Here is a 454573-nt window from a genome sequence, read left to right as displayed (position 1 = left end):
TTCAGCCATAACAAGGTGCCGGATAAGCCCACGGCCTCTCTCGCCCCTCGGAAGACACGGGAAATGCGGAGTCAGTCTTAAGGCAGCAAGCTCCGTGGCGTCGCTGTGTTTTGTAGCTCGGTGGCCAGGAGCAGACTCCGGCCGGGCAACAGGCCTGGGTCCAGGGCTTACACTGGGGAACTGGGGAACCTGGCTGTTCCCCAGGGAAACAGGGGGGAAGATGAACTGAGATGCCCTGGCCAAGGGGCCTCAGCTGCTCCCGCGGGGAGCCCTGGAGCAGGGGTCAGGGGGCTGAGACTGGGGCAGCTCCGGGGGCGCTGAGGGCAGTTCCTGCCGGAGGGGGAGGGAGACACACCCGTGTGCCCTTCATGCCCCGCTCCCAGCAGCCGGGGACACGCACACCCCAGTCCTGAAGGGGACGTGGGCCGGGTGCAGCAGCTCCACTGCCCTGCCTGTGTCACTGCAGCTGCCGCGGGCGGGGAGGAGGGCAAAGCGAGGGCTCGGAGCCTCAGCGTTCTTTGCTAGGAAGCTAGTTACTGACTGAGCCAAAGGGAAGGGGCCTCGTTTGCCCCCTTTAGTTTGGAGCAAGGGTGGAATTGCTTAGACCCCCATCCACTGGCTTTGGAAACTGATTTTGGTCACGGGGCTAAAAATAGGCTGGGAGGTATGAACAGCCGCTCACTGGCGGAGGGCGGTCAGGCGCGGGCGGGCCGGCCGAGCAGGGTTTCCAGTTTCTTAGGCGGGGGGTGGCGTGTTCCACCAGGGGGAGACGACAGCCGATGGGGCGGTCAGCCGGTCAGCCGGTCAGCTATATTTATCCAGTTAAAGGCCCAGCACATACTGTCGGGTAAAAATCAGCCGTCAAGAAACACCCGGTCATCATGGATCATCATTAATAAGTCCGTTCCGGCCTCGGTGGCCAAAAACTTAGTCATGACCACATCGTCTCAATTATTAATTAAGCAAGCAACTCGGATAACTGGGTTTGGTCTTACTCTCCCCAACTGGAATGAAACGACAGGCAGGAGGGGAACCGAGGTCAGTCCCGCGACTCTCAGCTCTGCTGCCAGTCAGGGAGCTCGGGCGGCCCGCTCGTGGGCCCTGAGTTGCGGGATCTGATTAGGGCATGTGTGTGGCGGGGGCAGCGAAGTACTGATGGAAACAAACGAGTCTGGAGCTCCTATTTGCCCTTTGAAGGCAAATGCAGTTTGGGGCCTTCTCTTGACCTTCTCAAGACATCTTCTTCTAAAACATTAATTTGAATATGTCTGTTGAGTGAAATTTGGCCCTCGACTTGCCAAGGGAGGAGGCGTGATCCCTGCTCTCTTCGGAGGGCTAAGGAAGACCGAGCATGCGCCGCCCACTGGAAAGGAATCGGAAGAGCCGATGGGCTGCACCTCAGGTTTTTTAGAGATGAAGCTGAACGCTTTGGAACGGCTTCCCTACCCTCTTGCAGGACCCATTCGCGCACTTCAAAGAGCTTTACCGGCGCAGTAGTGAAAACGGAACGCATGCATCTGCTCAGCCTGCCAACACTCTGGCCCATATATTGTTCTTTTTTTCTCATTTTAGTTTTTGTTTTTAAATTGATTTTTAAAGAGAGAGGAAGGGAGAGGGAGAGAGAGAGAAACACTGATGTGGGGGAGAAACATCCATCGGTTGCCTCCTGCACACCCTCTACTGGGGACGGAGCCCACAACCTGGGTATGGGCCCTGATCAGAAATCAAACCAGTGACCCCTTGGTGCACGGGATGACACTCGACCAGCCGAGCCACACCAGCCAGAGCTATATTTTTTCATATATAACAAATGCCCTAGTATTTTATTTTATTTTCTTAATAATTTTTTTTTTTTTTATATCTTTATTGATTTCAGAGAGAGGAAAGAAGAGGGAGAGAGAGAGAGAAACGTCAATGATGAGTCACTGATCGAGCCCACAACCCGGGCCTGTGCCCTTACCGGGAATCAAACCCCGATCGCCTGGATCCTAGGTCAATGCTCAACCGCTGAGCCACGCCCGGCCGGGCTGCCCTAGTATTTTAAATGCCTATGGCTATATTTTTAAGTTATCATATCTACGACAATGTGGATTTCTCAGGAGTATGCCACCAGAATTTTTCTTAGAAACTACTTAAGCAGTTGAGGCAAAGGAGAAAGACATTTGTGCAACTCGCAAGGGAGGTGCCCCTCTCTGTTCATATTCAGAGCCCATCAGAATTTTCAGACATCAAGGTACTAAAAAGAAGGGCAGAGGAAGATCCCATAAGGGTAACAAGCCTAGAAACATGATCTGGTTGCTAAGGTGGGCAGAACTCCCCTTTGAAGTCATAAAGAGTTTTACTCAGCCAAGCAGCAGAGGACTGAGTTCTCGGGGAACATAGAAAACGTTGTTAGCTTAAATTAGCGCTCGGCGAGCAGAGTGGCTGTGCCTGTAATTGGCTTTGTCATATAAAAATCACATCAGCCCAGACCTGAGAGCTCCATGGATTATATTTTCTTATAAAGCAAATTTCTCAGCCTCTGAACCTATTTTAACCCCACTGGGATAGTATTGATATGCCCCAAAGAAAGTTTCTCTGAGAAGTAACGGGTGATTGATTATAGGTAAAATATCAAAGTTTATCTAATGCTTTCTAAAAAGGACTACAAAGATATATCATATTCAACAATTGTTCCTGTTACTTTTAAATTATTATTATTTTTGGTCATTTTGTGGAAACAAATTTGAAATGTTTGAGGAAGTAGCTCAGCCGATGTTATTTTACCCAAAATCAATGTTTTATCTTAGGAACTGGGTTAAATAACGGTGTTACCAAGCAGTTCACCAATATTAACCAGAGCCCTCTTTCCTCCAGCTTCCCCTGGGCTTTCTCAGTTCCCTTCAGCGTCTCACCTCGTGTTCCTCTAAGTCCATCACCTTCCTTCTGCTACCTGGCCCCAAACCAACGCCACATGTTGCGGGCTTTATGAGGACAGCGCCTCTGTCTCGGGGACCAGGTCACATCCCCGTGATCTGTGGCTAACTCCCGCTTGCAGAGGCATCAGCTACCACGGTTTCATTGTGCTCGTGGAGCCTGTTGGTGGATCCCGCCTGGGCCCCAGGAAGGTGGATTGTCTCTGTTTCATGGCTTCTAGGGCCTCCGCCGAGGAGACCTGAATAGCTGGAGGCGACTCAAAGGACTGGCGGCCGGCATCTTCCCCACTCGTGTCTGCCGCCTTCATGAGAATGGCAGGAAGGCTGCCCCCAGCTACAGCTCCCAGCCAGGAACCTTATGCGGGGCCCCTCCAGGTAGCCCAACTTCTTTCAAGTGGCTTCAGCGTCCAAGGTCAAGTGTTTCAGCAAACAAGCGTCATGGTCCTTTGTGTCCCAGGGTCATAGATCACTAGCGTCACTTCTGCTCAGTGCTATTTTTTTAAAATATATTTTTTAATTGATTTCAGAGAGCGGAAGGGAGAGGGAGAGAGAGAGAAACATCAATGGTGAGAGAGTCCTGGATCGGCTGCCTCCTGCACGCCCCCTGCTGGGGATCGAGCCCACAGCCCGGGCATGTGCCCTGACTGGGAATCGAACCTCGATCTCCTGGTTCCTAGGTCAACGCTCAACCGCTGAGCCACACTGGCTGGGCTGCTGAGTGTTATTGATGAAGCTTTTAAAGCCTGCCCAGATTCAATGGGAGGGGTGCAGACTTCACCTCTGGATGGGAGGTGTGTCGAAGGGTGGAAGGCCATGTTTTAAAAACTTTTGGAGCAACCACAGTTGTCTCTTTTTGTCGTTGTCAAGTTTGCCACAGTTCAGAAATGGCAGTCTTCTGAGGTTTCTTTCCTTAAATAGCACACACTCCTCTTTTGAACCACAATGTATGAAAAACACATCCAGCTATTTATGAGTTGGGATAAGACGCCGTGAACTGGAATTTCGAATGAGCAATAAGTATCCTCGTGTAGACAGGGGGAAATGGGTCAGATCACTTTGAGAAGCTGCCGAAATTAGATACTGACTCAACATTAACCTCCATGAAAATGATGTATAACTTGGGGAACAATTGTATTTAACCTCATGAAATAAGATCAATGCAATTAAAATGCGTTTTCTCTTGGGGCTGCCTCTCTTACTTCAGTTGCCTTTGGTTAGGGTACTTGAGAAAAGCAAAACTCTGAGAGAAAACATTATAATTTGGAGCAGATCATGTTAGTTTCCAGAACCAACATTTTTTTTTCCATGAAGATTTATGTGCAAATATGAAACACAAAGTATTCAAACTATAAAAGGCTCACAAAGGTGAGAGAGATCTGAGAGCTTTGTCTTCTTCAATTACCTGTAAGACAGGTTTTATAGGAAGAGAATTATTTTGCTCTCCCCACTCTAGGACACGTGTTAACCATTTTAATTGCAAACTTATGTATGTGTGTTTTCATTCCCTTCCTGCCAAACATCTTCTGTACTTACATCAAAGAGAGCCACAGGGGAAAGGATTTTATTTTCTGTATGGATATTAGAAAATACGGCCTCCTCAGATATGAGCTAGAAGCCCATTTGCAAACTGGTATCTGGGGCCTACTTAAGTTTAAGAAGAAAAAAAAGATTATTTTGGTGCTTTGAAAAACATGCATACAGTTTTAAAATCACTTTTCTTGAATTCTAGCCAACCAGTCAAAAGTAAAATTCTTAAGAACAAACAACTGAAGTTGTTTTCGAACCCTAAGCCAGTCTTCAAACTTTGAAAAGTTTTATCTGTGAAACTGCAATTGGATTCTGTAATCACTTGCTCCTGGATTTGTGCAGTCGGAGGCAAACAGTCGGGGACTCGGGAATCACGAAGACAAACCCGGGCAAAACCTTATTGGTTCGCTGTGAGGTGTGTTTTAACAGATTTTAACATCTCACATGGGCTACCTTCTCGGCGGCTGTTTTTCTATGAAGTCCCTGGGCTTGTCTATTTGATGGCACCTTAGGTAGGTCGGTAATACTGAGATGTGGGAAGAAATCGAGCGTCCCAGCACCTTCACTAAATTGGGTTTTGGTTTTAAGACTCAAGTTGCCAAAGGAGAAACATGAAACCCCAAAGACAGTTGCGCTGTAAACAAAATGAGAAAATACAGAGCGTGTGAGTGCTGACTGGGAAACGACTGAGCACACAGTTCCTCCAGGAGAGGTGACAGGTGGCAGGGCGAATGCACAGGACCCAGGCTGACGCTCCCCGCCCCAGCGCCCAGGGGAGGCGTTTCTAACCGGTCACCCTTTCCTGCCGATGCCCAGAGCTGTGTCTGCACACACAGCTTCGGGCTGCATCTGCCTGCGGTTTGACGGTGAGATGAGATGAGTCCTACCTCCCCCCTCTGGGTGCAATGGTCACATCAGTCCCAACCTGACACTAAGGCGTGGGCACGGCTGACTTGATGCGATCACAAGGAATATAGCAGGTGGTACTCTCGAGGCAGTGCCGTCATGACACTGAGCCAAGAGGTGACGGTGACAACGGAAAAAACCCCAGCGTGTTCGTGGAGACAGCTCCTGCAGGGTGATGTGCAGGCAGAAGCTGCTCTGGACCCGTGAACATGCTCAGTCCTGAGCTGGGCAGGCCCAACGCCTCGCCTCTAGCTCCCAGCCACACAGTAATTGGGGTTTGCAGACCTTGGCTCCCGAGAATTAGACAGAATAACAATTCTACTTAATCCATTAGCCCTGAAATGAGATTGGATGGTTAAGATTAACATTGGACCATAAAATGGGCTGGGGGGGGGGGGGCGGAAACCACTATAAGTTTCATGTTAATGAAATTGTGTTATCAGAGGAACAACTTCAGCTCAGATGTCCTGCTGCAGAAAAAGGCAAAAACTAATAAAATGCCAGACGTTACAGATGTTGCTCAAGTTTTGCAAGAAGTAATCTAACAGCACATGGGCATCAAAGCTACATGGGGATGGGAAGACCTCAGGGTAAAAGCAATTACCATCTCGGTGGCTGTGTGTTTTCTGGTTGCATTTCATAGAAAACTAAGATCCATATGCACTAGGGCTTAAGAAACAGATGTCAGCTCTGGCTGGTTTGGCTCAGTGGTTAGAGTGTCCACCTGTGGACTGAAGGGTCCTGGGTTCGATTCCAGCTAAGGGCGCATACCTTGGTTACAGGCTTGATCCCCTGCCCTGGTTTGGACACGTTCGGGAGGCAACCAATCGATGTGTCTCTCTCACATCAATGTTTCTCCCTCCCCCTTCCACTCTCTTTTGAAAAAGAAAAAAAAAAAAAATAGATGTCATATAAACAGATTTTAATCTCTGTAATGAATGGTTTTAATGTAGGTGGTTAGGTTTGTACAATTATTACGAATTTAAACAAAACTAAATTGAGCCATGAAACTTAGTAATACCTAAGATTTATAGACCACTATTCTTAAGATAACTGCCCTTTATTCTTGGGTAGCTAAAAAGTCCATTTACTTCTGTCTGATGTAATTTTCAAAGCAAAGCCTAAGATTTACCAATTAAACCGTCTTCTTCACCCGGTAAATTTTGCCAGCATTTCGCCTCGCAGGAATCTTTGGCAATTACATAGTAATTTCTCTATAAGGCCCTCCAAGTGTTTTCGCAGGCGTTAATTAAGCTTCACAGTACCCCAGCAAGGGACAAGATGGCATGGCACCCGGGCGGTGGCTGGAGTGACATTTTTTCCTGTCACTCAGAATCAGCACGTGGAGCTCGACCCTGCGGGAGGGACGGATGTGCCGATTCTGCCAGAATTCCAGACGCCACGGCCAGGCCTCTGCGGCTCCCGCACAGGAGCAGGGGTGACTCTTCCCATCAAGTCACTGCTCCTTGTACAGTACCTACAGATACGTATTTGTATCTATTATTCTGAATATCTAATCTGATTTTTTTGAATTTATTTTTAATATGTGTTTATTGACCTTAGGGAGAGAGGAAGGGAGAGAGGGAGAAACATCAATGATGAGAGAGAAACATGGACCGGCTGCCTCTTGCGTGCCCCCTACTGGGGATCGAGCCTGAAACCCGGGCACGTGCCCTGACCGGGGATCGAACCTGCGACCTTTTGGTGCACAGGTTCAACCAACTGAGCCACACGGGCCAGGGCTAATCTGATCTTGATTAATGTGTTGAAATTGGCTTAAGTTCAACATCCGCTCCTGTTCTAGTCGTCGGTGTTGCTTTGGCAGCCCAGCTCTAATGTCCACGTAGCTGACCGTGAGTAAATGAGAAGCTACCCTACAGAACGTGGTTGGAGAAGCCCTGGGAGACTGAATTCTGCTGGTGTGGACTGAATGTTAGTGCTCCCCACAAATTTATAAGTTGAGATCCTAACTCCCCCCCCCCCCCCGCCAGGGTGATGGGAGACAATTAGGTCAGGAGGGTGTGACCTTCATGAATGGGGTTATCGTGCTTATAAGGCGTGGACAGCCTGCTCCCTGTCTCTCTCTGCTCCCCGCCACGTGAGGATTCAGGAAATCGCAGCCCACACCTCAGAGGGGGGCCCCCTAGAACCTTCTTCCAGGCTGGCACCGCGATCTCACCTTCCAGCCTGATCTGTCCAGAAACGCGACCAGAGTCGGGACGCCTGCGACTTCCACTCTATCTGCTCTATCCGCGGATGCACAGCGTGTGGGAGAATCGCCAGCAGGTGCGCCGCGTCCGTAGATTCCTGAGAGACGTGGACACTCTCGGGAGATTCCTGGCATAAGCGTTAGCGGACGGGGCTGGTCTCCAGCGTGCCTGCCACAGCTGGCAAAAGGACGCTGGTGACAACGGTGTTGGGGGGTGAAGGGCCGAAACCTAACGTCCTTTTTGGAGAGAGTGGGCAGTGGTCTCCAGGTTTCCCTGCCCCGTCCTCTGCAGGACACGTCTGCGCATGGTCCTGGCAGGGGGGAGTGCACGGTGCTGGGCTGGGGTGACGGGTTTCCCCCTTCTCCCCGGGAAACTGGTTACCGGGGAAAAAATAGAAAAATAAATAGATGCTCAGCCACAGTGAACTTGCACCCCGCCCCCGCCCAGCCCAGCACAGCTGCTTCTCTTTATTTCTCCCGCTTTCCTCTAATCAGCCGCTCAGCAGGTGGGCGCCCCGGGAGATTGGGACCGGGGGCACCGTGAGCCCCCCTAACAGACTGGAAAGTCCTTTTCATCTCAGATCCTGGGACTTCAAGCTCAGAAATGGAGTCTGGAGCAAACAGCACAGAGGAAGCTTAATATGCCGGCCCATGACATCCTCCTCGGCGGGTGCCACTTGCAGCACCGAGGGAAAGAGGGAAAGGTCTGGAAAGGAGCTCTGTTCCTGGAGCCAACTGTGCTGCGCAGGGTCTGCAGGGGCCAAGGCACCGAACGTCCCCGTTTGGCTGTGACCTGTCCCCTGTCGTACCCCCGAGGGCCCGGGGGCTGCGTGCACAGGTGTGTAAAGAACAGCCGAACTGAGGTTAAGGCTGGACCACGGGGGCCTTCCCCGGAGCCGGTCGCTCTGCTAGCCTCACCCCTCGGGCACAGGTGGCTCCGCCTTGACGCGTGTGTTTTCGCCACGTGTGGCTCCATAAGCCGTTAGGGTTGCCTGGTATTGGAGGCATATCAATGTGGTTTTTTTCCTAAGAATTTTATTGATTTTTTTTCTTTGGGGGAGGGGATGGGGAGGAGAGGGGCAGAGTGAGAGAGAGGAAGAGAGAGAGAGAGAGAGAAACATCGATCGCTTACCGCCCCTGTGCTCCCCGACCAGGGATCAAACCCCCAACCGGGGTATGTGCCCTGACCAGGAATCGAACCTGCAAAATTCTGGTGCACAGGACGACGCTCTGACCGACCGAGCCACGGGGCCAGGGTGGAGCGTCAGCGTTTCATTAGCTCCACAGGGACAGGTTGATAGGACCCCCGCCCCCCCAGCGCCCCCTCGAGCAGCCACAGCGAGGCCTTCCTGCGGAAACGTTCAACCGGGCCCCGAGAGCCGCGGGGCTGACCTGGTGGGTTTTTGAACAGTTTGGTTCCTCTGCTCACACAGCGCCAAGTTAGGCTGCTCGTCCCGGGACACTTTTCAAGGCCACTCTCCCTGACTACTCCCCTGCTGCCCGGGACAAAACTATCTCTAGTGACGGGGCAGAGAGCTTCCAAAAGCGAAAACGTGAGGCGTCATTTACTCCCAGGTGACACTGGCCGGCGACGGAACGCGACTTCCACCCCAGACTCCGGCAGGCCCAGCGCGTGCAGGCTGAGGTGGGGGCCTGTTGGAGACTCGAACGCCGACGACCACGCGTCCGGAAACGTACACGCCGAGGGCTTTCTTCCCACAGGAAACTTCAACCAACCAACCCCAAGACCAAAAGGAATAGACATTGTTCCCGTTTCTGCCCAACAACCAACCTCAGCAGCTGAAACAGACGCCTTCCCAGCCCACAGTCCCGCGGGTCAGAGTCTAGTTGTCACCGGGCTGACGTCAAGGCCTTGGCGGGGCCGCGATCCTCTCTGGAGGCTTCCAGGCACAGCTGCTTCCTTACCTTTCCCGGCATCCAGAGCTGCCCACGCTCCTCGGCTCGGGGCGTCCTGGCTCCGTCTCCAAAGCAGCAGGCGCTCGAGTTCCTTCTCTGCCCCGCGTCCAGCTTCCCGCGGCTGGGAGGGGTTCCTGCTCCTGAGGTCTCACTTGAGTAGATGGGATCCACCTGGATGATCCCGACTCCTCTCCCCAGTCCCAAGCCCCTTAACTTGTTTCCGTCTAGGTTTACAGACGAGTTTACAAGCGTCCTGCGTTCTAACTGTTACGCTGGCTCTCACTCCGTCCTTGCCCTCAAAGGAATATCCAATCCCTAATGGGGCTAACACCTGCTTCAAAGTTATTATTAAGCGCAGTTTTTTCAAAGATCATTCCTTCCGACAAATTCCAAGGCAAATAAATCAAGCATCTATTGAGTATCCACCACGAGCGTAGAGCTCATCCTCTGTAACACCCATGAAGTAAGAGAAGCAGTAATTCCACGACTCCCGTAATCGCGGAAGGTAAATTTCTCAGAATTCTTATAGCCACTGAGATGATCTTGAAACATCCTTGCAAAAAGTATTCTCTTTGGTGGTTAAAATATTCTTCAGGGGTGACATTGGGATGTGCCAGAGGCAGCTTTAAGGGCAATGCCAATATTTTTGTTTCTTAAAGGCCCTTTTTTCACCCTGGCCGGGAAGTTCAGTTGGTCAGAGCATTGTCCCAATAGGCCAAGGTTGCGGGTTCCATCCCCGGTCAGGGCACATACGAGAATCAGCCAATGGATGCAGCAATATGCGGAACAACAAATCAATACAATAAAATAAAGACCCTTGCTTCATTTTGAATTTCTGTAGTGAATCTTGGACTTTTCCCTCCTAGTGCCCCTCCTACTATGACAACGGGGGGGAGGACAGGGCAAGGCGAGGCAAAGAACACGCCGCATCCCGTATCCGAAAGGCACTTTCCAGGCGTTATTTAAATGTAAGAGAATACTGTGAGCCACGTCTTGGAGTCTTCATTTTGCAAATCAGGAAACGAGTTTGATAACAGCGGCTCTAAAGCCCCTGGCGTCATGGAGAGTTGTTAATTAATTGCAGCGCCTCCGAACATCTTGGAAATGAAACACTGCCGAACGTTACTACAACGTGCCCTAAGCCCTCCTGCATAAAACACCTGCCCACTGTGTCTTGGCTCTGAGACCGTCCCACACCACCCACCCCACGAAATCAAGGTCACTGAAAGCTATTCCCATCGTGCCAAGTGTGAGACGCTGCTCCAGGCTGGTGTTCTCGGCAAACTTATTAAATTTAGACTCACTTCCATCACCCCGTGGATAACTCTGGCCACAGCCAGCCCTCGTGGATGGACACCACTTGATAAATGGCCTCAGGATGACAAGAAGTCGCTGACAGCTCCTCTTCGATTGCAACTCCTCCGACACTTGACAGCACTGTGATCCCAGCTCCGTGTCACCAGCTTATTGAAAGGAAATGTCCTGAAATGGTACCAAAAGCCTCGCTGAAGTCTGGGTATATTACATCTACTTCTCCTTTATTTGGTGTGTTGAAGAAAGAAATTACGCTCACAGCCCGGCCGGACGTGGCTCAGCCGTTGAGCGTCGACCTAGGATCCAGGGAATCAGGGTTCGATTCCCGGTCAGGGCACATGCCCCGGTTGCGGGCTCGATCAATGACTCATCATTGATGTTTCTGTCTCTCTCTCTCCCTCTCCTTGCCTCTCTCTGAAATCAATAAAGATATATTAAAAAAAAAAAAAAAGAAATTACGCTCACACGGCTGGCGTCTTCCTGCAGATGTGCAGGTGGCTACCCAACGGGTCTTGTTCTGTTCATTTGCCTGTCAACGGGTGGTCTGCGTCCTGCCCCTCATGGGGGCTTTTGCGTTTCCGCTGTCAAGCATCCCTGCAAGCACCGCGTTTCAGAAATCTCCAGGCGCATTTGGGGCTTCTTTCCTTCGGCTCTACTCGGACTCTGTGAGGTACAGAACTAAGCCCTCAGTATGCAGGGAGTAGTGAAAACACCCCCTCCGTCCGTTCACACGGCTGTACTTAAGCTCACCCCAAAGGAGTAACTCCTGGCCCCTGGGTGAGGCCTGTCTTCGTATCTCGGTTCTGGCTCCCGTATTTCAGTGCAAAGAAGTGTCACTGCTCACGGGTGGTCGGCCAGCTTTGACCGAGGGGGAAGACCAGGAGTGTGTGGGTGTGTGTGAGTGTGAGTGTGTGAGTTCTCGCGCACCCCAGGAGGGCGATACAGAAGGAAACACGCTTTTCCAAGGAACGGTGAACCCTCGCCTACACCCGGCCTCGTTTCCTTAAATAAACACAGAGAATTTGCCTCCGGTTTATCCGTACCACCAACAAGCGATTCAATCCATAGAATAGAAAACCAAACTTAACACACTTATATATATATATATATTTAAAAATATATATCTTTATTGATTTCAGAGAGAGGAAAGGAGAGGGAGAGAGAGAGATAGAACATCAATGATGAGAGAGTCATTGATCGGCTGCAGCCCGCAACCCGGGCATGTGCCCTGACCAGGAATCAAACCCTGATCGCCTGGATCCTGGGTCGACACTCAACCGCTGAGCCACGCCCGGCCGGGCAACACACTTATATTGTGAACGGCAGGTTTGGTTTCCCTAAGTTTTCTCTCATCAGTGACATGGCCGCTCTTCTCTGACATCACTTCCCGCATCCTCGCTACCAACCCTCTCCACATGTTCTTCGACGCCCTCCCGGCCCCGGTGGGCTCTGGGTTCGACGCTGCGCCTGCCCTTTTACGTCCCAGGCTCCCCACCATGCTGTTCTTCATTCTGGGGAAGGGATGGGCTCCACCTGTGTGTGTGTCCGCCCCTCCTCCGTGAACACAGCAGGTGGGAGAACAATCGGCCACAGCCCTTTCCTCCCGGGACCAGCTGAGGCCTCAGCTCCCTCCCCGGCATCGTCCTCCCGACCAGGAGCCAGCAAACGTGTCCTGTAGGGGACCAGGCGGTAAGTGGCTGAGGCTTCGCTGACCCTATCGTTTTGGCCGCGACTGCTCACCGCTGCCGTTGAGGGTGAAAGCAGCCAAAGGCAACGCGGAATGAGAGAGCGCGGCCGTTTCGGTGACCCGCCGTTACAGGACAGGTGGCCGGCCGGATCTGACCCTGGCTGTCGTGTGTAGCTTGCCAGCTGTAGGCTGCAGGTCCTTGCTCTGCCCGCCCACCGCCCATCAGAATCGCCCTCTGAGGCGGCGCCCACCCGCAGCTCCTGGGCTGAAGCGCAGGGCTTGAGTGCTGGCTCCAGTCACCTGTGGGTTTCCACCTGCGGAGCTGCTTTAACGTAGTTTGGGGCCTTCCCTTCTGGGTGTCCTGATGCTCAGAGTCACTTGGGGACCAAGGAGAGCCAGTGTCAGGCCCTACTCGACTTCATTCTCTCTAACTTTGTCGTGGTGGGGCTGGTTTGGAAATTCCATAATTCTTTTTTTTCAAACCTATCAAAAGCAATGACGTGAAATATCTCAAAGTCATGGCCTTCGAGGAGGTGCTATTAAATCTAGCGGTTCCAGCAGCAAAAGCTTTTCCCTGCAGGATTAAAAAAAAGCAAAAAAAAAAAAACAAACCAAAAAACCCCAGGAACCAGACAAACCTAAATTGCCTTATAATGGGCTGGGATGAAACGGACTTTGAAGGCAGCCCAGCATGGTCAATTGTATCTCAATTATTTACGGCGTTTAAAATGCGAGGCGGCAGTTTAAACTGTCTTGTTCTCCACTCGGGTAGGCTCGCTCCCTATCCAAGCAGACCATTGAAGGGTTGTAGATAAGCCTTTGCAAACCGAATGGGGCATTTCAGGCAACATCCATAAATAAATAAATAAAATGAAATAAATAAAAAGAGACTAATTTTTCTCGGAAGACCATTCCTTAAACAAAACGTTCTCTCCCGTTATCTTTTAGCGAGGATATTAACAAACGTCTTAGGAATGCTAAATATTAGCACGTAATACATCTTTATATTTTAAAAAGAGAACTTGTGTGATTTAAATGCTAGAAAGGTAGCATGGGCCTCTCGGGAAGTTGTTGGGTAGAACTCATGCTCTCCTCTCGGGCTGGCACCAATCATCTGCAAGCTTTTTTTAAAAAAAAATGTAATCCTCACTGAGGATAGTTTTTGCCCATTGATTTTTTAGAGAGAGTAGTATGGGGGGGGAGAGAGGGGAACATCAATGTGAGAGAGACACACCGACTGATTCCTCCCTCACTCACCCCGATGGGGCCGAGAATCAAACCTGCAACCCAGCTGCATGCCCTTGACCGGGAATCAAGCCCTTCGGTGCGCAGGCTGACGCTCTAACCACTGAGCCACGCCGGCCGCGGCCGCCGGTGTGCTTTTTACTCTCCTGCGGACATCGCTGCCGGCAGAGATCGTGACTGTCCCCTTCTCAGGCCATCATCCCGGAGGAAAAGCGCAGAATACTTCACCTGATCCTTCAAGCCCCGCATTATAGAAAAAGACAAGAAATCTATTTTTATGCCCACTCATGACCTTCGGGCTCTCTCTGACGCAGCTTTGTCAATTTGGACAATAAAACCTCATTAATTTGCACTTTGTCGCTTTGGAATTGGAGATAATTTGGGCAGGGCTGGCCTAAGGGTGATCTGTTCAATATTTATGGGGAAATAAAATTATTCATGCTGTTGATTAATGCAAATAACTTAGCAAAGCCGTCGAAAAGTCCAGCTGAGAATCTTGAATGACGTCTGAGTTCGTGGGAGACTTTTAAGAACCTCGCTGAGCCCTGGCTGGCGTGGCTCTGTGGTGAGAGCGTCGGCCGGTGGACAGAAGGGTCTTGGGTTCGATTCCGACCAAGGGCACGTACCTCGGTTGCAGGTTCGATCCCCAGCCCTGGTCAGGGCACGTCCCTCTCTCTCTCCCTCTCTCCCTTCCACTCTCTCTGAAAAGCAATGGAATGAATACCCTCCAGTGAGGATTCAAAAATAAAACCTCAGAGAACCGGCCGGAATGTCCTGCTTCAGCTTCACACGCCAACCAGCTGTAGCTTCTGCCTCAACCAAAGGCCAAGATCGCCTCTGTTTGCCTTCGTCTCGCCTGGGCCGGTGCGTTGCCTGCCGGCCTTTCTTCCAGCCCTGCCTTTCTAAGCTCTCCCCCCGCTCAAAGCCAGGCTGGAGCATCCCCAGCAGCACCCTCTCGAACGCTGCACCCAGGATGACTCTGCCCTGAGAGCGTGCCCCCTGGCCGGGCAGTGGGGCCCTGGACTGCCCACCTGGCCGGGCAGGGACGGACGCTCCGCCCACAGGTCCAGGCACCCGACTGCCTCTTGTGCTTCAGTGCACTCAGGCCCGAGCACGGACACATTGAGAGAAGGCTCTTTTGTCCACATTTGGCTTTTATTTATACTTCATCTTATTTATACTATTGGGCCACTGTGCTGAACTTTTAAAAAATCTTGTAGGTAAGCAGGTGATATTACCCAAACATTTTCAGGGTAGTCAGGGGACGTTACAAATTTATGTCTGGGGGGGGGGGCAGTTGGTCTTCTGCACTATGATTTACACTGTTGGCCGTTTCTCTGCCCGGAGGGCATCTGTCAGTCCTGCGGTCAAAGGCAGCGGGTAAGCACCGTGGCGCACAGCAGCCAGCCTCCCGAGCTGCCAGAAGGCTGACTTCGCTGAACACAGCCAGCAGCCCAGAGAAAGAGCCAGCGGATTCGTAGCAATCAGATCCTTCCTCTCACTCCGTCTCTGATGACATATTTTGGAGCCCCAGGCACACGCGGGGAAGTCTGCCACCTATAACCCGGCTGATCCTTCAAGGCCGCACACATGTCACAGCTGTAGAGGAAGAAGGGACACAAGCCAGCCCTTTCTCAGGGCTCCTCACCCTTCTCTATGTGGCTGCCTGGGGTCCCCGGTGCCTGATCAGGGGCAGTCCTCATCAAGCCGCCTCCCTGGGACGTCGTATCTCGGTTTCCTCATCGAATGTTCGTTCTACCAAGGGTGTGGCCCAGCCTGGTGAACTATCTTCATGGAAGTACCACTGGCCGAGTCACATGGTAACAGGACCCCTGTGTGGTCTTAATCCAAAGAGGGAACTCGTGTGGGAATTTCAGGCTGTGAGTCAGTTGGTAGGGAAATGCTTGTCTCTTGTCTTGTTTTACGTGATGGTAGGGATTTGGGGAAAACACTTTGCATTCCACATTTATCATCTTAATTCTAAAAAACAAAGAAAAACCCATCGTTTTTGAAATGTAAACTGTAGAACACACCGCCCCATCAAGTGCCCCCTTCTGGGCAGGATGAGAGAGCACGTTATCTCCTTCCTTTAGGAGATTCTCGATGAGGGAGCTGGGGGTGTCCCAGGTGACAAACAGTTTTCATAGGCGTGGGTGGAGCGAAGACTTGAATGTTTTGGGGACAGAGAATGGATCGAAGAGGTCAGCTGACATCATGACTCTCAGTAGCTAACAAAATATTAAAAGATTTGGGAGCCCGGCCAGGCGTGGCTCAGCGGTTGAGCATCGACCTGGGATCCAGGCGATCGGGGTTCAATTCCTGGTCAGGGCACATGCCTGGGTTGCGGGCTCGATCAATGACTCTCTTGTCATTGATGTTTCTGTCTCTCTCCCTCTCCTTTCGTCTCTCTGAAATCAATAAAGATATATTAAAAATAAAATAAAAAAATAAAAGATTTAGGAAAATCTGAAAAAAAAAAATGGTAGAGCTAAAAGCATCTTGCGCTGGCATTTTTTTTAGCTTAGTATATGTATTTTATATTAGACAAAAAACAAGAGGACAATCATTGTTTAGAAACAAACGGAAAGAAACTGTATTCTTCTTGAACATTCTTGACAGAGCATGAAACGGTCTCGCAGAGAATAAATCGTAATTTTTTCTAGCATTTCTAAGATGTACAGGTAAACAGAATTTAAAGTTGCTCTCTCACTGCTGAGGTATTTTGAATGTGTTCGACCTGTGTTGTTTCCACTACATCTGAACCTGCACGGCTAGAATAACAGGGGGTAGGAGGCTTAAAAACACCTGCAGCAGAAAGTGAACCCGAAACGCAGTCACGGGGTGCTGAGGACAGAGACGCACCCCTTTCTCATAACCAAGCGCTTCAGGGAAGCGTCTCCCTCTTAACATCCTTCATCCTGGAAGAGGTGTGGGCAGGTACGGCTGAGAACACGAATATCTGGGCGCTTTCTCCCTTGGCTGGCATATGAAATAGTAAGAAACCGACAGGACGTTGCAAATCAGAGCTTCTCTGGCCCCTTCCAGGAGCCCAGCGCCGTCCCGGTGCAATTCACAAGCCCCCTTCCCGGAGAAGACGCGGGGAGGTCAGCGCCGCGCCCGTCGGGCCCCCGCCGCGTCTATCATGCCGTCCCCGGGTCTCTTCCCTTCTTCTGTGGCATTCGGGCAAGAAGCCCGTGGGTGTGTTGGTAAAATATCTTGCAGACGTGAAATGAACACGCCACAGGTCCTCTCAGCAGGCCACCCCGAGCGTCGGGGACCCCGCTCGCCCTTGCTGTCCCCGGGTCTGTGGCCGTTTCTCTCCACTCTGTCAAAGTCCTTGCAGAGAGGGGGGCGGATTTTGTAAGATGCGCTGCTAAGGACGGTAGGATCAGGATACAAAGTTTTCTCGAAGAGGAAACTGGGAACGTTTCGGAGAGGGGACTGATAAAAACAGTGGCTCCGGCGAACAGAACACCGAGGAAACGGCTGCGGCCCGGGCGAGTCCTGAGCCCGCTCCCGAGCCTCGGAGGCCTCCGGCCGCCTGGTGAAGCCTGGGGAGCCCCCGCCCCGGTTCAGGATCCCAGTCTCGTGCTTTTACGATTCTCATTCCACTGTGTCTCTTTTTAATTTCTCCTCCAGCTGATTTTTAGAAAATGTGTTATTAAATGGGAGGCAAGGCCGTTTGAAGGGGAAAGCAAACTATTTTAGTCCTAACCCGGTAATGATAATTTTGTCACAAACGATCCCGGCGGGTCCCGTGGTAGATTCTATAGCAGTAAAGGGTGTTGGCTGCAAACACGCGCTGCGGCAGGTGCCGAGGGCACGGGGGTTATTCCAGGAGCCGTAGCCCGCTGTCCGGGCCACGCGCCATGAACCGAAGGCGACCCCTTCCCATCGGAGCCGGAACGGGACCACGTCAGACGGGCCGGTGCGTGATCACCTTTTAGGGCCCGTTACGTCCTGATTAAGACTCCCCTGGGTATTTCCCGTTCATGAAATTGGAGGAATTAAAAATGGCTTTGCAAATCACTTTTCAATCTGGAGAAGCGAACAGGGGATGAAACACACCCTGGGCTGCCGTCTCCAAGTGCAGGAAAAGTTGTAAATAAAGAAAACAAATTAGTGGCTGGTTCACACCTCATCGGCTACCTAACAACCTGTTACCAGTTAATTACACACCTTTGAAATGCGCTTATAGGAGAAATTACTCAGAAATGGGCTCCTCCAGGGGAGGGTGGCAGGCGGATAACAGGAGGCTCTCCTTAACCATGTAGATAACCAACCGCACGGGGGGACAATGTATTTTCTCAAGAATTACGGTCTGTTACCGGTTTAGCCTCAGCGGCCTCCGCACCAACAGTTCAATCTGGACCAATCAACACAGGCTGGGGCAAGAGCAGGTTTACCGTGGCGAGTATGCAAAACACAAGAGTTTATGGTTGTTTTCTTGTTTACTGATGATTGTCTTATTTTCCATACGAACAAGTGTAAACCTCCTTTTGCCCCACCCTGTATCTGTTGGGGGCCTCCTGGGAAACGGAGTCTCCGACATCCCCTTGTGGCGGATTCCAACCCCGTGGGTGTATCAGGAGCACCCACGGGTCGGGTGCTATGCTCAGAGCCCAATCCTGGGCCTTGTGAGGACGCTCGGAGTGCGGGGACAACGCCGAACAGCCTCCCGCCATGGGCTCTCTGTTCCCCCCAAACCCCCGTTCCTTAGTGCTTTAGCCCTGGTGTAAATACAAAGCAGCTGGATGCTGTGCCTGTTGAACAAGCACATTTGGGATGGAGCAGTTTCTAGTCTACACACCGGCCTTGTTGTGGGACTTATAGGGTAGGTATGTGATTTATTTTTCCAAAATCCTTTTTAATAAGTGAAAGACTCCCAAATGTAGCTTTGTGAAATCTAGAAGTGTTGTGGGGCTGTGCTGTCTCGGTTAAGACCCCGGGCTATGGGCCTGCAGGCTGGCTTCGACACCTGCGTTGTCTGGGGTCCACCACTGTCTGGCTCTGGGACCCTAGTCACTGCCTCTTAAACCGGGAGGAGCACAGCCCACCCCCGAGCTGCTCGGAGGTACAGCCGACGGGAGGGATTTCCACGCGCCGAGCCTGTGGTCAATGCTGTTTATTATTATCTGCCGTGGTGTTTATGGATCATGAACTGGGACGTTGGTTTGGTTGCCTGAGAAAATCTATTTTAGTGGAACTTATGATCTAAAGTCTCCGATGGAGGACATGCTAGGTATCTGCTGAAGGCTCCACTTCAAATGAGCCGGTTTTGAAGTGAGAAGTAAAGCCGTTTGAAATCAGTTAGCTCCACAAATACATTAAAGTATATTAATTCCATTTGGGCCATCGTGATTCATAAGTGATTGTTAAACATGACGCAGGTTCAGATCATTTAGCATGAATGCATCATCCAACAACCGAAGTCTTTACTGGGCACCATAGTCGAAAGGCATTCGGTCATCTCCAAGTTTAAGAATATATTTGTTGCGGGGGTGGAAGGTTCATCGAAAAGAAAAAAAGAGAGAAAACTCATAGATGCGGACAACAGGGTGGTGATTTTGGGGGGAAGGGCGGGTGGAGTTGGAAGAGGGCATGGGAGGGGTAAATAGTGATGGAAATAAAAAAAATAAAGAAGGAAAATAAAACACAAAACATAAAACCGGTAGAGAGGAAACTTAAAGTTAGCAAAGCAGGGAGTGAGCCAAGTTCTGCTGCCATTTGGGAGTCACCTTTGGGAGCCCAAGACCAGCCGGCGGGTGACCTGCTCAGGAGAGCACGTCTCCGCTCATGGACCTTCCCCGGCTCCGGCGGGGGAATCCACCGGGGATCTCCGTGGAACCGTTAAAACTGTTGAAAGATCATTTTCTGGAAACGGTAAAATCGTGAGTCTCATCTGGATATGAAAAATGAGCGTGTGTTAACGATTTTATTTTACTCATTTAATGTCATAATTGGTTTAAAGGAAAAGTCAGAAGGCACAAATTCCTGTGGGGAAAAGGAATTTGAAATGCAGGCAAAACTGGGATTTTCCACAGGCAGATGGGAAGTCAAGGGAAACTGTCTGTAGGCTTACAAAGAGTCTTTTTTTTTTTAGTCTTAAAATAGTCCAAAGATTATGGAGGAAACCTTACCAGACAGAATGTGCTTGTCTATCAGCTTACAGTGTCTTAAAATAGTTCAAAGATTATGGGGCACTAGAAGGATATGCTGCATGTTGATGGTACATAGTTTCCCATCGACAGGCAAGCTTATTTTTCCCAGCCTGTTCTTTTGGATGTCTTCATAGACATCTGCTCCTGCCTCCCGGAGACCCCGTAAATGCTTCATTACCCTTCCAATACAACCTGGCTCTCGTATGACTAGCAGTTGAGAAAAATATTTCTACTTATGTGGCAGATGCCAAGTGGTTTTATTAATACTTTTCTCCTGTATGTGAATGATATTGAGTTACCGGATCAACTGGTTTGTTTTTTCTCTGTTAGTTGGTGCATCATTTATAGATAATATTGAAAAGAAAATAAATTGCTCATAGTTGGGAAACATTGAAGTTACAGGTGGAAATGGAGGGACCCAAAGCTCATTTAGTTGGTTGGTTGATTGATTGATTCAATAATCACTTATGGGTTGTTCCCCACGTGCCAGGCACTGTACTTGAAGAAAATGCAGTTTCAGCTTTCAATGATTTAAATTTATCTGCAGCAACAGACAAGGAAGTAATCATCTATAGACGGTGGAGAGAACATCATAAAGCAGGTAGGTCAAGGGTGTGTTAAGAGCCCAGTGTGGGCGTCCAAGTCTCCTAGACCCCCACACTCAGCCCTCAAGGGCTGAGCCAGGTCAGGGATGTTTGGAGAAGAGAGTTTCAGGCAGAAGGAGTCAGCAGGGCGTGGCTTGGAAGGCAAGAGGACAGGTGTCCTCGTGGGCATCGCGATTCCTTGTGCGCAGCTGGAGCACCGAATGTGAGAGGGAAGGGGCGGCACCAGGTGGGACAGGGAGGAAAGGGCCGGCCACGGGCAGCCCTCTGGGACAAGGAGCCAGGGCTGTCTGCGGGAGGTGAACTGTTTTGAGCTTGGGAGTTCCCCAATCAAATTTGCACGTTAGATCCCTCAAACAACAGGGAGGGGAATGGGTTAACTCTAATCTTTTCATTAACGATTCAGCACAGCACAGATTTTTAACTGAGCAGCTCTCCCTCCCAATTTTGTTTGCAACGCTTGGTCTGTGGCCACAGCTTTGCAGCATTTTGAGTGCACGGCTGGGGCTTTGTGGTTGAGGGTGAGTGAAAAGAAACCAGCCCGGCCGGCGTGGCTCAGCAGTTGAGCATGGACCTGGGATCCATCCAGGTGATCGGGGTTTGATTCCCGGTCAGGGCACATCCCCGGGTTTTGGGCTCGATCCCCAGCAGGGGGCGTGCAGGAGGCGGCCAATCAATGACTCTCTCATCATTGATGTTTCTCTCTCTCTCCCTCTCCCTTCCTCTCTCTGAAGTCAATAAAGATATATTTAAAAAGAAAAGAAAAGAAATGAAGGGACAGAATGGTAAAGGACACTTAGTGGGAAGGCAGCCCCGCCCACTGGGTTCTGCATTGTCTTCTACGGACCATGACGACACAAACATAATTACTATCTGGCCCTTAAGAGAGTCTGCTGACCCCTGAGATGAAGGGTGAAAATTCTGTATCTTATTTTGGTTATTTGATCATGTATTATTTATTCTCTCTATTCAAAACAATTTATGCAAATATCTGTGACCAGCCCAGGGCAGATTTTCAAAGCTTAAAAGCTGTGCTGGCAATAATACTTATGAAGATGACTATATCAGCACCATTAGATTGTCTACATGACATCAATTCTCCTCAAAAATCTCCCAAAAAAGAGCAGAAAGATCTGGTTTAGGGCTATTGAGCTTGATTTATTTTTGCTCAAGGAAAGATACTAGGTAACAGACACAATTTTTAAATATTCTGCATAACTTTTAGGACCTTGAATTTGAAAATCTCTCAGACAGTTAAGCCCAAGTTTGGGGGTTGAGTATAATAGTTACAATATTTCCTGAATTCATGGTTTAATGTCTCTGGTCTGAGCATACAGCCTTATTGGGTCATTGGCTAATTTTCGAAACTTCTTAGAGTTCCTATTCCAAATAAGATGGCCTTGGGTTACACCAGATGGGCCCCTGGTAGAGAGAACAGGACCGGGAGGGGTCACACACAGATACCCCACAACTAGTGTCTCCGGCCCCCTTCACTGGGTCCCCCAAGCTGCCTGCTCAGCCCCCCGGAGCGAGGACCCATTGAACATCTGGAACTTCACAGGAGCAGCAAGCGCTGTGTCGTGGTTCAATCCTCGCTAGTGTCGTCAGCACTCACCGCGAGAGGGACTGAGACGCCGGCGTTCGCAGCATTTACTTAGGAAGAAGCTTCTTCGACTAGTCTAAGGCCAGAGAACAGTGATGTTTAAAAAAAACAGACACAAAACAAAACAAAACAACACACGTGTATTTCAGCCCTTGATTGAAATTATCCAACATTTGGGGGGAAATCAATTTGCGTAACAGTCGGTGTCCCACCTCCCGGCGCTAAACCCCTCTCTCTCCCCCCTCCGTCTTTTCGGATCTGTTAATCAAGTTTCCTGCCTCCTCTAGACAGCAGCCTAATTGGTTACGGCCTGCAGACACCCCTCACCGAGAAAGAGATTTAACTTGTACCTTAATCCAATATTTTCATGCCGTTCGGTGCATCGCTATGAACTTGTTACAGCAACGTGTGAGCCTTGTCATCCGTCTCCTCACAGAAGCCCTTCCTTTGATCCTAATCTGACTTCCTCTGTCCCCACGTCTGATTTCATTTTTTTTTGGACCCAGAATACCCTTTCGCGCCAGAGAGAAATCATTTCTCTTCATGACGAGAAATATCGACTGCTCGCCCCCGGGGTGCACTGCATCGGCCGTGGCGCGGGGGGGAGGGCTGCCCGGTTTCACCCACTTTCTTCCCCGATGTAGCAGAAAAAACAGCAGCAACAAAACCAAAGTACAAAACCAGGCAAACAAACAAAAACCCCACTTATTTATTTATTTATTTATTATTATTCCTTATATTTGGAGAAAGCGAAAGCGCATATTCCGAAGCGTGGCCCAGCCACAAGCCCAGATCTCAAAACCCGCCCCCGCCCGCCTGGTGCCCGCCTGGTGCCCGCCTGGTTGCCGCCTCGCTCGCCTGGACCCTCCGTCCCACCCGCGGGTTCCCTTCTCGCCGCCTGGCCTCTGACCCGGGCAGGGTGCTCCGGGGCTGCGCGCTCTTACGTGACATCCTTCTTTTTACAAAATTGAATTTCTTTTGATAAATGTCAGAAGGGGACACACATCCTTCAGTAAAATGAGCTAAGCCGAGGACGGATTTGTCACTGCCGCCTCACCAGTCACCTCTCCTCCTCTGACAAACGCGGCCTGTCCCGAGCTTGTCTGTCCTCCGTGACCTTAAAGAAATGGAAAAGTGATCCCATCCGTTATGATCTGGGCACCGTGGGCTGTCGCAGGTGGCAGGCTGGAAATGATGGAAATGTTTTCGTCTTTTCCCTGCCGCTGTCCTCTCGGAGCCTGTGCGGGCGCCTGGCGGGAGCGAGCCACGTGCGAGAAGGGCCGCGGGGCACGGGAGGCTGCTTTGCGTTTCGGCCTGGAAACGTTTAACGCCATGAAGACTCATTTAGTTTTGATTTCACAAATCCTTTTAGTTCCCCAATAGAGGGACTGCTTTTGAACACAGCCGATTTTCCCTCATTGGCTCTCCCTCTGTATGGGTCATATTAACAAGAGGACATGTACGTGAAATAACATTTAACTTTATTTCAGCTTAGGGAAGGAGTGACATGTTTTCCTCAACCTTCTACCTAAGTGCTCGGACCCCTGTAGCAAAAGACGGGTCAACGAGAGACAGGCACGGACGTTTATCGAATGGAGGTTTTGTTCTACACGGGAGGCTTCCTAAGGAAACGGAGACTCAGAAGGAATGGTTGGGCCTGAGCGTTTCCACGCCAGGTGTGGTCAGGGGTGGGAAGGTGGGATGGGCCGGAGCGCGACTAAGGGCGGGGACGGTCTCACAGCCGGGGAAGCCGGGGGTGGTAAATCAAAGCATCGGAGAGCCAGCTGCTCCCAGGGGTGGGGAGGGTGGGGAGAAGGCCTACCTCGCCTCCTCCGGCTGCCGATGGCTCCCCTGTTCCCTGGGTGGGAGCCCCACAACTCCGGCCTCTGCCTCTGTCTTCTTGACTAGACCTCAGTCTTGGTGGAGAGAAACTGCAGACTCTCAGCACAAATCACTTTGTCCAACTCCCTCCACCCCAACCCCACCGTACGCACATTAAAAGACAAACAAACACGAGTTAGCTTTCTAAGAGTTCAAGGCTTGAATCTCCAAGATGACCAGTCCCCCCTTCTTAAACTTCTGCTGGGAAAGCTCAAGGCTGCCCCAAGAACTGGCTATTTGTTTTGGCCATTGCTGAAGATAGGCCCTTGTCTCCCTGTCTCCCTGGAAGGGTAGGGGTCTAACTTTGATAAGGGCCAGTTAGCAAACCCACATGGGTCCCACATACACCAACCCTGCCCTCCCGCTTTCTGCACGTTTCCACTTCTCCGACTGCTCAGACCCTCGCCCCTCTCCTCCCTTTAAAGTGCCCGGTCACCTCTGCACAGGTTAAAGGGGACAGTTCCCAATGGGCCCTCTTATTTATTTTGATAGTTTACTGCTGATTAAAACCTGTCCTTTCCACTTGAATTGGAGTCTGTCTGACACAAGGACACTCTCGTCCGCTGCGGGGCCCATCCTAATCCAGTCTGACCTCATCACAGTCCTTCCCTTACTGACATCTGCCAGGACCCTCTTTCTAAATAAAGTCATTTTCTGAGGTTCTTCAGGGTGGGCACAGATTTTAGGGGGAGGTGGAGGTGGTTGGGGGTGGTTATGGTTTAGGATGTCAAAGGCAGGAAGGCGGTTTACATTTCTTTTTCAAAATGTTTGCCGGGCCATCTTTAACAGGGTGACACAGAGAGGACCCGGAACAGATGGGTCTTGTCTGCTCCCTGTCTGTGGCACCTGGTTCATGCTCTGCACGGTTATCGATGATGACGGCTCCCTTCTGGGGCAGGTTCTCCATCTAAATCCTTTTGGGCAGTTAGGGGGAAGGTCAAAGGTTTGTATGTGTGTGTTCCCCCCCCCCCCCCGAGTCTTTGATTTCTTAAAAATAACCAGCTTAAAATAATCCATTTCCCGAAGAGGCATACTTTGGGGTGGCGAACTCCGCTGCCCTTCACAGCAGAATGTCTGATCTTGGCCGCTCCATCGTCTCCATCCCTTTGTGGAGCTCCTGCAATTATTTAAACGGCCTGATGCATTTTACAAACATGAAAGTGAAACAGCTAATGAAGATTAATTGAGGCCGACATTAACATCACGACGTGGGCTCAGATTTGCTGAGTCTTTAGCTTTAATCAGACGCTCATTGTACTTAAACTAGTCCACCTTGTGTAATTGCGAGGAAATGGCACAAAATTAGAGAACATGTAGAAAATGTGGGAGTATATTGTTGAAGGTTGTGACCTGGAGTCCAGGCCTAGTCAAGGAGAAATGGGGACTTTTTTTAAAAAAAATTATGCATTAAGAACAGCTGCAAATCACATTGTAATTATCCAAAGGCAGAGAGAAAATCACAGGCCCCGAGGCTGTTGATTGGAGTCCAGCTCAGGAGGAATCCTCTTATCAAGAAAAGAATGAGGATCCGTGCTCTGTTCTTCTTAATTAAAAATGTTTAGGTTACAAAATAGCCACGGGATATAAAGTTCAACATAGGGAATATAGTCGTTAACAATGTAATACCTATATAGTGTCAGGTGGGTACTTGAATTATTGGGGGAGCACTTTGTAAAGTATAAAACCATCTAACCACTATGCTGCACACCTGAAACTAATATAACATAATACTGAATGCCAGCTGTAATTGAAAATAAACTTTTAAAAATGTTTAGAAGTTACACACCACAACGTCAGCATCACAATTTTCTGCAAAATCTCCATTAGCAGGTCCTCCTCCCCAAAATGGAAATAACTTTTAAAAAAGATTTGATGCCACATAAACGCGCTGGAGAGCTGTAAATTGAGGTAAGAAATTACTTTAGAAAATGACTTTAATAGTCTCTAGTTAATGTTTAATCTATATTTTTAATTTTTAAAAAATGTTAAAATAATCCTGTACATATTCTGTAACGCTTAGGGATAAAATAAATAAGGCGTTCATACCATAATCACAGACTGCATAATTCGTTCAGTCCTGCGTAAAGAGAACCCCCGCCTGGCTGGTGCATCTGTAGTTCACCTGGCAGGCACACGACACAGCGAGATATTCATTAACTGGGCCTCAGGAGAGCAAAGAATTCCCGATCAAATACATTTAGGCCTCTCAGTTTACTAAGTCCTGTCTTGGAGTTGCAAAATGCACATTAGCATATTAAAGAAGTTGCACATTAAAAAAATCCAATTAACTTTGTTTAATGATTTATTTGTAAAGTGAAAAAATTTTCCCCCAACACACCTATTAGCAACCTTTTCCCAGCAAAACCAAAACCATGTAAGAAATTAAACGGTTTTCCTTTCATCTCGGTTTAGGAAGAACTGAACGACGAATTTCAGGGAGAGAAAGATGCCTTGCTTTGAATTTTCTGCTGCGCCTAGCACACTGTTTAATATAAAAGCTCTCGATAAATGCTTATTAATTAATTAACTTAATGAGTAGAAAGAGGAAGACAATTTGGAGTGTTTGGAGTTTTAAAAGTGCTTCAAAAGCTTAAAAGTGCTTCAAAAGCTATTGGACGTCCAACCAGTAATTTTTTATTGTGGTAAAATATACATAACATAAAATTGACCCTTTTAACCTTTTCAAAGGTGCAGTCCAGAGGCATTAACCACACACACGCTGTCCTGCAATTACCAGAACAGTCCCTCTCCATACCTTTCCCATCTTCGCCCCCCCAAAAATAGGTCCTATGTTCTGAACCAGGGCCACTGTGCGGTTTTTTGCCTTCTGCTTCTCTACGTGGGCGTTTCTCGCCGGTATCGTACATTACGCGTACCGGGGGTGGTTAAATTTGTAATTTAACCCATAAATTGTAAGAAAGTGAGAACGAAATTAAAATTGAATCACAGGAGGAAATGGACATTACCTGGAAATCACGTCCAAGAGGACCAGTGGCTCCAAGACACCCGTGTTGGGTGTGATGAATTATCCATCCACTTCTCTGGGTTAGCCTTTCACTTGAGAGCATATGTGAATGTGTGTGTGTGTGTGTGTGTGTGTGTGTTTGCATTTGGATGTGGTGTAGTTAGACCTTAATATTAAGAATAGCTTCACAGCCCTGCGGTGGGGCTCAGTGTGTTGAGAGTCGTCCCATGCACCAAGAGGTCACCAGTTCGATTCCCAGTCAGGGTATCTATAGGCTCCCCTGGTCAGGCCTGCTCCTGAGATGGAAGAAACGCAGCTGCTTTATAATTTGCTTGTGACCTAGTGAGTTCAATTCCAGGGAGAGTTGTAGGAAACTTCATTTTGGCCCCAAATCCAAGTCACACTCTCCAGTCCAGTTTTACTGTGGTTATCTATCAACTGACTTAGGAATTGGAAGAGAGAATGATATGATCAGTTGTAACCACAAAGTGCAAAATAAACTGAGGCAGCCAATATTTTGGGCTGGTCTCTTGAATGGCAGAGATGCAAACCAGGGAACTGTGGAGTAAATATTATCCACCTATCATGTGGCTGGAAATGAAAGAAATGTTTCTACATCAAGGCACCTCAGGACTTGAGGACTGACGTGGCAGTGCATTTCCTGGGGTTCCCATTGCCCACTTTCCTAACTTTTTTCTAAAGTAGTCATTATTTTTTAAAAAAATGTTCTTTATGGTAACATGCAATGGGTTTATAATTTTTCAAAGGAGTTAAACACATGAAGTGCCCTCGCTGGGAGGCTTGATCTTTGTTTTACAACAAATATTCTAGACGTAGAAACATTTCTCTCGTTTTCCATCAATAGTTGTTGAATTAAGAGCGTGTCCAAAGGCGTCTTGAAATTGAGCGTGATGGGGCCCACAGCTTCACATAAGTGCCTTTACTCGTGTAATTGCATTTTGTGCACTTGCCTTGATCTTGGAAGTTAACGTGGCTTTGGAGAGTTCAGGTTTTAGGTTAGTTTCTGACTTCGTGTGGGAATATCCCACAGCAGCTCCCACCTTCTTTGCATTCCTCCTGCTGCAGTGCCTGGTTCTGGTAGCTGTAGGATCCCCTCTCTTGGGGGGTTGTAAAAACCCCCAGAAGGGTGCACCACCTGAAGGCAGGGTTAGGGATGCAGTTTAGTTTCTCCAGAGTCCAGCACCTGCCCTGGGTCATTGCTGCCGGCTCGCTTTGTACACTTTGGTGGAAAACACGCGATGGGGGGGGAGAGGAGAGCTCTGCCGCTGCAGCTGTGCACTCAGAGCAGCCGCCGGCCGCTTTCCCGACCCTCGAACAGGGAAAGGGCCGCAGAGGCTTCAGCCCTTCGCCGCCCTCTAGGCCTTGAACGCGGGGCCCAGTGTAGCGTAAGCGCTGGGCAGCTGCCCGCTGAACGTCCCGTCCTGATCCGTCCGAAATCCCGGTCGGGTTTTGGTTCCAACCCCTAGGGGGCGTGGCCTCGCGCCACCGCCGCGCGCCGGGGGCGTGGCCTGCCGCCGGCGGAGGCGGGGCGCGCGCGCCTTCCCCTGGGCCGAGCTGCGCAGCGGGTGCGGAGGGCGGGCGCCCGGCGGCGGGTGGGGGGCCTTGAAACCGGCGCGGGTGGGCCGCTGCCCGGTCGCTGCCGCCCCCGGGAGGGGGTCCCCGAGGCCCGGACCCTCCTCCCGGGGCGTCCCCAGGCGCGGCGGGCGCCGCTGGGGGCGGAGGGCTGCTCGGCCGGGCTGGGGAGCATGTGCGCGGGCGCGTGCTGGCCGGAGGCCGCCCCAGCCGCGGGCTCCTCCGGCCAATCGGGGCGGCCACCGGCGCCCCGCGACGGCCGCCTCGAGCCCGGGGCCGACCCGCTCCCCCTCCCCCTCCCCCTCCCCAAAGGGAGCAACTGCGGCCCGAGTCCGGGCCGGGAGGGCGCCCCCATCTGGAAGCGCTGGGCAGGTGGTGGGCGTTCCCGTGGCTCGAGCCCCAGGGTTTTAAAACACGTGTCTGTCTCTTGTCATTTTTACTTTTAGGGTTTTGGCCAAATTGGGCGAGGGCACAAAATATCCACTTACCCCCTCTCACGGAGGAGGAGCGGGAGACCGGGTGAGTAAGGGCCGCCCGGGACGGAGGCCGAGCCCAGCCCCAGGTTCCCATCAGGGGCCCAGGTCCCAGAACCAGGTTCCCATCAGGGGCCCGCGGCCCAGGTCCCAGCCCCGAGCCCACGAGGGTCAGGCTCCCAGCGCAGGCTGGGCTGGGAGCTGCCCTGACCCTTCGCTTCCTTGGGGCCTGGGCCTTGACCCCTGAGGTCTGACCCATGCCTGGGGCTGTAGTTGATGCCAGAGCCCTGGTTCCCCTGGTTCCCCTTGATGACCAGCGGGAGGCCCTCCCCAGGGTCTGTGCCTTTTAAAAAGAGGGGCTCCTGTAAAAGTCCTTCAGGACCCCAGGGCGTGGAGTGAAGCCCAGCATCACGCGTGTTGACTCTCTTTGGGGGATCTTCTCCCCAACCCACCAAGCAGGTGCTGTGGGGGAGGGAGAGGTGACCGGCTGGGCCTCTGTCTCCTGACCTTCGCCTTGGTACCCGGTCACCAGCATTCTCTCCACTTGTGAAAAGCTGCCAGACGGCAGGCTGAAGTCCCTGGAGGTTCGCTGCGATTGCTTTTCCAGCGAGGTCTCTCTTTCCTTGGTCGTTTTCTGGTTATTTCCCATCGCCCTCAGCGCCTGGCTCCCCACTCCCCTCGGGCTGGTGGAATGAAGCCCAGGTCCTCCCAGGAGGTGGGGACCACCTTCTGCATCCTACAGGCCACAGAGAAACAAACCGTTTGAATTGGTTACCACCCTGGTTGGCCACCAGCCGAGAATGGGGGAGACCACACCGTGGGGGATGCCCACTCACTGGGACACCTGGGACTGCCCTCTGGGGCGTCCTGACGTTGGCCACCCGTGGCCTGAACCTGCCTTTTTTTTATTTGTTTGAGTCACGCGTGGCAGGCGGCCACATAATTTACTTTCTGGAAACCCAGAAAATAGTTGTTTATTGATGATGGGTTCATTCACTGTTTCTTTAGATATTTACTTACCTACTGATGAGGGGGTTGTGGGATGATGGGGCCGTGGCGAGGCGGCTGCTTGGGGTCGGGCCTTCACCAGGTTTTCCGTGGATTTTCTGAATAGTTAGTGTGAACGTACAAGGCCCTCCCTGCACTTCTGACCTTTTGGTGTCCGGGCCTGTGCAGTGCTGTGGGAGCAGAGCGCTATTTTCCTGCCTTTCTGGCGCTTTCAGTAAGAAACTGACAGGGTGACTGACCATGGTGACCTGTGTCCTGTAATGGCTAGTACGGCCGTTTTCCAGCTTAGCCCGTGTATTGTACCAGTGTCATAATCAGAGGAGGGAGGGTACTTTTATGAATTCTTCCATACAGATGACCCGACTTGTGGAAGCGTGGGGAGCGCAGGGCTGATGCATTTCGGAAAATAAATACTGAGGTTCACTTGCATGGGTTTCTGTACATTAACTTCATTTTTTAAATTTATTAATTTATTTTTATTGTTGAGGTTAGTACAGATGCCCCTCATTACCCACCCCCACTTGTCCCCCTCCCTCCCCACCCACCCCAGGCCTTCACCAAACTGTGGTCTGTGTCCATGGGCTGTGCATATATGCATATATGTTCTTTGGTTCATTTCTTCCTGCCCTAACCTCACTTTTTATGTAAGTGAAAAAGGAGTCCTTTCTGGTTACAGAGGTTAAAAAACTGTTTAAAATGGAATCTTGCGAGGGTATGAAAGGTAGAAAGCCAGTCTCCTCTGAACTCACTCCCACGTGGGCCACTGCCAACAATCCATGCCTATTTCTTTGACTTTTTATTTCATCATCATATATTTGGAAAAATTCTAAATTTCTGCCTTTTCTCTCTGTTTTTTTTTTTTTTTTTTTTTTTGGCTACTCCCCACCACTCCTGCTTCACCCAAACCCTCAAGTAGGAGTAGCGTGCCTTCCATGTCCCGTGTCTTGGACGTGGGCCTGATTCCCGGCTCTGATTTTGTTCGCTCTGCCACGTGGGGCCGGTGAAAACGTCTCTGCTCCTTAACTTTTCATCTGTCAGAATGGCAGTGAGCATATGAAAACGAGTGTGTGAAAAAACCAGCCGCGGGCCCTGTTGACTTCCCTCCCTGTCTCTCTATCTGGTCCCCCATCACTTTCTTATGACTTTTCTTGTGATTGTAAGAGGCAGTTCAGTAGTTAACCTTCCTAAAGGTGCTAAGCCATTTTCCCAGAGATCACCTGTTTTAGCTGATCCTAGGATTTCTATGACAAGGACAGACACCCGATGTGGCTCCTAGTCCCCCTGTCAGGTGATTCCACAGCCCCTGTAGCGGGCCAGCTTCCGATGGGGATGGGAGGGAAGGAAGGGGCTTCTGTACCGTGTTCAAAAGGCTCTGCCACTGCTCCCGGCGTGAGATCGACACACGCCTGCCTGCATTTAGCTGAAAGTCAGGATTCTGTATCAGAAATGTCTGTAAGGATTACAATAAAAACGCCGATGCTTCGTGTCCGAGCTGTCATGGTTTCTCCGACTTGTGGGTTTAATGATACGGCTCAGCCGTGTATTTAGCGGATCTAACGTGGCTCCAGGAGCCAAGAAGGACAAGTCCACACACATCCGATTTCGCAGCAGACGTCGGGTTCGCTTTGCGAGGGAACAGGCCCTGGCAGCAGATTAGAGGCTCGTCAGCTGTATTGCTCCAGTCGGTGGCGCCTCCATCACATGTTCTTGTCTGCAGGGCTGAGTGGGGTATTTTATTCAAATGACAGCTCGCCGTCAGCGAGCACCTGGCCAGGTAGCGCGTTTCCCACAGGTGTCTCCCAGGGCCCTTGTTCCTACGAGTTAAGGCGGAATGGTTTCTGCCCTTGGTGATTTTTTTTTTGGTGTGTGGAAGAAAATACTCTTTAAAAAAAAGCCTCATTTAAGAGGACTTTGTATCCCAAAAATGTATTTTCAAGCCCATATTTGTTTGTGATGGGTAATTATAGGAATGAAATGGCAAATAGCTTTTAGATTTCTAGGTCGGGACCCCAACAGCTTTTTTAACTCATTGTGTGCCCGTGTGTGTGAGTGGTCCTGTAGGCCCTAACCAGCATTTGTAACAGTGTTTTGGAGAATTCTGCACTTTTTTTTTTTTTTTTTAAATATATCTTTATTGATTTCAGAGAGAGGAAAGGAGAGGGAGAGAGAGAGCTAGAAACATCAATGATGAGAGAGTCATTGATCAGCTGCAGCCCACAACCCGGGCATGTGCCCTGACCGGGAATCCAACCGTGATCGCCTGGATCCCAGGTCGACGCTTAACCGCTGAGCCACACCCGGCCGGGCGAATTGTGCACTTTCTGAGTGCCCCCCTGGAGTGGCTCGGCCACATCCCCCTGTGTTTGGAGGTGTCAGGGCTATGGAAATACTCCGGAGGCTGTCACTCCTGGTTCTGGGGCAGGCTGTGTCGCTGCGTCGCTGCGTCACCTTGGACACAAAGCCCTCACCTCTAAAATGGGCTCATTACTCATGATCACTATCAGACTGAGTGTGTGTAACGTAGCACAATATCGGGTACAAAGTAAGTCCTCAGTAAAGCGTAGTTTCGTTTTCTCTCCTTTAGGTCCTTGCTACAAGAACAAAGACTCCCTGTCTCTCTTACGTCCCAGGCCTGGGGCGCTGAGTAGGGCAGTTCCCCATGGAATCTGGGATTTGGTGGTGGGGCTGGGGAAGGGGTACGGAGAGTAATGACGAAGTGGGGGAGTGCTGAGCTGAGAGAGGAAGGTGCCAGGCTCTGGCCTGTCCTTGGACGTAGGTCGATGAATTGCTCAACTGATAGAAAGAACCTCCTTTATCTCTGGCCTTTCGTCAGCTGCTCTGCCAGGGACTCTGGCCTCCTTATTGCCTGCTTGGTCCAACGATCAGTTTTTTCTTAGTCACTTTGATACCGTCTGAATAGCCATGTATTTCTTTTTTTTTTTTTTATGGGTGGGACTTGGGAATAGATGGCTGTACTTCCTTAGGATCTAGATTTTTTCCTACACTCAAAGTCCAGTGGATATCTTCTTGCCCTTTCGTTGGCCTAAAGTTCAGTCCTCTGTAATTATTATTTTTTAACTATGTGCCATGTGCATTGAATTAGATACAAAGATGAAAAAATCACCATCCTTGGTCAAGGGGTTTACAGTCCAGTAGAACAACAGGCATCTTACGGACCCTTGAAGAATGCCGTGCGGTCTCCCGTGGTGGAGGTGCACGTGCCGAGGGAGGCTCAGAGGCGCCCTTGACCCCCGATGCAGATGCCAGGGAAGGGCTTTAGCGGGGGGCTGTGTCTGTGCTGCGTCTTGACAGCCGAGCAGCAGTGGGCAGGTGGACAGGGAGCGGAGCCCGTCCAGGGGGAGCTGAGAGCATGGGTCCTGGGAGCTCTGTGTAGGCCGGTTACGTCAGAGGGTGAAGGGCAAGTCGGGGGGGAGGGGTGGCTGGCTCAGGGCCCGCTTCCTGTCCCACGGCGACAGTGACCCACTGGAGGACCGGGCGTCCGGCGCAAGGTCGCCCACGCAGTGTGCTGGGAAGACTGCGGGTGGACGGAGCGGGGGGCGGGCCGCGGGGGGACCGAGGCCGGAGCGGGCAGGGTGTTGGTCTGGGTGACAGGAGGGTGAGAGCTCAGAGGAGGGGGCGCGGGGCTGACTAGCCACTGAGCCAGCTGGCGGCACCGTCACAGTTTCTTATGGATGAAGCTCAGGCCGCCCCTTTGTTGGCACAATCCCTTAAGGAAAAACAGTCATTCCTGACCCCCGTTTGTTTCTGGCCGGAGCCCCACTGCTGCTTCGCCCTCTCCCCATCTGGCCTCTTTTGCCCACTTTATTCCGGAGCCTAATCCAGTGGAGGCGGCGAGGTGGCCGAGGGAGAAGCCCCCTTCCTTTTATTAAAAGTTGCAAATTTTCCAAGGCATTTCTACTAGGAGGCTAAGGGAGAAATCACCATACCAAACGTGAGAAATTACTCAGTTTATTTAGCAAACACTCACCTGCTACCCACAAGGCCGTATAAGGCGCAAAGCTTTATAAGAAGGGAAGGATGGGTAAGGAAGGGTCCCCACCCCGACGGGGTCCCCGAGAGGATGTGCCAGTCAGCGCCCTGTGCCGTGTGTGCCGCCGCAGAGGTGGGGTTCAGGGTAAGACGGACGCAGCCAGTGGACCTCTTTACTTATAGTGTGATCCTGAGGGCCTCCCAGAGGAGGTGATGCTGAGCGGGAGCTTGCCGTGGAGTTAGGGTGTGGGGCGCTGAGGCTCGGGACGTGGCATCGGGAGAATGAAACAGCCCTTGGCGGCCCCGAGGTGGCAGCAGACAGGGCGGAGGTTCCCCTCCCTTGCTCCTCTTGGTGTCCTGCCGGTTTCTGTCCGAGAGGGAGCTCTTAGGGGTGCGGGTGTTTCCGTTTACATAGAGGGATGCCGGCCATCTCTCCCTTGGTGATATAAACTTGCTGTGAGTTTACCACCGCTGGTTTATCAGGTATCAGTGACTAAAACAGATCAGAGCCATTAAATCAGGATCTCGGGGGGTGCTGTCCAGGACCTGATGAACCGTTTTGGAAGCGCCCCAGGGGTTCCACGGCAGCCGGGCGCTTCCCGTTCCCAGTGACGCCAAAGCCCGAGGGCCCCCCGGGCGGTCCGGGCGACCGGCTCCCAGTCTCACCGAGCTCCTGCTGGGCTTCCTAACTCATAGCACATCCTGGGCTACGAGTGCCCAGAAGGCAGAAGCATCCATTTTTCTGTTACGTCATAAATCACAGAAATGTAATCTTTGCAGTTGTATCCAGAAGTTTACTCTGAGAGCTGGGTCTTCCTCGTGCACTTTGACATCCACGCTTTTTTATATCTTTCTGTTGAAAAATGTGCGTAGCCTGTACGGTCAGCTTTTGAGAAATCGTCTCGCTTGTAGCCGGAGGACGTGTGGTAAACACATTACCCAGCCCTTGCTTTGGAATCGTGTACAGCAAAGACATTTTTAAAAGAAGGGACGGCTTGTAATACTGTGTTTTGTACTTTAGGGTAATTTAATTTCATGGTTGTGGTGCTGCGGAGACCAGTCCACTCAGAGCCCCCGGGTTCCTCTCTCCTTTCTGCGCTCTCCCGCGTTTTCCTGCAGATGCCCCTCGTTGGGGACCTCATCTCCTTAGCCACACTGTGCGCTCTCTGTCTGTACCTGGTTTTCTCTGCCTTTGGACTTAGTCTGCGAGGTCATGAGGAGGGTGAGCGGCTTTGAGGGGTGGAGCGGGCATCCGGGGAGCAGTGAGTGTGAAGGAGCCCCCAGGCTTAGGGCGGTGCTTCCATTCCAGGGAACCTTCCCGGAGTTTAATCCCAGATCTTGGCTGTTGGTTTCCCTGCAGCGAGAGAGAAACTGCCGAGTGAATCGCACAGGTTCACTCAGTTCGAGGCCCCGCTCATCTGTCCTCGGCTCAGGTCCATGAGAACAGGGTGGGGAGAGTCAGCTCTGATCTTTTATCACCCGCAGTCCAGCCTTTCATTCCTCTGATTGTCTTGGTTTTTAAAGTCAACTGGAGACAATACTTGTTTTCAGCCCTGAGGCAAAGGAGCGGAGCAGCTTTACCTTACCTTACCTCAGGGTACCTTTCTGCAGCATTCTCTGCGGCAACCTTTCAAAATCCAATTACTGGATAAGTAAAAGTATGCTTGCATTCGAATCAGTTCCAAGCCTGGACACTTAAGTGCTGGTTAAACTCTAGATTGCAGGCCGAGATCTTCGTAAAACTCCTGTTGGACGGGCTCACTCCCTTGCTTGGAGGGGCTGTGGCTCACCGTTGCCCTCAGGTTACGGAAACGCTTGCTTGAATTGGCCTAAAAGAGCCTGTTTCTCCTGCCCTGTTGTCAGTCAGTCCAGCATCTTTCTCTCTTTTCACTCCAGCCTCAGCGCTCTGCACTCCAATCAGACTAACTTAGGCCCCGTGAGTTCTTGTTTACCTTGGCCTTTGTTTCATTTAAAAAAAAGTCTGGGTCCCATCTCATTTCCCAGGTCCAGCCTACAAGCTTACCGGCCACCGGCCAGTCTAGGTGGAGCCTCCCCCTAGGACCTCCCACGGCACAGAATTCACTGGATATGCTCCTTCGTCTACCTCGGTACCCTGCATGCTAGACTAAATAGCTGTTGAATCAATGAGGCCTTTGAGGAACTTTCAAAATATCAGAGATAATTTGAACCAAGACGTAGGGGAAGTGCCTTTGTTCCTAAACATAGGACCAATGAGAAACGTCTGGCTACAGTAAGGGGCTATGGGATAGGTAAACTGAGGTTAGATTCTGAGTGACCTAAATATTAGCCGTAGGCTATAAATAGTAGGGAGGGGTTATGATAGCGGGAGAGTTTTTGAAGGCGCTTTGACTGGGACTCACAGGGGCAAACTGTGTTTGCAGATTAATCTGACAAGTGTATAGAGTAAGCCGGAAGGTAGAGGGGATGACAGGTAGACCAACTGGGAGACCGTAATTTACCTGAAAGGCAGTGCGCAGTTTCACTGTGACACCTGTAGGGACAGGACGTAAGAGATGCTCAGAAACGGGTATAGTGCCCAGGCTAGGAAAGCCCCAGGACAGGCCGAATAGGGAAACCGAGACAGGTAGTTAAACACCGGCTTGCAGCCTCCTAGTGAATCCCGTCTTCCCTAAACCAAGGACACGTAGGGGGTAAGTGTTTACCTTTCCTGTTCCCAGGCAGAGGGTGGAGCTTAAGTCACCCCCCTCAGAGAGACAGACGACAGAAGTCCAATTACTGCCATTTGCCAGCCACACCCAAGGACAAATGAGGTTAAGAGAATAAACCTCATTTTTTGGTGCAACAGCATAAATGAATATTCTATGGATCTGCCCCTAAGACCTCCCTAAACGCCCAGCCTTTAAAACCCCTGAAAATGAATGTCCCAGGGCGAATGCTCTGCCCCCCCCCCCCCCCCCCCCCGGGAGCAAGCCAGCACCGTCTCCATCCCGCCGAGGGGACCCCGCGCGACTTGCAACCAGGGGAGCAGTTGGCAGCGGCAGCTCGTCCGGGGCTTACCCCCCCGGACCCGTCTCCAAGGCCCCCGAACCTGCCCCCTCCTCTCCCCGACTTCCCAGTGCGGCCTCGCACCCGCCTAGTCTCGCCGCCCTAAGTACGTTTCCGCGGCGGCCACTGCGTCCGTGCTTCCGTTGCTACACTCTGTCTCTCGGTTGAAACCTTCCCCTCAAGAAGGCAAGAGCCAAGGTCTCCTCGCCGTCTCCCCGGCAACAGAGCCATTAAAGGAAAGAGTGATGGACCGTGACTGAAATTCACTGCCAACAACAGGATAAAATTTTAAAAACTATCAAAAAGCAGGGACACACTAGGAAAAAAGATTTGCAATTCCTATTGTAGGGAAAGGGCCTTTTTCATCAATATGTAAACGACACCAGAAACATAATGGGAAGAGACGGGCAATGAAACAGAAAATGGACGAGGACGGGAGGGACGTAGGCAGACGTTCACAACAACAGATGCAAAATAAAGCTGCAGTGAGATGCCGTTTCTTTTTAGCCACCAGATTGGCAACGGGACAGATTTTGAAAGCACAAATGTGTTTTTGAGGGGACCGGGAAACGGGCAGTTCATCTTTGCTAATGGCAGGATGAGTCTTTCTTGGAACCGATTTGAAAATAGTTCTCAGAACTTAAAAATGCACATGTCACTTCGTTACTGTATCCCACACAGCTCGGCCACGACTTGTCAAACAGGATGGTCTGGATCCTGGCGGGATGTGCTGGGTTTTTTTGCCCAGGGTTGAGAGGTCAGAGAAGCCTCACGGAGCTTGTTGGGCACGCCCGTGGGCCGAGCTCTGTCTTAATATCGTAAAATAATCTCCTTTGGCTCTGTGTGTGGACGCGGGTGCGCACAGTCCTGAACTCTGGGTGCAGGCGTCTTTGTTCATAATAGGAGAAGACTGAAGGTTTTTGTCTTTTTCTTACTTGACTCTGTCTCACTCTTGTCTCGTTTGGCATGTAAACGAGCTCCTTCGGGCCTCCTGCCGTTCGCTTCTTACCAAGCTGATTTTGCCTGTTTCGTTCCTGGGGTCGCCACTCACGTCCTGTCCCTGTGAAAGGCCAGCGCACCTTATCTCGTGTACGCGGGACGCACGCCTCCCTCCCCCAACCTTTTTCTCTCCCTGCTTTGCTTCTCCGTTGGAATAAGCCCGGCTTCTATTTGCCTTCTGCCACTGCATCTTTTTTAAAGATTTCTTCCAGCCAGTGGAGCAGAATATGTTTAGTACACAAGAAGCTGAAGACGTTGCATTCCCAAGTTTCCCCCTAACTAAATCAGAGTACAATATAAATTCATTGGGCCTTATTGATTTTCTCTGCGACAGGCGAGGCGTCTAATTTATTGGCTCTGTTGACGGTTCACTGTTCTGTCCCGCTGTTCCGCTCTTTGCATTGAAGAGATGCGAACGGAATCAGGGAGCTGACAGGAACATGCCCAGCCTTAGAGCCAGGCCTTGCTCCTGGCCAGGTAGTGGGTTGCTCCGGCTTGGTCCCTCCGTCTCTCTCCCTGGGACTCGGGTTCAAGGCCATAGGATGTACGAGTGCCCACCAGTTACTGAGGGGGGTGGGTGGGTTTTGCAGTCATTTGTCTTGCTGATTTTTCTCTCCCGCTGGAAAAGGTGCAGAAAAAAAATAAAGAAAAAAAGCCCACCTGAAAGTGTTTTCTGATCCGCTTCTCTTGAAAATACTGAGTCAAAGAAGTCAAAAGGGAAAGATAAACTCCTAAGGATTGCTGCTTGAAGATGGCGTTAAAAAAAAAAAATTGCTAGAGTGATTTATCCGAAGTGTGAGCCTCTCCCAGGGAAAGTTTGCCACCGTTGAGCGTTCAGTTGCGTATCTTTCGCTGCTCACAGATATATGATGGGATCTGAGGATGGAGGTCTACATTTGCTCTTATACAAAATTTAATTTTATGGTGATATTCACCACTTAGTTATCTTTGCTTATAGTGTCTTTGATGGGGGTCTGGTTGGTGAGAGAGCCTGCTGTTGAGACCGAGCCTCGGGGTTAACCAAGGGCCGTCTCTTTGGCCCGTGGGAGGGCTCATCTTGACCCTTTGCCCAGCACATATTTTTGTTCTCAAGCAAATGAATGTGGGTAAACTGGGGGAGAATTAGTCAGACTAGAAGGCCCCCCATCAACGGTTACATGTTTGACAGATAATGTATCTACTGTAGGAAAAGTGGTAGCTTAAAATGAATTGTGTTTTTGGCTTTAAAATGTGGTTGATTTTTAAGAACTTTGTTCTGTATCCGCTTTTATATTTGCTGAACATATTACATGTGAAGATTATGCTTTAAACACTGTAAATGTTTTCCTAGTATTAACTAAAGGGTCGTGGGAAATGTTACACTCTAAAGGTCACGTTGATTTTGCGGCATTTCCAGTTTTACACGCTATACACAGTTGAACCTGTCTAGCTCCCCTTTGAGTGTTTGAAGATCCGAGTAATCAATGTGGAAGGGAAATTGGGAAAGGGCACGATGTTTAGAAGTTCACAGGTCTCCCAGATTTTGTTTGGCGGTGACAGCGCTGCCTTTCATTTTAATGGATTGGATAAGAAATGGCCTGGCCAGGGAAAGGTCTCCGGGTGATGCGCGTAGTCTCTTTGCAGAACTAAGCAGCGTTAGGTTCTGAGAAACTTCATTACTCAGGACTGATCACTATTAATTTAAGTGGCTTTGAATTCCTGTATGGCTCATATATTTTTATCTGGCTCATATATTCCCTAAGATCTATCAAAACTGTTACCGGATTTTCTTTCTAAGCCATTTACTGTAACTACCGTTGCGATGTTTCCTAATATCATTTGATGTTGAGGAGACAATAAAGAAAATAAGTTTCTTACAAGATTGAAAAGATCAGGGAATTATTCTCAGGGCCACTGAGCTGTTGGTTAAGTAAAAAAAACCCAAAAAACCTATTTGCTGACCAGTATGAAAATAATTTAGTTGTATTAATTATTGCTGGTGCATTATTTGCAGACAGGGTACTGATCTTTGATGCTGAAAGCAGGGGTGTAGTAGAAGGTTCCCACAGTGTGCTTTACCCTGCACTATCCAACCTGCCACTCGACCTGTGTTCGCTAAGTGCGCGCAGGCGTGAGGCGTGAGGCAGAGATCGGACAAGAAACCTGACCGTGTCGTCACCAGAAGTGAGCCCGATTTCACGGGTAGGTTGGCCTCGCAGCGAGGGCAGGGGTGGTGTTGGAGCCCAGGTGCGATGGTGGTGGTGACGACGGGACAGGTAGTCTTAGTCCTGGGAGTAAGGGCCACTCCTTGGACTTCTGCTATAGACGGTGAAGGCCCGAGGTGGGACTCACCGGGTCGTAGACAGTGGGAGCAGGGAACCTCAGAGGTTGTCCACGCAAATGGAGATTCGTTGCCTCGCCATGGGCATAGAGAGGACTTGAACCCAAGTTTTCTGGTTGCTGATTTCATGCTGAGCATGGGGAGAGGAAAGGGGTGGGGATGGGGACAGGTGGTTCTCTGGGAGTGACACGTACTGGCTCTCGAATGGCCTGCTTTGGCCACCGTTTGTCCTTCCGCTCTTGACTGGCATTTGACAGAATGGAGCACCTGCCCCAACCCTACCGAGCTCTGTCTCCATCAACATTGTGAGTGGGTGTTAGTGTCGCCCTCTGCAAAATTAAACGTCCAGTCAGAAAACATTGATTTAGCACCTGCAGATGCTTAGCAAGTGTCAGACTGTAGGGTATGTGGGGAGCAGTGAGACATGGCTCTTCCCTTCAGAGGCCACGATCCATTGGGGGGAAAGATAGCGGAAAACACTGGGTGCCCAAGGAGGGTGTGGCTGGTACATGCCAGGGAGCTCGGAGCTGCCAGTGGGCACTGCGGGTTAGAGATGAAGATTAGGTTGGTCGATGCTCACCTCAGTAGAGCTTATGAATAGTTACATATGTTCTGCTCTAAAGGTCTCAGATTCACCTAGTTTATTAATTGATAGAGCTGGGGTCGCTGCAGGTGCCTGCCTGCCATGCCATAGGGTACCCGTCCGCAGCTGCAGCTCCGTGTGCCCGGGCCGGCTGCAGGTGTCTTCCTGCCATGCTGTAGGGTACCCGTCCGCAGCTGCAGCTCCGTGTGCCCGGGCCCGCTGCAGGTGCCTGCCTGCCATGCCGTAGGGTACCCATCCGCAGCTGCAGCTCCGTGTGCCCGGGCCGGCTGCAGGTGCCTGCCTGCCATGCCGTAGGGTACCCATCCGCAGCTGCAGCTCCGTGTGCCCGGGCCCGCTGCAGGTGCCTGCCTGCCATGCTGTAGGGTATCTGTCCGCAGCTGCAGCTCCGTGTGCCCGGGCCGGCTGCAGGTGCCCGGGCCAGCTGCAGGTGCCTGCAAGGGAATCCCCGTCCTGTTCCTCCCTCCTCCCTGTGCTCACCAGCAGACCCAGTTCTCCCTGCTGGTCGCCCGAATGTCGGATGATGGAGCCTTGTTCCCTTTCTGTTTCCTTATTGGCAGAGAGCTAAAGTTTCTAGTTATATGTGAGTTTTGTGGATTTTTCCACTTACGGTTATTTTTTACTAAGAAATGATTAAAGCAAGATGAGATATTCCTTTACAGCCATAAAATAGCAGCCGCTGGCTCATACAGTGGGGCTTTCTGTGGTTCAATTAGATTATTTTGGTATTCATGTTATGCATCGTTAACTTGAAGATTGGTACATAAATAATGCCATTGAACATTACGAGATAAATACAGCGGCATCCGGAAGAACTACGTTGGTTTCTTTCTACCTGGGTATTTCTGTATTCAAATGGCATTTGTCATTTTAGCACAAATAAAGGCCTATAACCCTGACCGCGATGAGTTTAACCTAAACAAGGACCGAGAAAGACATCGAGCTTGGATTACCGAGTGCGGGCCTCCACCATGTATTCTTTTTTTTTTTTTTAAATGTTTTTATTGATTTCAGAGAGAAAGGGCGAGAGGGAGAGATAACACATCGCTGAGAAACAACATCAGCTGCCTCTTGCGTGACCCCTACTGGGGATCAAGCCCACAGCCAGGGCATGTGCCCTGATTTCAGTCGAACCGGTGACCTCTCGGTTCATGGGTCTACGCGCGACCACCGAGCCACACCGGCCAGGCAGGGGTTAGGACCGAATGGGAACACCTAGGAGGGCATCTCAGTGGGACTCGGCGAGGCAGGCTGGCCTCCCTGGCGGAGCGACGGCTCAGCGAGCCGGCAGGATGGGTAAGAGTCGGCCGAGACAGATGGGGAGAGGCGGAGACAAAAGGCAGACCGTGGGGAGGGCTCCGAGACCAGTGGAAGTGGGACCATCCCGCACAGGGCGGGGGGCTGGGTGGGGCAGCCGGATGACACGGGGACCTCGCCATAACGAGCCCTGGGTGCTGACCGCGAGGAGCTCGATGGCGATGAAAGACATGGGGGTCACGGAAGGGGTGTGAGCCCAAGGAAGTTATGATTCGTGTTTTCCCAGGAGAGGGCACTCGGGCTAAGTACCAGCCGGACCTCCTGGCAGCTGCTTGGGTGGGAGAATCACTCCCGGAGAGCGGAAGGGCCGGAGAGCGGAATCCGTGTAGTTTCTTTCCACACTAACATCCCAATGGCCTCCGCCTTTTATAAAATCCATCTTTCTTTACATTATTTTCACGGCGCCCTTAACCTCGTCACAAGGCTGGAGCAGCTCAGAGGCCCGGCGCTCAGTGTCCAGTGTCTGCAGAGGTCCCCGGACACGGCTTCATTCTCGCCGGGTCGGGACTGGCGGGAGCCTGGCACGTAGCGCGTCCTCAGTTGGCCTAAAACGAATAAATACCTAAGAAGACGTTGCAGGTTCAAGTCCCTGTTCTTGGCCATCCTTTCTCTGCATCTCCCAGGGTTCTTTCGGTTTAGCCCAGCTCAGCATCAGATGTTTCCTCACAAACCCGCAGGGGCCTGACCGTTGAAAACCGGGGCCAATGGTCACTAACAAGACACTGTGCATGTTAAGTAGTCCCAATGCACACGCTTTGCATTTTATGACTGGATCCCAAAGTCACTTAATGATCGAATGTGCCGATATAACAACTGAAAAGTAGTGGAAACTTTAGTCAGGAAAACAGTTATACTTCGGAAATTATTTAGAAGGATAATTGATTCATTGAAGGCCAATTTCTGTACCTGCACCGGGAACTTCATTTCTAACCTCTATCTGAGAACGATCCCAAAGGAAGCTTATTTTAAAATAACATTTTGCGTTTTATTAAACATCAATTTATAAAATACTTTTATGGCGTTACACTAAATTAAAATGAGCACTGCCTAATTTACCCTTTGAAGCCAAACACCCAGTTCTCTAATATTGTATAATTTCAGAAAATCAGGTATTTTTCAATGGCTTATGATCATGACTGACGTTAACTATGTAGGCGATCAAATCTCCCCACATTTAGCCGGTAGGGACACCTTCAGACGGGCCCCTTGGACGTGTGGGCATCGTTTTCTGACCACTTCTTCCTCCGCTGGCGTAACAAGATGTCCCCGTTCCTCTTGGCCCTCTGTGCCCCGGCCCTGGGATGGACCCTCTCTGGACTTAGAGGGAAAGTCGCGTTTAGTGGCTACAAGACGTCCTGCCTGTGAGCTAATTTACGTTTAAGAAATATCTGCCTTTTTTAAAAAAAACACATACTGCACGTTGTCACCTGGCCTCTGTTGCCATTTCAAGTGTGGGCCACGTCGCTGGCCCTGGAAGGTGAAGGGACCACGGCCGCTCCCGCCGTGCTTGGTGGCTGCTCCCTTCCCCCGCCGCGGGGGCCCCTCACCTGGTGGATTCTTTCCCGGGGCGAGCCCTCCCCGCGGACACGCGGCTGCCGCCATGGGCTGCGGGCAGCCTTCCAGAACTTCGGGCCATGCATTGGACAGGTTTTATTTTTGACAGGCTGCCCCTCAGAGCCTTAATGTGCTTCCCTGCTCCGGGAGTCCATGCTTCTGTTATATTTATCGTCCTGTTAAGAGTAGTAACAGCCCCCGGGCCGGTCAGGTGGCATCTCCCAGTCCCACCTTCCCGTGACCTCGCCTTCCCCCCTTTGCCCCTTTGGGGGCTGGTGGCCTCGGTTATTTGGAGACACCCTCCGACTTCTGTGCCCAGCCCTGATCAGAGGAGAAGCCGCGTTTCTGCGCCTGATCCCTTGACGTAGGTTTGGGTTGGCGTCTTATGTTCACCCAGAGGCACTTGTCGCCTGGGGAGGGAGGCGTCGCATTTGAGGCGTGAGGAGCAGGGGTCAGGACGGGACTTTCCCGAGACCCTGAAATCAGGTTCTTTTCAAAAATTCGCCCATTCGGGCCCGGGAGGGAGGCCACGGTCATCGCATTCACCTTCCTGAAACGCCCTGTGGTGAAACCGAGTTTAAAGGCTACGTAACTCCCGGCGACATTGTCGCCCTGGCCTCAGTCCTGCTGTCACTTGCCGGCCTGCACCTCTGGATTGGGGCAGGATGCTGAAGATCCTTGGAAGCATCCGGCAGCGGGGGACTTTCCGTTGTTGTCGGTGTCAGACGACGACCGGCACTTCTCACCCGGCAGCGCAGCGTTTGCTGGCCGGCGGCGGCCTCGCAGGAGCCGAGAGCCGAGGAGCGAAGCCTTCGCCCAACCTCTTTACTAGAAACGGCGCCTGTCCCGCGTCCCCGGGCCTGCGGAGACCTTGGGCAAGCCGGGCAGGGACGGGCTCACTGGGAAGAATTAGGAAACGAGGACGAAGCGTCTTAGACACTTGGCCGGGTGTGAGGTCTCGAGGGAGGTAAAGGGCGGGCGGGGCCGGTACCTGGGGGACGGAACCCCGGGAACGGGCCCACGGGCCCTTGCCGGGCCGTTTTCCCGGCTCTCCTGCCGCCGCCTGGCGCCCACTTTCCGACACTCCCCCCGTGTATTCTGCGCCCTTCTGGTTTTAGGTTCTCAATGTTACCGTCTGCTTATTTCCCCTGACTCACCCCTATGTGTTAGTTTTGATTTTTGAAGGGTTTTTGAGATTTTTCTTTCGAGAAGGATGCATTTTACAGGCTCTCTTAATTTTTTTAATGTTTTTTTAAAAAAATTGATTTCAGAGAGAAAGGAAGAGGGGGAGAGAGAGACATCGATGTGAGAGGGAAACACGGAGCAGTTGCCTCCTTACGCACCCCAACCGGGGACGGAGCCCACAGCCTGGGCATGTGCCCTGACCAGGAATTGAGCCGGTGACCTTCGGTGCTCAGGAGGACACTCAACCACCTGAGCCCCACCGGCCAGGGCCCTCTTAATTTTTGTAAAGTCAATGTCACATGCAGCCTAAATGCTAAATAATGCGACATAGATGTTTCAGCTATTTAGTAAGTGTTCTGATACTGGAAATACGTTCTCTTGCCAATTGAAAATATTATTGGTTTATGGTGAAATGACCCAAAGTCCTCTGATTGCTTTGTTTGGGCTGCAGATAAGTACCTGGCTGTTTCATTTACACGTGTTTTTTAAGTTGCTGCATTGTTGGCGTAAAGTCCACAGGGCCTTTCAATTGTACTTAACGATGGCACTTCTGCTTTCCTATTAAATTGGAAAATAATATAGGATGCTGAAATCCAAATTCAGTGGTTACTACAGGACAAAGCCTACCGGGCCTCCCTCTCCTCGCTGATGGTTACCACTTAATAGGCTTTTTCTCTTTCTATAAAAAGCTAGCCACTGTATTGTTAATTTTTATGATGAACTATTTTTGCAGAATCTATGGGTGGCATTTTAATGGCTGAAATTTGAGATGGGATCTTAGTTGTAAATGCAGTCAAATGGTGCCTATCTGGAGATGAAGGGTGAAGATACTTTATAGGTTTAGGGTGGCCGGAGCCAGCTTGTAGAGAGGCCTTGTGCCGTGCTGCGGCTTTTGTTCGACATGGTTTACAGAAATATTGGAGTCATGGAGATTTCCATATCGCTAAGGAACAAAACAGAGCAAAAAAACACAAGCGTTCACTCCAGTCTTATTGCTCACGTCTCTTACTATATGTCCTGTTCCCTGGACCGCCCGGCGTTCTCAGTATCTCAGGTAGGCCAAGTGCACCTTTAATCTCATAATCACATTTCCCTCTTCCCTGGGAAATTTACCAAATGTAATTTATCCTTGTATTCCCAACATTTTAATGACAACGTTTTCAACGTAACAGAAAAATTGTAAGAATTTTATAGCTAACATTTTTGGACCCACCACCCAACTTTTCTCAGGAAGTTCCAGCTCTTATCTTTCTTCCATTTTTCCCACTCGGTGACTATTTATAATTTATTCCTTTGGTCCAATTCTGGCACTAAGTTATATTTTTCTTTTATTATGCATTTTTATAGAGGAAAAAAAAAATTCTAGCCCTGGCCAGTGTGGCTCAGTTGGTTGGGATTGCCCCATACACTGAAAGGTTGCGAGTTCGAGTCCCGGTCAGGGCGCATGCCTGGATTTCGGGCTCGATCCCTGATAGGGGGCAGCCTGGGGATGTTTCGCTCTCACACTGATGTTTCTCTCTCCCTCTCCCTCTCCCTTCCTCTCTCTCTAAAAAAATCAATAAAAAATCTTTAAAAAAACCTCTCAAAACACCTAAGACAGTGCTAGTGTTGGCACTCCATAATTCTTGTTAACTGGGCAATATAAGGAAATATGATAGTTCTGAACCAGTCAAATCTTAAAATGAGGTTCAGTTCAAAGCAGAATATGTGCTGACGGGGAACCGAACTGAGATGTCCTGGATCACGGGTCCACTGAGCTATGCCAGCCGGGCCACTCTCAGCCTTCTGATAAACCTGATTTTTTTTTTTTTTAAATATATCTTTATTGATTTCAGAGAGAGGAAAGGAGAGGCAGAGAGAGATAGAAACATCAATGATGAGAGAGTCATTGATCGGCTCAGCGCGCAACCCAGGCATGTGCCCTGGCCGGGAATCGAACCCCGATCGCCTGGATCCTAGGTCGATGCTCAACCGCTGAGCCACACCCAGCCGGGCTAAACCTGCTTTTTTTTTTTTTTCCAGTCTCTAGGCTTTAATAATTACACAAATGACATATGGGTGTTTATTAAATGATTAAAACAATAATACAAATAACATTCTGTTTTAAATACTTTTATGTGTATATATACACTTATGTGGAACATACAAAGTAGTGTTTAGTCAGAGTTCTTAAGGGGCGGAGAGTGATTCATCTCTCACGTCAGGCCGCAGGGCAGTCACAGGACCTCCCCGGCGCTGGGGACCTGGGGCCCCTCTACTCTGTTGCTCTGACCTCTTTAACTTGAGGCTACTCCTGTTCCTATCACCACCTCGTTACCAAAGGTATAAAATGAGCAACGGAAACAGGAGGGGATACTCCCTCTCAGGGCACAGTGTGGGAAAATGTCACTTCTGCTCAGACGCCATTCATCAGACCAGTCCCGGGGTCACACACAGCTGCAAGGGGGGCTGGGCGGCCACTGACGTGTCTCCTTAAAACGTCTCGTTCTGCGGACGAGCAGGCGTGAGGGGAGGGGGAGCGTCTCCGCCGTCACCATCGGCCACGGGAAAGCATTTACTTTGGGGGATGCTTATTTATTCCCTTTTTAAAATATATCTTTATTGATGTCAGAGAGAGGAAAGGAGAGGGAGAGAGAGAGACAGAAACATCCATGATGAGAGAGCCACTGATCGAGCCCGCAGCCCGGGCCTGTGCCCCGACTGGGAATCGGACCCCGATCGCCTGGATCCCAGGTCGACGCCCAACCGCTGAGCCCCGCCCGGCCGGGCTGTTTGTTTATTTTCTACCTCGCTGCCCTGTGAGCGAAGATTTCCCCCTGAAGTTATCGAGTGGACGTGAGCCGCTGAACGGAGTTAACCAGAGCCCGTGCCTTTGTCTCCGGGAGGCTGAGTCCCCTTTAGCCCAGCGGCTCCGGCGGTGGGTGCGAAACACCGAGACGAGGCTGCCTCTCCGCAGCTCTGATTTTCTCCCCTGCTGCTTCCTGCCGCTTTGCTTGGTCACCGATCGTGATGTTCGTTCCGCGCTTCGTCTCACGCTTGTCCTCTTTGCATTGGCAGGGATGGCGCAGGCCCGCGGCTGGGCGAAACGGTACTTCAGGGCCTTCTGTAAGGGCTTCTTCGTGGCGGTGCCTGTGGCGGTGACCTTCCTCGACCGGGTGGCCTGCGTGGCGAGGGTGGAAGGAGCGTCCATGCAGGTGACACTTAACGACGGGGCTTCCTTCTTACAGCACGCGCTTCGCTGTTCCTCGGGCGCTGGAGACGAGCTTTCTTATATCAGCTCAGTGCCGGGAACTGAGAGGTTTTAAGAAGACCTTGAGCTGAAATGGAACTCGGCTGATGTTCCTTGTGAGGCCTCCCGGAGCAGCCACAGTCGGGAGAGGCCAAGGAAGGCCCGCCTCTCGTGCTGAGTCCCCCGCGGCCCCGCCTTAGACCCGGGCCGTAGGCAGGCCCGACTCTCTTTGTTGAACTTCTGAATCAGCACCTTCCCGTGAGATTAAAACTGCCCTGCCCGCCAGCACCCAAGTCCGTTTCTGTTCCTTGGATCCCTTTGAATCTGTCAGTAGGTCTGTGTCTTCTGGCAACAGGCAATCACGTTAATAACGACTGTCTCCAATTTCATTAGCGGTGCCTCGTTGCACGACCATCTCTACCCTGACGTGGGTTTTCCCAGAACACGAAACCCCCTGCCCTTGGGTCTAATATTCCAGAGGGTCACCTGGCAGCCGGGGTGTCCCAGTCGTCACGTTCTCAGCCCAGCATTTACCCACTGACCCTCCATAGTCATGGCTTTGTTAAGAGGAAATTTACTAAATCGACTACAAAACATTAGGAATCGATTGTCTTATGAAGAAAGTGTTAAGTAGTGTCTTCATTTCTTTTTTTGTGTGTTAATCTTCACTTAAGGATATTTTTCCCCCATTGATTTTTAGAGAGAGTGGAAAGGAGGGAGGGAGGGAGAGAGAGAGAGAAGCGTTGATGTGAGAGGGACACATCGACCAGTTGCCTCCCGCATGCTCCCCAGCGGGCCCGGGGATGGAGCCTGCAGCCCAGGGACGTGCCCTTGGCAGGGGATCGGAAGCCATGGCTCTCTAACCACTGACCCGCGCCAGCCAGGGCAAGTGGCATCATTCTCAGATGTCAGCCTGCTGATTAACACTAAGTTTGCTGCAGGCATGTTAGAATTTCGTAACATTCCTGGACCTTACTCCCAAGAATTCAAATTTGCTACCTTGTAGCTTGTTCGATATGTTATGTAGAATTTTCTTGGCTACTGGTTGCAGAGAAGCAGCTTGAACTGACTCAGATAGACGGGGGGAATTTATCGGAAGGCTCTCTGTACCCAGGAGGAAGGCAGGGGTGGCCGTCGTCAGGGATGGGAGTGCTGCCAGGGCCCCCACCGTCTGCCCCTGGCTGCACCCTGGCTGCATTCCCGCCGACCACCCTTCTCCACGGCCCGGGGCGCGTGGCTGCTGCCAGCCTCCTGCCTCCAGGTGCCTGATGTCGTCACCACCCGAGGGAGAGGTCCCCTCCTGTCTTCATTGCACTTTGAAAAGCCTTGAGGAAGGACCGTGAGTGACTCAGCAAAGATAGAGCGTCTCTGGCCCGCAGGCTGGGCTGCCGTGAGGCCCGGGGCAGGGGCACGCTCCTGGCCTGCGGGGGCTGCGGGAGGGAGCGGCCGCAGCCATTTGAATCACGCCGTTCCTTGGGCTTTCAGGGCGACGCGGGGGTGACATTTCTCAGAATAAAAGGGGGAAGCGTAGGCCGGGGAGAAAGGAAAGAGCTGTGTGTTGATTACAGTCGTGACGACAGCTTAGGAATTTTAGACCACTTCCCAGTAGAGTAATAGGTCGTCGGTTTACCATTTCAGCAGAGGTTGCTGAGTCCTACTTAAAACGAGGGGTAGAAATGACATGAGTGAGACGTGGTTCTTGATGGACTCAGCAGGTTCGAGGGCATCTTTCCTTCCGCGCAGCTTTGATGAACAGAACGCGTTTCGGACCACGGGGTGCCGCAGAATTCTGGGCAAGAAAGCTGGGCAACATCCCTGCCTTCAGGTTTACCTAATGATGCAAGTGTGAGCGACCGGCTGGCAGGGCGTGGGGCCTCTGGAAGCCCCCGGGCATCCCGCAGGGGCCGGGGCTGCGCCCGCGCCCTCGGAGCCTGACCTTTGCCTCATGTGCGCGGCAGCCGGCCGACTGGCGGGAAGGAGCGCCCTGCGTGCGTGGGGGTGTCCTCTTGCCAAGGTTTACAAGCCTGAGAGAGAAGGCAGGGAGCAAGAGGCAAGGAAAAAAATAGCACAGAGAGGAAGAGCGCCCGCACAGACCTTTACGTCTTACCCATGAGTCTGGGGATTGACCGTAGTCACTCCAGGCCACGGGCTGGCCTCACTCAGCTTCGTGTCCCTCCCCGTGGGCCCCCACGGAAGGAGCCGTGGCCACCCGGGGTGGGCTCTGCTCACGAGGGTCGTGGGAGACGAGAGGCAGAGTGGAAACGCCAGAAACCCCTGAAGCCCCGGTTCAGAACTTCCTCTCCTCTGCCCACATCCCGTTGGTCCAAGCAAGTCACCCAGCAAAACCCAAAGTCACTGAGACCAGGACGTACACGTCTCCCCCCAGGGCCGAGGTGGCGAAGGTGGGAGGGCGGGGGAGCTGTGAATAGGTGAGTCCACACCTCTTCCAAGCTCACATGGTTGCTTTCAGAGGTGATCTGAACACTAGTTTTTTAAACCTTCCAGTCTACCTAGAACACCGCTGGACTTTGTCGTCCGAGACTGACAAAATTGGAACAGACTGAAACCCGAGTCACTGAATTCCGGAATGGATTGATCCCTTTTAGGCGTCTTGAGGTTAGAAATAGCCCTGGGACACTTGGGCCGTCTCTTTGGAATGGCTTTCCTTAAAGGTTGCTCTGCAACCTGTAGACACGTTATTTAAGGAAACCCAAGGACTGAAAGTTTGACTCTCATTAAGGGGACACGTAACTCCGGTCCCTTGGAGTTTGTTGAATAAATACTGTTCCAGCTGCACCGCAGACTCACTTTGACTCACAAATTTTGCATAAGAGCTGTGCTGTGTTCATGTCAGAATTTTAAAAATTCTGTTGACTTCCAGTTTAAGAGAAGCTCGTTTGCAGGCTTCCTTCTTATGATTCTTTACTTTTTACGCAGTCCTCAGTGGTCGTTTTGTAGCTTAGGTTTCCAATATTAATTTACAATTCATTAGGTATCTGGCAAGAAGGATAGAGGTGATCAAACGTGGGGCGTCACAGCTAGTTGAAGGTAAGTCGTAAATGAAAATACCGTTTTTTAGTAATAGAATTCAGTGGAAAATAGTTTATAAAACATCTGAATTTTAAAAAATACTGTTGTGTTGGCATGTCCATCGGCCTGGATGAGCTATGCCCCCGGCCACGCTCTGCACACAGGTACGCCTGCAAAAATGGTTGGTTAATGACTATGCACTGGCCTTTCCCCCGTGAGTGCCCATGACTCACTCCCGTGGGCTGCTGAAAGGTTAAGTTAAAGGGGAATTTTTTTAAAGAAGCACCACATTACTCAGCCCTAATTAAACTCTGGAAATGAAGACTGATCTTGCACACGGGAAACTACAGAGAATTGATGTCGGCCGAATCCAGTTATTCACATCGGGAGCTCAGGCGCTTGCAGAGGCTTTTGGAGTAAAAGGTGCCCGGAGAATAGCTGAACAGCCCCCACAGCCGAGCTGGGATTTGATTTGAGTGGGTGCCCGCAGCAGGGTCCCTGGCCTCGGTGACAGGTGCCTCCCGCAGACGTCTCCAATCGCGAGCTAAGACGCTACGAATGAGCACATTGTCCCGTGTTTGCTGCCGTTGCTACATAATTTTTATACATTGTATTGCTTTTCTGTTTCCATGTTGCACAGCCAGAGGGGAAAGGCTTGAGAACATTGCTACACGATACTCTCTCTCGCTCCGACTTCAGAGAAAGATGTACGCAGAGTACATTAGGAAATTAGAGGATGCCGGGGGAAACAGAGTTTAATCAGCACCGAGGTCCTCATTCATCAGCCACACGCGTCCCTTGGTTCAAAATTGCCTTCCTCTCCTCGACCTGCAAATGATCCCGAAGAAACTGGTTTGCAATAAACCTCTTAGACTCCTACCTGGCTCTCTGGGGTCATTATCTCGTTTCCCGCTGAGCTTAAAATTAAAAGCACTGTCAGAAAAGCAAACAAAGAGGCTCACGCTCTCCCTTTCTCTGCCACATTTATTTATTTTCTTCTCTTAAAAAATTGAAACCGACCTCGGGCTTAATATGCAACAGTTATTATAGATCGTAACTATTATTTTGAATTCTGAGACCTAGATGCAAATAGACTCCCCAGAAAAGAGAGACCTTGTGTTTTACGCGCCAGACTTTAACGTGGAGTTGGGGAGGGTGATGCTAACCGCCGAGGGTGAACTTCCGAGGCGCAGGGAGCACCAGGCGCGCCCGCGGGGCCTGGGTGCTGCTGGCTCGTGCTCTGGGCCCCTCCGTGGGCCCGGCTGGCTTTGAAAGCGGCCGGGAGTTAATGCCGAAACGTGCCTTGGCTTCCCCGTGCGCTTTCCTCCCAAATTACCTCTGGCTCCAAAGTCTCACCCGAGGTGTTCGCCCCTTAGGATGATGCCTGTTTCCATGTCATTCCGCAGCCTGTCATTGATAGAGAATTCAGATGGATCAGCTTGTGTTTATAGCAGGCGACACCCGCGACTCGAGCAGACAGCGCGTGGTCCCTTTGTGACGTCCCTCGTGGACCTTGGGCTCCCCCGCGGTCGACCAGCAGCGCGCTTCTGCTTTATGTCGCCGGGGTTCTGGCCGTTATTAAACGCCGACTTCATCAGGCTCTTTTTTAATGTCGGAGTAACGTCAGACTTCAGGAAAGTTGTGAGATTCCTGCAGCGACTTCCCACGGGCTCTCGACTCAGACTCACCGGTTTTCAGAATTTGGCCACATTTCTATTATCCTTTCTCTGTGTTTTTGTCTTCCCTCTCCTTCCTTCTCTGCCGCTCTCTAAACCTACATGTCAGAGGTGTGCCCATGTTTCTGTGTGCACACACATGCAGGTACTTACGTGTACACACATGCACACGCGGACGTGGGACCATCTGAGAGTAGGCTGCATGCCCCGCGCCCCTTGAACAGAACCACACCTTAAAGACTTTAGGTGTTAGAGTCTCAGCTGTTCAATGGCGTTAGATGAGGGACATTCACCTGATGGGAGGGCGTTTCTGTCCCTGGGGCGGGGGCCCTGACAGCAGCGGCTGGTGGACGGGTGACTTCTGTGTTGCCCAGCTCTTTCCTTTTCTCCCTCTGGCTCTCCGGCCCCTTTCTTCCCGTTGTGCGCTGGATGCCTGAGGGACAGAGCGTTTGTCTTTTTACTTCGAGAGCCTCTGATTCAAGGCGCTGAGACTCAAATCCGCGCCCAGACCTGGGGCGTGTCTGGAGGCGAGAGACTCTGATCCTCCTGCACCAGTCAGAGGAGACTCGGGGCTGCTGGCGAGGCTGCGCAGGTTTCGCATGCGGGCGGGACACGATGCGTTGGGCCCGGGGGCAGGCCTTCAGTAGCCTGTGAGCTAATGTCCCCTCCCCACCCAGCGCCCATGACTCAAGCCTTTCGGCCCCCAGCTCCTGTAGTCCCCACCCTGACCCTTGGTGTGGCCTTGTGACTTCTCCCAGCCAGTGGGATCTCAGCGAGCACCACGGAAACGGAGGCTCGGAGGTGCGGCCGGGGAGCTTGTCCTCGGGACCACGGCTTGTCTGTGGCCGTGGCCGCGGCCGCCCGGCGACCTCAGGCCGGAGCAGCCGACCGACCGCCCTGTGCAGCAGAGCCTGCGCTGCAGGATCACCCGCAGCACCTGATTTGTGTTTTGAGCTGTGGAGTTTGGCTTTGCTTTGCGTTTGTTTCGCAGCAGTGGGTGAGCAACACAGGGAGACAGGGTTTTGTCTCTTTCATCAGCTGCGATTCTTTTCAGTTCCTTTTGATCAGTTGTTTCCGACACAGCTGATCCCTTTAATTGCAGTAGCTTTGATTTATGTCATCCGGGGGTCCCATGGACCACTGTTTCCCTTTGCACATATCTGTACTGCTAGAATGGGGCTCCCCCCCCCAAGATGCAGCGTCAGATTCAACAGTGAGGAGCCACAGGATCAACAATCCAGGCCTCGTCGCCACAGCTTGGCCCACAGACGCTGTACAAGTGACGTTAACCGATTGCTGTGCTCTTGCACCTGTTGGGGAGCGGGGCCTCCTAGGAGTTATGCACATCTGGGGAGACCATCCGGACGGCCTTCTAAAACCATTTTTTGCTTTTTCTTTTAAAAAATGTGATGAACCACTTCCTTCCTGTTGCTAAGCACCTTACTGTGGGCTGTGCTTTCAGCCCGGACACGGCAGAGAGAAAAGCGGTTTCCTGGGGGCGGTGGCCCGGACCTCCCGCGGCCAGAGCCTCACTCGGTTTTCTGAGGCCGCTGGAGCTTTGTCAGCCTGTAGAGGCATCCAGCATACAGCAACCGGTCCTGTTCTTCTGTAGAAATGTTTGTTTATATAACTTTTACATCTCATTAATCATACATGATCTACCTCTTGTCACGATTGATTTGAACTATTAACTCGAACAGCTATCTCAATATCTGTTTTATTAGCAAGAAAATGCCACACGCTTATTTAACGGTAGGGTTTTACAGTTCCTGTGTTACCGCATTGAACTGGAAAGTCTGTAGATTTTAACCTTCCAGTCGAGCAATCTCAATTAAGCGATGCTTAAAACGCAGAAGACCTTTCGAAAGAAGAACGTGAATTTCAAATGTATCTGTCATAAAAAGGGTATACAGTTACGATGCTTTTCCCCTTTAAAAAGTTAATTGCTTTGTTCGCTAAAGGATTGTGTGTTGATTGGGGGAAACTTGGAAAGTACACAAAATAAAAATAATCTTTATCACCTTCCAGAATTAGTTATTTTAAAGATATTATTATGTAATACCAATAAAAAAGTATTGAATGATCACTGTGTTCCAGATATGATAGTATAATATTCAGTTTACATGTAATACTTTATTTAATATCCCCACAACCCGTGGCGAAGGTACCGTTACTAGACCATTTCACAGATGAACAAACGGAGCCCAGGGGTCCACTTGTTGACAGCCACGCAGATTGAAGCCCAGGCTTTTGACCTCAAAGCATTTTGAAACCATTTATCAATTCTCATTTCTTTCTGCACAATTCTCTTCCCTCCCTCCCTCCCTCCCTCCCTCCCTCCCTCCCTCCCTCCCTCCCTCCCTCCCTCCCTCCCTCCCTCCCTCCGCCTCCTCCTTTTCTTAATTGGATCACAGCAAAATTTTTTTTATTGATCACATTTTGACCTAATTTATTTTGTGAGACATATTCAAATACCATTACATGTTTTTCTGCAGTGTGAATTTTAAGGGCTTTTACTACCCATATGTCACGTGGGTTAACCATTGCTAATTTAATCTGTTTCCTATTATTGGTATCTAGGTTGGCTCAACTACTTACCTATCATAAATAATATATGATGAACATCTTTGCATATGTTTTCTATTATTTCTGTAGGATAACTTTCTAAATAGGACATTTCCAGCTCTCAGGATAGACCATTTTAAAGACCATCTTGGCAAATTACCTTTCAGATAGTTCATAAAGATTTTTCTTTGTACAGCAATAGATGAGCGCGGCTGTAAAACCCCACGGTACACAGGAAATACAGTGAAAGGCTGGGAAAAATTAGCAGCTCACGGTGCTTTCATGTTAAATTAATAGGGTAGATGTCCACTTAAAATATTTATTAACAGAGCTTTAAAGGCCTGCTTTTCAAAGAAAAATTAAGAAATGTAGTACCCGCCTGGCCGGCGTGGCTCCGTCGGTTGAGCGCCATCCAGGCACCAGGAGGCCTCGGTCGTTCCGGGCGCAGCACGTGCCTGGACCCAGCAGGGGGTGGCCGGCCCATGTTTCTCTCTCATCCATGTTTCTGTCTCTGGCTTCCTCTCTCTGAAATCAATTAAAAAGCCATAATTTAAAAAAAACTAGTCTCTACAAAAATACAAGTTATTTTTATGGGAATAAAACTTCATGAGGAAATATCAAAAGGAGGGAATAAACCGAGCCCCGGGCCGTGCTGGGGAACCGTAAGTCTGTACCTAAGGGGGTGAGATTAGAACAGAGTTTATTTTTTTTTAAAAAAAAGCTCTTGAGCCTCTGAATAGAACGTGATGAGATCCACACGTGGGTCTCCAAGGCCGAGGAAGCCCACGGGGAGCACAGCGCCCACGGGGAGCACAGTGCCCGGGGGCTGGAGGCCGGGGGCTCCCGCTGATGAAGGAAGGAAGGAGCGGGAGCGGGAGCGGGAGCGAGCTCGGACAGCTTCACGCCCTCGCCAAAGGCATCCTTTCCCCCGTCGGCCCACCGCAGGTTTCTCTGCCCCCTTCCCTTCTCCCCGTGGCATCTTCTGGTCCCTTGAGAGCGCTGGTTTCCCAGGCGGAGCGATGCCTTGCGCTGTGTGGAGGTAGCCCCCGGCTGAGCCTTCTCCGGGACGGTTGGTTCACTTCTCCCTCCTGTCTCTCGGTCCTTCTCAGGGCTCCCCCTGCCCCTTTCCTGGAGTTCAGGGGACATCTGAGTTCCTCGCACGTGTTCCTTTCCAGTGAGCATTGGGAACGTATTTTTTTCCTGGGTCACCCGTGAAGAATCCCGATGAGCCTTTTGGAAAACCCATCGTTTGCAGTTACGTGGGAGAAGCGATTTACTGGGAAGCGACTATGTTAGGGGATGTGTTTTGCGCTGAGACGTGCGGGGACCACAAGGATGGAAGGTAGAAATGATGGATGTGTGTCTCTCTCCCTGTTTCCAGCCCTCTTTGAATCCTGGAGGGAGCCAGTCATCCGACGTCGTGCTTCTGAACCACTGGAAAGTGAGGAATTTTGAAGTCCAGCGTGGCGACATTGTGTCGTTGGTGTAAGTAGATCAGAAACATGCCCTACTCGTTCATAAATCATAATTGGATTTAACTGGTCGCCTGCTGCTCATATCAGATCGCCGGGTATTAAACGGATAGTTCCATTTAAAATGGAATGCGTTTTAAAAAAATCAGATTTGAAAAGTAACGATGCTATGAAAAAGGGTTTTTCTTTCATATTTAAAATACGTCTGTTGATGGACCTGCTTGGGTTTGTTAACATGCGTTTACTGAAATGCTGATTGGAAGTTGTTGTAGCTGTGGTTTAGGGCACATGTATTTGGTGTTCGTTCGGATATTTTAAAGTTTGGCATCTTGGAAGCAACCCTTTAGTTTCCTGTTTTATTCATTTGTGTAGATACAAAATTTTCTAGAATATGATCATGGTGGCGTGAAACTCGGTGGCATCCCTATGAGTCATTTAACTGGGCAAAGGAAGGTCTGCAGGCCGGCGCGCGGGAGGCTTTTGCTTGGGACCCAAAGGTGGCGCTGTTTCCCTGTAAAAGCGGGGGGCCTGGCCGGGCTCAGTTTTATCCCAGACTTAGGGAGACAAGGAAAGGCGAAGTGTGCGTAATGGACACAATGATAGAGCCCCTAGTCCCAGAGCATGCTTGAATGGGTTAGATTTGAGGGTTTTTTTCCTGTTTGTTGGTTTTAAAATTGAGTCCTCACTGAGAACACTGCGGCGGAACTGGCCTGATTTCCTCTGGTTTCAGCCACTTGTAAAAATGTTCTAATGTGATTCCCTATGATGCCAGTTGGGGCACTGGGATGGCAATTAACGGAGCAGTTCTTGTCATTTGTTGGAACAGCAGTCAAGTCCCGCCGCCTGGTGAAGCCGTCCGTGGCATATTTTTGCTTCTCACGTCGGAACGAGTGCTTCGTGGTGGGTGATGCTGGAATCGCTCGGTGAAAGCGAAAACTATTATCGACTTGTCCGTACTTACCTTTCGCCAGGGCTCTGTGGAAATGAGTATTTTATAAGTGTGCCCCTGTCGAGCCTGTTCGGCCAGGATTCATTTGAAAACATATTAACTGAATCCGGTTAGTGACTAATGAAATAAATACATTCGAGCGCAGCTCCGCGTGGCAGATGTCCAAGGGTGGGAATGAAATGCGCCTCGTGCTCCCCAGCGCTTTCCGTGATGCTAACCTCCCCTCGGGAGGATTCTTCCAGATCGTCGCTCGGAGTACAGTTTGTGCGACCTCCTGGCGCCCGTCCCCACGCTGGGCCGGCCCGTCGCGAGCCCTTCATTCCGCCGCCTCTGGTTTGACAAGGTCACGTCCTCGCTTAGTCGGTGATGGAGAGGATGCCCGCCCAAGTGAGAGAGGTCACGCTAGAAGCAGACAGTTGTCATTGTTTTTTCCTTTAGAAACATGCTGACTATTTCTAAGCTAGCGGATCTGAACAGGTAATTGGAAATAAAAAAAAAGGCTCTTGAAATTCAGGGTTGCATGGCTCATGAAATTACCCCAGCCTATCCTATGCTACTTAGAAAAAGGAGAGTACGTTGTTCTTTTAGCTAAATATTAGAGTGAATGGTATTTATTATAGAAATTAATTTCAAAAACAGTATATTCCAGTTGAGGTTGATATACTATATTAGAGCTATGTTGGTTGAACTGTATTTTTTAATGAGTTAATTACGCCTTGTATCTGTCTTGAACAAATAACAAATTTTCGTTCATAAGGCTTGTTGCTAGCAGGAGCTACTTATGTGAAAATGCTTAGTGATTGGCATTCTGTTCTCTAACAACGAATAATTAAATGGTAAGTGTTGCTTTCCTCGAGAAATAAAAAGACTTATGCTATATTCTCTTTTAGCGTGGTGCACTATAAAAGATACCGTTTAAAGTATCTTTTTAGTTTTATGAGCAAAAATGCTTTCTAGACATTTTTTTATACATTTTATAGACGGCTTCATTTGAAAAGATCGGTGTTGGTTTGATTAGTGTTCATAATATGCATTTAGTTCATGTCGAAAAACACTGAGTATCTGCTTTCCTTACAAAATGCATCAGTCTGGTTTTAGCTTAGATAGTAATGGTCATTAGAATATCCTATCTGTTTTAGAAATGTGTGACTAATCCAGAAGTGCATGGCTAAAATGTGAATTTATAGCTAAATGTAAAACGTATAAAATACAAATTGATGTTAAGAACACATTTCATTGATGTATAAGTACTCTTTGGAAACAAGCTATTACGACAATTTATATTTTAAATCTTCCTGGGACAGACAGGGTTTTATGTATTCAGCGTACGTGGAGATACAGCATTTCTACTATAATATCGTGTGTGCATTTCTTGAAAACGTTGCAGTTTGCAAATTCATACTCAGATTAGTGGGTTTTTTTGCAACCTTGTAACCGGAATACTGATGAGAAGACTAAGGATGTCATTTAAAATGCTGGCACTCTGAAAGACATGAAATTTCTAATTAGTAAACGCTGCAGTGAATGTGGGATTTCACTTGGAACACAAAAGGTGAAGGTAGCTGGTATTAGGGAGGGTCGAGGCCACCTGTGTATACAGGCGCTGGGGACATTATCAGAAGTCGCAAGGTCCGCTTTGTACAAAGGATACTAATATGAGGGATGCAGCCCTGCTCTTTGCCTTGTGTTACTTTGTATATACATGTGTATATATATATACACACACATATATAAATTTATACACACATATAAATACACACACATATAAATATATCTATACACACACAACATATATATAACAAAGACCAGGATTAACCTTGCAAATAAGCACTTCTAAGGGAGGGTTGACTGTGTAATACAGATTCCTTCCTGGCAACTTGACTTCAGTTGCTATTATTAACGAAACAAAACATTAATGTTAAGGGAAAGAGAAATCACACGCGAACCAGGGCAGCTTCTGCTTTACAGTGAGACCCTTCCTGCACTGGCCAGTTGCCTGTGCATTTAGTCCATGTTGCAGAAACAAATGCTGCAGAGCAGACCGCCCCTGCCACAGGGGTTCTGCTCAGAGCTGTGGACCGGGGCCGCTTCCTAGAGCAGGGGTGTCGGGGAGGGCGAGGGGTGCCGTGCAGGTGGGAATACGCTTCCTTGCATCTCTCCCTTATCTTTTCCTGTCACTTTCTTCCCGCAAACAGTGGGTCTCGGCGGAGCTGCTGTTAAGCATGTCAGTCAGTAGTGCTAAAGCACAAGGCGTGTTTCCCTAATCACAGGACTGGCTGTGCTGAACATGACTGCTGTCACCAGTGCTCAGTATCACTAACTGTGTAGGTGACATCATGCTCCCTCAGTGGATTTGCAAGCTAATGGAGGTGATTAAGGTGGATTTTCTATACCTTGGAATTGACTGTTCATTACCCCGTGTTGAGGCCTTACTGCTACAGGCTTGGCCTGAGTAGCGCTGTTTTGCAACAATGTATCCATCCACAGTCTATTGGGACACGCGTTCCTTCATAAGAGAGTTCCAAATAATCACATTGAAAAGTGCATGAACCTTTTGTTTTGAAGTAATATTAGACATAAAGAGAAGTTATAAAAATAGAGAATTCCCACATACCCTCCCTAATATTCTTGCAGCTTTATTGGGGAATATTGACAAATGAAATGGTAAGATATTTAATGTATACAATGTGATAATTGGATATACATATACCCTGTGGAAGGAGACCCCCCACTGAGTTAATTAACACAGTCATCACCTCACCTATGTACCTTTTTGGGGTGTGTGTGTGAGAACATTTAATTTTACTCTCAGCAAACTGCAACAATACCCGACAGTGTTATCGGCAGCAGTCACCCGTTATCCGTGCGATCCTCTGACCTCGCTCATCCCGTATCCACTATTGTTACTATGATACACAGCAAGGACAATGACAGAAACCAGGACGCTCACATTAACACAGCACTGGTAACCTTCCCCACTGGAGTATCCTTTTTCTAGGCCAGACCCTCGGTTGTTCTCTGTCTTTCTGGACGTGGGCACTTTTGAAAGGTCCTGGCCAGGGACTCTGCAGAATGGTCCTCACCTGTTGAACGTTCCAGGTCAGTCCGCCTTCGAAGGGAGACGCGTCACGGTTAAGGGCGGGTCCTGAGGAAGCCCCGGCAGTGGTCCAGGGCGGGAGGGGAAGGAGACAGGGCCGGAGGGAGAAGAGAAAATCCTTAAGAGATGTATCACCTTAAGAGACTCCTTGCTCTACCCTTTCGTTGACCTTGAAGTGGTCAGGTGTCCTGGGTTACCCAGGTGGGCCCAATGCAAACAGGAGCCTTTAAAAGCGGGGGCGGCCGTCGGAGGTTCAGAGCAGGAGGCGTGGAGGGAGCCGAGCACTGTTGCTGGTTTGGCGACTGGGGGGCCATGGGCAGAGCAAACGGGCTGCCTCTAGACAGTAAGAAAGACTCTGCCGAAAGGCCAGCAGAGAAACGGGGGCCTCAGTCCTGCAACCGCACGGAGGTGAATTTCACCAACAACCTCAGGAGCCGGGAAGTGGATTCCCCCAGTGCCCAGAGGAGGCCCCAGACCAGCGACACCTTGATTTTGGCCTGCGAGACCCCAGCAGGGTACCCAGCCTTCCGTCCTGAGAACAGTGGAGAACCCTGGAGAATGGTGAGAGAATCCATGGGTGCTATTGAAACCCTTGGTGGTGTTTTCATTTGTTACAGTAGCAGGAGAAAATCGTTTTAGGTGATTAAAAAATGCAAACGGTTCTAACATTGTCTGAAAATATATAAGGAAGTGAACTTTTATGAAGAGTCTTATCAAACATTTGAAAAACACTGATTATATTTAACTTCTTGACTAATTAAAATTTTTCTTTTACATAAAACACACCTGTAACCCTCTCCCTTGCAGGACAAGGCTTTGGGAATCTAATTTCTTTCAGCTGCATCACTTACTGATTGAGCAACCTTGGACAGGTTCTCTTAATTACTCTTTGGATCTGTTTTGGCATTTGCAAAATAAGAGGTGCAGACTTGTAGATCTGAGGTCTCTCTTATTTAAAAAATTGCATAAAATACTTTTAGGGATAAAGATGGAATATTTAGGGAGCTGGACATAAGAATCAGGACATAAGGATAGACTATCAGAAAAATGCATTGCATACTTTTAAAGCTACAGTCAAAACTGATCTGAAAAATTTTAAAGCAGAGTAGCCAGCACGGCACATTCGAGAGGAATTTTAGGATGGATAAGGGACTTTGAACAACGGGGCGTATTTTGGTCAAAGGCCTCAAATGAACAGATGCTTATGAAGGTAATCTTTTGTTGAAATTAGAATTGAGAAATTTTTAAAAAGTTGGCAGGGAGGTGTTTCACAGGAGGTTGAGAGCAAACCTGTTCCCATTTGTCTAAAATTATTCAAAATAAGTAGCTATAGAAACTTCACATTTCCTTACGCCTTGTAATTTCCTCTTGGGGGGAGCTTTGGAGACTTGGGTGGATGACCACCTCCTGGTCACGCCTCCTCCCTCGTCAACAGCAGATTCGTTTCCCACCTGTTGCCACTCTGCCCCCTTGTTCTTATGAAAACGGTGCTAGACTCCGCAAAGAGTCGTGGTTTAGGTCCAGGGAATGCGGGGGGAGCCGCAAACCTGAGCTTGAGCGTCACCTTGCTGGACCAAGGTCAGTAATTAACCTTTCCATTTTTCCTGCATGTGCCCACGTGCCCGCGCCCACGTGCCCACGCGCCCACGCGCCCATGCTCTCACACACAGGAGGCACTGATTTTGGTGAGTGAAGGTGGCAACTGGGAAACGTGTCCGTGGCTGAGGAAGCAACAGCCTTCAGACCTGACCTGTGCTTGGCGCTCAGGAGAGCATTTCTTCCCAAGGAGGAGACAGGAATACTTTTTTTTCTTTCTGAATCATTGTTTTTATTTTTTCCATCAATGAGAAGCCTCCGTGGCCCATGCCATGGAAGGCCGCTCCTTGCATAGCCCAGCGACAGGCAGGCTCACGTCCCGCGGGCCCATTAGCATCCGCCGCGAGGGCTTCGCTGTGTGAACAGCTGCCCGGGTGTTGGAGTTGCCGGCGCTGGAGTTGGCTCGGTTAGGCCTGGCCGTGGGTGTGATCATGGGGACAGGGCTTCCTCGGCCGTGGGGGGTCGTGGGCTCTGTGCCAGGATTTGAGTCTGGATAGCTGGGCAGCCCCTGCAGCTGCCGGGGAAACGCCTCCGTGTGAGCAGCAGGCCTCACGCCCTTCGCTGCAGGATCCGTTAAAATACCCCAGGTTTACTAAGAATTGGTCATCCTGCCGGAGGATCTTTAAAGAGCAACACGAACCCGCAGAAACGACGGCAGCCTTCGGTAGCAGCGGCAGTGCGCTAATTGAGTTGAAAGAAGGCAACGGATAGATCAGAATGGATCCAAACCTGGCGAATCAAGGGGGGAAATGAGCTAATACAGGGAGAGAGCAATTATCAAGGAAGGAGGAGGTGTATTGAGTGACTCCAAATGAAAGGTTAAACTGCGGCGGGTTTCAGCTTAACAAAGGAAGAGAATATGGCTAATTAGGCAGTAATAAGATCCTGCTGGAAAAACCCCCCAGAAAACCGCCTTAAGGGGTTAGGGGGCTGTGGGCTCCTGAACTTAACCTGCTGGGATTATCTTTAACATTCACTTTTGCTCCAGAGATGGAGGGAGGGGCGTTTTTAGTCATCTCAGAGGGGTGTGTTCAGGTGTGATATTTAACACTTTTATTGTGTGTGGACTTTAAAGGGATGCCCAGTGACGAAATGGAGTTTCTCAGGAGCAGGGCTGCGATCAACCGTCATTTGTTAAAAATACTGGAATTATAGCTGTAACTTGTTACTGACTAGTTCTTTAAATCTGGGTTCCACCTGGCTCCTCCGTTTCATAAGAAACACCTGTGGAGGCTGTTGACCTAACTGAATTATTTACAGAAATTCAGTACAGGGCCTTACGGTGTCCCTAAGCACCTCGACACGGTCCTTAAAACGTACACAGGTGGAAACCCCAAGTACTGTCTAAGGAAAGATTTTCCTTCCCTCCGATTAACCCCACGATTTACACTCGTGCCATTAAAATATTACAAAGATGTGGACAGATGCTTGGCCATTTATAGTTTTATATCCTCTGTGCCTGAATTGTGGAAAGATCGTGATAATCGTTTCAGGAATCGACCTAAGGTCTAATTTTGTTTGACCTCAGTGCTGATGACTATAGAGGGGTTAGAAACAAAGAATGTTAAGTCCGTAGATGACTCCAGTTTTAAAGATGGTGTGAGTATAGTTTTTGGGTTAACCTCTGATGCTATTTGGAGGAGAAGTTCATCCCACCTATCCTTTATAATTACAGTCTTTCTTTCGTCACTGGTGTTCTCATAATTGGCTTCACTCTTGTTATATATCATATCTGCGTTACATATTAATGTGGAAAACCAGCGAGAAAGTCTGCTTTTCAAAATGCCAGCAGCTTCTCGGCAGGTTGTGAGCTCCACCAGGCAGAAACCCAGGGCGCAGCCTGACCCCCTGCTTAGCAAGGATTTGGACCAGACACCAAGGCGCGCGGGTTCTGGGCTCCCCCTGGCGCCGAGGAGCCATGTGTCAGTTAACTTATCAATTAACTTCTGTGGATCGGTTTGTTTGTTTGAATAAGATAAAAGGATTGCCTCTGATCATTTCTAAACGACCCCGTAACTCTTATTTTATGATGGGAGGTCATATCACAGCTTCTACTGGACACTTCTATATATTTTGTCATATTTAAAAATACAACAGGCAGGCAGAGCCCCTTTCCCCATGGACCTTGCTATATACACCACGGGACATGTCGTGAGTAAGCCAACATTGAAAACAGACATTTTCAGAACTTATAAAAAATGCGGCAGGCGGGCCCATGAAAAGGGACACTTGCTACTCAGTAAATCAGCAAACGGGCCTGCACGGCCTGGGGCTTGAACCGGCCCCCTGGAGTCAGCGGGCGCCTTTCTTCCCGACCCCGCCGTCAGCGACTTCGTGTTGGTAGCTTGAGATCGGCCCTGGTGGAGTATTTTTATCCAGGAACTTGGAAAACACTCCACATCGGGGCTGTGAAACTTTGAAGAATTAAGTCATCAGGTTCAGCATGTTATTGGCAGTCAGTGCTCAGCAGAGGTGGCAGGTAGAGTTTCGACCTGTGTGTCCTGTGACCAGCGGGGAGATGGGCAGATGCGAGGCGTGTGACCCCGGCCGATACGACGTGGGGACCACTGACTGGAGCCTGGCTTTCTAGATAGGGTGGTTCCTGCTTGACCAAAGAGAAACAAGAGGGTGTTAGCGGTGGCAGGTGTGCGCGTGTCGAGGCCGGAGTGAACGTGGCGGTCAGTGGTGAGTAGTTTTGTTGTTGACCTTGAACCAGGCATCAAAGCGTAGCCTCAGCCGAGCGTGGCGACATAGAAATCACATACAGGCCTGACAGGGAAGCCCTAGGCGTGGCCAGAGTGTCATCAGCAGTGAGAAAATGGAAGGCTGTCCTTGAATTTTGTGGCCTTTGCCTCTCAGCGACGCCGAGTCTGAGAGTTCGCCTTCTCCCAGCATTCTGTGTCGGGTGGCGCTTGTCCAAAACTGGTGTCTCCCTGTAGCTGGGGAACTTTAAAGGTACCAGTGGGGAAGCCTTTGCCCTTCAAGGGGAAGGAAGATCCTCAGACCCCAGCAGATCTGGCTCCCCTGTCTCTCCAGGCTTATTTCTTGCCTGAGAGCGAGAGAGACCAGAATGTAACCGAGCTGCACGAAACGAGACGGCGCCGGCTGTAAAGGGAGTGAGCGGGGCGACGGGGACGGAGGCCCACCACCTCCCACAGGCGGCGTGTGTGCTTCACCGGAAAACAGCACAAGATAAGAGCTGGGATTACAAAATCCATTCACCCAAGGGTGGCAGGAAGGGGAGGCGGGAGGGTAAATAGCACGAGGAGAGAAAGGACCCAGATCAGTCCAGGCTCTGGGCTGGCAGGTGTGAGCAAAAAGCCGCAGGAACGCCTGTGGTCCCTTCAGACTCGCAGGCCGGTGTCGGGAAGACGGGCCTTCCGTGGACTCGAGGCGTGGAGTCCTAGGCTACTCTCCTGTCCTTAACTCTAGGCGGCCCTTTCTGTGTTTCTCTCTCCTCTGAAAGCCTCGAAGACCTAAAATTATTTTGCTGATAAACTTCTAGGTTCCCTGATGGCAGGTGGAAGCCCGCAGGCATCAGGCGGGGATAGTGAGGCCTGCCAGGGCCCCTGCACTCAATAAATGGGCGGGCGTATGGGGTGCCCCGTGCCCGCCGCAGCTGGCTTGGCAAGCACATGCCTTGGTTTCTCTGGAGGAGAATCCCCGCGGAGGCGTTTCAGGTCCCGAGCTGTAGGAGTTAGCCGCAAACAGTGGAGGACGTGTGCCTTATTCACGGACGTGCCCTCGACACTTGGAGACCAGTGTAGAGAAGCATCTCGGCTCGGCCCTTGGAGGAAAGCAGTCGGTCCCCGGAGGGACTAGCAGTGTGCGCAGGAAGTAGCTCGCAGTTAGTGGGTCTCGCTGGGCTGAGAAAGAATGGTTTTAATTGTTACCTGCTGCTTAACATGCTTCCAGTTGGTCGTGTCCTGGCCTCTTCTCTAGCGCGTTTAGCTGGGCGAGACGTTGCCGGCTCTCCACAGTGCAGCCGTGTCGCCCCCCGGCCACGTCCTGCCCTTCACCCCGTGGGCTGGCAGGGCTTCCCCCGAGCAGCGCAGGAGTCGGTGCTGCGAGGGAGGGAAGACGCTCATCGGAGGGCGTCACTCCTGGGGGATCAAGAAATACTAAGTATGCTGAGGACGTGAGCTTTGCTTCTATTTCACAAGTGTGTGTTTAAAACCTAATTGCTCGGTTTGCGAGAACACCAGGGGTCACGAGCCGCAGTGAGTAATCTGTCAGCAGGCATGGTTCTGCATGTAGTCCGACTGTGCTGCCCTTTTCTCAAACGGCAAACAAGGGAAGAGCCAATCATTGTATTTAAAATAGTAATTAACCTCCCCATCTCTGTGATTCCAAGCAAGTCCAGACCTGAAGTCGGGATTCAGCCTATTCTCGGGCGTCGGTCATTGAAAATTTATTCTCTAAAGTCAGCTGTGTTGCGCTTAAGTATGAGCAGTGAGGCTCATGGAAGTAGGAGAAACAAAGTCAAAGTATTTAATGGCAACAAAATATTCCCTCTAAAATGAATATCGTGGGCCTGGCGTGGCTCAGCGGCTGAGCATGGACCTAGGATCCAGGAGATCGAGGTTCGAGTCCCGGTCAGGGCACAGGCCCGGGTTCCAGCTCGATCCCCAGCAGGGGGCGTGCAGGACGCAGCTGATCAATGACTCTCTCATCATTGATGTTTCTTTCTCTCCCTCTCCTTTCCTCTCTGAAATCAATAAAAACATTTAAAAAAAGAGTATCTTTTATAGGATTCAATATAGTTCTGGGCTATATATACAATTGGAAATTGTATATATCAAAGGTTTTGAAAACTTACTGTGTGCTGGGAATTGTCCCAAATGCGTTCTATATATCACTTCTTTTAATCTTGCCAATAACCGTGTGAGGCAAGAACTTACTATGTTATGAGGAAACTGAGGCACAGAGGTTAGGTCAGTTGCCCAAGGTCACCCAGTAAACGCAGGACGGAGGCTTCAGACCAGGGCCCTCTGCCCTCAGAGCTGTGCTCCTGGCCGCTCGGCTTCTGACCATTGGTCTGCCGGTAGCTCGGTCTGGGTCTATGGTAATGAACTCTGCTGCTGCTGCTACTGTTTTTGTTTTTTATCTTTATTGTTGACTATTACAGATGGTCCCCTTTGCCCCCCGCCACCCTGCCCCCCCATAGCTAGTACGCTCATTTCTAGGGTGAACCTCGCTTGGGATCTAGATAAGGCACTTCTGATGTATTGATAAATAAGTGCGCATATAATACATGAATATAGTACATTTAAAAGCATCTCAAAGCCACTTTATACAGTAACAACAATCACTGTTCATTATAGTTACTGTAGCTGATGCATGTGCTGGTAAGCCAAGTAAGCAAGTTTTTTATAAACTTGAAAAGAAGGCTTAGAGCTTGCAAAGCTCAAGGAGGGTTTCTTTTCCCAGGTCTTCTGAGCTCCTTACCTTTTCCTAAAACGGTGCTAAATTTCATGATTTTCCTGTCCTCCTCAAGCAATGTCTGGGCTCGAGCACCACCTCTTACCCCCTGTAATTAAACGAAGCCAAACGCACACCTTTTGGAACGAAGGTCACTGCTAAGGGCAGCTTCTCCGGCTGAAGGAGGGGCTCGCAGAGCGCCCGTGAGGAGCCCGAGCAGAGCTGGGGGTCGTGCCTGGCGCGCTGTGTCTCCCCTGGCGCCGGGAGCAGCCTGGGAGGGGGACCGATGAAGATCAGGATCTCCTCTGACGGCAAAGCTTCAAAAATGAGTTGTAAGGAAATAAAACTCCTGAGGCTGGAACATGTTCTGCCAAATGGGGGTGAGAATCGGCTAGCACGGGCATGACGGCCCGCTGACCTCCTCAGCAGCGGGTAGCGTGGATGGTAGAAGCTGAACGGCGGCTGTCTTCAGAGAGTCCTGCATCACTGGATCGGGCAGGCAGGGTCCGCACGAAAGCACTGAGACTGGATTGATTCAAAGCGTAGATCAAGGGGAAAACATCAGAGGACAATTAATAACAGCTAATGCTCAAAGAACACTTTCTATGTCGGGGATGGTTCTAGGCACTTTTATGTATTAACTAACAGAGTGAATGTCAGCAGTTGGATGTATATGTGCATAGCAACCCTCTGACTCGTCGACTGTGTTTGTGTCCATTTATTAGTGTGATGAGGGGCTCAGTGCACAGTCTGGTAAGTGGAGGAGGCGGGTCAGCGTGAGGCGTCTGCCTCCGCCGTGGGTGCTCGGAACCGCTTCTCCAGGGGAGGGCGCCGGTGAGAGGGCGGAGCAAGGGGGGACAATTATAAATGACCCAGAGCGGCGCCTTTACTGACTGTTCCAGGCGGGCATCTGAGGCGTCTGCGCCTGAGGTTGATCTGCTGTCCGGGAGTTTGATAAACAAGTCATTCAGGTCACCCGGGGTAACACGCTGACTTAGCCCGATGTGGCAGATAGGGCCTAGCTGAGAGAGAGATGGTGCGTCACTGGGCGAGGAAGAGTGTTTCATGCCCGGGCTGTTTACGAAGGGTGGGCAGCAGTGTGGGATTCGGCCAGGAAGGCTTGGGGACGCACCCAGGGACTGGCAACACTGGGGGCCGTGATGGCCTCCGACAAGAAGGGGCCAGGGGAGGGGGGATCGCCTGTAAGGGCGAGAGCTAGTGGTATGTATGGGGCAGGGGCTGGCGGACAGGAACCAGGACAGCCGTGGCCGAGCCTAGTCCCAACCGAAACAGCAGCCCGGTGGGGCAGGGCGCCGTGACGGATGCCGGTTTTCTCTCTCCCGCTGGCTCGTGATCTGACAGGTGCCTCCCATTTGCTCAGCCCAGCTGGAAGCTAGAGATCAAGGAAGTTTGGGTGGCGTCATCCACAGGGTCAGCCTCTGGGGCAGAGCGAGGAAAAGATCGGGGAATAGGTCTGGAGGCCAACAGATTAATCAGCATGCCACACACTGTGGGTTGAGTTGTGTCCCCACTCAAAGAAGTCCTAAATCTCAGCTCCTCAGAATGTGACCTCGTTTGGAAATGGGGTCTTCATAGAGGTTATCAAGTTAGGACATCTCTAGGTAGGCCCTAATCCAGTATGACCAATGTCCTTATAAAATGGGAAACTTTGGAGAGGTATGTACAGAGGGAAGGTAGTGTAGAAGGTGGCCATCTGCAAGCCAAGGACGCCTGTGTCTACAAGAAACTAGGCAAGGGGGACCCTGGCTCTGCTGGCTCCTTGATTTGTCCCTCTGACCTGCAGAACTGAGACAGTTTCTGTTCTCAGCCACGCAGTTCTTGGTACTTTGTTGCAGCAGCTTTAGGAAACTAATACGTTTTATATCATGAGCAAGCTTCTTTTTTTAAAAATTTTTATTGCACTTATTGGGGTGACATTGGTTAATAAAATCATACAGGTTTCAGGTGTTCAATTCTTCTACACATCACCTGTGTGTTGTATTGTGTGTTCACCACCCCAAGTCAACACGATGAAGCTTCTTAACCACTTTTACTTTCAGTTTCTCTAAGTTTATGTAAATTAGCTCGTGCAAAACGCTGATTTTGGCGATGAGTGCCTTGCCCCAGTTCACAAAACTCTGGAAGTTAGAGCAAGGGCCCTGTAGGCAAACTGGGTTAGAATCCATACAGGTGGACATATTAGGGTGTCAATTAGGCCCATAAATACGTGGAAATGGTGAATTTTTAGTCAAGAAAAGCCATATAAATGCACAGGATTTAATAGCCTAATCATTAATTTCTGGGTGTTAATTATACCTATTAGTGCGTTTGCTAATTTTCTTAATATGAGTGGCTTTGGAAAATCTTTGGGTATAAAACTATTTTGAAAATTTAGAAGCAAGAACGTGTGATTTGAGTGGCAGTCATGTTATCTCTCATTGTTTAGTGGCTATAAACCCAGTGTATCAAGTTGGGGGTCTGTTGAGACAATTGAGCTGGAAATGGACATACATCCAAAATCAATTGCTCAAGTAGTGATGATTTTGAGAGTTACTTTAAAGTGATACATAATTTAAAGTGATACATTTACAATGTTTGTTAAAATTGAAGCATACAGACAAGGGTAAGGATGTTTCTAAAAATCGCTTGTAACAGCAGACCCCTAAGGAGATACTGTTTTTATTAGGACATACGCTCCCGGGATTTTCTGTTTTGTGTACGTGTGTGTGTGAGATATATGCACGAGGGAATTATGTCATACAGACATTTCTGTAGCCTACTTTTAAAAATTCAACAGCGTAATGGCAACTCCGCCTGTTTCCGTATCAGTAAAGACAGTTCGAAGGCGTAGTGTGTGGTCCCTGAAAGTGATACAGTAACGACCGCTTCCAGTCGCCGCTGCACACCATCAGGCTAAACACAGCTTTGCCCCGCGAACAGCAGCTGGGACCCGCATCGCCGCGGGCGGGTCACCGCGGAGTCCGCCCGTTCTTGCCCGGAGCGGAGTCGCACTCGCTCGGGAAACCGCAGAGCAGCGTAAAAGCAACCACAAGCGTCCGGGATAAAGTGAAAACTCGGAAACACACCTCAGCGGGGAAAATTGGCCACAGGTTAGGAGGTGGCCAAAGTCAATGTACAAACCAAGACTTCAAAGCAGAGAGGCCTGAAAGCCTGCGGGTGCCCCCCCCCCCACAAAGCTGCGTGGGGAGCAGAAGGGACGCGGGCTTTCAGGGCAGCCGGCTGGCAGCGCCCGTCAGGAGCCCGAGGAACTTTCATCTTCCTGGGACGAGCGCATGTGTACAGTTTTTCCACGACAGTCTGCTTCTGATTTTTGTTTGAACACGTAAACACAGGCAATCTCTTTTCATCTGTAGCTCGCATCTAATTCCCGACCCTGTGCTACTTTGGTACAGATCCCTGGCATCTCGCTGCCTTTCAAACTTGATGACTGTTCTTGATATATAGTAATTTAATTTTGAGGAATATATTCTAAGTAAAGAGTGTGAAATACTAGAAACATTTTATGCCCGATGTGTTTCTTGTAGAGTTCCTTATCATGGTAAAAAAAAACAACAAAACAACTGCCCAGCACGCAGGCAAAATGTAAGTTGTGAGCTGCTCGCCCGATGGCGTGAATGCCCTGCTAGAGGAAGGCCCGTGCGGAGGTGAAGGTAACGGGGGGCCAAGCTTATGTTATGTTTAATCATAAATTATTTAAAAAGTTTGTAGAGTCAAGTGCACAAGCAAAAATCTGACTTGGAAAGATTTGAGAAGGGCCGATGCCCAAATAGGAAATGATGATTCCTTGGCCCCCAGTGTTGTCAAATCATCTTCCGTTGCCATATATTTGACCCCCTTTCCTAACCCAACCCCCCTTCCCTCTGGTAACCACGGTGCTGGTTCATGGAGGAAAGACTTTTTTGAGAGGAAACAGTAGAGAGGCAAAGGAGGAGAGATCAGAGAAATAATTTTATCGGTAGGTTAAGGTAGGTTTTCTTATTTTGTTTGTAACTTAGGGCAGGCAGTGCATGGTAGGTTACTCATTTATTAAAATAAAGTATCTCATGGATATTATTGATGGTAATTATAACTTTCTATAAGAATTGATCAAAGTGTTTTGACTATTTTGAAACTACTTTCAGTAAAGGGCTCAACTGATTACGTGGAAATAATTTACATTTTAATAGAAATTTACTCATACGAAGAAAACATACAGGGAAAGTTTGTTCCTACAAAGCTTTATGCCAACCAGATAGTTAAAAAAAATCCAGATGTTATTTATTCACATATTGAAAAAAATGACATATCTTGGAGACTGTCGAAGCAGATTAAGTGTCCTGAAAGCTGCAAAAGGGGAAAACATATATGGGGAATTTAAGTTTTATATCTTTTAGACAAAAACATCTGGGTAGGGTGGCTCTATTTAGGAACTCAATGATTTATATGCTGCTTCTGCAAGGGACTGAAAGAGCAGTGACCATTTTTCATGTCACAGAATTTTATAGGTTTGCTCTAAGGGACATATTAGTGACTTGACTGTAGCTTTGCAAAAACTAGGGCATCCACAGAAAACAAGCCTGTTACCAGCTGGTGCAACCTAACAGCACCCTGTGCACCCGGGCGGGCCGCTGGGCGGCTGTGTCCGCCCGGCCCCATCCGCCCTCAGAGCCCTCGGTGCCGTTAATGGGCACGTACCTAGGCTTTGCCATTTCCTCTTTCAACCCACGCACGAAAAGCTAAAATATTAAGTAAAATTTAGCAAGAGGTCTGATTGATACCATTGATGAGGATTTCGAATATTAAATTTTTAAATAAGAGACCTTAGTTCTTCTACGTTTCGACTCCCTTTTGCAAATGCAGAATTCGAGGCCCAGGAGAACGAAGCGTCCTGGTCCCCCTGGAAGTGGCCACCGGACCGTCCGTGTTACCCACTGACAGTGGTCTCTGCTGTGCCTAATTTTACAACATTCGTGCTAAAATGCAGGGGTAACCAGGTAGGCGAGCACCACATTCATAACGATTAACTTCCCGTGGCTGTGGTCGCGGTAACCGAGCCAGCCAGCTTTTGGGGACAAGTTCCATTTGTCATGTGAGGGCAGAGAGAGGGAAGGCAAGCTCCTGGGCACGGGACATTAAGTCCGTGATTGCGAGGAATGCATTGGACCCGGCGTCACAGGGCCGGGGATCCAATTTTGACAATGCCACTTATTAACTGTGTGACTTTGGGCAAAGTCCTAAACTCTCTAAGCTTAAGTCTCGTCATTTTGAAACTGGAATAATGGCCGTTGTGCTCACTTCATAGGCTAATTGTGAGCGTCAAGGCTATTGGGAGACAGTTCAAGGTCAAGTTCACCAAAAACTTATTGCCGACTGCACTAGGCGATCCTGCAGACCCCGGCAATAGAGACAATTGGAGCTTGTTTACGGTGCTGTGAAAGGGCAAACACTGAGGAGAGAGGTTTAGCAGGAAATCTGACTGGTGTCGCGGGCAAGTGGTTAGAGTATTAGGTTTTTAATTTGGAAAAAAGGTACCTGAGTCCTCAGGAGAGAACTTTGTTTCCTTTGCCTCCCAGGTGGTAACATCCGGTTGGAGAAAGGCTCCTTGAAGCAAAAAGCCTTATGATCTGTTGACTGAGGCGGCGGTTATAACAGCAGTTTGCAGGCTGTTAATTAATGTTAGGCTGAGAACGGAAAATGAATGTCGGGACAGTATGTATATCAGAGGAGCGGGAAGGCTGTTTCCTCGGGGAGTGCGGGGCGATCGCTCTTTTTGGTTCATTGCGTTACTTTACCCGGCCCTGGGCGCTGTGATGTCTTCCTTGCCTTTCAGTAGAGACCGAAACCACCTTTAATACTCTTCCAGGCAACACGAGATGGAATAACTTTGGTTCAACCCAGGACCCCCCCCCCCTTACTCTTACCTCTAAAGGATTATTTGGCTCCCCTGAGATTTTTGGCTTTTAGTTTTAAGATCTGTACGTTCCTAGCAGCCTAGACGGAGTGAACCAGCTCCAGTATTTAAGCAAATGATGACCGTCTAGTGATAGGGTTTCTGATTGTAAGCTCTTTGCCACTTATCATGTTCTATTTTTCTTGCATTTATAACGATGGTATTTCATGGTTCATAAGATGCACATTTCCCCCACCCGCATATATTTTGAAATTCAGATGTCTTTTTAAAAAAAAATTAATAAAAAAAGTTTTAAATTGATTTCAGAGAGAGATAGAAAAGTCAATGACCAGAGAGTCACTGATCGGCCGCCTCCTGCTCGCCCCCTACTGGGGATTGAGCCTGCAGCCCGGGCCTGTGCCCTGACCGGGAATCGAACCCTGACCTCCTGGTTGGTCACAGATCGATGCTCGGCCACTGGGCCACGCCGGCCGGGCTCAGATGCATCTCTAAACGGATAACTTCCTAGACTCTGTCGGGCAGGTAAAGAGTTCATTCGTTCAGTACGTTTTTGAGCACTTACTGTGTGCCAGGCACTGTTCTACGTCCTGGATGGGCCAGTGGACAAGACGGTGTAGGTCTCTGCCCTTGCGAAGCTCACCTTCTTTCTAATAGGAAGAGACAGATGCAAAATGCAATAATGTATAAATTATATAGGACGTTGGAGGACGCCTGCTACAGAAACGCTTGCAGGAGGGGATGGCGGCAGCTTGCGGTGTTAATCCGTTGGCTTTGAACTGGAGCGTTGTAGCGACCTGCTGTTTAGATTTCTTTCCATTCCCTCAAACTGCGGAGAACTGGGGCTGGGCCTGCCTGGGGAGATCAGTGGCAGAGAAACAGGGAGTCAACAGTTGAGTGTTCTTCAAGATTGTCATAAAATTTGATAAATAAAACACTGATGATGCAATTTTATTCTTTTTTCTCTTCAGCGATAGAAAATAAAGTACGTTGTAGGGAAGTGGCAATAAATTATCTGAGTTCAAAACCAGGGATAATTTTGTGGAAATAAATCTTACTTATGAAGGATTTGGGTAGCATCTGAGTCATACGCTGCATAGGAATTTTATGACAATTTTATGTACCTCTGGTTTGTTGAGGGAAATCTAAGTTTTATCATCTTTTCAAAAAACCAGTATAAAGGATGTTACTCTGGCAAAACTGTGCATATCCTGACAGCTTGTTAAAATAATGGTTAGCTTCTGGCTTTCGATTTCAAACATGCAGAACGCATCCTAAATTGCCTTGCTAAAGCCGACGTGTGTGTGTGTGTATATATATAGTCATGGTAGATTATACAAAATTGTTGCTGATAAGGACCTTACAGTAAGGCTCAAAATTAGACTATAAACCTGCATCTTGATTAATAGATAAATATCACTAAAAAAAGATACATCTAAACGATTCCATGTGACACAAAGTAGTGTAAGATCGCCCAGCGGTTTCTCCCTCCCTCAGCCCCGCAGCTCGTTAGCGACCGAATTGTCTGAAGTCTGCATTCGTTTTATATTTTCTGGCACCTATATATTTTCCCTTATCTCCTGTTTAAGCTTTCCTTTTTGAAAGGCATTTATTGACTTCTTTCTTATGCTGCTAGGGATACGTCCAGAGAACACGCAGGCCTTCCCTATAGACTAAGCAGCATTCGGGCATTTCCTCTGGATCATCTGACGCTTCAATCCCTGATTATGTCTCATTAATTCCTTCCTGCATTCGTCTGATAGGTTTTCTTTTTTAAAAAATATTTTTTATTGATTTTTAGAGAGGAAGGGAAAGGGAGAGAGAAACATCGATGTGAGAGGGAAACATCCATCGGCTGCCTCCTGCACGCCCCCCACTGGGGATCGAGCCCGTAAGTCGGGCGTGTGCCCTGACTGGGAATCGAACCCGCCACCTTTCGGTGCACAGGATGACGCCCAACCCACTGAGCCACACGGGCAGGGCCAGATCTCCTTCCTTCCTCCTAAATGGGCCTGCCCTGCCGCCTGGCCCCTTTCTTTCCCGCTCGGCTCTTTCGTCAGGGAGTCCTGCTGGCCGTCAGCAGTTAGCGCGATGGGGGGACTGAATGTCAGGAGCGCTTGTCCTCGGTTCCTGACAAAGGACCCCGGCGCGGAGCTGGGGGCTGTGCTGTGGCGTGCCCGAGCCCCGCGCCATCCTCGCGTCTGTGCGGTAGCTGCCCTGCGTCTTGTTGGGAGCTGGCCGCCCTCTGATGAGCCACCGTGCCCATCGCAGCCAACCCCTGGCCCGCCGGGCACAGGCCGCTCCCGAAGCCTAGAGACGCGCCTTGGGGACACCCTTAATCTGACCCGGGGTGACTTTTCAGGGTGATCTTGTCCAGTAGCCTGGCAGTGATGAAAGTCTATTGGGAGCCATGGGTCCTTACGGGGATCAAAGCCAGAATTCAGGTCTAGAAATTCAGTGAACTGCAAGTGAGGGCGTCCTCGGACATCTCTCTAGAGCTGCTCCCAGGGGCGGACACCCACTTCGAAAGCGCGAAAATCTGAAATATTCTTAACTGTCACTTCCTGTAGGAAAGTGACCTATCTTGGCTGATTTTCATAAAAATAAGTGTAGTTTTGTACAATGACTTAATGTTAAGTTCTTTGAGTTTAACTCAGTGACAAGATCCCAAGTATAATTAAACAGGGTTTTAAAGAATTGGAGTGACTTTATTTGGATTTTTACACAATGAGAAAGATTCTTTTTTCAATATTCAGTGATATGTGTATCTAGGCATAAGAAGAAAAGGTTTGGAAGATAGCTCAGATCTGACTTAGTTAAAAATGCATCTTTATTTAGGTTACCTTCTTTAGTCTCTGTATGAAATATCATAATGAGTGATTTTGCTTTTGTGTTTTTATGTAGTTTGGTTAATTAAAACTTCTTTTTTTAAGGCATGGATTTCTTCCAGCTTATTGTCTATTTTTTTTTTTTAATATTTCCATGTGGCCACTTGGGTTTTATGCCCATTTTGACTGGCTTCAAAACAGAAGATCCAGTGGGTATTCCACAACTTATGTAATCCTTCTTATTCGAATAATTTTTAGTTATTTCCAGAATTTTGTGCTGTTATAAATAATTTTGTGATAGACGTGTGGCTCACAGCTTTTTCTGTCTTTTGGAATCTTAATACAGATTGTCTAGATGTGAGCTTCTAAGTGCTAATTCCTTTGTGGCCCAAAGAGCATAAACATTTTTTAATAAAAATAAGGAAAGTTTTGATTTTGATTATTTCAGATTATAATTAGATATTCTGTGCAGGTTTTAACTGGGGGGGGGGGACAACCCACAAAAAATACTTCTGATTTTCTATAAAAGTTAGAACTAGAATTTTTGTAGAGTTTTGGTAAATTCTGATGGGAAACTCTTTAATAAAGTAGGTAATAAAAAACTGGAACGACATAATCATAAAAAAATAATTTTAAGACTTCACTGATCTGGTGGATCGTCTCGGATCTTATTTCTGTCTGTGCCCTTCTCTGTCCGCCGACTGACACCTACTAGCACTGAAGACGGTCCTCCAGCTGATCTTTAACGGTGGCCGATGGTCTCCTTCCCACGGTCGTCCTTTCATTTCACCACCACATTTGCGTGGGCCTCTCACCCTCTTATTTGTTTTACTGCATTTAATGGACTTACCCATCCGAGGATCAGACTTAGAGAATTAGAGAATGGAAGATGAAACAGGCCGCAAAGATCCTTTGGGACCTTGCATTCTGTGCATTGTATTTTTGCCACCTATTACGGGTGGATGTCAGCGGATCATGGTCTCGGCCTACAAAGAGTGTATAGATTAACAAAACTAATAAGTAAAATGCTTTATGATGATGGAGACCAAGGCCCAGGGGGCAAAATGACTCCCTCGTGAGCAGTTTCCTTTTCTGGGGACCAGCGAGATCTTGAGGATCTGAAGTGCGTTGGTCGAATGATGGGGGTTATCCTACCAAGAGCTGCATCTCCTCTCCGATTTATCTGGAGTTTATCTAACAAGCACGCTACACACCCAGCGGGGGGAAGTGCTGTACGTGTAACAGCTATCGCCGAGATGGAGATAAGAAGGGGCACAGTGTATTTCAATTTAATAGCGGCTATTGTCTGCCTACTTGCTGCAGGAAACAATAAACGTATTCATGAGCTGCTAAAGCTTTTAGTTTGTGCATCTAGCATCCGGGGAAAATACTTGGTAACCCTTCTTACGTCTCCTAAAAGAAACCTTATTATTTTTTAAAGAAATAGTTTAAAACAGTTATCCCACTACTTTTCTAGGTGATTAATTTTGCTTGACTTGCTTGGGTAAGGCTTTCTGCTTGAGTTTGGAATTCCTGGTAAATTAAGGAAGTTTTGGTACAAAATATAAGAATTTTATCTATAATGATCTCTCCCATAGACTATGTTCTCAGAATTATAGATCTGTTATAAAGCAGATATTTTTTTTTTCTTTTGTGACTTTAGAGAGAGAGGAGAGGAGAGAGACCACTTACTTATGCATTCATTGGGTGATTCTAGCATGTGCTCTGACGAGATCAAACCCACAACCTCGGTGTAGCCGGACAACCCTCTAACCCACGGAGCTACCCGGCCAGGGCCTAACCCCAGGTTAAAAAACAGTCCTGGACCAGGCTAAAAGGCATACTGGGTGACATCTTCAGGGTCCTTGAAACTTCGTAAGTTCAAGTGCTTTTTAAATCATTTTTTTTTTCCTACCAGGAAAGAAAAGAAGACCAACAATTTGGTGTGTGTGACGTTTAGGTGAAACAGCAGTCGTTTTGGGGCATATGTTGTTTAGCTTCCACAGGGGCATGCTGCAGAAACTGTGAAAATACCAAATACATTTTTCCTACCTTGTTATGAATTTCTAATGCCCTTACCTTATGTGTTCTCCAATCTCACTTATTTTTTCAATTATAATATTCTAATCAGGGCCTCATACGTGGCCTTGTTTTTTTGTGAGATAAAAGCGACAGACTAGAAGTCGAGTGGCTCGGGAACATAACAGGTTCCCTTATGTTTGCTTTGCGGGGATGCGGCGGCATCTTGATGACCGTTCTTGCCCGGGGCTCACGTCCGCCCGACAGCCGTGGAGCCGGGAGCCTGCGCCTCGTGGTTGGATTCGGGGCCAGGTCCCCTCCACAGCGCGGCGTGGCCCTTCCCCGCTGGGACTGTGATTCTTGGATTCTGTACTTCTCCAAGTGTGAGCTGATGCGTCCAGGAGAGAGACTTATGAAGTTATTTGCCGCCATGATAAATGTTGTGAAAAGCTCAGAGGGATGCCCAGGGAAAATATCATTTCTCTATCGTGCTGTGGCCTTTGAAAGGGGAAACGTAGCTGTTGGAGCTTCAGTTTCTAGGAAACAGACGGTTTCATCCGGGTTGGGATTCAATTAGATGTGAATCTTCAGATCCTTCACTTCATTCTCCTGGGCTCTTGGGGGGGGGGGGGTGTTTGATGAAAAGGAAATCGGGGGTGCTGTGTTGATGTTTTGGTTTTTAGCTGACTTTCAGCTAAGGTACTGGGTAGATGTCACCCTGCTGCTCAGTGTGGGCACCATGCCCGGTGCCATCTGTGAGAGCAGAAGCTTCCCTCGCCCCTGGATGGGAAGTTGGCTTGTTCAGCAGCCGGCCCGGCCTCCCTGCTCTCGGGCCTTCCTCGGATGGCAGGTGAGGCTGTCTGGCTAAGTGGACTTTCCTCCGGAGGTGAGGAGGCGTGGCCCCGTGTCTGTGTGTGTCTGTCTGTGTGTCTGTCTGTGTGTGTCTGTCTGTGTGTGTCTGTCTGTGTGTGTCTGTCTGTGTGTCTGTCTGTGTGTGTCTGTGTGTGTGTGTGTGTGTGTGTGTGTCTGTGTGTGTCTGTGTCTGTGTGTGTCTGTGTCTGTGTGTCTGTGTGTGTGTGTGTGTGTCTGTGTGTGTGTGTGTGTCTCTGTGTGTGTGTGTCTCTGTGTCTGAGTGTGTGTCTCTGTGTCTGAGTGTGTGTGTCTGTGTGTGTGTGTGTCTGAGTGTGTGTGTCTGTGTGTGTGTGTCTGAGTGTGTGTGTCTGTGTGTCTGTGTGTGTGGTGCTCTGATCTCTCTGATAGAGAGGATTCCAGGCATCTGCATGGTATCTTAGGGCAGGTGGGAGCTCGGGCCACGCTGCAAGGAACTTTCCCTGCACAGAGTCCCGAATGCTGATAACTGCGGACTTTTGTGTCCTCACTTGAGTCTTATAAAAACCTTGAGTTCTGTCAGTACCCATTTAGGCTTTTAATTTCATTTAAAACCCCCCGAGTCTGACGCTAAGCAATGTAATTTCGGATCTCCTTAGGATAGCTGGGAGCGCCGAGGTGAACGAGTGCCCGAGCGGGAGCCTGTCTCTGGGTTTCCTGCAATTCTTAGCGCGGCCCCCCAGCGCTGAGACGCCCCAGCACTGCCTTCCCGTCGGATGAAGCGTGTGAAACCCCTCACAGCCGCCTTCCAGGCCACGATACCTTTGCGAAGCCCTGAGTCCCTGCTTCGGACAGCGGCGATCGGCTGCCCTCCCGCCCCTCCCACTCCTCCCGCTCCCGCGTGCACCGTCTCAACGGGCAGCCCCGCGATTGTGCCCGGGGTTCACGCCCCCTCCTGCGGCTCAGGGCCGACCCCAGGCTCAGCCCGTCCCAGCCGCTCCGCGAGTGAAAAGGGAACCGGAGGATTCACGTTTCGTCACACACTTTCTCTGTGTCAAAGCACTTCGTGTTTTATTTTCCCTTTTTCATTAATTTTCTTGTAAAATCAGGAGCTGCGCTGCTTTCTAAGTACTTGGGGAAATGAAAGGATGAATCATGGCGATTCCGAAGCTGTCCAACGAGGGGACACGTGCATATTTGTTTGTGGTCATATAATATACTTTGAAGCATGTGCGGATTCGGGGCGCTGGTGTCGTCATTCCAGCTCCGGCTTGGTTTGCTGTCGGCTTTTTTTCTACTTCGGAAAGTCTTCCTTTGAACCGTTTGTGCTGCTCTAGTTTTAAAATAAAGCACATTGTCAACAAAAAGAACAGGGTTTTCTTGGGTGAAAATAAAATAGTTGGGCATCTGGCCATTTCTTGAGAAAGATACTCATCTAAGTATTTTTTTTTTTAGAAAAAAGTTTTTAGTGTAGCTTTTACTCCTTTTGCCAAAAAAGTGTCTCTTTTCTTTTTGAAACGATAGGTTTGTCTATTTTACCATATGTATCATTTTGTAAAGTTGTTTTAGGACTACAGGGATTCACCCAAGTATTTTACACATTCAATTTTTTTTTTTTTTTTTTTTGTATCAAATTGTTTTTCCCCTAGTTCTTCTGAAAGATCTATTTCTTTGGGCATTTGCAGTTTTTTCCCCACTGCTTAATGTCCTTCTCATTTAGGGTAGAAAGCAGGCCCCCCCCCCCCCATTTACTTAGACAGGGAAGGCAGGCTCCCTTGTCTGCTGAATAAAGTCCTAATTGCTCTATTGTTTCCTCTAAGACTGAAATACAAGGTCAGGGAACAATAGGGAAAGTAGCTCTCTCAGGAAAGTTCGAGTAAAAACAGCCGTCCCCCCGCAGGACTGGGCGCGGCGAGGAGCACGGGGCGGCTCCCAGGCCACGCTGGTGTGGAACCCAGGAAGGCCTGGAAGGGCGAAGATCGGGCTGCTGGCCTTCAGGTTGTCCCATGAATACAATTCACATTCCAGCAAAGTGGGACTCATACCTGCACCCGACATTCAAGGTGTTTCACGGGAAGAAAACGTCAGCGCGACGGGCTGGCCCCGTGAACTGAGCCTCAGGCCCTGTATCTGCCCTTAAGGCATTAGAGGGCGGTTTAACTATTTTTACATCTTTATGGTATGTTGGGCGAGATTTATAATTTAATAGTGGCCATGGAGAATCCTTTATTTTTTGCTTAGTGGAAACATAACGTGGAGATTCATAAGCTGATCAACGGGAAAGATTGTTTTGCAAGGTTGCTCTGAAATTTGCGGACCGGTCTGGTGCCCTGCAGGGAGATGCCCCTTGCAAAGTTATAGCTTCAAAATCTCACTTCTTTCTACCTCAAAGTGATAATGCAGTGTTGTTACATAACAGGCATTATTATATATTATAAATGAAATCAGATTTTACATTTGATTTTTTTGTCTTAGAAATCTGTTTTCCCGGAATCTCCAAATAGTCTTCATCATCGACTCTAATGCAGTTTTCCGTCTTAACTCCCCTAGAAGTGCCTTTTCCTATCTGACTTTTTCAAAGACCCTCAGAACAAAACGCCTTGTCCAGCCGAGGGATCATTTGAAGGCGCCCCTGGAAAATGGTTTGAAACAAATTACAAAGCATCTTGAACCTGATCCTCTGGCCCAGCTCAGTCACGGGGAGTTTTCTTAGAGGATTATCTGAGCCGAAGGTCCAGTGGGATTTCTGTTTTCAGCCACTAAAGGAGAAATGATACAATAATTCTAAGGTCTTGGCCGGGGAGCTCCGTGAAGAGCGCTCGTCTTGGTGAGGAGTGAAGTAGAGTCTGGATCTGAAAGGGAGCCGAGGAAACATCGTGACACTGAAGTGGTCAGTGAGGCAGTGAGGCCGAGTTAGGACTTTGCGACTGAAAGACAGTCGAGGAGTTCTGGCCGCCTTCGCTCCCGGCCCAGGCTAAGAGCACGTCTGTGCAAATGCATGAACATGTGTGTGGGCGAGTATTTTTATTAATTACTATTTATTGAACATGAGCACATTTCATTTTTTTAAAAATGACTTAGAGGAAGGGAGAGGGAGAGAAAGAGGGAGAAACATCAGAGATGAGAGAGAGTCACTGATCGGCTGCCTCCTGCACACCCCCGACCGGGGATCGAGCCTGCAACCTGGGCATGCGCCCTGACCAAGAATCCAGCCGTGACCCCTGGTTCATAGGTCGACGCTCAGCCACTGAGCCACACCTGCCGGGCTGCTTTTCATTGTGAAGGTATCTAATTTAATCTTTATGTTAAGAATGTAAGTTAGTAGTGCTATTGGCATTGTGCAGATAAGAGGTATTAAAGTAAGGACACATGTACTGGAATTTTGCTTAAGGTTTTTAGAGGGGAAAACTACTTATTAAGGGAAATGGAGCCATTCACATGCCTTAAAAGGAAGACGTAAAATATTTAGAATATCCACGTTTGATATTTTAATATTTTGATATTCGTGCTTGAGCCGAGTTGCTTTGAGAGAGGCGTGTGTTTGTATTTGCTGCCGGGCCCAGGAAACCTCTCTCACCCCAGAGCGTCCGCTCCTGGGATTTCAAGACTTCAGAGCAGCGTTTTACAAAGTGAGCTCCAGGTAGAACTTGTCATGGAAAAAAAATCCCTATGAAGTGATCCCATCAAACGTGGACACACCTTTCACTATTTGAAATGGAACGCACGCCGTGTGGGCGTGGGGGTGGATTACGCGGGTGACTGAAAATGTGCAGCACGTAGGGGGGAGTAAGGGGAGGGGTCCAGTGTGGTGCATTTATTTTAGATGGTTTGGTATGTTCAGGGAGCAACCACCGTAAGGACGTAACTAACTTTTGGCTCTAAGGCTTCGGTATTCTATGCTTAATTATTCAGTTTTCCACGGTCTAGAAAGAACCTTTTCCTCCATCTGGAAAGATTTAACTCCTCCATCGTGCAGAAAACGCCCTTCCACGCGTGCTCCTGTCTCATGTAACACATCCCGTCGCCCTGCGGTGACGGTGTCTCTCGCCGTAGCACTGAGAGGCACCTGGTGCGTAGAAGGGACCTATGGCTCGGATAAGTTACGCATTTCAGTAACTTAACGTTTTTATTTACTTTTAACTCTTCGGGTGGTTGCTGTAAATACCTGGAGCCACCAAGGAAGAGGAGAGTCACTAGATCACGGTCCAAAGTCTCTGGGAATTCTGGCCCAGTCGCCTTTCTTTACTGGGTGAATTTTGAAGTCAGAAGGATTATGAAGAAGTGACGTTTTAAAATGGGGAGCATTTTCTCATGGAGACTTTCAGCAGAGAAGGGACAGAGCTGGGCAGTGCGTCCGAGCCTCCCCCGGGTGTTCTAGGGGCTCATCCTCCACCAGGGCCCTGCTCCGGGCGCGCCCCTCCTCGCCCCAGCCTGCCCAGTGTCTCAGGCGCTCCCCCCGAGGCCCCTCGGCGTGCATCTCGCTTAGTTATATTTTCTCTCCAGGCACAATTTAAATTCAGACGTGCTGACATCTCAAGGGGACCTTGGCTGAGTTTCCACATAGGCACACACCTGTTTAATCCAGACCCCTGAAAAGGCCGAAGACGGCCCATCACCCCAGGACGTCCCCCCACGGCCATTACCGGGCCACCTCTGCCCTTACACGCCGCGGGCAACCGCTTTCCTGAGGTTTTCCCCTTCGCCACAGATTCGTTTTGCCAAAACACGCCGTCCTTACGGAATCCGAGTTTGTAAATGTTTGAGTGGAAGGTGTAGAGAGGTGACGAGAGTCCGTGCGTAAACGATGTTGGGAGGACGGCTGGGCAACCTGAGAGGCAGCGGGCGAAGGAGCTAACGACAGGGCTGAGGGGACGCCGGCGTGCCCGCGGCCGGCCTTCCATTAAGCTCCGTAATTGCCGCTAATGGCCCCAGACGGCACCAGGGAGCCGCCTGCCGGAGCCCTCCGCCCGCGTGGTCAGCAAGAGCGCGCGGCTCTGACCCCGACAAGCTCACATTTTATAAAAGTGGAAATCCGGCGATTGCTTCCGGTGTTTTGCGTTTGTGACAGAATTGCTAACTGTTTGGCTTTTAAAACGGTCTATTAAAAATGTTGATGAAAACAGAGTTTAAATTATTGTGCTGTGGAGACAAAATTACTTTGTATTGAGAGTCTTGGTATTTAAAATGTTTCTTTAAATATAAGGTGGTTATACATCATGCATGGTTACACAGATCTGAGGAACCCGGGTGTTATTCAGGTCCTTTGTCTATGTAACTAATCTACAGGGTGTCCCCCCCAATGTACACACACTGAGCAGCTGGTTTCTATCACATTCTGAGTGTGTGGACATTGCTTTGGGGCGCCCTGTATTCAAATTCTGAACTTTAGGGCAGTAGGGGAAGAGGTCACTAATAAAACCTACAAAATAGCAGAACCGGTCCGGCGCTGGCCCTCGCAGTTTCCCGACCACCGCTCCCCTTCCTCCGCAGCGAGCCCCCGCGGAGCGCCGGCCGATGGGCTGCGGGAGGCTGCAGGCCCCCCCCCCGCACCCCGCTGCCTTCGACCCCGCTGCCTTCGACCCCGCTGGTTAAACAGATACGGACCCTCTGCTTTCAGCAGGACGCAGTGCAGGTGCCGGAGATGCTGTGATGAGCAGAAAGGACCTTCCTGGGAACCGGGTCCCCCAGATGCCACTCGGATGTGTAAACGTTCACTTCTCACGAGCCAGAGCTCACTTTGTAAAAAGCCCCGCACCCCAGAATTGGAGCGTGGTTCTGGGGGGGACAGGACGGGTTGGGATATGTGATGGCTGATTGCTCTTCAGCTGTTACTGGCCAGGCCTTTTTTTTTTTTTTTAAAGTTTAGTAAGTGTATCCATTGGGGTTAACCACTGAAATATATATATTATTCCAAGTCTAAACTCAGTTCTTTAATTTTTTAACACGACTTCTAATTTTTTTATTCAACTGAAATCTTTCTGTCTTGGCTGCCAGGATGTTGTTGATATATTAGAATAACGTTCTGTAGCCACAGGGAGCAACGCCAGTCACTGTGCCCAGGCGATTCTATAAATGCCACCTACTTAGAGCTTCAGTTAGTCATTTATGTGAAATTAGGTCTCATTTGATTTCCACCTATGGCTACAGCTTTCGGAAATTTTATTTACAGTTTCTTTGATGTAGCTTTAGGCTGAGAATCCCTTCACAATCATGACAAATTAGGTTATTTTAAGTGGGCCTTAATGTGTAAAGGGGGCGAAATAAAATACAAATAAAATGCGCCATTAGGAATATGCTCATAAATGGCATCTAGCTTTGGGCGTTTTTGTGTTTATATTGTAAGTGCATTTTCATAGTACATAAAGGTGGTTTTAAAAATGTTGGTATCATTTATGAACGTTTTCTCAGTGGAATTAGATGACGGAGCCTTTTGTTTTCATTTTCTTGAATGGATTGGTACTGTCAGGCCAGCATTTGGTTCCATATATTTTGTACTCGAAGCCTAGGCTCTGCCGCTGGGATAACCGTAACTTTGATTGTGTTAAGAACGTCGCAGGCATGAGCAGTACACAGCTAAAGGCCGTCGGTGCAGCCCAGTTACCGGGAGTGACATTTGTATCCGCGTTAGAGAGGTGAGCGTTTTGCGCTGAAGGTTGACGAGATGTGAGATAAAGTCCACAGTGAGCGGAAGGGATGGATTTCAAATGAACCCCTTTAACTCCTGGGTTCCGAGGCCATGATATGACTTGGTTATTGGATGTTGCAACTCACATGAAATAAAAACAAAACTGCAGAGATGGTTACTTGGTAAACATACATGTTAAGACATAATTTCCTAGCATCAGGGGAAGATCCAGGTTTTGTCGGGGACCTGAAACCTACACCTGGTTAGGGGGAGGTGCCTTTAAGAAAAAACACAAATACAAATTTATGTGCAAAATTCAATATTTATTTAGAATGAAAAAATCACGGCAGATTACAGATTTCCAAAAAGATGGCCAATGACATAATCACCACAGTACTTAGAAAAATAACATTTAAAAACTGCTGATCATACTTAAACTGCTTTTTTTCTGCATCTATAAATGTACAGTCTTTGATCACGACTCTCTATGACAACACTTTATAATACGGTTTCCAGCGGAGGGATTAGACAGACAAATTCGTCTTCCCTGTAGCCCGGCTAACAACGTTTTGTTTCGATGATTGAGAGCTGGAGGGCACAGACATGCATCTTCCCTCCCGGCCCGCCGTTGGTCGAGCTGCTGCGGGCTCCCGCTCTGCAGACGCGGGGTTTGAGAGATCGTATTTCACGCGAGGCCCGTCAGAAAGGGGCAAAGAAACGTAGGGGGCGTGCGATTCTCAGCGCACCACAGGAGAAGGCTGCTGCTGTGGCCGGGCGTTGACTCAACACTGAGTTCCATCCCTCACGACGGGGCCCTTTCCCCAGACCGGCTTCTAGCCGTGACCACTCAGGCTTTGTTTCTCCGCCCGACCCCATCCCCCTAGTTCTGGTCGCCACGGGGCACCTCCCTGTCGCCACGGGCCGCCGCTGTGGCACCTCCCTGTCACGTCTCCCGGTGAGTGGGTGCAGGAGGGAAGCTGTGACCCTAGAGCCACCGCCCACTTTCCTCTTTGGCTGATGCGCTGAGTATTTTATTTGACGCGCACTTAGCTTTCCGAGGCTGGTGGCCTAAGCCAGATTCCAGACTTTGGCCGCGTCCAGTCTCGGACGCGGTTGGCGGGAAAGGAAGAAGCGTGAGTACTGTTCAGTGCAGCCGTGTGAACCGCCACCTTGGCGTAGGAGTACATCGAATTCTCTGCAAAGCTGCAAATTGTGCTCATCACAGGCCTAGCAGAGGATGGGACACTCAGCAGGAGTAGGGGGGTGGTGAGCTTTCTAGCACCAGGCGTAAAGGCTCAACATGCACTTTAAAGGGATGGTTCATGACTTTCTCTTCATGTGCAGTAATCTTTATCGGCAGACCTAACTTGACAGAAATGGGGACGAGATGTTCTCTGTACGTCTGTCTGTAACAGTTGTCATTATGAAGGCTGACTAGATTAACTATTACTTTTTAAAAATATATCTATTGATTTCAGAGAGAGGAAAGGAGAGAGAGAGAGAAAAACACCCATGATGAGTCATTGAACAGCTGCCTCCTGCACACCCCCTGCTGGAGATGGAGCCCGCAACCCGGGCCTGTGCCCTGACCCGGAATCGAACCCGGGTCGCCTGGATCCTAGGTCGACGCTCAACCGCTGAGCCACGCCCAGCTGGGCTAGATTAACTTTTTAAAAATTTAAAAATTGAGGTGAAATTCACATAATATAGAACTGACCACTTTAAAGTACATAATTCATTGGTATTCACCTCTATTTGGTTCCCAAACATTTTCATAATCCCCCAAGGAGTCCCCCATGCCCAGAATGGATGTCCTATTCTGAATATTTTATATAAATGAGAGAAGACAAAGTGCGGCCTTCGTTTCTGGCTTCTCACGGTGCATAATGCCTTCGAGGTTCAGCCGCATTGCCGCTGGATTAGTATTTCATTCCTTTTCATGGCTGAATAATATTCCACGGTGTGGATATACTGCAGTTTGCTTACCCACTCATCTATTAGAATAACTTTTCAATACAATTGAAACTATGTCCTTTACTAATTTTTAAAATCAGTTCTAAGCCTTGATTGATCATAAACATTTCTGCATAGAGCTATTCAATACTCCTCAGGTTTAGTTTACTGAAATATTACGAATATTTCATTTATTTCTGTCCCATTTCTATGAATTCATTTATGTCCCTTTTTGGGTGCTAAACGTCATATATGAATTTCCCTTTCAAGTACTTTTAATGTTAACGAGACGGCCTGCTTCACCCGCTCTAAGTTTAGTCTGATGCATCACACAGTGATAAGGCTGGGACAGAATTTGGTGTCCATGAGACTGATATCATTAGTTTCATTAAACTGTGGTTTGATAAGAGGACCAACAGAAAAGCCAAATACCTTTTTTATTCACCTGTCACAAAAAGAAAAGTCATCAAAACCTGCAGGTCTTTAGATTTTCAATATTTTCTTCCATATCAGTGACTGTGCATCTTTTAGAAAATGGTTAGTTAGCCTCACCAGAATTTTCGACTCCCTGCGTCCATCCTGGTGCACCGGCTCTTTGTTTTTCTTCTGTGTCACATGGTTGGCCCTCACCTTATATTCCGGAGATTTTCATTTCAAAAAGCATAAACGGACTGCGCTTGTGAGAATTACCTCTCTAGCCCAGGATTTAGGACATATTTTATTTGCAGATTTTTAAAATTTTGTTTTCGTACTTCTGTGGGATCAGCACCTGTGCGCTGGCTTGTTCTCAAATGTCGCTGGGTAACAGCTGGAAAAGTCCCGAGCGTTTTGAAAAGTTCCCCCTGATAGATTTGTTCTCCCCCTTTTTTCTTGTTTGTGCGTCTTTCCTAATAGGCCGTGGTTGTGTCATATGTGCTATTTGTCATTTGGCTTTTTAAAATGTCAAACACCCGTTATATGCAAAATAAAGTCATTTACATTTTTATGACTATGAAATTCAGCTCATTTTTCAGCATAAACAAAAACCCAAAATGACTTCTTTTAATGGAATTTATTGACTTTGGTGGTTCGTCAGCTTGAAGGTACCGTATGCTATTAGTGTTCTGTGGCTATGTGACAAATGACCACAAAGCTGGTGGCTTTGAACAACATAAATTAATTATCTCACCGTTTGCTCGGGTCAGACTTTATGCTAATGGGCCTGGCCTGCCGGGCCCTGTGCTCAGCGTGTCACGGGCTAAAGCTGACCCTCAGCTGGGCTGCGGCCTCCCGGGGTGCTCCTTCATGCTCACGGCTTGTCGGCAGCGTCCAGTTTCGGGGGCTGCGTGACTGACGTCCCCGTCTCCTTGCTGGCCTTGTCTAGAGCCTGCTCCCATTCTCTGGAGGCCCATTTAGGGTTTGCCTCGATGGCCCCTCACAAGGGCCCCCTCTTCAAGGCCACCAGGAGGATCTCTCTCGAACTTGGAGGCCCTTCCTTCAGGGAGGGCCCAGTGCCTTTGAAGGACTCGCCCGATCATCCCAGGACAGTCTCCCTCTGTGAGCTCTGTCACCTGCTTTTGGGCCCCGGTGACACCTGTGGAACCCTTCACACGCACGGGATGGTCGGTGCTGGACTTCCAGCCTCGCCCGCACTCGGAGGGAGGGGGTCGGGCGGCGTGTCCCCGCCAGGGGCAGGGACCTTGGAGGAAGTTATGGGAAACTCTGAAAATGTGTCTGTGTGTGTTTTAAAAATGAATGGACTGTGTTTTTTGGAGCAGTTTTAGGTTTATAGAAAATTTGAACAGAAAGGACAGAGAGCTCCCTATATCCCCTCGCCCTCTACACAGTTTCCCTTTTTCTTTAACATGTAAGTTAAAATTGACCAACCGCTGTGGAAACAATATGATGACACCAACTCCCTAGTGCACAGTAGGGCTCGCTCCTTGTGGTGCTCAGTTTTGTGGGTTTTGATGAGTGCCCGAGATGCCGTGCCTGCCGCCGCAGTATCCAACAGAAGAGTCCCGGCTCCCTGGAGGTCCCGGCGCTGTCCCCGTTCATCCCCCCCACCCCCGCCCTCCCCTGACCTCTGGCCACCGCTGGCCTCTACTAGGTTTGCTTTTCCACAAGGCCCTGTAGTCGGGATCGTACAGGATGGGGCCTTTCACACCCGCCTCTTTCGCTTGATAATATGCACTTAGGGCTCCTCCATGTGTCTCCCTGGTCGCTCCTCCGTTTTCCCTGCCGAGTAATATTCCGCCGAGCAGATGTACCACAGTTACCAAGGAAGCTGCCCCTGGGCCCCGTTGAGACTTGCCGGGGACTGAAACTTGGCAGCCTCGCGTGTGGGTCGGAGGCGGCCTGTCTTTCTGGTTCCAGTCCCCGTGGTGTGTGCTGCAGAGGAGCCACTGGGAAGATGCTCATGGGGGTGCCGCTGGGCAACCCTCCTCCTGAGAGCAGGAGCAGCCACACAGTGGGGCCGGGCAGAGGGCCTCTCCTGTAGCGCCCCCTATGGATGAGACGGCTGTCGTGGCAGCTGGCGAAGAAGAAAGAGGACCCAGCTCCAGGGCCACCAAGCAGGGCAGTGGAGGGCCGGTCGCCTGGAGACCACGGGCAGGAAGGTGGTCACGGCACATTGGTGCCTCTGCTTCCCTGAGAGGTGGTTTTTTTTTTTTTTAAATCAGGAATGAGGATTGAATATTGTCACTTGCTTTTCTACAACTATCAGGGTAGTCCCACGGCTTTGTTCTCTAACCCGTTAATACCGTGAATGACGCAGACTGGACCTCCGGATGGTAACACATCCTGGGCTCCCAGATGGGCCACACCTGCGTCCTGGTGTGCCACCCTTTGCTCATCTGTTGCTGGATTTGATTTGGGGACATTTTTGGTCGAGATGTTTATGTCTAGCCCCACGAGGCATACGTGTCGGTGGTTTTTCCGTAACGTCTGTCTGGCTTTGGTGGCTGTAAAGTAAGTTGGGAAGTCCTCCTTCATTTCCTTTCTCAGCAAGCGTGCGTAGGCCCCGTCTCCGCTCTCCCTGCAACAGCTGATAGACTGTACCGGCGGAGCCATCTGGTTTCAGAATGTTCTTCCTGAGACTTGTGGTTAGAAATTCAATTTTGGAGATTGATGATGGGCTTTTTTGTGTGTGTGAGTCAGTTTTGTAATTTGTGTCTTTCAAGCAGCTTCTCCATTTACTCTGAGTTATCAAGGATATTGGCCTAGAGTTGTTCATGACATTCCCTTGTTGTTTTAATGCTGAAACATCTGAAGAACGTCTCCGCTTCTGTTTCTAATTTGTGCCTTTATTTTATTTCCCTCATCATTTTAAGTAGAAGTTTATCATTTAAAAAATGTTTTTAAAAAGGCAGCTTTTTGTCTGTTTTCTATTTCTTTGCTTACTTACTCTTATCTTTGCCATCTCCTCTTTTCTGTGCATTTTTATTTTAAATGCTTTGCTTTTTTTCTACTTTCATAAGGTAGAAATTTGTTTTTTAAAGATGAAAATCTTCTAAACCAGTGGCTCCCAAATTTGGTTGCAAGTTGAAATCAAGAGTCTTTAAAAAATACTAATGCTTGTTTCCCAACCCTACACATTGTGATTTAATTGTTTTAATTGATAAGGGGGGACAGTGGGATTTTTAAAAGCTCCCTGGGTGACTCTAAGATGTAGCTATTTTGTGAGGCGCTGCTCTAAGAGCCATTAGCTTTTCCCTGACAAATTCTGATACATTGTTTCCATCTTCATTCAAGGCTTCCTTCTGTCTTTCAGAAGAGTTTCATAGGCTGGGCCGCTTTTTAGCTTTTGTTACTGCCTCCCACTGCCCCAAAGTTGGGAGGCCAATTGTCAAACCACCTTGTGGGCAGGAGAATGGGGTTCTATAGGGGAGGAGGAGTTTCCTTCCTCTTTGATTAAAGGTCATCTCCCAGTTGGTTATAATTGACATGGGGGCTGATTTTTCTACCTGTTTTGGGTAAAGAAAACTCTTGTCAAATTCTACTCAAGACTAATTTCATGAGGAATAGATGACTCAGAGCATTATCCCCATTAAATTCCCATTTGCAGCAGGCTGTGTAATAGGAGCGGGTGTGTGTCTGGAACAGGACATGAGGTATATTTCTTTGCCTGTGCAGCTTTAACATCTTATATTAAAGATCACAAAAACTTAGCTTTATTGGAAGAAAATACCCTCTTAAATTTTGGCCTTTTGTCAGCAGAATGGTAAGTGCATTAGTTGTAAATCTACCTGACAGTATAATAAACTGAACCGAACTTCTCAAAGTGAAAAAGAAAAAAAGATATTTTAAAATCTCCTTTGTGGTGTCTGTCTTTTCTCCGTTGCTTATTTAGGAGGATATTGCTTGATTTTCAAATATTCCAGGACATGTCTACTTTACTTCTGTGTTTTTATTTTTTTAATTGATTTTTTCTTTTTAGAAAAAGAAGGGAGAGGGGGAGAGAGAGAAACATCTGAGGTGAGAGCGAAACATCGATGGGCTGCCTCCTGCATATGCCCTGACCTGGACTCGAACCCGCAACCTTTCCGTGGACAGGTTGATGCCCAACCAACTGAGCCACACCAGCCAGAGCTCCTTTTCTTTCTTTTTTAAAAATTAAGTTTAATTCCACTGTAATTAAATACAGTATTCTGAGTTTAATACTTTAAAATTTATTGGGCCTTTTTTCCCCAAGGCCTGGCATACGATGTCTCTTGGTTAATTTTTACTCATTTCACCTTCCTTTCTGGTTCCACACAGGATTGGGGGGTCGTTTGTATCAGTCCAGCTTGTTATTTTTACTACTTTAATTCATTTTAGTGAATGTTTATGCTCTGAACAGGAATACTGAATCTGGTTGCTCTTAGAAGTAGGCTTTATATGTTCCTGCGTATTTTTCTTTTCAGGGATTTCAAGCAGTGGTTTTCTTTAGAGACCAAAAGACTCCTTAATTAATGTTAAATCATAATAGCATCTTAAAAAAAAAAATGAACAAATTTTCAGAGGTTAAGATGTCCTTTAGGTCATTTGCTTTTCTTTTCGTGTGTGTAAGTTGTTGATTTCATTCATTACATGGACGACATCCACAGGTTGTTTTAAAAATGGGGCTTAGAATGAGCCCCGCTGTTGTGATAGTTCTCACTATAGTGTGTGTTGAATTATGAAAGTTCCTCATGGTCGTATGTCACCCGAGGACTGTTTAATGTGCTTGGTTATATAGATCTGCAAATTTTTAGCTATGGGCTGATATCCATATTGAATCATAAATTTATTATTGGTGCATCGCTTTCTAGGCAGACGTTCTACTCTAAGAGAATGAAAGATAGGAATTAACTTTCTGTCCCAGAATTGTTCCTTCAACTTTAAATAAGTGCCTCACACATACACAGTATACTGACTTGGATCACCAACACAGGGAGAAGTTGTTTAATTACTAGTTGGGAACATGAATTAATTACAAAGTTTCCTAATGAAAATACCTGTGGAAACATTTAGGCAAAGATATTTCTAATAAAAGCAATTTAGCTGACAGAAGCTTGTCAGCGCTTAGGAACATTTATTCTGAGTTATGAATGGCCCATATTTTAGCCCCATTTCTATTCCAGGCCTGCATCGATCTGTCAATAAGACAGACGGCGCTGACGGGGGCTCCGTCTCGCCGCAAAGGTGCGGAAGGCGAGTGTGGTCCTAGGTCCCCCTCCCCCCCTCCAGAGTCGGGGGATTGCGTTTTACTAGAGCGTTTAAAATGCATTGTTGTCAGATAGCAGAGTCTTGCTGATCATTTATATGAGGTGCCTTTGTTTTTTGTTTTTGAATTAACTGTATACAAGGTGGTTCATTTGTCAGCTCTCACCGGAGCTGTCTCTGAATTTGAGACGCTCCTGCTGGAAGATACAGGAGAAGTCACCGTGCCGGCGTTTTCATTGATATTGGTTCACCGCCATGCGAATTTGTAACGAAACTAACAGGAAAAACGACACAGCGTCACCTCCCCTCGTCCCGCGGCGCTGCTCAGCGATAGGAGCGACGATGTGCCTTCCGCTTGGAGACATTCCTGCAGCAGAAAAACCTGTCGTCGAGCCCGGGTGACAGCCTTGTGGCTGTGTCTGTGTGGCGCTTGGCGAAGGAAGTTCAGCTTCCATAGCCCACGGTGACGCTTCCCTAGCTCCGCGAGCACCTGGACTCGGTGGATTAGATTGTTGGGATTCTTTGTATTTGTTTATAATTATCGAGCCTCACAGTGAGGATGTGCCAGTTACTGACCACACTGTCTTACCATGAACAGACACATTTGTGACCAAATTTTTTTTTTAAATTGTTTTTCTTTTCATTTATTTTTTATTGAGGTATAATTGACATATAACATATCTCAGGTGTACAACGTAATGATTTGTATTTGTAGACTCTGCAAAGTGATCACCACAATAAGTCTAGTTTCCCCTGTAAATTTTTATTTTTTTAAATCCTTACCTGAAGATATTTTTCCCATTGGTTTTCAGAGAGAGTGGAAGGCGGGGGGAGGGGAGAGAAACATCAATGTGAGACATCAATCGGTTGCCTCCCGCATGCCGACTCTCTAACCCCGAGCCAGACTGGCTGGGGCTGACTTCAGGGGCGTGCAGAGGTGATGGGAAGTGTCGCGACTCAGTCTCTCATTGACCACCTTAAATAGGCTGTGTATGGTCAACTTGCCCTGTTTATATACATGATGCCTTTTGTTTTTGCTGCCATCTAGGTAAGTGCTATTATTTAGCATTTCAAGGTAGAATGATTTATTTTTATGAGTTATTATATTTTTAGTATATTCTATGATCTTGAGCATGTTAATTTCCCTGCATCTCCATGATCTCAGCCTCTGAAATGAGGCTGAACTCGACCCTGTTTTATGGGATTATGGAAGAAATTAAATGAACGAATACATGTGAAACCCTTAGAACAGTTCTTGACCCCTAGCCAACTCAGTGAACATTAGCCACCATCGTTATTATCATTACATTAGGTAATTAAAAAAATCACTTAGCCAATTATCTTTTTTGTTCTTTTTTTAAAATATCATTTGCACTCCCACATTACTCACCCACGCTAAGTGTAGAATTCAGTGACGGACAGTGAGCTCGCAGAGTTGGGTAGCCGTCCCCACAGCCCAAAGTCACATCTCCATGTGCGACCCCCCCAATATTCTGTGTGCCTGTCTGCGGTCCCTGCCCTCTCCCACCCGCCCCCAGCAAGCTCTTTCCTGATTCTGTAGATTTGCCCTGAGGAATGAAGGGTGAGTCTACGTGAGACGGGGCGTGTGTAGGAGCCCCTGGGGTGGAGATCAGAGCTTCCGCGTCAGACGGGTTGGGTCTTCGTGGCGATTAGAAACGCAGGCGCAGGCCTGGCCTGAGACGCCGGAATGCAGGCCTGGGCCAGGACCGAAGGCAGAGTTTAGGGCGCTGTCGGGGTGCAGACGCGGCTATGGATCCGAGCGAGGTCCCCCAGACAGGGGTGGGCAGACCTTTTCCATAGAGGGTCACATACCCCTGGTGACCTTCGTAGCAGCTATTCAACTCTGCCCTCTTACTGTGAACTATTGCGACAACCAACACCTGGGTGTGGCTGCGTTACAGTAAAGCTTTATTTATATAAATTGGTGGTAGGCAGATGCGGCCCACAGGAGGCCGTTTGCAGACCTCTGAGCTAGACAGTGGGGGGGGGGAGAGAAGAGATCTCAGGCCTGAAACTCAGAACGTGTTCAGGTTACAGCATTTAGTTCACATGTGTGGTTGCACAGCGCTGCACGCAAAAATCTAAACGTGCAATACCCTAACTTTCTTTGGTCTTAGACATACTGTTTCTCTGATATGTTTTATTGAGCATTCTCTAGAATTTAGGGCACAGAACATGGGGCAGGCTCAGAACTCTAGACGCTGGAGTGTGAGGTGCTAACCGGAATTTTCGTGCATTGCGGGGTTTCGTTGGCGTGACGTGGTTGGAGCTTTCTGTTCCCGAGCGTCCCGCGGGCCTCCGCGTTGGGCACCTGCGCTCAGGAGCCGAGGAAGGGGAGGACCAGGGTGGGGACGGCAGGCAAGGCCTTCGGGGCATTTCCGCACCCCGAGATCTTGGCACCCGACGTGTTGCACGCTTGCCGCCAAGCCGCTGACGGAGTTGACCCGCTAGGCCGCAGTGGAAGGAAGTCCCCCGATGTTCGGTGTCCTGCCTCAGGGAGGTGACCGAGTTGACGTTACCAGAAGTCTCGGTTAGACTTGCTTCATTTGTAGACTTGCGGCCCTCGCAGGCTGCCCCTGGAACAGTTGCGGGTCTCCCGGCGCCGTGGCCAGCCGCAGGTCGAGGGAAGCAGGAACTGGGGAGCTGCTGCGGCCTGTTGCTCCCGTTGCCGCTCGGAGCTCAGACACCAGTAGAGATTCTGACGCCTCTGTGGCCCAGTGACAGACGCTGCGTGAAGAGCTCCCACGGTGGGAGGTCACGGAATTAATTTAAGAAAGACCAATGGACATCTTTCCTCTAGGGAACCGCGAGCTGCTGTTGGATATTACTGTCTTTGTCAAATAAGAAAGTTTAGGGTGAGTTTTACTTATGTGCAAGGACTTTAAAAATGAAGTGATGGCCCCTTCAAATTTAAGTCTTTTCAGATGGACCAGAAGTGGAGCTTATAGACTTTCTTTCGGCTTTTTTCCCCCACTAAGTGCTTGAGTTTCCCGTGAGCTGTTACATATAATTGGTTATTCCTAATTGGAAAAAAAAAAGACATTAAAAGCAATTAAAAAGCATTTAAAACAACTCAGAGTTCTGCTCGAAAGTCTTAATTTTTCGTTTTCGGGAGAGGCCGGTCATCGCGGGTGCTCCTTGGCGCCTCTCTTTGTCACAGGCGGTGCTTACTTGTTTAGACACGTAACCCCTCCCTTTTCGTACGTGTATTTCATCAGCTTGTGAACAGTTAAGTTACACAATTACAGCCACAAGAATAACCAGTAATAAAACAAAAGAACCGTCTTTGGTGAGTGTCCAGCGCAGGGTTGGGCCTGTGCGAGGAGAGGGGCCCAGGCAGCGCTGCTGGGGCGTCAGCCAGCGGGGCTCACGGGGAGGGCCGGGCCGGGTGGGCCCCCTGGGGGGCAGAGGGGACCTCTGCCACAGGGCCGGTGATGCTCGGGGACCTTCCACGCCCTCTCCTGGCTTCCTGAAGATCCTGTATTCCTTCGAGAATCTTTCATTCACAGATTAACCGGAAGCCGTATGGCTAATCATTAGTGAAAATGAACATCATGGGATTTATTAGTGATTGAAACTGATATTAGAGTAGATAACAGACTTTCAAATAAAAGTTGTAAGGAACCTCAAATCCATAAGTAAATTTTTTCTCCACTAGTTGAATGTACTTGGGTGGGAATGGTAAGGACCGATGCTATACATCGATGACTCGGATCTGTTTCAGACTTACCCTCTAATTAGAGTTTTTCTCCTTGTAGTTCTGTGGAATCTTTGTTTTCTTTGTTGTAAAATGTGATACTAAAAACATGCATGCAGAAATTGAAATTTAGTTCCACTGCATCCCATCCTCGCCTCTTTTGTTCTGTTGCTAAATCAGAAGTTCACATTTGCCGGATATTTATCTATTGCCATGGAAATTGTGTTGTTATATCTCAGTTTCACTACAGGGACAAGCAGCAGGAGCTAATGGACCGTAAGAAGGAAATTTGTTGTTTAAACAATGATTATCTTTTCTATTTGGCTAACAGGGAAAGGGGAGGGCCCAGTTCCCCCATCACACAGCGTGAGGGTCAGATAGGGGTCAGAGGCAGAACTCACCCTAAGAAAGTTCACGGCTGTCTCGCGAGTTAGAAATAAACCTCGCTGGCTCACAAGACAAGATCATAAACCTCGTCCATATAAAGCTCCTTGTCGGAGGTTCCCACCTAGACACAGCCCAGCCACGCCCGAGGGGCGCCTGCAGGGTCTCCCGTCGCCCTGCTCCGCCCCAGGTGTGGGTGCCCCAGGCAGGTGTCCCCGCTGAGCTGGGGGCTGCTGACCGCACCCCCCACACGCGGGTGCGCGCAAGGCCGTCCCCGAGGCAGGATGTGGGGGAGACATCTGTCTACATGGGTCTTCTTATTTCATGAACATCAGAGATTTTCTGCATTTTCCCCCCCTTACTATAGTTAGACTGCCCAGGATCTCTCACTTTTAATCAGCCAAGTATTTCCTGAGAATTCAGTTCCCATTTTTTAGACGTGTTAATGGTAAAAGCCCTCGTAACGTCTTGTTTGAGCGCTCTTAGAATTCTGCAGGCAATATATTGTCTGTGGCCACAGCAGACCTTAAAAAAATTTCATAGCAGATTGTGGCCCTTCATAGAAAGTTAAGGTTTTTCTTAATATATATGAACATTTATGACCAGACAGTTCTCTTAAAAAAACGTATTATTTTACAGTGATTCCCAGTTTAAAAGATTCCCATTCCAAGAACAGGACAGAGAACTCACATACCTTCATCACGCAGGTTCCCGTTAGTAACATTTTATTACAATTGCCGTATTGTCTTTTCTCCCTCCCTGTCCCTTTACTCTCACACATTATTTTTGTTCTTATTATTTCAAATGTTTTTATTGCTTTTTAGAGAGAGGAAGGGAGAGGGAGAGAGAGAGAGAGAGAGAGAAACATCGACAAGACACCTCATCTCTCGGGTGCCTCCCGCACGCCCCCTCCCGGGATGGAGCCCACGGCCGGGCATGGGCCCCGACTGGGCATCGAACCCGCGACCTCTCGGTGCAGGGGCCGATGCTCAACCAACTGAACCACACCAGCCGGGCTAGTATTTTAGGTTTTTTTTAAACTATTATTATTATTCTAAGGAGCGAATGATGGCGTTTTAGTCTCAGCTTCAGGTTCTAGTGCGGTGACCAGCAGCGCTGGCTGCGAGCGGCCGCGTCTGACAGGTCCCCGCAGGGCGCCGCCTGCTCCGGGAGCAGGACCCGCCTCGGCCTCCCTTTGGGGTCCTGGGGGGGCGGCTCCGTAAGCCGCCGCTGTGAGCAGGGACCGTCCTCGCTGAGCCCTGCCTGTTGGTTCGCAGTAATGAGAACTGTTCCTGAGCCCAGCGGTTTTGTGCTTGTATTTTTAAGCCACACAGCGTTCTTTTGTGATGAGACCACGGAAAAGGGGTTTAAAGGCTCGTTCGAGAGGCTGCGCCGCTCGGAGAGGCGGTCATTTCGAGCGGAGGCCCGGTGGCCGGGGGACGTGAGCCGGAGCGAAAAGCCTCCCTGACCCGCCCGCCGGCCCGGCACTCGCGCCCTGAAGCCGCCTCGGCTCCCGCGCTGTTCCAGCGGGAACTCGCTCCCCAAACAGCCCCTTGGCTCCGAGGCGTTTGGGCAGCACAGCCACAGAATAGTATTTTTTCTTTTTGCAGGATGACACGTGGCTAGAGGGATTATCTTGCTATTTTTGAATAAGTGCTCTGTGATATAAAAAACAAAATCAAATTTAAAATTAAGGGACGGAGAGACGGAAACTTAAGGTGGTGTTTTGGTTCAATCTTTCTTTCGCCTCTTTTGTGAGATGATTTGTTCGTTCTTTGTGGGGTGGTTTTTTTATGTCTCATTTTTTGGGGGGAGTTAAAATATACTTATTTGTCAACTAAAAGTTTATGGCAAAGATATTTTTGCAAATAGCTTTATTTTTTTGTTATATCAACAACTTTATTATCTTTTAAAATCTTTGTTGGAAGCATTACGGAGCCCTCCCCGCCCCCCCAGCCGCACCCACCTGCATCCCCAGCTGCAAACAGCTGGAAGAGTTTGTGCAGCGCTGTCCGAGTGGGGAACTCAGACTTGGTCCCTCATTCTGGCAACTGGGAAAATGGGAAGTAGTGAGAACAACTCGATGTGTGTTTTTTTTAAAAAAGTTTTTTTTGATTCTTTTAGAGCGAGAAAGGGAGGGAGAGGCAGAGAGAGAAATGTCGATGAGAGAGAGTCATGGACCGGCCGCCTCCCACACGCCCCCTACTGGGGATGGAGCCCCCGACCCGGCAGGTGCCCTGACCAGGACTCGAACCGGTGACCTCTCGGTGCATAGGGCGATGCTCAACCGCTGAGCCACACCAGCCAGGCCACAACTGGATGTTTTTGACTTATAACCAAATCAAATACTTCAGACAGAGAAACAGGCCCCATTACTGTTTGCGAAGGGAGCTAAGTTTGTGCTCTGAGGTTAGCGATTTCTGCCTGGCAATTTAAAAAATTTCTGATGACACGATACAGTCTCCGAGTAGGCCAGAGATAAGCCAGATGGCTCATTTCTAGACTAGTTTTACTGCTAATTAAGGGGCTAATGTTTCTCTCACACACTCAAGAGCGTGAATATATTTATTGCCAAAATATTCAATAGCCGGACAAGCTAAATTGGTCCAGGAAGACCTAATTGGGTGTTTTCCATGTTGCGGAACTCTGGTGCTCATATTTAAGGGAGCCTGGGGAGTAGCCGTATGCAAAGGTATTGATTATATGTCTGCTGCTTTTTAATGGCTATGCATTAACTCAAGAAATTCAAAGATAAGAAACTAAATTTTAAGTGAAAATGAAAAGCCCTCTCCGTGCCGCGCAGGTGCCTAGTTTTGCTGTTCCCGAGTCCCTGTGCCGCTGCGGGTCTGGGCGGCGTGGGCTCGAGACTAGGTGGCTCTCATCGTGACAGATCTTTATCTGGCTGCAGCGTGTTCCAGCAGTCAGTCAATATCTAATATGCTCTTTCAGATGCTTTGGACAGATTAAGTACAATCTCATTTTGAATGTAGACATGTTTCAAAACCCTCCTGGCAAGGCCTTAATATGACAACTAATAAATATGCCCCTGGATACATGTTAACAAAGAGACATTCCTGGGCAGGGCTTTCGAATTACTTAGGTGCAATAATAAAGGACCAGTTTTTCCTGGACAAATAAATTAGTGTTGATCTAATTCTTTCATGTTAATTTACACAGTAATTATACAGTAGAAGAATAGACAGAAATGTTTCTGATAGAGCACCTTTTACTGCCTTCTAGTAATTCATTTTTGATGTTTGTTTAGATAATTCATAATGAATTATCTGGAGAGCATAGTTGCTATATATACATTATCATGATTATTTGAGAAAATGCCTGGCATTGGCACTGGCATTTCAGCACGGTTCCTTTCCGCCATGCTCTTGTGATAACAAGCTGTCACTTGGCTCCCTGGAATAGCAACAATGTTTCTCTGAGGCCCCGCAACCCAAAGTGCGGTGGTTTTAAGCGGCCGTGTCATGCAATTGCTTTCCACCCCATGAGCGTGGGGCCTCCCTTTGTGACGGAAAAAGATGATTTATATGTAAATACTTAGGACCACTGCAGTCCTGAAAACTGGATGTATAATTTGTACTATCTCATTAGATACGTTCTTGGGTTGGAATGTACATTTTCCCTGCGCCATCAGTTTCAGTGGGAAGCTGACACTGTACATGGTCTTTCTTTCCTCTAAGAGGAATTTTTTTCTGTGAGGCTTACAAGTAGCTTTGAGTGATATTTTAATTTTAATTCTGGTCTTCTCTTGCTGTGTACAGATGCCACATGTCTTGTCGTTCAGCTAATAAACAGCTTGTGTTCGACTGTCTCATTAGTCTTTCAGTAAATACGATTCAAAGTAGTCTCATTAGCCTTTAGATAAATATCATTTTAATTAAATATGCACGAATATGGGACGATCTGTGTAACAATGTCTATAGTAGCTATAATGTATCTTAGATTATTTGCCATTCTGATGGCATTGTGTACCTATTTCCCATGCAGGATAATTATACCGTGAGGAGTCTACACCAACCCTTCTTTTTTTGTGTTTGTGAAGATCCCAAGTCTATCAAGGAGGCATCTTGAATTAATTTGATGTCACCTTTATCAGAGTGCTAATGAAATTGCTACCACAGCTGCTCACGTGCCAAGAAGTGAAGGACTCGGGCTTAATAGCTCCTTGTGCTGATTCAGAAAATTGATTTGTTGCTTGTAGGATTTTTGTAACTATAAAGGTTTTTTTTTCCTCTTTATATTGTTGACGCTGTTACAGACGTCCCCCATTTTCCTCCCCTGCCCCCGCTCCCTCTGGTCCTGAGATGGAAAGGCATCCTGTTCTTGCTGGGGTCCCGCCTGGCGCCCTGAGCAGCCGGGGTGGACTTCGGCCACCCGCAACCTTGCCCTGAATAAGTCTGGAAAATAATTATCTTACGTGTTTTATTCATCTTTCTCAACTGTATGCATAGCTCACGTTGATTTCAGTGTCTACTATTAGACATGTCTGGGGGCTTTGTGTGCAAGTTTGGTGACGTTTCTGTGACCAGGATATGCTGTAGGAACTTAACTCTTGCTTATATCACTCATCCTAGGATGAAACTGGTACTTTTCTCAAGGTCCCAGAGCCAGTCAGTGGTACAGGACTTGAACCCAGGCCATGGTGAAGCCAGAGCCTGATTTCCTAAGCACGACGCTCCCATGCATCTCAATTTATATACGTTCTCAACTTCACTGTATTACTATTGCTGTGGTTATTGTGTTTTACCTGCCTCCGTGGTCTCATGGAAATTAAATTTCAAAGGGACCTCGTAACAGTTCATCAAATGTCCCTTTTACCAAATGTAGGCAATCTGTCCACAGGTTTGCAAGGGGCCTGTTGTGCAGCCAGGATCGTATGTGTTTTCTATCTGCATCAGGGTCAACCGGGCTGTTCGTTAAAACTACGTGTTCCCAGGCTTGGACCTGGGCTTCATGAATGAGCCGGGTGAGTCCCAGGCCGAGGAAATGACGTTTTAAGCCAGTGGCATGAGAACCACTTCTAGGTGGCAGACACCTCACCCTCCCTCCAGACGATGGTTTTGTTCTATGCTTTTCTTCTGTAGCTTTTATCGGTTGATCCGCCTCTTTCTGTGCTGCTCGGCGAAGGTGGCTCTAGGGTGCAGACCGAGGACGTTTTAGCCTGTCGTCTCCATCTCGGGAGTTTGGCCGAGTTAATCATCCGGTGAAGGATCCCTGCTCAGCACCCCCTGAAAACTTGGGGGGCGGGACCCCTGCTAGGAAAGAGGCAGGACCCTGGGGGGGATTTTAAGCACGGACCAAACATAGCCAAGTCTTCTCGGCAGATCAGGAGGGCCTCTGGATGTCTGATGCGCAGGTTGCCTCTTGTCTTGTCTGGAAACGAAAGCCTGGTCCCCGTGACAGCTTCGCCCGACCTCGCGTAAGAGGCGGACTGAACGATACGGTGGCTTCGGCTCGTGTCGGCCGCTGCCGGTGTGTGCGCCGCGGTGGCCCCTCCCCTTGCTTTCTCCCTGGGCCGTCAAGCCCGGAGAGTCCCACTGAAGGGTCAGGCTCGTGTCCGTCCCCATTCGCTTCTGATTTATGACCGAGGCCCTTTGACTTACACCTTTGCGTGTTTGACTCGGGGTTGGACTGCCCTCCGGGTTTCACCTGGTAGGAGCCGGATGGAGGCGTCCTTGCCTCACTCAGTACTGAGTCGCAGGGGGCCGGTGACAGGTGCAGCAGGTGGGTGCTGACTGCTCACCTGGGGACAGCGATCGGGGGGATGGCGCCGGCTTGGAGAGGCTCAGCTTGTAGAATTAAGTCCTGGCATTTTGTTTTCTAATGCTGGATATTGTCATCGTCCCCCGCCCCGAGAACCAGCCCCGAGCTCTGGAGCTTTTCGTTACCTGCTCTCCCAGGGCCCCTCTTTCCCTCCCGCTTTCTCAGGCGTCAGCCTAGCCCAGGAGCTTGGCAGCTTCAGCGTGGTCAGTACCAGGGAGGTAGGGGGTCCGATGTGAATTTGTCACGCAGGTGGTCTCTCGATTTATGCAAATACGTTGTCCGCAGGTGAGAGCCTGCGTCCCGCCGCGTTCGTTCGTCTGCGGCACTCGGGACGCTGTCGGGCCCTAGCGTGGGAGCGGTTTGCAAGGACCCGGTTTCTGCTGGGATGGAGCAGAGCTGCTCTCGCTAAGGGACCTGCAGGGGCTGCGAGCCTGGGGTGTGGCTTCTTCCAGGAGGGGGATCAGCTCTGAAGACTGAGGTGGGGGAGTCAGAGCAAGGCCAGCGTCGGAGAGGCGGTTGGCATGTCTTCCGTCAGCGTTAAAAAAGCAGGGAGCACCCTGTGGCTTCACTCGTACGTGGAATCTGATGAACAAACTGAACTGCCGAGCACAGTGGAGACAGACTCACAGATAGGGCAGGCAGACGGGGGGGGGGGGGGGGGGGGGAGTAGAAGAGCCCATAGAGGGGGTAAAGTGATGGGGGGAAAAAATGTTCAGCCCGGCCGGTGTGGCTCAGTGGTTGAGCTTCAACCCATGAACCGAGAGGTCCCCAGTTGGATTCGGGGTCGGGGCGCAGGCCTAGGTTTCCTGCTCGATCCCCAGTAGGGGGCGCACAGGAGGCAGCTGACCCATGTTTCTCTCTCTCTCCCTTCCCCCTCTCTCTAGATCAATAAAAACATGTTCTTTTAAAAAGTGAAAAAAAATAAAGCAGGGAGGGCAAAAAGCATTTTTTTTTTTACTTTGATTAGATTCAAAACAGTGTTTTCTAAAGCGTAAGCCGTTCGTGTCTTGTGTCATTTCCTTCCCTTAGAAGTGGGTTCATCTCCATCGCTGGTGCATTTCCCCGGGTTTTCTGTTCACGCTGAGGGCCAGGTGATTTGTGAGCTTCCTTGCTCGGTGGAGGGGAAATTAATTTGGTGCAGAATTTGTAGACTCAAACCTTAGCTTGCTTTCCCCCCTCTTGGTATTGGAATTCATTCTCCCCTCAAGCCCCGTCCTTGCAGGCAATCGCCTTCAACTCGCCGTCTTCATGAACCAATTTGTCTTCCGTGGGAACTGCGAGCATTAGCAAAGCTTGTAACAAAAATTGTCAAGAATGGACAAATTAAAATCTCTACCCTGAGCAGTTTTGTATTTTTTTTTTTTTTTTAGATTCTCACCTGAGGACATTTTTCCATTGCTTTTCAGAGAGACTGAGGGGTGGAGAGAGAGACATCGATGTGAGAGGCACATTGATTGGCTGCCTCCCCTTGAGTCCCTATGGGGGCCAAGCCTATGCCCTAAAAGTCCCCTGTGCTCCACAGATTCACCTCCGCCTCTTGGATCCCTGGCGACCACCGAGCTTTTACTGTCGCCATAGGTTTTCCTTTCCCAGGAGGTTGTATTATAGCTGGAATCATACACTGGGTGGCCTTTTCGGCCTGGCTTCTTAGTGATATGCATTTAAGGTTCCTCACGTCCTTTCACAGGTTTACAGCTCATTTCTTCTTATCGCCAAATACCATTCCATCGTCTGGATGGACCACAGTGTGTCATCCATCACCTCCTGAAGGGCATGTTGGTCGTTTCCAAGTTTTGGAGTCTGTGAATAACATTGGCATAATCATTTGCAAGCAAGTTTTCCTGGGAACGTAGATTTCCAACTCATTTAGGAAAATACAATGGATGTTTACAGTTTAACTCTTCAAAAAGCATGGCTATGAATTTTTTAGAGCTAAGAAATAAACCATAAAAAATAGAAAACATGCTCATTAAAATGATTATACATGTTTGATTCTGAAACTGTTGCCAACAATGGAAACCATTTTGGTAATAATTTGGAAAGCAATTACTTTTTGAAAATTATTATTGACTGGAAAATAAACGTGTATTTTGTATGGAAAGTTATAGAAATTAAGAGAGGCCAAAATAGCTATTTCAGAGCTGTTCCAGGGTTGATAGAATAGTTTTTGTTAGTGTTGTATGAGTTGAATGTATTAATTTTATGAGTCCAGGCCCTCCCTTACTCCCAAAAGACTAAAACCTGTCAAGTCTAGAAAAAATAGCTGTTCACTTGCCCCTGCCTCTTTTTGGTTTTTAAACAGCTCTTTTGGATACTTCTTTCCTGAACAAATACCTGTTGAGTGGTCTGGGTGTGCTGGGGATACAGCACTTAGCAAAAGAGACAGGACTGTCCGCCCTCGCGGACTACGAGGTGTTCGGTTCCTGGGCTTGTTTTCTTACCATGGAGAGGTTTTATTTATCTTTAAATAAAGCTCATCTGGTTATACTCTACTCTCAAGGAGCTATGTAATGGTTTAAATGGAGAAAACATGGCTCTAAAGCCCTAAATGGGTTTTAGGGGGCTCATGAGCATCCTGCCTCTTACGTGAGGCTGCTCAGGCTCACGGATCCAGTAGAGAAAAGTCCCTGCACTTCATCCAGGCTTCTCCGTGGGTGTCAGTGGTCCTAGTTATTTCAGATTCCTCCATGGTAACTATTTTAAATACATAGTAAACCTCACAGGGAAATGTATGTTGAACAAGGTGATGACAAAGCACTCTAAAGTTTTTCAGTAGATATTTTCGGTGTAATTTCCATGAGATTTTGTCCTATTTTGCTCACAGATACATCCCGTGTGCTCAGAACAGTGCCTGGCACACAGTAGGTCATCTGGACACATCTGCTAAGTGAGGACATCCAGCAGAGATAGTTTTTATAATTCGATGTAAGATACAGATCCGCGCTAGAGCCGGAGAGGGCATTGAAGAGTCGGAAGCTTGACTGAGTCCTTACAGGTGAGGAAACTGACGCCTAAGGCGACAACAGTGAGTGACGGGACCAGGGCAAGAGCCTAGGTCCCAACTGCCTGCTCTGTGTCACGCGGCCCGCGGGGGCTTCAGCTCAGGAATGACCGACTGTGACGTTCTGGAGACGAGCCTTAGTATTCGTAGTCCCGATGCTTTTGGAAAGGTTGAACACGTCACCCTTTCTCTGCAGCTTTTTCCCTGCCCCCGAACAGGATTCTTTGCTTCTCTGGCAGACGGCACTAGATACCATCTCTCCCAGCATGTGCCACGTAATCTCGAGTTGGGTTCCTGGCTCTGGGCGCCCTACGGCCAGGAACCGATCGTTACGCGTCTTTGCTGCCCCAGAACTTAGCAGAGTGACTTACGAGACAGATGGCGTTTCCTGTGTCGGGAGTTAGTAACAAATGGTGTGTATAGAAGCTCAGGTCCGGGGACATAAAACTTGCAAGAGGAACAGCCTCTCGTAGCATGTTGTTTACTTATTTCTCGTGGCATTTTACTTCCAGCGAATGCGTGGTCACTGTGAATATCGAATCATTCTTGGGGATATGATTTTATGATTATTAGTCGTCTTGGTTTGAATGGCTTGTTGAGGATGGCTTTGCTTTTTAATTTTTTGAAAATATATTTTTATTGATTTCAGGGAGAGGAAGGGAGAGGGAGAGAGAGAAACATCGGTCGGCTGCGCCCGGCACGCCCCCTACTGGGGATCGAGCCGTAACCCGGGCCTGCGCCCCGACCAGGAGTCAAACCGCCGCCTCTTGGTTCGTGGATTGATGCTCAACCACGGAGCCACGCCGGCCGGGCTGCTTTTTAATTTTTAAAGAATTCAGTCGTCCTCTTCTGTGGCTGGCTGGGTTTCAATATTAAAACTCCTTATGACCTCAGGATATGACTTCCCATAGGTCGTTTAAATTCTTGCCAATTTATGGTTAATGCCAGTTTGAAGAATGTGGACTGACTGACACTGGTAATTTCAGATCTCCTATGAAAATGGACCCCGTCGTACTGTTGTGGATATATTCCTGAGCACACTGATCTACTTCATGCATATTTAGCAAAACACGCCTATCAAACTCATCAGTGAATTTTAAAAGGAATTATTTGTTCTCTTGAACTTGAAACTTTTATGGAAGGCTGGTATTTACACCACATTTGAAAACATGAAGAAAAGCACATTTCAGGATAATGTGATCTCAGAAAATGTAAAAATCTATGGAAGATGCATCACTTTGCCTGCAGATCTTATAAATATAATGGTATTTACTGAGGAGTAAATTTCAAACCTTTTTCTTAGGGATAAATCTCCTGAGACAGTGATATCATTTTCTCAGGGAAACAGTCTGAAGGTATTTGATTTCTGTTTTATTTGTCATGTTAGAAACTACCACACAATCTGATTTGTATGAAAAACAATATTAAAAAAGAATGGGAAATGCTAAATTCAACAATCACCCATGTGTTTATTTCTCGAAAGAAGGTGTATATCATTGGTCTTTGTCACTAAGAATCTCCTTCCTACATGACATAATATTTTATGAGTACAAGAAAACTTGCGGTTCAACCTACCTCCTTGAGAGACGGGGAAAGAAAAAAATAAAAACGCGGAGTGAATTCACACTTCAGATGCGAAAGGCAGCCGATGCGGAGCCTGGACTCGGCTTGAGAACCTTCTGTTCTCCCTCCAACGCGTTTTCCACGATACCAAGCCAGTGGGAAAGAAATGCTAAATAAAATGATACATCGTATCCCCTTGCGCCTTCTATTTCATTCCATCCATTTATCGCCTTTGTTGCTGTTCGCAAAGAAAATGTGCTCTTGACTGAGGAGCAGGGCAGGCGTTTCTCAGAAGTGGCTGGGAACGGAGGGGCCCGGGGCTGGAGGGGACCCAGGCAGGTCCCCCGGTGGCGGAACGTTGAACAGAAATGCCCGGCTCTGCCCCTTCATGACTCGGGTGGAACCGCGCCTTTGGCCGGTGCACGGGCTCCCACGAGACGTGTCTGACTGAGCCGGGCCCCTGGGCCCACCCGCCTGGGTCAGGGAGCCAGCAGGTTTCTGGAAGCGGCCCCGAGGGGCGGCCTTGGCTTCCAGAGCTGGAGAGCGCGCCCTGGGGCTTCTGCTTCCGCCAGGGCCGCACAGGGCAGGGCATTGCCCGGAGGGAGGTGAGGTGACGCAGGGCAGGGCTGGGCGCCGGGCGGCCACAGGGGACGCGCATTCACTCCCTCCTGTCGGTGGCCACGCCACCCTGGGTCACTCCTGCTGTCAGTCAGCCTTTGCTGGGTCGCGTATTTTAGACGTGGGCTCTCTGACGCTAGAGGTGGAGACCATGGCGGAGCCTTTCCTCCCCCCCCCATCTCTCTCCCTCTCCCTCACCCGGGGGCGCTCCAGGCCGCCTGGTCAGGGTGCGGCGCGCTCTCCCCAGTTGTTACGGGTGAGCTCGGCCACCGGGGAGAAGACACAGCCCACGGGCCGATTCTGCCCCCGGCTGAAGCTTCCCCGGACCCGGCAGCTGCCGGGCCTTCCTGCCGGAGCCGGCGTTGCCGTGGTGCCAGCAGCTCTCTGAGCCGCCTGTTATTGCCCCGCTTCCCGAGTCCTTGGCTGTTCTGGGTCCTTGGGGTGCCTTCTCCCCGAGCCACCCTTACTTTCTGGGCTAACGAGGCGCCCCGGCTCATCACACACCTTCAGCGTCCGGCCCTGGAATCGGCGCGTCTCCAAGGGGCCGTGATTCATTCTTGCGTGGGGTGGTGTGAAAGCCCAGCACGCGGGCGCGGCTGCTGCTCTGCGCGCTGATGAACTGCGGGCCTGGACCAGCGGCTGATGGTTTCCTCTCCTCCAGCGAACTGGTTATTTATTGAGTTTCCCGACTCCCCTGAAGAGGCACCCTTCAGGCCCGATGACGGTTTAGCGCGCTCTGCCTTATTTATAGCCCGTGCTCGCTGCGGGGGCCGTCCTCCGAGTGCCGCCTTGGCCGCCCCGCGCCGGGGCATCCCGCGGCGGCCGCCCTGGTGTGGACGGAGTGGGCCTCGCGGCGGGATTAGCAGTGACACCCGTGCGGGCAGGTGAGGCAGGCACGCCCCGCGGGATCGCCGAGGAGGACAAGCTCCAACATTTTCAGTAAACAAAACACGCAGACACCGGAGTGAAGGCTTTCACACGATCCCGTCTTGTCTGCGCCCTTCCTGAAGACGACGAAACCGAGAAAGCAGAGACTCGTGCGAGGGCCGCTGGGACGCCAGCTTTAAGCTTCAGCAGCAGGAGGGCCAGGACCTGCCCACTTAGCGTTTGTCTTATTCCCGAGGGCGTTTCCCGCTGGCTTGAAGTTCCACACACTGGATTTCTTGCTCTACTGGGTATGATTTTAATAAAAACAAACAATCACTATGTATAGAATACTTATAGTTCATACAAAATATTGCACAAGCACACACATCTCCCGGGCGTTTTGTTAAATCAAGTTCTGGTTCAGTAGGGCTGGGGGGCCCCGGAGTTTGCGTTTCTAACCAGGTCACAGCTAATACTGACGTTGTTGCTCTGAGGAGCCTACTGTGTAGCGAGGAGTCGGAGGATATTGTTGGGATGGTTGTGCGGTCATCGGTAGTTTTACAGTAAATACAGAGGCGATCTTTATATACTAGCTTCCTGTGAGGGGGCTGTTTGCTGGGAGGGAGGGAGGGAGAGAGCTGAGGTGAGGCTACGAAAGGATAGTGTCCCTTCAACCTGAGGCCTTCAAACTGGTATTGCGAGCACTTGGCAAAACACAGCACGGCTGACGTGGAAGGAATCAACTTCTAAGTCCTCGGTTTCCATACTCTTTCCTAAAATTGGTCCACCCGAGAAAGCGCCTCGGAGCAGGTTTTCCTTTCTCACGCTGCAGGAAGAAACGCAGAGGGGCCCGCACTCCTTCCCAGTCCCAGGGCGCCTTTCTCTGGGCTGGAAAACACCGTTGCGTTAAGCGGAGGATCAGTTAGAAATTATCGGTGTTGATTTTGAAAACATGAACCACCTAAACACTACGTAACAAATCCTTTTGTAAGTAAGAGAGTTTCCAATTTCTTGCTTTCAGAAGAAAATGTGTAGGAAGATGACATCGAGTTATCTGCTGATAGTTAATCCTACATCAAATGTTTTTAATAATCTATGTGATTTTGAAGAATTGAATGGCACTGCTGTAACAAAACTCCTTTCCCGTCTCATCCACATATTTAAACAGTTTTCAGTTCTTTCATAAAAAGAGAAAGTGAAGACTAGAAAAATCTATGTGGAATCTTGTCTTGTACTAGCAATAAGAAATACTCAGAGGCCTATGAAAAATTTTAAAAAGAAAATTTTCATTAAGAAATACATTTCTAATAAATATTTTTAGTTTGAATTTTACAGGCTTAAGAAATAAAGCAATTTCAAAGTTCAGATGTATGATCTGAAGATAAATATTTTTAGTGTAGAGAAGTATGGTGGGGTAATCGATAAAAACGTTCAGAAAGAAAAATGCATTAAATTAAAATTCTGTGTGGAAGTGAATATAAATGAGTTTACACAAAAATGTGAACCCTATAAAATGTCTGACTCTTAAAGTACTTTTGTACTTATATCTTTTAATAAATGTATATAAATAACATAAAAATATTTGCTCCCACCCTTCCCCACTCCCCCCACCACTAACATATTTTTTAAATGGATGACGGTGTCTTTCAAATTGCAGTGAATTTCGAGTCCCTCGGTCCCCTGAAAAGAGCGACGTAACAGTTTCGTTGTAGAAGGAGCTTGTCTCCAACATATGGAAAGTGACGTCCTTTGCAACCACTTAGACTTGGGATGAAAAATTTTAGACAGCAGCCGAAAAAGTGTGATTGCAGAATCTTAGAAAATTCTTTTGGGATTATGGGAGGGGGGGAAAAAAAATCGAAGGTGCCTGCTTTGGAGCCCCTTTCTCAGACCCCGGCTCTCCTCAGCAAGACCTCTGTAAATTCAGATGCAGAAAGAACCGGGCCTGTGCTCATTGAGAGCTTGTGGTCAGGGACGTGGAGCAGCCTCGGGCTTTGGGTGCCTGACACAGGCCGTGACGTCGTTGATTTTCTGCGCTTGGAGACGAGTGTCCCAGATGCCTCTTAGAGGAACACTTCCCACGGAAGGGAGGGCTGACTTGAGGCAACACCAAGGTTCCCCGAGAAATCTTTGCCTCAGTGCAGGCGTTTGAACAAGGAAGGACTTTGTCGAGGCTCCATGAAACAAGACGGATCTTTTAGGATGGATTTTGGGGTGGCCTCAGCCATACCCAGTTACGCTGCGGTGGCCACTGTGGAATATATGACCCCGAACAGGGAGTTGGCTTGGAAATGTACTCCCAGGTCATTGAATTAGTTAGTGCATGTGATTATATAAAAATCACTTCCTATCCCCTTGGGTAATTAAATGGTCACGCATGCTGGCGGCCTGGCCAGGCTGACCGCGGTGTCCGTCACGTTGGCGTGAGAAGAGCGGAGGGCAGGCGACCGCGTGGCTAATAAATTGTGAAACTGGCCTTGAAGGCCATGCGTTGTTTCCCTCTCCCGCAGCAGCTGGGACGGCTGCTGGGTTATTCTGCACATGCACAAAGCTACTTCATTTCACAGTCAGGTTGTTTGCTGAAAGGAATTCTGGCAGTAGTGTGGGACTTTGCTAATTTGTTTATAGTTTATGAAAGCTCTTAAGACTGAGGACCCCCAGAGAGCTTCTGTTTTCGTGGGCTGCTCTTATCAATATTTAGCATTTTAGAAATTGAGATTGGGAAAATTAAAACACATTAATTCATTGAAGAATAAGCCCATTATTTATTAATATAATTTTTTGCATGTGAGAGAAACTATATTTCCAAAAGTATTTAGTAAGAAGAGTGGCCCTTGTCTTGCATTTTTGTCTGTCTCTTTAATGTCCTGCTTAATAGAAACAGCTGGATTCCCACATCTGCTTCTGCATTCAATCTGTTATATGTTGCTTCGGTCGAAGTGCATGAAGGAACTCTGTCCTCACACAGATACGTCCTTGGAAAAGGGAGACCTATGGAACCTCCGAAAGGTTCTTGACCCTCGGAGGTCTGTGGCAGACTCTGAGAACCGCTGCCTTAAAATAGTGTGACTAGCGTCTGTCACACCTCCCCAGTTTGTATGCACGTGATAAAAGGGGAGTGTGGTTTTTGCATGTGCGTTATTTTGATGTTGTCTGCATTTGAGTTGAGCCTCATGTATTATGGAAGGCTTTTCCCTTAACTTTTAGATGTGTAATTAAGTTTATGACAAAATTATAATCCTAACCTGAAAACATTTCAATAAAATTACGGGGTATATCAGAATGTAAGTTTCAATAGGATACAAGCTGTGAGCAAATGTTTTTCTCATTCAGCAAATTCAATAGAGAAGAAATTCAGATATATTATTATTACTTGCTCAATGTGGCTGTAATGATACCAAAGTGTTCTGAATTTCTGGAAAGTATTTGCCCCATAAATCTTTTAAAATTATCTGGGTTTCTATCTTTTACAATTCTTCCCAGCCTCCCTCCCTCTCTCGCCTTCACTTTTATCTGCCTGTTCAGTCATTTAGTAAATATTTGTTGGTCTGTTTATCAGAGTGAGAGCTAGTTGATGAACAGAGATGAAAACGTACAATACTCCAGATACAGCAAAACGGTGGTTCTCGCTACATCCAACGAGCGTGTTCTGTTTGGGGCGGGGAGCTGCTCACTGCAGGAGGTGGCCATCCAGGGAGGGACAGTTTCCCCTTGAGGAGGGACCTGGAGAATTAGGAGGCGCCCCCATGACAGCTGACTCCAGGACCACGTCGCCTCTGTCCACGATTCGCGCTGGGCAAGGGATGACTGGTCCTAGCTCTTGGCGTTGGCGAGAGTAGGGACTGGACATTAGATTCTATGCTGCAGGAAAATCAGATTTCTCTCGACTCGTTTTGCAAGTGAAAGCGCAGAGGCATCAGCAGCTGGCCGGCCTCCGCCTCGCTGTGTTAACTCTGACGCCATCTGCTCGGCGGGGTCTGGGGCCAGAGCCTTGCTGTCGGGGCGCAGGACGGGCCGGCCTTCCCGGCCTAGCACCAAGCTCTCCCGGAGCCTGCCCTGGGGGCGCCACTGCGACGGGTCCGGGGGCCGCTCTGAGCACCCGAGGAAAGCCCGAAACGACGCGTATTAAGAGTGGGCAGCAATGCTCGCTGCGTGATTAAGTCACAGCACCTGCCTCTCGCTTTGGCCTCTTGATTGCTTAGTCGTCATCGTTTCCAAAGAGCGTTCACCTTTCCTCTGGGTCCCGGTGCCTGCCCTGGCTTCTATAAGAGCACGAGACCAGCAGCTGGAAGGAACTGCGCTTTCCGCCGGCCACAGCAAGACCCTACCTGTGGTGTGAAGCCTGGACGTTCCAGCCTTGCGCAGTTCTCGTGGGCCGGGTGCCATGCACCCAGCTGGCCGAGGGAGCCCTTCAGGGCGCCTGCGTGTGTCGGATGGAACGGGCCAGTCTCGATCGCAGCCACCTTGCTGCCTGGTGGTGTTGCTTTTTGGTTTCTAACTCCTACCTGAGCTTGGGCGTCACGGGGACCTAAGGGTATTGTTTCAGGGAGGAAACCAAGACGGCTTTATGCTCGGGCATCTCTCCCTGGGCGGGTCAGAATCGCTCTCCTCTCTCGTGCCCCGCTGCCTGTGGAAGATTACCCTGTATGGTTTCTAACGCGAAGAGCTACCTCCATTCACGCGTGGGCGGTGCCCAGGTCACCGGCGGAGTGAATAACTTGCCTTTACTTTTGGGTGGTATCCCGTCTTTGAGTGGCAGGGACTAGAGGGTAGCCGGGGATGCATCCGAAGCTGCAGTGCGGGTGAGGCAGGGTCCAGGGAGGAAGCCCCATCTGGACGTACTGGGGCCTAAACCAGATCCAGAGAGTGAGGCCCCCGGAGGGTGAAGCAAACAAGCCAATTGGTGGTGCGCTCGAATCTGCCAGGGGAGTGGGTGACAGCCCAGTGGAGAGTGGGCTTCGGGGGTGAGGCCGTGTGTCAAGGGGACCAGGAGAGCCCCAGGGGGAGACGCTAGGGTCTTGTGGCTCGGACACCAGGGAGGGTGGCGGCTGGGGTGGGGGGTGTAGGGGCCGCACAGCAGTTACTCCAGCGCTGGCCACTCCCTCCCCCTCCCCCTCCCCCTCCCCCTCCCTGCCCTGGGTCATGGGAAGATGAGTCCCTTGCAGGTGGTTAAAGGTACCAGACAGAGGTGGACAACGCTTGATTTTAATATACATTCTTTATGGTGACTCACGTTGCTGAAGGCTAGCAGAGGTTCCCCCCACCATGTTGCTCACCTCGTGAAAATCGGCTTGATGGAGCTAATCACATTGATTTGTCTAATAAAAATATCTAGACATAATGGCTGGAGCTGGTGAATGTTACCAGTAATGTAAATTAAAAAACCAAGTGCAACATTCAGACAAAACAAGTTAATTTAGTTGACACTATTCTGAGCGGTAAAAGCGCAGACCAGCATCTGAAGGGAATGCACTGAGGACTTTTAATGTGGCCATTAAACATGGTGAGGGGCCTACGGAAATTAGCATGTTTTTAACTGCGTTTATGGTCATCTTAATCCGATATGGCTGACTTCATTTCATAGTCATTTGAGGGTAGTTAATTCTACTTTATAGTTGCTTACCAGGAAATTATGCCCCGTGCTGTGTGGCGAGGTTTTTGTAAATGAATTTAAAGAAAATTGTTATTGTTGGGAAAAAATTCATTGTTCAAGCACCATCTAAAGTTGCTGCCTCTAAGGGATTGCTGCTGCATGGTATTTAAAAAAAAAAAAAAGATTGTAAAGGGGTTTTATAACTCGACAGTTTTCGAGGAGAGAAGCACAGATGTGTGTATTTAGCAGAAAACTGCAAATAGCACGTTGGGCCAGTCTGTCCACGCTCCCTGGGAGGGGCCAGTGGTCAGTCACGGGGCGAAATGAGCCTGCAGTTTACGAAGTGCGGGACCAGGCGCTGATAATCTTCTGGTTTGCACGTACAGACTTCAAAAATCTTACGAACAAAGTACCCGTAAAAGCATCGAATCTTTTTTTTTAACCCAGGATTTTTAACCCGTCCAATCCAGCGGATTGACCGCCTGCCTGCCTTCTCCTCATGAGTCTTGGTGTCATAAACAAGTTGCCTTAACGAGACGCAGAATGACATAAAACGCCGCTAAAAATGATGCAAAGAAACTATCCAGTCAGGGGCCGCGTCGCAGCAGGTGCCCATCCTTCCCCTGAGATGCCAGCCTAACCAGATTGTCCTGTTAATAAATCAGATGAGGCGTATCGGGTACAGTGCGTGCAGCCTGGAGGCGGCCTGGAAAACGGCGAGAGTCTAAAGCGACGCCCACTGGATGCGCTGCAGCGTGGACGGAGCACAGTGTGTCCGCACGTGCTCATTTCAGAAACACGGCTTAAAACTGAACACGACCATGAGCCCCACTGGCGTGGCTCAGGGGCTGAGTGCCGACTGGTGCACCAGGAGGTCCCGGGATCGATCCCCGGGCGGGCGCGTGCAGGAGGCAGTGGTCAGTGATGTTGCTCATCGATCTTCCTTCCTCTCCCTTCCTCGCTCTCAAATCAATAAAAACATCTGAAAAAAATTTAGTGTCATAATGAAATAACTAGATAAAGAACAGCGAGTGGGCGCCCTCCTTTCTGCAGTCTCGTTACTATAGCTGTTCATTCAGCAGTTCTTATCTGTAACACCCATTTGAAATTTGCGTATGTCAGAATAATTTTTATTAAAAAAAATTTTTTTTGGTGTCAGAATGGAAGCAGGATTGGTGACAAAATGATCTTGGTGCTGAACTGCTCCCGTGGTTGGTCATCTCTGAACCGGGAGTTACCTACAGCGAGAGCAAGAGAGACGGCTGTCCCCCCCCCCACGTGTGACGTCAGGGCCCGTGCCGGACACAGGTGCCACCCCCGGCACCGGCAGCGAAGCGACACAAAACCGTGTGAAGGAAGCTTTTCAGCTTCACATCCAAATCAATACGTGGCTGTTGTAGGAAACTGAGATCATGATTTCCTCATCAATTTGTGTTGTGCTTTCATCTTTTACAATGAGACACTTGGCCACCTACCCTAAGAATATTCAACGTAATGGTGGAAAATGCGGTCAGCTTTTCACCTGACTCACCACCCCCAATGATTAGTGCTCCTCTTTTGATTTTTTCCAACATTCCTCTCAGTCTTTGCCACAGCACTCAAGCCCCGCTCCCTAGCCGCCGGCCCCCCACCCCCCGAATTGATCTCAGGTTATTAGGGAATTGGAACGTTGGAGAGAAGCCCCTCGGCTTCCTGTTATAAACGCCCCGCTTCCACGTCCCTCCCCTTCCCCCCTTCTCCAGGGGCGGCGGAGCTGTTCTGTGCTCCGGGCCCGGTTTTCACTCCCCAGGAAGAATTCCAGGCAGAGCCTCACAGCGACCCGCTCAGGCGTGCGGCGGGTGCTTCAGTGACTGTCAAGAGGGCCGGCGGTGCTCTGAGCGGGGCGTCAGACCTGTTCCCCAGCAGCCAGAGCCTCTGCCGGCGAGTCTCCACGGTGCCACCCGTCTCCGATGTTCTACCAGTCGGCTCGATTTCTGCACAGCATGTTATTTTCCGGAATATTCCACCCGGGCCATTTACAGATCATAGTGTTTTGTGGTAACCAGTCCCCGTAATAAGCGGCGGCCCTCCAGTAATCAGACACCGTGCACGATTTTCCCCATCTGCGTTCACTCGCTGTCCTTACTATTTATTTCCCCAACGCGCTCGCTCTGGCCTTTAGGAACCAATGTCCTGTGAACCCCAGGAGACAGCCTAGTGTTGTCGGGGACACGGGGCTGATTGCAGACAGCTGCTCACGGCCGAGCGGCAGGTAGCAAATTCCGCCCCCCGCGGCCACCGTGAAATGGAGCCGAGCGCGCCGAGCTCTGGAAGCCCGGCTCCCGCAGTCCCCTGGAAGAGCACAGCAACTTGGCATCAGTAACCCTACGCGTTCCGCAGTGTCGGGCTTGCCCCGGGGTTAGAGGGGACTGACTGACTCCTGCGATCTGGGTAGGGCTCTGTGACCCTCTGTGAAATCCGCAGTGTCCGCGCTTCATCTGTCTGTTGGATAAGAGGAGTTTGGAGAGTTTGGCAGGGGCCACATCATTCATCGGGCAGCAGGAAGCCGTTGAGGGAGGCTTTAAGTAGAGGGACAGTTCAACTTGTAGTTTGGTAAAGGTCCTCTTACTGCTCTATGATCAATAAATGGGGAGGGGCAAGAAAAGAAAGAAAATACCTAGAAGTCTAGGAGAGGAACTGGATTTTTCTGGGGACAGAGGCAAAGGAGAGAAGGCGATGGGTCGAAATACCTCTTTGGAGGTAGGTGCAGAGACTTCGGAGCTGGGCTGGACGTGGTGGAAAAGGGCAGAGAAGAAACAGGGCCAGTGGCTGGTCCCTGATTTGATCCGTGAGTGGATGACAAAGGTCCCCTGCGTGCCGAGCAGGAAGGTGAAGCTTGGGGGGGTTAAGGTTCCCCCAAGGTCGTCGTCTCCACGCTGCCTTTTCAGGTTTACGCAAACATCTACTCTGAAATCATTCGTGTGAGAAATAGGATTTATTCGGTGCCGTGTCTCAAGGACCCTGCCCTTAACTCCCTGGAAGAGTTGTTCATGGGATTCACTCATTCAGACACGGAGCTCCCTGGGTGTCACTGGGTGCAGGGCAGGGACACAGAGGTGGTCCGCCTCTGCCCATGGCTGGCCAGGCGGCCGTGAAGCAGAGAGCCCAGGACGGGCTCGCAGGGGCGACGCTGGGTGCCGGGGAGCCAGGAGGTTTCCTTGGAGAAGATCATGTCCTGCCCCAGGCTAGTCAAGGCGGGTAGAGGTTAAGCAGAAAGGTCGGGAACGAGCGTTCTAGGCGGCCGTACCCGAAAAGCTCGGAGAACCTGCTGCTGGGTCCGCGTGGTGGAGACACTGAGTTCAGGTCGAGGGGGAAAAGTCGGGCCGCGTGAGCCCGTCGGGCGTGCGGAGCCCACGGGCGCTGGAGGGCGCCTGGGCGTGATCCTGGGGGAGAAGAGCCGCTTGCGGCTTTCAGAAGGGGCGCGACTTGATAAAATTGTCATTCTGGGGAGACCACTGTAACTGCAGTGCGGAGAATGGGTTGGAAGGGGCACGGCCGCTCCGTAAACGCGCGTTGATGACCGACGAAGGCCACTCGCGAGGGTTTCTGCTCCGCTGGGTTTAACGGCTGCGAGGCAGCTCCAGGCCCGAGGGCGGGGCGAGCGCCGTTCTGTTCTGTTCTGTTTGAAGTTTTAGGCAATTTCACTTTAGTATGAACATGACTTAGTGTTTGTTTTTTGGTTTGCTCAGTTTTTTTGAATATCTTTTTATACTAGAAGGATGTTAAAATAAATTTAAAACAAATTGTAAGTTTTTAGAGATTTGTATATCTTTTTCTATTTAAAATAGGTATTTACTCACACAAACTCTCACTAACACAGCAATAACAACAGTAAAATTAGCATATTTAAAATGCTTATAGACATAATCTTCAGTAACAAAGGAACATAAAATTTTATCTCTGTTATAATTATACTTATGTGAGATTATAATAGCATTTTTAAGACCTGTAAGATTACACAGAGAAATTCCAATGTCTGTTTATTACGAATATAAGATTGTATATGACCTTTGTTCTCTTTAATGACGCATATAAACAGTAAACATTTAAAATATAAAATATTTTAATATATCCTCAAAACTTCTCATTGATAATTCCTCTTCTTAAAATGAAATCCTGGAAGGGTCCTGTACCTGGAATCTCACCTCCCTCCCAGATAGAGGTTATTTCTCTCTACAAACCAGCATTGTCTCTGTTTTATCACTGTCTTTTTAAATGTTTTGATTGTTTACAGTGCTTTTTAAAATACTGAATTGTTTTTCTATTTTTGAAAAATCTGCCTTGTGGGTTCCAGTATTATTCTTTGTAATCTTTTATTTGTTACCAAATCTTATTTGTGAAGATTGATGCCAGAGCATTCACCCTGGGCAAGGAGCGACTTCAGAGCATGATGAAATAGTTAAGTTAGCTACCTCTTCATGTTTATATGTGTTCAGATATGTTCAGAATGGGTTTAAAGTATGATTTGGGGGGTGTGTGTGTGTACATATTTTTTTCCAACCACTGCTTGCCGTATACATAATCATTCATTCCTTCATTCATTGCTGCATAGTTTCCATTTCTTTCCTCTAGGATATAAGTGGCAGGTGCCTCACAGTGTCCTACGCATAGTAGGCTCACAATGAATATTTTTGTTAAATGAATAAAATTAATTTGAAACTTAAGAAAACTGAATCTTCAGGGAATATATTGAAATTACTTTGTGCTCAGCAGTAATGATTTCTCTTGCCCTATGTATACCACAAAAATGCTCTTGGATTTGAAATTGGAAAAATAAAAATTTTCAGATTTTTGTTCATTTCACATAAAAGTTCTTTCTTTTCTTTCCATCTACTCGAGCTCTTGGTTATGTTTAACCTGTTAGAAACAATGAACTATGCCTGCAGTAGTCTGTGTACAAAAATGATACTATCAGCGATCACCATTGGTCTGATAGCTCGTTGGCAGTTATCATCGCTTCGTGTGCCAAGTGAGCACTTGGGGGAGCGCAGGCGGGTCGCACTGTGTATGAAAACATCAGCATCCTTGCATGACATGGATCTGTAAGTGCTGTTTCAACCTCAGTTGCCGTAGTACAGTGTCTGGAAAGCACTTGGCTGTATTGCAGGAGGCTAGTCGGTCAGTTTTTACCGGAGCCCTTTACTACGCAAGGGCAGGTCCAGAAGAGCAAGTGGAGCCGGCATTTGTAAAGCAGAGGGCACGAACGCGCCGCTGGTCTGCGTGCTTTCCTGCCCTACTGTGCGGGCGGCTTCAGTGCAGCTGGGGGGGGGGAGGGCTTACCCCGCTTTACTTGCATCTTTCTGGCACTGTTTCTGCGACGCTGGGTCAGCCTTTAACCCGCTGGGCCTTCCTGTCCTTGTCTGTCAGATGAGTGTGTGGAACTAAGCTGGTCCCTCTACATCTAATTTCTGGGTGTACGTTCTCTGTATTAGAACATTCATGTAGGGTGTTTAAAGTACTGCTTAGGCCTCTCCGGTTTCCTCTCTCCTTCTTGGAGAGGGAATGACCCCCCCCCCCCCTTGCCGGGCTTCACACTGGTGCTAAATGAACCGGGGACGGAGCGTTCTGAGTCATGGGTTGAACTTGGTGTTCTGCGCATTATAATTGCTGATGAATGGTGTCTTGGGAGACTTCTGCAAAATGATCCGTTCTGACATCCAGCGACCTTTTAAACCAATATTTCTATTATGTAATTCAGTTGCCTCTGTTTCCTGGAGGTAATAACATTAGTTTGTACTGAGGTAGATAATGATTTTGTTAGCAATTTCCTCTGTGGTAAGTGTTTTCACAGTAATTTAGTTTGAAGAAAGAATCGTTTGTACAAATAAAATCCAGAGGAACTCACCTGTAGTGCGCTGTGATAGAGGGAAGAAAAAAAAAGCCGTCGTTGACTTCCGGAGCAATATTGCTGAGACTCAGTAAATTAATATCACGTTGCCTGAATTTACCTGGGGGAAAGCTTGCTGCCAGCTACAGATCTTTCTACACACACAAACGACAGAACATTATAACCTGGGTTTCTTTATCCACAGAACAAGAGTAATAATACTAAACAAGAGCATGCAATAGTACCTAGAGCAGTGGTACCCGAAGCATGCCCTGTAGACTGGTACCTGGTACCCAGTGGTGCTCAGCAAACACCAGCAGCGTTTCTCTTCCCTCGTGGATGCTGAGGGTCCTGAGATTTCTAAGCTATCCACAAAGACCATAGAAGTTATGCTTAGTCAACCTTTACTGTTAAGTATATGTCATTCAGATTGTTAGATTCATGCTAGATGCATTAACTCTTTTTAAAAAAAATGTTTTTATTGATTTTAGAGAGAGAGGAAGGGAGAGGGAGAGAGAAACATCAGTGATGAGAGTCCTGGATCAGCTGCCTCCTGCACGCCCCCTGCTGGGGATCGAGTCTGCAACCCGGGCCTGGGCCCTGACCCGCAATCGAACAGGTGACCTCTCGGTTCATGGGTAGATGCTCAACCACTGAGCCACACCGGCCGGGGCCTTAACTCTTTTTGCCACAGTCATCAATTGCTCAGAATACCTTGTCGCCCTTTTATACCTGATGCCAGTTTACTGCAGCTGGAGCGCTGAGGATGGGGGTGGGCTGTTGAAGTTTAGTCTTACCTTTTTATCTAAAATATTTACATTCCTAGCAAAACAAGAATGCACTAAGGAGAGAGAAATAGCGTCCGCCGCCTTCCACAGTTTGCTCTTATCTTTTACTCGGGCCTGACTTCCTCACGTGTTCCCTGCAGACGCTGCACTGCTGACCTGATGCCATGGCTGCCCGCGGGCCACACGCTCTGCCACTGTGCCTGTGACCCGGACCCTTCTCTCTGCCTTGGCTCAGGCCCTCCCCGGAGGCTGTCCCCGGGCTCTGGGCCCGGCGGCTTCCTCTGCCCTCCCGTGCCCTGTCCCAGCGCCTGCCGCTCACACGCCGCCTGGAGCTGAGATGCATCTTTCATGTGCGTCTCTGTCCGAGTGCATGAGGTGCGCAGGCCATCGCTTTTATTTCGTTGTGTCCCTGGCGACCCTTATAGACTCCTTTGCCCGGCAGAGTTTTAGTGAGTGTTTGTTGCTGCGGCTGTGCTTCTGCTCCTGCTGATGTTGTTGAAAAAAGAATGAGAATCTGCCCCTATGTGCATGGCACTTGGTTGGGCCATTTTTCTCTGGCCACCTGGGCTAAGACACTCCCTGGGTCACAAATTCGAACTCGGACTTGGCTCTTTCTGCCAAATGGTTCATTTATTCCCATCCCTCCGTCCATCCATCCATCCAAATAATTTATTTAATGCTTCATTGCTTTAGTGCTGAGCAGGTGCTGGAAACCATAGGAAATAGAAAAAAGAACTCAGTCCACAGGGGACAATTACACTAATTATGTATTGGCTATTCCTAAATATTTTTTTTCTATCTTCAAATAATTTCAAAAGACTGGTAAATCAGTGTTTATGGTGCTAAGTTAAATGAACTATTTAATAGAATGTATTAGTTTTTATGATTCCTTGCTTTTAAAGAAACACCACCATGACATTTTCAATGGATTGACAACGGCTGATCATTTTTGCATCAGTGACGATTTAAATGCTAATATAAAAAAAAATGTTACTGATCCAGGAAATTACTGCAGGGTTTCCGAAGGCTGAATATTAAAACTTAAATAACAGTGTAGCCTGGCTTTTCAGGAACTCGACTAAAATTTAAAGATGGTGTTTAGGCGAGATGGGAACGCGTGCGGTTAAAGGCGCGTGCTGCCTGTTGATCGATCTTTGGCGCCATCCTCTCGAGTCTGGCTGAGCCCATCAGGGCCGGCTTCTGTCGGGGTGCAGGCCCCTCCGCCGTCGCTGACACAAAAGTGAGGAAATCGCTTCTGAGAAGCCCGACGCTCACTCGGTGCCAACGTGCATTTGCTGCCTATAAAATTAGTTTAGTTTAAACTAATATTAAACTTTAAACCTTAATTTATACCTTAAAAGTCCTAATGGCAGGAGAAAAAGGTCTCGGCGACCGCACGTGTCTCAGGCCCACTGGACTTGTGGCGGGCGTCTCACAACATGTGCAAAGGCGAACCCTGCGCGCACCTGGAGCGGATACAATGTTGCGGGTCAGCTGTACCGCAGTTGAAAACATAAGGCATTGGATCGAGTCTTTGCTGGAGAGCACGTGGCAGGGCTTCCGAATAGCCGCGTGTCCTTGGATTTTCACCTTTCCTCCTGTCGTGCGGGATTCTAAGTGCCCCCCCTTTGCTGCTTGGCCCCTCTGTGTGTAGTTTCCTTTTGTTTTAACTCCCATGTCCCGCCGCCGCGAGACCTTCCTGAGCTTGCCTTGTCCTGTCCCGCGTACCTTTTCGGGGCCCTTCCCTGCTCCCAGGGCTCTTGTTGTTGACTCCCAGTGTCGTCTCACCCAGGGCCACCCTTCTCGTTCCGCAGAGGCCCCAAACCCCATTCCAGCCCGCAGGTCCCGCCCCCTGCTTCCTTCTGGTGTAATTTCTCCTGCACGGCCCTTGGGCCCCGTGGAAGCCAGTGAGGGGTCATGGGCAGGCCTTGCTGGGACTCGATATGTGTTTTTGCGCCTGCAGGAACCTGAAGCCGAGGTGTCGCTGTCCCTGAGTTGCGGTCCTGAGTTGGGGAAGTCGTCTTTGTTCCGGCCCTTTCCCCACGATGTGTTGGGACTGTGAGGGTTACCCCTCAACCTGCTTGGGCCACCACCCAAAATCTTCTCTATCCGCTGATGTCACCCAATGTGCTGTAGCAACCGAAACATTTCCTAATTTTGCTTGTTGTAAAATTCAAATCTCGAAGCTATGTGAAAGCTTTCCAAACGATGAGAAGATATTTTAAATTATGAAACGTATACACCATAGGCTTTAACACACAAAGTCTGAGCAGGTTAGAAAAAAAGCGCATTCTAAGGCCTTACTAAGATCTTATATACAAATCGGCGGCTTTTTGTCTCTGTTATTAGTGTTTAAAGTCCCTGACGTGTTTTGTGAGGCTAAGTAATGAAAGCGTGGGCTCCGCTTTGAGTGGGACGCGCTATTGACTGCCGTCTCTTTGCTGAGATGACCCGATGCCACCGTGTGTGTAAGTCCAAGGGCGCCCCACTCTCCAGTGGAACGGCTGCGGGGATTTGCTGGAGCAGTTGCTCTGCTGCTCGGTGACCAGCAGCTGCGCACGTCACTTCCCAGGCCCTGCTTCCGCCGCTTGCCCCTCAGCGTTAGGAACGTGCAGCCCACGGACATGCCGTCTATCCCGCTCCGGTGTCCCCTCCTGCCGTTTACAGAACCGAATCCGAGCCTGCCGCCCTGGGCTCGTAACACCTGAACCACGTTTTTCCTCACGGCCAGCGTCTTTGTGTTCTTCAAACTCAGTGATGCTGTTTTTGGACCTGCAAGGAACTCGAAGCCGAGATGTTTCTGGCTTTTAGTGGCCCGTGGCTTCTGAAATCATCTTTGTGGCTTAGGAGCAAGAAGGGACTTTCGCTTCCTTCCTTCTGGGGGAAAACGGACTCACTGCATAGACGCGCTTCTGATCCTCACTCTGTGGGCCCCTGTTTGCCTCTGGCCACCACGGAGCTCACGGTCACATGTCATAATTGCAGCCATAGTGTGTGTTATTTTCCCCGAATGGCATCAACTTTTGAAGCATCTTTGATAATCCTTTGTCATCTGCAGCCGAGTCAAAAAGAACCCCAGAGCTACCAAAAATTTCCAGAATAACCAGTAAGGGCCTGCAGGAGAATGCTCGGCGAGGAGTGCTCCCCTGAGGCCCTTTCAGAGCACTGGGTGGCCTCTCAGAGTGGGGGTGGGGCCCTGCGACGCCCCAGAGGCCCCGGTGGCCACCGCAGCATCTGTTGTGTCCTCTGGCTTAGCCATGAAAAGACGAAACAAGGGTGCGGTTCCTTGCTTCCCAACGCTTTAGTCGTTCAAACCCCATTTCCGCACTGAAATCAGGGTCTCTTTTATACATTAATACCTGCAATCTTACGGCATCTCGAGCATTGTTTCCCATGCCTCATGGCCCATGTTTTTCTGCCTCCATTTCTGACCCCAAGCAATTCGTGGCTCCCTCCTTCCACCTCTGCGTTCATCTTGGTGAAAGAGAGGATCTGGTGACAGCATTGAAATGATCAGGATACCGTAAGGTTGCTTCCTGGCTTCTGACTTTCCTGCAAAAATAATTAAAAGTTCTTTTACCTAGAAACTGCATTGGTGAGCTAGTTTCCCCCACATTTATTTCGCTTTTGCTCATTTACAGATTGTCTGCTTGCTGTGTGGCAGAGGCCTCGGAAAGGTTCGGCTTAGTCTCCTGGGGAGTAAAGGGGGGCCTGGGGGGTGAGCAAGCAGCTGGGGACGGTGCCCCGTAGGAACAGTGCCCGGAGTGAGCGCAGACAGCGGGGCCATGCTCAGGCGGCCGGGAACGATCTCCCCCCGACACAGCGTGAGCCACCGCGTGGTTTCACCCGAGTGAACATTCCCGTGAAGCAGGTTAGATGAGTCATTCTATTTAGATAACATTTGCTCTTACATAAGCTTTAAGAATTAGCTCCTTTAGTTATACTTTTCTGTATCCTAATTATGTTTTCTGACTTGAGTTTAGCAGATGTCTACTTTCTTACAAACAAGATATGCAGAGTGTTAAAATCTATAAGCCCAAAGGTATAAATTTTCTTTCTCAATGTGAAGGTGCCTGTTTGGCCTATAAATAGCTATAAAAGGCTGTCATTTATATGATAATTATTGAGATTAAGGTGCTTGTGTGACATCTTTAATTTTAGCTAAGTAATGCCACATTTATATTTTTTAGAAAAAGCATCTCTGTACAAGAATATTGAAACAAAATATGTCAAAATATTATCAATTTTTACTCATAATTTAAAGATAACAGATTTTTAAAATGGTCCCTTTTTATATATTTTTTGAATCTTCCAAAGTTGCTAGCATTGACAGGTGTTATTTTAAAATTAAAAAAAAAAAATTAAATATTTATAGATTTTGAGAGGAAGAGAGAGAGAGAGAGACAGAGAAAGAGAGAAACATCCATTTGCCGTTCCACGTATTTAGACATCATTGGTGGATTCAAGCAGGTGCCCTGACTGGGGATGGAACCCACACCCTTGGTGCATCAGGACAACGTTCCAACCAACTGAGCTACCACCCAGAGCTAAAAGTAAAAATTTATATATTTGTTTTAAAAGGCTGTCAAAATTAGCTCACACAATACATATCTATACAAATATATAAAAATTATTTTGTGACTAAAATCTCAGATTATCTTTTTCCTGTGGATTCAAGTATTATTGGATATCATGCTAGTAAAATAATACCCACTAAATATGGCATTCTCTATGGGATGACATTTGCAAAACTCAGACATTTAGCGAACACAGTTATGCGAGCGAATTGAAATTAATGAAAGGGCATCCCACACAGGCGCCATGGTTTGCATACTAATTTCAGCTCCTGTTTTTACAAAGGTGACAAACTTATTCTAGTCACATTTGATAAAAAAACAACAAAAAAAAACCACGTAGACTGTGAAGCAACCAAACGTTGAGCAGTTGCTGCTGTGGATCCCCAGTCTTCCAAGGAACATCCTTGATGTGTCATTGTTTGGCATGTTGAGTGCTGGTTCATTTGCCTTTTATGGCTTTAAAAAAATAAAAATAAATAGGGAGAGAGTTGATATTGAATATTTATTTCTAACTATTGAAAATCATTTTTTCTTCTCTTTTGAATTGAAATTTCTCATTGAGAAAAATTACATTGAAATTGAAAATTAATTCCACATGACCTTGGGTGGATTTTGTTATCTGGATCCTGCTACTGTTAAAAAATATTCAGTGGCTTTCTTTTAAGTGCACGCACCTCAACTTAATTTAAGGAGCCTCTTATGGATTGCGGACTGTCGGGGACACATTGTTTTTCCCAGGCATTTCCTCAGTAGCATTCTCTTTATTGTGGTCAATTTTGCCAAATGAAATTTTGTTTCCAACTTGTCTGCATGCACGTTAGACTTGCCTTTAGGTTTAGTCTTCATTTCGTCTGCCTCTCATGTTGCTTCATCTCATTGGATGGTTATTTCTCATTTGTCATTTTTTATTATTACGTTTTGGGGCTTTCTGTTCACTCTCCTCCCTGCTCCCTTTTTAAAAATTAGATTGTCTATTTTGTTGACTATTTCCAAGAGCCAGCTTTTAGATTTATTCATTTTTAATTAAATGTATTGGGGTGACATCGGTTAATAAAATTGCATAGGTTTCAGGTGTGCAATTCCGGGGCCCAGCCTCTGTGCGCCGCGTTGCGTGTCCGCCACCCCCAGCCAGGCCTCCTCCCGTCGCTGCGTGTTCGGCCCCCTTTCCCCACTGCTGCCTGTGGCTGTGAGTTTCTGTTCGTCTGTCTGTCCTGTCTGTTCATCTGTTGCTTGTTTGAAAGTACTTGATGTGCTGGGAATGAGGTGCACCACTTCTTATGCTTTGGGTTTTATCATTCCTTGGGGTTTTTAAAAAAATTTTTAAATATATCTTTATTGATTTCAGAGCGAGGAAAGGAGAGGGGGAGAGAGAGAAACACCAATGATGAAAGTCATTGATCGGCTGCCTCCTGCACGCCCCCGAGTGGGGATCGAACCCCGACCGCCTGGATCCTAGGTCGATGCTCAACCACTGAGCCACGCCCAGCCGGGCTACACCTTTTAAATTAAATAAACCACTATTCCATTGTGCCCCTCATTCTTGGACTTTGAAGAGTGAGTCTATTAAGGGGATACTTAAGTTGAAACCCGATTCAAGTGTTTCTGAAGTTAGAGGTTTGGGGCATGTTTACGTAGTAACTCCCAGCTTTGGCTTTAGGACTATACATTTGATTAGCAGTGTTTTTATCCCTTCTTCGCTTTTTTTTTTTTAAATCACTCTCAGGATGTGTGGCAGACACCTGAGAAGCTCAACCTCAAAGATAAATAATTTAAGAAGGAAACAGGTTTTTGTAGTTTGTTTTCCCAGTTGCGAATGTTTGAATTTAATTAAGGACATTGAGTACATTCTCTCAAATCCAGTATCTGAGCAGTTGTGAGCTCCCGAGGAGCACTTGGAAGAGCTGGGAAGTGTTCTTTATAATGACTGTCACTTATTTAATCAGTGCGAAATGATTAAATCACGCAAGGAAGCAGGGTTTTGATTAAAATGCATTTCTTTCAGCAGAGTTTGTGATCTGACACTGAGCCGACTGGGCACTGACTTAACCTCTCTCAGGGGCAGGTGCTGATTTGGTGCGGTGGGGGGGCCACCAGGGGCAGGCCGGGTCCGGAGCCAGCATGGCTCCCCAAGTTCTCCATCAGTAGACTCTTCTGGACTCACTAGCACTGTCCTGGAATTTCTGACAGACTCTTAGCTGGTATTTGGGGGCACACACCTGGAGAGAAGCCTACCATGTGGCTCATATAGATTTTGGTGGTGTCACCTCGTCTAGAATGTCGCACCCAGCATAGTAACCTTCAGTTATTCCCCAAAAGGCCTTGGGTCTTTCCCGGAAGTGCGCCCTGAAAATGTATTTCCAGCCAGTGTCTGGCCTCCCTTTAATGTTTCCCTTGAGCATTCTAGAAAACCTCGGGTTTCCAGTGATCGCCATTGGCACTGAGGCCCCCCTCTCCTTAAGTACTCCATACCCCTATGGAATATATTTTCTCCTGTTATGGGGGGGTTCTTGAGGGCTGGTCTCTGGGACAGTCGCATATATAAAATTGTGAGAACGTTATATTATGAGAATTCTGCTAGTTCCCGGATGATCTTTTCTGACTCTCCTACCCCAGCCCATTCCCACCATCTCACTGGGCAGATGACTCCTGCCCGGATTCGCTATATTGTGAACCTTTTACTGCCCTGGTGGTAACACCTGGACTATACCAGAGAAGCCTATAATGTGTGTAACACGAGCACGCTGGTGCGGCAGGCGCCCCACTTGTGTGCAAGCGCCTTGTAGAGCTTGTGAGGACTCCAGCCACGGCCTTGCAGCCGTAGATCGCCAGGGCCGTGACCGGGCATTGCTGCCCCGTTCTCCGGGGACCGTGAGGGGAGAGATGGACGCTCTCAGCGCCTGGCTGCGTGACGCCTCGCGGGGCCCCGAGAGGGGAAGCGTGCCCCCGGCCTCGCCCTCCGGCACCGGCTCCTTCTGGGCTCGCAGCGCCTGGGGTGGTCTCCGTTAAGCCACAGGGCGGTGTTCTGATCACTGCGACGTACGGGAGGGTGTTTTCTCCTGTTATTGTTGCAACGTGTGGACTCAATTCAAGATGATGACAAAGGTGTAATTGATGTGGATGCCACTGCTGGCAAGTTAGCAGGTGAACCCTGTCTGATGCCCAATCTCATGAAGAATGGACAATATATTTGCTCACTAACTGGCTTGAAAATACTGTTACTTCCACTTGAAATGTAAATAGCACCAGCTATTTAATAGTCCTAATTTAGTAACTAAATATTCTTAAAAGAATCTATTAGCTAAGAGACTCTTTCTTACCTGTGCTATAGTTTTAGTCACTGAGTCTTGAAGTGGCTTGGGGAGGGCCTTTAAAAAGCCCCGCCTTCCAGGTTCGCCTGGTCTCAGAACTCGAAGCCCCATTTCTGGTTTGACCTGAGCCACACGAGTGTTTCTCCGTGGCCTGGTTTTGTCACGCTGAGGCTGGCTGTGGGTCGCGTCTGGTCTGAGGCTTATTAATGATTGTGGTAACATCCGTTCACGGGGCGGGCCTTCCAGACCTCTCTCTGCTTCCTTCAGGCGTCTGCGAGCACCTGCTGTCTGTCACCCCCGAGGCCACCCTGCCCCCGTGCTCGGCCTTGGCCTGGTCCCTCTAACCCCAAGCCGGTCTCTGTAAGGATCTCCAGGGCCCGTCAGCTTTCTCATCTGTACTAACCAGGCACCTTGCGGGAAAGGCTGCCATTTGCTTGTGGAAAATGTAGGTTTTACAAGTATAACTACCTACTTAATATTTTCTTAAGGTAAAAGGAAACGAGAGCATGTAGAACCTATAATGAGTCGTTTTTCAACCTTTCCTGACATTTTGAAAGTTTCACTTTGATAGACTTAGGGAGATAAGGAAATATTCAGTTCACAGACTTTAAAAATATTATTATTAATGGGGTTAAAGAACTTGCTTAACTTTTTCCAGAGGCAGTTCAACAGCAAACACCCTGTGTAACCTGGTGAGCCTCACCGGGGTCTCTTCTGGGCCATGATGATTAGACTCGAGAGAATGAAGGTGGATTGTTGAGTTTTATAATTTGTAAAATTTCCAAATTTTATATTTTAAAACATTTATTTATTTTTGAATCGAAAGAACATTTTTTCATTGTTTTCCTATTTTATTCCATTCATTGGGGTGACTTGGTTAATAAGATTGTGCAGGGCTCAGGGGTACGATTCTGTGACATCACCTGTATATTGCACTGAGCGTCCATCACCCCAAGTCCAGCCTCCTTCCCTCGCCCTTTATCCCCCCCATACCCGCTTCTGCTCCCCCAACCCCGCTTCCGAAAATAGGTTTCCAAGGTGAGGATTCGGGATAGTCTGTCTGAACCGATGGGCACTGGAGGCAGGGGCCCTCCCGGCCCTGGGAACGGCTGGCAGCCGGGGGCTCGGCCGCGCACGGGGTCAGCTTTCCTTCTGAAGGTGCTGTGCTTACCCAAGCGGAGCCCTGGGAAGTCGGGGGGAGTTGTAATCGACTATCATGATGAGAATAATGATGATGAGGGCTCTCAGGCGGGCTGGATGCTTTTGACTGCATAGGAAATTTGAGAGAGGAAATTAAGAGTTCAGGGCTTTAAACTCTCAGTTCCAGCACGTCGGCGAAGCAGAGCGCTCCGCGACGGCCCCAAGGTTGTCCTGTCTTCTATTGTTGCCGTGCTGATGTAGCTGAAAATGAGACCCCAGATTTGACCCCGGTAGAGGTAGAATCACAGTTTAAATGGAATTCACAGCCTCTTAAACTTTCTTGCCTGGAAGATGAGAATTGATTGGAAAGACATGGGATCCTGAGAATTGAAATGAATACACTTATGGGAACTTGGATGAATCTGGGAACTTTGAACCTCACTTGGCTCTGTGCCCCATTTGCAAGCCCCCCTGTGCTGTGCTGTCCCGCTGGCCCCTCCTCCTGCCCATGAGGAGATTAATTTCCTGCCAGCTCCGAGACCCCGAATGGCCTCAACCTTGCTAGGAACAAATCTCGGGAGACAGGAGTGTTGGAGTGGACATAGCGTGAGTGACCCACAGACACTTCCCTGGCTGAGACATCGGGGCATGCCCTGGGGAACGGGGCATTGACATTCTGGAAAACTCCGGGACGGCTGTGTTCTGATGACCCCGGGATGTGGGTGTCAGGCGACGCTGCTGAAACGGGCCCTCTCGTTCCAGTGGTTTCCTGGAGACCTGGAGTGACAGAGGCCCAGGGTCTAGTGTACCTGCCAGAGGCAAGGTGGGTACAGTGACTGTCATGGGCAGAAAAGCCAGAGTGACAGCCAGAATGCTGTGACCCCAGTGTTGTCCCCATGGTGGTGGTTAAACAGCCGTTAAAGCACAGCCTTTAGACTGTGGAATCATTGAGGACAGTGGGGAAAGAAGCCTGATTTCATTTGCCATCTGGGAGCAGCCAGGCCCTTCGCTAAGTTCCTAGACTGGGCCCGTTCGCAAGCCCAGGGCCCCTCAATGAAGGGGGCGAGCGGGACCCCCTGGAGGAGAAGCCATCGCTGTTGCTGCGAATACACATGAAACAATCTTCAGGTTCTCCCAGTTGGGATCTCAGTCACTTACCGAGCGGTTGCGCCTTGTGGAGAGGGAAGTAGTCCTAGACGTGGCTCGTAGTTGATGATAATCATTTGGGAGACGCAAAACACGACCATCATTCTTGGTCTGAATGAGACTTTACGGTGATCAGAAGAAGGAACCCCCCCCCCCCAATCCCCTTCTCTCCCTCCCTAATGCGAGATCACTGTCTGTGGCTCCACCTGGTGATGATTGTCCCAGTTCCTGAAGGCTCACCTTGCAGAAGAGCTTCTACATTGGCTTGGCGAGTCACGTCATGAGGGAGGTCATGGTTGGAGGCCAAGTGGACAGCCTGGAGCTCTTTCCCCATCCAGGAAAGAGAGAAACACAGGAGAACAGCACCGTGGGAACTGCAGCGATTACTGCTGCTAGAAATTCTTGAGATTCAAAAGTGAGGATTTTTTTAATCACATTCTCATTTTACTCAACTTTTTGACTTGTGCAAAAAGAATGGGCCTTGGAGACGGCGATGTTTTATTGTAAATTTAATCAGGTTGTGATTACAATTGCGACCACTGTTCCAGATGTGACCTTCTTACTAAAGCCAGTCATCCTGGTCTCTGGCACTTGGTTCGCAGCCACTGATTTTGCAGACCCCCCCCACCCCAATGTCAGTTAGCCAGGGTTACAGGATATGCTGACATTCATCAGGCGGAGAAAGCAGCGTACTTCGCTGTCAGGGCTGTGGAAAACCCATTATCTACCACAGTCTAGTGCATGCTGGTTATTTTTGAAATGGTAGGTAAGGATAAGCAATTTTATACTTTTTTTTTTTTTTTTAGCCGAAGAACATTTCTTAGAACCAATAATGGTGGACGAAGTATGTGTTAGTGCTTAGAGCAATATTTATGTGATTGGCTTCAGCCAGGATGACTGTTCTTACAGAACTGAAAAAAAAAATTAATGCAAAATAAAATGTTAAGCTCCAGAATTTCTTGTCTCCTTACCTTTCCCCTCACCTTATTTGCTAGATTTAAAAAAATCAGAGGTGTCTGATCGTTTTTGGTGCCGCGGACGCCTTTGTAACGTGGTGAAGTCTGTGGATACAGATACGGAATGCTTTCACGTGCACAAAGCTGATTGCATGAAATTATAAAGGAAGTCAGTGAAATGGAATTATAGTGATAAAACTATTTTAAAATTGTCAATATAGTAACGTGTATTGTTACTAATAAGTGCAATAATTTTGGAGTTAGTGATGAGTATCACAGTATTTCCAAGTCTCAGGGTTTCCCATTGGTCATAGGTGCTGTTAGCACTACAGTCATTTATTGTCTTCATTTTTTCTTTTCTTTTTTTGGATCTTGATATATATATATTTTTATTGTTGAAACTATTACAGATGTCCCCCATTTCCCCCCCTCCACCCAGCTCCTACCCCCCTCCTAATTAAAGGAAATTTAAACATTTAATTAGATGTTGGTGAAAATAAGCATGTGATCTCTTTTCCACTGAAATACATGGGCCAACCCCTCTGAAATCTCTGTTGAACTTTGGTAGATAAGAGGTACATGAACCCCACTTAAAAAACCCCTGCTCTAAATAGATTTATAGAACACAGTGGCCCCCAAAATGAATATGTATTATCTTTTAAACATACCTGTTTAACCATGTATTTTACTACAATGTTTTATTCAGTTTATGGGGATATAAAATCTTCTCACATAATGGAAAGAGGAGGCTGAGGGAGTCTATGTGAATAAGTAGTAATTCCTTGGTCAGTGAGAAACCACGTAGTAAATTAAAATCTAATACACTAAATGGTGCCTTGTGGACCTTTGGTGTAAAATTATTTTGAACACACACTCTGTTTTCTTTGATTTTGTTAACTGGTTCAAGCTCATTTACTGCACAGCACTGAAAATTTTTGTTTATTTCTAAAAGATTGAGTTTCTGCAATAACTGTCACTAATTGCCTGCTGTAAAATCCTTACAGTATTTACAAATGCATTATTTGCTGTGCATCTGTCAGCTCACTCAAACAAAAACGCAAATAATGAAAACAGTTGCTTTTTGCCCACCCACCAGAGCTACGAGATAATTTCTGCAGTTTTCTTTCTTGCCCACAATTTCAACCCCACGTTATGACAATTTCACTAGCATTTGAAAAATTACTGTGTTTATTGGATTATTTGCAGGTGGGGCTCTGTGCTTTTGTCTACAAATCAGTGGTTCACTGAAGGATGCACTAGTTTATATTTAGCAAAATGAAGCTAAACAGCCTCAGCTGAAAAATGATTCTTGTTTTAACCAGTATCTTCACACAGCTGTTTAAATACCACATTGTACTTGTTTCCCCCCTCTTTCCTTATTTAAGATGGCACATGGTACTTGTGTAATCTTTGCTTATTTTAAGCCAGCAAAAATGAGTGGTTCTCAGCAAACTGGAGGCAATTTGCAAAACTAGCGGATATTCTTATGAATTCAGGCCCAGTGAAATTATTATTGAAGAATCCCTCTTTTTGTCTCCAAAATTTCTCCTGAGACTTTTTTTCATTGTAATGTTATATTTCAAAGTTCATCACAGAGGTACCTTTTTTTCATTTGTTCCATGTAAATTTTATTCTTTTATACAAAGATACCATTTAAAGTAAGATTGGCCAAAAAAAAGTCAGATGTTTTAAGATTATAGGAGTTGACACTCTGTGTTATCAGTTTTATAATATTTTTCTGCCTGGGAAAGATTGTGGCTCCTTATATACAGATGGAAATGCTGGCCCAAAGCATAACATTGCGATGGAAATGTCAATAACCGTCCATAACTGCGTCACCCTTACGGCCCGTCTCCTCCACCCCCAGCTCCTGACAGTAAGTTCACTGTCATTTCCTTCTGTACTTGTATGAAATGAAACTCTCTTAAGACTTCATTGTTTGCCCTGATGAACATCTACTTCCAAATTCTCACGAAGCGCACTGTAGTTTTTTCGGGTGCAGCGGGCCCTGTGCCCTGGCTGGGTGGTACATCTGCATTTTGGTGCGTGGTTCTTTGCTCTGCAGTGGCTACGTGAGCGTGTGAGCTTGTAGACAGTGGGCGCACTTGCCATCAGAAAGATAAGGGAGATGCAGGAACAGAGATGTGACTTAAAAGCCTGAGTTGAGCACAGCCGGTGTGTGGCTCAGTTGAGTGTCGTCCCATGTACCAGGAGGTCACAGGTTCGATTCCCCGTCAGGGCACGTGCCTGGGTTTTGGGCTCCATCCCCAGTAAGTTGTGTGCAGGAGGCAGGCGATCGATGTGTGTCTCTCATCGATGTTTCTCTCTTCTCCTCTCTCTGAAATCAATAAAAACATATTTTTTTAAAAAAAGACTGAGTTGAAACACATTGATGTAATTGTTGAACTTTGTAAAACAACTCAACCTGCATTTCTACTTCCTAAAATATAGTATTGCTTAAAATGTTCAATTACAGTCTAGGTATTTACTCTGGATTCTCTGAATTTCAGACCTGATTTTTGTTGATTGCACTGTTTTTTATTTGGTAGAATGGTTACGTTCGTGTCTTATTCCTGGACTTAAATCCAACAACCAGAAGCACTGTGCCAGGAACTGAGACCAGTGAGAGCTGCACTGCTCTGGGTTTTCTAAGGCGCTTAGAAATGCGGCGAGAACATACAGGGGCCGGGAATACGCGAGAGCAAGAATCCTGTCCGAGAAGAGAGACGCGCCGTGAAATCGCGTGTGATTAAACACACGGGAAACTCAGAGACTCGGAGCTCATTTTCTTGAATTAATTAGCAATATTGTATATATAACTATGTGCAATGATATATTAAGTGTTCACACAAAGTTAGACGTTGTACATTACGTGTAGTATGTGTAAGTCTGGGACGTATTACTCTGGGACCTTCTACATGTCAGCCTGCTGTGAGACAGGTCTGGAGAATCACATGTATGAACGTGTTCTGCATGTACTTCAGGGCTAAAATCCCTAAGTGAAATTAGGAAAAATGGAACTAAAGAGCAAGGATTAGTGACTTGAAAGTAATGGTACCTGCTTTTAAAATACAACTTTAAAAAACAGTAGCATTTGTGACAGAGCTCTCGGCCAAATAAGCACATGTTGAAAAAAACAACTATGTTTTCCTTCTTTGGGCTTGACCTCCCTCTGCACGCGGGGCAGATGGTTCCGCGTCCCACCCGCCCCACCGGTGGGCTCGGCCGAGCGGCCTCGGCGGCCTGCGGGGTCCTCCGCCCGGAGGGCTCGGGCCGCCTCTGCCTCGGACGCTGGTTTCTCGCCTGTGGCCCGGGCGGCGGCCGTCGCGCCTCAGGACCGTCTCCTCTGCTAACGGTACCTTCGTCCAGTCGGTAGTTTAATTCACGAGAATAATCCAGACAAGCTTTGACCGCCAAAGCCTTGCGGGCGGCAGTGTCCCGAAGGCCATTCTTTGTTTCTGGGTAATTAGTTTCTTTGATTCATGTTGGTGGTGAACTTAGTGTATGGGGATTCATTTTCCTTCCGACGCAAGAAACTCCCCTTTAATGTCTGGGATGGACTTCTACGTATTTTTCTTTGCCCATAGAGCTGACTGTTAGGTACCCAGCTGAGTATTTCGCTCTTTTCAGACTAAAGCTCTTTGGGGTGAAGGCTGAGGCTTTAATAGCTGTTCTCTCAACTCTGTTCCTTCCATCACACCTTTTGCTTTTATTGCCCAGGAAATGATGAGGTCTCTCCAAAAAAGCATTTATGAAATCCCAGAAGAACCCCAGTGAAGGGGCTGAGGTTGGTTTTTGTGTTTCCCTTAAAAAAAAAAAAAAAAAAAGGTTCATAGAAATGGAGGAGCGCTTATCTTTGGGAAGCTGAATATCCAAAACCGCCTACTCAGTTCTGAAAAACTGCCTTGTTTGCTGTTATTACTTTTGACAAATGGGTCGGGGTAATTCTGAAAACACAGGAGATTCGACCATAATTGCTTTCTTCCCCAAGTCAAGGTAGTTTCCCAGAACGCGGTACAGGATGCCCCGACCCTGCTCGGCCACGCTCAGGGCGCGGGAGCCCAGAGCACTCCCTGGAGCTGAGGAGGAGCCCCCCAGAAACGCAGACCCCAGGCCGGCGTCTAACGGCCAGTTCGTGTCAGTACATGGAAATGCTGCTTTATCACGCCGAGCCTCCCAGCTCATTGGGCCACAGCTCCGTTGCTGATTGATTCTCCCCAGACTGCAGAATAGACCTGTGCCCCTCCAGTCCTTCCTTCTGTCTAGAAAACCCCCGAACATTCCCTCAGGTAGGTTTTAAGCAGGGGGAGGGGAGCGTTTCTAGATGAAGTAACCTATAGGTATGACGTGCAGATAAATAGCTCCTCTACCATCCTTTAAAGTTTCCCCCCATAATATCTAATAGACAATTACAGGTCTGACGTGCGTGCTCTACATGACGCTCAGATCCCCAGGATTTTTTTTCCCCCGGGAAAAAACACATTCACCTATTGAGTAATCGACAGGGTCGTCAGGAAAGGACGTGTGTTCCAGGCTGCCCGTTTCCCCACCACCTTCGGGGGCTGGTGGCGAGTTAGTTTCTCCTCCGAGCACTTTCCTGCTGGGCTGCGGCCTTGCAGTGAATGAAACCCTCCTGGGCTCCCGTTGCCTCCAGAGCTGCTTATCGTGGTCAAGCTGGAGCTTTCTCTCCACTTCCCTGTAAACACTTCACAGCGTCGCACAGAAGGGGCCCCCAGGAGCATGTGTGCAAACTTTTATCAGAAGTTCCCTCTCACTGCCACTCCCTGCGTTATTTGTGATCAACCTAAAATTAGGCAAATGGTATCAAAGGAATTCTTGTGTGTTTTTTTTTCCTTTTGGCAGAAAATGTGACTTTTAAAGCCTTGTATGTGTGGAAACTTGATCAGATGTTTCTGTCTGTGGACACACCCTCGGGAAATTCACGTGGGTTAGTCCGATGTCGCGTTTCTATAGAAATCGTGGGTCTTGCCCGCCATACGCATGTGCACTTAGGTGTTCGTGGTCCTGCGTGGCATTTATTCACAGGAAAGGTGTACTTCTAATTTTTGTATTGTGATTTTGTATTTGTTCCCGTTAAAACTGGGTGCCAGCTTATTTACTGTTGTCTTCAGTTGCTTTGTACATCAAAAAACAAATTCTTGTGCAGCTGTGGGACTTCACCGTGAGCTGGAAAGCAGGGACTGTTTGCAGATTCTTAAAATTGCTGGATTTGGTTTCCACAGACAGTCCCTTGGCTTCACCTCTCACTGAGAGTTAGACACCCAGCGCTCTGCCGGTGGTTTCAGGGAGGCGGGCGACGGCTAGGAGCCCTGGGATGAGATTCTTTTATGATGCTTTCCCCATGCAGCATATAATTAGGCAAATCATTTTATTTTCATGATTATTATTTTCTTGCCAACACTTTGGTCTTTTGAGAAACACGCGAGGACAAGCTCTGGGCCTGTAATGCCTTACCCGGTGCGTTTGGGATGAGAGGAAGGGTACCCTGCCAGCATGGATTGTTGGGCAAACCTGCGGTTTAATCGCATGCTCTGTAATTCCTCGCTGCGCAGAGCGTTGGCCATGGACCCCGCACCTGTGCCCCCGGGGAATTCAGGAAGGTGGAATCTGTGCTCCCAGGTCAGGCCTCCTGAGCTGGAACCTGCATTTTAACTCAGAAGAGGTGTGGATGCACACTGGAGTTTGGGGAGCACCCCTCTAGGGCGCACCCCCCGCGTATTCTGAAGGTGCTGAAACCTGGTTCTGGTCCCTCTACTACTCCGCACAGCTCGGCTCCGGGGCCGCCCGGGAGCGTGGTAGGAATCCGGGCCTCGAGTCCAGTGCCTGATGGGCTGCGTCAGAATCCTCCCCGTAACAAGGCCCCGGTGGTTTCTGTGAACGTCGGCACCTGAAGAGCCCGTCTAGGCCACACTCTCCCGGCGGCTGCGCCCGCATCCTGGCCTTAGGTCGGGTGCTCTCAGTCTCCCCGACACCTCCTTACTGCTTGTAGCTAGAGCGTGGCCAGTGGACTGCGTGTGGCCGGAGCCTCTAAGTACATGAGGAGGGGAGGGTCCCACCAGCAATTCAGCAGCTGCCTGTGTCTTCCGACATCTGCTCTTGATGTTTCTCTCAAAAGTCCTCAGCGGGCCATTGTCCTGCTCATAAAAATAGGAGTGTGTCATGTTTTCTCCTACCCGGTACGGTTTCCAGAACACTGTCCTGCAAAATTATTTAACAATTTCCCTTGCGATAATGCCTCCTGGCCGGGGTTTATTTCTGCATTCACTGCCCCAGCCCCCTCCCCCTCCCTGCTCTGCCCCAGCCCCCTCCCTGCACTGCCCCAGCCCCAGCCCCCTCCCTGCTCTGCCCCAGCCCCAGCCCCCCTCCCTGCTCTGCCCCAGCCCCCTCCCCCTCCCTGCACTGCCCCAGCCCCCTCCCTGCACTGCCCCAGCCCCCTCCCCCTCCCTGCTCTGCCCCAGCCCCCTCCCCCTCCCTGCCCTGCCCCAGCCCCCTCCCCTCCCCCTCCCTGCCCTGCCCCAGCCCCCTCCCCTCCCCCTCCCTGCCCTGCCCCAGCCCCCTTCCCTCCCCCTCCCCCGCCCTGCCCCAGCCCCCTCCCCTCCCCCTCCCCCACCCTGCCCCAGCCCCCTCCCCCTCCCCCTCCCTGCCCTGCCCCAGCCCCCTCCCCCTCCCTGCCCTGCCCCAGCCCCCTCCCCCTCCCCCTCCCTGCCCTGCCCCAGCCCCCTCCCCCTCCCCCTCCCTGCCCTGCCCCAGCCCCCTCCCCCTCCCCCTCCCCCTCCCTGCCCTGCCCCAGCCCCCTCCCTGCCCTGCCCCAGCCCCCTCCCCCTCCCTGCCCTGCCCCAGCCCCCTCCCCTCCCCCTCCCTGCCCTGCCCCAGCCCCCTCCCCCTCCCCCTCCCTGCCCTGCCCCAGCCCCCTCCCTGCCCTGCCCCAGCCCCCTCCCCCTCCCCCTCCCCCTCCCTGCCCTGCCCCAGCCCCCTCCCCCTCCCCCTCCCTGCCCTGCCCCAGCCCCCTCCCCCTCCCCCTCCCTGCCCTGCCCCAGCCCCCTCCCTGCCCTGCCCCAGCCCCCTCCCCCTCCCCCTCCCTGCCCTGCCCCAGCCCCCTCCCCCTCCCCCTCCCTGCCCTGCCCCAGCCCCCTCCCTGCCCTGCCCCAGTCCCCTCCCCCTCCCCCTCCCTGCCCTGCCCCAGCCCCCTCCCTGCCCTGCCCCAGCCCCCTCCCCCTCCCTGCCCTGCCCCAGCCCCCTCCCTGCCCTGCCCCAGCCCCCTCCCCCTCCCTGCCCTGCCCCAGCCCCCTCCCCCTCCCTGCTCTGCCCCAGCCCCAGCCCCCTCCCTGCACTGCCCCAGCCCCAGCCCCCTCCCTGCACTGCCCCAGCCCCAGCCCCCTCCCTGCACTGCCCCAGCCCCCGCCCCAGCCCCTCCCAGCTGTTTGCTCCCCTGGGCTTTACTCCCCTTTCCTGAAGGGCAGCTTCTCCTCTGCCCTGGGCCTCAGCCATGCTCCCTTCCTTGCCTGTGGACCTTTATTTCCGCAGGTTCGCTGTGGCTCTCCCTGCCGACCTGCATTTCCTCTCCGCTCTCGCTACCCTTCAGTGGAGTCGTCGTCATCACTCGGCTTTCCCGCTGTCCCTCCCCAGACTGCTTCAGCTCCAACAATCTCCACTCGCCCTGCCCTTCGGGCGTCCTTCCTGTGACCTCCACCCTTTGCCCATCTCCCTCTCCCGTGCCCCCCGCCCCCCGCAGTGAGCGTTGCCACGGTGCCTTTACCAGCACCTTTGAAATTCCTCTCTGCGTTTCCTGGACTCGCCCTGTTACCCTGGACGGCTTTTATTTCCAGGCTCCCAAGGTTTGCTTGAGAAAATTAGGAAACCATGATGACCGAGTCAGAGAATTTGGGGCTGTGAAGCCGCAGCCCTTTCACGCCCCCTGGGGCGCCCAGCCCACTGTCGCCCTGGCTTCCCCGGGAGGCGGCGAACGGCCGGAGGCTTTATGCTCTCAGGCTGCATTTGCTGCTGGGCCTCTAAACCACTGCACTTTTATTCCATTACAATTTTTTTCTAGAACCGTTACAATGAACGTAATGTATCGGGCACATTGCTGTGTCACAGGTTTTATTGTGGTCCTTGGACGCAGACGGCTTCTGCCGTCTCCCGGATATAAACAGCACAGGTCTGTGTCTTAATTGGCCTCGGTCCCCGTTGCCGCCTTAGAGTCGCTGCCTGTAAAAAGGGGACAAGAAATTAAGGCTTTTGTTCCTGGTTGCATTAAAGGGCAAGGAGACACAATTCTGTTATAATTTGTTCAATTATGCTGGACAGCCGGCGAAGCTGGCTAAATTAAAAAATAAAAGAGATGTTCTCCAGTTCATGGGCAAAGCATCACTAGGAATTTTGCGGTTTGGGCAGTAAAAAGTAACTGTTTTATTAAATCACGGCCTGGTCCTCGCCACGCCAGCTACTGTGGCAGAGGGAGAGGGGTGCGGGCGTTTTTCCCACCTAAAAAACTCATCAGCTGAAAATGGTCATGTACACGGATGCTGGGTAGAATGTGATATAAAACACAAATCTGGCTACGTCACCCCCCCCCCCCTTTTTTGTTGATCTATTTTTCCATTGATTTTTAAAGAGTGGGAGGGAGGGAGAGAGAGAGAAACATCGATGTGAGAGAGACACATGGATTGGCTGCCTCCTGCATGCACCACGACCACGACTGGGGCTGGAACCTGCCACCCAGGCATGTGCCTTTGACCAGGGATCGAATCCCCTACCCTTCGGTGCCTGGGCCGGTGCTCTAACCACTGAGAAACACTGTTCAGGGCTCACTCCCCTTTTCACAAAGGTTAGCGATTCCGGGCGGCAGACCTCTCAGGGACAGTAGGTGACCTGCTCTGTGTCTTGCGTAGGGAGCCTGTGATGATTTTATTTTACTGTAAACGAATCTAACTGCAGCTTATCAGAAAACCACAAGAGGGACAGGCTTCCAGGGAGGCGAGTTAGAATCACGGCTCTTCTTTGCTGACCTCACTCATCAGCCCCGATTACCGGCACTGAGGGTTTTCGGGAGGTTCCAGGAAAGTAAGACAATGAAGGTTCTGTGCAGTTATTGTAAAAAAAATAAAAAAAAATGTTTTTCTTATGAGTGCATCTTATTGAAGACTCGTTTCCACCTTCCCTTTAGTGGAAGGTTTAATGTTTTATGTTATGTAATGATGGCTTTTTGCTTTTTAAAAGGCCGCCCTGCCAGATCAGGGACTTGTAAATATTTCCTGCAGGAATGGCTTGGCTGTTCTCACGAATTTTACACCGTAGAGCTCCCGACTCCATTGCATTTTCACTTACCCTTTTTTTTCACCCTGGGGAACACAGGTGTAGGTAAAAGCCAGGTGCAAGGAATAATTTGGGATGGTATTGGTAGAATAAATAAAGGAAAAGCCAGAGAATCCCACATTCCCCTCCCATGAAAAGATTTTCAAAATTATGTGTTGGCCGAGGAACCGCTAGTCGAATCACTAATTTTCAAAAATTTCAAGAAATAATTCGAATGCACCCAGAGCAAAACGGAGTTTGTTAGAAATGGAGCCGAAGGCCGGGGCGTGTGCCCCCTCCCGGCGTTAGGCTTTCTCTCCTTCCCTGTGGGCCGGCTGCGCCAGGCAGCCTTAAATGTCTGTCCCCAGGATGGTCGGTGCCCCTCTGAGGCTGGGGTGTGACTTTCACTCCGCTTGACTGTTCCTAACGTCAGCCTCCTGTGTCCAAATCTTAAGACTCCTTCCGATCGAGCTCCTTCGGGAAGAGCTTCCTAACTGATTAAATGAACGTCCTGCCACGGTGTGTGCGCAGCTCCCTGGGGCCTCGGCAGCTCCCTGTGGCCTCGCAGCTCCCTGTGGCCTCGCAGCTCCCTGTGGCCTCGCCGTGGAATTCTGTCACTTGCCCTGCTGGGGGCGCCTCACGCCCAGGGAGGGACGGGCGCTTCCCCCCAGTTACAGGGCGTCACTCCCTGTTAGGCGACGCCTTCTCACTTCTCAGGACACCCCTTCTCCCTGCCCCCCCGCTACAGGGAAGTCCTCACTGTCTCCCCTAAACGGCGGCAGTGACCCCCTTTGTGCCCGTGCCCCTCAGTCCCATCTCCACTCTGTCGTCTGGAGGCATCCGCCAAAGTGCAGATCGGACCCGTGAGTCGTCTCCGTTAGAGTTGACAGCGGTGCCATTCGCCACGAGGACAAAGTCTAGGCTCCTTGATGCGTCAAGGCCAATAAGACGGCCGGAGACCGACCCCCATTCTGTCCTGCGGTCCAGGCTCCCGCTCTCTGCTTTGCTCTCTCCCGGCCTCTGTTAACATGTGAAGCTTGTTGCGATCGCCCGGGTATCAGCCAATTGGAGCTTCGTTTGGGACCCTGCGGGGAGCCACCGTGAGAACTTAGGACATTGTTCTGCACGGTTTTATAGACGTCATTGGAGAGTGTGAACCTCCCCACGTTTATGCTTTGAAACGATCTCTCTGTCTGCACTGTGGAAAATAGGTGGAAGGGGGGCTGACGTAGAGACGGGGTGTCTGGTTAGGAGGCTACTGCTGTGGTCCGAGCATGAGGTGCCCCTGGTCTAGATCAGGGTGGTGTGGAGCTGAGGCGGGTGGACTGGAAAGATGTGTAGGAATGGAACAGACAGTTTGGGCCCATCGATTAGGTGTAGCCAGAGAGAGAGAGAGAGTTAAAAACGACTTCCAAGCTTTGTACTTGAGCAACTTGCCATATGCACCAAAAAATAGTGGTGGCATTTTTTTCTGAGATAGGTTTTGGGTAGAGATCCAGCGTAGGGTGCTTTGCACCCGGGGCATCCGGATGACAATGGGTAGATGGGCCTGACGCGGAGACGGAGGTTTGCAGTAATGGGAAGCAGCCGTGGGGATGCCACTACTTGGGCCGCGTGGTTTTCAAAGCGTGGCCCCCAGACCAGTACCGTGAGTCACGCGGGGAACGCAGATGCCGGTCCTCGGGCCCCGGCACAGGCCTCGTGTCTCGGGAGCTCTGAGTGGGGGCCCCGCGGCCCCGGTGCGCCGGGGAGCGTGAGGGGCTCGGGGTAAGGCAGTGAGAGTGGGCGGAGGGCCAGAAGCCTCGGGCTCAAGTGCACTCCTGTTGCTCTACTTCAAAAGCAGCCGGGCTTGGAGGTGGACATGGTCACGCGGCGGTCGGCCTTCCCCCCGGGCGTGGGCGTGGGGACCGTGACGGCCACGGCAGGAGTTGTGAGGCCCGGAAACTGTATGTTAAGAATTTTTAAGTTGTTCCTGTAACGTAAGGGGCAAGTATCCTTCTTAGAAGACGCCTTTTCTGTATGCGTAATGTAAGCGAAATCCAATTGTATCTCTTCAGAGGACAGAGGGAAAAGTGCTATGAGTGAGATAATGGGGAAAGAAATGTGTTTTCATTAGAGGGAGGTCTTTTCAGGTCAAACTGACAGTCTGTAAATTACTGAAATACAGGTATCATGGGGAAATTACTTCGATTAAACTCTTTCCCTTGGAAACAAACTCCTTTCCAACGGTAGGATGCTATTTGGTGAGCCTCTTACAGCGGCTTTTGACAGCTAATTTCCACACATAATAGCAGAAGGTTTCTTCTCTTGTGATTCATATTTTCTAAGAGGATTTTTCCTTTATAATGAACCCTGATGAATACATGAGATAACGGACGGCCTACATCTGCATAAAAAGAACCCCACTTGCTGACTGCGACGCCCCTGACAGACGCGACGCCTTCAGACGCCTGGCTCTGGGCTCGCATTCTGTCACCGAGCCCGAGTGATGCGACCATGATGAAAAAGTGAGACGCGGGTCAGTGGGAGAGGCTTCTCCAGGCAGCCGGGGGTTTATCTATCATCGTGACGGGCAGGTAATGATAGCTTGCAAGCAATGGAATCTGTGCTATAGCACATTCGCCCGACACAGTTTCTTTGAATGAAGTAGTAGTTATTATGTTTTTTATTTTTTTAAGGAAAGGCAAGCTGGCTTCCTCTTGCCCCATTTAATAGGAAGCTACATGGTAGGCACTAGAGAAAAGCAAACGGGTGGTTTTCTGATCGGTGGGGGAGACACATACGGAGGGAGAGACAGACAGACGGGAGAGACAGACAGACAGGATGCAGAAGATGGAGTTAAAGGTGCCCCAAGGGAGCAGAGTGGATGGATCCGGCACCAAGGTGGCGGGTGAGCAGCAGGAAAGGATGGATGTGCTTTCCCGAGAGATGGTGCAGTCGCCGAGGAGGGTGGGGGGTCCAGGTAGGTTTCTAGGTGATGGTGCACGTTGGTTACAGAATTTCGGGGGCAGCTTCGCACGCGGCATGTTTGTGTTGGACGCGTCTTGTCGCAGATGAGGCCCCGGGGCTTAGCTGGGTTTGCACTCACGGTAACGCGTTTCGATCACGTGATTCCCTAATTTGCCACCTCTTCTTTCATGACACGGACGTTGGCGATTGTTTATTAAACTGTGATACCGACAACCAGACGTTAAAATTCGCATTCACCGTCACACCCAGAGAAAGGAAAGGCCCTGTTCATTGTGTAACACTCGTCATGATTTGCAACAATCACTTTAAGTAAATACGTCTTTTTATTCTTAAGCTATAAGATGAAATAAGTGACTCTCTCTACAGAGAGAGGCCAGACCGTGTGTCCAACCCCAGTCGCTCTTGTATTTGCTACTTGGACTTGACAATTACTTGCACCCTTGCACAGTTTTCAAGATGCTGTGTAGGTGATTTAGCTTAAAAATCCTGCCATTTGTTCAGGCCTCCCTCAGGAATGCTTGTTTTCCTACCCGAGTTGCATTTCTCAGCGCGTATTTATATACTCTGTGGGCACGAGGAGACAGTGCACTACCACAGAAACTTGAGAAAGACTGATCTTGGTAGTGACAAGGAGTCGAATCAGGTAAAAAGGCAGGTGCCGCTTTTGATATGAATTTTACAGGGGAGCCTCCCTTGTCCCCGCATCTCTGTCCCGATGCCGGGGTCGGAGCCCGGGGCCTTCTCTCCCCTGTGGTCCTGCTTTGGTGCCTCGCGTGGGACTGGGCCCTGTTCCATCTACTCTAGAAGCAAAAAAGGACAGACAAGATTTGCAGATGCCTCCAGGTTACCAGGGACCAGCAACCGTTGTGTGTGTAGAAAAGTGAAGTTTGGTTCAGATCTCTACCCTAGGGGTGCAGTTTCCATTTTCTGTTGTGCGTTTTTTTGTTTTGTTTTTTCCTGTCCAGGCTGAATTTTTGCAACCAGCAAGTTTAGTTTCTTGCCCGTGTGTTTCTCCATTGCTACCCCCACAAAGCTAAAACCTATTACTAGAAGCCTGCTCTGGGCGAAACCGTGAAATAGGAGAATTTGTCTTAGACACCCGCTGCCTCCCTCTCCCTCTCCCAGCTCTGCCGGCTCCCAGACACCTGCCTGGGGGTGGGGTGGGGGTGGGGGGCCGCGCACAGTGTGTGAAGGACTGCATCCCAATATCCTGTGTCTTCCAGGGGTACCAGCTTTTTAAGGGACTGTCTAGGGGGAAGGGGTGGATAATATATAACACACAAGGATGAATCTCTAATGGCAGAATTTAAAACATTGCAGGGGGTTGATGAGTGAGAAAATTGGGGGCAGAGACCTTCTAATCCTAAAGCAAATGTATAAGCGACTGCTTCCTCTGCTCTTTAAAAATTTTTCTTATTAAATATGTCTTTATTGATTTCAGAGAGGGGAAGGGGGAGAGAGAGAGAGAGATGGAAACATCAATGATAAGAGAGTCATTGATCGGCTGCCTCCCGCATGCCCCTGCCCCCCTCCCCCCGGGATCGAGCCCGCAACCCGGGCATGTGCCCTGACCAGGAATCGAACCACGATCTCCTGGATCCTAGGTCGATGCTCAACCGCTGATCCACACTGGCCGGGCCTCTGCTCATTTTGTAAAGCTGGGGTCATTATTAATCATTAGAGCCCATTAGAATCCCTTGGATTATTGTGCTTAAATGTGATACTATACAGAGCACCTTCAAAGATACTCTAATGACATGAAGGATGAACTGGGACTGTTTTCACACACTGGCTCCTGACTCATAGGTGTGAGGGAACCATCGTGGTTTAGCGTTTCCATCTGTGGTCTATGTTGCAATTGTATTTTAATTAACCCAGTCAACACCTTTGTGGGTGGTAAGTAATATTGTCTCGGGAAAGCAGTATATAGAAAAACCCCAATAAGCTTGAGAAGGGAAAACATATTCCCTTATCAAGCCTGCTGAAGATTGGGTTAAACAGATAGTTCAAGGTCAGGAGCCTCTGCGAAGAAGTTGCCCCGTGAGTCAGTGAGAATTGCAAGGACATCTGAGCTTCATCTTAGGGCGCGGAGTCACTGTTTATTTTGCGGCTACATTGTAATCTAGGGCACCGAGTCACTGTTTGAGGCTACATTGTAATCACAGTGGCCTCAGGAGGCCAGTGCTCCTGGCCATGAGCAGCTGTGCTCCCCCATCCCCCACAGCTCCTGCGCCACATGCTAACCAAGCGGAATCCCTCCCTCCCTCCCTCCCTCCCTCTCTCCCTCCCTCCCTCTCTCTTTTTCTCTCTCCTATTATTCTGCCTCCACCCTAGTTTTCAAGAAATCAGGCCGCAATCCTCTCACTCTCCCAGTCGGAAGCCTCCAGGGACTCCTCACTGGCCACAGCCTCTCGGCCAGGACGTCCGAGTCCTTTGGGATGTGACCATGTCCCCTCTCCCCTCCACCTCCCTCCCGCTTGGGCAGGCCACCGGCGGGTCCCTCCTCCGACTCTGCTCGTTTCCATCTCTTAGGACTGCTCTTCACCCGTCCAGACTCCAGCCGTCCTTCCCAGCTCATCTCAAACGCTGTCCCTCTCCATTAATGTTTTTCTGGTCCCTCCCTGCCCCCATTCCAGTTATCTCCTCAGAGGTAAGAAACGGTCTTTTAGTCGCCTGTCTTTCCATCAGCACAGCCCTTGGCACAATGTCACTGCTCCATGGGGTTCGTTGAATCAAACTGGATATTTATCGGCTTTCACTGGGAATCAAGATTTCAATCTGGGTGCAATATACGGCTCATGAAAATGCGGCCAAGCGTGGGAGAAAAGCATTTAATAAGATCTATTTCAAACAGGGAGATTTCGGTCACCCAGCCTGGGCTCCGTTCAGGGACAGGCGGAGAGAGGATGTCCTTCCGTGGATTTATGTGGGAAGCTGGCTGTTGGCGGAGCCATGTGGAAAGGACTCTGCCTTAAACCATTTTCTGCTGAAATGAGCAACCTTTTAGAGACTTTGTCTAACTCTTTAGGCTAGTACTAAATTATCCCACAGCTCCCGAAGCTCATCAAGTTAATAATTGTTTCCAGTGATCTGCAAATCAACTTGCTCGAAACGGTTAACCCTTTGGCTTATTGTCTGAAAGACTCAGGTGACCGAGGAGCGGAAGTCGATGGGCTCTGTTCCGGACACCAGTGTCCACACCCGTGGATTCTTGTCCTAAGAACCACGATGCACAACTAGGGGTGCAAAGACTTGCCTCTGGGAGATTTAGCTTTTTCTCCCCCAGCCCCCGGGATCCACACCCATGACCTGGGGGCTGCTGCTCAACAGGAAGGCAGAGCTGCTTCCACGCCCAGGGTCCTTGGCGTCAGGGTGGGGGCAGCCTCCCCGTTGGCCGCATGAATTTCTGTGACTTTTCCCCTCATTTTGTTTCGGGTTTTTTGTGCTTAAAATGCCTCTCTGTGTAAGTAGCTCCTTGCTTATGTGATGCTTCACCGTGTTCCCTTTAGTCTGGATTGAGGGCTCTTCCTGTAGCAACCAGTGCCCGCCTCTGCCGTAGCTTTGCGCGGTGTCACAATTGTCCTCGGATGTGTGCGTCCCGTTCAGTAGACGCCAAGCTTCCTGAGTTCTGTTCCTTTGGCCTCTCCCAGACATTTGACAATTTGGTTCATAGTAGGCCCTTAAAATATGTTGAATGGGGGAAGCCCTAAGCCAACAACAAAAAAATAAAGGGCATTTCGATAGGTACTAGCTCTGAAAAAAATATTTCTGATCGGTCACCCAAGACCCAGAGGAACATCTCCTGGATGGCTTCTCGCAGCAGTGTGCCCAGGGAGCAGAAGCTCGGAGGGTGTCCCTGCCGGATGAAGTTGGGGTGGGGGATGGTGTGGGTGCCGAGCCAGGGGACCCCGGGAGTATCACACAGTGATTTCCTTCAAAGCACCGAGCTTCTAGAAGGGAACTTGGAGGAGGAGACGTGCTCATCTTGATCCCCTACTCACAGGCTCTGGGGAAATTCGTCATAATTAAATCCTTGTCATGTTATTAAATAGGTCAACTTTAAGAATTAATGGGAATTTTCGGACCCATGATCTTGCTGTATTAGACTGTGACTCAAGTGTTAACTGGAGAAGGGCATGTTTTCCACTGAGATTCACAGCTACTGGGTCTCTCAGATTTTATTCTTGATTCTAAATATCTAAATCTGTCATTTCCAACACCACTGTTTTTTCATTCCCATGTGTGTTTACCCTGACATCAAGATTAACAAAAATAATGATTTCACAATTATCATTTATCTACTGATTTATTAATTTAGCCTGGTTTTTTATTAAATGGATCCACATGGGTTTTCTATATTGTCGCGTATTTTTAAATATAATTTACATTCCTGTAATGTGTAATATCTGTTTCAATTGCATAGTCCCTTAGGAAAACAATGCCTTACTCTTATATTTCACATAGAAACAAGTAATTCTTATACATTTTAAAAATTAATACAATCTATTATGATTATGAGGATTCACTGTGGCCCTTCCTGCTGTTTTGTGGACACATTTTATATTTTCCCTTTGACCTTCCTGCTGCCAATCAGCTCGCCTTTTCCCCCTCAAGTATGTATAGTATATGGCTTTGTGACCAGCCCACAGTTGAGGGACCACGTTGATCGATTTTCCGTTTATCCCTCCAAATATCTGCTGCTTCCACGTTTGTGATAGGAGGGGGCCTATCAGAACAACTGTTATCATTATTTTCTTGACGTTCCAAGAATTCCTTCATTCGCCTCCATGCAAGGTCGTGGGGGTTGGTAATTACACATCGCTGAGCGAGATGCTACCTGCGTTGCTTAATTATTGGATCAGATGTTCTCCGGGAAAGACGTACAGGCCGCGTGTTTCGTACCAGTTGCAATCATTCGCCGTGTTGTTTAAGCAAATAAGCTGGCTTAAGTAAGCTCGTAATGAGTTTTTAATTTATGGAGAAATGGATCAGCAGGGCAAAGAGAGGTGCAAAGTCTTAGAATTTACCTCGGATACTAATTGAAGAATCGCTCGAGTGAAATCCCCACTGGACCGGCTTTTGTTGGACGAAAGAATGCAATTGTATGAAAAATTAATGCTTTGGTGTAATAGAGAACCAAATTATGGGCCAAATTAGGCTGCTGTAAACACGAACAAAACGGGCGGCTGCAGATGGAAGCGCGGCCCGGCTTTCACGGCGGGGGCTGGGCAATGAGATGCAGGCAAAGCAGAAAATGTTCAACTTAGTAACAGGTGAGCTGGATGCGTCCGCCCTACAGAGCACAGGCTTTGGATTAATTTTCCGTTGAAACAAAATAACTGAATAACAATCCTTGTCAATATCTAGGGCGGGCTGTTTCATAATATTCTTTCCTAGTAAGAGAAATGACAGCTTTCCTTGGGAATTAGGAGTCCCCGGGAGACGCTGCCAAGCAAATTAAGTCTTTGCCGACTTTTTTCCTTTCGGGAACCTGAGAACACTGTGTGTTTCTTCCCGGTTGGGTTGTGTGAAGACCAAAGTCTAATAAACACCTTGAAGGAAAAACATGTTTTGATATTTGTCTGGAATATAACTTTGTGACTCTAGTCTACTTTATAAGTTGTAGGTCATTTAAGATGATTAAATAAAAATGATGGACTCGCCCGGCCAGTGTGGCTCAGCGGTTGAGCATCGACCTAGGATCCAGGAGATCTCGGTTAGATTCCCGGTCAGGGCACATGCCCGGGTTGTGGGCCCCTCGATCCCCATTCGGGGGTGTGCAGGAGGCAGCCAATCAATGACTCTCATCATTGATGTTTCTCTCTCTCTCCCTCTCCCTTCCTCTCTCTGAAATCAATAAAAAACATATTAAATAAAAATAAATAAAAATGGTGGACTCATCTCATTGAGATGGACTCATCTCATTGAGATGTATCTGGCAATGGCCATGTACCTGGCTGTTTTAGTTAAGCACCTGAAACTGCTTCTCGCCATTGCCTTCTGGCTTTGTGCAAACTTGTGTCTTGGAAGGTGTGAGTTCAGGCTGTAGGACAGTGTCACCTGGCGATTCAGGGTAGAGGGGTGAATGCTAGAAGAGCCCCCGTGCATCATGTTTGGGTGCCTGGATCTTACGATTATCCTGTGACGTGGAAACACACTCTGCACTTTCACTCAGTTTCCGAGAACCTTGTGCGCTCGGCAGCCTGGCTCTGTGAACAGTGGACGCGCAGAGAGCGGCCTTGGTGGGAATGAGACGCTGTGAGTGTCTCCTAAATAGGAAACGGCCCCTTTGTAAACGTGGGGGACAGCTTACTGTCCTAGCCCTCCTTCAGGGGGTGTTTCCGTGATGTGTCTGATCCATTCGGAGTTGGCCTCCAAACTGAATTAGGAGAGAACCATATACACAGCCTCAAGCAGTGAACCAAAATGTGTCCCCAGCGCCGCACTTGTAGCCATTTAGTGTTGGGACGGTTACTGTGTTTCTTTCTCACATCTGAATTCTGCAGTTATGAAAGTGGTGTTTTTGGAAAATAATGAATATTAGATGCAAGCATGATTTTTCCAATTTAAAAAGTAGTAGCGTAGTTCACACGGGCGTCAGTTTCAGATGTGGTGCCTTGAATCTGCGGTTGAAAGGCAAAACCAAGTTTTATATTTACACACGCTGCTTTGTAACTCTGTAACTTTGGTAAATAAATGTTTTTGCATTAAAATAACTTAGCATAGTGCTTTAGTAGAAGGAAAAAGAGCAGAAGACTTGTTTATGAGCTTCCCTAGGATACTTTCTAAACCTATGTGACTAAATCTTTTGTTTTAAACAAACAATTCCACTTTTGCAAAGAAACAACATTCTCTGTATTGTGCGCATTTCAATGCTTTAGTTTCATTTTGGAGAGAAGATTTTTCATGGTTTATTCTTTTAAATGACAAGAATGTTACAGCTATTGAATATCTGGAAAGTAGGAGAAAATCAGAAGCATTTATTGTTTCTGGAAACAATCCCTTGGTAACTGTGGCTTCGAATGATAGAGTTACAGCTAGTACGTGGGAGTTATTTTCAGGTTAGAAACGGCGTATCGATAGAAAACCTTTCCTTAGATAGTCTACATTTTGGGAAATGTTTGGTTTTAGTTGAGGAATAACAGGCTCTCCCTGCCCCCTATAGATGCTCTGGGAGAGACCCTTATCACTTGAAATTTGGTTGGGCCACAGGGAGTCCTTGACCTTCAATATCCTCTTTTTTACCATATTTTCTACTTACGATAGAATCGGAAACATTTGTAGAAATTAGAAGAAGCCCAGGCACTATTAGGAAAATCTGTGACAGTTTTGTAACTTTCATCTTATCATTTTTCCTTTTAAAGAGAGCATTTTATATAGACACAAGCGGAGCCTTTGTTCTTTTAAACAATGTCATTGTCAATCTCGGAGCCCAGCCACTTTTTAAATGTAGCTCCAGGCAAGACTTCAAGGATTTAGAATCACACCCAACAGGAAACCCCGTCTTCTAATGTTCGAGACTTTCAACAAAAAGTTCAGGCACAGGCCTCGGAAACAGTATCAAAAGATATCTCTGAGTAATTATCTGCGTATTATGCTAATGCCACTCATCATCTACAGGCTCTTTGTGGGTTTTCAAAGGTGGAATTTTAATCCACTTGCTCAAAAAGCCCATTTTAGTGTTGGCTTCGAACCTGATGCTATGTGCGAGCCCCCATGTTCTTCATCGGGGGCTAGTTTCTCGTTTCCAGCCCCCCGCCCCTTGGCAATGCCACAGACCTTTGTCCTCTCAAATCGCGTGACAACTGCTTAAACTATGCGTACGATGGTGTTTGGGGTGCGTGTTCGCCTCTCCACACCTGCGGCTCTGGGATCTGTCCGCCGGGTCCGGGTTTATACTGCCCGGTGCAGAGGCTTGTTCCCCTGGCGTGTGGCTCACAGACGGTCCCCCACCAGACACTGGTTCACGTCAGGCGTGTGCACACGCACACTCGCGTGCACAGTTTGATTTTACCTCTCTTGTCTGATGCCTACTTTCCTACAGGTACCACCAGCTGAATCAGCTGTCGCTTCCTCGAATTCCTCCCGGGGGACAGGGTCGTGCGGTGGGTTTAGAGCAGAGGGCCACCCTGTCCGCGCTGAACCACCCGCTCTACGGAGCGATGGTTGGGTGGGTTCTGAGAAATGCGCCTTCTCGCCGGGTGGAGCAGGCCCTGCTCTCCTTCCGGCTCACGTCCGGTTTCCACGGACCTGAGCGTGTGTGAGGAGGCCATGGGCCCGCCCGCGAGGCTTCAGGCCGGCTCTTGTTTAGGGAGCGAACTCGGGGAGAGGGGACCCAGGGGTATCGGGCTTTTAGAAGTAGGTGGGAGGTCACGAGTCCTGCTGTCCCCCAAATGGGTAGCTTCTGGAAACGGCGGAACGACCGTGAGCAAGGCTGCATCTCGCCCTGGTTTAAAGATCCTTGTCATCAGAAGGGAGCCTCTGTTTCCTTGGGGGTAGAAAGAATACATCATTTCTTTTAGGAACAGTACTTCTTACTGTTCAACATTTGAGTCCCAAGAAAAGTGCCCCAAATGGGACTTGCTACATGAGCGAAAGCTGAGTCCTGCCCAGCTGGCGGGGCTCGGTGGTCGCGTGTCACCCCCTGCACCAGGGGGTCCCTCCTTCGATTCCCAGGTTGCGGGCTCAGCCCCCAGTCGGGGTGTGCCGGAGGCGGCCCATGGATGTTTCTACCTCTCTCCTTCTCTCTCCCTTTTCCTCTCAAAAAAACCCAAAAACAACAAAAACATGTTAAATAACTGAGTCCTTACAAACGAGTCCAAGCTCAGCTGGTTGAAGGGTGTTCATAGGTGTATTTCTTCCTTTTGTGGGGCGGGGACCATCCTGACGCGGTCCCGCCTCAGCGCCCGCGCGCCCTGCTGGCTCAGCGGAGGTGGTGCCCTGCTGAAGGGCCCAGCGCGCCTGGCCTGGGTGATGCGCGAGGCCTTCGGGAAGAAGCGGACGTAGGAGAGCCCCCGCCAGCCCTTTTGGGCGGGAGGAAAGGCTCACGGGTGCGACGAAAGGCTCAGCGGTGTGACAACTGGCTCACAGGCGCAATGCGGCTGATGCACACGGGGCGCGGGCGCCGCGGTTCAGGAGCGCGCTGTTCCCGGGAGGTGTCGCGGCGGCCCTGCCGCTCTCCCCGCCCCTGGGCCAGCCCGTTGTGAAGTCTTGACGGCTCTGAGCCTGCCCTTTGCTTTCTGCTCCACGCTGGGAGCCACGAGCCCCAGACTCATGCATGGTGTAGTTGAACCAGAATGACTGCAATTCCACAAACAAATGGGACTCCGGTTGGGAGCCCTTTGTCATAAATAACCTTGGAAGCCACTGGGCGCTCCTGGCGGGCATCCTTCAGCCACCAGCGAGGAGAGCATCTCGGGGAGAGACGCGCTGCAGACCGGAGCGGTCGCCTGTCCCCCTCACGCTCCTTGCCGGCTGGCTCCCCAAAGCGGAGTCCGCTCAAGCTTATGGTCAAGGAAGCAAATAAGCTGTTTTCTGAATTACCCTTTCTGTTCTGGCCTCCGTTTAAGGACGTCCGTTCTGTGATGCACGACGCTCTCAGTGAGTAATTCTTCATGATCCTGAAAGAAAACCTATTTCTTGGATCGGTTAAGGGCATTTTGCACGGCTGGGTCAGAGGAGTCATATTTTTCACATATAACGTTAGGGCGTTTTAAAATTTAACGGCATGTTTTTGCTAGAGGCTCCCAATACCTTAGCAATACCCGCAGATGCCGCCTTTCGCTGCCTTTATAATGTTGCTTTTCTCCCCATTAAAATGTTACAATTTACTTATTTTGTTTCAAGTTACTTGGTTGCATAAAATCACCTGGAGACAGAAAATCTGGCGATTTCCTCCTTGGTGGAAAATACATCTATAAAGTATCACTTTTTATATTTAAAGATAAAAGTTAAAGCATAGCCCACGTTGGCTAGATCCTTGGTACCTGACGATAAACACCATTCACCAGCAGCACCTCGCCTGCCTGACGCACAAATGCCGCTGGGGCTACTCACACTGTATCGCTGAGAATCATTTCACATGACTAGCGGAGGCTGCCATGAATTTAAAAAATTTTTTTTGCCAGACACTCTACACACACTATTTAAGAAGGTAAATATTCTGCCCATTTCTACACACCAGAAACCTAGCATTTGGAACCGTAAGTGAGCTGCCTGGAGTCACGCAGCCAGGAGGCCGCAGAGCCCGCGTTCGCATCTCTCGCTCCCGAGCTCGTGTCTCACCCTGGCCGCCGCCCCCTGTCTTATGTAGGAATAAAATGTGTACAAAGCAAATCATATTTCAGTTTGACACGTGATAGGAAAAAGCGGCGGACGCGCGTTTAAAGCGACTCCTTGTTTGTGCGAAGGCCTGCTCGTAACTTAGCCTTCTCGTAGACTCGCCAGTGAGGCGCACCCCAGTGACGTGTGCGTGTTAACAGGTGCTTGGGGCGGGTACCCCTTGTTGGCGGTATTGAAAAGCACATTAAATTAAAGGTTTCTAGGAGGTAAGATGCAAAGGTCCATCAAACATTGGGCTCGTCAGACATGGAAACATAAGCTGTGGTTACCGCGAGGTGTTCCAAGGAAGGCTGAGCTCATGACACCGCCGCGTTTAGTGTTGATAGCGCCTCAGCCATTCTGAGACACGCGCTCTGCGTAGCTCTGATGCCTGATGCGACACCGAAAAACGGCTCCTCGTGGCAGAGACCGAGGAGAGGCGTGGGCATGAGGGTGACGGTGTTTAATTTTTTTGACGCCAAGCGAGCGTGCTTCAGAGAAATTGAGCAGAGGTCGTCGGACTGACTACCGATGTAAATGTGGCCTGTAGTCTAGACCCATGAGGACTAGCCTGTCTCACCTGTGACAGGAAAGTGGACTGTCCCGGACACGAGATGACGGGGTTGTGGCAGATTCCACACATGGGGCAGTTTTCCCCTTTAATCACCGTAGGGGATCAAAGTCACTTTTCGCAGCTGCTCCTTCAGGTCCGTTTGCTGGGCGCAATGTCGCGCCCGGGCTGTGAGGCGAGGCGGGCGGGGTGGGGCGCCCGTGGCCCCTGCCGTCCCCTAAACAGCGCTGTTCTGCGAACGTGCGCAACAGTGACAGGCGCCCTCTCCCTCGGGTGTGAAAGGCTTTCCCCGCCGCGGTTAGAGTCTGTTTGAATGAAATCGCAAACTTGAATAAATCGAGCTATCGAATTCCTCTCTCTGGAAGAACAGACTGCGAGGCAACGATGAGCTTCGGGCCGGGGGAGCGCCGCTGGCGGGCGGCCGTCCGTTAGGACCCGGTGTGACATTGACCTGACCCGGAGGAATGGAAACAGCGGGGACCCCGCGTCCCTAAGGGAACGTTCCATAGTATTCACGTAGTGGGAGTGCGTCTGTGCGCGGGTGTGTTTTAAAGCCGCTACCAAAACTATTCAAATTGAATTCTGATTGTGCTAATGAGGAAATCTATTCATCGCCAAAGTCAAAACATTCATTGTGGTGAAAACAGGACACTAATCCCAGACTATTGCTTGAGAAACTATTTTTACCGCTCTTTCTTCAGGACACAAGTTGTTTTTATTGTAGACAAGCCCTCTTTTTCTTCTCAGCAGAAATTATAAAATACCACTTAATTACGTTTAGTGGGAACACTCGGGCGTTCTCACTGTGCAGATTAAATGGACTATTGAAACAAAATCAGTGGATTTGGCTCCGTTTTTCCCGTCCTGCGTTCTCTCCGGTGATGACTGCTCTCAGCTACTTGCCGAATTGATGGGACTTGGCAGGAAAAAATAAGCCTTTGAAAATGGGGGGGAGGGGGGATTAAGTTTTCTGGATTTCACAGAAGATCAGAGAGGGAGATTTCGGAAAGAGCTGGTCTTCTCAGGTTAACCTGCTGCGTCGAGCGAGTCTGGTCTCAGTCCTACCCTCTCAGGCCGCATTTAAGATCCTCAGGGACTGTTACCTTTACTTTCCAGATTTTGATAAACAGGGTGGATTCCAGCAAGGAGCCGTTTGTGGGAATTCTCGCAGTAGTTTGCCTTCGTCTGGTCATTAAGTGTGCGAACCTCAGGTTAAAATAGTTGGAAAAGCCCGTGAGCCTTAACAGCGGAGAGCGGTGCAGTGTTGCGCGAGCATCCTCGGGCCTCGCTGTGATTAGCGCCCGGGAGGTTGGGCGCTGCCTCCAGGTCTGCTCGGGGTGGCTGCCGTAGGTAGGTAGGAAAGCTCTGTGCGTGGGGCCCGCAGGAGGGCCGTGAACCGGGATGGGATGGGGCTGGAGGCGGCATTTGCTCTCAGCTGCAGCTCAGACAGCAAACTGGCTGTAGGGCAGTTGAACAGAAAGTGGATCTGAGCCAGCCGTTCACTTCCCAATTGACCGGGACCTGGACGGAGCCCGGGTTTGCACGTGTGGAAATGTTCCGAGGCCCAGACACCAGCAAGGCTGCGGTTACTTTGGGCGTGATAACCACACACCTGGTTCATCTTTCCGCCCTGCAGGTGGGGGGTGGGGGTGGGGGGTGGGGAGGCCTTGGTCTCCCGGCTGCTCCTCCAGTTCAATCACGACAGCTGCAATTACTGCAATTACGGCAGGTTCCTTACACGCGTCCCCATGTAGTTTTGCGAATCATCGTGAAAGGTGGCTGTTATTATGGTTATTTTTACAGATGTGAAAATTAAGGTTCAGAGAATTTCGGGAACGTAATCAAGGTTAGTCAGCTAGCAAGTTCCAGAATTTAGACTCAAACTAGGTCAGCCTGATTGCAAAACCTTGACTTTTCCACATGCCCCACACTATTACAAGTTATAAAAAAAAATAAAACCTTATGTAACATGTCTGTATCGGGTCTGCCTTCGGTTCGGCCTGGGTCATGGAAGCTATTTCTGGACGTGGCTGTTTTGCCTCCCGAGAGGTCTTGAACCCTCGGAAACCCTTCGATGAGGGCCCTGTCCCCCCGCAAGCCGTCCTCGTGGGTTTTTGATGTGGTGGAGTCTCCAAGGGGTCTCCTGTGGTCACGGTTAGGAATTTATTGAGGCCGTGAGTCCCTGCTGCTCTGCAGAGCTCAGAGTGGACCTGGGCTCACCCATCGCGCGTCGCCCGGGGCCCGGTTTGGAGGCGCGTCTGAGCCGGGCGATGGGCAGAGTGGCAGCCGAGCGGACAGATCCGGCTGGAGGCTCTTAGGACCACACCCAAGCTCAACACGCGGCTTTCCCCAACATCACTCAGTGTGGAGTCTGAAACCACGTTAACGAACTTCTTCGTATTCTGTTGCTTTAGAATCCTTGACCTGTCTTGCACTTTGCACAGACATTGAACCCGTGTGTGATGCCCGGACACTGTGCATCGGTCATTTGAAAACTTCCGACCCCCGAGCTCTGCAGAGCCTCCGGGTGCTGCCGCCTCCCATTATGTGGCACAAGCAAGTCCCGTTTTTAATGTTACCCTTGATCTCAGCTGAAAAAGTTGTCCTGGGGACCTGGTACGCCCACAGGGGCCGTTCTGACTTTGCCCAGCTTCCGATTTCTGCCCGACCGCTTTCATGTTGCCATGGCTACGAACGCTGTCAGTTTTCCTTGACCTGTCAGGTTCGCTTTGTTCACTTTTGTGAAACTGTCCCCCCGAAACCCAGGTCTGAGTCACTGTCCCTTGTTTGTCACTTGCTTCTTCAAGTGAGAACGATGTCCTGTGAAAAGAGCAGCTAGTTCAGCTGGCAACTGAAACCGCCACACACGTGGGGCTCCCTGAAACCGCCACACACGTGGGGCTCCCTGAAACCGCCACACACGTGGGGCTCCCTGAAACCGCCACACACGTGGGGCTCCCTGAAACCGCCACACATGTGCTGCTCCCTGAGGCCACCTGCTGTTCAGAATGGAGCAGTGCCTTCTGGGTATAGGCCATTTCATCACAGAATTAAAAAAAGTTGAGATAAAACAATTAGGATTTTTTTTTTTTTTACTGCTTTTTCAAGGACATTCTTGCGGGAAACAGGCTTCGCTTATTTGTTTGTTTTAATGCAGGTACTTGGCCGTGAACTGTACCAGGGCCACTAAGACAGTCTGGTGGGTGGACTTGATTCATGCTGAGGCACCACTGGTTTCCCCATAAGTGCTTTTGCACCATCTGTGCAAATATCTACCCAGCCAAAAGGGCAGATAACGTCGGAGCATTATTATGGGCATCGCTTTGCCGTCATGGATTCCTAATAAGGTTCCCAGGGACCCCAGGAGTCCACACTTTGTGAACCCCTGTTTTAAGGAAAGCCAGGACTCCCGGCCTTCTCCCCCGTCCCGCTGCCTTTCAGGAGTGTCTGCTTCAAATCTGGCACCCAAATTGCTGTCACGATTGAACTTAGTGCTTGCGAAGCTGCGGAGAAAGCACCCGGGCGCCTCTCCTCTCCTTCCCCGCATGCGCCGCCTCTGAGCAGAGCTGCTTCCCTCCTAAGGGCTCAGCAGCTGTCGTTTCTGTTCTCGTGAAGTTTCCCCCTAACAGGTGCGGTCACTCGCCTCCAAACCGTGGCTCGTTGCGGCCGTCGCATTATTCCCTCTTTGATTCATTTGAGAATTCCAGTGTATTCATTTTACAGGTGTGTTTCTTTAGTTCGGGGGATCAGAGCAGTAGCCCCCCCGCCCTGCGGTGTCGGAATATTTTATAGTTCACAATGTTGGTGAAGCAGTTTCAGGGAGCCCCGCGTGTGTGGTGGGTTCAGTTGCCACCTGCGTCCTGGCCCTCAGGCCTGACCCTGGTGCTGGGAGGCTGGCAGGACGGTGGCACCATTCTCACCCGAGTAACCCCAGGGTGACGGGGGACGTGGGCCGCTCAAGGCCATGGGAGGGAGTGTCAGGTGGGCTGGAGATGCTCTGCTTTCTCTCTCCACCTGCCTCTAGGGCTGCTTTTCTTGTGACAATTGTCTTGTGACAATTTCACAGCCTCTCCCCGGTCTGCACAGCATGGTTCTGTTACCATTTCACATCACGAGGTGCCCGCACAGGCCTTGGGCTTAGAGGAACATCCTGCGCAATGAGAGGAAAGGGACAGTGACCCGCAGGAGCTGGGGTCTCTATGGAGGCCTGATATCGCTCCGGCTTCTGCTGTGACCACGAAGATTCTATACCTTTTAACCTTAACAAATGCCAGCTGACCCAGGTATGAAATTTTCAGCTGCAGGGACACCGGCAGGAAATAATTTAAATAAACCTTGCAGCCAAGATGAGGCAAAGTGGCACAGGGGATGGAGATTTGCTGGGCAATTAAGCCCGTTACATAATAAAGTTGGTGAATCTGTCACCATGTGCTGGGACTGATGACAGGCCAAAGCCAATGGTGGGAATGAATGGAAAAGGGCTTCGCAGAGTTTACGAGAGCAAAGGGGGGTGTGTGTGTGTGGTAAAAATTAAACATTTCCTTATGATATTTTTTTGTGTGTTCCTCCTTTTGACCAAGAAGGTTGAACTGAGCTCCCGAGGGTTCACTTTGTTTAAATAGAATTTTAAAAATCCGTTACAAAATGTGTCAGGGAATATTTTGAAACACTGTGAATGACAGAGGGTGAGAGCAAATACCCAGGCAGCCACTGTCCAGTTTTTATCACATTGTAGCGTTTGGTTAGGGATCGGCCCTGCAGTCTGTCCCACGAGTCTGTCCCTCTGCCCCGACACTACACTGTCTCCACAGTGATCATCTCCGGGTTGGGCAGGAGAAATCCCCCCACCTTGCTGTTATTTTTTCAAAATTGTCTTCAAGAGTTAGGCAAAGAGGCAACCACGTTCAATTAGATGCGATTTCACCTAAGAGGCGAACATCCTATGAGCTCTTAGTAAAAAAATACCTAAGCCAGAGCAGCTACTCCATTTGAATAACTGCAGATCGTCACTAGGGCTGGTTTTGTGTTGAGCTAGGTCTATTTCTTCTTTAAAAATGATGTGGTGGGAGAAACAGCCGCTCAAACAAGTGGCGAATGACTGAGGACTTGCTGTTGCTGTATAGGGTCCTGGGCCTCACTCCTGAAGTTCTGGTCCATGGGGTCCTGGAAGGACCTGGGACCCGTGCACTGGACATGGCCAGGGGTCCTAGGGTCCCACTTTCAGAAACTGCCTGAAACATAAAGCAGCTGTGATCTTACTGGGATTTGATCAGTATTCTAGACTTTCTGGAGAGGCTTTTAAAATTCAGCCTGGCTGGTGTGGCTCAGTTGGTTGGATGTCATCCCAGGCGCCAAAAAGTTGCCGGTTTGATTCCCGGTCAGGGCACATGCCAGGGTTGTGGGCTCGATCCCCAGTAGGGGGTGTGCAGAAAGCAGCCGATCGATGTTTCTCCCTCTCTCTTCCTCTCTCTGAAGAGAGGAATAAAAACATTAAAAAAATTCTTTCAGTAGTATGGTATTAAAGTACAGTAACTTAGAAATTTCTGTAGAAACATAATTTGGGATAGCCAACAGCTAAATATCTAAACTGAATCATTGAAACTCACCAGTAGGTGACGTAGTCACTCGGTGGGTAGTCTTTTCCACTCTAGTCTAATGTCTGCATTTCCTTAAGCATGTTCATAACTTCCTTGATGCCCTCATTTGTTGTTGTGGCTCAGCACAGCTGGCTCTTTAACTTGTGTAGATACCCTAAGTTGTGGAAATATTTGTTATTTCAATTTTGAAGCCCAACCCTGGGTTGTTTTTTTTTGTTAAATATGCATTATCTTGTGTTGGGAGAGATGGGCCACTGATTTCCAGGATTCATTGCCCTTTGGCAATAACTGGCTTAGCCAGGGGCCCAGATTTCAGAGCTGTTCATAGGAAAGTCATTCCGCTGGTGAGTTTGCTGAGCGAGTGATGTTGACATCCATCGCTCTGGCCTACACCCGGCCTGCCTGAGATAATTAACCAGAAACGGTCCCTCCCTTAGTAACTGATGGAATTCACACCTTACAGCTTTTAAACAAGGTCAGCTGGATATGTTCCCACAGTGGAGACTTTTCACAGCAACTGTTGGGTGAATGAAAAGTTGTTAGGTCTGGCTGACTGCATAAGCCTCAGACATTTCTGCGATTTCTTTCAAGATGACGTGGGGAGCATTTTATGTATGTGGCCTGAGATTTATTGGTGCACTTCTCTTTAACTTTGTCATGGAAACAACTGATAAAACTTCTGAAAAGATGCTGAACGTTTACCCCTCTGTTTTGTTAAATGCAGCAAAGATAGCACATGAAAGCACTTGTGCACGCAAACTGGATCCAGATCTTTCAGGAGGCGGATGTTTATTTTCATAAGAGTGTGACATTTATGAGGATGGAAGAGCTCAGAAGGGCGTGTGCGGGAATCGGTGGGCTTGCAGACACTGATTTACCAGGCCTGGTCCGTGCCTGGGCACGGGCACTGGAGAACGGGCAGAGGCTTGGTTCCCAGTTTGCAGCCTTTGCTTATATTCTGGAATTTATTATAAGACCATAGGTGCTACACTAAGACAGTTTCCCGTAGCCAAAGAATGAAGAGATACATTCTTACTATTGTCTTTATGATTCAAGGTTTCTGTCCGAAGAATGAAGAGATACATTCTTACTATTGTCTTCATGGTTCAAGGTTTCTGTCCACCGCAGGGTCTTTCTAATTTTGTTGCTTATTAAAGTATTAAGAGGTGGTCACATTCTCTGTAGCTCATCATTTTGAAAAAGACAAGGAAAGAAAATGAAAAATCTCGTTGCTTCTGAACATTCTAAGCCCCCTCCCTCCACCCGAGGGAGTGGCGGAGACCTTTGGCTCATAGTCGCGATCTGAACTTCCCCAAAACGCCGAATTTAACTTCACGTTACAAACGTGCTTCTAGAACGTGTCGGAAAGGGTGACAGCTGTTGCATGTCTAATAGCTGTCCCGCCTTGTGTTAGAATCGCACCCCCGGTGACCGCCCTCCGGCGTCCCGACCTGGCGTTCAGGGTCCCTCCCGGGACCGCAGCTGGCTTCTGATCAGGAGCCAGCCGGTTTTGTCGTTCACACCAGCTTCCATTCCGATCAGAGGACACTGGTGAGTTGCCTCCCCCGTCCATGTCCCTTCGCTCCTGTTCTGACCGCACCCCGACTTCCTTCCTGAGCGTATCTGCTCCCCTAGAGGCCCAGGGCTTCCGGAGAAGCTGGGCCCAGCCCTGGTGCCAGGAGGGGTCCGCCCCGTCCCCGGGAACAGCGTCTGTCTTACCTGGAGAAATTTCGCGTGGAAAGGGCCGGGTGACCGTGTCAGCAGATGGATGCTGGCTCCACGCTCCCGGGGACTTCTTGGAAAGGTCTTTGTCATTCTGCCTGAAAGAGCTTCCAGAACTGATTCTGTCTCCTGCTCGGCTGCCGGCTGCTCCCTGACACTAACAGGACAAGTACTTTAAGGTCAAAACTCGCTGCGGATCCCAGGGGAGGAAACATTCCCACCGGGATGTCATAACGTCCCTGTGCGTGTTTGTGGGGGTGCGGGGCGGGGTGTTGTAGACGGGGAGTCCTGGATATGAACGCACCTCTGCATTTTTAAAGAAGTTTACAAAGAGAACATTAACATGTACCATTTGGGTTTTAATTAAAATACCTGTGTGAAACCAGTCATCTGCCTGCCTTTGATAAGTTGTCTTTTTTCTGTTCCCTTCCCCTCAAAGACGCTTGATTTCCTCATTGAAATATTTCAAAATGCACATGCGGCCGACTGGACTCAAAGCCCGAACACTAAACCCTCTGAAGTTGAAAGGTTTTAATGCACAAAATGCTGTTCTTTTGATGCTATAGTTAGTTTTCTAATATTTGCCTTTTTTTTTTTTTTTTTTAGTGCCTCGCACGGTAGAATTTGACTTCTTGTCTTTTGCCCAAAAGAATCTTAAGAAACCATTTAGTTGCAAATTCTAATGTGTTAGAAGCGATATCCCGGAAATTAAATTTCAAAGCAAATCTGAAACGGGGTGCGCTTTGAAGCACCCTTTCCCCAGGAAGGGGGCTTCTCCTGGGAAGAAAATACAGGTCGAGTTCACCCCCCCCCCCGTGTTTTCCTGCTTGTCGGGTGTTTTAGAGCAACTCTCCTGAAACGAGAACGCCTCCGAGAGTGAATGCTCCAGATGCCAGGTCTGGTCACACGCGGCTCCATGGTCCAGCGACAGGGCCGAGCGACACACAGGTGTCTGGTGTGACCTATGGAGTGAATCGGAATTTCCTGAGGGTAGATGCGATAGAGAGAAAGACAGACTGTCGGGGTGTGTGTGGGGGGTTATTTTAGCCATGTTTTCTGACTGTACATCACTCTAAGGAAGATGAATTTCAAGAGGACAGTAAAAGAGAAGTGACAGTCATCAGGATGGGAGTGACTACGGGATGGAGGAGATTTCAGCCGAGGGGCCTGGGGACTCGGACGGAGCCGCCAGCGAGCCCGTGAGCAGGGCTGCAGGCGGGCAGGGCGGAGGCCGAGGCCGCGTCAGGAAGGCAGGCGCGGGGTTTGAGCGGAGACGGTCCTGAAAGGAGAGAAGTGATGTTTTGCCAAAGTTTCCTTCGGAGGCTTCCCTGAAGATTGACATAAATAAATGTATTTTTTATAGGTGCCTGTTAATGGTGGCCTCCTGCTTCCTGCGTCTAACTTTCTTTTATTGCTGAGGGAAATGCGATGAGAGTTTAGAGAGGAGAGGAGATAGGTAGTTTTTGAAGTTAGGCTAAATGAATGTCTCCCTTATGTCTGTCCGGCCGGCGTGGCTCAGCAGTTGAGCATCGGCCTAGGATCCTGGAGGTCGGGGTTCGATTCCCGGTCAGGGCACAGGCCTGGGTTTGTGGGCTCGATCCCCAGCAGGGGGCAGCTGACCAATGACTCTCATCATTGATGTTTCTCTCTCTCCCTCTCCCTTCCTCTCTCTGAAATAAATTAAAAAAAAATTTTAAAAAGACTATAATTATAATGGTGCAGTATTTTTATTTTTATTTTTTTTGTGGGTTCCCTCTCTAAACTTTCTTTTCTTTTATTATCATTAGTTTTCAGTTAGTCTGCTCCCAGCAATCTTTTGTGTCCGTGTCAGGTGTCCCTCTGACAGTCCAAGTGCCCACCTGCCCACAGTCAGTGGCCGGGACGTGGCCGATCGTATTCCCGGCTCTTACATGCACCGTCTCATATTTTAACCAGTTGGTGAACCTAGTGAAGGAAACACGCTTTAAAGACACGTGATAGTTAAAAACGCGTCAGCCGTGGGGAAAGGGACCTGTTTCCTGCCCGTGGCAGGGAGAAGGCACCTTCGTGGGGCTGCAGAGGGAGCCTGCAGAGGGTCCTTAGGGTTTTTAAAGGCTCCTGCCTGGAAACAGCAGTCGATTAGGCGAATTTTCTAAGCGCTTCCAGCCTCCAGTTTCCCTGCGAGATACGCCGATGAGTGAAGGGGAGGCGGCCGCGTAACTAGCTGGAAGTTTGCTCCACCTTAAAGAACCTTCTGGTTTTGAAGACGAACATGCCGAGTGGACCCGCAGTGATCCTCAGCCCGGGTCGCTTCCCGTGGCAATGCCCAGGCCAGGTCAGCGTCATCGACACGGCGCAGGAATCGGGAACGGAAAACAGTCACAGGGAGCACGGCCCGAGGCAGGGCCGGGCCCAGAGACAGCTCACCTGGGCGGGTTTCTCTACCTGGCCAAACCCTCGGGCCCCTGTGAGTGTCCCGGCCGCCTGTCACACCGCGGAGGCAAAGAAACAGCTGTTCTGTAGTTCAGGGCCTGCTCTGTTGTTGGAATCAGGTGGCTATGCTCTTTAGAGGCTCATTTAGTATAATTGTCTTCGAAAACATTGTTTGCTCTTTTAGGCGGATTGAACTAAGTGTCCTATTATTATAGGCGGGCATCATATCCTGATAAAGCTGAGTTATTTATCTAGTTAAGCAATCTTGCTGATTGAATGTCGCTAAATGCCTGGCATTTACTCCAAGAAATACCTTTAGGCCTTATTGGTACGTGAATAAATTGGAAATGAATATTATTTTTACCACTTTTATTAACTGAAACTGCGTATTAATTTTTGAATTTAAGTGTAATTAGTGATTGCTTTCTGAAAATCACTTTAGCGTTTCTGAAGAAATAAATTGTGCTTTTCAGCTTTTCATCTCTGCATTTTCATAAATGCTGTTGGTTCTAATCTATAAATGGGGAACCAGTACCCATGGTATTAGGGTAGCGAATGTTTAAAGCATTTCTGCTTAAATGGCCTCCAAGGATAGTTAAATGGTTATAGTGGGACTTGGTTTGAGATAGCTAATTACAAAAATCTATCGCTCCCAAGTCTAATTACTCGAGTCATGATAACATATTAGCAACCATGAAACTTCAGTTGCCACCAACCCCGTTGGAAAAACAGTAACTATGTTAACATTTTCCGGAAAGGCCCGAAGGGTGGCTCCAGACCCCCTCCCCATTTCTCCTCCCGCTCGAGGCCCGCCTCCCACGCCCGCGAGCTCCACGCCCTGCGCTGCCTTTCACCCACCTGGTGTTGCTCCAGGTGCTTCCGTTTGTTTTAAAAAACCCCTTTTGGCACCAGGAAGATAACTTCTTCGCTCTTCACCCTTTGTGAGCCCCTGAAAGAAGGGTTTTGTAATAAGACTTCGTAGTGTTAACAAACATCTCAGAACCTGCCAGTAAAAAATGTCAGTTCTCTGGGTCGGGGCATAATTAACCGAATAAATATCAGTGTGGCCGCTCAGTCACAAAATAAAATACTGCAGAGGGTTATTAATTATAGACTTGCTTTGGTTTTGGAGCTCTAGTCAATAAGGAGCTACGCTGCAGAGAAAAGTCTCTCTTGCCTTCACGGTTCTTGTCACTTGGGCTATTAAAATATATCAGAATGAAACCACGTGAATGAAAACTTCTTTTGAATGATTAATCACCTGAAAGAGTTATGATGGCGCATTGGATATGGTCCAGACGAATGTGTCGCTGTGAGACTTTAAAGCCGGAGCCGAGTGATACCAGCGACACACAGCATTGTGATGGACCGTGTTCGAGGCCTTTGTCCCGACTGAAGCCTGGAAAGCGAGCAAGCGCTGAGCTCTGGAGACGGTCCGTCTGTGTGGCAGGGGGTCCTTCGCGCTGGAGCAGCGGGAGGAAGGCGGTGTGTTGGGTGACGGAGTCTGTGCCCACGGGGTGTGATAAGGGCGGATTAACTCGCGGTCACTCCTGGATACCAAAGAATGAAAAGCTAGTGTTGAGAACAAACCAAAAGGCTGATGGAATAAAATTAATCTTTTAAAAAAGAAAGGCTTGCCCGGCCGGTGTGGCCCAGCGGTTGAGTATCGACCTAGGATCCAGGAGATTGGGGTTTGATTCCCCGTCAGGGCACATGCCCGGGTTGTGGGCTCCATCCCCAGTCGGGGGCCTGCAGGAGGCAGCTGATCAATGACTCTCTCATCGATGTTTTTCTCTCTCTCCCTCTCCGTTCCTCTCTCTGAAATCAAAGACATATTTAAAAAAAGAAAGGCTCTATTTTTTGCTAGGAATTAACTGGCTGGTTTTGTATATTTTTAAAGATACACTTGAAGTCTGGGCAGGATTAGGGTGAGAAATGGCTTTGATCTCACATAATAACGACTAACATCCATTGAAATCTTTAATATCTATGAACAGAACTCATATGACCCTGGGAAATAGGTCTGTTTCCCTGAAGAAACTGAGGCATCGAGATCACTGCATTGGTGCCTGAGCTGAGGTGTTTAACCCGCAGCCCAATTCCAAGGCCACAGTGGATGGCTATTGCTCTGTTTCCCCTCAAAGGTGAATTTTGCTGATAGCAATACATTAAGTACATTTCAACCCAGGGCTGTGTCTTAGTGATGGTTTTTAAATGACTTACTAAATGGAGAGACGGGGGACTCCATAGAAAGTTTTACTTATACAGGGTACCCCCTCCCCCCAAATATATATACACACACTTTACAGCTGAGAGCTCAACTGATGTTTCCTTTCAGATTTAACCCACTGAAATGAGTAATTATTGAATGTGTGTATACATTTTTTTGGGACACCCTGTATATCCCAGAGCAGAGAGGGATACCCCCAAGGTTAAATCTCAGGATAGATTTCCTTGAAAATTTTAGTATTTTTTTGTAAAAATTATTTTTATTCAGAAATAGTTGAGTGGTAAATGGCCGTTGTTGGTCGTCTTATATATACTTGAAATGATTCCTTGGTGTGACCGTCTGGACCCAGGAGTCACCCCAGGAAAGATAAGCCTCCGCCGGTGAGGCCCCTCGTTTGCTCTGCTGAGATCTGTTCTGTTACTGCTGCTCTTCTCCTGTTTGAGCGATGGCAATAAGCTCCTAAGGCCAGGCTCTCACGTTAAAAATCCGGGGAACAGCCTCCGATCGGGTCACTGCACCCACAAAGAACGTAAGCACAGCCCCTGCCTTCGCTGGTTGCGGCGCTGGTTTGGAGGAACTGATGGAAGACTGGAAAATCGCCCGCAAGCCCGGCCTTACGCCGCTTCAAGCTGGGGAGCGGACGGGAGACGTGAAAAACCTGTGTGTGTTCCCTCTGGGAGGACGGAGAGGAACAGGCCCAAGTTAAAGCAAGCCGGACCTCGGGCGCTAAGGGCTGATGGAAAACCTCCGGACTTGGCGAGTCCTGAGATCTGAGGGAGTTTGTTACAGATGTTTGCAGTCACACTCGTATAAGATGATCTAGGAGGTGGTTCTGCAGCAGCCTGGTGTATCCTTAGGAAAACAGCTCAGGGGTCCTCGGGCTGTCTTGGAGAGTCGGCGCCGCGTGTGGTCGTGCGTTTCAACTGTTCCCTGCGCTTTGGTTTGGAGCCGCCCACCCCCGATGCGGAAAGGCCCGGCCCCTCTCGCCCGTGTTACTATGTAGCAGCCCCGACTGCAAGCAGAGCCCAGATGCACCAGCCCGGCTGGTCCCATTCTCGATGTGACTCAGGCCCCTCCCCCCCCCATCAGCAGCCTCTGCTTGATCCCGGGGATCCCCTGTGGGACTCGCTGTAGCGTGAGATCCACTCAGAGCCTCAGCAGCCCGGGGAGCAGAGCCCGGGGCAAGTCAGCCCACGGGAAGATCTGATCTTCAGTTCAGTGTCTAAAGCTCTGTTTTTGTTTCATTGTTGCCGTTTTCTGTTTTGTTACTGATTGTGTTTCTAGGGAAATGGTTAGTTTGTAAATTTCATTTATGGAACCAAATCAAAGAGGTAGAGATGGAAGGAGGGAGGAAGATCTGTTTGGCCAGCAGAGGAGGAGACCTCTTTGACCTTTAACGTCCTGTGACATTCAACGGGACCGATGTCCCCGAGGAGCCGGTAAATTGGCTCCGTGACAGTCCCCCCAGAGACGTTCCAAGAGTGGCAGTGACAGTGCCCTTGAAATACACAGCCGTTTAGTACAAACACTCTGAAGGGCTGCGCTCATGTGATGGATGGGGTCTGGATGTGCTACGTGGATGTATTGTACCTGACGTATTTATGGGAAATAATTCAGCCTCAGCAGTATGGAGTCGCGTCCTGCATCCCAGCCCACCCTCCAAATAAAAATATAAGCAGACCTTCCAGCAATAACGGCTGCACCAATCAATGGATTTTTCAGCTGGGACAGAAGGACTCGGTTGTGCCAATTTTGTCCCTTTGATATTTGCCATTATTCCAGTCAAAGCTTTAAAATTTTTTAGGTTCTGTGACATTGTGCAGGGGTCATAAAACGAGAGATGAAAGCAAGGGGAGTTTGGCTCATACATGAAACTCGTGCTTGTCAGCAAGGGGGAGTGCACCCGCCGGGCACTGGGGTGCGGGGCTGAGACGCTGCGTGCTCTGCGTCCTGGGAAATTTAGGCCATTGGCTGTCCCACCCAGAATCCCCTCTAAAGCCTCTGTCCCTACAGACTCACATAGATAGCACTTCATGTTTATATGATTTGTTTTTATTGCCCTGCCCCCCGTCAGGACCTCTTCAGGGATAAGAACCTTGCTCCCCTCTTTTCTGCTTTCCCTGCCTTGAGATGCTCAGACAACATCCGACCGTCAACGTCACCCAGCAAATGCCTTTAAATTCTGTGTCCTTGAGGTTTTTGGGTTTTTTTTTGGCTTGTCTGTTTCACTCTTTTCCTTCCTGTTTTTATAAAAATAAGCCGGGAGCACTTTTAGAAGGCAGTAGCAGCTGGGAGGACCTCTGGCTGGAAACCTAAATAGAATGGAATCTAGATTATTGTGTTTTTTTTTCTTTTTTCATATTTTTAAATTAAAATTTTTATTGTGGTAAAATACGTAACAGAGATTATTATTATTTTAGGTCAGTTTATAGATGTCTCAGGACTACATGATTTATCATGTATAAATAGTTAATTAAACAGTTGTATTATTTTTTCAGATTCCTTTAGCTTCAGGCCCTCGGTAAGGATTATAATCTCATGTCATAATTTTATTTCTATGAAAAAATAGCACCAGTTTATATCATTCTGATCTTATGTTTCTTTTTTCCTGTTTTCTTAGAGGGAGTCTAGCAGTGAGTCTGAAAGACGGGTTTGAACCCCAGGCTCTTGCTCTGTGGTCTTGGGTAGATCGGTTAACTTCTCTGAGCCTCAGTTTCTTGTCTTTCAAATGGGAAACATGCCTCACAGCTGTTGTGAAGAATGAATGACTTAATTATATGAGAATATTCTATGTGACACCTGCACGTAGGTGGTGGCCAAGAAGGTCTCTGTGTGTCTGTGTATGACTTATTTATAATCTACACATGAAAATACAGCATCATAGACTTTCCATGGGAAGAGGGTGCTTATAGATCATTGTAATATTATCAGTTATGGCTCCTTTATGTTTCTGTGCTAACACACATGGTATACATCAGTCAGCATTACCGAATACTCGGCATGCATGGAAAACCATACAGAATATTCGTTTAGTCAGAGGTTTTTATTTTCCATGTGTTGCAATGTGCAGGTGACTGTATGCTCTGGGGTTTATCAGAGATGAAAATCAGATTTCTGCTGTATGCCGAGCGATTCACATTGTAATTTATTTGAACAGAGGGGGATTGTAAACTGCACGTTAAAGGCAGATACTGCCCAGGAGACGTTGGCATCGGTGAGCACCGTGGACCGGAAAGTGTTTTCAAAGCCACTCACAGCAGGACTTGCCTCGGCCATTGAGAAATCCTCGGACAGGGCGTAATCATTTCTCACCCCCTGGAGAAACGGTCTTATTCTAGAATAATATTTTACAGCGCAGACCCTGTGACGGGGAGAGGTGACGATTCTGAGGGAGGCTTACGTCTCCTGTGCATGTGGCCGGGGGTGGTGAGACCTTCCGAGCAGGACGGATCCAGGAACCTGCTCGGCTCTGCAGCTCCGTGGCGTCTCGATGGTTGTATATTAAAGCAACCCTTTTTTTTTTTTGGTTAATCGTCGCCCAAGGGTATTTTTTCCATTGATTTTAGAGAGAGTGGGAGGCAGGGAGGGGAAAAGAGAGAGAGAGAAACATCGATGTGAGGGAGACACATCGATTGGTTGCCCCCCGCAGGTGCCCCTGGCAGGGCCAGGGAGCAAGCCTGCAGCCCCGGCACGTGCCCTTGACCGGGAATCGAACCCGAGACCCTTCTGTGTGCGGGCTGACACCCTAGTGACTGGGCCCCACCGGCCAGAGCAGTTATAAGCAACCATTTTAAACTCATTCCTAACAAAGTTCTCACGAGGGCCGCCCATGTAACATGGCCCCGTGGACACGGGAATCACTTCCAGGAGATTTAAGATTGCGACGCGTTTTCGGCGACGGGAGCTCTGTGCCGAGCGTCGCCCGGCTCCGCGGCCGACTGCGCCGCACGCTGCCCTGGGGTCCGCTCGGCCTTCGTGGCTCCTTTGGGTCAAACCGTGCCCCCCCCTCCGGGAAATGGCCGCAGGAAGCCGGGGTCAGTCGTTGACCTCGCGTGGACAGTGCCCGGGGCAGAACACGGAGCGCTAGGAATCTCATCTCCTGGGTTCCTTTGGTCGTCCACTTTTAATTTTTACAAAACTCCTGGTTTTTAATAACGTAGTGTAACCCTGGCCTGTTGGCTCCCAAGCCTTGCTACACTTTTCTTTACAGCATACGCGTTGCGTGCCCGGCCCCCTTGTCTGCAGTCGCCCTCCCGATGCCCCAGCCCCCGGCCCGCCTTTCCCTGCACAGCGTTACTGTCCTCGGACACTCTGTGTGGTTTGTCTTGTTGACTTACGGTCTGTCATCTTTATTAGAACAGAAACTCCGCAGGAGCGGGCGCCTGGGTCTGTTCCGCCGACCGCGGTATCAGGCCGAGAACGGCGCCCGACCCACAGGGGCCCGCGGTGCGTAGTTACCGCCTGAGGGATCGAAGCCACCAGCCAGCCAGCCGACCAGACCTAGCCTGTGCCTTCCTCATGCAGGTGACTCGGGGCTTATTTTTAGGGAGGCGTTTCCCTCAAGAGTCAGCCCATCTCAGTGAAGTATCGCTTTCACCATCCACGTTTCCTTGTCCTGGTAACTCTCTGAATAGTCCTAGTTTGGGAGATGTTAGTTTTCGCCCCCGATTTCCTAGACAGAGGCGGCCTTTCTGCGAAGGGCTGGGTTGCTTCCCCTGACCCTGGGCGTTCGCGTTCTGGACAGGAGACCGCCCCCCAGGCCGGCTGTGCCGGGCCCGGTCTCCCAACAGGCGGGCACCTGCGGGGCCTTTATCTGTTTGCCCACCTGCCTGCCTGTTCCTACCACCTGCCTTCCAGAGTGGATTTCAGGAGGCCACCTGTCTGCGCGTCCAGCGTGTCCCAGGCGCACGCAGCTGTTTCTGCTGCTCTCACCTGCCAGTGCCGGCCGGCTGGTTGCACCGTAAAGCCCCCTGTTCTCTCTCGGGCCCACTCCTGGAGAGGAGCAGTTCATTCCCCAGGCGTCCTCCCGCAGACAGTGCTTTCCTCCGATTCTGTTTTTGGGCAGAGCCCCGCCTCCAGCCTCCGCGTAGCTGTGGGTCCTTAGAGTGCTGGGCGCTGGCCGTGGGGACCCCATCCTGGCCCCGCCGGGTGTGTTTGGGGTAGATCAGTGCAAAGGAGAGGCCTCCGTGGGTCAAAGACGCTTCTCTGTCAGCGAGCCCCGCGTGGCAGGAAGCGCCGAGTGCGTGGCCAGTGCAGTTATTTCTGATTCTTGAAACCTGTCGTCAGAGAGCTGTTAGCGAGGTGGACCCAGGGGCCAGCGTCTCAGGGACTAGTTCCCTTTCCTAGAAAAAAATTCAAGTTCCATGAGTGGATTTTACTCGCGGGGACTTTTTCTGCCGGCTGCGGGGATCGTGGAAGCCAGTCCCTCGATATTGAAGGAGACAGGAAACCTTCATTTGGCTTCTGGTTGTTTCCCCGTGACAATTCTGCTTCACCCCGGGAGCGATGTGTTTATCACAACATCAGAAACATTTCAGTAAAGACGCTACCACTTGAAAGATGTGCTTTGAGATTGGTATCTGGTTTTCTCATAGATCGGGTAGAGTGTAATTCTCAAAAAATTGCATAAAGATTGAATTCCTGCCACTGAGGCAATTGCCTGTGGATTTGACATAAGTGCCGGCTGGGACAACGCATTGATTTTATTACGCGGCTGGAGGGCGCAGGCGTGCTCCGCCCAGCCCGTGAATGAATTGTTTGCGTTGAAAAAGATGTCTTTGGCCCCTCCAAGCATGGGTGTGTGACACCAGAATTTCCCCATGAATTTCTTAGAAGAACACAGAGGAGTTGTTCCTAGACGTCCGGACAAGCTGAGCGGAGACTCGGGATGGCACGATGGGATCTGACCGTGGAAAACGTGATCCGAAAACACAGAGGGAAGCGTGCTTTTGTTGTGGAGCTTGTTGCTGAATAAAGGGAATTAGAACTGAAGTGCCGACGGGGGGCAGAGGGCGTGGGTTTGTTTAGCAGTCACCCTGCGGGTCTCCTGTGGTTGGCGACGCCTTTATTCCCTTTGTCTGGTTCGCACTTTGTTATCTTTTAATTTCCAGGCGAAACGCCACCTCCCGGCAGAGTCGGCGGCTGTTCCTTGGTGGTTCCGTTGCTGCTCCGAATGACCTTTTATAAAGAGAGATATCGGTTATATCCATTGGGCAGTGAGTTTTCCATGGGCAGAGAGAACGCCTCGGTCGCTATTTTAATATCAGCTTCTTAGTCCTAACTGTAACCAAGTAAATAGCTCGCTGGGAACATAAACAGAATTTCCTGTATCTGCCCTTAGTTCATCCGTAAATATCCTGCTCTCGGCCTGGCTGCACTGGACGTGGATGCCGTGAGCAAAGCCAGCGGGTCTGAAGGTTTCTCGTGGACGTGTAGATGCAGTAAAGGGGCTGATTACACACCCACCCCGAGAGACGAAGTGCTACACTCCCCACTGCGCCAGTAAGTCGGCCTAGAAGGGTTTCATTACACTTGATTCTGAAAAGGCAATATCCAGAATCCTCCCTATTGACACCTGACTGTGTAGTGCACCTGGTACAACCGCTGAGTGGTGTTCAGAGGCTTTGTAGGAGGGAAAGGCTGTCGAAGGCATCGGGCCAGAAAGGGATTTTCATCTCCGGTGCTTCTCTCTGTAATTTTCTGGATTTGCATCCCATACATGTCAGTGGAAGCGAACCCCATCCCTTTATTAAAACTGCAATATCTTCCTTTATATTTAGAGCGGTAGCAACGTGAAATTGAAACCTGAGAGCTGTGAAGGATATGGAGTCATGTTTTAATAGAGAAACTAAATTGCTCCTTCAGAGAGCCTATAAAACCGAAAAGCATTCATTATAAATGTAATAAAAACTTATGAGTCCCGTTTTATTAAAACTACACCCCGTTTCCTGAAGGGGCCGGATCATTTAGAGGTAAACCACGGACACTTTATGTCTAGCGACACGTTTTATGTGAGATAAGGTACCCACAGAAATAAGGCTGGTGGCTTTAACACGGTCCCCGCCGGACACCCCCGCACGTCAGAGGATTCGAGGAGTTATGTCGGCAGAGTTTACAGCTTCTGATGATGATGCCACCAGGTCAGGCTGATGGCGACAGTAAATTCTACCCCGAGTTCCCTTGAGAAGCTGACCAACGGTGAGCGAGAAGGCTCCCGCTTCCACTAGCCGGTGGGCCCCATAGCCCTGTCGTTCCGTAAGATCTCAGCCAAGCCCAGTCACACAGGGCGACGTCGCCGGAGGGTGACTTTCTGGCGATTGCCATCGGCCTTTCCTTTCTTCCAGGCACAGTCATATTTTTAACGTCTTAAAAAATTATCCTCTCTTAGTCTTTGCTGCCTTTGGCGATTTTAACTTTTACTTATTCCATATTTGATTCTATTTTGCTTACTCCATACGCATATTTCCGTGTTATTTTGATTGATTAGGATTGTACTTGCGATAGAGTTTTTGAAACATGTTTTTATTTTATAGAGAGAGGGAGGGAGAGCGAGAGAGAGAAGCATTGATGAGAGCGCCATCGATCGGCTGCCTCCCGCACGCCCCCCCGGGGATCCCGCCCGCGCCCGGGCACGTGCCCTGCCCGGGAATCGAACCAGGGAGCTCTGGTCCACGGGATGATGCTTAACCCACGGACCTTTTCCAAATGAAAACTCATAATCTTCTAACTGACAGTAAGTGTAAGAAAGCTTGAGGAAGACCATCACGCTGTTTTAGTTTAAAACTTCTCTGATTTTGTGGCTTAGTCTGAAGGCGCGGCGGAGCCGTGCCTCTGTGTGCCTGGTGCCCCGAGGAAGTTCCAGCCGTAAGCATTTTGCCCTTTGGAATGAGCCAGGTGGTCTTTTACTTCATCCTAAAAGAATAATTGTCTCGATTGTTTAGTTCCTGTCCGGCCAGAATTAAACTTGGCTTAAAAAAGTAAATTTGACCGCACATCGCAGCAGCCTGTCCGCGTTGCCGAAGGAAATGCACAGATCTGGGGAGTCCTCGGGGAAGCTGCTTTTGAGTGTGTCGGTTTTAGTTTATTTCATCTTTTCCTGATAACGTCTAAACACTGAATCTGTAATGTTCTGGAACGTACATCGGTTCTGAGCTCCTACATTACTTGTGCAAACGTTCTCATAGGTCGTTAGGATGAAAATCAGAGAGAGTAAGTGTGTAAAGCATCCCGGCCTTTGAGACTTCCAGGAAAAATATTTGCGTGTGTCTGTTTTCAAACCTACAAACCCCCTCCTAATGGAAATCTCGTAGGACAGGGAGGGCGGTGCGGGGATGGACGGTGCGCTGCGGCTGGGTGCTGCCCGGGCCCTGGCTCTTGCTGGACGTGCGTGGCCGCTCCCGCCGCGGGCCTCGCCTTCCCGCGGCCTGAGCCGTGTCCCCCGCGGCCTGACGTGCTCACGACGTGAGTCCCGGAGCAGCTGACTGTCAGCTCCGCCTGTGCCGAGACTGGACACTGGCGCCGCTCAAAACAACTGAGTTATTAAAACTTGTTTCTAGTGTCTTACGCCACCTTCCAGAGATATGAATGGGTTTTAGGTTTCCACTGTTTTTATTACTTTAAATTAAATGGTGTTCATGCAACAGATTTGATGAAATTTATAATTCTAAGGAAGTATAAATGGGAGCTGAAAGCCTTCCTTGCGGCGTCTTTCACACACTTGACAATGTAAGTTTTATGTACCTATCACACCTTTAAAAACCAACATATTAAATAACGTACCAAACATTGGCAGTTCTGTGTGATTTGAAGGCGTTCACAGAAATGGCATTGTTCAAAGCTTGTTATACCCACAAAAATATAAATAATACGTTGCTGTGTATGGAATGCCGCCTCTGAAAAATATTAAGTTAAAAGTTGCTTTATTGAAATTTTTGATAATTTAAGCATATAGCAAAGTAAATCGGAAACTTAGTGTCTGCACGTGAAATACGATTACAGAAGCTGACACTGACCGGAGCGAGGCAGATACATTCTGGGCGAGGGATTCTGTGATTTGTAGCATAAGGTGAGGACAATTCCTAAAAGAAATCTCACAAAGGAAATGATTGTGTTCTAGGTGTTACTTTTTTACTTAGAAACAAACACTGATTAACAGTTTTTGGCTACATATGCGTTGTTGGGTGTGAAGAGGTAAGTCTGTTTCTTCGCAGACATTTATTGAGCACTTGCTGTGTACTAGGCCTTGTCCGGGGAGGGAGGATCGCGATAAGTAAGGTGAGGCTCTTGCATCGATGGAGCTCAGAATTCCTGCAAGGGAGGGAGCCTTACAAGCAAGTGATTCTGATGTGAAGTAGCAAATATAGCCATGGGGGGTGGTACAGAGGACAGATGGATTCTGCCGGGGTCTCGGGACCTCCTCGAGGCCGCACTCGAAACAGGTGAGAGCGAAATGGGGCCTGGTCATCACAGGTGGACTGAAAGTAGGTAAATGCTTATTCCCATGTTAAAAGCCGACTGAGTGTAGAAGGACAATACTCGGTTCGTTAAATTTAAGGAACGTGACTAACGAGGTGCAGCTCTGCTATGTGACCTCTCTGTTCACGGTTCAAGGCAGGGCATTCGCACCGATGGCCTGTTGGCTGCTGTTGCTTCTTTCCTTGACCATCTCAGGGGAGAGGCGTCAGTGCCCCCGACTGGATGGTCAGGTGCTGCGTGTTTTAAAGATTCTTGCTGCGCACCAGTTGAAAAATCGCCCCCACAGGGCTAAAGAACGTGGATTTGAAGGCAGACTATTGGAGTGTCACCTGCCCAAGGTCACATATCATTGGTGACAAATGTACTAAAGGGACTGGGACCTGAGCGTGAGCGACTCCAGGGCCCGGCCCTCCAGCCACTAGCACTTACCCTGCTTTTCTGTTCGTCCCGCTGGTGCCTCAGAGGGCGAAACATTCCCCGCAGTCCTGCGGTTTTGTTACATGTTTTGCACATTTCGTGGAAAACAAGAATAATTTCCACTTTCGACGAGTCTAAACACACTCCCGATGATGAATGGAGGGGCTCTCCTCCGAATTCGGTGGTATGGTAACGCTAGATTTAATTTTAAACTGAAGCCTGAAGGACTGGTAGGATCAGAGAAAACCTTGTGTTTTTCCTTAGATGTCACTGTTTACCTTGAGCATGAAAAATCGAGCAAGGAGTTAGCTTAGAGGAATAAAAATAATGCCCGTCACGCTGCCCTGGAAGTCAAAGGAAACGATAAAGGATGCCCCCTGCCAGCCCCGATCAGGGGTTCTAGCTATGGGCCAGACGCTTAATTTAGTGGGAAAATGATGTAAGATGAGGCTTCCCAATGCACAGCTGCGGACAGTTTTTATATTGTTGTTGTTCTGATATACTGGCAACTGGCCACTTTAATTTGCACGGGAGATACAGCTAAAATTCCCTCACGAACACACACGTCAGCCCCCCGCAGGGTTTATCTTGTAAACACCACCTTTCCTACGGGCACAGGTCTGGAAGCCCAGCCAGGAGAGCCCTGGGCGCGGGAGGCAGCCTTTTCTCTGCAAGGCAGAGAGGCCTTCTCCCGGACCCCAGCCCTTCTCTTTGCTCACGGCCACCTCGCCGCGGGGTGGACAGAGCTGCGCTGTGGTAGGCCTGCCCCGCGTGCGCCCGGTGGGCTCTGTAGCAGGGCTGAGGCCAGAAGCTGGGAGCAGAAGCCAAGGGCTGCGACGCCTGTCGCCCCACAGATTGGGTGGATCTGGGCGCCTGGGCGGGTGTCCCCTGCCTCCCTCGTTGATCCACGCGGGTCCCAACCAAAACTGCGAGCTCCGGGGAAGAGGGCCACCTTCGGGGCGGGGGGGGGGGGGGGAGCGCCTTCTCCGGTCAAGGGCGTTCGCGCAGCTGAGCTCCCCGCTGGAGCCTCCAAACGTGCTCCCAGGGGAGCGTTTTCAGTGCTCGAGGGGATGCGTGGAGTATGCCCTTGTTGAACAGAATGCGGAGACTTTGAATATTTGTCACCCTCTCCCTGACTGCAGGTGATCAATGCATATATATTATGGGACACTGAATGTAATTTATTCTATACAATATAATTTTTATAAATAACAGTACCTCCGAGACCCTTTTATATGGAAATTGGCACTGCCAACAATCTTAAGGAAAGATTAAAGAACATAGAAGAACATTTCTTATTGACTCAATTATCACCATTTCCCCTCTATTACTTTTTGATTCCTGAGGCAGAATCCGAATTTCCCTCAAGAAGACCCCGGAGTGCACTTGGATTCCTCACGGCTCCTCACACACCTGGAATAAGCCGTGAACCGTAACCTGGAAAGAATGCAATTCATCGAACATAAAATGTAGTAACTGCCACTTACGGGCACTTTCCATTTTCATAAATGAGCCGCACACCTTATATTTTCCCTATTATTGTGACAACAGTGGAAACTAGATGGCATTGTTTCCATTTTATAAATTCAGAGACTGAGACCTGGAGGAAGTAAGTCCCTTCCTCAAGTTCTCACAGACCCACCCACCCACCTACTAGGTGGCCGAACTGGTTTTAAAAAACCGGCCGGCATGGCTCAGCGGTTGAGCATTGACCTATGAGATCTGGGTTCGATTCCTGGTCGGGGCATGTGCCCAGGTCTTGGGCTCAATCCCCAGCAGGGGACCTGCAGGAGGCAGGCGATCGATAACTCTCATCACTGATGTTTCTCTCTCTCCCTCTCCTTTCTTCTCTCTGAAATCAATAAAGACATATAAATAAAAATAAACATAAAAAATTAAAAAAAAAAACCAAAAAAACTATTATCCACTGACCTCCAGAGCCCATGTTCTTTCCTTTACATCTGAAACTCTGTCTTGTTTCAAGATAAATATTTCACAGGGATTTATTACTTCTTGACTCGGGCATTCTGCCCTTACGAGGTAAAAGGCCCATGTGATCTACAAATGTGCTTGATGGAAGGAGTGTCTCTCTCTTTTTAAATGTTTTTATTGATTTCAGAGAGGGGAGGGAGGGAGAGAGAAACATCAATGATGAGAGTCATTGATAGGCCTCCTCCTGCACCCCCCGACTGGGGATTGAGCCCACAACATGGGCCTGTGCCGTGACCGGGAATCGAACCCTGACCTCCTGGTTCATAGGTCGACGCTCAACCCCTGAGCCAGGCCGGCTGGGCTCTCTTTTAACAGCAACAACAACGTTCTTGTAAACGGGAGGTCGTGCTAATGAGAAGTGATGTACAACGTGGCTGCCCAGGAAGGTGCCCACCCAGCTCCGGGCTCGGAGCCTGAGGACCCGGCTCCGCCTCGTCCCGGGCCAGCCCCGGATGCGTCTGCAGTCCTCTCCCTTCACCAGCCCCTGGACAGTCGGCAACGTCAGATCCGAAATGACAGGAGCGGCTCCCGGGAGAGTGGAGCCGAGGAAGCCATGGCCTCAAATATATAAACTCTTTTTTTTTTTTAAACTTGTTTCCTCCCTGAGCTTGCCAATTTCCATAATTACTCAGAGGCAATTAAATACTTTAATGAGCTTGATCTTTATGGAATTTCCAGCGTATTTTTGTTTTGTAGTCAGAGCTAAATTTGAGCGTATGACTCACGTGCCTTCCACAGGCTCCCGTTGGCACCCATCAGATGGCTCCCCCTCTCCAGGGTGGAGATGCTTTGTTGGCATGATTTTTAACCAGCATTTTGTAAAAGCTCAGTGTTTGTACATTACTTTTACTTATATTGAAATGTCACAGCGTCCATCTGCAGGCAGCATGGGGTTAAGTAGAACCTAACGGCTTTTCTTCATTTTGTGGTTTAGATGCAGCCATGGGAATAAACGTTGCATTTAATAGACGTGGTCCTTGAAATTCTGGGTCTAAAATAATAGTTAACGTGAAAGCTCGTGTGACTGAGCAAGGCACGGACTTAAGAGAGAACCGCCCTCCTGTGTCGGGAAGAGGGGCCACCGCCGGAGTGCAGGTCAAGGATGATCTGATGAGCGATCGCCGACGCCCCGGTCCCATGTCCAGACCCACCGAGAGGCTGCCGGCTGTTGAGAGACCAGCCCGAGCGCTCGTTTCCTTCCCCATGTCCCTGCCCGTGAGGCGCTGGGCATGCCTGTAGGGCCGGTTTCTCTCTGTCTGATTTGCGGGGGCCCGTCCTAGAGCCATGCCTGCCCTAGGTTCAGACCACAGCCACAGCCACCCCGCCTCCGAGGGGTTTGCTCTGATGGATGCGACTGATCGTGTTTTTTCACCCCTGGGGGTGCTTCACGCTTTATTCTCTAGCTCCCCCTTTTCATGCGTATGGTCTCCCCTTTTTCTCATTCAGTTGGTAAATGAACTGACCGGCCCTGTCTTGAGTCCAGGGCTCCTTTGAGGGGAGTGGGCCACGAGGTGGGGGGGTGGACCGAGCAGCGGCGGGGCTCCCTGGGAAAGCGATTCCTGCCGAGACCTGGGGCAGCCTCGCGGTCCTCGGGATGGACAGTGCTGAACACCGGGGTGGAAGCTGGGAAGCAAGCGGTGGGCTTCGTGCCACCAGGAGACGGGAGCTCATGCCCCCCAGAGCTGCGCCGAGCGCGGGAGAGCGGCGGGGCGCAAACAGCCTCGGCTCCACCAGGACGGGGCCTGGGGGGGAAGAAGACGCCGCCTTGTACCTGTCAACCCCGCATTCATTTCCCTTTCTGCCGCTTCGCGGAGGCAAGCTTGGAAATCTCTATTTTTAAGCTTATTTCTTTTATCGAAGGGCGGAATAGCTGCGCGCATGGAAAATGTTTATTCCTAAAGCTTTTGAATCCGAAGAACTGTGCTGAGCGCCTGTTCTCCCTGTAGGCGGGTCCGAGCGCATCCCAGAGACGGCGTTGACGGCCGGCCGTGGGGTTCAGCCGTGAGGGGCGATCGGAGACGTGGGGGGCGCAGGAGAAGCCTCCGGGGACCCTGCCGCTCCTGCCGGCTTTTATCGCCTGTTGAAAGAGGTCGGAGCCGTGTTTTGTCAGTGTTGGAGGCGTACGACCAAGTTGAACCAAATTGAACCAAATTGAACCAAGCTGGCCATTGGCTTAGAGTTGCCCAAAACTGTGCTGTTCACCCCTGCGCCCCCATTCAAGGCTGTGAAGCTCCACAGCGAGTTTTAGGGCGACAGAGCCTCCCTTCGGGTTTGGACTCACCACCGTGTTCCCCAAAAGGAGCTGTTGTGGGGTCACAGCCTATGGGCCACGCTGGGGGCGCCCACAGAATGTGCGTGTCAGCTCCTCCATGTCCCCGTCCAAACCATCGCCATGCTAGCGCCTCGGGGGCTCGGGTGCAGGACCCACCCACTCATCACATCTCGTCATTGACACTCGCGATGTCTCTGGCCGTCCTTAGAACGTGGCGTGTACTGACGGACAGACAGACAGAAGATCCCTGTCCACGGAGCTCACACTCCTGTAGCACAAATACGTAAGGACACATCAGAACCGTGAAAAGGGCGGCGGAGGGAGAGAGACACTCACCCGTGGCGTGGGTCATGGCGCGTGGCCGGCAGGTGCCCAGCCCTCCCGTGGGAGCCCCGTGGGGACGCTGCCAGCCGACCTCGGCTGGGACACGGCTCAGATCTTAGGGGCCTGGTGACGTGGGTCTCAGACGTGCGCGGATTGTCTACTAGCAATGAAAATAACACGGCAACAAGGACACTGGGTAACGTATGCTCCTAATTACACTTAAATAGGCCCACATATCGCGCTGATAACGCTGGGACAGGATAGTCACAACGTTATGATGATAGTGCGGAAATAAAGGTGGAGCATTTGGTGGCTGTAAAAGCTAAATGTCTTTTTCTCTGTTGAGCAGCCTCAGCCAAGCACCATGATGTATGTTATTTTAATACGCTGGACTTAACATGAAAAAAATAACATTTTTCTATCCTGGAAATACAGGAACCTAATGTGCAGTATGTTAAAGTTTTTCTTCATGTATAAATGAAGCACGTATCCCACGTAAAGCAGCCACAGCGAAGGAAAAAACGAGAGCCGTTGTCCATCGGTGGGCATCACTGAATCGAAAATGATTAGTGCATTTTATTTCAGCACAATGCACGGTGCGGTCCCGGGGTTCACGGGCAGGAGGTCCCCGGGAATGGCGGCATCCCCGGCTGGGTGGAAGTGGCGCCGTGAGAAGGAACTGGCATAGTCAAGCCCACACCCCACTCCTGGTGCTGGGTGATTTCTCGTCTCAGCTGACGGTCGGTGTCGCCCCATTTTAACAGTAAAAGGAAGCGAAGATCTAGGCACATAACTGCGCGCAGGGGGCGTGCGTTGGCTCTTCTGAATGAAAATTGGAGTTTAACACTTAAAATTCGAAAGTAGGAATGTTTTTGATCCTATTGCTTGTTAGAGTAACATTTTTAATCTCTTAAATATGAGTGGTGGCTTCAAACACAGGTATTTTATTTTATTATTTTATTTTATTTTATTTTATTCTATAATTTAATTTTTTATTTTATTATTATTTATGTGCCAGAAGCCAGACATGCCTGCGTTAACTCGGCTCCCAGGAGCCAACGTGCAGTGGCCGCCGGCCCCCCTGCCCGCTGCTGTGGGTGGTGAGGAAAGGCCTCCCTGAGGATGGGCTAGGCCAGGGCGGGGAAAGTGTCGGCCGCTTTGGTAAATATTTTTCTTGCCCTTCTCCCGGTTCTCAGACTGAATGAATCAGACACGGAAGCAAGACATTTCTAGGGGAGCTGGGTAGAAACGAAGGCAGGGGTTTGTTTTGATTTTCACTAATTTTGATGCATTTTTTAAATGCCCTTTTCAGTCTAACAGCTCAGTGTTTGCTTTCGTAAAACGTAAGGGCTCTTTCGGCAACTGCTGTATGCCTAGTATTGCAGCAGGGTGTTAGCTGTCTCTGATTTGTGGGCCGTCTCTTTTTTATTGGAACATCTAGCCCACTTAGAAGAATTATTTTAATGCTAAGCTTTATGTACGTCTACCCCCCCCCCCCGCCTTTATATTTCTCCGCAGCCATTTACTGCCCGTGTCTTGATCTCGAAACATCTTTCAGACCCTTGCTCAGCAGCGTGAGTTTGGGTGTCTGCGCCAGGAATGAATTGCACTTGTTGCCATGCCCACGCTTTATGGGGCTATGTTATCCCCCCCCCAATAATTGTTTTTACTAGAGTCAATAGGAGGCTGGTTCATAGCTTTTCATGCGGTAATAGAGTTTTCTGAGGCAGGGAGAATGTAAGAGTGAAATTTAAAAATAAGCAAACAAGAGCCAGCGGATGTAGGCTGTCCAGTTCCTGTACGTGCCGCGAACGTCGGCATCAGCGGTTGAGCGTCGACCTAGGATCCAGGAGATCGCGGTTCGATGCCCGGTCAGGGCACGTGCCCGGGTTGCGGGCTCCATCCCCAGTCGGGGGCGAGCAGGAGGCAGCCGATCAATGACCCTCATCATGATGTTTCTACCTCGCTTTCCTCTCCCTTCTTCTCTCTAGAATCAATAAAAATGTGTGCGTGTGCGTGTGCGTGCGTGTATATGTGATGGCTCTAATTACAGCTGTGTAGCTACAGCTGTGTACACATGGCAACATGCATTGACTTGGGAGTCAGAAGACAAGGTTGGTCACCCCCACCTGGAGGAAGGCGTCAAGCCCGCCTGCCTCAGTTTCCCATCTGTGCCGCCCGCCTCGCCTGCCTCATTTGTTGGCACCCGTGAGATTACATGAAGGTGCTCAGGTGCTTAAACCGTGAGGTAGGGTCCTCGGACGTGTGTGTTCACAGCCAGGTCGCTGTCGACTGTCAGATGCCTGGAGCGAGACTGAGGCTGGATCCCGAGGTTGTAAAACAGTTTTCTGACGTGTGCGTGGGGGTGTGTGTGTGGGGGTGTGTGGGGGTGTGGGGGTGTGGGGGTGTGTGGGTGGGGGGGTCCCCCTTTGTGCTCTGAGGCAGCGGGGAAATTGAAGGGGAAATTGAAAGGCGGCGTTGCACACGCCTGGATGCCTGTGGAAGGCTCGTATTAGGAGTGTTGATGCTTAGAACTCGTTTTAAGAGACGTTGAAGTTAGTTCCATTAACATGGTCAAGAGCTATAATATGTCACCGTAAGGCAGACGTTTTTAGAATTGTTTGAAACTGTAGGTCGGTTTCCCTTTGGAGAGGAGAAGGTCCTGCGCTGACCCGACAGAGAAAGGCTGGCTGTTCCTCCTGCTTCTCTTCCAGGCCGTAACAACCTGCTGAGCTTTCTCCACACTTGATCTGAAACTTCCTGGGGGGTGTGCCCTGCAACTGATAAGCCTTTCGCACTGTCAAGTGGATTTTAATGAACATAATGGCATGTTGCCTTTTAAAAACACGTTTCCAGCCCGGGTAGGTGTGCTCAGTGGTCGGAGGCGTTGTCTAAGCACCAAAGGGCCTCGGGTTTGATTCGTACCTGGGCTGCGGCTCGATGTCCCGGCCTGGCTGGAGCTCACGGGGAGGCAGCGATCCCCGACCTGTGTCTCTCTCCCATCCATGTTTCCCTTGCTCTCTCTCCCTCCCACTCTCTCTGAAAATCAATGGAAAAAATATCCTCAGGTGACGATTAACAAAAATAAGTAAATCACTTTTCTGCTGTAATGTTTACAACTCCGTGTTGAAGAAACACCGGCAGAGGTGAGGCACTGCACCCGAGAGAGTCCGCACGTGCCGGTGACACTCAGCCCGGGCCCCACGGCCGGTCTCACCCAAAGCTGCTGGCCAGCCGGCCTTGTTCCCGCGGGGAGCTCGGCCCATCCCCGTACTGTGAGATTCCCTCACCGCTGAGCCCCCTTTCCAAACGGTACATATGATTTCTTTATCTTCAAAATACAGCCTCAGCGACGATCGTGCCCACAGTGCGGAGAGGTTCTTCTGGGCGTAGGCCGTGGGCATCTGTCACTTTCCATGGGCATCAGCTCTGGTGTCCGCGCAGCCGGAGGAGAAACTGCCGAGCGCCCGGGCCCTTGTTGCGTTAGGCCCACACACTCTCATTATTTTCTGCAAATCACCAGGTTTTTGTTCCAGCCCCTTGCCCCCCCCCCCCCAACCTTACTTTGTTCCTTGGCCTTTATCTTTGTCGTTCTTGACTTAATATATTTTCAGTTGCTGTTTCTATCTGCTTTTAGCATCAGCTGCTTGAGTGTTTTTTTTACAGCAGGACTGTCATTGGCCTCGACGTTCCTGGTCTTTGGCCCCTGTCATGGTCGCCTGGGTGGCTGCGGAGGAAACAGCTCTGTCCTTCAGCTGGCCTTTCCATCCCTGCCAGTCCATCTGTTTGCCGCATGTCCAGATGCCCTGGTTTGGACGCTGCCTTGATTTCTCAGCTGAGTAGTTGGGCCTTCTGGGGGTCGAGATGAATGCAAGTTAACAAGGAAATGATTTGTAGAATGAGGTGTTTTTTTGTTTTTTGTTTTTTTTTTTTACTTCCAAATGTTAACCCACAATACATTCTAGAATACAGTGACTCAGTGCCAGCAGTTCCCCCCGTGGAGCCGGGGTTGCCTTTTGGACCCAACCCTGAGAGATGATGAATCGCTGCTGCTGGACGTGTGCCTTCAGGAGTGCAGACTCTGCACATAGCTTATGGATGAACCTAAATTAACTCGGGTGCCTTTAAAACCTAATACAAGGAAGTTAAAATAATATCAATGACAAACGAAGGAGACAAAAGAGCACGACCATTGGATATGATGGAAATATGGAATGAGCCATGCCAGGGTACTTCGTGACCCTTTCCTCATGAATTCATTTTGTTGTTTGAATTGTGTCCCCAAAAAACATGTTGAAACCCTAACCCTCAGTCCCGTGGGAACGTGACCTTACTTGGAGAAAAGGGTCTTTGTAGGTGATCAAGTCAGGTGAGGTCACGAGGATGGGTCTTGACCCGACATGACCGTGTTCTTCTAAGACGGGAAGTTTGGGCACAGAGACAGGGACACAGGCAGACGAGAGGGAAATTTGGGCACAGAGACAGGGACACAGGCAGATGGGAGTGATGGGAGCCTGTGGCCGGCCGACGGCTAGAACTCGGGAGAGACTCCCAGCCCTCAGGAGGAAGCGGCCCTGGAGACCCCGTGACTTTGGACAGCTCCCCTTCCAGCCTCGGGGACAGAAGTTTCTGGTGGAGCCGCTCAGTGTGTGGTACCCTGGCCGACCTGTAGATGCGATTCAGTGACACACATGCTAGTATCCCCCTAAGAAGCCAGAGCAACGTGGATTTCCACATTGGGTGTGGCGTCCAGATGGTCTCCTCGGACTAACGATTTCCTGCGCAGATGCAGGGAGCAGCTGCATATTTACACCCTCCCTCGAAAGGCACCCAAGTGGGATGTTAGGATTGTCTTTGGACCCGTCTTTCAAATTGAAGCCCTCGCTGAGTCAGGTCTACGTGGCGACAGGGACCACGCTTCAAAGCCAGGGGTCAAAGAGCAAAGTCGACTGAGGCTGGGGCAGTAGGCGTGTGTTTGCTGAGAGAGGCGGGCTCCTTGCCTGCTCCTGCGGGGGCGCGCTGGCTCCTGCCGCCCGGGCACTGGCGGGCATCCCGACCTCCTGCTTGTCGGTGCCGCTGGGTGGTTTGCTTAGCAACACTCTTGATGGGACCACGGGGAACTTGGTTTTCCAGCTAAATGAGTTTGCGATGCTCAAATAAAAGCAGTAGTTCTGATTTTTTTAAATAGAAAAGTCCACAAGTAAAAACCAATTAAAGATAATTAGACCATATGTTCTTCCATTTTTTTGTGTGTGTAAATCTATACTCATAAATAATTCTAGCCCTCAAATTAAATGTAGTTTCGAAGAAGACACAGCCAACAGAAAGTCATCGGATTTCACCAGAAAGGTTGAAGTGTCCAGTGTCCCTTAAATGTACCCAAATGAATTTACGGAGAAGAAAGCTTGATTTTCACAGAGGTAAAATTTTAAAATTTGCGAGCAGTAAATTCTCCTGGCATTGTTGAGCTTTCCCAGGCTGGCACCGTAAGGGGGTGCCGGTCACCCTAGGCATGTGCCCTTCAAGTCTGTGTGTGCATGTGGGCATGTGGCGGGGGCCAGGGCGTGGGGTGGACCGAGTCTTTGTGCTGCAGGTGCAGGTCCCCTAGGCCAAGGTCGAGGCCTCGCTGAGAAGAGGGTGAGAGAAGCCCGACCAGCGCTTGGTCAAGGACAGGGTCTTTGTCAGCAGCATGTCTAGCACTGGGGCTCGGCGAGCACCTGCAACACGCAGGAAAGAGACCTGATAACCCAAGATCCAGAATCTTCCATGCTTCACACACGTGACTGCTGGAAGGAGAAAATCAATTTAAAAACAGGTGGTAGATGGATCCCCATAGGGGCTCTGCCTCCCTCAGCTGAATTCAACAGTTGGCAATTCTAACATATATATTTATGAAGTTGAGTGTACTTGTGTTGGACTCGCATATGTCAGTCATATTGGATGAAATAAAACATTATCAAAATTAATTTGAGCTGTTTCTTTTTACTTTTTTTTTAAAAATTAAAACAATGCATATCTTTATTGATTTCAGAGAGAGGGAGGGAGAGAGAAACATCAATGATGAGAGTCATTGATCAGCTGCCTCCTGCACGCCCCCCACTGGGGATCGAACCTGCAACCGGGGCCTGTGCCCTGACCCAGAATTGAACCCCGATCTCCTGGATCCTAGGTCGATGCTCACCTGCTGAGTCGCACCGACCAGGGTCTTTTTACTTCTTTAATGTGGTTATTTGAAAACCTAAATTAGCCGACGCGGTTCATCTTCTCTTTTCTTGGGCAGGGCTGCTGTCAGGGTTCATTTCTTCACTGAAGCCTTTGCGGCAAATCGGCGAGAAACGTAGAAACAGAACACAGGTCTACTGATGCCCCGTCGGAGGCACTTTGCCCATTTTGGAAAGTAATTCATTTATTTCTCTCCCCGTTGGTGTGGTGATTTGATTTCGGCCAGCCGGGTGTTCTCTGAATCTGGAGAAGCTATAAAACATCACAGGGAAGGCTATTGTTTCCTTGAATAAAACACATAAATCCGATTAAAGTTTTCAATTATAAACATCACGAGCAACAGTCCGAACAGAAAACGCTCATTTCTTGGTAGAATGCTTCCAGGATATTTTAAATTTCAAAACGGGCATAATTGTCAGTGACCAAGCTCGGAATTTCTAAGGCACAGTGCGGGCCTCCGAGGCGCAGGCGTCTAGATGCTGAGCGTGAGCTTGTGGAAGGAGATGAGCGTCGCGGCTCGGCTCGGCTCGGGGTCGGTCATGCTCATTTCACTGATCAGACGCGTCTGGGTGGATCTGTAAGCATCCCGAGGAGGAAGGCGAGACCAGGCTCTGAGCTCGAATTAGATTTCGGCTTGTCCACGGGCTGGCCGGCGTGAAAGGGAAGCGTGCACTCCCCTCTACAGAAACAACTACTTTGTTTGAAAATTCTAGAAAACTCGGGTAAACGGCCCTACCTGTCGTCCCACCATCCAGCAGAACCGGTACGCGTGGACCGCTGAGGAACGAGTGACGCGACCGAGGCGTGTTGTGCGGCCTCTGCGAGTGTGGCCGCGTCCCAAAGTAGCGGGAGGCAGCGCCGTTGGAAAAATTAGCATTTTGGATAGGCGTTAAATTTGCATTTTATAACAGTGTTTCATTCTAGAATTGCACTTAGCAATTGTAAAAGCACATAATTACCTCCAAGCTTAATTGCCCCTACTCCCTGTGCAAAGTGAACAGTGTTTAGTTTTAATGGACTAAATGGATTATGTTCTAAATTAAAAATCCCTCATGCATTGTGTTGACTGTCTGTCATTGGCGTTGGGTTGCTTTGTATGCAGCGTTGAGTGGCAAGTGTGTGTGTGGTGTTTGTGTCTATCATCTATCATCTATCTATATCATTTATCATCTATCGGCTATAATCAGACGACTTTGAAGAGGTGAAAATACCAGATTACGTTTTCTTCAACGGAAAAATAATGCAATAATCTTACTTCATAATTTTGCGGTTCTGGGCCTCTGCAATGGTAAAAGGCTGGAATGAAACCTTCTAGCACGTGGGACCAGAGAGCGCTCCCACGCTAGAAAACTGGAGTAAAAATTCTGGCAAGTTGTGCTGAGAACGCCTTTCAGTGTTGTCATTGAACAGAGACATTTCCCTGGTCCTGCTACCGTGTAGCAGAAGGAGAAATATAATTGTTTAAGAACCAGTAGTCTCCAGAACATGCGATGACTGTTACGTTGTGTTTTCCTTTTGCTGAGTCTTACAACTGTATAAAATAGTGCTGTCTTCAGAGGAGGAGGCAGAGTTCTGTCACTTCATAAACTCTTACCGTTCCCCCCACTTGAGAAGCGTGTTCCGCCTGGTGGGAAGGGCCGGTTTTCATGAATAGGTGCTTAAGATTATTCATGACGGAGAAATTTAAAGCGACTCTCTCGGGAGAATTCTGGAAACCAGAGCTGCACCGGGCAGGATTCGGTAACGCAGCTGCCTCTGGGTAACTGTTCAGAGTGCGGCCAAAGGCCCCGCTGCGCCGGAGCAGAGACCCCGCCGGGCGGCCCTGGCGACCGATCCGAATTGCTTCTAAGGGGGGGCGACTGTACAGTTCCTACCGGTGACAGGGCTCGGCTTCCCAAACCCTGCAGACGCCACGGTAGACGGCAGGGTCGTTGCGAATACAGAAGGGAAATCTGCCGGGGATAAGCGTTTGATCATATATGTGCAATTATTAAGGGAAGGACAGCTCTTCATTGTTTGTAATGAAAAAATACGTGGATGTGCGCACTCCTGTGATGTGTCGTTATATAAATAATTATATAATATTAAGCCATGTGTACTAGTGCTGTGGGACAGAGTTAATAAAGGGCAGTGAGTTTGATATTTGTTCCCAAATCTGTCTGGGGCCTGTGAGATCAAACCCTTTCAAAGGCTAGAATAAACATTTTTTAAAGTTAGAATAATCTGTGTGTGCAAAATATTTGATATCATGATTTTGTTTTTTCTAAAAATTGATTGCAAATCTGCTTCTCTTTTTAAGATCAAATGTTTTCCAGCTGTGGGTAGGGGGAGGCTAAATGGGTGCAATTTTTCTAGACAGGCCTTTAGGGATATTATTAAGGTTAATATTGACTTCTATACATTTACTTTATAGAAATAATCAAAGATGCATACAAAGGTTACTATAAATATAGCATTTATTTGTAAATAGCAAGAATTGGGAAATAACATAACAACTTCCAGGAAAAAATTGGCGATTCAGTAAAATAACTTAGGTACAATATAATGCTAAGCCCAATAAAATGATAACCATAAATTGATCCTGCATAGTGTGAATTTTGTGAGAAAAAAATTTGCACCAAGTAGATTTTACTTATTTAATCTTAATACTGGACATGCTCTCTCTAGCCAAGGGGAGTGCGCTTAATATTTGTCTCGTTTGCAATGATAAGCGTTTCCCAAATTTCGTTCAGAGTGAATCTGAGCTGCTTCTGGAAGCAGAGTGAGGCATGGTGAGCATTACTTCACAAGTCTGTCTGTGGTCACCAGGCTCAGTGTTCACCCTGACACTCAGCTGACGCCCTGGAAGTGGGTGGGAGGGTTCACCTAGCGACTCACCCGGGGCCCCCCCATCCCTGCAGCGTCTCACTGGGCAACTCCCAGCGTTGATGGCCCAGCTGATTCTCACGGGCACCCCGGGAGAGTCCTCTGTTTTAACGCTTAGAGTGGAAATTGGCCGTCTGCGGCCTGGTTGTGATGAGACCCGGCCCTCCCACGTCAACCCCGCGGCCTCAGCTCGGGGCCCTTGCTGCTGCTGCTCGAGCGGTCTCCTGGCTCCGTTTCTGCTTCCCTTTGCTCTGGATGAGACTTGACCAAGATCAGTGCGTAATATTGAAAGTTAATTATTTGAAAGAAGAATCAGATTCTCAGTTTAACGCGAATACGTTAAAAACAGCTGGCACAGGGGACGCTCTAAGTGCTCTCGTTTACACCCAGGCCCCAACGACCCGCTCTGTGTTCGTGGCTCTCGGAGGCCTGACTGGAGCCCGTGGCTGTCCCCTTCGAGCTCCGCTGTCTGTATTCGAGGTCGCCACGCGGACGCCTAGAGGCACCTCAGACGCTCGCCCGCGGAAGGCCGACTTAGCCTAAATCTAATCCTTCCCGTGCTTCCCGGCAGGAAGGATGGCGCCATCCACGGGGTGCGAGCCGGTCATCTGCGGTTCTTTTTGGGCAGATTCTCTCTGGCCGTCGATACGTGATCCCTGAGATAGAACCGTGGGTTTATCTTGCAAGCTGTCCTCATGCTGACCCTCCGTCTCCCTCTCCAGCCCCCAGGGACCCCAGGGACCCGCAGCCCTCAACAGTAGCCTTCTGCTGGTTCTCTTAGCATCACCCCCCCCCCACCAGTTCTCATAGTGCCAGCGATGTGAACGTACTGAGCATGCTTCCTAAATAGGTAATAAAAGTGCAAAGACAAGATTCTGCCACACTTTGGGTAACCCGTGGCGTCATGGATTTATCCCTGGAGTTTTTGACCCAAGAGTCATTGCTGCATGGTCTGGAGTCGGGTTCTTAGCCCACTTATTTACCCTGGGAGGGGGCTAAGGGGGCAGGATCCCTCCAACATGTAGCAGAAAAGTAAGTTACCTCCTAGTAGTAACAGACTATTATAATTTTACAATGCGTTGCCTCTTTAAATGAGTGCTTTTGTTTTTTTTCTCAGTTGTATAATAAAATAGCCGTTTCTAATGATGGATTTTTTTTTATGGCTTTTTTTTTTAATTATGTTTGAAAACATTTTTCTGTCTTTTTTGACCTCAAACAAACATACAAAATAAAACATTGATTGGAGCTCACACAAAAGTCAGGAGGAAATACGGCGTTTTGGCTCCTGAGTGATTGTACTTAGATTTACTACTTCTCAAACTTAAAAAAAAAACAAAAAAGGTACCCAACCCTCCATGTGGGCAGTAATGTGGGATGAATTACGCTCTGCTTTCTGTCCGTAACAACAGAGGTGTCACAATCTAAAAATAAAATCAGAAGGGTACCTTTCAATGCCAACAAAAATTTTGGGACACGACAGTTGTTCACCTAATTGAGGGCACCGGCCCTCCTGTCCTCAGGTGCAGGGGATCGTCCCATTTTAGGCCATCGAGGGAGAAGGGCTTTATATTTTAAATCACAAGCTAATAAATGCTCTTTTCTCATTAACACTCATGACCTCCATGGTTTCTGCTCTCACTGCCTGGCCCAGTTTCTCAGTGTCTGTTAATGACATTGAAAAACCTCCGTTTCATGTGAGTCGCTTTCTAGCTGAATCCCCGCAAATTCACAACAGATACTCATTAGCGTGATCTGCTTGTCCTGGCCGGGAAAGAAAGTATCCAGGTGAACCCCGCTTGTCGTATCTTTTCTGATTTCTTCAGCATTTATGTAAAATGATTACATTTATGGGAATTACGCAGGCAGCTTAGTCATACTTCTGATATTAGAGATAATTCACTAGTTTCTTATTTCAAATAATAAGCCATTGGCTGTTCAAATAACAATTAGTGGAGCTGGAATGAGAGGGACAGATGAAAGATAGCTGATAATTAAGTTTAGAGGGCTCTGTCCTGCTTTATGTTCTTAATTTATGGTGGATTAAATATCCTTCTAGTCATTTGCCTTCCTGGACACAGATGGGTATGGAATTTGGATTTAACTTCAAATCTATAATGTCCGTGGTAAAACCCTAGAAAGTGATAATAAATGTGTTTCTAACTCTGCACAGTTAATTGAGTTAATTTTTAGTTTTAGGGGATGGAGTTGAACAAAATACGCCTGCTCCTCACAGTGTAGTTCTTAGACCCAGACCACGGGCATCGTCTGGGGGCTCGTTAGAAAGGAAGGCTTCATCATCGTCTGTAATTTAACGAGCTCCCCAGATGAATCGCAGGCACGTTAAAGTTTGAAAAACTTTAACCTAAAAATTGGAGATGATGATGGAGATTTATATTAAATCAAAATCCAAACCCTTTACTTGGGGGGGAAAAAAAAAAAGCGAAAATCCGGGCTCATCTGCGAGGCCGTTTGTAACGACGGCCGCGTCCGGCCCTCGCCGCGATGCTAGGCCGCGGCTCCCACGTCCGGCGCGGGAACCCCTGCTCGCGCTTCCAGGTTGCGCCCAGGCGTTAGAGTCAGTCTCCAGCGCCTTGTCTGATCTGGCTGATGGCACATGTGCGTTTCTCTCCTCTCCCCGAAATGTCAGTAACACCAATAAGGAGTAAAGCGGGGCCACCGACCCGCAAAGGTAGAGAGCGGGCCGCCCGCTGCGTTGCGCCGGAGGCGCCGGCACGTTGGAGTTGTCGGGGATCTGAGAACGAACTGCTTTAGGAACAGAGGGAAACTAAGGACGTGAAACAGTAAGACGGCGACGGGCTGTAGACAACGCGAACGTGCGCAGGAAGGAAAGCACAGCCGCAGGCTCCGTGCACCGCGGCGCTGGGGCCTCCTTGCCCGTCGGGATGCAACGTGGATGCTGAGTTAGCCGGCGGCCGGGGTGGAGTGATGGCTGAGGAGTTTGGAGGGGAGGGAGGGGCCTGAATTCCCGTTCTTCGTGGCGTTGTTTCCGGCGAGTGAGTCAGAGCTGAGACTATAAGCATGTGTGGTGATGGAATGGGGCGTTAACACCAGAGCACCCCCAAAAGCTGGGTGACTGTTAGTTGTGTCTTTTGCTTTCTCCCAGCACCGACCTGGCCAGAATTTATGGGCTCGGAGCGTAGAGATCATGGATTAAGTCAGGAGATCTGAGTGCAAGTCCCGCTCTGCCACCAACTAGCCGTGTATTTTTCAACCAAAGGCCTGTCCTTCCACGATTCTCACACCGTTTCAGTCACAGCGGGGCGCTCTGCCGGGAGCGCAGCCGACGCACGCAGGGGCTCTTCCTAGCGGCCCCTGACCGTGCTACCTTTCGCTTCGCTCTGACACTCGGCCATCGGCCCGCGTGGCTTGAGAATTACTTTCAGGAGGAGGGGGGGCGATTTTCCTTCTCGAGAATCCAAACAGCCTCAGTAACCCGGAGAGCGGCGTGCAAGGACCATGAGCGGGAGCGAGGGGCGGCGGCTCCTCTCCGCACACGGGCGCCTTTCCTGTGCTCACGCCCCACGACCTTGGTGCGAATCCAGATGTTTCCAGAAATCGCCCCCAGCCGTCTGGTCAGAGCGCTCGGCCTGCTGCTCAGCTTCTCGCAATTCGTGTCCCACATTTTTATTAAGTTCGTCAAACAGTAAATAGATCACGTTTCCCAGTATCTTTGAAAAGCACCGTCCTGTTCAAAAGCCTCCTGCTAGCCAGGCCATTGACACTTCGCGTCACGTCTGCCTTCGCCGACCAACTTTTTGAAGAGGGGAGACAGCGGGTGGCGACAGAGCCAGCCAGCCGCCGCTGAGGGAGAACCAGCTGTCCAGCGGGCGACGGCCTGTCCCCGTGGACCCCGGCCTCGGTCTCTCGCCCCCTCTCGCTGGTCCAGCGCCGCCTGTCGTCTGTTTCTTTGTTCTTACCTTGCCTTTTAGTCTCTTTGGGTCTCATTTTTTGGGGGATTAATTTTCTCTGTTTGTGTCTCCCTTCTTTCTTTTCTGGTCTTCCTCACCCCCTCTCCTGTTTGTTGTGCTCAAGAAAACCACCTAAGTAGGACATTGAATTGTAATTGAACCTGGGATTCAGTAGATGAGACAATAGAAAGCACAGAATCAACTGTGGAAATGAAATGGGGGTTCCGGTTTTTGAAGAAGTCGTGATGCCGACAGGATAAGGCGATCTTGTCCTGGAAAGAATTCTACTAGGCGTCCCTTTCGCTGGGGACTGTGAGGCGAAGCACATCCTCAGCGGGGGGCGGGGGGGACACCTGAATAGGTGTTCTCTCTTCCCAGCTCAAAATAGGACCTTTAATTAGAAGGGATTTTTTTTTTCTATTTTAGAAAATGGAGACTTATTGATGTTTTTGTAAAGAGATCAGGCACTATTTTATGTCTTCTGTTACACAAAGAACAGCTTTCTAGATAGGAGAGATGATTAGCTGGATAGCAGGCTCAGGGTAATTACCATTATCTGGCGTTTTCACAAAACACACCTGGAAGCTGCCTAATGTCTCCCTCATTCCTTTTCTATTTTTTTCTTCTAGAATTTTTCCTACTGTGGATAATTCTCGAAACTCTTGCAGGCACGGTGCCCATCTGGGCCATCTTTGTACACCCCAGAATCTTCTAACATTTTAATTTCTTGGCAAATACTGTTGGGCAAAGAAATAGCAGAGTGGTCCAGTCTCTGGCCATTGTTCTAGCTTATTAGAATCATTTAGGATTTTGGCCTCTGGGTGATGGTGCCACCGAGATCCCCAGAGCAGTAAAACTGTGTCCTGATTTAGTCTTTCATTAGCTCAGTTCCAAAAAATGTTCTTCACTGTACAGTGTAAATAGGGCAAAGATGGAAATGCAAGGCGTGCCCCTTCCGTTGGCGAGACACCAGCCATCCAGTGGGCAGCACGCACATCCCTTTGCTCTCTCACTCTCACAAGAGCCAAACACAATTTTAAATAAAGGGATCAGTGGAGATAAATGTTAACTAAAAAATATTTAGCAATCTGGTGTTTTCTGGTGTATTTGTGGCATTTAAGGCATCATCATTTTCAATATTTAATATTTTTCCGTCCTAGACGCAGGTGGTTCTCTTTTGCCTTAAAGGGTTTTACAAGTCGGTTACGTTATTGGAAGGTGCACAAATGCTAAGCTGTTTCAGGCCACCGAGCACCTAATTTCTGGCATTTTCATTGGCAAAGCAACTAATTACAATTTTAAGTTTGGAAGAGCTGAGGATGACTTCAGATGAATTAAAAGGCAGTGTGGGCCCGGCCGGTGTGGCTCAGTGGTCGAGCCCGTCCCATGCACCTGGAGGTCGCTGGCTCGATTCTGGGTCAGGGCACAAGCCTGGGGTGCTGCCTCGGCCCCCGGTAGGGGGTGTGCAGGGAGCAGCCGCCCATCTATGTTTCTCTCTCTCCCTCTCCCCTCCTTTCTCTGAAATCAATATAAAAGCATGCTTTTTAAAAAAAAAGCAGTGAGAGTATATGTCAGTAGAACAGTATCTCTAATCTTTTTTTTTTTTTTTTGTTAAGCTACATCCCACTTTTTTTACGGGACTACACTCATTTATTGCAAGTAGTTTTGCAGGGTTTTATCCATAAGTTACACCTAACTTGGAACAAGCCATGTCGTTCGTTTGTGGAAGGTGGGTCGAGCAGTTACATAAGGAACAATGAATTATACGGGGTGGGCAAAGCTAGGTTTACATACTCCAAATAAATCATACAATAACGAATACATAATAAATCAAGAATAAGCTGTGTTTTGAGTGCCCGCAGCTGTAGACCTACTTTTGCCTGCCCATGCCTTGCCCGTGTAGTAAAAAGTAGCTGCGGCAGCTAAACAGGAGGGGACACTTTCCTCCTGACTTGGGTCCTGTGGCCCCAGGAGCTCCCGCAGGGCGCAGTGCGGGCGCTGGAGGGAGGCCAAGTCCTTGGCGGAGCGAGCCAGCGCCTTTGGCTGTTTTCTTTGTGAGGCTGTTGCCCTAGTTGAGCCTGTGCTGAGCAGACAGAAGCGGAGGGAGCCTTTAGCTGGAGGGGCCTTGTCCCCCCCCAGAGCAGAGGCCCCCGGCCACCGCGACCTGGCGGGACAGACACAGTAACCAGCCCTTCCGCCGGCTCCCGTGGCTCCGCGGAGGCGCCGGATGCCACCCGGATGCCGCCCGATCCCCACCCGATCCCCCGTTTCGCAGGGAGGTTTTCAGGTTAACTTCTCAGCTCATTCAGATGCAAGTTCTCACAAAAACTCAACACCGATCTCTGGTCTTTGGATTTTAAGAAACAGAACTGCCTTTGACTCCGCTTTTCTCATTCGAAGCACCGAGGTGGTAATTTAATATCTTTGCCCCTCAAATCAAATTATTTTTTCTTCCCATCATTCGCTCGGCCTCTGGGCTCATCAAGCTCGATTACATCTGCCTTTTGGTCCTGGAGGAGTGTGGTCTGCAACTGTGAAATAGAAAACGGATCTCCCCAAGTACAGAAAGCAACGTGCCGGTGTTTCGGATAAGTTGTGTTTTGCACTATGGAAAAATTGTAATTCTGCCTTTTTTTTTTTTGTTTTTTTTTGCCATGATTAGGAAATGGTGAAATGAATCAGCAGCTAAATAAACACGGATTTTAAAAATCCTTTACTTCCAACAGGAAAAACCGTCTTTGTAAGGCATCTACGTGGCTCATCCAGCGTGGTGATTAGTGTACATTGAGTAGAGAATGAATCCTTGGAAACGGATTTTAATTCTTCCCTTTGCATTTGTATTGCACCCTCGTAGATGCTAAGAACCGAGACGGAGGAGGTCAGACCCCTTCCCCCGCAGTCCGTTGCCGTGAGAAGCCGCAGGGAGCCACCATACCCTGTGACATTCCAACTCGACAGCCCAGATTTACTCGTTTCTCTCTGCTGGTAGTAGGTTGAGTTGTGGCCCCAGAAAGGACAGAGCCAAGTTCTAACCCCAGTGCTGGGAAGGTGACCTCGTTTTGGAACAGGGTCTTTGCAGATGCGATCAAACTGAGGCTGTTCTGGAGTCAGGCTAATGGCCGGTCACGAGGACCCTGGCGACGCTGCTGACCACAGGTCGGCACCAGCGGCCTGAGCCCTGCCTGCCTGCCGGCTGACCCTGGTTAGTTGGTGTCGCTCCCCAAACGAGTAAAGAGATTTGCGCCTAGCACACCTGTAGGGTTGTGTTCTGTGGCCAGTTCTGTGTTTTTATGAGAAGATTCAGTGACTCGGATGATTTCCAGAGGAGAGGGACCCGGCGTGCTGTGAAGACCTGGGTTTCTTCGGTGTGGAGCAGAGAAAACACGGGGTGTGAGAGCGTAGGGGACTTGCAGGGCTGCCCCGGGGGATACACACGACGTCTACCCTTTGCTCCCTAAAATCAGACTAGAGTAGGTTAGAAGGAAGCAAATTCTCAGTTTGACGTGAGAGGAAAATTTTTAAAAAATGTGTTTTTATTGAGAGAGAGAGAGAGAGAAACATCAATGAGAGAGAGTCATTGATCGATTGCCTCCTGCACGCCCCCGACTGCAGATTGAGGAGCCCGCAGCCTGGGCACGTGCCCTGACCTGGAATCAAACCCCGATCTCCTGGATCCTAGGCCAATGCTCAACCGCTGAGCCACACTGGCCGGGTGGGAAAATGTTTTTACTGCTAGAACTTTCCAGGGACTGATATTGTGAGAGCTGGGAACTCCTGTGAGTCACGGCGTTGGGAGGGCCTGGGGCTGGTGGGAAGGTGAGGCCTCTCCACTCAGACGGGAGGTTGTCGATGCCCCTTTTAGAGTCTGGGGGCTCTAGTCTCGGTGAAGATTTAAGGTAGTAGAAGGAGAAATATTATACATTTTTTGGAAAGCAAAGTGACAGGCTTTTTTATGAGTGTATATATGGGGGACATGGAGAATGTGCGAGTCTGTATTTTCTTGAAATTTGCATAATCATGTGTTCCTTTTATAATAAAATATATTAAGATAAAATGTATTATTATGAAATATGACATAATTATATATTTTAACAGAATAACGTGACATGATGACAAGCTTAGGATTTCAAGTCAAGGAAAACTTCAGTGGAGACTTAATAGAAAATCTCCTTTCTGCAGGCAGCTTATTCCGAGATCACAGGTGGCCTTTTCCCAGTGCGGTGAGAATCTTTGCTAAGCCGTTGCCACCGGGCAAGGCACCGGGGATGTCTGGCGGCGCCCGCCGCGCAGCAGCGGAGAGATTCAGCGGGATGGCGAACGTGTCTGAGGGTAATGTCATCTGATCCCTCCTTCCACGGAACCAGTAACTCATCAAGGCGGGTCAGCACAGTGTCCCCGACATCACAGGGCAGATACGGATGGCACACTCAAGTGCCTGACATAGCGTATCCGAACGTGTCTTATATCTTCAAAAGCGCTTTACAGACGTGTCATCGGTAGAATTTTATATCATCTTCATAAGCTTAAGATTTTTAACTTTGGTTCCACAATCTAGGGCCCCTGATCTCATGGTGCCCCTAGCATTTCAGCCGGTCTGGCGTCTCTGCAGCCTTAGGTTGTTTTGCAGACACCGTCCCCTGTTCTTTATTGAGTATGTGACTCTTCTCTGAAGCCAGCATTAAAGGGATTTTACCAGGGGTATCTGACTTTAATCCCAGCTCTGGTGGTGAACTGATTTCTCCATGCTATTCTTTGGAAGAGCTCTTACGGTGTATTTAAAAACAGCACCTGGGATGGTTTAAGAATGAGTCCTGTCCCTACTGGCCTTGAGTCTGGGACCACACGTGACAGGGAGGCCAGTTTATTTCTCTGAGATTCTCTCCGTGCCAGGATCAGGAGGGTCAATTAATGCTCCAGCCTCACTCCCTGACTTGTTCCAGAGGCTGGTAAATACTATAAATGGATTCACAGTTGGGTTTTGCCTCAGTAACTTCAGACATTGAAGCATAGGTTCTAATGAGAGGCTGGGTTTTTCCTACAGTGGTCATAATGCCATTAGCTTCTTGCAAAGATATTAGAGTTAGAAAATATAAACACACAAGTAACTGTGAGGTCTCCAAATGCCAGCGTAGTGTATTCTTCCAAAAGGCTTGCCAAGGTCACCTCCAATTCTTTCTGCTTTGCCTTGTTACTCTGGGCCGCTCTACAATAATTTTGAAATCATATGTGGTGCTTGCTGTCACTTTATTGCTTATTTGGATACCACAGTTTGGCTGTAAGGGAAAGTTGTGTGGACGTATCTGTGATGTATCTAACCCTTTAGTTGGCATTGACTATGGTTTATTTCAGAGATAAGCTAAGAGCCCTCTGACCCAAAACAGGTAAATTCTAATCTCCGTGGGCTTGTCTGTTTTCATATGATATCTGAGTCGTATTTCATGTGACATCTTCTCACCTGAGAACATTCTTACTAGTCGATTCAGCGGCAGCTTTGGGACGTCACTCATGAAATGTTTAGGCCACATTTTGAAAATAATCTGTATTTTACTAGACTAGTCTTCTTTACCATTTACCTTTTAATGCCTTATTCTAAGGGTTGACTCTGTGGATTAGGATCACTAGAATTAACTCTGCTTTCGTCACTTTATTCTTGTCTGCAAATGGTGTTTTTCTCCCCCCCCAACCCCCCGCTTCAGAGGCATAAAACAGACCCGGTCGGTGGTCAGCCCTGGCAGTACACGAAGGCCTCACTTTTCGAAGGAACGCACGAAAACAGCCACAGCTGTGTCGAAACAAGGCTTTTCTTTCTTTTTCCAGAACTTCCAGATACTGATTGTAGCATTTTGATTCTAGGCAAGGCCTTTCTCTCCAGTACGATACTAACAAGCTGCCAAGCCACGGCCTAGTTAGCAACGCGCCCATCGGGGTGAAATGACATAACAGGGGACTGCGGAACTGGGCGTGAGGGTCAGCGCGGTCTTTCTGTGCAGATTTGTTCCCCAAATGGCCATTTAGGGTGTTCGATAGAATAAGCATATTTATGACAACCACTTTCTAACAAAACCCACAAAAACACCTTTTACTTATTTGTTATAATTTGAGGAAGTTAAAAAAAGAGACAGATTGGATCAAAGAAAATGTCACAAAATAATCACTATCGGAAGGAAGCCCAAGTTGTCACTTAATGGGGACCTAAACAATTATTTTTTTTCTGGTGTTTGTGATAGCTGTGGGGACATTTTTTCGGAATTTCCCCTTTCTCTAGCAAACGTGTACTTTTAAACTTTAAGTTTTTATTGTTTCAGTTGTCGATTACTGATGTATCACTTCTGATTTCTCATGTCAAGGGTAATCTATGGAATTTTAAGAGTTTTCTTCGTAGTTGTTGGGAGATCTTATAAGAATTGATAAAGTTGGTTCTCTTTGTAAAACGCATAAGCATTTTGTCCATGCTAGATGACCTTCTTGAATTTAACTTCTCGTATTTCCTGGTGATCAATCCCTCTGTGTTAAAAGGAGGAGAAACGTGTAGTTGTCCGTGTTTCTCAGGCCTAGAAAGAGCTCATGGTAAGTAGACATGCTTCTTGATTTAAGCGGTCTGAGGATATTAGGCTAGTTTCTGTATGTAGTGCATAATAAATAATCAATTTCAATAATAAATTTGAATTAAGTTCCTATATCAGCATGTTGTGATGAGTAAAACATTTTAGACCAAGAAAAAAAATCTATGATTTTCTGAGTACTATCATTCTTTGAAAGTATGGATTGAACCTGGGCCTACACTAAGTAACATAGTTAAGACATATTTGTGAAAACAGTGATACACAACCAGAATCTCATCGAGTAGAATATAGGCCCCATGATGGTGCAGAATTGTTTCTGTCCTTGTCTGTTTTTCCAGAGACTAACAGGCATACGGTCAATATTTGTTGAATGTAAACAAAAGATCGTTCAACGACCAGACTAAGGGATTATAATTTTAAGCTAACGCTTGCTGATATGTAGTTTCCCTTAACACCTTTTAGTTAAATAAAATAAAAACCTTAAGAACTGAAATCAGTATCAAAAGACTGATGTATGTACCACAAATACATTTTTTTTTCTTCTGTACAAAACAATTGGCATGTGATCGGCAGCTTACTATTGCTTCTTGGCTTTGCTGACGACAACCCATTTCTCTCCACATTGCTTTTATGTATTTTTGTATTCAACCGGACATACTTATTTTCAGAAAATTTGAATTTTACTTTGTAGTGTAAATTAGAAAAAAAAATTAAAATTATTTTTGTAGGGAAAAAAAAAAGTTTTCTCTCATACAAGATGAGGGGATCATTTGTCATTCCTCCAGGCATAAACTTTAGGATTTTGTTGTGGGTCAAGCTGCCGTGGTACCCAATTCAGTATCACCGAATCCGAAGTCCTATGCCTTGAGAAAGGACTGGAGCCAGTTCGCAGTTGATTTTATGTGAGATTTAGAGGAAGCTTAAAATGCGATGCTTGATGTTGCAGCAAATGTCTTTCCTCTCTCATTGGGGGTTTAGATTAAAATTTAATCAAGTAAATATTGTCATGTTTTGCTCTGAGCATCTGTATTTATTTGGTTGTAACAAAACACTTCCTTTCGATGCTCTGAATGAGGCGTCTCTTCAGTGCGCTTATTTGCTACAAGTTTCCTAAGAAAATGTAGCCTGAACTGGATTCTCGGTCTTACGATATGTTCGCTATAGTTTCTTATGCAGACGGGTTGAAAAGAAACATGCAAGATGCCAGAGAAAGTTCTTGCTGACCTGTATCCAACGCCTGCCTCCTGCAGCCCATCTCAGCGCCTGCGTTTTGACAGACAGCTGGGCTCCAAGGCTCTGTCCGCGGTGCCGAGACACCTCGTGATGCACGAGCGTGTCTGGCTGATAAATCCTAGCGCCAGCCACGCTGTGACGGCGATACAGCAGGTGGTAAAATTTGCGTTTGGGAAACACATTGAATGAGCGAGCCTCATATTTTGGTTGTGTTCAATTAACACAGTTTGTCCTTTCATTTTAAGGAGTTTGTAACAATTACCTTCCAAGTTGTGAAAAGCAGCTAGGATTTAATTAGCAACTGTCGATGCCAATGTCTAGTATTAACAAATAAATGGATGTGACTGCAGTGGTGGAAATGTTTACAGGACAGTGACATGTCGATGCTCAGCAGCGAGCTCCTGTAGGAAAAGTTAAACACTTGATTAGCAATTAGCATGGAAAGCTTGTAGCTTTGTAGAGATGAGCAATTTGCCTATAAAAATACAGCTTATTATCTCGGACTTTTTATTGCTTCAGGATATTTCCTTTGTACACAAGTACATTTATTTTGCACGACAATGCCTTTTCGTCTGTAAATATGACTAAAACCGTAAAAGATCTTGGCTGTTTCCAGCCCCCCCCCCCCAGTAAAATCCACACATTTACTATGTAAGACTCTTAAAGAATTAGTAAGGTCCTTGGCACTTCAATTCAATGATTGTCAACTTGTTAAGTTGTATTTTTCAGGTGCCTTAAATATAGTCATAAAGAACTGCACCTAATTTTTTTTTTTTTTTTTTTGCCTCTAAATTGTCTGAGACGCTTGTCCTCTCATTAAGAAAACTCTCCACTTAAGTTTCTATTGAACTCTGGAATTATCTGACTCATGCCATTTTATAGTGGGGGGAAGCAAATAAAAGGGAGAATTTCATAAAGCTGAACCTATAAACTTCTGCTACTAATTCAATACATTTTAAAGGAAAATTCTACAATTATAGTCTTGGAAAGCCCTAGACCTCTAAAATTCTAAATTTCATTGTTATTCTGGGGGGAAGACCATGCGTGTTGATCACAACAGACTTCAAGTCAGCACCTATAAGTTGCTTTAAGTTATATAGTTGTTATATAAGTGCATAAATGTCCTTCTTTTGGGGATTATGTAGAACATGTTGTTCCGTTGCTATGTTTGCAACAGGGCCAATTATTTCATTATTTGCTTGTTGCCGCAGCGAAGTGCATTAAGTATTAGGAATCACAGAGAGGTTTGAAGATTCCACCCACATCATAAGTCCTGCTGAAATTTGGCACCGTTTTCTGCTAAGCAAGCATCTTAAAGTTGAGCTACTACTAATTATTAAAATAAGACCTTCAGTTCCTCAGATATCGATTTACATTATATGAACTCAATAATTAAACCCACTACAAAAGCTTCTTGTTAAGCAAAGGAAATCTCTAAGTGAATACATCATTTCCTAGGGGGTTTCTTTTCATCACCCATTAAAGGGTTAAATCCAACGTGATGATTGCCTCTCAATATCGAGAAAGTGCCTCCTCCAATCCATTTCTGTGCGTTATAAAAATGTAGTCACAGAACCCAGCGAACGTGTCTTACTCTTAGCACTTCGGATTTCATTATAGAAAAACACTTTTTTAAAAATGTTGCCATTTAAAGGATGTCTGGTCCGATGACATTTCCCAGAAATTATTCTTTATTTAGAAACAAAACCAAGACAAAAGCAATTGATTTTAATCCAAAATGTATTTTTTTTTTTTTCCTTATAAAAGAGGCCAACATACTCACTGTGTCTACTCTACAGAATCTGTCCGTTTTTATTACACCACGTGTCAATTCAAGTGTATCTGGTCACGGCAAAAACTCGTGGCTAATATGTGTGATACAACACAGCAGGAGGTATTGCTCAGTTCCACTACGCTTATATACTTAAAAAAAATACAGAAACGTTTTCGTCCACCGTAACCGTTGTCCGGACATCAGAGTCACGTGAAAGTCCTAGAAAATGGAATTATTTGGTTGCCACGGTGCCCTTCGAAGCCAGCGAATCCAGATGCTGAGCTTGCAGACCTTTCCGCTGGTAAGAGCAGCACTGGCGGAGCTCCAGCTTCCTCTGGGGAAGGGACACCCTCCGTCTTTCCTCCTTCCCGGCACAGCTGCGGCCCTGGGCCCCCGAAGCGCCCCGGCTGTGCCTAGGACGCGCGCGCGGGCGCGCCTAGGACGGTGGCTCTCACCTCCAGCGCCGCGCTCTGCCCGTCGCCGGCCTCCCAGAGCTCGACGAGGGGGTGAAGCTCGCTGAGCGCCAGGGCCGGCCTCGGGAGGTAACCGCTGGCGCGGCCCTGCCCGGCCTCGCCGCTCACTTTGTGCGAGAGGCGGCCGAGAAGACACGCCACACCGATAACCCCCAGAAGGCCCCCAAGGCAGGCCAGGAGCGCGGTGCGGCTGCTCCCCGCATTCGCCTCTCCGCCGGCGTCCGACCCTTTGGTGGTGACGCTAACGCACCGTCTCCTGTTCTCCTGATAGACGGTGGGGACGTCAATGCATATGTTATACTCAGTGGAAGGGTTCAGGCGGGTGAGGTTGTACACCTTGACGTCAGACGGCACGCGCGCACTTTGGGGGGCCTGGGAAGACTCGGCCTTGACGGAGGCTGTCCACTTGACACTGGATTTGAGAACCTTAGAGCTCGCCCTCCAAGACAGCAGAACCGAATTGGCCCGGACGTCCTTTATTCTAATATTCAGGGATCCGTTGTTATCCTGGGGGACGGAACCGTCTACTTTGATCATGACGGACTTCAAGTCGGCGCCCACCAGGTTGGTCGCTATGCAGGTGTACAGGCCGCCGTCCGCTGGGGCGATGCGGCTTATGTCGAGGGTGCCCTCGGAGTGCACGTAGAACCTGTCGGTCAGCGCGTTGGGCGCGAGCTTCTGACCCGAGGGCGTTACCCAGTAGATCTCGGGCTGCGGCTCGGCCGTCGCTCTGCAGTGTAAGGAGACGTGGCTCCCGGCGTCCAGGTCCAGGCTGGAGGGGACGCTCTCGGGCGCGATGAGAGGCAGGCAGATCTCCATCATCTCCCGGAAGTGCACCTGCCGCACGTTCTGACCTTGGAACTCGGGCGGGTCCACGCAGAACAGCGACTCGGGCTCCATGAAGCGAACGCTGGTCTTGTTCATGTTGATCCAGCGGATGACGCAGTCGCACCGGATGGGGTTGCCGTGGATGCTGATCTCCTTGAGGCTGGGCAGGGCCTCGACGGTGCCGCGGTACAGGGCGCTGAGGGCGTTGCTGTTGAGCATGAGCGACTCCAGCTTGGGGAGTCTGAAAAACGCGTTGGGGTGAATGTACGACAGCCTGGGGTTGTTGGTCGCCTCTATTTTCCTTAAATCGGGCAGGTTATCCACGGCAAGGCCGTCGATGGAGATGAGCTCGGGCATGTTATTGATCCCCAGCTCCTTCAGGTGCAGCATATTGCTGAAATCGCCCCTCCGGATCCTGTGGATGGGATTTTTATTGAGATCCAAAAACTTGAGGTTCGCCACTTTCTGAAGCGCAGCTTGGGGCACTTTCCTAAGCCTGTTGTCGTAAAAAGAGATGCTCTCCAAGTTGTCCAGGCCGACCAGGGCGTCGTCGGGGATTTCCGTGAGGTTTATGCCCGCTATAACCAGGCTGCGGAGATTGGCGAGCGGCTTGAAGTTCATGTCTCGGATCCTGATGATCGGGTTCTCCCCAATCATCAGAACCTCCAGGTTGGGGAGGGCGTCAAACCACTGGCTGTCGATCACCTGCAGCCTGTTGGAATTGAGGTGAAGACGGAGGAGGTTGCGGAGGCCGATGAAGGCCCCCGGCGAGATCACGGAGAGCGAGTTGTGATTCACGTAGAGCTCCTGTAAGCTGCTCAGCCCCGACAGACACCTCTCGGGCAGCTCGGTGAGCTTGTTTTCCTCCAGGTACACGGAGAGCAGCTGAGGCATCTTTCTCACGTTAATGTTGCGGACCGAGGACAGACTGTTCTGCGATAGGTCCAGGCCGGTCAGGTTCACCGGGAAGTCCACGGAGCCTTCGATGTGGGCGATGTTGTTGGTCTGCAGGAGCAGAACCTGGGTGTCGGCAGGCAGCCTGGCTGGGAAGCGTGAGAGCCCCAGGTCGTTACAGTCCACCGTGGACGCGTCCATGTACACGGATCGGGGCGTGAACCACGGCCTGACCTCACACGTGCACAGCTGCGGGCAATCCGCCCTCTTATCCACGGCTCGCACCAGTGTCGCGATCGCTAGGCCCAGTAGCACGTGTGCGCGGAGTGGCATGTCCTTCATCTTAGCGCCCTGTTCAGCGGTGTCACGGGCCCTTGAGGATTCCACAGCCCCTGCTCGCGGGTTCAGCGGGAGCCCACCGACGAGGGGAGTAGTCGCGCCCGTCAAACGATGCGCGCCATAGAGCCGCGGGGTTTTCCTTCATGGAGCCAGGTGCCCGTGCCACAGTTGCACCGTCCGGAGACGTCGCGCATGTTGGAGAAGGGAGGGTCGCGATCGCCCCTTTGACGGGACACGGATGCACGTTTTGAAGATGGAGCGCGAGCAGGTGGTCCCAGGAAACTGAGCAATTCATTTACTTCCGGGTGTGACATTCAAATCCCATGGCAGTTCGGTCCTTGCAGGAATGGCACTGTGATGTAACTATAATAATATAAAACATAGGAAAGAATTAGCCCAAAGGGAAAAAAAATACCATAATGAATATCCATGAACTACGGACGGTGATCTCATTGGTGACACTCTTAGCGTTGACAGTGAACAGCAGTATGTTCGGGTGACTGTAGCCTTGATGGTTATTGGCCCAGACACTGGGCAGCCTGCGAAGCGGAACCTTCAGGAGGCTGAAATCGTATTAAACATAATGAACCCGCTTCCACAAATTTTCTGTTATTTCCAAATTTTACTTGCTTATGCATTTTACTTTTGTTTGTTATATTTGTCATTCTCTTTGACAATTAGTAAATGGGGAAAAAAATCCTTTCAGGGGTGATGGGTGCTTTTCCCTCTTAGACAAAATTAAAGGTTGTAAAGAAACGATACTGTTCAATGCAATCGGATGCGGTAGCCTGTGGTTCTCAGGTCCGCAGGGCGTGACTGTAAAACGAACAGAAAGCCCTGGCACTTGGCTGGACCCCCGTTCTCATTCACACCCGTCTCCCGCCTCCTCTGTGTCCAGGGACTGGAATTCTGCAGCATCGGGAGGGGAAGGAGTCTGACTTGCCGTAGATGCACCTGTGGAGTGTCATCCTGAAGAAGTGAAATTCAGATTCACGTTCGACTGTTTTACTTTTCCCTGAAAATCACTTAGATCCCATTAGTCCCTAACAGGGAAAAAGTAACTTTATTACAGCAATAAAACAGGCACTTACATATTCCTTCTTTTAAATGGATACTGATGTCTTTATCACATAAAAATAAGCAATGCAAAACCCAGTCGCAGTGTTGATAGGTGCTGCGTTTTCAGACAGCTCAGTCCTTGGACTGACACGCTCCCCCGGTGACCGCTGGGGGCTCTGCCTGCGGGGAGTGGGCCGCGGGCCGGGGTGGGGCCACTCTTCTGGGGCTCTGAGCTCCAGCACCCCCACTGGCCGAATAATCGGGCTGGGACTACCCTTGCTCTTTCGTCTCTGCCCAACTGCGACATTGCCAATGCACGCCTGACTGGCTCTGCGATAAGACAGGGCAGAGAGAAATATATTTGGGGATGTGGCCTCTATGGAGAGAGACAGACTTCTTTTTTTAGTAAAAAATAAATAAATCCCTTGCTTTTCAAAATTATAAACCACTTACAATTCACAGTCGCACCTAACCTTCCTCTTTTCTTCATTTTAAGGATGTGACTTTATCCTGAAGTCCCCATAAGCGCTAAGTTACCTGGAAGTAAGTGTCTTTGTTCCTCCCGGTTTGCTTTTCTACATTCTCTCACCTGAACTTCCAGCTATTACTCCTAATGTTATTTTAAATTGTATTTTTCAATTACAGTTGACATTCAGCACTATTTTGTATTAGTTTCAGGTGCACAGCATAGCGGTTAGACAATTACCTAACTTACAAAGTCAGTTCCCCCCGATGTTTCCGGCGCCCACCCGGCACCATGCGCAGTTACTACAGTGTTACTGACCGTTTCCCGGGCCGTGCGTGACGTCCCGTGGCTATCCTGTAACTACCGGTCTGCACTTCTTGGTCTGCTCCGTCATTTATTCAGTCGACACTTAATGAGCACCCTCAGAGTCCCAGTAACTGGGTTCACAGCCGGACGACAGAAAGCTGACCTGGACACGCTCTCCCCTTTGCGCTGCTCAGTCCGCAGTGTCACAGCGGATGTGGGATTCCCGCCCCCCCTCCTTATGTAATAAGAGTAGGAAAACTGAACTTAAAGAAATCAGTGTTTCAGCTTGCGTTTTGAAGGGTTTAGGACTCTTGGTTGGGAAGGTGCTCTGGAGCCTCGCGCAGGAATGTTCTGGAACGTTCTGGAAGTAGGCCTTCAATAAATACGACATTTGCGTGGATGGGCCAATGGGTGGGTGTAAAGTAGATCACTTGTGGGTAAAATATGTCGCTTTTCCTCCTTAAAACATGGTAAATAAACCATACACAAGTAAACATTACTAACAGTGGATACGTCGTCTTGAAATGAGTCCCAGTTTTGGGGGGGTGAGTCTTCATGTACGTGGTCACACTCTCAGGAGCCAGGAGCCAACTCATAACGAACTACTGTTCTTTTCAGTTGTTTCTTTCTTACGTAAAACTATTTTAGAAGGTCTTTTGGTTCCTTCTTTTAGTTTTAAAGGCAACAGACTCTTTCATATATTAAAACAAAATAAATTATGATGGAATATTATTAAAATTCAGAAGGTGATGTTAACGAAATGTCACCAGGAAAGGAAACCGACATCTCAGGGAAATGTCTTGTACAGAGGCCCCTTAAATGGTCTGAATGAGTGACTCACACAAGTTCAGAGTCAGCCCATATTAGGCTTCTGTCTTTCATTTATTTTTCTGTCCAACCTTTCAATAAATATTTGCTGAGGGCCCATTGTATCAGGCACTGTGCTTTTGTTTCTAATCTCTATTTCATGAGATTTTTAAAAATTGAAAGATTAAAAATTATTCTTCATTGCCAGTTAACTTGAGGCTTTTTTGTGTGGGTTGGTTCAGAAGACTTAAAAACAAATAATTTAAAAAGCATTTTAAGATGTGGACTTGTCCTAATACACATGCCCTTCTGTGCTTCCTGAATTTTCTTCACAGTATCCTTGATTTTTGTAATTCGCTCCTGCACGTGGATTTTGCCTGAGGGAGAGTCAAAGACCTGAAATTGTTTTCTGTGTTTTAAATTATATGTATAATATGTGTAGAATTATACTCTGGCCGCAGCCTGAAAGTTGCCGTTTGAGCCATTAAAAGAAAGTGACTTTCAGAGTTCTCATGTCTTATGATACCTGTGATAGCTGTGAACACTCATCGCAACTTGAGACTTGTTTCACCTAAATACAGAAATTGCTTCTGGATGTGTGGGAACTTAGAGCAAATGCTTCTCGTTTGATAAAAAGATCTTTGTTCTTCAGCTCCTTCTGTTCTCCCGTCATTTCCGAAGCACTGGTTGGGCACCTGCTGCTGGGCAGGTGCCGTTGACCCAGGAGAGGGAGCGTGAGTGAGACGAGCCGGGTGCTCCGAGGTCTCGGCCGTGAGAGGGGTGACCAGCGGGTGCGGGCCCAGCTGTCCCCTGACCGTGGGAGGGCCGTGCGGGCACTGGCCCGGGAGGTAAAGGCGGGAACCCCAGCTCTGCCCGCCCGCCGGGGCCACCTGAATGCTTATCAGAGCCCCGGCGGGACACGGGAGCCCCCGGGAAGAGGTGAAGCCGCCCTTCCCGATGCCGTTTTACACCGCGGAGCTCGGGAGCGAAGCGCGGCTCCTTCCCGGCCCCCACTGTGTGTGACAAAGGCCACAGAGTCTGAAGAAGAGAGACATTGACACTCGACTTCAGAAACGGGGGAGACAGCAAGTTGCCGTGGCCGCAGGAACCCGCGCCGTGTGTTTTCTCGGCAAACCGCGGGCTCAGCTCAGTGGTGTGAGGATCCCGCCTTCTGCCCGCGGGCTCTCGCCCGGGCTCCTGGCCTGTGCGGCTCGTCGACAGCTCTGCTCGAGGGTTCCCGTCCCTTCCCGAGGGATCAGCTGCCCCACGTGCGTCCCTGACCGACGCTACTCCCCCCCTGCCAACTACTTCTGCTTTTCCCCAAAGCTACTTGATGGTTTGCATCCGAATGCCGACTTTAGGGAGTGGGAGGGGCACTGCTGGGAAGAGCTGACCGGATGCTGTGCCCACATGTTCATCTGCTGGTACAAATTCCCTAAAGGGAAAGGGCATTTGCTTCTAGTTACGAGACGCGGGTCGGGGTCACCGGATGGTTCTGCCACTGTGCACGGGACACCCTGCCCTCCTGTGCGGCAGAGGAGCGAACGTTCAACTCTAAACTGCGGCTCCCACGGTCCCCCAGGGCCTGGGCCCGCCTGACGCTGCGCGGCCAGCGGGAACGGTGTTTGGAAGGGTCTGAGCCGCTGTGGGCGAGCCGACTCCCCAGCTCAGCCTCTGCACTGAACCGATTGCAAGTTTATATTCACTCCGGTCCTATGTCATCAACACACAGGATCAGTGGATTTTAGTCATTACGGGGCTTTTAAACGCGATCAGATTAACTAACTGTTTTTCCTATTTCATTTTATGTTCATATCTACACAGTCGTAAATGAAGAAGGGAGTTAGTTTAGTCATGGAATTAAGGCAAACTAACCACTGGGGATGTAAATGGCCTAGATTAGGTCCCTTGATGGAGTAAATGGAGCAAAAATGAGTTGTGACTAACTATTAATACTGATATATGAACAATATATTTATTATGATTTTGCTAAATTTAAAAATAAAGATGTTTTTGATAATAAGTTTGAACCACCTGAATAAATCTGGTAGAATAGAAAATCAGCATATTTTTGGTGTCAGAAATTTTTAGCTGGAATGGGCATACGGATCCATTGGTTCTCAACCTCATTTCCATTGTGAAACTTTTCAAACGAAACCTTACCCAGATTCATTATAAGTCAGACATAGGAAAGAAGATATTTTCTGGTTAGCACAGGAGGTGAGGTGGTGTCTGTAAAGATTTAGATGGTACCCACCTTGGTCTTCCCGCCCATAGCTTCTGATCCTGAAGGGGCTGCAAAGACCCCAGTGTCGGAACCAGCTCCCAGGGTCTCTTAGAAATGGGGTAATGGAGGCCCTCAGGGGTCAAGTGACTCATGCTAAGTGGTTGATTCCTGAGGAGTGTTGAAAGCTGGAGAAACCTCAGGCATCCTTCCCAGTGCAAATTTCCCCTCCATCATCTCAGTCCACGGGCCTGCCAAGGTTAGGTCTATTTTTCTTGGCCTTGACCGAAATCCAAAGGCCCCTCTCCTTTCACGGTGTGGAAGGGTGGCCGGCAGCCTCCCCAGTTAGGTGCTGGCTGCCCAGGGGATGGGGCAGAAAGGAGGAGGTGCTCTGGGGGGGGACCGGTGTGGGAGCAGCGGTTAATAACACATCAGTAGCAGACATGTCCCGTGTGCCCCGGCCATGCCCCCATGAATTCTCACAGGCGGTCCTCACCCAGCCCTTTCTGTAGACAATGATCACGCAGCCCAAGAGGCTGACTTGCCAGTTCACTGTTCCTCAGACGTGGACTCGCTCCCTTTGCTAAGCCTCTAAAGCCCAGACTTAGCCGCTGCTACACCAATTAACAAGGAGACCATCACGCTGAGGTGACCCTACTGTCACAGGCGGAGCAAACGCTAACCCGTGAACGACTCGAGGTGCTGAAATGGAAACCGAGGGACGGCGGGTCCCTAACAGCCGCCTAGGCTTTAAGCCACCGCCCATCACACTCCCCTTTCTTCGCTGCTACGCTTTCTCCATAAAACTCCCCCCGAGCTCCTCCCAGCGGAGCCCCCGGACCACTTCTGGTTTGAGCTGCTCTGTCCGAATCAATTTTTGCTCAAACACTGAAACATTTAACGTGTCTCATTTTCTTGACAACCGCGAAGCTCTGCTTCCGCTCAAGCACTTGCTAACCTGGCATCACTCATCTTGGATCTCTTCAGAAAGGGGTTTCCTCCCGCTGGGCGGGTGCCGCAGCTTGTGTCGTCTGCGTCGTCTCTGACCGAAGAGCGTCACTGCGATGACCCGAGGAGGCGGCTGAGAGATGCAGAAGGGAGCCGGGAAACGAAGCCTGTTTCCTAGGCCCACTTTTGCTGTGGGATCAGATAAACCATGTTGCTCTCAGACCGAGGTCCCCGCAACATCTGGGGTTCAGGCAGAATTGTCACCGTTGTTTCCAAATGGATGGCTAAGGTTCTAGAAAATCCCGTCGAGATTTCTTACAGCGTCACCATGATAAAGGAGTCCATTTATCAGAGCAGAGTTATTTTTGTGGCCAGGCAGTACATATGCACTAGAAGGCATATAAAGAATACCCGTGTATTTAGTGGACAGTATCTCTGAGAATGATTTCCTTAGGCTGTGATACTTTCAGATTCTCAAATCGGGTATTTTGGGATCCTCAAACTAGCTAAGAGCCTCTCTTATTATTATGATAGGAATACTATAGGTAAAAAGAAAAAAATAGGGAAGATTTTTATTATTTGATATTATCTTGTCACGTTCAAGGCCTTATATCTGAACACAGGGAACATTAGTAAAGATCTATAAACATGTCATGGGCCATTTCCACCCCCGTGGGATTAAGCTCAGCTGACTTCCTTGGATTAAAATGTGGTCCTTGCAATGCATTTTGTTTAGAGAAACTGGGAGTAACTTAAACAGTATAATTTTTTACCCCCTCCGAACTCTTAAAACATGATTTGTGCAGATTTTGAGGGAGTCTTGGACTTGTTGTTTTTTCCTGCCGTTTTCAGACGTGAGTCTGGTGCTATGTAGGGAGAGCCATGGGGTTAAAAGAAAATAGAATCAGGATTGTTTCTTTAAAAAAAATCACTTCAGATGCCCCCCCCCCCCCCCGATCTGTGGGAGGCAGTCCTAGCCCAGCCTTCTCTTACGGTTTCTGGAGGTGGGATGGCGTCTGGGCCTCAGGAGTGTGTCCTGGTGCGCTGCGGTTTCTGTGTGCTCCGAAATTACCAGCTTGTTGTGATACTGCCGTTTCTCATTACGAGAAGAATTCTGATTTGTATTTATTTTTAATTATCGTTTTTGCTCAACCGAACACTTCATTAATAGCATTATATGTGAAGATGGCTTTTGTACATGATCAGCAAAACAAATGGTGTTTCCGAGCCAGCTCTTGCCTCTCTCTGCCTGTATTTATTCCAGGAGAAGCGTCCCTGGGTGGGGGACTCTCGTTTATAACGCGGCCCAACACTATCTCACCCGCTGCGTGTGCGAGCCAGTGGATCCTGACCGCCTGATTTGCGTTCTTAACTTCCTTTTATCATGTCCCCGTCGCTTAGCTTTTATATGGAGCCAGGTCGAGGCATCCGTGGGGGACAGCACTCATTTATGCTTCACGCTCAACACTCCCTCATCTGAGATTGCGGCATAATCGTCTTATTTTCCAAATTGGGAGCCGGGATCATGGAAAGCTAGCTTCATGTTCTGATGAACCCCGGCTCTCCCTCTGGGTGGTTAGCAGCACGTCAGCGGCAGGGAATTACTGCAAAGGAATGAGACCCAGGAGTCAGGAGGAGACCTGTCACCTCCGGCGACTTCACTTCTAAAACGAGAGGTCCCTTCAGGCTCGGTAATGACATAACTGCTGTACTGACCTTCAGTAAATACGCTCAGAACTGCTTCTCGCTACTCCCTTGGGCAAATGTAGTATCATATGACTGACAGAATTTGCCCAGAGATTTCGTGATATTTTCGGGTTTTACCGTGTTTATTCACATATTTTACATGTGTAACAATCGATGGCGTATAGAGAGGGGTGCTGATTTTGCTAGGACCAGAAGAAGTCTATAGAAGGATTCTTAGGACCCGTACAAATGTATAGAGACTTCGGAGATGTTCTTTGACTCCTATGTCAGGGACATGTGTGTGTCTTGTAGGAAAAATAATGATTCTCTTGGCAAAGTGTGTGCTTGTGCGTGTGTATACTCAGGTGCTTTAGTTCTGCTCAGGAAATTCTCCATGTGATTGGACTAAACTTATGCACTAAAGTTTCCTATTTTGTTCCAATTTTTATTTGTAGATGTTTTGGGTAATGTATTCAGTTATGCATCAATTGTTATTTCTTTTAAAAATCACGCGGGTGAAGAAGAGGAATCTTCCTAAATACACTTTCCTTTTTCCCTGATACTTCTGGTTTCTAAAAGCTCATTTCTATGGTCCAGTTCCAGCTGATTTGGGAGCGAGTGCTGTGGCCTGATTTCTGAGCAACTCCCTCCTTTTATCTCCAGGAGCACTTCCAGCCCCGTGGGGAGGGTTTGTCTCGCAAACTCCCCTGTTTGAGTGACGGGAGAACTACTTGCCTGCTGCCTCGCAGCAGAGCGGAGTGGAAATGCACGTCTCACGTGGACCCTCTTTCAGATGAATGCATTTGGGGTAATTACCCAGATAATTCAGGCAATTTTTAAATCATTTTTCTCCTTCATTGGAAGACAGCCCAGTGCCCTAACCTAAGTCTTTGAAGTCTCCGTTCTTTGAGTCACCCAAAGACTGTCCATCTCCCTGCTGTAGTTAAAAGAAGAGAAATGAACAGTGGTTCCAGCTCGAGTTGCTTCTAGGAGCACGTGTGCTGCCGTGTGGCGTCTGCTCTCGCCAGCACTGCTCTCCCCGGGGTCTTGTCCGTGGGAGGGCGTGATGGGCATATAGACCGAAAAAGCCCAAATGGTTTGTTCTATATTGGTTGCCGCAAGTAAATGCTTTTACACCGATCTCAGGAGGGATGAGTCTGTAGCAGAGGCCTGCTGTAAAAGCATGGGAACAAAATACTTCCCATCACCTCTGCACTCCTTGCTGAACTCTTGGCAGGACAGAAAGCCATTGGTCTACCAAGGAGATAAGGAACCTCATGGACAAGAGTCTAGGATGTACTGCGGACAGAAAATGAAGAATATTTTAGCTACAGTATCATCACAAAAAACTCAAACTTACATTTCAGAGAATATCCCTCCGACAAGAACCAGCATGGATGGTCTCTGGGTAGCTCAGTTTTTGTTCTGCATATAACAAAATAGTGATTTTCATGCTATCTCACAGAGTAGCATGGATATCGGCGTTTTATGCTTTTGCTGAGAACTGTGAAAAGAACGCGTTTTGAAATAACTCTTTGGGAGTTTATTGTTATCCAACAAAACTATCGTTCGCTGTATCTGATAGAACAAATCTCTGGCCTTGACATTTCATCAGGGCATAAAACTCATTCACGGACTCTCATATCTGAGGTGATCACATCAGCAGTGCCTTAATTAAAGCAAGTGGATATTAAAAATTTCTTTCAAAGTCAGATGCAAAATGCTCCTTCTGCATGCACAGAATCTTTCTAGTCATTGCTTCACGTTTGGTTGCCTTTTTCGAACATGCTTATAATGAACAGAAGTGGCTTTCACGCCAGTTTACAAAAAACCAACCAAGAATTTTTTGTGTGTATGGCAAAGGGCCTAGAATGTTGCGACTGCCCACGTCCCCCGGTGGCGCATCCGTTGGACGTAAGCTGCTTATCACAGGAAGGGAAGCTGAAGGGGAGCTTCAGCTGCCGCGGGGCTGGCGTTGTAAATGTGACATAGGACAATTTACATGCCTACGGAATTAGACTTTTTAAACGGACACTCTTCTCATTCTGGGTCCAAGAGGAAAGGAGGAAGGTATGGGGGGAGGGGGGACGGATGTTTTTCACTTTCTAGGGAGAGCAACTCTAAGTATTGCCTCTTCACGAGCATCTGCAAGTCACAGTGCAGCTCAACTGGGCCTTCTCTGGCTTGACAGAGACTTTGATCTCCTAGGATGTGCGCGCAGAGTCCCTGCTTTTGGTTTGAGCGCAGTGAGCAGCGGCTCGAGTGCACGCAGAGAGCGCTGGAGCTGCTCTGAGGCCAGGGACTCCGTGTGGCCCTGCCGAACGCTCGCTTCCCTTTTTCCTTCGGAGCCAGACACAAATGTCTCCAATTATTTTTAAATTGATTGCTCTCTATCGCTGCCCAAGGAAAAGTGAAAAAAAACAAAAACAAACCAAACCCTATCTGCGTGTTTCACTCCGTTTCTTTAGTATGATTAAGTGGAGCAGAAGACAAACACCGCATACGGTCAGACACTCTTCCCTCAGGAGCCTGTCGGGGACACTTCTGTTTGCATCCTGGATACGAAGTGTCGCACCCTGAGACTTCAGTTCCTGTCATCTTATTATTTATACGGTACACCCCTCGTATCTTGCATCCTGGTATATTGCGCCTCCCTGGAATCTTAGCAGCCCTACCGCACTTCCCCTTACCCTGTTTGCGGCCCTGCCTCAAAGCCGGGAGCCCTTAACTCAGGCACAGGGTGGGAGGGCCCCAGAAGGGTTTGCTGCTGGTGCTGGTGGGGAGACACGTCTGCCTGTCTGTCGTTTGTTTTTTAGTTTTTTAAGTGGACCATTTTTCTTAGCTTTCTACAAACCAGTGAGCTTCCAGAGACCCCTATTGCGTCAAGGGCTGATACTCCTGCTCTCTCAAAAGGAGGGGACCTCCCCACGTCAGTCCAATGTCTGGAGAGTTTGCAGAGTTATCCAGCTCGCCACTGAGTAAGGGGAATAACGAATGGCTCGAGCTTGTATTGACCCATTTTCAGGGCTTTAAATGCTCTAATATTTGCCTCCCCTCTTTTGACTCCCAACCGGGAAGCAAGCAGCTCAGAGATGACCCTTCTCCCCATCTCCTCCGGCACGGGGGCGGCCGCTGGCTTGCTCCATGGCGCACAGGTGTGGGTAACGAGGTGTGTTCTGTGGCCCCGCACAGCATCTTGTGAACAGATCCCATGCGTGTCACTGCGAGGTTAAGAACAGGCTTCCAAGAAAACGGGCGGTCTCCTATTCACGCCTCGCCCTGTTTGCAGGCCGGGAAAACGAGCCTGCCCTTGCTGGTGCTTTAAGCGTCGAGCTCTCCCCGTGTCCCTGGGAGTGGCACCCGTGGGTGTGATCCATACGCCAGGGCAGGTAATTGGCTGAAAGCTGCCGATGGTATACGTGGGGATGCTGTAAAAGACGGCAGCCCTGCCCGGTCGCACTCGTGTGACTCAGGCAATCCGTACGCATCTCTCTGATATTTCTATGGATTTTTTCCCCATTTGCATAAGTTGGTTTATTGCTCACAATAAACATGCAAATGACAGCGAGCGAGCCCATTTTTAGAGCGATGAAAGGACACCTACTGTCAGGAGGCTTGTTCTCTTGGGGCGGGAAGGACAGTGAAAATACAGGCGGTGGCTGTGCCGTGTCCGAGGCAGCGCTGGAGGGCTCTCCCTGGCTTCGCCAGCCGGCTGAGCGGTCCCGTTGCCACAGCAACCCATTTCTGTGACTCGCAGACTCGGGCAGCCCGACGCAAACTGTCAGCCGGTGAAGTTCTGTTGTCGGGAAGACGGTCACCTGCGCAGCCCCATTTGGCCGATTCCTATGCCCCGAGGTCTCCGCGTGCCGCCTGGAGTTAGGTTTCTGTCTCTGGCTACATCATTTGAGTCTGAACGCGGGCTTGACTGGAACGGCTAGCTGTCAGGTCCGCAGGCGGTTGTTGTCGCAAAAAGAAGGTTATCTGACATCTGTGTTGTCATTTTTCAGCACGTGGATGCGTGGATGCTTTGGTTCATCTCATGGAGATGAGCCAAATTAATTTTGAAAGGGCACTTGAAAAGTTTTTGCAGTTGTTATTTTTTTTTTTTGGAAAATACATGTTTTCAATCTCCAGAGAAGAGTACATTTTTGTCCCCTTGATTTCTTTGCTGTGGAAATAGAAGGTGCTCGGCCTGGGGTGCGTTTGGATATCCAAGGTCATGCCCAAGGTCATGCTTCTGCTCGCCGCGTGCCAGCAAGTGGACCCGCGTTTTGCACCCAGCTCACCTCTAACAGCTGTTTCCACTGCAAGTCCCCTTTCCTTCCTGTGTTTTCCTCCTGTGACTAAGACCCTCCCGTCCCCTCTGCTTGCTTTTCCTCTCTTGCCCGGGCCCCAGGAGTCCTGACCCTCGCTCTGAAGAGGCTGGCCCTGCTTCCAGTGGACTGGGAGCCTGGCATTGACGGGCATCCTTTGAATTTGATAAGCAGTACAACTCACAGTTTATCACAATACGCTCAGGACTCTCCCTGCCCTGTGGCAAGTCCTCCACACTTTCCTTCCCTACTAACAACCCTCCTTTTCCCTCCATTCAAACACATTTCTTTAGCATTTGTTCCAAAAATCTGAAACCCAAACAGGCTAGGTAGGGGGATTAATGAGACTTTTGTTCCTTAGCACTGCCCGAAACGATGCTGGCCACCGTACTGAGCAGTTGCTCGTGTCATATCCCCGCCTCCCTTTCTAAGGGGTGTTGGCACCAGTCCATGGGAGTGATGGTGTCAGCTACTCAACGACAGGACACGGACACTCAGCCCAAAACTCGGAGCACTAGCAACAGACACGAGGACATTTCTAGAACAAAGGGTGGTGCCTGGTCAGTCTCACGCAGATGACCAAGGAAACTGGTCCACTCTCCAGGGAAATGCTGAACCACGGCGGCAGAAGCATACACTCGGGGAAGCAGGACGCGGTGAGGGGCGGGGGGAGGACGAGAAGTGCATGACTTCTCTCTTTCCTACCTGGATTTTTATCATTTCCAATGATGCAAAACTAGCTCAAGCTGCGAGCAACGTGGACAGGTATGTGCAGGGAGGCAGGCAGGAAGGAATCTTTCAACAGCCCAAGACCTTCTCGAGCAAATTTGGCTTTCAAAGAGGTGCCTGAATGTAGCCCAAGCAGGTGAAGGGCTTCGCTAAAGGACATATATGCAGAGCCCATGGACTAGGGCAATAGTTTGGTGAAGGCCAAGGGGGGGGCAGAGGTGAGCTGAGGTGGGCAAAGGGGGGAGGGCGTGGGGGCACCTGCGGTAATGTCAACATTAAAAATTTTTAATAGAGAGGCGTTATGCTTGGGGACTGAAATGAAAATGTAGCCTTCCCCCCAAACCCGTGTTACAGGAATGTCGCCTTCACTGTCCCCACCCTGCCCCACACGTAGCCAGGATTTGTTACGTAGCCCGCGCCGGTGCTTCATCTCCCTCTCTCGCCCTCGGGGACCCTCTGCATGGAATTCGGGAGGGGCAGCCTCGGGACTGGGGATCAGTCATGGATCTGGGTCTCTCTCTCCCTCTGTCATCGATTCCTCATCTGTTACAAGGTGGGTGATAATCATACCTCAGGGAAGCCGTGAAAAAAAATAAATAAAAATAAAAAGGCACGTAATGCTCTTACTACAAAGATAAATGTTCTTAAGACTTCACTGGAGTTGTAGAAAGTGATCACTAATTACCCATCACTTTCAAATTAATAACAGTCACGATATGATTACAACTCAGAAGACCTGGTGGTGCCTTAGGCTCAGTGGGGCGGGAGGGGCGGGTGTGAGGAGAGGAGAGATGCAGATAAAACGGAGCTGCTCCCTGGTCTTTGATTTCCATAGATGGTTGTAGGATTTCACTTGACTAGATTTTCTTTTTCTGGTTATTTCTATGAAAATAACTCTTACAATGCACCACCGCACTTGTCTGCTCAGTTTACGGCATGTCTCAGAAGAAGAGAAATTACTGGAAACCAGGTTCAAGTAAGTGCGCCTGGACTTAACTGCGATATTTATAAACTTAAGGACTTCTAGGAGTCGGCAAATGTTTTTTTTTTAAAAAAGCCCAGTGTTTGTGCGGGGGGTGGATGCGGGTAGGCCTGTGTGTGTGTGAAGTTGGCATTGGGCTAGAGAGAGCTCTGGAAACCCACGCATCAGCCTTGCGTCTGCAAACATGCTGGTCAATCTTTGGAGATGATGGGATAGGACACTTGTCGCTTCTAAGATCTGGTTACACTCGGGGGGAAACAAAGGCTTACGGAGACTGGGAAAACGTGATGGGAACATTCTTCTTTGGTGCTCCCAGGAAGGACTTTTCAAACGAGATAAAAATGAATGCCTTCTCTGTAAGTCATGATAAATGGATTCTTTATGGTCCTAAAGAAGATCATGTTAGAGTCAGCAATTTAAAGTGTTTATTTTAGCATCTCGGGGCCAGAAGCGCTTATTATTCTAGACTATGCATTCTTTGGGGAGAAAGTTACAACAAGGTTTTCTTAAAAGTTAAAAAAAAAAAAAGTGTGCAACGAGATTTATAATATCAAAAAGTATAATTATTTTGTGTTTGTAAGAAAGCTTCTTAAGTCCCCAGCAAAGAAGATTAGGGCAGAATGGTCTCAGAGCCTTTTAAATTGGGGCTGGAATGTCCACAGGGAGTAGAAATTTCCCATGCAATGGCACAAAGAACTAGATCTTTCTGTTTCTACTTTAGGTAAATATGAAGCTTGCTTTTTGTATGGTGGCCATTTTTTAATTTGCGGTTTTCTGTTTAATATTCTCTCTCTCCCTCTCTCCCTGTCACTCTCTTTCATTTGCCTCATTTAAAAAGGAAACAAAACTACTTTTCAGCTAAAGTTACTTTAGGGCACAAATTCAAAACCCCAGTTTTGAGAAACTCACATGCTTGGTGCCCAGCAGAAGCAACACATGCTGTCAACAAAATGCCAATTAAGGGGCATCTTGAGCAGTGACGGATGCTCTGAACCTGGCCTCTGCCAGCCTTCAGCAGCGGAGAGGCCTTGGAAACCTGGGCCCTGGGCAGAGGCGCCCTGCTGAGCTCCGGGGGGCCGAGTTGGGCCCCGGGCCGAGGCGCCCTGCTGGGCTCGGGGGGGCCGAGTTGGGCCCCAGGCCGAGGCGCCCTGCTGGGCTCGGGGGGGCCGAGTTGGGCCCCGGGCAGAGGCGCCCTGCTGGGCTCCGTGGGGCCGAGTTGGGCCCCAGGCAGAGGCGCCCTGCTGAGCTCTGCGGGCCGTCTGGGGGCCTCCGGCCGTCTGGTGCTTAAGGGGGGGGGGGCTGATAGGCGCCTGCGGCCCAGCCTTCCCGAGCGCTCCCCGCGCAGTCCTTCCTGTTCTGTGAGATAACCACTGGGCGGGTATCGAATCATCCTGTTTCTGGTCCCAGTTACGTGTTGACCTAGGGGCGTCACTTTGCGCAAGTGCCAGTACCTGTGAAATCTCTCCTTTCCATGGTCCTGCTACACCCGTTGTGACTCGGGTCATTCCGGGCACGTGACGCAAACCCCGGTCAGCGCAGGAGTCGCTCTTTCTTGCCTTAGTGGTGCCAGTGGGAGCTCCGGGGCCTCAGTGGAGTCCCACGGGGAGCGTGGCGGGACATTTGAAAACGGGGCTGTGCACGTGCCGGGGAAAGCAGCCTTGTTCTTTTCTGGTAGACACTCCGCCTAAGGATGTGTCATCTGCCACCCTCGAGACATGCTCTGAGAGCCAAGGAGCGGCTGTGGGTGGTGGGCCTCAGACTGGGGTGTCAGCGACGGGACTGTCCCTGCCACAGTCTCACTCGCGTCAACTTCGAGCATCGCGGGAACGTCTCAGCCAGATCCCCGCCTCACTCGGCCACAGCCTGCGCCCAGCTTCTTTCGGGAAAAATACAACTCGGGACACCGACTGTACGCCCATGCCGTGCGTATTCAAGCATTCGTTTCCCACAAATAAGCACTTTTTACTAAAGCCAAAACCAAACTGGCAGGCGAGGGACAGAGAAGAGGGGCTTGAATCTGTAACCACTGGTCTGAAGCTTTGTGCAAAAAATTACCAGGGAGCCTCAGGCGCCACTCTCCGAGATGTGAGATTCTGTGTGAAACACAAGCACTCAAGTGAACAGGATGCAGATCGTCACAGGTACAGCGTAATGAACTTGGTTTCAATGTTACAAGGAAGATATATACCGTTTCCCCCCTCAATTCCTCTCTCAAATCAGTGAAAAACATTTTTTGGGGAAAAAGACCACCATATATATAGTCTACACAATGAATATGTTTAGCAAAACTTTTGGATAGAATTTCAGTATTTCAGGTTTCTGTTCATTGGCTATGGAAGTATCCATGGTTATTGATTAAATGACCATGATGTGGTATATCTGAATGATGTGTATCTAAATGAATGGTATATTATTTTAGAACATCTTTCCTTTCAAAGATGAATAGACGTCTCTATCAAGTACAGTACGAAGTAGAACCTTGACTTATAATTAAACGTAATTATGCCAGAGGGGAAGCCCCATGCTTAAGGGGTTAAGAACTCGATATACCGTTACCTTCAGTGGCGTGGTCAGGAGTGGAGGCAGGACAGAGCGGTCGGGGAGGAACTAGTCTGAGGATAAATATGGGGCAGATTTGAACTTACAGGTGTTCATCTTCCCTGTGTGTATAAAATATAGAAAAATGTAAAGAAGTTTCAGGTATTTCCCAAATATGGTGAGCCCCGTTCAGGGGGGACGGGTAGGGTTGAAACATGTTTGTGTGTGTTCAATTTGCAGGATATTTATGGTAGAGGAAACTTCCCTTATTTCATTCTTGATTCTAGTCCCTCAGAAACAGTAACGACCTGAGATGCTCATAGGTCCTCCTGGAATCCAACCATGATCATTTTTTCTACACATTGTACCTCTGAATTTTCACAGATTAATGAGAATATTTGAGTAGAAAGTCCACAAGTCATAATTTTATTTTAGATTAATTGAATCATATTAAGTGTTCATGATATTCTGCATGAAATATTAATCAGGTTGCACCACGTGGCAGCACTGTCAAGTCTGATGGATTATTATATGAGATTTCTGATCTTTGCTGAGGAGTTTAGAACTGTAGAAACGGCCTGTTGTTGGATGTTTCTGCACGAAAAGTTAAATGCTTCCCAAAGGACAAATATTGTGCTAATTCTAAGAAATATGTGATGTGGGAGACAATGGCATGATCTTAGTAGAATGGGCTTTGGAGTCAGAGGTTCAGGGTTCAAGCTGGGATCCTGCCAATGTGGGAAGCTGGTGGATGCTCCCGGTTCTCATTCCCTCATGGAGCTGTGATTCCAGATGACGTGAGGTGTGTAAAGAGCTCGGCCGGGGTCCAGGCCATGGTCCTGGTCGAGTAGCTGTTGGCCAGAACCCTTCCTCCTCCTCGCTGTTGTTGAGTGTAAGAAGCAACAGGAAAAAAAAATCCAGAAGTTTATGTGAAACTTACATGATTCTTCTTTATTCCTTACATGTGTTAGTCTTTTCATGATGCACAGACGTTTTAACTTCCTGTCACCTTCAACTTGAGCTTTATTTCTCAGTTGCCTAATGACTCATAATTTAAGAAAAGATCTTCCTTCTGAAAGAAATCGTATATGGACGTGAGTCCTCTAAGCCCCATTGCTAATCAATGGAAGAACCCTCAGTAACATTTTGGCCTTAATTTCCCATTCAGTCCTTTGCATGTAGGACAGTCAACTTGACGGACCCCCCGAGAGCTCTCTGAGGGGTCACCCAGTGAGTGATGCTGAAGTTCTGCAGACAGCTGGTGTGGAGCCCTTCGGCGAAAGTTGGGGGTTTGGCCCGGCACGATCAGTTTGGAAAAGGGATTACAGCTCTCACCAATTAACGGTGCAGAGCCAGGAGCTTATTAATACTGAGCGGGGTTGATGGGCTTTGTTGAAAATTAATGATCCTACTAGCAGTGAAATATTCAGAGCAACTTTGTTTTTAAGAGAGAATGCAGGAGGGAAGGGAGGACCCCCAGGTGGGTGTTGGGCCCACAGTGGGATTGTGATAAGTGAGGAGATGAAACCTGTGAGCTACACTGGCACTTTCCCTTGTGCCAGTTACCGCACTGTCTGACCTCAGTAGAGAAGCGGGAAAATGTGAGAAAAGGAGACTGAAAGGGGCCAGGCCACAGGTCTGGCCATGAACCCAAGTGCAAGCATCATTTAATGAATCAAACGGATGCTGGTACTGAAGTATCCATAAATCATCTCTCTCCTCTCAGAGACGAAAAGGAGACCGGGTGGGTCCTACGGAGAGCTGAGCTCCTAGTATGAGCACAGCACATGGCAGGAACGACGGGCGGGTGACTGCACTTTGATGGAGAACCTGACTCCCGAGGCAGTGAGCACTGGCCACAGTCGGGCAGCACCCGCAGGAGAGTGTCACCCCCTGTACAGAGGTTCGTTCTTTGGAGCCGGTGGCCCTGGGGCCCTCTTCCTCTCCCTCTCCTCCTTGCATTAGCTGAAGCGAGTTGCTTTTCTTCCCTAAGCCTCGTTTGTTAAATGGGCTTAAGAATATTCCGTTTCATACTCTTCTGATGAGGATTCAAGGAGAAAATGCGTGAGGTGCTCAGCACAAGGTTCAGCCCAGAAAATGCTTCTCTGCGCTGGGAGACCCGCCGGTGGCTGACCCGTCCGAGCCGGGAAGGACGGCCTGCGGGTGGCCACACGATCGGAACTCGGGCGTGTCTGCTGGCAGCGGTCTGTGCCGCTCGGACCTCGGCTTCCTCCTTCGTTCCCGTGGCCGCGTGGCCTGCGTGGCCCGCGCAGCGGACAGTGAGGTGTGGATGTTGCCATGGCCCCGCTCGCTTGTGACACAAAATGGTCATTTGGCAAGCACCTCGCTGGTCTTAAAGGTTAGCTGAGCACCACCTGTAACGCTCAGCAGCTGTAGTGTTTGGGGAAACAGCCATGGGCGATAAGCTACAGTCAGAGCGACAAATGGGAACCGCATGTTTCGTAAGGGAGACAGTTCAGCCGCTCACGCAAGATTGTGTTGGGTGAAGACAGTCTAAACTCACATCTTATAAGGACATTTACATGGTTTTCATTCAAGACTTCCTAGGGATGGAGCTTCCAGGTTTTGTAAGAGCTCAGAATAGATTTCTTTTTTATACAGTGATAGCTTTGGCTTTCCCTTCCCATCGGATTGTCCTTCCTCTCAAATGACAGAGCACTGTAACCCAGACTCGGTCCTGTGCGGTTTCCTCTCTAGTGTCTTGGTCTCAGTGCCTTAGACATGTGCAGTGTAAGACCATTAATCCCTTGGCCTTTGGAGAATCAAAATATGATCTGTCTAGAGGTATATTGATACTACCCCCTACAGTTAGTAAAGTGTCTATAAAGACCATCGTGGTCCCATGTACTCTTTGTGAAATATGTTGAGTATTCGGTATTTTGGTATTTCTGAGTGACAGATTGTTGATGAAAACAGAATGAAATGTAGAGCCCAGAGACACCGCTAGCAAACGATGAGAAGACCATGATGTCTTGGGCATCTGAATACAGTGATGAGGAAGATGTTCTAAGGACAGAAAGGCCAATATGAATTGTATCTCTGGAAACACATGTCTGTATCTAACATTTTTTGAATTTTTATTTTTTTAACAAAAGTAAACCGTAAATCAATTGACCATGTAATTTAAATACCTTGACCTATCCTATCAGTGTTATGAGACTCTTGAGATATTATGGAGCCAATTTTATACCAGGGAAATGAATCTACTAAAATGTTTGCCTTTTGTTTCTTTATAGTCATAGTATTAATTTTGTAATTTTAGAGAAAATTTCTAATAAGCACGAATCAATCCTCTCTACCACAATGACAATGAGTCCTCTTTAAGTGTATTCTGCAGTCCAAATACCCAATATTATTGGCGTCATTGATAAGTATTGTGGGTCCTGAGTCTTTCTGAGACCACTGCTTGGCCTTAACCCATGAGGAGGCTCAGTCCCGGGGGGACATGTCCCCCCATTCCTAGAGGTCCTGCTTTGTTCTAGTCAGGAATCCTGCCTCCCCCGTTTCCTCGGGGAATTAAACTCCAGGGTTCCAGGCCTCTGGTATATACAGAAAATGCTGCCTGTTGATGCTAAGCCTTGAGTCGGTTCCGTGGGTCTTTGGGGAGCCTGGCCTTCCCAGTGCAGACCTGGACTCGATGGCGATGAATACACTTCCACCCAGACAGTGGCCGTCACCTGCGGGCTGCTACCCCTTCTGGAAGTAAGGGTTGACAGGGCGGCCCGGAGAACACGCGTCTGAGAGATTTCCACTTATTCCAAGGACAATATCACTTTTGAAAGACCAAATCTCTCAGAACAACGTGAATAAATTTACTGGCATTTTGAGGTCCTTGTATGTCATTTCCTCCCCAAGACAAACAAACCAGGGAGGAGATGCCAGAGAAATTGCTTTTAGGTTGACACTTTATTTATCGGTGGTACTTCAAGTGACTTTGAGGACTTAGTTCAAAATTCCCCAGCCCCCTGGAACGTGCCTGAGTAATTTACTCATGCCACCTTAGAGATCCATTTTTTTTCTTTCGAGGCCGTGGCCAAGTATCTGTTTATCAAGTGCTGATGCCGTCAGACAGACACATGGGTGAAGAGGTTCACCGCACGCAGGCTTCCCCCCAAGAAGAGACGTCGGTTGTGTCTGACTCTGGCGTATCGTTAGCTGCGGTTTAAATTAAGTACAGATTTCTCCCTGTGAGCATCTGCCCACGTAGGGCGGGCACGGCACGAGGGAAGCTCGGAGTCTCGGGTGGGAGTTCGGGAGAAGGGAGCGATTACTCACAGGCTGACACGGTGCAGGGGGGCCGGGCTCCCCCCTCTGCCCGTCCTTGGAGCCAGAGGGCCTCGTGCACCCCGTGTTACCCCTGACGGCGGCGGCCCTCTAACCTCATGGACCCCCTTTTCCAGTCTCCCAGCAAAGCCGGCCATCCTCGCACCTTCCCGAGCCGGGCGCCGTGAGAAGCGCGGGTCACCGTATGGCTCCAAGCGAGTGTTCACAATTGTTGGTTTTCTGTTGTTGTTTCTCCTTCCTTCCCCAAAGTTTGAGTCAGTTAATTACTATTATCTCAAGCAAACTTGGGGGAGCACATTTAGAAACGGAAAGGCATTTGCCAAAAAAGCAACAATAGGGCTGTGACATGCAGGAGGCGCGGCCGCAAGGCTGTTGCTCCCGCTTTGGAAACGCACCGGTGAGCTGGGGGGCCGCAGAGAGGCAGGGGCGGGCGCTATCCGAGGACAGCGAACGGAGGCTGGGACCCGGGGATGGACACTGTACATGAAGAGGGCACAGTAGGAGCCTTAAAACGTGCCAGTGAAACCCGGGACCAAAGGGATGTGGGCAGTCATCAGAACGCCTGGAAAAACAGTGGCTCATCGACAGCTGGGTCTCCAGGGGAACAACGGCAGTGTTATTACTAAGGGGTTTTAAGAACAGGGCAAAACTCTAACGTTTATGACTTTTTATGGAATATCGAGGACTGTATCCAACAGGTGACTTACGGGTTTGCCCTTCTTAATTTAAACCACAGCTAACGATACGCCCGAGTTAAACAAGGCAGACACAACTCAAGGCCGTCACTGCCTCTATGGCTGAGTGTCTGCTTTTGATTTTAGATGCTTGATTATCTGGAAAGACAATTCCTACTTATTTTATTTTTCCACATGTCTATGAGCTTCCCCCTGACACACACAAACACTTTAAAAAAAAATACTATCTTTGAAAACTTGGCAGAATTTGAGTGGGGTGCCATAAGGAGCACCCCAAGGCGTCCTACCCCAGGCCTCCAGGATAAGCCGTGTGATTTAGGGCAAGGATGTGAAAGCCTCTGGGCCTCCGTTTCTTCACCTGTGAAATGAGCGTTTTAGACCAGCTACTCATGGTCCCTTTCAATCCTAAAATTTGGTTATTGAATGAAAACATGTTCCCTTTCTTCACTCCCCTATGCCGAAGCTCTGTAATGTGCCTTTATTAACTGCACACTTAAAAATATAGCCCTCCTTCATCCCAGCCTAAAGATCAACGATCATCTTAGCAAGAAGTTACACCCAAACTTGACAAGGATGCAGATGCAGTGGACGGCCGGGTGGGCACCATACTTCTTCAGATTTGAAATGAGCGTTTGTTTCCTGTGCGAACCCTGTAGGGAACGGCCTCTGAATCGCATCTGTTGAGATCTCTGTCTACCCCTCCCATCAAGTTCAAGAACCCGTTTTGATTCCTCCCTGTGACTTTTTCTGTCCTCTGGCACCACCTGCTTTCTTTGTATTAGAATTGGATTTCCATTTCCACCGTGGCCGGAGGGGTCACTGTTTTCATGCTCCGCTTCCTGGGTGTCTCCCCGGACAGCAAGTTATCAGAGGAGAGGCGGGAGGGCCCGCTCGCTGTGCGGGACGCGTGTCCAGTTGCTGCTGCCCTGGACTCCCTGCACAGCCAGGTTCAGAGCTGGGGCTCTGAGAGCGCTGACAGGCTCTTATGTGCCGCCTCACGTCCATCTGCTCTTTTTAGTTTCATGGGATCAAGGAGGGATGCACCCTGAGAACCAGGTCTCCAGGGGGCATTGTAGGGGGCCGTGGGCGTGCCCAGCATTTCCGATTGGCTGGCTCCCTAGTAGTTTCCATGATTCTGTGGGGGCACCCTTCCCGAGGCTGGAGGGAGGGACCCATTTTTTTCACATACTATTAGCTCCCCTTCACGATCTCCTTCGCATCCCCCAACACATGACCTCCTCTCTGACCATGTTCAGGGGCTGCTAATTCAGTAATAACATCTCACTTACAGAAGTCTCATTTTTTAACTCAGATTTCAAACCTTTCTGATCAACTTAATTCATTTGCAATACATATCACAATGCACATTACACAGGAATTTCAAACCAGAAAAACTCCCAGTGGGGGTGGGGGAAAGTAAAACATCAAACCCATTTTGTGGCCAAGGGGAAAAAAACAGCAAAAGAAAACAGTATGTGTAAAATGGAACAAATAAAGAATAAAATATGGTGAGTGAATGGTAAGTTGATCACCTTTTTCATTGGTCCCCACATTGCTGGCCTCAAAAGCTATAACACTGTTAAGCCATTAACAGCAACAACAAAAACCACCAAAGACAAAATTCCACCTACTCCTCAGTATGCTTCCTCAGCTTGTTGCGTGTGACAAGGGACACCCTGGAAAGGTGGTCCTCTGAAGCTTGTCTTGCCGGCGAGCTGTTATTTCTGATAGAGCCACGAGACGGGGAGGGCTGGGGTGGAGTGGGGGGACTAGGGTTCAGTCTCCCAGGCCTGCTCAGATGCCCATCCCCTGGCCTTGGTGGGTGGTGATCAGATCACCAGACTCACCCCCCCCCCACCAGGTGGCAGCCCCAGGGGGCCTGGGCTGATGGTGTTTCTCAGACTCAAGTGGACACAGGACTGATCTCCCTAATCCACGAAACATGTCTGTGAGCTGTGCCGAGGCTACGGCGGGAACCCACTGTTCCCGGGCGCCATCGATTGCAGCTTTACGACGGGCTGGGTCGGGGTTAAGCAAGCGTGTGCGTGGGATGGAAAGTTTCCCCGGGAAAGGTCTGAGAGATGCTCAGCGGATACTGCAGTGCTGCATCCTGCACAAGTTTGAGATCAAATGGGGAGGTGGGCTGCCTCCTTGGAGCCTTGCCTCTGGGGGAGGAACTCGGGGTACCCCCAAATATCAGGGCTGCTCCGTAGCCAAAGCGGCACTGCCGAGGAGCAGCAGGGGAGCCAGTACAACTGCGTTTCCTCTGCAATCAGTCATTGTGTTTCCTCGGACCGCGTGAGCCTGCGATACAGGCGGGCGGGTGAGCGCCGCCTGCCCATGCAGAGCTCGGCTCCGGCCATTTCTCCGGGGAGCAGGGAACCTCCCCTGAAACTTGTTCATTCCGCCAAGGGGGGGGCGCCTTGAAGCCGCTGGCTCACTGTCAGGCCTGCTTTATGGGCCCCGCTTACAAAGGTCACCGGAATTAATTGGCTTCTCACATTACAGATTGTAAATCGGCTTGGTTTTTTGACACATTTACGGGAAAGTGGCAGGATCTAAGTGGCTGGTTATTATCTTGTGGTTTTTTTAGGGTTTTTTTTTTTGGCTCCTATCAGAAACCAGGGAACCAATGGTAACTCTGAAATCACAGGGGTAGAAAAAAATCGCATGCGGTTTGAAAGAAGCCGACTCCATTAACTGTGGGGTTAGTGGGACGAGAGGAAGGGAGGCGTCTCCACAGGGCCCATGAAGGGGGGGTGCCCGGCGCATCCCCGGTTGGCCTCGTCTGTCTGGAAACACAGTCTAAGTACTGCGCCCCTTTATGAGGCTGGAAGGATCGGTCAACCCCGCTGTGCCCCACGCGCCATCGCTACAGGGATATGCTCATAGTTTACGGAGAGCGATTCCGTCTGGAAGGAATTGCCTCTGAAACTAACAAGGAGAGATGCCAGAGGCTGGACCAGGGCGCACCGGTTTCTAGGTGGATCTTTCAAATCCTTTATTTATTTACTACCCTCTTTCCACCAAATTAGGGAGGTTCTGCTCCCTGCCTTCCCTGAAATGACAGGCAGGGAAACAAGGATATGTTGTTAAAAACGAATAAATTAGCGGCGAATTAAGCCACCCAGCTCGACCCCAGCAAAGGGAACCCGGCGCTCAGCGTGAACAAACAATCCTCTTGGATCCGACACCGGGCGTGGAAGCCGCCCTGCGGGGGGGGGGGGGGGGGGGCGCGCGCCCCCATCCAGGGCCCTTCCAGCCGCGCCAGCCCCCAGACCTTTGGCACCAGGGTCCCTTCCATCCAGCGAGGGGCGCTGCTGAAGGGAGGCCACTCGCCCCCAGGCCCGGGCTGCAGCCTGGCAGGAATTCAGGGACTGTCCGCGCCGCGCGCACTGCCCGCTCCGCTCCGTGGTCTCAGCCCCGGACCTACAGCAGCGTTTCCCTTCATCTGCATCCACCTGGTGGGGGGAGGCCAGGAAAGTGCCCCATTTGGGGGATGGGCTGCAAAGCACAGGATGATGGGCGCTCTGCTTTTCATTCCAAAGACTGGAGGAAAGGGGGGGGGGTATGCGGCCGGCCCCCTCCCCCTGCCCGCCCCCCGCCCCCTTCTCGCTCCCGCTCGGCCTCCCCCGCTCGCAGCCCGTCCGCGGCGTCCGGCTAGTACGCGCCCGCCGGTAGGGGACCCGGCGCGCAGGGCTCGGGCGCACGGCCCCAGGGCTTGTGCCTTTCGCTTTCTTCCCCCGAGGCGCAGGCACAGAACAGGGCTCCCGGAATTCAGAGCCGAGGCGAGCACCCCGGCGGCGCGGAGGCGCAGAAACACCCGCACCCGGCGAGGCGACCGCGGACGGAGCGCGTCTCCGCGGAAAGGCTCGTTTTAAACTTACCTTGCGCGGCAGTTTCCCCGGAACAGCCCCTCCGCGCCCTGCGCGTGGATCGCTCCGCCGCCGGCCTCCGAGGCGGGCGTCACATGGCGGTCTCCCGGCCGCGGGCGGCAGTGGGTGCGCGCGCGGGGAGCCGAGCGCACGCGGGCATGTGCTCCAGGTGGGCACGCAGGGGCCCGCGTCCCCGGGCGGGCGGCGGGCGGCGAGCGGGCGGGGGCGCAGCTGGTCCCTCCCGGGGCCGGGGCCGGTGCGGGAGCGGGAGCGCGGCTCCTCCCTCTGTCTCTCCGTCTCCCTCCGTCTGTCTCTCCCCCTCTCCCTCTCCCTCTCAGTGGGCCGGCCGAGGCTCTCCATCCGGCGAGGACCGGCCCGCGGGGCTGGCGCTCCTTCTGCCCGTCTCCATGGCGGGCAGCGCTGCGTCGCTCACCCCGTCAGCTGTCACCCCGACTCCGTGCCTCCCGCTCGGGGTCATTAATAACCCAGCGCCCCCCACTCCCGGGGAGGAGCCAAGCGCTCCCACGCCCCGGCGGAGACGGAGCGCGCACGGCTGCTCCCGTCTGGTTGGCTGAAGCGACCTGTCTGTTCTGTGCCACTGCTGCTTAGGATACAAATAAATGAAACAGGTTTGCACATTTCCCCAGGATCATCCCCCTCCCGCCCTCGGCCCTCCCTCGGCCCCTCCCTCCTCTCGCCATCTCTCCCCCCTCTCTCCATCTCTCCCTCCCTCTCTCAGTCCCTTTCTGATGAGGGGGAGGAATTTTTGGACAAGTTTTCCCATTTTTTTTTTTTTTTAGGTTATTAGTCTTTAAGAGACACTGCTTTCTCTCTGCACATAGCAGGGCGCACTCCCTACCGGAATTCCCCAAGTGTGAACACACCTGGGAGGGGTGCAGAGCCGCCGCCTCCCCCTCCGTGAAGCCCACCAGCCGCCCCATCATTTAGGAAGAGCCGCCTGGGGCCCTTGGAGTAGCGTCCGCGGCTCTGTCGGTCCCACTTAATTCCCCCAAATGTGCTTGCTGTTCAGTAACATTTTATTTTATTTTTTAAAGCAGTGGTATTTCTTATCTGGGTTGACCAGATTTAAAAAAAATCAAGCATATATTCGCTTCTGCCTATAATTCACAGCGTAGGCATGTGAAGGGGGTGTTTTGAAAAATATGTATTTCCAATTGCATTTCACTCACTTCTCCTTATGTGAAGCAGTTCATCTGCCAGCCACTTAGGCGTGGGTACGTGGGGTGGTGTTGGGTGTGTGTGTGTGTATGTTTACGGTGTATGTTTTACTATTCTGGGGGAACATTTCTACTGTAATATATTACATACCCGAGAAAACAAATTCTTTTTATTCTTAGATCTATTGACTCTGAATGTACATTTTCCCGGAAAATATACGATGTACACACACTACATAGTTGAAATTGGGAAAAGAAACCCAGAAAAGCAAAGCAGTGTGTGTTTCTGAAAGAGCACCTGGTTGTAAATCGACAGCAATTTTTAAAAATGCATGTTTTACAACCTCAATTAGTATAGTAGAGAAACATGCTATTGAGAGGACTGGAACATAGGATTAATTTATCAACAGGTCAAAGATAGGCTAAATATATGATCCGGCCCTCGTTTTGAGAGTCTACCCTCTAGTGGAGTAAAAAGAAATGACGTTTTTCATATTAGATTTTCTTGGGGAAATAAAAACTTTGCATCTAATTGCTTCTTAAGTGTTTATTGAAACGACATAGGCCAGCAGCTGGCAGTTAAATCATCATAATACCAGGAAATTAAAGAAAAGTTTTGTCTCTAACAAATATTTTTACTCTGTAGTTTTCTTTAAAACGTTCCCAAATGCTTTATATTTCCCTTCTATAAAAATGTATTCAAATAGTTTCTACACTTTGGAGTAGAAATAAATTCAAGACAAAAGCAGTTTCTTTATTCCTCTAATAATGCTGATTCCAGACGGTTATTGTCAGGTTTTACTTTCTGCTGGACACTAGTGTTTACTCTGAATGTTCGGGATCTGGTCAGATGCAGGCTGTGTGTGTCCATATGAAGCCTAACGTCCTTCTGATGACAGAAATAAGCATCTTACCCCTTCTCCTCCAATTTTACTCCTTCCAGCCTCAACCTCTTGCATATTTCAAGTCATTTCAACACTGGCAGGATTTTATTCCCACATATGAAAAAATTCTGTTAGAATTCTGATAATTATTTGAAAAAAAAAAAGGGTTTTCATTTTCTGCCATTGGTTCCTTAAGCATTTCCCTTGGGTTGATTGGTGCTGACTGCATAATTGACAAATCCAGTCATCAAGCCAATTAGAATGCACTCCCGTAATGAAAGTAAGTGGTGATCATCAGAGAGCTGATTAAACTACTTTCTGGGCTTATAAATGAAACCAACAATCATACCTAATGTTTACAATTTCGGTCTCTTTCAGGAATCAAAGAAAATGTCTAAGTTTTAACGTAGTGAGAGTTGGGTATTTTAAATGCTACCTTATGCCGTATCTTAGGAAGTTGTTTTAACTAAATGGTTACCTTTGGGGCGTGTAGGGGAGGAGATTGCGTATATTGCAATTGTCCTTTGGTGTAGGCATGTATATGATACATTCAAGAGATTTCATACTCATTTTTATAGATTTCATATCATGGAACAAGAGACGTGGATTTTCAATGTGAGAGAGGAAATAACTCTGATGTTCGGTGAGAAGGGTGAGAATTTTGCTCTTTGGCCATAGTTTCCTCCTTTTGCTACAGGAGCTTCAGCAGCTTAGTAGAATTTGGCGTTTCCGGTGATTTTCACCCATCAGTCAGGTCTGCCATTTACTAGAAATATGAAAAGTGACTCTCCGAAAAGATACGTTAACAACTCACTAAATTATCACATCTTCATGAAGTACCACATGAAGACATTACATTGTGGCTGAATACAGATTTCAGGGCTTTTGAATTTGTACAGTTGCAAATGGTCATCAAACTAAAACCATAGAATCTTAAAACTGCAGTGTCTTGTCCCTACAAGATCAAGGGACCTAAGAGCACACAGATCATGGGGGGAGCAAGAGCAAGGACCCACCGGTCTTCCAAGACTTTCTCCACCATATCACCTCTCATCTACTGGATAACTGACAGATCTCTGATTTCTCCTCTTTTCTTCCCTGTACCCCCATTTTTTCCTTACTTTGTCAAGTTTTTTTTCTTTAGAATCTACTAGAACTGTAGAGAAGATTACCCTTGGAAATACACTGTAACACCTGGATGTCCATGTCAGCTGCCTTGTAGCCAATGTCTGCAGGGTTTCCTATAGTTCACATTAAAATGTATTGAAATAATTTTAAAGCATAAATGAATCGTTACAGTCCTTAAATTATGTTGGAAGAGTTCTGCCTTCCTTTTCAGATAAGAAAGTGTAGGGATACAGTAAACATTTATTCATTGGTTGAAGGTTGAAGTTACTCATTTGTGAAGGCTACTGTTACTTCGTGGAGCCCGGGGCAGTGTGTTTCGTGGCCGTTGTTGGAGAAGTGGTCTGGGGAGTGGGTCCTCCTAGGATTGTTGTGAGGATTTAAGCAATGAGTGTGTGCAAAAGCTTAGAAAAGTATCTGGGACAGAGTAAGCTTGCATGAATGTCTGACGTCACCCTTACCGCCGTTATTACCACAGCCGTTGTCGTCGTCATTGTCATCTGTGTCGTCACCAGCATCTGCCCAGCTTTCCTCTCTGCTTGCAGTGCCCCTTCTGCCCTGCACCAGGTCGCTGCCTCTCGCCTGTCTGCCGAGTCCTAAGTAAGTTAGTTTAGTTCAATAGCTACGCCCTCCTCGTATCTGGCCCTCTAGCCAGATACAATCTCTCATTTGACCCCCAGATAGCATTCTTTCTCTCTCCCATCGCTGATCATTTTTAACTGTATTATAATTATTTCTATAATTTGAATCATTTGCCTTTTTAAGGTTCCCCTGGAGGGGGAACTTCTTATTTATCTTTAAGCTCGGTAGCACAGAAGGACGGAGCGAACAACACTTGAGCACTAACTGTGTATGTTTTAAAAGTTACTTGCTTTTCACAACATCTTTATAAGAAAGACGTTTTTAATCCCCATTGGACCGCGTGGGAACACTGGCTCAGCGAAGTTAGGTTACTTGCCCAGGGTCCCCCAAACTGTTAAATAATGGGGCTGAAAGTTGAACCCAGCTCTGTCCGCCTGCGGAGCCCAGGCTCCTCTGACTGCGCCAGGCCCTCCGTGTGCGCTTGTGAAGTGGGCGAGCCCGGCGCTCGGTGTGGTCAGCAACAGGAGCTGAAAGGAAGAGAGCGTCTTCAAGGAATGGGTGTGACGCACCGGACAGCGGGCACCGGGTACCCTTAGCTTATTCGGCGAGGCCGCTGCTGGGGGGGGCCGCCACTGTGCGGGGGACAGCTGCGGTGGCACTGCCTCTGCGGTCCCATCCTGAGAGCGGGTTGGCTCTTAAGCTGGAAACGCCATGCGAGGCGGGTGGCCTTAGCTGTTCCTGGGAAGGTTGGACTAAAGGAAGCCGGGTCAGAGCCTCATTTGCTTCTCAAAGACGTTTTTGAGAAGCAGAATTGGAGGGAACAGATTCTCATTTAACCGTAGGTCTTATTGTTCACGAGGGGTGTGACTCCAGTCGCGGTACATGCGTAGTTTCACCCCTCGGGGAAGTTCACAACCACGACTGAGGAAGATGTCAGAAGTCCAGGAGATAATCATCTGTCTCCTGTCTGTAAACCTCTCTGTCTGTCTGTCTCTTTCTCAGACTCCCTTCTTCAATCCCTCTTTCTCCCTCCAACCCCCCCTTTCTCCATCTTTCTCTGTAGATCCAACTCTCATCTTGGTTTCTTTCTGTGCATCTCTCCCCTTTTTGCTTTCAGAGGGTTGACTTTCACTTCTTCTTTGGCCATGGGAATAAATAGGGAAAGAGTATAGAAAAAAAAAATACATATTTGGTATATGTATATTTGGTAGATAGGTTAGTAACTGGAGAGAGAGGTAGTTTTTAAGTTGCACAGAAATAATGGAAAATAAATACATCTAAAAAGGACCTATACCAAACCATTGGTGGTAGTTTTCTATCATGGGAGAAAGGGAGATTTTATTTTATTATTTTATTTTATTTTAATTCTCAAATTTCTGCAGTCAAGATATATTAGTGTTTTTATAATCAGAAATAATAGCTATTATTTTAAAAGTAAGATGGGATTCTTTTGGGTATGATTTTACTTCTATAACTGGTGCTATGTTGTTTAGTAAAATACCTCACCTTCTCTACTGAGGACTCAGTTCCACCCATGATGGAATAACTAAAATAGCAGCAGCAGACAGCATTTACTGAACACTTGTGTCTCATGAGTGTTTCATGAGTTGTCTTAGTCCATCTTCCCTGTTAAAATCGTAGGTAGTACCCTGCCAGTGTGGCTTAGTAGTTGAGCATCAACCCAGGCACCAAGAGGTTGCAGGTTCGATTCTAGGTCAGGGCACCTGCCTGGGTTGCAGACTTGATCCCCAATAGGGGGTGTGCAGGAGGCAGCCAATTGATTGATCCATGTTTCTCTCTCATCAACATTTCTCTCTTCTCCCTCTCCCTTCCTCTTTCTCTAAAAGTCAATAAAAATATATAATAAAAATATACTAGGTAGCTATTAGTCTCACTACAGATCAGAAAACTGAGGGCCGAGGGAGCAAAAACTCAACACAGTTGTTCGTTGGAGTTGGCAGTCAAACCAAAGTGTCTGACTCCAAGGCTGACGGGTGTAACTGCGCTAGTCACCCTGGTGCGTCTCCCATGTGGCTGTGCAGTCGTTTTCGCCATTTCTAACTCCAGGGCCTGCCTTCCCTCAGCCACACTCAGTCCTCAGCCTTTCCTGAATTCATCCTGCCTGGCCCTCTCTCACCGGGTTAGTTTATTTCTTCTGCAAGCCTGCCAGCTCTACGAGGCTTCTGCTCAAAAATCCATCCTTTAACAAGGTCCCCTCATCTCAATGAAAATAAGTAGTTTCCTTATTTTATCACATTTTAAATATACGCTGTTTTATTGTATCTCTCTCGTTCCAACATGTATTATTGCTTGTGGTTTATTTGTGCCTAGATAGTAAGCAACTTGAAGGCAGAAACAGGCCCTCTTGGCTTTGTATATTTAATAGTACAGTTTGCATATTAAAAGGTCAGTGTTTGATTAGCTGAACCTCATTGCCTCCCTGGAGGAGTAACTTACTACTCTCTTCCGTGTGCTCGTTTAGTTCCAAACACTTCAGTAAAATCAGAGACTCGTTTAGCTAATAAAAAACCTGCCACTAAAGGGGATACACTTGGTCAGATCAGTGACTCTGGTTACACCTGAGGTCATTCACACAGAGGCTTTTACTTAGGAGGCGTAGTGTGTCCTTTGACTGGGCCTTTTGCTCTGCTGACCACGCCACTTCCTCTTGGCATCTTCTTCGATTGGTACACATTCAGTGCAGTTTAATAAATCACATGGGTTCATATAGCTACTAAGATTTACGTAAGTTCTAGGCAAAAATTAGATGCCGAGAACCAAGATGACATGTAAGTTCACAGCAAAAGCTGAGCACCGAGATGTCCCCTGTGAAATACTCTTGTGCACAGTCTGTTGGTATTTTTTTTCCGTATGTGGGTTCTTGTGTAAAGGAGGGCCAATGAAAGTTACCTTTTTGCATCTGAGCAGAAGATCAAGGCAGTGATTTCTGAGCAAGAGAGCCAGCAAACCGTTCTTGTCAGTAAGATATTGAGGATTCTATTTGTATTGCACCACCTAGCAGTTAAAGGGCCATTTGAATTTTCATGAATATTTTATGTCACTTTTGCTTGACTTCCACTAGCCGGGAGAGCGAAGGTGGCTGTTAACCGTCCTGGTCAGATTGCCGCCCTTCGCTGATGGAGGGCAGGGGCCCAGGGCTGACCGCCGCCTAACGTGTTAGCGACTGTCCGCAGCGTCTCTCCTTGAGCGTGGGGAGGGGGCTCAGCCGCTTACTTCAGCGAGCAAGGGCTGCGGGACGGACGGGGGTTCTCGTGGCTCTGACGCACCCCGATGCCACCGCTGAGTTTTCAGCTTGAAATTTTTATTTTATTTATTTTAAATTCCTCACCCAAGTGTATTTTTTTCCATTGCTTTTCAGGGAGGGAGAGAGACATGGATTGGTTGCCTCCTGCATGCGCTCCCACTGGGGCAGGGGATGGAGCCTGCAACCAAGGTACGTGCCCTTGGCCGGAATCGAACCCGGACCCTTCAGTCCTCAGGCTGATGCTCTAACCACTGAGCCAAACGAGCCAGGGCCCAGCTTTACACCTTAAAGCTATCTTCAGTCCATTGTATCGCCCTACTCTATTCTGGTAGGACTATTGTTGGGGGGCAGGTGCTCAGATCTTGGTCTTAGGAATATCTTTGGAAACGAGTTGACTAGGTGATAAAAAGAGGTAATTCTGGGCATGTGCTAGGTACTCAGTACAGATTTTTTGAGGGCTACTGCTGTGTTTACCATTCCGTGTACTGTACTCGGGCCTGACCCTCCGAGGAGTCAGCCTCTTGAGCAGCTGGCTTCTGACTCGGGGCTGGAAAGGGTAAAGAAATTCTGGGCAGCACAAAGGACGCGTGCGGATAATGCGCCGAGTCCCCTTGGGGGGCTCCCGCGTTGCCCGTCGGTGGCGCTTACAGACCTACCCTCTCTGGGAAGAAGCCTGTCCCCTGCCGGCAGAGGCCGGGATTGGTGCTCTGCCCCTGGGCCCGTGACACAGAGTAATTGAGGAGAATGCAGGATTGAACAAATGAGTCGGGACTTGGGTTCGACGGGTAAAATCACAGCGTGTTCAAGCTCTGCAGCGTCGAGTCTTCACATCTACACCTGTGGACGCGTAGACCTGTGTACGTGAGGTCAAGGTTCCGCTATGGTTCTTGGGTGAGGTATTAGCCATAGTCCGCGGCCGACTGGGCCGTGGTACTGCTCCTGTGGACACAGAGAACGGATGTGCCCCTCAGGGCCTTGGGGAGGATCCATCCCGATTTTGGGGAGAAGAGCTCACAGTGGCGTGTCACTGATGGGGTGCAGTGTTCCGCTTGGTAGGCAGCTTGATATTGTTTTTGTTGTTAAATTTATTATGGCTCCCTGGCCTGTGTGGCTCGGTTGGTTGGGCGTCGTTCTGTGTGGAGCATTGAACGGTTGCTGGTTCGATTCCAGGTCAGGGCACATGCCCGGGCGGCAGGCTCTGTCCCAGGTTGGGGGACACAAAGGAGGCAGCCGATCGATGTTTCGCTCTCACATCCATGTTTCTCTCTCTCCCTCTTCCTTCCTCTCTCTCTAAAAACCCATTTAAAAAATCTTCAAACAATGTGTCGTTGCTGTTGTTGAGGAAAACGCAAGTGATTTTCCTTGAGCTGTCCACAGAGCACAGTGGAAGAGGTCAGCCTCTGAAGTGGAAGTCGTGCTGCTGAAATTATAAAAGTACCTCAAGTAATGAGCAGCACTTGCTGAGTGTTAACCGCATGCAAAACGCCGAAATGTGGCGAGCAGGGCACGCACACAGCTTTATTTCTCCGGCGCTGGGAGGCGGTTCGGCATCTTCCCTTCTTCCCAGAAGAGGAGGCTGAGGTTCAGAGAGGCTGGCTAGCTTTGCAGTCGCAGAGGCAGGGAGGACCCCAGAGCCAGCGCTCTCACAACTGTGCCCTCTTCCCTTCGCACGTCGTCTGCGGCCTCACCCGCCTCTGCTTTGCATGTTCGTTAGCACAGCTTTTGCTCCCCGTGTTGGCTGATCTGTAAACAGGTTCGCACAACACGTCCACGGGAGAGTGCTGGCGATGGTTCAGAGGTACCGCGCTTTTCTCACTTCGAGATCTTGGACTAAATTCCTGCCCCCTAATTGGAGGATTTCAGCGTAGTGTGAAGCTGTCTGCAAACGGTTATCCTCAAAGGCAAGCGTTCTCTCGACTCAGATGATCTTTTTTTTTTTAAATTTTCATGTTAGTTTCTATCCTAGGAGAGTCCACTGTGTTTGGCTGCCTTTTGGAGCCAGTATTTAAAATGAAAAACAAGCGTATTACTCGGTCAGCGGAGGCAGCTCTTCCTCTAATGTTGTGTCATCCCGGAAATAAAGTAACTGGCTAACTGATAACACGCACAAAACGTCAACGCCGCTAGACGTAAAACTACTTTAATGTTTTATTTTTTTATATGTTTGAGTGAGACTGGGCTTAGGTGTTTCAGGGCTGGAGATGCTTTGAAGCACATGCCCATGAAAGCAGAGCCTGTCTCTCCCGTGACGCCCCCTCCCTGCCTTTCTCCTCCTCAGACCTGCTGCAGAACGTGAGTGAACGAACCCTCGCCATCACGAGCCCTTCTTACAGCCTAACCTTGTGTAGCGGGTCTGTTTCAGTGCAGTGATGCGGTCACTATGCAGGCTTCGGGGCCCCCCCGTGAGCAGGGGACGCTCGCTGGGAGCCCACGCGCGAGCGGCAGGGCGGGGGGAGCCCGGCGCGGGGCTGGCGGGGCTGTGCCCAGGGCGCTCACGCGGTGCCCATTACTAGGGAAACGGCTCATTTTGTCTGTACACGCTCTGAATAGAGGACTCATTTGAAGTCTAGTGCTCAAACCATGAGGACCGCATTACGGAGCCGAGAAAGGAGCGAGGGGAACAAAAAACATGCTTGCAAATGCCACCGAGCACTCGCAGGGCGTCCCACGGCAATAACATTCCATGAGACAGAAGGTGCATTTATTTTTGCCGCATTCCAAGTTATTTCGGTGCCATAAAAGCAAATTTCTTTGCCCGGCCGCGGAATGAAAAGCAGCAAAGCAGATGTTCCCCTGACCTGTGTGGTCATTCCTGCTCCTGGTAGGTCCCCGTCAGAGGTGGAAGGGGGCGGGTGCGGATTCTCACGTTCATCTGGGTTCGCTTTCTCGGGCTCTGTCCCCAAATAGTACAGTGCTGTCTCCCTGCCAGTGAAAAAGCCCGCGGTCAGAGCCAGACCTCGGAATCCGCGGCCTCCCGATTGTCACTGTCGCATCCAGAACGGCTGTCCTGCAGACGGGCGCCCGGCGCTCTCCGATGAGCAGCCAGGTCAGACCTGGAGCGAGGAAACACTGCTTCTAGAACCTTCCCACCCTGCCCTCTCGCTCCTGCCAGCTTACAGCGAGGAAAGTGGCTTCTGCCGAAAAGTCAGACGATCTTTCTGTCTTCCTGGTCCTGGAAGGTAGACTTTATGGGACGTAGTTTACACTGTAACCTTTATCATCGCCCTCCCCTTTCTTTGCTACGGGCAATTGACATTTTCTTAAGCGTACGTGACAGTGATATGAAGACACCCCAATCAGGAGCTGCCACTGCGGGGGACAGAGGCATTAGCACCTCCATCCTGAGCTACTGTGACCCTTGCGCGGCTCTAATCAATACAGCCATTGATTTACAAAGCAGGAGTTTATATGCGTTCCCAGATTCCTTGCTGTCCTGTTTTGCCGACACTCACAGCACCTAGGCGGCCTGTCTGCAGGAGGGTTAGTGGTGGAACGTCCTCGGATTCCCGGCCTGGCTTTCGCTCTGACAGTTCCCGTGCGCAGAGGCGGCTCACGCCTCTCCAGGGAACACCCGTGTTACGGAGACCCGCTAACACGCCCAAGACCTAGACACAAGCGTAACAAGCAAGGAGAAGTTTGCTTCCTTCCCGGACTCTCCAAGATCAATAGTATAAAATTAAACGTAGACATACAAAGCCAACGCAGCATCGTCAGAAAGCCTTGTTGTTTTTTTAAATGTTTTCCTTTTTCCTCGAGTTACCTTAAATGTATTGGCCGTTGGGCGTTTTTCATAAACATGTATTTCAAGTGGCTTTTTCAGATTTCCTGCCCGGCCACGTCTGAGAGACGCCAGTGATCTCAGGTGTTTTCTAGAATGTAGTGGCGTCCCGAGGCCCTGGATGTGGAGGAAGGGTTGGGAACAGCCCGCGTGCCTCCCCCAGAGACAGCGTCCTCACTAGTTCTGCCGAGGCGCCTTCCCCCCTTGGGGAGGAGCGGCCCGCAGCCGCCAGCTGCCTCTGACGGGGTGGCCGGGGTTGACCTCCGGAGCGTGTTAGCGCCCTCGCCGCGCTGGCTGCTGAGAATCCTCACTCGGACACTTGCTGCGGAGCCTCTGCTTTTACGGCGAGTACACATCAGGCCCCTCACTAGCTACGCTGTCAAGGTCAGGCCAAGGTCAGGATGCCTGAGCCTTCCTGTTTTCAGTACTCGGCGCGATGCCAGGCAGGCGGGGCGTTGGGAGAGGAGACCAAGGGGATTGTTTGAGAGGAGAAATGTACAGCCGACGCGGTGCTTACAAATGGCCCTCCGCCTGGCTTAATTGAGTGTTAAATGATGGAAACGTCCAGTGTTTAACTTGATTTAACATTGGGCCAGTACATTTCCACGTCCCTTCAATCACCCTCAGCCCTGTTGGAAATATCCTCGGTGTGTACAGACGAGAGAGGAAATCACACTGAAAGGACTGAGTCTGTCAGGCAGCCCTTGCTTTGTTTCGAGTCCCTGTGGCTATGCTCGTGTGTCACTCCCTTAATGGAAGGACCCTCGAGTGTCTGCAGGTGCCATGAATCAGCGTTAGAACGGCGTGTGCCCGCAGCCGACATATCTGCGGCCCGTTGGGACAGCTGTACATTTCAGTTAGCGCCCGGCATCCTCTCGTTCGGAGAAGTCAGTCCGGGTTAGGAGGCCGACTTTTGCTGTAGACCAAGGGCAGTAAGTAGGTGCACAGACTCGCCCTGAAGGCCAGGGGCCCTCCCCCGCGCCATGGGGAGGGCGCTCTTGGAAGAACCAAGTGCATTTGTTGCCTAGAGAGAAATTAAAGGTTATCTGAGGGCTCTCTGCAAGTGTCTCTCCAAATATTGAACGAGAGAGAACGTTTAGTTCCATTCATTTTTGTACAGCTGGCGAGGGAGTGGCCGGGGAGCCCAAGCGCGCTGCCAGTAAATGGAGGGGAGCTGTCCCCCCCCCCCATCCCAGAACGGTGGGTTAAGCTTGGTTTGCCTTTTAGTCACATCCTGGCCACAGAGCATTCTGGAGGCCTGAGCGGGGAGCCTGGAGGAGAGATCGGGGTTGAGAGACGAACTCGGGAGTCAGCAGCCTGTGTAGATGGGAGCCCTGGGCAGAGGGCGCGCAGGGAGACGGCGAGGCCTGGCGATCCGACCCGAGGGGCGCGGTCATTTAACGGAAACCCAAAGTGGAGCAGCCGGCGGGGAGGAGGCGGGGGGCGGTGTGGTCGGGGCCGGAGCAGGAGGACGGGCCGCTGGCAACGCGCCTGTGACTTGGGTCCTGGGGACGCAGAATTCTGACCGTCAGCCTCGGCAAGCGCTAATGTCGATTTACGACATAAATTAATAAAGCCTGTAAGAGTCTGAAGACAAGGTTTTAAAAAATATAACTAGAGTCTCCGGCTCCCAGTACAAGGAAACTTGTGAGGATGTTCCCTCCAGCTGTCGTCCCTCCTCCCTGCGTCCCGGCTTCCGTCCCGCTCTGATGGCCCCTGGCCTCTGTCACTTCATAGGAGGGTCTTCCCCTTCACCTACGTGGTGCCGGTTCCCCCACGGCTTCTTTCTTTTTAAGGTTCTGTACAGATAGGTTATCTCTAGATTTGAAGCGTTTACTTTTTAAAAAAATTTATATATTTTTATTTTTTTAAATTTATCTTCATTGTTGAAAGTATTACAGGTGTCTCATTTATTTCCCCCCATTGACCCCCTCCGCCTTGCCCCCTCCCTCTTCCCAGGCCTTCACCCTATCATTGTCTGCGTCCAGCACAAACGACTACAAAACTCTCCTTATTGCTGAGATTTAATATGTGGTTACAATCTTGGCCAGCACCGGAGTGGAAGGGAAAAACCGGGCATTCAGATGTTTCGGGAAGTAGAAAACTTTGCGTTTTGAGAAGAATCGGGACTCTGTCGCCCTCTTCCTTTGTAATCGAGCCCGTTAGCAGGAGCACTGGGGTGGTGGTTCCGAGCAGAGTCTGTAGGGGTGCATCTCTGGGTGCCGACTTGCCTTCTCTCGTTAGTTGGTCCGAGAACAAGCTTTTAGGCAGAACTATGCCCGGAGATGAGAGGAGTAAAGATCTGCTCCAGGTGCCCCTGTATTTGACACGGGCCAGGATTACCTGGGCCTTGCTCCGGACCTTCAGAGGTCAAGTTCCTTCAGCTTCGTTAGAACGGAACCTGGCGTTGCAAGGCCGTTGCAAGTGCAGCGCTTGTGAAAAGCACACTAGCAATTCTGCGAATTCTCGCAGACGTGGAGGGTGGCCGCCAGCTAAGAGAAAGACCCTACACCATGCGATGAGGCACAGCGGTGGGCAGAGACCGGGTCTCCTATTCCAGCCCTAATTGCAGTTGAATGCATTAGTTCAGGTAAACAAGTCTGGACCTTGTTTCTTTATCTGTAAGACGAGGGGATTAAACCTGGTCATCTCTGAGGCCCCTTCTAGCTCGGATATTTCACGAGACCGTAGTTCCAACGGAGAATAGTCAAAATTACTGGGCAGCATCCATGAAGTGTCTTCTGCACACGAATGAGGAGAGCTTTGAAGTAGTCCTTGGTCTTGAAGACAGGCCGTGAGAGAGAGGGAGGGAGAAGCCACCAGCCAGGCCAGTCAGCACGTGCGTCCTTACACGTAACAATTTATCCCAAGTACAGCGTTTCTCAAATTTCTCTACAAAGAAGCCAAAGGTTAATAATTAAAGTAAGTTGGTGTGCAGACCATTACAAATAAGTGTTTATCTTCCTGAGTGATGAGGTCTGTTGCAAAATTGGTAGCACGACCCAGGAAACACTTGAGGGAGAGCTCTATCTGCGCAAAAGGCAGCTGCCAGAAGGCGCCTTTCGGAGGAAACGGTGGAATCCCACCAGCTGACGCCTGACGGGGCCCGAAGTGGCAGCGAAAGCGAGGCCGCGGGGAGTCATCTTGCGGCAGCAGAGCAATTAGACTTGATAAGCAAGTAGGATTTCTCATTTCTGTTTGCCACGTTTTTAACAGGGAAATGGCAGTTAAGAGAGTACAGCTGAGAACACAGCCTCAGATCTGTACCCGGGTACAGGCCGGAACAAAAATAAGCTCATCTCAGGAACGACATTTAAAAAAACTTAGGTTTTTAATTCTGAAAAAAATAAATCCAGACTTGTAGAAAAGTTGCAAACAGTACCATGAATTCCTAAATATTCTCGACAACTGGTGCTTTCTCTCGTTTTCGTTCTAAACCCTTCTAATGCCTCCGGTTTGAACTGATAATCAATTGAACGTGGGAGATTAACGGGAGGCAATGACAGGTGTGTTGTGTGCGCACCTACGGGGTCCATGAGGATGTGAGACCTGAACACCCGAGGACACATCCCTCAGCCAAGGCTTCTATGCTGTCGGCAGCTAAGGAGAGGGAACCGTTGGGGAGGAGACGGGGTGATTTGTGGCTTTAAAGGGCAGGAAGGCAGTTCACATGGAGATGGAAAAGCAGATGTTCTGTAAATAGTCGTCTGCCGGGGCGTCTTTCACAATGGGACACAGCGAGGGCTTTGATGACATGGGCCTTGTTGGCTCTTCCCTGTCATCACGCCTGGCTCGTGATAAACTAGTTACCTACGATGATGGCTCCCTTCCCCTTCCGGAGCGGCGGGCCCTTCATCTGAATGCTTTTAGGCAGTTAGGGGGGAAAGTCAGAGGTTTATCCCGAGTCCTTCATTTCTTAAAAATCAATAGCTTAAAATAATCAATATCCCAAAGATGCATATTTGGGATGTTACTATCTGCTCCTCACACATACGTGTGCAGTATGTAGGTGACTGTGTGTGTACACACGTTCCTGTAATTTTTATCACCATCATTATTGCTGACCTACTCGAAAGTAAGTTGCAGCTGTGAAGACCCTTTAGCCCTCAATCCTTTTAAAGCTGATTTTCTTTTACATAATCACAACACAGTGATTAAATTCAGGATTTTTAACATCAGTTCAATGCTATTGTCTAATGTATAGTCCATGTTTAAATTTCACTGATTGTTCCAATAATATATATATTTTTTATAGCCATTGCTTTGTCCTAATCACCCCAGGATCGCCCATCGCCTTTGCTTGTCTTGTCTCTTCTGACTTTCTGTTTTTCACGACACCGACATTCTTGCATTTTTGTAGAATGTCCCTTATTTTGGGTTTTTCTAATGTTTTCTTATGATTAGCTCGAAGTTATAGATTTTGAAAATAAGGCAACGTAAGTCCATTCTATCAGGAGGTGCGTGCTCTGTTTGTTACAGTTTTAGTGATACCGGCCTCCCTCCCTCAGCAACGGCGGAACCTGCCAGGATTTTTCACCGTGGCATTCACTGTCATCAATTAATACATTTCGTGTAAATATTCTACTTTCATCAACTTTCATGCAACATTTTTAGCATCCAGCGATGATTCTTGCCTGAATTGAGTGCTATTATGATATTGCGAAATGGTTATTTGTAACTCTGCCGTTCCTTTTGTAGCTGTTAGCTGGCATCCCGCTGTAAGGAACAGATTTCTCTTCTCCCTCTCTGTTTGGTACCAGTAAGGACTAATGGATTCCTTTCCCCACAGTGAGTTATGAGCTATTACCATCACTGTTCATTATGATCCTCGCATTGTCCGAGACTTGGCAGTGGGCAGGACTCCTTTTAGACTATTCTTCCTCTCATTTGTCATGACCCCATCAAAAAATTTTTTTTTTTATGGGCACTTATCATCAACACAGCCTTGAGAAGTCTGCTATAAACTTAAGAAAAATGAATTGATTAATTTCATCTTCTGTGAGTTTCATTTTAAAGTGTCCAGTGCACAGTTCGGTGGCATCTAGTGCATTCATGGTGTTGTGCAGCCCACCCCCAATGTCACCTTCCATCAGGCATTCCCACCACCCCGAGGGACAGCCCTGTGCCCATGGAGCCGCCGCTCTCTGCCCCCTTCCCTTCAGCTCCTGCCAACCGCCAGTCCACTTTCCGCCTCTGGGGTTTACCTATTCAGGGTATTTCATATAAATGGGATCACATAATACGTGACCTTTGGCGTCTGGGTTCTTTCCCTTGGAAGATGTTTTCTAGATTCATCCATGTTGTAGCCTGTATCAGTGCTCCTTTTTTACGACTGTATAATATTCCATTGTAGGTATATACCAAGTTTCATTAGCCATTTATCCACTTAGAGACACGCGAGTTGTTCTCACCTTTTGGCTATTGTGAACAATGCTCTATGAACGCTCACGGGTATTTGTTTGAAAACCTGTTTTCAACGTTGAGGGCTATATACCTAGGAGTGGATCTGCTGGGTCACGTGGTAACTCTATGTCTAACTCTTTGAGGAACCACCAAACTATTTTCTGCAGTGGTTGTGCTAGTTTATATTCCCACCAGCCATTGCAATTCTCTACACCCTTGTCAACATTTATTATTGTCCATTTTTTGATTCTTACCATTCTACTAGGTATGCATTGGCATCTTATAGTTTTAATTTTCATTTCTTTAATGCCTAACTGTATTGAACATCTTTCCATGTGCTTTTTGACCATTTGTATATCTCCTTTGGAGAAACATCCCATATTCAAGTCCTTTGCCCATTATTTGAAGTGGGTTATTTTATTTGGTTTTTTTATTGTTGAGCTGTAAGAGTTCTTTATCTGTTATAAACTTAGTAATATACAACATCATATTATTTAAAAGCTACAAAGTATGTATCTTTTTAAAGTCATGATTTTTTCCTGATCTGAAATGTAAGTCAAGAGACTTGAATTAATAATAGTGTCAAGAAAAATATCTATTAAGAAATTTGAAGATATGTCTATTTATTTACATATATGATCAAGATATGTAGATTCTATTTTTAAAAAAATATATCTTTATTGATTTCAGAGAGAGGAAGGGAGAGGGAGAGAGAGAGACAGAAACATCAATGATGAGCGAGTCATTGACCGGCCGCCTCCTGCACGCCCCTGACTGGGGATCGAGCCCACAACCCCGGCCTGTGCCCTGACTGGGATCGAACCCCGGTCGCCTGGATCCTAGGTCAACGCTCAACTGCTGAGCCACGCCCGGCCGGGCTCTTCTATCTTCAAGTATATTGGGTTCAGTGGAAATCTCTGCTGTCCAAGGCACCTCAGCGTGGCTGTCCTGGTGGGACAGAGCCTTTGGGGACTGCCCGTTAGATTAGTAGTCCAAACTCAACAGGGAAATCATTTCACACTCAATTAGCATTTTCCTGCTGAGACTGAATTTGCCAGACCTGTAACGTCTAATTTGCAAAAACAACTTCACCTGGCTAAGCTTTACCAACCTTCCCTATTTTCTTAATAAAAAATTCTCCAATCACCAGTTATTTTCTAGACAGATACCATTGTTATTTAACCAAAAGTAAATAAATAAATAAAATCTCTCTCTACCCATTATCTCTGCATATAATTATTTCCCTGTTCATCAGCTGAGAACCAGTAAAACTCGCCATGTCATTCACAGCAGAGCCGCCTGGGATGTGCTACTTTAAACTCTGGCGGGAGGTTTCGTGACCTGTGGAGTTGCTGACATTCCCTGGGAGGTGGAGCCTGCAACCCTGTATCGTTTGGTGTCAACTCAGTATTTTTTCCAGTGGAATTTATAGCTTTTTTTCATTTATTCAAAGCTTCTTAGGACTTCACACATTGGCAGGTGTTTTTCTCACTATGGTTTTACATCTTGTCCTATATTTTTGACGAAAATGTGAACTACTTTTGCTAAAAACTGTTTTTCTTTCAACCTATAAATCCATGTTTCAAGGTTCTGGGTAATACAGGGTGGGGCAAAAGTTGGTTTACAGTTGTGAGTACATGAAACAGTTTAAAATTTTTTTTAAAAAAATGTTTTTATTGTCTTGAGAGAGAGGAAGGGAGAAAGAAAGAGAAACATTGATGTGAGAGAGACACGTTGGCTGGCTGCCTCCTGCGTGCCCTCTGCTGGGGACCAGGCCCTAACTCGGGATATGCTCTGACCAGGAATCGAGCCGATGACCTTTTGGTGCATGGAATGGCGCTCAACCAACTGAGCCACACGGGCCAGGGCCAGAGTTAATTCTTGGATTATCATTTATTAATTATTGTAGTATTTTCCATAGGGACAACTGTAAACCCACTTTTTCGCCCCACCCTGCCTTTATTTGTGCTCTCTTATACATGAACTCTCTTTGGAGAAGGGTAGGGACGGCAGGCATCCCGGATGCGAAACTTTAGCCTGAAATGTGACTTGTTTCATGACATATTTGCAAATAATTGAAGAGCCTTTGGGCCTGGAAACTGGTTTAATAGCACATTCTGGATACAAAGAGCCTGAGGGCTGGTTCTTTGAAGTTGGTGCAGTTATCTTTCCACCTTCACTGTCGCTCCAGGAAGGAGACCACCTCCAGGTGGTCCTGTCATCCCTTGGGCATCGAGGCCCTAAATGGTCCTTGGGTGGGGATTAGTGAGAAGCGCAGCCAAGTGGCCCAAGGGAATCATTGCTGTGTATATCTATGTGTTCAGAATCCAAATGCTACGTAACACCGGTCAATGTAACCATCAGCGTTCATTACAGTTACTCATTTCCAAGTACCGATTCAGACATATTCAAAAATTTTCTACCTAGAAACATGGAATGTTCCAGTTAAGAGGTGCTAGATATTGTCCATGGTAACTTTCTAATTTTATAGATGAAAAAGCTCAGGTTCAGTGCTCTATGGTCTGTTGTTACAGATTCGTTCCTTATTATTGCTCATTGTACCAAATGTTTGAGTCAATGGGCAGGTGACAGTCTTTTACCAAACAAACATCATGTCCACTACGACCTGCCCGTTCAGACATTGCTAATCAATCCGAGTGCCCCTCCTACCCGGCACAAAGCCACCTCTGGCATGCCCAGCACTCATTACCGGTGGAAAGGAGCTGGCGCAAGGAAGGGATCTATTTGCCTCACCAGATCTAGTTCAGTCTCCTAAATTCAAAGAAGAGGAGACAATAGCAGTGTTATTTACAATAGCTAAGATCTGGAAACAGCCCAAGTGCCTGTCAGTAGCTAAGTGGATAAAAAGCTGTAGGAGATTCACACCATGGAATACCATGCAGCTGTAAAGAAGAAGGATCCCTTACCCTTTGAGACAGCAGGAAGGGAGAGTATTTTGCTAAGTGAAATAAGACAGTCAGAAAAAGACAAATATCACATGATCTCATTTATATGTGGAATCTAATGAACAAAAGAAACTGATGAACAAAATAGACCCAGAGACATTGAAACATGCAACAGGCTGAGGAATCTCGGAGGGAAAGCAGGGGGGAGAGTTGAACCAAAGAATTTATATGCATATACGCATAGCCCATGGACACAGCAGTGCAGTGGGGAGGCGGTGGGAGTAGGGTGGAGGGGGTCAGTTGGGGGGGGGAGAAAGGGGACATCTGTAATGCAACAATAAAGATAAATTTAAAAAACAAAAACGAAGAGAGAATCAAAGGAAAATAACAGTGGAGCGATTTGGATAGATTGCAAAGGGAATCCCCCGGCCTCTCAGTCTGGCATCCACCCTGCTTTGCCCGAACACATCTCGCACCCAGCCTTTCCTCTTAGCTGAGCCCCGGACAGCGTGCTGAGTATAAAGCAAGCCTCTCAAGGAATTCCTCTCTTCTTGTGACTGGCAGAGTGGTAGTTGGCTTCACCCCCGATCAGTCCATTAATTCGGGGAACAAAAGAACCGAAGGGAGTTGAGTTAGACTTCTGAGGTGCCTTTTCTAAAATTAGAGTGACCTGGTGGTTTGTTCTGGGAAGTTAAAACTCGGAGAATGGACAGGGTATCTTTCAACATCGCTGGTCTCTAGATTAAATTTTGGCTGGAAATTAAAGGGAATTTTTAAATTGCTTTTGACTGCACTGAGAGATTTTCCTTTCTATAGCCTAAAGTTGAAATATGTGCTGCTATAAATAAACATCAAACCAACAATAACTTTGAAAGATGATAATTTATTGATGTTTTTCCTCAAAAACATTTTTTTTGTTTAACTACAGAATCTCTGCTAAATTTTAGAGCCTACACCTTGTGCCTTTTCTTTTACATCCCCCCCACCAGAATTAGAAGGCAGTACTGTTTTTGCAAAATATTCAGAAAATGAAAAATTTAGGTTCATATTGATTTCATGAAAATATGAAGATCAATCATTCTTTTTCTTAATGCTTTCTGCATATTCATTTATATCAGCTTGGAAGTGTGAGAAATTATTCCATTCGGAATACATTTTTCTCTGCCAAAGTTTATTGTGAAATGTTCCTTTTCCACGGTGAAAAATGCTGCCCGTCAGTCACAAACATATTTGCAAGATTATTAGTGACACATGAAATAAATCGAGCCATCTGTGCTCCCTCGCACTTTTCTTCTCTTATTCTGTGTTCTCTCTGGTCTCTGTGTGCGTGTGTATATGTTTGTGGGTCAGTATGCACACTCACACTGATACACTGTATCCTTCAGCACACTGAACCATGTGTACGTGTGTGAATGTTTGCGGGTCAGTATGCACACTCACACCGATACACTGTATCCTTCAGCACACTGAACCATGTGTACGTGTGTGAATGTTTGCGGGTCAGTATGCACACTCACACCGATACACTGTATCCTTCAGCACACTGAACCATGTGTACGTGTGTGAATGTTTGCGGGTCAGTATGCACACTCACACCGATACACTGTATCCTTCAGCACACTGAACCATGTGTACGTGTGTGAATGTTTGCGGGTCAGTATGCACACTCACACCGATACACTGTATCCTTCAGCACACTGAACCATGTGTACGTGTGTGAATGTTTGCGGGTCAGTATGCACACTCACACCGATACACTGTATCCTTCAGCACACTGAACCATGTGTACGTGTGTGAATGTTTGCGGGTCAGTATGCACACTCACACCGATACACTGTATCCTTCAGCACACTGAACCATGTGTACGTGTGTGAATGTTTGCGGGTCAGTATGCACACTCACACCGATACACTGTATCCTTCAGCACACTGAACTATGTGTACGTGTGTATATGTTTGTGGGTCAGTATGCATACTCACACCGATACACTGTGTTCTTCAGCACACTTTGAACTACGCATACATGATTTTATGTATTTATTTATTTATAGCTTCACACTTCAATTGCCGTGGCGTCACGTGGGTTTAATTCAGGGGTTACTAGCACTCAGGCAGTCTTCTTGGAAGGATGTTGCCTCTCCCCACCACACCCCAATCTCTTGCTGAAACCCATCCCCTAGAGGCCGTGACCACCGTGTTCCTGGGTCTCTGCGTTTCTCCCGCCCTCCTTCTTCATCTCCTTTGTGAATTTTCCTCCCGCCTGTAGCACTGGAGGCAGCACATGCTCTGCCGTTAGCCACGCCTGGGTTCAAATCCCGCTTCTACCCTCACGGTGACGTTAGCAAGCTGCAGTTATCTTTCTGAGCCTCCGTTTTCTCCTCTGTCAAGGGACCCACTGCTGTCCTGTCTGAGAGGCTCCCGACAGGAGGTTCTCAAATCCACCTTCAGGTCTGATCATTTGCCGGAAGGACCCCGTAACTGACTGGGAGCCGTGATGCTCACGGTTATGGTTTCTTATAGGGAAAGGGTACAGATTAAAATCGACCGATGAAAGAAGCACACAGGCCAGGGTCCGGGAAAGTACCAAATGCAAAGGTCCTGTTATCCTGTCCTTGTGGGGTTCTCCTGGCATCACCGTGTGACCATATCCATGTGGCACTGGCCGCTGGGGAAGCTCACCAGAGACTCCGCATTCAGAATTTGTGTTGGGTCCTAATTTGGTTTCAGTCCCAGAAAACATACCATAGATTTTTTTTCTTACAGTTCATGAGAGTGAAATTCAGCTAAGTCAAATACCTAAACTTCCAAGACAGTATCTGAATCAAAAAGAGAGAGAGCAGGTTCTGAAACTATGCACAAGAATCTATTTTTCCAAACAGCTTAATTTTAAATCAGCGATCCATATTGATGCATCATAATAATGAACTTTTATTGAGTTTGTAATGTGTCACGGGCATTGCCCTCCTGCTTTACGTGAATTAATTCCTTTAGTCACTTGAAGGAAACAATGAGATGGGTACTAAGTGATTTCACTTTTTGTAGATTCAAGACTGAGACTTAGGAAAGGGGGTAACTCACCCCAAAGCCTTACCACCAGGAAGTGCTTGAGGCAGGGCCTGTGGGACCGTCCCCGTGCCCAGCCCTGGGCCCCACCCCGATGCCGCCCTGTGGGGTCCCCACGCCCCACTCGGCATGACGACTGCAGGGCTGAGGGTGTGTGCAGGCCACTGAGGGAGAGGCGGGGAATTCTTGAGTATTTTTTTATTTTGCAGATTTATGTTATCAGATTTCCCCAAAAGGTCAGAAAATAATAAGGTACGTGAGAAAAATAATGTGATTTCTTACAGGAAAGCTACGGGGATGCAAAACCGAGGGCATTTTAAGCTCCAGCCGCGGTCGTGGCTGCAAATGCGGTTGAGATGAATGACTGGCTCCTGTCGTCTTTGGGAATCGTCAGTCATGGGCTTGGGTATAAAGGTCAGGTTCATCTTCATAGCAAATGAATATTTATTTTTTAAAAATTTGCTTTTTTGGCATCCTTGGGTTGATTACAATGCTGTTTGCAAAAATAAATCAGCGAAGACTTGGCACATCGCAGGCCCTGTTTTCTAGACACTGAAAGAAATGATGGCAGCGTTCCCATTAGCTCACTAACTAATGAGACGGCGTTGGCTACTTTCACAGGCCTGGGTCCTGGCAAGAACAGCTCTTTCCTTCACAATTAGGTATTTAATCTTAAAATTATTACCATATGCTGCAGAGTGAGCGATATATTTACATGTGCAAACCCTGAATGAACAGGCTCTGTTTTCTCTTGGCATAGAGGGGGCTGTAAATGCAGACCCTTGAATCACTAACGGGAGAAAGCAGGAGGATTAAGCTGACCCGTGGGGGAAGTTTGCTCCCTGGTCTCCTGCCGAAATTGTGAGCAGTAGCTCAGTGCCTGTGCTACTTGGTCAGCAGACGACATAAATGACAAATATCTGTGCCAAACACGTAAAATCAACTCATTGAACGTTTATTGAGTGCCCTGTTTGTTCTAACTACTATTCTAGACCCCGGGAGAGCAGGGGCGACCATAAAATAGTCTTCCTCGCATGTAGCCTCTACTCGAGTGGGGAGCTGGGTCTGTGAATAATAAACTATATTGCAGAGCCTAAAGCTCCGTACCAACTATTATAGTGGACTGTAGATGATCCCTGCAGTGATTAGAGAAGATTCAAGTTTTTCATGATCTTATATTTGAATCCATAAATTCAAACGCTTTACGCAGCGTGCTTACTGTCACTTCAGCCTGTGGCTCCTGTTTCATGTGGCTAAGGTCCTGCCTTGTTGACCAGCACTGAGAAGCTGTGAGAAAGGGGCATCGGAAGGAGCAGGGCGAGACAGCGTCAAGGTGGGAAAGTAGAATGAATTCTTTACAGGAAAATCAAGATAACGATTTCAGTTACGTAGTTCAATTTTCCAGGGTTTCGTTTTTTTCGAAGCCAGAGATTTGGTAGCAGGATTTAAGTCAGCTCCTGCCGGGTCATTCGTTGAAGGTGAATGTTTCTCTAAGAGCTTCCTGCATTTCTCTGAAGGGCAGGGAAGGTGGCGATAATTTGGATAACTATTCCTGGGCTTCTATATGCGGATGCACTCTGAGGGATCTTGAAGCTGCGTATTTCGGAAAGATGGGTTCGGAGGTGGGGTGGCGACGGAGCTACGCAGACTCAGTTTCTGCCTGGAGGGGCCCGTTTTGGGAGATCCTGGGCAACTCGATCAAACCGTGTGAGATAACGCAAAGCGCCCTGTTCTCTGCAATTGTAATATTACTGTGATTCCATCCTGATTCATATTTAATGGGAACAGATTGTGTCCCCTAGAGACCAGAACACGTCTTTCTTTGGGCTTGTTTTTCACGAGAGCCGTCGTCATTTTGTACCCGACGTTTGAATCTGCGGACGGGCTGGTGGCCTGTTCCTGAAGTGACCCTAAAAGGCGCACGGGGCCAGTGTTTATGGTACATTTTTATTAATTGTCTTTCTTTGAGCTCATACCTGGGAGTTACCTGAGGCGGCAGCTTGGGTTGGAAAGGCTGTGGCTTCGCCTCCCGTGTCTGAGTCCCTGGTTTCGTGGGGGAAGGGCGCAGGCGGCCGTGCGCTTGGGGACATTTGGGGGGTAGAGTTTCCAGCTGCCCGGGCTCCGCCGGGTGCAGAAATGGAAACGTCGGTTGCCTTGGCCTGTGCATTGCGGGGGTGAGGGATCTGCTGAGGAGCCTGTGGAACAAAATCTGAATAAGCCTCCATTTAGAATCAGTATGATATGCACACGTGTTGCACGTATGTGTGTGAGCGAGTGTATGTATATTTTATATACATAACTGAGATTTAATGGGTAAGAATGCCTTACAGTGGCCACACGTTTGATATTAAGGAAGGGCGTTTTTACGGTGGTTATCTGCGTCCTTTCTTTCCGTTGCCGAGGAGTTAAAGGCAGCCTTGCCCTGCTGGAAGCATCGAGGAATAGTGAGCGTCTAGCTGGTGAGAGTTCTGACCGAAAGTTAAACCTAATACCCATGGCCCCAAAGTCACATTTATGAGACGGGAGGTCCTAGTGCCACTGAGAGACCTTATCTCACAACCTTGACTTATCACTTGCCATTTATTTAGCCCCTCTTAACGCAGATTCCTAGGGATGATCAATATTGTTAAACCCTCTTTAAAATAAATATCCGTAGGGCTTTAACCAAGGGATGGCTTCTGTCCTGTTATTTCGTGAATTCTCGCATTTCTCTTCAGCGCGGGACTCGTTTCGATGGTAGGTTGTAGCGAATGAGAATTACAATTGGGCAGGTTATTAGCTTAACCCCAGCTGGAGCCACCCTCCTCTTCCCCGAGGACGTGGTGCTCGGAGCGGCCTGAGTCCCTCTGACCGTCGGGGGGTGGAAGGGGCAGGAGGCGACGCGGGCTCCACCACCGCCTGCCCCGGGTGAAAGCTGTGCCGCGGGCCACAGCCGGCTCCGGGAGGCGCAGGGACGGGAGGTGTGGGTCACGGGGTGGCCTTCAGTTAGCTGCTGTCACCGCGAGTCCACAGGCCAGGTCCTCCAGGAACCGAGGCAAGAGCGTGACTTCCAGTTTGGAAACGCTGCCTCCGGGAGGCGGCAGGAACTGGAGGTGGGTGCAGCTGAGACGACGCGCCAGCAGGTAGACGGGGTTTCTCGCAGAGTCGTCAGAAAGGGGCTCGCGTCGAACATTTTAAATATCAGGAACGCGTACTGTTTAGAACCATGTGGACTCGTCAGAATACGTAGAGGGGTGTCCCCCTGCGAACGGCCCCTTTCACGGTGACATCTCAGACGTCACCTTGGCTCCGGGCCCACGAGGCAGGAAGAAAACCTCCCTGAGCGAAATTAAAAAGTCACAGCAACAGAATGATTAAAGAAACCGTCTGTTCTAAGTCAGATATTGTTTAAAACCCTGAGATGTCTATATCTAGATGAATCTTTAAATGCCTACATATTAAGAAATATCACATAGAATTCTTTTTAAGTACAATCTCAGATATGTCTTCACAACGAGGATGGTGGTTTTAAAAAGCTTAGTGCATGGATCTGCCGCTTTCCCCAGTGACTTAATTTTTCTTTCCCTTTTCTTGCATATACCACTGATTCTCCTCTCAGTAAGGGCTCCTGCCCATCTAATTTCTCTTTGAAATGATTTGTTTCTTTCCTTGCCCACCTTACTTCACTACCGTAAAGACCTCTATTAATTCAAGTTAAAATACTAGGCACAAAATGATTAATTGGTTTAGCCCTTAGAGCGTTAATATTCTGTCACCTGATGTAGTCCCTCTGGCTGGGTCTGTGGAATTGGTTCAGCAGGGAAGCCTCTTTGGTCATTTGACACGTTTGGCATCGAATAGAGTTTCCTCTCCGTGGTGTGTGTATTTCTTGGGATTTGTTTCTAAAGCGTATTTATTGTCCGTCCCTGATACACAGCTGAGCTTAGGTGCTGCTGGGTTTTGGTGGAGAAGACAGAAGCCCACGGGGAGGAAAGATCAGGGCAGTGACCAGACTCTAGGAGCTGGTTGTGAATTCGGGCCTGGAGCTGGAGAAGCACCTGCTGAGAAGGGCGAGCGGATGTCTCTCTCCTTTCTCTGCAGGCCCTTGAGTCTTTCCAACAGCCTTTGTTAGGTGTTTTAAAAGGGGCCATTTGATAATATTCGCAATCATGATCCATCCTCCCTCCCTTTCTTTTAAGATTTATAAATTGATTTTTAGAGAGGGAGGAAGGGAGAGGGAGAGAGAGAAACATCGATCGCTGCCCCCTGCGCGCCCCCTGAAAGGGATCGAGCCTGCAACCTGGGCATGGCCCCCGCCGGGAATCGAACTGGCAGCTGCTCTGTGTCTGGGATGACACCCAACCAACAGAGCCACACCGGCCAGGGCTCATGACTCTTTTTCAAAAACGGTATAATTAAGGTTTTTGTAAAAAATGATGTTTTACTATGTAACTGCTTTGAAGATTTTTTTTGAAGGCACAATAAAAATAGATTAAAAAAAATTTTTTTTTACTGTGCCTTCTGTGATTAGTCACAAGTAGAGTGAACCTGTTTTCTTGTTCTAGCCAACGTGTATCTGAACAGGTAGACACGCCTCAAATATTTTTTGCCAAGAGGTTTTCAGGTATGAAAGCGTGAGCCCTAGTGAATCGCTAAGTGTTTTTATACTGACATAAACAGCCTTATATTTATAGAGAAATTGATACTCGAGGGATCCAGAGCACCTTAGAAATGTTTCCTCCTGACAATAAGAATAGACGGGAGTCTCTCCGATGCAAGAACCAGGGCTGATCTAAGGTTTCTTTGCCTTGCATCCTATTTGCTGGGCGGCTCTGCTCAGGAAAGTTCCCTGGGCGCTTTCTCAGGCTCCCAGGGGGAACCTTCAGTGGTCTCGGGACAAAGGAACTTAGTGACTTGGGAGAAAAAAGCATGGATTTAGTAAAAACGCTGACAAGATATAAATAAAGTCACAGGCTAGCCTCTCTGCCTTTGTTTTTTAAGTCAAGATGCCTAAAAATGCTTAAACCATTAAAATAAATAAAAGCTCCCCTTGCCCTCCCTTTGTAAAATGCTGAGCATCTCTCTTCCTTCCATTGTTTTCCAGAAGCTCCAAGTCAGCACTCACAGGTGTTCATTTCTCTCCCCCCGGATCTGCTCCCTCAGCTTTCAGGGGGGTTTCCGGGTGGGAGGCCCCGTAACTTAGGCCACCTGAGTGGGTCCTGTGCTTTCCAGTTCACCCAGTTCTGATGTCTCGAGGGACGTCCCTGGCCAGCCCAGGTGGGCGTGCTCAGGGGTAAAACTCTACCAATATGCTTTCGAGAGGCTGTGGCTCATATTTGGCACAAATGTGGTTGAACGGAAAATGTATACTTCCTAGGCTTGCACCAGTCGTTAGGCCGTGATTCGGTTCCACACCGAGTCATCCGTAAAACGGAGACGGAGCTACTGAAACGCACCGTGGAAGGTGCACACGTGGGGCAAAATCGCTCCGGGAGGACCGGCACCTGCTTCCACCTCGTGCCGCTAGCCTGCCTGTCCCTCTGTGCAGCGGCCCGCCTGCTGGAGCTCTGCAGTCTCTCCTTCACGACCTGTGACTGGGGTCTTATTTTTTATTCCGTTGTCCTACCCGGCTGCACTGTGGGTCTCTTCTCAGTACTACGCGAAATATACTCATTCTCTCTTTAGCAATGGGAAGTTTATGGGTTAGTCAGTTTTTGTAAAAATTGATAACTACGTATTTTTATTTTCAAAGTCCTAATGGGTTCTTTTTCATGGGTACTTGCTATTGTTTAATTTTTGACTGTTTTAAATTTTTTATGCTTCATGGTTTATTCCTTCTTTTAAACTATATTTTTGAACCATTTTAGGTTATATTATTTTTTTTTTTCTGGGTGAAGACTTCTCCCAGTTTTTAAAATTTGACATCCTTCTTGCCACTATCCTTTTAAAATGCATTTTGGAATTTTTGATTGCTTATGTTATCTTGTGTGGGAAGTTTTAATTGCAATCCGTATTAGTTACCTGTTGCTGCTGTAACAAATGACCACAAACTTAGTGACTTAAACCAACTCAGACTTCTTACCTTACAGTCCTGGATGTCGGAAGTCTGACATATGTTTTGCTGGGCTACACTCGAGGTGTCTGCAGGGCTGCATTCCTTCTGGAGGCTCGATGAAAGGATTAGTGTCCTTACATTTTCAAGCCCGAGGCCGTCTACATCGTTGGCTTGTGGTCCCTCCCATCTTCAAAAGCAGCAGTGGCCCTATGAGTCTTTATGTCACTGCATCATTCTGAGACTGACTCGTCTTCTGCCTCTAACTTCTATATTTTTTAGAAATAGATTTTTATTGATTTTTTTAGAGAGGAAGGGAGAGGGAGAGAGAGAAAGATGGATCAGCTGCCTCCTGCACGCCCCCTGCTGAGGATCAAGCCCTCATCCTGGGCATATGCCCTGACTGGGAATGGAACCGGTGACCTCTTGGTGCACCGACGATGCTCAGTCCACTGAGCCACACTGGCCGCCTCTAACTTCTACATTTAATGGTCCTAGTAGTTCCATTGGGCCCACTGGATAATCTCCCTATTTCAAGGTCAGTGTATTAGCAACTTTACTTCCATGTGCAACCTAATTCCACTTTACCTTGTAATCTAACATGTTCCCAGGTTCCAGGGATTGGGACACGGATATCTTTAGGGGCCATTATTCTGCCTAACCCGCCATCATGGTTTCCTACCGTCTAGTCAGTTTCATTTGCCCCCACCCAGTCTCCTGGGCCCTGCTGTTAACTCCTAGCTGCCTTCGTATGCTCGGGATCCGGAGGCCAGCAAACCAAAGCCTCAGCTCCTTGACCGCTTGGTGTTTCTGTGCCTGGAAGCCGTTTTGGACAATTCAGAAGGGTACCATTTACATCTCAGCTCTGCAGCTAATTATTTTTGGTAATAGAGATGTTTGTGTAGGTGAAAGGGTTATGCTGAGATGTTGATTTATTTTAACACAGCAATTTCTTTAAAAATTTTCGTTCTCATATTTATTTTTTGTTGTTTTCAGTTTCTCACAGAGGCATAGCCCCAAAGCATGGCATCAGTGTCATCTTGGTTGGAAGTCTTCCCAAAATTATCTTCTAAAATACATATTTGCCAATCTCTTTGTTCAACTAGGAATGAGAGTGAAGTTTGGTGGTTTTCTGAATTTTCACTAGAGGAGACTAATTATTAATGCACCCTCTTGCTAGAGAATAAAAAAATTATAGATAAACATAAATAAATTATAATCAGATGGCATCCTGAGTTGTCAGTTATCTACTCTCCACATATGTAGCCTTTAAAATGATTGTCATTCATTATTTCACTTAACACACCAATACATTAATTGTTGATGGTATAAAAAAGTATCACATTTGCTCAATTGTTACGTGTTTGTCCATCAAGCATTCTGTTTTTGCTTCTGCGTTATCTGTCTGAATTTGTTGTGTTTTTTTGCCACGCATTGCGCAATTTTAAATAGTTAAGAAGTAAGACGCTAATAGATGGATGAACAGCTGGCCTGGCCTGCTTATAGAGACGCCCAGAATTACCGAGCGTGTGCCACATTAGATTCCGAGTCTCGAGAGGTCGAGGCAGCGCGGGTTTAATTTCCCCGTTCTCCGCATCCGGTGCCGTGTGACGAGATGGAAATGCTGCTTTTAATGATCACGGTGAGGAAGTTTCCAACCAGATGGGAAAGCACCAGGGACCAGCGAGTTCCCTCTGCTGCCAAGGGCGCAGATTGCACAGCTGCTTGACACAACGTCTTTTGACCGATACCGAAACGCGAGCATTGACTTGGCGAGTGCCTCCCCGTTTTATGATTTCCGTTACAGGTTCAGAGCTGCTTGGATGACGGGCCTCCTCGCACGTCCCCCCCAAGCCCCTCACTGACAGGCAGCTGACAAATAATTAGCTGTCTTCTAGTTGGATGTAGAGCGATGCTCCCTGCTTAGCATTCCGGCCGCCGCTGCTCCTCGGTCTCGTGTCTTCTAATTAGAAGCATTGAACCCTCGGCTACCGTCCTGCCTGGTACACGGGGCCTAACAGCCTCGCTGCACCTCTGCAGAGGTGGTGGGAAGGCCTCAGATGTCATTATTTCTGTTTTGGATTAAAAAGGCGATTCTATCTGGGTCTCGCAACAATACCGGTGTTTCCTAGCATTAAAACACGACTTGTTACTGTTCTCTGTGTTCTTTCTCTCTCTTTTTTAATATCTAATTTTAACCTGTACTACGTATAAGGGAATGAGTTCCTACCTACAGAAAAATCACAAATTTAGCCAAGATAGAGAATAGAAAATTCTGCAAGACTGAAATGGCAGATGTCAGATTTGCATCTCCTTTACTGCTTATGTATATTCCTACAGGCACTTTCGGGTACTTTATAAATAAACTGTTAAGATGTTCACGTGGGGAGTAGGAGGAGGGGCAGAAGGGGGCACCGTGAAGGAACCGTGAAATCCCAGGCGTCTTGGTGGATTAATTGTAATTCCGCGTTGCTGCATTAATGCCTTTTGTCAATTTCTTGCGGCTTTTTAAAAATCCACTTGTTGAGTGTGTTCAACTCACCAGAGACCCTTAGGAAAGGATCTTATAGGAGTATTGCTTTTCCCTTTCACAGTTTGAAAGGTAGAGCAGGAAGTGCCCTTGGCACTTCTTCCAGCCTGGGAGTCACGGGGGGGGGGGGGGGGGGGGGTAGCAACTGGCTCCTGGTTGTTTCTGAGGCCAGTGGCCTCAAAGGAAGCAGCTCTGGAAATAGGAACTTGACTTCTTTTGCCTTGTTTGCCCTTGAAATTTATTTTTTATTCAGGAAATATGGATCTCACTACGGTTAGGTGCCAGGTCCTCTGCTAGGGGCTGGAGTGTGGTGAACAGGACACGGTCCCCGCCCGTTCAGAATGGGGGGCCCTCTTCCACTTCTCTGTTGTGTTTCCTACCCTTGGGGTGCCCCAGATGAGAAGAGACCCATTATCATGGGTTGGAGGCAGTGGAGGAAAGTTGAGATTTGTATGCTTCTGTTAAATCCTGAAATCCTGCGCTGGCCGACGTGGCTCAGTGGGTTGGGAGCCGCACCAGCCAGGCTGTCCGTATCTATCGGTTGCATCTAGATCCTTGAGAAACCCCCACTTCAGGAACAGGATGTGCCCCCCACTGCCTTGCAAACCTCCCGCTCATGCTCCATTCTTGCTCCGGTCCTTTGAGGTCGTCTTAGCCGTTAAATATGGAAGCACCTAAGGGCTTGAAGGCGCAGATCGGCTCACAGCAGAAGAGCCTCATGGCGACAACGCTAACTGAACTTTTCCTTGTGAAACGCTCCACTTCCAGGCTGGCCTGCGCAGTGGCCCTCACCGCTCGTCGTTGGTCCTTGACGTTTAGTTCCCGTGCGGATTTATTCTTTGCGCAACATGTATCCCTTGAAAACATTAATAAACGGAAATGTTTCCTTTTATTTGCAAACATGATGATTTCTTACCACATTAGGGAGAAGTTTATAATCTTAATGGATGCACCTGGAAAATGTACCAATTTTAAATGTGTTAAGCCCCTTAGTCACCTCTCTGAAACCATAGGAGCTCTCAAATTATCTGGTTGGTAAAATGCCTGGAATAATACCCTTTTCCATGGGTACAATGCCCTGAAAAATACCCTTTTGTGAGCCAGGCTTGAGCAGCTTTTTAATCAAGTCGTAGTATTAATAAAAGATAAGTGTGGCATCAATAAAACTCCAGATTGCTTCTGGAAGTGCTGGTGACTTTATGAATCCTTTATTTTCCCCTCACTGGACAGTTTTTGGCTAATCATTTAATTTCCAAAGGGGCACCGTGCTATGGAGGGAAAGGAGAGCAGAAGAAAGAACCTGCCCCAGGGGATCCGATGCTTATAATCTAGTTAAGTGCCTCGAGATAAATTCTCAAGTGTCAAAAAGCCACATTCATAATGTCATAGAAATACGTTCAAGAGCCCTAAGGGATTTATTGACTCAGAATATTAAAATGAGAAGCACCCTGGCAACCCTCAAGTGCAAACACTAGTCTAGAAATGAGAAAGCCGGAGCCACCAAAGGGAAGGTGACTTACCTGGGCTCACCGGCTGTATCTCATATACAGCTGGGACCAGAATTTAATTCACAGTGTTTTCTCCATGTCATGAGGGGTCTGGTTTGTGCAGGGAGAGGTTTCTGGAAAATTGTCAATCTTGAGCTTAAAGGAAGTAGCATTATACACAGTGGTGAACTAACCCTCACAATGACCCTATGAAGCCAGTACTGTTATTATTCCCATTTAACAGGTGAGGAAACTGAGGTCCAGAGAGGTAACTTGCCCAATATCAAGCCTGGAATGTTATAAGAGGATGCACATGTGGAATGGCCAGCCCAGTTTCTGTCAGGTGACTCCACTTAGGGGAGGAAGCGCTGTGCTGAGGAGCAGCGACAGCTAAGATAGGGCTTCTCCAATGAGAAAGTTAAAAATCAAAGGGCAACCCGGTAATTCCTTACATTGCATGATGCTCTCCAATGTTTCTGTGACTTGCCCCTCACTGAGGAGAGGAGTAATCAATACTTTGAGTGTCCGGTCATAGCCTGTGTCCATAATTTTTGGGTATCGTTGCTAGAATTTATCTATGTCGTGAGCATGTGTATATGCAGTCAGGCCGAGACAAGAACATGGTTTCGTGCTCACACCTGTGTTTGACTTGTCACTTGCAACCTGCCGTAACTAGAAGCAGTCACCGTCTATTGCCATACTCTTTGGTTCAAGGTCTCATTCTGACTAAGCAACCCCATCTCTAGCAGCCAACTGCTAATTAACGTTGCTCCATGTTTCTGCTTAGAGTTGTGTCTTGTCTTGTTTCTTTCGACAGTTTTATTTAGCTTACCTATTTCAGTTTATTGGACACCAGTGGTTTACCTGGGAAGATGTGAACAGAGTTAAGTGATGACACCTTTCCATTCCTCTCCTGGTCTTCTCATTTGAGGCATCTGCTGGTGTTTCTGGCCTGAGTGGCGCAGGAGACGGACAATGGGGTCCTGGTGGTAGTTCTAGTTAAATGACCCATTTTTGTGGGCTCGGAGGAGCTGATGCCTTTTTGATGCAGGACTTTATTTTATCCCCTCGAAGGAGCATTGGAGTCCTAATGTTCTCTGGTTTCCTTTAAGGAACAACATGGTAAAAAATATACTATAACTCTACAGGATCTATAAGGGAGGTACAGGTTAGTTACATATGGAGTTTTCCTGTGCATAGTTTGATAAACTTTAATTAGCAATCTGTTTTGTTTCCAATCAACCATATTTGCTCAGCTCCTTGGAAGCATTGGTTGCTGTTGTAGGTAATGGAGCCTGCGTCTGCCACTGTGGTCATTAGCCTGTTACTGTAGGTTACACATTGAAGTAGAGCTTTGGATAGGACCAGATTTAAGTTTCTGCAGCTGGGATAAAGCAAATATGTAATGTTTTATAGCCTAAATTTGCTCTGTTCTGCAGAAATTAACAGACAAACAGCACAAGGTTATACATTCATATGGTACAAGCTGCCTGGAGCATGGCTGCTCCACAGAACAGAACGTGCCCAAAGCTTTTCCTTCCCTCCCTTTCCTCCCCCTCCCTCTTCCTCTCCTTCCCTCTTCCTCTCCTTCCCTCTTTACTTCCACTTTTGTCATAAAATCATTAGAAAAAAATTAAAATTAGGTCTATATAAATTATACACATTTCCAGTAGTTCTAGCTAATGAAAAAAACTGTTATTTTGCCCATATGGTAAGACCTAGAGAACATAGTGAGGAGACTCTAAAAATGGCTTCAAAGTGTATTTAAAGTTTAGAATGATGATTTATAAGCTAATATAAAAACAAATGGAAATTTAACAGCCGGTTAGATAGAGGTGGACGTACTCATGAAGTTTGTTCTACTCTCATAACTGCTTTTTTGATATATCTAGGACGGCCAGTTCTTCACTGTTTGCCTGGAACTTTCCAGGTTTTAGCACTGAAAGTCCCATATCCCAGTAAACACTTAAGTCCTGAGCAACCAGGATAGCTGTTCGCCCTAATTATGTCTAAACCTGAAGATTTAATTTTCTCAATTTCATGGATGAAGTAGTTAATTAACAAATATCATGCACAAACCTATTTAGCTACAGGGTACATATTAACATATTAATGTTTATCTAAGTACAGTGTTTGATAATTAAAAGATGATGGAATAGGCTAGTGGGTGGATGGGTGGATAGACGGATGGATAGGTGAATGAATATGTAAATATATAGAAAATAACTGTGAAATACCTTCTGGTTGGTTAGGAAACATCACCTATTAAATCCTAGTCACCTCTTAAGGACCAACATAGTTGTCATCTTTTTGTCCAAGTTTCTCTGAATCTTGTAGAATTAGCCACTCTCTTCTGTGTCTGCAAAATTTTGTTTAGACCTCTATTATTAGACATACCAGAGTTATATAATTCTCAGTTGTATACATATCTTTCTTCTTCCTGAGACTATGAATTCCTTGCAGAGTGACAGTTGTACCTGAACACACCTTTGAACTTCAACTCTCATAAACTGCCTTGTGCCAAGCAAGAACTGAGTATGTTATTGCTGAGCATTTATTTCCACCCCCCCTCCCTGATTTTGTAGCTTGTTTGTTTGTTTATTTATTTATTTATTTATTTATTTATTTATTTTAATTTAATTGTTTTGTTGGTCCTCACCCAAGGATATTTTTTTCCATTGACTTTTTAGAGAGAGTGGAAGGGAGAGGGAGAGAAAGAGAGAGACACATTGACCAGCCTTGCCTCCTGCAAGCTCCCCAACCAGGCCCACAATTGAGCCCACGACCGAGGGACGTGCCCTTGACCAGAATTCAACCCGTGACCCTTCAGTCTGTGGGCTGATGCTCTAACCACTGAACCAAACTGGTCAGGGCTAAGTCCTTTATTTTTAATCATCTTAATTGATATATATAATTTATGTACAATAAAATTCATTAATTTTAAATGTACAGTTCTATATATTGTAACAAAATCAGGATAAAGAACATTTTCATCACCTCCAAAACTCCCCCTGTGACCCTTTGTAGTTACTCTGTCCCTGGCCTCTGACAACTACTGATGTACTTTTTCCTACTATTTTGAGTAAATACTAATGAGTACAATTGTTGGATCGTACAGTAAGAGTGTGCTTAGTTCTATAAGAAACTGCCTAGCTGCCTTCCAAAGCAGCTGTACCATTTTTCATTGCTACCAGCAATGAATGAGAGTTCCTGTTGCTCCACATTCTCCTCAGCATTTGATGTTGTCAGTGTTCTGGATTTTAGTCATTCCGTTGGGTGTGTAGTGGTGTCTCATTGTTTTAACTAGTAGTTTCCTAATGACATAGCAGGTTGAACATAGTTTCAAATGCTTACTTTCGAGCCATGTATCTTCTTTTTGAGGTATCTATTCAGATCTTTAGCCCATTTTTTAACCAAATGTCTTGTTCTAATTGAGTTTTTGGAGTTTTTTGTGTATTTTGGATGCATGTCATTTGTCAGATATGTGTTTTGCAAATACTTTCTCCCAGTCTGCCGATTACAGTTTTACTTTTTCAACAGAGCTTTTTATAGAGCAGAGGCTTTTACTTTTAGTAAAGTCCAACTTATCAATTTTTTTTTCATGTGTTTAGTTTTCATGTTGTACTAAAAGTCACTGCAAACCCAAGGTCACTTAGTTTTTCTCCTATCTTCTGGGAGTTTTATTGTTTGTTTTACATTAAGATCTATGATCTATTTTGAGTTAATTTTTGTGAAAGGTGTAATGTCTGTATCTAGATTTTTTTTTTGGTAAGTGGATGTCCAGTTGTTTTGCACCCTTTGTTGAAAAGAATATCCTTTCTCTGTGGAATCGCTTTTGCTCCTTTGTCAAAAATCAGTTGACTATATATGTGTGGGTCTATTTCTGGGCTCTCTGTTCTGTTCCATTGATCTATTTGTCTGTTCTTTTGCCAATATCATGCCGAAATGATTACTGCAGCTTTATAGTAAGTTTCGAAGTCGAGTAGTGTCAGACCCCTGACTTTGTTCCCCTTCAACGTTGAGTTGGCTGTTCTGGACCTCTTGCCTCTCCACATAACCTAGAATCCATTTGCTCACATCCATGAAATAACGTGTGTGATTTTGATTAGGATTGCAGTAACCATAAATGTGGCAGCTCTGCCACTAGCTTCCAAATCAGACCCACTCACGGTGAACAAGCAGTTGGTGATAAACTGCTCGTGCCTTCTTCCTCACGCTCTACCACAATCACTCCCTTCCCTCTTCTCTGAACAAATTATACAAGTGAGATTTTGCAATCAGCATAAGGAAATCTCTCTCCCCCAACTATTGCTGAATATACTTAATAGTCATCTTCTTTCTAAACAAAGATAATAGCAAAAGGCTGTGATGAAATTTTCATGCAGTGGAAAAGCTATGTAATTTATTTTTAATGAAAATGGTACAATGCTTCATGAAACTGCTTACTAAATATACCGTCAGAAAGAGGCCCTCTGGAAAAAAATAATAAACTATGTTGTATTTCAACATGGACCTCATTATTTGAGAGCTCGTTTCTGTTATAGGTACTAAATGCTACCAACACACTAAGCTCCTAGTTGGTATCCCATGGTTTTCCTCGCTCTCTTTTCTCTTCATATCACAATATTTGCTAAGGAAAAAGGCTATATATTGAAAAAGAATCATCGACGTACATTTGCAACCTAAAATGACTGTGTTTGAAATAGGGAACGAAGTGTTATGAGTTGTAAAATAGCATCTTCCAATGTCACTGGCATCTGAAACTTCCTCTTAAGAAAATCCGAGATATGCCTAATGGAGACTCATCCCACAATGTCTTCGAGTGGGAGAGAACATGACAAGGACAGAGTGTTTAAACCAGGTTATACGGCAAGTTATGTTAGCAAAGTGCGCCTTGTTTCATCACATCTTTTACGAGGCCCCAGCTGGCTCACAAGCCATCTCTGAGATAGACAGACAGACAGACAAAGTAAAAAACAGCATTCTATGTCCCAGACGTCATAAGTCTGCATAACTACTTAATCCTTTCTTTCAGCAAAAAGACTAAGAGCCCTGCTAGAAAGAACCTTGACTGAAGGGTTGAAGGGCAGTGGGAATAATTTCAATAATTTAAAAAGGTGTTGCTTTCTGTAAGAGAAATTGATTCTATTTCTTTTATTTGCTTGAATACCAGCTTGTTGTAAACACCTCAAAATTAAATTGAAATGCACCTAATCCGTGCTTTTCTGACCCACTCCGTTCAGTGTCTTCAAGTACATTTGTGTTGGACTTTAGAGCTATTTATATGTAAATGGAAAGTCTTCTGTAATTGGCCCAGAGAGGCCGAGAGCAGCCCAGTGAACTAATCTCAGCTGAGCGTTTCCCTCTCTGTTACACATTCATAATGGCATCTGAGGGCAAACTGTTTGATCCTGTGTCAACACCACTCTCCTGGGCAGCAAGGGGACGAACGGGGAGACTTTGTTTTCAGCAATAAAGGGTGAATTTTTCTGTGACACGCCGTCTGAGACAGAGCCACCAGGTGTTATAGGGAGCAGACAGATATTAACTTCAAACTACCTGGCCTAAGAATTCGAATCATTTGCTTTGGGTAGAAGGAAAGTAAAATTATACAATTGTTCTGGCCATGACAGACTTATTGAATTTCATTTTTTAGAATGTGCTGTTTGAGACTTTGGCAATAATGGCACCAAAAGAATTTGTCTGCTTTTGCATTTTTCCTAATTTGTGTCTTTTTTGGTGGGGGTGGGGGGTGGGGGGAATACTAGCCCAAAGACCTACCTGGTTGGCAAGGACATTTCACTGTGTTAAATACTCTGGGAACTTATGTGCCTGTTACAAATTATGGAATGTTTAAACTCTAAGGGGTCTGATAAAGATACCTGAATCTCAAATTATATTCTGGAGCAAGCAATGATAAAAAAAACAAAAAAAAAAAACCTAAGTTAAAATGAGATTTATTATTCAAGCTGCCCTCTAGCCATCCACCTGCGCTTATCTGTCCACTCATCCATCCTTCAGCAAATATGCGCAGCTAGGCTGAGGCACGGGGCTGGGTGCTGGGGGTAGGAGAGGAACAGGAACCTCCCGTGGGCCCCCAGGGATGGAGAGCCCTGCCTTGTTATTAGATCTGAAGCCAGAGTGCATAGTTGAATGAAAGCTACATTAAGAATTTAGCTATTTCCCACGTTCAAGAGCTGCATCGTTCTGAGTATTTTCCTTTTCTGGATTAAGAGTTACCCATTTCAGCACAGCTTATTATAGGTGGAAATCTTTCTACTCTGTGACCCCCTAAATAGATAGCATTGGGTATAATCTTTGTTTTCAGGATCATGGTTTTGGCTATTATGAAGACCTGTAAGTCAATACCTAAATAATCTAGGCAACGGAATTACTATACTTGATTCTTATTTGTTTTTCTTTTCTGACTACCAGATGGTTGGATATTGTCATCCTCTGCTGGTTGTGTCTGGATCTGTCCCTGCTCCCCTCCAGGATTCTTATCTCATGGACTCATGGACTCCTGGCCCCGAGAAATGCACCTGTGATTCTAGACAGCTTCTAGGCCCCTGAAGCCCAGGCGTTCACCACCCACCCCTGGTGCTCATGAAGTTAAAGAGCCTGTGATTTGATTAAAGTTACAAATTCATATTTGTTTGAAAGGGGGCATTTTAAGCCATAATAATCTAGAGGTTTTTTCATGCATTTTTTACCGAGGCCATGAGCACTTGGTACTCAATTTTACAAGGAAATGATGCTGTTTTCGTTTGCATGTGTGTTTAGCTGATACAGGGAGTGTGTGAGGCCGAAAGTCCCCTTTCCATAAGCCTTTGTGCCACAGCACATGCTGAGCCAACAGCAGAGCTTGCCCTCAGGACACCGTTAAAAAAGAAGCGCCGTGTCACGAGGCCCAGCTCCACTCATGGTGTCCTCAGGTCCAGAGCAGCACCTTCGCGGGGCCTCTGACCTCGGAGCCCTGGCAGCATCTCTGCTCCGTCACGCGTGAACCTTGGGTGGAGGGCATGTCGGTGGGCACAGAGCTGCGAGGGGTGGTGGCTGGGGTCTGGCTCGCAGTTCAGAAATGCGCTGCATCTGCTTCGGGTATTTGCTGTTTGTCTCATTCAATTTCCCATTTTCCTGTTTTGAAAAAGCATTAAAAATGAATGAAATTTACTTTTGATCTGAGTTCCAGGATGGTCTTTTTTTTTTTTTTTTTTAAGGCCACTTAAGATCTGCTACACGGGGGTTGAGGAAAGCATCGGCCAATTCTGTGACCCAGCAATTAGATGCCATGACATGAACGGGTGACCTCTCTGCTTCTGTCTTCAGTCCTGGAGCCGCGGGATATATAGACCATCCGTGAGGAGAGCCGAGGTTTTTAATGAGTCATGTCAGTGCTGCTCTCGCTCTCTCCCCCCCCCCCCCCCCACCCGCAGGGAACGGTCCATGTTCCCGTCCCCAGCAGCTAGTCCCGAGGATGCTTAAGGGAGGGAGCAGGGTGTCTCTGACCGTCTGGGTAGAGTTTAAAAGTCCCGCCCCCCCAACGCCCCTGGAGAACCTACCCCCCTCCACACCCGAGGGTGAAAACACTTTACAGACGGACTCGTGACATCGAATCTGTCGGAAAATGGTGGCCACGGCGTGGGTGCTGTTCCCGCGGTGGGGCTGAGGGGCCTCCGGCCTGAGGACGCCAGGCTGACCCTGAATTCGCCCCTGAGAGGCACATTTCTGCCGCGCCGGCCTGGCTCTGTCCCTGTCACCGTAGCCTACGTTAGGGATTTTTAAAGCTAAGCCCACCTGTTCTTAGGTAGAAAATAGATTTGGAAAGTGGCCGCATGTTCAGACCAGGGTTTGTGGGCTGGGCCACCGGTTCTAGTTCATTTGGGGGGAGGGCGGCTTCATGCTGTTGACCGATTGGGGGGCTGATCAACCACCTTGTGCGGAATACTGACTGTTTATACCTGCTCGCTTTCAGATAGAGTTTTCTGAGGCTCAGGAAAATATACACACACAGATATTTGTTAAATAAAAGACAAACGGCAGTGAGAGGAGAGAGGAGAGCGGGGAGGGGTGGGTGGGGTCATGGAAAGAGCGCCCCCGCCCCGAGGAGGCGGCTGGCTTCCGGCGTAAATCATGGCGTGTAGCAGACTCCCGGCCCGTCGTGGGCAGCGTCGCAACAGGGCGGCCGCTGCTAAGTGATTTGTTAGTGACTTAAATTTATTATGTTTATTAATCACATTGAGGTCTCCATCATTGCACTTGACTGTTTTGGAGATTAAAGTCGGATGAGAAAGAACTTGATCTGTTTTAGTTAATACAGGTTGTCATATTTCTCAAAATGAGCAGGAGCTGAAGAAATACCTCACGGCACATCTTTTGAGATTCCTTTGAAAATAATTTGAATGATGTCAGTCACTGATTTTAAAATTGCTTCCTCTCTCCTTCCTTCACTGCTTCTAGTAAACACTCCTTTGGGAAATAGAAGCTTCATAATACGTCTTCAAAGTTTTCGTGATAGCGCTTTTAATACATTGGAAATAGAAATGGAAGTTTTCCTTTTCTCTGACCAAGTATATGTGTCTATACTTCTCGTGTCTACAATATGTGGTAAACTATGAGAATTTATGCCAGACCCAAAGGTGAAATTTTCTCCTGAAAGTCTCTCAAAGGTAGCATGTTCCCATCTGATGTAGAAATACAGATTTCCTATTGATTTCAAAAGGTTGAACTGATTTTTCTTTGAAAAGCATTACCTGCTCTATGCAAGATACTGTGCTAGGCAAGGTGGGAATTCAGAAGTATAAACACCCTGGCCGGTGCGGCTCAGTGGTTGAGCCCCTCCCATGAACCAGGAGGTCGGGGTTGGATTCCCGGTCAGGGCACATGCCCGGGGTGCGGGCTCGATCCCCGGTAGGGGGCGTGCAGGAGGCGGACGATGGATGTTTCTCTCTCATCATTGATGTTTCTCTCTCTCCTTCTCCCTTCCTCTCTCTCTAAAAATCAATAAAAAATATTAAAAAAGAAAGTATAAGAAACATGAAGGGTGGCTATTACAAGTTTATTGTCCAATAAAAGGCTATAAAAATATGTAATACATCATGTAAAAATCTAAGTTAGCAGGCAGTGAACTACGGTAGAATGTAAGCTCCCCAGGTGCTGGAATCCGCCTCCGCTTTGTTTATCATGGACTCTCGGGTGTCTACACAGACGCCCAGGGCACAGGCAGACATGCGACGAATGTGTGTTGAATACGTGGATAGAATTCACAGGTGACAGCTAAGCGCCGTCTAGGCGAAGTGTCATCCCTGTGACCAGGGGGCGCTCCCTGGAAAGGTGGCATTCGGGCTCCGATGTGGCGATGGGTGGCTGTGTCCCCAAGAAGGTGAAGGCGCGAATCGGGACAGCGGGGCGAGGAAGGCCACCGAGTGTCCTTTCAATATATGCTTTGCTTCCAATAATGATTCCCGGGGTAATGAACGGTGTCAGCAGGCCAGGCTCCACCCCGTGGTAGCACGTCCCTTCCGAAGGCAGTAACTGCTGGCTTCCGGGGGCCCTTCACTCGTGGTTTCACTCCAGGCGGGAGTCCGACTTTCTCCTGCGCCCCCCTCCACCCGCCTTTTCCTCTCTGGCGTGCTTTTCAAAGGGGGACAGAACACCCTGAGCAAGAGGAGGCGAGGTCCTTCTCTCTCTCAGTTTGACTTCTTTGTTTTTTTAAAATGAGGTGGGGGGCCCCCTGCCTGGATGCCTCCCTGGGGCCAGCAGCTCCCGAGGGGCGGGCGTGGGACTCAGCCACACGGCCTCCCTGCCCAGGGCCCTCTCTGATTTCTGACTTCGCTCTTCTCTGGACGCTTGTCTGCAGCCTGAACTCCCTCCAAGCACAGTGAGGGTGGGCGCCAGCTGCGGGGTTGGGCAGAGGAAGGAAGGCGGCAGCGAAGGCCGGCTGATAGTCCATATTGGAGTCTATATGCGCTGAAGGTGCCCAAGTCTTTCATTTTCCAAGGGGACGAACAGTTTGTCTATAAGATACTGCTGCTGAGTGGATTGCTCGCTTCGGAAAAAGAAGCCTTCGTATACGTCAGAACGACATCTTTTTGTAAAGTCAGGAGCCTTTCTCTCTGCTCGATGGGTGTCTTCTCTGGCGTTGTTTCTGTAGGGTCTGTGCTGGTGGCTTCTGCTCTGTCTGTCCGGGGGGGGGCTGGTCTAAACCTGCCCGAGCTCTGGGTGGGGCACGCATGGGAGGGCCGAGTTGGGTCTCCTGGGGGAGAGAGCTTGAGCACAGCACCAAAGATCCAAGCCAGAGAGACCCCTACCTGTCCCTGTGACTGGGAGAGAAGGGCTTGTACCAAATACACAGGCACGTTAAACCGAATGGGGGTAAAAAAAAAAAAAAAAAAAAGCCAATAAAATAAAGAAGTCGTTAAGACAAGGTCTGAAACCAGGCCTGGGCTGGTAAAGCCGCCTGTTTTTTTGCTCCCTGACCTGTGCTCTTTGGGTTTATACGCACAAGATTGGGATGCATGGAACCTCCTCCTGCTCACCCACATGATATTCTCTGCTAAAAGTAAGAGGTATTATATTATCTGGACTTTTGAGATTACTGGAAAGTAAGTACTAACAATAGAGTTAACAATAAGCAAGTGCATTTAGAAAGCGCAATTTGAAGCTCTATTGATTATGATTATAATGAAATGTCTATTGAGATGAAGTGACTGCTGGCATCTCAGTGAAATTTCGACTTTATTTTCTCTGCTCAAAACGTTATTAAAGTGTAAACATAATATATCTTCAAATCGGTTATACTATCGCAAGATGCTTGCGAATTACTGAGCTCGATTTTCCAACTTGAGGGGCAAGAGAAGACAAATAAGCATCTCAGTAACGAATCTCCCTCCTACTCAGTTCTTATCTGAGTTCAACCTAGATGACGCCCTGGGCTTTTAGTGCAAATTGAAGACGTGGTTTTGATTTTAGATGCTGAGGTCAGATGTCAAAGCGTCTTACTCCAGCCGACTGATCCATTAGCTGCTTTTGCAGTGTATGCTGAGTCTCAGGCAAGGGGGTTTCATATTTTTGCCCTTGAAGTTCTCTGGCACGATCCATTGTTTTTAGTTATTAATGCCGCGCTCTAGTTTGCTGCCTTAGAATTCCTAGGGAGTTGAATGCAGCGCCTCAAAGAAAATAATTACTAAGAAATCCGAAAGAACTACTTGATAAGGTCCCTCGGGGTGTGAAGGGGGTGCTGAATGGTGCGGGGCTGCCTGACAGTGTCGGGCAGGGAAGAGTCTGTACCGGGGAGCACAGGTGGGTCAATCACTGGACGTTAAAAAAACACCTCTTTTAAAAAATGGTACAGTTTAACATGTTTAAATATATCCACAGAATTGTACAACCATCACCAGCGTTTTAGTCCAGAACATTTCATCACCCCCCAAAGAAACCCTCTGCCCGTGTGCAAACCCCTTAGCCCTGAGCAGCTGTTAACCTACGTCCTGTCTCTATAGATTTGCCTGTTCTGGATGGTCTTGTAGAAACAGAACCATACAATACGTGGTCTTTTTGGTGGTGAAAAGCAGAAAACGTAAAGTGGACTGTTTAAAATAATCTTTCGCATTTTAAGTGTGTAGCTCAGCGGCGCTGAGTATATTCGGGTCGTGCGGCTCCATCCCCGGAACGTTCCGTCTTGCGAGCCTGAGACCCCATGCCCGTGAAGCAGCTGCTCCCTGCGTCCCTCCCCCAGCCTCGCGACCACCGCTCTACTTTCCGTGTCTTCGGATGTGACTGCTTTGGGCGCCTCTGATGGGTGGGATCGTGCACCGTTCGTCTGTCTTTTTAGTAGCTGGCTTATTTCACGCAGCCCGATGTCCTCCAGGTTCAGCCGAGCTGTGCAGGTGACAGGATCTCCTCCTTTTCAGGGCTGACATTTCAACGTACGTGTGCGCTTACCCCTCTTACAGCCTTTCTCTCGAAGGCTCCTAGCTGCCTGTCTGCGTGCCTGTGTCCCTGTGTCCCTCGGTGACTGCGGGGCTCACGAGGTCGGGAACGGAGTCGGCGCGCCCTCCGGCTGACCCGGGGCCGCCTGGCCCAGTGCGCGCCCAGCGAGGCGCGGGGACTGTGAGGAGCCCCGTCTCTGGCAGCCGCACATGTTCACTGTTTCCTGCCTCCCGAGGAGGCTTGACCGCATGCCGAGGAATTAAGATCCAGGGCGTCACCTAAGCTCCCACTTCCCCAGCAGCAAGGTAGCAGCGAAAAGCCTTTGCAGAGGAATCTGTCATCGGAAGGGGTCGGGCCAGGTCACCTCAGAAATTCAGTTCTGCGATCCTGTGTACATCTAGGCACCCTAACGTGACCCCAAACTCCAGAGGGGCTCGTTTTACATATATGTATAAATAATGTTCCCGAGTCTGGAGGCGTCTAAGTGAACATGCTGCCTTGTGAGTGGAGGGACTCATTGCCGCCATCAAACGGGATCAGTGGCTCCAGGAGAAAGAACCAGGGTAACGGGCGGGAAGTTGAGGTCTGTCCCCATGTAAATCATTGTTCAACTAAAATACCTGCTCCGTTACTAACGGCGCCAGACCACGGGATTTCTCTAAAACCTTTCCTTTGGTGTTAATGGAAAGATTTATATTTTAAATAGCCGGTCTTTGAAAATATGTGTCAGAAATAGGGTAGAACTAAGAGCAGAAGGCAGAGGGCCCTGCTAAGTGTGCTCAGAATCCGTCTGCTCTGCTCTCTCTGCTTCGCCTGGGAGATCTGTGGGACGTGCCCCGAGTGCCTGTCTAAGGATCCCGCAGATAGGCTGGCGGGGTTCACACCACACCCCTGAGTTAGGACTGGGCCGGACATCAGCCGGCCGCTGGGCTGTTCGGCAGTGGGGTCGGCGACACTGGAGTTCGCCTCGGGCTTCCCTGAGAAAATGAGGCGACGCGTTTGGAAACACGCATTGGCTCGCAGCGGTGCGCCCGAGCACAAACCAGGTTGGAGCCTCTGTGCCATTCGTCTCCCGCAGCCCCCTGCAGAGCGCGGCTTTTCTCCCGCAGCTTCCCCTCGGGGTGCTCGGGAGCCCTCAGGCCTCTCTCCAGGGTGGGCTAGAAGCGCGAAGGGCGGTGGCCTTGTGAGCCTTTGCTTACGAAATTCTCAGAGCTCTGCATTTGAATCAAAACACAACCCATTGATTTCCAAGGGCCACTTCATGGAATGGCAGGAGACCTGTCACCGCACATGAGAAACTCGAGCCGGGTTTTCCTTTTCAGCTGCAGGTGAGAGCACAGCGAGGAGGTGATTTTGACCGGATGCGGGTCTCCCAGCACAGGGGCTGGCCCTCAGTAACGCGGGTGGGGTTCCCAGCAACAACTCGGACAGCAACGAAGGGAAAACGAGGGGCAGTCACGTAAACAGGGCTAAGGGCCCAAGCTCTTTGAATCTGCGAATGGTGAATTCCTGCAATTCCAGCCCTCCTGATGACAAAAGTAACTGCCTTAGGGTGGGCTCCGGAGTCACTCATGACTTCGCCGCTGTGCCACATACTGGATCTCATTGCCACCTGGCGCAGTGAGAATTAGATTTAGCCCCCCTGATTTAATAGCTTTGATGCGATAAGTGAGGATATTTTTGTTTCTCTCTGCACACGTACCCTGAGATTTTCAAAACCCAACTTTTATTTGTATTCCCACATGCCCAGTTGTTTTATTAATGGATTTATTGCTAGAAGGTAAGGAACAAACCGCCCGCACAGCATACACCGAAAGAACTGCCACGCCCAGGGGCAGGAGTCGGCGGCTCGTAACCAGAAGCCCTCGCCGCAGGTAGAGCCCACGCAGCCCCGCGAGCCTCGAACGCGGTGGGAGCCAGGAATGCTCGGTGTTTATTCAGCCCTGGTCAGATTTTATGGGCCGTGGTATCGCTTTTTGTGCGGAGGATAATGGATTGTTTCTCAGAAGTTCTTCGAACACGTCTTTTGCGAGGAGGTAGGAGCGGAAACCGGAGACCGTAATAACAATCATTAACAGTGATCGGATCGGGACGCAGTGAAAGCCCAACCTAAGTGCTTCCTGGGAATTATTTTAGCCTCGTGGCAGCCTGATGAAATTGGGAAATTACTCCCTTTTCCCCAGAAGCTTAGATGACTTGCATAGCCACTGAGACAGAGCATGGTAGAACCGAGCGTGGAAACCCAGGGGGCCTGCCCCCGGGCCCAGCCTGCGCTGAGCTGCCTGGGTGCACTGTTCTCACCGCCTCTCGCCCTGTCACTCAGAGGATGCGTGGCGTTTGGCAACAAGTCACCACTTTCTTTCTAAAATTTACAAATATGTGCTAGTTGAGAAAATACAAAGTGGTATCTCTCAATTTCTTAAATACACATTTTCCTGAAAATCTGTTCTAAGTGGAGTTTCCAATGATAAAATGAGAGGCGCGGTCAGTGGAGTTGGGGAGGATGAAAACTTGATTTGCAAAGAATGACATGGAATCACGCCAACCTCTGTTTCTTATTTTACCCAAATTTAGTGTTTATTTTTTTATCTTGTACTCAACTGTAAACCTGAGATCTACAAAATTAAGAACACTGGCATTTTAATTAATTTTTGTTTGCACAGCACTTCGCAGTTTATAAAAGCAAATGATTTTGGTATGACCTCTGGCTTTAAGCAATATCTGGGCGATATTATGATCAAGGAAGTGAATGAGTGAGTATGTAAGTAGTAAATAAGTTTTACAGCTTATATACTCTTTCACTTACAACTAAGAAAAGTTAGACCAAACAAATGATCAGAAATAAAAGTTTTGGAAACAGGCTGAGCTCAGGTGTTCTGATTCAGTGGGTGATAAAATGCTGACATAAACGAAAAATGATGACTGCAGTAACAGTAATGATATGGTCGTGGAAAAATCCTCCCAGAGGACAGTTATGACTTCAAAGTTCAGGGCAATGTCACCGAGAGAACATATGGGGAGGCATTACCCGAGTGGCACCATTGCCACGGGCCTGGGATGTGCAGCTCGGGAAGCTTGGTTTTAGCTGCGTTCCCCAAGATGTTCAGTCTCCTGTGCACTGGCTCACCCTCGCCAGACTCGCAAGAGACAGTGAAAGCAAGACCGAGCTGTGTGTTATTTCCAAAAGGAAGCTTCTTTCTAGCAGCCCAAATTGCTCTCCCCTGCTGTCCGGGGCTATTTCCAGAGTCCGGATACGCAGAACCTGAAGGAGTGTCTGGAATACTGTGGGGTGCACCGGTCATCAGAATGGCAGAAGCATTTCAACTACAAAAGCTTGTCCAGTTTTTTAGGCGTGGATCCGGGGGTCAAGTGCGTGATAGATGAAAACAGATCTGGTCTAGTCACTTCATACCCCGCACCCCTACCCCTTCCCCACTGCTGCCTCCGAAGGGGCCACAAGAACTCAAGGTTTAAGATTGAAAACCACTCATCTGCACTATAGGGAATTCTGCAGAAAGATCTCTGCCTTCAACAGATACCATCTTTAGTGAAAAGGGGCGGGTGGCCCAGCTCCCACAAATTCATCCTCTTGTTTCCCTGAGGACTTAGCTAGTAAAACTGTGGTCAGTTTGGCGGCTCCCTGATTTTTTTCCTCGCTCTTTGTTTCTGACCAGCCTCACTGGCCAACGCACTCCTTCCCCTGGGATGTGGATGCCTTTGATCGGATAATACGAGGCTCTGGGGGCCTGAGAACTGTCCCTTTAGGGTAACTTGGGCTATATCTTACATCTACCCCGTGCTGAGTTCATTTCAGTTTGCTCTGTCCCGTGGTGCTTCCCTGAGCACCTGTCCGCATTGTGTGGGCGTGCTGGAGGAATTTGGGTGTGGTCAACTAGGTAGCTCTTAGCTGTAGGTCTACCTCTAATTGTTGACTTCTGTCCCGCTAACATGAAAATAGATTAAATGCTCATTTTTCTGGTTGCCTTTGAGAGAAAGGAGTCTGAGCACATTATAAATTGGGAATTACACTTTTACCTTAGTCTGCCCCTAATGCTCACTGTTAACTAACTGTTCACATTTGAACTTGAACTGATAATTATCATACATATCATGTTTTAGTAATGACGGATTTTGACAGATTATTAATTGCGAGAATCGAATACATTTTTCTTTAATTGAGTCATGTGAGATATAATTAACTACCTTCCAAAGTTCATAAGAGTAGTTATTCAAATACTTAGTTTTAATAAAGTGAGATCTCCTTTTTTTGATATGAAAGCAGCCCATTTTTACCTGCCCTTTCAAGTTTTCTTTACTATCTTTAAAATTAGCCTGTCAAAGCATTTTTTAAGGACATACTATGTTTATTGAACAGTTTTGTATTTTTATCCCATTTTCATACTCGATTGAATACAATAATATGAGGTATGAGAAATACATAAGTTGAAGTTATACTTTGGTGGATTTTAATTATATTGGGACCCTCACAGAAGATTGGCTTAAAAAGATGTTTGAAGATAATTAAACATCACATTATTTCACTTTACTGGAACAAAATAATGTTTCGCACAATAGCAACTGGCAGGTGTTTTAGTACCTGTGACAGAGATTAAAAAATTGTATTTTTGCAAATCCTCTGTGTCGCTGGAGTCCTTACACTCTGATCCTACGGGCAGAGATTCACTTGTGTTTTGTTGATACTGCTGTGTCCACGCATTCCCACCAACTGTGGCACACTGATGAACTGACCAGTGACTGTCCCTGTCCACATAGAACGTCTATAAGCGATTCTTGTTCAGCACTCTTGCCACTTACTTTGGCCTTTTTAGCTCTTTTATTATCTTTTTTGTACATTTGCAAAACAAGCAGGAAGGTGCCAAAATATTGGGGAGAAGGTCCATCTTTTCCACCTGCCTCAGGGGAATCACGCATCTGTTTTTTAAATGAGTAATAACTGATAGATTGTAAAAGGTATATAATAAAAGGTATTTACAAAAAGAAGCCACCTTCATCCAAATATATTATCACCTCATTGCCTTTGTGTTTTATCGTCTTCTAGTGATGCCTTGAGATTTGTACCTGCAAAGGCAAGAGCCGTTATCATGGCTAAGTTGAGACTAAATGTAAAAAATTAGTTAGAGGCAGTTGACCGGGAATATTGTGCTTGGTTTCCATCCTGCATGAAATACGTAAAAGGGATATACATTTAACAGGGAGAGGAATTCTGAGCTGACAGTCAGCAAGGTTCGGGGGGGGGGGGGGGTGTCAATAAGAAGCAGCTGTCCACGGGGATTCATTGAGAGGCCCTCTATCCTTCCCCCCAATTTCTGTTCTCAGAACAGAGTCATGTGGCCAGTGATCGGGTAAAACAACGATAGAGGAACAAAACGGATGGTTCTGTGAAGACATTGGGAGTATGGACTTGGGAAAGCTCAGGCTCCTATGTGGACATCGGTGTTGCAGGGGAAGGCAGGAAGATCCCCTTACTGAGTCCGTTGGGGGGGTTCACTAAATCTGCCGGGAGGCTGGCTCCCTGCTCTCCTATCTTAACCTGGAAGTTCCCTGGTTCAACCCTTTGCCTTTGGGTCCCTCCCCCCATGACGCCCTACACCATGCAGATGTCCCCATCAGAAGTTCCCCTCGAGGAGAAGCCCGTCCTACACAGCAGCAGGTGACACCTGCATCAACAACTTCCTCTCCCAACCCAACAACAGGAAAGTAGAAGATCAAACAAACGCAGGAGAGAGCTGGTCCCAGATGAAAATTCAGGGAACACGGGCATCGTATTTTTTATTCATCTGACATGTTCAGCGAGATCTGAGAGCATGTTGTATCCACAAAGTAAGACTTGGGGACACTGTGACAGGGAGGCTTTAGAGAATAGGAGAGCGGTCTTAGAGAAGAGCAGTACGGCTGTCAAAATCGGATTAATCCAGTTCCAAAACGTGGAGGGAATCATGCAGAATATGGAAGAAGAGGGCCGGAAGAGGGAAAGTAGAGGGGAAGTGTCCAAAACAGACCCGTAAGGCATAGATGCCACGAGGGGCGATATCAGAATCTCAGGCAAGATACAGAAAATACAAAAATATGGATTTAATGAGACCGTAGCAGACGACAACAGCCCAGACCTGAGGAAGGACATTTGTCACTTGAGTGCTCCCCTACAGTCACCCACACCGATATGAAGTTGGGGGAACACCGAGGGTGAGCAAGAGATGATGAAAGCTTTCGAGAGAAGGAAAGAAACACCTGAGAAAGAACATGGAGCAGGCCCACACCTGGCTTCCAGGGCGCGGCCTGGGGTCCCGCAGGCAGAGCTTCGTTTTCGGCCTTTTAGAGGGAACGCCCCATTCCAGCTCGCAGTGCTGTTTGCCTTCTCTCCTCTCACGGAGGCTGAAGACGTTTTTTCCCAATATTTAAGAATCAGAACATCTCTCTCTTAATCCGCCACCAAATCCCGGGGTGGATTTAAGGTTGCTGGAAGCTCTTTGCTGTTCTTCCCGGGGAGAGGCATCGCTTTATATCCCCCCCCACCCCGAATCTCAGTGGCTTTGTGCCCGCCTTGACCGTTGGGGCAGGGCGACGTCGCACTGTGCCAGTAGCCTTAAATGACCAGCTTCCACTTGCTGTCCTTCGGAAGGCTCTTTGTGGGGTCCCTGAACCATTATGTGAGGAGTCCAGCTATCCTGAGGCCGCCTTCTGGGAGTGGCCCCCCCTTAGGCTTTTCAGTCGACAGTCCCCACTGAGCCAAGCCTTCCCGTCGTCCCCGCCAAGGGGACGTGAGCGATGCCGTGTTTGAATGAACACAACTTTCATGAGAAACAATTTAAACATACGAGTCTGAAGAAGCAGAGTGCATATTGCCAAGTAAGTGAACTTAAGAAGTGCAGTAGAGCTCCCCCCGCCGTTTCCGGAGCATGTCGGAAAGCAGAGTTTTACCAACGGGGTCCTCCTGCCTGGAAAGAATTGTGCAAGTTCTGGGCGTTTCACACACGTCACTCTCTGATCCCCTGCTTCTGCACACTGATGGTAATTTGTAATTGCTCTGGACACCAGCTGAAGACGTGGAGGAAAGGCGGGCAGCCCGCGCCTGACAAGGGTTTGTGTCTTAGCCGCGGAAAGGGATGGCCTGCTGACGCGTGCGGCGAGGCGGGCGGGCCCTAGGGGTGACGCCAGGTGGGGGTACGAAATGGCCACGTTCGGTTCCGACTCCATTTGCATCACCTTCCTGAAATGACTAGATCACAGAGGCGGAGAAAGGGTTAGTGGTTGCCGGGGGTCGGGGTGTGGCGGGAGGAGCGAGGGCGGTGGGCGCGGCTGGCAAAGGGAGGCATGAGGGCTCCTTGTGATTGAACTGGTGTGTCTCAACTACGGCGACAGTCACGTGATTCTACATACAAGGCCAAATTGCATAGAGCTCAGTATATCCCCCAACACGCACACATGCATGCACACACGCGCATGCACACACGCGCATGCACACATGCACATGCACACGCACACACGCATGCACACATGCACACATGCACACACATGCACACACACGCACTCACACGCATGCACGCACGTGCACGCACGCGCACGCATGCACACACATGCACACACATGCACACACACGCACACGCACGCACGCGCACACACACATGCGCACGTGCACACAGACCTGGTGAAATCTGAATGAGCTCAGCGGCTTGTGCTGTCGTTGCGACACTGCACTATGGTTATGCAAGAGGTTCCCATTGGGGACACGAAATGAAGGGCCCACAGCACGTCTCTGTATTATTTTTTACAGTTGCATGTGAACTGCATCTATAGTTACCTAAAAATTTATTAGTAAAGGCATTATTAGGGCTATTATTTTTAACTCGTGGTTTTTCCTTACTGTGGAAATTACCGCCTGTTCCAGCACCTCCTGCCCCGCCCTGCGTTCCCCCCGCGCTCGCCCAGCTCTGTGTCGCGTCTCCCGCGGACCCGGCGGTGCTCCAGCCCCAGGCGCCCGGCTTCGGGCTTTCCTGGTCTTCCTTCCGAGTTCTGTCTGAGCGAGCCCGTGATTGACGGTCACGCTGGTTTTGCTTCTCTCTGCTGTGCTTTCCCAAATACCCCTTTACTTTCTAATGGAAATGGTGTGATCGTTGCCGCTCTCTAATTTCCTACCCACCTAGAATGGGCTGTAGCTGTGGGCCTTTTGCTGGGAAGATTTATTTTCTTATTAAAGCCAAACTGAAAGTACGTCCCTCCGTTTTTCGCACCGGGCCCCTTTCCGTGTGATGCCAGTTAACTCGTCCCGGCTCTGGGGGCTGAGCAGAGCTGTTCCTGAACGCCTTGCTCTGCGGGTCCGTGAGCCACGCAAGCGCTCCCTGCTCACGGGTGGGACAGGTGTGGACGACACGGTGTCTACTTGTGACGTACCTGTTGTAATGGCCACTTTACCAGAAACAGATTCAAAGGCTTGAACAGGTAGAAATGTGTTTCTCTCAGGCACAGACATCCCGATGACAGGCGGCCTGGAACAGGGGGCGGGGCAGGGCTCTGCTCCAGGTCGGTCAGGAGCCAGGCTCCCTGCCGGTCCCCAGTTGCTCCGGTGTTTCTGGCATCTGCGTGGTCAGAGACGGAAAGGGGGGGAAGTGAGGGGCACACTTCTCCTTTTAAAGGCGGCCGTAAAAAAGAGGGAACTTTTACCTTTAAATAGCATGGATGGACCTGGAGGTTACTGTGCTGAGTGAAATAAGCCGGTCAGAGAAAGACAAACACCATCTGATCTCACTTATATGTGGAATCGAATGAACAAAATAAACTGACGAGCGAAATAGAACCAGAGGCGTGGATACGTGGAGCAGGCTGACAGCTGTCAGAGGGGAATGGGGGGGGCTGGATGAAAGACGGTGAAGGGATTGACCAAAGGACATATGTGCACAGCCCAGGCACATGACCACAGTGTGGTGATGGCCAGAGGGAAGGGGGACGGGCGCTGGGTGGAGGTGGGCAAAGGGCGGAATGGGGATATCTGTGATAGTGTCAACGATAAAAATAAAGTTAAAACAGTAAAGGCACAACCTGGGAGCCGTACATGTGGTTTCTGCCCATCTCCCGTTGTCCAGAGCCTGGTCACGTGGTCACAGTGAGCAGTAGGGGAGGCTGGGAAGGTGGCGGTCTGCTGGGGACTCAGTTGTTTCTATCAATAGAAGAGGTGAGAGGGGACATTTAGGGATAACTTATCTCATTCAGTGTTTTGTTTTTAGGCTTGTTGGGCGCGGGGGAGGAGTCCTGAGGACAGAGATGAGGGTCAGCGGAGTCCCTATGGCCTGTGCTAATGCAGAGACCGGACACTGAGTTGGACCTGAGCAGAGACGGGCGGGGCTGAGCAGTAGGAAGTCGGGCGTGTGATTTCTCTGCTTCCCGTGGAGTGATGAACGCTGGGGGGGGGGGGGGGGGGGGGGGTCAGGTCCTGGGATGTGTCTCCTCTTACGGTCATTTCAGCCATCAGACGGCCTGTGCCTGGTGACCGCTGCGAGCTCCAGGAACAGAGGGCAGGAAAGCCTTCGGGAGACCTGGCCTTCCTCGGCCAGCTTTTGGATATGAGGCTGTCACACTGCTTCTTTCTCCAGTAGACACATTACTGTCCCCGGGATGTTAAAATAAATAGTCACTTCTGTTCTTGCGTAAGATTAGGCTGAGAACTCACTAAGAAGAAGTAGGTGGTTATTTTCTATATCATGGATCCCCTTCGATGCAGTGAATTCTCACTGAAGAAATGATCTTTTCCCTCCTAAGTGATTAGTCATTGGAGTCCAGCCAGGTTATTTTAACTGAAGACGAGTGGCCTACACAACATGAATTTATTTACCAAGAAGTTGGCAATTTGAATAAGCATTAGTTATGGCATTATTTCTAAATATATTCTTAGAGTGATACAGGTGTTGGCTAAGAGTTTTGATCCATTTGGATGAACTTTCCATACGAACAAACCTTGAGTGATCTGATTAAACTTCCTAATGAGTCTGCTGTACATGACGAAGCTCCTGCCAAGACATTTAGGAGCTCAGTTAAGTTAAAAAAAAAAGTGATACATCTTTATTTGAATTTCAAATATGGCTTTAATTCTGTTTGGAAAAATTAAACTAGATTGTGATTATGATTTATCTTTTGAGGGCTGATCGCATTATTGATGTACTATCATTACGCTTCTTTGTTTAATATTTATGAACTCCCTCCTTTATGCTGGGATGCTGGATATGGGTAGCCAATGAATAATTATTATGCATGTTATTTAATAACTCAGCTATTTTATACCTAGTTGGATATTTAAGTTACCCAAACCACCAGACATATTCACTTCGGTAGGCACGTTGCCCAAATCCATGGCTATTATAATTTCTAATGAATATATATTTGTCTAATGTTTACTGTGTATAATGTATGATGCTAAGGGACGCAGGTAGTGGAGAGGTGAACGCAAGATTCTCCTTGCCCTCGGTAGGGTTACGATCTCTTGGGGAAATAAAATATAATTGTATCATATAATATATGTAATGAAAACTATATTAAGTATGATCAGGGTTAAAAAGAAAAAGCAGAGCGATCAGGAGCAGTGACAGTTTCATCAAAGAGAGAATGTTTAAGGACAGTCTGGGCCAGTGGGTAGGATGTTGGCGGCAGCGACGGGAAGGGTGTTTTCCAGGCAGGGAACAGCGTCTGCAAGAGCAAAGGGAAGGTCAGTGTGACCTGAAGTCGCGGTTGACTAGGCGGCCAGGGGCAGCAGGTGAGCCCGAGGAGACGGAGGAGCTGTCGCTGAAGGCGTGTTAGCTAGAAGGGCCTGCAGGTGTTTCTGTCCGCAGGTACCAGGGAGCCTGTGATGGCTGTTAGTTGTGTGTCCTGTGCAATTAGCAGACGCTAGTAGTTGTGTGCCTTTCAAAATTTAAAAAAGATCAGTCATCTGGTCTGTGTCTGGGGGGAAAAACACACAGAACCATCGCAGGGAGGACCCAGATGACCCTGCCGCCCTGGGTTTCCATTCACAGAGGCCCAACACGAGAGATTTTAATGTTCTCCTATAGTGACCAAGACATACAGACACGATTGAAAGAAAGTGATCAGAAGAAAACTTTCAGCTTGGCTTCTGTTGCTGGACCATGCCACCTTTCATAAATTAAAAAACATTCAATGGGATGGTAGCGACCCGGGATTATTTTGTGAGAAGCACTATATGTTGTGTGTATCTCTGAAGGTTGACTGTGTTAATCTGTTGCACGTAAGCATTTAGAACAGGCCACACTATAGGTGGTCAGGTTTGGGCCCGTGTCCATCTTTTAATGCTGAGAGGCTCCTGCAGTGGGCGTGGCCTGGGCCCCTCCGGTCTCAGAGCTCCATCCAGGCTCCAACGTTTACATCACAATATGTGCAGAGCATCGCCGGTCTTTAGTCTTCTGTGGACTTAGCATCGACCGCCCTAAATGATGCCGCGTGAGATACCAGTGTTATGTAGATGGGCCCAGGATTTGTGCTAATCCAGTGCAGCTCATGAAATTTACTTTTCATTATGAAACACGTATTATCATCTTTGTGCAGGAAAATTACAAACTGTTCTTTTCCAAGAGAGAAAAGAGAAAGAGAATAACAAAGTGCTGTTAATAAAAAGGGGCCGCCTATGAATGCGTTAACTCTTGTCCAGAATTTGCCGTTGTTAGGAGTGTATGACCCCGGGACAGTCGGATCTGGTCTCGTGGGTCTAACTTTCTATATGTCATGTAACTGGAGAACCGACAAGTTTTCAAGTGGAAATGTTGTCCCCAGGCTTATGTTTTTAAAAGCCGGTCTTGGTAGCAGGGTGGCTAAGAGCAGACAGGCACTGGCTTTGGGGAGGTTGGTTAGATTTATGAAATAATCCAGCTTTCAGATAATAGAAGCTCGTGTTTGGAAAGTAGCACAGAAAAGGAGGGTTTCCAAGGCAAAAGTCCAAACCAGTCCACCTGACCCCAGTGCCTTTGACCTTTCCCTTGTTCCACATTTAAAAAATAAGTAGGAGTCCTGTCCCCTCTGTACTCACCATCTGGTTAGAATAAAACTAAAATAATTGAGATGAAATATTTAGAGAAACGATGCTAGCTATGAGTATAACACTGGTGATAATTGTAGGCATAAAAATATATTCTCCCGTGGTCTTAAATATGGTCCATTTGGATTTCCTATGAATCTCCTGAATCAGGATAGTTAAATTTGAAGTTTTGGCTCGGATTATTTGTAGAGGGAGTGGCCATGAATTTCAAGGTTGTGTTCAACAAGTTCACAAAGATACTTAAGTGTCACTTAATGTTTTTATGGTTGTAGGAGATAATTATACATTAATTTATAATAATAAAGCATTGAGGATATTGTCACAATATATGTGCCTAAAATTCCTTATGTGCGTGGCTGTGTAGTTTTGTATATATATTTGAATCATTGCTTTATTGTTTGCTACTGGTCTCTTATTAGGCTTAATAAACAGAAAATAATGTAAGGGTTTTTATTGAGCAAGGTTGCTGATGGAAGGAATCGCTGATATATCAGTTAACACAGATAGCTGGTAGCACAAAATAGCATTGGCCCATGTCTACGCAGGTCACCGTGAGTGCTCAGAAATATGTTATTCTTTGTTGAAATAAAACATTTAAATAGACTCCAGTAAAAGTTGAAGTTATTAACTTTTTCACAACCAACAATCATGTTTACAGTTTTTTTCCCCATGTGTTAAAAGAATTTGCCCATCAGATGTTTATGGGGAAAGAGAGAAAATATATGTTTGCTATTTTGTTTTTATTTTGACTGTAAAACAGCTTCAGAATTTTGTCATTGGCATATATTTAGTTGCATATAAATATTTTTGTTTAGAAATGTGTATTGTAAATATTCTCTATATTTTCAAAAATGACAAATTGCAGATAAAATTAAAAAAAATTAACCTTCTCTAATCCCAGTGCCCAAATATAAGTCCTCAGAAATAATATCTTAATGTCTGGCCTTCCAGACACTTTTTCAATAGGCTCAGAACCATATATATTTTTAGAAAAATTAGATGAAGTGGAACATTTATACATATTAATATATTGTGAAAATCCCTCCAAATTTTCAGATATGATTCTACAACATCATATTTACTGAGTACATACTACTCTATTTCAGGGACACCATAATTCATTTAATTGCTCCCTTATTTTTGATGTTTGGATTGATTTTAATCTTTTTAAACATAGTTTTTTTTTGTGTTTTTTTTTTTTAATGGCACAAATAATTCTAAGAGGATTTTATTGACAGGAGATTCTCTACAATTTTTAATTAATATCTTTAAATGAATGTAATGCTTCTTAACTAAATTATGGAGTAGTCTTGCTCATACCATCTTTGAGATATTAACACGTTTTTGGCAAAAAAGAGATTCCATTAAAGAGACTCTAGGAAACCTTGGGGTAAAGAAACTCATCTTTTTTCTCTCACCTTGTGTTTCCAAACTTAAACTCCCTGGAACCCTTACCTTCAGGATCTACCATTAACACAGTGTTCCCTGAATTACAGTTTGGGAAACCCTACCCCAGGATATCAGAGGCAGAGAAGCCTTTGAAATGACTGACAAAAAAGCAAATGGAAAGAACCATTAAATTTTTACAAGTCGCTGTAGGAAGAGAACTGTTCACGGTGCAAGCGGCGCTGTGACTGCACTTTCAGGAGCAGGTTCAGCGGGTGGAACACAGTTCACTGTCAATACCTGTCACCGCCGATCACCCTCGTCGCCGCCAAGAGGTTAAAAATAGCAAGAACGCTCGTTTCTGTGTAATTCCAACTATTCTTTTCTTCCCTGACATCTTTATCCACGTTCTAGGTTACGTAAGTCAGGTCACCGTATGGCTCGGCCTCTCTTCTTGCATCTTCGCTTGTTACCCGCCCGTGTACTGTAGGTAGATCTAAAAGTGACAGAGTCGCCCAGGAAAGGGACATTTTTAATGCTTGTCAACTGTCACCCTCCCTCTGCACTGGCCTGATGCAAATTTTTTTACTCTACTGTAGTCCTTTGGGCTAAGATTTTGCTTTGCTCTTCAGAGGGACTTAGCTGACGGTCGAGCGTCAGTGCGCCCGGCAGCCTGGGCCGTCCCGTCCGTCCCGTCCATCCCGTCCCGTCCCCGACAGTCCTTCTGGGAGGTCAGCGCGTTACTGTAACGCTCGTTACATGCTCTGCACGTCGCCTCTGGGCCTTTGTGCAACTCGAGCGAAACCGGTGGAATCCGTTCCGTTTTCGTCGCCCCTGCAGGGCCGAGAGCGAGCGCAGGGGGCGCGAAGGAAGCGTTTGTGCCGCGGCTCTGGGGCGGTGCTGCACCTTAGATTCGGGTAATTAAATTTCTAGATGAGGATGGAGACGCCGTATGCGGAGGCACTCACTTCCAAAGTGAACTTTGAGAAGATTGTGTTGTTGTTTTTTTAAATTTACTGCAAAAAGGCCATTTATTATCAATCTACCAAATTAACAGCATCAAGACTGTATCAACGGTACGGTCACCTGTGTCCCTGAGGTTTTTCCCTCAACCCCTCCCTCCGACGGCTGTCGGCCTGCTTTCCACCCATGAGTCTGGGTCTGTTTCGTTAGTTTATTTTGTCCATTAGATTCCACATATGAGTGAAATTATATGGTACTTGCCTTTCTCTGCCTGGCTTATTTCGCTCAGCACAACCAATGTGACCCCGGCAAATTCAGTTATGAGAATTTCAGGAGGGAGGGCGACGCTTTTGCTGAGATGCGTTGACATTGGCGGCTGGGCCATTAGGCTCCCGTGAACTCCGGGGGGAACCGTGTGTTTCCTCTCGCTCCTCTCAGTATTTAGCTGTTGTCGTTTTTTGTTTCATGTAGAATCACTGCCCCAAACTTCTATTTAATGGCAGAATTGACCAACTTGTTTATATTTTTAAATAAAACAAACTTGTTCATGTGGAATTCATCAGATGTTTTCACTTCAGCGAGGGTTTATTGACTGATAATTGCATGAGTCTCAACAGAATCAAAATTACGTATGTGATGTTTAATGCTGATAGGAATAGGCTTAGAGGTACGGTCCTAAATGGGGTGGGGGGTTAAGAGGTTACGGCTAATGGCCTTTAATCTGTGGCTGTTTGCTTTGGGGGGTTACGGGTCATAGTTAATGGCTCTATTATAGGACTTTTCAAATTAAATGAGAAAAAATATGTGACTTAGGAAAATTCACAAACTACCATTTGCACAAAAGACTTAAATTGCAAAAATCCTACATAAAAAAATTCCTTTATCCACTTGAGGAAGATGAAACTGGATTATTTATTTTATGATGATAAAGAAAACCGTAATTTATAAAAAAAATAAATGTGGTTGGTATATACTGTTCATGTCTTTTCAAATACGCATTAGTGTTCACAGAAGGGATGGAGTCGAGTCTGTATCGGCAGGCCGTGGACCCCGAGGTGATAGCTCCTTCGGGGAGCCCACAAATCTGCTTCAGTTTTGTCCCAGCGGGAGCCCCCCCAGGGACCAGACAGTTGCTGGGCCTTCATGTCCGTTGGCCCCCAGGACCCTCTGCCAAGAGGCCTCGGCCAGCAGAGGCGCAAGGCTTGCTGTCCCATATGTCCTCCCCCTCGTCCCGGCACCTGTGCATCCAGAACTCGGCGGAAACTGCCTGCCCGCGGGTAGCTTGCGGGGCAGTGCGGGCCGGAACGCGGCCCTCAGTAACCAGGGGTGGCGGGCGGTGGCTCCCCACGGACACGTGCCCCTGGCGCGCAGCCGGTGCCACCCCACGCCTTTGCTCAGGGACGCGGCCGGGCCTGGCCTCGGGAGCACCAGGGCGCAAACGGTCTGTGGTATTTTCGAAAACGGGGCAGTGACAGGGGAGAATGGCCGCGTGGCTCCCGATGATCTGATAGAACCCGAGATCAGATGCAGGGGTAGTCAATGTGCCGGGTGACCCCTGGCCCATCCCCACGGGACGTTAAAAAAGGCCTGAAAAAAGTCCTGCCGCACGGGCTTGACCTTAGATGCCCCTCTGTCAGTTCTTTAATCAGCTCCTTTATCTTTGGCTCCCCATTTCTTTTTCTCAAGAAACGAGAGAGCCAAAGCTAAGAGAAGGTACTTCCGTTCCAGACGTGAGTGCAGTCGCTTCCACTCTCCCGCGGGACAAACTGGCAGGTGCCCTCCTGGGTGGTGCCTGTCTCCCGGGGGCGGAACCAAGGGAGGCGGGGGAAGTGGAAGAGGGTCAGATGTGGGGCCAACGGCGAAAAGGTGGTAAGGCAGCCCCCAGGTTTTACTTTGAACATTGTGCCATGCCCGGGAGAGCGGTTATGATCGCTTGTTTGTCAGGCCCGGTCTTAGCAGTAGGTTTAGCAAGGTTTCCTCAATGCTGTGTACAGCATGGCCAGTTGGTTTGATTTGCCAAATACAGACCTTACTATAGGCAAGAATTGTTAATTACCCACATAATTTTAACAGCGACTGCTGCCAAACCCAATAATTCAATTCTCTTAAAGCCCTAATTTGGGTTAGTATCTCATTGACCAACAGTATTGATAGAATTAATGAGATAATCACAAACCTTTCACTTTTCATTTGTGTTAGTTTACCTGAAACTTCTCATTCTTTGGGGAGTTAAGGACTGGAGAAAAACTTGTTTTAATAAGCTATTAAATTCTGAAAAAAGCAGGTTAGAAAACATCATATACTATTTCATTTTTAAAAAATAAGTATGCATAGAGTTCTTTTAAAAAATGAGAAAAGGTAAATACCAAAATGTTACTAGCAGTTATTTCTGGATGATGGGAACAGGGTGATTTTGAAAAAAATAAAGACATAAATAGTAAGAAGCCAACAGTACTGGGAAGTCTTTGCAGAAACGGATAGTGATAGCCAGGCGAGGTGGTACACTGTACGGAGGAAAAGATTTTAGCATGTGCTCTGTGGATCTGTGTGGATAGTCACGCTGTACATACATTCGGGAAAAGTGTATGTGAATCTTACGAAGTTCAAGAAGCACAGCTTATTGGACCAAATGGTCGATCCAACTCATGATCATCTCTAAGTGTAACCACAAGTATTGACCTTTAAAATACTAAAAAGAGCGGAAGGAGATTTGACTTTGGGTGGTAAACACACCATATAGTATACAGATATGTATCAGACTTGAACATTTGAAGCCTATAGAATTTAATCACCCCATGTACATGGACTTTGTATCAATCGTTAATCTATTCGAACTAGGATTAACTAACTTTTTCTTTCTCATATGAAAATATGGAATATTTAGTGTAGGTGATAATCTTATTTTTTTTTAATATATCTTTATTGATTTCAGAGAGAGGAAAGGAGAGGGAGAGAGAGATATAGAAACATCAATGATGAGAGAGTCATTGATCGAGCCCGCAACCCGGGCATGTGCCCTGACCGGGAATCGAACCCCGATCGCCTGGATCCTAGGTCGACGCTCGACCGCTGAGCCACGCCCGGCCAGGCGATAATCTTATTTTAAATAGGATGTGATCTGTTTATCTCATATCAAAATTTATTGTGGATATACAACGTTTTAGAAAGAATAAACATAATTCTAGGCTGCCACCATTAATTTCTCTTTGGTGTTACTTACATGTTTTTATATATATTTTTATCTTTATTGTTGAAAGTATTACAGATGTCTCCCTTTCCCCCTCCTTGACCCTCTCCACCCTTATATATATATATTTTTAAACTAAAACACCACTGCAAATAATAATGGTCACCATGAGAACTTATAATACAGTTTCTGAGTAATAGATGGAGAATCTTGTACCCATAGTGCTGGTCCCAGTCCTAACCGTCTGATTTGTGCTTTTGAGAAAATATTTATTTGTCTACAGCATACCTTTCTTATTGTAAAATGTGGAAACCCAATATTTCAGTCTTTTAAAATATTTAAAATACCCTAGTTTAGTTAGAGCATTTTGAAGTACTCAGAATAAAAGCCTAGACAAATATACTAATAAACGACATAGCCATTATATTAAAAAGAAAACACTGAAACAATGAATGTGAGACTAGAAAATGAACAGATGTCTCACTTATCAACTCTCTGGGGGCTTGTTCTGAGAATCTCCGAGGCTTTGGATTGTCTGGTTGTGCTTGTTGTCAAGGATGGTCTATGAATATTTGCTGTATTTCCCGAGCATTTTTAATGCAATATCATTGTTTTCGTTTTGTTACCTAGTTGTTAAGTGAGGAAGAAATAATTGAAATGCCCAACAGGTAAAACAATGGATTCTTCACTTTTCACACAAAATTAGTTGATTGGGCTTTTGTATTTCACTCCAGCAATTAAATGGCCTCATATGAATACATTTAGCTACAAACTCAACAGCTCATGAACTAATGAAAAAAGAAATCAAGAACTTACTGGGCCTAAAAATGGCTTAGTTTATCTATACCATCTTTTAAAAAAATATGTCTTTATTGATTTCAGAGAGAGGAAGGGAGAGGGAGAGGGAGGGAACTACTTGGCATTTGTTTGGAGGTAGAGTCAAGCTTTCTACTTGGTGGCAGAATTGCCACCTGAGTGTAATAGACCCCAGCACAGGCGTCACAGACTGTCACAGTGATCTTTGTAGTGAGAGGTTCATTTCATGGTTTTAGTTTCAGAGATTATAGCTTCTTTCCTGCTTTAAGTAGGAATTGGACCCTTGGAGCTCACTGATGTAGTTTATTTCTTCATTCTGAGATTCAGTCTATAAAAAGTAGGTGCTCAAAAGCTTATGTTTAGTAGGTCATTTGATCCCTGCAGCAACAGTTGGGGTTCAACAGTACCACCTGTCATCACCTCGTTTTACTCATGAAAAGATAGATGCTAAGAGAGGTTCATGACTTGCTCAAGAAAATACAGCTACTAGCATTTGGGCCTGAATCTTGTTTTCTTGCTCTGGTTTGGTGTTTCAGGGTTTAAATATGAGATGATACAACCGAGCTTAATGAAACTGGAAGTATACAGGAAACACGGAACCTCCAAGGAAAAACCAGTGCACTATTAATTTACACACCTTCAGTTTATACCAAAGGCGTTACTGTTCTGCATTCGGGAAGATTTCTCATAAAGGCAGCATTTCACGGTGGCTGTGACAGTCGAGCCCGCTGCAGGGCTCGTGTGTGTCTGCACCCTCCAGGGGCCAGCCAGCACCAAAGCTGCCTTCTGGAACAGAGAGGCCCTCCTGGAAGGTGACATGACACCAGGTCAATAAGTCACGTCAGCTGACTCCAGCCTAAGACACGTAGGAGCTGCGGTCCCGAAAATTAGCTTTCTGAACCCAGATGGTTACTTAGCTGGCACTCAAGAAATACCGCTGTGTTCTCCGAAGCCGAGGTTAAGGTGATAAAGCAACTGAGCCTTTTAACACTTAAAGGAAGGTTGAGGTGAAATGAAATAGCCGTTCAAGACAGCAAATAATTAATTGAGTGTCTTTGTTAACAGGCAGGAGGTCAAGTACACAGGGCCAGAGCGACGGAACAGTCTGCATTATAAACAGCCCGGTCTTTGCCTTCGAAGTGATTAGAATGGATTGTTGGGAATTAATTAAAACGTGCTTTTGATTTAGAAGGGTGGCAACATAGTTTGAAAGATACTAGAAGTGATTCAAATATGGTCATTTGCCTTACTTTTTTGTTCTGTGGAGTTGCCACCTTTGAGCTCCATGCCCTTGCCTTTTCTTTTAATTCTGTTAAATCATCTGCAATAATTCTACAGTAGGATATTGATTATCTGATTAGATTAGTGTGGCTATGAGAATATAGACTTCTAAGTATTAAAAGTTAATAAAAAAGGAGATATGACTTTTCCAGAAACAGTTGAATTAGCTATTTCTTCCTCATAGGACTCCTCTGAATATTATATTTAAATCTTTAAAGCCTGGAATTATAAGGATTTGGGGAATTGTAATTGTAAAAGATGAGATGTTCAGAAAGTTTCCCTCCTTTGTGTGGCACAAAACAATGTAACGGGAAATGACTGTGTTGAAGACAGAGGGCCACAAGCCAGCTCACATATATTCTCGATGAAGGATGGTGTCTGGGAAGCAGGAGCGTCCGAAATCTACAGGGGGTGGCGGTGAAGACAGCCTTTGGACAGAAGACTTAGGAAAGACCTGGGACATGTCTTGGATGGTGCTGTAAAGAATTGACGGAGGGACCCGAGTGCCAGTGACCAGCCCAGAGGGCGGGCATTGTGCTGGGCCCGGCCAGGCGAGCCCAGGGCCGTGGCAAGAAAGAAGTGACGCAGGCGGGAGGGACGCAGCTGCATCGGGCAGGGCCTGGGTTTCCCCGAAGCCGAATCCCAGGATTTTTGTGAGGTGTATCTTGGTGACTTTGTGACATCTTTTCAAAGGAAGGCATGTTATTTTAGGGAGCTGGGCTGCGGTTACTCAAAAATCCAAAACAGAGTTTAATGATGTTATATAACGCAAGACATCCCTGCGCCTGGTCCATGCAGACCTTACGCCAGTGCTCACAGCCCCGCCCTCACGTCGGTGCCCCTGAGAGCGCGTTTGAGGCCCGAGGCCTCTCTGTCACCCAGCTGCTCCCTCCCTGGGCGAGGGGCCCATCCCACAGCGAAAGGGAGCAGGTTCCCACCATGCAGATGAGGAACTGGGGTGAGAATCGGCCTTCCTTCCATCAAAGGCCCCTTCGTGTCTAACCGATGGCACGTCAGGCCGGCAGAGCTCATGCTCCTTAATGGCCTTTGGCTCTGCTGCGCCTGGGCCGGGGGTGCGCGCTCCGGAGGCTACCCCTGTGCCTGGGAGACACTCAGGAAGCGCCGGCGGGGGGGGGCGTGGAAGCGGGTCCCCTGCGAGGTTTCGGGCCCGGGAAGACGAGGGTTTGCTCTCCTGTTGACTTCATCACCTCCCCCTGCTGCTCCGGGTCTGGGCAAAGCTCTTGAGCTGGGTTGAGCCTCCGAGGGGCTGTGGCTCTGGGGGAGCCTGGACGTGACAGCTGGGGCTGGGAGCCCGTCCTGGGGGCGCAGAGAGCGGCGCGCAGAGACCGGCGAGCCCCACTCGGCACTGCCTCCACCTCGAGCCGCGGGGGCAGGCTCCCGATGACCTGGAGCACAGGCTTCAGGACCAGGAAAAAGCGTCTGCCGTGTGAATACACTGAGAGGAGGCTGGGAAGGGCCGAGATGCTGGGCGAGCTGTGGCCTCGGCATACTAGGTTTTTGTGAAAAGACGTACCTGACCGCCCTTTACAGTTACTGCCGACTGTGCAATCGGCTAAATAGACCGTCAGGCAGGACGACCTGCGGCCCCGTGGAAGGACCACCCCAGGCTGAGAGTCGCTGTGATGTGGGCGAGGGCTTCCCTTGGTGGTCTCTGTCCAGAACGCTGTAGCTGGAGAGCTGGCCTCTGGATTTTCTTACAGACAGTAAGGCTTTTCCCGGCCACCTAGCCAGGGAAGGGACGATCGCAGGGGCGCGAGTTACAACGGCACAACCAGCTTTCTGTGACTCTGGGGCTCTCAGAACACAAACCCTCAGAACCCAAACTTAGCAGCTGCGGGGCTCGCCCCCGGGCAGAGTCTCCGTCCTGGGCCCCGCGGTGACCCCTCCACCACGTGCTCTCCCGGCTCTCCCACCTGTTTCCCTCCCTTCCCTGCTCGTGCCTCTGGGACTCGCTTACCCAGTAAGGTGACCTCTGTTAGTCCCTGGGAAGAGTCTCCCCCATCTTCCTTCCGCTGCCCCCCGAGCCCCCTGCCAACCTCCCACAGTTCTGTTGGGCTCCTCACCCCTTATTTTTGCCATTCTCAACTTGCCTCCTTTCACTGAAAGGCACTTATTCTCAACACTCCAAACCCTCTTTAATGTAGGCAATTCTCGCTTATCAGAAGCTGTATTCTTGCCCACCCCCCCGGTGTGGCTCAGCGGCTGAGCATCCCCCTAGGATCCAGGAGGTCGTGGTTCGACTCCCGGTCAGGGCACAGGCCCGGGTTGTGGGCTCCATCCCTGTCGGGGGCGTGCAGGAGGAATCGGATCAATGACTCTCTCATCACTGATGTTTCTCTCTCCCTCTCCCTTCCTCTCTCTGAAATCAATTTTTTAAAAAAAGAAGAAGCTGGAGTCTCCCCTCCCAGCTGTGACGCCCTGTAGTCCAGCCAGCAGATGAGGAAGGTCGTGCCTGGAGACCTGGAGACAAATGCACACCATGGACAACAGGAGTGAGGCATTTCATTTCATCTTCGTGTTTTTTTTTAGCTTAAAGCGTTGAAGTATCCGCTATCATAATAGCAACTTATCGCAGTAAAAACTGCAGAAGATTAAATATATAGAAGAAGTTCTGATAACTTAGCAACCAGAGCTATGGAGATGGCTCTCCAGCTGAGCAGGTGATACTGCTGTTCTCGGAGCTGAGCAATTGCAAGTCCAATTTGCAAAATCCCCAACCACACGCTTCTTTTTTTTTTTTTTTTTTCTGAAGACAATTTGCAAAAACTATTCTGTCTACTGTTGGCGGCAGAATGTTGACATTTTCAAGGGAGCAAATCGTGTGTAGTTATTTGCATCTGAGACTCTGCTGCAAAACACTAGCGCTGTGCTTTAAAAATGAATCGGTTGGGCGGGGTTGGGACAGCGTCCGCACTGGCTTATGTCCCGACCTCCGCACTGCCCGCGCTGGAGAGAATTAGGGTCGTTTCAGCGCAGCATTCCACCGCTTCCCACGCAGAGCCCTAACTTTCCTGGGAAAATCTGAATCCAGTGGCCAAGTTGTAACATTAGTAATGCTACAACTAATTGTAGCATTGCTAATGTTACAACTTAGTAACATTAAGTTTTATCTCAGGCCATAAAACCAGATACAAAAACACACAACGTTGCCATTATTGAATTTAAGTTTCTTATTGCTGCAAAAGCCTATTCTTTTCAAATTGGGGTGAACTTAAGAGCTTAAGGCAATTCCAGGCGAATCAATGCTGGGTATCTATCTCACCCGAGGGGCATCCGAGCTCTGGGTGGGGGGGTGATAGAGTGGTGGCATCGGGGTGGACACCGGAACCTGTGACATCTCTCATGCTGGTGTCCTCTGAGCCATGTGACCGGTCTGGCTCTCGTCTGGGTTTTCCATGCACATCCCCACCGTCTGTCCCTGCGCGGGGGACGGCGACCCTCTCCCAGGCGCTCCCTTCCGCCCTGTGAAGAAAGGGCGCCATGCAGAGGACACATCTGAAGCGTTAACGTGGGTTCTTGCCGCTGCTTCGGGGATTCGCTTCGCCGGCCTCGAGGCCCTTGGATTGGAGCTTTTTCTGAGATGTCAGGGCAAAAATGATTCTTAGGGATCACATATATGTAATTTTCTGAATGAACCTGAAAAGAAACGAAAGTCTATATAGTTTCTTTTGTTTAAGAGATTCACACGGTGGGAAGAGATGTCTGCAAGGGGCAAAAAAAAAAAAGAAAAAAAAAAGTAGCTGGAATACCCCCTAAGTAAAGGGTTGGAGAGCACCAATTAATCAGACTGCCCTGAGTTTGGGAAAGGAGCCGTTAGAAACGGGGCTGTGAGCAGGCGCGCAGAACCCAGCGCTGGAGATGACTCGCCGCCACCTCGACTTTACAGATAACACCCACTTAATTTACAGCTAACCTGCGGCTTTCCAGTATGAGTACAATTATATTTTGTCTTCATGTTTCTTCAGTTAATTGTGTAATAAAACTTGACCAGGCCTTTCAGATGCCTGTCTTGCCTCTAACGGGCCTCTGAAAATCATTTTATCAGAGGATTTCTGAATTTGATATTTTGTTTTCTAAGCCTAATAAAAGGCATTGTAGCAATAGGCTGGGGCCCAGTTCATTGATCCCCTCTGTGTGAGTATTTTAGGAAGGGATGGCTCTAAAGTTTCCCGAGTGCTTGGCACCTGTTGGACCCTCTGCCTCCTTTCCCTGGTGTCTGCTCAGCCGTTAGGTGATGCTGGGGGTGGAAGAAACCTCCAGGACCGCTGGGGGCCCCCAGACCCACCTGCCGTGAGGCCCCGATGGCCGTGAAACAGGCTGCCGGAGCTGGGCCAGATCCTCCGCCTCCGCCTCTCAGCTCCAGTGCGCGTTTTTCATGCAAGACTATGGGCCTCGGACCATCAGAACTTCCCTTTTTTAGTTTTTCTTTTTTCCAAGGGGAACAAGAAATTAGAATTTTTACGTGAAGTCCCCAGTTTGCTTGACCAGCTCAAGATTTAGAAATAAATCAATAAATAATGTGCAGATGAAAGAAAACATCCCTACGCGCTCGACTTGATTGTCTGGCTTCTGGGAAAGGAGACCCAGGCTGGTTACGTAGCTCACCTGCGGCCCAGGTGGGACAGTGACGGTCATTGCCGCTGTGCCCAGGTCCGTGTGATTTGTGGGGCACAAGGGGACCAAGGAGAACCTCTTAGATCGTGGAGAGTGGGCAAGATTAAAAGGGGAGGAATATGTAACTGTGTTGTGTGGACTTCCCATTCTCCATCTTATTTTGGTGATTAAAACAGCAGTACTTGCATGTTTTCAATGATGATGTTAAGCCACGTGGTTTAGCGCGTGACCACCGAGGGACAGTGTAAGACAGCCTGCCCACTGGTAGGTGGCCCCAGTATTAGTTCTTGCTTCTGCCTCACTGATGCGGAGTTGAAGGTTGGGCCTTGCTATAGTATGTGCGGTGCGATTAGTGTCCTACAGATCGGGGTGCTTTTAAAGTGACCGCGAATCCTGAGACTAGTTCCCTGATCATCCGGGCCAGTCCCGGACCCTGTAAATGCACAACCCGCGTGCCCCGCAGAGGGAGGTCGGACAGGGTCACTGTGCATGGGAGAGGGGGACCCAGGGTCAAGGGATCCGAGTGACCTCAGGACAGGTGTGGGGTCAGCAACAGGGCTGGCGGGACCCTTGCTGATGTCGTCCCCCCCACAGCACAGGAGGGCCTCTCTGGAGTACCCCAAAGCACCGTCCCGGGTCTCCAGACGGGAGCAAAAGGCCACCTTTGGGAACAGACAAGAGCGTGACTCAGAAAGATCGTAGGACCGAAGACATGACTCTGGCCTGTCACAGGGTGAAAATGGCAACTTCCCCAGCAAGATGGGAGGGGAAGTTCAAGAGGGGTGAGCATCAGCCCTGCCACTGCGCTGGGCTCTTCCCTGCCCGCAGCCGGGCTCCTCAGAGACCAATTCCGCCGAACCGCGGGGAGCCCCCCACCTCGCCGGCCCCTGGGGAACCCGCGCCCGATGAAACCATCCGCACGAAGCGGGGTGACCGGAGCCAGGCCCCCGGCATAACTGCTGCGAAACGGCTGCTCATTGAAACGAGTGCGAGTGTGAGTGTCTGCGGGGCTGGGGTACTGGGTGTCCGCGGAGATCCGCAAGTGGCCGGGCAGGTCTAGACAAAGGGAAGGTCCACGGCTTTCACCGTGTGAACGTGTCATTAGTTCCCTGTCGCTCCCACGTGTTTCAAATTAACGCGTTCAGCAGCCTAATAATTAAAATGTAGGTTTTGAGCAGTAATGGGATTAATGTTAGTAATAGCGTCTTTTCATTTTGAATCATTTGATTAGATCCGAGTTTAATACTACACTAAAATTTATAGATTTATTTAAGCAGTCATTCATAAGACTTTAATTATATAGATAGCTCACTTTGCATATTCTATTTTGCTTCCTGATCTTAAAATATAGATTATTTTAAAACCTAAACTAGTTTTCGAGTATCTCAAAAGCTTAAAGATTGTTGCCGTGGAACGTTGCTTTATGCCGATAAAGTTTTTTTTCCCTATTATTTCATTAATATCGCATCAATATCAAGCAGGGGAATGGGGTAAGTAGTCCCGGCGTCACCCCTACCTGGGGGCATTTCTTCTCAGGTAATGTCACATGGCACAAAGAGCTGTCCTCTGCTCAGGGGCTTCCCGGTAATCTGAACCCCCAAACGAAGGCGTGCATTTTACTACACACGCAGCTCCCCAGCCCGCCCCTGCCTGTTGCCTCATATCCCTCCCGATTTTTCCCAGTACAGCCGCGCATACATCCTCTCCCTAACCGCAGAGGCGAGGTCACGGCACACATCACGTATTCTAACTTGCATTTTCAGTTTAACATTCTGTTGATTTTTTCCAAACCATTACACTTTTTTTTAAAACATAATTTTTAATGACTTGGAAGTATTATGTAGACGGACTGTAATTTATTTAACCAGTCCATTCTTGTTGAGTTTTTTTTATCTTCTTAAGAAGAGATGACGTTCATATAGGTGAAGTTTTGCTTACATTCGTAATCACTTCATTAGGGTAAATTCCAAAAAATGTCATCGTTACGTTAAGAAGAATATAAAGTTGACATATTTACGGAAAGGCATGTTCCGTGACCACACACTTTATGTTCAGATTAGCCATGTCCCTAAACCCTCAACAACAAACTGTATTATTATTATTATTAATTATTTCTTTGTCAATATAACAGGAAAACAGTACTCCATTGTTTTAATAGGCGATTCTTTGGTGATCACTGAGGTTGAATATTATTTTATATGTTTCTGGTTATCTAAACAGAGAGACGTCGGAGGGAAACTTTCTAAAACTAGCCCTGTGCAGAGGACATGAATTCCGTCACCTTGGATGTGTCCTCACTCTAGCTGTACATAAATGATATTGAATATATAGAAATATAATGTTTAGGTCAGTCAAACATTCTGATCAAATTTCCTTTTAAAATAAAAAATAATTGATTTAGCTGAAAATTATGGGACTAATTGTCACGAGTAGATGCAAATGGATTAGGCGACTTCATTTTCTCTGCAAGATATAATGTAAAATACTAATCTTAATGGTGCTTCCTCTATCCTTTGATTAAGTATTATAATTGGAATATACTTAATCCTTTCAGGTTTTGTGCATTTACCTTTTTTTCAAAAAAAAAAGTAATTCAAATGAGACTTGAATTGAGAATATTTTTATCTATGCCTGATCTTCAAATACATATTAAATGATCATTTATGTGAAACAGGTCCATTCAGTCAAGAGGCTTTAAGTGGTATTGGCAGGAAATGGGACGTATTAAGATTGAGTTGCCCATTGCTGAGTAACAAATGACCCGGCCGACCTCTAGCATCTTAAAACAAACATTTATTATCACACATTTTCCAAGAATCAGAAAGCCATGCATAGCTGTGGGGGGACTGTGTGTGTCTGGTTCAGGGTCTCTCATGAGGCTGCAGAGAAGCTGTTGGCCAGACCTGCACCCTGAGGACTCGGTGGGGTATGGGGGCCCTGCTTCCAGGTCCCCGCACTGCTGGTGGGCGGGTGGGGCCTGAGCTCCTCTCCAGAGGCGGGGGGGGGGGGGGGGGGGGGGAGGGGAGCGGAGAGAAGTGTTCATTTAGAGTAAAGGGTATCACTCCAGGTAATTATTTACCATAAGCTATTGGGCACAGCTGAAAATAAATGGTGCCTGTGTTGAGCGGATCGGAAACCATCCATTTCCTGGAACCGTCGGTAGCCTTGTTCGGAATTACATAATCTTCAGATGGCTAACCCTAATATAGTTTAAAAGAAAGGCCTAATTCTTTACTTTCTCAAAGAATTCCTCCCATCCTCAGTGTTTTCTTAAGGATTTAAATCAGACTCCTCTGTTAATTTTAAATGGAATGAAGAAATTTGAGTATAGAAACGCCTGATCATTTTTTTGAGGCATGAATCTTCTTTCCTTCGGGTACTTAGCTTTAATAACAAAACTCTTTATCCCTTTTTGTTTTTAATTTTGGTGAAGTTTCAGCATGACTTTCCCTCCAGAGCATTACTTCCACAGTAACTCAATAAGTAGGATCCATGCCATGGATTCATGATTCGTGATTCTGTAATGCCTTTAATGGGGCCTATTTCGTTGTGGAATTTCGTTTTGTTTTCTTAAAGCAGCTGAGACATAACTGATTGTACAACCTTGTCTCATTCTAGGTCCCCTAAAAACCCCGGACAGAAGATCATTAAGAGAGTGATCGCCCTCGAAGGAGATATTGTGAAGTAAGTGCTTAAAACTGCTGTTTTTGAGTTAAAGTTATAAATATCTACATTTCTGTTGAGTCTAAAATCATAGTACATGGGAAGTACATTTCGGAGAGGACCAGCGCTTTGGCGACATTCCAAATGCGGTGGCACATTCAACCATTTCAGGATGTAGGACACACATAGACTTACTGGTCCTATTACTATCCTTTGACTGGGAGGCAGGGGGGAAATAAACAGTAATCACACTGAAATGAACCGTGTTTTCTAAAATGATCATTAAATCAGTGTCTTTCAGGTACTGAAATTAGCACGATTATTTTAGATTACGATGTAAAGCTTCATTTTAGAAACATTTTATTATTTTAGAAGCAAATACCTAAACTAAGGGGGAGCTTTTATTATACTAGAGATGGGGGGAGATGGGAAAAGATGGGAAATAAGCTGCTGACTCAGTCACAAAATAGTAGCTTTAGAAAATAGCCTTGTGGCAATCCGGTGTTTTAACCATGTGGACTAATGTGTAGAACTTGTTCTACCTGCTGAGAAATGCAGAGCAATGTTTGAGATTCCGCAAGTCGGTTGATGTGGCACGATGCGTGTCGTTTTGACTCTTACCTTAAATAGATTGTAGCCAGGTGTACACAACGTGAGAGTCTAAATGCTCGGAAAACTACATTCAGATCCTGTGTTCCGATCCTGTGTTTTGAAAAAGCTGGATCCCTGCGTATCTGTATGGATGACAGTGCAGATTAAACCACCTCAGTAAAATGAACCTCGGTGGGCTCGAGAGTCCAAATGCGTGCGCTGATCTATAACAGGGACAGTAATAGTGTCACCCCAATAAATTCAATTAAAAAAAGTTAGCCAGAAGAAAGATTGAAAAAAGACAAAAAAAAAAAAGAAAAAAGCTAGTGAAAGTGATATTTCACAGACCCGTTAGTTCCACCAAAACTTTTTTCGTAGTTATTTGCTTTTTTTCTATGATTTCGTTGTGACCGATACCTGCGTAGGAGCACTGCTTTATAAAAGTATAAAAAGGCCACCAAGCCCCAAAGCGCAGCAGTCAGGGTGATGACCCACCGTCGACATGTCGAAGGCATCGGTGTTTTCCGCTGGGACACTTGTGCGTCGGCCCCGTGGGTTTTGCAGCCGGCCCGGAGCGGAGCCCAGCGTCCCGTTTCCTCTCACCTGTGAGTCACACTCCGCGCACGCTGGGCCTGGGCTTCCGAGCAGTTAGCAACTTTAGTGAGACGGAGTCGCCGTTTGAGTCCCCAGGGAATGGTGTGGCCACATGATGTGTTGCCTGAAGGGGGACGTGTCTGAGAGCGAAGAGGGGTGACATTAATAGGGGACATTCACAGCACGGCCAGGTCAAACCGCCGCAGACGGTCACCCCACCAGGGAAATGTAATCGACTCTTACGAATCACTTCACATGATTTGATTTTGTGTAGACCTGACCCTCCTTGTTCAGGAGGATTCCAAGGAGTGGGCATAGAAACCAGGGTCTGTGTCCTGGCCGCAGGGGCGGGGGCTGTGGCCGGGCTGGGTCAACACGGCGGAAACCAGGTCCTGCTTCCAGCACAGTCACCTTTATGCCGGAAGGATTGTCTCCAACAAGTGTTGACACGGCCAAGTAGGCTCAGGTAGAGCATCTAGAGATTATGTTGTAAAATGTCAAAACACCCCAATTTATTAAAAATAACTTTCTGGTATTAGCAAAAAAAACCCCCAAGAACACAACAACAACAGCAAAAATCCATCGAATCACTAGAAATTAAACATTTTAAAACTTGTTGGGCTCAAATATCCTATTGAAGATGCTGAAATCAATATTAGCCCATCACAGAGGTTTGAATCACATCATGGCCCAGCAAGTGAGAAAGCTTTTATAGGAGGAAAAACAGAACGGAATTGAGTTTTTCCCAGTAAGATGAAAAACGGCGCTTGTTCAGTAGCTTCTCTTTCTTATGGCCGCGCAGCAGCTCTGAGGGTAGGAGCCCGATGTAGCCGCCTGGCGCTCTGCAAACCGCGCGCTGACTCAAGGCATTTCGGTAGGTGAGGCATCGGGATGCGCGTGTCCTAAGTGGAAGCGCAGGAGGAGATGGAAACTTGAGAAGAAAAAAACTGGTGTCCGGGAAAGCAATTTGTGCACAGAATATCCTAGAACGCTCTAGGCCGTGGAAGCTGATGGGAGCTGGGCAGGTGGTGGCTTTTGGGGACCTGCAGATGTTTATACACGGGGCCTCGGCCGGCGGGAACTTGGACAGAAGGTTTGCAGAACCTCTGAGGCCCTGCAGCCTGGTTTGACATGAACCCTGCGTTTGTCCAGATCCAACCGGCGGGCGCGTTCCGGTTGAGTCCTGAAGGCCTGGCTGGAGCAGTGGAATTGAGTGGCCCGGGGTCTGTGCCACAGTGTAGTTCCCACTGACTAAGAAGCAGTTGTGAAAAGCATCTGGTTGACACCAGAGGAGCTACGACACCTAGACGGCCGTGACACCTGGACAAAACCACTTATAGGAGGCTAAAGGCAAGGACATGAACAGGAACATTAAAGCAGTGTCCTTGCCACGTAATACTTTAATATTAAACTCTCTATATCAGGAAGGAAGTGTTAGGACCGTCCTGTCCCTGCGAGGCCATCCATGGGCTGAAATGACTGGGGTGCAGCAGGTGGGAAGCCCGTGGACTTAGCGTGACTGGGACACGGCTCGGAGGCTGGCAGGACGCTCTGACCCGCTGGCGGCCCACACCCCCTCCTCTCCGCGAGGCGGGACTCCGTCTGCCACGGCGACACCTTTGACTCGGCTCCCTTCTGTCCCCTTGGCCGGCTTCGGGGCTTCGCCCTCCAGGATGCATGAGCCGCAGTCCACACGGAGGACGCGCGCTGTGCTCCGGAGTCCAGCCCTCATGGGAGCGTGTCCCGCGTGGAGCGTGTCCCGCGTGGAGCTGGCTGCTGTAGTAGCCCCTTTCGGCTGTTGCCTTAATCACATTTCTTAGTGGCACAGCTTTCTGAAGTTGTGAACACCAAGTAAAAAATACAGAGAAATGCTAACTTTTGACACTCCTTTGAACTAAATATTGATTTTTAGTTTTTTCTCTGCTCAGTCATGTAAGTCTGTCAAATATTTTGAAAAGACGTATACATGTAATTATCACAGTAGGAAGCTGAAAAGCTTGTCTTAAAATACCCTTTTAACTATGCTTTAGAAGCATGTTAGAAAGATTCAAGACACTTTCAGCCTGAATAATTACTTAATAATTAAGGAGCAGATAGCTCCTCTATTTTTGTGCCATGTCAGTTGACCTCGCTTAAACTTAAAATTGACCACGGTTTCTCTTAAAATGTTTGGAGAAAGAATTTCATGCAGGGAGCAAGTGTGTTTAAAGTACTGATTTAATTAGTCGCGGATGCTCTTAAATTTTTATAAAATTATTTGTATGGTTTTTTTAGATGCCCGAGGAAAATGGTAGAGTGGGTGTCACCCTGGGAGTAAGACGATAAGAGATGTAGTCTCCGCTCCGGTCTTTGCACGCTGTGTGACCCTGGGAAAGTTACTGAGCACTCTGTTTTCCTTTTCAGTTTCTCTATTTTCAGGGTTCTTTTGAAGACAAAATTAGGAAAAATAATATATGTACCGATCCTTTGTAAACTTTAGCACACCATCAGACTTTACTGTATTAGTAACTAATTTTCTGTGTGAAATAATGGATGTAATGGGGTTAGCACGGAGCTAACCAAGAGCCTAGCAGAATGCCTTGCCCATTTTAGGTTATTAGTTTTTTTGGTTCTCATTGAAATAATTTGATTATACTGCTAGGTTAAGACAAAGGTCCATAGTTTATGAACCCTGAAGTTGGAAGAAAAACACTTTTATTTATTTTTAATTTTTAAAAATTTTAAAAATCTTTATTAGCGAGAGTATTACACATGTCCCACATTTTTCCCATTGCTCCCCCCACCCAGTTCCCACCCTGCCCTAGGCCTTTAGCACACTATTGTCTGTCCATGGAATATGCATATATGCATATGAGTTCTTTGGTTACTCTCTTTAAAAAAAAAAAAATATCATTACTGATTTCAGAGAAAGGGAGAGGGAGAGACAGAAACATCAATGATGAAAGAGCGAGAGACAACCAGATGGCTCAGGTGACCCTGGTCCCCACTACCTCCCACAACCACATCAAAACTACAACTAAAATACAGAACCAGAGTCACTCAGAACCTCCTGAAATCTAGCTGAACAGAAGCCCTACAGCCAGGGAACTGAATAAGGCCCACAGCAAGACACATCATAATTCAAATGCCAAAGGTTGAAGACAAAGAGAGAACCTTAAAAGCAGCGAGAGAAAAGCAATTAGTTACCTACAAGGGAGCACCCAGACGACTGTCAGCTGATTTCTCAACAGAAACCTTGCAGGCCAGAAGGGAGTGGCAAGAAATATTCAAAGTGATGAAAAACATGGAACTACAACCAGAATTGCTCTACCCAGCAAAGCTGTCATTTAGAATTGAAGGTCAGATAAAGAGCTTCACAGATAAGAAAAAGCTAAAGGAATTCATCACCACCAGACCAGCACTACAGGAAAAGTTGAAGGGTCTTCTTTAAGAAGAAGCTAAAGAATCTGATGAACTAAATAGATCCAGAGACACTGACGCATGCAACAGACAATCATATTTCAGAGGGAAGAGGGAAGGGGGGTGGAGGGTGGGAAGAGATTAATCAAAGAAGTTATATGCATATATGCATAACCCATGGACACAGACAATAACAGGGTGAAGGCCTGGGGAGGGGGTGGGAGTGAGGTGGAGGGGGCCAATAGGGGGAAAAATGGGACACCTGTAATACTTTCAACAATACAGATAAATTAAAAACAAAAAATGATGAGTGAGCCATTGATTGGCTGCCTCCTGTATGCCCCTGACTGGGGATTGAGCAACCCGGGCATGTGCCCTGACCAGGAACCGAACCGCAACCTCCTGGATCCTAGGTCGGTGCTCAATCGCTGAGCCTCGCTGGCCGGGCTGCTTAGTCCCCTTGAAAACTTCCCATGTGAGTGCTCCAGCGCTGGCTCTTGTACCCCTGGGATCCTGACCTGCTTTCACCTGCAGGCTGTCACCTGCTGCCAGATACTCCTCCCGGGGTTCTTTCTGATGTTTGTTCCTTACTAGGTGTGCAGCAGAGATCAGCAAACTTTATCTGTGAAAGATCAATAATATATAGTGTTGGCTTTGCAGGTCTTACTGTCTCTGTCAGAAGTACTCAAGTCGGATATTGTAACATGAAAGCAACTGTAAAAATGAATGTTCCCATAAAACTTTATTTTAAAAACACAGGTAGGTGTTTGGACTGAGATTTGGCTCATGGTCCAGAGTTTGCCAATCCTTGGTCTATGTCATCTACTTTTATTCCCTTAACTTGGAAATCAGTAGAAAATACGAAACTCATTTCTCATCCTGGCCAGTAGTTTAAAGGGAAGAGAGGAATTAGCCTAGAAGCCGTGGGTTCCCTGGTTATATATTGGCTGAAACAGGCCAGTGGGAGGGGGAATCCTGAGCTGTTACTCTGAGTGAGATCTTGGCTGAGCTGCTAGGAGCCACATGGGTACGTCTGGACAGTGGAGATATTCGTCTTGGGCTGAAAGGGAAGAGCTATTACACTCTGCAGAACAAGCTCACAGGGGAGCCCAACAATGCCCATAAAGAGCAGAATAAATTTCATTGCCCAGATAGTTTCTTCTTAATACAAAAGGAATAGCCCTGCACTTGGGAAAGCTTGGAACACCCCCCATGCTATTGTAGCTCCTCTTACAAACCAGACATCAGGCCTCCAATTATCTTTCTGCTGTTATTTTTTTTTTCCAGCTCAATTTTCCCCTTGCTGGACCAAACTGATAGTACAGAGAAGGAGCTATCATCCCATAGGGGTTCTATTTTTTCTTTAAAGTAATTTAGTTCCTTCCTTCCTTCCTTCCTTCCTTCCTTCCTTCCTTCCTTCCGTCCGTCCGTCCGTCCGTTATGGAATCTAACTTATGATGGGTACCTACGTGCACAATAGCATCTTAGAAACAAGCAGTAATTATTCCCATATTTAAAATGTTGGTTTTGAAACTCAAGTCTGTGTTTGCAGTTTTGCAACATTGGAAAATGTTTGTTGACAACAAATATTCATTGTAAATTGTTCATTAAAAAAAAAAGTGTCATGCTAGATTTTTCCCCCCTGCAAAGTGATCCTGCGTGAGGTTCTGAATGGTTCATGCAGCAGAACAAATACGATTTTGAAACGGATCATCCTTGTAGCTGTGATTCACATGGGAATTTAAGTGAAAATAATGAATATTTTTCATTAGTAGGGGCTGACAGTAGTTGATATTTTCTTTCAAAAGAGGGAACTGTGCGATGGAGGTTGTGTTTTGGGGGCGTGATGGGTAGCAGGTCATTAACTCCGGCTTCGGCAGCTGGCCACGGGGGGCCAAGGAGACGCTCTCCTCTGCTTCTCACGCAGATGAATCCCGCTCGGGGCCGAGACCCCAGGTGCTGCCCCCCCCCCCCCCCGCGGCCCCGGGCGCCTCCGCAGTTCCCAGGCACGTTCCCGGGCCCGGGTTTCAGTGTTATGTGCGTCCAGAAGCACAGGGCCAGGTAATCTTCTGCTCTAACCCGAAGAGGAGTGGGGAATACAGAGCAGAATGGGGCTGGCAGGACGGAGCGCCGAGCCGAAGGAGTTTCTATTTGGGATGACGGTGCAGGAGGCAGCAGGCTTCGCAGGGGCCTGGAATCGGGACCGGAGGGGAGTAGGGCTCAGGGCAGGTGTGGGAGGGTAAGCTCACCTTTAGTGGGTCTCCGGGGCTGTCTTTGGGGAGTATGTCAATCAAGCCTGATCGTAAATCTAATACAACTGTCATTAAAATCAAGAAAATGCTTCCTGCTTTATGATGCCCCTAAGCTCTAGCAGTCTCACAGGGCTTTCACAAAATAATACTCCTTTCAAAAGTTACAACTTGCAGCACCCTTAGCAATAAAGGGGAGGAAATGAAGATGTGACAACGAAACTCTGTAGGAAAGTTTCACTTTCCGAATTTCCGGCAAATACATGAAGATGTCCCTGTTATCGAGCCAGGGATGAGTATTAACATCATTTTAGGCTTTGCTGCTGTGAGAAGTGAAACAATTAATCTCTTAGTGCTGTTTCCATTTATATTATTTTCATTTCTAATGTGAATAATGTTTTGTACATGTTTTAACCTTTTATTTCCTTTTCTAAGGACTGTCTATTCCAGAATTGTCCATTTAAAATGGTATTAAATATTTCCTTTGTGGTCTGAATATATTCTGTATGATAACCCTTTGTCATACTCAGATCAAATATGTTTCCAGTTTGCGATCTGCCTTTTACTTTCATTCGCATAGATTATTTAAGGCAATATATATATATTTTTAGTCACTTTATCTAATTTTGATGGCTAAGGGGACCATAAATAGAACTTTAGATATTTATTTGAAATAATTTTTTAAAATATGTTTTTAATTGATTTTTTAGAGAGACAGGAAGGGAGATGGGGAGAGAGAGAGAGAAACCCATGTGAGGAACATCAATTGGCTGCCTCCTGTAGGCTCCCTGCTGGGGATGAGCCCACAACCGGGGCATGTGCCCTGACCGGGAATCAAACCGGCAGCCTTTGGGTGCCTGGGATGGTGCTCAACCAACTGAGCCACACAGGCCAGGGTGACATAATTTTATATATTTATCTATGGTTAGTTGATGTTGCTAGTTGTTCATGCAGATCTATGAGTTTTACTGATACAGAGAAACAGCAGTTCACTGCAAAGCTTGCAATGTGTTCTTCTCAGTATTTTAAAGTGATAAAGATCTAGAAATACGTGGTTGTGGAAGACCATGTCTGCGTCTAGGCACGTTCCACAGCCACTCGGAGGGGAGCGTTGATATAGTAGCATGTTCCTCTAAGTGCGCCCTCCAGGCCTGAGCATGTCACCAGGAACTTCCTAGAAATGCAGATTCTCAATTCTCATTCCCGCCACGCGGGCCCAGAAACTGCTAGGCCGAGGCCAGCGGTCCCTGTTTTAATAGGCCCTCCAGGGGATTCGGACGCTTGCTGAGATTTGAGACAATGCCGTAGTATTAGGCCTGTCACCAGGTGACGTTGACCTTGAGCTGAGCAGTGTATGGCTTAGACTTTGCATAGCATGTGCTGCCTTCCCACAGACGGAGGGAACATTTTAAGTCACAGATCTCAGTGTCGTTGCCGTGGTGGCTGCCTCTGGCCACTGCCTAAGCTTAAACCCAAGGTTGGCATTGGCTCTGGGAATCAACCGTTGTCCCCGGTACCCCCAGGGCTTTCTTGATCCTACAGGTGTCAGGCCTCTAACTGTGTCCGAGCCTGCGCACAGGCATCTCTGAGCCCCGGAGGTCAAGGACGGCCGCCCCTTTCAGGAGCCGTGCCCGGTGCAGCCCTGCTCACGCGCTCGAGCGTATCCAGAGGGTGCTCGGTGCGTGTTTGTCCAAGGTGATGACTGCGGGAAGCGCCTGCAATATTTATAGGACTTTGTTCCCAAACACCTCTCTGTGAAACGCTTCTGTTTATTCTGGAAATAGTTCAACGTCGACCAATTAGTATCAATCCCGACTTCTTATCTTTAAAAATGCAAACGCCCTAATTGGCTGAACATTAGTGTTTCATGTTGCTGAAGGTTAAGGGAAGCAAGTGGCGAGGAACGCGAGCCTCAGCCATCTGTTTCCTTCGCGCTCTCTGCAGGAAAGTGCCACTGGGGTTGTGTCTGCACAGCAGAGGGGGTGAGCAGAGGGGACGGGATGAGCCTGCTTGTTGTTGGAAAGGCCCCAAAGGCCTCGTGTCAGTCAGCTGAGGTGAACTGATAGCAAACTACCCCCAGGTCTCAGGTTTGCTGTGATCGAGGCGTGCTCCTCTCCCTGTGGCAGGTTTTTCCCCCTTGGGGACTCAGGCTGACAGGGTGTTAATAGTCACGGGGGGACGGAGAGCCAGCGTGGTGCCACCTTGGAGTGATCGTAAGGCTTTGATTTGGAAGAAGCACATTTAATTTCCACTCACGTGCTGTTGGCAAAGGCAAGTCATATGGCCAAGACTGATAGCAACAGGGCGGGGACGTGCGACCCTCCCTCAGAGATGGAAGGCACGTATTTGCAACAAAAACGCACTTTACCAAGGTCTCTTTTAGGGCCCTTCTCGTGAAAATGACTGGATGTGGCTCTTGCATCAATGTGCACATTCAGCACACATTCATGGAGCTTGGACCACAAGCAGAGCACAGTGGTGGGGAAGGGGGTTAGCGGGCGACTCTCTTTCTAGGAACTGACTCTTCGAAGGGCCTAAAAGTGCACAGGATACGTCCCTGCAGAGCAGCCAGGTGGGGTCTGCTGGAGAGAAAGCTGGAGTCGGGAGAGCGTGAAATGAAACGCATTAGCTGCCACCTGAATGAAAATTGTATTTTTATTATTATTAAATCTTAGATGTAAATGGGTACTGTTGGGGATTCATTACATCTATTTGCCCTTTAATTCTTGTCATCGTTTCAGATATTTTATGGTATCTATCTGTCCATCTGTCTTACATAGATACATGCCATTATTTAATAAACACATATTTCCATGCGTGATGATAAAGTGGTAACACTGATCAAAACAGTGGGCGTCACCTCATTCCTCAGACTCCTTGCGTGTTCGTATGTGTAGGAGCATCCAGAGGTCTCCCAAACCCCACCGAGTGTCACACTTGTATAATATTGTTTAGCCTTCTGCCTATTTGTTTGACTTTCTGTTTACCAGTTGTTCCTTTATGTAGCTATCATTTTATTTTCGGAGAACAGAAATCCGCTCAAGCCCCGTGTGGGTCTTACCGTCCCCGCCTGGGAACTGCTTTCCTGCCTGCCCACCGAGCACACGGTGTGGGCGCCCTCAGCTGCTGGTGTTTCTCTGTTGGCAGATGATTTCTCACCCATTGCCTTTTAAATACATATTCAGCAGGATCATATTTTAAGAAAGGATTAAGTATTTCGAGGGAGAAAGATCATCCTGGTGTTTCCAAAGTGTACACAGCTGTTGAACTTTAATTAAACAGGTTGGTAGGAAGGGGGGCTGAAGACCAAGCTCGTAAAACCAGACAGATCCATGCTTTGCAAATGAAGAAGAGCTAATGACGCCGGGCGTAGCCGCCTAATATTAATTTTTAAAACACTTCCAGTGTATCTGCTGTAAATCTCGACACTGCTGTTGCGTATTTTTAATGAGTTACTCTGCAAGCTAAGATCAGCGTGGGGATGTAAAGGATTCCTAGTCAGTCAGTCGGGAAATGATGAGATCTTTCCACATTATGTTGATATTTATTGCAAGAAACTTAACTCCCGAGTGAAGTGTAATTCTGGGATGAATGGAAATGGTGGGTTCATGCTTTGGAAACGGACTTTGTTGTGTAAAGCCGCGAACGTAACCCAAAGGCACCCGCTGTTGCTCAGTGAAGGATTTGATCACCCAAAGGCTCTGCACCCGCGGCGAGACGGAGGAACAGATTCCGCCTTCAGCTGCGGTGTGTCCCCGCTCATTCTTGTCTTTTAACCAACTTACGATGTTTTAAAAGGTTGCTAAAGGGTAGCTGGGCTATTTTTTAACCAAAATGTACTCATTCTGTGCCCGTGACTTTGGGAAGGGAGAGGGACCTAAACCCTCCTAAACTAGGATTTGCAGCCGCACGGTCGGGCCCGAGAGACTCGCAGGCGCCTTCCGCTGCTGACGGCGACCTTGGTCGTCCTTCGTTTCCGTCCCGCGCGGGCTCTTGGAGGGAACACCCTAAAGACCTGCAGGGAGGACTTTCAAAGCAGAGGGCTGTCGAAAGCCAGGCTGCCGGGCGAGAATGGCAAGTGCCCCGCTTTACCCTGCAAGCGGGGCTGCGGCGCAGCGAGTCGGCCTCGGCTCCGGCGTAAACGCGCCGATGTCCTGGCACAAGTTTCCCGCCGCGCCCAAGCGCAACTGAGACGATCCCTTTGGCTTCTGTTCAGCAAAAGGATCACAAGCCCCGTTCATTCCAAAGAGCAGGAGGAGACGGGACACCATCAGCGGTTCTCCCAGGCAGTCGCCGTAGCCGCAAACGAAGGAAGACTGAGAGACGAGTTACGCCGAACAGCGGAGGCCGTGTGACACGCTGCCTCGTGGCGCTTCAGTGATGTATCGCGCAGCCACGAGGCTGTCGCCAGCAGTGTCGCTGAAGATGGGCTCTTCCTCCCAGTAGGACCCTGGATGAAATGAAGTCTTTTACTTATGCTGGAGACGAGAAATGCCCCACGCTCCCTCTGAGGAGGAATTCCACCTAAACGGGCGCCTCTGCCTTGGGTCCCGGTTTCCGCGGTAGGCGGCAGTGCCACTGACGAGCGGTTTGCTCACTGCCTCCGAGTGTCGTCCACACTGCTTTCCGGGTGGCCCGGGAACTGTGGGGACCCTCGGGGCCTAGGACAGCCTTTGTCCCAGCGCACGGGGGTCTTGGTAGATTATTTTTAACCCGCACACACTAGCTTTATGGGTTTGAAACCAACTGACTGCAGTTTTGTGTCAGGTCACTGGTGTTTAAAACCTGGCCAAACTTGGAAGCTCTTAGGACCCTGTTAGAAACAAGGATTCCTAGACGTCACGTCAAATCTACTGAATTGGGAACACTGAGGAATGGAGCTTAAGCATGTTAATTTGTAAAAGCTTACTTGGGACACTTATAAAAAAAAAAGGCTGTGTCTCATGCCAGACCGATTAAACATTCATTGATGGAGGGGGTGCCCATGCCCCCATCCAGCATTGCCAAGCTCCCAGGTGGTTCTCCTTTGTAGCCCAGGTTGAAAACCACTGCTGTAAACTGTCTTCTGTGTCTGGGATTCAGCATTTTTTTGCTTCAAGGGTCTAGCAATGTCAGCTTTGCTCTTAGGAGCAAATAGAAGGATCCCTGCCTGTCGTTTGTGGGTTTGTGGGTGAAGTAGTCGGGTAGCCTCTGTCAGTTGCTGAATCGGCTCTATTGGAAGCTTAAATTTAGCCGTATAGTGAGACTTTCTGATAGATTCCGGGAAGCCGATTTGCATATAAAATGACCTAAAGTGCAGATGCCCATTCATTCTGTCTTACTCGGTGCCATCTCATCTTCTGTGAGAACTTGCATATTGTATTTTAGGATATTCTTCTTCTAAGGTGATCATTAGAAAATAAATCAATTTTCTTTTTAATCAAAACTCTACCGATGCTTCCCTTATTGAAATCTGCAAGCCGTAATTGGCAGGCAGATATGAATTAGTTTTGGAGGAACTGTTTGGGTTCCTTGTTGTTTCATCTAAAGGAAGGTGTTGATTGGAAGGGTATTTTTAGAAAAGATGTGCTGGTATTTCCAAGATGGTCTGTCTGAGAAAAGGCCGTCAGAGAGCTCTTACCCGCGGTCCTCTCACTATGAAATGTCTGCTACCCAGCTGAACTGGACCCCTTAGCGGGGAAGTATTTTGGGGCCCTTGTATCACACCCTTCCCTCCCCGCTAGCACCTAGCATAATGCCCACCGCAGGTTGGTAGATTGATACGCCGTGAGTGTGTGTCGAACTGTGTGCTGATAACCGGGGCTGCATTTTAAGGAGGGTGTGTCCTGTTAGATTGTTTTCCCTCTGGCTAATAGATGACGGCATGGAAGTTGGGAGATCAGAACTTAGGAAGAGCTGAGCTGATACGCACATAAGAAGGCAAACAAGAAGTGAGGTCTGGGGGGGAGGGCACCAGGGGCAGAGAAGGGAGACGGGAAGGGTCAAGGGTACCGAGGAGATAAGTAGGGCTACTCAGATGACAGCAGGTCACTCCATCAGACTCCTAAATTTTTCAATAAGACTTTTTAAATTCAATTGTTTGGTGTATGTGGGTTTCTTGTGTGGATGTAAGAAACTTCCAAACCTGTAGTGAGTTTTTCATTAGAATTTATTTGAACCAAACTGACACCATCGGCGGGAAGCAAAATCTCAAATCCTCCAGAGAATGACAGCGTTGCTATTTCTTTTATGCATTTTGAGTTAAGGAGGGAACACAAGGAAGATGACGTGGAAGTGGGAGAAAGCGAGGTGAGGATGGGATTACAGGATAGTTACCAAGGTTATGTGCTCTCTCGAGGGTGGTTATGCTTCCAAAGGGGCCTGATAAAGAGGCGTTTCAAAGGCGTGTTGGTGCTCAGAAACAACGGACAGGGCTGCTTAAGTCAAAGGCAAACCCTTTACTAAAGAAGTTCTCTGCCTGGGGTGTGACTGCCCATGGGACCTGCCCAGGTAGGAATTTATGATCACGTCACCCTGTGAGGTTACTTTTGGTTAGATTTCTGGCAGCGCCCCTTTTACGTCCACACTGCAGAACGCATGTTCTGCATCCTGTTGGCACAGTTGAGACTTAGACAAGATTCACCGAAGGATCCAGAGACTGAGCTACTGTGAAAGCATAAAATGTCCCTTCTTCCAGGACTTGAGATAAAGTGGAAAATGGGCTTTGTGCTTTTACAAATGAGAAAGTCACGGTATGAGCCAGGCTGAACTGGCTGTGCAAAGTATCCCGAGTCGGAAAGTCAACCTCTTCCAGCTCCATTCCTGACCCCAGGTGTATGAGGTTGAGCCACATGCAGTTCCTTGCTCTCTTTGCTCTTTGTGATTGTTTTCATTGTTAATTAGGAACAAAAATCTGAAGAGGGAGAATCCGTACTTTCTCCCTATTGGAAAAGAGCCTCTGGGGCCAGCACAGGCCTTAAAAATAGTCAAGTCCCAAGGGCCTCATCTGTGGAGTAAGATGGGAGGAAAGGCTGGAAGCGTCTCATGGACCAGCATCCCACAGCCTGGAATTTTAGCATCAGAGATGAGAGTGAGATTGGGGACTTTTACAACATCTTCCGAGTCCTGTGCTAAAAGAGCGCATACTCTTTATAAAAGCATCGTGGGACTTCTCTCTCCACAAGAAGGCTTAGTTCAATGCATGCTCTCCTCTGGATTTACTGCATTCAAGTACAGGTGCCTGGAGCAGCGAGAGGAATGGGTGGGAGTGTCTTTAAAGGAGGTGGGACTTATTAAGACCCTCCTCTTGGCCTCGACCACACCTTCCCTTGGGCTATCTGCCTGGGCCACTTCTAGATATTTTACCTCTTTTCCACCTGGTTGAGCCAAAGAACCCACTGTTGGGTCAATGTCTCATTACCCCCCTCCAGTCTATGGGATCTGACCTACCGTTCAGGTTCGTTCAGGTTCCGAGCAGCTTACCTCCGCCAGGCCCTTCCTCCAAGTCCATCTCTCTCTGTATGTAGCACGTGATGAACATGAAGGAGCAGTTCAAGTGCTGAGCCCTTCACTGTACAGGATGAAGCTAAAATAGCCACCGCTCTCATACCTCCTTATTTGTGATTGTTTCCGAGTAAGCTCAGCAATCTTAGAAACCCTGTGGCAACGCTGGAGAGAGAGCTCTTCCCTGATGTAATATTCCGAAATAATGCTTCACAGGCGATTGTGGAGGGTGTGGATAGTAATATGTCATGCTAGAAAATTCTATTGCATTCTCCAGAAAGGCAACACGTTTTTTTTTTTTTTTTACACTGATCTTTCAATTCTCTTTCATCCTCACATCATCACCCTGAGGTTGATTCCCATGGGGAAGACCACAGTATGAAAAGTGTGGGTGTAAGGCAAAGGTAGGGGACATATCTCCCCCTTTCTTGCTAAGGCAAAAATATCAAATACTTTTTCAAATATCATCTGAGAATGTAAAAACTCTTCAACACACTCAGAAAGTAAATTATTTAAATTTAAAAAAAAAATGTTATTGATTGTAGAAAGAAAGGAAGGGGGAGCGAGAGAGAAACATTGATGAGAGAGAAACATCTATCAGCTGCCTCCTGTGCGCCCCCTACTGGGGATCGAGCCCGCAACCTGGGCGTGTGCCCTGATGGGGAATCTAACCAGCGCCTTTTGGTGCCTGGGCGATGCTCAACCCCTGAGCCACACCGGCCAGGCACAGGGTTTGATGTACACCCTTGAGACCTATTTGTGATGAAAGGATGAAGAGCAGTGTCCTCATTAGCTACAGAACCGGTTACTGCTCCTGAGCAAAGACTAAGTCCACCACCAAGACGCTGGCAGATTTTCCTCTTGACGGACTCGTATTTAACACCAGCGATCTTCCCCCTCCAGCGCCGCCTTTCCTGGTGATTGTCTTCTTACTGGGAGCTGGGAGAAATTTGCAACCCAATCATCTTACGACCTCTCTCTCCGTAAATGGCACCTTCTCGGTCACTTCTCAACCGGCGAAGAATCAGAAAGCAAGCGGCTGGTTCCCGATTGGTGAATGCAAAACCTTTTTTGTTATTTAATCATTTTGAGACGGTCACGGGCGTTCTGTAGCGTCGCAGATTCTCATAAGCCACGAGCCCGCTGGGGCACAGGATGTGGAGAAGCTGGTTGAATTGTGCAAAGTGCGGTTCAAAAAGTCAGCCTTGATTTGCAGGGGCTGTGTGAACAGTTCAGCGCAGGCCCGGCCACGCGTATTATCTGCAATAACGCCGCGCACTTGTAGAGGAACAGCCTCCGCGGGAGCCTTCATTCCGTGGGGTTCGTGCTCAACGGCCTCACCCTGGGAGGAACCTACTGACAGAGAGAAAGGGACCCGGGGCAATAGTCACTGACCATGGGGCCCTCCCCGAGGAGGCGGGAGTCCTGTTGATGCCCATGATTAAAGGGGGCCTTGCTTTTGCAAATGGGGGTGACTTTCTAAGTGTTATCTGTAAATATCTTAATGTTAATCCCATACACTGCCTGGCAGGTTTCCATGTTTCGGTGAGCTTGATAAGGGCGATTTCGCCAGCCTTTAAGGCCTCCGAGCATTAAATGCCGACCGCTGCAGAGACCCGCGGGAGTGTGAGACACAGCACGTAAGCATCCCCGCGGTTTCGTCTTCCCGCCACATTGATCCCCAGTGGACGAATCGCTGTGCTAAGCCGAGGGACCCCGCACAGGGGGCTCTGCAGACCCTTAAGCGTCATTTTTGTTTCTCACTTTTCTGACCTGCAGTGGACGAGCTGAGCATCTTTGCCTCTGCCCCCGCGGAGGGGGACCCGCTGCCGTGCTCCCCGGGCAGCGCCCCAGGGGCAGAGCCGGGGGGCTCGGTGGGGCGGCGAGAACACAGGCTGCAGCCTGGAGGGGGAGCGAGAACTGCCCCGGGGGGGGGGGGGCGGCAGGGCCGGAGCCGGGCGCCGCATGGGGGCAGGACCGGGCAGCGGGGAAAGGGGCCCGGTTAACGGGCCCGCCAGCCCGCAGTGCGCTGGGGGAAGGACAAATGAGGGGAGCTGAGGCATGTTCAAGGGAAGGGACTTACGCCCAAGGAGCGCCAAAGGGTTTGCAGACCTGCTTTCAAACGACCACAGTCACTCCAGGGATATACAGTGTCCCCTGAGCAACTTTTCTTGGGGATAAATAAACAAAATGTTGTTCATGGGTCTCATAAAAGGAGGCCGTGTGTGATTTATATAAGAGGATGGCCACGCCAATATAGGTACAAAAACGCAACGATAAAATTCACAGAGATGTTTATTACAGCGTTTCTAAGTGCCAGCCCCAAAGTATGTTTCAGGAAAAAAACAAAACAGAAAACAATTCTAAAATTGCTCCAGGCTTCATTCCAAATGTACAGGCCTTTTATGGGTTAAAGGGAATCTGGGCAAAAAGTTAAATACTGTAGAAAAATTAAAGGACTATATATATATACCCTTCAGCTGATCCTCCATGAATATTATATTTTATGATAAAGTATTTTTAAAAAATTAGGCACCAAAGAGAGCAGGTTCTATTCCTTGACAAGAACCAGGAGTGACACTAATCTTTGCTAGTCTGGGGCAGGTCCTTAGGCTTTCAAGCTAGTTCTGTGGTGTTTAGTTCCTAGACGAAATAAATAAACTATGCTCCTCCCCATGTAGTCACCAATTTCAGACAAATAAACACAGGACATTCTTATATAGAGGAGGAAAATATATCGGTTTAGAACTGGTTGCTTTCAAGTTTCGATGGGCAGCTGTGCATCTGGGCCTCGGCTGTCAACCATAGAAATAAGGCTGCAGTGGGAAATAGTCTAGAGTACATTGGGACGGGGCTCTCTCAGTAACCAAGGTCCTGGGAAATCATTCTGTGCATCTCATAGCAAAGCCGAAATAAATATCGTCACTCACAGTGATGGGAAGTAATGTTCTCATTAAAAAAGAACTCGAAGCCACAATTTAGATCAGATTAACAATGTGTTGACAACACATTTCAGTTATTAACCAATAATTAACTGTGACCCAATATTTATGTGAAAAGTTTATTTGATAGGCTTTAGCTCATGAAGAAGTAATGCTTAAACAGAGTAGGCTTAGTGAAATATTTTTAAAAGCCCTACTCATAGCCCGGCCAGTGTGGCTCAGTGGTTGAGCACTGACCCAGGAAACGAGGTCGCCGGTTCGATTCCCGGTCAGGGCACAGGCCCGGGTTGCGGGCTCGATCCCCAGCAGGGGGCGCGCAGGAGGCGGCCGATCCATGACTCTCATCATTGATGTTTCTCTCTCTCTCCCTTCCTCTCTCTCCAGAATCAATAAAAAAAACATGTAAAACAAAAAAGTCCTCCTAATAAAAGGGTAGAATCTCCCTTCCAAGTAAAACGATAGTAAAGTGTCCTTTCAGGGGAAACTCACGCTACCCCACTTTTTCTGAGTCCACTGTCCAGTTTCCTTTTCTTTTAAGAGTTCACTTCTGTTTGTTTCTTTTTTCATGATATTGAGGGCACCCAATGCATGTACTTTGTTTTCATCTGGAAAGGTAATTTGCAGGTTAAGTGACCCTATCAAATGCTTGATTTTAATTAATTCTCAAAAGAGTACTTTTCAGCAGGAAATTATATTTTTCCTGTGCTTTGGTCAAGAGGGAAGTTTTCTCTAATAGTACATTGAAACGTACACGGTTCCGAAGACACGTGGGTCTCTAGAAGAACGGCCTGTGTATTTGCTGATTCTGCTCTTTTTAAGCCCCGCCTGTGATTTCTAAGATTGAAGTCCTGACGGCACCCTGATGGGTTAGGCGAGTGCAGTGTAGCTTCTCCACAGCTCTCTACCCCGGCTAGTTTCTCTCCTGTGGCTCGTTTTGGTGAGAGTCAGACTAGGGCAAATCAATCAAAAATTAATTACCAGTAATCCATCTGTGATGCTAAACACTCTACTGAAAGTAGGGAAATAAAAGTTACATTTGAAGGTAAATACACGCAAGAGAGGAGTCATGCAGAAGTCGGCAGGCGGACGTGGGCCACCCGGGGAAGGCCCTGCACTCGGTTTGGCTTTGTCAACACATCTGGTTTGTGGCTGGTTGTTCAGTATGCGCGTGGCTGCTGCCGTTTGAAGGGTGTTAGGCTTGACCTGGATGTTGTTGGTGTTCCCTCTAGTCTGCTCAGTTATCTCCTGGGGTTTGCCTGTGTCTCTGGGAATGATGAAGCACCGCCTTCGACTGGCGTATCGAGTAGCCGCAATGATTTGATGAAGGGCTAATTGATAATAACGACAAACTCAGTCGCTGTGTTGATAAAAATTTATTTCATTGTCTTTTGGAACTTATTAGATTCTTTTTTAATGAAAAGAGGAGTGGCTTATTAAGGACGGGTCCTAGGAAGAGGGCATGTACCCCCCTGTTACGTATCCCAGAGAGGAGGGTTGAGGTGAAAGGCACCAGCATTTTAGAATTTTACGTTCAAGAGTAGCTATCAAGAATATTGGCTTATTGTGTTCACCAGTTTATTTTGCTCATTAGATTCCACATATGACTGAGATCATGTGGTGCTTGTCTTTCTCTGCCTGGCTTATTTCACTCAGCATAATACTCCCCACGTCCCTCCACGCTGTCCCAAAGGGTAAGATTTCCTTCTTCTTCACAGCTGCGTAGTATTCCATGGTGTGAATGTCCCCCAGCTTTTTTATCCACTCAGCTCCTGACGGGCACTTGGGCTGTTTCCAGGTCTTAGCTGTCGTAAACTGCGCTGCCATGAACATAGGGGTGCATATGTTCTTTCCGGGTGGTGTTTGGAGTTTCTTAGGATATATTCCTAGAAGTGGGTCGAATGACAGTTCCGGAGACAGAAGCATGGAACAGACTGAGGGATCTCAGAGGGAAGGCAGGGTGGGGGAGTGGGTGGGGAGAGATTAACCAAAGAACTTATATGCTTATATACATAACCTATGGGCACAGACATTGGTGTGGGGAAGGCCTGGGAGTGGGGTGGATGCAGGGTGGAGGGGATCAATGGGGGGAGAAAAGGGGACATTTGTAACACTTTCAACAAAAAAGATAAATAAAAAAAAGAGTATTGGTTTAGCCCGGCTGGCGTGACTCAGTGGTTGAGCATCGACCTATGAACCAGGGGGTCGGGGTTCGACTCCTGGTCAGGGCACATGCCCGGGTTGTGAGCTGCATCCCCAATAGGGGGCGTGCAGGAGGCAGCTGAGCAATGACTCTCATCATTGATGTTTCTCTCTCTCTCCCTTTCCTTTCTCTCTGAACTCAATACAAACATTTAAAAGAAATCACTATTCTTAAAAAAAAGAATATGTGTTTATTAAGAGTATTTAGCTTGTACCTGTATTTTATTTTATTTTATTTTTTTTAAATCTAAATCCGTAATGAACATTCTATCGCCAGAAATCTGGCTCCTTACTTGTAATCTCTGCCCAGCATCGTGCAGTGTAAATGCGTGACCACTTTGGGCCATTTCTGTGTTGTAGAAACACTTGCATTGCTTCTCCGTTTTTTGCCGTTGGAGGTAATGTTGCTCCAATCGTGCTCACGCTACATCCTTGTGCAGCTTGCAGTTGCCTCTGCCGGAGAGACTCACATTTCCTGGGCCAAAACATTTACGCATCTTACATCTAATAGGTGCAGCCAAATTGCCTGTTTAGAGAAAAGGAGGGGCGGGAGGAATGACTCAGCCTCTCGCATGTGCTGTGTGCCTGGGAGTTTGTCTCTGGTGAGACTGTTTGTATATTTGTTTCTTTCTTTGCATTTTAACTGGACACCGAAAAGAGTGAGTATACCAGTCAAGGCAGAACCTGCGTGTCGGGGAGTGGATGCCTGACAATATATATATTTTTAAATATGTTTTTGATTTCAGAGAGAGGAAGGGAAGGGGAGAGAGAGAGAAACATCAATGATGAGAGCCCCTGACCGGCGGCCTCCTGCACGCCCCCCACCGGGGATCGAGCCCGCAGCCCGGGCACGTGCCCGGATCAGGAATAGAACTGCCATCTCCTGGATCCTAGGTTGACGCTCACCCGCTGAGCCTCGCTGGCCGGCAGGTCGTTTATTCTTGATGCTCCTGTTTTCATGTCCCTGAAGATAGAACGATTTCCACATCATTAAAATCAGAGCTTGACCCCCGAAGTCGAGTTCGCTGAGGGCTCGAGAAACCCTCGAGGGACAGGCGGTGTTGGCATAAATTAATGCCTTCCGATCTGCATTTTATGAAGGCTTTTTAATTTTACCTTTAAAGCTGAATTTGAGTTTAAGCGTGTTGACGGCTTCCGTCGTTTAGATGTACACGGCTTCCCTTGCGAGCTGGCTTAGGTAAACAGCGCGGGAGAGCGTGGACTCCTGGTCGAGTAATTCCCTTTTCCGTGGCTGCGTGTGTATATTCTAGTTCTACTTTCTAATCACTCACATTTACGTGTGGTCTCGAACAGTGAAAAGCACTCACAAATACCTTTTAAATGTATATGTGAAGTTATAGATGGTTTACCTGAAGCGTGTCTTGAAGAAACGTGTGGGTGTCTCTTACTGCTGGATTCTGGAAGCCCCAGGATCCACCTACGTCTTAAGTACCGGTGTTTGCCCGGCTCCAGGGAAGCAGACACGCAGAAATGCCTGAGACCTCCTCAGAGCCTTTGCATTTCAGTGGCAGGAGCGTAATGATTTTCCTACTCGCCTCACTGTGCAGAGTTTTCTCAGTAGAGTGGACACTCGGTCGGTTATCCCGCGAGTTCATATTAAAGGAGAGATGCTCACAGAGTGATTCCACAGGACTCCTCAGGCCGGGGCCTTCAGAGAACGCCGTGCGGCGGAGTGATCTGAAACCATAAATAATCTAGGTGGGGGGGGGACGTTTGATGGCTTAATAACAAAGGGGTGAGGTTATTCCGCGCACTGAGGTGGCTGGGGCAGAGCTGTTGCTTACAAAGACGAGGCTTTTCCCCATTTTATAGCTGGTTTTGTGAATTCCCTAGAAGTCATCTGCTTTGGCTTCCTCACTGCTTTCCCGAGATTATCAGTAATGGAAAAGGCCTGCCCTATGGGGGTGCAGCTGCGTGGAGAGAGGAATCCTGGTGGGAGGAGTCTTGACTCGGGGGGGTGAGCACACAGTACAGCGTACAGGCGACAGTCATCGAATTGTACACCCGAAACCCATGTAATTCTATTAACCGAGTCACCCCAGTAAATTCAGTTTTTAAAAAAGAAGAATTTCTGTAGGATGGTGAAAAATAAAAAATGAATGAAGCGTCCACCGCAAGGCCTTCCATTCCTCCTGGCCCCCGAGCCACGGCCGGCCAAGCAGCGAGCGCGGCCACGCTCTGCCGCGAGCGGGTCTCGGTCCTGCCTGGCCTCTCCCTGCCCCCCTGGGGATGGCTCTGCTCAGCACCTACTGAGCTCCTCCCACTGCCAGGTTGGCCCCCCACCTCACCCCACCTCACCCTGCACCCCACCTCACCCCACCTCACCCCACCTCACCCCGCACCCCACCTCACCCTGCACCCCACCTCACCCTGCACCCCACCCTCTCACTGTTGCTCCGGTTCCTTCCCAGATGCAAATCTGTTCACCCTTTCATTTAAAACCTTTAAATAGCCCATAACAACACCACCACCACATCAATACCAAAGTTTTATCCCACGCCAGGCAGTGCTCGAAGGACGTCACATGTATTAAGTCGTGACTGTGGTCGGCATTCATTGAGTGCTTTGACCCGCTCTAAGCCCATATTTCCCAATGTTAACTCACCCTGAAGGCACCCCAGAATTGAGGAATGTGAATTTTCCTACCCTGGGCACTGACTCACTAAGGGTTAAGCAAGTCGCCCAGGTCCAGTGGAGTGAGAGGCGGCTCCAGGGCCCGGCTCTGGGGCTCCGTCGGGCTGGTGACCCAGCGAGCTCCCTGACGGCGGAGCCCGGCTCAGCGCCCGCCTGACCCTCTGGATCGCCCGCCACTGTCCTGGCCCACCCTCCGCCACACGAGCGGCACAGGTGCTCTGCCGGGCAGGCCCTCTCCTGGAGCAGCTCGGGTCACTCCGCTCTCTGTCCCCTCTGGAAAAACCTCTGCCTGCGGCCCATGACCCAGAAAACTCACGCGGGTGACACTCCGCTAACACTGTGCTCTCGTGTGCACCGGCTAAAGTGCCTGAAAGCGGCCGTTGCGGTTTTCCCCACACACACACGCGTGCTGGTCACACCTGTTATTGCGCACACCTCGTTTCACTAGTCTATAGATCGGTGACGCGTGAGGAAGAATGCAGTCAAATGTTTAGAAAAAGTCACATCTAATGAGTTTTTCTCCTTTTAAATGGCTGTCAAATGTGATGAGACAACTGTGAAAGCCCGAGGAAGATTTGTAAAAGCCTAGAAGGATTTTGTATTCAGATTTTGTCACGAATATCATTACGTTTTCACTCCAGTGCAAAGCGGCTAAGCCTGGGAATGGTAAACAGCGTAGCCTGAGTGTGGCTTAGAAACGACTCTCAGAACCGCAGCGTGGGGACTCGTCCCCAAGGAGAGCGGCCTCCAGTCTCAGAGGACCGGGGAGTGAACTGGGCGCTATGTCTTCTCGAACAATGATACGATTAAGAAATGAATGGTGGTCTCTTTGGAATAACTCCATGCCTTGCCAACTTAAAAAAAAATAACAATTATCAATCTGGATAGTGTGGGATGAGAGGATTTCTAATCTCTCTGAAATACGGCTCCACATAGCTCATCACACCACCAACCAGCCAAACCACGGTGCCCGGGTTCCTCTGATCCTAACCTATGGGACACCGTCTCTCGTTTTCTGCCTTTGAATGTTTTCCTTTTGCCTGAAATGCCTTCTCCTAATCTTTTTGCTAACTTCCACTCATCTTTTAGTGTTAGATATTACCCGCTCTGCAGTTTTTCCCAGGCCTCCCAAGACTGTCTGTATCTTCCCGAAAATGTCTATGAGAAGCAAGTACACAGAAAAAACAAACTGGAAGGGAAAGTTTAGAGGAAATGATGAATGTATTTATGCACCTTTTTCACGTTTTATTTGCTTTCGTGAGGAAGATGTTATAGGGCAGTTTATTTTGAAGTATAATTATAATAAACTTTCCTAATCCTAGTACCCTATCCGGAATAAACATTGACCATGACCCGAAGACTGATGGTGCTGAGACTAGAACCCACGGGACAGGGGAACCCTGCGGAATTTCGATTTGAGAATCATCAGCCCCACAAACGTGGCTTTTGCTTTCTGTTTCTTAGGTATTGTGGTCAAGCTGATCACGTGTGGGAGGGAAAACGCTCAGCGATAGGCACGCAACTGCAAGGCAGGCCGCTGAGCGTGACACACAGCCGAGGCCGCAAAAAGGGCCGCCGGTGACGACATTCGGTTCCGAAGGGGGGCGATTCCGGGTGAGGGGGAGCCAGGGCTGCTTTCATTAGGGGGAGAGGCATCCAGCCAGAAGGCGCAGGGGCCACGCTAACGATGCGCTCCTGGTGCGTAAGGGGGACCACGCTGTTCCCTTGGACCCACGTCCACCGGCAAACGGCCGCGGGGCTGAGAGGAGCTGCAGCTGAGAAGCTGAGTTACTGACGCGCTGCTTCCCTGGGGATGCCTCTGTAGCAGGCCCCCCAGAACAGGGGTGAGCCGAACAGAACTAGGCCCCAGAAACAAGCGTCGCCCCAAGTGCGGCGGCCACACACCAGCGGGGTGAGGTGTTGCCCCGCATCCCTAGGCCCGCGTGTGTGCAGAAAGTAAGGGCTCCCTCTGGAGGCCGCTGGGCACTGGGGGGCCTGGAGGGCCGGTTTCCGCGGGCAGCTGACCGTGGTCCGCCCGCTCAGCCCGTTTTGCCCCAGGCTGCTAGTCCCTGTGGTTGGTCAACCCCCTTCCGATGCCCCCCATTGCCTGCGAAATAGAGCACATGCTCCCCGCACCGGTTTTCAATGTTCTCCGCCCTCAGTCCATCCCCAACCTACAAACCCACATTTGCCGGCTCCCGTGAAACCACAGCCCAGCCGAACCAAAGAATTCACAGTGTTCTTAGCATGGGCCCTTTGTCCTTTGTCATCTACATACCCCTTGTCACGGTTTGTACCACTCATGAGAGAGGAGCATCGGTTGGTCGCCTCCCGTCTGGGGATTGAACCTGCTACCTGGGCATGTGCCCTGACCAGGAATCGAACCCACCACCCTTCAGTGCACGGGACGGTGCTCTAACCACTGAGCTCACTGATAGAAATGTACTAATGTTACCGTGGGCCGCAGTGGATCCAAATACATGCACGTTGCAATAATACTCCTCATGTAGTCCCACAGCTTTGATGGAAATCAGTCTATAAAGTCCGTAAAATGAATCTATGCAGATAGTGCTGGTGCCAGGTACCTGACTCTATACTTTTTATGTTTTGACTTATTTTAGTTCATTTAGATTATTATCATTTCCATAAACCACCCGCTATCATTTCTATAAGCGATGAGCCATCAAGTGTCTCTCAAAGTTTCCTTTTATTATCTATGTTGCTAAGTGAATTTACTGTCCAAAAATGAAAGAAAATGATCGGCACTTAACAGGATGGCACCTAACAGCCTTCTAAACAATTACCTTACAGTCCATATGCGGCCCACCTTCAGTTCAGTTTTCTTCATTTTTTAAAAATTTATCTTTATTGTTGAAAATATTACCAATGTCCCCTTTTTTCCCCATTAACCCCCCCCCCACCTCGCACCCACTCCCCACCCCAGGCCTTCGCCCCACTACTGTCTGTGTCCGTGGGCTATGCACAGACGCATATAAATTCTTTGCCTTGTCTTTCCCCGCTCCCCCACCTCCCCTCTGAGCTGCGTCAGTCTGTTCCACGCTTCTATGTCTAAAATTCTGATTTGTAATCAAAGCTTCCATCACCGTGGGTAAAAACGCCCATGGGGAAGACCCCAAAGAGGGGCCCTGAAATGTGGTTGTCATCCTTTTGATTTTTAGAAGTCAATTAATACAAACTAAGCCTATCACGCTTGACAAACTAACCTCTCTGGCCTTCAAGTTTCTTATTTGTCAAATGACCGCGTTGCCTGGCGGTTTCTAAAACCCTTGTGAATTTAAGACACTGTAGGCTGCTGCTACCCAAACGAGAGGCTCGGCATCCTCCGGTTGCGGCATGTTCCAGAGAGGGCGCCTCCCAGGACTCACGCTCGCTCGCCCGTTTCGTCCGCATGTGTCTGCCGAGCACCTCCCGGCGCCGCGGACAGGCGCCGTTGCAGGGCCCGGGAAGACCGCGGTGAACAGAGCAGGTCACGGCCCTGCTTGTGGGACCTACGGCCGGGGGGGAGACAGACAGAAATCCGTAGACGGTGAGAGAGGTGACGAAGCCAGGGAGCAGATACGTGTGTGGAGAAACGTGTGCTAAGGGGCGCAGGGTGACAGGAGGAACCAACTGAGGTGGAGAGAGGACATTTAAACAGGAGCGCAGGACAAATCAGGTGAGAGCAGGAGCCTGGGGGAAGAGCCGTCGGGCAGAGCGGGGCAGGTGCAGGAAAGGGCCCACGCCGAGAGGGCACCGCAGCCCGGGGGGAGTGCGGGCGGAGATGAGGCTCAGCACGGGCCAGGTCACGCAGGGCGGTGGCTCCCAGAGGAGATGGCTCTGCCCCACGGGGGCCAATGCCTGGCGACATTTTCGGTTGTCACCGCTGAAGAGGGGGCTGCTGGCATGTGGTTAGTGGAGGGAGCCGGGGATGCTGCCAGCATCCCAGATTGCGCGGGCCGGCCCCTCATGGCAGGATCATCCGGCTGAAAGTGTCCATCGTGCCGAGCCTGGACCCCAACGCGAGGGCTCGTAGGCCGCAGCGAGGACGCTGGACTTTTTTCTTCGTGATGGGAAGCGCTGGGAGGTTTTTCAGCAGCACAGGAGTGTGACATGAGAGGACTGGTTGTGCGGAAGGTGACTAGAGAGAGGAGGTGAGGGCAGGAGCCCGGGTGGTCCCGGCGGCCTGGACCAGCGCGGGAGCTAACGGGAAGGAGCAGCGGTGGGACTCCGGGTGGAGAGAAGACTGAATCCTGATTTTTTTTCGTTTTCAGCTGTGGTTTTTCTATGTGGTTTCAGAGTTTCTGAGGGTGATCTGTACCATTTAAAGTTCTACTTTAGGAGAACAGCCCTTGGCGCGCAGGGCAGAATAGCAAGGAGGTGTGTCTGCGAAGGACTGACTCTAATTTATGTCCTTGCAGCGGTATGAGGAATTACGTTTTTTAAGATTCACTTTATCTACTTCAATCCGATGTCTTCCAGGTCGGACGTTGACCATACAAACTCGGTGGATATCGGAGTCAGTTTTATGCTCTTTTATATTATTCCGGGCTTCACCCGAGGTTCAATCAATCCTCACATTAGAAGTGATTTTCTTTCTATCTGGATTGGACATTACCTGAATTTTTCTCTCCCATAACCCTAAAGCCAGGCTCACTCTCAAGGGCATATTTCTTGGAACCAGAGAGAATTGCTCTTTAGCTACATGAGGCTCAGGTCATCGAGAGCAAGTATTCAAAGACCGTCACGAGACAGAATAGCCCAGGAAGCCTGAAGCGAGCTTGATGTTTGCGGCAAAGGGACCTGGCGTCCAGGCAGCCTGCTCCGTAACCTCATTCATGCTTTGTCGCCCGCAGGAGGCCTAGGCGAGGACCTGCCACCGTGGGGCTGTCCTGTGGAGAGGGAAGGGAAACCACATTTATGACTTGGAAGCAATTTGCTGACCTGTTCCCTGAAAACTGTCATTCTAGACGTTATATTGCAGGTTTACGAGACAGGCCCCTGAAGGCTGAAGCAGTTGGGCTTGAATTAGCCAGATCCTTGTTTGTTACTATGTAAAACTTGCTTTGAAATATTTATTGATTTCAGAGAGGAAGGGAGAGGGAGAGAGAGAGAGAAACATCAATGATGAGAGTCATGGATCGGCTGCCTCTTGCACGCCCCCCACAACCCGGGCCTGTGCTCTGACCGGGAATCGAACCCCGATCTCCTGACGGCTGAGCCACACCCGGCCGGGATGTTTTATTTATCTCGATGTTTTATGAAGAAGAACATATGGTTGTCAAATGGGCAGTCCAGCCTGGTAACGCTTAAGAAGCCATCTTCTCTCTCTCTCTCTAATGCCATTCGAATGAAACCGTTACAGACATAAGGAATATTCGGCTGGAAACATGATTGATGATTCCACCGATCCCTGCTGACGTTAATTGGGCAATTCTACTATTTTGCGGTATTGGTCATGTAAAATGCAGGGTTTCGATGCACATTCAACAAATTCTAATTGGTTCTTGTGATGTAGTTCTACAAAGTATTATTGGTAAGGAATTAAAACCTAAAAAATGGCAATTAAAAATATGAAATGAAAAGTTATATTCGAAAGATACTGGATCGTGTTACCCTCAGAAGAGCAAATCGTTTTCTAACCATCATAGGTGATAACAGGTGGAGCTAACAGAGAAACTAATTCTCAAAAAGTAAAACCGCAGCATGTTAGTCTTTTCTGTGACATGCTGCTCATCCGCACCATTTACACTATTTCACAGTGTAGTCAGTCAATAGCTGTATATTTATACCAAGAAGGAAAAAGCAGAGTTTCTCCTGTCAGGGGATAGCACAGCCACCGCCTGCTGGGATGCTCATGGCCCGATCTAGCACGGATGGGACCTATGCTCGGTAAATGCCCCTTTCTCAGATTCCTACTACAATCCATCGCAGTGATTTTCATGGGCAGCCATAGATAATTTTAAGATGTATGTTTACCAGGGTAAAACATTCTAAATACTAAAAGAAATTGTCACATTTAAGCTCCTGTCATTCTAATTTACATCAGGAAAAAAAAATACATCAGGAATATGCATTATTAACCCCCCCCCAAAACAAAGCTGTACTAAGAGCATTCATATTACATTTATAAAATTAATTCTGAACTTTATTGTGAATATGTATAAATCTAACATTTAATTTAAACGAGCTAAATAGATTTGCTCTGATCACCTAGCAACAGCCTACAGCCTATTTAAAAAATGACATTTCATTTTCTTCTCGTGAAAAGATGTTAAGACCTATTCTCTGGAATCTCAAGGAGCTCTGATCCCTGAGAAGGAAGTTACAGGGCCCGGCTGCCCTGGTCCTGGCCTCCCCCTCGCTGGCCGGGTGGCTTCGCCTGAATGCCTTTGCCTCCAGTTACCCGTTCGAAGGGGAGTCGCGTGACATCATCGCTGGTCTTTTCAGCCGCGATCGTGGGAAACAATCGCGTACAGTTAGCTGTGGGCGACCGAACCCCCTGGAAACAGTGTTAGTGAATTGGCTTAAATTCACCATCTATTAACTGCGTCCATTTCATTTCTAATTCAGGACCAGCTACCAGGAGAGGGGCATTGGGGCTCCATACTTCAGCAGTCAGGGGCTAAGCGGGCCTGCCGCTGGCAGTGCTTAGAGTCAGGCAGACGATGCGTATGTTAAGCAGCAAACAGTCTTGCCGTGTTGTGATGGCAAAGAGACCTTCGGCGTTTTTACAGTACTGACTCGGACCGTGGGTCTTAAGAAACAAAACTTAACTTGCTGCCCTGCCTGAAGTACTTCTACAGGATGCAATAGCCGTCGAGGGCGTTTCGTGATCAGCTCCCGTAGGAGCTCGGGTCCCATTTCCTGTTATTTTGAATTCCGAGTTCCCGTTAGGTGGGTCTGACCTGCAGAAAACCTGGAAACTCGGACCCCGTTGTTCCTGGAGAGTCACAGGTTCTTCTCCTGGGCTCCGGGGGCCGACTCCAGCTCAGTCCCCACTTTCCCTGATCGCACAAGTGGCGGGAGCCCGAGCGCCGCCTCAGCCGCGGGCGTCCAAGGGAGCCTTTCTTTCCGTTGCTGACGCCAACCCTAGGGAGACATGTGACCTTCTCAGTTCCCTCTCCGATGGCAAATTCCCTTTTCCGGGTCCAGTCTGTCAGTGATGGTAAGTGAGATCTCCTTTGAACTTCTGATCTTCCTGGGTTCTGAACCTTAGCCCGCTGGTCTCTTCATGACCACCAAGACCCAGAGTTCGCCCTGGCCACGGTGGCTCAGGTGGTTGGGCATCGCCCGACACACCCAAAGGTCATCAGTTCGATTCCCGGTCAGGGCACGTGCCTGGGTTACAGGGTCGATCCCCAGGAGGGGGTGGGCAGGAGGCAGCCTCTCGATGCTTTGCTTTCACATGGATATTTCTCTCTCTCCCCCTCTCCCTTCCCCTCTCATCTTCTCCCTTCTCTCAAAATCAATAAAAAATATTTTAAAAACAAAAAAACAACAAAACAGGTCTAGGATTAGGGAGCAATAAACAACCTCAGGGCAGCCACTGCTTTGGACAGTGAGAAAAATCAATGAAATGGTTTGAATAACAAAGAAATAAAATATTCCAGTCAATCGTGATTTATTAATACCAATGACCTAAGTTAAGAATGTGCGTGCGCGTATGGACGTATTTGGGAAATTCTTTGAATATGAATTGGTTCCTTTTTGTTGTATCAAGGATTCCACTGACAATTTTGTTCTCAACTGATGACACTCAGAAGATTCAAAGACTTAAAAAATAGCCATTGTTTTCAAGGTCGGATCAAATCGGAGGCGGTCATTCTTTATTCCGTTTGTAAGACCCAGGTAACTTGTCTCCGTAAAGCTAGTACTAAAAATGCCTCTTTGTAGGCAGGTAGTTAGAACACCACACAGCACTCATTTTTGACTGTCAAAACCAAAATTATTTGCAGCCCATAGATATACACAACCTTGCAGGCTGACGCCTCACTTAAGCGTTAAATCACCTGAAAGATTATCTTGTCTGTCTTTTATGTGAATCCGGGAGCACAGAGCTATTTAAAATTCTTTCTCTAGAGGAGCTCTATTAGGGCTATTATATTTCTTTGGCAGTCCTAGGAGGAACCAGCTCAATATTTTATCATTATATTTTTTAAAGCTACTTGGGGGTTATTTTTTGAGAAGTTAGATTGAAACCTGGGAAACAGAACATGCACCGGGTATACGGCGAGCACTTCACCAGGGTCGCGCGGCCCAAATAGTCCTCTCCACCCGCCTGGCGCCCGGGAAAAGCCCTGTCCGCCAGCATCGCAGCGCAGGCGTGGAAGCGGTTAGTGGGCGGACACGCAGACAGGCGACTGTGCTCTCACCCACCGCTCTGCCTACTTCACACCCACAAACAGACAGAGCTTTCTCGTGTCGGTTTGGGGGTATCCCGGGAGCGCATATGAACTGAAGAAAGGCAGGATTCGTTGTTCCCCGGAAAGAGCCCGCGGTCGCTCGCACTGCGGGGACGAGCTCACTGAGGCCCAGCTCGGGGCGTCCTCAGAGGCGGGCGCTGATGGACCGCGGAGGTTCGCACACGTTCTGAGTTATGAAAGGAAACGTGGCCAAGGGCACGCAATAGCAGCGGTCACTACCGCTCACGGGGTTCTTAACTCTACCGAGTCCCCGGGGCAGCCCCGATCCTAAGACGGTCCGTCCATCGAGCCCGTAACGCGGGCACCTCATCCAGAGAATGGCTTTCTGAGTTGGGGGCCGGTGTCTGCCCTGCTCTGCAAGTGAGGAAACTGCCGCTTAGGGTCCCATCCGCTCGCCCGAGGCCACGCAAACTTGGAAGTGCTGCTGCATCCGGCGTGAGAGTCCCAAATGGGCAGGTGGCAGAGACGACGCCCAGCGGCAGCCACTCCTGTGCCGTCTCGGCCGCCACCAGCCTCGCAACCCCGACGACACGTCCTACCCGGCCCCCTCTAATGACGGCGAATTGAGTCAAAACTGAGTAACTCGCCCACGGGTGCCTGCGAGTAACAGCGTCCAGATGAAAACGGGTTACCCTGTTCCTAGACCCTATGAAATTTCTACCATGTTAATCCGTCTCTGTGAGGGTGCTTTTCCCTCCCTCCCTCAGCAGCTCATTTCTCTTTGTTTGTTTTTTTTTTTTTTTTAAATTTCTTATTTCTTATTTATTTTTATTTTTGTTTAAAATATTACAAATGTCCCTTTTTCTCCCCATTGGCCTATTCGACCCCTCCCCAGTCCCTCTGCCCCCCATTGTCCGTGCCCTTGGGTTGTGCATATCTGCAGTAAGTCCTTTGGTTACTCTCTCCCCCTCCGCCCACCCGCCCCTCCCTCCCTCTGACACGCGTCAGCCTCTCCTATGCTTCCCTGTCCTTGACTCTGTTCTGTTCGTCAGTTTATTAAGTTCTTTAGATCCCACGTATGAGTGAGATCACGTGGTGCTTGTCGTTCTCTGCCCAGCTTATTTCGCTCAGCACGATGCTCCCCAGGCCCCTCCATGCTCTCCCACGGGGCACGAGATCCTTGAACAAGTGCCTGTGGGGCGCCCCGCGCCCCGCTTGCTCCTGGGCTCGGGGGATACAGCAGCCGGCAAGGAAGCCGGACTCCCCGAGTGTACATCCCGGTGGGGGAGACGGGCCGCGAGCAAACAAACCGGTAAGGGGCGTGCGGGGAGATGCCGGGAAGCGAACCAAGCCCGCCGGGGGCTGGGAGGGTGGGAAGGCGGGCGCGTTTCAGCCTTTTAGGCCAGATGGCCAATGCAAGGGAATGGGGAACGGCCCGGGTCGTTCTGCGGCGCGGTCATTTTCTGTCGCACGTATCTTGACGTCTTGGTTTATATGACCTTGAAACCGAATCTGAGTTTTAGATTATTTTCCTGGTGTGTGTTTGACTCAAAACCTACCATTTCAGTGCAGGAATGATTTTATGCTGGTTTCACCTCATTTTCGGCTTGAATGATTCTTCCAAGGGACAAGACAGGTGATTGTTTTCCTTATGACTATTTATCCAAAATAGCTGTCTTCCTAAGGCGAACAAATAAATGCTCGGGCTTCCTGGGGGAGGGGGCTTGCCGACAGTTCAGGGGAAGAAAGGGCGTTCTCCCCCCGTTCACACCCGACGCGGGGCATTGGCTCCGAGAGGCCACCCCCCGGTAGAAGCAGTCGGGGTGTCAGGAGGTAACTGGCTGGTCTTCACCGAACCCTTTTATTAGAGTGTGGGATGGTAAGACGCGACCAGCTGGGTCTCGCTTTCCTTTAAAAAGCCGAGACTTTTCTTCCCAGTGGTAATTAAAAATAAACAGCACTCGTTAACTTACGGGTGGCTTCTGCGGGCCGCAACATCGCTTCCTCGCGTGAATGATTTACTGATCGAGCACAAAGTAATTCAACACTGAAATTATCTCGAAAATTAAAAACCGTGCCAGATAACGAATAGTTTCATTGCTCTTGCGCCAATTCACGTTCAGTTTGTCTTTTTTATGTGTTGTTCTGCACACGCACGACTCACTAACAAAAATGGCCTGATGGGGACCCCACCCCAAAGACCCGTGAGCTTAGCTCTGTAGACTTGGGGGTGGCATCCATTCATTCCCTTATCCAGCCGACATTTATTGAAAAGCATCATTAGATGAGGTATTTTCCCGAAGGTTTTGGGGACTAAAAAGAAGAAAAATTAACAGACTCTGTCCCCTGAAGGATTTATTATAGAATTGGGATAATACTTTATTCTCTCTCTGTCCCTTTAATTTAACTGGTTGTATGATAATTTATTTAACCCATCTTGTGCTGCTGAATATTTAGAAAGATAAACATGTATATAATAATATTTGTTCATATTTCTTATTATTTCTTCGGAGCTCTACTACGAGAACAACTAGGTCAAAAGGGATGAACATTTTAGCCTAATTAATAAATTTGGAAAAGTTAGGCAGCGCAGGAGAGACGGCTGCCACCTTCTCCGTTGCCACCAACGCAGGCCTCTCCTAATTCCGTGTCCTTGTCAGCCGTGGGCTCACCGCATGCTTCTGTAAACGTGTGTCACTGACTGCTGATCTTCACGGAGTACACAGTCTTCAAAGTGGTTAAACCTTTCCTCATTTTCAAGGGCAATATTCCAACTCAGATGGTCAAAAATTTCCAACTGACATCAATAGTTTGTGTCCAGCACGAGATCACCAGTGTTTTTTCTTGCTGATATGTCCTGAAGTTTAGAGAATTAAGAGGTCACGAAAAGTGCTGTCAGGTGGTGTGAGAAGTTTCTTTGACTTAAAAAAAGGAAGATTACCACTGACCAAGGGTTGAATATTGACTTAGAAGGAAATGTTAGGGGCAAAAAATAGATTAGTATTTTGTTAGGGCTTATTGACTTTCATAAAAACATATTTAGGATATTGTAAATTAAATTATGTAGCAAAGCATAATACTTGATGCTAGTGCATTTTTAAAAGAAATATCTTTTCATTGTTGTTGTTTTTTTAAAGAGAGAGAGGAAGAGGGAGAGAGAAAGACATCGGTTGGCTGCCTCCTGCATGCACCCCGACCAGAGACCGAATCCCAGCCTGGGCCTGTGCCCCGACCGGGAATTGGACCCGTGACCCTCGCGGTGCATGGGGTGATGCTCAACCACTTGAGTCACACTGGCCAGGAATTCCTCCCTACAGAAATGGGAAAAGAAAAAGAAAAAGTGTGGCCGGGGCTCAGAATCCCAGCGCGCGTGCCCTCAGCAGGCAGTTCCTGCGGGGCGCCCCGCGTCACCCGCGGCGACCTGCTGTGTCGCGATGGCAGGGCCAGGCCTCCTCGCTTCCCGAGCCTCGCTCCTGGCTCCCTCCTGCTCTAGCCTCACGGGCTCTGCTCTTCCTTCCTAGAACCATGGGGCACAAAAACCGCTACGTCAAGGTACCTCGTGGTCATATCTGGGTGGAAGGCGATCATCACGGACACAGTTTTGACAGCAATTCCTTCGGGCCGGTAAGTCACCTTGTTGCTGTTACCGTTGGATGTCACAGGTAGGGACCAACGTGGGTCGGATTGGGTGCCGATGTGACCCAGCCGCGACTGCTCATGAACTTCATGGTGGAACCGTTCATGTCTGAAAGCTTCCTCTTGAGGATCATAGGCAGGTCACCGAAGGCATCAAGGGGTGTGTGTGTGTCTGTGTCCCATTGAGAAGAACACAGACCCGTCAATGAAAGATGAAAACATGCTTCCAGCTGACTGGCTGATCCCAGTGGGAGGGTCTTTCTTTGCCCCCTCAGAAATGCTTTTTATCTTATGCTTTCAGTTAGTGTTTAATGTACAGAATGTGTAAAAGACCTATTGTCCTCCTTTTTCTATATTGTTTGCTAAAAATGCAAGTATCGTGGCAATCACATTGGTAAGTAGCATTTTGTCACATTAAGTTTATAGCAGAAATGTAGGCGTTTCTTACGCCGTGTTTACAATACATAAAATATGTGACTAAATGGATCGTTCCATATACATTTTCATTTTGAATGTGTACATTTCTGTGTTATGAACCCCTACAATGACTCATTATGTAAAGCGAAGAGACTTTTGGTTCATGGGAATTGCACCCGATTTCTGGTTACCTATGTCTGGTTAAAAACTTGGATCTTCACCCGTCAGGTTTCCCTAGAGGGGGTCACGGCTATAGTTTAATATTTATGTGTAAGTTAATATGGAACACCTTCAGGTAGGTTTGCAGAACAGTGCGCCCACATGGTTTTGTCTAAAGCCTGATGGTGGTGGTGTCTACGAGACAGTCTCTTTGCCTATCATGATGGGTCACATCACCGTCACAGAGATGCAGTCGCTTTGACTCACCGTTGGCTAAAAGTACAACGACAGAGATGCTCGGATCGGAATCACAGGTAAGTGGGAAAACCTTCGGGAGAAGACTCCTACCTCTTTCTAGTTGCAACGACAGTAAGAACTTCTAAGGTCTTCCTTGCTTTTGAATAGTAATTATCACAAACATACAGTTTAATCTTTGTAGGGCGTATTACCACTTGCATTTACTGGATTATACACGAAAGACATTTATTTGATGATTCCGACCTGCAGGTTTATGGTTGCTTGGAGTTTTGGGCGAGCACTTCTCTTGGAAATTCCTTTGCTCTGTGAAACACGTTAGGATCCCCCCCCCGCTTCCATGGAACCTTCTCTGTTGCAGCTTTGTTGTTGTTCTTTGCTGGCACCCAGAAGCAACTGCTTATAATAAATACCGACAAATTTTCTGCTTGCTTTCAATTGAAAACATATAAACAGTGCAGTTGCTGTGTGTGTAAAGGCATAGCTGTGAATTTTCAATTAGTGATTTTAATTATTTCAAATTAGCAGACTGCTTCTATTAAAAAGGCCTCTCATTCTGTGTTCCATTTATTATAAATGCTGGTTTCAGCACTTACATTTGAAATGTTTTTATAGATATTCCTTCATTTCGGTAAGAGCACAAATGGGACCCTTTCTTTCCACAGCCTCCATTTAGCTTGTGCATTTTCCGTCTTTGACGTTTTCCTATCATTTTCATCTTGTTTGAAGTCATGAGCCACTAAGATACCTTCACTGTTTGGGGGGGGGGGGGCACTGATTTGTTGTAAGGAATATACATTTATCATAGAAATACTTGTTATTTAGTATCTAAAATAAATCATTTATTTTAACTTCACTGACCAAAGGACATTAGGGGAAAAAAACACACAAAAACAACTTTTGCCTTAATATTTCAAGGCAAAGATAACCTTTCCACGGTGTATGAAAGTATTTGATTCTTAGGTGTGTGATCATAGTGTCACCTGTGAGCAATTTGTGTTCAGGAAGCATGAAGCAGAACCGAACAATTTATGTGCAGAAACTGCCCGACACCCCCCCTCTCTGAGAGCGGGAGCCGCGTTCTTCTGGCTTCCCAGCCACCTGCGAAAGATCTAACCGTTTATTTTATGGACACCTTATTATCAAAGCATTAGCCCCCTAGAATGCCTTCTTGAAGCAAACATGACTAATCGACGATAGTTTTAGAACAAATGGGCCTTAGATATATTACAGTGAGATGAGCTGATGGTCTGAAAGTGACGATCTCTAAGCAAACATGGACATGCGGGTGAAGTCTCCGTAGGATTCCTCTTGAACTTAATGAGATTCCGAAAATTTTTACTTTTTAAAAACTAGTGGAAAAAATAAAGGAGAGGAAAAGTCAATGTTTTCTTTGTACACAACGCAAGGCTTTCATTTATGTCTTCGGGACGTTGTTTAGCATTTCCTGCTTTCCCACATTGATTTTGGCCTGGATTCAGAGGAGGGGAGGGATCAGGAGGGACAAGGGCCGCGTTAGAGAGAGGCTGCTGGGTTCCATAATACACACTGGAAGCGAACATTTTAGGAGACTGACTACCTTTTCATGCCTGTTTTAAATTTTCCCCGACTTTATGCATTTTTGGTATAAAAAGAAATACGGTCTGCGATTAACCAGGGCAGCGAAGCAGGCAGTGTTCTTGGAGATGCAAGTAGTTGAAAGAAAGGGAAAGAAAAGGAAATTTGTGATATTTTTGAGACCACAGGACGAAGGGCGGGATTGGGGAGGCATTTTGGGAGATATTGAAAAGATTCAGAGATTATAAGGGCCGAGACTCAAGTCATGGGCAATAAGAACTGCCCTGGACCCTTTAACCTCCCAGGTCACTTGTCACTATCAAGAGGCGCCCTGGGGCCCAGCAAGAGCCAGTAAGGGGGGTCAGTGGATCCACGACTGAGGCGAGGCCCCACCTGCGAGGAAGGCAAGTGATCAGAGTTACAACCCCGCGTGCGTTCTCTAGGCCAGGGGACCACAGGGCCTCTGGAGGGTAGACACGGTGGACTAAGCCCCCCAGAAAGCACTGAGCCCCCTAGAAGGACTGGGTAGGACAGTGTTCTGAGAGGGTGGAGAGAACAGCCGCTGGTAAAATCTAATATCGCATGGAACCCGCTTCGCGAACGAAGGGGTTGTGCCTGGGCGGCCGGGGGCCCCGCTGCCTTGGAGACGCGTCGCTTGCGCGAGACGGATAATCCTGTGGACGCGTGAGGGTGAATTGGCATTTCCTTTTATTTATTTCCGAAGTGGAGCATTTTCCTTGTGTACATTCTCTCGAGCAGCTAGAGTAACTTTTATTTAAAATCAGCCATTTTCAAATAATGGAAAAGGTCATTAGATGGTGTGGACAGGATCTGAATACAGTGTTCACGTCACACTTTCTTTGAAAAATGATCCTTAGACTTGAATTGGTCAGATTTTCTTGTTTTCCTGTAGGACAGGCTTTTGTTCATTAGAACATTTTGGTAGGAACTAAACTAACCTGTATTTCATATGCAATGAATGGTAACAACAGTCCGTCCTATGGGACTTAAAATCATAAAACCTCACCGTGGTGTTTTCTGGATGTTTCTCACGGTTCCCTTTAAAAATGCTGGGAACTAGCAACCTCGCATATTTTAGATATAATTTTCACTTGGCTCACAGGGACAAAGGCATGTACTTCATAAAAACGCCTAAGCCAATGAAAAGAAAGCCATTATAATTAAAATGATCTGTATAACCAAGATAGGTCATTCTCAGAAAAAGGCCTATTCTCTGGAGCCATGTTCAAAACAAAGAAATGCCCGGACCGCCAAAGCCGCACAGCGTCCCCGAGGGCCATCGTCGCTCCTAGCTGGACTCCTTACTCTACAGCGGGGACATCGGCACAGACGAGCAGAGCAGGGAAGGGTGCTGCCGGCCAGCAAGGGCGGCGGAAATCATTACCAGCCGCGAGCCCCGAGAGCAGAGGCGAGCCCGGCTCCCACCGTCACCGTCACCAAATCAGAGGTGCTCTCGTGTCTCCGTCACTCTGCTCGAGTCAAGTCATTTCCACCGACCTCATTTTCAGGGAGGAGGGATGGCCGCGGCCTTGCCACCAGGCTTCACTGCGCGGCAGGCACTGTTCCTTTGCGCCGTCTAGTTACAGGATTAAGTGGGTGCATTTTTTTTGAAATATATACTCACTGACGGTGAGTCAGGAGCCAAGGCTGAGTCCCATCTCTGCAGTGGTAGGAATTTAGCAATTAATTTTATAAGATCTTAGGGTTCTTTTAAACGTGAGACGGAAAGACCCTTACAATTTGTAAGACACAACGGGTGACTCCTTAGGAAAATTACCTGGACCATACGAGGGGTTCAAAGGGAGGGGGGAAAGTTGGCTACTGCTCTGCCTGGGCAACACCAGCAGAGAGAGCCTGCCCGGAAGGTACCGCGAGTCAAGGCGTGAGATCGAATTGCCTCCTTTAAATGAGCAGCTGCTTATTAAATAGTTGCTGGGCGAGTTCTCTCCACTTTTCTTAATATGCAGACACCAAACTATGTAAATGACGCTGTCTTTTGACTAAGCTTGGGGGGGATAACTTTCTTTGGAACTTTTAAATTTTCCTAAAGCTTATCAAGGGATCTTAAAAATGTCTTTGCTTTGTGTCACCATCTGATTGGTTATATTTACCGAAATGACTGGCAGGAGGGTTTAAAGGTCAGCTTGATCGCCAGTGGCTTTGGCGATTGTCTCCTGTGTAGTGGAGTCAAATGCGGGGCCCACAGTGGACCACTATAAACACAGTTTTAGATGTTTTTTAAATCAGACCCACATGGGTCTGTGGTATGTGGACATTTGTCTGACTTGGTGAATCTAGCAAGTGCCGATGCAGGTCTTGGTCACAGTGGCGAGATCCAGAGCCACAGTGTGCTCTATGGACAGGGCATCCAGGGCTCACAGCGTCAGCATGAATCGCAGGGATTCCGATAGCATGACTCCTGGATAATTCTTCTCCAGCCCTCCTCCTGTCACTAGGAATTTTCCTGGCCCTGGCCCGTGTGGCTCAGTCGGTTGGGCTTCATCCAGTGCACGGAAAGGTTGCAGGCTCGATCCCCAGTGGCCAGTAAGGGGCGTGCAGGGGAAAGCCAGTCAGTTTTCCTCTCATACATCTGTGTTTCTCTGTCTCTCAGTTGTTCATATAAATTAAGCTTCACTTCAAAAAAATAATAAGATTATAAATGATGTCATTTTTGTAAGTCATTATGGAATTATGTTGACTGTGGTCAATGAAAAATTCTGATCTTAAAATATTTGGTCCAAAGGCTTTTAAAACAAACTTAACTGTGTGTTTCTTCTGAGATTAAAAAAAATAAAACAACCCTCCCCAAAATGAAAAAGTATAGGTATTTTTCAGTCTTTCAAACAAAGAAAATTTATGTACAGAATAGGGGGTGGTAATGCCATTAAGTGAGTGAATTCTTTAAGTCTAAAGGCATGATTTCACTGGGCTTTTGTTCCAGATTTAGTGTGTTGCCTTGAACTGTCCGAAAACTAATAGTACAAAATGGGCAAGGCCATTTCAAAGGTCATTCATCACAGTGCATGGTATTTAAATAACCTTTTTTGCCCAGATGGACATTGTTGGTTAAATTGCTATATCTTTTCAAATAGTATTATCCTGTTGAGTCACAGAAGTATTCTTTATAGGATCTTAAATAAATTTTCCAGAGCTTGTTCTTATTTGATTTTATTATAGTCACATGCTACTTCTCTATTTTTAATTTTGGGGGGAAATCTATCGTGCTTTAGCTGAAGTATTTCCCCTTTAGATGAAACTACTGTCTGATTGCAGGGGAGTCTCTCTACAGCCGTTATAGGTTTCATATAACAATATAGTATTAATGTGCATTTATATGACCTGCTTGTCCACCCGCTAGCTGTCCCTCTAACTGCCTCTCTCCCAGCTCTTGGAGTTCATTATCCACATTACCCGTTCTTTGTATCACCAAAGGAAATTTAGTATTTGTGCTTTTTAAAAATTATGCATAAGGTACCCTTTCATGTAGAGGGTTTAAATAGGATGTGTTTAAAGATGGACATGACCCTAATTGATACGTCATGATCCTTACCTTTGGGAAGATGCCCTCTTTAGAACCGTTGCTTTTTATACCCTGTTTTTCATTCCTGAAAGGCTCTGACAGGACCACGGGGCCTATTCCCGCGATCCTTTTGTTAGAATATCTGTTCCAATGCGCTTTCCTATAACTTCAGTCCAGTTTAAAAATAAACCAACCGAAAACATCATGAATCATGCAAAGCAGAGTCATTTACAGATGCAAAATAGACTCTGTATGTTTCCCCTGCTCGGTTCAGAGTAAACTGGGCCTGGGATAAATTACAGTGTCTTCGAGTTCATCAGACGTGCTGCGCGCTCAGCCCCTGGTTTCTCTTACCCACAGCAGCAGCCCCTCCTTCTACGGAGGAGAGCAGAGCCCTCCTCTCTCTCAGTCCCCTCCTCTCCTCCAAAGGAGGGAGTCTAATAACCTTGCAGGGAGGGGGGGTGGAGAGAGAGAGGGAGGAACACCGTCCCTTGCAAATGTTACTTTCAACTTCTTATAAATGAAGCATGAATCTGTCTCCTCCACTCAGCATCACCATAGAAAGAGAAAATAATGGAGAGGTAGAAATCAGCTAGCAGGCAGAGGAATTATTTGTGCGGCGGTGGCTACCCCGAAGCATCACAAAGTCCCCTCACTTGTCCCTGAAGGCAATGGCGAATGCACTTTGAGGGTGTTCTGAACCTTGAGAGCTAACTAAGGGGTGTCTTCCAGCCTCAGCTGGACCACATGCCCGTCTCCCCCACCCCAAGGCCTGCGGAAGCCCGGGGGAGAAGCCCGACCCCATGCCCGTTGCCAGGGCAGCCTCTCCGTGTTACCTGCCACAGTGTGAGCCAGAGGAGAGGGACAGTCTCACCTCCGGCCCTCAGCGCAGAGGGTCAGTGTGAGCCACGTGCCAGTGCTGAACCAGGGTGCATGCTATTTAAATAGGTATTTTCTCTTGTTAGAAGTTTTAATGGCCCCACATACAGTTGCTTCTACTCACAGGATTTTCCTAAACTCTGGGAGCAGAAATTCTAGTATTTGTTATTTACTTAAGCGGTTTATGTGTGAGCGAGTAACCACGGAAGAAACTGTTTAAATTGTGAAAACAGTAAAAGCGATTGGGTTTCCTAGTCTTAGAAAAAATTAGAGCTTCCTTTTTCCAAGAGAATATTAAAATAATTCAGAGCCCTGGCCGGTGTGGCTCAGTTGGTTGACCTTCCTCCCAGGCACCAACAGGTCACAGGTTCGATTCCGGGTCAGGGCACATGCCTGGGTTGCGGGTTCGATCCCCAGTCTGGGTATGTGCGGGAGGCAGCTGATCGATGTTTCTCTCTCACGTCGATGTTTCGCACTCTCTCCCTCTCTTTCTAAAAGCAATAAAAACATATTTTAAAAAATAAAATGATAGGGGTCTCCTTTACTTTTTTTTCCTTCTTTCTGGAAATTCCGATTCTGTTTCAGTTCCGGCACCGTGCAGACGTGGCTGTGTTCCAGAACAAGAAGTTGGTGGGGCTGTCGGGAGAGGAGTGGAGGTGGGCTGGCTGGTTCGGGGAAAGGTGTAGGTGTGCAGAGCGCCAGGCGCAGTGCCCGTGGGGTGCTCTGCGCATCGCAGTGGCCGGTGGGGACAGGGCTGGCTGACTGGGTAACGGAGCAGGGCCTGCCCCGTGCTGGGCCTGGTCCTGCTCCTCTGCTAGAGGTGTCCCCCCGTGGGAACTGTCTGAGGAATCTTAGCACCTGTCCCCTGCCTCCCACAAAGCCCAAGGCTTCAGGATTGTCGTTCAGTTGTTCGGAGCACAGTGGGCAGTAACTGGGCTGTGAGTCGACTGTTCAGATTATGAGTCTCTGACGTCCTGGGCTGCGGTTGGGCTCGGGCGATGGGCTTTGGCTGCAGGAGCTCAGAGGGTTGTCTGGATCCAGCATCGCTGCAGCTGCTGTGACCACAGACTCTGCACAGGTCCCCCTTCTTTAGTCACAGACAAAACAAATGGGCTGAGCGACGAAGGAAAACAAAGTCCTTCCCCAAGTAACAGGCCAGGTGTCCTCTCTCGGCTCCCCTTGGCCTCGCTCGCCCAGCCTTCGTCACGCCCGTTAACGCTGCTTCACCCATGCTTTTTAACTCACAAGAGCCTCATATTCAAAATGAAAAGAGCTGCGGGTAGAAACTCTTCGGCTGGAGTTTGCGTCTCGGGGAAGGTCGGCTCCTTGAGTGACTTGCTCTGCGATGTTGCTCAGCATGTTGAGTGTTTCATCCGGAGCCCTGAGGCCCGGGGAGCTCCTGGGGGACGGCCGTCGGGGGGCCGGGCACGTGGTGGCCGGGAAATGTCAGCGTCAGAAAGCTCACCGGGCGGGTAACGAGCTCAGGCATTTCAGAAACCCGCCTGCTCGGGGATGCACTTGAGCGCACTCAGGCTTATTTTTGAAACATAAGAGCTGGAGGCTCACCCGGTGACACGAGGAGCTTTCAGACAAAAGCCGCCGGAGGCAGCTGGGTTGGCCGTTGCCTCCACACGCAAGGGGAGGCGTTGCCACCGGCTCGAGCCAGAGTGAAACCGAGAGCCGACGCTCAGCAACTCGTTACAATGAGAGTACATGGTGAGATTTGGGGGTGGGTGGGTCATAACTGGGCTCTTACTTCCCAGCTATCACCTCCCCGCGCACACGCACATTGCTCTATGGCTCACACGTTTTACTGTAGAGACGTGTTAGCAGAGTTCACTCATTGCTGTGGACTGGATTGTGTCTTCCCACGACCCCTTGTCGAAGCCGCAGCCCCCAGTGCGATTGTATTCGTAGAGGGAGCCTTTAGCAGGTAACCAGGGTCGGGTGAGGCCATGAGGGTGGAGCCCTCATGAATGGATTAGCGTCCTGATAAGAGAGAGACCCCTGGGCTATCTCTGTGCCACGTGAGGACCCGGGAGAAGGCAGCCCTCTCCGAGCCAGAACCCGAACGTGCCGGCACCCTGAGCTCTGGCTCCCAGCCTCCAAAACCGGGAGAAAAGAAGTGCCTGTGGTTGAAGCCACCGGGTCTATGGTAATTTGTTATGGCAGCCTGAGCACACTAATTACGGGCATAGCAATCATTAGCTACCATATGAATGGGTTGCTGGTTGAGGAGGGTGTGAGTAAAAATATCTCCTTTAAATAAAATTTCCTTTAACCAATAGCATACATAGAAGTATGATTTTTTTTGCTATATGCAAAGTTGAGGTTGTTTTCATTCATTTGAGATTCTTTGAACATCTTGTAAAAAAAATAAAAATAAAAATACTGGCGTGGCCAGTGTGTGGCTGAGCAGGGGGTTTGACTTAGGGAACCTGGGAACCTGCCCAGAACCAGCCCGTTCATGTGAAATGCCCTACGTTTGAGATCCATTCCTCTAGTTTTAGTAAGGCTTTGTGTCTCTGAGAAACCAGCGGTACAATGTGGATAGCCCTCAAAGAATGATGCATGGAAGCTCTACTGTTGTATTTCTCAGCACGGAATACTCTGTAAGACCGCGTCTTATTGTTAGATAGGACAGAGAAGACCCCGAGAGGAAGACATTAGGACCGGGAGGTTTCACCGTGGGGGAGGATTGGGGCTGGATGTCACCCGAGGAAGACTGGTCGGAAATCGGTTCTTCCTCGCTGTGCAGGAAAGCAATTTCAGGGATTTCAACTCCTACGACATGTGCAGTAGACCTGAGTGACAAGGCAAGGCTGGTCAGGGCGCCCTGAAAAGGCTGCCACACCCCACGAGGCGCTTCCCCGGCAGGTCCGTGAGCAGAAGCCGCCCACGGTGTTGCTGTGCCCAGGTCCACCACCCCTGATGCCTCACCTGGACCGGGAGGCTCAGCTCTGCGCCCCGGCGGAAGGGTCTAGCTCTGGTGGCAGCAGCCTGCACTCGGCCCACCAGGCCCAGGGGGGCCCACGGGGCCCAGAGCTGCATCGCCCCAGCACCCGCGGCTCACCTTGGCAGTTATTTATCTTCCCTGCGCCTCATTCCCTCTGCACACCTGCCGCCGGGGCTCCGTGACGCTCTGGCCCACGCGGCTGCCGAAAAGAGAAGCCGAGGCCTTGGTCAAGCTTCCCTGCGAGTCCTTGGCCTGGGGAGCGCGCAGGCTTGCTTTCAAAGCAGCCAGTCCCTTCCCTGGCTTCTCCCAGGCTTGTGCCCTCTACCCATCCCGTCTTTTCCCAAGACTTTCCCAGGTTTGTCTCCTCCCCTCTAGGGTCACCATTTTGGCGTCTACTGCGTGTGGCTCAGTAAAGGGATTTCTCCCCCATCTCCCCCTCCCCCTCCCCCTAGTTAATCCAGACGAGCTGGCTGGTTGTTCCTGGAGTGTCTGTGAAACTAGTTTCCCAACTTAATCAGGCTCAGCCTGTTCTCTCCCTTGTCTCCTGTCGATACCTAACTCTCTGCCTGTGCTGACCATGGCGTGCTCAGGTGGCACAGGGGAGCCGATGCACCCAGCACCTGGAGTGTGCCAAGAGGAGGAGGTGCCCTGTCCTCTTCACTCTGTGGCTCAGGCAGCCTCCCTTCTCCCCCCCCCATAATCTGAGTACCCCCATGCCACTGCCGTCTTGGGACCCTTGCTCCCATCTCTATAGCTAATTACTTGCATTTATGTGACCCTCACTTTGTGCTCCTCTCCATTTCCCTTCGTCATGTAGGCCACTTGCTGAAATTGCTTTTCCTCTCTCCTTTACCCCAGTGAGAAACTACTCCAAGTCCAGTCAAAGCAAAAAGTCTGAAATCTGAACCCAGACCACATATACAGTAGGTACTCATGGTCAAGGATGTGTGTCAGGCCTTGCTATTAAAAAAAAAATACAATTTTTAAAACATGCCAATTGTGTCCTTAAAACACTGTCCAAAGGTCATAGAAATCCCTGCTACCCCGAGTCCCGTAATTGCTTTTCTCAGCAGTACTTTTGCCGTCTCTCTACCCCTTTACCCCCGTAGCTCCCAATACATAGATGCTCCTTGACACACCTAGATGAATTTTGAAGTAATTCTGCTTTGTATTAATATTTCATTGACACTTAAGTGCTCTGATACTCCTTGGAAAAGAATAATTGGGGGAAAAACTGCAGGATTCTCACTCGATTTCCCCCTTTGGAAACAGAACTGAAGCCGGGCTAAATACCATAAATGGAAAGCTGCCTTCTGGGTGAACTCGCTTAATTAACAAAAAGTGAAACATTCAGCAAAGGCTGTATCTGCGATGACTTTTTCTTTGGGTTCATCAGCACTGCCTAGCTGATTGTTTTTTGGAGGAGAGTGTCTTTTGTGATTAAGTCACTTGTCAGATTCGCATTGATATGCAAAGTCTCATTTTCTGTCTCCGAGAAGCTCCACCATCTGTTACTAACATTGCAGGAAGTTCAAGAGAAGAGCCTTGGTAAGGTAAAAGCACACCAGCCAGAGCTGGAGCGGCAAACAATTGTTTATAATTAAGAAATAGGACTCGGAGTAAATGCTGACTGAGTGCAGGGGACAAGAGTGACATTGAGTAGGACACAGAGTCCCGACAGGATGTGACAATGCCGAAGGACAGGAAGTGTATTCACATTTCTTTTCAAAATAGAAAACTTCAAATTTCAGAGAAGCCTCAGTCCTAATTTTGTAGTTGAAGATGCAGTGTTTGTCTTTCCACTCATTCAGTTGACACTTTTGGGCCCAACAATGAGTAGAGTCGCATGTATGCAATTCTTCACACTTAACATAAATAATGCAGGATACAGTAGCTACCATTTATTTTCAAATATATGAATTTCAAATACTGAAATGTAAGCACTTATGTTAAATGTGGGTAAGAATATTTAAATCATCAAAAACCCCCCTGAGTTTAGATAAGTGGCATGCTGATAGATAAATGTGTTTAGATATTAAATATTTAGATGTTTACACATTGAGATAGTTTAGAAGCTATGCCTTGCGTGGAACACAGCCGCGTTGAAAGGATGGATGTGATCCGTCGATCAAGGCTCATGGGATTGTCAGAAGAGAAAGTAGTTACGGGTCAAAAGAGTGGGTGGAATGGGATTGATCGACCTAGTTCTTCCAATTCCAAAATTATGGCTTCGGATTTGAAGCGAGGCATATAGAGTAAGTAGATAGTTTTTAATTTGCTCAGTGGCCTCCGTATAAAGCATGTTTATTTCATGCCGAGTTAGAATCGAATGGGAGGCGATGCGCAGGTATTGAGTTCAGAGAGATTACTTGATAAAGAGACGGGTGAAGGAAAATCATGGCGAAAACAACCCAGGGTAAAATGTGTGAGTAAATAACTTTTCACACACCCTCTGTTGGTTGTAGGTGATTTCGAGAGAAATTCAAAAGGGAGCATGAGAGGTGCTGAGCGCTCTTGTTAAAGAATTCTTCTAGGAGCTGTTGTTGTGACTGTCAAGTTATGGCCTGGTCCAACCTTTGCATTATGTATATATTTATTCTCTTAATAGCAGCAAGCTTTTTTATTCTTTAAGCCTCCTAAAAGTGTTGTTCGTGCTCATGTGTCCCTGTGCGTATTTGCCCCGGGCTTTTCAACCCTACTCCACTCGTCCCAAGTTATGTACCATCTTACGGAGCCCGTTTCCACTGTCAGGGTTTTAAATGATAGTTATTGAACTCGGTCTACCCTTTACGACCATAAATGTCACACAGAACAGTTAGAAACAGTTTTAAAACATGGGGAGTTTTTAAATTCCTGTTTTGTCCTAATGTAACTAGTCACAGTGTGTCACGCCGAGAACGTATCATTTACCGAGAGCGCTACGCGGAGAATGCGCTGCTGTTTCCATCCCCCCCAAGGCGATCGTGCCTCCCGCCTCTGTCTGTGTGGGATGGGAACCCTCCTCCCCTGAGAACAGTGCCTTTCCCACCCCGTGGATGTCAGGCTTGTCCATGTGACTGGCTTCGGCCAGGAGAGGGGAAAGTGACGTATGTCATGACCAAGCAAACATTCTGAAGGCCACCTGGTGGCTTTGCGTCATCCTGAGGATCATGCAGCTGAAGGAACCAGCACAAAATCTGCTGCATCAGCTACCGGGGTTGCCCTGAATAATAAACCGTCCTTTGTCCCTGGGCCAGGAGTCTCGACTCCTCCGGCAGCACCCGTGACCCTTCCCCAGGCTGATTTACTAGCTCGCAAGTAGAGTGGGCTCTTGGCAGCCGCCTGCAGATCTCAGGGGCTTGTAACTTAGGCTTATTTCAGGCTTTCCTTGCATTTTGCTTACTTTCCACGTCAGCCACGGGTCCCTGCGGGTCAGCCTAGCTCAGCCCCATGTCTTCTTCCAGGGCCAAAAGGCAGCCGCCGCCGGGGACATGGCTGTTCTCACGCGCAGGGGCCTACGGACTGTTTGCTTTCCCCCGACAGTTCCAAAGGCAGAGATCAAATCTAATTTTTTCTTTTCTATCTTTTTATTTTCCCAGCCCTGAATATTGGTCTTGCTGTTTTCATGCATATTTCTTGCTTAATGCAAAAGAGCAGCAAGGCAGAGCAAACTGTGACATTAGTCAATTTAGGGAGAATATGTTCAAGGTTGTCACCCGCTCGTGACAGAAAGTAGGCAGTTGCCTTATTTTGCATTATTGCTATTCAGAGCACTTATAAAATGGAACTCTTGCTTTTTGCTGAAAAAGAGACAATCTAAAATAAATGAATGTGTTCAGAAAACAGAGGTCTTTATGGGCAGGCACCGGGATTGTGGGAAAGGTTTAGTTATTTTAAGAATCCAATGTAAAGTGTTTCCTTTTCTGTTGAACTTCATCTGAAAAGTGTATTTCTCTAAAGAAATTTCTGTTGCTTCCTGGGGGGTGTGGTGTGGGTGCGCCGAAGTCCACACGTCTGTACGTCTGAACATGCACTACATATTGTTTACACGCCCTCACACATGTTCTCTAAGGAGACACATGGTGTATAGGAGATATAAAAAATTTCTAAAGTATACGTAAATGTACATATTTATCACATCAGATCCATATACATTTTATTGTGATAGATATTTTAGACATAAATTATGCTGGTCGTGTGGACATCATTTATAATTTCGTAGTATAATAATGTTAATTTGAACAAGTAACTTTGTTTTTCTCATCTTCGGAATCTGCTGTAGGCATTTGGATATTACCAGAAGTACTTCTACTTTCATATTATATAACTTTGCTCTGGCCATTTTATTATTTTTTAAAATTAGAAATATGCTTACAATTGGTCAAACTCTTCAGAGTTAGTTGAGAAATTTTTTTAAAAAAGTATATTGCAGGTTTATTTTTTCTTTCTGGCCTATGGTTCATCACAGGCTTTGGGAAATTTTGAATTGTGTCTTCAGATTGTCAAATTCCGTCTCCCAACTGTGAGAAAAATCACCTTTCTAAAAGTTGGCCAAGATTTGGGTATATAGAGCCTTTTGTAATTAAAAAAAACAACCACAGGTATTTCTCCTTAATGCAAACCACCCAAAAGCGATTTACTGGTAGAAATATACTTGCTTTTCTCCTCTCGATGGAAACCGAGTGAGCCAACACGGTCGTGCTGGTTTGCCTTTTCCCGCCTCCTAGCGGGTCCTGTTCCGCCCGCGGGGAGCCCAGCAGCGGCTCAGCCCAAAGCAGCCTCCGAGACAGCCCTTCTGTCTGCTCATGGCTTTGAGACTGAGCAAGAAAAGCTCTTCCAATAGTTTATCAACTTCCTTTCAGTTCCATAAGCCTGTCTGTCAACATTGAGTTGGCCACTAAAAATTACTGCCTTTCCCCGGCCGGCGTGGCTCAGCGGTGGAGCATCGCCCTAGGATCCTGGAGGTCGCGGTTTGATTCCCGGTCGGGGCACAGGCCCGGGCTGCGGGCTCCTCGATCCCCAGCAGGGGGCGCGCAGGAGGCGGCCGGTCAACGACTCTCATCATCGATGTTTCTCTCTCTCTCCCTCTCCCTTCCTCTCTCTGGAATCAACAAAAACATTAAAAAATCATAAAAACACACACATAAAAGTGCCTTCAACTTCACATTGCTTTGGAACTAAGGGGATCTGAGCACACACTGAATATGCAGACGCCTCCCTATTGGAGACACTATTTCCTGTCCATCATTAGTCTAGTCCTAGCGTCTTCAAATGACCGGAGTATTTCCGGAATATGAGGGAAAGTGGAAAATGCGGTATTTCTAAGTTAGGAGGTTTAATCCTCTAATCTTTTCCTCTTGCCCCAGTCCAGCCTGCGCCTTGGCCCGTCCTGCAGAACGGAACTTGCCGCTGCCCAGCCATTGCTTCGTTTATTCTGACCACCCTAAGCATTGACCTTGATCTCTGCCCTGCTCAGTTCAGAATAGGCCCGAGGGTGGTGACAGCAATGGCAAAAATAAACAGTGATACATGTTGCATATATTAGCTCGTGAATTCATAATCTTAATATTGAGCTAAAAATACAACAGCCATTTAAGTTCAAAGTAGATCAGATCACGTAATAAATGTATGATTCAGAATTCTCTGTAAGTGTGATTATGAAGGATGGTCTCTGCTAACTTGGATACTTTGCTTATTCCAAGTTTAGATCTGAAAAACTATGCCACTGACAAAGGAGAAAGCTTTTAAAGTTTTATTAGCGTCACATTGACTCCTAAAAGGCATCTTTCATAGGCTTTATTTTTGGAGCAGTTCTAGATTTATGGAAAAATTGAGCAGAAGGTACAGACATTTTCTATATGGCCCGAGCCCCTCCCCACACCCACTCAGCCCCCCCACGGTCAACATCTCACGCCACGGGGGGCATTTGTTACGGTGCTGGACCTACACTGACCCATCACAGTCACCCAAGTCCATAGTGTACGTCAGGCTCACTCTGGGTGTCGTGCATTCATTCTGTGGGTTTTGACAAACGTGCAGCAACATGCACTCGCTATTATCCTACGGGACATTTCCTCTGTCCTAAAAGCCTTTCGTGCTCTGTCCACTCACCCCTCACTGTCCACCAAGCCGTGACCACCACGGGTCCTCCTGCCGCCTCCACAGGTTTGCCTTCTCCTGAAGGCCCTGCAGTTGAAACCTCACGGCACGCAGCCTGCTAAGATGGGCCCCTTTCACGTAGGCGTGTCCAGGCCTTTCCACGCTTCACAGGTCGCTTCTTAGCACCGAGTAATATTCCATTTTCTGACGGTTAACAGTTGATCCGTCTCCCTGCTGAGGAACTTCTTGCTTTTTCCTGAGTTGGGACGGTTGTGAACAAAGCCGCTATACACACCCAGGTGCAGGCTTTTGTGTAGGACAAAGTTTTCAGCTCATTCGAGTGAGTACCAAGGGATGTGACCATTGGATTGTATGGCAAGGGCCTGTTTAGTTTCAGAAGAAACCACCTGCCTCTCTCCCGAAGTGGCCGCACCTTTTTCATTTCCACCGGCCGCGAGTGCGAGTCCCTGCTGCTCCTCATGGCCCCCAGCATTTGGTGGTGTCAGCTCTAGAGTTGGGGCGTTTTCACAGGTGTGTATCTATTGTTGCTTTGATTCCCTAGTGACATCTGATGGGCAACTTTTCCTATGCTTACTTGCCATCTACGTATCTTCGTTGGAAAGTGTCAGTTGAGATCTTTTGCCCATTTATAAATCTGCCTGTTTGCTTTCTTACTGTAGAGTTTTAAGAGCTCTTTGTCTGTTTTTGGATAACGGTCCTTTATAAGACATGCGTTCTGCAAATATTTTCTCTCAGTCTGTGTGGCTTGTCTTCTTAATATCTTGGTCTTGAACAGAGCCCAAGCTTTAATTTTAATGCAGCCCAGCGTATCGATGATCCCTTTCATGGACCATGGCTTCGGTGTTATATTTACAAGTCTTCACTTGCCCAAGGCTGTGGAGACTTTTTCCTGTGTTAATCCTTTAGAGTTTTATCTTTCATGTTTTGCATTTAGGCCTGCGATCTATGTTTAATTAATTTTTGTAAAGGGTAGAAAGTCTTTGTCTGGCTTCACCTTTGACATGTGGATGTCCAGTTGTTCCCTCGCCATTTATGGACATATCAAATTTTTATCAGCAAAAATCAGTATGTGGACGATACATTTTCATCTCATACTTTGCTTTGAAATGTTTTCTATGAGCTTTTTGAATTTCGGTCGTGTTTGCATGTAGGTTTCTGCGTGTGGCGAAGGCGTCCGACTGCCATAGTTAAGTCCGATGAAGGATTTGCAGAAGCTCTGCGTTCGCTGCTAATCCGGGTCTTGCCGACACAGGTCTTTAAAGAGACTTTGAAACGCTCAGAACTTTGACGAGACCGCTGGTTTATCACGAAATGGTCATGTCAGCCTAGAGCATTACGAAATCCACCTTTTACATTAATCGAAGGAGCTAGTCAACTAGTCATTTCCAGCGAAAGGGGAAGGAACAAGGGAGAGAGAGCACCAACCCGTTGTTTATCCGCTGTGGGCCAGCTGTGTCCCCGACGGGCCACCTAAGGGCCTCCGAAAGCTTTGCTCAGAAAGCGGACGGAGCGACCGGAACGCGTCCCGGCCGGCGGCCTGCGGCAGGCCTGCTCCCCGGCTGTGGCTTCGGGGCTGTCCACTCGCAGCTCCCCTCGGAGTCATGACTTTGGGTCGGCAGTGCCTTTCAAACCAGTTAACGGTTAGTTTTAGTTCTGCTATTGCGAGGAATTTTATTTTAAAATGTTCTGAAAGCTTTTGCCTGGAAACAGCGATCTCCTCTCTCTCCTGAGTTCTGAGGGCCTCAGGATGCCCCATGACTAACCTAGACCCACGGCATCATGTCCACGGAGGTGCGTGGAGGGAAACAGAGGAAGCCGCTCCCCGGTGGGTCCCGACGAGTATCCTAAAGCAGAGGATCACAATGACAAAGCCACTATAGTTTTTATTTTAGATTTTTTTTCACACCTCGTTCCAAGGGAACTTTGGGAGTTTTGTTGTTGTTACTTACAAAACAGGATTAATACAGGGGCCACTGAAAGGGAAAAGAGATTGAAGAGAAGGGAGGAAACAAATTTGCTTAGCGTGAGGCTTAATGGCATCCCGGGAGAAAAGGGAGATAGTGAGAATAGCATGGGTTTTATAATTAGGAAGATGAGTTCATGCTATTGTTTAGAAAGAGCATTGACTTTGAGTGATGAACTCCAGCGCCCTTCTTAACATGTTTATAGCAAAGAAGCAGTAGAAATGGCATAGCTGTGATAGCGACCGAAATAAAAGATGACGTTTTATCGTGGAAACATTTATAAATCAGACTAGTATTTCTCTGTAAAATTGTAGTTTATCTCTGCAGAGGTTTAATTCCACCCAGAAATAGAAGAGCCTCAGGTACCCTGAGGATGGACTGAATCCTGAATCCCTTGGACTGGTGGTTCTCAAGTTGAGTGTTGATAAGAATCAGATGAAATCCTTGTTCAAAATACAGATTCCTGGGCTCTATTCCTGGAACGTCTCCTGTAGTCAGCTTGAGATGAGACCCCGGCGTCTGTGTCTTTAACAGGTTCCTGCTATTCTAATGCAACTAGTCTAAATGGCATTTAGAACCACGGTCTTGGGCTCTCTCTTTCACATTTTTTTTTCTATCAGTCAAAATTTTTATAGGAATTAAATAACAAATGGTTCAATGTTGTACTATCTGCAGACAGGCTAGATGGCAGGTGTCCTAGAGTGCTGGTTTAGGGCAGATCTTCAAGGAATCACACAGATGGTCGCACTTTCATTATATTATGAACATTTCGGAGACAGACCAGCACCCGAGCTGAGCAGAAGGCCAGGCACCCGCAGGTTTCTCCTGCTCAAGGCTAGATTTTCCTCCGGAAACTGTGTTGAGGTTACTGCAGCACCGGGTCACTGATGAATCCAGATGTCAAGTTAGAACAAGTCAGGGGCAGTTTTTGTTTGGAAATCGTTGGAGAAAGTGTTGCCCAGATTGCACAGAGCTACCCACAAAGCCTGGAGGATGACCCTGTGCAGGTCTCCAGACATGTTGCCAAGAGGAAGGAGCTGCTGAGAGTTCCCCAGACCCCTGAGCACGCTGACCCGTCCTGCACTCCATTTAATATCGATCAGGGGAACATCGGGGAGCGTCTGCCAGGGGCCGGGGTTTTGTCTCACCAAGGTCAGTGATGCGTCACCTCCCAAACAGCTGGTGGGTCCTGGAGCTCTCGTCTCTCAAGACCACCCCTGTCTAATGAACAGCGAGCCGTTTCGCTGGCACTCAGGAGGCCTGGAGGCCTGGGCTTTGATTTCTCCTTCATTAAAGGCCCCGGTCCAGCCTCTGTGGGTTAACTGGTAACATTCCAAAGCATATCTTGAAATAAATGGTGAAACACGACTATTGTTTTCTGTACCAGAAGGAAAGATAACAGGGCCATTCTCTCTCTCTCCCAAATCGATTTCTCTTAAGTGGAAGATTGATTCGACGCGTCAGGCCTTGCTCGCTGCCCAAGACACTTATATAAATTTTGATCTTTTATAAGAAGATAGCCTGATTTTCCCTTTTCATGAATTTGTATCAGATAACATAATGTTACTTCTGCCGCCCATCACCGGGCTTATGGGCAGCTGCCTTTGTGTTGCCTTAATTTCTAGGTGGCACAGTCTGGGCGATCGGTTTCCCCGCTGGAAATTAACATCGTTTTCCTACCGACCTCTGCAATGGCGTTACTCTGCCCTTAACTACGTGTACTTACGACCTTTCCAAATCTGTACGTGCTTGCTTGCATTTTTTTTTTTTTAAAGATTTTGTATTGATTTTTAGAGAGAGGAGGGTAGAGGGAGAGAGAGTAAAACATCAATGCGAGAGGGAGATATCGATCCGCCTACTGCACGCCCCTTACTGGGGGCCAGGGTGCAACCTGGGCTTGTCCCCTGACCAGCAGTCAGACCTGCGGCCTTTGGGCGCACGGGGCAATGCCCAACCGGCTGAGCCACACCTGCCAGGGCTGTGTGTGCTTTTTAGTTGAGGATTTTTTAAAAAAGTTTGACACAGAAAGGACCCTTTGCCTTAAAAAGATAGAATACCTTAAACTGCCTTTTTCTTACAATCTCACTGTAACAGACTGGATGATGAATGTTTTAAGTGGTAGTTTTGATGCAGTTCTCACTGTTCTTACTGAACATTCTATAAATCCGGTAATTTTGGGAGAAAGTACACTAATTCAGAAGAACAATTGCTGTATTAGATAAGCAACTCGTATCTTACAAAAGGCACGTGGAAAGGGCAAATTAAAACTTTGCATATTTTCAAAACTTTTCTAAAATTTATTTTACTACAAGCCCACAGGTTTTCATTGTTGGGTCCATCACACTGTTCTGTGAGCCCTGAGTTGATTGATTAGCTGGTGCTCCTGTATTAAGTATAATTTGTAAGGAGATAACTCCGATCGGCGCCCACCTATCAATGAAGACATAGGTTGACAAGTGCATGTCTAATTTTAACTTTAAGGAGCAGTGACTCTAATTGAACTATTGTGGGGCTGATTATACTGCTCAAATAAAGGGGAGATGCTTGGCAAGGAGTCTTGGAGAAGATGAGTTCGGGCAGGATCTGGAAAGCAGGAGGAGGGACACATTTGGGCTTTTGGGAAAATAGAAACATCATTCAAGTTGAATACACTGACAGACGGCTGAGGGGACAAGGGCTACTCAGTGGCCTGCTCCAGATCGTGGAGAAGCGCCTCCCTCCTTTTGCAGAGTCCGTTGCTGCGCAGAACAGTCCTGGGCACAGAATCGGAAGCCACACAGAATTTGGAAGGTTGACTCGTTCAACCGGCCCACTGCACGTGGTGAAACGCAGCCCCCAGGCCTGGGCGGGCTCCCCTGGGCCAGACGGGCAGGGGGGCAGGTGGCGCCAGGACGCCCTGTGTCCAGTCGAGGGGACCCCACTGCGTGCGCCGCTGTGTCGTCCGGCAGGCGCTTGATTTCCTTGCCGCAGACACTTCAGACAGCAGGGTCGAGGTGTCCCGCGGCCAGCCTTAGGTTAGGTAACTTCCATTACCCATTTTTTAGGGCAAGCTGTTTCTGCTTGGGCACACTTTCGTAATCACTTAAACCTCTGAACGCCTTTGCCGTAAGGGCAGGAGTGGCTGTAGGACTATTTAAGCTCATGTTTACCACCTTCTTTGTCTTTTTGCTGTTATTTCTCCCTAGAAGGGCTGCCTTAGACTCACCAGCACAGTGCTAAGCAGACGGCCCTGCGTAATCCAGTAATAACCATGTACTTTATCTCCGAGTTTTTTTTTATCTGATTTGATAGAGCTAATTTAGTTTTCCTAAGCTCTGGTTTTAAATCTAATTAAGACATCTTAAATCGCTCAATTTCCATTCGGGAAGCCTGCTTCGCCCATCATTTCCAGGTTTCGGGACTTCTCTGATAGATTTCTTCCATTGTTTTTCTGCAATTAAGCCTCTCTTCCATTAAGCTCTGTCAGGCGTGGTCATAAGGCAGACTGCTATCCAACCCATCTCATCAAGTAAGAGCCAAGGAGGATTTCTAAGGAAACCCCTTAGTATACAGGGTAACCTAGAGGAATGGCCCATTTTTTTGCAAATGCCCACATACCCTTTTCTTGGCATAGCAGGCTATGGGTATTTTGGAAACTGATTCCTCCCCCCCTTTTTTGTTTCTAATCTCTCAATATTGCCCCTCCCCTTCCCATACCACCCCCAATGGTCAAAGACTCAATGGGCAGCCACATCCTAAGACAGAGCTGGGGCCATGGGGAGGCCGCATTTGGTTGCCCTCTGACGGTGGAGTGCAGCGGCCCCAGGTCTTCCTAGTTGAACGTATCACTTCCACTCACAATCTGCCTCTCTCATCCTGAGGCCTGTGGACCTGAACTCGAGCCCCCATTCCCAAGGCACCTCGATAAGGCTGCCGTCTGGTCAGCTGGCCCAGCACCTGGAGAGATTTGGAATCACGGGGCAGAGGAGCCCATTATGCTCAGTTAGTGTTTCCCCACTGGCTCTTCTGGCCAAATCCACAAAAAATAAATTATTGAACTATTTTCTTTCTGCGCTCCCTGTCCATCAGGTTCAAAACCAGAAGGGAGAAAAAAAGCCACTTCCCCAGACAGTGAGAAAGTTATGGGAGAGTCTCTTTTGCATAACCGAGCCTGCATATGTCCTAAATTGCAATCCTCGGAGCTGAGACGGAGAAGAGTATTTAATGCGTCTGCCCCGTTTTCCGGCGGCCGGTTTCCACGCCACGTGCGTTAATGTCTGTCTGAGGCTAATGTAGCACTTGAGGCCCTGAGTGTACTTAGGAGCTTGAGATGGACTGACCCAGCCTTGACTCTAACTAAGACATATTTGTGTGTGCAGCCTTTTAAAAACCGGGCTATTGCAACAGAAGCACATTTTTACGTCTTGCGTCAGCTCTTAGACAATTTGATAATGAACTCATTGTCTTTTGTGGTTAGTTGTGCAAATGCTTGAGAACCTTTTGTTTGCCAGCCCAGAGAGAGTCCAAGGTCTACTCCACAGCTCTTACCTAAAACTTCACTTTCCCTTGAAAGCCATTTCTTAAACAAAGACTTCAAGCAGGAGTATTTCAATATTTGTCAATTCCATATTATGCTGAAGTCATGTAAAATTGGATTCGAAATGCCATTTGAATGACAAATCTATTATGACAGAAGAAAGCCAGGGAGCTGTGAAGCTATCGTGGAGACATTCATGTGGGAATATTTGTCTAAATTCTAATTGGACTGAATGAGTCTAGATTAGCCTTACTAGTTATCAAAGAATAAATGCCTATAGAGAAAGGATCTTACCTCGTAATCTAGCATTCACTTTCAGCCACAGGTTCCCCATTATTTCCGAAGTAAGTGTTGTATTGAGAAATGTGTGTCGTATACTTGTTAGTCCATCTGACACACGTGAGGTCTTTAGAGTCTAAAGCTAACAGTAAACGTAAAAGAGCTACTTTTTCCAGTGTATCTCACAGACCCTTGAGTTAAATAAACACCATTAAACAGTGGCCTTTCTGCTTGAAAGCTCAGCGCCTTCTTACTAGGAGAACACAGCTGAATTTATTGTAATTAGTGGTCAAGTTATAATTTAATAATTAAACTATTGCCCAAATGGGGTCTATCACCACCAAATGGCTAAAATGTCTAAATCCGTTAATACCAGAGACGTTTAAATACTCTGTGAAAGAAAGTTTTAGCATGCGGGCTAGTATGCTGAAGTTTAAAAAACAAATGTTATATAGAAAATAAACATGTTTTTCATACAACAAGTGTATATATGAAATAATCACTTGGGGCACATCGTTTTTAATTGCGCTTTCAAGTATCACATTGCATTTACAGGAATTAGAGGGAGATGGACATTTTAAGTCTTGTTCAAATGTTTCTAAATACAGTTGCGTTGTGTTACATGTGAATTTAAATTATTTCAAGCCAGCATACCGATAACGCCATCCCATGGAATTTTCTACCCCCCCCACAATAATGTTTCGGTACCGTCACCTCCTCAATTGTATCTAAACAGCCTGGAACCAGTGATGGCAGATAACCAGCTATCTCCTGTACCAGGCTGTGAAGAAACCATTTGAGAGCCAGTCCATTTCTAATTGATTTTTCTGTGTTCTGGAGCCCTTAATGGGTTCTTTGCATATGTGTATGTGGCTCAGGATCCCGGAAGGAAATAGGTGTCACGCTTAATTGGCGTGACTGTGGAGTGTTTAACGGGGGGCTGTTTGCAAAGGCGTGAGCAGGGATGGCGAAGCGTCCTGGGCGAGCAGGAGCGGGGAGCCCTGACCACTCCTCGGGCCAAGGAGCAAAGGCGGGGACAGGTGGCCAGGGCCTGAGAACACCTGCAGCTCACGCTGTAGCCGTAGGAGGGAGCGGCTGTGAAGAGCCGTGGCCTTCGGAGGAGAAGGGTACATGACTTGTTGGTATTTTCCCCCCAACGCCCCCCAATAGCCATCAGTCTGTTTGCTGTATCAATGAGCCTGTTGATTCTTTGATAATTGACACACGAGTGCTAATGCCTGAACCCCCCTCCCCCAATTACAATACTACTTGTAAGTTCAGGTCTCAGCCTCAGAGAAATCCTGGGACGCAGGGCTGGAACCTGTGGATTGAGTAGTTGAAGGACAGTGCGAATACAGGGACCGAGAGTGACTCAGCCCCGTGGTTGGTTCCCTGCTCCTGGAGAAATCCCACCGCACCAGGCCCTGCGGTTACGGGGAGCTTCTCCCCGCCCAGGCCACTCAGTGCTGGCCGGGATTTGTTCTCCTGCTAACTCACCGCCGGGTCCGTAATTCATTAATATGTGTCACTGGCAGGTGCTCCCAGCTCTAAGTGACCAAACAACTGGGTGTCACCCTGGGTCTAAATGTAATTACAACATTCGGTTCAGCAGATGCCGCCATCCACAGGGTCCAGCCCAGGGAGGATGGCCCCCCTAAGGGGGCGCATCCGAAGGAAGATTCGTTCAATGAAAAGAACAGACACTGAGGATAAGAAACGGGAGCATTCACAGATTTCCAGTCTCCTGTTAGTTAGCATTTATTGAATACGGTTTTACATATGCAAAAACGATACATCTCATTTCTGCCCACTTAAATCCACAAAGAAAGAGAAAAAGAGATTTAGGAAAAAATACCGTTATTGAGTTTAGCACAAAGCTCTATTTAAGGAACATAGGCAGGTATGTCAGTTCGGAGAAATAATTGGATATTTGTAACCAAATAGCTTCATTGTCCTGGCTTTGCTCCCCCTGGTCCGATTCTCCAGCTTCTGGGTGGTGGTGGCAGGCGTGTGTGTGCGTGTGTCCGTGTGTCCAGGCTCTCTGGATGTTTGGGGAGAGCTGGTTGACGGCAGCTTTCTGAGAGTCTGATAATCTGAGCCTTCTGAGGACGAAAGCCGGAGAGTCCGTGAGCAGCTCTGCCGTGGATCTGGCCTTCGGCCTCGGGCACAGTCGCCTTTGCTCCCAGCACCGCTGGTGGATGGAGTCACGCTGCGTCCATCCAGGCTCGTTCTCTCGCGCTTTCCCCCTAAAAGGGTCCCTGGGCAGGCGTGGCTCAGGGGTTAGAGCAGCGCCCCGCACGCTGAAGGGTCTCGGGTTCGATTCCCAGTCAAGGACACATGCCCGGGTTGCAGGTTCGATCCCTGGCCCTGGTTTTGTTCCTTCCCCGCTCTGAGCACGAGCAGTGATCTAGACGCCTGTTTACATGCTCCCTCCTTCCGAGGCGCTCTGATGGTGACATTACGGGCCCGCACGGCGCAGACAGAGGTCCATGTTCAGGGAGAAATTTCCAGGGGGGCCCTTCCCCCGAAGCCCCCTGCGGACGGCTCTCGGTGTTTCTCCCCCCTCCTGCTAGGGAGGCCCCCTGATTGCTCGGTGGGTGTGTGGCCTTCCGGCGGGACACAGAAGGCACCGCGTCATGAAACCAGGACCTGCTTTGCTCCCTGAGTCAGGACCTCTGCCAGACTGCAGCGCGATGGGCCGTTGTTCAGCGCCTCCTGTTGAGTTTTCACTAATTTCCACAGTTTCCCTTTGCAGCAGGAGGCGGCCCCGACGCCAGTCCGCTTTCCTAGCCTGTGTGTCACACACTGTGCTTTCCTCCCCAGCCTGGCAGGACCTCAGAGACGGGTGTTCGAGTCTGTGGGAAACACTAGGCCACGGAAGCTGCAAACACTGAATTCCGTCCTTTGTTGGGGGTCGAACATGGTGGGGCCTCGGGCAGTCTCCCCGCCTCTGTCTCCATGTCCTCAAACCTGTGTAGCTTTCTGGGGAGGCGACGGTGGAGGCCTCCCACCCATCTACTCATCTGGATGAAAACATGTTGCTTCTGCCCTGATCAACCTTGGGGATCCTTCAGAGATGAATTTAATTATACATATTTAAAAAAAAACACACCCTCAGAATATTGAGGATTTCAGTTCTAAAACTGAATCTGTTATGTTCAAAGTTGTGTCTGGATAAAAGGCAAGTGTAACGTTAACCTATTAATCCATTCACGCCGTTTAGTGATTTAAATTATTCACAGCTGCCCGTAGTGTGTGTGTGTGTGTGTATATATATATATAATACATAATATGTATATATAAAATATGGCTTTTATCTAGGAGGCCGGTCAGATTGAGAGGAATACCCTTTGCTTTTGGAACTCTCCCCGGTCAGGGTCATTTTCCTACCGAGCCCCCTCCCCGTACACTGCATGAGCCTGTCCGTGAAGCATTTCCCTTTGGGGGAGGCCCTGGCAGAGGCTCACAAGCTGAACGCTAACTGCTGGAGACAGTGCCAGGCAGCTCCGTCCCCGCCTGCCGTCCCTGAGGCTGTGGGGCTGTGCAGTCCCCCCCCCCAGCGCGCATTCCTCCTGGGTGGAGGGGAGGCCCCGGCCCACAGTACTTGGGGGAGCCTGTTTTTGGTGTTTGGTCTGCGTGGTCCCAGCTCCTCTGTGAGCTTAGCTTTAGCTCCTCTCCCCCTCTGAACGCCAGCAGCGCCCAGGCGGAGGCCACCCTCTGGAACGCCGGCCCCCTTCTTTGTACACAGCCCGAAACGCTTATCTCGGCCACTCTCCTCGGGCCGCAGGAAGCACAGACAATTTAATCTCAAAGAAATAATCTCCAAGTAGCTCTGCAGATACGAGCCATCCGTGATGCTGTTTCTTCCACACTGTTATCGGCAACAACTTTGCAGGCTTAAGATGCTACAAAGATCCAGAAGGCAGAGGGTTTATCCTTGGTCAGAACCCAAGGCTCAGAAATGTCACTTCACCCTGAAATATTTCATCTAGCTTCCAATCTTTGTTTGATGCCAAGCATGTAAAAAGTAATAGTAAGGCCACTCAATTTCCACTTTTCACTCTTTGCCAGTTCTTTGAAGTGTATCTGATTTGCTAAGACTTCCAGAACTTTTAAGGACCCGGGTTGCTTTTCCCAGGACAGTCTTGGTGGTGGTGTTCCCAGAATTGAACTTTATCTTTGTAGACCTGCCCCCTCTTCAGTTGAGAGAAACATTTTAATAGTATTGCCTGAGGTCACATTTATTGTTTCTCAGTCTCTCTGTTTATTTCCATGATGGAATGAATTAGGAATACCGGTGTTTGTGTGTGTGTGTGTGTGTGTGTGTGTGTGCATGTGTGTGCGAAAGGGAAGAGGGACTTTGCAGTAATTCCTTGGATTGTAGGAAGGGCCATTATTAATTATAAAATACGGAGACTTGATTTGATACAAGGACTAGATGCCAGGGCTGTGAAGCCATTTGCCTTAGATCACACAGCTGGCTATTAACAAGGCGGAGTTAAGAGCCAGGCCTCCTCATCCCAGGTCTAGCCTTCTTTCCACTAACCAGTGAAGGGGAGGACACAACAGGAAACATGCCTCAGGGCGGGCGTCGGCCAACGATGGCCTGTGGACGTACCTGGCCCACTGCCTGTTTTATCAATAAAGTTTTATTGGCACACTGCTGCACCTATGCTGCTGTCTGTGGCTGTTTTCACACCACAAGGGCAGAGCTGAACAGTTTGGTCAGAGACTCTCTGGCCTGCAAAGTGTAAAATATTCACCCTCTGGGCCTTTATATAAAAAACAGCAACACAGACGACAAAAACCTGCCGACCTCTGGCTCGGTGGAAAGATGACTAAAAAGTCTGCCCGGAGACTGGTGACAGTCTCTTTCCTATGCACACTTTTTTCCTGAGTGTAGTTTAGAGTAAGCTGTTCGGCTATTTGCAAAACTGTCCGGCCCTCTCACAATTAAGTACAAGCTGATGCTCACAAGTGTAATGTTCTACTTGCAAAAGAAGGATCCAGTCCATCTGTTCAGAAGGCATTTCCCATGATGTGGGGATTAGTTCTTACTGTTCATCTTCATAACACGTCCTCCAGGGCGATGGAGATATTTAATTCAAAGTCGCAGAGGCGCATGCAGGGCACACGGTAGCTGCGCTCAGCAGGTGAAGGGCTGGCCTGTGAATGAGGGGATTAGGTGTATTAGTCCTTCAAGGCTAACTAGAAATGAGCACTTTTGCTGTTAAGCCCTTTATCCCCACCTCCCCTTCTTGGGGCAGAATAAATCACTCCTCTGTGCTTCTAAAACACTTCGCACAGCATGCTGGCCTAGGATGTGTCGCACCGCGTCACGGGTGGTGGTTTACACGCTGGTCTCCCCAGTCAGTGGGGAGATCCTTTCACTCTGGCATCCCCATCGTGGCACAGGCCCTGGCTCGTAGTAGAAGCAATAGAAATGCTGGGTTAATGAATGTATGTTATCATCTCAGAGAGCAAAGCACGGACCAGTGTGAAATCTCAGTAAAAGGAGCTTTGGGACAGCCTGACTCCTGAAGGAATGGTGTCCTAAGCCATGTGGCTTCATCCTCAGAGACCCAGACCTGGGGTTGGAAGCCTGGGTTTGCGTTTCAGCTGGACTGTCAGTGTTGGTCCTTGGGTAGGTTACTTAACCTCTGAGCCTCAGTTTCCTCATCTTTGAAATGGACAGGACATCGGCAACAGGTTTCTAACTATGGTCTTCAGACCCTGGGGGAGTCCTCCAAGACCCTTTTGAGAAGTCCGGGAGGTCAAAATGATTTTTATAAGAATGTCAAGACATTGCTGACCTTTTCCATGGAGTTTCAGTGATGGTGCAAAAGCAAAGGTGGGGAAACTCCTGGTGCCTTAGCCCAAATCGAGGCGCCAAGTCGACCAAGTAGTGCTTGTTTTCTCTCCCGTGGTTCACGGGCAAACATGCCATTTTCATCTAAGAATGTCCTTGACGATGGAGTAAAATTACTAATTTTATTAATTTCAACCTTTGGATACGATGTTACATCCTTTGTGTGATGAAATGGGAAGTATGTATAAGTTAGTTTTGTTACATTGTGAAGTAGCACCCTTGCTACCTTGAGGAAAAATCCTTGTGACTGAGTTTCCAGCTGAACTAGCCGCTATTTTATACCTAACACCATTTTCACTTAGAGTCACTGACAAACTATAGTTTTTCAGGCTTTGATATTTGGCAGATATGGTCTCAAAAGTTAATGAAGTGAGCCTATCACTTTAAGGAAAACAACTAGTTAACTGTATTTGTTGCCCATGACAGAATTACTCTTTTAAGTAATATTTTGAATTTTTGAAAACTTGTTTCTTTCACCATGAATTTGAGAGCTTCTCAATAGACTTTTCTGAAGAGATGGGTGGTGAGATAAGTGGGATTTTAAAATGTTTTATAATGAAATGAGACAATATTTGGTTTATCTGCATAATTTAGTGAATTGGTATGTTCCAAGTGATCAGGGCATGATGTTACAAAATCCTTCAGAGGTAAAGATCTATTAGAGGCACAGTAAGGATGGGCCTCAAGACTAATCGATTTTGATGGAAGAGAGATTACGTTGGATGCGATGGATGCCTTAAACCACAGTCAGTTCCTCACCCAACATATACTACATTTTTTCCCTATACATACATGCATACCTAGGATAAAGTTTAATTTATAAATCAGGCATAGTAAGAGATTAACAACAATAATAATAAAATAGAGCAATAATAACAACATACTGTGGTAAAGTTATATGTATGTGATCTGTCCCTCTCAAAATATCTCATTGTATCCTACTTGCCTTTTCCCCTAAAGGAAGCACTTTATGGCTTCTCTTTGGCATATTTGAATGGCCAGCATGGCTACTCTTGTGCTTTTGGGACTCTTTTAAGTAAAATAAGGGTTACCTGAACACAAGCACTGTGACTCTGTGACAGTCGTTCTGATCACCCAGGTGGCTACTAATTGACCAATGGGTGGGGAGAGGACACAGGGCAGAGATGCTGGACAAAGGGACGATTCACATCCTGGGCTGGATGGCATGAGATTTCATACCCTACTCAGAATAGCATGTGATTTAAAACTTATGAATTACTTGTTTCTGGAATCTTCCATCTAATATTTTTGGATCATGAGAAATGGGGTCTAAAAGTATAAAATAATAGAGGAGGTTAAGAAAGTACATCCATACAGGGAAATAGTATGTATTTTGCAGACGTTAAAAATATGGTTGAACGGTGAACATCATGGGTTTGCACTGTGTGGGTTCACTTATATATGGATTTTTTTTTTTTTTTCCAATTGAAATCAGCGTATTTGGAGGGCTGACTTCAGTTATACGTGGATTTTCAACACTGGGTGGTTGGCACCCCTGACCCCTGCATTGTTCAAGGGTCAACTGTAGTTAGATATTTATGTGAAAGTGAAAATATATCTGAGATACTAAAGTGTTAAAGTATTTTGAAAGATACAGAAAATTATTTTTAGTAAGATTCCATTGTGAAAATAATTAGCAGATTCCTGTTTATAGAAATAACTGTCTGAAAACGGGACCAGGATTATGTTGGAAAAAAAATGATTAGGGATTGCGTAAGGATGGTAGAGGCATTCGTTTATCACGTTTTATACTTTTCTATGTTGTTAGCACATTCACATTCTGGGTTTAAAAAATTAATTGAGCCCAGCCAGTGTGGCTCAGTGGTTGAGTGTCAACCTATGAACCAGGAGGTCACGGTTCGACTCCCAGTTGTGGGCTGGATCCCCAGCAGGGGGCGGCTGATGGATGATTCTCCCTCATCACTGATGTTTCTCTCTCTCTCCCTCTCTCCTCTTTCTGAAATTAATAAAAACATATTTAAAAAATAATTGTGATGACAATACTTATAATGGCCTGTAATGAATGCTCAGTAAGTATTGTTTGGACAGGTGCTTCAGGTGTGTGTGAGGTGCCGTCAGTAGAAATTCTCCAAGAAATTACTGAATGATGGGCCCTCAGAAATACCAGAGACAGGAATTATGCTTCCAAGTACATGTAACTGGCCTCCAGGGGTGAATTGTGATACTGCTCGATTCCGACCCTCGCGAAAGGACAGCCAAGTATCTTCCACTGAGCGGTGCTCTCTGAGCCGCCTTAAAAATCTTCAGCATTTCTTTTTCCATTCGTTAGCGTTCACAGCACTCACTGTCCCCGTCAGTTTGTTCTCAGAGCTTGAAGGGGCCACTGGGACAAATAGACCAATATTTACTTAGTTTGGTACCAGGCCCTGGCGGGAAGCTCTCTGTCTTTTATAATCTTAAGACTAGAATCTAGTGCACTTGTTTTACAATTTCCAGATCCAAAACTGGAGTTTATGTGGGAGAATGCTCGCATCCTTAGGATGAGCTTATCTGTAGGATAAGTGTAGGCCAGCGATTTTCAACCGGTGTGCCACAAGAATATTTAAAACAGGCAACACCTGACGATCTAGTCAGGGGCACTGACCTCGCTTCCCTTAGGCTGTCAAATTAAAAAGTGACAACAGCCAGCACAATAGTGGTCTGGTGTGAATGCCCTGCTTTAACCCAGATAGAGCTGTGTCTTATTGGTCACGTCGCATAATAGAGTTGCATCTGATTGATTAATTCTTGGTACCAGAAATCCTTATATATAAGTGTAGGCATCTGATTTTTCAAAAAGCCACTTTGGAGCAAAAAGAGTAGGTAATTGCTATTATCATTTTTTCTTTTTCTTTTTTTTTGTAAATCAATCAAAATTATGCGTATTTTTGTCAGATTGGCAAAAAATATAACTTTTGGTGTACCGCTGAATTTTAGTAATTAGTTTATGTGTGCCATGAGGTGAGAAAGGTTGAAAATCGCTGGTTTAGGCTAAGAAATGAATGCGACAATTTTTCTTCTTAAAATGAAGAACATTCCAGATTTTACCATGTTCTTTAAAAATCACTTAGTGATTGCCAGTCCTGCTTTTTCGAAAAGTCAAAATATATGATTGCAATATGTTTACGCACAGATTGTATATGCAAATATATTTCTATAAAATAGGACTTCGGTCATCACTGTGTGAAAAATGGACAGAGATGGATCTTTCTGGACCAACAGAAAGTAACAACTTATCCCAGCCATCTTATTTGAAAGAAAAAAGCCAATTTGAACAACGCTGGGAGATAAAGCATACAGCATTATTCTTTGTGTCTTTTATTAATGAATTAGAAAACAAAAACTCAATAAAATTACATTAAAAGCTCATAAACATTGTTCAAATCTTCTTTCCCCATCAGTCATGTTCATGAAACCGACATTTCTATTTAATAACAATAGGATTTTATTTAGTGAGCCAAACAATACGTGGGCTCATTCATTTACTCAGCAGACATCCGCCGAGTGTCCGACCGTGTGCTAGGTACTGAGGCCTCAGTGTTAAAGAAGATGCATTTCTTGCATCTTAAGAGTTCAGTGGCCAGCGGAGCAGACGGCAGTGAGAAAGGACTGTGGTAAATGGGTGGCGTGTGGGGTTTTGGAGAGCAGTTTAAAAAAAAAAAATTTCTTTATTGATTTCAGAGAGAGGAAGGGAGAGGGAGAGAGAGAGAAACATCAATGATGAGAGAGAGCCATTGACCAGCTGCCTCCTGCACGGCCCCTGCTGGGGATTGAGCCCGCAACCCGGGCCTGCGCCCTGCCCGGGAATCGAACTGCGATCCCCTGGATCCTAGGTCGATGCTCAACCGCTGAGCCAGGCTGGCCGGGCAAGCAACCAATTTTAAACCTGGGTTTCCCCACTTCTGAATTGTACGGCTGCCTAACCTTTCTATGCTTCAGGAATTTCATCTGTAAAACGGGGATAATATTTTCATGTCACGGTTTTTTTCATGGATTAAAGAAAACATCTCCAAAGCACAAAGCCAGAACTAAATTCCATCAAGTAGAATATGTGTATCACCCATAAACGACAATATGGGCGCAGACAAGACAGAGCGATTAACTTGGAGGTGGGGACGGGTAAGGGGAAAGTCCTCAGAAGGGGAAGCGTTGGAATGAGGCGGTGTCCGCACGGAGAGGACTCCAGGCGAGCCCTCCGCGCACACTCCCGGGCCGCCCGCTCAAGCACGAGGAGCCACGCGCTGTTCGGCGAGGCTGTGCCGTGGGGACGGAAGAGCTGACGTGGAGATGGCGAGTTAATGGTCCTCGGTCTCGGAGGACCTGTTATATCCTGCAGGCGGTTCAAGACTTGCGGCCACAGCGGTGGGAGTGAGCTAAATAGATCAGAACAATGTCTTGAAGGTCTAGTTTATAGAATGGAGTGACAATGTGGGATCGATGGAGAGAAAGGAGGAGACGTCTAGATTTCTGATGTAGGTGAGTAATTGTGGGGATCAGTAATCACAAGAAGGGATTTAGGGGGAAAGTGGGTTTGGGAGAAAATGATAAGCTTGTATTTCATTCTCTTACATCTGATTTGTCAAGACCTTAGTCGGGGGAGAGACCTCGGGTGGAGAAAAGACTTGCGAGGGCCGGACGCGCAGACAGAGGAGAAGCCGGGAGCCCCGCTGGGCCTGTGACCGCGGGCTCCACGCCTGGCTCTATCAGGTGCTGAGCGCAGCTTAGCTTTGTAACTAGGAGGCCTCAGAAGACGTCTGGGCCTTGGCTCTAAATTTTCTCGTAACTGAAATCCAAATGGAAAGCAACCGCTCCAAGCCTTCCCGGGGCTGTTGTAAGGATCACATTTTTAGAAATTTATTTTGCATTTACAGGTTACATTCAATGTTATTCGGTATTAGTTTCAGGTGTAGAGCAAAGTGGTTAGAAAACCCTGGACTTTCCAGGGTGGGCCCCCAGCCACTGCCAGGGCCCACCTGGCCCCACATGCAGTTCTCCCTCAGTATTGACTGTGGCCCCGCGCCACGATCCACGTCTCTGTGGCTGTTCTGCAGCTACCCATTTGTACTGTTCAATCCACCCTTTCCACTCAGCGCCCCCAAACCCCCGGAATCCCCCTAAAATGCTGCATAGACGAGCGGAGAGTGCCAGATACGGCGATGAAAGACAAATGAGACTCTCGTGAGCTGGGATGGAACGATTGATCCCCTCACCGACGGGGACCCCGTGTGCGGCTGCTCTGTGAAGTCCGGCGTCGGCTGGAAGCTGCAGGACAGGAGCCAGGGCCCCGAGTCCAGCGGGCCGCGTCCGAACACCCGCCGTCTACCCCTGGACTCTGCGCGGGACACTGAGCCGCTGTCCTGAAACGGGGGCCGTCGGCGCGTTTACCGCGCAGGCTGTGGGGAGATTAAACGCGTGCGTGTGAAGCATCCAGGACAGTGCTGGCTCGTCATTAGGGCTCGGCGTGTAATGGGCACTGTTACTGTCATCCTCGGAGGCAGGGGCGGCGTAATCACTGTCATCAGATGGGGTTTAGTGCGGCGGGGATGCTGGAGATAATCGCGCCGACTTTATGGGGGGGAGGAAGCCCAGGGCTGCTGATATCCAGGCGTGGACGCCGAGCGAAAGCTAGACGGGGCCTCCCGTGCCGGCCAGCTCGGCGCACTTGTCACCACTTGGTTAAAGTCAGGCCTTGTGCCTTCAAGAGTAGGCTAAGCAAAAAGTAATAATTTTAGCTGATGATTAGTTGTCTTACACACAACAGAACTGGAAATGTTGCGCTTGATTAACGAATTTGCCAGCGGACAGACGTTTCTATGTATATTACTTCAAGGTGAGCGTGAACTATTATGGGTGTGTGTGCGTATTAGACAATATATGAACCGTATAATATCCATAATGTTATACACTTATGTTCAGAGAACACGTAATAGTCACTCAGCTGTAGTTTGCAGACTGCTGCCCAGTATTCAATGGGAAACAAAACACCAAGACACCGTAAGATATGATGTGACTTTGATTTTATAATAATTCCTGATTCATTAGGCAAATTAAACTCATACTTTAGGAGGAGGTTTTCTGATTTTTGTGAGTTTACCAACTTGAAATACCGGACCTCAGGCGAGTTATCGACACTTGTGCGTTCCCTGCAGCATGGAGAACACCACAGAACAGTGGTTAGCAACCCCAGAGCTGCATACAGTGTATTTTTCACCTGCGGAGCCCAGAGCAGCTCATAAATATAGATGCTGTTAATCAAAGACTCGAATAAATAGACGGCTTTGTGTTGTGCCCTGAGGATAAGCGGGTTTGGAGCCTTACTCGGCCTGCAGGGCCCGCTTTAGGACTCCGGTGATCAAAGCGAGCGCCGGCCCGCAGCAGGCGGCGCCCGATAAAACACGGGGGCAGCGATACCAGACACAAACGATAGCGGGGCTGTCGGACCCTAAATACAAAAAACTAAGACAAAGGCATGGCAAATGAAGCGGAGCAAAACAAAATGAGTAAGTTAAATATTAGTTAAATGGCGTAGAGAGCATAAGGAAAATGGAAATGATCCAAATGACACATTTACACAGTCTTTTGAAGCACATCATGAAAATGAGTAGTTACAGTGTAGTTAGAGCACAGAAAATACTTCTCTGTCTAGGAAGTTCGTTCAGATGAAATTATTTTATTTGCGGAAACGGTCCACTTAAACGACTTTCCTTTGGGTGTATTTTAAAGTGTTCTTTTTAATCTTAAGCCCAGATAAAAAGTACTAAAAACGTACTTGAGTAGAGGCTTAATATCTCATTAGCCTCGGGCAGTGTCTACGTGGAAATGAAGAAATGCTTGAGTATTTACTTGAAATTTTTTATCTTCCCACACGGAACGAAAACCTTTAGCTTCTTTACCCGCGGCTGACCGCGGGAACGCAGCCTTCTGCCACGGCCCCCGGCAGCGCCCCGTGATTCAAAAATGTGTTGACTCGATGTTTTCCAATAACCCAAAGGCTACCGACAGTTAACAATCATTATACTCAGGACAGACCCAAAGTAGTTCTGAAAACATTTTTTTTCCTGCTAAGACGACCCGCTCAAGAAGGGAAACTAGTTTGATCTCCCGTGTTGCTCCGACAGGAAAGGAAGCTTCAGTCTAAAATGAGAGCATTGTTGGATAAAGCGCAGAAAGATGACTGAGGAGGTTAGAAAAGCCCTCAGGCCCCTTTCCCTCACTGCCCCTTGACCCGTGTCACTTTCCAGCAGGCACCTAACCCTGGGGAGAGAGGACAGTGTCAAAGGGGAGACGTCAGTAGGGGGAGGTCTGGTCGCTCTCAGTCAGTCTCCTGCTGCTCTGGGCGTCCCGGGGACTCGCTACGCAAACGGCCTGCGCAGGGAAAAGGCAAATGCCAGCGATGCGAGGGCACGTAGAGTTCAATAGGATAAAAATAAGCCGGGCATTTGCTTGACTCGCCTTTTTAAGGAAGAGAAACGTGTAAGGAAACATCGTCTGTATATAAACGCTGGGGTAAGACGGAGCTGTTCTCATCTTTTTCTTTCCTGTGTCGTCTTAGTTACTTTGCAGAAAGTGTCCCACCTTCAGGGGAGGCCGTTAGCGGTTAATGTGCGTGATTGGGAAGCGAGCATTTCCTTCGTTTCGGCCCTTTCTACTTCTTCCCCCGTTTCCTCCCGCCCCCCCCTTTCCCCAGCTCATCTACTCGCCCATACATTGAACAGAATGTTACTGGCGCAGCCGGGCCCGGGGCGCGCGGGCCAGGCACAGACTCCAGAATAGAGCAGATGTGGCCCGTCCCCAAGGAGCTCAGACTCTAGTAAACAAAAGACTTCGAGCAAATCATTACAGTTAATCACGTTTTCAATCAGCATGGAGAAAGGGGGGATATCGATTTTCAGTAATTGCCCTGCAAACAGTACAGTGTGTGTACAGAGAAGCGTAATTTTCTCATGCGGACTATTGAGTAAGTGCGGTTCCTGATCTCAGGAACTGAGGCTGGAAGACGCACAAGTCGCTGCGGTTCACGTGGGCAAATTTTCTCTGCGTTGAACAGTTCGGTGGACGTGCGCAGTTTGGGGATTTGAAAAGGCCGGCCCGTGTCCATATTTTACGTGTGAGCCGTGAACAGCCAGTGGGCGCCAAGGTCTCAGTCTTCACTCTCCTGCAGCCCCCATCTCCTCTGAGTCCGTTGAGATCTGAACCCCAGACTCCCAATCTTGACACAGTCATGGGTGAGGCCCGAGGCTAACCTGACCAGGTTGTACTAGAACCAGCATATGACCTTCAACCTCCTGCTAATATATATATATATATATATATATATATACACACAAACACACACACACACACGTATATATATATTTGTTTATTTCAAAAACCCAGAGAGCAGCTGGCCCAGAACAAGTTAGTTAGGGAAAACCATCCCTCAGTGCCAGCCATAATCCCATTCTTAATTCTGTCCCTGATCAGAAACCAAAAGTGGTGTTTGGTGCCCTTTCTAAATGCGCATGAAGCGGTATGTGTGTGTATTTATGCTCATGACAGCATCTTGTTACTGCTCCCACCTCAGTGCCTAGAAGAGTGTGACACACACATTCGCGCAGCCTGATTTGTTCCTAATGTTATTATCTTAGAGTTTTCAGTGGACTTACTGTGCTACTATTACCTGCTAGAATACGAACGGGACAACCCCATTCATTGGTAGGAATTTGCCCTTTTCCCCCCTACTGACCCGTCTTCAATAAATATGATCTTCCTGCCTGGCCGGCGTGGCTCAGCGGTCGAGCACTGACCCATGAACCAAGAGGTCACTGGTTCGATTCCCGGTCAGGGCACAAGCCCAGGTTGGGGGCTCGATCCCCAGTAGGGGGCGAGCAGGAGGCGGCCGATCGATGATGTTTCTCTCTCAGCGATGTTGCCATCTCTCTTCCTCTCCCTTCCTCTCTCTCTTAAAGTAAATAAGTAAATAAGTACGATCTTCCCGCCGGGTAGAAGAGATGCCGTCAAGCTGCGGTGGTGCCTGAGCGCCACTGTGCATTTTTATTTAGAAAGAGGAGAGCGTATCCAGTGGCCACAGCAAGGGGAGGAAGGGAGGCTAGGAGGCGTCTCTGGTTTTCAAGGAGCTCCGTCAGGGAGAGGTGATCTCAGCCCCCCCGCCTGCCGGTTTCCAGGGAAGCCTGCACTTTGGATAACGTCGGGGATGATGGAAGATGACACCCAGAATTGAAGCCGGGGAGAGCTGTAATTAGCACGTTGCTGCTGTGACGAGAACCGCACGGAACCATATTTAGGTGCAATTTCAAAACCATTTTATTCCGTTCGCACGTCTCTGTTTTTCTTCTCCGCCGTCTTGTAAACATCCCGAGACTCCCAATGCGCGTCCCTGATGGATGGGAAGAGCGTCTAAGCCGACACTCAGCTGTTTGTTCTGTTTCCAGACGTCTTGCAGCTTCTGTTTGGTCTTCAGTGGGATGGTGTGAAGAACACCATCTGCCCTGCAGCTGCGGAGGGGCTCCCTGGGGTTCTTCCTTGTGAAACGGAGCCGAGCGCCCCTGTGCGCGGCCCGGACGGTTGCTTGGGCCTCGCACCTTATGCTTTCCAGGGTCGTCCTGGGCCTGCGTCACTCCATAGCTCGGAGGATGCAGTCAGCCTGTGGAGCCGACCTTGACATCTGTGTTAATACGCACGTTTCTGTAACATCATGGGGCATTGACAGGTGAACGTTTTCACATTCCCTTGGGTCTGTCCTTCCAGACTGGGAACTCCCCGAGGGCAAGGACCACCCCCTTCGCTGTCCTCCAGCAGGTGACTGGCCCAGGTCTGTGCGCTGCTCCGCTGCACAGGGCTCAGTAATGTGTCCCCGGCGCCTGGTCATTTCCCTGCCGGCCTTCCGAACACATCTTCTCACTTCATTCTCTTCACAAGGTCCCCAGGGACAGGCTTTGTTTTTTTGGTTTTCTTTTCATGGTTCTTAGTGCTCTATGCTTTGAGAAAAGCGGATGTTCCATCAATACCTACTGAATAAATAGACCTTGCAGAGTTCATGGCTTTTATGTCTCGTCACAAAGAACATGCCAATAATATGTGTTCTGAATAGGAGACGATGTATTACAATTTGATTATATATATTTCAGTGCTTAGATGCTTATAGTACCCAAAGATAACAAGCTTTTCATAATGTATATTATAGTGCATTTAAAAATAATATTATAAAATAATGTGGGAAAATATATAACTTAAAAAACGTGGTGTTATACCTACCAAGCCACACACACACATTGTCTCTACATTTAAAAGGAATTTCTGCTTTAATCACACCACCAAGTTAACCTCAAGTCTTCTTGAAGCTCCATGACAACTCAGAAGATAGTTGTTAGTATTGTAAGCTTATCTGAATTTTAATTCTAAGCCATCACACTTCCCCCCTGTGCTGGGCTGGACCAAGGAGTCGCACCTGGTTTCAGAGATGGGCCAGATCAGTGACCTGGAGACAGTTCAGATTTGCTTCTACTCAGCTTCAGCCGTAAGCAGCCACGAATCGATAGTATAAGGCGCTGGGGATATGCCCAGGGCTTCGTGGATTTAACGGAAACACCGGAGGTTTGCTGATCTTGGCTGCCATAAAGAATGAGACATTTCTGCCCTGCCGGTGAGGCTCAGCGGTGGAGCATTGACCCAGGAAGCAGGAGGTTGCGGTTCAGTCCCCGGTCGGGGCACATGCCCGGGTTGGGGGCGCGATCCCAAGTAGGGGACGTGCGGGAGGCGCCCGATCCATGACTCTCTCATCATTGATGTTTCTCTCTCTCTCCCTCTCCCTTTCTCTCTCCGAAATCAATTAAAACATTTTTTTTTTTTAAAGAGTGAGACATTTCTGCCAAGTAAGAGGATCCTAAAGCAATGGGCTTGCTGCCTTTCTTCCCACCGGGCCTGTGAGCACCAGTGGACGAGGCACTTATCCAGCTGATCAACAAACATGTCACCCAGCCCACGTCTGTCACCCGGGGGCTCAGGCCTTGACAGTCCTCTGAGCCGGCACTGGGAAGTTGTCCTTTACAGCGCCTGCCTCCAGCGCCCGGGTATTTTCCATTCATATCCAGAGTGGAATAGTCCCACTCATATCCCAGCCTGGATATAGAAAAAGTCACCGGCCGGGACTTTTTTGGATGTGACTAGACACGTCCTACCTCCTCTATAGCTTCAGAGGATGCACAACCGAAAAGACTGGAGGGAGCAGTGTGTCTCACGTTCTGCAGCCCTGTCCCATCTCCGGTTCGGCTCGAGCTTAGGTTCGTCTCGGCCGCCTCCTCACTGCATCATTGGCACCCTGCCCTTGCCAACTGCACCAAGTGAGGAAGTCCCCCCACTTTTTTCCCCTCCCCCGAGGATATTTTTTCCCCATTGCTTTTCAGAGAGTGGAAGGGGGAGAGGGAACGAGACATATCAATTGGTTGCCTCCCACATGTGCCCCGACCGGGGCTGGGGATCAAGCCCGCAAACCCTGGTACGTGCCCTTGGCTGAAATCGAACCTGGGACCCTTCAGTCCTCGGGCCGATGCTTTAACCACTGAGCCAAACCTGCCAGGGTGAGAAGTCCCCCTTTTTAAATCTGGTTTTAACATCCTACAACCTAGACTTTTATTCCCTAATTCTAAGCTTTAGGCAAACCTGGGGTAAGCATCCAATTAACAAGCATCGGGCTCTATATTCTGAGCAGTTCTTTGCAAAGACCTCGACCTCGAACTGACTATCTAGCTCCTGCCAACAGCATCGAAAGGAGGCAACTGGCATTTGAGATTGGTGGTGTTCGCCACCTACTCCCCTACATTTTTCCCACAGTTTATTTATGTTAAAAAGATCAACAGAAGGAAACGATGGTGCCCAGATCACTCCCATTGGCTCCTCCCGGCGACAGACCTCCTCTGCTCCTGTAGCAGCGTTCAGGCCGCGCTCCCCCCTGGAGGCGGCTGGCAGGTGCCCCGCACGGCTGTCCACGGTCCAATCCAGGGGCATTAGAAGGTATTAGAGGGCTCACTGTGGCTCCACAGATAAGCCACATCCTTTGATCAGCTCTATCAGTGCTTATAAAGCGGACATTTCATCTTTTTCTTTGTCTCTCTCTCAGTTGGTTCTAACGTAGGAGACAAAAATCATTTTTAATTATTGGCCATTGAAAACCTTAGAAATAGGCAGGACCAAGTCCAGACGATGGAGATATATCTAGATATAGATATAGATATTGATAGATATAGATGATATAGATATAGATGATATAGATGGATGATATAGATATAGATATAGATAGATATAGATGATATAGATATAGATGATATAGATATAGATAGATATAGATGATATAGATATAGATAGATATAGATGATATAGATATAGATAGATATAGATGATATAGATATAGATAGATATAGATATAGGTAGGTATGGGTATAGATATAGATATAGATGATATAGATATAAATATAGATATAGATGATATAGATAGATATGATATAGATAGATATAGATGATATAGATAGATATAGATGATATAGATAGATGATATAGATATAGGTAGGTATAGATATAGATAGATATCAGGAGAATTATCACTAGAGATAGTTAAGTAAGAGTTTTCATTTCCACTTTTGGGAGAGAGAGGAAGAAAGTCCACTGTCCAAATATGTTAAGGAAACTGAATGGGCAAATGTGTTGGAAGAGCTGTTAGCCCCTGGAAGGGAGAGCGGCTGGCGGAGCAGCACCAAGTTGCATAGCTCACTGTAGTGGCTGCTCCCTGCGGAGCCGTCCTTCTTACGATGTTTCAATATTTGACATTTCTCTTTAGCCCGGGTCAGCAGCTGCCCTGCAAATTTGTTTTCTTTTATGTGCATGTTGGGAGGAAGGCATGTAAGTGCTTAATTCTTTGTGTGAGTGGTTTCTTATCGGGTTTTAGTGTGATTTTTCTCCCCGCAGCATCTGTAAGTGTTCTGAAGAGCGACGTCTCTGTGGGCAGGAGCCCATGTCTGCGGAGCTCTCAGATGGTTTGCCTGCCAGATGCCAAGTCTGCCCGCCTTCAGTGTGCCCAGTTAGGCCATCTGTGCACGGAGCTGTCAAGGCTGTTTCTCCAAGACAGTGGCACACACGGGTCTCTTGTCATATTTTTATTTAAGGCATAAGCTCCATCAGAACATAAGCTCCACGAGGGCAAGGATTTTGCCCATCTCGCCCACTGACCCCTTACTAGCACCTGGAACTGGCATGTGGGGGTATTTAGAAGAATGTTTTGGGTGAATGACTGAATGGAGGAGTGTGCGTTCCTAGATGAATCTTTTTGTTTGGACTTAGAGCCTTTCAAAATTATTTTACAAATATAAGCCATTCACACATGATTTGTACACCAGCTTTTAACTAGGGCATCGTTTTGCGATTTCTTGGGATGAAAATGGGACTTAAAAGGAAAACAACTTGGTGGGCCTTATACTGCCTGGTGCCAGGTTCATCCTTAGCAACTTGACGACTTCTGAGAACGGATCTTCATTCGATAGACTCCCTAGGTGAGAAATAGGTATAAGGCAAGCGTTGTTGTTCTCGGCGAACAGCACAGTTCCTCAGGAGCCAGGACTAAAATCAGGAGATAAAAGCTAGGCCCTGGCGGCTGTGGCTCAGTGGCTGGGCATCGCCCGTGCGCAGAAAGGTCATTGGCTGGATTCCCGGTCAGTGCCCATGCCCCGGCCATGGGCTCGATCCCCAGTAGGAGGCGTGCAGAAGGCAGCCCATCCATGTTTCACCCCCTCCCCCTCCCTTCCCGGCTCTCTAAAAATCAATAAAAATATTCTTTTAGAAAAAGAGCTAAAAGCTATGAGGAATTAATGCAAGCGTCTTAGAAAAGTTCCTTTGCACACCCCAGCTCATGTCTCCCGTTAGGAAGCTGTGCGGGGACAGCAAGGTGGCACTGCCCGGGGGCGTATTGAAACATCACGGACTAACGCCGGGGAAGCACTTCCCAGCCCTGGGGTAAAGACACTCTCCAGGTTCGCAGCGTCATTATCATGACAAATAAAACGTCTGGTCTGCTTCCCTCCCTTGTAACTCATTTCTTATTGATCTGTCATGTCCAGCAATCCTGTATTTCCTCACGCATCCTTGCCCCCCTTCTTTAGAGTAAGAAAGCGATTTTATGCTGTATGTCCTAAGTTTCTTTCATTCGACGAGCTGCAGGACGGAGCTGCATTATTTCCCATTACGTTGTGTTCTTGCCCTCGGGGTTAGGGAGAGACGCCAGGTTAGAAGAGAATCTGCACGTTCGTTCCCAACAGGCCGCTTCCTCACTTCACCTCGAGGCGGGAGAGGTGGTGTCGTTGGGAATGAAATACATCGCGTCTCAGTCGTCAGAACAGCCTTCGGTGTTGAAACATCCCCGCAGCGAATCTCATTAATTGTCCACCAGTTTGTGGGACCTTTATTTATATTTTCACGCCAGGATACAGTACCCCGAGGAGTCTTCCACGTGGGTGATACTTAGTGGTAGGTTTAGCTCTGAGCCAGGAAAGGCCTTTGAGAGCAGCATTGAGGGGCTGGTGTCGAGGTGGCCTCCACCTCCCGTAGCAGGCTCCCCGAAACACAGTTTTCTTTTTACCACTTTCCAGTGAATTCATAGCGATGTCACAAAGCCGGCGCCTAGCTCATGCCCGTCCTGATTACAGCATCTTCGCTGTAAAGAGAGAGATCAGGTCCCGTTTGAGCTCTTGTGTGTTTCCAGAGAATTGTACTATTTTGCTAGCACTTCAATGCCTTTAAATGTCAGAGGGCAACTGAAAAATCCATTGGGTGTTTTTCATCAAAAGAGATATATTTAGATTCAAGTAACCAAGTATTGTATTTTATATAGTTTATTAGAAAAGTAACTCTAGATATATTAGATTAAAATAAGTATTTTTTAAAATGTGCTGTTTTTATCGTGGAATTTTTGAGCAAATATTAAAACTTACGTTAGAAAACATATTTGTAGGCAATATACAAAAATATGACAATGCTTCTAATAAGTATTCTTTTTATGAATTCATCATTTTTTACCTGCAATAGGACTCCCATGCCAAGGTTCGGGCGGCCTTGTGGAAAATATGAAACACGTCATAGCTCATCTCTTTCAAGGAACCTGACGTGTCTTGGAAAAACTAGATATAAACATGTAAAATAGAGAGAGAAATCAGTGCACAATTGGAAATCATGTGGAGCAAACAAGTGTGATCCTAGCTCAGAGTAAGGAAGTTTTACTGCAGACTTTTCTATTACTAAAGGCTGTTACTTGCGCTAAATACGGAGCGATGCAGCCGATGGACCAGATGAAGCATCTTCACAATAAAATAAAGCCTGTGTGGTTTACAGTTAGTCCTTCGTGTTGGTAAATGTGCTTTCCTGTGACTGGTGACCCCAGGTGTCATCTTGCCAAGTCTACTGTAGCGGGAACGGCAGACGTAGATTCTACCTTTGCCTCCACCCTGGCCCTGGTTATGGGTCCGATTATATTAAAGAGGGGAGCTGCCTGGACAATTGAATGCCTTGCAGCCTCACATGTATATTTGGGTGTAAAGTACAAGATTAAATAACAGTTCACATGAAGAAGGAACGTCGAGGGCGGCTACTCACGTTTTCCCCAAGCCGGGAGGCACAGGTGGCTGTGAAAATCTTGGCGAGCCCTGCTCCTTCCACGCAGGAGCGCCCGCAGCGCTCTGAAGCAGCGGGCGGCCTTCCCGGGGGTGTTCCCCTCCGGCTGCCCGGAACGGCGCTGACCGCCGGCGTCCGCGTAAGCCACGCGGCTCCTGTTGCCCGGCTAAAGCAGGTTTCATCCCCACGGTGAGAATTTAGCGGTAAAATATTAAAATGTGAAAAGTAGCATCGGCACAAGCATACATCCAGATATACATGTATCTATGTGTGTGTCAGTGTATGCTGGGTGTCCCCCCAAAAGGTATGCACACACGAGTAATCATACAGGCAGCGTTCGTGCCAATGCATTTCATCTTCAAAAGCGAGCCCTCGGCTGTGGAAGCGTGTGTACATTTTGGGGGACGCCCTGTGGTGTGTGTGTGTGTGTGACCTCGCACACTCCCTCCCCCCCGGGCGGCGCTGTGGGCGGAGGTGGAGACTGTGCTCCAAGTCCAGGAAGTCATGGAAAGTTTGTTTTGCGCATCAGCAATGGACGCGGTGTGGTCCACGGACAAGTTTTGTAGATTTACTGAGTCCGGTGTGACCGCTCTGTTTCCTGTGTTGGCTCATTTATTTAGCAGGTATTTCAGTCCGAGTCACCGCGGGACCGCAGCGCGAGCCTCCGTCTTCACGGTGCTGACTGGCGGGGGAGCGGCGTCATTCAGTCTCAGGGGTGTGTGTGTGAGTGTGCGTGCGTGTGTGCGTGTGAGTGTGTGTGCGTGTGTGTGTGAGTGTGTGTGTGAGTGTGTGAGTGTGTGTGCCTGTGTGCGTGTGTGTGCGTGTGTGTGAGTGTGTGTGTGCGTGTGTGTGAGTGTGTGTGCGTGTGCGTGAGTGTGTGAGTGAGTGTGTGAGTGAGTGTGTGAGTGTGAGAGAGAGACACAGAGAGAGAGACACGGAGAGAGAGAGATGCCCGTCTGAGGGCCACGCGCCTGTGAGGAATAGATCAGAGTTAACTAGAAAAAGCAAGGAAAGGACACAGACCAGCAGAGAGCCTCCCAGGGCCTCGTGGGGGGAAAGAGCGAAGCGAGCAGCAGAAACTAAGAGAAAGGGGGCAGCGGACTGGGGTGGGGGAGGGTGGGTGCCGGCTGGGCCGTGCGGCGGTGCGGGTGCCGGCTGGGCCGTGCGGTGCGGGTGCTGGCTGGGCCGTGCGGTGCTGCGGGTGCCGGCTGGGCCGTGCGGTGATGGGTGCAGGCTGGGCCGTGCGGTGATGGGTGCAGGCTGGGCCGTGCGGTGATGGGTGCCGGCTGGGCCGTGCAGTGACGGGTGCCGGCTGGGCCGTGCGGTGCTGCGGGTGCCGGCTGAGGCTCGCTAGTGCTGCTGTCTGATAGAAACTGAACACAAGTCACACAGATGAGTTAAGCTTCCATCAGCCACTTTAGGAAGTAAAAGGACATGAAATTAATTTTTATGTTTTATTTAGCCCAATATTTCCAAACTATCATCCCCACATGTGATCAGTACTAAAAGTTATAGACTTGGACCTACACAGTGCAGTTCCGCCATTGACTTGTATTCTGGGCTGGTCCTTTCTGGAGCTTTCTCTTCGGGGTCTTCTCTGTTCTTTCTCTGCTCCTGTCCTTTGACCCTCTTGAGCCTCATGGCCCGAGGAGGCAGGAGCTCGCACAGGCCTGCAGACGCCACCTGGCCATGGTTTTCTGTCCAAGGCAGGTGACGGTTTTGTCCGCAGCTGAAGATTTAGTGCAACTCTGAGCCAAGAATTCCTGGAGGAGCCCGTCAGCGCCCTGAACCGATTCCGGCGGGGGTTCTACCCGAGTGCCCAGAGCGTGGTGAGCACCTACGGTTAGCTTACCTTTGGGGTTTGTTCGGATGTAAACAAAACTTCCTTATATAGGTTTTTTTACTTGAAGGGACTGAACATGTGCAGATAAATAAGTCTTAAAGGGAATGCTGTGTCACATTGCCTTCAAGACCTTCAAATAGTGTAAAAAAATAGTTTTCAAAGGACTCACAGAGTGCACACAGGTGCTTTCCCATCTGCCCCTCCCCCCGCGAGGTGGCTTTAACACATTTGCACAACTTGTTGTCAGACAAGGAAGCTGTCACACTGAAAATGCTACTGTGCAGCCGCAGAAACTGCCAGAGTCCCATGCAGGTTAGACTCACCCTGTTTGAGCCCCGCCCCCCGCACTGTTAATGCTGATTTAATAGTGTGGTCTGTCTTTGGAACCTGGGTCGTCTTGAGGACTGGATTGTACCCTGCCTGCCGGAGGCCTCAGATAGGTTTTCGGGCATAAGCTGTAAGCCCAGCGGCTTCGTGCGTGTAGGGAGCGGAAGGCTGGGGGTGACTGAGGAATCGCACGGAAGCAAGGCTGCAGGTCGCCAGGCCTCCCTCCCTCGACGGGCGCAGGCCCCATTCCGGGAGCTCGTAGGGCTGACCGTGGCCAAGTCACTCTTCGGGTCTCATCTTTTCCCCCTACAACTAGATTAGAAAGAAGCTGGGGTGACAACCCAGTCTTTTCCCACTTCATATTCAAAGGATAAAGCTGTAAATTAATTGAATAAAGTGATTATGAGAAAAGAGAATTTGATTTCTATTGCCTATTAATTTTTCAAAGAAGTTGAAGGTCTGCATAGCATATCACCTTAGGTCTATAATTCTAATGAAACTTTATATGAGCTTTTTGTTATTAAAATAAGTGTAATTAGGTAGGCTGACTTCCCTTATAATTATCTCTTTAAACTTTTATTTCGGGCACAGGCTATTGTTAATATTTTATGTGGGTCTGTTTTATTTTGAAGATTTTTGACAATCCATATAACAGGTTGTCAGATAAGCTCCATTTATATCTCGCCTAAATTATATTTGAATGTGGGAAATGAATATTTTAGTCCATTTTAGGAATATATTCTGCGCATAGTTTTCTTAGCATAAATTATAAAATATCTTTATCTTAGAAATGATATATTGAATCAATATTTGATATTATCGATAACTAATACCATAACAGCCAATTAAAATTCATTAATTTACTTTTTGCCATTTTGAATTTGAGACTAAAGGAAAACAATGCATTTAATTTATTTTAAAATGATATGAAAAACCTAGTAATGTGCAGAGCTTGAAATTTATGTATGTGGAATAAGAGACTCTATACTCTGCTGAGAATTTTTACTCAGCACAGGGAATATAGATGTTTTACATTATTGGTGAACAGAGAGCACATTTCTCCAACTGCTAATTTAATAACTGGACGATTCTCACCACACAAGGTCAAGTACATTACTGGGAGAGTGTACATACTTTTTGGCTGGCCCTGTATTACTGTCAAACACGGGGTAAGTAACAAAAAGCCTCGTCAGTGATCCACGAGCTCTTATAAAACCATGACCAATAATTACCCTTACGTTTTGCAAGGTTAACTAGGGGTACATATATATAAATTCCTAACTGGGAGCAGCTCAGTCTCCTAATGGAAAGCCTGCATTAACAGATAATAACCCCTCACCAGTGGAGCCACTGTCCCCTGCCGCTTCCATACTCAGCAGACAGAATGCAAATACCTGGAGATGCAGAGCCTCAAAGGGGGGAGGCTGGTGCTGTGACCCTTTGCTCTGGGGAACTAGAGGGGGGCGTGAAGGCACTTTCCTGTCTAAATGAAATCTGCACACCCCAGTTTAGGCACAGAAAAGTCTCATTGAAATACCTATGGGACTTAAGGTAAGACTTCTAGATTTTTTAATCAGCCGACACTTTCCCAGGAATTAATTGACTCATTAATTACAAACCACGCTGGGAATGGAACGTAGAGCTGGCAGCCGGGGGAAGGGGCAGAGGCGATGGGGAGAGACTGGGAGGGCTAGGTGGGCAGGGTTGTGAGCTTGAAGACGTGTGAAACGAGAGGTGGGCGGAATCCAAAATAGTGGAATCCACAGGAGTCTGAGCGTTTACCTGTGAATATACTCTTTCTTAAAAGTTTCAGTTACTTTACTGTTTCATTGACTGTATGGGGGTGATGTTGGTTCTCTTGATGCCTACGTGTTCTACAACATTTGCAGAGATAGAGACCTTGGGAGAATGTTTTTCTTAGGTAATGCTTTTCTTTCGCCAGTGGTGAATTTTCAACCCTTGTTTCAGCACCAGGGTAAACTGTAGCATTAGATTTTTTTAAAACACGATCCATCTTTTCCATCTATAGAGAAATAATCCAGAGAGTTAGCTTCTAATTCAGTTTTAGGACTTGAACAGTACACTTCATCCCGAATGCCAGTGTGGCTCAGCCTTGCTGTGATGGAAGGGATTCAGATGATAATAATGAAGTAGGAAGGGAACAAGGCAACCTCACGTAGCACGTCCGCAAGAGATTCGTACCTGGGGGAGCCAGGGACACAATGGCGTCAAAGACGACCTTGAAGGAAGCACAAGACGTAGGAATTCATGACCTACTGACTTGAATTGGCAGTACAGGATATGTTCTTGATGGCACTCATGCTAAAAGCTTGTAGAAAAGGGTAACTTCGTGTATTTTCTTTATATCCAACCTGTGGTTAAAACAAAGGCAACCTCAAAACCCAGATCTGCTACTAACTTCCTATCCAACCAGTGTTTTTTTTTTTTTTTTAAAAAAAAGAAAATCAGCCTCAAAACCCAGTTCTACTACTAACTTCCTTGGCAGAAACTTCCCTAATGAACTGGATTCCTCTGTTTCCCTCACTGTGGAAAGAGCAATTAGTGATTATTGCTGTTCTCAGGGACAACTAATGAATGGGATCCTGCCAGGAAAAGAAAGAAACATCCACTCCTTCAGGTCAGTTGAGTAACATTTGTTTACTTAATTTCTGGTGGAATATTCCGTGGTGTCCTGGGGCCCTGCGAGGTGATTACACGGTTCTGAAACAGTTTCTCCTTGCTCCCAAGCATAGCAAGCGGGAGGTACTAGGTAAGCCATTAGGCTATTTCCAGAAAAGCCAACGTGTGTGCATTGTAGGTTATTGGCAACACAGGGTTTAAGAGTTTAATAATTAGCTACGTACCTGAGCCCATGACCAAATATGCCCAGGAGTCAGAAGTACAGAAGTACCATTCTCCCTGTGCCACGCCTCATTCCGTGAAGCACCATTCTCAGCCACTAGAATACCAGTGTTCAGATTTAGCAGGGACAGGCCCTGGTGAACCAGATGTGCTTTGCCTTCACCATAATGTATCTGGGGTAACTCACTGTATCTTTCAGGTGCAGAACAAGTGCGAGTTAAAAAGACAATTCCTTACACCATTGCATATAAGAATTATTTTGACTTTGTTTTATTTGCATATAGCGACAACGATAAGGCTGACTAGTAGACTCTTTCCCTTCACTTATTACTCGTATATCAAACTGGTGCAGAATAAAATGAGTCCGACGGCCTGTGCGTCCTGGACCTGGCTCGGATTGGCTTGTGGGAGCCAATTATTAAGATGTTCAGGAATTTTGGTGAGTGGTTGTTAGAACACAGCCATCATTAAAAGTAAAGTATATAAACTTAAAATTAGTTATGATGAAAACTGGAGGTCACAAGTCCTCGAAACCTCACTTTCTAATTATTTGACTGGGTTTTACTGTTTATATATGGTGGACCTAATGGTGGGCCCCTGAGTATCTCTTCCCAACTCCATGTCCGGTGATTTCACATTGGAAGGAAGACCCCGCTAATCAGCCTCAACCCGCCCAGCAGCACAGCAGTTCTCACACATGAGCTTTGTGGGGAAACGCAGGGTAGGTGCTGTTACAGTTCTAGGGGCCGTGTATCTCCAGTGGCAGTTCCTATACACCCGTGTTACCATCCTCTTCTGGGCTTATTTAAAACTTGACTTTTTTTTTTTTTTTTTTTATAAATACATTTTTATTGTTTTCAGAGAGAGGGAGGGAGAGGGAGAGAGCACTAGAAATATCAATGATGAGAGTCCTTAATCAGCTGCCTCCTTCATGCCCCCTACTGGGGATCCATCTGCAACCCGGGCATGTGCCCTGACCGGGAACTGAACTTGTGACTTCCTGGATCATAGGTGGACGTTCAACCACTGAGCAACACCAGCTGGGTGAAACTTTACTGTCTTTGATCCCCCCTATGATCCTCTCAATAAGGATCTTTGGTCCAAGTCAGTTATTTTAGACACTAAAATTTGAAAGCCACTGTCCTAGAGCTGTCTAAATTATAGAGAAAAAAAATAATTTTGCTTTGCTCTGTTTTAGGTTATTTTTACATTGAAAGAGGTTAACTCTGATAGCCGTTATACTAGAACAATATGAATAAATTCATTCACTAACTTACAGCTGAAGCAAATGGTGATTAATGTATGGATTTTAAGAGGTTATCTTCATCTTAAATTCCCAGTGCTTCTTCCAATATATAGCAGAGAAGCCACATAGATGTTCCTTGAATTGGAGACAATATTTCAAATTGTACAGTGTCTTCTACTTGCTATACTATATAATTTTTAAAACAATATTTTCTTTAAGACCCATATTTACTCACACATGTGTAAACACCCACCCAATATCAAATCTTTTTTTTTTTTTTTCCCCACCCACAAAAGCTCCCAGAGTCTGTCTATTAGATCTCTCCACTGGAAAACTTTTATATGACAAAATAATGCTTCACATCCCACACTTTCGCCTTCATTTGGTGGCTGTGAAGCCAGATGTTCATCTCAGTGAAGTCGACAGAGTCTCATCTCCTTCCTAGCCTGGCACTGCCTTGAGAACTGCCAGGAAGTTTTTAGTGTGGGCGTTTCAGTAAAAAGGAATCCACTGCCGTCCATCAGTTAGAAAATGCTGGGTTTCCGTTTTTAGAACAATAAATGACAAGCCGGCCTTAGAACAGGAAAGACTGATTTTCATCTTGTTAACATTAAAACGATAGCTTTAAAATAAGAGACCGCATCTGTAAACATCAAACTCTGTATTTTCTGGCAATTTATTTGGTATCGAGATTTTTTCTCTCTCACAACTGTCAATATGGGAGTTTTAATATAGTCGGTCCGCAGGCCACCACTGAAACAGATCCTCAGAATAACACGGATTGTAGCAAAAATAATGCAGAATGAAATTCCTGCCAGACGTGTTTATAGAATAGAGCTTATCTACCACGAGACAGCCCGTGCTAGGAGCAGTGTTCATTCTCTCACCCGGCAGCTGCCCTCAGTATGATTTGGGGCATAGAATGTTCATATTAAGTTATTGGGCTAACGAAACTATTCCGTTTATGGGATCGCATCAGAGCAGCAAGTTTAAAGTGATTCTTTTTCGGTGGGAAATGTAGGGTGGGGCACGTGTATATGTGGCAAGTTTGATCCCAAATTGTCCCAAATAATTGTGTCTTGCTTACTCGTATCGCTACAAACCCATTTTCCTGCTCACAGGACGTGGTAGCTTGAGGGGTGAGCATAGCTCAGAAGAGTTGCATGCATGTGTTTATTGCCGGTATCTTCCAGCTGTGCTCTGACCAGGTGCTAGTCAGGCACACCCGCTGAGATGGGCTCCTGTCTGTCCTGTCTGTCCCGAGTGTCCAGCCTAGGATGGCGAGGATGGGGTGCTGACGGAAGAATTTGGGACAGTTGCAAAACTTTCCAGTGATGTTAAACCCAAGTTTAGCATGGAGCCATTGCCCATTGTCAAATCTATAGCCACAAATATTAACAAGCACCGTTCTGGGAAGTGTCGGGGTGAAGGTAACGTGGTCCCCACTCTACTCTTTGGAGTGTAAGGGAACACACCGTCAGCGGGGAAGACGTATGTTCCAAAAGAAAAAGTCAGCTCTGCACTGTGATAACTGTGATAGAGTAAGTACAGGGCCCTATCCTCTGGAAGCAAAAAGGGAACAGCACCCCCTCCTATTTGGGGAGAGCTTGGCCAACAAGATGGTTCTTGAGCTGAGTCTTGCAGCCGTCGGGCATTTTTGCCAAATATTGGTGACCTCCAGAGATTGAGGGCAGGTGGGAGATGTAGGTCTTTCCTGATATTAAAATGAAGGCAAGTCTTAGTCTGAATCCTCCCATCATTTTGTCAGCACAAGGGCACAAAACCAGTCCACCGTCTGCCCGCGTAGGGTCCCCGAATTTGCTTTAGCTAAAGCACAGCCCTATAGAGATGCAGCAGTGCCTGGTAACGGGGTGAGGGAGCCCAACTCTCTCGGGGGAGAGTGCGCTTGGTTAAAGGCGCATGAGGCTGAAAGGATTCTAGGGCCTTGAGTGCCGTTCGGCTGTTGGGCCTGTTGGGTTCTTACGTTTGTGCGTGGAAGGCAGAGACGCCTGTGCAGGCTTCCTGGGCAGCCACCCCTCTTGAAGAATGGTTATTCTGAACATGACTTAAGCCAATGAACTCACCCTGTGGTACAGGTAGGCTGGTGATACTGGAAGTGTGACGTCTCTAGAGTGTGGGCTCCTGAGGTCTGCGGATGCCAACTCCCCGGGAGAGAGTCACCGTTTAGGGTCCTTAGGTGTTCCTTAAAGATGGTTTACATATGCACGTCCCTGTTCATTATGAAACGCATTTTTGTAAATTACAATTTATTGGCCAGAGGATGGCGGTCGTTTTGATGTGTATCTCTCTTTGAAAGCGTCGTCTAAGGAAAGTTGTTCTCACAGCTATCTGCTGTAAGATAGCATCTGGTCAGACTCCCAAATTTTAAGTTAGGTCTTCCTTAGCAAAGGTTTCACTGCTGCAGTTTCAGTTGCCCTCAGCCGAGGTCCAAAAATGTTAGAGAGAAAATTCCGGAAGTCAACCATTCATAACTTTTAAGTTCCAGGCCATTCCGAGGACTGCGATGACATCTCACACTGTCCTGCCCATACGGGAATTACCGCTTTGTCCGGTGTATCCGTACAGCACCTATAGTACAGTAAGAGATTTTGAGAGAGGCCACGTTCATTCACGTAACTTTTATTATAGCATATTATTGTAATTATTCTATTTCATTATTAGTATTGTTCTTAATGTCTTAGCAAATTTATAAATTAAACTTTATCATAGGTGTGTGTGTCTAGGAGAAAACAGTACATATGGGGTTTGGTTCTATCCGTGGTTTCGGGCACCCACTGGGGAGGCTTCGATTGTGTCCGCTGTGGATAAGGGGGGCCTGCTATAATCCTGACACTCAGTGACTGATTTTTTAACCCTACCCACAGGACCGTCCGTGTAAAGTGTTCCATAATATTAGGTTGAGACGCTGGTTCAGATGTCCTCAGATAAGAGTGATTCAGTGAATCATTTTTACTGTTTGCTGAAACACCTGAATTTCTGTGTGTCTCAGCCAATTAGGAGGCAGATTTAGTGTTCTTTGGTTAAAGCAGTTGCTATGTTATGGCCCCAGGCAGGTTGTGAACATTTTATCTGTACAGAGACCTTGAAGCAGTGACAGGTTCAACGTTTCATTTGTTTATACAGTTGAAAATTCTTGGCTTTCTAGCATGCACTGGCTGAACTAATAAGATGTTTTTTTCCTGCCTGATCGTCTCTGATGAAATCTTGCTCCAAGGTGACAAGGAACCGTTCTTAAATCTTATTATTTGGAACTTATGTATTGCCTTGGGAATATATGTCCACAAGTATCTATGTATATGCACATATGAATATGTGTGTACATGCATGTGTTTATACATGTGTATGCGCATACATTGATTTACTTTCCAAAATCCCATGTTTGCAATTATTTTAAGAGCAGCACACATTTGTAAAGGACGAGGGAAAATAATGTGCTTCTAGTTCATTCATTCACAGGCAGATAGAGCTTCTGGTTCTCAATGGGGTTTGTATCCACGGTCCTGAGCCCCGGCGTGGACAGCAGTCAGTCCTGAGAGTGCAGGGCTGAGGCTCCTACCAGCGACAGTGCGAGCTGGGAAGTCTGAGGTTCCCCGCCCCTCCCAGGCTCGACCCCCAGGGGGTGTGTGGCATTTCCTGAGGACTCCACAGCAAGGTCAAGACCGGTGGGAGCTGTGTCCAAAGCCAGGAATGCTGACCCCACAGTGTCAGAGCCGTGTCTCTTCTTTCAACAGAGGATTTGCTGACCCCTCGGGTCACATGCATGAGAGGGCTCAGCCACGCTGGCCATGGCCGGGAGAGGCGAGTCTACAGAAATGGGAGCCTCTGGGGGTTATGAGAGGGGTAGCTGTCTGTCTTAGGGGAGCTGTCCTTTAGGATGAGAAAAGTGAAGGCTAGAGTGTGCTTCACCCTCACCTGGGAGGCCTCGTGCCCTGCCCACGGTGCCCAGGCTCCTGCAGCATGAAGGAGTCACATTCTTAACTGGTCACCTCAGCCCAGTTTCAGGGCAAAAGGACAGCTCAGGAGCAGGGGGCAGGGTCCGAAGAGTATGGTCCAGCCTCACGGGGCAAGTGCCCTGTAAATCCCACCGGGGAGAGACTGGCTTGGTGGGAGCCGTGCCAATGACACGGCGGCTTTGCCAGAGGGCTATTCCCGAAGGAGGAGACCGAGGCTATCTGTCCCCTGGACAGTCATCCCCGGCTAATTAGGAATGAGCTGAACCCTAGTGTGAGGAGTGCCATGCAGAGCCCCAAACCTCCCCGGGGTGCCGTTCGTAGGGTCGGTAACCGGGGACGGCCGAACCTCTTCCGCCAGCGGCTGCGGTGCCCTGTGCATGGCTGATGCGACGTCACTCAAACGGCAACGCAAGTGCGACCCCCAGGACCTTCCTGTGAGGACTCAGGGCGGGTCAGAAGGAACGTTCCCGTATTGTATCTGTAAAAATAACTCTAGAAACATCTACCGCCACCAGGCCTACTGAGGGCATCCTTCAGGGACCAGGCGGTGCGCGAGCGGGTGGCCTGAGCGTCTCGGAGGGGGCCGGCCCGGGAGGCTCCAAGGAGCAAAAGACATTTCCCTCATGCTTTCTAATTATAAACAAAGGCTAATTTCTCGTAGACCCTTTAATACATTCACGGGAATGTTGGTTCACTGGCTAACGAGCGCGGCTGCATTGAGGGGCACCTCGTCTGCAGAGGCTGCATTTCCGCAGCGGGCACCGCAGGGCCTGGGGGGCAGCTGGGGATGAGCCCCTCCATCCCCCGGGTCCTCACGGAGCCCCTCCATCCCCCGGGGTCCTCACGGAGCCCCTCCATCCCCCGGGTCCTCACGGAGCCCCTCCATCCCCCGGGCCCTCACGGAGCCCCTCCATCCCCGGGGTCCTCACGGAGCCCCTCCATCCCCCGGGTCCTCACGGAGCCCCCCGGGCCCTCACGGAGCCCCTCCATCCCCGGGGTCCTCACGGAGCCCCTCCATCCCCCGGGTCCTCACGGAGCCCCTCCATCCCCCGGGGTCCTCACGGAGCCCCTCCATCCCCCGGGTCCTCACGGAGCCCCTCCATCCCCGGGGTCCTCACGGAGCCCCTCCATCCCCGGGCCCTCACGGAGCTCCTCCATCCCCGGGATCCTCACGGAGCCCCTCCATCCCCCGGGTCCTCACGGAGCCCCTCCATCCCCCGGGGTCCTCACGGAGCCCCTCCATCCCCCGGGTCCTCACGGAGCCCCTCCATCCCCCGGGTCCTCACGGAGCCCCTCCATCCCCGGGCCCTCACGGAGCTCCTCCATCCCCGGGATCCTCACGGAGCCCCTCCATCCCCCGGGTCCTCACGGAGCCCCTCCATCCCCCGGGTCCTCACGGAGCCCCTCCATCCCCCGGTCCTCACGGAGCCCCTCCATCCCCCGGGCCCTCACGGAGCCCCTCCATCCCCGGGGTCCTCACGGAGCCCCTCCATCCCCGGGGTCCTCACGGAGCCCCTCCATCCCCCGGGGTCCTCACGGAGCCCCTCCATCCCCCGGGGTCCTCACGGAGCCCCTCCATCCCCCGGGGTCCTCACGGAGCCCCTCCATCCCCCGGGCCCTCACGGAGCCCCTCCATCCCCGGGGTCCTCACGGAGCCCCTCCATCCCCCGGGTCCTCACGGAGCCCCTCCATCCCCCGGGGTCCTCACGGAGCCCCTCCATCCCCCGGGGTCCTCACGGAGCCCCTCCATCCCCCGGGGTCCTCACGGAGCCCCTCCATCCCCCGGGGTCCTCACGGAGCCCCTCCATCCCCGGGATCCTCACGGAGCCCCTCCATCCCCGGGCCCTCACGGAGCTCCTCCATCCCCGGGATCCTCACGGAGCCCCTCCATCCCCGGGATCCTCACGGAGCCCCTCCATCCCCCGGGTCCTCACGGAGCCCCTCCATCCCCGGGATCCTCACGGAGCCCCTCCATCCCCGGGGTCCTCACGGAGCCCCTCCATCCCCGGGATCCTCACGGAGCCCCTCCATCCCCGGGGTCCTCACGGAGCCCCTCCATCCCCGGGGTCCTCACGGAGCCCCTCCATCCCCCGGGACTTCACAGCATCCTCAGTGTTTTCTTGTAGGCTTTCTGAAGCAAGACTTTGACTTTGGGATCAGGACAGTACCAACTACACACCATCTGATGGGTGTGCGTGGGTGGGTGTGGGCCCGTTTGTGTGAGCGTATTCGGGACGGGGCCTCTTCAGTGGCTCGTGTCTGTGAGAACAAAGAAGACCATTATGACCTGGCCGGTGTGGCTGAGCTGGTCAGTCGTCTTCCCTTGAACCAAGAGGTTGCGGGTTCGATTCCCAGTCAGGGAACATGCCCAGGTTATGGGTTCGATCCCCAGTAGAGGGCATGCAGGAGGCAGCCGATCGATGATGCGCTCTCATTGATGTTTCTCTCTCTCTCTCCCTCTCCCTGCCTCTCTCCCTAAAAATCAACTAAAACGTATTTTTAAAAAATTTTTAAAAAAGAACATTTTAAAATGGATTAGTTCAGACAGCATGTTGGTTTTTTAGTCTGTAATGTGCTAAGCAGTCAGTCTGATGGGCATTTGTTTGTCTGTAAATTTGCTGTTTCCCCATCAGGAGACACAGAGCAGCTGCTTCAAATCCAGGCCCGGCCCCGTTGGCCTCTGGTTGAGCCATATCGTGGTACAGCTTCTCTCTCATTTCCAGCTTTCCCTTTTCTGACTTTTCATTCATCTCTAATTTTTTTTTTTTTTAATATATCTTTATTGATTTCAGAGAGAGAAAAGGAGAGGGAGGGAGAGAGATAGAAACATCAATGACGAGAGAGTCATTGATCGAGCCCACAACCCGGGCATGTGCCCTGACAGGGGAATCGAACCCTGATCGCCTGGATCCTAGGTCAACACGCAACCGCTGAGCCACGCCCGGCCAGGCCATCTCTAATGTTTTAAAAAAATTAAATTTATCTCAATATTTTCCCCACCTTCTCTACTCGTTTTCTTTTCATTATCCATGTTAAATGGTGACCAGAAATAGCACGGACAGTTTATAAATCTCAATTGAGCCAATCATTTCAGCCTTGTCTCCCATCAGATCTTTTTACGGAAGCTGCTGGAAAAGATCAAAATTGATTAGTTTGCATCTCACTTCCTCTCTTCACCTCTGCAGAGTATCTAGTGAAAATACAAAATGCTGTGGCGGAAAGATGGACAGTGGAAGGATGAATGAGACCTGGGTAATCCATCAACTGGACAATCGATCCCAGAATAATTAGGAATTGGCTGAATTCTAAATTACAAGCCTGTCTGCAGATGGAGGTGGCGTGGAGCTGGCGAGGGTTCCCTGCGCAGGAAACCTCCCCTGGGACGCCGAGCGACCACCAAGTGGCACAGAATGGAGGTGGACGCTTATGAGCGTAAGAGGCTGGGTGTGGAATGCAAGATGCACCCGGGAAAGAGCAAATACTAGTCTAGGTAGGTTAAAAAAAACACACAGGGAAGGAGCACCGGCAATCAAGAAAATAATTTAGGAAAATAGCAGGAAAGAGCGGGAGAATGCAGCTGCGCTTTAGAAATACGTGCTGAGAAAGGGAAAACGCAGCCACGAGACTGGACCGCGGGGATCCGGGTACTTAGGAAACTGTGCTATCAAAGAGTTGCCAGGACACTTAAAAGGATTTTTAGGAGCACCCCGCGTATGTCCTCTGCCAGGCCATGAGCAAGCCCACTTCTGCGCCTGTTTCCATGACGCCATCTCTCACCCTCATTCATCCAGAGAACACAGAGCGCGGCCAGTTTTAAACTGTTTCAGTGACACTGGTGGCGGGAGGATGGGTGATTTTGCTGAGACTGTTGTGCGCACAGTGCGAGACAATGCAAAAAAGCAAAAAGCAAAGAAAGGACTGAGTGCTTGCCCACACCAGGGGCTGGGCTGGTGCCCGACCAGCCGCGACCAGCCGGCCAGCGCGTTTCCAAGAGCCGATGGTCCCGGGAGGGAGAGACAACTGAGCGACCGCAGCGGGGACAGTAAATGCTGCGCCGCTCGAGCTCGAAAGCAGAAAGGAGGGCCGCCTGCCTGGCTCTGGGAGGGAGAAGAGCCTTCCGCCAGGCAGGGGTGTCTGACAGGCGCTAAGGGGACCTGGAAGCCGGGGGGGGGGGTCAGGGGGGGTTAGGGGGTGTTTGGGGGGAAGGGAGGCAGGTATGGATAAGGGCTCTCCCTGAAGCGGAACAGCAGGAGCGGAGCCCTGGAAGAGCCTGGAGCTTTGTGAGGTCCAAAGGGCTTTACCAGGGCCACAGCACAGCACGAGAGAGGCGGGAGGGGACACGGCTGAAGGGAATTTGTTACGGTTTTTAGGTTTTCGAAAGCTTCCCCCCTGCACGGAGCCTCGTCCTGGTTCTGTCTGCTCCTGTGCCTGGGCCGCCTTTTCGACTTTGTTAGAGCAGGTGAACTGCCGCCGCCCCAGGGGAGGCTATATCCAGGCCCGTCTCCCTGACTCCTCAACAGCAACAATATGCTTCACAGGATAAATAAATTACACGACAGACGCAAAGGTCAGTTTTGCATCTTGCAAAATAAATATTAGCTCAAGAAACACGGGAAATACCGATAGCATTGTAAGGGCTCTAAAATGAATGGGCCCAGGTAATCATCAATCAAGTCATTTTAAATGCCAAACAAGCAAGACTTCCGTTTTGTCCCTCAGCAGACAGGGTCCACGGCCCCCGTAGAGCATGAAAAGTGCCAGAATTTTCCTCAGGAGCCCCGGCAGCTCTGACACTGGGGTGTGCCCTCTGAGTACTTATCCCTGACGTTTCTGATGACCACCTCTGCTCGTCCATCAGAATTTCTCATTAGTTATGATTCTGTCATCTTCATAGGAGGCTAGAAAGCCAGGTATCAGCATGTTCTCTTGAAGAAGTAGAGTTAGAACAAATGTAAACTTGTATGTTCTTTCCTCTTCTGTCAAATATTAATGGACCATCTAGGTGTGGGCTCATTCCTGGGCTCTCTTTTCTGTCCCATTGATGCATACGTCTGTTTTTATGCCAGTGCCATGCTGTTTTGGTTACTATGGCCTTGTAGTATAGTTTGATATCAGGTAGCGTGATATCTCCAACTCTGTTCTTCTTTCTGAAATTGCTGAAGCTATTTGAGGTGTTTTTGTGGTCCCATGTAAATTTTTGGAACATTTGTTCTAGTTCTGTGACATACACCATTGGTATCTTGATAGGAATTTTGTTGAATGTGTAGATTGCTTTGGGCAGTATGGACGTTTTAATGATGTTAATTCTTCCAGTCCATGAACATGGTATGTGCTTCCACTTATTTGTATCTCTCTCAGTTTCTTTCTTCAGTGTCTCATAATTTTCTGAGTACAGGTCTTTTACCTCGTTGGTTAAATTTATTCCTAGGTGCCTTATTTTATTTTGTTGCAATTGTAAATGGGATTGTATCCTTAGTTTCTCTTTCTTACAGTTCATTATTAGTGTACGAAAATTAATTATTACTTTTAAAGACTATTTTTTAGAGCAGTCTTAGGTTTACAGCAGAATTGAGAGAGAGATACATAGATTTCCCATATAGTCCCCTCCCCCCCACATGACTGTCCTCCTCCATTATCGGCATCACTGACCAGAGCGATGTCTGTGCGTGTGCGTGTGTGGGTGTATTTCTGTTGAAACCAAGGATGAATGTACATTGACACACCATAACCACCCAAATTCCATCTTTTAAATTAGGGTTCACTCTTGATACTGTACATTGTATGGGTTTGGACAAATGTGTAATGTCATGTATCCATCATTATAATATCGCATGGAGTAATTTCACCTCCCTGAACACCCTCTGTGCTCCCCTTTTCATCTCGGGCCCCTGCCCCAGTAATCATTGATCTTTTTACCATCTCCATAGGTTTTCTTTTTCCAGAGTGTCATCTAGTTGGAATCATACAGTATGTAGCCTTTTCAGATGGTCTTATTTCACTTAGTAATAGGCATTTAAGTTTCCTCCATGTCTTTTCATGGCTTGATAGCGCATTTCTTTTTCTTTTTTTTTGCATGATTACTATTCCACTGGCTGGATATACTATACAGTAATTTTCACAAATATTTGTTATATAAATCCCACAGCCTGGCACACTGCCCGCCGCGGGGCTTTGCTTACAACTCGTAGGCACCCAGTGAATTCTGAGCGAGTGAATGAGTGAATCTATTTCAGTGTGTGCTGTAAAATGTGGCAGAAAGGTAGAGAGTTCTTTTCTGCACTGTTGAATAAGAAATGCGTTTTTCATCTCTTCAGGGAGCTAAAATACAGGATTTATTTCAAATCTTGAAATCCCACAACTGGCTTCTTAGCATTTTAAGCTCGGTCTGCCACGTGACTCCCTTTCCCTTTCCCCTCTCAATGGCCTCACGGGGGTGTGGATTTCTCCCTCAGGATGTTACCCTGAGGAAGGAAGGATGCCCCATGTGGAGTCTTATCAGCTCCTCTCCTCTTTTCTGAATTATGATCACCCGTGGAAAGCTCCAGCCCGTGCTGATGTTTGAGGATCCGTTACCATGGAGCAAGCCCCAGCTCCAAGAGGGTTTCCTCACACACAGTGTTACAGAAACAAGAATGATTAGAATTCACATCAGAAAATCCTGATTAATAACAGAAATGGGGAAAATTCTTCAAAACTAAGTATGGGATGGAGTACAATACATTTTTATGCTTGCCCTTGCTCTGCAAACATCACCTTTTATTTTATTTTATGTTATTTTATTTTATGTTGCTTTCTGTTTGGGGGAATTGCATTGCTTCTAAAAGACTCTGCTCTCCGCTAGCTTCTGGGCATATGTCCAAAATACAAGTGGACGTTAACTCAATTCAGCAGATAAGATTCCCTTAGAGACTTCCAGAAGACTTCACTAGCCCATCTCTACCAACTCGATCTGACCTGTGCCCTCCCAGACAAAGCTACTTAAAGAAACCGTAATAGGATTAGGTGCTTGAGTGGAGGTCAAGCAGGGTCCGAGCGAGTGAAGGGGACGTACAAGATGTTGAAGCGAAGGTGACTCGGAGAGTGAAGGGATGGAGGTGACCTTGGCACGGGGGCAGGTCTGGAGGGGAGCTGAGGTTGAGGCGACGTCCTGAGCTCTGTGCAGGAAGGTGTGCGTCGTACCCGGAGCCTGCATTCTGCAGCCGGTAATGATTCTACCGTGAAAGTCGTAACCTGTTTTTCCCGTCTGGATTGAGTGAGCAGGATTTATAGTGTTTGTGGACCTGCAATTATACCAACTTAGAATTTACCTGGGCTATAGCTCAAGTATACTGTACATTTTATAGCATGTCAAAGCTCATTAATGATGAAAAAAATCACCTCTTTTTCTGATAAAAATTCCGTAGTTATTTTTTCCAGCTCTTAGGAGAAATAAAATTTAGAAATACATTAGAAGGCCAACAAAATGAGTCACAATGAAATATGTTTATTGCCTCAGGTAGTTTGGTGCTTCTACAGAAGGTAAGGAGAGCGAGTTGAAAGAAGTCCCTGCTATAGGTCCTTGGTCTGGATAGAAGCTCAGGGGTGCGCCAGGTGCTGGGGGCTGGGTATGGACCCAGCGTCGGCCAGGAAGGCTGTGTTGTCCGAGTTTGGCTCTGGCACACACAGAACCCTGGGGATATGCTACATAAGCCTGACAGTTGTCACTATGACACCAGGTGTGAAGTGAGAGAAATGAGCAGCTTGTGACTTGGCACACAGGTCACGAGCGGAGGCTTCCGGTCAACAGCCAGGTGGCCGTTCGAGCTCTTTAAGGCTCAGGCCCCTCATCCGTAGAACTGGATTCAGAGTCTTACCTCATCAGGTGGTTGGAATGATCACGTTAGATCTGCCATTTACACGCCATAAGTTCCCAGTTCCCAGCCTAGAGTAAGCATCGGGGGGATAGGAATGGTGGGTTTTGTGCGAATTTAAAGTCTACTTGATGGGTGCTTATGTACTTCGATTTCATGGCCTTACGGCTCTTCCTGTGGAACAGGTTGAATTCTGAGGATCGTTAGGCAGGACTTTAGTATATGGTTCTTGATTTCACGTAACCAGGGTACTTGGGTCTAGTTCTACCCTAATGATAGATCTCGGACCAGGTGAGGAGTCCAAGGGCCTTCCGTCATGGAAACGATGTCGCTCATCACTGGACAGCTTTAGTCTCTATTTACCCAGCGGGGCTGGTGTGAGGTAGAGCAAGAGGAATGACTGTCCTGTTTTTGTGCGTGTTTTTACCACCTTTATTCTCAAGGTGTCACGACCTCTACTAACCTGCCTGTTGTTTCTCAGGTGGAGAGCTAGTATCCCAGACAGGAAGCCACTGAGCAGGTCCCCTCGAATGCCATCGTGTTAGAGGCATTTGCAGAGGCCAGGAGGCTGCAGTTTGGTGGGCTGACCGCTGGACTGCCTTGGACTCAGCTGTCCGGGGAGAGAGAGGGTCTGACTCAACCAGCCCTTTGTCCCCGACCCGCCCGCAGGGGCAAATGTTGCCGCAGGTGGTCTCAGTTCACCAGGTGTCCTCGCGTGGTGGCCCTGGGAGCTCTCCTTTTCCCTCCACCCCAGAAGGCCCACTTACCTAACTTAGAAATCTGCTCAGACTGTGGTCTGGCCCCTGTGGCTTGTTGGGCCCTGGTTTGCTCTGGGGTCCGAGCGATGCTCGTAAGTGCCGATGGCGACGGTCACCGTGGTCCACACTCATAGTGAGGGATGAGTGTTTACTCAGGGCCAGTGCAATAGCCAGCAGACCTCTGAGATTTCCCAGGTTTTGAAGAGCCACGAGACGTGTTCAGATGAACATACTGCGGGGAAATAAACACACGAAGATCCAATTTCGTGGTGTGTTGGGAGAAAACCAAACCCTCCTCTCCCTTTCTCTGCAGTGTGGTGTCCTCCGGGCAGGTCACGCCCTCCCAGGGGGACAACACAGTCTCTCCGTTATAAGCTGAAGGCAGAGTAATAGGTGAGAGCCCACCTCTTAGTGGTTGGTGTGAGCATCTCACTTCTGACCTTTAATGCATTTACCTACAGGATCAGCTGAAAATGGAAAAACATCCCCTGCAAAGCCCTTCATGACTCTGAAACATTTTCACGTGTTGCTGACTTATAGTTTCCTGAAGACAAATGGGATCCAGATTATCTTTATTAGAAAAAAAAGTGTTTCCGATTTAAACGTAATGTGGAGGGTGGTCCGGTATTGGACCTAAACAGCTCCTCCGGGGCAGAGGCGGAGAAACGGAGAAACGCTGACAGGAGGGGCTGGTTCTCTCTTGGGCCTAGACGTGGGAAATCGAAACTGAATTTTCAAGGTGGCACAAAGGCAAGTGAATCCTTAACCCAAGGCTGATAAGTAAATAATAGTCAGGGAAATAAAACTGTTTTCTTTTCTGATGACAAAGCACAGATGTCTTCACTTGGTTTCATATTAAACGTGAGGTCTAACTGCCATTGTGGGGGAAGGGAAACTATTTTATTTTTCCCTCACCAAGTGTTGAAGCAGATTGTCTATTAAAAAAAGCTTAATAGAGAATTCAAGACAGAAACATCACAGCGGGGGCAAGAGAGGAACCAGGCTGGGGAAGAGGGAATCGAACAGTCATAAGCGACTTTATGCTGGGAAGTTCAACGTTGAAATTCACGTGATGTAAACTCAATTCATTGTGTGCTTCCCGACCTGAGACTTCAGTGCTGGGGCTGCGAGAGCTCGTTGCTGTCAGTGTTCCCCTAAAACAGAAGCTGGAGAAGGGCGGCTGTGTGCTTTCTTAAGGAAACGAGCAAACCCCGAAGTCTGTGTAACATTCCCGCTCCCAGGGCAGGAACAGCTCAGAAATCCACGTCTGATATTAAAAAGCCTAGTCAGGAAAATGTTTCCTGACTCGGTTTACCAAAGCAGTCCCCGAAAACTAGGTTCTCCCCCTGCCCTGGCCCGTGTTGCCCAGTAGTTAGAGCTTCGGCCTGTACACCCAAGGGTCACGGGTTCAATTCCCAGCCAAGGGCACATACCTGGGTTGCAGGTCCCACCCCCGGCCCTGGTTGGGGCGCATGCAAGAGGCAACCAATCGATGTCTCTCTCTCCCGTCGATGTTTCTCTCTCTCCCTCCCCCTGTTCCTTCCACTCTAAAAATCAGTGGGAAAAAATATCTTCCAGTGAGGGTGAACGAAACAAAACACACACACACAAACAGAAGAACACTAGGTTCTCCTTATGGAAGACTCGGATTCGATGAGCGCACACGCGTAGCCTCCTCTCGGGAGCACGCACAGAAACCTCTGTAGCTGCACCCACGTCTCCAGGTCTCCCCTCGTCTATCATGACATTTTATCTGATGAGCCTCCTTTCTGAAATTTGTACATTTAGATTCATTCATTCAGCAACTATTTATCTCCTACCCATTCTCTGCCAGTCACCGAGGACTCGGGGGAAGGAGATAAGGCAGAGGAGACAGAAATGTCAGCGGCTCCCTCGAAGGCAGGCGGGGCGGAGCGGTGGGGACACAGGCGGGGCCCGTCCCCCGGGGGACCCAGGGACGCCTCCCAGCGGGAGTGGCATTTGAGCTGCGTCTCCGAGGACGGACACGGCGTGTTTAGAATCTGTCGTCCAGCTCCTCGCGCGAGATTCTCGTGGAAATAACGGCAGCTAGAAGGATAAATGGATGCTGTTCACATAAAAGATAAGTCTTCCCAGAAATGCAACTTAATTAGGGAGAGTGTTGAGACACAGGGCAGCGCGTAAACGTCTTTCATTCGGGGGAAATGAAGAGGGGTACAGAGCAGGAGCAGGGCCCCGAGACCTCCCCAGGGCATTGCCGCGGGCCTGGGGGTCTGCAGGGCGCCGTTCGCAGCCCTGTGGCGTGTGACTTGCTAACTCGCCGGGCGCTGCAGTCCCCGGCAGACACTCTACGTCATAACCGGAGGCAAAGTAAGTCAGAGGAGGGCCGGATGCGCTGTCGGGGCCTAACGATTAGGTAAAAGTTAGCTCTGCTGTTGGAAAGGAGAGCACGTAACCATGGTTTTCCCCGGTTTTCTGAGGGACACATTAAAAAGATAATGTCCTTGTTGGAGGGATATATAGGGCAACAACCAGTTCTGTGGGTGATTAAGCAGTGGGGTGCAGCCGAGTCTCCCAATTACCAGCGAAAGGCGCTCACTGCACATATGTGACTGTACCATGAAAACTTCCTCTTGCATGTTCGTCTTTATAACATTGTTTTATGAGCTTGAATATTATTAGCTTTATACTAAGCAGCGAGCAGTTGTTTACACTTAAAAAAAAAAAATCCTAAATAGAATTTCTAAAATTCAAAATCCAAGTTAATGTCACCGGACCCCCAAAATAAACTTTTGCTTTTCTAGAAACTATTTCGGAGCCTGTACAAGAGCAGAAAGGAGAGGAAAGAGGGCTGACATTTACTCCGGGAGTAGGTCCGCCGTTGGGTAGATGTCGCTGCTTGAGTGAAGCTGACAGGCTTCTACAGAAATGCAATTCATAGATAGAAAATCTGCCCTCTAAATCTGCAAGCTATTAAATCTGAACTTTCTGAACAAAGACAATTGAGTTAACCCCGGTACTCTCCGAAATAAGGAATTTATCTTAGAGTAGCATCAACATGCACTCATTACACGAACTGGACTATGATTATTTAAGAAGTATGGGGAAGGAACTGGAGAACCGTTACATTACGGTTCCTCTCGGGCGCTCTGAGCTGAATGTTGATATCTTTTGCCCACTGACCCCGTTTTAAAGGACAGGCGTCAGGAGATGCGTTGCAGGATGGAGATGTACCAGCTTGGGGAGAAGATGGGAGATGCTAGCTAGGAGAATTTCCACGGCACGGAAATACGCGTCATGGCGATTTCATTCTATGCCCCAGGTTTCATAGAAACTCAGGACCCGTCCCCTGGGAAGCTTGGATGGCACCCCAAAACCTCTGTCACAGGAAGTCGAGGTAGCCGGGGCCCCATTTTCCCACCCACGTGCATTGCAAAGGGACCCAGATCTGCTGATATACATGAGCGCCGTTCATTCGAGTGATGTCTAGACATGTTTTTCCATCACCAGCACTGTCTTCCTATGTTCTCTCTCTTCTACCGCCCCCCCCCCCACTTTCAAATGAGAGCCTTTTACCTCTATGGCCACTGACCTTTGTCTGTTTACCTTTGAAAAATCAGACATGATGCGCAATCCCATATCCCTGGTGCCAGTGTGAATGTCCACTTAAGAGCCACCGGTTGTGAGCGAGTTGCGATTCCCGTGTGTGGTCGTTAGAACACTGCGTGTCCTGATGCTGCGCCGATAGTGTGGGCCTCAACATTTCACTGGAACACGGGCTGCTTTATACCGATATAATTGCATTATAACACCGTGTGGGGTTATTTTTGTCTTTAGACTTGAATCTCGGATGGCACGGGCCCATTTGCAGGGCTTGGTAATGGAAATACGCCGGATCTCAGTTTCTTGCTTATGAATTAATAAACGGAATGAAGTGTTCTCATCAGAGGAGCCTCCATGGGTCCTGTATACTCCCCTCTCTTCCCATCTCTAATATCTAAGATCTTTTTCGAGTAGAGCCTTTTATTTGAGTAGTTTGAAAGGCAGTTGGACTCCTTAACTGGACTATTTGAGGCAGAAGGATCTGAGGAGATTCAAAAAGTAACTGTTGACTTAAGGCAAAGTAATGGATTTAGGGGATCTTTGCAGTCTTTTCTTCCATCCCCTTTACCTTCAAGCTCCGTCAAGCATCTCCCATAGAGGGAAGGCTTGTGAAATCCCTCCTGGGTTAAAGAGGCGCCATGGAAACCATAATAAGCAGTGTTACTATGGTGATCCACGCGCGCTTTTACCTTAGGGACCTAATGTTTTACTTTACTTCTCCCTGCTTTCACTTCGTCTTTGGCAAAACAGATTATTCCCTCAGATCCGCTCTAGCTTTAACACTCAGTTCTTCTGGTTCCCACCGACGGGTGGAGATGTGTTCTCCACCCGACCTCCTCTCTAGACAAGCTTCTCTCGCCCGCATCCCTCCACAGGGTGGAGGTTCCCTCCTTGACTGGCTCAAGGTGGGCCTGCCCCCCACCAACACGCCCCCTGAACTGGTCGAGAAATGTGTGTCACAGGGTCTTCCTGCCCCGAGAATAGCCATGCTGCGCGGCGGAGGAGGGCGCAGAATCCAGAGGCCCTGAAAGGCGAGTGTGGGGGGCAGTTGTCAAGTGCAGCGTAGGGAATGTAGTCACTAGCGTTGTATTAACTGTGTAGGGTGCCAGGTGGGGACTAGATTTGTCACGGTGACCTCTTCGTAAGTTGTCTAAACGTCTACTCACGGGGTTGTACACCTAAAGCTAATATAATATTGTACGTCAACTGTAGTTTAAAATAAAATAAAAAAATTTTAAATAGTAAAACGTAAAACAACAACAAAAGCAGTGGCAACGTTAACAACAGCGAGTGTCCCAGTAACTTTGTTTTTGAACAGAATTGAAACCAAGATGTAAAAACATAAGTCATTGGATGTACAACTGTGTATATATACAAATGAGGAAGGGGTTGGTGATGATGAACTTTCACCATGGAGGATTCGGACACATTAAAAACACCCCACCGCCCAGCCGGCGCGGCTCAGTGGTTGAGCATCAACCTAGGATCCAGGAGATCGCAGTTCAGTTCCGGTCAGGGCCCATGCCCAGGCTGCGGGCATACATATGGTTGACTTCATATCTATCTATCTATCTATCTATCTATCTATCTATCTATCTATCTATCTATCTATCATCTATCTATCTATCTATCTATCTATCTATCTATCTATCTATCTATCTATATCTATCATCTATGTGTGTATATATATATACCTATATAACACAAAACATCTTTTTTAAGTGAGACGCAGCCAACATGCACCGTTGCGTTGGTTTCAGATGAGGAGCGCAGTGATTCAATACGTGTGCACACTGAGAGATGACCCCGCAGGGTGTGGCTGATGTCCACCCCCCACACGGGGACAAAGCTTTTTTTCCTGTGATGAGAACTTTTACCATCTATTTTCTTATCTGCTTTCAAAGATGAGACACAGGATCATTAACTGTAGCCACCATGCTGTACATCACACCCCCAGGCTTATTTTAGAACTGGAAGTTTGTACCTAAAGACACTTAACATGAAATTGTTTATCATTTCCACTCAAACCAAGTAGTAGTTGTCATATAATTTTTGACAAATTTTACCTACATTAAAATTAATGCTATTTTCATCATGTGTTTTTGCATTTAGTTTTGAAATATTTCATTGAAATGTTATTTATCTTGATGAATGAGGGTATTTTTTTGTATGTGCCCCTGAAATTTGGTGCCTGGAGTAAATCCCTAAGTGGCCTCACCCCAGGCTGACCCTGTCCCCTCTTAAGTATCTGCTCTGTAGAGAGAAAGGACAGCATTGAGGAAGCAGTGACAGGTCGCAGTGACCAGCCTGGTGTCCAGCAAGGAGCAGACCCTCATCAAGCTTGATTAAAATATTGGCCAGCATTCAACTGTGGCAAGTTTCTGTTATTTGTTATCTTAAATTTCCCAGAGTGAGCCTCCTTAATTGCCATTGATTTATTATTTTCTTGGCATTTATGTTTTCTCTTATTGCAAAATAGGAAGGAAGGACATTCAGTGAAAAATACATAAAGATAAACGCAAAATATATATATATGTATATATATAAAATTTAAAATATACTCTCTGTTTCTACTTGCAACATAATCCAAAAATATCTCAATAGATATTCAGACTTTCCCCAAAGTTGCCTGTTTTGTTTTTTTCTAGGGGTTTCAGTGCTCCAGGGAATCATTCTTTTAGAATTTGCCCTTGAACGATCCCTTGATGGAAGTGAAATAAACCGAGTCTCCTCTAATGCAGCGGCCTTGCTTTGTATTGACAGAAACATCTTAGGGCTGGTTCTTACGTCCCGCGGGCACTGGTGTGTTTCGAAGGCCCGGCTCAGCGAGGAGACGCTGTAACTGTGGCTCTCTTTGTAGATGTTTTTTAAAAAAATTCTTCAGACCACGGAGATATTTAGCAATATCATCTCAGATTGAATTTGCGCTTGGAAAGGTAAACCAGGTAATCCTTATAGGGTTTATCTATTGGGAAGTTTTTATTGGTGACATACGTATTCTGCTATAGCTTGGTCTTGGCAGATTTTCCAAGTAAAAGCCTTCCTTTCCGGGAGCTGAGTCGGCTGTAGAAGGTTTAAACTCTCTGGTCTGAAGTTGAACATGAAGGCAGTTGTTAAATATAATCGTGGAAGTAGACACTGAACCAAATTTTCTTTAACTCTTACTTAGTGCTGAATGTTGCCTCTAAATAATATATGACTGCTGCCTATTAGATTCCAATGCATTATTTGATAATGCACTGTCACGAGGCTGTGCATGATTACTAACTGAATCACAAGCTAGAAGTTTCCTGTCACACGCAGGGAAACTGACCCTCTGAATGTTCCTCAGGCTATGCTTTCTCTGACCCAGGGGCCCCGTGTCTCTCCATTGCCTCGCACTGTATACCCATAGTCTCCTCTCAATGTTTATTAGAGAATCTACCTACTTCTATTTTTCTGTCAAGGTTATGTTCAATAAGATTGATTCTCAATAAAATTGAGCTCTGGTTGTACAAATGTTCCTGAGTGCAACGAAGTAAAATTTCTTCATAGATGCACTTCAGAGTCAACTTGATCCAGTTTGGAGGTTAAGGAGTTAACTCTGATGCTAGGATTCCCCAACTTAAAGCTGAGTTTGGGAGACTGGATATGGGGTCACATCTAGCTAGGAGTTCCCCTTAAGTCTATGGAAGCATAATTCTTTTTCAGATGGAAAAACACACTAACTAAAAATTCAAACCAAACAAAGGTTACCATTTAAAATCTGTTTTAGAGTTATAAATCTCAAAGTATGATTTACACCTAAAATAGGAAATGATATTTTGACAAATTACAAATCAGTTCAGATATCCCAAGTGTTCTACAATATTTTGAGGAGTTTTTGATAAGAAGGATGACTTAAAGAATAGAAAATAACTAGGAGAGATATTAGTCAAAGTAAGATCTCAAAATTTAACATTAATCCCATAGTAAGTATTTATAATTCATACAAGCTATGTGTAAGCTCTTTCTGCTAAGCATTTGCAAATGTTCCTGCTAATTTTTTCATAAGTATTATTTCCCTCTTAAAGCCCTTGTTTTTACTATCCTATAATAGCTGTTCTTAGGTGTGAGACTCATTTGAGATTATAGCTGAGTTGCATGGCCTCTATAATCACCTCTATTTTATCATTCATTCAACTCCATGTCTGTAACCAGAGGCTATAAAATGAAGGTTCCAATTAGTATCTCTTAATACACTAATTGGGGATTTTAATTTTTTAATTTTTTTTTTTTTACCAAAAGAGTTTTATTAACACATATTGCGGGACATACGGACCGGGCCTCATTCTTCATCAGTCACGTTGGAGAACTGCTCCAGTTGCTAATCAGCAAAAATTCATCAAGGGAATAAAAATATTAACCCCAGAAAAATGAGTCATTACTGGTTACCTTGTATCCCCTTTGGTCAGTGAAAATATTGACCTCAAAGTTTAAACCAGACACCCGTGCATGTGGGTTTAAATTCGCTGTGAGCAGGAGGGCCCCGTGGCAGGTGCATCGCTGCCGTAGGTCAAAGACGCCAGTCGAGGTTAACATCGCACTGCTGGGCACCGGTCAGATTGCATTAGTGCCCCCCAGAGGGCCTCACTTTAATGTCGTTGCCTCTTGAAAGACCCTAAAGACCCATTCTGAGGCACTGGGTTAGGACCTCAGCATATGAATCCTGGGAGAAAGCAATTCAATCCGTAACAGATGACGACTCATTTTTAACTAGAATTTATATTCACCAGAAAACCTCATTTCCTGGTATCAGTCCCCCTGAAAATTAGTAAGGAAGAAAAAAAAAGCTTAAGAGATCTTTATTTCCTATAACTGTTGGTGGTTATTGTGGATTTTTTCATGAGGTAAACTATTTGCAAGGGAAAATTGCAAGAAAGTAATAATACCAGCAACAATGATAATAAAAGCGGCCGCCCTTCATTGAACACTTAATCCCTGCCGGGTAACTGCCCGGGCACCCCACGGGCAGGGTTTCATGCGGTCCTCGTGGCCACTGTAAGCAGCCCGAGGCTTTGGGAGGGGAAATGTTTGCCAAGGTTGGTCTCGCACAGAGAGGGTGCCCATCCCTTTCAGCGGGTCCACGCTGGGTCCGAGTCTGCCTGATGCCCAAGTCCACACACCTGACCAGCATCTGCTGCTGCTCAGGGACGTCACTAGATTCAGGAGGGATGTAGGGCCGTGGCCCCATTGGAGGGAATCGGGAGAAACCCTCCTGAAGCTGGTTTTGTATAACAAACACTGTTCTTACATATTGTGTCTCAGCCTTGTTGGGGACTGGGGGACGCGTGGGCAGCTGAGAGCAGGGGGGAGGGTTAGGCTCCCCCATAGCATCACTTGGTTCTACAGTTGCCACCAATCCGGAGCCACAGAGGAGAACTCTGTGTTTTTAGGAACCTGTGAGTGAAAATTCCTTTTTACATTTCACCTATTCTAGAAAAACAGGGTGGCAAGAATCCAAAACGATTTCCTTGCTATTTTGAAGTAGCAGTCATGGCCGTTAAGAGAATGCACTTAGCTCAGCCAGTGTGGCTCAGCGGTTGAGCATCAACCCACGAACCGGGTGGCCACGCTCGATTCCCGGTCAGGGCACAGGCCCGGGTTGCGGGCTCCATCCCCAGTTAGGGGGCAAGCAGGAGGCAGCCGGTCAATGACTCTCTCTCATCATTGATGTTCCTCTCCCTCTCCCTTCCTCTCTCTGAAGTCAAGAAAAACACTTTTTTTTTTAAAAGAGAGAATGCACTTAGAAGATTTCATAGGTATGCAGCATAAGTACCGAGGTTCCCAAGTCGCGTTGCCGCGAGTACAGGAGAGCTCGCGCGAGCACAGACGGGCCGCGCCCCGGCCCCGCACCCTGGTAGCAGCCAGTGTCAGGTTCTCAGCCATTAGGATCAGAGCCAGAACCAGGTGACGCCTTATTTTCCCAAATGTCAGTCGAGTTAGTGCATGTGAATGAATCATCCTGTGGCATTAAATTATTTTCAGATAACACTGACACAGCCATTTTTACTTATAAAGCCGCAAGCAGTTAGGACCGCATCCCCCCGGGGGCCGACTGCGCCGTGACTTGTCCCCGTTTCTGCCACAGCCCACCCCTTCCAACCTCTTACCGATTGTTACAACTGCCCAGAAGGGCGATCGCTTTCTACGTAGGTGTTTGTTAGAATTACCAGACTCAGCCGGGGCTCTGACTCTGTATCCTGAGCTCACTTTCTGGAATAAAACAGAGCCCCTCTATCATGTTGTTGACGGCCACGCCTTCGTCCCGGTTCGGGTAGCTCCTAAAATCTTGTTCCCGTTTACCGCTTTTGGCTCCTTCGTGATGGCTCCTTGCTCCGACTCCCCCGCGTTTCATCCAGTGCCGATGACCTACCTGCTCGCGCCCCGCTCGGCCGATTTCCCAGACATCACGAGCGCCCCGGCGTTTCAGTTGGCTTCCATCGGGTCACCCGAAATTCCGATTGTTAGACGTTAGACACGGAGGTGGAAGGGAACTCTCGGGTCTCACGGCCGTCAGAAGCAAGAACATATTGAATCGGTTTAAGCCAAAAAAGATTTCATCTCCGATTTGATTTAGGTGGCATTTGGGCTAGAGGTTCGGAAAGGCCGTGGAGCAGCGGGCAGTGGCTGGCAGGGCCGCGCCCGCGCCCGCGTTTCAGAGCCGCGCGCGGAGCCTGAGGTGAGCGCGCGTTGCCGCAATGTGGCCAGATTGACGGCCTCCGCTCACGGAAAGCTGTTTGTTTTCTGCGACGATCGCAGACCAAGGTCGTTTGACAATGCAAATGATATCCTGCCTCTTTGATCTTCCCTTCAAAGGCATCTGAGCAGAAGAAAGCGTCTTCTGTTTTACCGGCACGCACGGAGGTTATGCTTATAAACACCCCGACTTAAAAGAACCTCCTGTCAGTTTGTACAATTGCAGAGCAGAAAAATGTTCGGATACATTTGAGAAGCTGGATTTTTCTTTTTTCCCCCCAGAGCACGATGACTTCATTTGTGAAAACCCTACAGCTTTTACATGACCTATTTAAACAAAGAATTCCTGATTCGTTCCCTGGGACGCTTGGTTGTGTATTATAGGCGTCATTAAAATTAGTGGAAGAAAACCTTGGTTTTTATCACCTTCCAGTACCTGCTGCCGACAGTGTGCCCTCTGAATGTCACCTTCACGCCCGCTCGCTGCTGTGCGGACCCGTCTGCGTAACATCGGGGCCGAGTCAGAGGCACTCGGGCCACTTTGTCGCGAGTCCCAGGCTCTCCTGTTGTCCCCATCCTGGCACTTTGCTTCCAGGCCGCCAGGAACCTGGGGGTTCTCTTTTACGAGAAAAGTTCTCAGTGATGTTTCCGTCTCCACTTTTACTTATTAATCCCTGCTCTTCCCAGCCGGTCCTTCTGAAAGAGAAAACAGCGTTCAATGTCTCACTCGCTGGCCCCTCGATGCATCCCGACTGGGGTCCGACCGCCCAGACTCCACAGAGCTTGATCTCGATAAGGCCTTTTGATGACTTTGGAATCGCAGATCCACCTGTTAATGCCTGTAAATGGCCCCCGTGAAAGGCTCCATGCTTTGGGTTTTCAGAGCATTCCTGGGCTCATTTGGTCATTCTGTTCACTCGCTTAACAAATGTTTGCCGGCGGCGTTCCAGGTAGGGTCATGGGTGCCGTGGATACATCCGGGGCCTGCCCTTTGAGATCTTACACTCGGCGTACTTTACAATTTAGACAGTGCCTTTCTTGTTTACTCAGAAAGAGGATCCCGTCTGCTGCCTCCCCTTTCATTCCAAGTGGCCTCGTAGACAGACGTACCCAGATCTTCAACAACATGTCTCCCTCACGTGCTGATGACGCTCGGATACGCCTTCACCCCGGACACCTCCCGGGACCTTTCTTCCACATTTCTAAATCTTCTCATTCCGGGTTTCCTGTTTCAGTTACTACCACCATCGTTACTATTATTTTTTTTGGTCTAAGATATTATCGGCCATTTAATTTCTGTTCACCTAAAACCTTATGAGAAGCCATTGAACAGTCTCATTCCTTCAACCCAGCCGTTGAAAATAATGTTTGATGGGGTGTTGGAGGTGTTCTGGCCAACTCTTGATTACCCTTGGGAAGGGACCAGCACGGCTGGAGATATTTACAGATCATTTAAAACTCTTCAGCCAGTAGCTATAAATTCCTCCCTCACTGAATCCCTCGGGATGCCTGCTGAAAAGGAGCAGAAAATGTGTGTGTGTGTCAGGGGGGCAATCTCCCTGTAGTTCTCTATGGTTATTTCTGATGGGACTAAAAATAATGAGCTGATTATATAGGGTGTCCCCCCAAAAATGTATACACAATCTAACAACTCAATTTTGTTTTAAATTTTGAAAATGTTAATAAACACTGACTTTATAATCATTCAACATGTGTATACATTTTTGGGGGGACAACCAGCATATAAAAATGACCACTGACTACTTATCAATAGATTAACTTTTTTTTTTTTTCCCAACAAGAAGACATTTATCTGGTCTTCTAAGCAAATGCTTTACCGGAGAGTTTTTCTCAGGTTTGGCATCTGCCGTGGAATCAGGGCAAACAGTGGTAAGTAGCCAAGCGTAAAATGCAGGGCAGAGGAACAGTGGTCGACAAACAGGAGAATCTCAATAACCCCCCAAACTGGTTAATTAACTCAAAGATGAGTCTCACCGGTGCTTTACTTTTTCCCCCCAAGAGACGTCAGAGTTTACTTTTCCTGAGAGCCCTACTTTCTTTTTTCTTCCCTGAAAAAGGCAATTTGTTCTCAGTCTAGCAAACCCAAGTAAAAAGGGGTTACGTGGGGATGTTGGCATTTACCGCACAGAACCGGGGCAAACAAAGCTGATAGTCTATGACTGTGGGATCGGATGCCCCGGGAGGTCACCTGGTTGCGGGGGCAGCTCCCCGTGGTGCTGAACGCACCTGCCAGGGTGGTTGGGGGAGAGGCTCTACGCCGTTGGGACAAGAGGACTATAAATATTACTGAGAATAGTTTATAGCCACACATTGCATTGAAAAATTGCACGGCTTAATAGGTGTGATAATGCGGTCAGAAAAACTTGGGAACGTTAGGAAGGAGGGATATTCCTGGGGGTAATTATTCAACCCGAAGTATGTTGCTATTCAGCAATTTTAAGGTTGTTACTAACACATTAAATTGGTGATTTCCCCACGATACATATTTAACTAATAACGTTGCTTTGAGTCTTTTCTTTAGAAATTATAAAAACCAATTGGGAATATTAAGAATTTGAGGAAGTTACTCTTAAAACCTTTCTAAGGGGGGAAAAAAAAGCCAAAACAACCTTTTAGGGCTGAGGAGTGATTAGAAAACTACCCTTTTCTATATAATTAGAATTCAGTTTGATTTTTCACTATATCGTGTGTTTTATTTTGAAACACAGTCATATTAGCAGTAGCCTTCACCACGCAAAGACTCATTTGAAAACATCCAAATTTTTATTTTCTGAGCACAATATTGTTTTTTATATTTTGATTTTTTTTTTTTTTGCTCCCCATTGCTTCTCATAGCTCATACTTCCACTACATGATTTCTACAAGGCCAACTGATTTTGTATATTGATCTATTTTAAAATATGAATGAGCTACACACTGAGGTTTTGAAACACATAAGTAAAAGGAACTCTCTCTGGGCGATGGATGTGTGGGGGAGAGAAGCAGAAATTATACTGGTATACTCTGAATTCTGCACTTTTTTATTTTTAAATACAACACTCCATGAAGAGGAGGGGGTGGAGGAACACTTCTTGACTCATCCGAGGAGACAAGAATTACTTGGTATCAAAACTAAACAAGGGCGTTACAAGGAAACACAACTATAAGTCAGTGTTCCTGTAAACACAGACACAAAAACCCTTCTGAAAATATTAGCAGCCCGGCCAGTGTGGCTCAGCGGTTGAGTGTCGGCCTATGAACCAGGAGGTCAGGGTTCAATTCCCGGTCAGGGCACAGGCCCGGGTTTTAGGCTCGATCCCCAGTCGGGGGCGTGGGGGAGGCAGCCGGTCCATGACTCTCATCCTTGATGTTTCTCTCTCTCTCTCTCCCTCTCCCTTCCTCTCTCTGAAATCAATAAAAACACATTTAGAAGAAGAAAGGAAACATGAGCAGATTGAATCCAGTAGCATGTACAAAAGGGTAATATGCCCAAAGGAAGTGGGGACCGTCCCAGGCAGGCAGTGCCGTTTAAGCGGGCGCGCCAAGGACGGCCTGTGGGCCCGTAGGGAGGCGACAAAGGCAGAGAAGAGTAACCGGGGAACAGGTGCTGGTGACACCGGCAAACTTTAAGGAGAGAAGCCAGGTCTTGTCCCTGCTGGGGTGGAGCTTCCTGCAGGGAGTGATCGGCGGGCGATGGGACAGCAGACAGGTCCCCAGAAACGCTGGCCTTTAAAAACACGATTCTGTCCCACAGTGAAACAAGCCAGCGGGGTTAGGGGGTGAGGCAATGGTCGGAAACCGGCGCCCTCCGTGACGCGGTTATTCCGCTAAGGAAATGTGTTCTCCGCATGGACCTCTGAACTGGCACTGAAGAGCTGGCAGGAGAGTCAAGAAAGCTTTGCCCATTCACCTAAAAGCGGTTTCTTTGAGATCTGTCCTGCAAGTAACTTACAGCAGCCGCCCCCCCTTGGCTGGTCCCTGCAGGCGCCTCTGCGGGAGGCGGAGGCCTCTCCGGGATGATACCTTAATCCGAAGGATTTTGCTTTTATTGAGCTCGCCGGGTACGTAGGAAAGCTCCTTCCAACTTCAGCTCTGTGGGAAAAAGCGAAACATAACGGCAACCGTGTTTTATTGCTATTGTACATGGAGTCCCTAGGAAGGACATTTATTGGAACAAGATTTCTTGCAACCATTTTTATACTTAAAGATCACAAGCTAACCCAGCACAGCTTTTCTCAAAGGCGCAGCTCCTACCCGGACAGTGAACGGTGGGATACAGGGGAACGCGGCCGTCCTCAGCACCCCGCTTTCTTACCTCTGGTTAGTACTGCGTTGTAACTGCCCCTCCCCATCCCGACGTCCCGCGGTTAGCGTGCGGGGGCCTCCGGGCCAGACCTCTGCACGCCCCACACCCTCCCCTTCCTGCGCCGCTTGGAAGGGTTGAGGCTGCATCCCCATTGTCGCAGGGAGACCAGTAAGACTGAGAGAAGTGAGGAATTGCCAAGGACGACGCACTGTTTGTCCTCCGAGCCTGGCTCCCCACGCGGTTTCCCGAGTGCCGGACTGTTCGTTGCTGGTTCTAGAGCTTTCGAACAAATCCGTGTGTCACATCCGCTCTGTTGCCTTTTCAGTAGGTTGTAAACTTATTAAAAACAATAATTTTGGAATATTTAAACACAGAAGAGACTGGCGATCCCACAGGTGCGTGCCCACGCCTCCAAGGATTTCAACGGCGAGGAAGACCCTGCTTCCCCGTGTGTCCGCCTCTGACACTTCGCGCACCTGGTAGGTGGTTCTTCCAGAGCAACCAGCTCTGCTACGGTCAGACCCCTCTTTCAGTGACTTAAAAAAAGTATGTATTGACTTTAGAGAAAGAGGAAAGGAGAGGGAGAGAAAGATAGAAATACTGATGACAGAAACATCAACTGGCCGCCTCCTGCCGGCCCCCGACTGGGGATCGAGCCTGCAACCCCGGCCTGAGCCCTGACCCGGAATCGAACTGGTGACCTCCTGGTGCCTGGGGCGACCTTCCTTATCGACACAACTCTTTGGAGTTTGGGGAGCTCTGATAGACACGGAAGAGCTGCCACCACAGCCCTGACCACTGACAGGCCCCGGGGGGAGACCAAGGCCCACCAAGGCCCACCCTCCGCACCCTGCAGACACAGCCAGAGCGCAGGGCCGGAAGTCCCCCCAGCCACACACAACACAGGGCTCCTGTAAGCCAAGCACAGCTGAAAGGCTGATGTTTACAGCAGATCACTTCGGGGCAGCCCATCTGCCCGCCTCCAGGTAACCCGAGTGCTTATCTCGGGCTTTCGTCAGAACGCTCGCTGCCACTCGAGCCTGCGCGGCCTCAGTCTCTTCCGAGTCTTACAGAGCAGTGTTCAGCTCCTTGCCAGCAAGTTGAATTGTGCTTCTGCCTTCTGGGGGCATCCTGCTGCAGGGGGCGTTGTCCACGCTGATGCTTAGGGTGTCCTGGGGTAGACCGATGTGAAAAATAGCTTGTAGACATCTAATCAGAGAAGAGCTCAGCTTCCCTTAAGATCTAGGACATTCCCGCCCCCCTGGGAGCGCCGTTCTCTCTCTGGGAGCCACCGCGAAGGAGAAAGCGTGCCCAGGGCCCAGGCTGGCGCTCTCCCCAGCGACCGCCCCGCCCCTGGGAGTTGTCGCTTTTATGGATCTTCTTCTGTCCCAGGCGGGCTGTTCTGTAAACCTCCCACTTCCTCTTTGAAAGAAGGAATCACAGAGGGATGGGACGCGGCAGAGACTGGGTGCCAGACAACCACCCGCGCACAAAGGTGACGAGGACAGAGGAGTGGCCCTGTCCGCCCAGCAGCAGGGTGGCAGTGGCTATGGGTCGCCTTGTCCCAAATCCCCTCCTACCCATGGCAGTCCCCTCTGTCGCAGTGGCTGCCGCCCAGGTGGCCCAAATCTGGTATAAAGTCATGCCAGACGACACTCAAGGCCTTCACACCTCTGTCCTCATGTATGTACATGAGCTGTTTTATCCGCTGCATGACACTGGCAGGCGGGACACGAGACTGGGAAGAACACAGGTAAACGAGGAGACCTCGGTCAGGACTGTCATCCCTCCACGTGGCTGACTGTGGGCCCTGGGAGTTGCTAACCATCCAAATGATGCTCAAGGGGTTTCATCACCTACTGAAATCAAGCTGCCAAATAAGCAGTTTAGGCCACTTCAGCCCCCGGGGATTTGATTATGTGGCACAAAGACTGGTGCATAAACATTAATCCTGGGAAATTAATTCATGAGAATTAGCAGCAGATGCCCCTGGAGGGCCTGCTTTGTATCTACTTTTGCATAAAATGTCGAACTAACCACTTCCTGAAGGTGTCCGGGGCGGGAGCGGCATGATTATTCATGGCTCTGCAGCCGTCTAGAGAAAATCACGAGCAGGCCGCCGCGTGACCCGGAGACGCATTCTGATTAAAGCGAAGGTGCGGACGGGAGAAGGGCTCTGAAATGATTAAAGCGAAAACCGTTGGTGATGAAGGAACACGCGTCCCGCGCTGAGGCCTCTCAAAGAATCTCACTTTGAATCTCCTGTCAAGCACATGGTTTTACTTTTTCAATGCAAAGTATTTAATTGTGTGGCCCTGTCGCATTGGCTCTGTTTTGAAGTCCAGCGGAGGGCAAGGAATATGGGGAGAGGGTTCTGGAGGCAAACCTGGCAGGGGGGTGCCAGGAGAGCGACGTCTGCAGCACCTTTTGCTGCCAGCAGGGATTAGAATTATTAACCTTACAAAACACCTTAATTTCTAGTGGAAATTAAGAAGGAAGCAGCTTTGAACTGCCTGTTAAACCAGAATTTAGACTGGCAGGTTTCCCACCATACTCCTTAGAGAATTTTTAAAAATGTGACACATGGCATGTTTGCTAATGGACCCAAATATCTTGGATTTCTCTATAATAAGCAAAAAGTCTCTTAAATGAATGGCAGTGGAAAAACTGGACAGATGCATGTAAAAATGTCAAACTAGGCCGTTTTCTTACACGATATACAAAATTAAACTCAAAACGGATTAACAACTTAAGTGTAACAACCAGAAACCCTAAAACTCCTAGAAGAAAAAAAAAAAGAAAGGCAATACGCGCTTTGGCTTTGCTCTTAGCAATATCTTTTGGGATGTTTCCTCAGACAAGGGAAACAAAGGGAAAAATAAACGGGACCACATCAAAGTAAAAAGGGTTTGCCCAGCAAAGGAAACCATCAACAAAACAGAAAGACAGCCTACTGAATGGGAGAAGGTGTTCACCAACGATGCGTCCAGTAAGGGGTTAATATCCAGAATATAGGAGGGACTCATACAGCTTAACACCAAAAAGGAACAACCCAGCTGAAAAATGGGCAGAGGACCTGAACAGAGGACACACAGGTGGACAAGAGACACACGGACAGATGCTCAACGTCGCTAATCATCGGAGATGCAGATCAAAACCACAGAGAGCTAGCGCCTCACCCGTCAGAGTGGCTCCATCCACAGGTCAACAAACGACAGGTGCCGGCGAGGGTGCGGGGAAAGGGAGCCTGTGCGCCGCCAGTGGGAACGCAGACGGGTGCGGCCGCTGTGGAAAACAGTGCGGGGGGTCCTCGAAAAATTAGATGTGGAACCGCCGTGTGACCCAGCAATTCTCCTTCTGGGTATTTCTACAAAGACATCCAGACGCTCATTCAAGGAGCTGCATGCACCCCCGTGTCCACTGCAGCATTATTTACAGTCGCCAAGATACGGGAACAGCCTTCGTGCCCATCGATAGACAAGTGGGTGGGTAAAGGGGTGATGCCTGCACACGATGGGCACTACTCAGCCATAAACAAGAAGGAAGCCTTGCCGTCTGCAACCACACGGACGGGCCTGGAGGGCACTGGGCCGAGTGAAATAAGTCGGATAGAGAAAGACAAATACCACATGATCTCACTTATAGGTGGAAACTAAACAAAAACAGACAGACTCACAGAGAACAAGCTGATAGTTGCCCGATGGGAGGGAGGTTTGGGGGATGGAGGGGTTTAAGAACTAACAGGCAATTATGCAGATTGCCTATGGTATAAGCAGTGAGGGGATGTAAAGCACAGCGTCCTAAATATAGTCAATGATATTGTAATGACCGCGTGGGGTGTCAGACGGGCACTAGACGTAGCCGGGGCTCACCCTGTAAGTCATATTCACGTCCAATCACTGGGCTGTACACCTGAAACTAAGATAACAATATTGGACGTCAATTGTAATAGAAAAAAATGTCCTGCAGATTAATTACTAACTACAGAAGGAAAAACGATTAGCTTACGATGGAGAAATGTGGCCAATATCACCTTGATCGGGCGATGAAACTTTTACATCGGGATACCGGGGCTCACTGAAGTTTAGTGCCCCCGATGTGCCAGGGCGGGAAGACCACAATGTCGACTACGCAGCTTTCTTGCCAAGAACATTTCGCTTGAATCTACCAGGAGGGGAAGTCGGGCGGTTCGAGCTCTCGGGCATTTTACAAGGCCGCTGGCCTGGACTGCAGACTGAAATGAACTCAGTGTAAACGGAAGCAAAATACCGACCACGAGGATACAATTTGTGATCCTTAAGAATTTTAAAAATAAAATAGCTACAGAAGACATGGGGACAATAGGAAAAATCTGAACAGGGGCTTCCGTTAAGAAATACCACATCAATATCAAATATCTTTCACAGAATGCATTGTATCCACGTAGGAAAGAAGTCTTACTTCTTAGGAGATACACGTCGAAGGGTTTCTTTAGGGGTAAATTTCACATGATAACAACTTTCGGTCAGTTCAGAAAGAAGTGCATGTTCACCAAACACATCTTCACACGCACACGAGAGGGGAACACGTGCGGCCAAATGTGAACACCCCGCGAATTTCGGTGAAAAGAGTTATTTCCTGGACCACATTTTCAGGTTTTCTATAGGTTTGATTTTTTTTTTAATAAGTTAAAGAAACCTTTTACTGGGCCCTGGGCTTCTTGGTATACCCTTTGGGTTGATTCTGTTTGTATTTCAAGTTGTTGTGAAGCTTTCTTTTTTTAAAATAACAAAAAAAAACCCACAGTGTTTCTGGTTATCTTTCTGGAGTCTCTCCCTCGACATTTACTCTTTCCGTTGAGTGTCTGGGCCACGTGATTTTTTGAACGCGTGTGCTGGCAGGTAGAATAACTTCAATGGAAGAAGTGTTGTTTGCTAATCTCCATGGAGCCCCGACGCTTAGGAAAAACATTTGAAAGTAAAATGGACATGTCCTATCTGCTTTGGAGCTGGCGCTCAGTAAAGATGCGCCGAGACCCGAGTGTGTGTTATAAGCTTCCAAATATCAGTAGAACACCTGACAGCAACCACAATAACCTCAGGCCCAGCTGCACTTCAGTCAGGCTCACGCACCCCTCTGGACGCCACAGGTGATGTCCCCGTGAGCGCCCGAGGGGCTCCTTCCTTCCCTCCCGGGGCTCAGCCTGAGGTCCTCTGAGAAAAGCTCCCTCCCCGCCCATCCTGGTGCATCTCGGCTGCTGGGGATTTTTCGTCATCTGCCGTGATCTTCATACTTGACTCCCCCCACAGCCCCCCATCCCGCCTCGCCGGCTTTTCTTCGGGTTCCCACCTTTCTCCGTGAGCGGCGCACCCCCTTGGAGGCATCCCACCTCCTCTCCCATCTAACTCCTGCCGCTCACCCAGCAGGCGGGACAATGTTCTTTGCAAAATATACTTACTTCGGGGTCTCTCTGAGATACCGGGAGCCCTGTAGAAAATTCTGGGGATGTCACCCATCGTTGGGCTTCAGGAGTCTCTGCGAGCGGGCTACTGAGGCTGGCGTTAAGGCCGCGGACCCTGGGGCGGGACAGCTGGTCACCGCGGCCCGCCTCCACCGGTGGCTGTGCTTAGTCTTCCCAAACGCGAAACGAAGACGCTATCCGCGCCCACCGCCAACGGTTGTGGGGGCTACAGGCGTCTACGCACACCAAGCACCCCGCATAGTGCCCCGGGGGCGTTTCCCACCTTTAACCTTTACCCGCTGGGGGGAGCTCTGTTGTCCAGACAGGAGCGGCGATGCCCACCCAGTAACCTCCTCTTCTTGGTTTTCTGTCTCTCTCACGGGTCAGGTGTCCCTGGGACTTCTGCACGCTCACGCGACACACATCCTGTGGCCTCCGGAGCGCTGGCAGAAGCTGCAGTCTGTCCTCCCGCCAGAGCGCCTGCCGGTTCAGAGAGAAGACTGACCGCGGGGGGTCCCCGCGCCCCCCGCATAGGGCGCCACCAACCGCGGGAAGGACCCCCGACAAGACCATGCCGCGCGGGAGAGTGTTCTTTCACGTTAAGACGACGGGAGAAAGAGTGAAGACTATTGAACAGTGTTAAATGGCACCCGATTCCGTGGCCAACCGTGACACCCTGTTGTTTTTATGCCAAATAATGCCGGCCTCTGGGATATGAAAATTGTTTTCCCGTATGTCTTGTGGGGGTAAATTCGAGATTCTGCTTCCACCCTTCTTCTGTGATTGTGGGGTTTTGATTTTGGTGCTTGCTGCCGAAAGAATGTGAAAAATGAGCCCTTTGAGGGAAGTAATTGCTTGAGTGATGTCGCTTACTCTTAAGACGGGGCGCGAAGAAACGTACGGTACACGCCCTGACGGGGATTGTATGGAGACCGACGGTTTCTACACCAGCGACCGCCAGGCGGGTGAACTGTAAACTGTGATGTAAAAATAAAACACTGGTTTGCTCAGGTACCGCTCCGGGTGTTTGTCACCTAACCGGGACATCCGTTCATGGGGGCACCTTTCCCTCCTGGGGGGCCGGTCCTGTACAGTCAGACCTGTCCTATGGGCCCTTTTTAACTGACAGCTTCCCTCCCGGGGATCTCACGACTGTTCACATGGGCGAGTAAACCCCTTTACCGATATTTGGTCACTGTTTGGTAAAAATGTCCTCTGTGAAATGGAAGGAAAAAAAAATCCCTCCAGATCAACCAAGTCTGCGTCTCACCCCAACGGTTCTTCAGTGTTTATGTCTGTGGCACTGAAGCCCCCGACTGCAGTGTTGCGATGTTAGCACAGTGGACTCTGCAGACGGGAGGTAAGTGGCCGGCACACAGGCCGGTACTTAGGAAGCTTTGCTGCTCTGTCCCGTCACTGAGTGGAGGCCCGGCCGACGGAAGCTAAGTCTCTGAACCAGCCCCCCCGAAGGCCTGGTCTCGCCTCCCTCAGGTTCCTCAGCAGTGTCGCCCCAAGCAGGGCCGGCCTTCTGCCAACGCGGGTGCAGACTCCCCACTCCCGGAACACGCGGGAGCCGCAGGAACAGACGCCTCCTAAGAGCGTGTGACTGACATGATTCGTTCTCACCACACTGGCTTGTTCACCAAGTGTCAGGGGGCACTTACGTACCAAGGCTGGTCAAAAGGAATGTTTTAAAAGAAGGCACAGTGAACCCGCGATGGTGCGAACCTCGATTTAACAGACTTGAGGTTTAAAGGAAAGAATTTCCAGTCCCTATGTCATGTGAAAGTTCACACCCTGTTAACTCGAACATGCTTTTAAACAACATTTGCTTATAATTAAATTAAAAGGTTATTATTATTCATTCACTGTTATTTTTAACAAATTTTAGCGAATAGGCAAAATGTTGGAAAAATCACTGTAGTGATTTCTCCAACATAAATATTACACACCGACAGCCGCAGGCCACATGTTTAAGCCCGAGAGGCATCGCTCAGAAACGATGCTCAGGGGGTGATTGGGACGTGATCACGCCGCGTCTCGAGGGGCGACTGTTGTCACGTGGCGTGACTTTCTGCAGCAGTTGTCACGAGAGCCGTCAGGACAAAGAGCTGGAAAGATCTTGAGAGTAAAATAAGATGAGCCGTTGTTAGGGGGAAAGGAGAGATGATGGCAACGGAGAGAAGGCCATCGCGATGGCGTTTTATATACCGAGCAGGGAAAACGAAAGTCACCGTAAGTCCCTGTTCCTGGATTAAACAATACGGGGGCCAGGCACGCTCCCCAGGCCCGTGGTAATGCTGGGGGCAGGCATGCTCCCCAGGCCCGTGGTAATGCTGGGCCAGGCACGCTCCCCAGGCCCGTGGTAATGCTGGGCCAGGCACGCTCCCCAGGCCCGTGGTAATGCTGGGCCGGGCACGCTCCCCAGGCCCGTGGTAATGCTGGGCCGGGCACGCTCCCCAGGCCCGTGGTAATGCTGGGCCGGGCACGCTCCCCAGGCCCGTGGTAATGCTGGGGGCAGGCACGCTCCCCAGGCCCGTGGTAATGCTGGGGGCAGGCACGCTCCCCAGGCCCGTGTTAATACGGGGACAAGGCACGCTCCCCAGGCCCGTGTTAAAAACAATACTGTGAAGCAGCTAAAATAACCCAGCTGCAGTTAGTGTCCTGGAAGTTAAGCCTGAACCAACCGGACAGCTTACTCCCCAAGACTCACTCACACTCGCTCCATGCTCTGTCCACCTACCCAAGCCCGTCCCACCGGTTCCCCACCGCTGGCCAGCAGCTGCTGAGAGGCATCGTTCCTTTCACCTCTGCGCCCCGACGCGCTAGGCCCCCGAGCCCTGGGCAGGCTCATTTACTGATACGCCTGACAAGCATTTATTGAGCACCTTCTATTTCCCAGCCCCTGCTTTTCAGGACGCCCCATCTGATGAGGAGGAGAAGTGTGTAAGTAAATAACGACCGTACCACAAGCACAAGGAAGGTGGAGCTACTCCTGAAGCCCAGGGTGGCAGGAGCAGTTGGATCCCAAGCTTGCTTTATTTGCAGCCAGAGAGGAATTTTAAAAGGGGCTCAAATGACACTCAGCCAGCTGTTGGCCCCGAGGCGGAAACGATCTAAGGGTTCCCGAGCAGCTCAGGAAAGATCAGACCTGTCGTTAGAGAGGTAATCCTGTGGCACAACACGCATAAAGCATCGAACAGTAGATGGGAAAAAATATCGGGGGGCAAGAGGCTGCCTGCGCGCACCGACACCAGGCCACACAGGACGGGTCTCCGTGCCATGCTCTCCCCTTTAGAGGCTCGCTCCTGCCCCTCCGAGAGCCCGCAGCGCTTTATCTCCCCTTTCCTCCTGACTCTTAGCTGTAACCTGGAGCTAGCCACCCCTCCCTAAGCTCCCTGAAGGTTCCTGTCGCCTTTCGCATCTTCTCAAACACTCCCCCCGGCCTTGCGTAGGGAGGTGCTCAATAAATGCTGACAGAAAGAACCGCGGACACGGAAGATCACAGTGGAATCCGTAAATAATGTTATTCTCTAGATGTATGGTCTTTCCTGTTAGAGCCGAGGGGGTGACCGAAGAAGAAATGACAAAGTGGAAGCGAGACCATCGGGAGATGACACGAGGAACACAGGGAAACGGAGCCGAGGGAGCCACGCGAAGATGCTGGCAGCAGCTGGGAGAGAGCCCGTTCCATCTCCACCGTACCCCTGGAGCGACCCCGAGATCACGGAGGCTTCTGCGGGAGGCCTCAGGATTTATGGGGGTGTGTGTGTGTGTGTGTGCACGGGTATTGCAAGGAATCTGAGAGCTGGGCTTTGTCACCGGCCCCCAGGCACCGTGACATAGAGAATATTAAAAGACTCAAACTAGCCAAAATCCAGGGGAGCGGAGACGGACTGAAGAGACGGGGCAGGTAGTTAATCTTCGGGAAGGTGCCGCAGGGGCAGGCAGGTTTGTTCGCCCAGCTAGCTGCCGCAAGCCTCCTTCTGTATGATTTGTTATCCTACCCAGTGGGAAGCGTAGGCCTTGCCATCGAGTCGCAAGGCAAGGAACGGCTGGATCAGTAAATAACGTTCGCCAGTGGAGGAGAGAGACAGCCTCCCGTCGACCCCACACCAGGACTAAAACCCAGGCCCAATTTGGCCCCAGGTGTCAGTGTTTCTCAGCACATTTATGACGACTTGAGGAAAAGAGAAACCGATGAATTGGCAATGAGCCCCCTTATTAAGCAATTTTTTTATCATAATTCAATAATGACTCTAGATGGATATCTCAGCCAGAAAATTGCACTTACTGCAGAAAATTATATTCTCTATATATTACCGTAAAGATAACATCTCAATTGTCAGAATCATTAAGCGCTGCCTAGGTGAATAGCCCAGGTACTGCAAATGGGGGAGCGTTTCGCGTTCATCGTCTAAAGCGTCTTTTCTTGGGTTGACATAAGCAAATGTAGTCTTTTAATAGGACGGATATTATGTCAGCTCAAAGGACAAGCTTAAATATTTTTGTCACCTTCTAAAATGTAGGTACAGGGTCGGTACGATGGCTTTCCTTCCTCCGAACATGTGCACAAGGTGTGGGTGTTGGACAGCCGACACTGCGGATCCCTTCCCTACGTCTCTGTCAACTCGGCCCCCTCTCCGTAACTCGCCGCTCAGGGATCGACTCCCAGTCGATCCCCCAGCTGACTAACCTGAGGGATTCAGGGTAACCTCCTGGGCCTTGACAAACTCTTTAGCTTAAGGACGTACAGGCTTGACGTTCTCCCGGACACGGGCTTTGGCTGAGAGAAGGAAACGGGACTCATCCCAGAACATCGAGGCCCAAGGAGAGGTTTCCCGGTTTCTTCTAGACGGGTGCTTTTCTCACGCCCTTGGGAGTCCGCGGAATCGACTCTCTCTTCCTCTCGGCACCACAGCGTGCAGTTGTTAAAACCGTAGGAAAATAGCTAACGCACAGCCATGGGACCGCCAAGGAAGGGAGCTAGAGCCGTTGAATGTTTGCTGAGCCTACACCTTGTCTCAATTTGTTTCCATGAGTAAGTAACTCTGTTACTTAAAGCTGCCACCTTTCCGATACATGTTAAATAGATGCCTATTTAAAATAACCTAAGTGTGTGTTAGTTATTTAGTAACTCTCTGCCTAAGACATGATAACCAAAACGAAGGGATGGATCTTGATGACGATGGAAAGGGTGGGAGAAGGAATGGGGGGGGGCGATGGAGGAAAGCTCTGGGTCAACGACAGGGTGAGAGCATGTTCAACTTTTAAAAAAACTACAGGCTTCCCGAGTGGCTGTACCTTTTCACCAGCAGCGTCTGACAGTTTTCCTGCACCCTTGTCAGCACGGGGCACTATCAGTATTTTTATTTTAGCCATTCGGACAGGTGTGTAGTGATAGCTCAGAATGATTTTTTCATTCCTCTAAAGGCAAGCGGCGTTGAACATCCTTTCATGTGTTTCATTCGCCATCCCTGTAGCCCCTTTGGTGACGGGTCTGTTCAATTATTTTGTGTCTGTTCTAGTTGGATTGTTTGTTTTCTTAAGATTGAGTTTATAGAGCTTGTTGTACATTCTGTATGCAGACAGTTTGCCGGGTATGTGTTTTGCAAATATTTCCTCCTGCCTTCTCACCTTCTTAACAGGATCTTCTGCAGAGCAATAGTTTTTTAAAAAAATTTTTATGAAGTCTAATTTATTTTTTTTATAGATGGTGTATTTAGTGTCCTGTCTGAGGATTCTTTGCCTAACCCTAGGTCATGAGTAACTGATTAGCGTGTCCATTTCTCTGTGCCCACTTTCCCTCTGTGCCACCCCCCCCCCCCCAGGTCCTAGGCCTCCTATGGGACTATAGGGGAAGCATGTCCATCTCGGGCAAAGTGCTCATCATGATAACGGTCCCGTTCAGAGAGGGCTCCATATGGGTCCGTGATCGCTCCTAATCTGTCCTCTGGTCCTTCCATTTTGGTGACTCATCCAGACCCACCTCTTGGTCAGGGTTCCTTCCCATGGCTACAAGAGCAGGGGAAAGATGGGCCTACCCGAGCGTCCATGGAGACCGGACGCCAGGTGCCTCTCACACACATTCGGAGAGAGGAGATGTGACACTCAAATGGGAACAAATGTCCAACCAAGAAGAGCTCACAGGGAAATCTGCAACTTGGAAAAGCTAGGCTGAGAAGGAGAGCCAGGGAGAGAAGCTGAAACGGAAACCAGGCAAAGGAGATACGAGACTGGAAATAGGCAGGGGTGCTGACAATGTGGACCCATGGAAGCTAGCGTATTCCTGTTGGCTTCAGAAATAACGTCAATGCGAACGGCTAATTCTTACAAGTAAATCCACCCTGCGACAGGTACTGTTCTAAATACTCTATCAGCAGTTCTCAAAGGGTGACCCAGGGAACCTCAATGGATCCCCAAGACCCTTGAAGGGACCTGCAAGTGCCCATCTATTTCCGTAGTGACAGTGATGCCTTATTGGACCATCACTCTTCATTCCCTTCTGAGAGTAACTGGAGTTTTCCAGAGGCAACCTGACGGATGATCCCGGAATAGGTTGAAAGCAGAAGTAGACAGGGGTGGGCAAAAGCAGGTTTACAGTTACAATACAAACAGACAATACTGTAATTAATAAATAAAAGTATAAGAAAAAACTCCGCGTCTCACATGCTTATGACTGTAAACCCTTTACCCACCCCTGCGTGTCTTGCACAAACATAGCTACAAAGTCACTTTTCTCTACTTGACTGCCAATTCCAAAAATTAATATTTCCCCAAGATGAAGGATCAGCTATCGATTTTATATTAAACTTTATAAGAGAGACACATTAAGTCAATGGTCAATTTTTGAACATATAGAATATTAGATCTTTTTGGTATTTAAAAGAAAAAAAAAAAATGTCCCCTTGATAGTTTCCGTGTCACTAAAACGTCAATGGCCACAGTTCCATTTCAAGACGGCGGAGGCACCGCGATGCTCCTGGTCGCCGCCCGGGCCGCGTTTCCCTCTGCGGCGGTAGCCTCGCGATGCAGCTAACGCGGAGCCACGGGCACTGTCACGAATGACACCGAAGGCGTGGGAACTCCTGGGGATCGCGGTGCAGTAAAAGAACACCCTTCAAACTGGAGCCTAACTATAACTTCGCGTCCGGGAAAGGTTCTGTGGCCTCGGAGGCGTTGCATTTAGAGCTCTGCTGCCGGAAGCGTGGCCTGTAGCTCAGCATCATGATGTCATCCGGGCCTTTGTTAGCAATGAGACCTCTCGGCCCAACCTCAGGCACAGAGTCTGCGTTTGAAGAAGTTTGAGAAGAGTGGAGCTAGAAGACAGGCTGAGATCCCTATGCCAGGGGGCGGGAGACGCAAAACCTAAACTGGCTTCTTAATGCCTCAGCCCAGGATCGACAAAATCACTTCCCTTCTGAGCCCGCTGACTAGAACCAGATACCCGTGGGCTCATCTAACCGAGGAGGCTGGAGAACATAGGTGAACACAGCAGCTATTTAAAGAGCATCACTACCACCACTCAGCCTCAATGTCCTAAATGGGGAATGGATTTTTTTTGAATGATGGGCCAAAACTTCCACATCCCGAACATGAAGGCCATTCACGTTAACGTATCCATTACAGACTTATCCCTTCCATTTCTGTTAATATGAATAAGTAATGAAACCGCTTCACACCAAATGATGCAGTAAATCTGATTAATCCGTGTGCTTGCTTTGGATGATCTAGGGAAAATTTCAATTCCACTTAGCTCCTTTTTTGTCATAAATATTGACACCCAGGATCAAAACTGATGCATCCGTGACACAGTATTTACATACCCCGGGAAGTTCCTGGATCGTTTGTACACTTCACATTCTCTGAACAAACCAGTAAAATCAATTATAGTCCTCGGGCAATAAACTCAACATTGACTATCGTTGTCATTCAAAGCCAATGTTACAGCTCAATTATTTTTTGTTGTTGAGGTTAACAGAGTCCCTACGTGTCACATATTGGCCACCACACAGTAACGGAGGTGAAGAGGTAAATTGTAAATAATATACAGGGGCAGGGGCAGGGTTAAGAATGAAGGAAGCTCAATTGTTACTAATGAGAATGTGGGAACCTAAGACCCTCATGGCAAGGAATGAGGGTCTGAGCAGAAATTATAGCCAGTACACCTTCATTGGGAGTATAAAATCGCAATAATGGTTTGGGGATATTTTTTAAAGAGCTACCACAAAATATAAAACTCGTTCATTGACTCAACAGTGTTTGTTCTCATAGTTGCCATGAGGAGCTTTAAAGCCACTGCCTAGTTTCCCTTATCTTTGATTTTTTTTTTTTCTTCTTTGTACTTTTTAAAATAAGGCAAGTTACTCTCAACCATACTAAGCATGTGAATATTTAGATTTTTGTAAGATGAAATATTTACATCATCGATACACTGAGGATAAAAATATTTACCCCGTATGTAGGAAATGTGTAAGAATTGAGTGTAGGGTCTGACACCTGGTTAGCCTTCAAGAAATGATAATTATTACTTCAGAAAATAACTTTTTGCTTATCTCATTCAACACCCGAGACATGGCAGGTGCCACTGCCGTGATGTTTCTGTCGGAGATCCATCCAGTCCCCATGAGACCGTGTCCAGGGACAGGGAGCTCACTACTTTATGACGCCGGCCAGTCCATTCACGGACAATTCTCTCTCCTTTTTTAATGACAATTCAATTTTTCAAATTATTTTTTTCTTATGCAGACGCCTTCTGTGGATCTGCCTTTTTATGACTTATGTACCTTGGTCCTATTAATTCCTTCTGGAGTAACCCAATATAAAAATGCCGATTTTAATTTGCCGTCCAAAGCGATGCTGTCTAACCACCACGCGGCGCGCCTAAAGTAATACGAAATGCTACTGAGTGAAAACTGCGATTAAAGGGTAAAATTTTAAAAACACTCAAAGAAGTAATGATGTCGGGAACATCCTTTGTGAAGGGGTTAGCAGATTTAAATGCCCCATATTACAAAGCCCCCCTTTCCCGTGCTTCTGGGCGAGCCCGCAGGGTTCGGGCAAACGCTGAGGCCTGACCGCTGCGGGAGGCGGCTGTGGCCCGCGCCGGGCAGCCTCGGGCACCGGCCCAGGAAGGGGGCAGGACACCCACCCGAGAGCCCCTCGGGCTCGGCTCAGCTCAGCCCGTTCACAGCCTGCAAAGCCCAGCGCCAAGGACCAGGACTGCGGGAAATGAACTGGGCTCCCTGGGGACTCGGGCGGTGCTGACGGAACCGCAGGACCACGCGGCCCAAGGGCAGGCTCCCGGTCCAGTTAAGCCCCTGCGGGCGTCGCCGCCAGAAGGTCCTTTGTGATGTTGCCCCTGAGCCGCTGCTTCCGCAGAGACCCTGGGAGGCACCCACTTTTGATAGAGGCTTTTCATCAGAAACTTCCCTTATTAAATTAGTTTAATTCCGGGCGAAATAGCCGCACATCTGCCTCGTGTGCACCTCCCCGGACAGCTGGACCAGTAGGAAGCTGAGCCGTTCCTGAAAAAGGAAAGCAGCCGCTTCCTGCTCCACGGGAAGGCGCCGCACAGGTTTTCTGCCTGGTTTTTTTTCTGTTTTTCTTCACGTATTGCCAAGATGGCCTTTTAAGTTCTGAGAGCGCATCCCTGATTGCTTCAAACAGGCTGGGCACCTTACACTCATCCCATGACACAGTTCACCAGTAACCAGTAACCCGTGGGGTGGCCCCAGTCAAAGACGGAGGGAGCAGCAGGGGCTTCGGACCCTGGGGGTCCTGTTTCTCCAGGTGGTTTTCAGCTGCCCCAGGACGGAGACCCTCAAGGACACGAGGCACATCCGTCGTGGGCCGATGCCAAGAAGTCTCTGAGGTGAGCGGAGACATTTAAACATTTTATTTATTTGAAATTTACACACCACTTACTTCCCAAAACGACATTAGGTAGCTGCCAAAGAGGAAGGGCCGCGTGCCAGGGAGAGTTTCATGCTCTCCTTGCTGTCATAACGTATAAATCAGACCTAATTTCTGCCTAAGTTGTTGTTGGGCTCCGAATGCATTGAGAGCGTCGTGATTAAAAACACAGATTTAGGACTCGGGCAAATCTAGGTTTGAATCTCGGAGTGTCACCCAGTAGCTGCGGGACACTCAGTTAGCTCCCTTCTCAGAGATTTGGTTCCTTCCCCTTTGAAATGAGGCTCGTATCTCGCCAAGTTTTCGCGAGCTCCGGAGCAGGTCACACAACAAATGGTAACTAAAGACCTTTTTTTCCCTCATTATTATTATTTTATCTTTCGTCAAGAGTAGATAAAAAAAGCTGCAGTACATCTACACTACGGAATACTACTCGGCTCTAAAAAAGAGGGAAATGTTACCTTTTGCGACAGCCCGGATGGACCCAGAGAGTATTGTGCTGAGTGAGATAAGCCAGCCAGAGAAAGACAGGTACCATATGATTTCACTTACATGTGGAGTCTAATGAACAAAATAAACTAACAAAACAGAAACAACTCTGAGACCATGTAAAATTTTAATTCTGTTCCAAGTTAAAAATAAACAGGTTAGCATTCTCTTACGCTTAATCTACCTTGGTGTCAAAAAATATATAGACATAGAAGAATGTTCCTTGATTTTTAAAGGCCTGAAGATAAAAGAGGTACCACAGAAGAGAGAGATTTGGCCTTGGGGTGACCACAGTTGGCGGGGCCCCGGCCTGTGTCCCACTGTTTGAAGAGAAGGCAGCGATGGAGGTTTAGAAAGTGGTTAGAGCTTCTTGTTGAAAAGGGCAATAGGCACAAACCCAGATTGTGCCCCCAACCTTGCCATTTCTTCAAATGATATTCCTCTCTCCCCGGCTGGGAAAATCATGTTGTTTTGGAAAATTTCAAGGAAAGAGAACGTGGCAAAGGTACGTATCCTATCGAAACATTTATCGGTTAACCTGGTGTGAAGTTGACTAAAGCACAGGCTGATAAACGCATACATAAAAGTTAGCTGAGCAGTTGTTAACTGCTCACCAAAAATATAACACGCGAAAGGCTTTTTACACAGTAATTCATCACTACAGAACGGGCTGTCGGCGAGAACAATCATCTCAGCAGAACAATGCGCTTATTAAAAAGTCTAATTTGCTGTTCCACTCTACCTTCCATCCACCTCGGATCTGCAATGCTAATTGCTCACGGGTCGCCTCTGTTGTTTGTAACGCCTTTAAAATTCATTACAAACTATGCGGAGATTGTAAACACCTGTGTGCTCCTGCATGCATATGTGTCGGAAATCAATATGGCCCTGCTAACGCGCCGGGGAAAGTATTACAGCTCTCCCCGCGGTTCCACCGATCCATCACTGCTTTGATTTCCCCTTATGCTATTTTTCAGTGTTTCTGCAATATGAGAAAATATATGGCCCCTGTTTATTTATACTCCTCCTTGGGAGGAAGATAGTTCACCAAGGCAATTCAGATTTCTCTTGGAGGTGCATCTTCCAGAGTGTGAAAGAGCCTTTATCCAGATGTTCAAATGAGCAGATGAATGTTTAACATCATTTAGCAGGTCCCGTCGCAGGATCACGCCTGCACAGTAGTTCTTAGGCTCCAGGGAAAGAGAGAGAGGCAGGGAGAGAGAGAGGCCTTCCTTGGAGACAACACTGCATATTCCAACCAACAATCCTAAACAATCCTTGGTTTGGGTATTTTTGGGACGTGTGAGAGAATTACCATAGGAGTCTATCCAGCCTTCCTTAGGAGAGCAACACATTGCCCAGCTCTCCGATAATTTTGTGAATTTACAGTAGCCTCAAAGAGGGGCCTTCATCCGTTCATTCACTCCTTTGTGTTAATCTAAGGACTCTTGATTAAAAAAACACACACAACTTTTAAGAGGCAAGTATGAAAATCAGGTGAAAAGAGGTCCATTTCTGTGCATAAGAGCAGGAACCAAACCAGATTAACGACAGAAAAATAACCAAATTTAATTACATACTTATCTATGGGAATCCCTCACACGGGAGGGTCGGAGGCCTCCCACACACGAGTTTTAGGGACAGAAAGTTAAATCGAGGCGCGTATGACTTTCTGAGCTAAGGGTGAGATACGATGCCTTACGGCCTCAGAGGGGAGAAAGGTCCCCCGATGACACTAAGAGCAGATGTTCAGTAATGAGCTGTTTGCCCTGCCCCATAGATAGGTCACTGAGAGTTCTTTCTGGCGATAACTCATTATAGGCCAGGCCCACAATTTAGATTTTTAGGTAAAGGAGAGGCAGACTTTTCTCCCGAGCCCTTGATTTCCTTGAGCTCTGACTAATCCACACGCCCAAGTAGCACATGTTGGGGAGGCCTGTTCTGAACCCCTTCAGAAGCCATCAACAAGCTTAATTAATTCAAATTATAAAGCCAACTGTACTCAATTTACCAGGTATTGTCGGCCCCAGACCCAACTGCCCAATTTTCACTTGTATTACAATTTTATGCTTCCCCTGTGACAATACTGTTCACATAAAAAAAAAACACCTGCAACTGCTGCCAAAATCACCCGTGAAGTGCTGGGAATGAAAGTCCCTTTTATCAGTTCGCCGCGACGCTGAAAGCTCTACATTCCAAATCGCACGTTTTAAGAAGTGGCTCCAGCCCCCCGAGTCCACCCGAGTCTCCTCTGGTCGTCACGGAGCAAACCAGACAGGACAATTACGGGCCTGAAAGCTGCTGCAGAAACCAAACCGCCTCACGGTTTTGGCTTAGCTCTGCCTTTGAAAACATCTGGTCGTACAGTGTTCGCCTCGCCCCGAAACAGAGCTTGGCAGCGTGCCCTGCTTTCGGCTACGTTAATGGGCTCTCAGCAGAAAGAAAAGAGGGGATCTGCCGGTGCTCCCTGGGCCCGACGTCGGAGGCTGCCTGCGAGGGTGGAGTAGGTGCTACTTCATTTGAATTACAGAGTAATGAGGTGTCTCCTTTAGGGAGTATTTTCACATATGTGTTTAGAAATCATTATTTTAATGGAGAGTCCAAATTGCCATCTGAAGTCTCCCCGGGGCACTGGGACACCCGCTTGCCCCTCACTTCACTCATTCACATACTGAGTGCCTGCCGTGAGTCACTCAGGGACGAGGGTTTCATCGTTAAAAGCATCCCGGGGTTTCTGTCCACAGGCCTCGTATTCTTTTGAAGACTTAGCCTAATAAATCAATCCCTGTAAATTTTGGGATTCGTGATATAACAACTATTAAATACCTGCCAGAGTTGTGACGTCATAAATTGACGCATATCATAAATTTTAGATGATGTTGGGGCCAATAACCTCACACTAAGACCCCACGCTCAGCTTCCTCCCATCTGGGTAGTGCGTTCGCCTCTTAATTATTTCACATCTGTCTCCTATTATAGCCAGCATCCTAAATATGTTACAACGCCAGTCAGGCAAGGGTCTGAGCTCTCAGGTCCGTCCTTAAGGCCACGCTTCTGACAAGCATGGAGGAATTCTGAGCAATGTCATAACCTAAGGAAATCGGCGTTGGTGGACCCTACAAAGAGAGACACAGGAATAAAGCGAAGAGCTTTCTATGTGGTGAGAGCCGAGGGGAGGAGAGTTGGGTTAGATGTGTCCGGAACAGCAGAATCCAGTGCCCAGGTGACGGAGAGAAACGGATGGAAGGGCCCTCACTGGAGCCGGCCATCCCGAGGTCAGTGTGAGAAAGGCAGTGCGTGGGGGGCGGTCGGCTTCACAGGGGGACCGGGGGCCACAGCTGCACAGAAACGAGTTTATGTGTGTGTTGGTTTTGATTCCGTTTTTCCGGGGAGGTCGCTGAGCATCGTTAAATGGCCCAGAGCACATTTTTAGAACCAGTCCGCACGTGCACGCCAGTCGGGGAACGGGCACTGTCATCTGGTATTTATATGCTGGGCTGACAAAAATAAACTGAAGTGCTTCAGTCTCCCGGCATTAAAGAGCCGGCAGGCCTTCACGGACTGGGCGCTGTGAGCACTTATTTGAGCCCAAGACCTGCCGACCGTCCGGCCACACTCTTTAGAGAACCCGCCGTCCGCGTCACTCACACGCCAGCTGCGTCTGAGGTGGGAGCAAATGCTGGATCGTTACAAATAAAATAGGAAATGGAATTTTTGCTGGTGATCGCAGTAAACGAAGGAAGTCTTAAGTTTGTAACAAAATTCATAGAATGTGAACTAGCTTTAAAGAGACATAATAGGATTCACAGCTCATTATGGACCAAAAATAAAAAAGAGAGAGAGAGAGAGAGAGAGAGGAAGATCCGCAGTGGGACCGTGTAGGCCAGTTAGAGGGTGCTGGCGACAATGAAATCCATCCATTTCAGATTTTAGCCCATAAGGAGCAATTCACACGTTCACTCTGCTCTGCAAAGGAGCTTGGGTTCCAATATTAGGCACATTAGCCTCATATCCCCGGAGAGTTAAAGGAGATCACGGAATAAAACCGTTGAAGAAGTTATTTTAAAGCTCCCTGTGTAATCACCTCTTTACGCGCGTTCAGTTGCGCAGCTCTCGCCATGTCCTAGGGCTCATCTGACTTAGGAAAATGAATGGGCTGATAAGAGGTTTTACATCCTGTGTAAAGCTATCCCTAACCAACATCCTCACAATCACAGATAAGCCATTCCAGGACGGAATATTAGAAGTATTTGTTCTGATCATCTAGAAAAATAGCACGTTCTACACAAAAACAGAAGATGGAGTTAGGCTTTATATATTCGAGTCAAATGTAAAAAAAAAAAAAAAAATAGTAGGTAGTTCATAGGAGATCAAATAAAGGTATTAAGTCAACACATTAAAAACGGAGAGGGTTTTAATACTTTCAGGGATCTGAGATACGAGGTTCATCGCTCTCATTTCACCGCTGAGGAAGCCAAGCTCCTGGTAGGATTTGTTTTTTTGTTGTTGTTGTTGTTGTTGTTCTTTCAAATATCCTACTTTAATATGCTCACATTTTAAAATTTCCAGCGGGACACCTTAAGTCATTTTTTGACAACAGGTGCGTGTGTGTGATACGGAGGCGGTCGGGGGGAAAGGAGCAGAGAGGAGAGAGGCTTGGCCCGGGTTTTAGCTAAAAGCACCTTCCCCACCTGAGCACCACCTCCCAGGCTCACGGGGCCCGAGCACATGACTCCCGCCTTTCTCCCTCTGCCCCCCCATAGCACCAATACACCCATCTCCCCTTGATAATCCCTTGGTAGCGATTAGCACACATTTTTCTAGATCAGTCTCTGGATCAGAAATGGGAACTTGACCAAAAACAAAAAATGCCATGCTTCCCAAAACTTGTCCAGCGACCCCAAAGTGAGGCACGCAGCGACTAGTGTACTCCATCAGCTTGAGCTTCCCACGAGGTGACTTCAGGGACGCGTGGGACACCGCAGGGCTGTTTACACGTCTCTAGGGCAGGCCCTGGGACCCCTGCAGTGCCAGGCTCTACAAGAAGGCCTGCGTGCAGTGGAGCAAGGTGGCGAGGAAAGAGGTTTCCAGGGTATCACAGGGCCCCAAGCACCGCAGTGGGTAAGGCTCCCCGTGACCCGGTCCCCACGGTTCCTCCGACCTGTTTCCTCCTGCTGGCCCTCCCTGATTTGACTCCAGAAACACTGTCCTCCTGCTGGTCCTCGCTCGGCATCCAAGCCTCAGCCTCGAAACCCCTGCTCCCTCCACCGGCAACGCTCTCTTCTGGGTTGTCCACAGGACCGGCTCCCCAGCGCCCCGCATACCTTCACTCAGATACCCCTCTGAGACCTTCCGGGGCGTCCTATTTACAATGCACCCCCCCCCCCCCCCGCACTCCCTGTTTCCTCAACCCCGGTTCACATTCATTCACAGCTCCCGTTACCATTTAGCATCAAAGTCCACTTGTTCCTTTTAAGTATTGTCTCTCGGCTTCAGTAAGAGCGAACGCTCATATCCATTTAAAATGTTTTTATCGATTTCAGAGAGAGGAAGGGAGAGGGAGAGAGAGAGAGAAACGTCAAGGACGTGAGAGCATCACTGACCGGCTGCCTCCTGCACGCCCCCGAGTGGGGACCGAGCCCGAGCCCCAGGCCCGCGCCCTGACTGGGAATCGAGCCCTGACCTCCTGGTTCACGGGTTGATGCTCAACTGCTGAGCCACACCATCCTGGCTGAGTCCATTTTGTGAACAGCGGTGACCCCGGCGCTTATAACCAGGCGGGCACAGAGCAGGCGCTGAGTCCCTGTCTGACCTCGTATTTGACCACCTCTCAGTGACTGTGTAGGAAAAAAACCCCATAAAAAATAAAATAAATATCTGAGGACAAAGTAATAGGGTACGGCCTGGGAAAGTGCTCCTTACGGAGCTCCTCCGAGTTTGCCGATTCTAGCAGCCCCCCGAGTGTCACCCGCCACTGACGGAAGCGAATGACGGACTGAAAGCGCCCCTTGTTAACGGGACGGCCGTTATTCATTTACGCACAGGCACTTCTGCTCTATTTAACGTGAAAACGGGACTCAAAAATACATGTTAAAAAATGAACAGGATGAGCTGACATTGCTTCTAACGGGGACCGGTGCCAGGTTCCCAGCCCGGCCCGGGCGGTATGGAGGCTGGAAACGGAAATCATGTCTCCCAGCTCACGTAAACGCACGTTCTAGAACATACCGAGCACAGTTCTATTCTCTCCAATTATTCGTATTTCATGTACATTTTGAAACACCGAATTCATTTTCTAAACACATTCAGCCCGGGCGGCGTGGCTCCGTTAGTTGGGCATCAATCATCCTGTGCACCGAGAGGCTGCCGGTTGGGTTCGAGTCCCACGCCGGGCACGTGCCCAGGCTGTGGGCTCGATGCGCAGCAGGGGACGCGCCCGAGGCGGCTGGGCGGTTTCTCTCACATCAGCGTTTCTCTCTCCCTCTCTCCCTTCCTCTCTCTCTAAAATTCAATTTTAAAAACTCTTTAAAAAAAACGCACAAAAACATATTCAGCAAACTTGCTGTTATGGATTGAATATGTGTCCCCCCCAAATTCTTATGTTGAAACCCTACCTGTCCTGGCTCTGGCTGGCCCCAGTGCCTTTCCGTGAAGGCAAGAAACCAGATAACCGGTCATGGTCGTCCCATGCAGATGCGCCACGTGCCCGTCAAACAGTCACGACCTTGCTAAGTTATAGGATGGATCAGGGGATGGGGGTGGAAGGAGGGGTCCGCCCTTGAAGCTCACTGTCTCAGCCGTTTTGATGCAAAGAGGAACTAAAATGACACCTCAAGGGAGCCACAGACCCGAGTGTAGTCCTCTTTCAGGCCGAGACCGATGTGCTTAATAACTATGTTTAACGAATAAATAGGATGTTGTGGTTTCCAGTGACCATTTAAGAAACGAACACGCAACCTCCTGACTCTCTGCTGCTAGGCCCTTGTAGGGCCCCAAGGACGCCGCCGTGAGGCCCTCCCACCCAACGCGCGACTCCGCTGAGAAGCAAAGAGCTGCAGGAGGCACACGTGTGACCTTGGTATTTTGAGCACTGCCAGGAGCAATATTCCCTTACATCTCCTCTTAATTAGTACAGGCTGTCTCTCGCTCTTTACATCTCCACGTTTAAGTGGAAATATGAGTCTAAAAAAGAGACGAATGGTTCTTTGCTCCGTCCCTCGCTGCCACCAAGACGGATGATGCTCCCGTGGGTTATGGGAACACTCAGAGGAGCTAAGAGCCCCTTACCGCTTTCTCCCAGGGCCACGTGCAGTAAGGCGATGAGGGACTGGAATGCCGCGCCACTTAGGTAACGAGCACCTGCTGAACTGGAGGCACTGCGCGCCCCTTTCCAGGCCTGCACGTGTGGGTCCCTGTGGAGGCCGCTGTAGGCGCCTGTGGCTATGCGTAGATTCTGTTGGGCGACTTGCGGGGGGGAGGGACCTAAAGGTAATGTCTCCGTGACAAAAGGTGGTGGCGACCTCAGGAAGCGTGTTTATACTTAAATGAGCCACGTATGTGTTGTACCATAAGCCCCACTGCTTGAGAAGACTCGGCAAGGGTCCTCGGGGGGGGGGGGGAGCCAGATTTTAGCAGGAGAATGAATGGGGAGGGGAGGGGCTGCGGAGAGCTTAAGCGTGAAGGGCGCCTTCCCGATGACCGGCTCTGGGTTCCAGAGGGTGGAGAGATGGTCTGGGGGGGCGGGGAGATGGCGGCTAGTTTCAGGATGCTCCGAGCTGCTTGGGAAGGAGCGTCCACGTAATGAGAGGACACGGGCGTCTTATGTGACTGACGGAAATCCAGATGTGGGGAATGACGGGGTTAATTCTGGCATTTTCGACAGGGTGGCAGTGTCTGGGGGGTCGTGTGGAGGGGAAACTGTCCTGGCAGGAGTCCATGTAGCTCTGTGTGTCAGGCCTTCAGTTGCATCAACTCACGTTACGGTCAGAGGAGCAGCAGCAGCCTACGGGGGGCATCTGAAGGTCCCCCGTTAGATTCCCCACGATGGTGCCTGGAAGAGGGTCGGCTTCCCAGGAGCTCACGGGCCTCTTAGCACCTTCCGCTGTTCCCTGCCCCTCAAGAACTCTAGCCCCCCCCCCCCCCCCCCCCGGGGACAGCCAACCCAATACCTTGTAACCATGATCTGTACTGAGCGGCTGTTATTTTTTTTCTACCAAACACGTTTCCACCGATTTCCCGCTGTGCCCACGGAGTGAACTCATCAAACTTGGGCGAAGGGGAAAGCAAAGCTATGCCCTGGAGAGAAGTCTGTGGATCTATAAAAGCAACAGAAAGGAGAGAACAGGCTCCAAGCAATATCCGAGCGCCTGAAATAAGATAAATGGGCCAGGGACCTGACCGCGTCCGGGGGAAGAATGAAGGATGGCAGGGCGTTGCCCCCGTAGCCACGCGCCGCAGGTGCTGGTGGCCCAGGGAGCGGGCGCGTTAGAGAGAGGCCCGTCTAATCTCTCTCGGAATCCCCTGGTTCAGGCGGTTTAAACAGGGCCCTTATCTCTCCTGCTGGTCTACAGCCCCCCCTCATCCTCAGGGGATATGTCTCGAGACCCCCAGCGGGTGCTGGAAACGGCGGGTGGCACAGAACCCTGTATATGCTTCTGCTGTTCTTCCTGGTACATCCCGTTTCCCTTAAAGGAAGCACCTCACGGCTTCTCCTGGGCATAGCTGAATTGCCACATCACTACCCTGTGCTTGGGTGTCACTATTAAGTAAAATAAGCTCTGCAATACCAGGACACTGGGCGTGACCACGGGGTGGGGAGTGCACGCAGCGCGGACACACTGGACAACGGGATGGGCAGGACACGAAAGGTTTCATCACCTTCCTCACACCAGTGTGCAGCTGACACCTTATGAACTGTTCATCTCTGGAAATTTTCCTTTGCTGTTTTCAGACCGTGGCTGACTGCGGGGGACTGAAGCCACGGATGGGGGCGGGGGACTGGGCTGGAATAGAAGCTGCAATGGAGCAGTGGTCACAAATGGCTTTGCTTTTGAGACTTTGACTCCTTTGGCAAAGCAAAAAACACACAGTGACTACCACCAAGGCTCGGAGGGCCAAGCGTGGTCTTTAAAACACACGAACACGGATGGTCCTGCGATCGAGGCTTTTATCGGACAGATGGACACCGGTTGAATTTAACTCGCTTTACAGAGCACAGGGATTCAACCAGAAAATGTTAAAGGGTCTTCCTCAGGGACAGGCCGAGAAGCCCAGGTTAGGGTTCCGGAGAAGGAAGGTGAAGATTTCACATCCCCGGGGTCTCCAGGCCTCCCTAGGGTGCTTCCTGCACTCCCCCCCAAGGCAGCCACAGCCCCCCCCCCCACCCGAGATGTCCCTTCAGTGAGTCATCAGAAGAGCAGCCTTGGAGCTGGAGACAACATTAGCATTTGTATTTGTTGGCTCTCAGATTTACATTTTCAGTTTAAACCTCCCAAAGCTGTGGGTGTTTCCTTTTGTATGGATGTGCATTTACATATGGAGATAAAAACACAGCAGTGGCCGCCTAACCAGTTCCTGGGGCTCCTGAGTATACATTTCCTACAGGTGAGCTTCTCAACTCTCCAATCTGCAAATATTCGGAGAAGCTGCTCTGGAAATGTTGTTGCACCATCACCAGAGCAGCCAGCAGATAACAGGTGCAACTCTGGTGGGCTTAATTCAGTCCATTCTTTGCAATTTTCTGGGAAGTATTCTGCATTTGAAGGAAATTTCTATTGGATGGAGCTTATTTTCCAGGTATCAATTTAGCCAAACAATTAATGTTTTTTGTTTTTTGTTTTTTAAACTGCATAATTAATTTTAAAGGACTTTTTTGAATCTTCCCTGGACATGTGTCCATACTCATTCATTTCAAAGAAAACACACCGTTAAGATGGTTACCTTTGTAAACCTGCCGAATTGCTGGCATAAAACACATGGGCTTTTCGTTGCAATGAATCATGAATCATTCTTCTTTCTTAGGATTTAGGGGAACTCAGTGTATAAATATTTTAAAATGATTTCCTAGAAGCTTCCTTGGCCTTCCAGCGATAATGAATTGCCCTTTCGGGTCAACCTCATTCCACCCACAGGCCCTAGGTAGCGTCAAAACCACAATCTACTTAAGCCTCTCCTATCAAAAAAAAAAAAAAAAAATCACCATCCTCTGTCCAACACAACATGAGCATTTTCCTTTTAAATCACATCCATTTGCAACATGCCAAGTTCTCACAATGAAACAAATAAATTTAAATATACCTATTCTCCACCCTTTGTTTCGTTATCAAGCCAAAAGGTATCGCTGCAGATGCCCAGAGAAACAAGCCATTAAGCAAAGAAGTCTGCAAATTGTTTTTGTGTGTAAAATTCCAAATCATTCTTTGGGAACATATAAAAATATACATACATCTATAATTTGATTCGATCCATCTAATTTGGTCATTTTTGTCCACAGTCAGCAGAAAGAAACGAGATCACTGGCTGGGATTAGGAGGCCTGGGTCTGGTCAATGTTCTGATATGTGCCCTATGAACTTGGGAAGCCCGAGCCTCAGTTTCCTTGTCTGTAAAATGGGATAATAACCACTTCCTCTGTGTACCACACGGAGTTGTTGTAAAAATCCATTTCTGCAGGCACCGTAAATACGTCATTTATTAACAAACCTTTGCGCATTGTGAAGTTAAATATGAGTGGGAATCATTATTGTGGCTACAATTATTATGGGCATGAGATAAATCATGGAATCCGGAGGATAAACTGTTATTAAGTACTTTGTTTTTCCATAACCTTTACTCTAATAGTTAGAGGCGTATTCATGGGTGAGCTTAGAATATATTAATTTAAAAAGGGAGAGAATGTAACAACAATGTAGCTCCAAGATTTACTACCCTTCTCCAATGTCCCAGCCCTTCCTCTTGCTCTTTTCTCCCTACCCTTCCAAAGTTTAAGAGGTTTTGAAATTGGCAGCAGGTGAGTAATATATCATTTCATTCTCACTTTCAAAGCAACTCTGACAATTAGAGTCCAAGAGGGTATGTGTGAGGATCTGCAGGCTTTTATTTATCATCATGACTGTAATTTTTAAAAAGTCTTTTGAAACCCTTAAAACCACTTCTAATTAAATGTTGCCAAGATGATAAGATTTAGATGCCTGGGAGGCGTTGTTACAATTTATAATGCTGTGCGAGGTATCTGCAGATACAGTTACCAGGGGAGAGGGGTTGAGCGTATCCCCTGGGAGTGGTCAGGGCTGGAGGCGCCCAGGGCCTGAGCTCAGGTGCGAGAGATCCTGTCATCTGCTTTGGCGGAATCAGAGAGGCCGGCACGTCCCCGAATCGAGTCCTTTCTTTCAAAGTTGTTTCATTGCACCGTAGATAAGTTGCCATAGGAACTTAAGTCTCGTTCCCATCAACTAGCCTGTGGTAATACGGGTTTTGTTATACGTTGTTTTGCTCAAGTTGCAGGATCTATAAATAACGCGAAGTGAGGACAGACTGTCATAGAGATGCTAGGTCCCCGGAGCCGCCACAACAAATGACCGCAGACTGGGTGGGCTGAAACAACTCCGTGGATGCTCTCGTGGTTTCGGAGACTGGGAGTCAGAAACCAAGGGGCCGCAGGGCGTGCTCCCGCCGCGGGCTCTGGGGGGGACTCTCCGTCGGCTTCTCCGCCATCTGAGGCCCCCGGTGTCCCCTGGCCTGGGGGACGGTCACCAGGGTCTCCGCCTCCACCTTCACATAAGCTTCTGCAGGTCCCTGTCTCTGTCCCCTAAGGGCCAAGGGGAAACTACCTGTAATGGCTTCTAACCCCACGTGTGTGGAATGCGGATTCGTCCCGTGGGGTGAGGGGGGGTCGGGGAGGAAAAGGGGCCGGGACCTGTGCTTTTAGGTCCCAGGAGGAGGTTTGCAAACAGCGGCCGCGGGACCTGCCGTCTCCAGCGCTCAAAAGAACACAGCTCCGCCACATTTGGACTTTCACCCGTTATTACCAACGCAGGACAAATCTATTGATTTTCTTGGCGCTAATTTAATGAGACCATCAAAAAAAAATCGGTATTTTGAAGAGAAGGAGAAAAGTAACTAGAGAGAAACAAGATGGCGGCGCAGGGACCCGCTGCCCCCGCCGCCTCCCGCAACCGCATCAGAATCACGACTAAAACACAGAATCGCCGTCACTGGGAGCCTCCTGACATCCGGCTGCACAGACGCCCCACAGCCAGGGAGCTGAGGAAGCACCGAGACGGGAGGAGGGGGAGACGCGGGCCGGTCGGGGCTGAATCAGAGACAAGGCCGCGGGCCCACACCCGGTGCCGCGGGGAAACTGGGGGGGGTCCAGGAGGAGGGGTCCCAGCCCCACAGCGGCCCCCAGCCCAGGGCTCCAGGGCTGGGAAGAGACGTCCCCACAACCCCGGGCTGTGAACCCAGCGGGACTGTCCCTGAGGGTCGCGGAGGCCGCGGGAGCCCCAGCAGCTCCTCTAAAGGGCCCGGCGCGGACTCACTCGGACGCTCCCTCTGAGCCCAGCGCCGGGAGCAGCCGGAAAGGACCCGGGACACTCGGGGGGAACTAACCTGCCTGAGATCCGGGCGAGAGGCGGAGGGCGGCTTCCTCCCGGGCAGAGGGGCTGGCAGAGGCCGTGGCTCCTGTGGCGAGTCCTCTGAGCATGTGGCTGACAAGCAGACAGGCGCCATGTTTGAGTCGCCAGCACCTGACCCACACCTTTGGCCCCGCCCCGTGATTCCCGAGGCCCCGCCCTCCCCACCTGCAGCTCAGCCAGGCCGTTTCCAGGGGCTTTTCTGTGCACGTGGCCTCAGGAGCCTCATGCTTAGGACTTTCCTGAAATCTCTCCACCAAGCAGCAGCTGCCCCATACGGCTTGATAAGTGGCCCCAGGCCTGGCACCAGCGGCAGCTGCATTGGCTCATAGCTGGGCCTCTCCTGGGCACCTCCAAGCCCAGCACAAGGAGCAGCCAACTACGGTTTGCTGTGTAGCTCATGCCGGGTGGCCCTGGGCAAGGCACTGGCACAGGCTGACTGTGCCCTCCCGGGAGGCCCCAGAGACAGTGCACCTGGGGGTCAGACTCGACCTCACTGGATTACAACCCTACCACATCCACGAGTGACACTCAAGGGGTGCACTCAGTGAACACCAAAGCCCCACTGAAGTAAATCCTGCTCCATAGGGGTGTCTCCAGCACAGCTGGAGCTGCAGCTGGTCCTCACAGCTGATTGGCGGGGGGGGGGTCAATTCCTCCCAGTGACGCCAACAATAACCAAGGCTTAACAACAGGACAGTGCACACAGCCCACACAGGGGAGCACCTGGAAGGCCCAGCTCAGGTGACTGGGGAGGCTGAGCCACTGGGCCCTACAGGACACCTACTACACAAAGCCACTCTACAAATTCCAGGAGACACAACAGCTCTACCTAATACGTAGAAACAAACGCCTGGAGCAGACAAAATGCGGAGGCAAAGAAACAAGTCACAAAGGAAAGAACAGAAGAAATTTCTAGAAGAGGAACTAAATGAACTAGATCCAAGCAATCTAACAGATAAAGAGTTCAGAATAATGGTTATAAGGATGCTCAAGGATATTATCAAGAGTATGATGAAAATAATTGAGAAAATCGATGACATAATAAAGTACCAATTTGAAATGAAGGCTACACGAACTGAAATGAAGAATAATTTACAGGGGATCAACAGTAGAGGAGAGGCCGCTGAGAATCAAATCAGCAATTTGGAACATGAGGAAACAAAAAACACCCAACTAGAAGAGCAAAAAGAAAAAAGAATCCAGAAATATGAAGATAGCATAAGGAGCCTCTGGGACAATTTCAAGAGGCCCAACATTCGTATTATTGGGGTGCCAGAAGGAGAGGAAAGAGAGCAAGAAATTGAAAACCTATTTGAAAAAATGACAGAAAACTTCCCCTACCTAGGGAAAGAAATAGACTTACAAGTCCAGGAAGCACAGAGGGTCCCAAACAAGAGGAACTCAAAGCGGCCCACAACAAGACACATCATAATTAAAATGCCAAAGCTTAAAGGCAAAGAGAGAATCTTAAAAGCAGCAAGAGAAAAGCAATTAGTTACCTACCAGGGAGCACCCATACTACTGTCAGCTGATTTCTCAACAGAAACCTTGCAGGCCAGAAGGGAGTGGCAAGAAATATTCAAAGTGATGAAAACAGGGAACTACAACCAAGACTGCTCTTCCCAGCAAAGCTATCATTTAGAATTGAAGGTCAAATAAAGAGCTTCACAGACAAGGAAAAGCTAACGGAGTTCATCACCACCAGACCAGCACCACAGGAAATGCTGAAGGGTCTTCTTTAAGAAGAAGCTAATGAACAAAAGAATCTGACGAACTAAATAGATCCAGAGACATTGACGCAGGCAACAGACGATCATATTTCAGAGGAAAGAGGGAAGGGGGGTGGAGGGTGGGAAGAGATTAACCAAAGAAGTTATATGCATATATGCATAACCCATGGACACAGACAATGACGGGGTGAAGACCTGGGGACGGGGTGGGAGGAAGGTAGAAGGGGTCAATTGGGGGGAAAATGGGACACCTGTAATACTCTCAACAATAAAGATAAATTAAAAAAAAAATAAAAAAATAAAGAAAACTAAGATGCTACAGAATATTATTGACGATGACATGTTCTCCGAATTGCATCATTTGCTCTTCAGTTGTTTTCAGTGAATCTGGCATTTGTAGCACTAGGAGACAGGTGGAATTTCACAGCGGATCAAGCGTGCTGGGCTTTGAAGGCGCAGCATGGCTCCCTGACTCAGAAAAAGAGGAGGGGCGGGAACTGCATCTGGCCAATTAGAAATAATAACATTTGGTTCAAAAATGTCACCAGGAGTTCCATAGCTAGTACTGTCATTTAAAAAACACACACACACAACACCCACATTTCGCTGGTTTCTGAAATGAGTGGGCACCACCCTACCAATGGCCTGTGGATAGACTGATGAGGTGTTTCTGCTGGCAGCCTTCCCCCTCCCACAGACGTGTGTAGATACAAGTGAAATAAAAGATATCAGGCAGCTGGTGGCATTTTTACTGAGAGGAGAGTAGCTTTCTTTTTAATCCAATATGTGGTGATAGATGACTCTTTTAAAACTGAAAAGCAGATCAGCATTTTTGAGGTTGTAGGAGTCACATATGCTTTCCAAAGAGAAACATGCTCATGGTTTAGGAATTTAGAAAGTAAAATCCCAGCCCCAATTCTGTTCCATATATGACCATTGACAATTACCGTTGCCTTTCCCCCGCAATCTCTGAATGCTTATGCCGGCCTTGATTTTGGAGGGAGGGCAGGGTTGTTAGTATATTTTTTCTGTAAATGATAATGTCCTGTAACTGCCCCCAAAAGAGGGACTTGATTGAAAGTTCCTATAAGAAGGGGAAGAAATACAGCAACTAGGCGTCCACTAGGGATTCACCTAGTTCAGTCATCTGTGCCTGACCCTCACTTTGCCTCTTCACCCCTGCCCCGTGAAGGCCAAGTGATCTTAGGACAGGCCACACATGCAGCATGCATTTTGGAATGACATCAATCCCTTAATCGATCCTCATTGCTCATGACTTTTCAATCAACTGAAATTTCCTACACTCATGCTCACTCTCAGCCCCCATTTTTTCCCCCTCTTGCTCACAAGAATGTCGTGGCAAACACAGTGGTGCATGGCCTTGATTTGCTAAGCTGGTAAGTCCACCCCATAGAAGGAATGAGTTCAGGTTGACATGACTGCTCATATTGGAACCACAACTAAGTTCTCCACATGAGAACAAAATCCCCAGGGCCTTGGAGAGTGAGGGAGTAAAGAGAGGGGGAGGGTGGCTGTGGAGTCACAAGGCACCTTGGAGAAGCTCTGTCTCTCCACCCAGAGGCAGCACAGGCTTCAACAGTCCATCCCTCTCATGAGCACGACAGAGCGGCAGAGAGAACGGGCGTGCCCGGTGACAGGCATTGTTACAGTGCTCGAGGGCTTCCTTCATCTCTAGCACATAGCACTGTGCCGTAATTATAAAAGCAGGGATTGCCCAGGAAGTTTAAAAATAAATCACTGATGGAGATTATAAATAATGTGTGAATCTCATAAGTGTATACATATCCTTTGCAATTAGTATTGTACAGCATCCGAGGGGGAGAAATTTCAATGCTCACAACAGGTGTAGAAAGATAAGGCAAAATTAGGAGGAAAAACTAGGAACATGACGAGCACATTTTTTTAGTCAGATCCATCCGAATGCGGAACCAGTTCTTTTGTAAGTAGGAATTAGAAATTAATGCCCCAAACATACATCAGGCTATTTGTAGTTAAATGTAGGGGGTTGTGATGGTTAATTTTTTGTGTTAACCTAGAGGGTGATTTTAGGTGAGACGGACATTTAAATCTGTGCACTTTGAGTAAAGCAGATTGCCCTTCTTAATGTGGGTGGGTCGCATCCAATCAGTTGAAGGCATGATTAGAACAAATAGACTGTCCTCCCAGGGCAAGAAAGAGTTCTTCAGCAGGCTGTCTTCAGACTTCAAGTGCTCCCTTGGCTCTCCTGTGTCTCCAGCCTGCCAGCCTGCACTGCAGGTCTTGGACTTGCCAGCTCATATAACCACGTGATCCAATTCCTTAAAATGAGCCTCTTTCTTTTATGTATGTACATGTTGTTGGTTCTGTGTCTCTGGAGAACAGGAGCCTATGTACATACATCACAAATATCTGCTTCCAACGAACAGGTTACTAAACTACTCATAGTGTAGGCACACACACACACACACATTTATAATCTTTTCTACATAATCATTTGTTATTGAGACTGTGTACCCTGTATTGCTGAGCATAAATGCTTTAACCAATTTTGTCTCAATCATAACTGCAGCCACCATTCTGTTTCCCAGAGTTTGTAGGCAAACAAATATGTTCCCCTTATCATCACACACCCCTCTTCCTCCCTACAATGATCTGATTTCAAACCACAGATCACTTCTGAGGTTTTGGAAGTTCATACAAATGGAATTCCAATGTTCATTCTTAATCTCCATATTATGTCTGTGAAATCACTCAGGTAGTTGCACATAGCTGTAGTGTGCATGTTTTCATTGCTATATAGTATTTTATTGTATAACTTTATCACCATTAACTTATCTATTCTACTATGCATGGACATTTAGATTGTTTCCAGGTTTTTATTAGTTACAATGACTCAAAGAATATTCTTCCGTAGGTCTCTCAGAGCACATGTGTATATATTGATGTTGGGCATGAACCTAGGAGTGGAATTGCTGGGTCATAGGATTAACTTACATCAACTTGACCAGAGTCCCAAAAGGTTTTTCCAAAGTCCTTGAACAAATTTTGCTCCTGCCAGTACTTTATGAGAGTTTCAAATGCCTTCCTGGTGGCTCTTCTCTCCTCCTCTAACTTCCACTTTATCATTTTCAGGTTAAGTCAACAAACCCTTTTCTATCATGTCCAGGGCTTGGCACTAAAACGGGCTCCAACTAGGAAGCCAGATGGAGACATCTTTGAACCAACTATGACATGTTTTATCATAGGGAAGTTTTCTTTAAAAAGTATTGATATGATAAACAGTAAACCATCCAGCAGCTGGGTAAAACTTAGAGACCAACCACTCAACTTTACTGGTTGCGATGCAAACTACTGAGATTTTATTCACTAACAGTACTACTTAATTGTTAATATGAACTTCTGCCCCTTACTACATATTCTTGGGGATTGTTTGATTTCTCTTTTATTACAGATTCCTATCCTTCAATTTTCTAGCACATTCCCAAAGGGCCGCCGTGTTTCTCACTTAAATATGTGTTGCTGAAAACATTATGTTTGCTTGCAATTTTTAATTTAGTCGTTATATATCAGCAGCACTTTTGCATTGCTGTATGTCTGAAAGGAAACTTTAGTTATCCTGGCACAAGGGTTAGGGTCTTCCTGCAACTCAAGGCGGTGACGTCGCAGGCATGCCAGCTCCCGTCTGCTGTAAGCACCTGTCAGGCGCTGTACTAGGCCCTTTATTCCCACTACCTGGATCAAGTCACGCAACACCCATAAGACGTGGACATTGCAAGAACCAGAGGTTACTTTTTCCTGCGCATCTTTGCTTCTTTACTCACAAACCGTCCTGCAGAGCAAGTCGCTTCAGATAAGAGTTCAGAATAGCGCCTACGGCCAACCCAGGGATGTCGGAAACATTTCTCTGTGGGGCGGGTTGTAGGGAGGACCTAGGGACCTAGAGACAGTTCTCCCTAAGAAACATTCATTTTAGTGGAGTCGCTAGTAATGTAACGGGAAGGAATAATGTCGTCATGAAAACCACTATAGTCATATTAAATAATGAGCCCAGCCGCAAGAGAACCGAGCCTGGAGTGGGTTCTGTGAGGCCCTTTCATGTCCTGTAAAAGGCAGCATTTCACTGAGTCCATGCGCACGGCCATCTCCGGGTTGCCGCTCCTGTTCACCACCAGCGGCATCACACGGCCCATTTGTCTGAAATGAGTCTTGACCGGTGACGGCTCCGAGCCAGATGGGGCTGTGGGCTGTAGGGACCCAGCGGCAGCCCAGTGCTCTGCAGGTGGGGGAGAGTGGGATCCGGTGAGACGCCTGGACGGGAGCTCCGGGGCCGCCGCTCTAGAAAACCTCCCACGAGCTCAGAGAGGCTGTGCCACCTGATGGCCTAGCACAGGACCAAGATTTGCATCAATGGGACTAGGGAGTCGTCTCCTAAGTGGTCCATGGGCAGTCGTTACGATACAAAATACAACATTGCTGCAAGTTAGACTGTGGGTTGAAGTCAGCGAGAAACTCACGACGGTGCTGTTATGAACACAGTTAGACCCTTGTGGGTGAAATTTCTAAACATCCCCAGGGGATCTGGCTGCGTAGTTCCCACACATGCTTTGACAATGTGCTCCTTTCCTTGCTGCATAATTTTGCAACAGGAAACAAGCCCGTGGGCATGGGCTCCGCTACATCTCGGCGGTCAGCTTCCTCCATCCGCTTTCTCGGCTGATGGGAATTGATTTATAGCAGAAACGCTTGGCACCCGGTCCTCACTGCGCCCCGGGCTGCGCTCTGAGGTCAGGAGCTCCGACTTGCACAGTTCAGGGTCCTGCTCCCCTCGAGCCTGAAGATGTCTCTGAAAGAAGCTTTTATTGGATACATTTAAAATACCACATGGACAAAATGTTATAAATTTAAAACTTGCGGATTTCTCATGCTGTTTGGGGGAAAACAAAACAAAACAAAAAATGACAAACATATCTTTTAATCTTTCCTCAATTATAAAATAATCTGATTTCAGAGGGACTTATTTTTTTATATGGCACCTTAGAATTGATAAAAACCTTTCAATATGATGGGCTACAGCTCCAAGGGACTTGCACACTGTCTTTCTATTACACTATTTAAAACTAACATGCACTTTAGTGGGATCACTAATCTATGTGCTGCTTTATATCAGGTGTAAAGGTGGTTCTGCTGTGTGCACCCTGCAGAGGCCGCCTCTGGAATCCATCTCAGGTCTGCCTACCTGTCTTCTTACCTGCTGCTTCCACCCACACCTGAGCATCCCCTCCAGCCGCCCTCCGGCTTTTATTTTTGCTCCATGTTGCATAAAGCAGACAAGGGCCATCAGATCTTTTCAATAACCTCCCATTGCCCTTATAACTAAACCCAAACTCCTCACTATAGCCCAGGCAGGGAGACCTGGACACACTTGCACCTGCCTGGGCGCCTCCTCCAGGCTGCCCCTGAGTCCCTCTCTGCCTCCCCACTGCCGCCCCATTTCTCTAACCCCCTTTCAGCTGATACTAGATCCGGTCAAGGTTCTTTCTCCCTCAGGACATCAGGCCACGGGACAGCTTCTGGCTGGACGGCTTCTACAGGCCACTCCCTTGTCATCATTGCATTGTTTTCACTTTTAAAGTTTTTGCCCGGCCCGGCCGGGCGTGGCTCAGCGGTTGAGCATCGACCTAGGATCCAGGCGATCGGGGTTCGATTCCCGGTCAGGGCACATGCCCGGGTTGCAGGCTCCATCCCAGGTTGGGGGCGTGCAGGAGGCAGCCGATCAATGACTCTCTCATCATTGATGTTTCTCTCTCTCCCTCTCTCTGAAATCAATAAAGATATATTTCTTTAAAAAATGTTTAAAGTTTCAGCTCAGATGTTACTCCCTCAACACAGTTGTCCCTGACATGGATTTAAAATAGGTCACCCTCTCTCTCAGCTGTCTAACTCCCCTCTGTCACCCTTTCTCATAACTTACAACTATAACCATTTTTAAAAACTCTTTTATGGTCTAGCTCCTTCCCTAGATACATAAGTGAGGCTCAGGTTGATTTTGTTTAGTGTTCTGCGCCTGGCACCTGCCAAAGGAGACTCTCAGTAAATACTGATTGGACAACGGGATGGTTCCTCCCGGTGACCGGCCCCCCTGCCACCTGCCTCCTCTCTCACTGCATCACCTTCCCAACTGGGCGTCTTTGTCACAGCCAGGCACCGCGCTAGGGGACGTGTATGCGTTTCTGTGCGTTGCCTTATTTAAAATAGCTGACATGAGCCCTGGCTGCTTTGGTTCAGTGCTTAGAGCATCAGTCCGAGGACTGAAGGGTCCCGGGTTCAATTCCAGCCCAGGGCACGTACCTTGGTTGCAGGCTCCATCCCAAGCCCCGGTTGGGGTGCGTGCGGGATGCAAGCAATCGATGTGCCTCTCTCACACCGATGTCTGTCTGTCTGTCTCTCCCTCCCTCCCTCCCTCCTTTCCACTCTCCCTGAAAAGCAATGTGAAAAATACCCTCAGGTGAGGATTTAAAAATATATAAAATAAAATAGCTAACACGATATGACTGCTTTTGACTGTGTGCGAACAGGCGTGGAGAGGCGGGGTCACCGGGGCAGGGTCTCACGTCCGAGTGGCGGTCCAGCAGACAGCTCCGCTTACAGCCTCACTTCAGCCCGTCTTCTCGGTCACTGGCTGCGGAGCACCCGCTGCGAGAGCCACCTCGCTCTCCTTCGTGCCAGCCCAGGGAGCGCCCGGAGGCTCGCGCAGCCCGCAGGCTCATGGTGCCCGCTGCCCGCGGCCGCAGGAGCATCGGTTACTCGTGCGCGTCTCTTGCTCCGTCTCCCGGGGCCTCAGCAAAGGCGGCCCAGCGCCACCGGCATCGCCCCTGCTTGGTCCCCGCAGCCGTGGCCGGCTCCTGGGTAAACTGACCCCACCTGCTTGGCAGACCTGCGCGGAGCTCTGGCCGACCCGGCTCTTCCTGGGCCGTCTTTGCTGACCCGCGTCGCTTCTGGCCTGCTCCCAGCGCGTCGCTCTCGTGTCGGTCGCTGGCAGGTATCGCTTGTCCCGCCCGCGCGGCCAGCTGGGCGCCCGCAGTGTTCCCGTAGGCCAGGCACTCGGAAGGGGTGATGGTGCAGGTGTGGCGGAAGTCTCCACGGCCGGGGCTCAGTGACACTTAGCAAAATGGAGCTCACAATGCCGAACGCAGTAGTTTCCCATTTTTAGCATTTGGTTGCATCTGTGTAACTGGTCCGTTTAGGTGAATTGCTAAGTATGACTGAGCGTGTGCTATCAGGCCTTACAGCACCGGAAACACGGCGACAGATTAAAAACATACAGCGCCCTTCGAGAACGTGCGGCCGCGTGGGAAAAATATTTAATAAGCATCTTAGACGATTCTCTGGTATGGCCTGAGATCGAGCTCTGGATTGAATGACGCCAACAGTGTGTGCTTTGGGGACTAAAAGCCAGCGTATATCGTGCACAGGGACAGAGACGGAAGGCTTTGTGGACGTGTGCGGGCATTTGGTCTATTGCAGGAGACAGTGGGGCACAGTGGGTAGCAAGTCAGGGGTGGTCAGAGCCTAGGTCAAGTCTGGATTTCTCCACGCAGGAGCCCAATGGCCTTGGGCTCGTGACTGGATTTTTATGGCACCGATTTAATTATTGGAA

At 48.5% G+C, this 454573-nt stretch overlaps 2 protein-coding genes across 2 annotated transcripts; one reads left to right on the top strand and one right to left on the bottom strand.

The window, feature by feature from the left end:
• The first annotated feature begins 48058 nt into the window (after positions 1-48058).
• On the top strand, positions 48059-423147 carry IMMP2L (inner mitochondrial membrane peptidase subunit 2). Its single transcript, XM_087821441.1, has 5 exons — positions 48059-48193; positions 56881-56984; positions 304932-304997; positions 338972-339074; positions 422539-423147. Exons 1-5 carry the CDS (start codon positions 48059-48061, stop codon positions 422653-422655), a joined length of 525 nt encoding a protein of 174 aa, XP_087677567.1. The 3' UTR covers positions 422656-423147.
• On the bottom strand, positions 205261-208257 carry LRRN3 (leucine rich repeat neuronal 3). The gene has a single exon (XM_016220456.2). It carries the CDS (start codon positions 207899-207901, stop codon positions 205778-205780), a length of 2124 nt encoding a protein of 707 aa, XP_016075942.2. The 5' UTR covers positions 207902-208257; the 3' UTR covers positions 205261-205777.
• Positions 423148-454573: the final 31426 nt, after the last annotated feature.

The sequence above is a fragment of the Miniopterus natalensis genome, chromosome 10 (genome assembly GCF_054644295.1).
Source record: "Miniopterus natalensis isolate mMinNat1 chromosome 10, mMinNat1.hap1, whole genome shotgun sequence".
NCBI lineage: Eukaryota > Metazoa > Chordata > Mammalia > Chiroptera > Miniopteridae > Miniopterus > Miniopterus natalensis.
The sequence above is the reverse complement of the archived record's forward strand: the minus strand, read 5'-3'. Positions and strand labels throughout refer to the sequence as shown.

What these genes read in the sequence shown, in the direction of transcription:
- IMMP2L (XM_087821441.1), top strand. Translation starts at nt 48,059, where the DNA reads ATGGCGCAGGCCCGCGGCTGGGCGAAACGGTACTTCAGGGCCTTCTGT. An exon ending in TGGAAGGAGCGTCCATGCAG is followed by an intron (nt 48,194 to 56,880) that starts GTGACACTTAAC and finishes CCCTGTTTCCAG; the next exon opens with CCCTCTTTGAATCCTGGAGG. An exon ending in ACAGCAATTCCTTCGGGCCG is followed by an intron (nt 339,075 to 422,538) that starts GTAAGTCACCTT and finishes CTCACGGGTCAG; the next exon opens with GTGTCCCTGGGACTTCTGCA.
- LRRN3 (XM_016220456.2), bottom strand. Translation starts at nt 207,901, where the DNA reads ATGAAGGACATGCCACTCCGCGCACACGTGCTACTGGGCCTAGCGATC.